The 576,716-nt window shown below is 40.8% G+C and overlaps 4 protein-coding genes across 11 annotated transcripts; 1 reads left to right on the top strand and 3 right to left on the bottom strand.

The window, feature by feature from the left end:
* Positions 1–320: 320 nt before the first annotated feature.
* FMN1 (formin 1) lies at positions 321–376,749 on the top strand (the record flags this gene model as incomplete). Of its 3 annotated transcripts, XM_084239702.1 has the most annotated exons (18): positions 321–2,175; positions 71,243–71,421; positions 90,813–90,930; positions 130,787–130,848; positions 181,179–181,915; positions 187,852–188,002; positions 221,241–221,328; positions 236,647–236,708; positions 237,387–237,475; positions 243,294–243,423; positions 244,870–245,016; positions 246,109–246,168; positions 251,997–252,117; positions 292,610–292,702; positions 341,967–342,018; positions 347,761–347,910; positions 372,956–373,040; positions 376,705–376,749. In XM_084239702.1, 18 exons carry the CDS (start codon positions 321–323, stop codon positions 376,747–376,749), a joined length of 4,224 nt encoding a protein of 1,407 aa, XP_084095828.1. The 3 variants fall into 3 exon arrangements, with proteins under 3 accessions (XP_084095828.1, XP_084095829.1, XP_084095830.1); XM_084239704.1 differs by lacking the exons at positions 321–2,175; positions 71,243–71,421 and adding an exon at positions 88,148–89,503; XM_084239703.1 differs by lacking the exons at positions 71,243–71,421; positions 90,813–90,930.
* A 35,888-nt stretch (positions 376,750–412,637) lies between these two features.
* Positions 412,638–413,192, bottom strand: GREM1 (gremlin 1, DAN family BMP antagonist; the record flags this gene model as incomplete). The annotated part of the gene is made up of 1 exon (XM_084240599.1): positions 412,638–413,192. The coding sequence occupies one exon, from the start codon at positions 413,190–413,192 to the stop codon at positions 412,638–412,640; it is 555 nt and encodes a 184-aa protein (XP_084096725.1).
* A 32,950-nt stretch (positions 413,193–446,142) lies between these two features.
* Positions 446,143–499,941, bottom strand: LOC311175979 (neuroendocrine protein 7B2; the record flags this gene model as incomplete). 5 transcript variants are annotated; one of them, XM_084241247.1, is made up of 5 exons in its annotated part: positions 446,143–446,238; positions 449,960–450,013; positions 456,503–456,612; positions 461,672–461,821; positions 499,716–499,941. In XM_084241247.1, the coding sequence occupies 5 exons, from the start codon at positions 499,939–499,941 to the stop codon at positions 446,143–446,145; spliced, it is 636 nt and encodes a 211-aa protein (XP_084097373.1). The 5 variants fall into 5 exon arrangements, with proteins under 5 accessions (XP_084097373.1, XP_084097372.1, XP_084097371.1 ...); XM_084241246.1 differs by having other exon boundaries at positions 456,503–456,615; XM_084241245.1 differs by having other exon boundaries at positions 456,464–456,615.
* A 5,620-nt stretch (positions 499,942–505,561) lies between these two features.
* Positions 505,562–519,214, bottom strand: ARHGAP11A (Rho GTPase activating protein 11A; the record flags this gene model as incomplete). Of its 2 annotated transcripts, none has more annotated exons than XM_084241244.1 (8): positions 519,051–519,214; positions 518,759–518,905; positions 513,984–514,058; positions 513,097–513,264; positions 510,155–510,284; positions 509,569–509,674; positions 507,473–507,611; positions 505,562–507,132 (listed from the first exon to the last, which is right to left on the bottom strand). In XM_084241244.1, exons 1-8 carry the CDS (start codon positions 519,196–519,198, stop codon positions 505,562–505,564), a joined length of 2,484 nt encoding a protein of 827 aa, XP_084097370.1. In that variant the 5' UTR covers positions 519,199–519,214. The 2 variants fall into 2 exon arrangements, with proteins under 2 accessions (XP_084097370.1, XP_084097369.1); XM_084241243.1 differs by having other exon boundaries at positions 509,563–509,674.
* Between the last annotated feature and the right edge of the window lie 57,502 nt (positions 519,215–576,716).

The raw sequence follows: 576,716 nt of genomic DNA on the forward strand, positions 1-576,716 counted from the left end.
ACACCTCTGCTGGCCAAGGGTGGGGTAGGAGCGGGTGTGAGGTCGCAGTCAGCCTTCTGGATGATGATGCCTCGAGTTGGTTGAGCTCGGTCAGAGAGGATATATAAGTCATGGTAATGCTTTGATTTATGTCAGTATGTGGCTTACGCTCTGTTAGTCCAGCTGCTTTCTCCCCTGTTCCTCTAACAGGCAGCCTCATTACTGGAGATGACTGTCAGCTGCTTTCCCTGCGTAGCCACCATCACATGCCTCACCACCGGAGCCTGGGAAGCCTGACTACCAGCCAGCCTCTCTGAGGCATGAATAATTAGGTAGGCATAATGGAAGGCACTCACTGCACCCTCCAATTGCAGAAGCCCATTACAGAACTCTGCTACATCAGCTTCTATCTTCCAAGGGGGGACATCAGAGGATTTTCATACAAGGGCACTGTAACTCTAGACAAATCCAATAGGGGTTTTCATAACTGCTACCAAGTCAGGGAGGGGTCAGACTTCATCAGCCTCAGCCTGCAGCCGAACGAATATCCAGGAGACATATTTTTCAAGCAAACTCCCACGAAAGACATTCTCGCTGAGCTCTACAAACTCACGGCAGAGAGGGAGCGACTGCTGGCCGATCTGCTGAGCTCAGAGCACATCCTGGGGATTACGATGGGGAACCAGGAGGGGAAGCTGCCGGAGCTGTCTGTGAGCATGGCTCCTGAGGACGACTCTTTCCAGAATGCTGGCGACTGGCACGGGGAGACTCCGGTGGGTTGTCTCAATAAGAGAAGGGTCCATGGGAACAAAAAGCCCCGGAGGTCTGGTGGAAGGAGAGAGAGCTTCGAGGACCTTCCCCAGAAGAGGGCAAGAAGGAAAGGGCGTGGGGGCCAGGAAGCTGCTCCTCAGACAGGCAAGGACCACATCTATTCCAGTGACTCTCTCCCTCATTCTAGAGCTAGGCCTAACCTTCACCTCCTAGAAGAGAAGGGCACCTTGCTACCAAATGAGGCAAGTACCTCTCCCCTCCCAAGGAGAGAGACTGCCTCCCCAGAAAGCTCCAGGACACTGGACTCTGACTCTGGCTTTGGGAACTTTGGCACAGCTTTGGAGAAAACCTGCCTTGGAAGAAGAGGGCTGTCCTCTGACTGCAGCTCTGAGGAGTCAGGAGCTGGAGGTGCTGGGGAGCTGCAGAGGGGGCCTCGCAGGCTGCTGCCTCAGCAAACTGGTTTATCTGAAAGTCACAAGGACCCGGAGAAGCACCCGGAGGCAGAGAAGGGCCGGAAGGGGAAGGCCACTCAGCGGACTTGCAGGAAGAAGCCTGTTTCCAAAGTGGTGGCCAGAGTCCAGGATCTGTCCACTCAGGTGCAAAGAGTAGTTAAGACACATCCCAAGGGTGAGGGAAGGATTTCCATTGGCCCCGGGACCCAGGCTGAGTTTATCCCCAGAGCAGAACTGTTCACCCTCCCAAGAGCCGAGGCTGGAGCCCCTGGTTCCAAGCAGCAGGACAAGAAGCAGCAAGGGGACAGGCCATCACAGGGGTCGGCCAGGGAGCATGTGCTGGCCAGCACCCAGGGGGCTGTGAACAAGGTCCTCCGGAAGGTTATAGAAAGCGAGAAGTTAGATGAAGCCACTGAGGGGAAAAGATTGGGCTTCCCTATCAAAACAGCAGCCACACACCCCCTCCCGGACACCAGGAGCAAGAAAAGAGTAGGGCTGCCTGTCAGTGGCCACAAAACTTTGTTTCTGCATCTGCCCCACGGTGTAGGCCCTGATTCCTCACAACCCAGAGGTTATGAGGAGAAGCTGTCCCCCCCAGCACTGGCAGCTCTCGGCCTGGTATTTAATAATTCATCCTCTCAGCCCACAAACAAACGGGTGTCACCTGTTCCCTCGCCTTCCTCTCCAAAGCTTCCTGGCCCTCAGCAACACCACAGGATCCTCCGGGTCCCTCCCTTGCCTGTCGAGAGGGAAGCCATTCTTGATGACTCTGCTGGTAGAAAGAGTGCTACCTCCTTTGCGCACCCCCCTGCTGACACCTTGGAGTCATCCTCAGCAAAGGTCACGGAGACCAAAGGAGCCAGCGCGGCCTCTCTCAGAGCAGGCCAACCACGGCTGGTGCCCGGGGAACTTTTGGGAAAGAGCTTGGGGCCCGGGAAGACCACAGCTTGGCTGCAGCCCCGGTCACCTCCAGGTTAGTCCGGTTCAAAATGCTTTTCATCTGTTTCCAGGTGATTCAGAAATTTGTGCTATTCAAGGACTGGCTAATGAACAATTAACCAACATTTCTTAGGCCTAGTAGTCAATTGACCTTATAGCAAGAAAACCAGGAGAGGGTGAAGATGGATGAGGATGGTGTTGACTTACGCATCAGAGGTGCTGTTGCTTCCAGAAGCAACAGCTTGTAAATGTCTTTATTTTATTATTATTGTTTAACTTGGGAATATTCTATAGCTGTCTTCATGGTTGCTTAGCACATGACCCTCCCAGGTAACAGTGCCAGCAACTCGTTGCTGCTTTTATGCTAATACTGGGGAATTGGCCCTTTGACTTCCATGCTGCTGGAGTGCTTGGGTTTGCAGAAATTCATGAAGCTCTTGTGTTTTTGTTTTTTTTTAGTAATCACCTTTATAAGTGTTATTATTTTATGACAAAAACTTTTGTTTGACCAGAAGGATGGATTCAGTCCATTTTGAAAATACTTGGTTCAATTTACTCTGTTTTTAAAAAAATTTCTCAAACAAGTATGAAGTAATTTTATTCCAAGGTTCTGTTCTATTTATGGGTTACTACTGTTACTGGCATAACATCATTTCTTACGCAAAAGGTGCCAAAGAGCTCATCTGGCTGCGACTAATGTAATTTAAAATTGTACATGAAAATAACTTGGGAGACATTGTAAGTGGGTTCACTAAGACCACAAAAAACAGTGTGTGAGCAGTGCCACTCCTGTACCTGTGGCATTTTCCAGGCCAGTGTCACCAGAGGCTCCAGGGCTTATCTGTCATTGTGTAGTGGCTTCTTTTTCAGCCCTTTCATAGCATATGGTCAATGCTTTGTCTAGCGATGAACTCGTAACATAACATGGTCTCTTAAAGGGAGAGGTACAGCACCTGAAACTTTTAAGACAAAAATACACACATAGAAAAGAAGGATTTCAAATGCTTTCTGGATACTTTCAACCCTTGACATTTTGTAAGTTTCTCTAAATCACGGGTGCAGGGGTGGGTTTTTTAAAATGTGGTGAATGCTTTTCATCGTGTTTGAAATATGTTGGTGTTAGTTTGATAATACATGTTGTTTTTATAATACAACCATTCCTCTTTGCCTGAAAAGTCATAGAATTGTAGATTTAACATCATTTTTCATAGAGCTCTGGTGACGAAGGATGCTGGAGCCTTCAAAATAGTTAGAAAGGAGGTTTTCTGCAAATATCAGATGAGAGACTTTTGGAGGCATGGGGATGGAGTGGTTGCTGAGACTCTGAAGGGTCTTTTTAGAAATCACACCAAATTCTAGGATTGTGTGTGCCCCTCAACCAGAAATTGCATTAAATGCTCTAAGCTTCAGTAAATCCTTTTATCCCCTGATTTGGAATTATCTTTTTATTTTATTTTCCTTTTTCTCTAATGTAATAAAGATATTATAAAAGCCCCATTATAGCTGGGTCAAGACAGGCACACAGAGAACAGTCAGTTTCTGTGGTAACTGACCATGAGCCCCCTGAATGGCAAGTTCAACTGGGGGTCTTGCTTCCCCTGGCTGCTCCACACACTTGCTCACAATTGTTCCTTTACTTTAGTCCCTTGGGAATCTTCATAGCACTTTCAGGAACCAGTCATTAGTATCACAGGGATTCCCTTATAAGAGACCACTTGTGTCTCTAACCCTGTGAAAGTGGTTGGAAAGGGGAAGGTGAATATGAATGTGGAGTGACCCCCTTTTTTTCTGGCATGGTTAGCTTCTTTTTTGCTGGGACACTCCCCTAGGACAGCTCCCTCCCCCACCCCAGGACCCCCAAACATCATCATTTGTCATCCTGCCTTTCTTTGAATAGCATGAAAAGCGGGACTTTCCTGCATAGTACAATTGATCGGTAGCATGTACTCTTGTCCCTTTTTCCCTTTAATTCCCCTTTTCTGTGGCCGTAAGTCCTCTTTATAGTCTGGATCCTTCACTGGCTTCCTGTAACCAGTGGGCCAGTACTGGGAGAATTTTTCTGCTTCCAGGTGCCTTGTTTTCCACTTATTTCTCCTTCCAGCTCATCCCAGCAGAAGTCTCGAGACAGTCTCCAGCAGCCCAGATGCCAGATGCATAATCCATTTACCCTCACCGAACAGTGAAACTATATCCAACTCCCACCTTTTTCCCATGTTAGCTATTAACCAGGTTGAGTTTATGGTCTGTGAACACTGATTTCCTGTGGAAATAGCATCTAGGTATTTTTTTGAAGTGATGTGATTAAGATTATTGAAAGGTCTCATTAACTACTCAAGTAAGAGATTAAGTCTGGCAAAAGTAATCAGATCTATTTCCAGTTGGAAAACTCTTTAGTATTATAGGCAAAAGTAGTAATTCCCAGGAAAGAGTGAAATCCACTTCTCCCAGGCTCAAGTTGTTCAAGCCAAAATTACTATTCACACAGGAAATAGCATATCGATATTATAGAGACTCTAGGTCCACCTCTTATTGTCTTTGTAATTGTCCTAATTCTTCATTCCTAGCAATTTCTTGTCTGGTGGTAATGTGATCATAGAGAATATGCTAACAGTGAATGGTGGCCAGATTTGGCCTCTCAAGGTATCTCCCTCTCCCCCACCTTGGTAATGATTTATTTCGTAAAAATAAATCACTGCATTTTGTAAATAGTTCTTTATTTTGCTGATGGAAAGTGCTGTAGAAGTCCCCAGGCCTTGTGGAATGTGCTGTTTCCTCAAACCTTGAGGGGCTCTAGCTTTGTTAGCCTGCAGAGCAGTGTCCTCCGAGCTAGGGGCTGAGATTCTTATCCATTTTGTTTGCTTATTTGAACCTTTGATCTATCTGTAATAGACCGTTTTGATATCAGAAGAATCACAAGGACCTTGGCTCACTATACTCAGGAAAGTGCCTTTTGCTTCATGTGCCCCCTGAGTAATCTCATGATCTTTTTCCCTTTGATTGAAGTCACTGAGCAGTGATGGAAGCATGCGCCCCAGGCATGGTTCTTCTTGGTGTTACGAATCATTTGATCATTTCCGTGCCCATCAAAGGATGTAGTTATTGTCAACTGATTAAAAGCTTAGAGATGCACTTGTAACAGGTTTTATTATGTCTAATGTTATGGACATATATTATGGGAAGTAGATGTAAATTCTTCCCATGTTAGTATTGAGGTTTGATACACTTCCAATCAAATTTTAGAGAAGCGTCACTGCGTTAATGGGTATACACAGCCATTTAAGATTAATAGAGCGGGCATGAAGCACATAGAAAATTAACTTTAATTAATGTTAAAGAAAATAAGGTTCAAACGTTGCATGTATCATAGTATATCCATATAAAAAATGCAGGAATTAAATTATCAGGAAGTGGGTTGCTATATTCTTTTGAGAAAGTAAGAGACTCATAACTGGAACTACGTAACGTTGTTTAACAGACATGCTGTTAGGAATTTAACTTGTATAAACAGGTACACTGGTGACAGTGTGTGCATAAGGTTGTTTACTGTAGTGTTGTTGGTAGTGACAAAAACAGCTGGAAAACATTTGAAAGTCTATCAGTAGAGAAATGGCTAATAAATTGTAGTTTATTTATACTTTGTAATATTCTGGAGTTAATCAAAGTGATGAACTAAATCTTTACTACTAAGTTGCAGAGTTTTATAGCACATGCTCTCAGTGTTTATAAAAACAGTTATCATCCTTCTTTCTATATGGGTATATATGTTTAATTTGACTTTAAATATCATGGAGACAGATGTAGAAAGAGACTAGCCATTATGTTCACATTCTTCATCTAAGGTGAATGGGGAGATGAGGTGAAGGGGAAGGAACCAGAAGCTTTCGGGAAGACCATTAACTTATTTACATATTTCTACAATGGTTCATGGGTTGTGCTGAATGTGTCACCTGCATGATTTTTAGAGAGCTTGACTGCTTTTTAAAGAAGAAAAGAAATTCAGAGAGAGAGAGAAAAAGAGGTTAGGGGAGGAGAGAGAGAGAGAGAGAGAGAGAGAGAGAGAGAATGCATACATTTGACTTATGGATAAACTACAATTACTGTATTTTCTGCATGTCCTTTAATAAGACACGAAACTCAGCATGAGAATGTAGTTTTGCTGCAAAGAGAAAGGCAGAACTGTGAAAGCCATGCCTGAGAAGAACCAGTCATGGAGGAAGGACAGAGCATAATCCAGAAACCAAAAGAAGAAGGCAATTAGAACGGCTTCTGGATTAGACAGGATACTCTAGGAAACAGATCCCTGGGCCTGAGGGAACATGGGCAGCACTGGTCCCTGGAATACAGATGGGAACTTAACAAGAGACCATGTGACAAAAGCAGTTGACCTGTGGTAGAGGCAACCCACAGACAAAGAGGCTGTGGGAAAAAATATCCTGACCTCAATCTTCTTTGATCTTCTGCCTGGAAACCTCCTGTAACTGAACGGGTCAACCTCCAACCAATTGAACTAACAAGGCAGAGTATAAAGGGAGCTGGTGGATGTGATCTACAAGGTCAGCCTTCCAGGCCCAAGAGTGGGGCCAAGAATGGATCTGGAGGGGCTGGTGGGAGTTAAGATGATGCTGATAAGTTGAGCCACAAAAACCAAGAAATGTCAAAAGATGGAATAGTATTTTAAGTGAGCAACAGGTTAAAGAAGAATGTGTGTGTGGTGCATGTTTTGTTACCGAACAGTGGTGGTTACCTTGGTAATAAGTTATTATTGTAGAGCTTTGTTTCTTTGTTTATGAACTTTCTTCTTCTGAATTTGATTTGATTGACTGTCTCTTTTATTCTTTAAAGTTCAAACACTGAGGAAGTGAAAGAATAAGATCTTGTGATGCAGAATTCAGAAAAAATTTACTTGGTTTTGATAAACAAAGCTCTTGTATTTAACAATGATTGATCTCACTTTGTACTTGTTTGACTTTTGTGCAAAGCCCAAAAAAGAATTTTTAAATATCTTCCCCAATTATCTCAAACTAAGAATAGCTAACTAGCATATTTTCTACCAATGGACAACTTGTATTTTGAAGCCAGTTTCCATATACAATAAACGATGAGTATTTCTTTAATTCAAATTTTGTTTTTTGGAAGGGAATATAATCAAATACCAACACCATGAACAAGATCTGATGTTTTAAAAGCCTAGGTAAACTCTGTGTATGTGAATTTCCCCCCAGATTTATATCCAATTATGGTTTGAGATAGCACCTGCTGTTGAATTGTTCTTCACCTGTCTGTTTTCTATTCTTGAATTCAGAGTACAAGATTTAAAGCAAATGTGGTAGTCTGTGGCTCTAGGCTCCATCTTTCAATCTAGAGGAATTCTGAAGATACAGAAATGGCAGGATTAAAAGTAATAGCCACTAGAAAACCTAAGAGAGAAGACCATGTTTTAAATAACTCAATGTTTTGGAGAAAAATTTATTGTCTGTGTTCTTTTCACATAACTCAACCATTTTTGCTTCGATATATCTTTGGTTGGGGTATTAAAAGGACAAACTTCTAAGGTTGTAAATTGTTCTCTATAGGCCTGGAGTCTTGAAGAAAATACTTGATGCTGGATCATATTGGGGTTCAGATATTTATTGGAAGTAGAATGACTTATGAGGTCCTTGAAGATTCTTGTGCAGGAGGGGTGCACAGTGGAAGGAAGAATATGATGGCAGAACAAGTCTGGGCCAAAATGTGCCCCAACATTTTCTCGTCCTTTTAGGTGTATCCCTACACTTTAGGGAGAATGGGCTTTGTCATCAGAAACTCAACAATTTTAAGAGAAGCAGAAGCTTTCCTGCTGACCAGAGAGAGAGCACAGCCCTGACTTCAGTGGTCTGGAAGAGGGTGTTAGCCACCCAAGGATGGCAGAGTGACAGAGCAAAAGCGTGGCAAGGGCAAAAGATGCCCAAGCCCTGGAAACCTCAGGAACCACTGCAGGGCATTACTGGTGGGGGGAGGGCCGAGAAAAGACTGGACTTTATGTTAAGCAAGTGAGTGAGAGCTGTAGACTTTTAGATTCTTATTTCTTTGGTTCATGTGGCACAGTGTTAATGCAACATGGTACATCATCCAGGCTTCACATTTTTCCTAAAATATTATGATATGGGTTTGGGTTGTTAGTTTTAAACCTAAGTTAAAATTTGAGCATGGCATTCGGAGGGAAGACTCTGAAATAGTCACATGAGTGATTCAAGTTTCCAGGTAAGCCCAGGGGACTTGCAAAGAGAGCAAATAACACGTGCGCTCGAGCCTGCGTGCCATCTCCCCTTCAGACATAGGTCTAGGCATGTCTGGATAATTAGATGCTTAGACCTGTCAACAGTCTTTTGCCTGAGTGCCCAGAGGGTTGTCAACAGGCAGAGCTCATCCTAAGGAAATCAGGACACTTGAGAAGGTACCAGCCTGGGGGAGGAAAACCACTAAAACAGCGTCCAGTATATGCTCCGGATTTCCTGCTGATTCAGCCCGTAAGGACTCCTGCCTGGATCATATTGGGAAAGAACTGCAGTAAAAAAGCAGTGTGAAAGTTTGAAGAGTAATTCTACTAAAATTTTCTTAAGACATTGAAGGCAGGGTCTGCTTACTAGAGTGTGGCAAACTGTGGATGAGAGAACTACTCCAGGTGCTGCTGAAGTAGTGTCACAGGGAACAGGGTAGAAGGAAGATTTTTTTCCTTCTCCTAAGAAGTGGGCGAGGCAGGCAATAGTGCCTTGGGCATCACATCTGGCACCTTTGCAGTAGCAGTTCTGGTGACAATTCCAGGTGCATCAAGAGGCACCTTCAGCAGGCAGGGGCATGTGTGGCCCTGGCAGTGTAAATACTCCTCCCCCTGTAACACTTGTATGTCAGGCCTGGGACAGCCCCTGAATCATAGTGGAGGTTGATGATGGCCACTGGGGAGAGGAGGTTTGTAGTAATTATTTGGGATTGGAGAAACTTATTTATTGATATCACGGATAGAGGAAGGAGGTAAGGACTGGGTGTGTCTCCTGGGTGTTTTGTTTTTACTTCTGAATAAGTTAATTTCACCATTAAAAACAAAAAAAGAGTCACTGTTAGCAGCCAGAACGAGAGTACTGTAGTGGTGTTGGGCGATTGCTTCTGTGAGATGAGCACATCTGATTCCCAGAATGATTAGGAGAAATTGGTGTGTTGGGGGGAGGGGGGAAGGGAGCACTCAAATTGGCAGAAGCAGACTCATCTGGGATATGTGCTCTGTTATTACTCCCCTGACTATAAGTGCTAAAAGGAATAATAACATGTTCATAGAGTTTTTTTGAGAATCAAGTGATGTTGATGAAAATACTTCATAAAACATTAGAAAATAATCACTATTATAATTACAGATCATTGTTGGTTGATAGGATCAACAAAGATTTTAATTATCTACTCTTTTTGGTGTTATCCAAAGTAATGAATTTCTGTTACAAATAATAGCTTGCACCTCATTATTCTCTGTGGATTTCTTGATTTGCTTCCAATTAAAGCTGCTGCATTTGCTTCTTTTTTTAAAAAAAAAAGTGAATTAACTTATATAACATCTTGATCTCTTCTTGTTTTGTGTAGGTTAATTTTGGATTACTTGTAATAAAAACTTGAGGGTGAGGATCATATATGATACTTCTGATATATACCCCATAGAATCTAGCTTAAAAACTAGTTCATTCAATAGCTTTTGAATTTAACCGGGGGGGGGAGGAGTAGTTATTGTTGAAATAATAAGTAACAAAAAATTTGTAATTGCATTTCTAATATTAATGTACTTCCAATATGAAATCATGAATGAATGAATGGATATATAGAAAAAAGGAAAACAAAGGTCCCCTTTCTTTCTACCAATTTGTTCTGAATCATCTGAAGTCACATCTTCCCTCTACAAAACTTTCAATTTCTGCAACTAATAATAATCTTGTCCATCCCTACTGATTTTCAGACAACTTTTTTGTTGTTAAGACAGTAGATTTTTTGGACCTCGATTGTCTGTCTGTGCTTTATGTTTTTATTTTATATATAATATTCTCTCAGTGTTTTGTTTGTCAATCTTGAGTTCCCATCAAGCTTTTGGATGCTATCTTATGCTTTGGTTAGATGATTTGCATTGTCACAAGGTACTCAACATGTGTTGATTGACTACATATTGTGATTGTTGGCTTTAATTAAAAACAACCCTATAATGTTGTAAAGGCAGGACCTGGACACAGGGCGGGTTTTCTGATTCCATGCAGACCGGGTAAAGGAGGAGTCAGAGTCCTCAGTGGTTTTGCAGGTTTTTATTGGGGTTCACGAGGCATATGGCAGGCAGGGGTGCTGGCTGGGGGGCTGGGAGGCTGGCAGGCTGGCAGGCCTCCCAGCCCCCAGCAAGTCTTCACTCTATCTGGGCTCTCCGGCCTTCTCTGCTTCTCTCTCTGCTTCTGCTACTTCTTTGTCGGCTTCTCTTTCGGCTTCTGCTGCTTCGGCTTCTACTGCTGCTGCTGGCGTCCCCGTGACGCCGCCCTTAAAAGCACAGTCTTAGCTCAGCTGAATCCCATCTACCTATGCCCACACCCTATTCCAGGTGCCCGCCTTCAGGCATGCATTCAGGACAAGGATCCATCATCTATCCTGATGGCGGAAGGGCAGAAAAGCCTGATATTTTCTTTACCCTACAAATGTACAAGTGATAAGGCATGGCTGTGTCATGTTGCCCTGGGAGGACAGGGTCACTGGGTATCCCTTGGCTGGTGGGGCACGCAGGAGAGTGCCGTAGGTTTGCGCCTGCTGTGCTCTGGGTGTCTCATCTTCATTCACAGCTATTGCTGCTGGCAATAGAACACCTAGAATTGAAACAGATGTCTCCTTATTTTTATTTCTGAAAAAGACCTCTTCAAAGACAGGAATGGTGTCACATTTGTCATTATTTCCCTGAAATCTGGTTCAGTGATGAACACATGGCTGGTATTCAATGACTGTTTATTGAGTAAGAGTAGATGAGTGATGAGAAAACTTGACCTGCAAAATATTAATGGGCAAGTTTTTCCAATTTGTCTTTTCTTAAACAGAATGAAACTGGTTTCATGCCATGTTATGTGATGATTATCATGTTATTTTGGCAGATGATAATCTATTTTTAAACTAACCTTAAAATTATTTATCTCTCAGCCTCCCTGGTGGCCTACGGGGTTAAGTCTCAACACCATCACTACTCTGACCACTGTGACAGCCTGAGTTAGATCCCTGGCCAGGGAGCTGACCCACATATGATGCAGCAGACCTCTCCTGTCTCTCCCGCTGCTCCCCTCAGCAATGTATTTCAGTAGATCTGCCTGTTCTGCTCCCCACTCTGTCTCTGGTGAATCCTCTCATCCCCCTCGCCCCCACACATCTGGCCTACTCCCCAGTTCTTCTACTAAATAACTAGATATTTGAAAAAAAAAGTTATTTATCTCTACATAAGAAGCTGAATGTACTAAGAGGGTAGGAATGAAATTAAATGATATTTGGTCCGTAAAGTCTCGTGATTTTTGTGAACAAAGGAACTTTTTTTGTAATTAGAGTAACTTGACACCATGATCGATTTTACCAGAACAAATATTTTTTAATCTTAAAATGAGACTTAATCTTATTGTCAAAAGCAGTCGCTGGGGGGAGTCAAGCAATCACACTCGAGATGGAAACCAGAGGCGGTTAATGTTTCATGCATTTCGCTGATCACAGATTAACCATGTTGTGTTATGAATGATCAAAGGCTAGCACATTTGCACCAAGATACAATTTATGACTCAATACGTGGGTGAACCAGATGGCTGGGAAGTCCTTGTAGCTCACTTGGCTTTGATTCAGAGGTTCCCCCAAGGCCCACCTGCTGACTGCCTGGTGTTCACCATTGAAGTTCTGTGTGAAAGCATTGTTGCTAGTACACCTGTGTATAATGGAAATGCGTGTTGAGGTCCCATGACTGATATCTAAAAGCTATGCACCATTTAAGTCATATTAATTTGCTCATAAAACTCCTCTCACTACCTAGCAGAGAAGGATGCAGAAGTCTAGACTGGGAAAGGAACTGGTATACCTAGAAAATGGCATGAAAATTTGAGGCCCCAAATCAGGAGGACTATGTGAGAACAACAGGGGCCTTCATTACATTGGCAAAACCTCTTTGCCATATAACATAACCGAATATGGAAAGTATATGCAGTGGGAGCTATATGCATATTCACAGGTTCAAGGAGAGGAATTATTGGGGGAATGTCCACTGAGGGACAGGAATCGAGGGGACTGTTTCAGAATTCTGCCTACCACAGTTAGTATCTTTCCATTCTGTGAGACTCACCATTCTCCTGTTCTTATCGTTTGCTGCTTCTAGCAGAACTTTGTTCTTCCTACTTTTCCTATCTGGATCATACTAATCAGAGTATGTTGGGTAAGAATGTCGGTGCTAACGCTGATCATCTTTGTGTCATATCCAAACTGTGCTACCAACCAAAAAGATGGACAACTGCCTCAATTTCCTCATCTATAAATGAGAGTGGTAATAATATCTATAGAGTAGGGAATGTATTAACTAGTTATGGGTTATTGTACAGGTTAAGGGATATCATGCATTTAAAGGACCTAACACAGTGAATAGAAAATAATTCTCCAAAAATGTTTAGGTATTAGTATTTCATTTCTCAGTAATTTTAATCATGCCTTTATTTTTCTGTGAGGAATACTCTGATAAATTCTTATGAATACTTAAAAACCTGTTCTGACCTTGCAAGCTGATATCAACCTTTGTTTAATGTTTGGAAGTCATGTGAAGGGTGTAGAGAACTCTTTTCAGCTTTTCTGTAAGTTGAAAATTATTTCAAAATAAAAAGTTTGAAAAATAACCTCATTCTTCCATTTTAAGCCTTGTTATTCCCCTCACCGCAGAAAGAACATTTTCATTCTACTTTCATGGAACTTACACATGATATTTATCACATTATATTTGATTATTTGTTTACATGTCTTTTTAGAATATTTAGTCCATGGGGGTAGAGACTAAGCTGTATTCTTTGTATCTTCAGTAGTTGGCATCACATTGCGTATTGCTTATGGCCTATCTTATATATGTATATATATGCTGACTCTTTATAATAGCTAAGTAGTTTTGGGCATATTTTTGTTTATTGTGTACAAGAGATTCACCAGTGGCAAAATGAGATGGAATGGTAAGAACCTGCAGGAGGGTCGATGTGGGACAGAACAGTGGTTAGCAAAGTGCAGTCTCTGGCAAGCACCAATTTTAGTCACAGCTGGAAACTTGAAAAAATGTCTTACATTTATTAGCCTGCATTGCTTTAATAAGAAAGGTAGAATGCTATTCTTGAACACTTCCTTGTCTGCCATTTGTTGCTGTGATTACAACTTCTTTACCATCAATCATAATATTAACCATTCTGGCCTCAATACAGATGTCTTCAAATAAATACTGTGCCTACCAAGAGCCAGCTGCTGCCATGTGGTCCAAGATGCAATTTCTCCAAATTGTACTTAAGCTTCCATGAGGTTTTTAGTATGTAGCTTTTATAGCTAGTGTTGTATTATCAGCAAATATTGGTGGAGCTATTGGACTTGTCTACTTATTAAAGCATTACGGTCACACACCTGTAGCTTTATTATAAAGATGATCACTGCAGTTCTGTTGCCACCTTTCTAATTCCTTTAAGAGCAAATATGGAAAATCATATGATAAAGTTTTGACTAATCTCACAAAGAGCCTGAAGCAGAAAAGCATTTGTCTCTTTGCTACAGCCATGGTTGAATCTTAGCCTCTATGTTAATGGAGAAAATCACTTCCTTATGTCCTTTGGTCAATATTATCCTGTCAGAGATTTGGCGGCTGCCCTTTCAGAACTCACCTGTCTTTTGGTGACTTTTTCTGTTTCATGCTAAGCAAACAGTAAGTCACAGAACTCTTCAGTTGACTAGCTTAGGGAAGAAACCCCTGCCTGGAAATCAGGAAACCCAAGTTCAAATCCTGCCTCTGTCAATTACTAATTATGTACCTGTGGCTGAGAGCCAACTCACACACTTAAGAGGTTAGTAATGTCACTCTTTCGGAGTTCCTTTGAAAATTAAATGAGGCAGTATGCATGAAAGTGCTGTACAATTGTAGGGAATTGTTTTTATGATTAAAAATGGCAGCCCCATAACAGCAATCATTTTTCAGTTACCCTTAGTGAGCTCAGTGGGTCCCTATGCCAAAGAAATCCAAAGTTATATGGACATTGTCTGCAGACAACATCCTGGGAAACTGCATTTGTGTTCTCCTTTCCCCTGGAGGCAGGTTTACTGTCATGTCTTCTAGGTGGGGAACCAATAAAGCTAATAACTTTGTATTTCAAGGCAAAAGATGAGAAAGTGATAAATTGAAAATGGGGGTAAGAATCCAATGGGTCTGTAATGGTCTTGTAATATATCACATGGTAATAAGGTAATAATGTGGACTCAACATTAGATGCATTTGACTGGCTCAGCAGTTGGGGGAGACAACAGTACAGGATCAGTTCAAGGTTTCTGCCCCAAGTGACTGGGGAGGCAATTCTATATTCACATACATTCATTCTGCAGCCAGCCAGGCAGGCCGAGTCAGAGTATTGATTAATGGACCTTTTTCAAAATGTAGAAAGGTATCATGAGTCACAGGACTCATTACAGCTCCCTGTCTTGTGTGGGTTTTTTTCTTTTCAAGGTCCTGTTGTCATGCCTGACCAACTGTGCAGAAAAACTGAAATGAAGAGAGGTGTTAGATGACAGAATCAAAGCTTGTTAAGTTCTTCCTCTGCTAAATGGAACAAGATTAAAGTCAAAAGGATACTAGAAACATCCTGCATTTAGATTAAAATATCCACTTACAAGTGAAGGACCTAGGAGACTCCCATTTCAGTTTTAGTTGGCAACACATCGATTTTGAGCCAGTTGGGGAATGCGGTCATCTAAAACACAAAGTCAGGTTGCATTAGTAACAGATACATTCACATCAAGGGAGCAAATGTGCTCCTGTACTCTCCATAGTCTGATAAATCTGGAGTTTGGTATCTAATTACAGGTACACATTGGAAGGTAGCTCTTGACAAATTAGGTTACAAAGTGAAGACCAGAAAGGAGACATTTTGGAGATTATTTCATTGGAAAAAGAATCTAAAAAAAGAGTGAGCCAATGCAATCGGAAAGGGGATACATGACAGAGGTCAAGTAGTGGATGGTATGTGTCTGCCACCTGGATGCCCCTAGTAAGATCAAGGACCTGGTTTTCTCAGTTGCCAGAATGTTGCTGGCTGATGGCTCTCAGCTGAGTCCCTCCCCAGGTACTGCCCTTTGCCTAAGGGAGCTGTCTGCCCAAGTTTCCATGTCTGCTCCCTCCTCACGGCAGTGCCATTCAATGATGGATTTAGGTATGAGGAGGTAAAATCCCAGTCCCATTGCCTTGTGGGGCACAACTCTAAAGTGCCAGTCCAGCTTCCGAGCACCCTGTGTGATCAGCCCAGGCCTCTGTTGCAGCTCCACCTCCTGCCCTACCCTTCCTTTGTTGCTCTCCTGGTGGTGTTCCCAAAAGCACTGCCTTCTATACCTCCACACAGTATGTTTCCCTATAACTGCTGACATTGTATAGACTGGGAAAGGATAAATTATTCACTATAAATGATGTTGGGAGAATTGGTTACCCATATGGAAAGAAAAGAATAATATTGGCACTACTTTATACTTGTACAAAATCTATTTCAGGTAGGTTTAGAACCAAAATGTGAAAAGCAACGATTTACAGCTTTTTGTTTTTAAAGATTTATTTTTTTATTTATACAAGAGCCGGGCTATAGGCCAGATGCACAGGAAGGTGAGTGGATTCACCAGAGACAGAGTGGGGAACAGAATAGGCAGACTGACGAAATACACTGCTGAGGGGAGCAGCGGGCGAGACAGGAGAGGTCTGCTCGCCATGTGAGTTGCTTCGAGGCCGGCAGTGATCGAACCAGCACTTTAGAGGCTGCGGACAGCTTCACAGCACTGTGCTCAACTGCCTGCGCCACCAGGAAGGCCCAGATTTATAGCTTTTAATAGAAAATGTGCAAGGCTTAGGAAAGGGTTTCTTAAGAGCACAAACTAAAAATGATTATTGGTGGGTTTGTCTATATTAAGTAATATAAAATTAAAATCACTTGACTCTGACAAATGATGTCATTTTTAAAACTCTGTTGTAAGAAAACCTGGGAAAAGATATTTGCAGCACATATGACTGGTAAAGAATTAGCATCCAAAATATATGAAGATTTTATATAAATTAATGAAAAGGCAAACTACCCCAGAGGAAAGAAATGGGCCAGGAAGATAGTTCACTTAAGAGTAAGACTGGATGATGAATGAATGTATGAAGCTATGCTTCTCCTCACAAGCAGTTAAGGAAATGACAACTAAAACAAGAACCTATTTTATACACATCAGATTTTCTGTGCCTCTAGCACTTGACTAGTAAATGCAGATTAGATGGGCAAATGGGCCAGTTCCTTGTCCCCTGGGCTTTTTTCATAGGATATGATACCTCTTCAAATTGAGAGCTAAAAAGTCAAATGCTCTGTAAAGGTTGCTCATTTTCTTTTTGAAATATGCCCTCAAATTAGTTCGAGATAGGGCCTCCCTGGTGGTGCAGCGGGTTGAGCGCAGCATTGTGAAGCTTTCGGCAGCCTCTGAAGCATGGGTTTGACTCCCTGCGGGCCAGGGAGATACCCACATGGTGCAGCAGACCTCTCTTGTCTCACCCGCTGCTCCCCTCAGCAGCGTATTTCGTCAGTCTGCCTGTTCTGTTCTGCACTCTGTCTCTGGTGGATCCTCTCACCCTCCTATGCCTCTGACCTGTACCCCAGCTCTTGTATAAATTAAAAATAAAATCTTTAAAAAAAATTGGTTCCAGATAAACTGTTTTTGAAAAGATTTTTAGATTAATCACTACCTGCAATGCAACATATGGTTAAATGTGGTCACCACCCTCAATTTAATTAAAGAGGATAAACAGATAAGCTGGTTCTTTTAGATGACAAGTTGCAAAGGACAATAGAAGTATTGTTTTTCTTTGTTATTTCCTTGCTTTTCTCCCAGGTGTATTCCTCCCTAGTCGTACTCTCAGGATTTATTTTTAGTCCTGAAAAAATGAAAGAAGAATACTTTGCCTAGAGAGATAAAATATGTTGACATATTTTAAAAAATAAAATATCTCCTTCAGGAAATCGAAGTCTTTGGAAACATACACCCTCAAGGCATTTGAAAAATTTCTAATTTTTTTTTAAATCCAGAGGAAATTTTACAACTTCACATGGGAGTATATGATGTAGTTGATATTTGTCACCACTTATAGTGATTACAAACTATTAAAGCTATGAGAGATCCTGTGGTTGAGCACTTTGACGATAGTGTAAATAATCAAAGTGAGGTTCCATCAAAAGTGCTGTAACTGTTTTGTGGTTAGAACAGTCCAGATCTTCTAACTTCAGTTTTGGTTCTTTCACTTTCTCTAACTAGTATCTGGCACCAAATTAAAGGTAACAAGAAGCTTATTTGACTTTTTCAGTGACTCTGTCTTGCAAAACATACTTCAGGTACTTGGTTTAGAGCTCTTGAAATTTCCCCAAGAAGCAATTGTCTGGTGACCTCTGTAGCATTAATAATTAACTTTTTATTTGCCCATTAAGTAAATTATGATTAGGTCTCTGTTAAGCATAATAATCTTATATAGTAATTGAAATATCATTAGTAATCTCCCTAGACTTCCATTTTCTCACTGGTAAAATGAGAAACTTAGAATAAACCTCTGAGGATGATAAACTTTGGAGCATCTTTTAGCTGCAAATATTTTGGTTCTGCAATTGTAATAACAGAGGATTCATCCAGAATTTGCTTGTCTTTGCAAATTCTGCATGAATTCATGTGTGTGTGTGTGTGTGTGTGTGCGTGTGTGTGTGTGTATTTGCTTGGAGTGCTGCTTAACAAATAAGGTTTTCTTATTTTTTTTGAAAAGTCATCTATAGCTAAAGTGCTATCTTGTCTTTCTGTAAGGTCTCTAGGAATCTCACTCCTTAATCTTCATATATGTATTTTATATGCTTCATTTGGTCAGACTATGATTTTTTTAAAACTATCTGAATTATAGTTGTTCAAATCTTACGATTTATCTGTACTTGACTGGATGCATCTGAGGTTTGAGAGAGGCATTATAGAAGGACCTGGGTGGTTATTTTGTTACTGGGAAGCTCATTTTTGGTCAGTAACCAAAACCAATTTAGGGGGGGTGAAACTAGGGGTGCTCAGGGTCCCCAAACTTATAAGGGGCCCATTCTGAGAGTTCATGCCACCTGATAAAGGCAAGGAAAATATACTTTTAATGTGCATGAAGATTTTTAATTGGCAAGAAGCATATATATATATATATATATATATATATATATATATATATATAGAGAGAGAGAGAGAGAGAGAGAGAGAGAGAGAGAGAGAAAGGGGGGATTCCAAATAACAGACTCATGATTAAACTCTGAAATCGCTCATCCCCCTCATAGCCAAATGCCTAGTGATCAGGCAGGGCACAGAGCTGCAGAGTTGCCAGGAGAACAAGTTCAAGGCACCTCCCAGCAGGCAACCACAGGAAGGGACTTAAGTGGTCCCAGAGAGCTGGGACAGAAGGAGGGTCAAAGTATACCATACAAGCTGAATCCACCAGAGGGCCAGGATGACAGCTGCCATTGTTTGCCTGCCGAAAGCGCTAAAGTGACCAAGAGCAAGGGCCAGGTACAGTCTTCCCAAGTCTCTACTTCCTCTCCATTCCACATCAGTATATATCTGCCTCTTTCCTTCCTCATTCCTGGCTGCCGGCTCTCTCAGGAGGTTTGTCTCATGCAGTCTGGGAGCTGTAGTCCAAGGCATCTGAGATGTTGGCAGCACACAAGGGGGGCAGGGAAAATGGCCCCCATTCCCATGGCCATGGCAAGGGTACCCCCTCACAGTGACACATCCTGTAACTGTATTTGAATCTGAATTCTGCTGCTCTAAAGCAGGTAATAAAACCATTCTTAGTTTCAGTTTTTTCATATCTATAGTTTAACAAAATGGACATCACGGGTTCTTGCGAGATTGATGTCATGTTCTGCACAGTGCCAGGCACATGGTGATCAATCACACAATGAAGGTGTTCCAGGTGAAACTACATACTGGAATTGCTGCTGGAATTTCTCCTTTCAGAGCTGACCTTCTGCTTTTCCTCTTGGCCTCATGAAACTCTGAGCACTTTGCTGGTAGTATTCTAGCATGTGTGTATTCAAAGGACTTTTTTTTTTAAAGATTTATTTATTTATGTTTACAAGAGCTGGGGTACAGTCCAGAGGTGCAGGGGATGAAAGGATTCACCAGATACACAGTAGGGAACAGAACAGGTAGATTGACTGAAATACACTGCTGAGGGGAGCAGCAGGTGAGACAGGAGAGGTCTGCTGCGCCATGTGGGTAGCTCCCTGGCTGGGGATTGAACTCGTGCTGCTGAAGCTGCAGATAGCTTCGTAGTGCAGAGACTTAGCCCCTTATACCACCAGGGAGGCCCCAGACTTACTTTTTGATTATATGTTCAAAATGATCATAATTTGATATGCTCATGAAGATAAAAGCACATGTTCTGATTTCCACAACAAAATATGGTTTCTTTCCCCACCTCTCACTTGTGTAGAAACAGCATGGCAAAATGGCTGGATATCTGCGTCAGAATAGACCAATGGGCAGGATCCTCTAGAAAGGAGAATTAGTAGATTGTGACTTTCTTTAGTAGAGGGTTTTGTCTTTTGCATTGCCTGCACCTATAGCATAAATACATTCGATAGTAAATGTTTTATAGAGCTTGTGGGAAGAAGCAAACCTCCTTCCAAATCTGATGATAAAGATTTGGTTCTTAAAAGGAATATTATTTAATTTTACAAGCAGAGATTTACAATTTTCTGCCATGTTCATAATGTTTCTTATATAAAGGAACAAATAAAACCAGTGGAGGCTGCCCTCAGCAAGGGATGACTGCAGTTCCTGGCAATGGATGAGGAAGTATGTTCCATATCAGACGACACACTAGGGTTTACAACTGGTTTATTATAAAGAGGATCTAGGACTTTCTATTAAAACTCACTGAATCATATCATTTATAATTTACTGTTTCTATGCTTAGATTAATGTGCACTGAATTGTACATAGTTCTTCATCATTAATTCTTTTATTGTCCATGTCTTTTATAATTTTAATGACTGTAAAGTCATAAGTTAAAAAATAGTCCTTGCCCTGGGTAATGTTCTAACAAATTAACAGGCCTAACCTAATTATTGTAAACAAGATTTTGGTGGCCAGGACAATGAAACCAGAATAAACAGTTGTCTTACAGAATGGCATTACATGAGGATTAATTTTTTAAATGAGTATAAAAACATTAAAAATTGCTGATTTTTCTAGCAGCTTTGTTTACTGGATCGATACATGTGACTTTGCATTCCTGAAGCATTGCATTGCTGCCCATGAAGATTCTTATCCAAAAATAAGTTTTTGGTCTGTGCTCCACTGCTGGTCAGAATTGATTATTACAACTACAAGTTTTTGTTTTTCTGAATGATTGAAAAAATTTCCTCTACTGTACACAACTTATATTATCTCTGCCTGCATTTACCAAAATATTCTCTCATCCTTTTTATTGCTCCATATCACCGAGAAAGGAGATTGGAAGAATCTGTTCATTGTTAGTCAATTTCCAGAGCCAAGCTCGCTTCAGGAAATGAGACCTGGGGAATTAACATTTATTACGTATCTCCAATGGTTAGGCCTTTCATTTAACCCTTAGGAGTCTGTGCTTCTCCCACCATCTTGTGTGTGTTTGTGTGTTTGCGTGTGTGCACGCACAGAGAAAGAAATGCAATTCACTGAAAAAGGTCTTGTATCAGTGTAGATTTGGGTATTTTCCTTCTCCATTTTTTTCTTTGAATTTTTGTCTTTAAGAATTGCTCAATTAGGGGCCTCCCCTGTGGCACAGCAGTTGAGCGCTGGGTTGCAAAGCTGCCCGCAGCCACTGCAGCGCCGGTTCGATTCCCAGCTGCTCCCCTGCCACCGGGCGAGGGTCCCACATTGCGTGCAGACCTCTCCTGCCGCCCGCTGCTCCCCTCAGCAGTGTACTTCGGTCCTTCTGCCTGTTCTATTCCCTGCTCTGGCTCTGGTGAATTCTCTCACCCTCCCGCGCTTCTAAGTGTACCCAGTGCTTGTATAAATAAATAAATAAATCTTTAAAAAAAAAGAAAAAGAATTGCTCCATTAGGTAAGGGCTCTATGATGACAAAAAGGTAATTTTGCCAATATAAACCATTTTGATGCATGTCTAATCTGCCAAAATGACCTAAAGTGCCATACATTGATGCATTTTAGATCTTATAAGCCAGAATTTATTCTGAGGAAGAATGACATTGCTAGTTTACTCTCTTCACCTTTTCCATCCCCAAGCAGCTTGCTTTGTTTTCCCCAACTCAGGTGTCCTACCAGAATACTCCCTGCCTCCTGGGGAATTGTGCTGGTTGGAGAGGGAGGCTCCTCCTGTTTGGGGTGTGCTGAGGACATTTCTGTGGAATCTTGAGTAGCTCACAGGTGGGTTTCAACATTTTAGTAGCTATGAACCACAGCCTTGGTTGGTTAGAAACCAAATTATTTTCCTCATCAGATCACATTTATTTGTGTATAGATTCATTATAGTTGGGTTGAGTGTGTAAACTGACCAGTATGATCAAGAACTAGGTTCTAGGTGTGTGGCTTACTGAGCACATGAGATAATATTTTTCCCATTAGGGGAAATAAAAAGGATCCATGAAGTTTCAAGTGAAGAAGGTGTGTTTTAGTATAAAAGGTATAGATTATTTTAAAATGGTAAGGTAGTGTTTTAAAATGTAGGTTCTAAACATTATAGAGACATACATCCCATACTTGCATTTAAGACTCAAACCATCATTTTACTACAAACACCCCATCTTAGAGTATTGTTGCTAAAGAGCTGAATCTATAGATAATTAGACATGGATGTACTAATATATAGGGCTGACTTTCAGTTCACAGGAATTGTGGGGGCTAGAGAAAGAAGTTAAACACCACCAAGAGCCTCCCTGGTGGCACAAGGAGTTAAAACACAACCTATGAAGCTACCCGCAGCCACTGCAGCACAAGTTTGATCCCCAACCAGGGAGCTACCCACATGGTGCAGCAGACCTCTCCTGTCTTGCCCGCTGCTCTCTCAGCAGTGTATTTCAGTAGATCTGCCTGTTCTGGTCCCCGCTCTGTCTCTGGTGAATCCTCTCACCTCCTCACCTCTAACCTGTAGTCCAGTTCTTGTATGCATAAATAAGTAAATCTTAAAAAAAAAAAAATTAAACACCACCAGAAGCCAGCAAACACATGAGCAGGACTATACTGGGCTTTTTCCTTTCCTCCTTTTTTAAAAACTCATGTGTAACTGCTATGTAGCATTGTGCACATTTGAGATATACAGAGGGTTGATTTAAAATATTTATATAGGGCCTCCCCGGTGGCGCAGCGGTTGAGCACTGGGCTGCGAAGCTGCCCGCAGCCTCTGCAGCGCCTGTTCGATCCCCGGCTGCTCCCGGCCACCGGAGGAGGATCCCGCATGGCGCATGGACCTCTCCTGCCGCCTGCTGCTCCCCTCAGCAGTGTACTTCGGTCCTTCTGCCTGCTCTGCTCCCCGCTCTGGCTCTGGTGAATTCTCTCACCCTCCCATGCTTCTGACTGTACCCAGTGCTTGTATAAATAAAAATAAATAAATCTTTAAAAATAAATAAATAAAATAAAATAAAAATAAAAATATTTATATAATAATAATGTGACTACCACCTGTGCTGTTAGCTAACACCTCTTTCACATCACATAGTTAATCATTTCTTGTAATAAAAATAATTAAGATCTAGTCTTTTAGTAACTTGAAGTTTATAAGGCATAGAACAAGAGAGACAGCTTGGGGCAGGGAGTGGAGATAGAATGTTCTGGCAAATATATAAATATATAAAAAATATATTAAAAAAACTTGCAAATATATAAAAAACTTAAGGATATGACACCCAAATGTAATATATGGATTTTGTTTGAAAAAACCATCTGTAAAAAAAAATTTTTGAGACAATGGGGAAAATTGAATATGGATGAACAAGAGGTGATAGCAAAGAATAGCTGCTCACCTGTTAAATAGGATGATGGCATTGGGAAGACAGCAAGTCCTAAAGTAGTTTTGTTCAACATTGTTTTGTTATAATGTTGATGGGGAAAAAATAGAATCCTGGCAATGTTGAATGAAATGACTTATTCAAGAACCTGTTTTCATTATACTGGTTTCACTGAAAGTTGCAGTTTCTATGAACATATCAATTTGAGGAAGTAACTGAAAATAAAACAGTAGTTTTCAGATTCTGGGCTCCAGCTAGCATCACCAACATCACCTGGGAATATATTAAAAATGAAAATTCTCAGCCCACTCCAAGCCAACTGAATAATAAATGGAGGTGAGGAAGCAGCAAAAATGTGAGACTCACTGATAAAAGAAAAGATCCTTATTTTTAAAGAGGTGCAACCTGGTGTAGTAGGGGTGAAAAAAATATAAGATCTGGGAATGATTTGACAACACTTAAGTTAAAGAAAAGAACTTTGTGAAGCAATTTTGATAATTGCTGTGTTGCGGTAATGTGTTTGTGTATTATATGGTTCTATTTTGTGTGTATTTAGAAATATTCCTTAGAAAAAGTTTTGGGACCCTTACAACACTTAAAAAAAGGGACATCCTTGGGACCCTTACAACACTTAAAAAAAGGGACATCCTTCTCAGAAAGAAAAAAGAACAAACAACTTGATTTTAAATTTTATGAAAACTTTTTAAGTTTTTCCATTTTGCCTAGGAGCAAACTGATTCTTAGTCCTGACTTTGCACTAACCACATTGCCTGGTGGTCTTTTAAAGTCAATTTCTAGAAATATCTTCATACTTATCTGTGAGATAAGAAGGTTCAATATGTGATTTGCAGGAAGGTTCTTTCAAGTCCGCTGTTCTCCACTCAGTGAGTGTTTAAGAGAGTGATTTGGTAGCCTTTCTCAAATCGAATTTGTTCTGTGGGTGATTCTCTTTCTCTCTCCCTCCATCTGTTTTCCATCTGTGAGGATGACAAAATTCTCTGGGATGACTGAAGCCCTCTGACAGAGTAGATATGGTATGACATTTCATGAAGCTCTCTGGGAATGGATGCCTTTCAATTGTGTCAGAGCAGAGTTGGGAGCTGGTGTTTGCTGTAGGCCCTTTTCCTTGTCCCTACCACTGCTATGGCCATCAGCCTCTCCTACAGGGAGGGACATGGCATAATGCAGTAGACACTGATATATGAGTGGGTTTGGGAGTCCTAACTCATAGCTTTCATACTTAGAGATCCCTATTGATTAGAATAACTAAAGTTGTGTGCCCACTTTAACAGGCACAAAGGGTGTCCTCACTCCTGGGAGGATTCAGGTTATGTAGTAAACTGAAAATGAAGAGTGGCTAGAGTAATTCAAGCTTCAGTATCCAAGTCAGGGAGTTAGACAAGAGGAATGCAATGTCTCCCTGGAAAAGACTTTGAGGGACACACCCAGGTTGGTTTTAGGGATGGCAAAGGAGAAACTGATGGAACATTGGAACATAATATATGCATTGGCTTCACATCACATTGGCAAGAAGGAAGAAAGATGAACAGAAGGAAGCTGGTGGGGACAGGGAACAACAGCTGCAGAGTCCAGCAGCCAGGAGTAGGTGCCTTATCCTCTAGATTACCTGATCGAAATCTGATTCCACAAGTGAAGGCACTCAATGATCATGTTGCTACCCACAGAGCTGCTGTGGATGCCTTTCCCCAATGCTGGCATTTGCTTATTTTCTCTTCTCATGTTCCTCCATTCCTCTCATTTTCCTATATGAACACAGGTCTTGCCTGACCCACAGCACACAGGGTATGTCTAATTAACAACAGGAATTACAGTTACTTATTAAAGCACTTACATACCAGGCACTGAATTACAGATGAAGGAAAGGAAGTCAGAGAAGTGAAGTTAATTGCTCAGGTTGCTCAGCTAGTCAGTAGCACAACCAAGAGTCAACCCAGGTCGACCGACTATAACTGTTGTGCCTTGTCATTCTGTCTCATGACTGTAGCTTCTTCCGTCGCTGAGAGGGAATGGAGTAGGTGCCTGGGAGCACAGCAGCAGGGCACTCTGTTCAACAGGCCACGTGGTGGAGGGTGATCAGGCTGTGGTAGCAGGACTACCCTCTGTTCTTAAGTCCACAATAATGGAGAAGTCATTCCCGAGTACCAAGAAATGTGCAAGCATTTCATCCTGGGTCGAAAAATATATTCCTTGAATATAAAATAAAAAAAAAAAATCAGAATGCACCTCTAAATGAAATGTAGGTGCCAGCATACTTCCTTGGTGATGCCTTTCAATGCTGTCCCTTGAGCTCATGAGTCAGGGACTTTCCTGATTCAGCTGTGTCGTACATTTTGGGGCCTACACTAGTTCACATCATATAGATTTCTTTTTTCTTCTTATAACTACCATTGTAACTCAATATAGGCAAAGAGAAAAAAGATATATTTTGGGCCTCCCTGGTGGCCTAGGGCTTAAGTCTCAGCACTGTCACCTCTCTGGCCTGAGTTTGATCCTCAGTCAGGAAGCTGACCCACATGGCGCAGCAGACTTCTCCTGACTCGCCCTCAGCTCCCCTCAGCAGTGTACTTCAGTCAATCTGCCTCTTCTGTTCCCCACTCTGTCTCTGGTGAATCCCCTCTCACACACACACCCCCACCTCTGGCCTGTACCCCAGCTCTTGCATGAATAAATAAATCTTTGAAAAAAATATTGCTCGAAGCAGAATAAAATGATCAATGTACATTATGTGCCAACACTAAGCTTTCTAACCTGTGTACCACAAGATCATGGAACATTCTTAGCTCCCCCTTCCTGCATGTGCGTGATGGAGCTGTGTGGGTGGCTCCCTGGAAGGGGATTGAACTGGTGCTGCAGAGGCTGTGGATAGCTTCATAGGTTGTGTTTAACCCTTGCGCCACCAGGGAGGCCCTTGAGCAGTATGTTTTAAGAACATTGTATAACCCCAGGGAAGTCATCTAAACTAATTCCTATACTGTTCCATGGAGCAAGTGGCTTCTTATCACAGGCCTTGCCAGCTAAGCTTTTGGTTTCTTCAGCTTCACTCACCTCTGCCAAGAGGCCTGCTTGTTCCACAGGGAATTTCTTTTCTCGCATTGCAGAAAGACAGTGTTATATTTGTGTCAGGTGTGAAAGGGATCGTTCCTGCTGGATGCCATTGAGAAGCAGCGCCAGGGAAGACAGAGTGACAGAGCTGACATTCTCTTCTTTAACTGGGTTATTCTGTGCCCTGGCTTATCACATTGTGAGATCAGCCTACTGTTCAGTTTGTACCAACATTTAAAATTAATATTCTCTTTATTTTCGGGGACACATCTCAACAAAAGAGGACTTAAGAGAGGGGGTGCGATTCTAAAGACTCTGAAAACTTTACATGGGCCTTTTGAAAAAAAAAATCATGTAGAGAAACTTCTGGGACAAGGTTTTACATTTAACTTCTAAAGTGCTTACTGGTGGTAGGGTGTGCAGGTCAAACAGCACAAACTCGAATTTAACATTTGAAAAAAAAATCATGGTGGGACCAAAAAGAGGAGTAGGGGCATTAGACGATAATTTGAACACTATAAACTCCATCAACAAAATATTTCAAGTGCATAGACTGCAAAATACTGTAGATCAGTTGTTTTTCCTCCTCCTACCCCTACCACAGTTGGTTACAAAGTTATCCCAACCCACTACTGTTTCCCCTAATGCAAGTGCCTTTTTTATTTAAATAGGTTATATTTATTGGGTAGTCTGGGGATGAGACTTCTCCACTTCTTGCAGTCATCCTTGGGCCACCCAGTGGCATCCTTGCCATTGTTTTGTTTTGTGTCATCTTTAGACTTTATGTGCAATTCTACAACTGCATTTAAAATTAGTGGAATCTTTCCCTCCCCGCCCATGGTCTAATTTGGTAACTTACTAGCTCTACTTATAATTTCAAAGAAAGCAGTGCTGTTTTGTAGTGTGGCTTATAAAAGCTTTGTGATTTGATGATAGTGCCTTGGAATGTCTCCTCTATCACACAGCTTAGAAGTAAGCGTGCTTACCTGTACTCTCCTCGCTCCAAGTAAGTAGTGTGGTGTATATACTCCTAGATACATTTATCATATAAAAAAGAAAGGTTAATGGCTCCCTTGTTTGACCCAAAGTTGTATGAACATGCCCCAGTGGATCCTTTGAAGAAAGCCTCAATATTTGCAGTTATCATTGCCCATAACTGTGGACACTAAGGGGGTGAGAAGATGATATCATCCAGTCTCACCTTTGTTCCTAACACAGAGTTCCAGAGAGAGGAAGTGACTTTCTTAAGGTCAGCCAGCTGGTGTTAGAACAATCGCACCAGTGTGCCAGGTATGCATTGTCTCTATAATGCTCTGATCCTGTTTGCTCGTTTATTTACAGTCCTGAACCTCAAGGGTTCATATTGTGAGATCACCTTAGGGATCATCTGTTCCAACTCTTTTACTTCACACATGATGACACCGGATTTCAGAGAAATTGTCTTGCTTAGACTCACAGAAGCTGTAGGTGCTGGACCTGGAACGTGACCCCAGATCCTCTGACTCCCAGATTAATGTTCTTTCAGCCAACAGACTGTTCCTTCTTCTATAACTACCCTTGCAGAGTGTTTCCACTAATAGCCCAAAGACACCCATGAACTCAGTTACATAGTTACTCAGTTATTCTTCTTGGAAGTCGAACTATTTAAGGACACATAGTTCCTCAGGATAGTGGCACTTCATGTGGGAGGCAGCAGCAGATGTATGCACTTTTGTCTCCAGTTCCCTGATGATTGGGGCACAACAGTAGGCCTCAGTTTCTCATATACAAAGTGAGGGAGGTGAATTGGAAATTCCCATTGGAGAATTCTCTGGTTTCGCCAGATGTGCTTGTTTCTTTGTGTTCTGTCCAGTAGAGGGGGGTGTGTGCTCACAAACTGGCAGCCCCTCTGGGCTCCTCTGTGATGGATTATTGTGGAAACACCTAGAGGCTTTGGTGAAAGATGCAAGTGTGGGTAAGATACCACCACATGGGAGCGCTGGTGGAAGAGTTCAAGTGGCTGTGGTATCAGCAAAGGAAATGATTCAAATGGAATTCAAATGCTTGGAATCAGCAAAGGAAATGAAAGGTATTTCTAGGAAATAGATTGCAGGACCCCAGAAATGTTTTTTAGGTTAATGTGATATCAAGAATGATGAGCAGGGAAGCTGAAGGTTTTGGTGTTCCCAGTGGAGGCTCACTCTCTGCTTGTAGGTTTACCCTGTGCTCATCGGGATATAAGAGATGTATAATATCGTGCCGGTCTGGGTGTTGGGTTCCTTTTCCGGATGACATAAAAGGGGCTGCATCCAGAAGAAATACAGTATTTCCTGTTGGCACTTTTTTAAAAAAAAGATTTATTTATTTATGCATGCAAGAACTGGGGTACAGGCCAGAGCAGGGAACAGAACAGGCAGACTGACTGAAATACACTGCTGAGGGGAGCAGCAGGCGAGACAGGAGAGGTCTGCTGCACCATGGTGGTAGCTCCCTGGCTGGGGATCGAACTTGTGTTGCAGTGGCTGGTGATAGCTTCATAGGTTGCGTCTTAACCCCTTGCACCACCAAGAGACCCTCCTCTTGGCATCTTTTGCACACAGGTAGCATCTATACCTGAATCCCTTGAGCTGAGGTGTGGGGAAGACCAGTTGAAACTGCTGTTCTCATCAGCTATGGTGAATGACCACAGAATCCCAATGAAGAAATGAAATACCTGTTTCTCCTGCACAAAGTATGGGAGAAAAGAAGGAGAAACACTGAATTAGGCCTTCACTGAAAAAGTCAAAGCTGTTGAATAGTTTTGGAAAGTGCTATTTACTGAAAATATTTAGTTGTTCATGCTTTATCTACCAGAATGGAGACAAGCATTTATAGCCAGGAAGGGAGAGCGAAGGAGGGCTAAGTAGGGAGTTGGAGTCAATGGTGGAGATGAAGAAAAGGAGAAAAAGAAGATTCTTGACTTTCTTCTTCTGACCCTGCAGTGGAAAATATTTGTTTGGGGTCTCTTGCCTGCTTAGTCTGAAAGGTTGCCCTGAATGGGGAGCATGACATAGGTCATTCCAGGGCACTCCCTCTGACCTGGGTGTTCTTATCTCTGTCCTTTCTTGTAGAGAGAGGGTCTAGGCAGGCATGGGAAAATCTTGATAAAATGTTCCATCTGATCAGTATCTTTCCCAGGGATTCCAAAGAGCTTTTCTCTTTTATTTAAATAACTTTTGGTGACATAGTCAAGTTGTTTCTGTCATTTGAGGCTGGATTACTCCCAAAGGGCATTTGCCTTGTAAGTGTTGACTGCACTTTCCTGCCTCTCCAGAGCTCTGACTTGGCATTCTTTCTAGGTTTCCCTCATGGCGACTCAGCAGTTGCTTTGAGGACGAGCCTACAGTGATTATCATCTGTCTGTACAAGGCTCACGTTGGTACCTGTGTCTGGGAAGGATATTTCCCAGACTTGCAAATAAGCACTTATAAGCACTTAATGTTACATATTCCATTCACGATCTCTAGGGAATCATGTGGTCTGGGCCACGTGGGCACACAATGGGCTGATATATTGATGACTGGTTATGATTAGAGATTTTTCAAAACCTACTTCTGTCTTCAACTGACAGTGAGTTCTCCAGAAAAGTCACCAAATCAATCAACAAAGTGATAGTCATCTTTGTCTTTGTTTTAGCACAACTCTTTATAGTTTACAGCACACTTTACAGGCATCTTATTCCATCCTTCCTCCAACCCCATGACAGTCATTACAGTGTGGTTTGCTGTATTTGGGGCTCAGAATTTCAAATAACCTCAGGTAGAACCAGACCTCAGATCTTTCTCAGGATAAGCATAACTTTAAAAAATGATAATATCTCATTAACATATGTGGGTAATTTGGTTCTAAAAACTGGGAGTACTGTGTTGTGGTTGAGAGAGTCAGACATTTCCTAAATCTCCTAAGAAAAATTTTTTTTCACAAAATAATTTATGTCTTTTGATATACAAACACACACACACACACACACACACACACACATATATATACACACACATATATGTATATCATTGTGGAGAAAATGTATTTATCATTATAGAAAACTTTGCAAACACGAATTATTCTATATGTATCTCCTGCCATGGTACTCTACACTCACCCCATATTCCAACTGCCTTGTTGCTCCCCAGTGGCTCCCCCAAAACAGCAAATTCTTGACATTTAGGGACCCTGTTTTATTTTCTGTAACATTCATAGCATTCAACAAGGTACGTAGATGTGAGTGTATTAGTCTACTCCAGCTTTATAACAAAATACCACAGCCTGGGTGCCTTAAGCAACAGAGACTAATTTTCTCATAGTTTTGGAAACTGGAAGTCCAAGGTGGAGGAGCTGGCAGGGCTGGTTTCCTTTGAGGCCTCTCTGGCTTGCAGATGGCTGCCCTCCTGCTACCTCATCAGAGGGTCACCCGCCTGTGTACCTGTGTTTTCCTGTCCTGTCCTAATCTCCTCTTGTAAAGACACCAGTCAGATTGGATTGGGGCCCAGTCTAACATTTTACATTAATCACTCCTTTAAAAGTCTTATCTCCAAATGCATTCACATTCTGAGGTACTGAGAGTAAAGACTTTAACAAAAGATTTTTGGAGCACAACTCAGTGGTTAAATTACTCCATACATATTTTCATTGTGAAGTCCTTGATGTGCTTGTAGATGAATAGGAAGCTAATATTCCCATTCAAGCACCCTACCTTCTGCATGCTAGTCCAATCCTTTCTGGCTAGAGGTTGGCAGGCTGGCATCTTATAAAAGGTGCTAGACTTGGAGTCAGCACCCTGCATCAATATCCTGGCTCTTCCAGTTCCAGCTGTGCAACCTTAACTACCTCCCCCTCATCTGTGAAATTGGGATAATAGCACCTAATGCCACAGATGGTTGTGAGACTCAATGAGGTCATACATGTGGGGTGTCTGGCATAGTACGTGCCAAGAAATAGACATCAGAAAATGTCAATTGAAAGATATGCTAGAGATAAGAAATAATTCAGTTTAGTGATGAAGAAGGGCCCAAGTACCGGGGAAGCTCTAAAAGTCCTCAAGTTTTAAAAATGCTTTGGTAATTTCACAATAGTTATTCACACACACTGTGACTTCAGCCTCAGATGATTTCAACTCAGTTAATTTTGGCGGTCTACCAAACTTTTTCCATTTGCAAAAAAATATATATATATATATATATATGACATGTTAGATTTTTTATAGTTAAAACATGTGCTGACCACCTATGGCTTCTAAATGTCAAAAAGTGATTTCAATTCTTGCCCCCAAATTCTTGTAGCTAATTGCATTGTTTGTTGCCTATTTGCTGTTTTCACTGAGAGTTGTGTTACTTGGATTCTAAGATACATCTCTATGTAAAAAATCACGATGTCTCTGTATAATAACCATGACTTCCATGAGGTGTTTCATAGGAATATAAGTTCCACAGTCTGTCAGAGATGAGGTATTTTCACAGATGGATAACTGGCAGGCTCTGGGGGCACATAGAGGATCCTTTGGTTAAGCAATAGTCTTAAGCAAATTTCCCACTGATTAGCTTTTCATCATCTTTCCCTGAAGATGTTAGAAATCGGGGCATGTGTTTTATTCTCTTTTTCCAGGCTGAGATATTTGTTCACTGTTTCTCCATCCCACTGTGTTCTGCTTCTCTCTTGGCCTGTCAATCCTCTTCCTTCTTCCTCCTGCCGTATTCCTGGTTTCTGTTCTAACAGAGCAGCCTACATCTCCCCGGATTGTCCTTCCTTCCGGTCTCCTAGCCACCTCCATGTCTGGGCATTTTGCCATGATCCGCATTTCTGTTCCTCATTCATATTCTCTCTCTCTCCTCTCTTCCTCCTTCTCCTGTTGCTGCCTCTTCCGCTTCTCTCCATATTCTGCTGAAGGATGAGCAGTAGTCTGAGGGTCCTCAGAGGCACCCACTATCTCATCTTGTTGCCCTTCAGGAGACATGGGGAGAAAATACTGGATTTGCTGCCCCTAATTCTCCAAGACATTACTAGTGGATGCAACATTGGTGTCCTCATAAAGTATCACTACAACAAAATCTTTCTGAAATTACCTCCCAGCTCAGCACAACCTGTACGGGAGGGATTGCAAGTCTCCAAGGAGAAACTTGACTAAGTGAATGAGAAAGCAGCTTCTGTTGGAATGGAGCTGGGTTCATTTGCAAACAGTTTTATCCCAGCTTTTTTCCTGGTTGAGTAGCTTTAGGACCCTTGTAAATTTGGCATGTATTTTAAAAGGTTCAGCAGTGTTTATAAAATCTTTATTTCATTTAGTAAAGACAGTTCCTCTTAGATTTCATTTAGTAAGTAATAGCACTGTTTTTATTGTTTACAGTTAATTCTGGGTTCATTTATTAACTCACCTTGTTAGTTATTCTGGTTCATCTCTTGTGACTGTTGTTAAGGGAATGGTCTGTATGAGGATAAAATAGAGTTGGCTGCAGGGTCTAGGGTCCCAAAAGAGCTCTAACCATGGCATTACTGACAGCTAATGATACCTCTGGGTGGGTAATGATGATATAACCCACCATTTGATTTATTTTGAGACCGCAGTCCAAAGGAAAACAGGTCCAGCCTGACTTCCTCTATGTTTGAAGGAGTGTAAAACATGAAATCTTCCCCTTGTTCCTAAGGACAGGACTGTCTTGTCTGCCTCTCTCCATCCAGCTCCCAACCCGAACATGCCTATTTCAGTTTCTGCAAACTCCCACATGTAACCACGCATGTAACTTCTCTGCAGAGTCAGCCGGTCACATTTTTTTTCTTTTTCAGACAACCCATTTTGCCTTTAATCAAGTCGAAGCATTTATCCTTTTGCACTCACAGCCACAGTTATTTATGGGTATCAGTTTTCCTTCCCAAAGTTTTGGAGTCAGAGGACTCACCAGGAAGGCAGACTCAGAAGAGCTCAGGTTTCATGGTCCTGCTTCAAATTGGCAGTTCAAGCCGTTTGTCTTCCTCCCCTTTGCTGGTTTCTGCCCCAGCCGGTCTGCAGCCTACAGCCCTCCTTTCTTGCCTTCTCTTCCCATCTGCTGAGTTGCCTCCCTTCTAGGCATGCTGCCAGGATTTGCAACTCTCTCTTTTCAGCCTATTTCCTGCCTTTTCTTTTTCTCTCTCTGACCTACTGCAGAATGACCAGAAGAATAAGACCCCTCCGCTAAATCTGTGGGTCATTTTCAGTGAGTTTTAAAGGTCGGTATAGATAGCATTGAATAGAAGTAATATAAATACTCAGCAGATAATAAGAATAGCTGCAGCTGTTGGTCTGTCTTGAAAAAATATTGACCATTATGGCATTCATTTCTCACCATCTGTACCCACTTTCCTGTCTAGCTTAATCTCATGCTCTCCTCCCCTGTACAACCTCTGTGCCTCAACATTGTTCTCCATGGTGCTGTCCCAGGCCCATGGGGCTCTCCTGCAGCCTCTCTGTTCTGCTCTTGCCATTCAGCAGGGGAGCCAGGTGTTCTGCTTCCTACATGGTGTGACTTCTTCAATCCATGTCTTCCTCCTCTGAAATCGAGAACAGAATGGTGTATCTTCCCATGATGCTTAGTCACATACTGTCTCTCTAATAAGGATGGCCCCTCCTCATGATGAGGGATAAACTCCTTTCCATCGGCAGCTGGGGTAGCCATAGCTGCAGAAGAGCAGCATTTACACATGCTTTATGATTTGCAAAGGCCTTTCATCTGTGTTATCTCATCTGAGTTTCAAACCTGCACTGTGAGGTTGGTGTTATTATTATTATCTCACAAATAGGTCCTTAGAAGCCCCTGTCCTGGCTTAGTGACTTAATGCAAAGAAGAATCTTGAATTATTAAAAAAGAACTATGAATTATTAAAAAAGAGATGGATTTTAGAAAGATATTTGGCATTTTTAAATGAGCTATAGCCAATCAATTGTGTTTAAGAAATTGGACTTTTAATATTAATGAAATGCTTCCTTGATCAACTCACATAGATAAAAAAAAGTCTCAGTCATTAAAACTGTGGGAAGCTTTTATGGAAATTGCCCTGGATCAAGCTGGCAAAGTAATGAATCTATTTTTTAATTTTTTAAATTCCAATTTAGATATCCAAATTCAAGAAACATTTGTTTAAACTCCAAACTTACTAACCTTATTAGCATTTCCTTTAAATAATTATATACATATATTATTACAGTGTCTTGGTATTTACAATGCAGGTAGAATCTAACTTTCTTCAATTAGAACTTAATCTTCAAGACCGGATTTTAATGCAAATTTATTTTCCCCTACTAGTTATAGCTAACATTTATTGACATCTTACTGTGCTTTTTATGTATTATCTCTAAACCCATCAAGAGTCCTTCAGAAAGATTACTGCCTTCATTTTATAGATGATAAAAATTAGTCATAAGGAAATTAACTTTCTTAAGTTGAGTGCCCACAACTAGTAATTTGATCAGGAATTCAAGGTCCACGTTGTACTCTATCATGAGGCCTTTCTTAAAGGCCTATAATATTATTATGTGGTATTATGCTATTTTAGAAAGAGGGGTGATACAGAGAAACTCAGTCCGTTCACATGGCCGCAAAATTCCATGACTGGGTAGAAGTGGGTGAAAGAAAGTGTTTTATCTTTTCCAGGGCTGTAAGCTCATTGAATTGCTTCTGAATTCTAAGAAATCAGACTCTATTAATAGTAGACGAGGGTGGTAGAGTGTAATTTTAACATTTGCCTTTGTGCCAAGCAAGGCTCCATGATTTGATTCTCCTCCTAATTAAAAAGAATTCTAAAAATTAAAAATTAAGCACCTATTAGCCCTTTCTCCTCCATTTAGCATTAACCTGGATCTTATACAAAGAACATAGTGAGGGGGCAAAAGAGTGTTAAGTCTAGTGCCTGATTTATGATATTACTCCTCCCTCCAGACTTCATGGATCACTTTCTGAAAATGAAAGCAACCATCTCAGATTTCCCTTCTAGGAGAACACAGATTGTTCTTTTAGCCAAACCAGATACTATAAGATGTAAGCAATATTTGTATGTGTTGATGGTGAAGATCAAGTGTTTTTCTACTCCAGTGTTTCTCAACACTGCCTAAATTAGGATCACTTGGGAGCTTTAAAGAAATCCCTCCTCTATCTGAGAAAGTAATTCCAGAAGACCACTGCAACTGCCTTCTTCTGCAAGTAGTAGGGTTGTGGATAGCATTACTGATGAATAAGTAAAATGGCAAGGGTGGGTGAAATGTACAGAGGGGCCTCGGTCAGAAGTGAACAGAGAAGCTATAACAGCATAGCGTGTAGCTGACATCTAATTTCTATGTATCAGGACTCTTATATAGAGGGCTTCGATGTTTTTCTTTCACAGGACATCCCTTTTCCCCTTTGTCTGGTAACAGATAGCCACTTTTTTTTTTTTTTTGAAGAGCCACCTCTACCTATCTCATTTTGCAAGGATGAGACTGATATCCTGGAACAAGAAATGGTCATGTCATCCAAGACTGGTCATACTACAGCAATACCACCCTGAACATACCAGGTCTTGTCTGATCTTGGAAGCTAAACAGGATTGAGCCTGATTAGTACTTGGATGGGTGACTAAGATTGGGCGATACATTTCACATCACTGGGCTACTGTGATGGGTTCAAGGATGGGCACATTTTCCTAATTATTCTAGAAGAGTGATTCATGTATCTTCTGCTAGAACAGCTGGGAACCTTCTTAGTAACCATGGTTACTGAACTGGAAGTGTATAATTCTGAAGCTATAATGACCATTTTAACTCTATGAGAGGAAAACAGAAGCAAAGGATGCAAAGACATCCCATAGATCATTTGTGCACTCAGATCCAGCCATGCCTATCACCCTGGCCTTTTGGTTATATCAGCTAATATATTGCATTTTGCTTAAGTTAGTATAGGTGGATTTCCATCACATGCAGTCTTATGGAAGCGTTCTCACTGATGAACTGTATACTCAGAGGGACCAAAAGACCAAATAGAAGCCAATATCATTATGTTGATATTAGAGTGAGAAGTCATAAAAGGTACATAGCTTTCTTAGAAACCCAAATCATTATTAAAGCACATATCTCATTAAATAGCTCACTCTCATACTATTCCTTAATACAGCGAGTTTAAATAGTTAGATTATGTAGCAAGATAGTGGCACTAATTGGAACAAACCCTCATTCTTAACTCTCTGGAGGAGCAGACTTGTAGTGAGTTCGGCCAGCATGGGTGAATTCAGCATTCATATATTTGACACAAACATTAAGGTTTCTCTCTCACACATTGTACATGTCGTCAGTGACCATTAGATTTGAACATTGTTGGACTGTCAAGTGGAACTATTTAGAAGATGATGTCAGGATACTGCCCTACTTGTTTATCCTATTATGTTTTATATGCTCAGGATGCCTAGGAGGCATGCATGAAATTTACTGTGGCACAAGCATTTAAAGAGTGAGCCGAATGTGCAGAGTCTTAAACCAATATAAAGAAAGACTTGTTCTGAACTACCTTACATTTTCACTGTGACATGTACTTTTCAGGAACAGAGTTAATGATTGGATTAAAAATTCTTTTTGAAGAGTACGATAACTTGGTTGGTTCAACTTAGAAAATACAATATTATTTTAAGAAGGGGTAGAAACAAGTAGACTTGGAATATGACAAGAATAAATAAGTCTCCTTAACTTATCCACTTCTTTGTTGAGGGAAAGTGAGGGTTTTCAAAACCTTTTTGGCTTCACATAACTGAGAACATTGCCCTTCATTCTACTGGCAAGAGTTTTGTTTGTTTTTCTGTGTAGACAGCTGTAGCAGTTTCCAGAAACTCTTCCTTGCTCTTATAGGGTGTTATTCTTTAATTGCCTACTTTCTTTGTTGCCCTAAGTGTATTGTCAGCTCCATAAAAGCAGAGATTGTCTCTTATTCACATTGTTTGTTGTGGTGCATATTTAGTAAGTGAACATATGAATAAATTAATAGGAAAAACCAATGATGAAAACCTAGTTATGGTCTAGATTTTTGTTGTGGCTCTAAGTCTATTGCTTCTTCCCCCTTTTACAGTTGTTAAAATAGAAATATAATACCTGTCAACTTTATTGGGAGGTGATATAGTAGACACACAAAGTGAGATACTGGGGCAGAGCCCACTGGAAATGAGGGGATAAGGCACTTCCATTGATTTCTCGATTTATAGATAGTCCAAAACACTGTAAATGAATTGAAAATAAAGGACACCAAATCTTCCACTGTGGTCTGAGAGAGCAGAGCTATAGAGAAATCAGTCATTATATACTGAAACTCAGACTTAGCACATTCTCTAAACTCTATTTGCCCATTGCTATTTGTTCTAAAACACAGGAACCACAACTGTCTATTGGGAAAAGGCAAGGATTTGATCTTTTGGTCGAATGAAATTTGTGAAAGTGGGCTGTGAGTCATAGATGGGTGATGGTACATATTGTTTTCTTACAGTATCATTTAACCATCCCTCCATCTTTTTTCCCCACTCACATTTTTTTGCCATATGAATAAAGGCAAGGAAATAGCCTTCAGATAAAGCCAAACCCCCTGCCAGGAAGTGATGGGAAGAAAGAGGGGAACTGTTTTTATATCTGAGGCTACAGGCTTATATGCAAAAAGATGCTCAGTAATAGAGCCACAGGTGATATTTTCATAAGAAGTTTCCTGGATCACTTAAAGAATGGGAAACAGATTTGGAATCTTAAAATGCTGGGCAAAATCATATTCTAGCTGATTGGATTAACGATCCATTTTTCAATGATAGTCGTATTCAAGAGAATACATATTGTACATACATGTAGAAATCTTTAATGTTTGTGATACTCTTTTTGAAAAGATTCTTTGGCAACAAGCCAGTTGCTACAGATAAAGTACATGCAGAAATTGGTTTCTTGTATTTTTGTCAATAAGTAAAGAAGTAATACTAGATTAAGAAAAAATGGGAAGCAGGTCTCTTAGCATGTGACTGAGAGGCATCCAGGGAATCCCAAACTGTTAAGGGGTACCCAACCTATAAGTGGGCCAATACAAAGGAAGCACACTCTTAGTATGACAGATTTTTAATAGAATTAGTGTGCATAGAGAGAGAATAGAGGATATTCTTAATAATAGTTTCCTAATAATCCCCCAACAGCCCCCCAATTTCTCTTTCTCCTTGTAAGCAAATGGCCAAGCAGGGTCAGTCCAAAAGCTTGCCACTAAGTCTAAATAAAGTACCTTGGGGAACCACAAAAAGAAGGGGGTTAGCTAGGTCCCAGTTAGCTAGTACAAAAGAGAGAGAAAACAGAAAATATACTGCATCAAGTTAGTAACTGCCGTTGTCTCTGCTGAGGAGCAGAAGCAGCCTCCCCAATTGTCTCTCACTCATGTGAGAGACCTTCTTCCAAGTATCTGTTATAAGATTTCTACATGTCTCTGCTTTGCATGATCCCATCAGGTCTCCTTCCCAGCAATACCAGGGTGCAAGTCAGGCTGCAAAAGCATGAGAGAAAGATGAGCCATCTGCCTCCATGTTATATAGGTCCTCCTGGCCACTCAGCACTGCTCCTAGTTTCCAGGAACTCCCCTGCTCAGAAAGTCCAGCTCATGGCATATTGGTACTTGTAGTCCAAGGTAGCCACATACATGTAAGTGGGGGCAGGGAAAATGGGCTCATTCTATGCTCCTCCATCTTTAACAGAGCCAAAATAAATATTTTAAAAACACATCAAATCAAACATACAAGAATTTTTTTTTTTAATTTTGCAGTTCATAAGAGAGACAAAGAAAGGAAGTCTCCAAATGTCCAGTAAAGGGGAACTGGGCCAAATAAATGTTTGTGTATTCATGTACACATATCCAGAAAGATGGATATGTGGTCACTTTAAGGGATGCTATAGATATGTATGAACTGACAGAGTGATGACCAAAAAAGATTGGAAAATGAAAAGACAACCCAGAAAGCTACAGGACATTTATTCCTGTCATCACCATATATGTGTATTCATGTGGCCCCACGTATAACAATGGCAGCTCTAGGGGTGGCAACTTGAGATGTTTTTCACTTCGACGTTGTACAATTTCATAATTTTTTAATTCCTCACAACGAACATGCGCAGGATGACCAGCTTTGAAAACCTTTTCTTTCCAGCGCATGGGAAAAAGATCCCCAGCTAATCAGTTTATACAGACTGGATGAGCACTGCCTACGGCCTGACCCACTGATGGGCAAAAATGGTGGTGGCCCTTGGGATGGGTAAAGCGGGGAGTAAAAGGACTGGAGCTAAGATCTATCGATAGCACGTGTGCCATAATTTACAGACATAAAATAACTTTGATTCGCCTTTTTAATAAGTGCTTTAAAACATTTGTACAAAAGAATAGAATCTGAGAAGTGAAAGCTGATTGTTATTTCAACACGAAGCTCTCCTTGGCGATTTGGGTATATCCTTGCAAAGAGAGGTCAGAGTCCTGAATGAAACTGTGCCTTCAGCTAGCATTGTAACTTCAAATGGAGTCATTTAATTGCTAATCTCTCAGTTTACCCACCTGTTAAAATTGATAATAATAATCCTTAGCATGGCATTCCTGAGTGGGGTGTTGTGAAGCTTAATAAGATCATGGTAGCAAAATGCTTTGAGCTCTTTAGATAAAAGACACAATGTAAACATAGTCTCATTAAGATAATTATACAGTGATTTTTTTCAGAGTTCAAGTTTACATCCAAGACCAAGTGTCGTGATGGGGGTCATTTTATGGGGGGAGGAAAGAGCTTAGCTTTCAAAATCTGAAAATAAAATCGCTAACACATTTTGAAGACTGAAATAGTAGAATCATTCATTTTTAGAACAGGAGGTCTTAGTGCTGAGAGGTGATTCGCAAAGTGAAAGATTAAAAAAAGGTGTTAATTAAGTTTCTGTGTTTAGCTGAAAACTCTTTAAAAAAACATAGCAGTCACTTCTCTCCCATGAAAAAGGAAGTAATAAAAGGAAGCTCTTCAAGAATATTGTTGTTGTTGTTTTTATAAGTTTTGTCATTAATATGACTGTGTAGTGGTGAAACCTGTCTGGCCCACTATTGACATAGAAGGTTGACTCATCGCTGCTTGGCGGAGCCTCTGCCCTGGTGGCACTGTACCAGTTGCTCCTACAATGGAGCAGGGGATGTCCATCCTCTATGTGTTCCTTCTCGAGCTATCCTGAGAATCCATCATGTTTGCTGCAGGCTCCCCACCTTTCAGCACTATGGGTGCATACTATCACTACAACCCCAGACATGGACAGGCTATCTCTGTTCCCAAGATCTGGAAGTGCCGACACAGGAGGTCAGTAGCCCCAGAGGAAGGTAAGCTTGAAAAGCTGAAGTCTTTGCTCTTGGTTGTAGGTGGGGAAAGAATGGTTTCTATTTAAGATGGAAATAAATCTATTTCGGTGATCAGAACTGAAATTCCTCTTTGCTTAATCAGTACATTTAGCTTGCTTGGTTTTTTTGTGGGTTTTTTGTTGTTGTTGTTGTTGCTTTTTGTTTTTTTTTTCCTGGCTAAACCATGAAAGGTGAGTTCTTGGTAAAGGTCATTGTTTGATACACACTTGTCCAGGCATTCTCCAATTGTAACCTGCAGGGCTGCTGATCTTGAATTTTTTTCCAGTCATATTATTTTATTATTAATATGTTCATTCAGTTTTGTTGAAAAAAGCTAAGGATTAGCATGCTTATTTACTTATAAAAGGAGTTTTAGAAATAATCTTATACTACAGAAGACTTTGTGGTGTGGATGTGACATTTTGTATTTTTGAATGTGAAGATTTTATGTAATTCTGTAAAGACAGGTACTCTAATAAAATGCTGTATCGATATCCAGAAACATTTAATCTAGATTATTTAGCCAAAATATGTGAAAACACTTTGTGCCTGATTTTTACCACAGGCATTGTTTAAATAATTCTCTTTGCATGTAATATAATTTGGACATTATTGGGATGTAAAAGGAGATTTTTCTGATACCTTCTTTCCTACAAGCACTGCCCCTTGTCCCTATCAAACAAGTTTTTATGGTAGTGAGGTTGTTATTTTCTAACTTTATATTCAAATTAGAGAAATTGCTAGGAAAAATTAGATACATAAAATAAATTAATTTCAGCCTTATGGGAGATACTGATAATTTTACTCTCCTTTTTCTTGCTGTTTGCTGGTGCTTATTTGAAGCTATTTTTCTGGTTTATTTCAATTTTTTCAATGGACATCTTAGTATGCCCCTGAGAGTCTCTGCATCTACTGCATCTAGAGGTTCCAAACACAGGGGATTTTAAACTACGAGGAAAGTTATTAATAAAGTAAATGAGAAAATTTCTTGTTTTAATTGCTCTGTGGGAACTACTAATTAAAACAGAAAATACTAAAGTCTTCCCATGGAGGATATTACATGCTGAGTCAAATAACTTAACGTTTACAAACTATGTTTGTGATCTCTGAGCATTTCTTAAAGTAATGATACCCCTGTGTTCACATTTAATCAGAATTCATACGATTTCGTCTTGCAACAAAATTAGAATCAGTTTTAGAAAAGTCTATTTAGATTTACAACACATTATGTCGTAATTTTGACTTGGGGAAACAAAGATTTTCTTTCTAGGAACATGAAAGGGTTTTATTCCCCTTCCTTATTACCGTCCCATTGTTAGTATCCTCGAATAGATAAAGAATAGGTTTTTCAGTTCAAGGTAAATTTTATTTTTAGTTCAGAATTTTACTTTTAGTTCAAACACTAATTTGTTATGTAGTCCTGAGTATGTTTCACATTGTTTGCTCTATTATTCCTTCAAGGAGGTAAAGTGTGCCTTTTCTGGCCCCTTGAGATGTTATAAAAATGCTGTTTGTGGCATGATGTCTATTTCCAGTGGGTATAGGTGAAGCAAATATAAGAAATTAATGTCTACTTATTGAAATCATTGCAAACTTTTATCAACTTAACTTTCTTATTTTATGCACTCATAAAATAAGAAGTGGACTTGTTAAATTTATTGAGGTGCCAGGAGCAACTCAATCCATAGTTGAGATTTTCCAACAGCAACTGTCAGGTTAAATAATTCATTTAAAGAAAAGCTGTTCAGTAACATATCCTAGTTAAATAATAATACTCCAAGAAATAAGTGCGCCTTTGAAATCTCACAACCTCTATATTTCTCAGTGCCAGTAATCAAAATGGAGCTAGGGTTCCCATAACCTCCAAAATTTAAATCACGTTTAAATAGTTGCCGAATTTCTGTGTTGTCTTCTTTCTGGCAGGAATTACAAGCGTTTTTGCTGTAACTGCCAGAATCTGAGGGTGTATAGCTTCCAGCACCTGGATTTGTTTTCTTTCTCTCTTTTAGAGTAAAACTTAGGGGCTACTGAGAACTGATAGAGGGGAATCAGCTCTTTACCAGCAGTCAATAGTTAAAACATTTTTTTCTTTATTGACCCTTCAGAGACTCTACTAGTGAAGACCTGTCATTTGAACTCCGGAATAGTGCCAATTTCATTTTTCATTTTCTTCTTACACTACATTTGGCCCTCACTCTTGATAAATAATATACCTGGTCTGAGCTGAACTGCAATTTCAAATAGAGTATTTCTAAGTTCCTGCAAGATCATAATTAACACATCTAAAAGATGGGTCATTGACTTCAGTGCCATATTTCATTGGTTGTGGAAGTAATAGTAATAGTGGTAATGGTGATGATAAAAGGATTGGCACTCATTTATTGAACACTATATAAAGTACTTTAAACATTCTCCTTGTTTAATCTTCACAATACTCTTGGGAAACCTCTATCATCTCCATTTGATATGTGAAAAACTTTCCCAGATAAATACATCGTAATCTCTGTGACTCCAAGACCTGTGCTTCCCTCATTTTTTTAAAGATTTTATTTTTATTTATTTATACAAGCACTGGGTATAGTCAGAAGTGCGGGAGGGTGAGAGAATCACCAGAGCCAGAGCAGGGAACAGAACAGGCAGTCTGACGAAATACACTGCTGAGGGGAGCAGCGGGCGCAGCAGGAGAGGTCTGCACGCCATGTGGGACCCTCACCAGCGGCTGGGGATCAAACCAGCACTGCAGAGGCCGCGGGCAGCTTCGCAGCCCAGCACTCAACTGCTGCACCACCAGGGGAGGTGCCCCATTCTATTTTTAATAAGAAAAAAAAAAAATCCTACCTGGCATTATCTGTGCACTCACAATCATGTTTGTACTTTTACATACCTTCAACTTCTACAACTGCTTTAGGACAGGCAGTTTTGCTGGGAGAGGTTGGAATGGAATGCCAGAATAATGAGCACAAGGAATTTAACCATAGAGATGGACCGTACATCTAGATTTTTTCCAAGTTTTGTCCTTGGGTGGAGCAAGAATTAAGATAAGCCAAAAGTACTTCAAAATAGCTAGAAGATTTCTCCAAATGTACAGAGGAAAGTAGAAAATTGGACTTCTTAGTCTATAGGTCAACTCCAGTGAGAAAGTTTTTATAGGTTTCCATTTTTTTCTTCAACAAAGTGGTAATTCAACCATAGTGACCTATGGTTAAGCAAGATCAGAGCACTAACCAACACCAGGGACATAGCTGTAACTTGGGATTTCCTTTTTTACAGTTAGATCACTAGTCATTCTGTATAGGTCTTATAGGTGAGAGACTACAAACCCCATTCATGTCAAGAAAACTCTTAACACAATCCAGAGCCACCTGACAACCTTCACTGCAAGTGGGACTCTAGTTGAAATGAATAATGATGCAAACGGGTCTGCTGTAGAGGTGGGTGAGAATGTCTGTAACCTGAAACTAAAGTCTTGACCACAAAGAGTTAAGAGTCAAGCAGCAATGAAGAAAGAAAACCCAAGTGGTAACTAACAATGTGGCCAGAAGCCACAGAATAGATTTAGGACATTGAGGAACAACAAACAGGTAAGCAGTTGTAGACAATTACCTGATGCAGGTGCTGTCCACAGCAGGTGGTGTGCATTGTGGCTTGTGGGAGAATGCAAATGTGCATTTAAAAGGCAGGAGTGAGGTGGTGAGGGGAGCTGGCAAGACATCAAGTCTCTCCCTTATAAAGATATTTTCATGACTTGAGGATGAAATCCAATCTCCTTAGTAAGGTTGTGAACAGCTCCTTAAACACCTGGTCCCTGCCTGCCCCTTCCATAGGCAGCCCACATTCCGGTCATACTTAAACATGTGCCATCTGCTGAGCACACACATTCTTTCATGTGTGTTTGTCCCTTCCTGTTTGCCAAGATAAATCTTACTCATTTTTCAAGTATCAAGTATTCTTTTCCCTGAGGTTATCCCATCCTTAATCACCACCCCCAACCCCCAGTTTAGGGTTACCTTCATTCCCTTATTACTCTCCTTTTAATACTTATATTCCTTGAATTTATTTGCTTTTGCTTTTTTCTCTAAGGGATGCTGGACTCCTTGAAGGCAAGGACTTGTAATAATCTTTGTATCACATGTTTCACTAGGTGCTTAATCAGTATTTTGATTGAATGAATAAATGAAGGTTTGACAACCATACAATTATTACTTGTTAAATAGATATACTGATCACGCATGGAATTAAAATTGAGCATAGGTCACATACCTTTCAAGGTATGTTCAGTAACCAAAACTCCTGAACTTTTCAGTGGCTGGCTGAATAGTAATTCTGGAGATGTTTTCATCTTTTCAGTCAAAGAAAAATAAGGGTGAACAAAGATTATTTCTAGAAGTTAAAGAGTAGTTTATGGGTATTTGAAGTGTGTGTTCATTCAGGTGGTGAGAAATACAGGTGAAACTGCAGCAGCCATTTCTCTTTACTTGCTGGCTGTGCCCAAGAAAGGCGCATTGTTGGTCATGAGGCAGGCAAGGGAAACCTAAGTGCTTTAGTCATGAGACAAGGAGAGACTCACTTTGCGTGGAGTCCTTGTGGTGCACACAATCAGCTGGATGATTCAAATGGTTGAGCCAACAATAACTTATTCCAGAAGAGGAGTAGATGTGGCAGAGATAGGCTTCTGGGAATCGAACGACCACACCTTACATACTCAAGTCTTTTCTGACACTGTCTTGGAAAATATTCAGATTTTCATAATTTCTGTGTACTTATGTCTAGGTCTAAGTGTTGAGGAAGTATGAGACCAAGTGTTTCTTTTATGGCATTGTCCTGAAATCAGACTTGTAGGGGGCCTTACTCAGAGTGCTTCTTTCTCCTGGGATGAGCAAGGACTCGCAGGCATGATGTCCACAAGCCTAGAATGGGCATCAAGCATGTGCTTCTTTCTCCTGGGATAAGCAAGGACTCGCAGGCATGATGTCCACAAGCCTAGAATGGGCATCGAGCATGGAGCTTCCTGGCCACACTTACTTACAGAGCCTGCCAAAGGGCAGGGACCAGTGCTTGTGCCCTGTAGGACTTATAGGTCAGAGCAGGTTTGATGGGAAACCAAGTCAATGCTCTGAACAGAAGTGTGCAAGACAGGGAAGGCAGGCAACCAGGGTAGGAGACCACCCGTGGACATCTGACAAGGGAGTAGCTTGACTGGGACTCCAGTGAGCCTGAGCAGTTCCTGAGCTAAGGAGCAGGCAGGTGGGTGTTAACCTTGTTTCCCACGCTTGTGGGTAAACGCATAATGAGAATAATTAAAGGGACCGTGGAAGCCCTTTTCAGCTAGGGTTTTATTATCAAAGAAGACTGCTCTTTGAAGTACAGGAGATGGTATGGAAGGAGTCAAGGCTAGAAGGACTGAGCTGGTCACAGAGCTGGCTCTGAGGTGGGGCACCCAATCTCTGCTACCCGGTGTGCAATTTTTTTTTTTTTAAGATTTATTTATTTATTTATACAAGCACTGGGTACAGTCAGAAGCGTGGGAGGGTGAGAGAATTCACCAGAGCCAGAGCGGGGAACAGAGCAGGCAGACTGACGAAGTACACTGCTGAGGGGAGCAGCAGGAGAGGTCTGCGCGCCATGTGGGACCCTCGCTGGCGGCTGGGGATCGAACCAGCGCTGCAGAGGCTGTGGGCAGCTTTGCAGCCCAGCGCTCAACTGCTGTGCCACTGGGTAGGCCCCCGGTGTGCAATGTTTGAAGTAACATGGGAAATCCTTGTTTGATGGTGACTTGTATTATCTGAAAGGGGAGAGTAGGAACAGAAGGTAGGCAGTGCTATTGTTAAGTTGGAGTGTGGAGTGGCTGTGAAGGAAGGTGCCTGGAGTGTGATGTGTGGTGATTTTTCTGTTTAATATAGGAGCCCAGGCAATAGCTGGCAGTAGAGGAGCAGGGCTGTGTTAATTTATGGAGGAACAAACTGTCCTTGGAGAAAAGAGACCTCATAATTTTAAATACCCTGTGTTTCTAGCTATTTCCCCAAAGAAATAACACAGGATAACAACCAAAGAACACACAGACAGAAAGACTAGAATGAAATCCACCAAACTGTTTAATAGTCCACCCCTGAACCTGGACGCTATGGCTGAATACTTTCCTTCTACTCATAGGAACTTTCTAAACCTTTAATAGGAATGCTCTACCTTAATGAAGAATAAAACTGTATTTTGAAGAAAGGAGATAGGAGGATCTTAAAATAAATTTCAGTGGCTTCAGCATGAAACTTCGTTTTTATTAGCTACTGGTTGGAAGGGTAAGATGCTTGGATAATTCAGAACAATAAGTGACTCAGTTTGTGCTGAACTTACATCACAAATACGTGGGCACTCCCATTTTGTTCAATTCCTATGTAGAAAATGACTGATTTCATCAAGGTCAAGGAGGCATTTAACCTTTGGGGACGAATATGTCAGAAAGTGAGTAATCCATTAACAAATGATCACACAATGTAGGGTCAAGTTCTGGGAGAGAGACATCTACGTTACACCAATAAAAGTAGACATTTGAAACATAAGGTACTTAGAGCTACATGTGCCTTGGGATGGTAAATATTTGTTGCACTGACCTACAAGAATTTTGAGCTCTCATCCCCTATACACTCGGAGGCACAATAAGAAAAACAAAGGCATGCTCTCTATCATCAAGGTGTCTAGTAGCAAAGATTCTAGTAGTCTCTCTGCCTTCATCTCATTCCTTGCACACCTGGACCACTGAGGATAGCTGTAACTCAAAGGCTCACCCTTTCTGAACATAGTAGCTCCAAGCCCCAAGATTTGTATACATGTGCTCCTTTCACTTCTCCTCACCCCCACGTATCATATCGAGCAAACCACGTTTGTGGCGTCTGTGAGCACAACCCTATCAGTTAAATATTCATTCAATATGCTGTCACTTAACTTGTATATGGGCACTTTGGAAGATGAGGACTATACTCAGACTTCTCTTGACTGAGTAGCAATGACTATTTCATTGAAAAAATGAAACATTGAAAAATACTGGATAGAGCCTCCCTGGTGGCACAAAGGGTTAAGCACCGCACTATGAAGCAATTCGCAGCCACTGCAGCATGAGTTTGATCCCCGGCTGGCCAGGGAGCAACCCACATGGTGCAGCAGACCTTTCCTGTCTTGCCCGCTGCTCCCCTCAGCAGTGTATTTCAGTTAGTCTGCCTGTTCTGCTCCCCACTCTGTCTCTGGTGAATCCTCTCACTCCCAGCATCTCTGGCCTATATCCCAGCTCTTGTATGCATAAATAAATAAATCTTTAAAAAAAAAAAAAGAAAAAAGAAAAATACTGGATAAAGACTATACTAGAGGTACAGGTAGAATATGTGCCAGTCATTTAATGAACTGGATTGTTTGTAACTACCTTGTTGCTCCAGTATTATCTGGGTGTTTTGTGATATAGCTTAAATTAAACTCTGGTGCCTGAAATTCTTCCCCACCTATTGCTCTTTTATTAGTCATCTCCAGGGAACCTTTAACTTTTTTGGATAGCTGTGTTTACTACTGGTTTAAGAGCAATAACAATCTCTCTTTTTTTTTAATTAAAAGGATAAGCTAAGAAAACTACTAGAGAAAACAAAAACACAAAATCTTCCATAATCCAAGCACCTTGACTCTTTTCATAGAGATGGGTGTATCAAAATGACTAAGCTCCTTTGTTACACATTTTTATACACTTCTATATTTACCTAAAATTACTCCAAACATTTTTATGGTTCTCTATCATCTTACTAATTATAGCTTTTTAATTATAATAAATGATAATACTTTATCATATAGCTGGACCATAATACTAAATCCATTGTTAGACATTTAAATTGTTCCCCCAAGATGAAACTAATAGGCACTACTGTGGTTAATATCTTTATTCATATAGCTTTTTATTTCCATTAAGCCATTTCTGTAATTTTTAGAAATATAAGTAGTAAAAATATATGAATAATTTTTTAGTTCCACAACCCCTTTCCCAAAATTATACTTATATATTCTATTACCAATTTCCATGACAACTCAGTCTTTCCAAAAAAAAAAGTTTTATGAAATGTAATAAACATGCTATGCAAATTCACCCACATAAACTGTACCATTCAGTGGTTTTTAGTACATTCACAGAAGTGTGCAACTATCACCTCAATTGTATTAAAACATTTCACCACCCTCCTAAAACCCCACAGCAGTCACTGGCCATTTCTACCCAGTCATCTCCAACTCCAGGTAACTACTGATTTATTCCCTGCCTCTATAGATTTGCCTTTTTTGTACATTTCATATAAATGGATTCCTTCAATAAATGCTCTTTTATAACTGGCCTCTTAGCATAATGTTTTCAAGATTTATCCTTTTTATTGCCAAATTCTATTCCATTGTATTGATATAGCACATTTTGTTTTCCGTAAGTAGATGGGCATTTGGATTGTTCCTGCCTTTTGGCTGTTATTAATATTGCTGTCAGGAACGTCTGTGTACAAATTTGTGCGTGGATATATTTTCATTTCTCTTGGGTGTAATATACTTAGGAGTGGAATTGCTGCACCACAGTCATTCTGTGTTTATTCTTTTGAGGAGATACCAGATTTTTTTCCAAAGCTGCTGCACGTTTTACCTCCTCACCCAACCATGTGTAAGGGTTTCAGTTTCACCACATCCTTGCCAACACTTGTTATTATTTACTTTTTTAAATTATAGCCCTGTGAGTGAAGTGCTATCTCATTGTAGTTTTGATTTGCATGCTGTTGGTCTTTAATTTTGTTTTCATAGTTTAAGTGACCTGTGTAGGGTTGAAAGCATTTTGCAACATATATGTGTTGTAAAATGTATGTATTTAGATACATATAACATTTATATATCATCTAATATTCGAAATCATCAACAAAATTATGCAGAAGTGAAGCAGCTTATAGAATGTGAGAAAATAGGCCATCAGAGATAAATACAAGGTAAGAAATGGCATACAGTAAAAATTTAAAACTAACATTTCAATGGCAGTTTGTAATTACATAGTACTTATTCACATAAATTATCTGGTTTATTCTGAATAACCATCTTAGGTGCAATACAAAGACACCGTAAAAAGATGTAATGGGTTTGTTTCTAAACCTTCCTTAATGTTAATAAAAATATCCTGCATCTGAAGACTTTAAAAATTATTTTAATGTGGAAAACTTTAATTGATAAAAAATACTGCAAGTTACCTCTAAACTATTAATAGCACAGGGAAAATGGCTGAAGGAGTAGCAGAGGTCTTTTGTTTTATTTACTTATTTTTCATTTATTTATTTTTATTATTTTTGCATAGAAGAACTGGGGTGTAGGCCAGAGGTACGGGGGGGTGAGAGAATTCACCAAAGACAGAGTGGGGAGCAGAACAGGCAGCTCTACTGAAATATACTGCTGAGGGGAGCAGCGGGCAAGACAGGAGAGGTCTGCTGTGCCACGTGGATTAGTTTCCTGGTGGGGGATCAGACTCAGGCTGCAGTAGTGATAGTGCTGAGACTTAAGCCCTAGTCCACCAGGGAGGCCCAGCAGAAGCATTTTAATTGAAATTTATTGAATTTTAAAATAAATGACTTGTTAGTCTTCAAAAAGCCTTCCTATCCTGAATAGAATCAAATAGTGAATAAAAAAGAAAAGAAACTCTGATGTGAGAGTCAGTGGGTACATGTTCCATTGTTGTTTTGTGGGTATGTGTTAGAATAGCACTTTTCATTACCACCACCCATAGAAAAATTACTGTTAAAATTTACTTTTCTTCCCAATTTTTTTTATGGTTGCATATTTCCTATACCTGATAAATAATTTTTTGGCTTAGCATGCTATATAACAAATCCTTTCCCATATTGTCAAATATTTTATATTGTTTTAATTATTGTGGACTGTTCCTGCAAACCTGTTTATAATTTTTTAGTGTTTTAATAATGTCACAAGCATTTGTTGCATTGGATGTTTGCATTTTTAGATCACATTCTTAGGAGAAAAGTTACAGTGCTAAACGTATGATTATTATCTGACTTTTAAGATTTATTAGCAAATTATTCCTCCTGATTTTATTCAGCTTACTCCCACCAGCAGATTATTCATGCACTTATTTTGTTTATTAATTCACCAAATGTTTAGTGGGAAGCTACTAGGTCCGAGTACCGTGTGAAGTGCGCAACTAACTTAATGAACACGATGGCATGGTCTTGCTTTTTCAGAATGAAGTGTCTGTTTTCCTTCTTTGTTACCAACACTGTATATTTTCACAGTTTTATCTTTCTGATTTGGTGGGGGAATGCTGTATTTTATTGTTTTCTTCACTTTAATTTCTTTCATTACTAGTGATGTTGATAATTTTCCATATTCTCTGATCATTTATTTGCACTTTGTCTATTCATTATTATCATAAAAGAATATATGAAAACTATGTGTGTTTGTATGTTGTCCTTTTCCAGAGATGGCATACATCTTATTTTCAAATTATAGTAGTTAGAGATATTTGTTAATATAATAAAATGTTTTAGTGTATTTCCTTCTAAATCAAGTACCCATTTCATCTTGAATAGAGTCTAGAAGCAGACTCTAGACTAAGTATGGTTCATGCCCTCCTTGACTCTGGGGTAAGATGGGACTTGTAAATGGAGTTAAAAGTTTTGCTAGCTTGTTTGGTTTCTTCTTGGGGTAGTAGTGGGTCTTGGGAAATTTCCAGTATTAGACTGAATAACTCTTTCTCTGTCCTGGGAACTGATTGATCACCTTCAGGATTCATATTGGGAGGCAGAGGTGGTAATCAATATTGTAGGCTGAGGTCACTGACCAGGGGCCAAAGACAATAATGTGTGAAATGTAGGATGGATTGCTTTTTGGGTTTTGTCTGGATTTACTAAAACAGGGGAGTTGTTTGGGCAAATGATGCCTCTTCGGAGTCTCTTTGAAGTGACCACCTAATGAATCAGGGAAAAGGCAGTTAAATCCCTCTTGGTGAGAACATCAAAAGAGCAATGGGATATAGTTACATGTCAGGAGCCAAGGGCTATCAGTTGACCTTTCTTAAGAGTGGGGAGAGGAGTTTGGATGGTTGGGAAGTTTTTGTTATATACTGACCTTTTTTTGTCCTTTCACTTTTGTGCTTTTACTCCCATCTTCATGTTTTTGTTTTTTTTTTGTTTTTTTTTAATTTTTTTCTGACTTATTCTTGCTTAATTATTCAGCAGCAGTTAGGGAATCAGAAAATATAAGTAATGTTTCACGAATGGCAAAATCTCTTCAAATGTCTTCCACATTATAATCTCATAATTTCTCCTTTAAACCTGTCTTTTCCTGAAGGGCAAGGAAAGTAAGATAATTGCATTCTCTTATACACACATCTCTGGATTCATTTCCTTATGCCATTATGTCCTTCCTCTACTTTTGGTTGTTAAGAGATATACAGATGATTCATGCCTACTGATTATTTCAGCATCTTTTGGCCTTGTTTATCCCCTCCTCCCACACACTTGAAAACTTTTGCCAAGGCAGTAATTAGTTAAGTTGCTTGATCGAGTTTCATATATTTTGTTTTCATGTTATACTCAAAAGTGAGAAGACAAAAGAATGAAAGAACTTAGTCAAAAGATGACAAGACATGATACACAAACCACCACTCTTCCCTCCTGCACCAGGGAAGGCATTGCTAATCAATCGTAAGACTCTTTCCCACAGAACCTGAGAACGGTCTCAGAATTCTTGCTAATGTTGTATTGTAGCCATTCACTCCCAATAGCACTGTAATGCCAGCTTTATAGAAGAAAATCTGATCCAATAACCTGCATTGCTCTAGCTAGCTTCAGGATTTATTCATTACATAGTTTCAGTGTTATGGAACAAACACTTCAGGAAGAAAATGTTGGCAGAGGGTCTGTGACAAAAAGACTTCTTTCTTGGAAGGCTATTTGAACAGAAACCTAAGTGATGTGGAGAAATAAGCCATGTGACAGTCTGGGTGACAGAATTCCAGTAGAGGAAACACCAAGTACAAATTCCACAGTCAGGAGTGAAGTTGGTTTACCCACAGACCAGCACAAAGATCAAGGTGGCTGGAATGATGCAAGTAGGTAAGGGCAGGAGATAAAAGACTGGGAGAAAGAGGTAGATTGGCATCAGATCAGGTTAGGCTCCTTAAAGCCACGAATTTGCATTTTTAAAAACTGTTATGGGAAGCCACTGGAAGATTAGGATTTGTGAAATGGTATGACATTGAAAACATACCCTCGGATGCTTTTGGAAAATATTATGAGAGGCAGAAGTGACAGAAAGGAGGAGAGCAGGAGATTACTTCACTTCCCCAGATGAGAGCAGATAGTGGCTTAGACTGAGTGGTAGTGACATGCCAAGTGGTCGGATTGACAATACAACTTGGTGGCAGAGCAAACCGGTCTTGAGCATAAAATTTATGTGGGATGTGAGAGAATTCAAGAACAAAGCAACTTATTAATCTTAGAAACCAAGTGGGAAAGACTGAAGAAGGAGAAAAGTAAGGAGAAAAATCAAGAGTTTGGGGTACGTATTAGCCCAGCAGTGAGTAATCAGTGTCTGTATGAGATTGGAGAGAGGGGTCCAGGTTAGATGTATTAATTTGAGAGTCACTGCAGTTTCCATGGTATTTAAAACTTTGAGACTGAATGACATGACCGAAGAAGGAGTAAAAAGGAGAAGGTCCAGTGCAGATCTTTGGGCAATTGAAATATTTAGATCAGTGGTTCTCAACCCACCGACATCTAGCTATGACTGGAGATACTAAGTGGTCACAATTGGCTGGGAGAGCAGGGTGGGAAAGCTGCTGGTAACTAGTGCGTAGGGGCCAAAAATGCTGCTAAACATCCTACCCTGCATAGAGCATCCTCCCACACAAAGACCTATGGGGTTCAAGTACCAATAGTATTAAGGTTAAGTACCTTGATTCAGAAGTTGGGAGGATAAGGAGCCAGTGAGGTGACCGAGAAGTAAGCAGTGAAACAGAAGGTAGACATGGAGTGTGTAGAAGATGCGGTTTCTAAAAAGGAATTTCAAGGGAAAGAAACCTCACCCAAAGCTGCTGAGAATGACCATTAAATGAGTAGTGAGACCTGATCGCTAGGTGCAGTAAGAGAGACAACTTGCAGACGCGTCCATAGATTTAAGATTCCTTTGAAGGTCAATCGATTCAAATAGTGAGGTTTATACTTCTTTAGAAATTGAGTGCACATTAAAGAAAACTGCCTCTCCCCCATACTTTTATTTTCAAAACCACAGAGGCAACACCGAATGAAATGTTTAGTATTCTTACCGCTTAGCCTTTTTGTGTTTGTAAAGCACTGATCTTAACTAAAGGCTCTGGTTAGCTTATCAAAATAGGACTTTATTTGTAGAATTCTATGGCATTTTTTTTGGAGGTCAAGAAGAATAATTGAGCCTTGGCTGGCAGTCACAAACAGTGCTCATGGGCAAGATTTCCTGTCACTTATATGACCCTACCCTTTTGCAATTTCTCATTCCCATTTTTTAATGAAAAAAATCTATTAGCATCTGCTTGGGATATATAACTGTTTTTTGATCATTAAGCTCTGAAAAGTCCATGTCAAAATAGAGGTGTTCCTCATGGGTTCTGGGAGCAGCTCCAAGAAAAGGGGGAGCAATGAAGGGACAGCCAGCCATCATCATGAGAGCTTCCTACCTGATTTCACCTCTTTAGATTTTTTTCTTTTCTTTTTTTTTCTTTTATACATTTTTTACAACATTTTTCATTTTTGCACAAGGTATGCATTTTCATCTTGGTTATAACCCCTATACTATTCCCCCCCCCTTATTTTGACCCTAATCCCTTCTCCTCCCCTTCGCCCCACACCTCTTTATTTTATACATCTGTACATCCAAATAGGTCCTCAACAGCTCAGTGCTAGTCCTCAACAGCTCAGCACTACCATGCGTAACCACAAACCCTTCTTCCTTCCCAGGAGCTAACAGACTCAGTTACTGATCTGGAAGTCATGTCACTGGTTCATTTCTCCCCTTGTTCCATCATCATCCATTGTAATACTTTGCAACTTATGAGTCAAATGAATACTTTTACTGCAATTAATAAATATACCCTAATTGTGAGACTAAAAGATAAATATAAAAAGAGGAAAATGACAAGCAAAAGTAAGTGGTATTGATTGAAAAAGAAAACTGGAAGTAATTTAAAATGTCTAGCTACCCAACAGAATGATAACAGCATAGGGTTTCAAGATTCCCTTTTTATCTACTTAATCACAAGGCCATAGACTGCACTGATTTTATCTCCATTATTATTCACTTCAAGTTGCTCTCACCTTCAGCCAGCATTTCAGCTGGTTTGAATTTACTTTATTTCTGAAACCTCAGAAATAAAGTCCATTCTAGATACCGTTACGAGAGTCTTTTGCTAAGCCGTCCTCCAGATCCCTCTCATACCCAACCTCCAATAATCCTATTTCCCTTTAATAGGATAAATCATGCCAGCTATTAGTCATAATCCTTACCCGTTTTTGGCCTGTTCTTCACCATACTGGAGGAGCTCAATCAAAATCACCCAGAGATAGTCCAAATTTCTAATTCAGCGGGCAACTACTGTTTCCCACCCCTGTCAAGTGAAAAAGTATCTCCATTTGGTAATGAGCCATCCAGAGTCCCCAGAGCATCTGACCTGGAAACACTAGAACCAGAATAACAATGTTTAATGGTGACCCCCTCAAGTCTGGTTCCTGGTATCCAGGCGGTAAGAGAGACCGCGTCCTTTCTTACCATCAGGTTAAAACACAGACTTTATGTTTCAAGGCAGTGCCCTACCTTAAAAAATGCTGCCCCCCAGGGCCACGCTGCCATCTCTCTGAGAACCATTGGCAAGGGTTGCATCTCCTTCTGCTCACTCCAGAAGTCATCACAATGAAGTCTCAACATTCTTAGTGCTTTTTCTTTTAATCATATATTAAGACTCAAATTAATATTGTTTTAAAAATAGAAATGTTTTTAAGTTTCTGCAAAGAAAAGCATCAAATCACTTCAGCAAAGTTAACACCCTTACTGATTTACATCAAATTATCTAATTTTTTTCTTTACTGTTTTCACTTTTTCAATTTATTTGCGCTATTCTTGATTCCATGGCGAACTAAGAAAGTATATTTAGAATGAAAGTAGTTGAAGGATACTGCTGCAGGAATGGGCACATTTTATCAGTTTCCCGAGTGATATGTTTTGTTTTCTTTTCCTTCTCTATGGATGAGACCTCTTAGGTACACACCTCAGATTGTAATTGTAATGAATCCTCTGTTATGTCAATCCCCTAACCTAATAGCAGGATGGTTGTAGTTTTCCCTTAAAATTTTCTATATCCAGGCTTCCCTGGTGGTGCTGGGGTTAAAGTCTCAGCGTTATCAAGCTATCACCAGCTGCTGCAGGATGAGTTCAATACCTGGCCAGGGAGCTAACCCATATAATGGTGCAGCAGACCTCTCCTGACTCACCCGCTGCTCCCCTCAGCAGTGTACTTCGGTCAATCTGCCTGTTCTGTTCCCCACTCTGTCTCTGGTGAAGCCTCTCACCACTGCCCCCATCTCTGGCCTACACCCAGCTCTTGTATGCATAAATAAGTCTTTAAAAAAAAGTATTAAAATTTTTTTCTGCATCCTTTTCATTAATAGAGATGACTGTCATTTCAAATAAAGAAAGAGAAAATAGATTAGAGAATTCACTCATTAGCAGTAAGTGGTACCTCATAGTGTTATTTTAAGTAAAAATTTGGCAAAAAGAAGTCTATGTATGTAAATAAAATGCAAGCCCATAGTAAAAGCCTAATTTCTGAAAATCTTGTCAGCCTAATATATTGATAATTGTGACTACTCCTTCTTGCTCCTTTGAAGCCATTATTGACCATCCTGTGAAAAAAATACTCTTGAAAAAAATGAAATTATAAGTAAGCTAATTTCTCAGTAATGCTAGACTCAAATTCTCCTCTTCTGTTATTTGTTTGGTGTAATCATTCCAGGAAATGTTTATCATGAACTTGATATATAGTTAAGTTCATTTTGACTGGGAAATAGATGATGAATTCAATTCTATTTTTAGTACAGATTAAACTCACTTTATGGATCAGTTGCTTTCCTGAAAGATTTCCCGATGAAGTTAATTTTCTTTTAGTAAATTGATTTTTCTACTGACATGCATTTTAAATTGGCCCTATGTTTTCTGGTAGCACAGTAGCTCTTAGACATAGTAAAGTCACATTTGAGATAACAGTTCCCTTAGGGGGGAAAAAAGATAATATTTAGATAATGATAAAATGCTAAGAACATTAAGTTAAAAATGATGGATTAATTTTATGTTTGACCGAGTATTTTCAAGGTATAAAGGATAAAAAACATAATTTAATTGAACCAAAACATTGTGAAGAGACCCTGGCTTCCCTTATGTTCTACTGCATGAAAGTATGAAACTCTTCTTGGTGGCTTAGGATTTGCTTGGTTTTAATTTTTTTCCTTTTGTCATTTTATAGTTTGAAGGCAGAATGAGAAACAATAGAAATTTCAAAATGAATAAAATAGGATATGAGCACCTTTATTGAATCATTCATTTGAATTTAGAATTGAACCCTGTGGAGACGTGGAGTTTTATTTCATTGCTCCCTGTTGTCTTGCACAATGTCTACTTCAACACCAAAGAGGAGTGCTTCCAACAACAAGGGTTTATATAGTGTTTATGGCATTTAGTTTCCCACTTTTTTCTATCAAAAGTTATACTTTGATGTACATGTTGTATCTCTGTAATAGCTCTTGAATAATCAAATGACTATTCTAGGATAGATAGATATACGTGAGTTTTATTAGTTAAGAACATGTTTAATATTTTAGAATAGCAGTCAGCAAGTTTTTTCTGTAAGGAGCCAAATAATGAATGTTCTCCACTTTGCAGATCATCAAATCTCTGTGGCTGTGGCTGTGGCTGTGGCTTTTCTTTTTCTACTTGTCCCTCCTCTTTCTCTCTCCCCCACTCCTCCCTACCACCACCCCACCTCTCTACCTGTTCCCGCCTTTAAAAATATAACAATGTAGGGGCCTCCCCGATGGTGCAGCGGTTGAGCGCTGGGTTGCGAAGCTGCCCGCAGCCTCTGCAGCGCCGGTTCGATCCCCGGCTGCTCCCCGGCCACCAGAGGAGGGTCCCACATGGCGCGCAGACCTCTCCTGCCTCCCGCTGCTCCCCTCAGCAGTGTGCTTCGGTCCTTCTGCCTGCTCTGCTCCCCGCTCTGGCTCTGGTGAATTCTCTCACCCTCCCGTGCTTCTGACTGTACCCAGTGCATGTATAAGCAAAACAAACAAAAAAACAAACAAATAAATAAATAAAAACATGCCTCTATAAAAAATAATAAAAATAATAAAAAAATAATAAAAAATAAAAAAATAAAAATATAACAATGTAAAAAACATTTTTAGCTCATGTGTTATACAAAAATAGGCTGCATGTTAATATTTGACCATTCGATTATACTTATCAGCTCCTGTTTTAGATACATATTGCCCAACAGCTTTTCAAGGATGATACCAATTTATTCTTTCCAGGAATCTCTGAGAATATTCATTTCTCAGTAGCTTCCTTGTATTATTTTAATATTGATAGGAGCACATTTATTTAGTGTGTTACTCATTTTGTAGTATTTGTCAAAATGTGTAGCTCTACCTTTATTACTGTTGGTTTTTTTTTTTTTTAGCTGTAGAAGTGAAACATTCCAGATCCAGTCAAAGTATTCTACTAGTGACATTTATTTTATGAGGCACTGAAATCAAATATGTGTATCTCAAATAAATGTATTGCTAATGTATGAGAGCCTGAAGCAGACACAGAGCACTCTCAGCTTCCTGCCTAATGAAACTATGACCAGATTGCTTGGGGGAAGCTTTCTTCTGGGAACTAAGATCTCCAAACTCGCCATGGGCTCATGGGTACAAGGATAGGAAGCAAAAATTATGCAAGTGGTTTATTAATTGTAATAAAAGGAGCACTCTTACTTCTACTTTTTGGTTCCCAGACCTGTTTGTTCTGGGAGAAATGGCACCTTTCCCATATTTTTCTTACTAATTGAAAGTATATACTGTATCCCTGGTATCATTGTAGAGATTCGCTCTGTTATCAAAGATTTGGAAGATGCGATAATGCTGATTCATATCATACTTCCATTTAAAATCTCTTTTGGCTAGCGAAAAAACAGATGACTTTTCCAGAATGTCTGAATTATTGTAAACTTAATTACATGGAGATACAAATTGCAAAGTGTGGTTTCAGCTATGGTATACTTAACTGAGTGTATCAACACAGCCCTAGGGAGCTAATATACATTTATTGATTCAGAAAATGCTTTCTTTTCCTACCAATCAATTCATCTTAATCTGGAAGTATATACCATTACTGCCTTACTTTGGGGCTATGACCTTTTTTTTCTTTTCTCATAATATAATCTGAAGGAAGTTTACTACCTCACAAAAGCTTCTACTGGCCTATTCCATTGCTGTTGTTACTCAAACTGTGTATGTTTAGCACCAAGCAGCAAGCAACCTATGTGTCTCAGTAATACACAAATATGCTAGAGGATAGGAAATAAACACCGTTCATGATACAATTACTGTATCAGTCAGAGTGCTGGCGGAAAATAGATGGTGCATTCAGAAGGGCTTAACCTGAAAATAACCTAATGAAGAGATTATGTCTAGACCGATTAAGAAAACCAGCATGTGGTGTGAGGTTCCCAGAAATTAGCAACAGCCAAAAGCCATTACAACCCTAGGCCTCAAGGGGAAAAAGGACAGGATAGTATTACAGGAAGCTGGCAAGCATTGGAAGCATGGAAGAGGGCCAGACAGCAAGAGATATGGCTGCTGCAGCAAGTAGCAACCTCCAAAGTCTTGATCCAGCAGCTGCGGAGTGACTAGCTCTCCTTTTGTTCTTTCTACTTTCTTCTTTATGTTGGATGTTCCCAGCTGCCTTGTGTCATTGGTTGTCTTTATATGCCGAAGGACTGGATAGTAAAAAGCTGATTGGAAACTCAGAGTGTCTGGATGGATATTGGACTTAAGCTTCACTGTAGGATGACCTGGGATGACAGTTTGTTAAGGAATGTCCAATGTCAGCACCCCCATGTTCTTACTCTTGTGATTCTTCCAGAATAATATTCTAGAACCTGCCTTACCATAGAGACTGAAAGTGTTTTGGAGAACCTAGTGTGGCCAAAACAGTGAAGGTCTCAAGCATTCAACATTCAAGAGGGATAATGTTTACTGAATCTCTGTTTTCTGTGACTTAACCGTAGAACAGTACCTGATATTTCTCAGTTTGAAGAATAAATGTTAAGGTGTTTACCAGAATAGAGGAGGGGCAGTCACGTAGTGTTAAGTCAGTCCATAAATTTCCCTCTGGGTCACTGCTTTAGCTACATTTCCAATTTCCCTTGTGATTCCTTTTTGAAGTGTGGTGTATAATTTCCAGATATTTGGGGTTTTCCACATAAATTGGTATTTCATTTCATTCCACTGTGGTCAGTGAGCATTTTTTTTTTAAAGGTAAAAGGTACACTTTATTCTCCTGATTAATGCATTACATAGTTTGTATTATAGCCCAAATATTTTATTTTATTTTATATATTTTTTACATCATTTTTCATTTTTGCACAATGTATGTATTTTCATCTTGGTTATAGTACCCATACAATTCCCACCCCCCTTATTTTGACCCTAATCCCTTCTCCCCTTACCCCCCCACCCCCGTAGTATGTCTCTGGTTTATAGCTGCTTGTTGATGTTGATTTTTACTTTATTATAATTAGTCTTTTTCCTGGCCCCTTATCTAGGTTTTCTAGATTCCTGCTATGAGTGAGACCATCCGGTATTTTTCTTTTTCTTTCTGGATTATTTCACTGAGCATGATCCCTTCCAGCTCCATCCATGTTGCTGCAAATTGCATGAGTTTATCCTTTTTGATTGCTGAGTAATATTCCATGGTGTCTATGTACCACATCTTCTTGATCCTGTCATCTATTTTTGGGCATTTGGGTTGTTTCCAAAGCTTAGCTATTGTAAATAGTGCTGCTATAAACATAGGGGTGCAGGTGCCCCTTTGAGTTAATGATTCTGTGTCCTTTGGGTATATACCTAGGAGTGGAATTGCTGGATCATATGGAAGCAGTGAGCATTTTTAAAAATGATTTTGAATCTCTCAAATTTATGAAGACCTTTTTTTTTTTGCCTCGTATATGATGTGTTTTGATAAATTTGTGCTTGAGAAAAGAATATGTATTCTGTAATGATTGAATAGAATATTTTCTAAATATTTACTTAGGTAAAGTTGGTGGTAATGTTACTTAGTCCTTATGTATTCTGTAGGTTTTCTATCAATCTGTTTTATTAATTATTAAGAAAGGAGTATTAAAATCTCCAAATATTCTTGTGAATGTGTATTTGACAGCTCAGTTTTTATATTTTTGCTTCATTTGGAAGTTCTGTGAGTAGGTACAAATTTAGGGATTTTTTTTGAGAAATTGACTTCTTTATCTTATGTAATTTCTCTCTTTATTCCTGCTAACCTCTCTTATTTTCAAGGTTTATTTTTTTGTTTGCTTGATATTAATATAGTCACTCAAGTTTCTGTGGTATAACTTTCCCCATCCTTCTACTATTAACCTAGTTAAATTTTTATATTTAAAATAGGTTTTATAGATGGTATATAATGAGTCTTGCTTTTTTGCTTAACTGATAAACTCTAAATAGGAGCCTCTGGGTGGTTTACATTTAATGTGACTATCACTTTTGTTGTTTTAATTTATCTTTCATTTGTTCTTTGTTACCTTTTACATTTTTGGTCTTCTTTCAAGTGGAGTACTTTTTAAGATTCCATATTATGGCTGTTGCTGAAGGTACCATTTAAAAAAAATCCATTTACTCTAAAGTAAATCTGTTTTCAAATAGTATTACAGATTTTCATATAATGAGAATGTATAAATCTTACAAGACATTTCTCCCTCTTGGATGTTGTACATCATTGTAAATATTTTATGTCTACTAATGTTCTATACCCCATAATATATTATTTTTGCTTCAGTTAATTATATTTTTAAGTTACTTCAATAAGAAAAATTATGTCTTGTGTAGGTACTTACATATTTGTCAGTTTTTGTGTTTTCCAATATTTCTTCTGTCCCCCCCACCCTTTGCCTGAAGAAAATTACTATTGATAATATTTCCTGTGGTCAGATTGCCGGAGATGAATGGTTACACTTTAGTCATTTGAAAACTTCTGTTTTTCTTTTATTTTGGAAGATATTTTTCAATGAATGTAAAATTTTGTGTTTACTTTTTTTGTCTATCTTTCAATACTTTTTAATCTTTCTCCACTTTAAAGATGTCGTTCCATTGTCTTCTGGCTACATGTTCTTATAAGAAACTTGCTATTTTTCTTTTCTTTTGTTTTCTGTGCCTAAGGTTACTTTTTCCTCTAACTGCTTGTACATTTTTTTAATCAATGTTTTTCAATTATAATTTTCTTTGTATTTATTTTCGAAGTTCATTGAGCTTCTTTGATCTGTGGGTTTATATTTATTACCATATTTGGAAATTTTTAGCCAATTTCCTCTCTCTCCTAGACCCCTATATCAAATTGTACAGATGTTAGTCTGCTTGATGTGCCCCATAAGTCTCTGGAAGCCTAAAATATAATTATTTTCAGGCTAGAGATCACTTCTTAGCTGTAAACCTAGGCAATTAGAAGCATCATTTCATTTGTTGTATCTCCCTCAAGGAATATAGTGCTGCATAATTTGCTACCAAAGATCTAAAAATAGATGTTTCCTATGTTTTGTTTAGTTTTCACTTGTTTATGTCTGGAAGGCACTTCTAGACTCTGGGTTCAGAACCTAGTTCTACCACTTATTTAGGTAAAATTATCTTCCATATTTCACCTTTTCTTGTCTTCAAAGTGGGGTTACTGTATATCATATACTGATAAAGAGTATGTATAATGTACATAAAGTATGTGGTAGTAATAGATCTCGCAGATGTAGAACATAACTTGCCCTTAAGAAAATGAATTTGGGGGGCCGGTGAAAAAGTGGTAAATCAGACATCAGTCGAAGATGTCAGGGTAAAATGTAAGATTATACCTCCGTACTGATGTCAAATAAAGAAGACAGGTAGAGGGCCTCCCTGGTGGTGCAGGCAGTTGAGCACAATGCTGTGCAGCTGTCCGCAGCCTCTGCAGCCCGGGTTAATTCCTGCCTGGCCAGGGAGACACCCACATGGTGCGGCAGACCTCTCTTGCCTCCCCCACTGCTCTCCTTAGCAGTGCTTTTGCTGCATCTGCCTGTTCTGCTCCCCATTCTGTCTCTGGTGAATTCTCTCACCCCTCCACACCTCTGGCCTGTACCCCAGCTCTTGTATGCATAAATAAATAAATCTTTAAAAGAGAGAGAGAGAGAGAGGTAGAAACCCTGGCATCTAAGCCATCTGGGCAAAAGAAGGCCCCTTGAGAATCCGATTGTTCCATGGAGATCACTACTTAGTAGCTCTTTTGAAGAACGCATTGCTTCATTTCCAAATCATGAGCAGTCAGGGTAATTTCCTGAAGCTTTTGGTTACAAGGACAAAAAATTTTGATAGGCCTTCTATCTGAGGCAGCTAGACTAGCCTCAGTGGCTTTGTGAAGTCAGTTGTTCAAAACAACTGAGATGGAGCTTAAGCTAAGGTGAAAGGAATTTCCTATAGCAGTTTCTCTCAGAATTTAATATCAGAAAAGCTTCAGCCTTGCAGATCAAGTTTTCTTCCTTTTGATAATAGGAGTGATACTCTTTCTTTCTTGCTTTGTTTGCAAGGATACTGAGAGCCATAGTTTGTCCTTAATCTCTTAAGTGTTTACTCGTAATATTGGCTCACCTGCCTTTTTAATTTTCTTTGTAATAATCTTATGTGTGTGTATATATGTGTGTGTGTGTATTCATTTGTGTGTGTGTGAATCTTTTAAGACTATTCCTTTTTGGAAAGAGATTTTTTTAAAACATTCATTATATATTGATACCCCAAATGCTTAGTATTTTGTAGTTTGTTTTTTTTTTTTTACCATACCTCCCTTATTTATTACAATAACTAGTGCGTATGTCATATGTCTTCAAGAGTTAGGTTTCCCATTGGTGCAACTATCTTCATCATAACTGGATAATATAATATAGAAGGAAATATGTCATGTAAATTTATTCATAGTGAATACTACCAGAAATGTTTTCTGGGCCTCCCTGGTGACACAAGGGTTAATAAGTCTCAGCACTATGAAGCTATCAGCAGCCACTGCAGCACGCGTTCTTTCCCTGGCCAGGGAGCTAACCCACATGGCACAGCAGACCTCTCCTGACTCGCCCACTGCTTCCCTCAGCAGTGTATTTCAGTCAGTCTGCCTGTTCTGCTCCCCACTGTCTCTGGTGAATCCTCTCACCCCCATTCCTTTGGCCTACCCTCCAGCTCTTGTATACATAAATAAATATAAAATAAATCTTAAAAAACAAAGAAGTCTTTTCTATATTCTTAGCCCTCACTTCAGCAATATTTTTTGTTAAGAAACAATTATATTCCTATGACCAAACATACCAGTTTCTTGTTAACTTAGGCATTTGAAGTACCAACATCAAATTTCTGTAGCATTTACTACCTTAGAATGAATGTTTCATTAAGGTCTCAGTGAATCCTACTGCCATCCAATTTTGATCCTTTCTTGATGTTTTCTCTACCAAACCTTCTTTAAATGCATCTGCTGCTACCTTCTATCCATTTAAAGCAGAGTGATCCTGCTACTTTCAATATGTGCCCCTATATTTCAGATGTCAAAATAGTCAATATAACCACAAACACAAATGAGTTTCCTGGCTGGAGTAATATTTGCCTTTCATCTAACATCTGTATTCTTCAAAGGAAAGGATCATGGAGAGAGATTAATATAATAATCATAACAAAATATATTTATGTACCTCCTTAAAATGCTATTCCATTTAAAGCTGCACCTATAAATAGTTTCATTCATGGCTCAAGGCTCATACATTTGACCTTTAGGAAAGACATGTGGTAGGGAGTCTCTGAAGTACCCTGAGGAGCTGCTCTTTTCGGATATGATCAGCCACTAACTTAGAGCTGTTGCATTTGATGATGCCAGTTCTATTTTTAGAACTCAAACAGCTCTAGGGCCCACTGCACTGGAGTGCTATGCTGAATTCTTATGAGCTTAATTAGTCTTCTCTTTATCTTCTTTGACCAAAAAAAAAAATAGTCCTTCCCATGAGTATGTGATGTTTAATATGCTCTCACTGCGTGCAGGTTTCTTTCCTTTACTTAAGGGGGACTTATTTATATCCTCATCAATCATGAACCCCAGTCCAGGAAAGTTTCCTGGAAGAAAACAGTTTTGAGCACAGCACAATAGAAAGCATATTCTTCTTATTTTCATTTTAATTAATGAGGAAATAAAAATTCAGGGACGTTTAGTAATTCCACCAAGGTCATACAGTGAAGGTCACAGTTTGGAATCTGTCTCACCTCTCAAACCATTCACATCTATTTCTTTCTCAGCTCTCAATACTCCCTTGTATGAGCTGGTAATAATGTCCTCAAACCACATAAATGATTTCCTTAGAACCTGGGATTTATTTCTTCTTTTGCACCTACCTGGATATGTAGGAAAGATGTTCCTGGGTTTCTCTTTCTTCAACTATAAACTGAATAGGTAGATGGGGAGATATACAAGCTCCCTTCCACATCCAAATTCTTTCTAGTTTTATTTGAACTTAAACAGGATTTCAGAAAGTCACCTACACTGCATTTGTTTGATGGATGTGGATGCACTCCTCATAGATCCTGAAATTGTCATAGCTCCCTTCTTCCTGATTCATAGAAAGATTTCCCCTGCCTCCATGCCTCCCACCTGTCTGTCCTTGCTCATAATTTCTCTCTCTAAATACTTCTAGCAAGTGAAGTTAGAGGTTGGGATGGATAGATAAGATTCTTTTTTCAGAATCTATTTAAGGGGCCTCCCTGGTGACGCAGGCGGTTGAGCGCCACACTGTGAAGCTGTCTGCAGCCTCTGCAGCTCAGGATCGATCCCTGCTGGCCTCGGAGCAACCCACATGGCACAGCAAACCTCTCCTGTCTCGCCCACTGCTCCCCTCAGCAGTGTATTTCGTCAGTCTGCCTGTTCTGTTCCCTGCTCTGGCTCTAGTGAATCCTCTCATACTCCCACGCATCTGGCCTGTACCCTGTTCTTGTATAAATAAATAAATCTTTGGGGAAAAAAAAAGAATCTATTTAAGTAGCTGGTTTAGTGATTTATCACTTAACATCACTAGGAACGAAAATAGGAGTAGCAGAATTGGTGACCGTTGATCTCTATTTGACAGATAACCAGCCCTCAGACTATTCTTTGCCAAAGCTCTGTCTTCTTAGGTATAGACATGAATAATTACACACACAGGCACACACCCTCTCTGTAAGTACTTAACAATGTCACTTTCTATTAGCTACACATCTAGATTGTTGTCTCTCTTGCCTGTTAAGTGCATGTTTGAATAACATAACAGAAGACAGCCTGTCTAACTTTGCATATCAGTTCTGATATTCATGGTTGAGAAAACTTCACCTCTTTGGATTTATTTTAAGTCAAGTATGATGAATGGCCTTGGGAGTTAACAGCATAGGAGCAAAAGCTCACAGGAATTTCAGGCTGAGACTTTTTTTCCTCCCTCTTTTTGATGGCATAAGCACTTCATCATTGCTGTCAAGTGAAGGCTCAATGATGGGAAATTAGAGGAGAAAGTTTGAAAAGCACTGTATTTCTGTTCTCTATGGACTTTTGTCCAAATCTAATTATATTATAGTGTATTATAGAATATTTGCACACTTCACTTTGGAATTGGATTTATATACATATGTGCATATATATGTATACACATATATACATAATATTCAAATATATATATAAAATCTTTAAATAATTAAAGGCAATACTTGGTAAATAGGTTCCTTTTTTAAAAAAAAAAGATTTATTTATTTATACATACAAGAGCTGGGGTATAGGCCAGAGGTGTGGGGGGTAGGAGGGAGGAAAGAGGATTCACCAGAGACAGAGTGGGGAACAGAAGATACAGACTGACTGAAATACACTGTTGAGGGGAGCAGTGGATGAGACAGGAGAGGTTTGTTGCGCCATGTGGGTCAGCTCCCTGGCAGGGGTTCAAACTTACGCTGCAGTGGCTGCCGATAGCTTCATAATACTGAGACTTAACCCCTTGTACCACTAGGGAGGCCCAATAATAGGTTCCTTTTTCAAAAGCATGTGTGTGTATCTTGGTATGAATGAGGAAAATGAGTGTGCCATGATTTTTTTCAAAACCTGATAAAGCAAATAATTGTTTTTAGTACAAATTACAAAATAAAAATACTATAGTCTCTACATCCTCTCAACTGAAATGGTTGAAAGTTTAAGACAGGTATAGTGCTCAGGTGGGGGCAGATGATAGCGAGTGCATTAGGCAGCTATTTCATCAAATAAACCCCAAATTTCAGTGGCTGACAACAAGTGTTTGTTTCATTCATTGCCCAAGAAGTTGCATAAGGTTCACTTGATCTGCTTGGGTTCAACCAAGCTTGACTCCAGGAGGCAGAGCTATGTTTGGGTCTGTTCCTGTGTGTAGTTGTGTAATCCCAGGCCTCCTAGGGCATGCTTGTCTCATGGTGGTGTCAGAAACAATGAAGCAGGGTGTGAACATGCATGATGCCTCTTAAGGCCTTGATTCAGAGTTAGCACAATCACCATGGCCTTGTGCAATTGGCCAAAGCAAGCCACAAGGCCAGGTTTACCTTCCATGGGGCAAGGGAAATCCACAGCAATTATGACAGTGGGAGGAGTTACAAAGGTAACTGGAAGAGACCTTGGGTGCTTAATCATAATGCAGGGGAAGAGTGAAGACATGGGAACAATAATCTAGTGCACCACATTTTTTGCCATTTTGAAAACAAGTCATAGACACTGCCTCCAGTTTTGAATGGCCTGTTACCTTTCCTCTTTGTCTGTTTCCGTTGTATTGATAATTGACAGCAAAACCCCAGTCTGATGTTGTAGGTTAGCATCAGAAAGTGCAGCTCATCATTTGAATGTTTGGGAAAAGCACAGACTGTCAAAGTGGTCCCAAGGTAAGTTGGCTTCTTGTTCTCTGACTGTGCTGTGCGTTGTATTAACAATGGTCAACTGTAGAATTAACCAGTGTGTGTCTGTGTGGTCTATCAAGTCATTGGTATGTCTTTGAGAAGAAAATAACCAATCTGTTGAGTGCAAACATATTTGTAATATGCACATAAAAGGGAAAGATATGATTAAATTGATTAGACAGTTTTAAGCTTTATACAAAATGTTCAGTGAAGACCTATTTGCATCAGAAATTTAAACTGTTGCCTTTAGTTTTGACAGAATATATCTACCTCATTTCAGCTAATTGTTTTTCCCTTCTAAATTCGTTTAATTGATGATAGTAGTGTGGTCACCACTTCATTTAATATATACAGACACTTGTTTTATTTTTGACTGATCAAAACACTTGTGTTGGTATTATTAAAAACTCTATTCAAAACTTAATAAGTTTGTTATGTTCTTTATAATAGTGAAATTGCCTGAAATCTCACCTACTTTGTCAGACTTTTGAGAATAACAGTTTTTTGTGACTTATTTCTACCCTTGGACCTTTCCTGTTGTAATGATCCTTCCCCCAAATTACTATGTATCACAGCTTTACCTTGTATAGTTCCCTCATAGGAATATTGTCTGGTTAAACGTTCAGTATGAGAAACTGACTCTTTACAAAAATTAAAGCTATTTCCAAAATGAAGTTAACTTCTCATGTGTTGGCCTAAACTTTGCATTGTCTTTCCAGTACATAAAGAGTGAATTGCATTGTGCTGCACATCTCCTTACCCCAGCTCTGGATAGCCACTGCAGGGTGTGGAGTGTACTTGTGTGAGTGTATGTGTGCTTGTGTGTGTGCATGTATATGCACATGCATGTGTGCACATCTGTGTTGTATTTACTGGCATTGAATCCTTGTTAGTATGGGAGTTTCCCTCTCTCTTATATCTCAGTGCTGAACTTCTGTTCACCAGACAATGTACCTTTGATGATGGAGCTGTCTTACCTTAGGTGTTGTGCGTTATGTTCTCTGTGATGTATGTATTGTGTTTTATATTGTTTTATTCATCTGCATAAACTTTACCCAAAGCCAGCAAAATAAAAATAAGAAGTGGAGAGATTTAAAATGAGGGCTGTGATTATTAAGTAAAACATTTAGGAAGATTAGTTTGCATGTTGACAATATACTGTTCCTTTAAAAAGGTTTACTTCCTCCTTTTTTGACCAATATGAACAAGGAGATGAGCCATATAAATGAATATAAAAAGAAGTCCTAGCTTTAATCTCTTCATCTACTAAAGCAAGGCCAGCATGTCCTTCCTCTTACAGTCACGATGAGAATTAAGTGGAGGCGCTTAGTGGAGTGCCCTCTGCCCAAGTTTCTTTTAGGCATCAATCGATTTTTGTGTCCTCTGATCAGGATTAAGCATTCTCCACAGTTTACAAGGCCATAAATAAAATCTCATGACACGGTCTGCCTGGAGACAGTTGGTAGCAAGGGACCCAAGGAAAGGGTGGGGTCAGGTGTCTATAACACCCTCGTTCAAAGACATCTGGCCCAGGTGAGGGAAGAGCCCGGCTGTAACTTTCTGTAGCTCTATCGGAAAGGCGGAGGTGGGCATAGACTCCCGAGGCTCTGGGCCCTCATTTTCTCAGTCAGTGACTGCAGAAAGGTGTTTAGTGGACAGCCTGCCTGCCAGAGGGCAACCTGTAGAGACACTGTGACCTGCTTCACCTTCACTTTGAAGTATGATTGGAAACCAACCACCCCAACGAACAAAGAAAGAGCAAAACCTTGGCTGTTTTCAAATTTACTTTCTTCTAAAATGCTACTCTTGTATAAAGGAGACACGTGTTATTCCCACAGTCCCTTTGTTAGCTGACTTATTCTCAGCTCAAGTTACTTGTAAGTCCAGTTTTCAACAGGGTGGAAGCCGTTGGCTGGCTTTGGGTCACTGCCAAAGAGACATTAGTACGAGGATTATGTGTCATAAACACCCTGTCATATATCCAGCAGTGATCTCAATTGCTAAAGTTGCCCTGAACCTAAATCCTTAAGCCTAGTTGCTTAATATTTTGCCAAGGTCGCTTACCAGGAACTAAAATGGGACCAGGAGTGTGAGAGCCATGTGAGACTTTAGTGGTGATCCAATCCAGTTCCAGGGAAATTCTAGTGGCTTGTAGCTTGCTCACTAGGTGTCACTTTAAATGGATTCTGTGGTCTAGTTTGGATACAGAGTAGTTTCTTTAGTAAAGAACAGCTCAAGGTCTTTATCATGCTAACATGAATCATGGCTCCAAGAAATATAGCATGCCGCTTTCTCACCCTGATCTTACTATGAGGTCCTTTTGTTGTAGGTGTATCGCCTACAAGGATGTCTGGCAGAGGTTATAGATAGTCTGGTCCTGAGGAACATGCCTCTCATGCTTAACTGCCCGGGATTCATTCCTGACTTTACCATTTATTGATATTATGAAGTGGAACAAATTGCTTAACCTTATTTTGCCTTAGTTTCTCCACTTAAAATAGAACACAGGGTTATTTTAAAGATCAACGCAGACAGCGAGGGACAGTGTCTGACACATGCTTGTATATTATTATCCTAACATCGTCTAGGTAAGAATAAACTAGTTTTATACAGTCATTTTGGAGGAGAGAAAACTGAATCCCAATAATTCACTCATACAGTATCGCTCATTCAACAAAATGACTAAATGCCATTGTTTACCACATGCCTGGTGATTCTATCCCCAGAAATGAACAGAAATGCCTTCAAGGGACACACATAGTAGACTTGGCTCAGGTGACTCCATTCAGTGGTAAACCCAGGCCTCCTGACTTTGTCCTCCAGTTTGTCCTCTGATTCTGTTCTGAACAAGGAGGATCTATATAGTCTGGATTATTGGAAGGCAAGAATAGGGAGGATAGTGCAGCTAATAGACTAATCTTTTAAAACTGGGGATGAGAGCATGTGTTTTAATTCTTTCTTAGTATGGCATAGGAAGAGTCATCAGAAGAAGCATTTTGGGAGGAAAGCACACTAAAAATACACATTTATAGAAAGGGAAGTAAGAGGTAGCAAGAAGTAGTCCATGCAGGTGTCCCCGAAGAGGGCTGGCTTGATGTTTTCTTCTAGTTACCGCGTCACTGACGGTCTTCTCTGCGTTGGTCTAGGCATCTCCACCGAGGGCTTACCCTGGGACTGCTTCAATGAGCAGACAGCAGCTAAAGACCTCCCCAACAGGGATGGAGGTTCCTGGGTCCTGGGCTACAGAGCAGGATCGACTTATCCATTTCTGCTCCACGAGGAGAGAGAGAAACCAAACAGAAGTGAACTGTACTTGGAGCTTCATGTAAGTGGAAATCGTTTTGCTTGTGCTCTGATTCTTTGTGGTCAACAGCAGCCCATCTAACGTGCATTGAATGTAAATTGTACATGGAATGCTGCTGAAGGTGCATTTTGTGTGTGGGTCATTGTCTGAAAATCAGATGGTTGCAGAAAACAGATACATCTATCTTGGCGATCAGAATTTGTGCCCTGGAAGGTAACTGTTCGTAGTTCATCTGAGTGCTTTGCTTTTCAGAGTTCTCTGCTCACATCACTTCGCTACCTCAGCCTTGTTGAGAGAGTACCCACTTGTTCTACTCACCTCTTAATATCACTTTTTAAAAATATTTGCAGACACATGTTTACCTACTGTTAGGCTCTGGATTCTCCGATGAAATCCAAATAGCCTGTCTTCTTTGCACATTCCTAAACCTTTCTTTCTCTCCAACTGTTCAAATAACAGAACAGGTCAGCAGGAAATTGGCCTCTAAATACAGGATGACCCAGTGAAAAACACTGCCTTCTTTCTCATTCATTCATGCATCCATTGGCACAGAAGCATTGAGTGACCTGCACAGAGCAGTGGTAGGGTTTTAGTTACTTCTTCATTGTAGGACTGACCACATGTGCACAATTGACACTACCCCCTCACCTGCCAGTTTCCTGTTGGAGATGGGGCTGAACAGCATTAGGAATCTAAGAAGCATTTTTTCTTTGCCCCAAACTTGAATGTCTGATGAGGATGTTGTATCCCTGATTTCTTTTAATACCTGCCAATTCATTGCATTCAGCCCTGGAAGTATGTGTTTGAAGAGCCTGGATTAGGTCTATCGTGTTCATATCTATGGCAATTTTCTTAAGCAACCAAGAGTAGAAGAACCTTGTACTTTTCATAAGCATACTTACTGTATAGCATATGAAAAAGCACTTGACATCCCAGTTATTGTAAAAGAGGATTTAGCCTGATAACAAGGAAATTTGTAGTTTTTCTTTTTGTCCCTCTACCTAAAAAATTAAAGCTGTGTATCTTTAGATACCCTCAAAGTAAGAAGTGTAACAGTGACATCTATTGGTCAGATAGCTTGTAAATTGAACTTGCTCTAACAGCTTGGAAGATGAGATTTTTTTTTTAGTGCATAAGCATAGATTTCGTATCTTTTATTTAAAAAAATTTAATTACATTTACTCTTATATTGCTTATCCATGTTATTACAAATTCTTTCTAAATGTATTTTAAGTGAATGCATAATATTGTACTATACCATATACCAAAATTTATTTAATCACTTTTCTATTACCACATGCCAAAATTATTTCCAGTTTTGGAATAGTATTATAATTTGGAAATTAACAGCACTGCCACTTACATTCTTTTTCCTATTTTCCTCTTCTCCCCAACATTTAAGATTATTTCCTTAAGATAAAGCTTGGATTTTTGTCTGTATGTAATCGTAAGCTTTTGAAACAGATCATAGCATAAAAAGATCTATTTCCTGAACTAGACTTTAATATACACAATATTTTATATATAAATAATAGGTATTTATATATAATAATTATATAACTATATATAACTATATATAGTTATATAAATAACTATATATAAATAATATATATAGTTATTATATATAAATAATAGGTATTTATATATAATAATTATATAACTATACAATAAAATATACATACATGTTTCCTAGTTTTCCATTAATTATCTTTAAACTTTGGGATAATTGATTTAGATCATTTTCTATGTCAGTGGATTTTACATCGGACCCTAAGACTCATCAGCTCCAAGAACTTTCTGTCTCCTGAAAATGCAGTTTGATTCCTATGTGAATGTGGATATTCTGAGTTAATCATTTGAAGGGTCGTACTGACTTAGTGGAAGTTCACACCTTGTTAATCATCACCACACTAGCCCACAGGACATTGTGCCTCTGGAGGGCTCTGAACACTAAGGTCACAGAGGTGCATACAGTCATGCACTGTTTCACAACTGGGTCACGCCCTAAGGAAAGCATCTTTAGCAATTTCACGATTGTTTGAATGTCACAGTGTATTTACCCCAACCTAGGTGGTATAACCTATTACAGATTGAGGCTATGTGGTGTAGCCCATTGAGACTACTCACTCATACGTCATCTGTGTGTTGCCTTTTGGGGTGGCAGTGTTGGAAGCAGTGCAGGATGAGGGAAAGATTACTCAAAGTCCATGTGAAGCAATTAGAAGCCTAGAGGGCTTCTCTTACAAAGGTGGGGTGAATGACTAGGGAGTGTACATGCATGGGTGATGGGATTAGGGGGATTAGGGATGTACATTAGGGTTGAGTGACCAGGGGCTATTGCCTGGGGGCCTCCATTATTTCTGCCAGTCCAAATGTTGGGGGAAGAATGTCCTGAATGAACTCCACGAACACAGGTTTTATGGACTCTACCCCGACCTTGACCAAAGAGATCCAAGACGCCAAGGACTACAAATCCCATAATGTCATCACCACCAAAGGGAAGGTTGCTGGGAACTAAGGGTGGAGTTAAGCAGCCAGGCTTGGTATATAACCAGAGACCTGTGGGCCGTGGGGGGTGGTTGTTGGTTTTTCACTGCCTTCAGTTTGCTGTTGGAGTCCCGCCCAGCTCAGCGGAACTGGTAGGATGCTTTCATATACATATACATATATATATATACACACTATACACACACACACACATGTTTATCTATATCTATCTATCTATCTATCTATCTATCTATCTATCTATCTATATATATATATATACGCACACACATACATATATATCTCACCCTCGGTTAGTCCTCTCTCCATTTCCCCTTTTTGTAAATAATCCCTTTATTAACTTTCTCTGTGTGTACCTGCAGTTGAGTCTCATTATAAGTGCCTTTTAAGTGCATGGTTGAGGACTCACACTCAGGCCAATCCATTTCACATTGTGGTTGCCCGGTAACATAAGCGTATTACCTCTATTCTACTATCTACCTGCTGTTTTCAGCAGATACTGGTTTCCCAGAATGTTCCTCATATGAGGACTTTTGTCAGTGGTGAGAGGCCCCCTTGCATGACCCTCCACCTAACTGACAAGCAGGAACTTTGGGCACCAAGACAATATCCCCAAGAACAAGGGGGAGCTAGGGATCCCACATCTGTGGTTGGCTGGACCATCATGAAGCAAAGTATGACTGTACTGCTATGTGAAATCTTGATCAGCCTTAAATGTTGGACAGGGCTGCTCTGTTTTTTGGTTTTAAACCTGATTTGCAATGTCACCATCCAGAGGTAACTTTTCTTGCCTTTTTCTGTGGTTAGACCTCTTCTCAGTGATATGGAGTGTTAGTAACAAGAAAATTTAATAGTTGATAGAGTCAGGCATCCTCAAATGGCCATTGACTTTATATTTTTTTAAAGATTTATTCATTTATTTTATTTATTTATGCAATAGCTGGGTACAGGCCAGAGGCGTGGGAGGGTGAGAGGATTCACCAGAGACAGAGTGGGGAGCAGAACAGGCAGAAGGACCCAAGCTCACTGCTGAGGGGAGCCACAGGCGAGTCAGGAGAGGTTTGCTCCCTGCTGGCTGGAAATTGAACCTGCACTGCAGAGGCTGCAGACAGCTTCAAAGCGCTGCGCTCAAGCCACTGCACCACCCGGAGGCCCCCTGGCCGTTGACTTTAAATGTGGGGCTGCTATTGATGCTCCTTATGAGCTGGGCTTTCCTCCTTTAGTTACTGACTGGTGAGAAAGATCCACGGGTACCCTGAGGGGAGTGGCAGGAAGTAGGGATGATATAGGATTAGATACCAAGGAGGTTCAGGGCAGTATTACTTACCAACTGGTATGTATTTCAGGTTTAAGCAACTAGTGCTGCCTCCTAGATGCCATGTGGCTAACTGTCAACCTGACTTGAGTAGCAAAGTTATGTTTGGGTAATTATCCTATAATCCTACTCAAGCAAATTCCATGGACCATTCTGAGGGATCTGCTCTTAAAAGAGTGAACCCGGGGCACAGTCAGTTCTAACTTTAAGTTGTGAAGTTGCCAACTCTTAAACAGGATATACTTAAGCTGTAAAATTATTTTTCACTTGTCTTATATGCAAATATAACTGGGCATCCTATATTTTATTTACTAAATCTATTAAACCTAAGTGTCACTTATGGGGCAACATCAGATGCACCAAATGTGAAGACTGCCCTAAGATAGTGTCTATATATGATAAAACCTCAGTAACTCAGAGTCACCATTTACAGCACGAGCATTACTCAGTCAGCTTTAAAGAGCAGTTTCATATATTCCACCCAATTAGGGGCTACCAGTAGCCACGTTCCCCAGTTTTTCTGGCGCATTTTGAATCAGATTCAAAGCGCCAAAATTCAGACAGACAAGAAAGCAGATAAGGCGTAACTCTTTATAAGAAATGCAACTTCTTGAAGACCCTATTGAGTCTTCAGATCCATGCAGGGTCATTTGTAAAATGTCTATAAATGAGGGACATGGATGGGATAGAAAAGACACCAAAACAGGTATGACCTCTTTTGTGGCCTCTTTAGATATGAAATGCAGAAAAGGTAAGCAGTCATTAGGATTATATATTGGTTGCATGATTTCTGGCAATAGAATTTTGTGTCACAGTTCAAAACAGAAACATTGAACTCTTCTTGGTGATTCTAGTTTCCAAGGATCATCTTAATCATGTGGGGCCCTGACTGTTCCTTACTCCATTGGCTTAATTGGCTGGGAGGACACAGCATAGGATTCCAAGTAATTGCATCTTATAAACGGAAGGATGTAATTATCAAGTCCATACCCAGCTCTAAGTGTCTAGCCCAGCAACAAAAACTTCCATGGAAGGATCACTCCCTAAATGCCAGGCACCTTCCTTTGATATATTTTTATGCCTATTATTCAAAAGAGGAGAAAAATAAAGAAGAATTAAGGGAAGGATTTGATCCATATCTAAGTCTAGACCCAAGGGCTTGAATATTAATCCCCTCTACCTAAGCACTACTTTGGATGCTTTCATATTTGCTTGTTTTTATTATTATTGTTTTGTTTTTACTTTAAGAAATAAAGATAATTCATTAGTGGATATGAGTTAGCTTCCATAATAAGTGAGAAGGATTGGCAACCAAGCTCAGAATTAGATAGAACCACAACCAAAATCTCCCCACAAAACTCAGTCCAGTGAAGAGTCTGCAAATGCTAACACAGGCACTAGATGCCTCAGCAAGCATTTTAAAAAGACCCTGGTTCTCAAAAACTAGTGGGGAAACATTAATGGGAATGTGGGCAGATTTCAGTCCTACCTTCTTTCATTCCCAAGTGGCAAATTCCACAGCATACAGTAGACTCAACATCAATAGGTGCAGAGTGCTCTCTGGGTGGTGCCTTGCCTACCTGGAAAGGACTTAATAGGTGTCTTGTTTTCATGGAAGTCAAGTGTATTTACCATTTAAAGCTGAAGGCCACAGATTGACTTACCCAAATGATTAGCATATTCATGACAATGGGGCATGTACCTGCAAATAAAGTGAATTTAGAAATATCGGGCAGCATGTTTTCTGACGGACTGTGTACATATATGTGAATGTGTGTGCAGGCACCAGAAAGAAAAGAGAGAGGAAGAGAGAGAGGAACTGATCTTTTGTCTGTTGGCCTTATGATAAATGAGGAAGAAATTATGAAGGTGTAAAGAACAGTTGGAAGTGATGATGTATTGATCAAATTGGAAAATTACCATTTTTTACAAATGTCTTATCACTCTATCATGATAAAGAAGCTGAAAAAGGTTATCTATTTTATTCCTAATCCTCATTAAGTTTAACCAGTTATCTCTCTTAAATTAATTCCAATTTTGAAATTGGTATGGAAGTCTGTTGTCACAATAACTAGAAATCCTCACTTACGCCGATCATAAAGTTCAGATCTTAGCACTTCCCACAATTCCCTTCACATCCGTCTGTCCTTTCTATATAATGCAAGATAATGATAAATATAAATCTCAGGTTTGTTTATAAAACAAAAAAGAATAGTAAGCTTGACTTAACCACTGAGCCACTTCATGGTCATTGCAACTGTGTGATTCACCTTTCTTTCTTCCTGAGAATGCTTTTTGTTCTTATTTCCTTTTTACCTATTCTGACATTTATATAGCTGTTTGTGTAAAATGTGGGCTCTTGAGTGTATACACAAAGTCAACTTTTTTGTAGTATGTTTCAAAATCTGAGAAAACATGAATAGAACTGAATTTTATAAAAATGTTGAGAAATTTGTGTATGATTTTTAGTTAAGTGAATTGGAGCTTACAGCTAAAATACATATTTTTTGGTTTCTGTAAAATTCAAAAGATTGGGGAATTTTTTTCCTTTTTGAGTCTCTTTTTTGCCTCAAATATTGGACTTAGAATGCTGTGGACTTCACATGGACTCTTGAAACCCTTATCTATCTTTTACATAGATCATCTCAGTTCCATGTGCGTATTTCAGGAAAACATTTTCTTTCTTCTCTTTCCAGGATAAAGAATTTGTTTAAATTACAATCCTATATGACCCAGGTAGAATCTGAAATATTTGAGAACATTCCTATGTTAACATAAGGTTCCAACTTTGCTGGTCCAGTTATTTTTCTATTGCCTTTTGATTCTCACAGGCTTTAATTAGGTTATCTTGATTAATTACTATAATTATTTCTAAAGTGCATTAAGAAGCTCAGCTACAACATAAAATCCCTGTGTTTGAAAGTCATAAACTTCCCTCTCCAGTTATAGAAAGTAAGTGACTTTGATTCTAGGAATTGTATGTCTTCAGAAGATTTCATGATACTTTTTAAAGTATTGGAAATGACAGTAGTGCTATATATAGTTATTTTGTTCAAATCCCAAATTAAAGTGATGTGCCACATGGAAGCAAGAATGAATGCATTCTAAAATTGTGGAAATATGATTCCTGCAACTGTACCCACTCCATAATAATAATGATCACTGTGGTGATGATGAAACAAGCACTGGGTTAGGAATATTAGCACATTTAGCTCTCTGGGCAATTCTATCAGTTAAATATTATTTTCCCATTTGATAAATACAAGCACTGGTTTATAGAAGTTAAAGAACTTGCCTAAATGACACAGTGAGTGTGTCACTAATAAGTGGGGTTCTCATCTTGAACCCTAATACACATTACTTCATAGCTATAGCTCTTTCCCTCTCATCTACTTTTTTTTTTTTAAAGATTTATTTATTTTTATGCATACCAGAGGAGAGGGGTGGTGAGAGGATTCGCCAGAGACAGAGTAGGGAACAGAACAGGCAGACTGGCTGAAATACACTGCTGAGGGGAGCAGCCGGTGAGGCAGGAGAGGTCTGCCGCGCCATGTGGTTTGCTCCTTGACTGGCAGTGAGTCTGTGGATTGCTTCACAGTGCTGTGCTTAACACCTCGTGCCACCAGGGAGGCCCCCTCTCCTCTACTTTTCTCTGCCCTGTTTTCACCTGTGCCCAGGAATGGGCTCTGAGCCATGGGCATGTCTGCTTACTTTCTCTCTTGGAATTCATTTACATTTGTTTCCATATTTTTCTCTTAAAATCACTAAATCATGTATTAACTTCAAGAAGTCATTATTGATCTGTTCTTGGCAAATATCTTCTTACTTCACTAGCCATTTGTTCAGGTTACCAGGTGACCTAGTTTGTCTCCATTTGTGCATTTCAAAGTATTAGAACTATCACAATATGCTGTATTTTTTTTTATTTATTGTAGAGAGCAAACATATAGAATGAGTTTGATCCACTTCGAACCCTGGCTCTGTCACTCAGTGATTGTGCAATTGACCTAATTTCTTTGACTGTCAGTATTATCATCTATAGACCTCTCTAATACGTGAGTCACTAACCACATATGGCTCTTTAATTAAAATTAATACAATTAAAAATTTAGTTCTTTAGTCACACTACCAAGTTTAAGTGCTTGGAAGTCACTGGTGACTGGGATCTGCTGTATTGGATGACACAGATATAGAACATTTTCTATCATTGCAGAAACCTGTACGAAATAGCACTAATAGATAAAATAGGGTCAATGATACCTTTTTCTTTGAGTCATGCAGGACTTAACGTAAAGGAAAGCCTGCCGAAAGAACCTAGCATGGTGCCTGCTTGGGACAACACTGAACCATAAAGATTCTGGGTTCTCTCCTTGCTCCCCCTTTAGTTATGCTCTTCTTATCCACCTCCATTTTGTTTTAAGTAAGCCCTTACCTCCCCTCTTTTTTCTATTGCCTCTTTAAATTTAAAAATAAGGCCTCCCTATGAAGTTGTCCACAGGCTCTGCAGTACGAGTTCGATCCCTGGCCAGGGAGCTACCCACATGGCGCAGCAGACCTCTCCTGTGTTGCCCATTGCTCCTCTCAGCAGTGTTTTTCAGTTCCTCCTCCTGTTCTGCTCCGCACTCTATCTCTGCTGAATCCTCTCACACTCACCTCTTCCCCACACTTCTGGCCTACACCTCAGCTCTTGTATGCATAAATAAATAAATGTTTAAAAAAATAAATTTAAAAATACTTGACAAATAATACCTGGATCTTGGGTGTTAGAACAAATATTCTCAAGACAACTTTTATTTAAATTAAGGAAAAGAAAGAGATATCCAGTGAAAGCACAGCCATTGACTGTCTGGTTTTATTACTTGGGAAGGAAAACACAGGTATACAATTTAATAGATCTCAGATCTGCATCTAAAATTTTTATTGCAAGCAACTTTAGCCACAGTGGAAGCCACAGATTCCATATCTTCTGTGTTGATTATCCATCTAGGACATCAATATTATTCATTTAAAAAAGTTCAGGGCTTCCCTTGTGACTCAAGGGTTAAGACGCAAACTATGAAGCTGTCCACAGCCACTGCAGCAGGAGTTCAATCCCTGGCTGGCCAGGGAGCAACCCACATGGCACAGCATATCTCTCCTGACTCGCCCGCTGCTCCCCTCAGCAGTGTATTTCAGTCAGTCTGCCTGTTCTGTTCCCCACTGTCTCTCGTGAATCCTCTCCCCCACCTCTCCCCCCTACCTCCGTGCCTCTGGCCTGTACCCCAGCTCTTTTGTATGCATAAATAAATAAATCTTAAAAAAATTATAAATAAATAAAAATAAAAAGATAAAAAAAGTTCAAAGCCCTTCAGAAACATGTCCCAGGAAATTTCATACCTTAAAAAATGCTCCTTTCCCCTTCTCCTTCAGGTTCCAATGAAGTGACAGCCTTGCCTTTTTCCTCTTACATTATTTTGTTATCAAGAAAGTTTCCCTTTGCTGATGGGAATTTTTGAATTTGCTTGGTGGAATCAGTCTGAGAAAATTTGACAGTGAGGCCCTAGCAGTCATGTAATAACTATTTCAAGCTTGGTTTTCATATTTCTGAGACTCAAAGCATTTTAAATGAAGTCATACCTTTGAAGTCCAATGATTGACCTAAAAACAAAACAAGAAAATGTTGAATGCCATGCTGTTCAGGTCTGGGTTTTTTTCCCAGGCCAGAAAATGTCTGGAAACACTTTCCCTCAGGAGGGGATGCCAGAGCTGGGGGACAGCGCTGGCCATAGCAGCAGTGGTGTGCATCAATAGCCGCTTGAGAGTAGGATGGAATGAGACTCCAAATCCATGTTTTTGTTTTTGTTTTTGTTTTATTTCCTGAAATAACTGAGTTGGTTTAAAAATCCTCTTGGAGCACAGGAAGAGTAATAAAGAAGAGAGTGAAATTTGTCACCTTTCCCAGTGGCCACCTGGGAAGACGCTAAGCTAATTACTCTCTACAGGTGACCCAGATGGAAAAAAGAAATCCAGAGAGCATTGGCTCTAAAACTCCCAGAGGGATCCTGTGAAAGAAATTTCTGTGGATCTCAACTCATTTCTGTAGAGATGTGGCCTGGGGGCAGGGAGCACAGCAGTAATCAGTAGGCCTGTCCATAAGGAGCCATCCTCTCAGACCCACGGGCTCTCTGCCCAAGGGCATAAGTAGGAGGGGATTGGGAGGGGCAGTCTCCTGCTTGGACTGTCAGTCCAGCCACAAATAACTCGTTCATATTGACAAGGTTATTTTATTTTATTATTTTTTTATTTATACAAGCACTGGGTACAGTCAGAAGCGCGGGAGGGTGAGAGAATTCACCAGAGCCAGAGTGGGGAGCAGAACATACAGACCGACGAAGTACACTGCTGAGGGGAGCAGTGGGCGGCAGGAGAGGTCTGCACGCCATGTGGGACCCTCGCTGGCGGCTGGGGATCGAACTGGCGCTGCAGAGGCTGAGGGCAGATTCGCAGCCCAGCGCTCAACCGCTGCGCCACCAGGGGAGGCCCCAAGGTTATTTTTTTAATCAGCCATTACTATTAGATTTTATATGTCAAAATTTTTCTTTGGTGATGTAATTAAAATGTCTTCCATTACAGACAGTCATTTTGCTCATCCCAATCTGTATAGAATTTTTTATCACAGTTGTGTTTTTTCTTTAAGTAGATATACGTACGTCTATACGTTACCATTTCTTTTTAAGCAACACTTAAATTTTAGCTGGTTGAAGTGAAATAGCACTAAAATGTTTCCATAATAGCTTAATATATATTCTAGTATGTGATAGATATAATGTAAATAGACTATATACATAGTACCCCTTATTCTTTTTATAGCCTAAAAGTTTATTTTTGTTTTAAGATTTTGTTAGACGCCGGTTGCTGTCATAAGAAAGTTGTTTCTTTTCTATGAAAACCTCCTACCCAATTAGTGCTTACTAGGTGCTAGGCAGTAATGAGAATGTCAAATGCATTAGCTTATTTAATGCCCCTTGCAACCCATGAGGTAGTTACATTTCTTATTTTCAGTTTCTTGGTGAGGAAACTGAGGCAGGAGTCCTCACAGAATTTCAAGCTTCTTGACGGGGCAGAGGTGGATGTGAGCTCAGGACCCGGGCTGAGTTCATAACTCTGCACAGAACATTCCTTCCTTCACTACTGACAGACCGTGTGCCTTCTCTCCTCTCCCAGTCTTCAAGCATACCCCAGCCTCTCTTCTTCTCTTTTAGAGTCTTTTGTTTGTTATAAACATTCAACCCATTTCCACTGAAACTTGGTACTGCTAGGTGGGCCCACACTTAGGAACACTGTATGCTGACACTGCAAAATAGAAAAAGACCTTAATTACTGAGACCTGTCCCTGTAATAGGCAGGTGCAACCTGTTTTCTTTTTAACCAATTAGTCAAAACTGTTGCTGTCTTTTGATAGGCTGATCCCAACCTCAGGGAGCTGTTATAAATGCTGCATTGGTTGGCAGGGGAAAGGTATGCCTTGAAGGCAGGAGAAAGTGCTATAAAATGAAAATAGCAGGAGAAGCCTGAGGCCATCTATCTTTGACTTGTGCTTTCATTTGATCTTATGACTCCATTTCAAAGATGTGGAAAATAAGCCTCCGAAGGTTGCTGATTGGGAAGAAGGTAAGGTCACATGCCAAGGCAGTAGCCAATGTGACATAGGATTAGGAGTTAGGAGATCTCATTTCTCAGCTTGCTGCTGAGTTTGGGCAGTATGAACTGGTTGGTACCAGTCTTGTAGCTTCTCTTTTCTTCGAACATCTTCATCTTTAAAACAAGAAGTTTGAATAGATGATTTCCAACATTTTTGAGGTCTTATTCAGCCTCCCTACAATTTGATTCTACCCATATTATTCCATAATCTTAATACGCCTTTTCTATGACACTGCATTCATTTCTTAAATGTCTTGAGTGCTTCCTTCCACGGAAATAGTTTCTACCTTCTTACTTTCACTAATTTAAAGCAATCATCACATGAACATAACTGAACCATTCTAGAAACTGAAAGCAATTAATCATTAAAATTAAGCCCAGAACTTCAAGTAAATTGAATAAGGAAAAACATGAGAATTGAGTAGCCAAACAATAAAATGTAATCTCCTTTGCTTTAGTACGCCCTCAACTTTCTAGGGTGTTATGAGACTGTGGAAGGGAATTAGCGAACCTGGATGATATAGGAGAGGGTTGCCAATAGTGAGGGGAGCTTTAGGAAGTTTTTCTTTCAGGGAGTGTCCAACTTCTGTAAATTTATTTTTTAAGACTTTTTAACGCTAGTTAATTTTATGCGTTAAGAAGCTAGGTTCTAGTACCCAGGAGATAATGTGCCCTTTGGCCTTATCTCACCAGATACCTGCTTGTTAGGCTAATATTTTTATTGTCATGAGATGCAACTGGGTCTGGCCTCTGAGAGGAAGGTGAGATGGAAGAAACTGGCATTAACTTCTCTACAAAAATACTATGGGGCCTTCCTTGGTGGTGCAGGCAGTTGAGCATCGCGCTGTCAAGCTGTCTGCAGCCTCTGCAGCGCCGGTTCGATCCCGGCCGGCTGGCGACCGTCCCACATGGCACGACAGACCTCTCCTGTCTTGCCTGCTGCTCCCCTCAGCAGTGTATTTCAGTCTGTCTGCCTGTTCTGCTCCCCACTCTGTCTCTGGTGAATCCTCTCACCCTCCCATGCATCTGGCCTGTACCCTGGTTCTTGTATAAATAAATCTTAAAAAAAAAAATACTATGGTTGGTTTTCAAGTAGCTGGGTACTGATTGTTTTTAACATGTTGTTACAACACACATCCTGTAGGTCAAATTCTACTTAACTCTTATGTGTGTGTGTGTGTGTTTTTAAAGATTTATTTATACAAGCACTGGGTAGAGTCAGAAGCACGGGAGGGTGAGAGAGTTCACCAGAGCCAGAGCGGGGAGCAGAGCAGGCAGACTGATGAAGTACACTGCTGAGGGGAGCAGCGGTGGCAGGAGAGGTCTGCACGCCATGTGGGACCCTCCTCTGGTGGCCAGGGAGCAGCCGGGGATCAAACCGGCGCTGCAGAGGCTGATGGGCAGCTTCACAACCCAGCGCTCAACTGCTGCGCCACTGGGGAAGCCCTGTTTTAGTTATTAAAGTAGGTCACTTTTATCTGACCTTCTGCACAGATGTAGCTATTAGAGAGCTTAAGTATCTTGAAGTTAGAACAAGAAAGACTTGGGTTAGGTTGTAAAGGAGAAAGTCCTGGCTGCCCTGGCGTTGTGTAGTCGGTGCTTATTAAGTATCATACAATAAGGCTCAGAGATAAACAATCTCCAAGAAATAAAATTATTTTAAACAATTTAATATTTGAAGTATTAAATAGACTCATTTTAACAAAGACAACCAACTAAGATTAAATTTGTAGGTTGCTTATTTGAGCATGGTAGTCTGAAACATTTTCCAATTCCCTAAATGATCGGAAGTAGTAACATTTCTCATGGTCAGAAGAAGCAGTGGCCTGAAAAAAGTCAGTGTCAAAGATCTATTTGAATGACCCTGATGTGCTCACTCAATCTTCAAATTTAGATTATTTTTTGCTTTCACTCCAAATTGTTTTTAATCCTCCTATCATTCACCTGAGTCTGGGGTATGAAGTAATTGGTTACTCTATGAAGAAAGAGTCACCTCATTCTTTTTTTTTTTTTTAAAGATTTATTTATGCATATTTATGCATACAAGAGCTGGGGTATAGGCTAGAGATGCAGAGGGTGGGGGGCAGTGAGAGGATTCACCAGGGACAGAGTGGGGAACAGAACAGGCATATTGGCTGAAATACACTGCTGAGGGGAGCAGCGGGCGAGACAGGAGATGTCTGCTGCGCCATGTGGGTAGCTCCCTGGCTGGAAGGGGATGGAACTCATGCAGCAGAGGCTGAAGTTTGCTTCATAGTGTGGTGCTTAACCCCTTGCACCACCAGGGAGGCCTTGAGTCACCTCATTCTTAACTGATCTCCCTTAAACTACATGTGTCATGAAGGTGGAGCACTGAATATGTTACAGGGCAGGGAGAAGGGTACCCCAGACCCTGCAAACCTGCCTGCTCTAAATGGGTTCTGTCATCTGCCGCATCAACACAAAACATATGAGACTTTAATGGGAAGGAGCTTTAATACAATTGGGAAACAATACAGGAAAGGCAAAGAATACAGTTTCTAAATCAAGCACCCAAAGTTACCCGTCCCCTTGTGGGTAAAACTCCACCCAAGTGGGATTGGCCCAGAACAAGGCCCCAAAGCCTGCCCCCAAGTCTAAAGCATTTTCCAGTGGGGACCCACAGAAAAGGTTCAGAATCAACCAGACGAGTCTGGAGGGAAAAGAGCAAAATCAAAATCAAGACAAAAACCGCCATTGTCACCTCCCCGCGTGTCTCCCCCACATCTGTGTCACCCAGTCCACGACCAAAAGGCAAGCACAGTTTCTTCACGTGTCTCGGCTCCATGCGCCTCCTCCAGGTCTCCTTCTGGCTCCATCCTGTTCCTTCCTTCCTCAGTCTCCTCTGTAGCTTCTTCTCTCTCTGCTCAGCTCCACCCTCCATTTGGGTGGGGCAGGGAACCTAGAACCCCCACCCCTTCCTGGGGACCACCCTGTTACAGAAGGGCCAACAATCCTTTCCAGTTTGTGTCCCAAACTGCCCACATTTTGTCCCACTAAGTTCAAATCTGCTGAACGTGCTGGAAACTTATTCTGGAAATCAGTACATAGTTATTGCTGAGAAAATGGAGCCTTCTCAGTTAAAAGAAATCAGCATAATCCTGTGTCTTGTCTCCTGCCCTTACCATGTACTGAAGAGTCTATGTAGTTCTTAAGAAGATGATCTTAGGATCTGGTGTGATGATTCCTTTTTTACTCACACTTGAAGAAGCAGAAGTCTGATTTTTATCAATGGGTATTTCCTCTAGATGGGAAGCTTTTTCTGAGACTTAAAGGCGCCGTTTCATTTTTCTTGTGTTCTGGTGGCCTTTTGTCTGTGTGCCCTTGTAAATAACCCCCATATATATACCAGGAGCAGAAGCAAACAGAAAGGTATTTTATTTAGACATAAGATCAAATTAGGGACTGAGAATTACTGTCTTAACTTTTTCCTAGGGGGCACATGAGAGATAATAATATGTGTGCTTTTTATTTGTAAGGGTTCATTTTGAATATATTGGTAGAAATGCATTATTGCAATTGGAATTTCTCAGAATTGTACTTAATGGGGAACATGATTCTACTTATCAGCCTGAGACCTACGGCCATCTCCTGATGCAGATAAACTACAAGACTGTAGTTCTGCTTGGGGCTACAGATTCTATTTTGTAGAATAAATTGTTGTCATGTTCAACACAAGCCACAATCTTCTGGCAGCTTTGCTCAAGGAGAACTGGTGATTATTGTTCGGCACCCCCTCCTGATCCAGCATGGTGCCTTGTCCATCACAGGTACTTCCCAAAGGCCTGTTGACTGGGCTGAATTTGAAAAGCAAAGAGACCTTCAGGTATGACAGGAAGCTGTCCCCAGAGGCAAGTAGGCAGCTAGGAAACAGAGCTGCAATTTTTCCATGGCCTTAGTTACCAGGTTCCCAGGGTAGACTCAGTGTTGGAAGCCTCGCTGAGCTGATGTTGGGTGGTTGTTTTTTATGTTCTGCTTTTGTTCTAGGCAAATTGTGTCTGTGATAGAAACCTTTCAGATGTTTCGCTCTTTGGGGAAATGTGGCTCCTTGGGGAACTTTGATGAATTGCTTTGCCTAACAAGGCAGGTTGTGTGTTACCTTGTATCATGCCAGCTTTAGCTTCATTGCTTGGATCACTGAAGCAGAGAGGGGTGCCCTTCTGCTGCCAGGTTTCTAAGGAAGCCAGGAAGTCAGAGCTGCTGATTGGCACCAGCTTGGAGGGTAATCATTCCTGCGAGGCTTGGGCTGTTTACTCTGTCACTCCAACACTGGTGGACACTGGGTGTGGTGGGCGTGCTCGCCTAAGTACCTGTTTGTAGAACACCAGGGCAGAGCGAAAACCGTCTGTAATCTGAAACCAGTCCTGTGGGTTTTCTGTCTTTGGCCCCGCCAGCGAAAATTTGCATTCCAGATGAAACCTGCAGGGAGCGGAAGAAAGCAGTTAAAAAAGCTTCAAGGGCATTAACCTAATAGCTTTTGAGATTTCTGGGCACTTTTTTTGTTTTTGTTTTTTGCTTTGGGCCTTCTAAGTGACTGTTGATCTGTGTGGGCTGCTAGTTTTTTGTTGCTGTGTGCAATTTTTTTTTTTTTTTTTTTGGCCTGGATGGCACAGGCTTGTGATCGTAATTTAGATGGCAAAAGAGGGCCCATAAGAAGTATTTTAGTCACTTTCTGCTGATTCACTTCTGAATTTCTTGGGCTGCTGGGGCGGGGAGGGGGGTGTTTGAGGGCTGTCAGGATCAGCTTGCCGGCTCAGCACTTCCAGGAGCCTCGAGTTGCTCGCCAAGGAGGAAGTTGCAAGCGGCCAGAAGCTCGGCGGGCACCGGGGCGGAGCTCGTGGCGAAGTCCTGCGCCGGGATGACCCAAGGCGCGCTGCCTTTCCCGGTGACAAAAAGCCTTTTGTCGCCCAGAATAAATACCGAAGCCCCAGAGGAGCTGCCTCCCCCGTCCGTGCGTAGTAAGGTGCACAGCCTCTGCTGCTTGTGGGCACCAAGCTCCACGAACTTTTTATGGTTGCCCCGGGCCACCATCGCGCACGCCGGAAGGGGCGCGCAGTGACTGCCCTGCAAGAGGCCAGGAGTGCGGGCTGTGCCCGGGCCGGCCGGGGAGCTCGGCCCCCGGGTCCTGTTGCTCTCTGCTCTGCAAGTTAAGAGCCGATGGAGTGGATAAAGTGAGAGAGCCGGGCAGGTAACCAAAGCCAGAGCCCCCGCCGAGGGCCTGACCGGGACATGGAGGACGCTGGTAGCTCTCTGAATGGCAGTGATGTCTCAGAACCAGAAAAACCTGAAGCTGGACTTGAAATGGCTCAGTCGATCCTGAGCAAGTTCTCCATGAAAACCCTGTTTGGATTTCCGAGTAAGTTGGAATCTGCGAAGCCTGAAGAGGAAGATGCGGTGCTGAAGGCGTTCCGCAAGCTGGACAAACCCAGGAATGGCTCTCATCAGCAAGAGACAGAGGCCCAGGCTCCTCCTGGCCTTGGGAATGATGGGGAGCCTGTGAGCCTGGCGACAGACACAGAGATGGTGTTGGAGGGAGGTCAGAGGCCAGCAGAGGCAGGCATGTCTCGCCCTGGTCAAGAGCTGCTTCCACCCAGGGCTCTGAGTGTGAGCAGAGATGACGCCATTGTGGTGCATGGGACCCTGGTGAACACTACCAGTGACTCGGACTCTGATGATGGTGACCAGGAGCCAGAAGAGGGGCTCGGTACCAGTGACTCCAACCCCCCTACTGTTGATTTACCTGAGCTCTCTCAGGAGGCCAAAGAAAGGTCAGGAGGTGATAGGGAAAATTCTGCCCCCGGGGAAGGGGATGATGCAGAGCTCTGCGTGGAAGGATCTCAAAGGACTCCATCTGAGCTAAGCAGCAGCCCGGAATCTGGTGGTGGTAACCTTCAATCGGAGCACAACCCCAGCCAGGAACAAACTGGAGAAGGTTCCCCCATCCCACCTGTGGCTGCAGACCAGCGCTTGCCTGTTGGGGTCACTGAGAATGCTTCTAAAAAAGTCTCTGGAGACAAGTCATTCCAGCTTCCAGCCTTTTTTAGTGGGCTTCGTGTGCTGAAGAAGGGGGCCACATCTGAGGATGCGGAGACCATCACTGAAATCAAACCCAAGGACGGGGACCTGGCTTTGCTCAAATTGACCCAACCTGTTCAAAAGTCCTTAGTGCAGGCAGGGCTGCACCCGGTGAAGACTGGGGAGAAAACAACAGATCCAAAGGCCACTCCCACTCTCCTGGAGCAGCTCTCTCAGCTGCTCAGCATTGACATGCCCAAAGCTGAACTGAGGGCAGAAGACCCTGAGCTGCCCAGGGGAGAAGAGATGGGTTGCAGCACTGTCCAGGACAGCCGGAGTGGCCCTGGAGAAGCCCGCACCCCGGGGGGAGAGGTCAAGCCAAAGCCCCCAGAAACTGCCCTGGAGGCCTTTAAAGCCTTATTCATTCGACCCCCCAAAAAGGGCACCACGGCCGATACCTCAGAGCTGGAAGCTCTCAAGCGCAAGATGAGGCATGAGAAGGAGTCCCTGAGAGCCGTGTTTGAACCGTCCAAGTCAAGGCCAGGGGATGGGCCATCTGATTCCAAAAGCGTATGTAGCATTGGCTTTTGGGGTTTGTCATAAAATGCCATGCTGTATTTCTTCTTGGGTTTCCTGTCCAAGTGAGCCCCAGTTTTAGATGAAACTGGTGAAATCATCCTTATAAGGAATGTGGAATCGGACAGACGTACTTTCCATATTTTCTGGATTGTGACAAGAGGGATATTTGTAAAGATGTGTGGGTAGGAAAGGGAAGCTGTCACTCAGTTTAGACATTAATAGTAAATGTTCTTTCTCTATTAAGCTGTATAAGAAAGCAATGCAAAATGAAAATATAGTCAGATTTCCTTACCACTTAATTATACCTCTGTGAAAACAATGTTTTTCCTTTGAAAGTTATCTAGGTGGCAAAATACACATGTGTGAGGTGATCAAAATGTTCTGTGTTGGTTACAGGGCATCCTGATAGAGGACTGGATTTAGAATGAGACCTGGATATTAATTCTAACTCTGCCCTTTACTGCCTGGGTGACCTGGATCATCGCTGAATCTCAGTACTTCACATTGCTAATTAAATTCAATTTTTTTCCCCTATAAAGCGAATGAGATAGCCTTCCTACTTAAGCTATTTTTATAGAAGCTAATTTTTAAAACTATAGGAATGTCATACTGTATTTAGTTTTTAACTGTAACCCAAGACATAAATAAAGGTTTCGGGAAAATTACCATTTTAACTGATCAAATATAATGAGAGGATGCTAATTGTATTTGCTGTTCTCATGAAATGTTAAGACCTATTGGACAGGCCTTTGCTAGTCTTATAAATTACCTGAATTAATTTTCTTTGAATAGTAACAGCTTTCATAACTGAGAGATCATGTGCTAACTTCATATAATCTCAACAGCCATACAAGATGAGGGTTGTTGTCTTTCTTTTGCTGATGAGGAGACTGAGATTCGGCGATGACCTAAAGCTAATGTCCATGGAAAATGTAAAACTAGTCTTTCTATGGAAAATCTGCTTGGAGTTGTTTGGGACATATTTATAAATGTTCCCATAAATGTACCTGATGAAGTACGTTGGTATTCTTGTATTTTCAGCTCAAATTACATTTGACTTTATGATAGTTTTCTTGTCAAAGTCACCTATTAAGTGTTGTGTAATGCTGGCACTGCGTTGTTGTTTTCACGTCACCCCCGCTGGTCACTTCAGTGTTTCAATTACAGTGAATGACAGCAATGTGCATCTGGCTATTAAAATTAATTTTAGAGTTAGTCATCATGCATGTTTTCAGGAATTAATTGTTTCTGGCCACCATTCATGGTATTTACTCTTTTCTTTCGCTCATTTTTTCAACAGCCTGACCACAGCCCCACAGAACAGGACGATAGGACTCCTGGCAGACTCCAAGCTATCTGGCCACCACCAAAGACAAAAGACGCAGAAGAAAAAGTGGGATTGAAGTACACTGAAGCAGGTAATGTGGAAAGAAGCCAGGTCCCAGGAAGAAATCCCTTGCTGCAATGCCTTTTAGTTCTAGTTCAGTAGACTCTCAGAATTTTTTTGTTTTCTTTGTAAAATGTAATGCTGAAGGCTTACTCTTACTGGTTTTTGCTGCTAATGTGAACCTTTTATCATTAATGCATCTCTTGGAGATGAAAGGTGAATACCTTGGAATGAATGAAAGGGGGGCACATGTGTGAAGGAGGAGAACCTTTGGGGAACTAATGGAGAAGTTAGGTAACAAGTTCCTCAGGAAGCAGGTGCTTGGCTCTCGTATAATGTTGTGGGAGCTGCCAGGGTTGCTGGAGACGCAGAGTATGATTCTCCGGAGCTGTAATCTGATTTGCTGTTTGTCTTTTGAGTAATACTTTGAGCTACAGGAACTTTGTGCAGAGTGAATGTACAGATAGCCTATCAGTTACTCTTTCACTTTGGTTAGACAAAGCTTGCTTTAATGCATGACCAATTTTAAAGCAATCTAACCCTCTGGAAGCCTTCCCAGGCGCTTTGCTTGAAAATATTTAAATAGAGTGAGAATCTAGAGCTTTTACTCTTTAACTGAAAGGTTCACATGACATTAAATAAAAAATGAATGAGAAGGTGGTATAACTTAATTGCACATGGGAGTGTCTGTATCGCTGACGTAACCTCTTTGTTTTTTCCTGTAATTTAAAAGTTACCTACACAGGTTTATATTTTGCTGGTTCTTACATATGTGTGTGTATTAAGATCAGTCTGTCTGGTTATACACAGCTATCTCTTTTATTTCCTATTTGATGGACATAAGTGGTTCACATTTGGGTGATAACCGTGTATATGGATTTTACGCACTATCATTCCATCCCTTTAGAGTCTGAGAGTATGTGGGCAGTGGACCTCAAGTTCTACAACCTGATTGTTGTTAGCTTTCATATAACAAATGCAGACTTCTGAACTTCTAAGACATAACTCCTTCATAGTACTTTTTTCTGCAGCGTTTAACCTAAAGAATGGAAACTATCCTTAGTGAAAACATATGTAGCTATTTCAATATTTTTGCCTACATTTGATTTTCCAAAGTTGGAATGCTATAATAGCAATACTGAACCACCTACCAACTTAATTTTCTCATATTCTGTCACAGCTTACACAATGAAAAGGACTGGTGTTTACCTGGTAATGAAAAACCAGAATCCTGTGAGTTCTCCTGGTTTATACTGGCGATAGTCTCTACTAGTACGTCTTGGCAATCATCCGTGTAAAAAGGAGCATTTGCTGAGTAGAGAAAGAAAGAAATGCCATAAATGGGTTTTCAGTCCACTTCAAGTGATATTTGGGGGCATTTCTTGCTCTGCAGAGTTTCTCAAGTCTTCATTTCTATCTTCTATTTCTCGGAGCTCAGAGGAGCTTATGGTTGGTTTTCCCTATCTTTTTATGTAATGAAATGTCTTCTTAGAGCTAAGTCTTGATGAGATGAGAGAGAGGAATAGAAGGGGTGTATTATGACAGTTCTCTTGGGTGGACTGTGATGGAATAATACTGCAGTGCAACTAAGAGCAGGCCTGCTATTGTGTGAAGGCACCTGGATCCCCAGCCAGTTCCCAAGGGTGTCTGTACTGTGGCTTACTTAACATGCTCCCAGGTCTGGTGCTCATTACGGTGCTCATACGCTGGGAGTGTCAAAAATAAGATACCCCATACCTACAGGAAACTTATTTTTTTACCCCATTACTCAATATTAACATATAGTTACATTGTCATTTATCCTAGTTTTGAGAAAGTTAACTTATTCCTCGTGATTTGTCTTAACCTTTAGAAAACTGGAGTCTTTAAACATTTGGTTCATAATTTAACAAACTTAGAGAAACGTAACATTTGCCACCATGTCGGGATCATAGAGAGGTATCAGATCAAAGATATTCCAGGATGCTTGAGATTGTTGGCTTTTGCAATTTCATTGTACTTCATCTCTCCTAGAGAGTATTATTTATTAAATGGATGGAATGGGACAATGGGATGCTAGTATTGCTCTTTCAGGTGTGCTGTGGGAATTGTGCGCTGTCAGCATCTAAGTCTAGCCCTAGCAGAGCCGGGAGATGGACAATATTTGTCATCATGCATCTCGCACTGTCCTGGTGCTGTCCTTGGCCACTCCAGACTTGTCACCACTTGGCCTCCCCTCTATTTGTCATTCAGTGATCTTTACCTGAAGGCTTAAGACATTACTGAATTCTGTAAACTCACTCTTCAAACCTTCATATGAGTCTGTATAATAAAAGCTGCCCCAAAACTATGGCTTCTGAGTCCTCCAGCCATGTGATGTAACTCCCCACTGTTGCTGGTGTCCCGCTGAGCATGCGCTCTCCTACCACTCCCAAAGCCATCAGTGTCATCTGCAGCTGTGGATAGATGGTCTCCCTTGGCAGCCAAAGCTTTGGTTCCCACTACTTTCCTATGACATTTCCTTGGCGCTGCCTACATCCAGGAGCTCACAGAGCCTTGGTGTTGTATCAGGGAAGTCTCAACACTTGCTGGAGCTGTCATTCAAGGGACAGCCACAGGTGCTGGAGCTGACCTTAGTGCACAGGGAGGAGCCCCGTGTTAGCTGCTGTGCCTGAGCTGCTCTGCTCAAATGAGAGAGAATCCTTTTCTCTTGTGCTCAGCTTTCTTATATTATTATCAGTGTAGTTCTGCCTTGTGTTTGGAGTCCCTCACAGTGATTTTAGGTGAAAAGAACAATTTCTATGTGGAGAAAAATTGGCACACACCTACCTCATTACCTCTGACTACTTAAGGCTCTAATACAGAGGCTTGAAGAAAAACTCCTGTTCTTAAAAAAAAATTTTTGGTCAGTCCTTGCTTTAACTAAATGGGAGACATTTTTAATCATCCTGTTGGGAGGGTATGGCTTTCTACATTAATCAGTTCATAGAAGATAAAATGGCTATCATTCAGAGGTTTGCTATGTGGCTACCTCCTTGTTAATGAGGAGGCTTGGATTACTCATCTCAGAAAATCTTTCCTAAGTTTTAAATGTTTCCATATTGAAAAATGATAAATTTGGAAATATCCGGAAATAACATAAAATGAAAGAAACTCAGTATCTGTTTCTTAGAGAAATCATTAAGCCAATGTCTTGAATTATGATAGGTCTGGGTGAGTTTAATACTTAAAAAAATTCAATCACATTGTGAATGCTGTTATTTGGAAACTTACTTGACTGTCTTTAAATGACAGTTTTCATTATGTTTTAACAATGACTATATTATCAAAATTGAGTTTTCTCAAGTTATGGTAGTAATATAACAGATTGATGATGACTTAAATATTTTTATTCATAATTTTTTTATCTCTAAGATAAGTTGTATATGATAAAATGGCTAAATATAAGGAAATATATATATATGCCTTTTTAAGTTTTTTGATGCCTATCAATAATTGCCATAATATTTTCTACTGAATATCTTTAGATAAAAATGAATACTTATTAAAAAACTGTTAAATGCTTTTACCTTTTAATAATTTGCTTTCAATTTTGCTTAACTGTGTTTTTTGGTATGTAGAAATTTTTAATATTTATGTAATGAAATCTGTATTCATCTTATTGTGTAACTTTTAACTTAAAATCTCTATTCAAATATCACCTGTTTTCAAATTTATTTTGGTGAATAGTCAGAGGTAGTGATCTAAGATAACTTTTTTCCAAAGTTGCTAATTTTAGAGTAGCCTTTAGGAATCATTACTCCTCTCAGTGCTAAGTTTGGGACTATTTTGGACTTTCTTGTTCTCTTCATGTGTTTATTTTGTACCAGCATCTTAATTTCTGCAGCATAATAATCTCAGAATCTGTTCAAGTTCACATGCAAACTTTTAAAAATATTTCTGACCTTCGTATATTTATTCTTCTAGAAAAACTTAATTTTTGGTTAACTTTCAAAAGCATACCTTTGGCATTTTAATTGGGCTTGAATTAATATAGAGGTTAATATGATGGTGCGATAAGAATTGGGATCTTTAAATGCTTAGTGTTTCCACCCAGGACCATATCTTAGAAAATGATTCTTTTATGACTTTGAGTCCTATATGTTTTCTCTAGATATGTTCCTTGGCATATTATTTTTAAAAAGTAAATACATGATAAGAATTTGTATCCTTTGTTCATTTTCCCTGAAAGCCTATTGCTTTTCTAGGACTCCAATGACTCAGGCATACTAGCTTCTTTGTAGATGACTGACATCCTGAGGCCAGGGCGGGACTGAGGGAAGGACACATTGGGACTGACTGAGTCAAGAGCCACTTCCCCTTAGTTTTACTCTAGTTAATAACTGAGTATTTTGAAACTCCTTGAAAAATCATGTGGTAGAAAACTTGGGAAGAAACACTGCAGCCAATTGCATATATATTTCAGACCCTCCTCTCGTACCTCCCTTACCCTCCAAGGTTGGAGAATCTTAGTTGCAAACACTCAATCCAAAGCTGGGTTTCCTTTCCTGTTCATCTCTTTTTATATTAGGAAGGGTAGCCTTCAAATATCTCATTAATTCAGAAATATTTAAAGTGTATTATCATGCCATGGACCTCAGCATCATGAGAGGAAATGAAGTTCATGTTTGTGAGATGAAAATGGCACCATTTGGGGAACTGACCCTGATTTAATTATCTGTGGCATGAGGGCAAAGGTACAAATAAAGGTGCTTGTGTTTTCTGAAACAAAATAAGCCTTGCATGTTTGGTTTCTCTTCTGATGTGTCTCTGGAAAAGGTCTTCTTGCCACTGACTGACCACAGATCTGGCTGGTGCTGGGGGTGGCATGGGGTCCGCCTTGCTGACAGTGAGCACTGTGGCTTTTGTAGAAAGGCGGGCCTAGCTTGAGATATCAGGGTGATTGTGAGTAAATAATCTGTCATGCGTGTGGCATCCCCTGTGACTTGCACCACCCTGAAACTTGGAGTAGCTCAGAAACATCCCTACTAAGTGAATTTGGATAAGATTGAGAAATAACCCATCCTTCCATCTAGTAAAGACCCGCCTACTTTCTGGTTTGTTTCTAATTTGGGCTCCTGTGGTCATACAGTGATAGAGCTGTTCACCACCCTTCCTGGTGAGTCAGCCATCCTTGCCTCACCAGCCAGGGAGAGCTATAAATATATCTTGGAATATTTTATTGGCCTTCTGTACTTTTTAAAGTTTCTCCATTCATAGTTAAACAGGACTATCAGCCACGAGTCAATTTTCCTTAATGTCTTGTGTCTAGACAGACTAGGCGAAGTGTCCTCTTTTATGGTCTAGACAATGGGTTTGTTCATTGGATATTTTATGAGCCTTTGTAGCCCGTTACCATCCCTTGCATGGAATGATGTTGGTAGCCCAGACGTGGGTTGCTGTGCAGACTAAAGACCAGGAAAGTCTTGTGTTTTTGTGGATGTAGAAAGAAGTTTACTGGGAAAGTAGAGGTGCAGTGAATGTGTTAAGATGCTACTTATGGGATGGCTGAAAGCTGTGGGGAGGAGATTGACTTCCCGCACAAAACTGGGAGCTAACCCTTGATATTAAGCAGAGGGAATCTCAAAATGTGTACTAGTGACTTGGGAATCACATATTATATGTAAGGAAATATCATTAAAGATCTTTGGGGCTGCCCTGGTGCCTCAGGGGTTAAAGACACAGCACTATCAAGCTATCCCCAGCCACTGCAGCATTAGTTCGATCCCTGGCCAGGGAGAAACCTACATGGCACAGCAGACCTCTCCTGTCTCGCCGCTGCTCCCCTCAGCAGTGTATTTCAATAGATCTACCTGTTCTGCTCCCCACTCTCTCTGGTGAATCCTCCCACCACCCACCCCCTAACTCTGGTCTACACCCCAGTTCTGGTATGCACAAATAAATGAACCTTTAAAAAAAAAATAAAGATCTTTGGCTGAGGGGAGTAGAAGAGATTAAAATATAGAATCTAAAATTTTAGAATATTAAGTTAGAGCCACAAGCTTTTGCAGGATCATTTAGTTAATTCTGTTCATTTTGCAAATGAGAGAGTCAGACAGTGTTAACTTACTGAATGATACACATAATTAATACAAGAGTTGTAGAGGATGACAATTCTGAGTTGGAGGTGGAATTAGAATGATGGATTTTTTTTTTTTCCTGCCAGTACAATTCATTTAAAGATTCAACAAGGGAAACACATGGGGACAGGGACATTTAAGAATTATGGTGGTTATAAATTTGTAGACCTGATTGCGTCAATCTGAATAATAAAGAGTTTATGAGGACCATAGCAACTCACCAGTCACATCTGCAGAAATAGACTAGGTCATTTCATGCTGCTGTTTTTACTCATAGAAATAAAAAGGGGGTCTTAATGGTATTTTTCAATGTTATCAAACCTCACTTAATCAATTTAAGCAAATAAAAATGCTTCTGATATGCAGATTTGTGAGAAGTTCAGGTGGTGCTCATTTGGTTGAATATTTGTTGAGCTACAGTTTGCTTAAATGCATGACATGTGTATGTTTTTTTCTTCTTAGGAGGTACATGAATATTTTTATTTTAGTGGTTGTATGTTTTAGTTCTCCTATTGTGTCTTTGACAAAATAAAACAAACACTTAGATTCACAAGGGGGCCTCCTCTCTGGAGATGAGAACTAATTGATAAGCTGTATCCTATGCCACAGTTTAGCAAATATTGCCTTTCGGTATTTTTCTTCCTTTGCAAAATTTCTATCCGGATGGCCCCATATTTCTTCTCTCCTTAAAATCTTCATTTGTTGCTGGCAGCAGAGCATTCTTTCTCTGTATCCTCCTCCAAGCAACCATTCTAAGTTCCAATGTCAGCTTCTTCCCCTCATGGACACCCCCCACTCCCCCGCTTTTTAATTTGTGGTTTGGTTTACAGTCCACACTTGAACAACTCTGGGGTTAGAGGCACCAACCCAGTACTCAAAAATCCTGGTATAAGTTATAGTTGACTTTTCGGTATCCATTGTTGGTTGAATCTCTGAATGTGGAAATTACAGACAGGAAAAAGTCCACATCTGTGTGAACCTCTTCAGTTCAGACATCCCCTTTTAGCAAGCCCATCACCAGCTGCCTCAGCAAGGAAAGGGCACTCACCCCAGCTGAGCCCTTTCTCAGAGAAAGCTGCTGAAATTGAATAGTTACTATTCTTCTACAGAAGGAACAATCACTATATATCTGAGAAAAAAACAAAGTTTCTGTAACTGCTGGATCTTCTGGCAATTCTATATCTTTGCAAATGTAGTTTTAAACTTATGTAACTAACTGGTAATTCAAATCACCTTAATTCACTTTTTCCCCCTCTAAGTTTTGTTTGCAGGATTGCGCACATCACTCATACTATATGAACTTGAAAGTTTGTTTCTAAAGAAATATGGAATGATCTCTTTGAAATTTTGATTGGAGTTTTATTAAATTTATACATCAATATGAGAAGGTATAATACTGAGTGTTTCCATCAAGGAATACAGTTTAGCTCTTTAGCTAAACAGTCAATTTGCATAGTTTACTTATAGCCTGTGTGCGTTATAATTTATTTTTGCATATTTTATTATAAATAGGAATCTCCCCCTCCCCTTGCCTCTTTATTGGTTTTGTTTGTATGTCAAAAAATTTGACTTTTGGGCCTCCCCGTTGGCGTAGCGGTTGAGCGCTGGGTTGCGAAGCTGCCCGTGGCCTCTGCGGCGCCGGTTCGATCCCCGGCTGCTCCCCGGCCACCGGAGGAGGGTCCCACATGGTGCGCAGACCTCTCCTGCCGCCCGCTGCTCCCTCAGCTGTGTACTTCGGTCCTTCTGCCTGCTCTGCTCCCCGCTCTGGCTCTGGTGAATTCTCTCACCCTCCCGTGCTTCTGACTGTACCCAGTGCGTGTATAAATAAACAAACAAAACAAATAAATAAATACATGCCTCTTTAAAAAAAAAAATGATTTTCACCCGCAGTGTTATTTGTAAATTTATGTTCATATTAAGTCTACTAATCTTTTGGTAGAGTCGTGGACTTTTTTGGGGTAGTTCAAATCATGACAATGCTATTTATTGTAGTAAAATTTTACCATCTTAACTATTTCTAACATTTTAAATTGGTAAAAAACACACAAAATTTACCAGCTAAACCATTTTTTAAAACTTGTTACCATTTTATTCATTCAAAATCATTTATTCACATATGCACACAAGTGTACATACATACATTGTATAATGGTTTTCATAAAAGATGAATAGGTATTAACCCTTTTTAACTATAGTTCATCATCATGTTACATATACTCATGTTGTGCAGTGGACCTTGAGACCCTTTTATTTTGTAGATTTGAAGCTCATTCCCCCATTTCCTCCCAATACCCACATGTTCTGGCAACAACCATTCTACTTTCTTTTTCTATGAATTTGAGTACTTGAGGTACTTCATATATAACAAATTACAAGGTGTTGGTCTTTTTGTGACTGGCTTGTTTAACTTGGCATGTTCTCAAGCTTCATCCATGTTGTCACATCTCTGTTTCCTTCCTTTTCAAGACTGAGTAATATTCTACTCTCTGGCTATACCACATTGTTTGCCCATTCATCAGCTGTTGGATACCTGGGTTGCTTCAGCTTTTTGCAACTGTAAATAATGCTTCTTTGCACATGGGCTTACAGGTATTTCCAACACCCTTTTTGTATATATTGAATTTTTATTCAAAAGGGCAGATTTGGCAGAAAAACAGAGAGAAGAGAAAAGGACACTTACACAGACACAAGTGGGCAAAAAGAGTTGCCCCTAAAAGTGACAGGTTTGTTAAAAGAGAGGTCTACATGGTCACAGGTGGACAGGAGAGCTGCCTATATTGGATTCTTTTAGATACATACTGAAAAACAGGAATGCTAGATGATATAGTCATTCTATTTTTAATTTTTAAATGACCTGTATTGTTCTATGTAGCTTTAAACTTTACATTCCCACTAACAGTGCATAGCTTTCCTTTTTCTCCCCATTCTTGACAATAAACTTATTTTCTTTCTTGTTTGTTTTGCTTTTGTAATAACTATCCTAACCTGTCTGAATTAATACCTCATTGTGGTTTTGATTTGCATTTCCCTAATGATTAGTGCCTATAAGCACCTTTTCATGTACTTATTGGAAATTTATCTACTTTCGGAGAAACTTCTCTTCAAGTCCTTTGCCCATGTTTAAATCAGGGCCCGCATTAGAAAACTACATAAAATTGTTAGCTGTTTCTCCCCCAGGCCTTTTCTGTTGTCTACGACCTCCAAAACAAAGTTGAAAAAGTACTGAGTAGACATGATTCCTGATTTTATTTTATTTTTTATTTTTTTTATAATAAATTTTATTTTTATATTCCCCATACAATTTCAACACCCCCATTTTGACCCCAATCCCTCCCCTCCCTCCACCCACCCCCCCAAAAGTGTCTCTGGTTCATAGATTTTTGTTGATTTTGATTTTCACTTTCTTATAGTTATTCATTTTCCTGGTCCCTTATTTAAGTTTTCTAGATTCCTGCTATGAGTGAGACCATTCGGTATTTTTCTTTTTCTTTCTGGCTGATTTTGCTGAGCATGATCCCTTCCAGCGCCATCCATGTTGCTGCAAATTGCATGTGTTTATCTTTTTTGAATGCTGAGTAATATTCCATGGTATATATGTACCACATCTTCTTGATCCAGTCATCTATTTTTGGGCATTTGGGCTGTTTCCAAAGCTTAGCTATTGTAAATAGTGCTGCTATAAACATAGGGGTGCAGGTGTTCTTTGGAATTGATGTTTCTGTGTCCTTTGGGTAAATACCTAGGAGTGGAATTGCTGGATCCTATGGAAGCTCTATGTTTAGTAGGTCCAGAAATCTCCACACAGCTCTCCATAGTGGTTGGACCAGTTTGCACTCCCACCAACAGTGCAGAAGAGTTCCTTTTTCTCCACACCCTCGCCAACATTTGTTGTTGCTAGTTTTTTTAATATGTGCCATTCTCACTGGTGTAAGATGGTATCTCATGGTAGTTTTGATTTGCATTTCCCTGATTGCAAGTGATGTTGAACATTTTTTCATATGCCTGTTGGCCATTTGCATTTCCTCTTCAGAGAAGTTTCTTTTCAGCTCTTCTGCCCATTTTTTGACTGGATTATTTTCTTTGCTGTTGTTGAGTCTCATCAGCTCTTTGCAGATTTTTGTGATCAGTCCTTTATCATTAGTGTTGTGTGCAAAAATGTTCTCCCAGTTGGTGAGGTTTCTCTTTGTTTTTGTTATTGTCTCTTTTGCTGTGCAGAAGCTCTTTAATTTGATGTAGTCCCAGCTGTTTATCTTTGCCTTCACTATCACTGCTTTGGGTGATGTGTCTGTAAAGATGTCTTTGATGTGCAAATCACGTAGTGTTTCGCCTATATTTCCTTCTATGTATTTTATGGTTTCAGGTTTTATGTCTAGTTCTTTAATCCATTTTGAGTTGGTTTTTGTGTATGGTGTGAGGTAGTAGTCAAGCTTCATTCTTTTGCATGTAGCGACCCAGTTTTCCCAGCACCATTTATTGAACAGACTTTCTTTGCTCAAATGCATATTCTTTGCTCCTTTGTCAAATATTAGTTGACCATAAATCTGTGGGTTTATTTCTGGATTTTCTATTTGATTCCATTGGTCTGTGTGTCTGTTCTTGTTCCAATACCATGCAGTTTTGATGATTATGGCTTTGTAGTATAGCCTGAAATCTGGGAGTGTGATGCCTCCATTCCCTTCTTTTTTTTTCAGGAGAGCTTTGGCTATTCGGGGTTTTTGGTGATTCCATATGAATTTCATCAATAATTGTTCTATTTCTTTGAAGAATAACATTGAAATTTTGATTGGAATAGCATTGAATCGGTATATTGCTTTTGGTAGGATGGCCATTTTAATAATGTTTATTCTTCCAATCCATGAGCAGGGGATGTCTTTCCATTTCTTTGTATCTTCTTCTATTTCTTTTAACAGTGTTTTATAGTTTTCTTTGTAAAGGTCCTTTACCTCTTTTGTTAGATTTATTCCCAAGTATTTGATTTTTTTTTGTTTCGATAATAAAGGGGATGGTTTTTTTCATTTCTTCTTCTTCAGATTTATTGTTAGTTTATAGGAAGGCTTCTGACTTTTGCATGTTGATTTTGTATCCTGCCACTTTGCTGAACTGATTGATGAGTTCAATTAGTTTTTCTATGGAGTTTTTGGGGTTCTCTATGTATATTATCATATCATCTGCAAATAGTGATAGTTTGACTTCTTCTTTTCCTATTTGGATTCCTTGGATGTTTTTCTCTTGTCTTATTGCTCCGGCTAGGACTTCCAGTATTATATTGAAAAGCAGTGGTGAGAGTAGACATCCTTGTCTTGTTCCAGATCTTAATGGAATTGCTTTCAGCTTTTCACCATTGAGAATGATACTGGCTGTTGGCTTGTCGTATATGGCCTTTATGATGTTGAGGTATGTTCCTTGTATCCCAAGAATTTCAAGGGCTTTTATCATGAATGGGTGTTGCACTTTGTCGAAAGCTTTCTCGGCATCTATTGATATTATCATATGTTTTTTATATTTCTTTTTGTTGATGTGTTGGATAACGTTGATGGATTTTCGGATGTTGAACCATCCTTGTGTCCCTGGAATGAATCCTACTTGGTCGTGGTGAATTACCTTATGGATACACTGTTGGATTCTGATAGCTAAAATTTTATTGAGGATTTTTGCATCAGTGTTCTTTAGGGAGATTGTCCTATAGTTTTCTTTTTTTGTGTTGTCCTTGTTTGGTTTTGGTATTAGTGTAATGTTGGCTTCATAGAACGTGTTAGGTATAATATCTTCCTTCTCAATTTTTTGGAAGAGTTTGTGAAGGATAGGCACCAATTCGTCTCTGAATGTTTGGTAGAATTCATTTGTAAATCCATCAGGTCCTGGGCTTTTGTTTTTGGGGAGGTTTTTGATTACCATTTCAATTTTGCTGCTTGTAATTGGTCTGTTTAGGTGTTCTATTTCTTCTTTATCTAGCTTTGGGTGATTGTAGAGTTGTAGGAATTTGTCCATCTCCTCTAGATTGTTGAACTTGTTTCCATATAATGTTCATAGTAGTTATTAATTATTCTTTTGATTTCTGCTGTGTCCGTTGTGATTTCTCCTCTTTCATTTATTAGCCTATTTATTTGTGCTTTCTCCCTTTTTGCCTTTGTGAGCCTGGCTAGGGGTTTATCTATTTTATTTATTTTTCGAAGAACCAGCTCTTGGTTTCATTGATCTTTTTGATTGTTTTTTTAGTTTCGATTTCATTTATTTCTGCTTTGGTTTTTATTATTTCTTCTACTCGTTTTGAGGTTTTTTTGTTGTTCTTTTTCTAGATCTTTGAGCTTCGAGATTAGGTTGTTTCTTTGAGTTCTTTCTTGTTTCTTGATGTGAGCTTCTATTGCTATATATTTTCCTCTTATTCCTGCTTTTGCTGCATCCCATACATTTAGGATATTGGTGTCCTCCTTGTCATTCAATTCAAAGAATTTTTTAATTTCTTCTTTTATCTCCTCGTTAGTCCAGTGGACTTCCAGTAGTGTGGGTTTCGATCTCCACGAGGTAGGAGAGTAACTTGCCTTCTTTTTATGGTTTATTTCTAGTTTGATGCCTTCATGGTCAGAAAAGATGGTTGGTATGATTTCAATCTTGGTGTATCTGTTTTGTTTGTCTTGTGCCCCAGTATATGATCGATCCTAGAGAATGATCCATGTGCGTTTGAGAAAAATGTATACTCAAATTTTTTTGGGTTTAGTGTTCTATATATGTCTGTTAAGCCCAAGCACTCTAGATCCTTATTTAGAGCTTTAGTGTCTTTACTTATTTTTTGTCTTGTTGATCTATCCATTGTTGATAGTGGTGTGTTGAAGTCTCCCACTATGTATGTGTTTTCTCTGATGTCTGTTTTCAGAGATGCCAATAGTTGTCTGATATATTTTGGTGCTCCTGCGTTTGGTGAATATATGTTAATGAGTGTTATTTCTTCTTGAAGTATTGTCCCCTTGATCATAATGTAATGACCACTGGGGTCTCTTTTTATCTTTTTAAGTTTGAAATCTGTTTTATCTGATATGAGTATAGCTGGTCCTGCCTTCTTTTTTGGTCCATTTGCTTGTAGAATTGTTTTCCATCCTTTAACTTTGAGTCTATTTTTATCTTTTGCAGCTAAATGTGTTTCCTGGAGACAGCAAAAGGTTGGGTTTTGTTTCTTAATCCAGCCTGCAACTCTGTGTCTTTTTATTGAAGAGTTTAGTCCATTTACATTTAGAGTTAGTATTGATATGTTAGCATCTGTATTTGCCATTGTGTTTGTCTTTCCTTTGATTTTATTTATTTATTGTTTTAATAACTTTCCTTGGCCTTCTTTTGTTGTTATTCGTCCCTCTGAGGTTCTGGCTTTAGGACTCCTTGTAGTATTTTTTGGAGTGGGGGTTTAGTCGTAATAAAATTCCAGAGTTTGTGTTTGTCTGGGAAGGTCCTTATTCTTTCTTCAAAGAGGAAGGAGAGTTTTGCAGGATAGAGTATTCTTGGTTGGCATCTGTTTTCTTGGAGTCTGTTGACTATGTCCCTCCACTCTCTCCTTGCCCGTAGTGTTTCTTCAGAGAAGTCTGATGTCAGTCTGATTGGTTTCCCTTTGAATGTTATCTGTTTCTTCCCTCTTGTTAGTTTCATTATTTTTTCCTTGTCTTGGATTCTTGGGAGCTTTACTATTATGTGTCTTGCTGTATTTTTTCCTTTCATCATGGAAGTTTGGTGTTCTTCTTGCTTCTTGTATATCAATTTTCAGCTCCTTCTTCGCATTTGGGATGTTCTCTTCAATTATATCCATGAATATTTTCTCTGTTCCTACATCTCTCTCCTCTCCTTCTGGGATTCCTATAACTCTTATATTTCCTTTCCTCATGGAGTCAGATAGTTCCCGAAGTCTTTCTTCGGTCTTTTTCCTTCGTACTTTTCCTTCCTTTTCTGTTTTAGTTCTTTTTATTTCTGTGTCTTCAAGAGTACTTATTCGTTCTTCCATTTCATCTATTCTGCTTTCATTGCTTTTCCCAGAGTTCTTTAGCATCTCCATTAATTCTTTGATCTCCTGCATTTCTTTTACTTCCCTCTTTAGGGACTCAATTTCATTCTTCGGGTCATTAATTATTTTCCCCTTATCATTGTTTTCCTTTATGACTTCTGTCAGTTTTTTAATCACAGCAATTTTAAATTCTCTATCTGGAAGGCTCAGAAGTTCTTCCAAGTTACTGTCGTTGCAATGTGGTAGATGGTTTTCTTTTTGCGGTGTGCTTTTTTGCTGAGGAGTTGCTGGGTTGCATGTGGTTTTTGTACTCCCTACTGCCTGTTTTCTAATTTGCCGTATTCCTTGTGACACTGTGTTGCTGGTACTGGCCGGCAACTTGGGCGACCTTCCCAGCTCACCACTGGCTCCTCTGGGGAACTTCTGCTGGGTTCACAAGTCTCCAGGAAAGAAAGGTCCCTGGTGCAAAATGGCGATGCAGGAACGCGCTCCCCTGCATGCCCGGTCTGCCCCAGTGGTGGGTGCTGCTCCCCTCTGGGCTGGGACTGCAGGCTAGAAGGCGCCCGGCATGGGCAAGCCTCTCAGCTTACCTCTGTCTCCTCGGTGAGCCTTCTGCTGGGTTCACACAGTCTCCAGCAAGAAAGGTCCCTGCTGCAAAATGCCGGTGCAGGGGACGCGCTCCCCTGCACGCCCGGTCTGCCCCAGAGGTGGGTGCTGCTCCCCTCTGGGCTGGATCTGCAGGCTAGAAGGCGCCCGGCATGGGCAAGCCTCCCAGCTTACCTCTCGATTCCTGATTTTAAAGGCTTCCTTCAGAGATGTTCTAGTTAAGTGTTACAACGTTTAGAGCTTTGGTTAACAACATTTATCAAGTTAAGAAACAGTCTCTGTAGATCCGGCTTTCTAAGTGTTTACATCATAAAAAGTATATAAGTTTAATGTGTTCTGGAGTATAATTATTGAAATGATCTGTGATTTTTCTATAATATGATTATCTAGTGATTAAAGTTTTATTAGTATGAAATCATCTCTTGAGGTAATCTACTTTTGAGGTGAGTACTATTTCATCTTGATGAAATGGTAAATTTCATTTGCTGATTTTCTGGTCATTTTAAATATGGCAAAATCTTAGCCAAAAACAGTAACTTGGTGAATTCAAGATAAAAGAAACTAAAGAAAACTATGGAGACATTTTCTGTATTTATGTAGCAAAGCACACGGAGACTCTAGAGTGGAGTACTGCATTTCTTAAAATAGAAATGAAAACCAAATGGCTTTCAAATCTGCCCCCTTCTGTTATTCTCTGATGCTACTTTTTCTTCAAGTTCAGGCTCCTTCTTCATTGTGCCATCAAGGTAAGTAGAAGTGTACTTTGAAAAAAGCAGCTATTGTGTGCTGAGCTATGTGGCACGTCTAGGATGACTCCTCCTCAGGGATTTCCCCTGACTTAATTAGAACACATAGTCTATCTTGTTTTGTAATCTTAGAAGTTGCAGGTTAATGGCTGTGACACCAGAGATTCTGAGGCTTCTCGATCATATCTAGTTCTTAGTAACATCTGGCACATTATTAGTGTCTAATTCACTGATGTTATTCCTTCCACTGATACAGATAATATAGTCATTCATTTAAGAAGTATATACTGAGCATTTACTATGTACTGACAGGTGTGATAGATGCTTGGCATACAAAGATGAATAATAGAAAATCCTTGCAGCTTATGGTTGGGTTTGTTTGTGTTTTGCTGGGGGGCAGTGATAGGGAGACAGTAGGATGTGGAGAGGTGAAATGTATAAAAACAATAAAACATAATGATGCTCTTATGGAAGAATCCATGCTGAGGAACACAAAGGAGGGTACCATCATTCCTACCTAGGGTAATTAGGTAGGACTAATTACCTGTGTTCCAGAGCAGACTTGGTAAACAGTAGGTTGGATAAGAAGAGATGGAGGTGAGGTAGACCAAACATGCTAAGGAAGGACAGAGCAGGGCTTGTTTAAGTGCAAAAAGTGGGGCCTCCCCGGTGGCGCAGCGGTTGAGCGCTGGGTTGCAAAGCTGCCCGCTGCCTCTGCAGCGCCGGTTCGATCCCCGGCTGCTCCCCGGCCACCAGAGGAGGGTCCCACATGGCGCACAGACCTCTCCTGCCGCCCGCTGCTCCCCTCAGCAGTGTGCTTCGGTCCTTCTGCCTGCTCTGCTCCCCGCTCTGGCTCTGGTGAATTCTCTCACCCTCCCGCGCTTCTGACTGTACCCAGTGCATGTATAAAAAAACAAACAAACAAACAAATAAATCTTTAAAAAAAAAAAAAGTGCAAAAAGTGTTTTGTGATTGAAAGATAAGAGATAGGGGAACAGTATACTAGGGTTTTGTTTCTGTAGACTGGGAGGAAAGCAGATGTTTAATGGAGAGAAAATATATGGCATGCCATACCAAGCACCTTGTGGTGTGGACAGTGAAGGGAACCATTGCAAGGTTTTAGCCAGGGGTGTATCAGTGGGGGCAAATATGGGTTCTGTAGGACTGCTCTAGAATATTGAGGATGCTTATGGATCTGCAAAGGAGGTGAACAGTTTCTGGGGGAAAGGAAGAAGGTCAGTTTGGAGTTCATTGTAGTGATCCAGAGGATAGACAGCAGTCAATCAATGATATTTATTTTCTTATGGTCCAGAGAATAGAGATAGAGTCGATCAATGACAATTTTCTTAATAATGATTAAAAGATCTTTATTCATGCTATGAATGATAATTAGATCAGAGATAATAAAATTCAGTATTTACTCTTGGTTTCATTTTAAATGATCTTTATCCCTCTTCTTGCTAAACCCATTGAAAGGGTTTTTAGAAGAATAGAATGAGATATAATTCCAGGGCCTCCCCAGTGGCACAGCTGTTGAGTGCTGGGTTGCGAAGCTGCCAGCAGCCTCTGCAGTGCCGGTTTGATCCCCGGCCACTGGATGAGGGTCCCACATGGCGCGCAGACTTCTCCTGCTGCCCGCTGCTCCCCTCAGCAGTGTACTTCGTCAGTCTGCCTGTTCTGTTCCCCACTCTTGCTCTGATGAATTCCGTCACCCTCCCATGCTTCTGACTGTACCCAGTGCTTGTATGAATAAATAAATAAATCTTTAAAAAAAAAAAAAGAATGTGATATAATTCCAATTTTAACTCATTTCTTTGCAAAGCATGGGATGCATTGACTTACTTGATAATGCCGCATATTAGTCTTTATTATTTTATGGATTACACAGTTTGTGGATCAATATATATTCAGCTTCTTGTCAGCTTGCCAGAAATGAACTCACATAAAAGCAGTTGTCTCAAGCCAATTTCTTTAGACTGACAATTTCAACAACCTTTTTTTACATTTAATAGTAAGTAATTTTCACATTTACATCACTCAGAGGAAATAACCTACAGCCATTCCACTGGTATCTCTCTGGGATGGGCCACATACATTCTGAGGACTGGAACTGCTCTTTCTTAATCAAAAAAAAAATCATACCTTTCAAACTTTTGGTAAACAGTTTTTCCATCTGCCTCTTTATCTTTCCAATCTGTTCATCTTTTCCCTGTTTTCAACACTCTTCCTTTCTAAAATCTCTCAACCTCTCATGAGATTTTCTGAATTCCTTGGGCACCAGATACTGCCTGTGGTAGGTCATCTATTGTTGAATTTAAATTTTATTTAGATCTCATACTATTTAGCATTTTATGTATTTGTTTTATCCACCAATTCTTTCTTAGTTTTCAATGGGGAAAAAGAAATCTAGAGAGTCTGTTATAATTCAGGTATCTGGGGGCCTCCCCTGCTGGCTCAGTGGTTGAGCGCTGGGCTGCGAAGCTGACTGCAGCCTCTGCAGCGCTGGTACAATCCCTGGCCACTGGGCGAGGGTCCCTAAATAAATAAACAAACAAACAGATCTTTAAAAAATAGTAATAATAATTTATGTATCTGGAACGGGATCTCTGTGGATCTGCTTTTTTAATAAGACACAAGAATTTTTAGATATAGTGCAAGATCACCAGTATTCAAACTGAAGGACACAGAAGGACCCTCCAACAGATGTGATAGATGGATGGATAATTTTGTGCAAGTACTTTTCAGATCCCAAGTTTCTATTGGTACCCAATTTATAAAGGAAAGGGATAAGTCTCACTTATCCCAATCTTGCTATACCTTGCTCAGGTGTAAAATCCTCCAGGTTTTCAAGGGATAATTCCAAAGAATGACATCTGGGAAGCTTCTTTATTAGAGCACCAGAAAACTTGCCTTGCCTATTTCAATAAGAGATACATTTCCAATTAGATTTTAATGTTTAATAATGATGACACTAAATGTGTTATTTTCATAAGTCAGGTACTAATAAAAACTGATAACTCAGTCCAGAAATAAATCTAAAGCTAAAATCCTCTTGATCACAGGAAAATAAAAAAAATTATTCCTATGTTTGTATAAAACGGAAATTATGAGAAAATGAATAATCCATATTCCAGTACAAAAACACATGCTATTTTGGGTAGATTCTTTGGAAAAAATCAATTGAAATGTTTTAAATGATAAAAAGAATCCTGTAAAATTCTTGAGTGATAAAGCAGCCTTTTTTTTTTTAATTTAGATTTTTTTGTTAAATTAATTTATTTATACAAGCACTGGGTACAGTCAGAAGCACGGGAGGGTGAGAGAATTCACCAGAGACAGAGCGGGGAACAGGACAGGCAGACTGATGAAATACACTGCTGAGGGGAGCAGCTGGCACCGCAGGAGAGGTCTGCACGCCATGTGGGACCCTTGCCGGTGGCCGGGGATCAAACTGGCACTGCAGAGGCTGTGGGCAGCTCGCAGCCCAGCGCTCAACAGCTGTGCCACCGGGGAGGCCCTAAAGCAGCCTTTTTAAAGAGATCACACTGAGTGATGAATTGTGGTGGTGTTAGATGCCATTAGCTACATTCAAAAGAGTGATGTAATCATTTTATTTTTAAGTTATCACTATTCATAAATTTCCCAGAATTAGTCCTTTGCAGCTATTTAAACTTTAAAAAAAAAAAAAAAAAGGTCGGCAAATTAAAAACGTGTTCTTATTTTTGAAACAGTTTCAGTTGGGTATATGCGAAAAAGAGTTTGGACGGCACTTTCTAGTTTACACTTTGAAAAATCCTGTGTTGGAATCACGTGTGACCATGTCAACACTGTGGTTTACTGGGCCTCATCCAGGAATGATCCCTACATGATCATTGCTGATACTTCTTTAGTTCTGTGTGCCAAAACAAGTGAAAGTGGCAGCTTCATTTCTACAAAAAGTGTCAATGCTGTTTATCTTTCCCGAGGGCATGGCAGCGCTCCCTCACCGTGGCTGCTTCTCAGTGACTATCATCAAAGCCTACGGTTATGGTTATGGAGGACACAGCCAATTCCCTCAAGCACCAGCCTGTTCAGAGAGCTTGCTCTCTTCCTTTTCCCTCCATTCCTTGCAACCTGTCTCTATAGGCTCTCAGGAAAAAAGCTTCTGGACTCTTACCACCAACCTCTCAACTTCTTTCCCTCCTTGCCCAAACTCAGATGGACTGTAGGGTACTTGGAGGAAGAGGCTGGGTGAGAGTGTGCGGTGGTCAGTATCTCCAGCAGGAACAGAGGTTGCGTCATGTCTTCCTGTGCCTGGAAAGCTGTCCAGCCTCTGTCTGGGGGTATGAACTGGTCTTCCAGAACTGACACTGGCCTCTGGGAGGTCAGCAAGAGAGAAGTGTACTATCTAATTTCTTAATTTTAATAAAGATTAGAAATTGAGTAAACCAGTTATTGCAGAGTTCAAGGTCATTTAAAGACGTAGATGTGAATGGTTATGACTCTGATAGGAGTAAATCCAATAAAGTGTCCGCAGTGATTGTTTTCATGGGTGGATTTTCCTTTTCTTAAATCCTGAAGCCTATAAATAAAAGCATGCTTATAATGCTTTTACAATTTAAAAGTCTTTTCTTAATTATCCTTTATGAGAAAAGGGATAGTAGGCATTCATAAGTGGTACAAATGGATACTCTGCCATTTGTACTACAAGAAGGAATTTCCATATTTCATTGAGAATAAAAATAATGAAATGTGTGTTTTACATCTGCCAAGTCTGATAGAAAACTAAATGCTAAACCTGGCTTTAATGATTAAATTTTAATCTTTGTTATCTTGCTATGAAGTTGACGTCTTGGGCTTTACAAACTAGAGAGAGAAGCCAAGGGCCTCCTTTGTGGTGCAAGGGGTTAAGCCTCAACCTATGAAGCTGTCCGCAGCCTCTGCAGCACGAGTTCGACCCCCGCTGGCCAGGGAGCTACCCACATGGCGCGGCAGACCTCTCCTGCCTCGCCCGCTGCTCCCCTCAGCAGTGTATTTCAGTCAGTCTGCCTGTTCTGTTCCCTACTCTGTCTTGCGGTGAATCCTCTCACGCCCCCCACATCTCTGGCCTGTACACCAGTTCTTGTATGCATAAATAAATCTTAAAAAAAAAAAAAGAAGCCAATATTAGGACTTGTAATCAGCTCTAGAACCACTGTTTTACACCACTGAATGAACAGACAGGTTAGCTCATACTATTCTGTTTCCTTTCCAAATAATAGAGACATTTCTTAAAACTAAATGCGAATTCACTTTCAAATGAATGGAAAGGAATGCTGGCTATATAATGACAAGGGACAAAACTCTACATTTGTTCTTTTTTAAAATTAAAAGAAAATTATCTTAATTTTTGGACAATACTTGATTTCTCCCTTGGGTAGTCCCCATAGTTCGCTCACCACCATCATACCCATGACCCATCTCCATAGTCCCTTGTGCTCTCCCCTCCCCTGTTTTGACCCCTCTCCCACCTCCTCCCCTGCTGTATGCCCCAGATTATGGTCAGCTTGCAAGTACATGTGTTCTTACATGGAATATTGTGGAGGAAGTACTTAACATAATAGATACTCAACAATTGTATTTGACATACATACATTTATTTTAAGTGGTATTGCTTCAGCACCCCACTCCATACTAGGCTATGTTCTGGGCATTTGAATTAGAGAAATCAAAACAGGAAAGTTCCTGTCCTTCAGCACCTTGAGCTCTGATGAGAGGAAGACATAAGTCCTGCACATGAATAATAAAGAAATACAGTAGCTTGTATAGTATATTGGATGGTGATAAGTGCCATGGAAGAGGACAGTTGAATAAGAGGCATTGGGACGTCAGGATTGTGGTGGAAGGGTTGTTATAGTTTTAAACAGGGTGATTAGGGTAGGAGTCACTGAGGATGTGACACTGAGCAAAGAAACAAGAAAAAAAAGCGAGTCAGCAAATGCAGAGACAGCCAGTACAGAGTGGTCTGGATGTGGTCTGCGTAGCTGGAGCAGTTGCAGTTAGTTAAAAGAACTTTGGAGAGGGGCCTCCCTGGTGGCGCAGCAATTGAGCGCTGGGTTGAGAAGCTGCCCACAGCCTCTGCAGCACCGGTTCGATCCCCGGCTGCTCCCCGGCCACTGCAGGAGGGTCCCACATGGCGCCCGCTGCTCCCCTCAGCAGTGTACTTCGGTCCTTCTGCCTGCTCTGCTTCCCACTCTGGCTCTGGTGAATTCTCTTACCCTCCCATGCTTCTGACTGTACCCAGTGCGTGTATAAATAAACAAACAAATAAATAAATAAATCTTTAAAAAAAAAAAAGAACTTTGGAGAGTAATGTAGAGCCAGATGTTCTTTTAGGTTTCTTTCTTTCTTTTTTTTTCTTTTAAAGATTTATTTATTTATGCATACAAGAACTGAGGTACAGGCTAGAGGTGTGGGGGGTGAGAGGATTCACCAGAGACAGAGTGGAAACAGAACAGGCAGACTGACTGAAATACACTGCTGAGGGGAGCAGCGGGCAAGTCAGGAGAGGTCTGCTGGGCCATGTGGGTAGCTCCCTGGCTAGGGATTGAACCTGTGCTGCAGTGGCTGCGGATAGCTTCATAGGTTGCGTCTTAACCCCTTGTGCCATCAAGGAGGCCCTCTTTTAGGTTCTAAGGACCTAAGAGACAGAATTGGATATAATTCAGGAGGCTATTAATTTGGATAGGGAAAAAAATCTATTTAATTTTTTGATATATTTAACTGAAATTTAATATTTCTTTGAGTCATGAAGAGGGGCCAGAAACCTCATAACTTAGCAGAATCTATGACCTTGTCAGCAACAGAAGTCACAGATATTATCACATCACATGACAGCTGTTACAGATGTCTAAGCTATGGTTATTTTTATTGCCACTTCAAAAATCCAACAGCTCTAATCCTGCCATCAGAGCGTGTTATTTAGTGTTAATAGAGGAGTATGTATGTTACTGTGTCACAATGAAAAACATTTGGACAGCTGGCTTCCCCTGGAATTCTATTTTAGTTTACACTTTAAACACATTCTGAGAAGGGGTCCTTAGTCTGCCAAGTGTCCAATGGGTCATGGGAGTCCCTGATGTGGACAGGACTACAGGCCAGTGTGGGATCGTTTTGACGTTGACTTTATGTGCAGAGAGTGAAATGCGGAGTTCTTAGAGAATTATGAACAGAGACATCTCGTGATTCTTCTTGTGTTTGGAACAGCTCACTCTGGCTGCAGTGTTGAGCTAAAGACTGAAGTAGGCACAGGTAGATCCAGGGCCCCATTATAATCATCCAGTCAGGAGATTGTACAGGGGATGGAAGGGGATGGAAGCTTAGAGTATATTTGTAGCAATGGAGGCAAGGAAATCTTCAGAGTCTGGATTTATTTTAGAGGTAGAGCCATCAGGATTTCTGGATTGGATACAAGGAAGAATAGTCAGGGATGATAGGAGGGAACTTAACTTGACTAATAGAAGCCTGAAACTGGCATTGACTGGAGAAGGCAAAGACCGGGTGGCACCGATGTAGAAGGGAAGCTCAGGCATTGCCTCCATTATGTGGCACTTGAAATAATGAGGAGTCAGCAGGCATTTGTTATGATGCACACAATGAGGAGTCAGCAGGCATTTGTTATGAGTGTGGAGTTGGGAAAGAGAACTTTTGAGCTGTAGGTGCACAGAGGAGTCATTTGCACTTCATAAAAATTGGTATTTAAAGCTCTGAGACTGGATGAGGGGCTGGGTAGAGATAGACAAGGAGAACCAATGCTGATCCTGGGAAACTCAAGTAGAAAGAGATTGAGGTAAAGGAGAGGAATCAGCAAAGTAAATTGAGAGTAATCAGTGAGGTAGTAAGAAAGGGAGTAAGATAGGTAGTAAGAAAGGGAGAGGGACTGTGTCAAATGTTAGACCAAGTGAAGCAGGGTCTAGGAATTGACCACTGAATTCAGATGCATGGAGGATATGGAAGGTACTAGTGGAAGGGGTCAGGACAAAAGTCTAATTTGGATGGTATTTAAAAGAGAATCACTGTTGGAGGTAGTGTGCGGGCAACATTTTTGAGAGATTTTGTGGTAGAAGGAACAAAATTAGGGTAGTGGTTGGTGATGCAAATGGGATAAAAGAAAGGTTTATTTTGTTCTAATTAAGATGGGAAAAATAATCAGTTTTGAATGCCAGAGAGATGTTCTAGTAGAAAGGGGAAATTTGAAGTAGGAAGAGGGAAGATTTGTTGGAGTGATCTCTTTAAAAATGTGAGAGGGTTCGGATGATAGTGTATTTGCAGAGGGACTGACTTTGATAGGAGCATGGGGAGTCATTCCAGCAATAGGTCCAAGGACAGAGAATGTGGGCTTCTATGCCAGTAGGAGGATATGGAAGTTTTTCTTGTTGCTTTAGTTTTTTCAGTTAACTAGGAAGCAAAGGTGAAGGTGAAACAATAATAGTAGTAGCAGCAATTATATATATATATATGTATATTATATACCTGTGTGCTAGCCTCTGCTCTAAGCACCGTTCTAATATTAACAGGACTCTTCATAACTGTGTGAGGTAGGAATCATCATTATGCCCATTTATGAAGGTAAAATAACTCAACTCCTATCCCACTACCTGCAAGTGACAGAGCTGGGATTCAAACTGGGCCTTCCTGGTTCAGTGTCTGCTCTCTTAATCATGATGATACCTAGTGCCAAATTGATCTTCTAAAAGCCAGTCCACAATTCTTTCTTAACCAGTGACCCTCAGAGTCCTATGGAGTGGGTTTCTGTAGTGTCTCTCTCCAAGAATTAGTGGAAGTCAGATAAATGCATAGCACAACGCCTGCTTCATAAAAGACAGTCAATAAATGTTAACACTAGTGACAGCTCTGGCAACAGCAACAATTACACTGTTGATGATGACAACACTTCATGATGCCTTTCAGTGCTTTTTAAACAATGTTGGGTTTCATGATTTAAAAATGTTTTACCAATAGAGGGACAAAATGGTATTGTCAGCTTTATTCATATTTCTTTGATTTGCAGCAAGGTTGAACATTTGTTCTTAATGTCTGTAGGACATGGAAACAATGACTGTGACTTTGTTTTTCTGTATCTGTTACCACAGTAACAAAGGCAGTGAGCTGTAAAGAGGCTGTGGATTTTGTCAGCCTGGCCTCTAGGCTACGTGTTATGAGAGTCAGAAGGGCTGGAGCAGTGTGAGAGGGTGGAATCTGAGGGCTGGCGCGGCATCCGGGTGCTCAGTCTGTGGTGGCTTCTCTATTAAGGGCAGCTGTGAATGTGCTGCCAAGAGTCACCTTCATGAAATGAAGTGCGTGATGGTAGCTGGAAGGAGAATGCGAGTCAATACTGCTGAAGATGAGTGGGTATAGCACTTATCACGTGTGGGCATGTGGAGATGACTTGGCCTTGACTAGTCGGCATCCTGAGCAGTGAATTTCAGACAACTACTAAGTTAATGGGGGTGGGTCTTCTGGGGTGGCCCAGGCCCCAGCAGATCTGTCCTGTGCGGTGGGGGCCTGTGAGGAGGGCAGCTGGACTTAAGGCTGCATCAGCGGCTGCTGCTCTCACAGCACTGGCTCCTGGGAGTGATGGGAGAAAGTTTAGGTTGGTGTATCATGATTTTTTTTGTCCTTCTTAATATTAATTGAGGTGGGATATTAGAGTGTGGACACTGACTAACAGTTGTTTCTGTATCCAGGCTTTCTGCAGTCAATACTGGCTGTTTTATTTCCTGTGTGAATATACTGTGTCTTGATTTCCTTATCTCTAGCATGGGGTAATAATAACACGGCCTCCGACATGAATCTTTTGTGAGGATTAAATGAGTAAATATACTTCATCTAATGTACAGTGTACATCGTCCACATCTGAAATTACAGTTTGTTTTACAACCAATGACACATCATCACGATTATAATTGGCAGCATTGTTTTTTCTTCATGGTATATAAATACCAGTGCCTTCTAGAATCAATGGTATTTTGTATTTGAGGAAATATGTTTAGTAAAGCATTGAACATGGCTTGGAAATAGAAAGTTCTATGTGAGTGTTATGATTTACTTAATTTTATAATCACAACAAGAGCTCGACGACTTATCCCATTAAACTTACACGGATATAGTTATTACAAGTCCCTTATCCTTGTGCCACTCTGAGGGCACTTAAAAGTGAAGCAAACATCTAAATAAAAAGTAGAACACTGATCCATAGAGAGTCATAAAATCTTTTGCTCCTTTGGGGCTTCGGGGATGTATCACGTGACTTTCAAGGTCACACTCACACTGACCTCTCAGGCCCCAGTTTACTCCCTCTGCTTTCCTTCCATGACCACATGGGTAACCCACTGACATCCTGGCCTCTCCTGCCTTCTGGGGGTATTCTTTCCATTTCTGTTGCTTCACCCTGTGTCAACATACTGGAACATCTATCTGTTCAAAGGAGTATTAATTTTCAAAATGATAAAATACAGTATCCCAGTGTCTATCCACCACCTTCTATCACTCCAGCTTTCTCTCTCAGATCTGCAAAAACAGATCCCTTCTCTTCCTCAGGGGCTTAACTCCAGTCTCTCCTATCTTTACTTCTTTCTTAGGGTGATGAGATTGTGGATTTCTATCTCTTCAGTCACATTCTTGGTAATGTCCCTGATTGTTCTATCCCATCACCACTGTCACTACCACCTGACAGACCCCACTCTGGGGAGTGCCTATTTTTCTGTGGACTGCAGAAGCTGTGCCAAGGATCTGCTCCTGTGACTTGGGGTGTCCATGTACAGGTGGGCCCCCCACACTGCTCACTGTCTCTGAGTGCCCCACCCAGCCCCGCCCTGGTCTGTACTCTTCTGTTTTCAAAGGAACATATTTTTACCGATATTTCCACAGCACTCTAACTTGTAGTTATTTCTCCCTTCCTTTAGGTTAGGTTTCTCCTAAACCTTTGAACCTCACTTAAAAGTCATAAGGACCTGAGAGCATGGGAGAAAATATATGAGAAGTCAGGAATGCTGAGCTCTGCTAACCAGCCTGTGATTCTTTTTACTTTTGTATTCATAAAAGCTGTTGTCACCTGGTATTGATTGGAGATTCTCGGTTATAAAAAGCAGTAAATCATTTTAGTCGGATGTTTGTTTCATCCTGTGTTCTTTGAGGGAGGGGGGCGGGATCAGTGACCTCTGAGATTCTGTGATTTTATACTTTCAGTTTGTGTGTGTATGTGCTTCAAATTAGCTTTAATTTGCAGATAGACGCTACTTCTGATAGTGTCATTTATTAAGTAAAACAGGAAAAGTCTCACTTGTAGAAATCAGGTAGGCATATAATCTTTTGTGATGGCAAGCTTGTCCTTTTTCCATTTTATTGTGAACCTGGCGAGGAAGACTTCTTACAGTTTGGCCCACCATTTTCTCATTAAGTAGAAGGAAAAACTTAAGGAGTGTCCTCTTTCTGTAATGGTTAATAAAAACTTGGCCTTGAACTTTAGACCGGGGCTCCTGGGCAGAAGGATGAATTTACTGAGCAAGTTCTACTCTGAAGAGTGGGTAGAGGGATGTGGACCCAAGGTACCTGGAGCCTGCTGTGATCTAAACTGAACATGACTGTGGAAATGAGCTGATGGTGCACTTCACTGATAATCTGGTGGGTTACCCTGGATGTCACTAATAAAGTGGTATTCCCAAAAGATCTTGTCTATTTTGTTATATATATATATATGTTATTAATATATTATATATATATATTTCCTATTTGCTGTCCCTTTGTAATGCCAGCAAAGCATAGAGCAGTTTCTCTATGATCTGGGCAGACACGTAAAGAAGAGTCCTGGAGCCCTCGGTGGCTTTTTCAGGCTTTTATTGAGCTTTTTACGTCATTTTTAGTGCGGCAGGGAGGGAAACTCCCAGCCTCCTGCAAGTCCTCACTTTTTCTGGGCTCTCTAGTGTTCCCTTGCAGGCTCTTGTCTGCTCTCTCTGCTTCTGCTGCCATTGTTTCTGCTGGTGTCCCCGTGACGCCGCCTTCATAAGCCCAGTCTCTCAACCCAGGTGTGCCCACCTATGTTGCCACACCCTACTCTAGGTGTCCACCATCAGGCATGTGTGCAAGCCCACAGGTATTTATCATTAATACTAATGACAGGACGGTGGAAAATCTTGACAATTTTCTCTTACCCTGCGCTCTTCTATGCATATCCAAAATTTGAGCGTTATTTCTGGATGCTTGAATTTCAGTAGAGCAAGGAAGAACTCACTTTCTATAGATTAGCTCCTGGCTCAATGCAGAGTTAGCTTTTATGGTGTCATCAGCTTCGATAGAGAGCTTGGAGTTAGCAGCAAATGGAGGAGCATACCCTTTATCTAGATTTCTGGGTTATTTTCCAGCCTCACCAGGTTTTTGGGAAGAGCACTAACAAATGCAGTAGTTTTCAACCTTGGCTCTGCGTCCAAGAAACATGGAGAGCTGTTTAAAAATCATTCCCAGTGTGCATCTCATGCCAATTAAACCATCTCTGGGCTGAGTTCCATGCATAAGTAGTTTTTAAACCTCCCCAGGCAATTCTACGTAGCCAAGGTTGAGAATCACCCAGTGAAGGCTTTATAATAGGATTAAATTGTTTAGCTGATAAAGAAGTTTTGACTTTCACAGGTGGGCTGGTTGTGTCTTGTTTATCTTTGCTGATTTTGACTTTCCTAACACTGTGAAAAGATTAGAGGTGATTAACTGCAACATGAGTGATTTTTCAGATGTGTGTTGTTCTAACCTTTGAGAAGTAACTGCATTTTGCCTGTGAATGTGTGTCTACTTCTCTTGATATGACCTTACAGTGTACGCCTCACTGTCTCCAGGAAGGAAAAGTGGGTGATAAGTTTTATCTGTTGTGTTGTCTCCATTTCATTTGGTGACTTGTTGATCACTTTGAGAAATAGAAAGCTCTCTTCCTTGTTACTTGTTTCAGTAAGAAATTATCTGAAAAGTTCGGATTACTCGGGGGATAATAAAATTTAAACAACCATTGTAAAGCTATAATAACAACATCTAGAAGATTGTAAAGAAGGCATGTTAAGCTGAAACGTTTAGAACCAGTATTTCTGGCTAGTAGTTAAAAATTCTGGCAGGACTTTCAAACATAGTCTAGTGTGCAAACATAGTCTCTAATTTATATAAACTCTTGGCCTGTTGTATACTGCTCACTCTCACCAAGGATGGTTAGGGATCCTTGAGTAGAGGGTGCCAGAAAAAATATAAACATCCCAGTTAAATGTGAATTTAAGATAAATAACAAATAACTCAGTATATCTCAAATATTGCATGAGACATTCTTAATACTGAAAATTACATATTTTTTATCTGAAGTTTATCTTTAACCATCCTGAATTTTTATTTTCTAGGTCTGGCAAGTCTAGGGTGGTTATAGTCTGGACTAGCAGCCCAGAGCACTGTCCAGTCTGCTCGATCTGACCCTACCTCTTGCCATATTCCTACAAAGAAGCTGCTATTTCTTTCCATCCTAAACTCTGACTTTACTATTTTCCTGTATGTGTAATAGGATGTCTCAACTTTGGCGTTAGGACTAAGAGGTGCAGATTTGAATATGCATACAGAATGATAGAGGCAGTCGAGTTAAGACCTTCCACTTACAGGTATTAACCCAACTGCAGGTGTCCACGTTGTATTTTTAGAGTACTTTTCCACCATGTGGGAGAAGCCAGTATCCTGTCTCCTTAGAAAACTGGGCAGGTGGCCTGGCCTCCTGGGTACTTGTCTGGCCCAGTTTACTAGAAAATTCCACTCTCACTCAAGTTAAAGCTGGCTGGCTTTCACCTGCCTCTCCAGAGACTGACCTTCCCCTCCCTTCCCTGGAGTTCGTTTTATTGGCCTTAAATAAAGGGTTCTGTCAATTATTAAGGCACAAATTAAGGAGTAGGAAACGTCTCCCAAAGTTTTCAATCAGTTCAACTAATGCTTTAATGTGCTACATGAAAATGTGTCCTTTTTCCCTCAGAAATATTTTGTATATTCATTCTTTTTAAGATAGGCAATTTTCTCCAGATTATAAAGCTAAACCTAGTCATAATGTAGGAAAACGCATCTACATGAGATTTTGGCCACGCCATCTGTTTCAGAGAAGATAATCCTGAAAAATTTAAAAATAGAAAAAATAGAATTACTTGTGTATTAACCATCTATACTTAAAACATTTTGCCATATTGTCTTCAGACTTTTAAAGCCAGTGTTTAAAGTCCCTTTGGTAATCCACCTTAATCCAAATTCTCAGCTTGTCTCCCCAGAGTTACCCCCTCTCCTGTATTTTGTGAGGGGGGGCCACCACCACACAGAACTACAGGAGGGGCTGGAATTGACTGTTTATTCCTAGACAATGGGTAGCATGGATTTTCTAAAACCTCTACAAATGCTATTGATGGGTTTTTTTTGGAGTGCAGGGTCTGTGGGTTCACTCTGGAAAGGTGTCACCAGAGCTCCCCTTGCAGCGGTACGGGGCGAGTTTCCCAGGCGAGTTTCTCCACGAGACAGAGACATTGGTTATATTTAAAGGGCAGGTTTAAATTCCTGCTGTGAGTGAGACCATCCGGTATTTTTCCTTTTCTTTCTGGCTTATTTCACTGAGCATGATCCCTTCCAGCTCCATCCATGACCAGGAAAAAGACTAATTATAATAAAGTAAAAATCAAAATCAACAAGCAACTATAAACCAGAGAGAGGCTGGGGGGGAGGCGGGGGGGGAGTAGGATCAAAACAAAGGGGTGGGACTTGTACGGGGACTATAATCAGGATGAATATGCATACATTGTTTAAAAATGAAAAATGATGTACAAATATATATATAGATAGATAGATCGATCGATCCATCGATCGATAGATAGATAGATAAAAGGGCAGGTTTATTAGAAAAGGGACGGAAGAGTAAAAGACACTTGCATAGACACAAGCGGGCAGAAAGAGCTGCCCCGAAAGGGACAGGTTTGCTGAGAGAGGTCTGCAGGGTTGCAGGCCTTGAGGAGAGCGGCTTCCATTGAGGGAGGTCAGTGAGGAGAAGCCCCAGCAGGTGCAGGTCACAGGCAGGCAGGAGGCTGCTGCCCTGCAGAGGGAGAGAGTTGGTGAAAGAAGCACCAGCATAGTCCCAGGTGGCAGAGGGATTGCTGCCCCAGCCTGTGCAGGACTGATATTGTCCTCTTCTGTTTGGGAGGGGCTCACTTCTTGGGAGCCTTCGGTTTGTTGCTGATTTTGGATAACTATGCAGAATATCCAAAAGGGACTGGAGATTCCAGGATGGGCCCAATCTCCATATCTTTGCCCTCAGGTCTGCTCAGGACACTCCCTACAGCATCTGATATCTGCTTGGGCCTATGCCTTGTGATAAGGCACTGGTGCCTAAGGATCTTGATTTCTCTAGCTGGGTTGATATCATGTTAATCCCCTCACCCCCACCTCCTGTGTGAGTCAGGTTTTAGTCTTGTAAGGCCTCCTTTCCAGTTTTTTTCACTCTTGTCCTCCATCACTATTGTAGTATAAATTTGAACAGGCACATCACTGGGAATACAAATTTTATTTCCTTTCTGGCTCTCTTACATGCCATTTTTTTTTTTCTCACTGTGTTATCCCTAGTCCTCTAGTATAATGTAGGAAAATATGACTGATGGGGGAGGATTCTCTCTTTTGCTTCTTGTAGTTTTGTTATAGAACAGGGAGAGGGGCAGCCCAAAACCCCGCAACCCTGCCTATTCTAAATGGGTTCTGCCATCCGCCGCATCAACACAAAACATATGAGACTTTAATGGGAAGGAACTTTAATAAAACTAGGAAACAATACAGGTAAGGCAAAGAGTCTAGTTTCTAAATGAAGCACCCAAAGTTACCCGTCCCCTCGTGGGTAAAACTCCATCCAAATGGGATCGGCCCAGAACAAGGCCCCAAAGCCTGCTACAAGTCTAAAGCATCTTCCAGTGGGGACCCACAGAAAAGAAACAACCAGACAAGCCCAGAAGGAAAAGAGCAAAATCAACATCAAGATAAAAGCTGCCATGGTCACCTCCCCACGGGTCTCACCCACATCTGTGTCACCCAGTTCACGACCAAAAGACAAGCACAGTTTCTTCACGTGTCTCTAGGCTCCATGAGCCTCCTCCAGGTCTCCTTCTGGCTCCATCCCGCTTCCTTCCTCAGTCTCTTCTGCAGCTTCTTCTCTTCCTGCTCAGCTCCAGGACCACCCTGTTACAATTTCATCATGACCTTTGAAGTTTGCTGAAAATTCTTGGTAGATTTTCTGAGTCTGATTCCTTTCTATTCTAAATTAACTAAAAGATTTGTTCTTTCAAGAATGAATATTGAGCTTTATATGTTTTCTCTATCACTTTGTATCATTTTGAAATACAGTGACTTTTCCTCTAACTTATTAATGTGATAGATGTCACTAATTATTTCTCAGGTAATATATATATTCTTGCATTTTTAGAATAAGACTGCATAGGTGCTTGGTTTATTTTCACAAATTGCTGAATTAGATTTCCTAATCTTTATTTCTTTTAGTCAATTTTGTTATTTCTTATAGATATAAAACATGGGCTGTTTCATAACATGACCTTGATATTTCTTGAGAGATTTTTTTCTATGAAATATCATTGCTTGCAAATATATCATAGTGTCTGAAAAGGAAGCATGTTGTTGATTTGCTGGGTTGTGGGGTATACATAATCGTGTCAATCATGTTTGATTGATGATCAGTTTCTAAAGAGGAGTCTTATCTCCACACATTTGACTAATTAATATTATATTTCTGTCAGCTTTTGCTTTATATATTGTAAGGCTATTATGTTAACTATTTAAGTTCATGATATATTCACCATCTAACCTAATAAATAAAACATTAAAAAACACGCTTTAAGCCTCCTATGTCTCCTTTACCTTCCACTTATGTGAAATTGCTTATTAAACACATGTACTTCTTTACCCGTACATAAAAAAAAAAAATCCCCTGGTGTTGTATACTTATGTGTTTTATAAGTCTATAAAAATGGCATCCTCCTGAGTATTTCTTTGGCATCTTTTTTCTCAAAATTATATTTGTTGGATTAATCTATATGGAAATTTTATGTGGTATTTATGTGGGTATAAAACTATTGATTTTCAACAGAAAACTATGAACCAGAGACACTTTTTGGGGGGTGGGGGGCGGGAGGGGAAGGATTGGGGTCAGAATGGGACGTTTGCAATTGTATGGGGGAATATAAAAATAAAATTTATTATTTTAAAAAAATAAAACTATTGATTTTAATGTCTGTATAGTATCACTTTGAATAAATGTATCATTCAAATAAATGTATTACTCAATATTACCTTTCAAATAAATGTATTACTCAATTTACCTTTAGCGCTGTTGTTGGAAATTTTAAGCTTATTCCTACTTTATGAGTTGGAAACAATGTTTTCCTAGTGTTCTTGTAAACATTCTTTTCATGTGTAAATGTTTCACTGGAGTTAAACTATACAGTAGAATTTCTGGTTTTATGTATGTGCACCTTTATGTTTAACATACACAGTGGAATGATCTTTAAAGTGATTGTAATAATACGCCCACCAACAGTTTGGAATTTTCACTACTTCTCACCTGCAGTTAGTATTAGCAAACTTTTCAATATTTCCATGTTGAATGGGTGTTAAAAGACATTCCATTTTAGTTGAATTTGCACTCTCCCAACGACAGGTTCCATTGAATGTTTTTATATTTTTATTTGCCATTTGCTGTTCCTTCCCCACGCATGTACTATCTTTCTGTCCATTTTTCTATTGGATGCTTTTCTTGTTTCTCGTACCTGTTTCTTCTGGAAACTATTCTTTTGCTAGTCATTGTATTAGAAATACCTTCTCTGTAGATGGCTTATCACTTTCTAATTGCATCCTCCCGTATTGTTGAAAATGACTGCATTTCACCCCTTTTAAAAATTGAGGTGACATTGGATTATAATCCTGTAGATGATAAATAATCAGAGGTATATAATCACACTTCCTCAGATGTATGTCACCACAACTCCCCCACCACCTATAGCATCTTTAATCATGCATAATGTTGGTAATTTTAATGTAGCTGAATTTTAAAGATTTTTAAAAATGCCTTGCTTTAAAAATCTTTCTGTACTCCATTGTCATATACTCTAACCATTCTGCCGATGTTTTCTCTGTTCTGCTTTTCACATTTAGTCTTAATTCACTGGATTCTTTTTTTGTATATGATTTGAAGTATGTTTACTATTTTTCTGAAATCTGTATTTTAAAAAAATAGTCTGTCCTCTCCCCATAATCTCAGATCACACATTTAGATTCTGTATGTGCTTGGCTGTTCACAGACTTCCTTTGTATATTGTTTAAGAGAGAGAGAGAGAGAGAGAGAGAGAGAGAGAGAGAGAGAGAGAGTGTGTGTGTATAAAAGGCACCCAATATTATCATAAGCTTTCTAAATTTCTTTATTGTTCCTTATTAGCCTTTTCTTGGTGTATGATATATTCTTTCATCCTGGTGAGGAGTGTAAACATTACTAACATTTAAGGACCTCCCTAGTGGCACAGTGGGTTGAGCGCACTGCTGTGGGGCTGTCTGCAGCCTCTGCAGCGCAGGTTCAATTTCTGGCCGGGGAGATACCCACATGGGTGGCAGACCTCTCCTGTCTTGCCCACTACTCTCCTCAGCAGTGTTTTTGGTCATTCTGCCTGTTCTGCTCCCCGCTCTGTCTCTGGTGGATTCTCTCACCCTCCTGCACCTCTGGCCTGTACCCTAGTTCTTGTATAAATAAATAAATCTTAAAAAAAAAAAAAAAAAAACCAACATTGCTAACATTTAAAAACTGCTTTTCAGGTTCATTTGTTGATTTTTGTGATCCGTCTTGACATTTAAGTTTCTCCACATATATCACAAGTTTGGTATGAAGGCTTATGAGATATAGGATGCCTTACATACACACACACACACACACACACACACACACACACAGAGAAACATACACACAGGTTTTTCTTCTTCTTATACTTGTCTGTTTGAAATTGTCTCACCTGATCTATGCAAGACCCCTCCTTCCCAGACCAGCAGGGGATCTTATAGCAGTGCTTTGGGGTTCCCAGTCCAAGCTGGTGATATGAATGCTTCAGAGCTAATCACTAGGGACAAATCTGGGTACGTTTTGATCTTAACACATGTCTAACGATGCCTGTTTAAGGCTTCCCCACCACTGCAGTTGACAACAAATTCTTCTAGCTTCCCTTTACCACCTGGAATCTCCACTTCTGCCCATTTTTCTAAGCAGCAAATCTAGCCCTGGTTTCATGCCCAATGGGGCCCCTTTTGGGCTCTGTTGTCCTGGAGTAATCTGACCCAGGCCATCCTGCCTCCCTCTGGAACTAGGACACAGCAGGCCCAAAAGTGGCGCTTCGGGCACAAAGCACCACTTGGCTCTTTTGTTTTATTTCTTTTTCTCCAGGATGTTACTCTATTTTGGTTCTCACCTATGACTTTCAACTTTCTTGCTGTATACTTTACATCTAATTTTTATGCAGGCTTACGCGGTGACTGAAAAATGTAAACCTGTAGCTGGAGCCTTATCGGGTCACTTTTAGCTTTTTGAAAATGTGGTTGGAAATACTCCTGCCATATCCATACTAGTCCATTGCTCAAACGAAAATGTTTATTTCACAGCTTTGGTCTGCCCTAAAGCGTCCCCACCTACCCGAACCTACCAAATCCATCACTCTGCCACTGCATGGCAAGTTTCAAGTCTAGGTGTTGTGACTGCCACCTAGTGGCAGACATTGAGTACTTTCAGTTGAAACCTAAATTTTATTGTGATCAGTTATGGGCCTCTGGAATTCTTTCTTGGTTTTTAATCTTGCATAGAAGAGGGAGTATGAGTTTGAGGAAGCCAGTGTTCCTGGAGTTCTGGACTTCTTAGCATATCCACTTTAACAGAACTGAAAATAAGGGTAAAAGAAGATGAAAAATTGAAAAGGCAAGTTATCTAAGCAGTAGGAGCTAGAATTATTTCATTGAATGACTGACTGTTTTCTCCATGGTAAACCATCTGTGAAATGGTACTTTGTCCTGTGTACTTACTTTGGGAGTCCAGGTAAAAGTCAAAGAGATATAGTCATTAATTTGTTGACCTTTGTATTTATTTTACACCATCACCACAGGACATAAAGATTCCGTTGCAGAGATCACTTTTTGAGTATTAAGGTTATAAATATGTGATCCCCTCCCCCTTAATACCCCACTTTATCTTCTTGCTCTAAGCCCTGCTCTGTCTATATTGGTTGGTCCGACTTCATTATTTGTTGGCATAGGGGTAAAGGTCAGCTGTGGTTCTACAGTTCTAGACTGTCTCTTTCTGGCTGTGCATAGACTTGGGCTTGGCTGCCAGTGGTAGCTAGGGTTTAGGTCTGTACCAAGAGACTTTTATCATGACACAAGCTGAGTGAGTAGTGGCTATCTAGAAGATTGTGTTCTTCTATTGTGAAATAGCAGGAGGAAACCAAATTGTGCAAGCAAATTAAAATCTTTTTGCATTTTTTCCATTCACATTCCACTAGCCAGGATCTTACACCCCAAGCTGGAAGGGGAGGTAGAAATGAATGACTATTAACTGAACAGTGCTCCAACTTCCACACCTACATATAAAATAATTTAACTAAACCAAATTCATTGAAGAAAATGAAGTCGGGGGGGGGGAGGGGAAAAAAAAAGAAAATGAAGTCTTACTATGTTACTGATGAAGTATAAGTGCTGAAAACTTCTTAAATCTTTCCAAGATGCACACTCTGAGAAAATTTTTAAAGTTAGAAATATGTGCTGTTCACTTTCTTATACCCACCTCGTAGTTCAATGCCTAAGTTATAGAGATCCTAAACACAGGAATCCAAGACCTGCCTAGCCTGGTGAGAAGCTGGTGAAGAGCTGGGATTTTCCACATTGCTTATTAATTACTGGCATCTTCATATACCTCCTGAGGAAATTATAAATATTCTTGAACAAGGAGATGTATTGAAAGTTATTAATCCCTAAATTCATGGACTTCTCCCAACAGTTGTCCAATGTTGAATTTTCCTGTTATGGAAACTAATCATCTCTATCCTGTGCACAGATAGAACCACATAATAGGTAGAGTCATTGATTATTCGTGTAACTTCTACATGATTTCATCTCTTTTGAAGAGGCAAGATGGACCCTCTACCAAAACTTTGACTCAGATGCAAAATCATTATCACACAAACATGCACGCACACACATGAGTGTATGAAAAGGTTTATTTACAAGCATAATGAGACTTTCGGGGAGAGCAAAGCGGACCCCTCAAGCTGGCTGAGAATATCTTCAGAGGGGAAAGGTTTGGAAATTTATAATGTTTAGAGAGAAGGGCTGGATTTAGAATTCCCCACTATGCACAGTGGCTGGTGAGGGTCATATTTCCTGCTAATGTCAAGGGATTTCTAATTAGATTCTGGAGATGTGGGATATGAGGGAAGAGAGAGAGGTGAGGCTTAAAGCAGTCAGCAGACAAACATAAAAAATTGGAGGTAGAATCCTGCTTATGGTTTTCCTATCATGTATGTGATGAATGTGTTGTATTGACACTGTTGGGGCGGCCCTACCTCTTGCTGGTGACTTTGACCCAATTCATCCCCCTTCCCCCTCGCCCCAACTTCCCTGGCTTTGAATATTCCTTTAGTTTCTGACACACAGCAAGACAACTTTGCCTTTTCCAAACAGTAGTTACTGTGAACTGCATTGTTTACAGACATCTGGCAAGGAAACCACATAGAGGACCTGCTGTGTACCAAGACCTGGCTGCACACTTTGTGTTCATATCTTAATGAATTAAAGAGCTCAGGTTTGATTTTATTCTTAGGTCTTAAAGCAAATTGTGATTCTGCCGTCTATGACCAGCTCCATTTTCATTAATGTTAGAGGTAGTTGGGGAAAGTTTCTTCATTCCTTTATGAATGAGTTTGAGTTTGTATTCATCTGTCAGTAATTAGCATGTTTTCCCAAATGTCCTATCTTAGGGACCAATTCCTTGATTCTAAGCATAACAATTTGGAGCATAAATACTACCTTTAGTATTTTTTTAAATTTCTTGTTGAAACAAAATTATTTTGTCTTTGCTTAAACAAACACTGTCTCAAAACAGTGGTTCTTAAATGTTAGCATGCATCATAATCACTTGGAGGGCAAGATAAAGGACGTAGAAGCATAAGTCTGAAAAATTAGCATTTCCAAGATGTTTCAGATGATGTCAGTTCAGGGAGCAAACTCAGACCACTGTCTTATAATAGTAATACTCATGAAATCTTGAAATTTTTGTGCTATTTTGATTTTCTTCCTAATGTCTATCAATGCATACTGAGAGGTACGTTCTGTAACATGTTTGTAACAGTGCAAAGCGAAGACCGTGCCGGTCACAGGTGGTACAAATGAGAATCCTTGGGTGGGAATAGAGCTGTGGTTGTCATTCACCTGGGAAATCAGAAAAGTTCTAATTCCCCAACCGTGTGCATAATCCATTCCTTCCAGTGGTGTGGGGGTGCATGCATATATGCACACACACCAGTATGCAGTGGGAAGGGGCTTGGCTACATGTGTGAGAGTATAAATGAAAACCAGGTTTAACCACAAATTGCAGACTACAACAGAAATCCCTATAGGGAGGTTGGATGAGTCATAATCATTAACTTGATGGTACTAAGCATTATAACCCACGGTGTTCATGTTGACCACAGGTTCATCAGACCTCCTTGTGATTGAAAACACCCCATTCCGCTTTAAAAGAGAGAAATTTTTTGTAAGTTGACAAAATTTATAAAGCCAGCAGCTTTTAAGTTCTTTTAAGGCATTTGAGATTTGGTTATACCAGATGCTTAGTCAACAATAAGAACAATAACATACAAACAGAAAACAAGCAAACAAACTCTGCAGAGTAGATAGTACGGGCTCTTTGGGCTTGCTTGACATCACTGGGTCTTGCTAACTCGTGGGTTGGGGATAGTCGTTCAACCAACCTGTGCACCTCAGTTTCTCCTTTGATAGGATATGTGGTGTCAGGATGGCATGAGGGATTCTGTGTGGGGTTCTTAGAACAGTTCCTGAGACGTAGCCCTGAATAATGTTACCTGTACCAGTACATCGAGAGAAGCTCCTATCTGTGATGACCTGCAGCAGTGGCCACTCCATGCCCCTGTGCTAGTGAGTTGGTCACTAGGCCCAGGGAAAAGGTGGTGCCTGGAAGTGGCTTGATTCCAGGTACGGTTTGGGTGTCCCTCCCACAGAGCTCATTGCTGAATTCCCAGCGCAGGGCAAGCGCATTCCCCGTCAGAGCAGCCCTGTGGCTGGTCATAATTACTGACAGCAACACTCCTGTCCTTTTAAGGCTATACAAAGAGTTCCCTCATCCACTTTGATTTGAAACCTAAACTTCCATGCCTGATTTCTGAAATCCACTTGCAGAAATAATCTGCCCTTTCACAGATTTTTGAATGATATCTGGCTGCTTTCTTACTTATACCTACCACCCCAAATACATTTGTAAAATAAAAAATAGTTAATGACACAAAAATGATTTCTCAATGCATTTTGCTTTGTGGATTGCTGCAGCCTGTAGAGTTCTGTGATCCCTCTCCTCCTCCCCCTTACACACACACACACACACACACACACACACTCACTCATGCTTAACTGTCCTGCAGAAAATAAAGCTCTGACTGCTTCATACTTAGGCAGTAGGATGGTCATTTCAGTGGTTGGCTACAGTTCCTGTGTACTCTTGGGACTTACTGTTGGAATAAACATTATTAGACTCAGACTAAAATTGGACCAGAAATTTATTTTTGTCCTTTTCAACCTTAACTCACCTTAGATTGTCTCATACAAATGACAAATGGTCTTCACTTTCTGAAGTGATCTCAAGATTAAAATCAGCCCTAGGTGCCTGCATTCAAATGGAGATTTTTTTTTTTTTTTTTGGAAGCAGAGTTAAAAATAGAGTTCTGTGATCTCACATAGAAAGTTTTCTTTGATTTCCTGTGTGTCTGCTCTTAACACATCTGTATTTGTTCTCTGTGGGGCGTTAGCTTCCGACTCCTCCCTAAAGACAAAGCGCCTGGCCCACTCTTTATCAGTAACACTCATCATGCTTTTTTGTTTGTTTAACCCTATCCTATGTGCTTCATTTGGGGCTTCCCATAATTTAGGGTTTGCTAAATGGAAGGAAATCTCCCTTCTATCCTGAGCTGCTTATCCTAACATGCCCCATTTTCAACCTCTCTTGGCAGGTTCATGTCAAACTGGCATTTATTTACTAGTTGACTCCTAGGAGAGCCTCCGGATTCTGGGAGGTGCTCACTTGAATTTTGTGCATAATTTTTGTACTTCTTTGTAATCAGATTTTTTTGTGTGTGATTTTTACAGAATACCAAGCTGCTATCTTACACTTGAAGAGGGAGCACAAAGAAGAAATTGAAAACCTGCAGGTATATTTCTTTAACTCCACTGAACTGGCTATGTGTGAGATTAACACTTCGTTTTCTCATGTACACGTAAATAGTCCTCTTTTCTTGAGGCCTACTCACATGGCATTGGCTGCTTGCTCCTGCCATAGAGCACTGCTTTTATGTGGGGAACGAAATCCTTTGACTCCATTGTTGATAAAAGTGAATTCCTATTTTAAAAAAATAACACAACTACATTTGATTGGGGAAATGATTTGAATGGAGAAATGATGGTTTTAGTTGCAGGGTGGACAAGAAGATAGAGTATCTGAATTTTTGTTGTTTATAAAATTATTTAAAAAGTTATTTTTCCTATGCAGTGTGTAGATGATTTTGTGTAGCTCCCACTGCATGTTCTCGTCTGTGTCTCTGCACATCCCTGCAATATGAGGTCATACAGATTAAGGCACTTATGGAAGGGGCCCTTGGAGGAGGATGAGCATTCCATTCCATATTCCCAGGGGGTTCTTGGAAAGGATTGAATTGGTCTTCCTTTGTGAAACTCAGAAAAACCAAGGGATCGTTTCCTGCTTCCCACTATCTGATTGTCATTCTCTTATGTTTGCTCTTTGCTTGCAGTGCCTGTTATAGGAGTGTCTGACTCAATTTCAAAGAACTAAATATTGAATCAGGCACTGATTCTAGTCTCCTGATGCCTGGGTTAATCCTATTGCCTAAAGGGATGACAATAGCAACGTTTAAATAAAACCTGTTGCTTATTTCCTGCTAACTCATTTCTTGCTAATTTAATGAATTGTGCACTGAATGCTCTTCTTGTCATTCAATATGTGACCATGGGCTTTTAAAATGGGCAAAAATGAAAAATGATGTAAAAAATATATAAAATAAAAAAAAATAATTAAAAGAAAATACAAAAAAACAAAGAAAAAAAATTAACCTAACAGTGTAGTAGACTATACATGAAGCCATTGCAAGTAGCAAAACGATCACTAACTAAATCGCATGCGTATAAATTCGAGCATCCCCATCCATCTCAGTTTCAGGGGAGATTAAACTAAGTTCGTCTGAGGTGGGAATGTGGCCATTTCACAAAGAAACTAAAAAGTGGAAAAGTACTGTTGGGGGAAATGATGTCCGTGAAAGGGGGGAATTGTTAGGGGGAAAGGATGTCCTGAGCTAATCCCATACAGGCTTTGTGGACTCCACCCCCACTCCAGACTAAAGCCATCAGGACATTGGGAAAGACAAATCCCATCACCACCAAAGGGAGGGTGGCTGGGACCTGAGGGTGGAGTTGGGCAGCCAGGTTGGATATAAAAACCAAACACGTGGGCCTTGGGGTGGCTCACTATCACTTGCTTCCTGGCTTCACGGCTCCTGGCTTGTGGCCAGCTCTCAGAGCGCCATTTTGGGATTCCTGATCGGCGGATCGGGTAGGACTCACTTAAAACTTTATCTCCCACTTTCCTCCCTGAGCTGTACATTTCCTCATTTCCCCTTCCCTTGTAAATAAACCTTTTATTAACCTTTCACGTGTGCCTGTAGTAGAGCATTGATAAGTCCTTTTAAGCGCGGGTGAGGACCCACTGTCAGGCACCCCGTTTTTATCGGGGCTGCCCTATAACAGTTCCTCTGTCTCCTAGGAGAGAAGAGAGGTGGAGGCTCTTATCTCCTTCACTGCAAAATACTCTACAGAGACTTCTCTTTCTTTTTCTTTGTTCTGGTGTAGACAAGAGTTCCAGCTCTCTCAGAGGAGCTGCAGTGGGGATTAATTTAAGAAGCACATTGCTAAAGTGGACAGGTACAGAAGCGATTCTGTCAGTGGAAGTTCAGTGTGCCAGCTCAGCTTTGTTAACACTAATTTTTTCCAAGTTGTAGACCACCTCTGCAAGCACGTTGACAGCTCACTTGACTGTAAAAATAGGAGCTTCCAACTTTTGAGATCTTTTTTTTGTGCTGCGTTTTGTTCTGCACCTAGTACATATATTATCCTGGGTCATCGGCCACAGAAGTCCTAAGACCTTACATCTCAAATAAAAGGTTGGAAATGGGAAATTGAAGAATAAATGGAAGGTTATCTCCATTTAAAATACGGGTTAGACCCAACGTGTAAGTAGCAATAGTAAAAAAGTAAAAAATATTCTTAACTAGACCATATTTTTTTTTAACTTTAAATATCCCTCGAAGAGTTGTCTGATTTTTGTATGCTATTAGAAAGCTTAAATTTTTTTAATCCATTTATGAAGTACACCTAGTTGTTATTACTCCAAGGCCATAATGCTTTACTGCCCTCAGGGAGGGGACAGTGTATCCGATTTATACAGTTGACTGTAGTTTGAAAAGATTCCAGCAGGCACAGACTTGTCAACTCTGAACAGAAAACTAGCAACTCTCATACCTGACCTGGCTTAGCGAAGCATGTTGTTGGTGAACACAGCATTTAAAGACTGAATAGAATAAACATTTTTAGACTTAGGTGTTTTATGTAAAAGCATAAATTATGGATTTATTTTTAATTAAATGAAGATTTAATTAAAATTTTCAATTAAATAAATTAAAATCTATAATTATGGATTTATATTTAAGTATAATTTATAGATTTCTAGCTTCTTAAGAAAAAAAGAAATTGGATAATCCAGCAATAGTGGGATTATTTTCCTGCAGGACTTCAACCTGCTGGTGTTAATTGGCAAATGTTTGCTTCGACTGGACCATGTGTTCCAGCATGCCACTGTCCCAAGTCTGGGTCATTTTTCATGCATAGCCCCTCTAAGTTTTAATGTAACCCCTGTTCACCTGGAGATGTAGAAAATAATTGGATTGGCAGCAATACCAACCAAACAAAAGAGAAGCAGTTTGTAAAACAGGTAGTAACCTAACCTGGCTAGGCTTGTGGGCACTCACTGAATATCATCTCTAACTGTTTTATTCCACAAAGTAACATAGTCAGATCTGTTGTCACAGGACCAGTGGGAGATAATGGGTGGGGAGCTGAGCTTTGGTGTTTGTTTCTTTATGTGTGGTTTCCCTTGGCAGCCTTTTGTGCCTATTCAATTTTCTTTATCTGCTTATAGGTGATAAAAAATGGTACAAAATGTTTCATTGTATAGATGATCTTTTGCCTGACTGTAGTCAGAGAATTGGGTGTAATATTATTTCATGCATGATGAAAATATGAAAGAACTTAGGTTTTTGAGTCAGAATATGTGGTTTGTCTCCCTGCACGGCGATATTGGGAAATTAATTGCCTTTTCTGAAACTTAGAAATCATTTGGCTCAGGACTTCTTCAGTAATCTTTGTTAAAATAAGAGGGATTCCATACTTACGGTATATAGAAAAATGATTCATCCTGTCACTATGTATAAGAAATTTATTTCATGGGGGGGATGTTTTCAAGAAGGTTAAAGAAATGCCATAATTCAATAAATAGACAACCTTTAAATTCCGCTTTCTGTTCTGTTTTTTTGACTATGGATTTGTAGGAATGTCACTTACTTGTTCAGTTTCCCCACCAGCAACTGGAAACTTTACCATATGAAACTATGTGATTGGAGGTTGGCATTTTAGACCAGAGTCCCCAGGCTGGTGAGTGGGGGAGCATGGAGTGTTTCATTTCATTCATATACTGCAGCAGCTAACATTTGTTGAACTCTGCACTACAGAAAGGGCTTAGGGTTGGACCAAGCACCAGACATTCAAAGTGTGTCACAACTTACAGATCAAGAGCAAAGATTTTTCGATGACTTGAGTGGATCAATTCCTAGTGCCTTATGTTTGTACGCTTTCTCCACAAACTCCAAGCACTTGGTTGCCTTTTCTGTTCAAATCTCCAGTAGGAGAGGGGTGACTGGTGAAACATTTTCCACAAATTCACTATTTTTTGTGACTTAAAATGTAGTCACGATAAAATCCTTTAATTTTGTTTAAGTGTACCCTTTGTTTAGCAAACTCTACCCTGAGAATTTGCGAACACCCCATGATCCTCGGCATTATATGGCTCATTTTACATTTTGGGGTAGTTCTGTGTTACTAACTTCATTTCTCAAAAGCATCTAAGCTTTTCAGGGTCTCATATATTTGAGAAAATATTGCCTGTGTTAGCTGTTGCACAAGTTCAGACTTGTGTAGAAATGTAGTTGAGACCTCCTCTTCTATAGCGTATGTTAAAATTAATTAATTCTACCAAAAAAATAAAGTTGCCTTTTGAGTCTTCTTAGGGGCAATTTGGAAATCCCATGTCAGAGCGGTGGTACAAAATGTTTCACTATAGAGGTGATCTTTTGCATGATCACAGTCAGAATTGGGGGTGATATTATTTTTTTTTTTTTATAAATTTTATTGTTATATTCCCCATACAATTGCAGCCCCCCCATTCTGACCCCAGTCCCTCCCCTCCCGCCCCCGCCCCCCTAAAAGTGTCTCTGGTTCATAGTTTTTTGTTGATTTTGATTTTCACTTTCTTATATTCATTTTCCTGGTCCCTTATTTAAGTTTTCTAGATTCCTGCTATGAGTGAGACCATCCGGTATTTTTCTTTTTCTTTTTGGCTTATTTCGCTGAGCATGATCCCTTCCAGCGCCATCCATGTTGCTGCAAATTGCATGTGTTTATCTTTTTTGAATGCTGAGTAATATTCCATGGTATATATGTACCACATCTTCTTGATCCAGTCATCTATTTTTGGGCATTTGGGTTGTTTCCAAAGCTTAGCTATTGTAAACAGTGCTGCTATAAACATAGGGGTGCAGGTGTTCTTTGGAATTGATGTTTCTGTGTCCTTTGGGTAAATACCTAGGAGTGGAATTGCTGGATCATATGGAAGCTCTATGTTTAGTAGGTCCAGAAATCTCCACACAGCTTTCCACAGTGGTTGGACCAGTTTGCACTCCCACCAACAGTGCAGAAGAGTTCCTTTTTCTCCACACCCTCGCCAACATTTGTTGTTGCTAGTTTTTTTAATATGTGCCATTCTCACTGGTGTAAGATGGTATCTCATGGTAGTTTTGATTTGCATTTCCCTGATGACAAGTGATGTTGAACATTTTTTCATATGCCTGTTGGCCATTTGCATTTCCTCTTCAGAGAAGTTTCTTTTTAGCTCTTCTGCCCATTTTTTGACTGGATTATTTTCTTTGTTGTTGTTGAGTCTCATCAGCTCTTTGCAGATTTTTGTGATCAGTCCTTTATCATTAGTGTTGTGTGCAAAAATGTTCTCCCAGTTGGTGGGGTTTCTCTTTGTTTTTGTTATTGTCTCTTTTGCTGTGCAGAAGCTCTTTAATTTGATGTAGTCCCAGCTGTTTATCTTTGCCTTCACTATCACTGCTTTGGGTGATGTGTCTGTAAAGATGTCTTTGATGTGCAAATCACGTAGTGTTTCGCCTATATTTCCTTCTATATATTTTATGGTTTCAGGTCTTATGTCTAGTTCTTTAATCCATTTTGAGTTGATTTTTGTGTATGGTGTGAGGTAGTGGTCAAGCTTCATTCTTTTGCATGTAGCGACCCAGTTTTCCCAGCACCATTTATTGAACAAACTTTCTTTGCTCCAATGCATATTCTTTGCTCCTTTGTCAAAGATTAGTTGACCATAAATCTGTGGATTTATTTCTGGATTTTCTATTCGATTCCATTGGTCTGTATGTCTGTTCTTGTTCCAATACCATGCAGTTTTGATGATTATGGCTTTGTAGTATAGTTTGAAGTCTGGGAGTGTGATGCCTCCATTCCCTTCTTTTTTTTTCAGGAGAGCTTTGGCTATTCAGGGTTTTTCGTGATTCCATATGAATTTCATCAATAATTGCTCTATTTCTTTGAAGAATGACATTGAAATTTTGATTGGAATAGCATTGAATCTGTATATTGCTTTTGGAAGGATGGCCATTTTAATAATGTTTATTCTTCCAATCCATGAGCAGGGGATGTCTCTCCATTTCTTTGTGTCTTCTTCTATTTCTTTTAACAGTGTTTTATAGTTTTCTTTGTATAGGTCCTTTACCTCTTTTGTTAGATTTATTCCCAAATATTTGATTTTTTTTGTTTCAGTAACAAAAGGGATGGTTTTTTTGATTTCTTCTTCTTCAGATTTATTGTTTGTGTATAGGAAGGCTACTGACTTTTGCGTGTTGATTTTGTATCCTGCCACTTTACTGAACTGATTGATGAGTTGAATTAGCTTTTCTATGGAGTTTTTGGGGTTCTCTATGTATAATATCATATCATCTGCAAATAGTGATAGTTTGACTTCTTCTGTTCCTATTTGGATTCCTTGGATGTCTTTCTCTTGTCTTATTGCCCTGGCTAGGACTTCCAGTATTATATTGAAAAGCAGTGGTGAGAGTGGACATCCTTGTCTTGTTCCAGATCTTAATGGAATTGCTTTCAGCTTTTCACCATTGAGAATGATACTGGCTGTTGGCTTGTCATAGATGGCCTTTATGATGTTGAGGTATGTTCCTTGTATCCCAAGAATTTCAAGGGCTTTTATCATGAATGGGTGTTGCACTTTGTCGAAAGCTTTCTCAGCATCTATTGATATTATCATATGGTTTTTATATTTCTTTTTGTTGATGTGTTGGATAACATTGATTGATTTTCGGATGTTAAACCATCCTTGTGTCCCTGGAATGAATCCTACTTGGTCGTGGTGAATTATCTTATGGATACATTGTTGGATTCTGATAGCTAAAATTTTATTGAGGATTTTTGCATCAGTGTTCATTAAGGAGATTGGCCTATAGTTTTCCTTTTTTGTGTTGTCCTTATTCGGTTTTGGTATTAGTGTAATGTTGGCTTCATAAAACGTGTTTGGTATTGTCCCTTCCTTCTCAATTTTTTGGAAGAGTTTGTGAAGGATAGGCACTAATTCGTCTCTGAATGTTTGGTAGAATTCATTTGTAAATCCATCAGGTCCTGGGCTTTTGTTTTTGGGGAGGTTTTTGATTACCATTTCAATTTCACTAATTGTAATTGGTCTGTTTAGGTGTTCTATTTCTTCTTTATCTAGCTTTGGGTGATTGTAGAGTTGTAGGAATTTGTCCATCTCCTCTAGATTGTTAAACTTGTTTCCATATAACTGTTCATAGTAGTTACTGATTATTCTTTTGATTTCTGCTGTGTCCGTTGTGATTTCTCCTCTTTCATTGATGATCCTGTTTATTTGTGCTTTCTCCCTTTTTTCCTTTGTGAGCCTGGCTAGGGGTTTGTCTATTTTATTGATTTTTTCAAAGAACCAGCTCTTGGTTTCATTGATCTTTTGGATTGTTTTTTTAGTTTCAATTTCATTTATTTCTGCTTTGGTTTTTATTATTTCTTTTCTTCTACTGGTTTTGGGGTTTTTTTGTTGTTCTTTTTCTAGATCTTTGAGCTTCGAGATTAGGTTGTTTCTTTGCGTTCTTTCTTGTTTCTTGATGTGAGCTTCTATTGCTATATATTTTCCTCTTATTACTGCTTTTGCTGCATCCCATACATTTAGGATATTGGTGTCCTCCTTGTCGTTCAATTCAAAAAATTTTTTAATTTCTTCTTTGATCTCCTCATTAGTCCAGTGGTCTTCCAGTAGTGTGGTTTTTAATCTCCATGAGGTAGGAAAGTTCCTTGCCTTCTTTTTATGGTTTATTTCTAGTTTGATGCCTTCATGGTCAGAAAAGATGGTTGATATGATTTCAATCTTGGTGTATCTGTTGATGTTTGTCTTGTGCCCCAGTATGTGATCGATCCTGGAGAATGATCCGTGTGCGCTTGTGAAAAATGTGTACTCCGTTTTTTTGGGGTTTAGTGTTCTATAGATGTCTGTTAAGCCCAATTGCTCTAGGTCCTTATTTAGAGCTTTGGTTTCTTTACTTATTTTTTGTCTTGTTGATCTATCCATTGTTGATAGTGGTGTGTTGAAGTCTCCCACTACGTATGTGTTTTCTCTGATGTCTGTTTTCAGAGAGGACAACAGTTGTCTGATATATTTTGGTGCTCCTTCGTTTGGTGAGTATATGTTAATGAGTGTTATTTCTTCTTGAAGTATTGTCCCCTTGATCATAATGTAGTGACCATTGGGGTCTCTTTTTATCTTTTTGAGTTTGAAATCTGTTTTATCTGATATAAGTATAGCTGTTCCTGCTTTCTTTTTTGGTCCATTTGCTTGTAGGATTGTTTTCCATCCTTTAACTTTGAGCCTATTTTTATCTTTTGTAGCTAAATGTGTTTCCTGGAGACAGCAAAAGGTTGGGTTTTGTTTCTTAATCCAGGCTGCAACTCTGTGTCTTTTTATTGAAGAGTTTAGTCCATTTACATTTAGAGTTAATATTGATATGTTAACATCTGTATTTGCTATTGTGTTTGTCTTTCCTTTGATTTTATTTATTTATTCTTTTAATAACTTTTTTTTTTTTGGCCTTCTTTCATTGTTATTCGTCCCTCTTAGGTTCTGGCTTTAGGACTCCTTGTAGTATTTTTTGGAGTGTGGGTTTAGTTGCAATGAAATTCCGGAGTTTCTGTTTGTCTGGGAAGGTCCATATTCTCTCTTCAAAGAGGAATGAGAGCTTTGCGGGATAGAGTATTCTTGGTTGGCATCTGTTTTCTTGGAGTCTGTTGACTATGTCCCTCCACTCTCTCCTTGCCCGTAGTGTTTCTTCGGAGAAGTCTGATGTCAGCCTGATTGGTTTTCCTTTGAATGTTATCTGTTTCTTCCCTCTTGCCAGCTTCATTATTTTTTCCTTGTCCTGGATTCTTGGGAGCTTTACTATTATGTGTCTTGCTGTATTTTTCCTTTCGTCGTGGAAGTTTGGTGTTCTTCTTGCTTCTTGTATATCAATTTTCAGCTCCTTCTTCACATTTGGGAAGTTCTCTTCAATTATCTCTTTGAATATTTTCTCTGTTCCTACATCTCTCTCCTCTCCTTCTGGTATTCCTATAACTCTTATATTTCCTTTCCTCATGGAGTCAGATAGTTCCCGAAGTCTTTCCTCGTTCTTTTTCCTTCGTACTTCTCTTTCCTTTTCTGTTTTGGTTCTTTTTATTTCTGTGTCTTCAAGATTACTTATTCGTTCTTCCATTTCATCTATTCTGCTTTCATTGCTTTTCCCAGAATTCTTTAGTTCTTCCATTAATTCTTTGATCTCCTGCATTTCTTTTACTTCCCTCTTTAGGGACTCAATTTCTTTCTTCTGACCATTGTTTTCCCTCTCTAGGGACTCAATTGCATTCTTCTGATCATTGATTATTTTTCCCTTATCATTGTTTTCCTTTATGACTTCTGTCAGTTTTTTAATCACGGCAATTTTAAATTCTCTTTCTGGAAGGCTCAGAAATTCTTCCAAGTTATTGTCGTTGCAATCTGGGGGCTGGTTTTCTTTTTGTGGTGTGCTTTTTCTCTGGAGAGTTGCTAGGTTGTGTGTGGTTCTTCTCCTCCCTACTGTCTGTTTTCTAATTTGCTGTATGCGTTGGGACACTGTGTTGTTGGGACTGGCCGGCATCTTGGGTGGGCTTCTCTGCTCCCCTCTGGTTCCTCCAGGAGTCATCTGTCAGTTTCAAGCAGTCTTTACTGGAGAAAGGTCCCTGTTCTAAAATGCCGATGTTGGGACACACTCCCCTGTGCGCCTGGTCTGCCCCGGCGGTGGGTTCCTGCTCCCCCTCTGGGCTTGGACTGCAGGCCAGAGGGGGTCTGGCGTGGGCGAACTTCCCCCGCTCACCTCTGGCTCCTGAGGAAGCCTTCTGCAGGTAGTCTTTACTGAAGAAATGTCCCTGTTCTAAAATGGTGATGTGGGACACACTCCCTGCGCGTCTGGTCTCAGGCACACTCTTCTGCGCGCCTGGTCTGCCCCGGCTGTGGGTGCTCGCTCTCCCTGTGGGCTCAGACTACTTGTTCGGAAGGGGCCGGGTGTGGGCTAACTCCCCAGCTGGCCACTAGCTCCTTCAGGAACCTCTGCTGGCTTCAAGTCGCTAGGTGGCGCCAGAGATCTCTCCTAGAGTCCTTGGGGAGCTGATTTTCCACCCCGTGGGACAGGGAGCAGAGCGGGGATGGTAGGGTACACCTCAACGGCTTTGGGGTGCTGTGTCTGCCTTGTGCCCCACCGTTGTGGGGAACCCACGCCCCTAATTTCGTGCCCCGGGTCTCAGTTCCAAAGCCCTCAGTTCCAGGACGCGGGCTGTAGCCCAGATCAGTGGCGCGGGAATGGCGCCTTTTGAATCCCGCTTCCCTGCCTGGGCGCCTTGTTCCTGCTCAAGGAGGGAGGGCCTCCTTGGTCTCCCCGCAAGCCTAGGTCGCAGGCGCGGGGACCTGGGCAGCTGCGATCCGATCTGGATCAGCGCGCTGCTTTCTGCGCAAGCTTACCGGGCGGCCGGGGCTGTGTGCTGGTGCTGGTCTCCTCCTGGGGGGCGGGGCTCTCTTTAATGGCGCCTGGAGCTCACCTCCGCTGCGGATCCTGCAGGGTTCGCCTCAGCTCCCGTTCACGGGGTGTGGTGGCTGAAATAGTTCCTTTCCACTCACAGTCCCACTTGCTGCGTCCGTTTTTCTTGTTGGCCGTTTTGGTTTGTTGTTTCCCTCCTCTCTGCCGGTCGGAGAGTGCAGACTTTGTGGGCGGGGGAGGGGAGCAGGGTTCTGCGCTTCCCTCCCTTCTGGTCCTCTTTTATGGCAACTTTCTTCTTCGGGCAGTTTGCTGGAGTCACCCGTTTATCTTCCGTGTCCCAGTTCTCACTGGGACCTGCCGTTTTTCCTCCCTATTAACTTTTTTTAGTGGGAGATCTTACTCGCAGCGTCTCCTCACCGCCATGTTGCTCCGCCCCTCTCGGGGGTGATATTATTTCATGCATGATTAGAATGTGAAAGAACTCAGGTTTTTTGAGTTAGGATGTGGTTCATCTCCTTGCACTGTGATAATGGAAAATTAATTGACTTCTCTGGACCTTCGCATTCTCAGTTTCAGCATCTTCATACAGATGATGGTGCCTCCCTTCTAGGACCGTTTAATATGATGAACCAGGGCTCAGCACATGCTCAGCTGGTGATGTTTCTCTTTCCCTCGCTCCACAAATCTTGTGATTTAGGTACCTTGAGTTTAGAAGGTCCTCAGAAACTTTTGGTCAAATATTTCTTAGAGGGAGTGAACTTAGTCTTCGAGGGTGACTTTTTCATCATCTCCTAACTGTTCTTCTGCCTCTGTGCTCTATATCTGGCAGATCTAACCCACACCTTCCTGATGTTCATTCTACTGAGCAATGAGTCTCTGAAAAGCTTCTTCATGACCGAGATTTCATGGTCAAATACATTTGAGAAATACTAATTGCCCAATTAGAGCTTTACCATGTATAGAGAAGAAGTATAAAAGATAAAATATATAACTTGCTTCCAACGTTATTCCCTCCCCCCAGACCCCCCAGGAGCTGATTTTTGGAAAACTGCTGTATGGTGATTCACATAATCTCAGTGTAATCCACTTCCTGAGTTCAAGTTAAATTCTTTGAATGATTCCCTTACCCTTTTCATGCTACTAAGGACCAGTTTATTAATGTGCTGATTGTAGGCATCTTGGGAGAAGTAGTGTTTTTTTTCTGTCTTCTTAAAAGTAACTGGCAAAGTGTTTTTGGTACATAAATGATGCATAATTACTTATGGTTGTAAAATAACAGGACCTAGCTTTTTATCAGATCCCTGCTAAGTGCCAACCTCTGTTTCAGATATTTAACCTTAGTAAATGTAGAAATACAAACAAGGTAATAGAGCACCTTCATTGTACAGATGATAAAATAAGAGGTTCTCAGAGACTGATTTGTCAGATGTCTTAGACTAGTTAAATGGGGGAATTTGAATTAGAATCCACCTGAATCTGTATCACATTAAGGCTGTGTGCTCTCCATTAATCAGTACAGCATTAGAGCAAAGATCAGAAAGTCTGAATTCTGGCCTTAGGCTTGGCACAATGAACAATGTGACCTCCCGGCAATGATTTGAGCTCAGCCCCTTAATTTCTAAAATGAGGGACCAGGCCCTACCATCTCCATTCGCACCTTTGAATTTTATGAATGGTCCTACCATACTACAAAAAGAAAAGAAGTTCTATTTATTTAGCAAATCGTGCTTTCAGCCTTAAGACTGTCTAAGTCAGGATCTCTAAATCCCTGTTCTTTATACATTCTGACCTTTTGATCTTTTAAATTTTTTTCAAGATTCTCCTTTCCTAGCAAGGGGAGTCTGTCCCTTATTGTCCTTTGTTCTATGGAACAATGTGGACACATTTGCAGTAATTCTGGGAATGGAGCACCTAGCCATTTTGTGCTTTTGTAGATGCCCGAGTCAGTGAAGGTCTGCATCTGTTAGAATGGTAAATAAAACTTGTGTCAGGGGCCCAGTTCTTCTTTATGACAAGAGGGAAGCCTCAGGGTGTGGTGGGTAGGACATCTTTGACTCTCTACTTCCTCAATTTTGAAAGATGAAAAAAAAAATGGCTTTTCTGGCTTTTGAGGAACCCTGGGTCATTTAAGAATGTCATTTAAGGCTATCATTTTAAGCACTTTGAAAGTAGGACCCATGGAAGTGACAGATTGTTTTATCTCCTTTTAACTAATGTTCTTTGGGTTGTGGGATAGAAGAAAAAGAACTAGCCAAGTGACATTTCCTTTACGGGAAACTTTTTCCTTTGTCCCATTCATCACATACATAACCCTTAACTGAGGGGAAATTTGACGAGCGATGGCCTCTGGCAGGACCCCGCTCATTGTGCAATGCAGTCACATTCTAGTACAGTAACTCCCACTGTGAAATGATTCAAGGGTAGATGCCAAAGTGGAAATTGACTTACGTTATACCTTGTCCCCCAGAGAACCAATTGGTATGTTGGCCTCTAGTAAGAGAAATTTGTGGACTTCCTTACTTTTCCATCTCCAACCGACCCACTGGTCCATTTCTAATAGTTTGCACATTGTTATTGAAACAAAATTGAATACAAACTACTCTTGAGCTGATACAGCTAAATTTCTAAAAGATGCATAAATCCTGAACATTTTCCATTATGTCCTTCGATATCAACACATTTAAATCTATTAATTCCTGGAGAATACCACAAGGGAAAAGGAAGTGATTTGTAGACCAATAAGCAACTTTCACAATTATGAAATATGATGATTTCATTAAACCCTTACGGTATTCCCCTAAATGCTGATATTAGTATAATTCATTACTGAGATGCCAAAAAGGAAGAAAAAAAATTTAATGTTGAGAAATATTTTAAGTCATTGTTTCACTGTGGATATGTAACACAGTGTTATGAGTTTGGTAGATTTGCTTGTCTGTTGGCTTTCAGATGTCTCTTAGGTCATTGGCTACCCACAAGCCTGCCGATTTATTTGGAGCCAAATTTTGATGGAAAACACAAGCAATTTTAATTCCCCCAGTTGGTCAGGAGTATTCCAGGAGCCCTTTCTCTGAGCTTTCAGGATGCTATAATTCAGATACTATGTCAAGTTGATCAACATAAACAAGCAAAAGAGCCTTGCTATAATATAAGGGGAAATGTGCAAAAGTGATAGAAGGAAGCTGAATCAAGAATGAAGGATATCCATTTGTGTCATGGAGACAGCACTGGTTTCGTACATACCTCCTTCCTGTACCACCAGCTCCCATCATCCCTACTGAACCTTAAATTCTCAACATGAGTCACTTGTGTAGGATCAAACAGCTTCTTTTTCTTTAGTAGTTTTTGACTTTAGGCAATAAGGCTAATGTTGAAACAGGTGACTTTGAATGCTAGCCTCTGCTGTTTTAACTCCTGCTGAAACAGGAGGAAGTGACTCATGTTAGAGCCTATGAGGATTGCTTCCTTCTCTCCAGACTCATCCTGCCTTGTTCAATAATTCTGTGAGTTTTGTACAATCCTGTTTCATAGGGTGAATAATAGGTTTTTGAGCTACAAAGTAAGAATAGATGGTTTAAGTTTCCTTCCGACTCTGATTCTTTTTCTGCACCTGGGAGAGAAAGTGTCTGGCCCAGATCATTCAAACAGCCTCTGAGGTCCCCTTGACCCACATCGCCTGCAACAGTGCTGGGCAACTAGCAGAAATAATGAATAGTTGTTGATTGATATGATCGGACATTGCTGGAAATTCTTTCATGACTGACAGTATTTTTTGGAGGTGATATGAGGAGAGCCACAGAGTTCTTAAATTGGTGACACCATCAAACACAAACCGGAGAGTTCTGTTAGGTCAACACAGTGTCATCTAAAATGTTATTTCACTTCCCGTTTTCAAAGATGGCAATTAATTGGGCACAGCACTTCCGCACATTTCCCCTTTTATGATAGCAGGGCTCTTTTGCTTGTTTATGTCGATCCTCTGGCCCTTGTAGACATCTGAGCTAGTGAAAGGCTGAGTAAGAATGTTCTTTCACTTTCCTCTGGAATCAGAGTATCAAGCAAAAGTTCCTTTTGTGGACATTTGTATCTCTTTCCTTTTTCCCCCCTCTTCCTTCTTCCATTTCTTTCCTTCCTCTTCCCTTCTCTTCCTCCCTTCAGTCCTTTCCTGAAATAACTCTGACTGAGATAAGAGGGCAGCAGTGTTGGAACAGTAAGTGAAAGATGAGTTCTTAGAGTGAAAAATTGCTTGTGGTCTATGTTCTTTAGGAAGAGATAGGAAGAAACTGTTGATTTTAGAGTTTAAAGGCTGAGCACCTTCCCATTCCTGGCCAGAGCTGGTTATAATAGTGCTTATTGAATATTGAGTGCCAACGCTGTGTCGGGCACTGTGCTTGGTATTTCATAGACGTGACTTCTATTTTTTTTTTAATAATAAATTTTATTTTTATATTCCCCATACAATTGCAACCCCCCCATTCTGACCCCAATCCCTCCCCTCCCGCCCCCCACACCCCAAAAAGTGTCTCTGGTTCATAGTTTTTTGTTGATTTTGATTTTCACTTTCTTATAGTTATTCATTTTCCTGGTCCCTTATTTAAGTTTTCTAGATTCCTGCTATGAGTGAGACCATCCGATATTTTTCTTTTTCTTTTTGGCTTATTTCACTGAGCATGATCCCTTCCAGTGCCATCCATGTTGCTGCAAATTGCATGTGTTTATCTTTTTTGAATGCTGAGTAATATTCCATGGTATATATGTACCACATCTTCTTGATCCAGTCATCTATTTCTGGGCATTTGGGCTGTTTCCAAAGCTTAGCAATTGTAAACAGTGCTGCTATAAACATAGGGGTGCAGGTGCTCTTTGGAATTGATGTTTCTGTGTCCTTTGGGTAAATACCTAGGAGTGGAATTGCTGGATCATATGGAAGCTCTATGTTTAGTAGGTCGAGAAATCTCCACACAGCTCTCCATAGTGGTTGGACCAGTTTGCACTCCCACCAACAGTGCAGGAGAGTTCCTTTTTCTCCACAACCTCGCCAACATTTGTTGTTGCTAGTTTTTTTAATATGTGCCATTCTCACTGGTGTAAGATGGTATCTCATGGTAGTTTTGATTTGTATTTCCCTGATGACAAGTGATGTTGAACATTTTTTCATATGCCTGTTGGCCATTTGCATTTCCTCTCTGGAGAAGAGCTCTTCTGCCCATTTTTTGACTGGGTTATTTTCTTTGTTGTTGTTGAGTCTCATCAGCTCTTTGCAGATTTTTGTGATCAGTCCTTTATCATTAGTGTTGTGTGCAAAAATGTTCTCCCAGTCAGTGGGGTTTCTCTTTGTTTTTGTTATTGTCTCTTTTGCTGTGCTCTTTAATTTGATGTAGTCCCAGCTGTTTATCTTTGCCTTCACTATCACTGCTTTGGGTGATGTATCTGTAAAGATGTCTTTGATGTGCAAATCACGTAGTGTTTCGCCTATATTTCCTTCTATATATTTTATGGTTTCAGGTCTTATGTCTAGTTCTTTAATCCATTTTGAGTTGATTTTTGTGTATGGTGTGAGATAGTGGTCAAGCTTCATTCTTTTGCATGTAGCAACCCAGTTTTCCCAGCACCATTTATTGAACAAACTTTCTTTGCTCCAATGCATAGTCTTTGCTCCTTTGTCAAAGATTAGTTGACCATAAATCTGTGGGTTTATTTCTGGATTTTCTATTCGATTCCATTGGTCTGTATGTCTGTTCTTGTTCCAATACCATGCAGTTTTGATGATTATGGCTTTGTAGTATAGTTTGAAGTCTGGGAGTGTGATGCCTCCATTCCCTTCTTTCTTTTTCAGGAGATCTTTGGCAATTCGGGGTTTTTTGTGATTCCATATGAATTTCATCAATAATTGTTCTATTTCTTTGAAGAATGACATTGAAATTTTGATTGGAATAGCATTGAATCTGTATATTGCTTTTGGTAGGATGGCCATTTTTTTTTTTAATAGAGGCATGTTTTTTTATTTATTTATTTATTTATTTGGTTGGTTGGTTGGTTTATACATGCACTGGGTACAGTCAGAAGCGCGGGAGGGTGAGAGAATTCACCAGAGCCAGAGTGGGGAGCAGAACAGGCAGAAGGAACAAAGCACACTGCTGAGGGGAGCAGCGGGTGGCAGGAGAGGTCTGCGCACCATGTGGGACCCTCCTCCGGTGGCCGGGGAGTAGCCGGGGATCGAACCTGCGTCGCAGAGGTCGCGGGCAGCTTCGCAACCCAGCGCTCAACCGCTGCGCCACCAGGGAGGCCCAGGATGGCCATTTTAATAATGTTTATTCTTCCAATCCATAAGCAGGGGATGTCTTTCCATTTCTTTGTGTCTTCTTCTGTTTCTTTTAACAGTGTTTTATAGTTTTCTTTGTATAGGTCCTTTACCTCTTTTGTTAGATTTATTCCCAAGTATTTGATTTTTTTTGTTTCAATAATAAAAGGGATGGTTTTTTTGATTTCTTCTTCTTCAGATTTATTGTTTGTGTATAGGAAGGCTACTGACTTTTGTGTGTTGATTTTGTATCCTGCCACTTTACTGAACTGATTGATGAGTTGAATTAGTTTTTCCATGGAGTTTTTGGGATTCTCTATGTATATTATCATATCATCTGCAAATAGTGATAGTTTAACTTCTTCCTTGCCTCTTTGGATTCCTTGTATGTCTTTCTCTTGTCTTATTGCCCTGGCTAGGACTTCCAGTATTATATTGAAAAGCAGTGGTGAGAGTGGACATCCTTGTCTTGTTCCAGATCTTAATGGAATTGCTTTCAGCTTTTCACCATTGAGAATGATACTGGCTGTTGGCTTGTCATAGATGGCCTTTATGATGTTGAGGTATGTTCCTTGTATCCCAAGAATTTCAAGGGCTTTTATCATGAATGGGTGTTGCACTTTGTCGAAAGCTTTCTCAGCATCTATTGATATTATCATATGGTTTTTATATTTCTTTTTGTTGATGTGTTGGATAACGTTGATTGATTTTCGGATGTTAAACCATCCTTGTGTCCTTGGAATGAATCCTACTTGGTCGTGGTGAAATATCTTATGGATACATTGTTGGATTCTGATAGCTAAAATTTTGTTGAGGATTTTTGCATCAGTTTTCATTAGGGAGATTGGCCTGTAGTTTTCCTTTTTTGTGTTGTCCTTATTCGGTTTTGGTATTAGTGTAATGTTGGCTTCATAGAAGTGTTTGGTATTGTCCCTTCCTTCTCAATTTTTTTGAAGAGTTTGTGAAGGATAGGCACCAATTCGTCTCTGAATGTTTGGTAGAATTCGTTTGTAAATCCATCAGGTCCTGGGCTTTTGTTTTTGGGGAGGTTTTTGATTACCATTTCAATTTTGCTGCTTGTAATTGGTCTGTTTAGGTGTTCTATTTCTTCTTTATCTAGCTTTGGGTGATTGTAGAGTTGTAGGAATTTGTCCATCTCCTCTAGATTGTTGAACTTGTTTCCATACAACTCTTCATAGTAATTACTGATTATTCTTTTTATTTCTGCTGTATCCGTTGTGATTTCTCCTCTTTTATTTCTGATCCTGTTTATTTGTGCTTCCTCCCTTTTTTCCTTTGTGAGCCTGGCTAGGGGTTTGTCTATTTAATTGATTTTTTCGAAGAACCAGCTCTAGGTTTCATTAATCTTTTGGATTGTTTTTTTTAGTTTCAATTTCATTTATTTCTGCTTTGGTTTTTATTATTTCTTTTCTTCTACTGGTTTTGGGTTTTTTTTTTGTTCTTTTTCTAGATCTTTGAGCTTCGAGATTAGGTTGTTTCTTTGAGTTCTTTCTTGTTTCTTGATGTGAGCTTCTATTGCTATATATTTTCCTCTTATTCCTGCTTTTGCTGCATCCCATACATTTAGGATATTGGTGTCCTCCTTGTCGTTCAATTCAAAGAATTTTTTAATTTCCTCTTTGATCTCCTCATTAGTCCAGTGGTCTTCCAGTAGTGTGGTTTTTAGTCTCCATGAGGTAGGAAAGTTCCTTGCCTTCTTTTTATGGTTTATTTCTAGTTTGATGCCTTCATGGTCAGAAAAGATGGTTGGTATGATTTCAATCTTGGTGTATCTGTTGATGTTTGTCTTGTGCCCCAGTATGTGATCGATCCTGGAGAATGATCCATGTGCGCTTGAGAAAAATGTGTACTCCGTTTTTTGGGGGTTTAGTGTTGTATAGATGTCTGTTAAACCCAAATGCTCTAGGTCCTTATTTAGAGCTTTAGTTTCTTTACTTATTTTTTGTCTTGTTGATCTATCCATTGTTGATAGTGGTGTGTTGAAGTCTCCCACTACATATGTGTTTTCTCTGATGTCTGTTTTCAGAGATGACAACAGTTGTCTGATATATTTTGGTGCTCCTTCGTTTGGTGAGTATATGTTAATTAGTGTTATTTCTTCTTGAATTATTGTCCCTTTGATCATAATGTAGTGACCGTTGGGATCCCTTTTTATTTTTTTGAGTTTGAAATCTGTTTTATCTGATATAAGTATAGCTGTTCCTGCTTTCTTTTTTGGTCCATTTGCTTGTAGGATTGTTTTCCATCCTTTAACTTTGAGTCTATTTTTATCTTTTGCAGCTAAATGTGTTTCCTGGAGACAGCAAAAGGTTGGGTTTTGTTTCTTAATCCAGGCTGCAACTCTGTGTCTTTTTATTGAAGAGTTTAGTCCATTTACATTTAGGGTTAATATTGATATGTTAGCATCTGTATTTGCCATTGTGTTTGTCTTTCCTTTGATTTTATTTATTCTTTTAATATCTTTTTTTTTCCTTGCCTTCTTTCGTTGTTATTCGTCCCTCTGAGGTTCTGGCTTTAGGATTCCTTGTAGTATTTTTTGGAGTGGGGGTTTAGTCATAATGAAATTCCAGAGTTTCTGTTTGTCTGGGAAGGTCCTTATTCTTTCTTCATAGAGGAAGGAAAGCTTTGCGGGATAGAGTAATCTTGGTTGACATCTGTTTTCTTGGAGTCTGTTGACTATGTCCTTCCACTCTCTCCTTGCCCATAGTGTTTCTTCAGAGAAGTCTGATGTCAGCCTGATTGGTTTTCCTTTGAATGTTATTTGTTTCTTCCCTCTTGTCAGCTTCATTATTTTTTACTTGTCCTGGATTCTTGGGAGCTTCACTATTATGTGTCTTGCTGTATTTTTCCTTTCGTCATGGAAGTTTGGTGTTCTTCTTGCTTCTTGTATATCAATTTTCAGCTCCTTCTTCACATTTGGGAAGTTCTCTTCAATTATCTCCTGGAATATTTTCTCTGTTCCTACATCTCTCTCCTCTCCTTCTGGGATTCCTATAACTCTTATATTTCCTTTCCTCATGGTGTCAGATAGTTCCCGAAGTCTTTCTTCGTTCTTTTTCCTTCGTACTTCTCTTTCCTTTTCTGTTTTGGTTCGTGTTATTTCTGTGTCTTCAAGAGTACTTATTCGTTCTTCCATTTCATCTATTCTGCTTTCATTGCTTTTCCCAGAATTCTTTAGTTCTTCCATTAATTCTTTGATCTCCTGCATTTCTTTTACTTCCCTCTTTAGGGACTCAATTTCATTCTTCTGATCGTTGATTATTTTTCCCTTATCATTGTTTTCCTTTATGAGTTCTGTCATTTTTTAATCATGGCAATTTTAAATTCTCTTTCTAGAAGGTTCAGAAGTTCTTCCAAGTTACTGTCGTTGCAATCTGGGGGCTGGTTTTCTTTTTGTGGTGTGCTTCTTCCTTGAGGAGTTGCTATGTTGCCTGTGGTTCTTCTACTCCCTACTGTCTGTTTTCTAATTTGCCGTATGCATTGGGACACTGTGTTGCTGGGACTGGCCGGCATCTTGGGTGATCTTCTCTGCTCCTCTCTGGCTCCTCCGGGAGCCATCTGTAGTTTCAAGTGGTCTTTACTGAAGAAAGGTCCCTGTTCTAAAATGCCGATGTGGGGACACTCTCCCCTGTGCTCCTGGTCTGCCCCGGCGGTGGGTTCCCTCTCCCACTCTGGGCTTGGACTGCAGGCCAGAGGTGTTCTGGTGTGGGCGAACTTCCCCGGCTCACCTCTGGCTCCTGAGGGAGCTTTCTGCAGGCAGTCTTTACTGAAGAAATGTCCCTGTTCTAAAATGGCGATGCAGGACACACTCCCTGCGTGTCCAGTCTCAGGCACACTCTTCTGCGCTCCTGGTCTGCCCCGGCTTTGGGTACTCGCTCCCCCTGTGGGCTCAGACTACTGGTCGGCAGGGGCCCGGCGTGGGCTAACTTCCCAGCTGGCCACTCGCTCCTCCAGGAGCCTCTGCTGGTTTCAAGTCACTAGGTGGCGCCAGAGATCTCTCCTAGAGCCCTTGGGGAGCTGGTTTGTTTTTTTTTTTTCCTTCACCCTGTGGGACAGGAAACAGAGCGGGAATGGTAGGGTAAACCTCAATGGCTTTGGGGTGCTATGTCTGCCTTGTGCCCCACCGTCGTGGAGAACTCACGCCCCGAATTTTGTGCCCCGGATCTCAGTTCCAAAGCCCTCAGGTCCAGGACGCGGGCTGTAGCCCAGTTCAGTGTCCACAGAATGGCGTCTTTTGCACCCCGCTCCCGTGCCTGGGTGCCTGGTTCCTGGATACTCAGTGAGGGACTTTCACCTCAGTGAGGGTCTTCGCTCGCGTCTCCCTGCAAGCCTAGGTCGCAGGCGCGGGGACCTGGGCAGCCGCGATCCCAATCCGCGTTTGCTTTTCAACCGCGCTGCTTTTCCGTGCTATCCCGATCCCGATCCGTGTTTGCTTTTCCAGCCCACCGCTTTTCTGCTCGATCCCGATCCGCGTTTGCTTTTCCAGCACACTGCTTTTCCGCGCAAGCTTACTGGGCGGCCTGGGGCTGTGTGCTGGTGCTGGCCTCCTCCTGGGGGGCGGGGTCTCTGTTTAATGGCGCCTGGAGCTCACGGCCGCGGCGAATCCTGCAGGGTTCTCCACAGCTCCCGTTCACGGGGTGTGGTGGCTGCAATCGTTCCTTTCCACTCACAGTCCCGCTTGCTGCGTAGTTTGTTGTTGGTCGTTTTGGTTTGTTGTTTTCCTCCTCTCTGCCAGTCGGAGAGTGCCGACTCTGTGGGCGGGGGAGGGGAGCAGGGTTCTGCGCTTTCCTCCCTTCTGGTCCTCTTTTATGGCAACTTTCTTCTTCGGGCAGTTTGCTGGAGTCACCCGTTTATCTTCCGTGTCCCAGTTCTCACTGGGACCTGCCGCTTTTCCTCCCTATTAACTTTTTTTAATGGGAGATCTTACTTGCAGCATCTCCTCGCAGCCATGTTGCTCCCCCCTCTCCCATGTGACTTCTAATCAGCTGAGAAGTGAGGAGCTATCCTTGAGTCTGCCCAGGTAGCAAGATTTACTAACCAGGTCTGTCTGATTTCTAAATCTGTTCTGCTTCCATTGTCAACTCTAGTGGATGATATGCAGGGGTGAAAGGGTGAGGAAAAGGGGGGGAAACTGATAATTAGAAACCATTATACTAGAGAGATGGAATCAAATACTTTGGAAAAATGCTCTGTCATTGCTATATCTAATGTTTCAGAGAAGTTCCTTTTCAATTTTTGTTATGAAAGTGTGATGTTCTCATTTCCATCATTGTTTGTTAATGCAAATAGTGAGATCATTATGATTTTCTAAAAGAAACATCTGAATAAGTGAAACATTTGAAATTACAGCATAGATTTGGGTGGTCCTAAGTAAAATGTTGCAGTGCAAAATTATTTTTGTTAAAATAATAAACTTATTAAAATACAATGTCATGCATGCAACTCTGCTATTTATAGTTCATCTTTTTAATTAGATGTTCAACTAATTGAACATCTGTCAGATGAGAGATGGGCTGGGGATAAAACATCACTTAACAATGATGATAATTGTAGCTAACATTTATTGCATATTAATATGTGCCAGACCCTATACTTAGCACATCCTCTTGACTATTTTGTTTAATCCTCCTATTTTTGTACTCAGAGGATTTATTGTTTACTTAGGAAAACAAAGCTCATAACATAAAAACTAAATAACGTAGCAGCTTAAACTATGTGCCAGATGTTACCCAGAGATTAATGAAGGCAAAGGCCATGTGAGTTTTAGCACCTTAAATTATCATCTTCTAATGAAATTTGCCAATTTTAGACCTTCGATATCAAGTGGGAGACTTACCAAGTTCTCACACTGTTACTCCACTCTTCTCTCAAGTTCAGAGAACATCTTTATGACCATTACTTTGAACTCCTTATCAGATGAATCACTTGCCTTTTTTTCATTGAGGATTTTTTTATTTGGTTTTTATCTTATTCTTTCATTTGCAACATATTCCTATTGTTGTTGTTGTTGTTTTTGCTTGAATTTTTGTGTCAGTTTTTTAGAAGAAATAGCCACTTTTTCCTCTCTTAAAGGAGTGACCTCATGTAGAAGATGAACCTTATTATGTAAATTGGCCTATCTTGTAGTTGTCTCTCAATCCTTAGTGATTATCCAAACAACCTACTTAATTTTTTTTATTTAAATATTTTATTTTAGGGCCTCCCCTGGTGGTGCAGTGGTTGAAAGCTGGGCTGCGAAGCTGCCAGCAGCCTCTGCAGTGCCGGTTCGATCCCCGGCCACCAGCAAGGGGGGTCCCACATGGCGTGCAGACCTCTCCTGCCGCCCGCTGCTCCCCTCAGCAGTGTACTTCGGTCCTTCTGCCTGTTCTGCTCCCTGCTCTGGCTCTGGTGAATTCTCTTACCCTCCCCTGCTTCTGACTGTACCCAGTGCTTATATAAATAAATAAATAAATCTTTAAAAAAATATTTTATTTTATATAATACTTACACCTTTTTTCATCTTTGCACAATGTATGCATTTTCATTTTGGTTATATTCCCCACACAATTGCACCCCCCCTTATTTTGACTCTAGTTCTTCCTTTCCCCGCCCCTCCTAGCCCCTCCTCCAGTGTGTCTCTGGTTCATAGTTGTTTGTTGATTTTGAGTTTTACTTTGTATTGATTAGACTTTTTCCTGGTCCCTTATTTAAGTTTTCTAGATTCCTGCTATGAGTGAGACCATCTGGTATTTTTCTTTTTCTTTCTGACTTATTTCGCTGAGCATGATCCCTTCCAGCTCCATCCATGTTGCTGCAAATTGCATGAGTTTATCTTTTTCGATTGCTGAGTAATATTCCATGGTGTATATGGACCACATCTTCTTGATCCAGTCATCTATTTTTGGGCATTTGGGTTGTTTCCAAAGCTTAGCTATTGTAAACAGTGCTGCTATAAACATAAGGGTGCAGGTGCTCTTTGGAATTAATGTTTCTGTGACCTTTGGGTAAATACCTAGGAGTGGAATTGCTGGATCATATGGAAGCTCTATTTTAGTAGTTCAAGAAATCTCTACACAGCTCTCCATAGTGGTTGTTTATCTTTGCCTTCACTATCACTGCTTTGGGTGATGAGTCTGTAAAGATGTCTTTGATGTGCATGTCATGTAGTGTTTCACCTGTATTTTCCTCTATGTATTTTATGATTTCAGGTCTTATGTCTAGTTCTTTAATCCATTTTGAGTTGGTTTTTGTGCATGGTATGAGGTAGTGGTCAAGCTTCATTCTTTTGCATGTAGCGACCACAACCTACTTTATTTTTAATGGCTCCCAGTAGTTGACCAGGACAATGTCCTGTCAGTGTCCCAAAGGTGAGGATATGAGTTAGCACCTAGAGTCAGACTGATCGGAAGCCAGGCCCTCGGGCAACAACTTTTATATTTTTATTTATTTTTTTAAGATTTATTTATTTTTGTATACAAGAACTGGTGTGTAGGTCAGAGGTGGGGAGTGAAAGGATTCACCAGAGACAGAGTCGGGAGCAAGACAGGAGAGGTCTGCTGCGCATATGTTGGTTAGCTCCCTGGCAGTGGACGAACTCAGGCCATAGCGGTGATAATGCTGAGACTTAACCCCTAGGCCACCAGGGAGGTCCTGAACACCTATATTTTTTTCATTGTCATAAATGAATGACAGTTTCTTTTACTGCCTCTGGATGCTGTTGTAGAGATCTCAGTAATACAATTCTGCCTATTTTGTTTTAATACTTAGCAAGGCATAAAACCTATGTGCTGCAAATAGGCATAATGCACATAATTTAAAGTGTTAATTGAGAAAGTTATATTGCATACATGTGTAGGTTTGTATAACCTGGGTATTTTATAACCATTCTAGAAGCTATTCCCCAATCTTACCACTGGAGGTCAGCTTGAACCTTTTTCTCCTAATAAAGTTCCAGAGTAGATTTGAATCAGAGTTCTAGTTCAGGGCTTTGATTTAAACATGTCTAAAAAGTTGCCTTTAGTTTATTTCACAGAACAGCATGCACAAGTATCTATGCATACTCATAGGCACAATGCCAAATGTACTTATAAATGCAGTACATCATCTATCTATGGCTTTATGTATGCACACGCATACACACTCACAAGCACTATATGACAAAAATCCATCTAAACGCAATGCCTTTTGAAATTAATCATCTGTGTTTCATGTAAGAATGGAATTATAAAAAAAAAAAACTGTTAATTTATTCACTATATATTAACCACCTACTGGGCTGTCAGGCACTATGTTAGATACTGGAGGACAGGACAGACATGGTCCCCACTCTCTGGGAGCTTGTAGTCCCATCAAAGAGATAGATATTCATAATCTAACAAATACGAGTGCTGTGGAGCAAACATACAATGTGAGATGCTATGATAGAACATCATTTGGATTTGGGGAGTTAGGAAAGGATTCTCTTAAGAAGTATTTAAACAGAGGCCAGAGAGCTATAGGGGAGCTTGGCTTGTTTGAAAAGGCCTCTGGAGAGGCCAATGTGACTGGGCTGCAATGAGTGACAAATTGAAGAAAGATGGGAATAAGCTCTGGAATAGCATCCCAAAATACTAAGTGCATTTTAAGTCTAAAATCAGATTGCATGTTTGTTTGTGTGTGTTTGTGGGTGTTTTGTATGTGTGTATATATGTAATAAGAGTTCCATTGACAGAATTTATTTCATGTGATGTACTCTGATTATTCAAGTCTTTTATTTTAAAAGTATTGGTGATAAAGTGTAACTTGATTTGCTATCCTACTAGTGAATCATGAACCACAGTTAGAACCACTGCAGTGAAGAAGGGCAGGAGGGCAGATTCTGGAAAGGCCTGGTAGGTCTGTAAGGTTTCCCGACTTTCATTCTCAGAATGAGACTCTCTTGCTAATTGTGAGAAGAGGAGCATGTCACATGAATGGTTAGAGATTTTCGGAAAAATCCTCTCTCTGCTGTTGTAGCAGTAGGCTATGGGGAGTCAGATGGAAATGGAAGTTCTGGGGTTCTGTGGGTAGGAGATGATAGTGGCTTGAACTAGAAGATGCATGAGAGAAAGAATTCAGGCTCTCTGACAATATACACTAACTTTTTACCAACATTAGTGGCTGCTTCTGCTAAAATTGTCATTGTGGCCTCTCTCTAAAGGTTTGCACAGCATGATTCTCCCTTGGGTACTAGAGTGCATACCTAGAACATTCATTCAGTATTTCTTGAATGAATGAATGAGTGAATGGGTAGGTGTTAACAATACAACACCCTTTGGAGTGTGAAATGGGCAAGTTCTTTGTGGTGTCCATATTTCTTTCCTTCTCCATAACGGAATACATACAATCCACCAGAACAATGACTTTTCTCTATCACTAGGTGACAATTTTAGTGTCTTTGGAAGAAGCTGTATGCTTCCAAATAAGAGTTTTATTTAGTTTTTTTCTTCTAAATCTATGGCATGCATGATCCCAATCTACTTTATATAGGTAAAATGCACATAATTAATTGAGAAAACAGAATAATCTTTTTCAAAATTTGATGGATAGAGTTTACAAATCAAATCATATGAAATGCTGAACATATGGGAGTGAACATGACCATACTGGATGATCATATGCTGAAATACTCACTGGGATCTCAAGCAGGGACCGAGAGACCCAGCTGAAAATTTCCTGAGACAGTGCCTAGAGAACAGTGATGGAGACTCTTCAAATTAGAATTATTGAGGCCTATCATGAGCCTTGTGCCTATGTCACTTACAGAAAAAACTTGATGAACAACCTCCCAGCCTTCAGGTAGTCAATAAAAATGAAATTACTGAAAATCATTTCTCCAACTTAAGTTGCTATTCCCTGGTTTAGTGAACAGGCTTAGCATGTCATTGATCATTCTGAGTCCAAACCGATGTTTTACTCCATAAAGAAATGAGTAATTGGGACCCACTATTGATCATTTTGTCTCTGTAATATAGGTCTTTGTAAAAATTATTTGTATTTTGTTTGTTCATATACCTTTTGTAGTAAAAGTTATTTCTGGGATTAGAAGTTACAGGCATAGTACATTGGAGTAGACACATATACACAGGAAAATAATTAGGATATTAGGAAAAGGAAAGAATTGAGTGTGTAAGTTATATTTATTTATGTCTTTTTGCTAAACAAATGTTTGGTTAAATATTTCCTTTACTTCTCCCACAGATACCAGTTATTTTTAGGTCAGTGAAGTTTAAAATTTAAGACATAGCCTTCTATTTATTAATAAACAACCTGAGAATCACTAGAGATTTTAAACTTATTTTCATTTAGTTCTGCTGAAAAACTATGCACACTAAACTTGATCATATTTTTTCTGTTTCATACTTGTGTTATCGTTCACAACCTCATCATCTAACCATCTTACGTAGTGAAAATCTAATTATTTCCATTCAGAAAGTGGGTTTCCTCGATATTTTCAGCATATAAAACAACACTGATTCCCATGTTGATGAACATAATACAGTATCACTGGTTTTGTGTGAAATCTCAACACTCTATAGCAGTGGCTCAATCTTGAAGCATGATTGCCAAAAACAAATGGAAACTCCTGTCCTTCTGCTATAAAACAATGGTGGATAGGCCCAAAAATGAGGAGGGGAGAAAACAAGATTGCATTACAAATCTGGCAACATCAGCCACACTAGTAAAATCAAATCCAATGTTGTTTTATGACTCTGAATTTATGTGAGTGCCCAGGATCAAAGGGCTTGAATCCCACTGGACTGCAAGGTCCATAGTTCATGGCAAAAACTCATCAAAAAGAACATTTTAGTCATTTAAGCTTTTCATTTTAATCAGCCACAGTAATAAAAAGAACCTTTAGGTGTCCAAAAACATTTTGCAAGATCAAGAGGTGGTTCTCTCGCTCATAGAAGCCGCTTTCTTATTGGATCCATATAATGCCTGTGGCCTTAGAGTGTCAAAGGGCCGCTGCCTACACAGAGCTTGGCCTTGCAGGATGGTTTCTTTGGTTCTTCTAACTGTGTATTATGTGATAATAAATCATGGTGTCTGACGGAAGGACCATAAAATTTTCACACAATCTATCAAGCTATTTTAGCCATTTAAAGTTTGGTCTCTGACAGCAAGCCAGGTACTTTATAATGTTTAGACAGAAACAGAGCCTACTGCCGGCATCTTGACAAGTATCTAGAGACAGGACTGCAGAGAGGGAGCACTGTCCTGAGTCATTGGCCCCACGGCTTCCTGCACTTGTGGTTTTGGACAGTCCATAAAATGGGGATCTGCCTTCGGCATGATGTTGAGATTACAAGATGATATTTGTGCATTGACAATCCAGAGGTCAGCACTGATAAGCACTAGGCCCAGATTATGTGCACACCCAGCCTAACCAGGTCTGCATTTTCTTTTTTAAAGATTTATTTTTATTTATGCATACAAGAACTGGGGTGTAGGCCAGAGGTGGGGGAGGTGAGTGGATTCATCAGAGACCAAATGGGGAGCAGGACAGGCAGATCTACTGAAATACGCTGCTGAGGGGAGTAGCGGGCGAGACAGGAGAGGTGTGCTGTGCCATGTGTGTCAGCTCCTTGGCCTGGCATGGACCTCGTGCCGCAGTGGCTAGCAATACCTTGGTAGCACTGAGACTTAACCCCTGTGCCACCAGGGAGGCCCCCAGGTCTGCACTTTCAATAGACCTGAGTAAAGGTAAAGGTGAAAGCTGGCTAGAGAGGAGCCAATGATCATAAAATATTCCCAAGAACATGGAAGAGGGTGAAATCTGGAACCCAGAGGGTTGAATTTGCTTTGGGAAGAAAGAAGGAGTATTTCTGTAAAAACAAGAAAAAAAATTTAATCAATGTCTTTGGCTCTGGAATATTAACACCTCGGTGTCTTTGCTTCATGTTTAACTCTCGTGCTGCACTTTGGAAAAGAAACTAAGGCACGCATTATTTTTCCCACTGATCCCTTTGATAACATCCTCTATTGCTTTATCTGCACTTTTTGTCATTCATTGTTCCATTTTTGGCTGGTGCCTCCCTCTGTCTAGCAGTACATTCAGCTATCCTTCAAAATCCCTTTGCTTGACTATTCTCCTTCCCACCTACTGTTGCCACTGTGTGAAACAGTTCTGAAGACCATGGATGAAGTAATTATCTCGTGATATTTGTTCCCTTTCAGTCTTCATTGGACTTGATTCTAGATGAAGCGTGAGTGAAGAAATTCTGATCTCTCCCTCAACATCCGAGACAATGAATTCTGTTTTTGCTCTTCTTCTTCTGAGTGTACTTCTCCATCTTTTTTGCTGCCCCCTCAGCCCTGCCTCCATAGTACTCCCTAAGTGACCCTGCAGAAGGGAGCCTTTAGTTACCTAACTTTCTATACACTCTCTCTTAGAGATTTCATTGATTGCTGCAACTTTATTTCTGTGTAAAATCTTTTCTGACCCACTGATTTAGATTCAGATGTTTTCCTGGGTTCCAGTCCAGGAAAGCTGTTGTTTTCCTGGAAAACCTAAAACTGCGATATGTTATTAATATCTCATTTAAAATCTGTAAAGGGCCTCCCTGGTGGTGCAGGGGGATGAACACCGCACTGTGAAGTGGTCCACAGCCTCTGCAGCATGAGTTCGATCCCCAGCCCGCCAGGGAGAAACACACATGGCGAGGCAGACCTCTCCTGTCTCACGCGCTGCTCCCCTCAGCAGTGTATTTCAGTCAGTCTGCCTGTTCTGTTCCCCGCTCTGGCTCTGGCGGATCCTCTCATCCCCTGTATCTCTGTCCTGTACCCCAGCTCTTGTATGCATAAATAAATACATCTTTAAAAAAAATAATAAAATCTGTAAAGCCAGAGTGTCAAGAATTCTTATAATTTTTAGGGTTGAAAGGACTGTCTACTACTCTCCTTCTGACTTTCTCCCACCCAATCTAAGTGCATACAGCATAAAACAAATCTCCTTTCTTACCTGCCTTTGAGTTACTACTCTTCCCTAAAAATCCGGGCCAGAAATCTCAGATGTATCTTGGACATCACCTGCACCCTTAGCTTCTGCAACTGGTTGGCTGCAAAATTATCAGTTTTAGCTCTGTGGTCCCTTATATGTACTCATTCCTTGCCTCTCTGCTGTTATCCTAATTTAGGCTGTTATATCTTGCCTATATTCAGTTTATATTACAAACTATTTAAAGACTCATTTATATACCTTTAGTGACTCACTAGTGCCTATTTAGTTCTAAGTCTGCAGAATGGTGTTAAAGAGTTTCTAAAATCAGATTCAAGCCTAAAATTTCAGTTTTCCACTATTTCCCTATGCTGCCCTGTCACCCTGCATGCTTCTCTCACTTGGATTGCTGACAATCTGTCATTCTGCCTTTGCCAATCTTTTGTGGCCCAGTAAGTATTCCTATCATATGTGAAACCATCTTCAGTTTCCTAAGGCTTCCTCCTCTGAGACCTAGGTGCATTATACTTAACTTAGCACTAAGTAGACTCACTCATAGTCATGAAAGCCCCTCCCAAGGCCACGCATGATGGACATAAATCTTCAGTAAATAGCGAACAGTTGAATCTGCCATCACAGTAATACGTGAATTAATGTATAAACCAACCACTGGTTGGTTTCCCCACTTTTTCCCTTGGTAATGGAAACTGGATTTAAACCAAAATGCTTTACGGGTAGTATTTTTCAAATTTACAGATGTAGGAGAACTGTACTAGGAAAACTATGTTCCCAGAGGTTTTTTAAAGATATTTTTGACAGTTTGATTTTCTACTAGAGAATGGTGTTTATTTTTTCTCATTGTCTTAGATACACATATATCAGATAATGCATGTTTAGTCAGCTTATGCCTAAATCATAAATCATTTGTATTAGTACAAGTAAATGATACATTAGTATAAATGTATAACTTATTTGTTTTATTTTATTGTTTATTTTTTAAGATTCATTTTATTTATGCATACAAAAGCTGGGGTGTAGGCCAGAGGTGCAGGAGGTGAGAGGATTCACCAGAGACACAGTGAGGAGCAGAACAGGCAGATCTACTGAAATACACTGCTTAGGGGTACAGAGGGAGAGACAGGAGAGGTCTGCTGAGCCATGTGGGTATCTCCCTGGCCAGGGATTGAACTCGTGCTGAGACTTAACCCCTTGTTAAACAAATGGGGGGAGGGGCTATTTGTTTTAGTTTAAATGAAAGCAACATGGACTTATTTAATTTCGTGATCATTTGTAAGCCCTTTTATTACATAGATGGGGCACTGAAGGCTCAAAGAGCTGATTCTAACTGAAAGGTTGCTTCTCAACCTTTTCATCCTCAGTATCCCTGAGGGAGGCATCCTGCTATGAATAGGCCTTGGGTCCCTTGTAGTCAAAGAAGTTGACCACCCACTGAGTTTTGCTTCTGGTTACCACTCATTATCTATAATAGAGCCCAAACCTGTGGAGGCAGCATTGTCACTGTCATTGTGAGGTCTTCTACCAATCCAGTGCTCCATCTCTTCAGCCATGTGGAGATTGTGCTTCCCAAGGTAGAGAAAGTGTTAACTGTGATTTAAGTGATGGGCAGAGAGCCCTCATGCAGCTCATAATGGGTGGTACTAAGAATATGCAACCTCTGGCTTAAAATAGCATGTTTAAAACGGAGAGGACCAACATGCGCACAAAATTAAACATGGTTCTTTCAGGAATGTGTAAATCAGTTGGATGAAAATAAGACCACCTCTTCCAAATATTTAATTCAATTTCAACATTGTTGCTTCTTAAGGTCAGAAGATTGTCTAATACTCTCTACTTTTCTCACTCTTTATCTCTGCAAGATTAACTACTGTATCTTGGATTTATAAATTTAGGAACTTGAGAGATTATTTTATAATTCTCAGATGAAGTTTTCTAGATTCATGAGATATGAATCAGTGCACCGATTGACTCTGTTCTACCGTGACCTAGACTCAAATGTTGGCATCACTCCTTGCTCATCAGCAACCTAATTACCTTTAAATGAAAAAGTGGAGAGACAGAGGCTGCCAGCTGTCTGGAATATCTCTTGGAGTAATTTTACATATTTTCCCCTAAACCATCAACCAAGCACCACCTTATAACAAAGGACTTTTAAGAACACTATTATTGAGAAACTGTCAATGTTGCTAGGTGGTTTCTGCACAGCTTACCTCCTCAAACAAGCTTTTAAAACCAGTCATGCCCCAAAACAGATAGAGAAATGTTTCCCTTTTCGTGAGTTCTAATTTTTAGTAGAGGACTGTTAAGTGTTTTCCTCGTAAGAACATTACGTTTGAATGTAAGTCTATTTTTCTTTTATTTTCACCTGTGTTATGTTGATAGGAAATCTGAAAAGCACATGAAAGAAAAATATAAACAAATGAAAAGAAAGTAGGCATCTGTTTTTATATTTGGCAATTGCAATTGAGTTTGGGGTATGTTTTAACCAAGTAAATTTACCAAGAAAAATGATCTTCATGCCAGACTTTATAAAAATCAAAATTCCTTTCTTTCAAACACCTCAACCATCCTAATCAGTTTCATATGTGTATTAATATTGCATTCAAGGACACGCAATCAAAGTCATCCCCCAGCTCTGATGCACAGAGAGGGAAAGGTGATGGTCCTGCACTGAGATTTCTAGTCATCTAAATATTTAGAGTGCAAGTAGTTTGTAATTATTTAGAGGAGACGACTGGCGTGGATACTTGAGCCAGTTCATTTTTTTTTACAGAGCAAACATGGCACAAAATTGGCACGTATAAACTCTTGTAGCTGACAAGCACATTCCATGTCGGTGGTATGAAACTCTGCAGCAGTCCTGTGGCTTGGTAAAGATGGTACAGAGCTGGCCCTGTATTGTCAGTAACCTGTTCATTCAGTTATTGTCTTGTGAAGGACTTGTGAAGAGTTTTCACAATTTCTAATTTTGACAATTGACAATTCTTCACTGTCTTTCCACATTTTTAATATGTGTGACACTGTAATATCTAAAAAAGAAAAAATTTCTGGAGAGAAAACACTACAGCCATCCATAACCCTCTGTCAAACTAAATTTGAAGTGACATTTCAACCTACATAGAATATTTAAACATTTATTTAAAAAATATTTCATGAATTGTATTTCATGTTTGACCAGCTAGGAAATGTGAATACTGATTTACATTCATATCTTTCAATTACTAGGGGGAAAAAAACCCAAAAATGTAATTCTTGTAACAATTATCCTTTCAAAAAGCACAAATTATGGAGATGAATATCAATCAAAAGTAATACGGTTTAATCGAAAGGGGGGAGCTCAGGAGGAAAACAAGAATGTGGTTTGTCTATATTCCAGGAGAAAAAATCAAGTCAAAATGAGATCTGCTCCCTTCCAAGTTATTCTGTGTGCATCATATTTGAGTGTAATTTCACATGCATCTTCATGTTCCAAGTATCATTAAACATTTAGTAATCAGAACAAATGTTCTGCCAGATTCCATTTATTATCTTAACTGTTTAAGGCATTGAGCCCCCCAATTTATAAATATATAATTAAAATCCCTATTAAAAAAATAGACCTAACTGGGGGATTTACATTTTTCTTAATCCATGTTTACCAAAGAAGAGATTTATTCTTAAATATTACATCAGATCTATGTGAGCTCAGATAAATCAATGTGATACTTTGCCAAAACCATTTCTAAAAATGAAGGGTATTAATGCCCTGTGGTCAGGGAACTTTGTTTGTGGAGTTCTAGAATTTTCTGGTTATTCAAAATGACCATTATTTCAGATCTCGCTCTTGTTTTTCTCTGGTCTAAGGGCTTAGGATCTGTGGGTACCCTTTATCTGCTGTACACTGTCAGTCTGCATACATCATCAATGGCAGGTATTCCAAACGAAGCAAGCACAGCTCTAGAAACACCTTTACTTCTTCCTAGAAAGATCTATAGCTGAAGATGACCAGGGAGCCTGACCACTTAGAAACTCGCAAACAGCTCAGCCACCATGAGGAACAACCCATGACCCTTCGTTTATCTGGGGTGCTCTGTTGATCAAGGCATTTCTGTGACCTCTGTTTTAATGATTTTGGTGTCAGTCCCAGTGAAGGAAGATTGGAAAATAATTCATAACACTTGTATGCACATGGAATACACCACATTCATGAGTTCAGTGATTGTGAAGTGGAAATATACTTGGAACTATAAAAAGTCTTACCAATAAAAATGTGCATGTATTCACGATGATGGTGTTATTAATGTCTGTAATGTAGAATGTTTATTTGATTAATTTGAGGTCAGTCCATTTGTCGACTCTCACTTAGGCCCTGTGAGTATTGTAAGAAAACTCACTTTGGAGGTCCACAGAATGAAACAGATTTAACCAGGTTTGAATGGAGATGGAGCTGAAACTTTGGACCTATGAGTGCTAGGATTTTGTAAGGTTTATTGTAAAGATCAGGGACTCCATCAGCTATGCACTTATCACCTGGCCCCTCACTTGAGGGATAATAGCAATAAACCTGCAAATCAGAGGGGTTTATATTTATAATAGGCCTTGCATGGACAAGCCTCACTAGTTCCTCCCCTGCTTCTTCCTTTTAGTAATTGAACGTGGAGTCATAGGCTCAACAGTTTTATAGAGTCTTCTAGAATAGGTTAGGGACCTTGGAAAATTCATTAATTCAACAACTGAGTCCCTGCTATAGGCTAGGCACTGCTCATTCTAAAAAAAGGTAGCACTGGGGCCTCCCCAGTGGCACAGCGGTTGAGGGCTGGGTTGCGAAGCTGCCCGCAGCCTCTGCAATACCGGTTCGATCCCCAGCCACCGGGCAAGGGTCCCACATGGCGCGCAGACCTCTCCTGCCGCGCCCGCTGCTCCCCTCAGCAGTGTATTTCTTCAGTCTGCCTGTTCTGTTCCACGCTCTGTCTCTGGTGAATTCACTCACCCTCCCGCGCTTCTGACTGTACCCAGTGCTTGTAAAATAAACTAAAAAAAAAAAATCTTAAAAAAAAATTTAAAAAGGTGGCACTAAATAAAAGACCAATAAACGTGAGTCCTCATAAAGTTGACATATTTAGGAGATAGTTGGAGAAAGCAAAGGTAGCACAGTGGGTAGAGTAATTGAAAAGATAGAAAGAGGAATGAGATTTAGGACATCTTCCAGTTGACCTGCCACATACCAAAAGATAATGAGGGAAAAACCACCAAACTGAGTAACTTAGGAAGCTATTGTGGTTTTTGTATTTTTAATGAAATGTTGGTGACCTAAGGCAGATTTTTAAGAAATTACACAAGGAGTTTTGTAAATATGCAAAGACAGCAGGTAACTGCAGATCTCTTAGCACCATGTTTGTCAGTGAATATAATGGGATATTTTATCCTGAGGAAGAGGTAGAGTTGTGGCAAGTGTTCTGGTTTTTGTTGGGGAGTAGGCAGATGTCAGAAAAAAGAACTTGTGCACTTTTTAGGGAAGGTTAAAAAGGTAAGAGTACTTTACAATAAACAATATAAAAAAATTGCTTGAGAAAATTCTCACCATAAACATTGCATTTTGTCCATAAATGATAGCCTAGCGTTTTGCTGTATGATACAATGCTAGTTATAAAGGTGTAGTCTCATTGTATAAGAATCGACTTGCTACTGTTTATTTAGAAAAAAGTTGACTTTTATTTACTCACATTGTGTTTACTCTTCTCTAAGGCCACTAACTAAACATAAGCCTTTACTTGGGGAGTTGTACTTGTAGCTTCTAATGGACAGTGTACTATAAACCTAACTAGTTGCTGTTAGTTGTATTCAATATTATATTAACTCTGCAGCATATTCTTGTCTGTATTTCTTAAATTGGTTTGAATACTTCTGGGTTTTATTCACCTCCCATGAAATATGTATTATGTAGCAAGACAGGTAATGTCATCCTGTTTTACAGGGTAGGAAACTAAGTGAGAATTTGCACCACCTCACAATACTGATGAAGTCATAGACTTTCTACATCTTGGAGACCCCCTGTAAAAATATAGGGGGAAAATGTTCTAATTGTACTGTGGAGCAGACTGGTTTTGATCGGTGGTATCTCAGTTACTAAGGAAAAAGACTATCAATCTAATGCAGATCCAAAGCATGCTTTTAACCTAATACTCTGACCTTGCCTTGGCTAGCTCAAGAAAAACACTAAGGAAAATTCTTCAAGTTGGCCTGGGAATAGCATTCAGTCCTATTTTCTTAAAGAAACAGAAAATTAGAAACTTGTTCTTTGAAAACACTTACTGACAAACTACAATGAAAAAATCAAACTCTTAACTAATGGGATAAAAATTAGACCAGTAAGAAAGGGGAAGAAATGAAATATCTCAGTGTCAAAGGCAGCTACTCTGAGTTGTTGTCATTCTCTCCTCAGCCACATTCGCACAGAGTTGCAGTATTAGAGTGATGTTGCGTAAGCCAGTACTGCTTCTGGGACAATTCCTGCTAAGCCCATCCCAGCCCTGACCTAGAAAGAGAGCTCTGGAAATTGGGCCATAGGAGTGAAAGTGCTATAATATGCATCAAAAAGGTTACACTTTACCTGAGGGAATTTGGCCATCCATGTGGAAGACATACGTGCTTCTTTAAATTTTTGGGACTCATTTTACTATTGTTGCAAATAATCCTGCTTGAAAGCCTAACTGATACAGTTAGTATATATGTATTTTCCAGTTTTTAATTTATATATATATATATATATATACACACTCTTATTATTTATTGTCTTACCAATCCAATTTTTTTTTTTGAGATATAGCATACAACAAAATCAGGTCTTTGCATTTTGACAAACACATACAGTCACATGCAAGACACAGAACATTGCCATCATCATAAATAGTTCCCCGCTGTGCCTTAGAGGACAACCTATCTCCTAATATTAGGCCCCTGGCAATCATTGTTTTTTCTGTCCTGATAGCTAACTTTACCTTTCCCAGAAGTCAAATAAATGCAATCATATGGTCTCTACTGTTTTGAGTCCATCTTACTTCACTTAGAATAATACATTTATGCCATATATGTGGTCTATCTATCTAGCCATCTGACTGTCTGTCAGTCATTAGTTTCTCTGGGAATTATGAAGCCTGACAAATCCCAAGATCTTTAGGCTGAGTTGACAGGCTGAAGAGCCAGGGGTAAATTTCCAACCTGAAGCCTGGGGGCTCTAAATCCATGCAGAATGGATGATTCACTCTGAAGACAAGAAAAAGACTATATACCAATTCAGTGGCAAGCAGGAGACATTTTTTCCCCAGGAGCAGAGGAGACAGCCCTTTCTTCTGTTCAGGTCTTTACTGAATGAAACCCACCACATCAGGGAGAAAAATTCGCTTTACTCAGTCTACCAATTTAAGTGTTAATCTCATCCAGAAACACCCCTCACAGAATAATGTTTGGTTAAATATCTGGGCATCCTGTGGTTCAGTCAAGCTGACATATAAAATGGACCATCACAAGAGATTTAATAACAAAGCTGGTTATATACTCATGTATGGGTTTTTAGGTTATTATCCATTTTTATTTCACTAGGTCAAATACTTGAGATTGTGGGTCTTATGCAAATTGTATGTTTAACCTTCTGAGAAACAGCTAAATGGTTTTCCAAGGTAACTCTTATAATTTTATGTTCCCATCAGCAAACTATGAGGTTTCCAGTGGCTCCAATTCCTCTCAGCTTGTGATGTTATCAGCTGGGTCAATTTCTCTGTCTGTCACTCAGTCAGTCAATCAATCAATCATGATTATCTGCCCCTCTTTCTATGCCTTTCTCTCTCTCCTCTCCCCCCTCCCAGTTGATATATAGTGGTACATCAGTGTGGCTCTAATTTGCATTTCCCTAATGACTAATGATGAAGAACATCTTTCTATTCATTTGTTTGTTATCTGTGTATCTTCTTTAGTGAATTGTCTGGTCTATTCAGGTTTTTTTTTTTTTTTAATACATTTTACAAGGGTGGAAGTTGTTTCTCTGTTTTTATTTTAACAGAGTTCTTTCTGTGTTCTAAAAGTCTTCTATCAGACCCATGTTTTGCATATATTTTCTTTTGGCCTGTGGCTTATCTTTTGTTTTAACAATGCCTTGCAAAAAGCAGATTTTAATTTTGGAAAGGTCCAGTTTATCAGTTTTTATTATAGATCATGCTCTAGATGGCATGTTTATGAGCTCTTTGCATAACCTAGGGTCACAAAGATACTCTCACATTTTCATGCAAGTGCTTTTTTGATGCACACAAAGTGGAATTTAGGAGTTTTAAATGAGTTGTATACTAGCCACAGCATTCAATTACTCTCTCCGTTTGATTTTACTAATAGAAAATCTCTAAAAATCACATTTTGAAATATGCAATTACAAATGAAAACAGTTTTTGAAAAAAAAATTCCCTTACAATTCTAGGGTTCTATTAAAATAATTCCTAAAATTGAAGCATGAATTGTAGGAAAATTTTACTTTACATTTGAAACAGTAATGTGTAAGAACTACAGGAATTATTTATAATCATAAACATCACCGTGTAAAAGAGCACCCAGTATAAAATGAAAAGCTGAAATCATCTATTACTTGACTCATTCACATGCTTGTTGCTGACGAGGGTCTGTTTTCTCCTGTCGGGGCCCACACAGAGCCCCTGAGCCCCCCATGCTTGGCTGTGCTGCTTTGAAGCTGAGGTACCTGTGCAGAGTGAGGTACTCATATGTTCGTGCACAGGCTTGAATTTTTTTTAAAAGGAAAAGAGTGGCCTCCCTGGTGGCGCAAGGGGTTAAGCACCACACTATGAAGCAATCCACAGCCTCTGCAGCACAAGTTCGATCCCTGGCCGGCCAGGGAGCAACCCACGTGGTGCAGCAGACCTCTCCTGACTCGCTCGCTGCTCCCCTCAGCAGTGTACTTTATGGTTAATCTGCCTCCTCTGCTCGCTGCTCTGTCTCTGGTGAATCCTCTCACCACCACCACCACCATCCCCCTCCACATCTCTGGCCTGTTCTCCAGCTCCTGTATACATAAATAAATAAATCTTTAAAAAAAAGAAGAAGAAAAAAAGAAAAAAGGGAAAGAAAAAACCAACACAGAGTTACAACTTTCCTAATTAATGAAACTGTTTTCAAAACATGTGACTAGAGCCAGAAGGTTGACTTTGCTTCCCAAAGATTATTTCGAAACAACAGCAACAACAAACCCAAGTACCTTAGCCACAGACATGCTGAGGGTACCCAAATATGTAGCTTTTGTGTAACCTTTTAAAATCACATTTATTTCTAAGGTTAAATAGCCTCCTAAAATAACATGAAAATTGTTTGCAGAGCTGCTGAAAAACACCTCCTAGAAACACCTCTCTAGAAACCTAGTTTGTTAACCCCCTGATCTTTTTCTGACTGATTTGTCTTATAGCTGAAGAAAATAGCCAGAGATAAGAGGCAAATGTCAGGTCATACAGAAATCTTACGCTGATCAAATCCAAGCATTCTGACCACTATCTTAATGTTTTTCCCATTACCTGACCGAGCCTCTCTAATTATAGCAGAAAATATTTCTCCTTGGGATCTTTACTTAGACAAATGAAGACAATGCTCAATTTCGTGAACTCATTCCTGGCATCTCAACTTATAATGAGTGTGTGCCTTTTGGCTGCGGTGAGCAATTTTTAGAAATTTAAGACATTTCCCTTCCTAGCTTCCTCTAGAGGAGGCATCCTAGGCCAGAGCCCAGATCTTAATGAAAAACACATAAACCCTCTTGTTTGTTTTCCCTGTCAATTCGCCTTTAATTTGAAACCCATTCAATGGCAGATTTATCAAGTGACTAGTCCCTGGGAAGACTCCATGTGGCAAGGAGAAGGTGGTTGTGGCCTAGGCACACATCATAGGTCATTTGTTCAAATATTGAGGTAGAAAGCCAAATACCTCCTTGCTTACTCATGAAAATATATATTCAGGGAGTTAGGGGTGTTTGGTCCTGGAGTGACTTGTTGCTGGATAATGAAAGCAACCTGGGATTTTCCTAGGCAAATCAACCTTAATAGTCCTTCATTTTCTTCTGTTATTAGAGGAAAACTTGTGTCTCCATCATCATGATGTTGTAAAACACATATCAGCTCAGCTGTCTTGAAAATAAAAAATAACTCACAACTATTTCTTCTCGCTTAGAATGTGAGCTTCTTGAAGTATTGATAGTTTCTTATATTTCTGATACTCTTTACAAGATCTGGTCTACCGAACATGTTCATTAAAGCTGGATTATATATTAGGTGGTGCAATACCATAGGCTCATCCCACTTGAATGGAAGTGGGATGCATGTTTACAGTTTACTTGGTTCATACACCATTAGGAAGAGTAAGGTCACAGTAGGGAGTTTATCACAACCTCCCCGCTGTGTCCCCTGCAACCAGAGTGCTGCAGCATTGTGTAAAGATGTAGAAATTATTATTCTCATCAATAATCTTAAGGTCTGATGCACACATTTCATCTTTACTTTTATACCACGAAGAACTCAACTGGTTCCTTCTCACTTGCTCCTGCTTGATAGTGCTATTTAAGTGATCTAATGTCACATTTCATTTCCTACACCATTAAATAAAAAGAGAAGGAAAAGAAACATGCAAGTCAAAACTGGGAGTATGTGAGGCAAGCATAATTGAGAAATCAATTTCATACTTTCTAAAATGATACTATTGGACTAATGGGTGCTAGCCAGACGATGGTGTCCCTTTGTAGATGTGCACGTGAGGTGAGAAGAATATTCAGTGACTGTTGTGATTACTGGAGAACCTCAGTTGGTCACAGTGTTAAGGATCAGTTGCTTTTAAGATCACTCATCCTCAGACACTGCACCGGCTATGGCTTCAGTAGTGATGATAGTAATACAACATGAAATTCCAAGTCCTCTCAATAGAGAAGGTATTAGCGTGTTGGCTCATTGCCTAAAAATGAGTAGTCTTGGGGTTGCTCATTAGGTTTAGAATTACTTTTTGGAAAAACAAAGTCTGAAAATCATTTCCATGGCTATCCCAAGATATATCCATTCTGTGACTTACACTATATTGTGTGACATTAATAACTTAAAAATAAAATGTTACCACAATCCCCTGTGAGTCATGATTTCTTCCCTTTATTTCACAAAAGCACTCTGGCTACAATTTCTTGTTTTGTGTCTCAGGTAGAAACCTCTGTCCAGATCTCAAAGAAATGAAAGAAATTTTCATTTTGGTCTCACTTCCCCACTACTTCCTCAGATCACTATCCCTAATGATACTTACTTTCAAAGTATATTCCTGAGCATTTGTAATAGCTATCACATTTCAAAAGTGATGCACAGCTTTATCGGAATTGCATACTCAACCACCAGAGTGTTTTTAGAGCATCTGAATGAGCCTGCTTAACCTCGAGTATACATTCGCATTCATGGTGAGAGTGGGCCTCTGTGTGGCTTAGGTAATACTTTGCCCTAAGTCCTTAACGAAGCTTTTGTAAAGTCATGAACAAAGCTGTATTCTAGGAAGTTTTGAGGCAAAGAGATATGATGTAGTCTTGGGTGTGGAAAATATTAGCATTTTAACACTAGAGGAAACCTTACTGATATAAGTATTTTAAGCCTCTTTCAGTATTTTTAAAAATTGTATATTTTTTACATCATTCTTCATTTTTATACAATGTATATTTTATCATCTCAGGTATAGTCCCTGTGGGATTCCCACCACCAGTTCACCTGTGTACCATCACCATAGTCCCTTGTGTTCTTCCCATCCCTATTTTGATCCAATTCCCTCCTCCCCCACTGCAAAATGTTTCTGGTTTATAGTTGCCTGTTGATTTTGATTTTTACTTTATTAAAATTACTTTCTTTTTCTGATCCCTTATTTGGATCCCCTACATTCCTAGGTGAAACCATCCAATATTTTTCTTTCTGGGTTATTTCACTGAGCATGATCCCTTCCAGCTCCATCCATGTTGCTGCAAATTGCATGAGTTAATCTTTTTTGATTGCTGAGTAATATTCCATTGTATATATGTACCACATCTTCTTGATCCAGTCATCTATTTTGGGGCATTTGGGTTGTTTCCATAGCTTAGCTATTGTAAATAGTGCTGCAATAGGGGTGTAGGTATCCTCTTGAATTAATGTTTCTGTGTCATTTGGGTAAATACCTAGGAGTGGAATTGCCAGATTGTAGGAAGCTCCATTTTTAGCAGTGAGGAACCTTCATACATTTTTCCATAGTGGTTGGACCAATTTGTACTCCCACCAGCAGTACAGGAGAGTTCCTTTTTCTCCACATCCTCGCCAACATTTGTTGTTACTAGTTTTTTTTAAATATATGCCATTCTCACTGGTGTAAAGTGGTATCTCATTGTGGTTTTGATTTTCATTTCCCTGATTTCAAGTGATGTTGAACATTTTTTCATATGCCTGTTGGCCATTTGCATATCCTCTTTGGAGAAGTGTCTCTTTAGCTCTTCTGCCCATTTTTTGACTGGGTTAGTTACTTTTGGTTTAGTTTTATCAGCTCTTTGTAGATCTTTGTGATAAGTTCCTTATCAATAGTATTGTGTACAAAAATTTTCTCCCAATCAGTAGGGTGTCTCTTTGTTTTGTTACTCTCTCTTTTGCTGTCCAGAAGCTTTAATTTGATGTAGTCCAAGCACTTTACCTTTTCCTTCACTATCTTTGCTTTGGGTGATATATCTTTGCAGATGTTACTGGAGGTATATGTCATGTAATGTTTCACCTATATTTTCTTATATATGTTTTATGTAAACATCTCATTTTAGATATGAATAAAATGAGCATTACAGAAGTAAAAAATTTGGCTGAATGCATATGACCAATGATTGAAATAACTAGGAGGAGAATACAGATCTGCTGCTGCTGATCTCCTCTTACTTGGGAATCAAAAAACTTAAGATATATCACTTACTCTATGACACCAGTTTTTTTTTTTTTCCCCAGAAGGATAGAAAGCAAATATTTTAAAGAAATTATCTTTAATTATAATTTATCTCTATTTTTGTGTTGGCATTCTGATTCCCTAAGGAGTATTGAAAGGGACAGATTATAAATCACTGAGGATTGTGATAAGGTAACAGAGAGCACTAGGCAAAGGTAAAAAGGTCTGAATTTGTGTCTGTCTGTTGTTGGCAACTTTCTTAGTTTCTTTATGCCATTCCCCATCTGAAAAAGTTATGGCAATATTGTCGCAGATGACTTCCACAATGCTGTATACTAATGTAACGCCAATGCATTATGTGCCACAGGTAGTCTATAATGTTAGTCAATAATTATTATAATCTACTGATTACTATTAATATAGCCACTATCAAGAGATATCAATTCAAAATGATCAAGTAGAAAGAGTATTTTAACCAACCAGGAGTCAAACTCCTTTGTCATCATTTTCCAGCAATGGGATCATAGTTAACACATGTGCCAGGATGTCTGCTCTATAGAGTTCTAAGGTTGAAACTAAAGCACCTCTCACGGAGCCCAGCAACGCACTCCATGTCCATGCCATTTCACTTATTATCCCAACTGAACATCATCATGGCAGATGATGACAGGGATAGTATACCGTTTTCACATGAGTAATTTAACTTTGTACTCCCTAGCACTGCATTTTATTGGGCTTTACTCCTGAGTCAACATAAGTGCTATTTTATCATTTTGATTGCACTCCACCCTTTCTTTTCCTACCCAGTTTCATTATTTCTTTATCCCTTCTAGCAAGTTCTAATTAGCAAATTGTGCTACAGTGGCCCTGAGATGGCCTCTTAGTTGTAACATGATGTGTTTTATTTCTGATAAGAACAAAAGAAAATACTGATCATACTTTATTAGAACAAGTTATTAACTGATGGGGTTTTCATCAAAACATTCTTATCATTAATGTAGACCTTTGTTTTTAGGGTAACAATATAAGTCTTTGTTCAACCTTCAGAAGCCAACAGGAAAACCAGGATGCCCACATTCAGAGTTGTAGAACCACCACCTTCTTGCCTTTCCCAAGCACCCTGTGAAGCTGAATCCCATCCTTTTGAAGTGTTTCTCTCAAGGGCGCCCTTCACTCCCATTTTCCTCTCCTTTCCTCTATTTACACGGTACTCTTAAGTGGGGAAAGCTCATTGTGCTGCCTGGGAATTGTCTATATTTTCACAACCTAAGGAAGTAAAATTTGGAAGTATCCCTGGAAAAGGTTGACTTACTTAAGTCGCACAACAGATAACCTGAAATTTTACTTGTTCTGGCGGTGCCACAGGGGGAGGGTGTTCATACAGCTAAATGCTAATGGGTGGTTTCTCCCCAGTGCTTGGCATCAGCTGGCTATCTTTCATCAGTAGGCATTTTTCCACCTTCCTTTTGACAGACATATTTGTGGGGACCAGACAAGCAAAAATCTCCCTCTGTTGCTTGGGTTTCAGTACACTGTGTTCCTTCGATGGTTATCTCTGAACAGCATAATGTGGAGGATATTAAAAAATAATGAGGATTTGGTAGAGGAAGGGAGAATCAGTCCCCGAGGGGGCTGGGCGAGTTGCTTTAAAAGCCCAACTCCTAATCAGTTTAGAATCATAAATGTGGTTCAATTCTTTTGAATACTTTATTATACTTATGGGAACAGACTTTAAATTTGCTATGACGAAAACACTAATCTACATTAAGTATTTTGAATTGTTAAAATTAAATAGGATCAGCATCAACTTTTAGAAATACCTGCATAAAAGAAAAACCCTGGATGTTTTTATGATTAACCCTGAACGAATTTTCTAGGTAATAACAAGTATGAAATCTCATAGTTTATGCTGTGCATGGGATCATCAACTAGGAAGACGGCCACATTCTCTCTTTTAACATTTTTGTTTTGAGTTTCAAGTCTACTTGGGTGGGTAATACAGAAGCATAAGGAAGCCTTAGTATTTAAAGCTAAAGAAATAATTCCATAAACACTTATCACTAGCTGGTGAAACATTGTGCAATGTTCTGGAAGTTCAAACATGAATGCAGCATGGTCCCCAAATGCCTGGAGCTTTTAGATTTGCAAAGATGATAACCATAAATGACTATAATGTGATGTGAACTTAGGAAGTTCTTTGGCAGTAAAGTCAAAGAAAATCTCTTGTCAAGAATTATGAAAAGTTCAAGCTAGAAGATTTAATTCAATTTGACTGAAATTTCTGTTGGGGCCTTCACTAGATGAAAATGGAGAGAAAGGATTTTTGAAATAGAGGAAACAGAATGTACAAAAGCATTATGATGTGGGGATTGATCACATGTTTGAATCTATGGTGCAATGTAGGAAAAATCTGGAAAAATAGCAAGTTTTTGAAGACCATGCCTTCACTGGAAAAAATTTAGACTTAGGTGCTGTGTGGAATTAACAATTCTTGTTGTAAGTAATGAAGAGATAATCACCTTATGGGGACATACCAGCATTGGGAGGGATTTTTTTTTTTTTTTTTTTTTGAACAGCACATTTCCTTGCAGATTCTGATATGACCAAGGTAAAAGTCATTGCCAAAGAGAGTCTACCAACATTGTCATTTCATGCTATCTCAGCTGTTGACACAGACAAAGATTAACAGCAATTACTGTTGATTTCAGCTCAGTCTTCCCATTGGGATCTCAGTGTATGGACACCCTCTCAGATCAATTGAATGATGATCTATGGGGTGGTCCTGCTCCTCTGCATTTTTTCCAGAGCTCTCCAGTTGTTCCTAATGTGGAACAGACTGAGAACCACTGAGAACCACTACCACTAAGTAAAAATAGTTCCATTCAAGGGAAGGGATGATTGAAACAGAATGATTTTAATTGGAATTGCTCCCTTAAAGATTGTGACTTTGAGTCTTGCTAAGCTGTAGAAGGATATAGATTAATAGACTATTGCTGGTGGAATGAAGATGTGATTAAAAAATGAAAGTAATAGAATTGAATGCTTCCAAAAATAGAAAAAATACAAACAAACAAGTTACTAGGAAAGGAAGGTAGATAAAACTTGAAGTATGGTAGATAAAACTGGGTAGACTTGGAAAGATATCAAACTTAGCACTTGTCTCCTTTCATGTGATGTATTGAAGTGAATGAAGAAAAAGATTTTCAGCAAGATGGGTCAGGGAGCAGGAAAATCATAAGACTTCATATGTCCTATCTAACAACAACTAGAGGATTTATAATCATCTTATCTTCTGTGTACAAGTGCCATGTTTAATGTGAAAGTAAAAGAGAATAAAAAGAGAGTTAATGAGGGTTAAAATCACTGTTTCCTTGACCTAGCCTTGTGTGTGATTTTGACTGTAATAGCTTTTTGGATCTGATATTTCATAAAGATTCTCAGGATCATGGACAAAGATTGTTCAAGATTACTACCTGTTATCAAACAGAAAGTTCTACTCTGAGTTTGATTGATCAAATCATGAACAGTCTTTCCAACTGTGGGTCTAGATAAAAGATAGGTAGCAGTATGTGGTTCCCACGTACAAAGTGGAGTGGCACTTACAGGGAGAACAGTGGGAAATGAGTCAAAATTTCACTTTCTCTAAGACTTGATTCATGGTATGCATGGATTTGAGATACTTCATTTGTTGGAAAGCCAGGCATGATTTGAAATAGTAAGTAGAATATGGGCAGATAGTAAATGAGGTCCTTAGTATTTTAATCAATTGGAATTACTATGTCATGCTGGGCTCATGAAGACAACCAAGATCCAATTGGAATGATAAGGCAAAGAAGGGGGAAAGGTAAATTGGGCCATTTACATTTTAGTGGTCAGTGGATTTCTGACTGTAATCTTAGCATATTTGCTACAAAGGACTGGAAATCCACTGCTAGCTTCTTATTTAGTAATTCTCTAGTACAGTGATGATAGTTTGTGAGGAAGTCATTCATGGAATCTATGTTTGGTAATCTGTCCCCTTATCCTTGGGTGTTTGCAGCAGAGGAGGGTCCTGAGAAAAGATGACATTTGCAAAAGCCCAGATATATGAAAGAACATGGCCCTGGGAGAGTCAAGAAGTTATGTGAGACTAGAATACAGGACATGTTACGAAAGGGGCAGGAGCGAAAGGAGCAGACATTTGGCAGAAAATAGACTGGAAGACCTTTCAGTGTGTCCTTAAGAAAAGTTTTAGCAGTAATCTTTATTGCCCAATTATTAAAAGCCTTCTGGAGCCACGGTGGCTAACCTGGGATGGAGAAAATTATGTTTGGTGGCTCTTCATTGTTCAGGTAAAGAGGACCCAATGGAAAGCTGAGGCAGTGGGGATGAAAGGAAAGGAATGAATCAGAGAAATTAATGAAACACATTGATAAGTAATATATTATAAATGAAAAATAGCAAAGAATCTAGCATGACATGCAGGTTTCTGGATATGATGATTGGGAAAATGTTGAGCAAGATACCATGAACTCACTGCAAGGAGGAATTTCAAAGGAGGAACAACTGAGATTTGTCACTCATGATTTATTTTACAGACATGTTGAATATGAGATAACCAGTTAAATATTCAGGTAGACCAGTCCAGAAGATAGTTGGAATTAGGGTTTTAAGGTACCAACTTGTAAGTTAGTTATAATGTATACTAAACGAATTCCATTTACCGCATGAATATACAAAGGTGACCCCCAAGGAGACTGTGTAGTTCAAGAGTGAAAAATGGCAAAGATGCCTGGGGAACAACTTTTAGGGAGGAAATGGAGTAAGAGGAGTTCACAGACTAACTGGAGACAGCTGTAGGATGGATGGAGAAAGTATGTCACAAGTTTAGGAGAGCAGAGAAAACTTCAAGGATTGGACATGTGCTTTGACAGTACAATTGAGTAGACAAAATTGAGTGCTCACCCAATGTAACCATCAAACCATGAAGTTTCAATAAGAGAGGAAGCAGAAGCCTCCTGCTCTTCTTATAATGCTTGGAAGGGGAATGGATGGGAAAATAGAGAGCTAGAGATATGTGCTTATTCAAAAAGTCTGCTGAAAAAAAATTTTTTTTTGTCAATTCTGAGAATGAGGTAGGGTAAGGTGACAGCTGGGAGGGATTAAGGAAGGATTTTGATATCTTTATTTTTGTTTTATTAGAATAGAGGAAGGTGCTAGAGAGCCCTGTCTGTGCTCTTCCCACTACGCTAAGCAAATGTGCTACAAAGACGCCAAAACATATGTGGGTTTACCTGTTACCTTCAGGAGATACAGAAGGCCATTGATTGAGAGCTGGGGACTAGAGCCTTGGCTGTAGACACAGGTTGGTTTTGTGATAAAAGGGAAGTTTCTCTGTGGAACATATCTTTGCAGCTTTTTCATATTAATAAGAAGTTGAATATTGACTCCTTAGTATTATTTATCTCTTAACCTTCTTGGAAGTGGGTTAGCCGGCAACAACACTGGAGAGTTAGTTTGCCATGGGCAGAACTGAATTATTCACTAAAGTGAAATGAAAATGTGGGCAAGTCATTTGGGATGGAAATTTGGACTAGGGTATGGCTGAAGGTGGGCAGGGGAAGGAGAGGGAGACAAAAAGGAAATGGGTGGGATGTTGAAACAATAATTATTTTGAACACATAGTTGAATAAAACTTGAACTACTTTCAGGCAGTTGGTAGTAAAATTCATGAAATATTGGGTAAACTTTTGTATTCATAGTAGATAGTTTATCATGACTGCTTAAGCTTTTCCAAGTTTTGTGCCTATTACTCCACAAAAGTGGCATTGTTTGGAAATGTTAAGGAATGGTGAGAAATCTGTTTTGTCTCTTCCTCTCATATTGACATTAGCAGCAGTGACCAACTGTAACAATTTTTTCAGGACTTACTGTGTCCCTGGCACAATGCCTGTGTTATATGAAGTATTTTATTGCACCTTTATGAAAACCCTAAAGATGGCCCCTGTTATCCTCACTTTACACTTGAAATAACTCCAGGTTGAAGGCATGATGCTTCCTGCCCAATGTCATAGAACTTTCCTGCCCAATGTCATAGAACTTTCACACCTCGGTCAGGTTGTGAACCAGGTAGCATGAATCCAGACCTCAGATGCTTATACCTCTGTGCTGTGACAGTGCCCTGAACTCACTGGTTCATCCAGAGTCACATCAAGGCACCATCCCCACACATATAAAGATCACCTTTAGGAAAACGCTATCTCTACTCTGTTGACCATACTTTTGGGGGGTTGGGTTGTGAAGGAAAAAGTAAACAAGGTAGAAATATAATTACAAATTATTTTAATGAAAGTAAAGAATCTTCCTATGTTTTTGCTTTACCTGCTAAAAGTATAAAAATGTGCTTGCACACATTTTGGTGTTCTAGATATTTGTGGTCTGAAGTTACAGTGAAGAAAATCTTATTTGGCATAAAGAAGGCTCTCAGGTCAATGACAGTGAATATAATGATTGCAGTGGTTTTTAATCCATCCATCTCCTCAAATCTGTATTTGCTGTGCTTGCTTCTGGGATCCAGAAGTAAAGGCAGATACAGTCCCTGATTTCATCTTTGGAGTTTAAAAGCCAATGGAGAAGGAGGAAATTAAATAAATGCACCAGAGTTATTTAATTACTGTAAATTAGATTTTGGAAACTAATAAAAATTGTAAATTTCATTGCTTCCCAGTTAACTATAATAGGCTAAATGACTTTGCATGCTGGGAAATTGATTAATGATTAAGAATAAACCAACTCTGTGCTAATAAGTGTAAAACCAAGGACTAATATCTGAAGATATAAGTGATAAAAGGCTGATTGATGTCTTATATAATATCAAGTGCTGGGGGCCTCCCCTGGGGGCGCAGAGGTTGAGCGCTGGGCTGCAAAGATGCCCGCAGCCTCTGCAGCACCGGTTCGATCCCTGACCACCGGCGAGGGTCCCACATGGCATGACAGACCTCTCCTGCCATGCCCGCTGCTCCCCTCAGCAGTGTATTTCTTTGTCAGTCTGCCTGTTCTGCTCCCTGCTCTGGCTCTGGTGAATTCTCTCACCCTCCTGTGCTTCTGACTGTACCCAGTGCTTGTATAAATAATAAATATTTAAAAAAAAAGTCAAGTGCTGGGTATGCAGAAGAGAAAAATAGCAAATCTCACATTCTAATGTTTATTCATTTATATCACTTCTTCCCTATACGATAAATGATTATGAAACAAACCAAAACTGATCATGGGCAGCTTTGCCACTGGACCTTTTCAAAAATACAAGTGTCAACTTTTTCTCGTATCTTTGGTTTCTGCTCTTTTGGCCCTGCGGTCCCATAGAGGAGACATTCTAAGGATGATTGTGAGAACAGGAGCTCCAAGTCAGAAGGACTGCCCAGCCTATTTTTTTTTTTCTATAAAGGTTTCTTCTTCAATGCCAAAGCCAAAAGTAGTCAAAGACATACTTGAGCATATTCAAGCTTTTATTAAAAGTTTTGTTTTGCATTTGATATTAAAACCTGGTGAAAGTTCTTAGGTGACAGTTTTACTTTAAACCTTAATCCATAGTAATTATTCCCCATAAACTCAAATGGGATGAAATGACACTTCTACTCCAACTGTTGAAGTCCTTGGAAAATTCATAAGGTGAAACCCACACCTTATTGGAGTCCCCAGAGATTGGCACTGCTTTCTCATCTTTATGTGGGCTAGGCTGTGGTGCCATGGGGATGGTATTAGGATTTTATTTTTTATTTCTGATATTTATTTTAATAAACTCTTTCCTTTCCACTGCTAACCCAACAGGCTCAGTTTGAACTTCAGACCTTTCACATCCGGGGGGAGCATGCAGAGAGCACAGCGAGACTAGAAGAAACCATTGAAAATCTCAAACAGGAGATCGAACACCGATGGAGAAGAGGATGCGAAGAGATGAGAGATGTGTGTATCTCCACCCACGATGACTGCCCTCCAAAGACCTACAGGAATGTGTGCATCCAGACAGACAGAGAGACTTTCCTCAAACCCTGTGAAGCCGAAGGCAAGACAACCAGGAGTAACCAAATCATACCCAAAAAGCTGAATATCTCTTCGTTAAGCCAACTCTCTCCCCCAAATGACAGCAAAGACGTCCATGTACCACTTCCGTCTGTGGAAGGCACCTTATCCAGTCAGCAGAAGGCATCGTCTCCCCCTCCTGCACCACCCCTACCTGCAGCGATCCCACCTCCTCCTCCGCTCCCACCTGGATCTGAACCTTTGCCACCAGCACCTCCCCCACCACCACCACCACCACCTCCTCTGCCTCCGAGTGCTGGGCCACCCCCTCCTCCTCCCCCACCACCACTTCCTAACTGCCCTGTGCCCCCCAGTAGTGGGGGGCCTCCTCCTCCTCCAACACCCCCAGGACTTGCACCCCCACCTCCTCCGGGAATCTTCTTTGGAGTGGGTCCTTCGAGTCAATGTCCTCGGAAACCAGCCATTGAGCCCAGTTGTCCCATGAAGCCTTTGTACTGGACTAGAATACAGATAAGTGATAAGAGGTGAGTTCAATTCCCCTGGCCCGTTCTCAACTTGTGAATTCACAGGGTTCCCCACAAGTGACCTTTTAGTCTTACCTGTACAATGTCTGCATGTTGTAGTACTCTTTCTCGAATGTGGTAATGGATACCTTGGATAAGCAAGATTGGAATGTTTTAGAGAGAATGTTTCTCCCAGGTCTTCTTTGTAATCTCTATGGGCTGATTATGGGAGAAATGCTGTATTTGGTGTCGGAGATTTCTCTGAGATAAATGGTGCCTTTTACAGACCCGAGAAGAGGGCCTCCCTGGTGGCACAGGGGTTAGCTCTCAGCGCTATCATGCTATCACTAGCCACTGCAGCATGAGTTCGATCCCCGGCCGGCCAGGGAGGTGACCCACATGGTGCAGCAGACCTCTCCTGTCTCGCCCACTGCTCCCCTCAGCAGTGTATTTCAGTGGATCCACCTGTTCTGCTCCCCAGTCTCTCTGGTGAATCCTGTCACCCCCAGCACCTCTGGCTTACACCCTAGTTCTTGTATGCAGAAATAAATAAATCTTTAAAAAAAAAAAAAACGAAGAGCACATGCAGGTCTCAGTTAGGGCCTTCAACAGCCTTGTGACACGTGGGTAATTATAAAGATTTGCACCTGAATCTGGGCTGTAGTTCACTGAAGATTTTTAGAATATCTGTTTTTTTCTTAAGATGGTATCATTGCCCCTATGACCTTGACCTGGATATTTAGCAGGTGGTGTCACTTTTCATTTTGTATTAAAAGACCAGACACAGATGAGTCATTAGCTCCTCTGGTCCAAGGGGCGTTCTAAAATACACACTACCTGAATTCTGGGAAGCAGAGTGAATGCCCTTGCACCTTTGCATCCTCTTGCCCTTCAGAGAAAGTGCCAGTGTGTGGCCAGCTAGGAAGCGCCTTCCTTTCAGATGGCTTGTTAAGCTGGGTCTGTAAGTCGGGAAGGTGTAGTTGCTCTGGTGCTTCCCTGCATACAGGTGTGCATCAGGTTTCTCCTGTTTCATTTCAGGACCTGTCAGGAGGACAATGAAAGTCAGGTTAGGTTGGTTGCTAACCATGCCCTAGGTTTGAAACTCATTTATTTTCAAAGAACAGCAAATGTGGACCACATTTTTAGACTTCAATTTTTGAGATTGTTCCCCAAATCAAAAAGGGGTGGTGAGTTTTTCAAATTATATTATGTTTTACTCAGGGCAGGCAGGATATTGAATGAAATAACATGCAATTCACAATTATAAAACAACTGGAAATCACCAGAAGGGGAGGGGGAAACACCTTACAACTAAGCATGTGGCAAAGTGCACAAGTTAATTATGTACTTCATATGGTCCCTCTCCAAATAAGGGCCGAGAGTTTATTCATGGGAAAACCCCGATACATTTTTAAAATGCTGATACTTTATGATTTCCCAAAGGGACAGTTAAAAACAAATTTTAAAAAACACCATGAACTGATTCTGAAATAACTTCTCCCATTAACTAAAGTACTAGTATTCCCCTGTTCCCATTCAAGACTCAGATGACATTTCTAAGAAAGAATTTCCCAGAATATTCACTTGGAGTCGCGTCCCCTTATTAGTGTTCTCAAGTTCATGTGGGGCCATGTCAGGGTGATGAGCCCCACCTGCCAGCCCCGGAGTAGCGTGCCCCCTGCCGTTCTCTCTAGCCACCTCCTCTTCATCCCCTGCGACACTCTGAGTGACCAAGCCCCAGATCAGAGCAGTGGTTTCCCAGTGCTGCTGGTTGCTCTGTGCCCTCGCCCGCTCCTCCAGAGCTGGAGAGAATCTGTGTCTGTCCTTTTCCTCCATATGGGGTTGGCCATTTTGAGAAAGAAAACACTTCAATACTGGGCCTCCCCGGTGGCGCAGCGGTTGAGCGCTGGGTTGCGAAGCTGCCTGCAGCCTCTGCAGCCGGTTCGATCCCCGGCTGCTCCCCGGCCACCGGAGGAGGGTCCCACATGGCGCGCAGACCTCTCCTGCCGCCCGCTGCTCCCCTCAGCAGTGTACTTCGGTCCTTCTGCCTGCTCTGCTCCCCGCTCTGGCTCTGGTGAATTCTCTCACCCTCCCGCGCTTCTGACTGTACCCAGTGCATGTATAAAACAAACAAACAAACAAATAATAAGTAAATAAATAAGACATGCCTCTAGAAAATTAAAAAAAAAAAAAAAAAAAGAAAACACTTCAATACTGATGCTCTTAAATTAGCGAACCATAAATCTAAGGCTTCAGTTTTGAGCAAAATTAAAAAGTAGAGAATGTACTAACTTTTCTTACTTGTATGAAGGAAGGAGGAGGAAGGGGAAAGGAAAAGAAGTGGGCAGGGAGAGGGGGGAAGATACTAGAACATACACGTTAACTAGGAAGAGACACACTTAGAAGAAGATATAAGGTGCTCGTTTAATGCACGTCAGGGGAGCCCTGCTTGGTGGAGGCTGCCCCACTGGGGTGTGGGAAGACCCAATAGGTCACTTCCTATTGCACGCACAGTTAGTCTCTCAGTGTGGACCCCTCAAAATGTTGTTCTGGTGCCTCAGACTACTTCTTTTATTTATTTATTTCTTAAAGATTTATTTATTTATTTATGCAAGCACTGGGTACAGTCAGAAGCGTGGGAGGGTGAGAGAATTCACCAGAGCCAGAGCGGGGAACAGAGCAGACAGACTGACGAAGTACACTGCTGAGGGGAGCAGCAGGCGGCAGGAGAGGTCTGCGCGCCATGTGGGACCCTCGCTGGCGGCTGGGGATCGAACTGGTGCTGCAGAGGCTGCGGGCAGCTTCGCAACCCAGTGCTCAACCACTGCAACACCAGGGAGGCCCCAGACTACTTCTTTTAAATTAAAATGGTCTGAAGATTCTGCATAGTATTCATTTATGGGCAGAAGTAAAATGATTGGAATGTGTTCTTTTAAAGGATATGAAATGGTATTTAACGTTAGCTTTGCACAACCAAGGGCAAGCACTTTGTATAATGTCCACATAACAAAGTTTGCTCTTGATCTTGTGAGGGGCCAGGAGTGAGATATGAATTTTCTCCACTTTGTGTACCCGCCTCTCATCCACCTGGATTGCTTCTACTACAGACGTGAACTAGTTCTTCACTTTTGCTGTCATATCTTCTTTGGTATCTATTTTTTGGTTTCTAGACTAGGAAAAAGACTTTTTTTTTTTAATGTTAGTATTTTTTTTTTTTCAAGATTTATTTATTTATTTATACAAGCCCTGGGTACAGTCAGAAGCGCGGGAGGGTGAGAGAATTCACCAGAGCCAGAGTGGGGAGCAGAGCAGGCAGAAGGACCAAAGTACACTGCTGAGGGGAGCAGTGGGCAGCAGGAGAGGTCTGCGCGCCATGTGAGACCCTCCTTCCGTGGCCTGGGAACAGCCGGGGATCGAACTGGTGCTGCGGAGGCAGTGGGCAGCTTCGCAACCCAGCGCTCAACCGCTGCGCCACCAGGGAGGCCCGGAAAAAGACTTTTAATTAAAGAAAAAGGTATCTAGCTTCATTGAGGAGTTTCCTAAGTATCTTTAAAAAAAAAAAAGATTTATTTATGCATACAAGAGCTGGGGTACAAGCTAGAGATGTAGGGGGTGAGAAGATTCACCAGAGACAGAGTGGGGAGCAGAACAGGCAAACTGAGTGAAATGTACTGCTGAAGGGAGCAGTGGGAGAGACAGGAGAGGTCTGCTTCACCATGTGGGTTGCTCTCTGGCTGGCCAGGGATCGAACTCGTCCTCCAGAGGCTGTGGATTGCTTCACAGTGCGGTGTTTAACCCCTTGCATCACCGGGGAGGCCCAGTCCTAAGTATCTTCTTATGAGCCTTTTCCTAGTTAATGTTCCAGTATCTCTCCCTTTAATTTCCCCTTCCTCCTTCTCCCTCTTACTTGGAGCTAGACATCTATATTCATTGGTCAGAAAAGAGTTGATCACTGTGGTCCAGTGTGAATTGAGTCTTATTGTTCCACCAAATACCAGTTGTTCCCAACTCACCTCGAAATAATTTTCTAAAATTTCTTTTATTCATTATTGGAAATGCCTTTCTCATGGAATCAATGTGGTGAATAGTGATGAAGTGTTCTATTTGATTCCGATCTACTGCAGAATGTGAGTGAGTTGTAGCTCTAATCCATCGTCCTGCAGAGTCCTTGGAGGTGGGGCCAAGCCTTACAGGTGCAGGAGGCGGGAGTGTGGGTGTTGGGTGTGAACAGTCAGCCTTCTGCCTCATGTCACCTCCCTCTAGAGATCATCCCCTTAGTTTCCCAGAATCTTTTTGTAGCCCAAGCCAGCAGCCTTAACAGGTCACCTGCTCCAAATTTCCCAGACTCTCTTCTCCCATCAAGATCCCCCTGCTTGGGCCTCCCAGGTTGTGCAGCGGGTTGAGTGCAGTGCTATGAGGCTGCCTGCAGCCCCTGCAGCACGGGTTTGATCCCGGCCAGGAGGGGAGATACCCACATGGAGCGGCAGACCTCTCCTGTCTCGCCCGTTGCTCCCCTTAGCAGTGTATTTCAGTCAGTCTGCCTGTTCTGTTCCCGCTCTGTCTCTGGTGACTCCTCACCCTCCTGCACATCTGGCCTGTACCCCAGTTCTTGTATGCATGAATAAATAATAAATCTTAATAAAAAAGAAAAAAAAATCCCCCTTCCTGAGTGTGGCTAAGATAAGCCCTTAACATTAATGGCAATTAACATTAATGGTGTTTGTGCTTCTATTTGAAGTGAAGTGAATAGGGGAGGGGGGAGCAACAGGTAGCTGGATGAACTTCATTGAAATTGTTCTAGCCATGGGTAATTTGACAGATACTCATTTGATCATTATGCTTTATGACTCACATAGGTCACAGATACACTTGAATGGCTCAAATATTGTAAGTGTAATTGAAAAAAAAAAGTGAATGTGGCCACAGCCAAAATGTCATATTTAATGGAAAAAGCAAATCTGTAGCAAAATGTGAAGATGCAGACCTAAAAAGTCAGTATTGCCAACTGTTTTGAATGTGAAGATCACCTTTTAGTATCAATATAGTAATAGTTCTTTTGGTTTTTGTTGTCTAAGAAAATAGGTGTTGAAAAAAAGAAAAATATTTTTCGATATTATGGATATAATTATTCTTGTGTTTGAAAAACAATGTCTATGGACAGTAAGAGTAAGGTAAGACAGTAGACATATGAGAGAGGATGTGTTCTGCTTGAAGGGAGCCTGGGTCATAACCCTTCTGAGTTGGCTCTCAGAGGTGATTCTTCTGTCCCTGATTTTCCATGTCTTCCCTCTCTTTGTTTCAAAACTAGGGTATCCCTGCTTTTAAAAACAAAAGCAGATCATGGTCTTCCCATGGCTGCTTTAGATGAGGTCCCTATGAGTACTGGTGCAGTGGAGTTTTGGGGTTTATTTTCTTGTTAATGTTGTTTTTGGGGTGGGGTCTTAAAAATGAAGTATTTCTAAATGAGCACAGCCTGGCCACTTATTATGGGTCCTGCACTGAGTTGACTTGGGAAAATCCCGAAAACCTTATTTAAAACTAATAGAAAAAATCTGAAGAGAGGGTGACTCTTGATCTTAGTAATCCATTTTCATTCTATTAAAGAATTATTCTATCAGCTATCTTCAGCCTTCAGAAAAATGCCACAGTCTGAGGGAGGAGCTGCTTACATAGCTTTGGCTAAACTAATCCCAGGGTTTCTAGCGCCACTGTGGTGCTAATGACCCTACATTTTTGGAAATGCGTGTTTGCTTTAATGTTCTATAGTACAGTTTGTCTTGAAAAATGTTTTGACCACATTAAGCATCTCTCCAAGCTTTATTAAGATTTTGTATTTTGTATATACAAAAATATTTTGTATGTATTTTTTAATGAATTCAAATTTTGTTTAGCGTTCATTGTATTCCATTGTCTTTTGGTTTGATTCTTAAGTTTAACTTGTCATTTTCTCTTTTAAGCCAAAATGCAACACCTACCCTATGGGAGTCATTAGAAGAACCTGATATTCGGGATACTAGTGAATTTGAATATTTATTCTCCAAAGACACAACTCAGCAGAAGAAAAAACCTCTGTCAGAGACCTTTGAGAAAAAAAACAAGGTCAAAAAGGTACTGAATATAGTAATTGTTGTAATGACATATTTATTTTATATTATTTTATTTTATTTTTATTTTTGTCATATGTGGGAACTGAGATGTGCTGCTGGCTTGTTTTTCCTATTTTCAAAAAATGTTTTGGAAGGTTTTGAGTCAAAGATGACAAATAGGAGTCAATCGTTTGAGAAATCGTGCTGGCTACTTTGGTCACATCATCTGAATTTTCAAACTGTTTTCTTCATTTAATCTGGGCTTTTTCAGCCATCAATTATTGAAAAATATAAAATTTAATTTGTAATTAGTGGAAGTATTCCTTAGGCTCTCTGGAAAATGTTTTATTTATTTATAGAGTCCTTAATTTAACTAATATTTGGGGCTTATTTGTGCTAGGTTTTGTTTTCGGCTAATATCGTGCAATCTGCTAACCATTAGTCACATGAGTCCATTTAAACTGAAGTAATAACATTAGGTAAAATTAGATTCAGTCCTTCATTTGCACTAACCACTCTTCGGGTTCGCTCTTCTGGCAAGTGGCTGCCGTAGAACACAGAAATAGAACATGGCCATCCTTACGGAAAACACTGTCTGAACCTCTGTAATACATTGAGAAAGCCCATAGATCCTTGCCCGGTGGAACAGTCAGCATGAAAAACAAACCAAAAAATTAAATCATGAGGGAGAGCAGGTTTAGTGGCATCCGCTTTGGCAGGGTGGGAGCGGGGGCTGCAGTTACAAATGGACGTCACAGTAGGCCTCACTGAGAAAGGAGGCTCCTGAGCAGCGACTCCAGGACTTGAAATGTGAGGCCACCACTGAGAACAAGTTTGAGATTCTCAAGCAGTAAGATGTGCGGTTGAGTCACAGCTGTGCTTCTCACTGGCCATGTGATCTAAGTCACAGTCCTTGTGCCCTGGGCCTCTGTCCCCTAACCTTGACGTAAGATGACATCTGTTCAAAATCAGATGATAAATGCATCACATTCAGCATTGGGCCTGACACACAGCCCTCAACAAATGAGAGCTGCTCTTATCTTGTGCCTATGGCTACCACTGTTGCTACCTCTCTGCCTTAGTGCTTTGAAAAGAGTATATGGGATGTTGAGGAAAAAGTAAAGAACACTCAGCACTCCAGATCCTTGGATTTGGTATCCTGCAAAGTCCTGGAAACAATTCTGCCATGGACTCCAAGGGACAACTTGATTCTGCCTTGATCTTGGCACTTAATTCTGCACTGATTTGCTATGTGAGCTTAGCCCGGTGGTTTTCCAGCTCTAGGCTGAATTTTCCCTTTTCTCTAAAGCAGCATGAACAGCATCCAACTCTACCTGACCCAACAGGATGTTGAGAAACTCAAATCTAAGAGAACTTGAGGAAATGTTATAACAAGTGTATAATATTGAATGATATTATCGTCAACTCCTTATTATTAAATTATAGTGGAGTTCACCCATTGGTTCATATCTCAAATTACATTATGATTATGAAATCAGCTGTGCTTTACAGACAAAAAGATGGCTACATCTGAATGCAGTTTTTCTGTTAAATCAGATTTTCTCAATGACTTGAATTATGAATCAAAACCATGATCAAAGTTTTTCACCTTTCAGCTTCATTAGAAGTAATTTGTGGTCCCATTAACAATTAAATACCACAGTAAATCTTTTAGGAGGACCGAGTACATGAAACAATTTGAATTTTCTAATAAAACCTTTAGTTATAGGCAAGAAATCAACAGATATACTATAAAATGTGTTCCCCCTGCAATTTGGTTCATACGGGATGGAAGTAAGTTTTCTGGATAGGCTAACTGACTTTTAAAATATCATCTGGAGAAACAAAAGATGGTTGTACCTCTGTAAAAGGCAAAAGAATAATTTCCGTCTTCCAAAATTAGCCTCCATTTCTCTTTTCACAAAGCTGTCTCTGACTAACCACGGAGCTCCACTGAATGTTTTCTAATGCAATTTATCATAGTACACTTACTTTGGTTCTCTATTTCTTTTCAGATCACTGATTACCCCTTTTGTTTCTCTCTCTGGATGCTTGGTAACATGTTGTTTAGACATAAAACTAATTATTTCTGTTTTGGTGAATGAGTATTTTTAAAACAAAGTATTTGTTTGTAAAACATCAAAGTTTTGGCTTATTCTTAAATTTCTTATCTCATAATTGTTTGCCTGTTCAACTAAGGATTTTTACTAAAGCAGCGAGTACTTGATGTGTTTATTTTGTTTGTCTGAGAGGGGAAATATCTTTCACTGAACTCTTTAATCTTTCTGAATGGTGAGGTTGCTGCTACCCCATAGGATCCGTGTGCATGCGTAACCTTTACTTTTTTCCATAAGTGGAGGTAAAAATGTAGGTTTACTGGACTTTATGGTCTCATGTCTGTTTGACATTTTCAGTGAGCTTTGTGGACTACCTTGGAGGTAGGATTTTAAGTTTTAAAGAAAACAATGAGCTGAATCAGTGCCAGAAAACTCCAAGCCTGCCTCCTTTGAGTCTCCCCTCTGTGTCCATGTTCAGATTGCCAACATTAAGAGGGATCCATGGTCTCTTTCAAGAATCAGGTTGGGTTTTTCCCTTTGAAAATGAAAGTGAATTTTAGAGATTGTGAGCAGTTGGGGACATTCAGCAGCGGAGGCCAGCTATGCCACCTTCACCATCCACTGGTTCCCGTGCAGGTTGACTGGGACAGCACCAGCCAAATATGTCTTTTTATGACTGAAGTGGAGTATATGTTTGTGATTTAAAAATCCAGCATTCTGCATCTTGGCTTTAGTGGCTCTGCCAGCACTGAGACATCCGTGTAATGTACACATACTCTGTACTTTCCTAGTTTGAACATATCTCTTGGAAGTTTCAGGCTCCTACTAACACAGGTAGTTATTTCTAGTTTCATCTTCTTTAATGGCATTTGAAGTTCCAGCTCTGACACTGGTTTAAAGTAAGCAGATACATGTGTTTTCAAACTGGACAGGGATCCTGTTCTATATTATCATATAAGCTAAGAATCAGGGGGAACTTTACCGACTATATAATCCAGTATCAACCTTTGACATATGAAAAACTGAGGCCCAGAAAGACGAAGTGACTTCTGGGATATTGTGCACTGTTAACTGGGAAGATAATGGTAATGACAGACACTGGGTAGGATGCACAGGACCACATGTCTTCATTCCCCTCTTATTTAAACAGTACCTTGCAACATGGGTGATACGAACAGCTTTTATTGAGATGATTGATTTGAGATGAGTAATCTTATTAATCATCAACAAAATGCAGGTACGCTTAAGTGAATTCGAAATACTTCCTGTTAAATTATCCAGAGTTTTCTTCAGAGTCTTTCAACAGGAAACCAAGACTTTGAATAAAAAGTGTTTTTTTTATAACTTTTTAATTTTATTTATTATTTTTTTTAAGATTTATTTATTTATTCAGATTTATTTATTTATTCATGCATACAGGAACCAGGATTCAGGCAAGATGTGCGGGAGGGTGAGAGGATTCACCAGAGACAGAGTGGGGAACACAACAGGCAGACTGACTGAAATACACTGCTGAGGGGAGCAGTGGGCAAGACAGGAGAGGTCTGCTGTGCCATGTGGGTATCTCCCTGGCTGGCTGGGAATTGAACCTGCACTGAAGAGGCCATGGACAGCTTCACAGTGCTGCACTCAACCGCCTGTGCCACCACTTTTTGTAACTCCACCAAGAAGTACATAGGTTTGGAGCTACTGTTGTCCTTTACCTCTATAAATTGTTTCAATGATTAGCTATAATAAAATAATTATTATGGTATACCTGAACTCCATACTTAGCGATCCTCATTTGTGACAACAGACCCTCTGTCACTGCAGACATAGCAGTCACCAAAATGAGGTCCAGAGGTCAAAGCATCAGCTTATGTCGGTACCACCAATGTTTAGTACTGCCTCCTATTTTGTGCTCACCGATAACTGGCAGATCAAGTAATTTAAATTCTCTGCACTGATTCACTCTCTATAAAATGGGAAATAAGAAACTCTCTGAAGGGTCAGGAGGATAAAATGAAATCATGATTATATCTCTGCACTAAACTGTTAGTTTGTAAACTCATGTGAAAGTTTCTTTGCAAAGAATTCTTTTCTTTACAAAGAAATTTTTGAACAATCGTGTTTCCCAAAGTTGTTGGGGGTCTCAAAACAATCATATGTCCATTCTTGAAACTATTCGCAAATGGCAATCTCTAGATCATGCGTTTTTCCACAGGTATTGAAGATTCCCACAACCTCCCTTAATGACACAGACAGACATCTTCTAGTTCATCTCACGTGTTCATCATCATTGGTTTATGTATCCCCCTTGTACTATAAAATTAGACTTTCCAATATCAGTAAGCCCATATTTACATTGTCTTTCAGTTACATTTGTTCTTGGGAGAGGTAGGTCAGCACCTTGACAAGGACCCAGAAATCTGCCTTCTTTGAGATTCTTTCTCCTAGTGTCTGTCAAGGAAGTAGCTACTAGATACACTTTTCCAATTGCTTTCTAAACTTGCCCAACAGCTTTCTGAAAATCAGCATGACCTTCCAATATTCCTCCTCACTTGAAATGCCATGATCTCACTTTGAATTATAAATACTCTCTGTCCTTGTTCCCTCTCTGTAGGATATATAAAAGCATTCCTCGCCCTCTGCATGTTTAGTAGATATTTCTTAAGAATTAATGAGATAATGGCTATTCCCTGAGCACTTGGATGGGGGATGGGCAGGGAGGGGTTGTATTGGTTCAGCAGACGCTAGTCTGTTGAAACTTCCTGGAGCCAAAAGTCTTCAGTTGAAATTTGGTCACTTTGGCGAGGATCTTAGCAGTATTCTCAAATCCCAGACTTGGTGTCTCAGTTTAGTGGAGAGAGGAGAAGGGTGGAGGGAGAACTTTGTTTGGAAGCCTGAACATAAATTTATAGGGTTTTCATAACCTGTTGTCTTCCAAGTTTATATAATTTTAGCTTTTGTGTACAAAGATAATTTCTCTGGGCTGCCTTCATGTAAGTTATGTGCATTATTTATTTTTCCCCCAAGAGTGGGGATGAGTTTGCTCACCTCTTTTTATTTCTGTTTGAAAAACGAGCAGTGAGGTTAGGGGTTATCATCTCTAAAAATGAGTGAAACAACTTGCCTGTGTGTTGATTGCACCAATAACATGACCTTGAGGTCATTAACGCTACGTCCAGATTCCTTGAATAATATCTAGAATGATTAGGGCTTTCCTGTTCTTTGGCTTAAAGGCCCCTGACTGACCAAATCTACTGAAAGCAAATAGGAGCTCCTATTCCATGATAGGCATCAGTCTACAAAAATTCTGCCTTGTAAAGTTGCACTAAAAGTGCAACTTTATTTACTTACTTTTTATTTTTTTTTTTTTATTTTTTTTTTTTTTACTTCAACTTTTTATTTTTTTTTTTTTATAAATTTTATTGTTATATTCCCCATACAATTGCAGCCCCCAATTCTGACCCCAATCCCTCCCCTCCCGCCCCCGCCCCCCTAAAAGTGTCTCTGGTTCATAGTTTTTTGTTGATTTTGATTTTCACTTTCTTATAGTTATTCATTTTCCTGGTCCCTTATTTAAGTTTTCTAGATTCCTGCTATGAGTGAGACCATCCGGTATTTTTCTTTTTCTTTTTGGCTTATTTCGCTGAGCATGATCCCTTCCAGCGCCATCCATGTTGCAGCAAATTGCATGTGTTTATCTTTTTTGAATGCTGAGTAATATTCCATGGTATATATGTACCACATCTTCTTGATCCAGTCATCTATTTTTGGGCATTTGGGTTGTTTCCAAAGCTTAGCTATTGTAAACAGTGCTGCTATAAACATAGGGGTGCAGGTGCTCTTTGGAATTGATGTTTCTGTGTCCTTTGGGTAAATACCTAGGAGTGGAATTGCTGGGTCATATGGAAGCTCTATGTTTAGTAGGTCCAGAAATCTCCACACAGCTTTCCACAGTGGTTGGACCAGTTTGCACTCCCACCAACAGTGCAGAAGAGTTCCTTTTTCTCCACACCCTCGCCAACATTTGTTATTGCTAGTTTTTTTAATATGTGCCATTCTCACTGGTGTAAGATGGTATCTCATGGTAGTTTTGATTTGCATTTCCCTGATGACAAGTGATGTTGAACATTTTTTCATATGCCTGTTGGCCATTTGCATTTCCTCTTCAGAGAAGTTTCTTTTAAGCTCTTCTGCCCATTTTTTGACTGGATTATTTTCTTTGTTGTTGTTGAGACTCATCAGCTCTTTGCAGATTTTTGTGATCAGTCCTTTATCATTAGTGTTGGGTGCAAAAATGTTCTCCCAGTTGGTGGGGTTTCTCTTTGTTTTTGTTATTGTCTCTTTTGCTGTGCAAAAGCTCTTTAATTTGATATAGTCCCAGCTGTTTATCTTTGCCTTCACTATCACTGCTTTGGGTGATGTGTCTGTAAAGATGTCTTTGATGTGCAAATCACGTAGTGTTTCGCCTATATTTCCTTCTATATATTTTATGGTTTCAGGTCTTATGTCTAGTTCTTTAATCCATTTTGAGTTGATTTTTGTGTATGGTGTGAGGTGGTGGTCAAGCTTCATTCTTTTGCATGTAGCGACCCAGTTTTCCCAGCACCATTTATTGAACAAACTTTCTTTGCTCCAATGCATAGTCTTTGCTCCTTTGTCAAAGATTAGTTGACCATAAACCTGTGGGTTTATTTCTGGATTTTCTATTCGATTCCATTGGTCTGTATGTCTGTTCTTGTTCCAATACCATGCGGTTTTGATGATTATGGCTTTGTAGTATAGTTTGAAGTCTGGGAGTCTGATGCCTCCATTCCCTTCTTTTTTTTTCAGGAGAGCTTTGGCTATTCGGGGTTTTTTGTGATTCCATATGAATTTCATCAATAATTGTTCTATTTCTTTGAAGAATGACATTGAAATTTTGATTGGAATAGCATTGAATCTGTATATTGCTTTTGGAAGGATGGCCATTTTAATAATGTTTATTCTTCCAATCCATGAGCAGGGGATGTCTCTCCATTTCTTTGTGTCTTCTTCTATTTCTTTTAACAGTGTTTTATAGTTTTCTTTGTATAGGTCCTTTACCTCTTTTGTTAGATTTATTCCCAAATATTTGATTTTTTTTGTTTCAATAACAAAAGGGATGGTCTTTTTGATTTCTTCTTCTTCAGATTTATTGTTTGTGTATAGGAAGGCTACTGACTTTTGCGTGTTGATTTTGTATCCTGCCACTTTACTGAACTGATTGATGAGTTGAATTAGCTTTTCTGTGGAGTTTTTGGGGTTCTCTATGTATAATATCATATCGTCTGCAAATAGTGATAGTTTGACTTCTTCTTTTCCTATTTGGATTCCTTGGATGTCTTTCTCTTGTCTTATTGCCCTGGCTAGGACTTCCAGTATTATATTGAAAAGCAATGGTGAGAGTGGACATCCTTGTCTTGTTCCAGATCTTAATGGAATTGCTTTCAGCTTTTCACCATTGAGAATGATACTGGCTGTTGGCTTGTCATAGATGGCCTTTATGATGTTGAGGTATGTTCCTTGTATCCCCAGAATTTCAAGGGCTTTTATCATGAATGGGTGTTGCACTTTGTCGAAAGCTTTCTCAGCATCTATTGATATTATCATATGGTTTTTATATTTCTTTTTGTTGATGTGTTGGATAACGTTGATTGATTTTCGGATGTTAAACCATCCTTGTGCCCCTGGAATGAATCCAACTTGGTCGTGGTGAATTATCTTATGGATACATTGTTGGATTCTGATAGCTAAAATTTTATTGAGGATTTTTGCATCAGTGTTCATTAGGGAGATTGGCCTGTAGTTTTCCTTTTTTGTGTTGTCCTTGTTCGGTTTTGGTATTAGTGTAATGTTGGCTTCATAGAACGTGTTTGGTATTGTCCCTTCCTTCTCAATTTTTTGGAAGAGTTTGTGAAGGATAGGCACTAATTCGTCTCTGAATGTTTGGTAGAATTCATTTGTAAATCCATCAGGTCCTGGGCTTTTGTTTTTGGGGAGGTTTTTGATTACCATTTCAATTTCGCTAATTGTAATTGGTCTGTTTAGGTGTTCTATTTCTTCTTTATCTAGCTTAGGGTGATGGTAGAGTTGTAGGAATTTGTCCATCTCCTCTAGATTGTTAAACTTGTTTCCATATAACTGTTCATAGTAGTTACTGATTATTCTTTTGATTTCTGCTGTGTCCGTTGTGATTTCTCCTCTTTCATTGATGATCCTGTTTATTTGTGCTTTCTCCCTTTTTTCCTTTGTGAGCCTGGCTAGGGGTTTGTCTATTTTATTGATTTTTTCAAAGAACCAGCTCTTGGTTTCATTGATCTTTTGGATTGTTTTTTTAGTTTCAATTTCATTTATTTCTGCTTTGGTTTTTATTATTTCTTTTCTTCTACTGGTTTTGGGGTTTTTTTGTTGTTCTTTTTCTAGATCTTTGAGCTTCGAGATTAGGTTGTTTCTTTGCGTTCTTTCTTGTTTCTTGATGTGAGCTTCTATTGCTATATATTTTCCTCTTATTACTGCTTTTGCTGCATCCCATACATTTAGGATATTGGTGTCCTCCTTGTCGTTCAATTCAAAAAATTTTTTAATTTCTTCTTTGATCTCCTCATTAGTCCAATGGTCTTCCAGTAGTGTGGTTTTTAATCTCCATGAGGTAGGAAAGTTCCTTGCCTTCTTTTTATGGTTTATTTCTAGTTTGATGCCTTCATGGTCAGAAAAGATGGTTGATATGATTTCAATCTTGGTGTATCTGTTGATGTTTGTCTTGTGCCCCAGTATGTGATCGATCCTGGAGAATGATCCGTGTGCGCTTGAGAAAAATGTGTACTCCATTTTTTTGGGGTTTAGTGTTCTATAGATGTCTGTTAAGCCCAATTGCTCTAGGTCTTTATTTAGAGCTTTGGTTTCTTTACTTATTTTTTGTCTTGTTGATCTATCCATTGTTGATAGTGGTGTGTTGAAGTCTCCCACTACGTATGTGTTTTCTCTGATGTCTGTTTTCAGAGAGGACAACAGTTGTCTGATATATTTTGGTGCTCCTTCGTTTGGTGAGTATATGTTAATGAGTGTTATTTCTTCTTGAAGTATTGTCCCCTTGATCATAATGTAGTGACCATTGGGGTCTCTTTTTATCTTTTTGAGTTTGAAATCTGTTTTATCTGATATAAGTATAGCTGTTCCTGCTTTCTTTTTTGGTCCATTTGCTTGTAGGATTGTTTTCCATCCTTTAACTTTGAGCCTATTTTTATCTTTTGTAGCTAAATGTGTTTCCTGGAGACAGCAAAAGGTTGGGTTTTGTTTCTTAATCCAGGCTGCAACTCTGTGTCTTTTTATTGAAGAGTTTAGTCCATTTACATTTAGAGTTAATATTGATATGTTAGCATCTGTATTTGCCATTGTGTTTGTCTTTCCTTTGATTTTATTTATTCTTTTAATAACTTTTTTTTTTTGGCCTTCTTTCATTGTTATTCGTCTCTCTGAGGTTCTGGCTTTAGGACTCCTTGTAGTATTTTTTGGAGTGGGGGTTTAGTTGCAATGAAATTCCGGAGTTTCTGTTTGTCTGGGAAGGTCCATATTCTTTCTTCAAAGAGGAAGGAGAGCTTTGCGGGATAGAGTATTCTTGGTTGGCATCTGTTTTCTTGGAGTCTGTTGACTATGTCCCTCCACTCTCTCCTTGCCCGTAGTGTTTCTTCGGAGAAGTCTGATGTCAGCCTGATTGGTTTTCCTTTGAATGTTATCTGTTTCTTCCCTCTTGCCAGCTTCATTATTTTTTCCTTGTCCTGGATTCTTGGGAGCTTTACTATTATGTGTCTTGCTGTATTTTTCCTTTCGTCGTGGAAGTTTGGTGTTCTTCTTGCTTCTTGTATATCAATTTTCAGCTCCTTCTTCACATTTGGGAAGTTCTCTTCAATTATCTCTTTGAATATTTTCTCTGTTCCTACATCTCTCTCCTCTCCTTCTGGTATTCCTATAACTCTTATATTTCCTTTCCTCATGGAGTCAGATAGTTCCCGAAGTCTTTCTTCGTTCTTTTTCCTTCGTACTTCTCTTTCCTTTTCTGTTTTGGTTCTTTTTATTTCTGTGTCTTCAAGATTACTTATTCGTTCTTCCATTTCATCTATTCTGCTTTCATTGCTTTTCCCAGAATTCTTTAGTTCTTCCATTATTTCTTTGATCTCCTGCATTTCTTTGACTTCCCTCTTTAGGGACTCAATTTCTTTCTTCTGACCATTGTTTTCCCTCTCTAGGGACTCAATTGCATTCTTCTGATCGTTGATTATTTTTCCCTTATCATTGTTTTCCTTTATGACTTCTGTCAGTTTTTTAATCACGGCAATTTTAAATTCTCTTTCTGGAAGGCTCAGAAATTCTTCCAAGTTATTGTCATTGCAATCTGGGGGCTGGCTTTCTTTTTGTGGTGTGCTTTTTCTCTGGAGAGTTGCTAGGTTGCGTGTGGTTCTTCTCCTCCCTACTGTCTGTTTTCTAATTTGCCGTATGCGTTGGGACACTGTGTTGTTGGGACTTGCCGGCATCTTGGGTGGGCTTCTCTGTTCCCCTCTGGTTCTTCCAGGAGTCATCTGTCAGTTTCAAGCAGCCTTTACTGGAGAAAGGTCCCTGTTCTAAAATGCCGATGTGGGGACACACTCCCCTGTGCGCCTGGTCTGCCCCGGCGGTGGGTTCCTGCTCCCCTCTGGGCTTGGACTGCAGGCCAGAGGGGGTCTGGCGTGGGCGAACTTCCCCCGCTCACCTCTGGCTCCTGAGGAAGCCTTCTGCAGGTAGTCTTTACTGAAGAAATGTCCCTGTTCTAAAATGGTGATGTGGGACACACTCCCTGCGCTTCTGGTCTCAGGCACACTCTTCTGCGCGCCTGGTCTGCCCCAGCTGTGGGTGCTCGCTCTCCCTGTGGGCTCAGACTACTTGTTCAGAAGGGGCCCGGTGTGGGCTAACTCCCCAGCTGGCCACTAGCTCCTTCAGTAGCCTGTGCTGGGGTCAAGTCGCTAGGTGGCACCAGAGATCTCTCCTAGAGCCCTTGGGGAGCTGATTTTCCACCCCGTGGGACAGGGAGCAGAGCGGGGATGGTAGGGTACACCTCAACGGCTTTGGGGTGCTGTGTCTGCCTTGTGCCCCACTGTCGTGGGGAACCCACGCCCCTAATTTCGTGCCCCGGGTCTCAGTTCCAAAGCCCTCAGTTCCAGGACGCAGGCTGTAGCCCAGATCAGTGGCGCGGGAATGGCGCCTTTTGAATCCCGCTCCCCTGCCTGGGCGCCTTGTTCCTGCTCACTCAGGGAGGGCCTCCGCCCGGGTCTCAGTTCCAAAGCCCTCAGTTCCAGGATGCGGGCTGTAGCCCAGATCAGTGGCGCGGGAATGGCGCCTTTTGAATCCTGCTCCCCTGCCTGGGCACCTTTTCCTGCTCACTCAGGGAGTGCCTCAGCCGTCTCCCTGCAAGCCTAGGTCGCAGGCGCGGGGCCCTGGGCAGCTGCAATCCGAGCGCCGCTTTCGCGCAAGCTTACCGGGCGGCCGGGGCTGTGTGCTGGTGCTGGTCTCCTCCTGGTGGGCGGGGCTCTCTTTAATGGCGCATAGAGCTCAACTCCGCGGCGGATCCTGCAGGGTTCGCCTCAGCTCCCGTTCACGGGGTGTGGTGGCTGAAATAGTTCCTTTCCACTCACAGTCCCGCTTGCTGCATCCGTTTTTCTTGTTGGGCGTTTTGGTTTGTTGTTTCCCTAGTCTCTGCCGGTCGGAGAGTCTTTACTTACTTTTTAAAAGGTGGTTAAAACTTGTCAAGTATGGCTATCAATGACTCTTTCAGAATGTTGAATCTGAGTATTATTCTTGGAGTTCAGCTATATATCTCTTATTGACAGCTAAGCAGTAACTTAATCTGGGACTTGTTCCTCCAGCCAGTTGAGTCTCATTAGGATGCTTTTTACTGGCCTCCCTGGTGGCGTGCTGGGTTGCAAAGCTGCCCGCAGCCTCTGCAGCGCTGGTTCGATCCCCAGCCTCCCAGCGAGGGTCCCACATGGCACGCAGACCTCTCCTGCCGCCCGCTGCTCCCCTCAGCAGTGTACTTCGGTCCTTCTGCCTGCTCTGCTCCCCGCTCTGGCTCTGGTGAATTCTCTCACCCTCCTGCGCTTCTGACTGTACCCAGTGCTTGTATAAGTAAATAAACAAATCTTTACAAAAAAAAAAAAAAGATGCTCTTTACCTCACCCAACCACAAGAGGGCACCTCAGAATGCTCAGATACAAAGCCAAATAGCTTTCCTCTAGGGCACAAAGAAATGGAACCTACAAGGAAGTAACTGCCCCTCTGCACCCTCTTTGGTCTTGTTAAATCTCTTTATTGTGGACCACAAGACCAGGTTTTCACAGCAAATTATCCACACAAAGGATTGGAAGCCAAACAAATATTAGAAAGCTTGTAGATATTAGTAGAATAGAAATTATTTGGTAGGCATGGTTCCAGTACTTAGAATGAACGCCTACAGTATAAAAATTTATGAAGTATTAGACTTAATTACTCTGGGGCTGATTCTGGAGTCACCTCTCCCCAATCCCCCTCTACCTCCCAACCCACATAACTTTTCAAAGCTTTCATATCTAAAGGGAGTAGGGGGTTATTTTAAATACAGATTTGGGTTTCTCTATCTGGAAACAAAAGCAGTATGACTGGAATAGGTTGAGAGATGCTGTGAAGAACCATGATAAATATTTGTATTTTTAAAAGGTATTTATTTCTTCCTTCTACTTGAGAAAAGTATTGAATCTTTATGTATTTTCCTGGACATCATTCATCTATGCTTAATACATACATATTACAGACCTTTTTCTAAGACTATGACATGGGCTGGAGCTAGACAGTGGTTTGAGAATAAGTGCTGGTACTTCGACCTTGATGGTGGCAGTGACTCTTTCGCCTTCCAAATTAAGCTGAAAGCATGTGAGGCTGTAACTAGATTAGGCAAAGATCTATATGTGACCTCATAAGTGCACTATGAAATGCACACATTTCCAATATACCCAAAGTTCAAAACATCCCCTGTACATACAAGTGCTCTCACAGGTACATGCTTAATGGTGGACAGAGAAAAGTCTTAATCTTACATTCACGTAGAGCTGTTATAGGACAGCCCCGATGTTGAATGGGTTCCTGGCTGTGGGTCCTCACCCACGTGCTTAAAAGGGACTTATGAATACTCCACTACAGACACACACAAAAGGTTAATAAAAGGTTTATTTACAAGGGAAAAGGAAATAAGGAAAATATACACCTCAGGGAGAAAATAGGGAAATAAAGTCTTTAATGCGTCCTACCCGATCCGACGACCTGGAAACCCAAAGTCACTCTAAGAGCTGGCCGGACGCTGCGAGCTGGCAGAGAGCCAAAATGGAGGGTCCCCCAAAGCCCACGTGGCTGCCTTTATACCAACCTGGCTGCTTAACCCCACCCTCAGGTCCCAGCCACCTTCCCTTGGGTGGTGATGGGATTTGGAGTTCCCAGTGTCTTTGGCTTTGGTCTGGGGTGGGAGGTAGAGTCCACCTCCCATTCCATGGAATTAAATGGAATTCCATGGAATTCCATGGAATTAGCTTTAGGACATCCTTTTCCCCCTAACAGTACCTCACAAGCGAACTTGATAAGTGAAGATTTCACTAGCAAAAAGACTTATAATAGCTAATGGTGAGTGGTTTTTAGTTGAATGCTTGACTTGTATTAACTTATTTGATATTAAAAAACCCAGGAAAATAGTCACTTTTAATATTCCTTTCTTGTAGAAGAGGAAACTGGAATTTTAGAAGTTGGTGCTGCCCGCCCAACCTCACAGCTGTCCCCTGGTACAACCAGGATTCAAATCTAGTTGTGACCCCCAGAATCTGTGCTCTTGTCAAATGGTCTAGTGATCTGAACTTAGCTATAGGTTATGACTTAAAATTCACTCAGAGAAGTCTGAATTTTATTTTCTAGTCGTTGTCTAGTGAAAGAAGCCCGGCTTTGGTGTCAGCAGTCTTGGTTCCCACTCAGACTTTGACCTTAGCCAACTATTGAGTCTTGGGTATATCCTATAAATTCTCTGGACCTGATGTCTGACTCTCATCTGTCAAAAGATAAACTTGAAATTTGACGAATTCCAAGGATCTGATCATTACCTCTATTTTGCAAATGGGGACACTCAGGACCGATCAGCTTTTCTTTTACCTTTTAGAGGGCAGATAGACAAGGGAACCTGGTGTGGACTGATATCACAGTGCTTAGATGCAGGCACAAGCTAATAGATGGGGCAGCTAGCCACTTCAGTACCAGGCTGTGTGAGTCATAACAGAAAATAGCTGTGAGGACTGCAATAATCCCCCCACCCCAGTCTTACTAAACATAAGTGTATTAGAGAAATATTTTTAAGTTGACCAAGTTTCTTTATGAATTGGGCTTTTGAAGGGCTGGAAATCTCAGGGAAAATGACAGTGGAAAATTCTTGACGTTAACTCCTCTTGAAGGGAACTCAGTGTGTGTACAGCAATGAAACCTCTCTACCCTTAGTTTCTGTAACTGTCATGGTCCAGGAGTGGATGTTTTCAAAATGCAAAAATATCAGGTCATATATGGATGTGGATACCTTCACACATACCTTTTAAAACTAAGTGTATATAGTGTGTGAACAGAACAAAACCACAAATGTGGACCTCGTTTAGTCAGTGAATGAATTGGAATTTGAGGCAAGCCAGTCGCACAAGCACAGTGCTTCAAAGATGCAGCATTTCTCCTGTCAGACTTGTCCCTATTCTACAGAGGAGGCAGAGGCAGCCATTGGTCTTGCTGGTTGCTGGCCAGGGGCCTTGGCTGGTATGGCCCTTCACCATCTCTGAGTTTCTGGGGCCCAGAGGCCAAGTCAGGAGTTCAGGTTACACTAGACAAAGCTGCCCGCATGTTTTCTTGGACAGTCTGGTTTGATCCCAATACTATGGCCACACTATCAATTTTTGATAAAATACCTCGTGGCCCAGAGCTTGATTTCATTTAGGCCTGACCTGATTTCTCTCCAGCTGAGGCTAATTTGCATGGCTGTAAACACAGGCCCTACAAAGCTCACCAACTGTGATAAAAGCAAAGGAAACCTGAGACCACTGGAAACTCCGAAATCCGCCTTCGGTATCTGAGCCTGACTCTGAGTCACGCTGCAGCCCAGGAGGCTGCCAGCATGCAGCAGCTAGAGAAATGTTATTCTGATTGATCTGATTAGGGCAGCAAGGTTAGCCATGGTCAATTTACAAAGACAGTATGAGAAGAAATCATGTGTGTAGCCATGTTATGGGTCAGCTAGGCCCCTGCCAGACGTTATAAAAAAACCACAGCTCTGCCAGGACCATTATCAGATCTCCTCGGTGGGGTACAAATGGGATTGGAGGGTTAGGAGCCCCTCCAGTGGAGTGAATGACAAAAGGGATTGGGCTCGAAGAGTCAGTGAATCATGCTTACTTCCAGCTGGATTCCTTAGCTGCCAAGCCCCATACATGTGAGTGGGAGAGCCAGGGGTTTCCCCAATAAGGTGTTAGGAGGACTGCCCTGAGCTACTGGTTGCAGTGGAAAGAAGAGGGTAAAGGCTTATTTGCAAAGGACAGGAGGCTGCAGACTGACCGACAGAAACAGCCAGATGGAACCTATTGGGCATTTTGAGCCCGTCCTTCTCCACGAGTGGTTTAATTGGGATCTGGCTCCAGGCCCTGGTGACTAAATAACCTGGGTTTTAGTGTTTTCATTTTCATTAATTAACTTTTATGCTGGGTACCTTATTAGTCACATTAGACATTTTGCATGTGCAAAATATCCTGGGAGGTGAGAAGGGGGTCTTTAAAAATAGTATAGAGCTACAAGTACCAGGGGGCTAATTCATGACCTAATTATCACATCACTTTTTATTCTCCTGTAGGCTCTCCTATAACCTCCTTAGTTTACAACACGCACAAAAACTGGCTTTTTTAACTTTGCTTTCAAATAGTTATTGTATCCACACTGATTCTGAAGGTTTGGGATCCTCTTCTCTGGGTGTGGTTCTATTCCTCCCTGCCCAATTGAGGAATCTAAATATTACTTACAACACTGGGATGGGATAAGGTACATTAATTAACAAAGAAAGATTTATTTTAAACGAAGCCAACTGAAAGCCACAGTGCTTGAGCTAAGCCTCATTATAAATAGTCGTCTCTGTGCTATAATCATCTTACTGTTGGAAAACATGAGACATAGAGATGGTTGCTTAGGGAAGATTGTGATTCAGGATGTAGCAGCAAACTCTCTAAAGCAGACAATGTTTAGAATGCTTTATAAAGACAGTGGAGAAACTGGACCATGAGATGTTTTTGTTTTATGTTATATATATTCTTGGGGAATAGAGATATCTTGGCAGTTCAGATCCAACCTGGTAGGATATTGTTATTCAGGAAGGGATGAGGCTCTGAGGCTGAAGGTGCATGGAGAAGGAGGTACTGTGAACCCAGGGAATTTACAACTATTAGCTAAGATCTTGGTGTTAGCCTCAGAATCACCAGGAAGCCAGTGATAAGCTGAATAGAGGCCTGAAGGCCAACCAGCTGCTTCTGCCAGCATACCCGGTACACCAAGAACCATGACTTGTGTCAGTATGGAAGGTGGTAAGGAAGTGGTTCCACAGGGGTGTCTGCAGACCACACAGACCAGACTTTTCTTTCTGGGACTTGACATTATCCGCATGCAAGTCCCTTCATCTTCCTAAGGCTCTTCTCTGCAGTTCCCTCATCTGTCAAGTGAGACTAATAATAGTACCTACTTCAACGGCTGATTGTGAGTATTGAAATAAATAAGCTATGTGAAGTGTTTAGCTTCGTGCCTGACATAATGGTTGCTGCTTCCACCGTACTGTCACCACCATCATTACCATCAGGAGTAGGAAGAAGGATGAAAAACCTACGGTGTCAGGTAGGATTCTGACCACAAGTCTCAGCTCTCATTTCGTGCTGACTCGTGAGCCCCCAGGCTAGCCAAGATCCATTTTCCCCTCTCTGTGTGTGTCCCACTGGGACACGACTGTGTCATTAGAGAAAAGGAATTTAGGCTGGATACTCAGAGAGGAATGTATTCGAGGTGTGCCAAGAGGAAACTTGGGATAGAACAAAAAGGTGATAAAATTTGTCTCCATTTTCTAAGTAGTTTGTGTTTCTGTTATAGTTTTAAATTTGCTGCTGGCAGGTAACATAAGGTTTATCCTTAAATCCTTTTAGACCATAATAGGCAATAAATACATACATACATACTGAGAATGATTTAGATGATGATGAAACTCTCAAAGTATGATGTTTTAGTTTGCTTTCTACATTAACAATGAAATGGACATTTGCCTTAATTTTTATCAACATAAGTCATGGATAGAAATTTAAAACTCAAGCAGTATTGAAAGATGAAACAAAAAGCAAAGGTCTTGCAATTGTCAACAACTGTCAAGACCAGGTGCTCTGATCAAAATGCAGTTGGCTTTGAAATCCTATGTCAATAATGAAAAGACAACTTCAACTTGTCAATAGTAAAAATCTTGTTACCATTTTTGCAGGTCAAATGTTATTGTTTGTAATTTCATATGGTTCAACCTAATAGCTCTTAAAAAGTAAGAGTGGAAATTAAAACCAATTTTTAATACAATAGAGATGATTAAGAAAGTCAAAAGTGTATTGTTTGAAAGCAGTAAAGTTCAACTTTTGGCAAGATTGTGTAAAGCAAGAAAACAAATAAAAATACTATGAAAGTAAAAGTGAATATAACTATTAATGCCATAGAAATGTGTAACATTTTCCAATAAATGTAAATAACATGAAATAAACAACTTCCTAGTGAAAAAATAAATTACCAAAACATAGTCAAGGAGAAATAGAGCACTTGACCGTTCTATAAATATTAAGGAAATCAGATCAGTAGTTTAAAATCTTCTCATAAAGAACAAGGCCCAGATGGTTTACCTCATCAAACATTTCCTCCTTAGGCAAGATACTTTAGAGAATAGAAAGTGATATTATGCTCAAAATTAATACATAGTTTTGATAGTACTATCAGACACAGGCAGGAAGTAAAAGATTACAGGTCAGTTTTTCTCACAGATACAGATGTGAAGATCTTAAACAGTGTTAGCAAATTGAATCCAGCAATGTATTAAATATCCAAATTATTGTAGCAGATCTGAATAAAAGGAGAGCTCTTGTCTCTTCATGATTAGAAAAAGTACTGTTACAAAGATGTCAGTTAATCCCAAATTGATTTGTAGTTTCTAAGTAACCCCAGTCAAAAATTAAATAGGATTAATCAAAAATTAATTTGGATTTGGACAAACATAGTTTAAAATTTTGGTATTTTAAACAAAGGTTTAAAATCAGTCAAAGTCTGTAAAAGAAATACCAGGAAGGACACACACTCCATATCCAGAGAAATGGGGAAATAAGTAATAAGGTAGCTCTATGATGGTAATACAGGTAAGACGGGAGCAACAGTCATAGGGGTGGTGATGCTTCTGCTTAGTGAAAATTCCAAGGGTAACTTTGGCCTTCCCCTCCCCATACACACACCCCAATTTAACTACTACTGGTCTTCTGTTTACCAGAAACCTTACTGCTAATATAAACACTGGATTAACACATATTTTGTATTTACTGTTCATTAGGTGGAAGTGGGTCATCCTAAATGTCCTTGTCCTGTTCACATTGAGTAGGCTGGCCAGAGAGGTAGAGGAGGGAGGGGTAGTTTTTGCTACCTCCGATGGCAGAGGCAGAAGTAGAGAAGGTGGAAAGAGACAGAAGATGCAGGCACCTCATCTATTCATGCTTTTAAGTACTATTTTGACCTCAAAGCTCAAATATAAGAGGTACCTCAGCGTAATTTCATGAAAATACATGGTAATTTCTGTCTGAGTGTTTTGCTTTTACATTTCCCTAAAAATGTTTTGATACAATACCAATCTTTCTTCCACTGTTTGCTCATATTATAAAAGGGAGAGCCCAGGTCACAAAAGAAGTCAAAAGCAGTCTTGAATTGGAATCCTGCTGCCAGGTTGTCTAATGCGCATTTGCTTTCTTGTACTCCAGTTTCTCTCTCTCCTTACTTTCAGCCTGGCTCTGGTTTGGAAGCTGTCATCTCCAGAGTCCATCTTCCATCAATTCCTCTGGTGTCTACCTGTGTCAAGGTGTGCAGGTGCACCTCTGCAGGTCATACCTGTTCACAGAACTGTCATTGGCACAGAAAAACAAAATCAGTGGGGCTTCCCCGGTGGTACAGCAGTTGAGCACTGGGCTGCAAAGCTGCCTGCAGCCTCTGCAGCGCCTTTTTGATCCCTGGCCGCCGGGCGAGAGTCCCACATGGTGCACAGACCTCTCCTGCTGCCCGCTGCTCCCCTTAGCAGTGTACTTCATCAGTCTGCCTGTTTTGTTCCCCACTCTGCCTTTGGTGAATCCTCCCACCCTCCCGCACTTCTGACTGTACCCAGTGCTTGCATTAAAAAAAAAAAAAAATCAGTGGAAAGAATTGAAACATGGGAGCAGGAGACTCATACACGACTGATGTGGTATCTCAGATCAGTGGGTAAAACTGACTATAGAAATAGATACTTGGGGCCTCCCTGGTGGCGCAAGGGGTTAAGCGCCACACTGTGAGGCAGTCCGCTGCCTCTGCAGCACGAGTTCCATCCCCAGCCGGCCAGGGAGCTGCCCACATGGCGCAGCAGACCTCTCCTGTCTTGCCCACTACTCCCCTCAGCAATGTATTTTGGTTGGACTGCCTGTTCTGCTCCCCACTCTGTCTCTGGTGGATCCTCTTACCCCCCGCATCTCTGGCCTGTACCCCAGCTCTTGTATGCATAGATAAATAAATCTTAAAAATAAATAGATTAAAAAAAGAAATAGATAATTTAAAGTCCAAATAGGTGGCAAAAGAAAGAAAAGAACTCCCCTCATATGAATAAAAATCAGCTAAGATATATCAAGCACATGAATGTGAAGGGAAAAAGTGGATAGTTTTAGAGAAGAATACAAGAGCATATCTTTTGACCTCATATGGAAAAGATGCAAAAAGTATAAGAAATATGTGCATTAAAGTACAAATATAATCTTAAAGTAAAATTACACCATAATTAAAAAAACAACTCATGCATAATGGGAAGAACAGTCCAGCAGACTGTGGTGGAGGATTATGGGTGGTTTGATGGTAGGTGATGTGATAACATATTGGAAAGGTGTAATCCTGTGCTCCTAAATTCTACACAGCATTGTAAATCTGTTACCTCCATAAAAAATATAATTGGGGGCCTCCCTGGTGGTGCAAGGGGTTAAGACACAACCTATGAAGCCGTTCACAACCTCTGCAGCACAAGTTCAATCCCCAGCCGGCCAGGGAGCTGCCCACGTGGCGCAGCAGACCTCTCCTATGGCGCAGCAGACCCGCTGTCCTCTCAGCAGTGTATTTCAGTTAGTCTGCCTGTTCTGTTCCCCACTCTGTCTCTGGTGAATCCTCTCACCCCATCCCCTGCACCTCTGGCCTGTACCCCAGTTCTTGTATGCATAAATACATCTTAGAAAAAAAGTATAATTGGGGAAAAAAGAGAGTTCTTGCTCATCAAAAGATGCCACAAAGTATCTGAGAAGATCAGTCACAATCTTGGAGAAGGCACTTATAACATGTAACTGAAGAATTACTATCCAAAATATATATAGAAATCTTACCAGTTAATAACAGCCATCACCTTCCAATAGAAAGAGGGGAAATTGAGGGCCTCCCCAGTGGCGCAGCAGTTGAGCCCTGGGTTGCGAAGCTGCCCACAGCCTCTGTGGTGCCGGTTCGATCCCCAGCTGCTCCCCGGCCACTAAAGGAGGGTCCCACATGGCGCACAGACCTCTCCTGCCCGCTGCTCCCCTCAGGAGTGTACTTTGATCCTTCTGCCTGCTCTGCTCCCCGCTCTGGCTCTGGTGAATTCTCTCATCCTCCCGCGCTTCTGACTGTACCTACTGCTTGTATAAATAAATAAATAAATCTTAAAAAAAAAAGGAGGGGAAAATGATAAGAACAAGCTTGTCATGGAATTAACGGCAGATAAACATGAAAAGGTGGTCAAAAAGTCTGAAATTAGGAAATGTAGAGTAAAACTGAAATGAGATACCATTTTGGACCCATCAGCTTGGCAGAAATTATAAAGTATAACTGAAATATTGGGAGTGTTTGAAGTAGTAGGAACTCATTGCTGCTTATGGGAAGTTGCATTGTTCTGTATGCTCGGAGAATAATTTGGATCTATCTAGCTTATGAGAACATGTGTAGACCCTCTGCCCAAACATTTGAGAGACACATGAGAATGTTTATAAAAGCTTTTGTTATAGCAAAAAAAATAGGAAAATGATGACAATGTCTATAGTCATTATATTGGAAAATGGACTGAGATAAAGCTCACACAATAGAATACTATATAGCTTTGAAAAAGAGTCATCTACAGCTATATTCATCTGTACCCATGATTCTTAAATATAATGTTCAGTGACAAAAACATGTCACAAAAGAGTGGTTCCATTGGTTTGGAGTTCAAAACCAAGCAGAATTAATGAATTTGATGGAGTCATACATTTCTATAAAACTTTTTCTCTTTAATGCAAGAGAACTCCCTCTTACCCTCCTTCCATTCCCATCTTGCTCCCTACAGATACCAACTTTCAACATTCTTGGTCATCCTTTTGTACATCCCCTGCTAACATTTCTATCATTTTTGGCAGTTAATATGGGCTTCTTATTTTGGTAGACCAGTTTTAGAATTACATTTCAAATTACAAAACTCACTTTTTTAGAATACAGTTGACTTTTTGAGTTTGTAGAGTTTCTTCTGCTTTCTATTTTTCCTTCTGTTCCTTCTTCCAAGTTCTTTTTAATGCTTTTTGGGGGGGTTTGAGCTCTATATATCATGTTAGAGGATTTCTTCAAAGAGTTGGTAGCCCTTGGCTGCTATTTCTATCTAAGATAGACTTGCACAGAAGCGCAACATAAATGAACAAGGTTTTCCCAATGGTGCATCTCACCATGGAATGAACACTAACGGACCTGTCATTTCATTTGGGAGGGGGTCTCTGAATGTCAGGATCTATTTGTCTTTGCTTTTTCCAAATGGAATTTTTATAGGCATCTGTCTAGGGGCTGAGGAATGAAGTGTCAGCCTGACTGCTATATTCTGGGAGAAAAGCCCAGGAAGAGTGTGGAATTTTGATAATTACTCCATTCTAGTACAAGAGCTCAACCCCACTCTCTGCTTGCCCTAGTGTCCATGAGTCTAAAATCTGTCTGGTTGAATTTCTCTTGAAACTATACTTCCCTTACAAAAGTTAGGATTATATGTCCAGCACCTAATTACATCATATACTAAATTTTACATAACCCCATTATTTTTACCTGCCTACCTCACCCTTAACATGTGATGCCTTGAATTAATGCATTTTTGAGGTTTTGTCCTCTTTTCTAGACAATTAGATTTGTTCTTCTATTACTTTGCTGTGGAACTTACCACTCCTTCAACTACCTCTGCCTTCACATTTTTAGTTTTGAAGTTAAAGGTGTCTGTTTAATGAAGATAAACATTGTGTTTCTGACCCTCAGATTCATAATTTTTGGTTGGCTTTATAGTTTCTAGGAGGTGAAAGTGCCCTTATATTCTCCTGTCCTAAAACTCAAAAGAGTTTTAGTTTTCAAGTATCGCTGCATTACTGATGAGGCATGTCCATCCTTGCTGGAGCAAAATGTAACTCAAGGGAAAGGACTCAAGGCTGGAAGTCAGATATTGTCTGCGTGACTCTGGCAAATCACCTGCCAGTGCTTGTTGTATTGTTATGAGAAAGGGACTTGCCCTGGTGAGTGAATCTCAGGGTCTGTTCACATGGACAACTGAATGAAAGAGCATCAGTTGTGTTTACTTCTTGTGATAGATGTTCAGAAAGAGTCAGGAACACAATGAAAACTAATGATGGGGGCGATGAGCTGGGTGATACATCCTGACCCTAACAGAATCTCTGGAATCATCATTTCATGTCTGTGGCAGGAACTCAGTAAGTCTGTGGTACTTAGGTCAACTGCTGTTAGCCAGAAAGGGAATAGAGTAGGATGACTCTGGTTGTAAATAGTGTGTGTTAGATCATGGCTGCAAATTAAGGCTCTGTGTGAGGTAGTACTAGGTGAAATATGGCCATAAAAGGGGAAAAAAAACCCAACGTAGTCTGAGGTGTCTTTAAAGAAGGAAGTGTTTCTCTTAATGTTCTGTCACAGACTTTGCCATCTAGTGAGCCCCTGTAGCTAAGAGTGCCCACTGTCACTCGCTCTTCACTCTCCAAGCTGGGATGGGAAAGAGCTAGGTCATTAGCATCAAGATACACTCTAAATCGAAAGCCATCCATCATTTCTGATTCTCTGAATGCAATGATTATCATATCAAAGACCTACGATGACATTGAAGATAATAACTTTTCTGTTGTCCATTATCTCCGAGCAGCTTGGAGTAATTGTTAGCATGTGTTCTTTTCAAAAGGCCAACATTCTAAATTTGGGGGGGAAAGCCCTGTTTGAGCTACCAAGAATATCTATGAAACTGGGTTCAAGGTCTTAATATTAAATGAGAAATTATATGGGTAAGATGGGTTTTATAAACGTGGTTATGTAGAATTCTTGGAGCAGTGTGTCTTTCTGTGTACCTGGCATTGGCCTTATAGGAGAAGGCCATCCTCCTTGACTGAGCATATAGCTTTGAGAGAGAACTCCATGGAGACCAGAGAGAAAAAAGGCACATTTTCAGCTACTTAGCAGAGAAAAACTCTGGGAACCAGGGATTATGCAAGCATATATATATATATATATATATATATATATATATATATATAGCCAGCACTTTGCTAAGGCCAGTAATTATGAACATACTAACACATTCATTTGCAGTCACTTGGCTACTCAAGGTGTGATGCACACAGCAAGCAGGCAGCATAAGCATCCCCTAGGAGCTTAGTAGAATTGTGACGATATCATCCCTTCTATTTGCTTCTTAGGGCCGCCTTTACAAACTCCCACAAACTAGGTGACTTAAAACAATAATGTATTGTCTCATAGTTCTGGAGACCAGAAAGTGAAAACCAAGATGTCGGTGGTGTCACACTTTTCTTTGAAACCAGTAGGGGAGTCCTACTCTGTCTCTTCTTGTCTTTTGGCGCCTTGATCCCGATATTAGGCGGTCCTTCACTCAGGGTGGTATAACTCCAGTCTTTCCCATTGTCATCACATGGCATTCTCCCTGCGTGTTTCTGTGTCTGCACATGGCCATCTTCTTATAAGGACACCAGTCAGATTGGATTAGGCACCAGCTGACTCCAGTATGACCTCATTTAATTAATGACATCTGCAATGACCCTATTTCCAAATAAGGTCCCATTCTGAGATACTAGGGCTTGGGACTTTAGCATATTTTAAGGGGAATACAATTTAATGCCAAACAGATTCCACCCCATCCACAGTGCATGAGAATATGCATTTCTAATGAGGTCTCTAGTAATTCATAGACACACCAAACTTCTAGAGGATATGCTGCAAATTCATAATTGCTTTACAGTATTTACAACTTTCCAAGTGTCTCCACTAAAGTTCTTTAAGGGCTTTCCCTACAGTTTGTAGAGTTACATAGTTGGGGATGTATTCGTGCAGTTTATGAAAAACAGAGCAAAAGCTTTCACATTTCGGTGCCTCCCTGGTGGCGCAGGTGGTTAAGTGCAGTGCTGTGAAGCTGTCCACAGCCTCTGCAGTGCGGGTTTGATTCTGGATGGCTGGAGAGCTACCCACATGGTGCGGCAGACCTCTCCTGTCTGACCTGCTGCTACCCTCAGCAGTGTCTTTCAGTCGGTCTGCCTGTTCTGTTCCCCGCTCTATCTCTGGTGAATCCTCTTACCCTCCCACACATCTGGCCTGTACCCCAGTTCTTGTATGCATGAATAAATAAATAAATTTTTAGAAAAAAAAAGCTTTCACGTTTCTCCTCAATGTCTAGTAGTGTGAGAATGGAAAGAGGAGGAACATCTACTCTTCCTGTCGTTGATAGAGATGCAGATTGGATGGTGGGACAGAATTTAAAGTGAGATTGTAATAGAGAAGTTTAAAAGCAAAAAGCCAGGAAACATGACTCAAAAGTCCTGTAGCATCTTGCCTCTGGTATATATTGAGTGGTGAGTCACTGTACTCCCATCAGCCTAAAACAGAATAAATACTTTCCCCTACTGTTAAAGGTTGAATGACAAATACAGAATACATTCCTGGCTTTGGGAGAGTTGAGTTATGATGGTTGAAAGCCACCTAAGGGTGCACAGTTGAATTTTTCTGTTATCCTGAAGTCATTAACTCCTTTCTCAAAGTCCCTCTTTCCTTTTATATTCTGACCTCTGTAGCTAAGCTGTCACACCATCATTTTCAAATGCAGAGTCTTAGACAGTTAGGCCTGTGTTTTGTTTTGTTTTGCTTTATGTCCTAGCCAAAGCTGGATTCTTTCCTAGTCTTCCATTCTCTTTTTCATTTATTTTTCTACCACAAAACCCTCTGTTCAGTTGCTTCTCGATCAGTTAATTGTCGGTGCTGTAGAATTGTTCCATGTTCATTACTGGCATGCACTCTTTAAGAGGCTGTCAGTTCTAAGAAGTAATAAGATTTCATTTCTCATCTGTACCTTTGTGTGATGGGAGTTTAGTCTGTCTGAAGACAGGTAATGAATGCAGAAGTGTCTCGTGATCATTTTCTTTCCCAAGTGTATGATTAATGGGAAAATGCATGTGATTTTGTTTGGGAGTTTTCCACATGACATAAAAAGTCCAAAACCAGCAGAAGCCCCATCTCCATACTCATCCCATAGTCTGCGCCCCCCCCCCCTTCCTGCCCAGCCACAGCCTTCACCTGCTATGGCCTTCTCTGCATTTGCTTTCTGAACAGAATTCACTGGCCTAAAAGCCAATATAAGGGTTATTCTGTCTCATCAGTAAGGGAACAGGATGCCAAATATGTTCTCAGCTGCAGGACAGAATGACAATTTGCTTTTTCACATTTCTTGGTGAAAAGCCTAAATCCTTAAAGTAAACTTCAGCTGAGCAATTTTACGTGTCCCCAAAAATAAGGCCATGGAAGAGATTCAGACCTAACAGTTTGACAGAACAGTAATGCTTAGTTTTCCTTGAAACATTTAGTGGTACAGATTATCAGGTGGTGTGTGGAAAACTTACTTTATTGGCATTATCAGGCCAGCTGATGGAGACCACTACCCAGAAGCATACCCAGCCACGCTGGCCATCAGCAGGAAGGGCTTGTTTGCACCAAGTCAGGTGACATTTCATAATATGGCACCATGGAGCCAGCCAACCAGCTCCGCTGGGTGTGATGCCAAAAAGTGGCAGGGGGGTGGAGCATGGGAGAAGGGAACAAGGAACCTGAGTCAGCATTTATTTTCCTGGGCACCTGCCAAGAAACAATTGCATATTTCCAAGGAAGCGCTCATTCTCCCTGAGGAGAGAGAGCAAGATAACTGCCAACTCCTGTCCTGTGGTTCCCTTCCAGCTGGCCCTGGCTCCTGGCACTGGCCAGGAGAAGTAGTTGCTTACCTGAACCATCTCCAGTCCCTGCCACACTAGAAATGGCAGAGAGGACATAAGAGTAGCCACAGCGAAGAGGTAGGATAGTCAGTTACTTCCTCCCATGATTAAAAAAAATCTTTTTTTGGATGTATAAGGCCTACCTCCATGGGCTACCGTGCCTCCTGGCCTTGTATCACTTCTTGAAAGTGGCCTTATGTCACTTCTTGAAATTTCCCTTGGGAAACTCTTTCTCTGTTTTCCATATTATATTTCTATTACTTATAAGAATTTCCAGTTTGGGTTATGTGAATGAATGACAGCAAGGAGAGTAAACATTAAACCTCAGGGTTCTTGGACCTACTATATCTCATTGCCAGAAGATTCTAAACTCTAGTTCAAACCCTTCCTAATCTATTATTTGGAAATATCCAGACTAAAGTACTAGGCCAGTCTTTAGATCAGGGAGCCCTTTCGATAGGTGCCTCACTTCATCTCTAATGGAGGACTCTCCCTGCCTTCCAACCTATTCCAACCCATTCCAACATTCCAGAGAATGTCTCTGAGGGCCTCCCTGGTGGCGCAGCGGGTTGAGCGCCGAGCTGTGAAGCTCTCCACAGCCTCTGCAGAGCCAGTTCGATTCCCCGCCAGCCAGGGAAAATCCCACATGGCGAGGCAGACCTCTCCTGTCTCACCTGCTGCTCCCCTCAGCAGTGCCTTCGGTCCATCTGCCTGTTCTGCTCCCCACTTTGTCTGTGATGAATCCTCTCACCCTCCCATGACTCTGGCCTGTATCCCAGCTCTTGTATTAAAAAAAAAAAAAAAAGAATGTCTTCGAGATAAGTGCAACAGTCACCATGAAAGCACCTTGATCCCTTTGGAAGTCAGTGACTTAAAAATGCAAAGGGTCGCTGTTAATAAGACAAGCTGACTTGGCATTAGTAACGCATGCACCTTACACCAGTCTCTTCTTGCCTATAGTTTTGCAAGTAGTGGAGTTTGGAGGCCATTGATATGAAGAATAAGCAAAAGATATCACCCATCAGAAGGCACAAAAATAGAATCAGTGTTTTTGTTCTTGTTTTCAGAGTTTTATTTTGGAAAGTCAGATAGCTTCCTTTCTGTGTATGTAGATCTTTGATAATTGGTCATTGTCATGAAAACAACTATTTCTCTTACATATGGATCCTTCTTTGTTGGTTTTTGGTGGGGAAAGGGTGACTCAGAGAGGAAAGGCAGCAACTGTCTCATGCTTTCAGAAGAGATGACACGTGTGCCAGTGTGGAGCCTGTTCTCCAGGAACTCTGGCTCCACTGGCGATGGAAATCTGTGACTGAAAGTTCACATGGGAAGACTCAGCCAAAGGACAGAATCCCCACTTGATCTGGCTTAGGTTTGAATGTGTTGGGTGTCTAAAGAAGGTGTCAGTGTAGGAATGAAGCGCCTTCATTTTCAAACAGGGAGGCCTCACTGGAAGAAGAGGACTTCAGCGATTCTGTCTTTTTTGTCGCTGTACCACACTCATTTGGCTGGGCGAGCTCCTAGCATTCATAGTCTATCCAGACCATTTTTATTTTTATTTTTATTTCTGGCCCTGTCTGCCAAGCTCAAGCAGAAAACTGAAGATATATATGGATTTTATGTAGATGTGAAAATCCTGCTGGACCTGGTAAGAATGCTTTCAGTCCGTCTGGCAAGACTTTTCTAGCTGAGTAGTCAGGGTGTGGTTTTTCCAGTGCAGCAAATCTGTCTCCCCATTTCTGTCTTAATTCTCATTCAAAGAGGTAGGTTTTTCTAAAAATCCACATATGAAAGAAATAATAGTCATTTGGATACACTGGTGGAGGTATAGGTTTAGAGAGTATGGGGTGTGGGTCTGCGACCCCCCTCCCTTTGAACTTCATGGGAGAGAGAGTTCCTGGGGGTGGAGTCGTGCGCATGCGTGACATGCCCTAGGCCCAGCATGCGGCGGGGGTCTGGAAAGGCTTTTTCTTAAACTAGGCATGTCTAATAGGGTTTAACGCAACCTGTGAATTTGCCCCTGCACAAGGTCAGCTTGTAGGTCGGTGGAATGCTGCACAAATTGCTTTCTCCTCCAGACTGTAATTATACCTCAGAGAAGGCCACTGGCTGCCAAGTTCAGCTGACTCCAGATAGGACTAAGATAAACTGAAGGCTTGCTCACGTTGCTCAAAAAAATGATCTTTAAGGGTCTGATATAAAGCATCTCTTGTTTAAAAAAGAAATGATCTTGAGGTTTATGAAGGAGCTTTCTGTAGAAATGGTGAGACCAGCTATTGTCTGTTTTTTCTGAGAGAAGAAAAAGATTGTTTGAAATGGAAGCATGAGTAATTTGACTCAGACATAAAGTAAAATGCTCTGGTGCCAAAAGTTAATGCTAGAAAATGATTTTGAGGATTATTACAAATTAAGTCATATGCACATGAGGACAAATAATGAAGAATGAGTATTAGAACTCATCATGGATTAGGAGTAGGATGAAAAGTGTAGGTTGTCTTTACAATTAGCAGAGGTAAGACTGTGTTTTATTTGATGAGAGAAAATAACTGTAAATATAATGTGCATCGTGTGGATGTAACCTTAATAATTTCTTAAAATGTGACCTTTCTCTTCTAAAGTAAGATCTATCTTTAAATATCTAGGCTTCTTGGATAACCCAAAGGCAGAAGATTAAAATCGGCAACATTTACAGGTTTCTTCAATGTTAGTGGTTAAAAGATCCCAAAAATATACTTCAAACAGTGAACTTATTGGATAAGCAAATTTTTGTATTTTCACTCTCACAAATTTTTTCTGGAACATTTTCCTGGAATAGCCTGGGTGTAGGCTCTTTATTCCAGCAAACTCTATGGACGGAAGTCATGTTGGGAGCCTCAGTGCATAATTCTGCCTACTGGCTCCACATCAACACGGAAACCCATTCATTTGATGTGTATATTATGAAGCTATGGGTTAACAAGGTCAGGGATCCTACAGATATCCACCAGTCAACTGTGGACTGGCCATAGCCTTCCACAGTGTGAAGAAAGACCTGCTGCTCGCTGGTCTTAATGCCTCTTCAAGTAGAAAGAGCCCTTTCTTCCTGGATAACCAGAGCATGAATTATAGTGTTCGTTTGGGGTTCATCGTCTGCAGAGTTTATCATCTCTCAACTGTCCTTCCTGGAGAGGTTTTCTGAAAAGTGAGACCTGGATCTTTGTTTCCAGAAAAAGGCACTGAATAGATCACTTTGGGAAATGCTTCATGTTACCAAGAGGAGGACTGTGCTAGAAACAACTGTCTCATGTAAAAACCCAACTTTCCATAAGTCCTGATGAAATAAGTCCATGATTAGTAAAAAGAAGGATGTGTTGGTCTTTTTCCCATTTTTAGCACAAGCTCCTAAAATCCTTGGAAATTCGTAAGAGAGCTGCAAAGTTGTCTCCTGTTAGGTGAATGATGTGGCTTTTGGAAGCACCTAAGGAGGAGGGTTGGTTGCCATGAGAATCAACCCCAGGATTAAAGGGTTAGAAATTTTCATCCTATCTCCTGACCCCCCAGCAGGGGAGTGGGTCTGGGTGTTCTGTCAGTCCTCAGTGACTGAATTAATTGTGCCTATATAATCAATCTCCATGAAAACCCAAAGGACAGTGTGCAGGGAGCTTCTGAGTTGGTGACTCCAAGGAGGTTTTGGGAGAGGGGAGAGCTCCAGGAGAGAGGGGAAGCTCGAGTGCTGCCCCCTTGCCTTCTAAATCTCTTCCATCTGACTGTTGCTGAGTTATGTCCTTTTATGGTAAACTGGTGATTTGTTAAATAAAATCTTTCTTTGAGTTCTGTGAGCTGCTCTAGCAAATTAGTTAAACCCCAGGAGAAGGGGGTCATGGGAGCTTTTAACATCTAGCCAGTTGGTGAGAATACAGGTGACAACCTAAATTTGCCATTGGCTTCTGGGGGACTGTGGGGTGTAGGCAGCTGCAGGAGCTGCTTTTCCTCTGGGGAATCTGATGCTATCTCTAGGTCGATGGAGTCAGAATTGAGTTGAATTGTAGGCACTCAGCTGATGTCTGGAGAATTGCTTGGTGGTGTGGGGGTAAGCCCCCCCCCCCACATCTACATTGGACTTGGAGGCAGAAACTAAAAGACCCGACATATTGGGGATTATGTATCTAAGAATAATTAGAAAGTTTAAGTTAAATCACTCACCTGCAGCAGACTTATTTACATGACTTTTCCTTGAAACTAGTCTTTGACCTCCCATTGAACAAGGATATATACATATCTACCCGCATACGCATCCTTCTCAGTGCATCAGCATAGAAGTTTACTTTTTGTGAATACTATTGAATTAGACAACCTTGGTGTGATGAGTTAGAGCAGCCCTAGACATAGAAGGCTGATCTCTCCTGAGTGTTCTCTTTTAATCTATCAGACTGTGATGCCTGTCGCTTTCCATAGCTGGCCCAGGGTCCACAATAGCTGAGCATTCCAGAATTAAAGTTACAGGGCTGTATTTTTTGTGATTATGCTTATAGTTCTTAGTTTCATTTGTATTTTTAATTAGATTGTTACATTACTTGGAAACTTTGAATGAAACCAGACAACTTTAAAAATTAAAATAGCATAGGATAATAGTATAATAGAAAGCAGAATGCTTGAAGAATGGGTTGATGCTGCTTGATTAAATTTTTGAACTAATATATAGCTTAATGTAACTTTTGTATTTAAAATCCTGTGATTATTTTTTTAATGCATTAGTTGACTTTCCTACTCTAAAAAAGGAAGAGTATTAAATATCTGACAATCTCAGGCAATTTAGGATTTTAAACATTTTCAAGGTAATCATTATGATCACTAGTTCACACTGTTAGGTAAGTGCATGTGCACTTACCAATTTTTGATGATGTTCAGCAAGGGTGTCAAGACTACATAATGGGAAAAAGATAATCTTAACAAATGGCGTTGTGAAAACTGGATATACATATATAAAAGAATGAAATTGTACCCTTATACCATACATAAAAATCATCTCAAATAGATTTAAAACTGAAATGTAAGACGTGAAACTATCACAGTCCTAGAAGAAAACAGTGCGAGAAATTTCATAACAATTATTTCCGGTTACAACATCAAAAGCACAGACAACAAAAAGCAAAAATAGGTATCAAACCAATCAAACTTGATCAAAATAAAAGGGTTTTCTGTACAACAAAGGAAGCAATCAAAGGAGTCAATTGACAACCTATGGGATGGGAGAAAATATTTGCTAATCAGGGTTAATAGTCAAAGGTATTAATATCCAAAATATATAAGGAACTCCTACAGTTGAGTTAAAAAAAAAAATTAAAGGGCAAAGGACTTGAAAAAACATCTCTCCAAGGAAGACATACAAATGGCCAACAGGTATATAAAAAGATGCTAAATATCACTAATTACCAGGGAAATACTAATCAAAACCACAGTGAAATCTCACCTCAGACCCATTAGGATGGCCATTATGAAAACAACAAGACAGAAAATACCAAGGGTTAAGGAGATTATGGATATGGAGAAATTGGAATTGTTGTGCATCTTGTGTTTTCTTACTCCAGTAAAAAAATTAAGTCTTTCAATCCATTTTTTTTTTAAAAGGAAAGTAAGAGAGCTAAGGACAAACATCCCTTCAGGATCCATTATGTGCCTACCATTTTACTGGTTTGAGAAAGCTGGTATTATTCCACAGTTAAAGAGAGACTACAGTGGAAACCTTGAAGTATATTTTTAAAGGTCTAGTTTGAGACAGACAGAGTTTGACACAAATAGGGAAGAGAATACAAATGTTTTAACTTCACATATGCCTGCCCCTTTTCTGAAGAAGGCAGCACAGATTTTTTTAGAAAATTCTGAAGGTTTAAGTCCCACTAAATGTATCACTTTATTAATGCCAACCTAGATATGATCTAACGCTCCAAAACAGGGCAATTTTATTTAATAAAACTATGTCAAGAATGACATTAAACACTTTACATGTATAACGTCAATGTCTAAGAGAGATGTATAAGTCACTTCATGAAGAGATTAAGGGACAATGTCATGATCAGTCAGATCACAGGGAATGGTTGAGTCAGGACCACAATGATTTTTCCCCTCAGTCACTCATCAGAGGACACAGCAAGATTGGAGGAAATGAAATGACTTAAGTAGCGACATTGAGACTATTCGCAGAAGAAGTGGAGAAGTTAGGTATCAGACTGCACATACATTGCAATTGTAACTTAGTTGAGACGTGTTTGAATATAAGAATCAGAGTAAAGCATAATAAAGATTTCAGTGCTTCAATTAGACCAGTAGAATTTGATGTGATATCTTTCCTTTATTTTCTAAAATATCTGTAATCATGGATGATACTTTCAAAATAAAGTATTATAAAATAGTGTGCCTGTAGCATCAGTTAGCTAATCAGTATCTAAAAACCTTTTTTATTTTAAATGAGGTGATATTGGTTATAACATTGTATGGGTTTCAGGTTACAGCTTATCTATCAACATCTGTATGTTTTTGGTCTGCTTCTAAAGATTGCATGGTTATTTGCGCTTTTATTTTTTAATTCTAGATCATCAAGTTATTGGATGGAAAACGATCTCAAACTGTGGGCATCTTGATATCTAGTTTGCATTTGGAAATGAAGGATATCCAACAGGGTAAGTCATCTCTATCATGTTTCCCCCCAACTTTTAAAATTTTCAGCATTTTACCATGAAAAATTCCAAAAAAAAAAAATATAGCATTCCATAGTGAACCCCACATACCGAGGACCCAGAAACAAAACCATCAGCTTATTCTTGCTGATCTGTACCAACTGGATTATCAAGAAGTTATCTCAGATATTTTACAATTCATCAGTTAAATGTTAGTATATCACTAAAAGATAAAAATACGTTTTCAAGAATAATCAGTGCCATTATCATGCATGTAAGAACATTTCTTATAATTTCCCAGTATCATAAAATCTGTAGTTCTAATTTCCCTGCTTGTCTATATTCTCTCTAATTTATCCATTCACTTACAGTTCATTCTAATGACGTTTCAAACAAATTTCATGGTTTTCCTTTGATATCTCATGGGTCTCTTTTCATCTAGAGGTTTCTATCCTTTTTTTTCCCCTTTGTAATTAATTTTTTGAAGAAATCAGGTTCTTTGTAATTTCCTACATTTTAGATTTTGCAGATTGCATCATCATGTTTTTATTTATTACGTGCTGTTGTCTCCTGTGAGTCCTGTAAACTTTTAGTTTGATCTAGATTTAATCTCAATAGGGGAAGAATACTTCATTGATACTATTGTGTACTCTATCAAGAAGTATAAAATAATCTAGTTTCCCTTTATGATATTGGTGGTAGACACTAGTGATCTTTGTCCAGATTCATTATTTCATTAGAAAATTTGCCAGATTGGACCTCCCTGGTGGCGCAAGGGGTTAAGCACCGCACTGTAAATCTAGCCACAGCCTCTGCAGCATGATTTCGATCCCCAGCCGGCCAGGGAGATACCCACATGGCACAGAAGACCTCCCCTGTCTTGCCTGCTGCTCCCCTCAGCAGTGTATTTCAGTCAATCCACCTGCTCTGCTCCACACTCTGTCTCTGGTAAATCCTTTCACCACCCTGCACTTCCAGTCTATACCCCAGTTCTTGACGGGTAAATAAATAAATCTTATTTAAAAAAAAGAAGAAATTTGCCAGATAATGACATCCTAATCCCATCATTTCTTCTTGATTAACTCTAATCCTTTTATGGAGAAGTAGTTTCATTCTTCATCCACTCTGTTATGATATTATTTCTTAAGCCCTTCTTATTTTTCAAAGGACACTATTTCCACTTAGTTATTTGGGGCTTAATTTGAAGTAAGAGACATTTAAAGAGGAGTTTTTCTTGTAAATATTTTTCTTCACCTCTAAAACGTAGACCAACTTACCCTTTTTGAAATCTATGTCTTGCATAAAGCAATACTCCCCTTTCTTAGTAATCAATTAAATGTAAATCTTTGTTTTCAGATGTCACTAGTAATATTTTCTGACTGGTAATATAATATCCTGTTGGTGGTGTCAGTAGAATATAGCATGGGTTTAACAGGGAAGCACTCTCAGACCACACTACCCTTCAGATTTCAGTCTGTGTTGCCTCCCAGTTATTTGATTCTAGTACACAGCAGAAGATTCACAGAGATCCTGAACTGAAAGACATTTGAGATACTTTCACACACTTTCTTCTCAAAGAAACTCTGTGAAGGACTTAAGATTTTGCTTTATTGTAAACATTAAAAATTCCACTAAAACTAAAAAATATCCTGAATTAGAGGACAGAATATTCCAAGAAGCTATTTTTCATATTTAAGTTTAAAGAGTAGAACTGACTACATAAATGTGAATATTAAACCTCAGAAAACGTTTCCTTGGTTGATGTGAGTTAGGGGCAGAGAGTGATTAAAAAGTTTCACCATGACATTTAGAAAGGAATCTTAGAAAAGGATTCTTCAGTGACTTTATGTATTAGACGTACATTTAAATCAGGAGAATGTAATATTAAAACAAAGGGAAAAAAAGGAAAAGTTAAACATATTGGGATGAGACAGTAGAGCCTTCTGTCAAGGAGACTAACTTCTATGATACAGTCATTAAAATTAGAAAGGGATTATTCGGGAATAGGGGTAGAGTCTTGTCCTAAACAATGCTCATCATGAGCCATGTGAAAACCAAGTATGCTTGTGTCCTCATCAAGATGTGCAGCACCATGGGTATGGCCATGTCACTTGAGACATTATCTGCTTCCTGTTAGGCACATCCTGTATTTCAGGTAGCCATATGGATAAGAGTTATTCTGGCTATGTGCTATTCCAGTACCAATGCAGGGCTATGAACCTTCCCTGGGCATTCTCGCCTTGTAGGGTCAAATGTTCATTGTGAGCTGAGTAAAAAGTAAGTTCCCCCAGACCTTTACCAGTATTCTACTCTGGCCCAGAACATGCTTACATGAAGCAGAAGCCAACTTTCATTTTAGCATTGGGAATGCCAATTGTAGCATCACAGACTTCTAGAACTTATGGGCGCCATTTTAGTTCTCTCTCCTGCGTCAAACTCCTCCACGGTCTACCACAGAGTTGACTCTTAAGTTCTGAAAAAATAAAAAAAATACCCATTACATGTCTTCATTTAGTAATGCATTCCAGATGAATATGGCAATATAATCAGAGCTTAATTTTTCTTTAGAATCATTTGATTGACAGTGGCATCTGAAGGTCACTTAAGAGCCCAGACTGTGTCAGTTACATTTCATTTTGAGTTTATGACTGGTTGTGAATGGAATGCACTTGGCCTTATGTTGTCATCCTGATGAAAGGACTCCCTGTGCTGACGTTGGTCTAAAACATTTGTTTGAATGTGGGAGGGTGGGGGGAGCTGCAGTGAGATCTGATTGTGGCAGGCCAGCTGGCAGCCAGGCAGGGTCACACAGCACATCAACCCCAGTGAAGAACCACAGTTCAGAGGCTATTCTTCAGTCTTTCGCTCACATATTCATCTTTGTCAGTGCACAAAGACAGAAGCTCTAACTTGCATTTTCTAAACTCACGTGGAACTGATGTATAAACCAGAAAGTTAGTATATTCACTTAGAGACGAGAATGTTCCTTTGCCATAATGAAAATATTTGTAGTACCTGTTTATTGTTACCTCCATTATCACTCGTCTCCTCTTGGCTTTGTATATATTTGCACTGTTGTTTACCCCCTTGCTGAGACTATATTTCAGTAGCCTTAAGAGAATAGATTTGGGCATTTCAGTCTATGCTTCCCTTCCATAGATCTATAATTCAGCTTTCACTGGTTTAACTCTATAAAAGAAATCTATAATCCTTGTCTGTCAGGTGAGCACTTCTCCATGGTACTCTAGACACTGCCTGACATGTATGTTCAGGAAGTGGAAATTGGGAGCTTTGTACCTCATGATGTTATCAAGAGTAAAATAGCAGATCAAGTGTTTGTTCCTTTATGTCATGTTGCTTTTCTTTACTAGGAATGTCTATGACATTTAAGCATTATTTACAACGTCTTGGGCTCATGTGCAATTATAAAAATTATTCAAAAAATGTTTGTTGAATTTAATTTGATTGAAAAGACAACAATATAGACTAACCCTTAAACTAGATAGACTCGGAATGCCAAGTATATTCTGTTCCAGTGCATTTGGGCCTCACTTCTTTCTTCCTTACCTCCTCCTTACCTCTTTCCTGCTCCTCTCAATAAATGTGTACTGAACGCCAGCTCTATGTTAGGCAACATGACTTCCACAACACAAAAGATCCAGACTAAAATTCTCAGGAGCTTACAGGGCGGTGGGAGAGATGTTCCAACAGTCCATGCTTACAGCTGATTTGATTGTGAAATAACTGAAAGCAATATCTTGACCCTTCCTATAAAACTTAAGATGAGTCCAGGATAATAATATGGTGGTCATCACATGGAGGGGGAGTCTTTCTAATCAAGGAGGGGCAGCATGTGTAAAGGAAGGACAGTTGGGGTGCCTAGATCCCATGTGAATATGTACTGGTTTTGGGCACAGGACTAGAAAGGCAAACAGCTTCTAAAACAGGAAGGGACCTGAAGATCATCACACAAAATTTGGACATTAGCCCATCAGTAACGGGGAGACAAAATTTAAGAGTAACACAGACAAAATGCCGCAATCTTGAGTGCTGAAATATCTTGCAGGTTGTGAAAGACTGGCCTCCGAGGTCTGTATCCTCTGGCCAAGTTCACCTCTCCTCTTTCACTTGGCTCTGCTTTGGCTTCCCCTTTCACTGTGTTCTAACCACAGTGGTCATCTTCAATTCCTTAAAAAGACCATGTTCTTTCCTTCGATTGTGCCTTTGAATACTTGGCGTGATTTGAATGGACGGTACTGCATGTTCTCTCCGTCTGAAATGCTTTTCCACACCACTCCTTATGGCTCACACATTTGCTTTGTTAGATTTCAGCTAAAATGGTACCTCAAAGAGGCCCTTCCAGATTCCTTATCCCTAATTTAAATTGCCCAAAGTCAATTTTCTTATTTTCTACATAGCACTTAATATTGCATTGTTCACCTACTTATGATTTCTTTTAAACCCACCACCAGACAATGAACTCCAAGAGGGAGATTGCTCACTGATAAGTCCCCCAGCACCTTTACTGTGCCTGGTACCTGAGAGACAGTCTTCCAAGTGTCTGTTGAGTGAATATACAAAAATGATAATGAAGGTGGATAAATCTGTTAGAAGGGGATTGTGGTTGTTTCTATGATGAATGATGAAGGCCAGAACTAAGGCTGTGTCTGTCAATGGAAATGGAGAGAGTTCCTATACTAGGGCTATTAGGAGAGAGAATTATTACTGTGAATCACATCAGATTTGAGCAGTGGTGGAGAAATCTTAGATGTAACTTTGGCTTCTGGCTTCAGCAAGAATGTGTATAATGGTGCCCAAAATGTAAACTGGAAGTGGAGGATGAAAACCATGGGTAGAAGCATAAAAGTGAGCTCTGTTTTGTTTGATTTGAGTGTGAGCTGACTGGAGACACTGACATTAAAGTGTTCCAGGAGCATCTGAAAATTCTAGCCTGATACTAAATAGATAGATCTAGGTTAGAAATGGTGGATATGTTGTAGAAAGAAAGCCAATCACTGCCTGACTAAAGGAAGGAGTTTGGTTGTGGAGGAAGAATGGTTTCAGGAAACTGGCCATACTATCTACAGCACTGTATTTGGTCCAAGAGAGACTGGATAAGTGATTTACTTACTTCTGGTTTTCCATCTGCTAAACTGAATGACTAATATTTAAAAGCATTTTGGCATCCTTGGACACAGTGACTGCCTACATGATTGCAAATTAGTGTTTTCATTCCACGTTAGTGATTTCCTCTTAGTCTTTTCCCAGGGGAGATGGAAAATTGCTGTTGACTCTTTTTGATATAAATCTCTGTATGCATTGCAACAGACTAGGTGCCAGAAACCTCCTGGCATTCATTTGGAATTTCCCGTACACTCAGAATTCATATTTATAATATTTAATCTGACATCAAAATAAAACATTTTTCAATTCAGTTCGTACTAGTTCAGAATCTTAGTTGGAAGGTCAGCTGCATCAAAGGCTATGTTTAGGAACCTCAAATCAAAACGTAAGAGAAGATTGCTAGTTAGTTACATGCTGAGTCTCAAAACTCAGATCTGGGAATACCCACAGGACTTTTTTCCCTTTTGCCCAATTACTTCCAAAAATGTCTGCTGAGGTCTATGCTAGTTGTCTAAATCATACTAAATCTGATCAGACATCTGCAATTCACCATAAATTGTCTAGGACTTTACTAGGGAACATTCTAACTTTAGCCTTAAAGGTAAAGTAGGTGATCTCCAAATTTTTGTATTGTACTCCTTTGCCAATAAAAAGTTTTAGAGCATCCTTCTCAAAGTATGTTTTCTAAACATGTTTCTAAACGTGTTTTCTAAGACATCTCAAGGTATGTTTTCCAATACGCACACATCATGTAAATGTGTAACAGAACTAATAAGCACATTATAAACCTATGTAAAAGGGCCTCCTCTGGTGGTGCAGCGGTTGAGTGCTGGGCTGCGAAGCTGCCCGCAGCCTCTGCAGCGCTGGTTCTATCCCTGGCCGCTGGCGAGGGTCCCACATGGCGCGCAGACCTCTCCTGCCACCCCCTGCTCCCCTCAGCAGTGTACTTCGTCAGTCTGCCTGTTTTGCTCCCCGCTCTGGCTCTGGTAAATTCTCTCACCCTCCCGTGCTTCTGACTATACCCAGTGCTTGTATGAATAAATAAATCTTTAAAAAATAAATAAATAAAAATAAATAAACCTATGTAGAATATGAGTGAACATGAGATCAGTATTTTTAAATGTTTTGCTAATTTTGATGGCTTTGGATTGTCATTAGTTAATTGGGTCTCCAGACCCAATTCATAAATTGGGTGAGATTCATGATTAACAATAACAGATTTAAATCCATATTTCAGTCTCTTGAAAAATTCTCATTACATATTGATGAGGACAGCATTTTGGCAAATCTGATTGACGCTGTCCCTGTTTTTAACTTGTTTCATGACTGATAAAGAGCTTCTACTAGCAATTGTAGTGTCTGCTCTGTCATTTTCTTATTGTTGGTCAATTATCTTCAATCTGGGATTTCTCTGCAGGAATCTTTTGAAGCCAACTTGTTTATTTTGTCAAGTTTATTTTAGTTAAAACCAGATTTTAGGATCAGAAAGCTTCATTTAAGTGCCCCCCCCCATCCCAAATCATAATACCTTGAGAGTAAAATCAGTGAGGACGCCATGAATGAAGGTGTTTACACCCTAAATGTGACATGTGGTGGTGACCTGCTGGATCAGGGTACCAGGGTCACACACTTACTATGTATTGGCAGAGCTCAGTTGTTAAAAAAATATTTAGGTGAATATAAATAGTGGCTCTAATACTTCCCTTTCCTTTCCCACTGTTCTCTTCCTCCCTCTGAGTCTTAAACACCTGAGCAGCAGGGGTCCCGCCCACCTCTTTCTAAACCATTGTACATTCCTTCACTCAAGCCTGAGTCCAGAAAGCAGAGGGTGGCATTTCTTTGTACTTTACCTTCAGGCAACTGGCTGAGACCATCCAATCTGCCTGGAATGTAATTTTGGCTTAAAGAACCAGAACTAATGGACGAACAGAAGCAGCTTAACCCAAACTGTTTCTCATTCCACTACCCTACAGAGAATAGAGGGGATGTAGGAGGGGAAGCCTTGTGAATTCTATGCTGTGTGCCCTTCTTTGAGGTTTGAACCATGGACAATTTTAATTGCACCTATAAAATGGCATCTAGGGCACCTTGAGGCCTAATACATGCCTGGACTGAGTCTTAAGAATTGAGATTTTTACTTTACAAAGTTGAGATTTTTACATTATAAAATTTGGTGACTTTGAGCTTTTGGGGACTAAATTTGATAAGGGTCCCTCTTGGGTTGTCAGTTCTTCCACATCCCAGCCAATGCCTGTTTACTGTGGTTTACACTGGCCTCCTGGTTCCATCAAAGCTCAAATTTAGGCCAGTAACAATGAACATGACAGTCTGGCAGGCATTTGGCACTCTAGGTAAGACTGTAAGATGTAGTCCCTTCAAAGCACTTATTCTTTATGAATCTGAAGGCAACTTATGTTTGTAATTCTACATTTTTTTGTCTGTTGTCTCTGTCTTTGCTTTCCCTTCTAGTCATTTCTGGTGTGGAGTATAAAGTTGTAATTATTAATATCTTTTCAAGAAAATTGGACTTTTATATTACTGTCATTTTTTTTCTTTTTATATTTTCTCTTAAAATAATGCCTTTTCAAATTCCAGGTTTTCTTTTTTTGTAGAAACTCCTTGCTATGATGTCAATGGCAATACCGATTATTTTGAATAACTACAAATAATTTGCAGAGATTGGAGTTTGATCATTTATTATAACATAAATTAAAATAACAAATTAGAATTGAATTAAATATGTATTAAAATGATAGTTAAATAATATTGAAATTGTGGATGAATATTACACACAAAGGATATTTAGCCCACTCTCACTGGGAGAGTATAGATTAATGTAAAAGCATGTGATGTCATTTGGAGAACAAGATTTCTATAGAGACAATTGTGAGCAGTTGGGTCTTTGATTTTTTTTTTCAGGTGGTGGAGATTTTAGTTGAAGTGATTATTTTTATAGCCTAACACTTATAAAGGAAGAACAACAATGGCCTAGTAAATCGGCTGATGGACTTGAGCTTGAGGAATCAAATTTTGTGACTTTGTTTTTTCATCATCCCTAAAACTAGGGACAGCAATAATACCAACTCATATGAATAAATGTAGAAGATTTCCAACTCCCTGACCCACAGGACGCTCCTACTAATGTTAGCTATTATTCTTTTTTAAGATTTATTTTATTTATTTATGTATGCAAGAACTGGGTTGTAGGCCAGAGGTGGGGTAGGGAGAGGAGAGGATTCACCAGAGGCAGAGTGGGGAACAGAAAAGGCAGCTCTACTGCCTGGGGAGCAGTGGGCAAGACAGGAGAGGTCTGCTGTGCCCTATGAGGGTTAGCTCCCTGGCCAGGGATCGAACTCATACTGCAGTGGCTGCAGATAGCTGCATAGTGCGAGACTTAACCCCTTGCGCCACCAGGAAGGCCCAAATGTTAGCTGTTAATTTATTATTAATCCCCAGTAAGGTCTGCCTACTCCCCCCACCTCTGGTACAGTGAACAGAGTCCTTTAAGCTGCTTCATAGCTGGTGTCCTTAGCGTTTCATCCACACAGAATGAGTCTGTGCCAATTTTACCTGCACAGGTGTGCCCAGTGCCTATGGGAGATGGAACTTAATGGCCGGAAGGGAAAACACAAGGCATGTTGAGGAGAGCTCTGGGCATTCTGAAGAGTCCTGGCTACACAGCTTCCATGGGAGGCTGGTTCTAAGTGACTTCTGTTGCTGGCCTCCGCATGGTTCTGCTCCTCCACACTCCTCTCTCCCCACCCACCTTCTCACCTCTTGCCCAGTTTTGTCATCAGCTTGGTCTTCCCTCTCAGTAATGGTGTCATTGTTGGGAGTCAAAGCTGTGAGGTGTTCTTGTTCTCCCTTTCCTCAGCACTCGGATTCTGCCCCTACCTCCCTCGTCACTCCACATTCTTGCCTTTTCCCTGGTTGAGCTTAGGGGGAGTTGGTTTGTGGGCGTTTACTTTTTTTTGTTTTGTTTTGTTTTGTTTTGTTTTGGAGTAGGTTACCAGAGAGTTTTAAAAACCTGAGGCCGTCTATGTTGCTTTCCCTATTCCATTCTTTGCTCCTTACAAATCAAGTCTTTTGAGCCCTGAAAATGTCACTCATTTGTGCAAAACAGCCAACATTGTGAAATAACTTCTTACCCAGAGTCAATCCTTTAAATCTTTACTTTTGGGGGCTGAGACTACATCTTGTCCATTTGCAAAGGATTATTACCCACACCTATTTTGGGCAGCGTATCATGTTGGCCCCTTAAGAAGAGTCAAAGAAGCTCGCGGTGAGCCCCACCGAGGTTATTTTAAAAGGCCACGTCAGCGCAAGCCTGGAGAAGCAATCCACCCTGTCAGTCTGCAGCATCTTCCACACCTTGGACCACCAGATTTACTTTGGCTAAACGAACAGACCAAGGAGTGTGCCTCACCTACCTCAGTCCCCCACTTGTTTCTTGCCCAAAGGTGCTCCTTCAGTCGAAAAGAACAGCTCCCTTAAGCAACTGCTTGTTTTTAACTAATTAGAAGCTTTTCAAACAGCAAACCAGTCATTCTTTGTTTATTTAGACAGGGTGCACTAGGGGGAAGTGCTCAGGGCTAAAGATGGCTGCAGGGCCAGGGGAACTCCTGCCTGTTCTTTCTGCTTCTCCGGGGCTGGTGAAAAGCCATTTCCAAGCGGAGAGGGAATTTACCTCGGGTATCAGACCCTGACCCTGTGCGTGTTCCTGAAGCAGGCGCATAGTTTTTATGTGCGCCTGTTAGTTTGAATTTGTGATACGGATCTGCTTTTTGTCCCTTCTGACGGTTATTATATCTTAATGGGCAAAACACTACTCTAATGATCCTGGTGTATATAATTCTTGGAGTACAGAGCAGGCACCAGAGGACCACATAAAAATGTTTGCCTCAATTTCCCTGCAAAAAAGGGGCCCAGAAGCCAGACTTGACCAAGTAACAGATTTTTAAAGGTAAAGGAACCCAATAAAATTACCAGCTTTTCACAGCGTGTGTCTACTTCCTTTTGACATATTGTGAGGTGTAGGTGAAATATTCTAACTGAACTGACAGTGTGAATGGGGACAACTAAGGAGAGAGGGAGATAAAAGTAAAAACCACCAGCAATGATTGATATTGCGGTAGCAATGAGTTGTTGGGGTCTCCCCTTTGTGGATTTGACACTTCACCTTTCTGACACCATGTGCAGGAGTGTTGGTATAATGAGCCCTATACAGATGGGAACAAAAGCGGGGATTACTGGGAATTACTGTATCAGGGCTTTGAGGCTTGCTGGAGAATGGTGTAGACTTGTGTGCATAATGTGTGAGAGCTGTGGAGCAAGGGAGACAGCGTGTGTCTTGAAAGTAGAAGACAGAAGGAGTTTGCTGATCCTTAGTAACTCCCGAAATATTTTAATCAATGACTGCCTTTTTGTCTGTTATAATCATCAGTTAACTAAGTGAGCTCGTATAATGGCTACTCAGTTTGATGGTAAGCAGCCTCAAAAACTGATGCTTGCGTATTTGGGGGCATAGAATTATCAGGTGTTAATTCTGACCCTACTTGAGAGTTTTATATTTGGTGACTAGGAGGCAGAATTTTGTATAATCTCATCTAGGAATGCTAGGACTTAGACTTTTCTTACTTTTTGACCTTGGGCCAATAAGCTAACCTTCCTCAGCTGCTCTTCAGGGTAGAAATAAGAGAAACAATGTGATTTCCTTAAGCTCTTGGACTCAACCAGATGATCTCTTGATAGGACTTCTTCCACCTCTGAACTGCATCTTAATTTTTCATTTTAAGATATTTAAATGGGTGGGGAGAGCCTTCAATAGGATACTTGGCATTGGCCCTCAATTTATCTACTTCTTCCTTCATCAGTCTTTTGCCTCTCCTCCATTCTCCTACCACGTCCTGGGGGAAAGATGATCAAGTTTATCCAGCTCTTAAAACTCCTCTGTGGGTGGCCTATATCTCTTGCCCCTAAGCTAGGCATAAAGTCTGGGAATAGTTGGACACCCCAGATTCCCCACTCCTGGCGTGTCAGCTGTACCACTCGGTCCTGCCCTCTAGTGTCTTTCTTTTTTGCCCTGTCCTTTGTGTCCATAGCATGCACGCTTTACTACCTCTTACCCACCGGATTAGGATCTAAATGAGTTATTCCAAATTCTGACCCACCCTGTGTAACATAACTGTCCATTTTCTCCCCTACTTGTACTTGCTCAACACCTCCCTGCCTTGCATCAAGGGCATTACAGGCTGTTCACCATGACATTTGGAATTCCACAAGACCTTGCTCCAAACAATGTTTGGAGCCTTATCTCCATAGTCCCCCTGGCTGGTCCTCTCTATACATCAACATTAACTACCTGCCGTTGTGTAAATAGTCCATGAGCCTGTCTGCATCTGCTGCTTCCACTGGGAATGGCTCACATGCTCCCAGTTGAAGTTCTCTGGCACTTACTGTAAATTTACAAATGCTCATTGTTTGGAATGATTTTGACTCAATGACAATTCATACATGCATCTTTCAGGTGTCTGCCCGAAGCCATATAATGTTGAACTTTCAGTTGTAACTTTTTCTCCTAAAGTGATGCTGCTACTTGAAATATTTTGAAGAATGAAGGGAGTTTTCTCTTTAAAATGAAAATATTCACTGTAAAACCAATTGTTTGGGATGTGGAATATTTAGGCAAGCAAGGTGTCTATACTGAGTGTGTGAGTGAAGACATGGTCCTACAACTCTACTAATTAATCCTTTGAGCAGGAACAAATGGGGAGAACAACCCTAATGCAGACACACCCTCCATCATAAAATATTTTCATCTGTCAAAATCTTAACTTTTTTGGAAGACTTTATGTTCTTCTTTTCAAGACTCCATCTTCTTATAACCAGGAGACTTTCTGGCACCCAGAATGAGGGTTCACTATCCAGTTGGGGAGATAAACTGTTAGGCAACACACCATTATACAGATTCTTAAAATGCACTGTCTTCTCCCTGATCCATATGAATGCAGTGCCATAGCCAAAGAAAAAAGCGAGGACTTGATGATATAAAGGTTAGGAGATATCTTCCCAGGGCAGGAAACCCTTCACCTGGGCCTTGGAGGATGAGGTATGCGAAGGGAGGATGCTGTTGGCATGTTCAGGAATGAGGAGTCGCCCAGAATGACTGAGCACAGGGTACCTCGGGGAAGGGGTAGATGAGACTGGAAATGTAACTTGAGGCCAGGAAAGAATAGGCTTAAACATCAGACCAAAACTTTCGAACATCATCTGATGTTCAAACAAAGGACACCTGAGGTATTTTAAACATCAAGGAAGATTTTGAGCCCCATGGTTTAAAAAAACTAACTTTGTGTGATGAAAGATGGATTGGTGGAAAAGGTGGAAGTTAGATGTAAAAGTTAGGTTAACTTTCTAAATAGACCCAAAGTTATCTTGCATTTCCCTTCTGAAACTTGATTCATTTTGTTTTTGGCAATTGGACTTATTTGTGCAGATATACTTGTTAATAGTGCTTCCCAACTTTGGGCTTCGAGCAGAGTTCTGAAGGAACAAAAGGGCTTAGTAGCAACCACTCCTATCCGAAGCACTCAACAATTCTGGCAAGTTTCATTTATTAGCATAAGCTACTTGGTACTTTCTCTAATTCTTTCCAGATGTTAAAGGAGATAAGGCATCAGCAAGCATTAAAACACATTAACAATGCATGTATTTAAAATCATAATCAGAGTTCATAGGGGCCTTTTGGAGTTCATATCTGGCCCATGTACTATGCCAAGCATATATATCACCTCACTTAATATTGTCATTAAGTGGTATTAGACCCATTTATGGATCTGCAGAAGCTCAGACAGTTAAACCTGCTGTGTAATCGAGTAAGTCATCCCCTTCATGGTGATCACCTTCTGTATTTTGAACTTGTTTCCTTACCAGGAAAAAAGAAGCTTAATTTTGCGGTTACCAGTCCATTGACTGCTCTACTCCCAGACATTCACAGAACCGACCTCTTGAGGTGTTAACTTAAATCTCACCTCCTCTGAGAAGCCTGCATTGATCATCCAATTTAATGTTGCTCAATTCCCTATTTTACTTCCTTTGCAGTATATCTTTATCTGAAATGATTTATCTCTGAGCTTACTTTCTGTCCCCTAAGCTTGAGTTTACATTTCATGCAAGCAAGCACTTTGAATGTCTCAGACACTTTTAAACTACTTTTTTTTTTAAAAGACGCTTTTGACTTATTTTTCATAAGACACTTCTAACTTTATTCTAAAATGTTCCAGCATTTTAGAACAGTTTCTGGCACTTAATACACATTCAACAAATATTTATTCAAGGGATGGGTAAATGAATGAATAAATATCTCCAGATCCCATACTTGTTCTCTGGGCCTGTCCCTTCTGGGTGTTTCCTTTGGACGCCCGAGCACAGCAGGCGCAACTGGCTCACCATCTAACCTGTCACGCTGAGTGTCTGAGACCCACTGATTAACTTTTGAAAACCAAATATTTGCTCATTAGAAAAAGAAACCCACAGATCATTCTCTTCCTCATTAGTCAAGACTATTTGCCTGTAACTATACACGCACACACACACAGAGAAACACAAATAGTAGCTAGGAAGTATGATTAAATTCAAAGTGACCATTTCTGATCAGTTATTTTCAGAAGTTCTGGCTGATTTTTGTAGGGGAACATTGGAATTTTATGAAAATAGACATCATTCCTGGATATTTGGTCTTTTAAAGCACCAGACATTTAAAAACGCATGATTCTACCAAAGAAATTAGTGAATTCACCTTATCTCCACACTAAAAATATTACAGTCCTGCGAGGGTTCGCTCTTTCTTTCATTCTTCAAACTATGTTTTTTTTCTTCTGTGGTTTCAGAGTGACCTTTTCAGAAGTGTAATTTTCCTTTGTCTCCGTGGAATCCGAGGCGAGTGACTGTGTCACCAGCATATTAACCTCTTCTTTTCTCACTCACCCACGTTTCTAGGAATAGCTTGCTGATTAACTCCTGAGTTAGAGAAGGTGGCCAGTGAAGGAATTTTAAGTACATTTCTCGGTGTTCTGTGAAGTTACATGATCTCAGCGTAGTTAATTAACTTTGTTAAAATTGTAGAAGGGGGTTCCTATGCTTCTAAACCACAGAAGAAGCAAAACAATTTGAAAGCAACCTGCCCTTTACCTTGATCCCTACCTTCTCTGAAAACCGTGTGTAACACCAATGAAGAGAATAATGGCTGACGAGCAAAATTTTAAGACATTCTAAATATCACTGGTTGGTTTAATAAAATTAATTAGCCTGCCATGGAGAAAATTTACTAGCGTGCTGGTTAATTTCACAATGTAAAGTCATAGAAGGGGGGTGGGGTTGAGGGGACAAACCTTATTAGTTTTGAATAATTATTTAAAGATGTGGAGCTGACTATTTCAAACACTTTGATTGCCAAATCCATTAAGACTTTAAAATCTTGATGTCTGTATCCTAGGATATGGGGAAAGGAACCTCTCTCAATGCAATCATCAGCGTATCAGTTAACAGCTAAACAACTTATTTAAGATTCAGAACAACAAGTAGAATCCTAATAAAAACATGGGAAAGAGAACTTGCCTTCAGACTGGCTCATGGGAGGTTTCCATAATCTCAATTTGCCATTGATGCAATTATTGCTTTTTCTTATCTTTCAAAATCCAAACAAGATGTTTGCAGTGGCCGTGGAAGGTGCCTGGAATCACATGCCTGAATTCATTTAATTTGCCAACATTGTCTTTTTTCTTTCTCTCTTCCTGGTTGGGCAAGAGTCAGTTCTGGTGCATTAGGTACTAAATCTCTTCAATTACCAGCCGGGAAGAAAGATTTAAAATTATGCTTCAAACCTACAAACTGATTTAGTTTTAAAGCACAAACACTTCTCCTGTGGAGACTAAATTAAACCTCAGAAAGGAGACAGAGCTTGAGGAATTAAACCAGGCAGGCCTAAGGCTGAGGCTAACATTAGGAACCATTGTGGTTTCTTTCATTTGGAACTCCTGGTACAAAAAAAAAGAGGTAGCAGAAACATGCCAAAGGATGCAACTGTGTGAGAAAGTGCAATATTATATTGCTTGGAAGCTAGACTTGAACTAGAAGGTGGTGTGGGGAGTCTCATCAAACCCCTTATTCTCTTTTCCTTTCTTTCTGTGTTCTCTGCAGCCATTTTCAATGTGGATGACTCTGTGGTGGATCTGGAAACCCTGGCAGCCTTATATGAAAATGTGAGTATCAAAGACCTGCAGAGTCACAGTGTCTATATGTCCCTATCTTTACTAACTGAAAGGGGGTGCAGTCTAAAAAATGGTTAATGTGAATCCTTCCACCTGGAAAATCACCAAGCCGTTCATAGTCCTTGGTAGTCAGGATTTGGCATAGCGTGCGAGTGATGAAGGCACAGACTCTCAAGTTCAAATGAGGGTACATGCAGGGAAAGCACTAGGTTCCTGACCAGCACCTCGGTATCTGGGTTAGTGGATCCCATCACAGCCTGGGGGGCGGGGAGGGTACAGTTCATGGTGGGCGCTACTTCCATCCTATGGAACCCAGGCCTCTCCTCCCCCACCCCTATCCCGAGTTTCATATGTGACTGCTGGTTCAGGGGCACATTTTTGAAACATAATGCTCTAGATGGATTCTCATTGCTTTTTTTTTTTTTAATTCTTATTTATGCAGGCCAGAAGTGCGGGGGCAGGGGTGAGAGGATTCACCAGAGACAGAGTAGGGAGCAGAACAGGTGGATCCATTGAAATACACTGCTGAGGGGAGCAGTGGGCGAGACAGGAACTACTGCATGCTGCAGTAGCTGGCAATTGCTTGATAGTGCTTTCTTTAACCCCTGCGCCTCCAGGAAGGCCCACATTGCTCATTTTTTGGTGCATTTTGTTTCTGTTTCAACACAGCGAGCCCAAGACGATGAATTGGTTAAAATAAGAAAGTATTATGAGACATCCAAAGAAGAGGAAGTGAAGCTGCTGGATAAACCTGAGCAGTAAGAATGCTTGAATGCTTTTCTCCTCGGCCTCAAAGAGAAGTGTAGGCTCTTTCTTCCTGCCTCCTGGCTCTAAGGCTCCCCCTGTAAATTGTGCAGTGAGCGAGGCACAGCACCGTCATGCCCATGACCTGTTGCATGAGCAGAGCGGCCTGCCTCTGGGAAAGCAGCCGGGAGATGTGTGCGGCTGGATAGAATATGTCTCAACCTCTTTCTCCACCCCTCGTGACTCCCCTCTCTTGTTCTAGCAACTTATTAATTCCTCCTAGACTAAACATTCTGGCCAAAAGGGTAACTGAGGAAGGAAGAAGTCATTGCTCTGTTTAAGGTTCTGCTGATGCAGTTAAAAGGATGAGGTCAGAGTCACAGGATTCAAACTGATTTTCCTCACTGTTGTATCCAGTAAATGGAGCCTGAATGTGCCAGCTTTCTCCCCATTTTCTCTACCTTCTCTGCCCAGTTTAGATGTGAGTTTTTCATCCTCTCTTTGCTTGTTCTTCTCTGCACTCACTCTTAGAGTTGTTTCTCTACAGTTGAGGGTGTTGTTCTACACCCTTTGAAAACCGAAAACTTGGGTGCTCATCTGAGTGACTCTTGTGCTCGGCTGGGCTCTTGGGGGTCTGCAGACCACATAGACTTCACCCAGGAATCTGTGCAGTGGTGGGAATGAACAGAGTGGGCACAGGGCTCCTTTGCCTGTCACTGTCTTGTGCGCTTCATGTCCACTTCGGTCACCCTTCCCTGCCTGGAGATAAGAGGTGAGCGATGGGCAACAAAGAGGAAAGTGAGTGATCGGGTTGAGATAACAGTTCAGCCCGGGAGAGTGTCCAAAGGCCTATGGCTTATATGGAAGCCTTCATTCTTTAGCCTTGGGTCTTCTAGAGTGCCCCACTCTATACATGGAGGGGCATTTAAGTCCAGAAAACCATGGGCGGGGGGGTTCTGGATTTGCTCAGAGATTGACAAGCCTTTATGGTAATTCTGGGAACCCTGGAGACATTGCTCGCCATGAAGTCCCTCTCCAAAGTTAGTTCAAAAAGCCTAAGAATATTATGACTCGATACAAATGGGGTTGCACTGCTCTTCTGTTCCATCAGCAGGACCCACCCTCCTTCCACCTTCCACTCTTAACTGATCCTATACCTATCCCCAAGTTCTGTTTCTTAATAAATAAATTAACTCCCATTAAGGTGCCAATGGCTAAAAATGAAGCGAATAGTAGTGGGATATTTAGATACTGAACAAGGCCATGGGGGGAATATTTGGGCCTGACTTTGTCAGCTTGGGCTGCTATTAACCAAACTCCCTAAACTGGGTGTTTTATAAACAGCAGATTTGTTTCTCACAGTCCTGGAGGCTGGAAGACTGAGAGCAGGGCATCAGTGCAGTGGGGTTCTGATGAGGGCCCTCTTCCAGGTTGTAGACTGCTAGCTTTTTATAGCAGAGAAAGCAGAGAAAGACAGCAAGCTCTTGTGTCTTTTCTCATAAGGACACTAATGCCATTCACATGGGTTCCTCCAGAAGACCTAACTACCACCCAGAGGCCCCTTCAGTCCCAGTCCTATCCCACTGGAAGTTAGAATTTCAACATATAAAACAGAATTGGGGGGAGATACAAGCATTCCATCCACAGCAGAGACAATCAGGAATATCATGATTGTCTGAATAGAGCCAGCTCTTCCAAGCTGAGCAATGGCACTCTACTCAGAGCCTGAAGTTGGCAGACTATTCCCGAGAAGGACTAGAGAGGAAGGATTTGGGGCTTTTGTGGGCCACCCCATCTGTGGGAACTACTACAAAAGCAACCATAGAAAATACATCAACGCATAGGTGGCTGTGGCCAATGAAACTGCATTTATGGAGATTAAAATTTGAATTTGTTATCATTTTTTACCTGTGGGGAAATGTTGCCCATCTAATGATTCTTTTCCCAACCATTTAGGAAGGTAAAACTCATCCTCAGTGGACAGGGCATTCAGAAACAAGTTGTAGGGATCTGTGCTCTGTGCTACCACGTGAAATGAATAGTGAGTTTTTCTGCTATAGCAAGTGATCCTCTTTTTCTTTTGTGTTAATGCCTTTATAACATGATTTTTCTTTTCAAGATTTCTTGCTAGGGCTCCTAATAATGGTGATTAATAGATAAGCTAACTATTCCTGCTTCCCTTCCTGGTGAACTGGAGAGAAAGCATTTTGAAAGTATACAAGTGGTCACTGTAATGGCTTCCCGAACAGCAAGGAGGGACAGCAATTAGGGACAGCAAGGAGAACTGTCATGAGGTCCACATGAGGTGATGTGCTTGGGCACGGTGGCTGGAGGGAGAGGCACAGAGAATCAGGGCCTTCAGGCCTAAATGAATTTCACCTTTGCGTCTGACCTCTTACACAGTGCAGCATTTGTTTGATTTATGCCAGAGTCTGATTCTCTGGCAACTTATTTGCCAGTAGCTCCAAGTGAGTTGACTATAAGCATGTTTTACATACTGGAAAATATGAATCATTTATGGTGCAACATTGCAATTTCCTGAGATCCCTATGGTGCCCAGTCCTATAAATCACAGCACGGAGAAGCTGGCCTCATCACTCACCTCATCAGTTCTCTTGCACCCCAGTACCGGATTTAGAAAGCCATTTCCCAAAGAGGTGTCATCTGTTGGGACCAGGCTCCGGGGAGCCACTCCCTCGACTGTCTTTGTACTCTGCCGTGGCATAGTGGGGAGGGCAGCTCATTCTCTCCTGGGTTTGATCAGGCCTGATGCGTGCTTTCCGTGTGGCCTAGAGTGAGGACATCACAGGAGCATCATAGGATGCTCTACTTGAAACCACAGTGGCCTTGGGCCCCCCACCAATAAAAGACACACTGACTTGCTCTATCACTGTGCCCTTCTATGGAAGAACACAGGTTGCAGCGTAAAATTATGCTGTGTTCACAGCCGCCTGTGTGCACACCCACCTGAGATAATACCAATTGGGGGGTTTAGGGGGTGCTAAAGCAAATTTTAGTTGCATAAAAATAAGGGATCACATTGCATCATTCTACCTCTCAGCTGAATTGCTGCCGTGGGTTTATAACCCACAAATGTGATGTGCAGAAACTCCATCTTGTATATGACTAACATTCCAGTTCTTCCTGGGAAAATAAGCCTGAGTTTGGGGGGTGGGTAAATGGGAAGATCCCTAGTTTATGATTTCTTTGGGGGGTATTTTAGTGCCCTATTGCTGGCCCTAGGTTATAAAGTTAAACTGGCATAGAAAGAAATCAATCCATAAATATTTGTAAGTCCCAGGGCCCACTGACCAAGACCCTCTCCTTGGGAATGTATGGAAGAGTTCTCAGCTTTACTCTGACAGGTAGAGTATGAAACACAGCTGGGGGGTAAGATATTTGTCAGATACTTCCTTCATCGTCTGTGAGCTTACCTATGTCTTGGCATTCCCCACATAAATAGGAAAGGAACCCTTGTTCTCTTCCTAAAGGCTTTGCATGGTTGTTTTTGGACAGAAAGTGACATGGAGTCATTTTTCCAAATTCGCTTTTCTAGCATTTCCTATTCTTCGCATTCCACCAGGTGTGCAGGCCAAAACCACAGGTTACCCTGAACGCTCTCTCATCCCTTGTGTTGGTCCGGTACTCTGAGTTTTGCTGCCTGAGGAGCTTTCTCATCACTGCCCCACACTCACTGGCACCGCTAGCCCTCTTCCTGCTCTCTTAGCACATTGCAGCAGTGGTAGAGATGAGGCTGCCCTGGCTGTTATCAACCCAGCACATCATTTGTCACACTCCATGGTAACGATGGATCCATTTCTCAGATTAGCCAAAAGGAACTGTGTACAAGTTCAATTCTGTCCCCAGGTGTCAGCACGGCTCCTGATATGCTGTCAATACTTCATATGTAAAGGACTGACTCACATTCTTGGTGGCTGATGCCGTGGTATTAATTTTCAGAAACACATTTTCAATTCCATTCAAAAATACCGTCAAATTCGTGATCTTTCTTCCCCTCACCCCCTACTCCAGATATGTTTCAGACCCTGCCCCCCACACAGGACACGGGAGCTTTAAGCTTCTCTGAGCATCTTCAGAATGCAAGTCCTAACCCCAGCAAGGCTCCTGGGTGACATAAGTTGGTGAGCCCATAGTCTTGCCTCCTCGTACTTATCTAAATGTTTTTTGAGACTAAAGACATGTAATGATTCAGCCAGCATTTGCTTGTTTCCATCTCTGTCCTTATTGGTGAGCTGAGGTGATGATCTGTATCTTCTCTTCTGTTCACTCATTGGGTTTGTTTCAACCAGGAAGTGTACAAACTGGGGGAGCTGAGCCCCATTTGGAGATTTGTGTCTCACGGCCACACTTGGAAGGGGAGAGATACAGGGTCCTGTCCCTGAGGTAGCTCTCGGCTGCATCTGGATAAATAAAACTTCCCAAGACACCACACGACCAAATCTCACCAGTCCCACAAGCTCATGTTTGGGAAAACTGTTGTGCCCTTGATTTCAGTGATAATTAGATCAAATAGTTTAGTACTCATTTGATGAAGAAGAAATTTACACATAAATGTAGTTTTTTCATCTTGTGCAATTTAGAATTCCTTTAAGTTTCTGTTGTTTTATGCAACCACATGGCTTTCATAAGGAGAATTACAGAACTTTAAACAAGGTACATTCTGCTTTCTGGACATTCATTGCTTCATCTCAATGTCATTAAAAATAAGATAATCCTGACCTGGTTGGAGAATAAACAAGCAAAACAGCTGATAATTAGACTCTGTTGAAACCCAAATCTCCCAACAAGCCAAGGAGGCACAGAAGACAAGCCAGAGGTATTTCTTTGGGTGTGGAAAGAAGGAGGCGCCAGCTTTCCTTCTATGTAGAAGCATTCTTGGTGAGAAATTGCAAAATGTCAAGGGAATGATATTATGAGTTGACCAAGACTTGCAGAAATATCAGTTAATCGTCATTTCAACCCCAAAATGAATTTAATAGCTGTTAGTGGATTCTCTCCTTTTCTTGAATTCATGTCCAACTTTTTCCACCCATTTTAGTTTATACCCCTTCCTCTGGTGGTTGGCCAGGAGAGTGTGTAGCTTTTCCAACTTAATTTTGCAAAGGGCACCAGTGCCCAGCTGCTCAGACAGTGAGCTTCTGTGTGTAGGTCAGCACTCACCTTTAGCTTTTAAGATCTGGCTGGCCATAGTTTTTAAGAAACTTTAGATTGTGTCTGCTTAATGACTGCCTGCTTTGTTCCCAGCTTTGCACTGTGAGCTCTGCCTATGTAGGTAAGATGTTGTGAAAAAGTAAGCATCTTAGAATAGGATCATTATACACTATCATCTAACTCACTGAGGAAAAATTAGTAGCAGTAATCTTACTTCAATGGAGATTTTTTTAATCACTTGTCTGCAGACATTTGCTTCTCTCTTGACTTAACCTGTGTAAATACCGCCTCAGAGAATGCTACCTTATAAAGGGAGTTTATTGTGTATTTTTCCTCATAAAGATTAACACTTTCCATTTGGGTTTAGTCTGCTGTTTGCGTAGACAGAGATGGAGAACTTATCATAGTTCAGTATACTTGCATTAACTTTCTCTTCCTAAAGTGTAATTTTTACAATACATATTTTTTCACCATCATAGAAACCCATAAAAAGAAATGACGCCACACCCTGGAGTTCCTTAAATTTGCCCATCTTATACCTTATGTAATTGTTAAATTGAAATCGTCAAATAAGGAATGCTCTGGCTGGATTTTCTCAGCTGTTTCATTTTCCTTGTGATTGTGTATGAAGCTAGATGATTATTCTGAATTTTTTTGCAGATTCTTACATGAGTTAGCCCAGATCCCTAATTTTGCTGAACGTGCCCAGTGCATAATCTTCAGATCTGTCTTTTCTGAAGGGATCACCTCCTTGCACCGAAAGGTAGAAATCATCACACGAGCTTCTAAGGTATGTGTGCTGTTAATTTTAGACAGCTTTGCCCTTACAGTGGATGAAGAATAAAGGGCAAGTTGGAAAGATCAACTGGAATCCGTTTAGAAAGATTTTTTCAGGTTTTTTAACTTAGAATTGTATGTTCTTCCTGCCCAACTCTGAGTGTGTATGTGTATGTGTGTGTGCAGATTAGTGAGACAGACTGACAAAAGGAGAAGGGGGGTAAAAATGACACACAAATTTTTTTTTCTCAGATACCTACCACTATACATACTGGCCTCTTCAAGCCAACCTACATAGTGTAATTATCCACTCATCTGTCTGAATTGCCAAAGAGTTGGCTTTAGACACATGCATTTGATCATGTGAAATGTGTCTAAATAGTGAACTAAACAGATTCTAGACTTGATACATGAAATAAATGACTATGATAATGAGTGATAGGCAAATAAATTTCTGTTGACTTTGCCACACTGCTGTTATTCATTATAAAGTTAAATTCTAGCACTTGACTTTTTTTCACAATGACCCATGTCCTTAATAACAGGACATGCCTCTCAGCAGTTACTGTAGTATTTAATCGCTTATTTGATGATATGATTTTTCTCTGTAAAATATGAGATTTCAGTAAAGAAAATGTAAGTTCTACAAAATATATCCCTTCTAATAACACCCTAAATGGCAGGAGCAGAAGTCAGACTTGAGTTGAATTCAGTTTGCTTTTTTTAATCCTAAAATAAGGGAAATAAATTTAGGACTGTAGAGAAAAAGAAAAAAATATCATCTTGAAAATCTGCAATTGTAGGGGGATAAGATGCAGAAAAATAAATGAGATGGAGGGCTGAAGAAAACCCTAAGCTGTTTAAAACTGTAAAAGTTAATAGACATAACAGCACACACTTAATTAACATAGACTATGGCCTTAGAAAATGTTATATTCAACTCTGATAATTATACCCAGGGAGAGGGAAGAATACATCTGCTATTTTGTCTACCCTGAAGTTAACTATATATATGTGTGTGTGTGTGTGTATGTATGAAGTTAACTATCATGTATATGGGTATATTGTCCAAACACAGATGCTTCTTAAATAATGTTAAACTCCTTTCCTCTCAGAAGTCATGAAATGTGAAGCCAAGCTATAATGACTCTTTGTTTTTAATGTGTAGATACTTTGTTTTTGAAACATAAAGCTGACTTCATTGGAAATGTAAATACTAATATTTAATTCTGGATATTAAATCTTGCACAATTTGTAATTCGTTGAAAGGGGATAACACGATGACTATTAGTATATCTTTAAAACATGTATGACTTAATTCAGTGTATTTTTATTTCACCAACTCCTCATTGTTGAGATGCCACCAAACAAACTTTTTGGAAACTTAGTAAATATTTGTTGTTGAATGAACAATATTCCATCTGGAATTCTCCATAATAATCAGTGTTTGCTGTCACAGGGCTTGCTGCACATGAAGAGTGTGAAGGACATTTTAGCTCTTATTCTGGCTTTTGGAAATTATATGAATGGCGGAAATAGAACTCGGGGACAAGCAGATGGATATAGCTTAGAAATTCTGCCCAAACTCAAGGACGTCAAAAGTCGGGTATTTGTTCATTTTCATCAATGAAATCTGCCATAATTTTCCTTCTACACCTTTAATTAAATATATATGTTACATATGTGTGTATATATATTTAATATATATATTTTTTCTCTCCCCCTAACAACTTATCTTTTTCTTTGCTTTCTTTTGACTTTTAAAGAAAAATGGGTTTTTCATCTTAGATCTTATTTTGGTGGCAAAATTCCCAATCTTTGTTCGCTGAAACATACACAATTATATGTTGAACCACACTTTGAGAATAAAGCAGATAAGCATACAGTATGGGCCCTAACTGAAGGGCGGGGTCTAGATTTAGTGTCTGCTACTTGTAATTAACTCACTCCTGAGTAGCACAGCTCTGTTGAATCATTACTTGTACTGAACATTTGAGTGATTCCTTTGCCCACAACAATTGGGCTGGAGGTCTACTGTCAAACGCTCTGAGCCTGATTATCATTTGGCTCCACACCCCTGCAGAGCTACCTCTTTAGAAACAACCAGCCCATATCTAGGCATCCCGTGGGGGCAGGGGGAGTGGAGGGAGTGGAAACACACAGGCAAATTAGAATTAGAGCCATGTGAACAAGACACAAAGGCTGCCTTGTGGGAGGGCCTGTTCGCCCCTGGCCTCCCAGGGTCATAAAGTGGCCTGGCGTTCCTTTTAAGCTGTCCTGATTGTTTTTCACACCATTAAGAACACACTTTTTTTTGAAAGGTGGAACGGAGGGATGGTTTTCTGTCCTAGTCCCTGGTTCTCTGTATTACTCCCCACCCCCTCCTGTCTTGGCTTTATGCCAAAAAATATTAAGAGACAATCTTTTGTGTGTTTGTTTGTTTTATCCATACTTGGAGGTCTTATGGATTACCTGTTTGGGTTTCCCCCCCACAAAGGGTAGTATAATGTGATTACTTTGTTTAGATATCAGAAAAAAATGGATGAGACAAGGAGGAGAGAGGGAAATCTTGCTAGTGTCAAAAGAAATAGGGAGAGGTATCCAATTTTAAAAGTATCAGGGTCACAAACTGACTCAACTGTGTAATATGGCCCAAGTCCCATAGGATGATTTTCATTTACCTTTCTTTTAAACCTAGGATAATGGAATTAATCTGGTGGACTACGTTGTGAAATATTACCTGCGTTACTATGATCAGGTAAGAAATGGCATAATGTGGAAAACTACACTAATGGGGTTTCAGCTCTTACACATAGTTGGCACTTAGAAATTGGATGATGGATGCATGGACAGATTTCAAGTCCAACATAGAATTTGAGCACGATCCAGCTTCCTTGGTTTACAGATGGGAAAACTGAAGCCAAGAGAGTTTAGTCAACTCTTGTAAAGAGAAGCATTATTCAATGGCACAAATATACTGACTTTCAAGCCACCAAATAACACAACTTCAGAGAAAGCACCCTGCACCCCCCCCCAACCCCCAGCTATTGTCGTGCCTTCTCTCCAGATTGTGAGGGTCTCTGTGAAATCAATATCCATTCAGTAATTGGTTGTATTTGAAACTAGAGTCTGGCATGCAGGCCAAAGTTGAGGAAATGAAGATGCAGTAATACCCAATACTTTATCGGTTATGTTCATCTGTGATTAAGTTGAAGATGTGGAGTTAGAAACTCCTCCTCCCTGCTTGGATTTCATCGACAATTAGAAAAAAAAAAAAATTCTATGAAAATCCACCTGAGCACAATTTTCTGTGTTTTATTCCTTCTCATTAAATTGAGGACAAGGAGTCCAAAACTTTGAGAAGAAAGAGCTAGTGTTTAAGCTGTTGAGAAATATAGCAATCAATATGAATGGAAAAGTCTCAGGAAAATAGCTGTCAGATCTCCTGCTTAACCATCCATGTAAGGCAGAGTTTTTCCTATGCACCAAGAGAAGAAAAGTAAAGATTCCAGATCTTTATTGTGAAAAAGCCTGCAATTTCATCCGGAAGACAAGCTTATCACTGAAGTCTGTCGTCAGCTCTCCTACCCTCATCTGGCTTATTAACTATGCCCAGTGTACCTGTAGCCATGCTCTATTGTTACCCCTCCATTCCCCATACCTCCTGTTTCCGGGAAGGATGTCATCATTTTTGGTCTTCTGGCTTGAAGCTTATGTTTCTCTTTAGTTCCCCTCTCTTCTTCCCCTCAGTTGTTTCTTAGATCCTATCCTATTTTCATCCTCAATAAATTCAGCTTTGATTGGAAACTTTGATAGGAAACTTTGATTGCTTCCCAGCTCATCTCCCCACCTCCAGTTATTCCCACTCTAGTCTACCTTACTCCTGATATTTTTATGTACAGTTATGCTCATAGTGTGTTGCTTTTTGCTCAGAAACAGAAATGGCCCCCTTTTCAGTGAATTAATGCTCTACCCAGTTTACTTTTTTTTTTTTTTTAAGATTTATTTATTCATGCATATAAGAACCAGGGTACAGGCCAGATGTGCGGGAGGGTGAGAGGATTCACCAGAGACAGAGCTGGGAGCAGAACAGGCAGATTGATGAAGTACACTGCTGAGGGGAGCAGCAGGCGAGACAGGAGAGGTCTGCTTCGCCATGTGGGCATCTCCGCAGACAGCCGGGATTGAACCTGTGCTGCAGAGGCTGCGGACAGTTTCACAGTGCTGCACTCAACCTGCTGCGCCACCGGGAGGCCCAATGTTCTACCCAGTTTAATTCCTGCCTTTCACAACCATGTTTTTGTACTCTCCCTCTGCACATTCTAGATCCAACTCAAGACTTGATGCTTTCCAAACACTTCCTATGCTTTCTTACTAATGTGATTATCACATCAGATGTTCTCCCATATTGGAACTATTCTTGTCATTAGCCCTTTATAATTTTTTTCCTTTCCTTAGTATTCTCTAAAAATAGCAAATTAAAAGACCTTTTCGGAAAATGCTCCCAATAATAACACACACACACATATTCAATATGTATATGTACATGTGTATACATAAATATTTGTATGTATATATAAATATATAATAGATAAATATATACACAGCATAGGTAATGAGATCTTCAGCTTAACAAAGAAAAAGACAACTTGTCACTTTTCATTAAAAACAATGCCTTCATTAAAAACTGAAGGCAATGGACAAAAGACAGGCGCCTCCCTGGTGGCTTAGGGGTTAAGTCTCAGCGCTGTCACCACTAAAGCCTGAGTTCAGTCCCTGGCAAGGGAGCTACCCACATGGCACAGCAGACCTGTCCTGACCCGCCCACCACTCCCCTCAGCAGTGTATTTCAGTCAGTCTGCCTGTTCTGTTCCCCGCTCTGTCTCTGGTGAATCCTCTCTCCCCCCACATCTCTGGCCTACACCCCAGTTCTCCTATACAAAAAGAAAATATGTGTATATACAAAGGACAAATAAAAGATATAAATTGCCAACTAGGTAAATAGAATTAGCTATGTAACTTGATCAAACCTTCCTCAGGACTATCATTTAGTATAACTGAGTTCTGTTTAAGGTCTGCCCTTCACTAATCAAACTATATGTCTTGTAAAGGGCACCTTCCCATAAAGACAGACACCCTGCGTCTGTCATGCTATTTACCCATGGAGCTGTGCCTACCTACAGGGGACACTTCCCCTAATTCATGCAAATGTGCCATGTAGATTAACAAGACTTTGACTTTTCTGTATTAAAAGTCCTAAGGATATACAGATATTCTTCCTAGGAATTTTTATTCTAAGGAATAAGGACACAGATCACTATTTTTTTTTATTTTATAGAAAATAATTTGTAATAGCAAAATGTTTGGTAGGTATCCAAAGATAGTGACTAGGGTCCAATGAATTATGCTTCAGTCATAAAATGGAGTCATAAACTGCCATGGAAAGTGTATAGGGGAAGTTTAGTGGCACTGGAAGTACTCTCAGTCTGCTTTGAAATTACACATGTGTGTTTCCAAATGATGTGTATTCATTCCCAGTTGTGTAAAAACACACAAAAACCTGGAACGATACATATTAAAGTTGGTCAAACATTTCGGGTGGTGGAATTGTAGGGGATATTTGCTTTTTACTTTCTTTCAATTACTAAGCATAGTGAACATGTGTCACTTTGTTAAAGCAGAAAAAAGCTAATAACCAGTTCTATGGCCCTTCTTCAATGAAGTCATTGCTTACTTCCTCATCTTTTATCTTGAAACCCAGGCAACTTCATTTGAACCTCTCATAATACATCTTATCCTGCCTTCTACATAGATATCAGTGAGCAATTACCCCTTCTCTAGCATTGCATCTTGAGACCCTGAACTCACTGTTGAATCTTTCTTAGTGTCTATAGCATAGGTGCCTGATAAATACTTGCTGAATTGAATATACTATAAATGTCCACAGGAGTGCACTAAGCTGTCTCCAAAGAACTAGGTGTGAGAGATGGGAGCTATTTTCTGGGAGAGCAGGCCAAGCCATATATACATATCTGAAGTTCTTATAGCAGGTCCCAGGAGGCAAAAGAATGATCCTGAAGAATCTTGAGAGGTAATGTTTCTAACCTGAAGTTGGCACGTGCAGTTTTACCTCATAACATCTGCCTCACCCAAGTCAGATGCATAGTATTAAGAAAGCAAAAAGTCGGGCCTCCTCTGGTGATGCAGTGGTTGAGTGCTGGGCTGTGAAGCTGCCCGCAACCTCTGCAGCGCTGGTTCGATCCCCAGCCACCGGCGAGGGTCCCACATAGCACGCAGACCTCTCCTGCCGCTCCCGCTGCTGCCCTCAGCAGTGTATTTCATCAGTCTGCCTGTTCTGTTCCCCGTTCCAGCTCTGGTGAATTCTCTCACCCTCCCGTGCTTCTGACTGTACCCAGTGCTTGTATAAATCAATCAATCAATCTTAAAAAAAAAAAAAGAAAGAAAGCTAAAAGTCGCCCCTGAAATGAGACTCTTATTGAAGACAGTTGAGTGGAAATGACTTCCCAAAGTGAAATCTTACAGTAAGAGTAGTTTCAAGCATGGGATGACCCAGTCTAGGAAAAACAAGAAGTCAACATTTGTGTGGTGCTCATTGTGCAAAATGCATTTCATTCAATGAGAGTGTAGAATTATGTAATTTATTAGACTCTTCCATCCCTCCAGGAGCATAAGTGATGATTTTTGTGGTTAGTGGTGGTGAGCAGTTAGCTGAAGAAAGGAGACTTCTGCTCCAAGCACCCTTTTACTCATGCCAAGTCTAGGTCTGTGAAGCCTAACAAAGTCCATCTAGAGCCATGTCTATTGAACTCTAATTGAGCAGCTTTCACAAGAGTTTCTGCCAGTCTGCTTTGCTCAGCAACATTTCCTCTTTTTTCTAAGCTTCTGAAAAAATGAAGCCAGTACTGAACCTGATACAAAGTTTTGGAAAATAGAGATACCATATTTGCGTGTCCCAGCACACATTACCATGAGTCTGGGGGCAAACATCTTAAATGTTATTCCATCATGATGCTCAGACTGCAGTGCTGCTTCTGTTTTTGTAGTAGCACAAGAAGTATAGGAAGATTAAAAAAATCTAAGTACATTGATTGTGCAAAATGGTGTTCTGATAATGAGGAAAGCCACTTTCCTCCAACTGAAGTGGTAATGCTAAAGGTTTTAAAGGAAGGGGAAGGGTCCAGGTAGTTCTTGAAACCACAAGAAAATATAAGTTTGGTGTCTCCTATGAAAGGTAAAAACTTCCCAGGCTTTCTTGAATGGTGTCAACCGACCCAAACCAAAGTTTATTGATATGCCAGGTGTGGTTTACCCTACCAAGCACACAACGCAGTTTCTGCCTTCAACTGATAGTCCAGTGGGGCAGACGTATACGCCAACATGACAATTTTAAATGTTGTATTGGTAAGTGCTGTGATAATGGGGCTTTTGGAAATACCCTAGTCCTGTAGGTTAGAGGAAATCTTTAAGGAAATACTGTTTTGAGGGTTGAGGGGTGTATAGGAACAAGGAGGTTTGAGGAAGTACTGGGGCAGATTTGGAAAGAGACAATCAGGTAGACAAAAGCCTAGAGGCAAGAGATTGCATTATCATCTTATGAAAGTCAGGTCGGGCGGGGGAGAACTTGGAGATGGGGAAAGGTAGAAAAAAGTCTGGAGAGATAGACAGAGGCCAGATCATAAAGTGCCTTGTAAAGCAATTTTAGAGTTTGGAATTAGTCCTAATAGCAATAGGAAAGATGGAATGTGAAGGCAACCTGGCAAAGTAGCCTGTGCAGAGAGAGTGATCACTGAAGACTGCCTGAGATATGCAATACACAAAGCTTATATTAAACAACTCAGGGAGTGAGCAAGCTAGACTGAAAAAGATTGGACACTTAGCTTAGCTTTCAGTGTGCCTGAAGTTTTTGTCCCTCAAGATGTTTCTCAGCTTAGATCCTCTCTTAGATACAGTTGTGGAGGATGTCAAAAACTGTGCCGAACCATGCCCTCAGGAAATAGTCCCTAAAATAAGGCAAGAGCTAAACAATATTTGAAAATTTTTACAAATTTAAGAAGAATTTGATATCTCTTTGTGTGTATATACACACACAAACACGCACGCACACATACACACACACTCTTAAACTTCAGAGGAAAGTGGTTTAAGGTGTTTTAAGGCATACGGGGCAGTGGTTATTTCTTCCCCTGTAATGTCTTCTTATCCAGCACCTTCCAGTTCACACCTATTGACATACCCTTAAGATGAGTTATCTAATTGCTACCAGGCGAAACAAAGAGGGACTTTGGATTTAAGTGCTTTCATGTGTTCCAACCCTCCCTCCAAGGGAGTGAAGTGTCCAGGATCAGGACGTACCTGACAATCTTCTCTTTGATTCATGAAGCAAAATACAACCTAGCCCAGGACTAAAATGACGCTGTGAATGACACAAAAGCCCTTCAAAGTAAACAGTCCAAATTTGGAAATAGTGGGGAACATTGCTGTGATTCTTATTTGAGCATCCAATGCAAGTCAACTGACAGTGACTGTTGGGAAGTAAAATGTACTTTTGTTTACCATGTCTTTCAGGAGGCAGGAACTGAAAAGAGTGTTTTCCCCCTGCCTGAACCACAGGATTTCTTTCTGGCCTCCCAAGTCAAGTTTGAAGACCTCATAAAAGATTTGCGAAAACTGAAGAGGCAACTGGAAGGTAACAGGAACTGTTCTGTTATGATGATAGCTAAGTGTTTTGTTTTTTTTTAATTAATTTAAGGGGATTATTTCTGTCTCGCTTATGGAATGGAATTGGTGTAGAGTTCAGTAGGAGTCTACACCGCAGCCCTCACGAAGCCTGTCGGGCTTCCACAGCCTTCTCCACAAGCATTTACCGTCTACCTCTCATAGCCCCATCTTGTTATAGACACATTTTCCAACATATAATAATGACTTGAATGATAACAGCAACCCCTTTATGAATGCTTACAGTGGTCTCATAATAAGCAGGAACTAAGCTTATAGAAGTTATACTCACACAACCAGTACGAGGCAAAAGTGCTGAGCTCTGATCAAGTCTATCTGATTAGAATTCATGCAATGTCTAAGCTCGTTTACTATGCTGCCATGTATATAATTTATCACTTGAAAACACACACACACATCCTTATGTAGCTGGCATCCGCAGGAGGGGCTAATCACAATGACAAGCCCCATATTATAATTTACATTTTAGTTTAATTTACAGTTTTAATTATTCAAAACAAAATGCTGGAAAGCCCTTTTTGGCTTTTTTGAAAGGTGAAAATATGCCTCTCTGGGACTGGAATTTTCCTTTGGCATTTCTGGAGTCTTGTGTTTTCACTTGGAGACATCTCCTTGTCCAGGAATATAAATACTTGCCTTAGAGCTTGTATAAGTCCAATTGAAGAGCTCCATGGAGGATTTAGGGAGCATGTTAATGTGGAAATGGAGGCTGCAGTGCCAGAAGGAGAGCTTGAGGAAGTGAAGAGCTCGAACCAGGAATATTTTTACACTAAGACATAAAATAAACATTTTAAAAATGTTTATTGTGAAACAGAGCTCAGAAACCTAAGTCTTAGACAGAGAACAACTTGGAAATGAAAGTCAAGTGGGAAAGATGTGTCCCTGGTGGTAAGGAGAGCCACTTATTCTTACTTTGGGCATAAACCTTGCTTAAATAAGCATAGTGGTTACAAGTGAATATTTTTACCTTGTAAATTATTTTAAAAGGAACATGTGGGGTTTCTCTTTCCCGTTGATGTGGTTGAGAGTATAAATTCCACCTGATAGACACTTCATTCAGGGAGATGATATATGAACTTGTGCTAGTTCCTTCCCATCTCCAAACACTGACAGTTTCATCTTTGAGATGAGGAGCTTGACACCTACTGTAACAAAGCAGAGTAAGCGATCACGTAGCAGTGCTTTCTGTCCCTCTCTGACGGTAGAATTGGGGCCCAGGCCAGTACTGAGGGTGGCTGCAGATGAGCAGTAACACAGGGCCCGTGTTGGTTTACTCCGAGGCCCTCCCTGAATGCCCACACCTTCCTCACCCCTGTAAGCCCCTTGGCTACCCTCCTCTTGTAGTCTTATGAGCAGAAACCTGATCTGTGCGAGATTTTCCCTCTTCTGCCTGCACCCTGGCTGAGCTTCCTCCCCTTGACATTCCAGTGTGTTCAGTGATGAATAGCAAAGGGATGAAGAGATTGGATAGGCAGGGGTCCCACCCCTTCCGTGCCCCACTTTGATACAACTTATTTTCACTGGGGAGATCCTACATGTTGTTCCAGGTCTCTCAGTACTCAGCTGACAGCCCATTTTAAGGTAATACAAGGAGTTCTGAAGCTGGAGGAGTTGCCTTATGAAGGAAAGCTGAAAGGTGCCTCAATTATTTTTCTCCGTTGTGTTGGACTTCACCAAAAGATGTGAAGCCCCAAACAGGGGAATGAGGAAACCATGACTCCCCCACACACATCGAATATTTAAACAAAAATGCCCTGCTAATCTTTAGAGATGCCAGTGTTTTTAACACATGAAAGGTACCTAGTAAATATTTAAAGAAAATACAGACTGTTGGTTCTCTAATGAATTTCTTTTTCTTCTAAATACCATCTGGCAAGATGGCCAGGGTCGTGGCGGTCCGTTTCATCTCAGGCCCCATTCAGGTTTCACCTCCTTTTCCATAAGGCCTTGGTGTGAGCCTAGATTGAATGTTTAATTGAAGAGGACATAATTTTCACACATACAGCAAAGATTTGATGAGGCTTTGAGGTTTATTGTAGCCATTAAAATGTCCTGGCTGCTGGCAAAACCCCAGAAAATGTCTAAAGCTAAACCAGATGTGATTAGCAAATTTCAAGAAGTCTCAGAATTTACTTCTCCAGCCAGTCTCAGCCCTTTAGGAGAAAACTGTTTTGAAGAGCATGAACCACACCTTAACCATAGGATGTGAATAAAACAGTAGTTGTTGCTTGTTCAGATGCCACTGACATAAGTAAAGGTTGTCAGTAAGCATTTTTCATAGAGACAAGAATTTTGAGTAGTGTTTCTATGCAGGCAGACATAGCAAGGAATTGGTCGTATCCATTGTGAGTTACCACTTGATTATTATCTATCAGGTGCTTTACATATATTGTCTCTTAATCCTTTCTGTGACCCCATGTGCAGATATTATTAGCAATGTCTCTAAGATGGGGAGACTAAGGTTCATTGTGCTCTACTCATTTGCCAGATTGCCTCACAGGTGATAACCTGGCCACATTTTGAAAGTAGATATGACTTTAAGGCAGGTATTCATGACATCCTGCCTCTGACCAGAAGTCTCCATCTCTGATCAGAGAGCAGAACAAAAAGAGATGTTTTCAAGGCCTACAGCTTCACAATGTTACAAATGACAGCTTTGAATAAGTCTGCAGGATTGCACACACACAGTCTTAGACCCACATATGTAGACCCTGAGGTCAAGGAGAGACACGGAGGAAGATGTGGGTTATTTAACAACTAATGGCTATAAAGGCTAAGAACTCAGCCTTTGAAATCAGATGTCCTCTCTCTACTGGCTTGATGAGAGCAAGACCTGTCAGGTAACATAACCATGAAAAGTAATCATTTTATTACCTGTATGCACGTCCCTTCATAAGGAAAGTTTCGATAAAGCTCATTAGCAGAACATGCATTTTATTGGAAAGTGCATGATTTGTAGAATCAGTCCTGTGTTGAGGGGCCACTGTTTGTGAAGAATCTAATTCCCAGAGCACTTGGGCCCTCTCTTCGACTTGTGTGTTTTGGTGCCAGAGAACATAGTCCTTATTTTATTTACTGTTCTGTACCTCTTAATCAGACCATAATTTTGATTTCCCTGATATATTGTCTGCTGGCAAGAACTGTATGTTTTCTTACCAACCTATGTGTGGCAGACAGAATAATAGCCCCCAAAGATGTCCAAACCCTATCCCTGTGATCTGTGACTATGTTACCTTATATGGAAAGAAGGGACTTTGCCCACATTGTGGCAGGGAGATTATTCTGGGCTACTGCTACCCAGGTGGGACCAATCAAATGATTCTTCAAAATGAATCTTTAAAAGCTGAGGTCCTTCCTTGTCTATAGTCAGTGGAAGTAGTTGAGTAGAGTCATCAGGATAAGGCAGCATTGCTGGCTTGGCAGATGGAAGAAGTGACCAATCAGCCAAGGGATATGAGAGACCTCTAAAACTGGGAAAGACTTAGGGGGGGGCGGTGCAGATTCTCTGTAGTGCCTCCAGAGGGGAATAGCCTTGTCCACCTCTAGATTTCCACCCGCTGAGCCCCTTGTCTGACTTCTGTCACACAGAACTGAAAGGTAACGTATTCATGTTTGTTTTCAGCACCCTTATGTGGTGGTGATTTGTAATAGTGTGATAGGAAGATGACATACCATGCAGCATGTCCTCCTGATCATGCCAGTTCATACACACAAGGCCATACATGCAGGATTTCCCACATTGTGGCCCTCACCAGGATAGTGTGCATTGTGAATCAATGCTCTCTGAAGACATGTAGCATCAGATAGAGCTAAAATTGTGCTACAGTGACATCACAGGGACCAGGGCACAGGGCTCTGGGAAGCCCTCCAGTGCAAACAACAAAGGTTTAACCCTTTTAAAGCAGCTCTTCCAACTTAAAACATAAAACATGAAGCATTCGATTTTTCTCTTTCACTGAATACTTAGTAATACATTGCAGAATGTGCATTCTGTAAAGAAGGGATGTTGATAATACTCTCAAAAGTTTTCATATAAATAACACAGTTGTCGGTTACATTGTCTTTACTGGGTGACCTTAATAGGAGGAGTGACGATGAGCAATTCCGGCCTCTGTCCTTTGATACTGCCCCTAAGGCTCCCTGGCTACACTATCCTCACCGAGTTTGTTATCCATGTAAACAAAAGAGTGGCTCAAATCCTCTCAGATGTCTTGATGCCTGAAAGCCAAAATGACTAACATTAGTGTTGCTCAGAATTAGTGTATCACTGTCCCCAAATCCATGTTTGTTTGACACGAGCCTGTGATCATGTTTTGTTATGAAGAACTCATTCTGCCTGTGAAAGCAGAAAAGCTAGATGAATCTTTGTGTTGGAAAATGAGACTGGAACTCTTGAGATAGGTGTTGTGAAGTCAGCGTATTCTGAAAGGTTTAAGAATAAAAATAAATTGCCCTCATTAGCTAGTATCCCCAATTATTAAGGGCAGGCTATTTAATCAACTAGCTGTATATAAAATGATGCATCATTAACCTTGTTATTACACAGTGTAATTAGTGGTTAATCCTCAATGTGAGACAGTCAGGCTTGTTTGAAAATCTCAGCTGACAGTGTGTGTGTATGTGTGTGTAAATAGCTCTGATGATGTCCCTTTCTCTTCATATTTAAGACTATGTCATAAAATATTTGGGAGTGCACTTACACAGTTTTAGAAGGGCAAGAGTCCCTGTTGATGTCTTTGATATCTGTCATTACTCTATAAATGTTTATCCTAAAATGTGAGCTCTTTTTAAGCTTTCTCTCACTCAGAAGCTGTATGAAATGCATAGTTTAGGCATCCAATAAATATTCCTTTTATTTATTTTTTGTGATTTTTAAAAAAAATATTTTATTTTATATAATTCTTACATCATTTTTCATTTTTGCACAATGTATGCATTTTCATTTTGGTTATATTTCCCATACAATTGCACCCCCCCCCCCTTATTTTGACGCTAGTCCTTCCTCTCCCTGCCCCTCCCCCCCAGTGTTCCTTTTATTTATTTTTTTATTTTTATATTCCCCATACAATTGCAACCCCCTTATTTTGACCCCAATCCCTCCCCTCCCCGCCCCCCACCCTCCATAGAGTGTCTCTGGTTCATAGTTTTTTGTTGATTTTGATTTTCACTTTCTTATAGTTATTCATTTTCCTAGTCCCTTATTTAAGTTTTCTAGATTCCTGCTTTGAGTGAGACCATCCGGTATTTTTCTTTTTCTTTCTGGCTTATTTCACTGAGCATGATCCCTTCCAGTGCCATCCATGTTGCTGCAAATTGCATGTGTTTATCTTTTTTGAATGCTTTTTTGAATAAGTGTACATATACACTTATTCCATGGTGTATATGTACCACATCTTCTTGATCCAGTCATCTATTTTTGGGCATTTGGGCTGTTTCCAAAGCTTAGCTATTGTAAACAGTGCTGCTATAAACATAGGGGTGCAGGTGCTCTTTGGAATGGATGTTTCTGTGTCCTTTGGGTAAATACCTAGGAGTGGAATTGCTGGATCATATGGAAGCTCTATGTTTAGTAGGTCCAGAAATCTCCACACAGCTCTCCATAGTGGTTGGACCAGTTTGCACTCCCACCAGCAGTGCAGGAGAGTTCCTTTTTCTCCACATCCTCGCCAACATTTGTTGTTGCTAGTTTTTTTAATATGTGCCATTCTCACTGGTGTAAGAGGGTATCTCATGGTAGTTTTGATTTGCATTTCCCTGATTACAAGTGATGTTGCACATATTTTCATATGCCTGTTGGCCATTTGCATTTCCTCTTCAAAGTTTCTTTTTAGCTCTTCTGCCCATTTTTTGACAGGATTATTTTCTTTGTTGTTGTTGAGTCTCATCAGCTCTTTGCAGATTTTTGTGGCCAGTGTTCCTTTTAAAGGTGAATAGTAGTCACATCTCCATACTAACTTCACACTGAAGTACATCTGTCTCATCGTCACCCTTTTTCAATCCATTGGCCTTCTCTTAAAGGTGTCAGTAATTAACCCAGAACCGTCCAGAGGAACTTCTGTTTCATACAACATTAGTACCTGCCCATCTACATCAATACCTGAATTACAGTAGAATAAAAGTTTACATACACATAAAAGTAACAATTCATGAGAGGGTTGTTGTTTGTTTTTCAAGGTTTTAATAGATTTTCTAAACTACCATCAACTGTCTACCAGATGAAGAGAGCAGATTGAATTCCTTCAATTAGTTCAAGCCCCCCCCCCCAAATTAACACTCATGTTATCAAGAGGCATATCGCCAATATCAATATAATCCACCAAAAGAGCAGAAATTAAATAAAGAGTGTGTATATATAAAAACAGGAAATGAGGACATTTTGTACATGATCATTTCCATGGCTCTGTGCAGAGATTGGTGTGGCAACAGTTTAACTATTCGGATGTGCATATGAAATGTTTCCCGTTCAATCTAGGTCAAAAACCCTAAGTTATAGTCAATTTTCAATTATAACTAGGTAGATTAGTGAGGTTGATGACTAGCCATAGTTTTTAAACTGTCGATATATTATTTTACCATTAACCACCATGAGTCAGCTATACCATTTACATGTTGGAATCAATCCCTTTCTGTTTGAAACTGCATAGTGAGCAATAGTCTACCTATTGTTTCTCGTGCAAAGCAGAAACAACCCCCACCTATGCTATTCAGCTTATTTAATTTAATGAACCAATTGTGTCTGGGGAAAATATATTGATGAGATATTGTTAGTGAGGTGCTGAAGGAGAGACCTCTGAGGAGGGATTTGAGGCTGAGCCTTGATGACTTCAGGAAGGGGAACTCCCTGCAGGAGAGTTGGTGACCCAGTGATAGAAGGATGGCTGGAGGGCTACTTGGAACTTGGACTTCATCTTGCCCTTGATCGCTTCTGTTATTTTCAGTTTTGTTTTGGGATTATGAGTGGTGTCCTTCCCTCTTCCTACCTCTGCAACTAAGAATGCTAATAATTAATCTAATGGATATTCAAATATTTATCATGGGGGAGAGAAAAAGGACTCTCTCCCTGCTGCACTGCCCTGTTCCTTAATACAAGTTTGCCTCTCCGCCGTCCTCTTTGAGCCTGGCTTTCTGACAGCCTTGTTGGCTCTTGCTGGCTCAGGAATCAATGTATCCGTATACCACTTAGATGAAAGTATGGCCTTTGGTTGACTAAATCAGTCAGTATTATTGAGCCTAACGTAGATTGCAAGAAAAGTGATTGCCTATTGATGTTATATTAGCAAGCAAAGATATGATGTAAAGAAGGTCTGTAATGACTATTCCTTGAATTTGCAAAAGACACAATCTGGGTCTACTCAGCAGTAGGGGTAAGGGGCTACAATGGACCTTTCTGCTCACCCCCCAGTGCATGAAATTTAGGGGTACCTTTAGGGTTCTTGGATTTAGTAAATAAAACACAGGAGGCCTAGTTAAATTTGAATTTCAGATAAACAAGAATTTTTTTGGGCATAAACGTATCTCAATATCACACAAGACACATGGATTCAAATTTAACGTGGTGTCCTGTCTTTTATCTGACATGTCTGTAGAGAATTTAAGGCAATAATCAAACCAACTAAAAGTTGGTTCACTTTTTATTGTTGTTATATGCTGACAATTCTAACCAATCTCAGTGATAAAATCCTCTTCCCTGCAAGAGTGGACAGTGAACCCAGGTACAGTTAATATGTTCAAGGGTGTGGTATGCATCCTTTCCACCATCACTATTGCTAGTAGTTACCATTGATGGGTACTTACTAAGTCCCAGAAAATTTGCTTACGTCATTTCTGCTTCTTAAAAATAGTTCAAAATAAGTATTACAACTCTTGAACAGTAAGGAATTTGAAATAACTTTGCTAATAATGACAAAGCTGAAACTGGAAACAAGATTATCTGATTGCACAGTTTATATTCTTTCCACTATCCCACATTTTATTGTTTTATAGCCTGCAGGTGCACTCCTGAAGCACTAACCATACAATCTAAAATGATCAAGCTTGAAAAATAAGCCCAACTAAGATTTCCACTTCATCTTCTTTATTTTTTTTAAAAAATACATTTTTATCAAAGTACAAATGACACATAACATTGTATGTTTCATATGCACAACATCAATAATACAGTATTTGTATATATTACAAACTGGTCACTACATGAGGTCTAGTTAACATCTGTCACCATACATAGATACATTTCTTTTTATTTATTAATTTTTTTCTTACATTGTTTTAGTTCCCATAGTTCTCCCACCACCATAGCACCTATAAACCATCACCATATTTCTCTTTGCTCTTCTTTCCCCTGGTTCCCCACCCCCCTCCCCATACCCTCATTTGCTGTATTGTATGTCTCAGATTTATGGTCAGCTTGCTAGTTTTGACTTTTTCTTGACCTTTTGTTTGGTTTCTCTATATTCCATATATAAGTGAGACCACCCCTATTTATTATTCTTCTTCTGACTTATTGCAGCTAACATAATCCCTTCCAACTCTACTTCATTTTCTTAAAGAAACTACAGATATTCATTGGACTGAATTGAGACTTCTTGTCTCTGCCTATGACCACTCAACTCATCTACCCATTGTAATTGCTATCTTCTTATTTCTTCTCTGTCAGTCTCTTGCTTTCTCTCTCCCTGTCTCCCTCTTACAGTTACCTAGCCTAATGCTTTGACCCAGGAGATAAGCAAACTAGTCTGACATGACTAGCCAGACAAATAGCACAATACTGAAAGCTCATCAATAAGCACCCTGTATGCTTTTGATTTTTGTTATCTCTACCATTTGTGGAAATAACACTCAATGGGATTCTCACATAGATGAGAAGAAACCTTCTAAGTCCTGTCAAGTCACAGCAGAGCAGACTTTTGCTCCTGTGCTTGGGACCTGTCCTGACTCTGTAGCATAAATGACTTCTACTGCCTAGCATTATCAAGTGGCTTTCTTTCCATGATAGGATAAGTGTTTCCTGAAAGAGAGAGAAAGAGAAATGCTAGATCTCATTGTGAAAACAAAAAGAGAAAAGCCAGACCTTATATTGTGAAAGTGAATATTTTCTTTAATTACTCACTTGAGCATGATCCATTAGCAGTGTGACTATTAATAAGGGGGTGAAAGACTTAGGAAAATTTTTGGAAGACTTCTGAGAAAAGATGGTAAGTTGAACATTCATGTAGGATTGAATACTCATGGACTTCAGTTGCTCTTGATAATTACTTAAACAATAACAGAGTTCTTTTAAAAGGCATAAACTCAGGAGCACAGATGTGAGAGTGAAAACAACCACCACAAAATTTCTGAAGCTCGAAAAGTAGGTGGATATGTGGTAAATATGGCAAATGAGAAAGCTGAATAATCCAGGAGGGGAGAAAGGTATGAAGGAATCCAATTTTTACCACAAGATTCATGCGCACCACAAATTCATACATATTCATATATAAGGAAACATTCCTACTTATTGATCAATAAATCAATGAAACCATTCAAGAACATTTCCAAAAATGATAGACACAAGTTTCTAATTTCACGAGGCCTAAGGAGATTGCAGCACATGGAACAAAATAGATCTCTATCATTGTTAGAATAATTGTTAGAACATTTTAGAATATTCAGGACAAAAAAAATAATTGTGTGCACTTTAGGAGGAAAGGGTGGGGCAGTGTGATATACAAATAAATTACAGAGAATCAGGAAGCAATATGGCTTCAGACTTTTCAACAGTAGCACTAGAAGCTAGAAATGAATTAGAAGTTGGAAGGAATAAATTTTCCTAATTGAGAATCTTACATTCACCACATTATGAGAGCAAAATAAAGACATTTCAAGCAAGTAAGTTTTCAAAAAAGTTATTGGTCCGTTCAACTGTCTTCAGAATGCGTCTAGAAAATGTGCTTTAGTGTGAAGTAGAAAGACAAAGGTGACAGGAAATTAAAAAAAAATCCATAGAGGAAGAGGATTTAAGGACTACTCCAGGATAGATAGAGAATCCAGGATGGCTGCCAGGCATAGTGAGCAAGCATTCCAGATTAGATAAGGCTAAAATATCAGGAGAAGATTCTTAAGGACTATCCAGTTAGTGTGTCTGATGTAACTGAGTGTATTGACAAGAGGTTTAGTGTTAATGACATAGAATATACAGCATATTAGGGGAAAAAAATCATTATGAGGGTACAGGGATATTGGGACTAGTGCATAGGAAAGGTAAATCAATCAGAATTTGCAAAGATTCACTGGGGGTTGGTTTTACAAAATCATAATGATGTCGGGCCTCCCTGGTGGTACAAGGGATTAAGATGCAACCTATGAAGCTATCTGCAGCCACTGAAGCACAAGTTCGATCCCCAGCTAGGGAGCTACACACATGGCGCGGCAGACCTCTCCTGTCTCGCCTGCTGCTCCCCTCAGCAGTGTGTTTCACTCAGTCTGCCTGTTCTGCTTCCCAATCTGTTTCTGGTGAATCCTCTCACCCCCCCACGCCTCTGGCCTATACCCCAGTTCTCGTATGCATGCATGCATGCATGCATGCATAAATAAATAAATAAATAAATAAATAAATCTTTAAAAAAAAATCCTAATGCTGTCAACACTGAATACCAGTCTAAACAAGTCACAGTAGTGCTCTATTAGAAGGACGGGTGTGAATGGGGTAAAAGGGGACACCATGTATAGCAGGTGTTGGGGTACCGAAGGGAGCTATAGCTATATCACTTATATTACATAAAAAGTTTTTTTTCCTTTTTTTAAATTAATGTTTTATTTTATATAATTCTTACATCATTTTTCATTTTTGCACAATGTATGCATTTTCATTTTGGTTATATTCCCCATACAATTCCCACCCCCCTTATTTTGACCCTAGTCCTTCCTCTCCCCTTCCATTCCCCGCCCTCCGTGAGGTGTCTCTGGTTTATAGTTGCTTGTTGATTTTGATTTTTATTTTGTATTAATTAGTCTTTTTCCTGCTCCCTTATTTAAGTTTTCTAAATTTCTGCTATGAGTGAGACCATCCAGTATTTTTCTTTTTCTTTCTGGCTTATTTCGCTGCGCATGATCCCTTCCAGCACCATCCATGTTGCTGAAAACTGCATGTGTTTATCTTTTTTGAATGCTGAGTAATATTCCATGGTTTATATGTACCACATCCTCTTGATCCAGTCATCTATTTTTGGGCATTTGGGTTGTTTCCAAAGCTTAGCTATTGTAAACAGTGCTGCTATAAACATAGGGGTGCAGGTGCTCTTTGGAATTGATGTTTCTGTGTCCTTTGAGTAAATACCTAGGAGTGGAATTGCTGGATCATATGGAAGCTCTATGTTTAGTAGGTCCAGAAATCTCCACACAGCTCTCCGTAGTGGTTGGACCAGTTTGTACTCCCACCAGCAGTCAGGAGAGTTCCTTTTTCTCCACATCCTCGCCGACATTTGTTGTTGCTAGTTTTTTTAATATGTGCCATTCTCACTAGTATCTCATGGTAGTTTTGATTTGCATTTCCCTGATTACATCACTTATATTACATAAAAAGTTGAAAAGTACAGATAGAAGCTCATTAGAGATATACAATTGAGTGCAGAAATAACCAGAGAAAATTAGGAAGACTTGGGTGAAAGCAGAATGGAGGTTGGAAACTGCTATTCACAGAGAGCATAAAGTGCATTCATTCTTTAGCTCCATGGCTGTATTACTTTGATAAAAGCAAAAAAATAAAACACAAAAGTTTAAGTGGTGCTTTAGTTCAATTTCAGTTGCAAAGGCTGGTATGTTGGGAGTAGTATCAGTCTGGGACCATATAAGCCATGTATCTCTCAAAACCCCTTAGCCTCTGTGAGCTTCAGCTGGAAAAATGGAACTGGCTTTCTTTCTCTTCCCTGCCCCTCTCCAAGGGACACTGGAAGAGTCAGATGAGCAGATGGATGAGCAAGTATGTAGAAAGGCATAGGAGGTGTTATTTAAACACATTCAGAAGCCATGCAGGGTGTAGTCTGCTCAATGCATGTTGATGTGTTCTAAAAATGAGGAGGGGGGTGTGTAATTGAGCCTTAAGACAAGTCTGGCTAATTTATCACCTCTTAGGAAATTCCAGAAGATATGACTTGAATGATTATTGACCGTGCCTAATTCATTAGCCCATTCCCCCTTTGCAACCCATTTGTCGGCAGCAGTAGTTAGCTGAGTCTGAACTCTGGTACGATATTGGATACATTAGCCAGAGTCCTGACCGTGTTACCATGGTGTTAAAAATATTTAGTTTTGCAAGCAACATTTTAGAAATAATAAAATAAAAACTTTGATATGATTTATTTTTGTAAAATGATTTCAACAAAACAGACATAAGGAACTAGGGGTAAGTATTTCAGAAAGCCAGTGGGTGTAAAATGTTGATCAGCATGGTGACTTTTGATGCAAAGCATTCAATTAAGGGCAGCATGGTGGGTAAAGGTCACATATTTCCCAAATGGAATGCCTTCAAAGACAAGTTGTACAGAAAGGAGAGAGGATACGGAAACTGAAACCTGATTCATCTATTTAATTAATGGAAGAAGTTTGTGTTTTCCTTTGAAGCCACGATTGTGACATCTCTAGGTGGGAAGGATGAGTTATGCTGCTCTAGTTTCCTCCTCTTAATTTCCTACCCCTTTATTTACAAATCAACAGATCTTGTGGAATTTGTCTTGTTTTCCTTTACAAGAAACATGGAATACTGAAATAAATGCTGTTCTCTTGGAATAATCTGAGTTAGTCCTGAATTCAAATCCTTGCTTTATAAGCCACATCCCTGCTGTTGGCTTGGTCATCTCATCCCTCCACATCTCAGAATCCTTGTATAGAAAGGAGGAATCACTACGTGCCTCAAGGATCCTTTGAGAGAATTAATCAGGATTCCATGAAGGAAATACTTTGCAAACTATCAGCAAAATGTTTAATACTTATTATTTATTCCCTTTAGACACTCACATCTGTTATCCAGCCCATCACCAAGTCCTGCTGACACTCCCTTTACAACCTGTCTTAAAGCAGATAACTGCTGTCCACATTTACATGAAAATCACCCTCTCCTCTCTCAATAGATTTCTGATAGTTTCCCTACCTCCATTCTTGCCCTCCCTTTATTCCAGATAGGCCACAACACTTTGCTGCTGTATATTCATTACTCTTGGAATCAAATTCAGCCTCAAAACCTGTAGCCACACCTTATAAGCATCTACATTATTTGACCATTTCTACCTTTCCTAACTCATCGCAACCATCTCCTCCCTCCTACACATTAAACTCTAGCTCATGGGCCTTCTTGTGTTCCAACCCAAGGAGCTTATTCCTGCCTTAGGACCTTTGAAGCAGTGTGAACACTCTGCTTGGAATGTCTTTCTTCTAGATTTTTCCATGTCTTGAGTCATCTCTGAGTACCCAGACTCCTGCCACCAGTTTGGACGATCATTGTCTATTACACTCTCTAATTTTGGTATTGCCGTCACTTTTCATTTATTTGTAATTTTTCACTCCCCCCCCCTCACCTCCATCCCTGCTCCATGAAACCTAATATGGCCTTTTCATTATTTGCCTTTTTTATATTTGCTCTGGCAGTCAGAGTACACAGTTGTTCAATCAATATCTGTTGGGTAGGTGAATGAATGGGCAAACAAAAAATGGTAGAAGACTCAGCTTCAGCTCGTTGCTGACCTTGCTACTAGAGAAAAATTAGATTACTTTTTATGGGCAAAGATGTCAAATGAGCATAAATAGGTGGAAGTTTTAGGAAGACTAATTTTAAAGTTGTTCAAGGGAGAACTAATAGCCTTGAAAAGCAGTGGATTCCTCGCCCTCTTCGGATGGTCAGACTGTTCTATGGTAGGTAGCATGATAGGTACCTTTGGGAAGATGAGATGATCTTGAAAGTACATCCCACTTCTGCGTTGGCTCTTCTTATTACTGTGGCACCCCAGTGCATTCTACAGTTCTTTTTTTTTTTTATTTTTTTTAAGATTTATTTATTTATTTATACAAGCACTGGGTACAGTCAGAAGCACGGGAGGGTGAGAGAATTCACCAGAGCCAGAGGGGAGAACAGAGCAGGCAGACTGATGAAATACACTGCTGAGGGGAGCAGCAGGCAGCAGGAGAGGTCTGTGCACCATGTTGAACCCTCACCCTGTGGCTGGGGATCAAACTGGCGCTGCAGAGGCTGCGGGCAGCTTTGCAGCCTAGTGCTCAACCGCTGCACCATCGGGGAGGCCCACGTTCTACGGTTTTTAGTGTTATTGGTTGTTTCCCAAGAGTTAGTTTACTAGAACGGCTAAAAAAATCCCTAGAATTCTACTAATTTGCAGGACATAAAAGTAAACTATAAAATTATATCAGATTTGGATCTCAGGTGTTCTTTTTCTAAATGGTTCTCAAGGATCTGTTCTTAAATTAATCCATGCCTCAAAGTTCCTTGCATTGATACCATCTAGAAGTAATCTTTATAGAGTAGAACTCTTATCCAGTGTGGCTGGTCAATGGAAAAACATGAACCCAAATCAGAAATCATAGAAAAGGGATACACATAGCCTTTAACCTTTAAACAAAATATAGCTTCATTTGTCTTTTTTTAGTTCATCTCTCTTTTGATGTAGAACTGAGGCCTCTTCTTGAATTGTTCAACTCCATCTGTTAAAGGGAGCTTTGTGGGTCTACTCCACATATTCACATTTATAATAGCTTGCTTATTCTTTCCCTTTTGTATTTTTTCAAATTTTAAGTATTTTAAGTATATATTTTTAAATATACTTTTTTTTTAAATTTTTGTACTGTAGTAACATTGCCCTACAACATCATACAAGTTTCAGGGGTGCATCATTGAAAACCAACATGCATTTATGCTACATTATGTTCACCTCTAAAAAGTTCAGTTCTGTTCTTCGACTACCCTACCCTTCTGGCAACCACCAATTGGTCTTACAGTCCAAAAGTCTGTTATTATTTTTTTTGATTCATCTGTTTCTTTTCTCTACTTGCCACCTATGGGTAAAATTATATGTTTACCTTTCTCCATCTGGTTTATTTCACTCAGCATAATATCTCTAAGTCCATCCATGTTATTCCAAATGGCAGGATTTCATAATTTTTATAGCTGAATAGTATTCCACATCCTCTTCATCTGTTTATCAGTACACGATCATTTAGGTTGTTTCCAGTTGTTGGCTATTTAAATAATACTGCATATATCTCCTTGAATGCATATATCTCCTTGAATTCTTTTTTTAAATTTTTTGAATAAATGCTCAAAAACTGAATATGACCTTTCTGTTTTTTGTTTGCATAACTAAAAAATTATGCTTTACATAATGCCTACCGATTTACATTTCCAACGTGTATAAGAGCTCTCTTCTCTCTGCATCCTCTCCAACACTTGCTGTTTTTTGTCTTCTGGGGAATAACCATTTTCCCAGGTCTGATTGTGGTTTTGATTTCTATTTCCCTCATAATAAATGATGAATATCTTTTTATGTGCCTGTTAGCCATCTTGTCTCTTCTTTGGAAAAATGTCTTTTCAGATCTTCTGCCCAGTTTTTTTTTTTTTTTTAATAGGGTTTGTTTTTTATTTTTTGTTTTATGAATCCTTTATATTGTTTGGATATTATCTCCTTGTCAGATGTATAATGTGCAAATATGTTCTCATTTATAGTAGAATGTCTTCATTTTGATTCATTTTTATTTTGCTGTGTTTGGCTTTTGTTTCATTTGCTGTGGAAGCTGACTCTCCAAACACACCACTAAAGCTGATTTCAAGGAGAATATGGCCTGTTTTCTTCTGTGGTTTCAGGTCTTACATCCAAGTCTTTAATTTATTTTTGAATTAATTTGTGTGTATGGTGTTAGACAGTGGTCTAGTTTGAGTCCTTTGCCTGAAGCTGTCCAATTTTTCCAACACCATTTATTGAAGAGACTTTTCTTTCTCCATCATAAGTTCCTGGCTTCTTTGTTGTAAATTAGTTATGTATATATGTGGGTTATTTCTGGGTTCTCAATTCTGTCTATCAATCTTTCTGTGTGTTTTTATTCTAATATCAAGTTATTTTAATTACTATCAACTTGTAATACAGTTTGAAGTCAGCAAGCAAAATACCTCTATTTTTGTTCTTTTTTTCTCAGGAGTGTTTTTACTTTTCTGGATCTTTTATATGTCTGAATGAATTCATTATTTTTTGCTCTATTTCTATAAAGAATGCCATTGGGATTCTAATAAGGATCGCATTTAATCTCTGTGTGACAGCAGATAATACAGCCATTTTAAGGATGCTTAATGATCATTAAATGATTCTTTCACTTTGAGCACAAATATCTTTCCCTCTCTGTGTCTTCTTCTGTTTTTTTCAACAATGCCTTGTAATTTTCAAGGTATAGGTCTTTCATTGTGGTTAAATTTATCCCAAGGTATTTAATTTTTTATGTGATTATAAGTAGTATTGTTTTCCCAATTTCTTTTTATGCTAGTTCATTATTTGCCTATTAGAAATACAACAGATTTTTGTATATTAATTTTGTAGCCTGCCACTTTACGCCATTAATTATATCTAGTAGTTTTTGTGTAGTCTTTGCGGTTTTCTATGTATATTCATGTATCTGCAAATAGTGATATACTACTTTCTTCCAATTTGGATACTTTTTATACCCTTTTCTTGTCTAGCTGTTTTTGTTTTGTTTTTTTGTTTTTGTTTTTTTGCCAGGACTTCCAGCACTTTATTGATATGATGATTTTGGACATTCTTGTCTTGTTTCTGATCTTAGAGCAAAAGCTTTCAGGTTTTGCCATTGAGTATGATGTTGATTCTGTATTTGACATAATTGACCTTTAATATGTTGAATAAAATACACATTTTATTGAGTGTTTTTTTTAGTCATAAAAGGATGTTAAATCTTGTCAAAAGCTTTTTCTACATCTATTGAGATTATCATAATATTTGTCCTTTTTTTGATGTGGTGGTGTATCACATTCATTGATTATATATGTTTGAACCACCCTTATATCCCTGTAATAAATTCTGTTTGGTCATGGTATATGATTCTTTCAATGTATTGTAGAATTCTATTTGCTAGTATTTTGTTGAACATTTTTGCATTTGTGTTCATAAGAGATATTAGTCTGTTTTTCTTGGGTGATGTTCTTGTCTGGGTTTGAAATAGGGTAATGTTGATTTCATAGAATGTATTTGAAAGTTTTCCCTCCTTTTCAGTTTTATAGAAGGGTTTGAAAAGGATAGTTACTCTTCTTATAATAATTAGTGGAATTCACTAGTGAAGCCATATGATCCTTGACTTTTGTCATGATGGTTCTGTTCAGGTTTTCTATTTCTTCCAGATTCAATCTTGGAATGTTGTTTGTTCCTTTCTTCTAGATTATCCAATTTGTGCCAAATAATTGCTCATAATACTCTTTCATGATTCTCTGTATTTATGTAGTATTTCTTATAGCTTCTTTTACATTTCTGATTTTACTCGCATTTTATCTCTTCTGATTCTTTTTTTTTAAACATTACAAAACTTCTAGAGTAAGATGTATTAATACCTTTGTGACATTGGAAGAAGCACCAATTTCTTAACATGAGAAGATAGCACAACCCATAGAAGAATAAATGGGTTACTGATGTAATATTAAAATCAACTCTTCAAGTTACTTTTTTTTATTTATTTAAATATTTTATTTTATATAATTCTTACATCTTTTTTCATCTTTGCACAATGTATGCATTTTTGTTTTGGTTATATTCTCCATACAATTGCACCTCCCCCCTTATTTTAACTCTAGTCCTTCCTTTCCCCACCCCACCCTCCCCCCCCCCACCACCACATAGTGTGTCTCTGGTTTATAGTTGCTTGTTGATTTTGATTTTTACTTTGTATTGATTAGTCTTTTTCCTGGTCTCTTATTTAGGTTTTCTAAATTCCTGCTATGAGTGAGACCATCCAGTATTTTTCTTTTTCTTTCTGACTTATTTTGCTGAGCATGATCCCTTCTAGCTCCATCCATGTTGCTGCAAACTGCATGTGTTTATCTTTTTTGATTGCTAAGTAATATTCCATTGTGTATATGTATCACATCTTCTTGATCTAGTCATCTATTTTTGGGCATTTGGGTTGCTTCCATAGCTTATCTATTGTAAATAGTGCTGCTATAAACATAGGGGTGCAGGTGCCCTTTGGAATTACTGTTTCTGTGCGATGCAAATGGCCAACAGGCATATGAAAAAATGTTCAACATCACTTGTAATCAGGGAAGTGCAAATCAAAACTACAATGAGATACCATCTTACACCGGTGAGAATGGCACATATTAAAAAAACTAGCAACAACAAATGTTGGTGAGGTTGTGGAGAAAAACTGTTGGTGGGAGTGCAAACTGGTCCAACCACTATGGAGAGCTGTGTGGAGATTTCCTGAACTATTAAACATAGAGCTTCCATATGATCCAGGAATTCCACTCCTAGGTATTTAGCCAAATGACACAGAAACAGTAATATCTCTTCTGATTCTAGGCAAAGGTTTTTCTATTAATCTTTTCAAAGAACCAACTCTTGGTTTCATTGGTCTTTTAGCTTGTCTTTTTATCTCTGGTTTGTTAATTTATCCTCTAATTTTTATTATTCCCTTCTGTCTGCTGACTTCTACTTTTACTTTTTCTTCTTTTTCTAGTTCCTTTAGGTGCAAACTTAATTTTTTTTACTTGTGATTCTTCCTTTTCCTGAGGTAGATCTTTATTGCTATAAACTTCCCTCTTAGTATTATTTTTGCTTCATCCCAAAGTTTCTCTCAGGTCTTCAGTTTCATTTATCTCCAGGTATTTTTTCTTTTATTTTAACTTTGGTTTCCTCATTTACCTAGTATTTTTTTCAGTAGCATTTTGCCTATTCTCCACAAATGTGTGGTTTTCCTCTTCTTCTTTCAATTGATTTCTAGTTTCATGTCATTATGACCTAAAAAAGATGCTCAAAATGATTTCAGTCTCCTTAAATTTATTGACATGTTTGGAGGACCCTCATGTGGACTATCCTTGGGAATATTCCTGAGCACTTGAAAAGAATGTGTATTCTGGTGTTTTGTGGTGAAATTTTTTATAAATACCTGTTATATCCATATTGCCTAATTTGTCCTTTAAGGGCATTGTTTCCTTGATGAGGTTCTGTCTGGATAATGTGTCCATTCCTATGACTAGGATGTTAATGTCCTAGTTAAAATCAGATTCCAGAATGTCTTTCTTTAGGGCAATTAATATTTGCTTACTTTGGTGCAGCTGTGTCAGAAGCATATATATACTGTAATTTTTATGCCTTCCTGTTTTATTGGTCCCTTGATCTTTACTGAACGCCCATCTTTGTCTCTTGTCATCTTTTTTTATGACTAGAAGCCTATTTTATCCGATATGAGTATAGCAATTCCTGCCATCTTAATTTTTGATTGACAGATTACCAGTTTCTATCCCTTCACTTTAAGTTTATGTTTGCTTTTATACTTAAATGAGTGTATTATATGCAGCATGTAGTTGGGTTTGCTTTCATAATTGATCCCACCACTCTGTACCTTTTGATTGGTGAGTTTACATTAAAAGTGATTATTGTTGTGTAAGGACTTGCTGCTGTCATTTTGTCTTTAGCATTATGATTTTGTTTCCTTGTTCAATTTTTTGTGGACTTTCTTTTTTTCAATTTGTATAGGAGCGTCACCTTCAATTTTTCTTGTAAGATATGTATATCATTAGCAAAATCCCTCAGTTTTTGTTTGTCTAGAAAGGCCTTCGTTTATCCCTCATGTCTGAACAAAAGTCTGGTAGTATATACTATTCTTGGTGGACAATTTTTACATTGAATATTTTGATTATGTCATTTCATTCTTTTTGGATCTATAGAGTTTCTGCAGAGGCATTTGAAGAAAGCCTGAAGGGAGGACATTTATAAGTTACCTGCTTTTTTCTCCTAACCACATTTAGTTTTCTTTCTTTGTCTTGAATGCTTGATAATTTCACTACTTTGTGTCTTGGTATAGGTCTCTTTGCATTTTGGTATCCAGGTGTTCTTTCAACTTCATGGATTTATATATTTAGTTCCTGCCCCAGCTTTGGGAAGTTTCCTACTGTTATTTGAATAAGATCTCAGTTCCTTTTTTATTTCCCCTCTGTGATACCTTTATGTTGCCTTTCTTAATGGAGTCAGATGGTTTTTGTGCTTTTTTTCATCCTTTTCACATCTTATTTCTTTCTATTTTTCCCCTTAATCATTTGTACATTATTACATTTAAGCTCACAGATTTATTCCTCCATTTGGTCTATTTTGTTTCCATAGCTTTCTTCAGCACTTTTAGTCTTATTTATTGAATTTTTCACATCTCAAACCTCTGTTATTTTCTTATTAAATATTCAGTTTCTTTATTTTGTTTCTTAATTTTATTTGAGCTTATTCATTTGTTTATTGTGCTTATTATTTTATTTTTATGAGTCTTTAATAGTTTGTCTAAGTTTCTTTACTATAGTATTTTTGAACTCTATCAGATAAGGAGATAATTGTCTTCATTGTTGTATGCTAGATAGTTGTTCTCTCCTTGTGATGTCATATTCCCTTGAGGACTCAAGTTGCCATGTGTTTTATTTTTTCCTCTGCCCATTTTGCTACTATAAATCTCTCTTTTTAAAAAATCTGGGGACCTCCCTGGTGGTGCAGCGGGTTGACACTACCCTATGAAGCTGTTTGCAGCCTCTGCAGAGCAGGTTCAATTCCCAGCTGGCCAGGTTGCTGCCCACATGGCACAGCAGACCTCTCCTGTCTCGTCTGCTACTCCCCTCAGCAGTGTATTTCAGTCAGTCTGTCTGTTCTGTTCCTCGCTCTATCTCTGGTGAATCCTCTCACCCTCCCACGCCTCTGGCTTGTGCCCCAGTTCTTGTATAAATAGATAAATCTTTTTTAAAAAATAATAAAAAAAATAAAGTAAAATAAAAAATCTGGAACATCACATTTTACTTTTCCAGTAGGTGGCACTGTGGTTTTATTTTATTTAATTTTATTGGCTTCTGTGGGTAAAGAGGCCTGTATTTGCAGTTACTGTATCAGCAGGGTCAAGGAGAAATGGGGGTGTCAGGGGTAGGATCCAGCTGCTATCACAAACTTGCTGGGGGAGGAAGGTTGGTTCAAATTTGTGGCACTGGTAATATGCCTCCTCTCTGGGTTCACAGATCTGACACTTGATGGTCTGTCCACTGTTTGAACTTCACAGGGTCAGCTCCAATCCCAAGGCATAAAGGAGGAGGGTGAATGTGCCCTAGAGCATCCTCTCTGTTGTCCTCTTTACCAGGGTCCTAGCCTGAGTGAAGCACCAAGCTCCTCCATATGGATTTCACCTGTATTAAGGACATGTGCCTCCATATCGTGTCTGTGTTCCCTTCCCCAGGCTCCCTGGTTGAGCTGATTGCACTGGTTTCTTTGTCTCCACCCTGTAACACAGTCTCCAGAAGCTTTTTTCCCACTTGCCTTCTGTTCAATGAAGTGTGAATTCCCTCTGTATCCCTTTGGTGCAATCTGTGTTGGTCTCTGAGGTACAAAGGGTGCTTCAATCTCACCCTGACCAGGAAGACTCTGGAGCAAGGGTTAATTGTTAGTTTGTTCCCCTTGGGGCAGAAACAACTTCTTTTGCCATCTTGGTAACCACTGCTTAAGTAGACTCCCTTTTGTATTTTCTTTTTTTTTTTTTTTTTTAATTTTCTAGAGGCATGTCTTATTTATTTATTTATTATTTGTTTGTTTGTTTGGTTTATACATGCACTGGGTACAGTCAGAAGCGTGGGAGGGTGAGAGAATTCACCAGAGCCAGAGCGGGGAGCAGAGCAGGCAGAAGGACCGAAGCACACTGCTGAGGGGAGCAGCGGGCGGCAGGAGAGGTCTGCGCGCCATGTGGGACCCTCCTCTGGTGGCCGGGGAGCAGCCGGGGATCGAACCGGCTGCAGAGGCTGCGGGCAGCTTCGCAACCCAGCGCTCAACCGCTGCGCCACCGGGGAGGCCCCCTTTTGTATTTTCTTAAGTGGAGTCATGGCTCTTGCAAATATCACCATAACTACTCTTTCTATTTATTTGAAAAAATTCTCAGTCTTTTTAAACTGTTCTGCCACACCTTTCTTGAAATGAACTGTTAATATTTAATGTGGAGTTAAGTTTGGATTTACAGAGAAGTTGCAAAGAGATCATAAAGAATTCCCCTATAGCCCTTATCCAGTTTCCCATTGTTATGAACTTACATTTTGTGATATATTCATTAAAATTAAGAAACTGGCACTAAACTTTATTATTTATTTGGATTTCACCCATTTTTCCGTTAATAACCTCTTTTTGCTCCAGGACCTAACCCTGAGTACCATAGTGTATTTAGTTGACAAATCTTCCCCATAAACAGGCCTAGAAACTACACAACTGAAGAATAAGGATTCTACCGAGTAGTAGGAAGAATTGTCCAAGAGTAGCCTTCTAGTTGCAAGCATTCAGTATGCCTTAGGAATCAGGTAAGAAGAATAGAAAGTAACATTGATTCAGCAAGCCTACTAATGGAGTATCTTCTATAGTTCACATTCAAATAAAGAAAGAAAGTATTAACGTGATAATAGTGGTAGATTAAAGCTTCAGCCTCTGAAGTAGGTAGGCCAGGCCTGAAGCAGAGAAAACTAATAGGAAACAGCATGGCCAGAATCACCATGCAGAACTTGGGTTTTTTCATTGCCAAGTAAGCAGTAAAGCTACGTTACCATAAGCTTGTGTCAGGTCAAAGTGTCAGGTCAAAACATTTTCTTCACAGAAATAGATTTTGTGGGTGATTTTATAAATATCAAAATATGTTCTTGTACAAGTAAGTTGTATATCTTGGACCCTGTGGAATATTCACAATCCATAAATGCATTCTTTTTATGTCAGACAGCCAAATGAATGAAGTTAGAGGGATACCTCATTAACACTAGCAGAGGAGATTGTAGATTTTGCTAATGTCTCTCATCTCTCCCAAATTTCTTTCCAGGTTTTTTGGCCTCAGTGTGTCTTAGATATAGAGAGGTCATGGACTGTGACTCTACCGTTTAGGTACCCACAGAAAGATGAGTTACCTACCTGGGAATCAGCAGCCCTGGCTTAGTTCTCTACTGTATGCCTTCATAACTTTACTTCCACCTGACCTCACCTGGCCTTCTGTTTCCCGATTTAAAGTGAAGAGGACTCAATAATGACAATTTAAGATTTTAGCTTATGTTTGCCTTGTTCCATATCTTTTCCATATCTTGTTCCATGTTTTGCCTTGTTCCATATCTTTTGCAAAGTACCTTCATAGGTACTCTACATTGTTTCTTGAGCTTCCCTATAGATGGTAGAAGGCAGGATTAGCATAAGGTTGGCAGACCTGACATCCCTGAATTCAGATTCTGTCTCAGTCACTTAATATCTGTGTGACTTTACTCATCCGCACCCGAAAATAGGGGTAATAGTAGGACCCAACTCTTAAGATTCCCGTACAGCGTAAAATGAAACAACATGCACACAGCAGGCAGAGGTCCAAGAGTCTCTTGGCCATTGACGGCCCTTTGTTTTCCATCATACAGATTGAGAACTTAATATAGTTTTCAATGAATTATGGGATACAGAGACGAAATGCAGTATGACCAACTCAGTGTAGATGACAGGTACCACCTGACAAGAAACTTTTCTAGTGCTTTGACTTACAAAAAGAGGAAACCCCAAGGAAAAATCTATAATGGCAATGTAATAAAATTGCTCATTTGACTATTTTTAAACTGTTTTCTTTAAAAACACCATCAAACCTCTAGGTGTCAAAATAACCTCCAAAATATTCAGCGTACCTTGTTTGACCTTTTCAATCAGTTTATTTGTTCAGGAAATATTTATTCAAAGCACTGATTTAGCTGTTAATTTTAAATAAACTCACTAAAATATAAAGGTATTTATAAACACATTTTAAGAGCAAGTATTACCCTCATTTTCTTGGGGAGAAATTTATTCCTACTTAATCTGATTTTCCTTCTGCCAGGAACAAGGATCTGGCTATCTCTGGGAATGGTGATTAAACATGCCCATTTCTTTGATAGGAGTGGAAAGGTGAGAAGAATCTGTCCTCTAGCTGTTCTGCAAAACTATTACAAAGTTCTCCCCTGTTGTGATACTCTCAAGAGGATCTGCATGTATTTGCATCTCCTCTTTTCAGAGGCACTAGACCTTGAATTGCAAAGAGCTCACTTTTTCCTCAATCCAGGAGACACCACTCCCTGAGCTCTTATCCCTACCTCAAAATTGAGTGATTTAACCTGTTACTCAGCTTTTTAAGTGTTTGCACTTGACTTATTATTTTTCTCCCTTAAATTACTATGAAATTAATTACGAATCATAGTGAAGATGTTGAAGTTGCTGACATGGACTGAAAATTAAAAGGCAGATAACCTAATAGGAATAATTAAATAATTGAGCAATTTGCTCAAAGTCCTATCACAAGTAACCTACTAAAGACTGAGACTACTTCCTGGTACTCCCCAGACCAGCAGGAGATAGCTTAGATCAGTCTCCCTTGCCTTCAAGTTTTATCCCCTAGATGCATGCACACCAGGACTGAAGGTGTTAGGGAGTATACTAGACATTTCAGAATCTATTATACTTAGTATCTCCCAGGGGATACTGATTATTTGTCACCATTGCAGCTGTCTTGTACTTCCCATATCAACCCTGCCCAGAACTTCTTTTTCCCCTACGGGTCTCTCAGACCTTCCTAACACACTTACACACACGTCACATGTACCCATATAATAGCTGCCTGTTACAGACCGCACCAACTCACCTTCTCTAACCAGGCCCTGGCATGCAGGCTACTGGGGGTTGCTGGACCAGTAACTTTCCCTGCGCCATAACTCAGTGGAAGGGTAGGATCAATGACAGGTTTACAGGAGAGCAGGGCTTTAAATAGCTGAGGTCAGTGTCTGGAGGCTTCCCGTTAATCGTTAATACCTCTAGCGGCGTCCTGCCAGTGCGACTATTGGCCAGCTTGTTACCCACTCCAAAGTTGATTTTCAGCTTTATTTTCAAACATATCCCAAGAAATCCCAACTCCCAACAAATTGACAGTGCAGCCCTCCTTATATGAAGGCTTGTTTATAGGCCACAATTCTCCCGACAGATTTACAAGTGTCTGCGGAGTTTTAAAAGACGATTGCTTAACACGCATTAAGTGAGACACATAGTACTGTGTAAATATTTTAGCTGGAATAGGGGATTTTTTTAAAACATCTGAGCCAAATATTGCATTAAATCTGAAGACAGTGGCAAACTGATTAGCAGTAGTTGCCAGCTACAGGCTTTGCCAGTGGTTCCCATCGCCAAGATTAGATACTAGAATCTATTCCAGTTTAGGTTGTGTGTTTTAAAATAACTTTCCATCTTTTTCTTTTTTATCCTTAAGTCTTCTCATTTTTTAAATTTCTTCTTAGTTTATTTAGATGTAAACACTTTCCAGAGTAGAAAATTACAGTTAATGTGACTAGCCAGTAAAGACTGAAATGGGAACATGGGGCCCAGAGGTCAGGAAAGCTGTGAAGGTTTTGCAGCTGTCTGGGTTGAGCAATGTGGAAACAGGTTGATCTTTTGCTAATGGGCTTATGTATCTTAATCACCAGTTTCTTTGTAGCCAGCTGTTGTGCTGCTGGAAGGACTAGTCCTAAGGATCAGCCTTGCTGCAGCTTTCACTTACTTGATTTCCTTGAATCAGAAAGAGGCAGTTCTGCTGTCTTCAAGATTTATATATGTGCGAGAATCCATCACTTAGTTCTAATAAAAACTGCCATGCACAAAGTTGGCTCCAGAGACATCTTACCCAACAGGTCTTTGCCTTTGCTGATTCTATCAAACAATTCTTCATTTTCACCCACTGATTTATACTAAAGGTTTTTTTTTTTTAAGATTTACTTATTTATACAAGAACCAGAGTACAGGCCAGGTGTGCAGGAGGGGGAGAGGATTCACCAGAGAGAGAGCAAGGAACAGAACAGACAGATTTACTGAAATATACTGCTGAGGGGAGCAGCAGGTGAGGTCTGCCACGCTGTGTAGGTATCTCCCCAGCTGGCCGGAATCGAACCCACCCTGCAGAGGCTGCAGATAGCTTCACAGTGCTGCGCTCAACTACCTGCGCCACCACAGAGGCTCACTAACGATTTTTTTTTTTTTAAGTAATACTCAGTTGATTACTCAATAATGTGATTCTGTCTACTTTCCACAAGTGGTATGAATCATAAGAATGTGTGTCCAGATTATTATTTGGTATTGTTGATCTGCAGGCCTGAGCATCTTAAAATTTTATGTGTTTTCAGTGATCTAAGCATTTGATCTCAATTTGCCTGTAGACTTCCCACATCCTGTCTAGAATTTGTATCCTTCCTCTGGTATTGACAGCAGTGTAATTTACATACAGATTAAACAGGACACATAAGCCCTATCTGAAAAGGGCTTTCAGAAAGAAACTTTCTGAAAAGTTTCTTTCAAGATAGTCCTCAAACCAAATCTTATGCTGTGGTTAATCCCAGATTAATTTGTATCAGCTTTTGGATGTGACCAGTTATCTTTGCATTTGAGTAAATTATCTCCATGGGTAGATGGTCCTGTTGCTGTGTGTCATTTTGAGTAGTATCGATTCAACTGCAAGCACAATAGTCCTTCATCACAGTGACAGGCATGCTTCTAGCTTGTATGTTGCCAGCCACCTCTGCAAAATGTTACAGAAAGCATGATTTTATTTTCAAAATCTCTCCTTCAGGTATCCCATTTTCCTGCAATCCATGTTGAACCAAAGTCATGTTGGCCACCACTGATCAAGAACTCTACAAATGTTTTTCCTAATTTACCCAAAATTCTGCTTCTCTAATCTATCCAAAAGAAGTAATCTTAAATTCAGAATAAGGCTTAATGGACACAGTTACTTAAAGTCTGGTGTTCAGACTTTACTATTCGACTGCCAGGAAATTGTTAAGTGAATTAGGGCACATGATTAGATGAAATTTTATATGGCTGATATCCACAATGCTTGTGAATTTTGTGAAATAATAGGAGAAAGTACATATGATATGTTTCATGAAAGAATGAAGTACAAAACTTTTTCTGTCAAATAAAAGAATATAAAAAATAGTGGTTACATGGAGGTAACCACTGTGGAGTTATTTGGGAAGACTATGATGCAGAGATTAAGACTCTGAAAATCCAAAGTACTGAATGGTGTCTGTGTTCTGTTCATGGAACCATGAATGATTTTTTTTTTCTTTTCTATAGCATTTTAATGTGTGTTGCCATCATAATATTTGTAGAAGTTAACTGCTGTTCTCCTACCCAAGATGAGTTCCTTTGCCCTGAGATGTTGAGAAATTTGTTTGGAAATGCCTGCCTGAGGCTTCCTCTAATACAACCCACCTGAGATCAGAACGTTGATGGGCATGCCTTTTACTTCCATTAACACAACCTCCCTCTCCATGCTTGAAATTCCCAGTCTTTCCAACTAGTCTGAGAAATAAATGTATCCTAAAGTATTAATGAATTCTCTGATGTTTTCTTTTTCAGTAAACGTATGTGCATTGCTAAAGGGATCTTCTGGAATTAGCATCCTTAGGTCAAGGGAAGTTGTCTCATGGTGACAATTTTCACGGGTATCACAGGAAGAGATTTTTTTTTAGAAATGAATAGATCACTTACCACCCTATAAATCAAATCATGTCCAAACCATCTATATTTAGGCCTAGTCATGGTTAGTGATTAATGAATATTTTTCATACTAATGTCTCGCAGACCAAAGCTGCATCTATAACCACATAATCATCACAGTGGAAATTCTGACTCAGTTGTGATGTTTGATAGGAGGAACCTTTGAATAGTGCTTTAGACAATTCCGTGCAAAGACTGTAGTCGGTAACCCAGCTTCGCAAGTCTTTCCAAAAGTCCTAAAGCATGTTGGCGTGTCCTCACTTAGCCCTGTCACTTCTGCTTAAATCTTTTCATGGGGAATACTCATGATCATGGGATGTTAAGGTGAACTTGATCTTGGGCAGCCACCCTCTGTGAAGTGAATCAGCATCATGGGATTCCCCTGGGCTCAAACTTCCTGGTGGGTTTTTTTCACACAATAGTCCTCTTGGGAAAAGAACACCCACTCTCTCTATCAGAGCTGCCCTAGAGAATATCTTCTTGGATGGAAGGGTTTTCTTCATCTTGATATTTTTTTTTTTTAAGATTTATTTATTTATTTATACAAGCATAAGATTTATTTATTTATTTATACAGTTAGAAGTGTGGAAGGGTGAGAGAATTCAACAGAGCGGAGAGTAGAACAGGCAGATTGACGAAGTACACTGCTGAGGGGAGCAGCGGGCGGCAGGAGAGGTCTGCACGCCACGTGGGACCCTTGCCAGCAGCCGGGGATCGAACTGGCACCACAGAGGCTGCGGGCAGCTTCGCAACCCAGCGCTCAACCGCTGCGCCACCAGGGGAGGCCCCTCATCTTGATATTCTTGTTCTAGCTTAATCTCTTAAACAAGGGGCTATAGAATCTGTCTCTGCAAACCTTTGCCTTCACCATTTTTGATTCCACCCTTCACGCACAACTCCCTGGAAGTGCTTTTGAGATATCCAGTGACTTCCATATTGCCAGGTCAGTGCAATTCAACTCCCAAGTTATCTCTTATGGAGAACCTTCTCTGGCAACTGCCTGTCAACCCCAGTCTGAATTGGAAACCCCTGTCCACTGCCCACAACACCACATTATATCACCATTTATTGATTTCCCTGCCTCTCACTGTTACTGGATGCTTATAGGTGTTTTCAGAAAAGATATAACCAATAGGTCTCATTAAATATTTGTCCCCAACATTTAGCACAGTGGCATAGTGCTAATAACACAATAAATACTTTCAGTGTGTTAGAAATTGTGTAAATCATATGTGCGCAGAAGAGGTGGAAACCATCTTGTCTCTGTGATTTGGGAGCAATTTTTTACAAAAGCCATATCTGGAGAAAACATAATTATTCATGAGATTTGAAAGAAAGGGGATTAGATAAGTATAGGGGTGGGTGTGGGGAGAGTTATGCTTCCAGGTGAGGCCATAGACCCCAGCTTGGTGGAAAACTCTGTCCCTTCCTTAGTTTTCACAGCCCATAGTCACTCACAGTCAGCACAGGAGGCTGCACTGAAGCTGAAGGGAGGCCCCACAGACCAGCCTTCTCTAGTTCAGTTGTTCTGCTCTCCTACTACCCTTATTCCTCTGTATCCATTGCTCCTCCTAAAAGAAATCCAGACTTCCCTTCCACTGTTATGAAGGATAGCATTCTGTTTCCTTGAAGTCAGACTGTCAGCTACCCACCCAACCCCTCATTTGGAGTTGGTAGAGGAGAATTTATCAAAAACTTCTGTTTCCAATAATGATGATTCCCTTTCTAAGAACTATGAGTCTCAGATTTGAGATTTTTTAAACACATGTATCTCATCTCTGAATGAATGCCTGTGAATAAGAATGACTTGGTATCCAGTCTGTTTATGTTTTCTGAAGCCCAACATATATTATACATATTAAGAAATATATCCTCATGTCTCTGAATGTGTATGTATATACACCCACTCACATATATTAGAGCCAAATTCTATGAAGGCACTAATAGAGCTGTGTGTGAATAAGACACCCCCCTACACCATCACCACCAATTTGGTAGTTTGTTCATTAATTTGGCAAATACGCACTTAGTATCCTCTATGGACTAGACATTATAGTAGATGCTGGGGATATAATAGTAAGCAAAATATACTGTTTCTGCCTAAAGGAGGAGATAGTCAAGTAATCTTGAAAATTATGGTATAACCTTCATAAAATATAAAGGAAGAATACAGTGTATTGAACTGCATAATAGAGGAATCCTTAATACAGAGGGTCAAAAAGAAATCACAATGAAGTGGTCTTTGAGCCAAGAGCAGAATGATGACGAATCATTAACTAGGCCTTGGTTACTAGAGGTAGTGGATGATGTCTATGGTAAAGGAACACCCTCATGGTGAGGAGGAACTAAAAAAGGGTCACTACAACTAGAGCATGATGTGGCATGAGAAACAGTGAGATTCAGGCAGAGCGGGTTGAAGGGCCAATCTCTAAAGGAATGAAAGCCACTGGCAGGTTTAAGCAGGGGATTGGCATAATCAGATGTGTATTTTATAAAGGCCACTTTGACACCATTTGGAGAATAAATAGAAAGATGTATATACACAATAAAATATTACTCAGCAATCAAAAAAGAAACTCATGCCATTTGTGACAACATGGCTGAACCTGGAAGGGATGAAGCTAAGTGAAATAAGTCAGAAGAGAAAGATAAATACTGATGGCATTACTAATGTGTGGGCTATAATGTAACTAAACTAAGTGTCAGATAAAGACAAGTTGAAAAACTAACCCTTGAGAGCTACTACCTATAGAACTGAAGCACCAATGTGGGGGTTCAGGGCTGGGGTGGTGGTGGGGAAGGACAAAGAGGGAAGGAAGCATAATGGACTATGGTGGTGGATCATGGGTGACTTGGTGGTAGTCGCATTATGGTGGCAATACCTGATGAGGGAACCCAATATTAATTTTAAAATTAATTTTTAAAAAGATATGAGAGTAGATGTGGAAAAATCAGCTGAGAAGGTACTACAGCAGGCTGGTGAGGAGTGATGGCTTCAAGAGCTCCTTTGGAGGTAAAAACCTAGGCTAGACCTAAATTTTGGAGTCACAGTCTTAGGGAAATTTATTGCATGTTTACCTGGATGAGATTTTCTAGAGAAAAGCACAGCATGAAAAACGAATAGATGTCAAAAACTTTTCAATGGCTAAATGTAAAAGGATGAGGCTATGAAGCAGACAGAGCTGTCAGACGAGGGAGGAAAGTCAGGAATGGGGGACAGAGAACTAAGGGATAATTTCAAGGAGGAATTGGACAGAGTAGAATCCTGGACTGGATTTAAGGACACTGACAATAGGGTGGGTTATTGGTGACTTTAGAGTGTCTTTTCAGTGTTCTAATAGGGGCAAAGTAAATTTTAAAAGGTCTGGGAGTGATGAGATTTAGAAAAGCGAGTATGGGTAATGCTTTAAAGATGACTTGGCTGTGGCATCAGTCTCCTTATAACATAATGATTTGTGGTTTGTTGCACACATAAATATTAGGAATGTCAACAGATATCAAAGAGTTTGGAGTTGTTATTGCTTCATTGTTATTGGGAATGAAAAGAAAAAAGCTATGTAAGAGCTAGCTAGGCTAATCACTGAGTATTTTAAATGGATAAAGAATATTTTGAATAGCATTTTACTCTTCAGTATATAAAGTGCCTTTTAATGTATATAGTTCATTTAGTCTTCATAAGGTTTTATAAATCAAGAATCCAAAAGTCTGGGAGTTAATAACTTTTTTTTTTTTTTAAGATTTATTTATTTATTTATTTATACATGCACTGGGTACAGTCAGGAGTGTGGGAGGGTGAGAGAATTCACCAGAGCCAGAGTGGGGAACAGAACAGGCAGACTGATGAAATACACTGCTGAGGGGAGCAGCGGGCGTGGCAGGAGAGGTCTGTCTCACCATGTGGGACCCTCACCGGCAGCTGGGGATCGAACTGGCTCTGCAGAGGCTGCGTGCAGCTTCGCAGCCCAGTGCTCAACCGCTGCACCACAAAGGGAGGCCCCTGGGAGTTATTAACTTTTTCAGCCAGCAAAGAGTATGGAATGTAGTTAAGAGTAGTTCAAAGAGGAATTTTTTTCGAATGCATTGGTGATATATGTGTATGGATATATGTACATTATAGATATAGACATAGTTATATTCCACAATTAAGAATATACTCAAGTTCATGTTAATGTTTTAAGAGTTAGCAAATCCTTTACGCATCATGCTTGTATTTCTCTTGTCTTTGTTTAATAAGTCTTTTGTTTTGATAATATTTATTGGCACCTTTTGAAGACTAATGTGTGCGATCTCCAAGTACATGTATAGTCCAACTCATTTTCCACTCCTGATCCATGGTTTACTATTTTGATGGTTATAATGAAGACATAATTGCATCTAAGATTTGGAAAATCACTCTACCTTCCAGAAGACACATGCATAAGGCATTTTTAACTTACACGCTCACATAGTTCCAGTTTATGGCTCAGTGTCTCTAATTGGGTTGTTTTTAATAGCTTTGTGATTTGCCAATTTAAAATGTACAGTTCAGTGATTTTTCATATATTCATAAAAATAAACCATCACTACAACCAACTTTTAAAAACTTTCACTATTCCATAAAGAAGCCTCAGACCCTTTAGCCATCACCTCCTCAATATCTCTCTCCCTCCCTTCCCGAACCCTTGGCAACCATGATCATATCTCTAAAGATTTGTTTATTCCGGGCATTTCCTATACATGGATTGATACAATATGTGATCCTTTATTACTGACTTCTTTCAATGAGCATGAAGTTGGAATTAACATTAGCATATGTCAATACAGAGTGCTGTCGTTTGACAGTGCCTCTGTGTTATCCGCAGGCACAACTCTGACTCAGGTACCATGAGCAAGTAAGTATTTTATCTCCTAATACCCAGTTGCCCATTCAAGTTTTTTTAGCCACTTTGGACATAAATTTTTGCCTTTGGATGAATAGAATCACTAGAAGCAATAATTTGGACAGAATGATCACATCAATAGAATCCCCAAACTAAGGATGAAGAAAGAAGTCACCTTTGAGTATATAAAAATTGTCCACAAAAGGTCATTAATATATTGTTGTCTGGTCTGAGACCAAAAATTCAGGCATTGGGGGGCCTACTCGCAGTTCCCTTCCAAATCTAATCTATAGAGACCTCTTCTAAAATACATCTATTTGTCCATTTTGTTGACATCACTGTCCCACCATGCTCAACCTTAAAATGCCCCCTATTTAGCATCAGAACTCAAGACCATGCAACAGACACTCTTTATTTCAAGGTTTCGTCATTTGTTTTTTATTTCTGTCAATTTGAAATTAATCCTTGTAATAAAAACAACATATACTGAAAATAGCCACAAAATAGGACAGTCTCACTTATGCCAATCTTTAATAAGCAAATAAAAAAATTCTCATATTTTCCTAATTGTATATACGATTTTCTCCTTCCACAGAAATCCCTGAAATGCAGTTAGCCAAAGGCTATTTTTATTTTACTATTTTAATTGGATTTCATGTAATTTCCTAACCATTTGGTTCAAGCCAATGCCATGTGTAAGTCTGTTGTGCTAATATTGTGGTACTGACTTCTGAATTTGTTTTTAATTTTTTTTTTTTGTAGAAGTGCAATTTAGGGTAGAAAACTAAAAGCTGCGTGTGTGTGTGAGTGTGTATGTGTAACTTTGGGAAGGGCACTATGCTGTCTTGCTATTGCTAAAGGGAGACAGTGAAGTTATACAGTTTGTTAATATGAAAGAAGGTAATTCACATGTTTGCGTGCAGTTCAAATTACTAGAAACAATCCTCATTATATGCCATAACTGTTAAGAAATTTTTTTTGATGACTCCTTCACAACAGTGTCTGAGGGAAGAGGTCTTTTTTTTTTTCTAATGTATCCCCCGTACCTAGTACAATCTGTGGTACACATAGTTGGCATGCAGTAGGTATTTGGTGAATTGACCTGTTTATTAAATGGATTCCTTTATGATAAGCTTCTTATCCCAGCATTCTTTGCCCTTTATAATCTTAACCTGACTGGTACCTCTCACTTAAACCCCATTGATATAATACAAAAATCTGCTTTGGTCAGACAATTCCATTGAATGGTACAATAATCTTCTGTGATGATCCTTTGAGCATGGAGTTGTAGAAATGCAGAGATCACTGAAAAGGAAGAGGTAGAACTGGCATATAACTGTTGAGTTAGTGGGGTAGGAATGAGGTAAGCAGCGAAGAGAGAATTCCAGATAAAAAAGTCAGAACCTAAATAAATCTCTCCTTTTCTCTAAATATGTATTCTAACTTTACTAAACCCATACATCCTTCAACTTGTAGTGGAGACATGCTCTATATTTTCCTTTAAAAAAGCCATGTGAAAAAAAAATGCCTTGCACATTTGATCTGTTAAAGCAATTAAGCATGTATTAGACTTTGATTAATATCTGGACTTGGCATCTATATCCTTCTAACCTACCCATGATTTTTAAGTGGCTATATATACTTTATTCCTTGCTCCTAAGGCTCAAAAACAAAAAACAGACAAAAACCTTTGACCTTAACAGTCTAATAGCTGAAATATTAACACATTGAAGGTTATATCTTTCCCTGCACTGAAATATTTCACAAGTGCTTAATCCTTCAGTGAGAATACCCTCAATTTAGTATCTATTCTTTTATATTGATTTCTAATATTGATGGTCACCGTGAGCATTTGTAAGCAGATAACTTCAGGAATTAATATATTCTTAATTCTGCCAAAAATGAAATAGAAAAAAGAGAGAAAGGAAACCAGGGGGTGACTGGCTTTCAGCCTTGGAACTCTGGCACAGTCTGCATCTGAGGCAACCTTGGTGGTCTAGAAATATTGTATTCACTTCTACTGGTTGGACAATAAGTGACAACTGTGGACTTGTCAGTGACCTCTCTTTTTTATGCCCTGCCAGTCTCCAGTGCCATCATTAATTAGTCTTCGGGTCTCCCATTTTTCTGCTTGAAAGCTCCTCAGATAAGCCAAGTTAATCAGTTGGAGCAAGCAAGTTGCCTGAACCCCGGAACATGCAACTGTGTGAGCTGATAGAAGGGAAGCCTCTGCTTTGATCTTGTGGAGAAGTCTATTTCTAGCAGGGCACATGGGAAGTTGGGCCCTTTGGGGTGCAGGGACAGCCTCCGAGCACAGCTGGGGAGCTGCTTTCCTTTGCACTGGTTTCAGTTTCTAATTTCAAAATCATGAGGCTCAGAGCTCATTTTCCTTCATCATTCCGTCGGATTTCCTTCCATGAGTTCTCACAATGGGTGGTAGAACTTGAGTGAGGGAATGAAAATCATTATCCCCATGTTCTAAACAGGAGATTTGCACTGGGGCGTATTTCCCTAAATACAGTGCACAGTATTTGTAGCCAGTAACCCCCAGCCATGACTCTCCTGCCCATCTGCTGTGACATGTTTCCTGACCAATTTTACTAAATCATAAAAATAACAAATAATATTTATGAGGCCACTTGCTAGTGCCAGGCTTTGTGCAAGCCACTTTCATGCATTATCTCACTTAAATTTCGTATCATGTCTATGAGAGGGGTTCCCATTTTGCAGATGAGTAAAACAAGCTACAGCCCACCTGAGTACAGATGCAGGTCTCTCTCCAAGCCAAGCTCTTTACTACCCCACTATATGGTCTCATAAAACCTGAGAAGTTTGATGGGCACTCCATGGGTTCCATCACCACAGCAAGGCCAAAGGGAAAGCCACAATCACCACCCCTTTTAATTCAAGGAAATGTGAAAGTTTTGCATTTGTAATGGGAAAAAAAAATAGCTCTGCCTTCAGTATGATTTTGGCTAGGGGAAAGTATCCTTGAAGGAATTATTGTCAAGACTTACATTATGCCCTCTTACCCAAGTGTAGGCATGCTTCACCAAGCATGGCCTGTGTTTCATGAAAAGTAGTTTTCTAGAAAAGAATTGTTGACATATGGGTATGTTAGCAGCCTGGATAAAAACTTAAAGGACTCTTCCAGTTTATGTTGTGAGAAGCTCTAGCTTTCCTTTAAATATTACTACCTGCATTCTCAGAATCTTAGGTGGATAGCTTCAGAAAAGTTACGTAGTCATGAACTTTTATTGAAAACTACCTGTTTGCCAGTTCTCCAAAGCAGGTATTTTCAAAAGTGTTGCTCAGCAATCACCTGCTGCTAGGCCTGGCTGCAAAACTATCTGGTCAGAAGGATAATCTTTGCTATCTTGCTTGAGCTTTGTGGCATGGAGTGGTGGATATTTTAGAGGGTCTTTGAAATACACTTTCCCCTTTCAATTCAGTTTAGTACAATCACAGTGTTTAAGGTGTGCAGAGACTGGGCCCCCTGGCCTGCTTTCTCCTGGAAAGGAAGAAGAAAGGGAAGAGATGAGATCACACTGCACCCCTGCAAAGCCCACTCTGGGTCAACATTGCTAATTTTATTCAACCTTCCTCCACGTAAGAGTCTAGTGAAGGTACGGAAATCAGATTTTGTGGTCAAGAAAAATGAGGCCTTGACCTCAAAAAGCTTTGAGGTCAAGTAAAAGTAACCTGCATGATGACTTTATAGGGATTAATGTAAGTATACCCATAAATATAAATAACAGTTTTAAAAGATTATATGGAAGGGACTGGAGATACCTGAAGGATCTAGTTGGGTTGGTAGTGGAACATATCTGTGGGATAAGAGCAAAATGAATTAAAAACCATGTGAATGAAAACATGGAACTGAAATTGTTGGTTGATATACCTTGGGAACATTACACAGCGTTGGCTGGTTTAGCCAAATGTATATGGGAAATAGAATAGAAGCAGAGAGTAATACCGTAATGGAATCACCTTAAATCTCAGTCCCCGGGAGTATGAATTTAATTAAGTTAGCAATTAGAACCCATTGATAGTTTTATCTTCTTTTGTACTTTTTCCCCTTTGTTTTCAGTAGATGACCTTGCTTTAAGACAGAGAGACCAGAGAAAGCTTAACACATCTCAAAGTTAACTCTTGATCTCTTAAAGAAGTCATACATTTTTTTTTTTTTAAAAAAGGACCAAAAGATAATACTTTCCACTATTTCTCAACTCAGTAAATGGCACCTCCAGACATATATCGCTCATCCTTCAATCCTGTATTGATTACATCTACCTGCAAAATACATTCCAGTTCTAATGCTTGCTCTCCTTTTCCCTGGTACCACTTCAGCCCAAGGACCACTATTTTGAGAAGAGAATAGTGGTGAGAATGGGTACCTACTATTTTAGTGCAGGTCTGCCCACTGGTAAGAGAGTTAAGAAGAAATCCCATAATAGATAAATCATAATGTATTGGTTATAGAGTGAATAAAAGAGATAAAAATGTAGAGGGAAAAGAATGGTTTGAAATGATGGTGGTCTGACTGGCTGGTTGTAAGGCCAGTGGTCTGACTGGCTGGTTGTAAGGAATTTATTTCCCATTTGTTCCAGGCAGGATTTATATTTCTTCATTAAGATGGGTCATTGAGGAGGAAATAGTCACACATTACAAGGGATTAATATCCAAGATATATAAAAATTTATTTGATTTAGCAGTGAAAAAACAAATAACCCAATTAATGGGCAGCAAATCTGGACAACTCAGCAAAGAGCATATCCAAATAGCCAATAAATACATGGAAAAATGTTCCTCATCACTTTTAATGCAAGAGATGCAGGTTGGAAGCACAATGTGTTAACATCTCATACCTGTAAGAATAGCACGTATTAAGAAGACCCCCCAACAACAAGTGCTGGAGAGGATGTGAAAAAGAGGAACCCTATTACTCTGTTGATAGGCATGTAAATTGATGCAGTCATTTTAGAAAAGCAATCTGGAGTTACCTTAACAAGTTAAAAATGGAAATACTGAATTACCTAGCAATTCTATTCTTGGAAACCTATCCAAAGAACTTGAAATCATCAACTCAAAAAAATTTATGCTCTACAGTGGTTATTGCAGCATTATTTATAATATCTAGGACCTGGAAATAACCCAAGTGCCCACTGAAGGAGGACTGGATCAAGAATATGTGGTACAGGATGGTCTCACTCATAGCAGGAATCTAGAAAACCTAAATAAGGGACCAGGAAAAAGAATAACTATAAGAAAGAAAAAATCAAAATCAACAAACAACTATGAACCAGAGACACACTATGGGGGGGGGGGGCGGGGAAAGGAGAGATTGGGGTCAAAATAAGGGGGTTGCAATTGTGTGGGGAATATAAAAATAAAATTAAAAAATAAATAAAAAATAAAAAGAGTATGTGGTACATCCATACAATGGATTATTATTCAGGCATATGGAAAGATGAAATGCTTGTTGTCATTTATAGCAGAATATAAGGAGTTCAAGGGAATTATGTATAGTAAAGCAAGTCAAAATGACAAATATTGGATATTTATGTAGCAGATGATTCAACAAAATAAAATACTTATAAAAACTATAGCACACTAGCAAAAGAAGATTTCTGAGGTTAAGAGGGAGAGGGGAAGTAGATAGCAGGCAAAGGGATATGATGGATGGTATAAGGGGTATCAAGTGGTGGCATGAGAAATTCAGGAAAAAACAAAAAATTTTCTACCCTGGAACAAGAAAACAATCCGTTGTTTTGTTTTTTTTTTCTTTTTCATTTCAATTGGTAAGGTTTCCCAGAAGGCCTTGGAATGATTATCAGAATAGCGAATCACAGATACTCAAAAAAAATTATAAAAACTTTTAGAAAGCAACAATGTCAACAGACAAAGCTTAGACATTACTGCCCTATAAATCAGCCTGATGATCTCAAGCAGTAATCTCTAAATACTTTTGAGAAAGTAGCTGATTCTGAACTTGACTCAGAAAATGACAGTTTTCATTGTCAACACAATCTTAAAGTCTCCCAGAGTGGACTAGGATTTTGGCAACCTGGCAAGAGAAATGCCTCAGGTAACCAATTCCAGGAGACACTCACATGATCTTTTTTGCTTCAGTATTAACATCTGTTGCTTCGCCTACATAGTAAACATTCTGGAATGCTAGTTTTGAAAACGTCAAATCATTGCATTCAATCTCCCTATGTATGGGGCCTCCCTGGTGGTGCAGGGGTTAAAGTCTCAGTGCTATCAAGCCATCCAGCCACTTTGGCATGAATATGATCCCCAGCCAGGGAGCTGACCAACATGGCACAACAGACCTCTCCTGTCTCACCTGCTGCTCCCCTCAGCAGGGTATTTCAGTCAGTCTGCCTGTTCTGCTCCCCACGCTGTCTCTGGTGAATCCTCTCACCCCCTGCACCTCTGGCCTACATCCCAGTTCTTGTATGCATAAATAAATCTTTTTAAAAAATTCCCTATATAAAGACTCCCATTTCTAACCACCTTCTTATGAAAGGTCTTAACCTTTGTGTTTCCATAAATTCCTCCAAGATCTAGAGATGTTTTATTTTTTTGACCAGGTAGTATGATCTTTATGGTGAAAATTCAATATTTTTCCCACCCCCAAATTCAATACTTTAATATATTCTCTTGAGCAAGGACTTGCCAGTAATTTCTGACCATGGTCAACAAATAAAAGTGATCATGAATCAAGTCTAGCTTTGCGAAACCAAGCCTTTGTTTCCCTGGTGCATTTCTGCCGCTGGCGCAGATAGAAACCTTGGGGAAATGCCTCTGCCTTTATAAAATGCCTAGTATAATGGTAAGTGGGTTGTGTTGGTTTCCATATGGTCAAATCAGGGTTATTAAATTTGAAGGGATTTGTTTATCAAAAAAGCAATCTAACATAAATGCAGGGTACTATGTCCAAAGTGAATCGCATATAAAATGCTCTCACATGTGTTTGTAGAACATTGATAGGAAAGGTAGGTGAATGGGAAGTGTGAAGAGCGAAGAGGTTCTCCCTACCCTGGGGATAGTTCTCATGTTGGGATATGGGTGTCACCCTGAGGAATCGCCAGTTGGATGGTTCCCTGAACTTTGGATACCCTGGAATTTCTGTAAAACTACTTTGCACGTAGGAATCTGAAGAGGTTCAGCATCCTTAATTCCCTAGGACTGGTCCATCAGTAGTATTGCCTCTTTATTTTCATTTATTTGTTTGTTTGTTTGTTTTGTTTATACATGCACTGGGTACAGTCAGAAGCGCGGGAGGGTGAGAGAATTCACCAGAGCCAGAGCGGGGAGCAGAGCAGGCAGAAGGACCGAAGTACACTGCTGAGGGGAGCAGCGGGCGGCAGGAGAGGTCTGCACGCCATGTGGGACCCTCCTCCGCTGGCCGGGGAGCAGCCGGGGATCGAACCAGCGCCGCAGAGGCTGCGGGCAGCTTCGCAACCCAGCGCTCAACCGCTGCGCCACCGGGGAGGCCGCTGCCTCTTTATTTTCAAGAGGCAGAAAAGCAGAGTAGTTTGCCTGTCTCCAGTGAGAGGTTTTGCTACATCTCTCAAAAGAATGTTGACAGCGATACACTTCTCTGTTCCTGAAGAAAGGTGTAGTTCTTACTAATAGTTCTATTAGTGTTTGCGTTGTTTCTGTTTTCCCTTTTCCCCTGGAATTTGGATAAACTGTGATTGATCAGGACTCTACACATTTGTTACCCTAGTACACAGCACAGGGTTCAAGCTCAGCGGATGTGAGTTCTTGATGATGTCTAATTCCCAACTTCTCTTCACAGCAAGTGAGAAACAGATGGCTGTGGTGTGCAAGGAGTCGCCAAGGGAGTACCTCCAGCCTTTCAAGGACAAACTAGAAGAGTTCTTCCAGAAAGGTAGGAAGCTGTGTCAGCTGCCCATACACTGTCCTCCAAAACAGCTTTCATTGCACAGATTTGTTTATGGGGCTCCTCGCCTTGCATTCCACTGACCCCCTGTAGCTCCAGCGATTCCTGAGAGTCTGTCTCCCTAAAGTTACATTCTCAGTGTAGGTGGAGTCAACCTATAACTTTATATCACCTTTAAATCCATTTTAACATTTGAAATCCTTTAGGCTTACTCCTGCCTTGTAAACTTTTTGAGGGAAGACTTTTTTGTCTCTTCCTGTAACAACAGAGGCGCTTTCATACATGCACCCCAATAAACAGGGTATATGCAGAGCTTATGCTATCAGGCACTTCAGATCTGAAGGTCAGCCTGGATGGGGGAATGCTGATTATCTGCCTGGTTTTATGAATGTAACAAGTGGAACCCTTGGGTTGTTGTGTTGTATTTTCCATTCATTTTCAAAGGTGAAAATTAGCGCTGGGTAAATGTCACAACCCATCTCTTGGTCCCCGTCAGCTCTTGGAGGTTTAGTGGATGGAAGTGTGATAGGCATGAAACCTGATGCTTTTTTTGAACTCTTACCACATCATGTTCCTTCCTCCATGATTTTGACCGGACTAGTAGACTTTTGCTGAGCACTCTTCCTGTAGTTGGACACTTAGTAACTTTTGGATATTTTCTATTCTGATTTCTCAAACTCAGCTTAAGATGTGAAACAAAAACAAATGAGGCACAAACTTCCCTGTTCTAAAATAAGTCCCGGGAGGTAATGCACAGTGTGATGACTGTGAACAATACAGTATGATGTGTTTGAAAGTTAAGAAAGTAAATCATAAAAGCTTTCATTGCAAGAAAAAAAATCTGAAACTTTGCTTGGGGATGAATATTAAAAAGACTTATGGTGCAGTTCATGTCACAATATATTCATGTAGAGAATCATTCTTGTACTTCTGAAACTAATATGATGTTATATCACAATAGAGAAAAAGTCAGCGTGGGGTGGTTAGAAGGAGTTTTTGTCTTTGCTAGAAAGCCGGAGGAAAGACATGTCGGAATCTTTGGAGATATATCAACATGCTGTTTCTATTTATTAATAAGGCTTATGATGCCATACCACCCGCAAAAGACCATGGGGGAAATCCTTAAAGTCTGGCCAAACCACCTTGGGAATTGGCAGGGACATTCTCCAGCTCTGAGTCAGAGGAGCACCAGTCCAGCTGTTCCCTTGGTGCTAGGCAGCCTGATGAGGCTTGTTTGTGTTGAAGCAGAAGCCAGAGTTGTCCCTTGGCCACTGCTGAGCCTCAGACATCATGGAAGTCACGCCATCAGGCAAAGGACCACTTTGCAAGCAAACAGTGATTCCAACACTTATGTGTTATGTGAGCAAATTAGGTGGTTTATATGTGAATTAATCAAAGGAGATGCCTTGCTATATGATTATGCCATGAAAACATAACCTAAATCACCTGGAGAAAAGCATGAAATTCCTTTCTTTTCTGACCCCCCAATTAATAATGTAGGCATGGTGCCCATGTAGAATTAATTTGAAATGAGGTTCATGTGTACTTAGACCATTATTTTGAATTGATATTATTCAGTATCAGTGAGTATATAGCTCAGTATTGTCTATCTGGTACTACATTATAATGACCACTAATTCTTTCTTTTCAAAACATATTATTCTTTGAGTGTTTTAAGAGAAAAGGTAAATATAAGTGGACTTTGAAAATCATCTTCAGTGCCTAGGGAAAGAAATTTGCAAATCACCATCTGGGATTATGTGTTAATTTCTGTACAAGGTTTCTCAAGAAATTTCCAGTCTGTTCTGAGAGAGGGAATTTAAGCTGAGTCAAACTGGACCTATAGCTTGTGAGTAAGGGCGTGGCCAATAATAAGCTGTTCTAAGGAAGCCCCAAATCAGGTGTTCTCAAACCTGGCTGCACACCAGAGTCACCCTCGGGGAAATGTTACAACATGTTGACATCCGAACTGTACTACAAAACTACCCCTGCGCATCTCGGGGTAAACTCCAGCATTAGCTTTTTTATTTTCACTCATGCAATTCCACGGTGCAGTCCAGGTAGAGAAACCATGTTGGTGACCTTAGTTCACCTTCTAATATGTATTCAAAGATCTAAAGTTAGAGCCTGCTATACATTTCAAGAGCTATCACTGAATCAAGGACTCAACTCCTTCAACCAACACAGTGAAGGAAATGTGAGAAGCACATGAAAAATAACTTCAAATCATGGTTAAAAGAAAATCAGCCAAATCAAGGCCCAAAAGAGGGCTATAGCTCAGGGGTAGAGCATTTGATGTAAAACAAGGCACAAAAAAGAATTCGAAGGACAATTACCATTCCATAAGAATTTGAAAATATAGAAATAAATCCTAACCATCCCCATATTGTGTGGTGAACACCTGAACGAGTCTGCTACTGTTGTCTTATTACTTAACTGACTTGACCAAAGCATAGTCTGGGCTGTACTATTTGCAGTGGCAGGCACTAGCCACTTGTGGCTATTGAGCAATTGAAATGTGCCTAGTCCAGAGAGATACGTGCTGTCAGGGTATAAAACACACACAAGATTTTGAAGTCTTAGTGCCCCCAAACATGTAAGATATTTCATTTCTGTTTTTTTAACATGAGAAAATAAGATTTTTAATATACTGAGCTAAAGACATAGCATATATTAATATCAATTTACCTTTTTTCATTTTTAAGCATGGATAGTAGACAGTAGTTTTAAATGACATATGTGGCGTTATATTTCTGTTGAACAATAGTGTAGAGAGTTGACCTTACACATCTCATTTCTTCACTCGCCTTTCCATTGTTCTGCTAGTTCTCAGCTTAGATCGTGAATTTCTGGAATGTAGGCAGTTTCACAAGCCCCTCGGCACTTAGCTTTGGGTCTGACTGTTATTTGGCTTTCAGGCAGGAGGGCTGAGCAGAAGGACATGGCAAAAGGTTACTTGTGGGTCTGAGGCAGGACTTTCCCATATTGCAGTGTGTACAGATAGATTATCTCTTGGCTACTGCAGAGTTCTTTTTTTATGTAGATGTTTCACTGGTTCATGGAAAATGTAGGATATTGCATTTACCATAAATATGCATTATCCAGCCTGGAAAATCGAATTTTTTTTTAGTAATTATCATACAATGTAAATATAGTAGCTCAGGGGCCTCCCTGGTGGCACAGGAGGTTGAGACACAACCTATGAAGCAATCCGCAGCCTCTGCAGCACAAGTTCGATCCCCGGCCTGCCAGAGAGCTACCCACATGGCGCAGCAGACCTCTCCTGACTCGCCCGCTGCTCCCCTCAGCAGTGTATTTCAGTCAGTCTTCCTGTTCTGTTCCCCCACACTGTGTCTAGTGAATCCTCTCAGCCTCCTGCAAATCTGGCCTGTACCCTGGTTCTTGCATAAATAAATAAATCTTTAAAAACAAAAATAAATAAATATAGTAGCTCATCAAATGTGCCATTCATTATGAGAAACACCATCATTATAAGCACTAACAAGATATAAAAACTGCTGTCAATATAACCATGACTTGTATTAATATACCCCAGTATAATAAATACTAAAAATATGAGAATTCTACCATTTTGAAGTTGATGTTCTATAGTATTTTAATTAGATATATGGGACCAGGAAGAAGGATGCCTAGCACTCCCAGGTAAGTCAGGGAAGACCCATATCCTATATGGGTCAGCTCCCTGGCCAGGGATCCGGTTCATGCCACAGCAGTGGTCGTGCTGAGACTTAACCCCTAGGCCACCAGGGTAGCTGGATTTGTTTTGTTTTGTGTGTGAATCATCTGCTCTTTTGTGTGGTTAAGAAATGCATTATAACTAAATCAACACAAAGAGTTGGAATATTAAAAAACCAGAAGCCATGCTCTCAAGCTGTTCATTAGTAGTCCAGGCAAATGACAGTAAGAACTGGGTCAGAAGCAATCACAGTAAAAACAGGAAAGAAAGGGATATATTCATAAAGCTTTTAGGAGTTACAGGACTGTGTGAACCCCTTCGGACATACAACAAAGAGAAGAAAAATGTATGACACTCCTTTTTCTTGAGGAGAGAAGAATAAAGTTCCTTTTTCTTCCTTGAATAACTGTCTGGATACTGATGAGGAAGAAAGGATTTGGGGTGGAAAACAATATGGTAAACTTTGGACACATTGACTTTGACATAAGTCTGAGCCACAGAGATGGAGATGCGGAGGCTCTTGGGAGAGTGCTGAGTGGGGCTTTACAAGGAGTGGTCGATCGCAGGGAACTAATAAGGCGACCCAAAGAAAGGGTGCAGAACGAGCTGTCCTGCAGTAGCTGAGTATCTGAGCACAGGCTATTCTATAATAACCATAATGAAGAAAAGCTAGTATACTTCCAAGCTTCTATTATAATTACGTATCTGGCAGGAAAGCCAGTTTTCTACTTGGGTTCTTATCACTCATGAATGCTTAAGCAATTGTGATCTTTATGCCAGAGAAGTCACATGCATCGTGACTCAGTTGATCCAACGTTCCGCTCCTTTTTACATAAGCTGCAATTCAGTTCTTCCAACAGTTGTGACGATCTAATATTTCTTTTGCAAATCATATCCTGTTGCCACACTCCAGTGGAGATGATGTGTTTGTCCTGAAGTTTTATCATCCTTCTCTTCTCGCAACACTCTTTCATAGTGTTATTTGACAAAACTGTGGTACTTAACCAATTTCATTTCCTGCACAGAATTGAAAGTAATTTTAATGGCACCACTTTTCAGAGTTGCAATCTCCCACAGTATCTAAGCCTTTTTCCTTACATGGTTTTCCTTTTGCACAGTAGGCTCTCGTTGATTCCAATTTACAGCTCAGTTCAGAGTAACCTTGTTGCAGGCATTACTTGAGCTCATGTTTTCCCACCCTCAGATCAAACATGGTCATAATGATATGGCTTTCAAAACTGTGATGCTCGCATTAAAAGTCCTCATAAACATGGCAGGGATCCTATAATTGAAAGAAGGTGCAGAGCAACTGATTAGATCCCAGGTATGGATCTTGTAGGTGGTCTTTTCATGTTGTTAAATTGGTCATTTATATTTATTGCTTTGGCAGGGAGGGTTGGAACTCAAACTGGCGCTAATACCAGCCCTCTCCCACACTTGGCCTTATCTCATTCTTCATTAATTTTATTTGGCATCCATGAACAGAACCAAATCAAAATGAAACTGAATGAGTCTTAGTTTATCAAACGACCCTCTAAAGTTCTTTCGCTAGTGAGATTAGAAATAGCCTGAATGTCGAGAAACTATTTTCTAATAAAAAGCAAATGGATAAATTTACAAAATGAAAAACAATAATAACTCATTTCCTACATCGACTGTTTAAAGAAGTATCTAAATAGTTGAATATTTCATGGCAACTGGGATGATGACTTAAGTCCTATTCACTTTCTTTTCTCATGGCCCATGTTGGGTATTAATGACTATTTCTTGAATGAATGCACAAACAATCTGAATGTTGTAGGTGTTTGGAGACTACTTCCGCCTTCTATGGGTTTCCCTTTTAAATTCTTTTTAGAGTAGGGAAATCATGCCAGAATCTGAATCTGGTAAAAAAAAAAAAATGCATTTTTGGTCTACGAAGCTTTATGGTCATCAAAAAGTCCTGGTTATTAAATATCTTTCTGTGTTGCAGATATGCATATGTAATTCATTTTTTTTTTTTTTAATTTACACAAGCACTGGGTACAGTCAGAAGCACGGGAGGGTAAGAGAATTCACCAGAGCCAGAGCTGGGAACAGAACAGACAGACTGACAAAGTACACTGCTGAGGGGAGCAGCGGGCGTGGCAGGAGAGGTCTGTGCACCATGTGGGACCCTCACCCAGTGGCCGGGGATCGAACTGGCACTGCAGAGGCTGCGGGCAGCTTTGCAACCCAGCACTCAACTGCTGCGCCACCAGTGGGAGGCCCTGTAATTCATTCTTAATAAAGTTTTGTTCAGATTAGATTGGCAAGAGCCACAGCTGAAGCTCTAAACTGTAGAATAAGAGTAGGTTATTGAGTAATTTCTTCATTGCAACCCCAGAATACAGAACAAAAATCAATCGAGTCATGATATGCAAGCATTAACCATAACGATCAGGAAGAGACAAAGATCCAAGTAGTGTGACCTGTGAGAAGAAATAATTCTTAAATCTTAAAATTCTTGTAAACAGTGCTGCTATAAACATAAGGGTGCAGGTGCTCTTTGGAATTGATGTTTCTGTGTCCTTTGGGTAAATACCTAGGAGTGAAATTGCTGGATCCTATGGAAGCTCTATGTTTCGTAGGTCAAGAAATCTCCACACAGCTCTCCATAGTGGTTGGACCAGTTTGCACTCCCACCAGCAGTCAGGAGAGTTCCTTTTTCTCCACAACCTCGCCAACATTTGTTGTTGCTAGTTTTTTTAATATGTGCCATTCTCACTGGTGTAAGATGGTATCTCATGGTAGCTTTGATTTGCATTTCCTTGATTACCCCTATGTTTATAGCAGCACTATTTACAATAGCTAAGCTTTGGAAACAACCCAAATGCCCAAAAATAGATGACTGGATCAAAAAGATGTGGTCCATATACACCATGGAATATTACTCAGTATTCAAAAAAGATAAACACATGCAATTTGCAGCAACATGGATGGAGCTGGAAGGGATCATGCTCAGCGAAATAAGCCAGAAAGAAAAAGAAAAATACCGGATGGTCTCACTCATAGCAGGAATTTAGAAAGCCTAAATAAGGGACCAGGAAAAAGAATAACTATAAGAAAGAAAATATCAAAATTAACAAACAACTATGAACCAGAGATACTCTATGGGGGTTGGGGGTGGGGAAAGGAGGGATTGGGGTCAAAATAAGGGGGTTTTAATTGCATGGGGAATATAAAAATAAAATTTAAATAAAAAAACAAAGAAAGAAAAGAAAAAAAAAATCTTAAAATCTTTTTAGATCTTGTGAAAGGAAGATCTATAGCTGGGGGAATGCACATCCCGCATGGGTTAAAATAGGTTCTCAATAGGTTCTCAGGTACCTTACCGCTACCCCAAAAGTACCAGCAGGAATGGCTTCTCATATCATCAGCCAGCCAATAATTAAGATAACCTGTTGTGATTTCTGGGTCTCTGAAACAACAGAGCAATAATCCTTGAAAGGTGGAGAAAGCAATCTTACTGAGTTTTAAATGTGGACTCTTCTTAGCTGGGAGGATCAGTTTGAAGCCTTTTACTTTTTGCAGAAATTTCAACAAAGAAGTAAATATTCCATTCCCCACACACACCTCCCCCTGGTCCTTTTCTCTCACAGTCTGTCTCTCTCTCCCTCCCCTTGCTCCTGCTTTCCTCTTTCTTCTCCCCCTTACTCATCCCACCTTTTATATCTGTTATTCAATTATTTTTCTTTTGAACCAAATATCCAAAAAGTTGTCTAATTTTCCTTTTTCTCCAATGTAAAGCTTTGCTAAATGAAGAAAGATATCTAAATTCTTTTCATATGTGCATAATACTTATTTAAATACCTAAAAAGAGTACACCCTCCCCAAAAGGAAAGAAAACTATAGACCAAAATTCTAACTAAAACAGCGTGTTTCATAAGCAAACAGTTTATCAGTAGAAAAATGGTATGTTATTGGGGAGTCTATTAATATAATTTTTCACTATTGCTATTAATAGCTCTAACAAGAAAACTCACATGATCATTTCTTTCGATGCTAAAAAAGGTACTTAGGGGAATTCAATCATTCTTCATTTAAAAACTCAATAAAACATTAACATATACTTCCTTAATGTAATGGGAAGTAAATGTCACAGACCCAAATTTGCAACTCATGTCATAGGAAAATGTCAACCTGGGCCTCCCTGGTGGTGCAAGGGGTTAAGACACAACCTATGAAGCTGCCTGCAGTCTCTGCAGCACCAGTTCGATCCCCAGCCTGCCAGGGAGCTACCCACATGGTGCAGCAGACTTGTCCTGGCTCGCTTGCTGCTCCCCTCAGCAGTGTACGTCAATCTGCCTGTTCTGTTCCCCACTCTGTCTCTGGTGAATCCTCTCTCCACCCCCCCCCCCACACACACACACAGATACCTCTGGCCAGGTACCTCTGGCCTGTACCCCAACTCTTTTTTTTTTTTTAATTTTCTTTTTTTTTTAATATTTTTTTTAAAGATTTATTTATTTATTTGTTTGTTTATACAAGCATTGGGTACAGTCAGAAGCACGGGAGGGCGAGAGAATCCACCAGAGCCAGAGCGGGGAGCAGAGCAGGCAGAAGGACCGAAGTACACCGCTGAGGGGAGCAGCGGGCGGCAGGAGAGGTCTGCACGCCATGCGGGACCCTCCTCTGGTGGCCGGGGAGCAGCCGGGGATCGAACGGGCACCGCAGAGGCCGCGGGCAGCTTTGCAACCCAGTGCTCAACCGCTGCGCCACCGGGGAGGCCCACCCCAACTCTTGTATACATAAATAAATAGGATAAATCTTAAAAAAAAAAAAAAAAAGAAAAATGTCAACCTACTTTATATTAGGTAGGACTTCTAGGCATTATTATGAGCAAATATCAACATCCAATAGAAAGACAAATAATATGAACAATGACAGAAATTGTTCTTTACATAAAAGAAAAGATGCCGTTCTCAAAATAGGAGAAATGCAAAATAAATCACCCTGAAATTCCATTTTTCATCTATAAGATTGGCAAAATCACAGAAGATTGATCCAAACTATGTTGGCAACGCAGTAGGGTAAACTTCACTCTTCTTCATTGCTTATGAACTTATAAATTGTTACAATCTGGATGGAGGTCAATTTATCAGTATCTATTAAAGTTACAAATTCATATATTCCTTTTGACTTGGCAGTCCTGCTAGATTTATACCTTCAGAGATCTCACACATGCCAAGTGATTCATGTATCATGCATTTATTGTGACATTGTTTGTAATGCTGTCATTCACAGCCTCTGTCTCTCCTTTGGGTGCTTGACTGGACAACTTAGAAGGAAATTTGAGGGTCTCTTGTATTTTCCTCTCTCTCTTTTTTTTTTTTTTTGTATAGTCCTCCTCCTCAACAGTTCTAAGCCATGGGTGTCTCACACACACACACACACACACACATACATGCATGTACACACACATTCAATAAAGCCCCTCACATTCTTACTCCTGGACTGAGATTACCTTCACTCATTTTTACTCATGGTTCCATCACACTTGTGATGCCCGTACTGAAGAATCCATGAAGAAGCCTCTTTGCTCTAATATGTGGAGTGTTCTGTTGTTGTTGTTTTTCACTTTTCCTGCATCTGTTGTTCCCTGTTATCATAATCCTGTTCTCAGTTTTATTTGGATTTTCTTACTTCACTAAATAGATGTCTCGGGTGTTTCAGTGGACATTCTCCTCAACATCCTGCTGAATATATAAGGACCTGTCATCTCAAATTCCCCTGAGACAAACTGTCTTCCTAATATTTATATTTTAAGACCATTATCAAGATCTGGTCTCTCCTAGGGGCAGCTACATTTTAAGATTTAACTCTAATTTCTGAAAGAAATGCTTTGTCTTAGAATTGCATACAGATAGAAGAGAGCTGCTGGTGGTTGGGTTTGGAGAGAAGTGTGCATTAAGTATTGCTCCTAAGCCTTCCCGGGGCTTCTCCAGAATGGCAGATGTTTAGAAACACATGTGAGCACGTGCATGCACACACACACACTCACACACACACACACACACACTCTCTCTCTCTCTCTCCCTCAATGTGCAGTGAGCAACTTATGCTCTAAACACATAAGACCAAGATGCTTTAATGGAAGAACATTAAACTGATTTCACAAGGATTAAAGTATTACTGATATTACTTGCTGGGTGTCATTGGTGTTGATATGACCCCTCCCTTTCCCTTTCATCGTGGTACAGAATCCAAGACCTTTGGGATTCTGGGGCTGCAGGCATAGCACACCCTTTCTGAAGTAAGGAAACAGAAGTCATATTCCTGGCACTAAACCATGGTTTCAGTGTTTAATCTTCCTATCATGACTTCGTAAACGTGAAGGGATTTTTTGTTTTTAAAATATCCTGCATGTAGCAGAAAGAGTATTTTGTTTGAAATTCGAAGACCTCGGTTTGAGCCACAGTTTCACCACATAATTCCTCTCTGACTTAGTGCAAGTTTTAAAATTTCCCGGAGATTTTTTTTATAGTGTCTCTGTAAAATGGGAAGAGCAATCAAGATTGTATAGTCTCATTTTGAACGTTAAACGAGATAACCTACATGTGAAACCACTGTAGGACCTATAAAGCATTAATAAGTACATTTGTTATTTTTAGAATGGAATTATTGCACCACCACCCTTTGTGAGAAATACCAGTGGACTGACATTTTCTTTCAAGTTTTCAGTTCGGACAAGGCCTTGGGATGATGCTTTTGATTTCAACAGTTGAAGCATAGTGCTTCATTTAATCTTAGCAGTAATCTGAGACTCACATTGTTATTCCTAACTTTCCAGATAAATGAACAGCGTCTGAGCAGTTAAGTAACTTCCTCAAGGTCAGTGTGATCTCAATCCTAATGATTACTGTGCCACCCTAATAACTTGGCAAATCAATTACTCTATGTCCCAAGACCTTGTAGATAACTAGAACAAAGCGTTTTTTTTTTTCTCATCATCTAAATGAGAGGAACGTGAGCATAACAGACTTGCCCACCATAACTTAACCCCAGGAGCTCACGTTCCTGGAGTCCTAATAAAGACCCCTGACTACCTTTCCCAACAGTAACAATAAAAAGTTTCATTTGTGTTTTGGAAAGAATTGCAGTGACAAGCTCTTAAGTATTTTATGGAATCAGTGTTGAGATCTGCATTCTTGCATAATAGTTGTTTTCATGATAAATTGCTTCATGTAATCGTTGGCTCAGCCCCCACTTCCTCTTTGAATTCTTGACAAGTATCAGTGAGGTTTTAATCAATGATTGATTGTAGTTGCGATCACATGATTTCTCTGACTTACTTAGTTATTGTCTTGCTGGAAGCACTAACACCTATACTGCCTTCTGGGAGTTATTCTGTGGAATGCATATTATATAATACATGGTTTCGCAGATAGCATACACCTCTGGAAAGTTCTTTTCATTCTTCCAAATAATACAGGTCTGTTTCTTCTGCTGAGTTCATTTTGCTTTAGAAGAATGTGGCAGCTCTAGTTGGAGCCCAGAACTCGATGAGATAATATATATGAAGCATTTAGGAGAGAATCTGGCACTGTCAGTTGCTGCTATTACTCTTATATTTTCAATCATTTTATCACACTCTTCTTAGATGACTCCAAAGTGTAGCTCAGATAGTCAATCAAAGAAGTGTTATTTTCCCTGTGGTGTGAATAACTGTGGTTCAGAATTCAAATGGAAAAAAAAAAAAATATATATATATATATATACATATATATATATAATTATAGTTAAGGTCTCAAGTACTCGAAAGAAATCATGTGGACCTCCTCTAAAAGGAAGTCAGAAGCAATGAATATAAGCTGGATTTCTTGGGACCTGAATCTTCCTTTTTCCTATAATCTGTAGGTCATCCTGTATGTAATTAGAGAAAAGGCAGGTCAATGGTTTTAGTTTATATTAAAAGGGTACCACACTTACCAAAAGATAGGGAGTTTTTATATAGAAATGTATTCTCTCACTGATAAAAATAAAGTGTAATTTAATATCAATAAATTACATCCTAATGATGGGAAGTGTTTACATCATTTCAACAGAAAGGGCAATGCTTAGGGACCTCACGTGGCTACCTGAGTCAATAATATTACCACCTAGTGGTCACTGAGTCAAACTGCAAACACTTGTTCCTTGGTACCCAGAGTCCAAGAGCCTTGTCTCCGTAGCTGAGATTGAAAATGACAGCAGACACCATTACAGTAAACAATTTGGACTATCCTTGATAACTTTGAATTGCCATAACAAACTCCGCTTTCTAGCAGCTGAGAGAATAATGAGAATTTGTGTTTCTAGTTTTTGAGAAACTAAGACATTGAAAGGTTGCAGGCTGAGACTGTAGCATCTGTCCATTTCATGCCCTTATCATTTTGTTAATCTTTTGCATTGAAAAGTGAGATAGCTGCCTTTCTCTGTCAGCTCTTTTATATATACATTTCTATTGATTTCTACTATCTATTTTCTGAAAATTAAAAATGTGTGTTTGAAAAGATGAGAACTGTTTTCAATAAAGGAATAAACAGTGACATTCTCACTGTTGAAAATATGCAATGTCAGTTCACGCCCTTTCATAAATTTAGCTGAATCTAAGTGCTTAGCTCCTTGAAGTGCAGGTCGTTGATAGCAGATCCTCCTTCCACCTCAGAGTCAGACCCCAGAGCCTTTGTTATTTACCATTTCCCTTCTCCCTCTTGCATCTACTGACTTGTTGACATTCAAATTATTCATCGAAATGAACAAACCATCTGCCTACTGAGCTCATCGCACCATCTCATTTCCTTGCTGAAATAAATGAAATGTGGAGTAATTGTAATGTAATAATTCTAGGCAAGTGTAATTTATTCCACTAGATAATGTAGAAATCCACCAAGAAATCTATTTGAAATTGCAGTTCTTCCTCTGTTAATATCTTCACTTCATTATTCTAGGATTTCATGATTCTAGAATCCAGCCTAATTGCTCACATAATATATGTGCGTGATCATCTGCTTTCTTACACTTAAGCTTCCTCTGGCAATGGTTTCCAGTTTGCGGTCATGGCTGTGGTATTGATTGCAATTGATGTGAGCTTCATGTAAAATAGGTTCCAGCGTGTTGACAGCAATTACTGGAGCTTGATAGTCATAGTTAAGATCCAAGGAATGGGTATTGCATCTCTTTCAAATTGTTTTCTTATTGTTTCTCTTGAAGATCAAAGTACTTACTACACTGCCAAAAAAATATGCCAGTTGCTGGCATATATTAATCTGGTATGAATGCATAGAATTAAGTTTTCTCCCAAGAGAGCAAAGAACATTTTAAAGGCAAAGTTAAGACGAATCTTCTTCTGTGAAGCAGGTAATTAGGGTCACATATCTGAGTATGTCCTTTATGCTCAAATGAGTTCTTTCTGCGTTTGTTGGGGTTGTTGTAGTTGACATGAGTTACTGAGTAACAGAAGATAAATATGATCAATTGCACCTTGCACAGATATGCTTAAAAAGCTTTCTGGCCAGCATGGAAGGCTCCACAGAATGGATAGATTTAAAAGCTACTTCTCAATCACATTGAAAACATTACGTTGTTGGTTTTTTTTTAAGATTTATTTTTTTTTATATTCCCCATACAATTACAACCCCCTTATTTTGACCCCCATTCCTCCTTTCCCCGCCCCCCAGCGCCCATAGAGTGTCTCTGGTTCATAGTTGTTTGTTGATTTTGATTTTCACTTTCTTATAGTTATTCTTTTTCCTGGTCCCTTATTTAAGTTTTCTAGATTCCTGCTATGAGTGAGACCATCCGGTATTTTTCTTTTTCTTTTTGGCTTATTTCGCTGAGCGTGATCCCTTCCAGCGCCATCCATGTTGCTGCAAATTGCATGCTGAGTAATATTCCATGGTGTATATGGACCGCATCTTCTTGATCCAGTCATCTATTTTTGGGCATTTGAGTTGTTTCCAAAGCTTAGCTGTTGTAAATAGTGCTGCTATAAACATGGGGGGGGGCAGGTGCCCCTTTGGAATTAATGTTTCTGTGTCCTTTGGGTAAATACCTAGGAGTGGAATTGCTGGATCATATGGAAGCTCTATGTTTAGTAGGTCGAGAAATCTCCACACAGCTCTCCATAGTGGTTGGACCAGTTTGCACTCCTACCAACAGTGCAGGAGAGTTCCTTTTTCTCCGCAACCTGGACAACATTTGTTGTTGCTAGTTTTTTTAATATGTGCCATTCTCACTGGTGTAAGATGGTATTTCATTGTAGTTTTGATTTGCATTTCCCTGATTACAAGTGATGTTGAACATTTTTTCATATGACTGTTGGCCATTTGCATTTCCTTTTCAGAGAAGTTTCTTTTTAGCTCTTCTGCCCATTTTTTGACTGGATCATTTTCTTTGGAAAACATTGCGTTTTCAATTACTGGTTTATCTATCAGTTTCTTTTCCTGAAAATACAGATAAGAAACCAAAATCTGGAATTTATATTAAAGCACATGAGTTTTGATTACATGTTCCAGGCAGATCAATTTGAAACACCACCTGTCTAAACTTAAAATAATGACTTTGTTCCCTTGTATTTATGTAACTTCTTCCCCAGGGACATATTACATATAACTCAAGATTAGAATACCATATACATAGTGTGTGCGCGCACTCTCTCTCTCTCTCTCTCTCTCTCTCATACATATATTAAATGGAGAACATCCAAGAGGTATCAAAGAAGGTTAGAAGGCTCAAGCTAGAAAGGTAGCCTAGGTGGTTTCCCATAAACTGTCATGATCCAAACTCAACCAAGATCAATGAGTTGTCAGAAAAAGGGGGGAAAAAAACAAGCAAAAATATCTTCAATAAAAGCCAAAAGGATAAAGAAAACCACCGGTTCGATAGACTGTGATAAATGGTGGTGGTTTCTTTGTTTTTAAGTTCTGTTCCTATGTGTAATTCCTTCTTTGAGCAATAATTTCTGTGTAATACAAACCTTTTGTACTGTGTGACACTCCTGTCTATGTGTAGTTTCCAAAGATTAGGGAGAACAGAATGAGGAATCATCTTTTCTTCTTTAAACAACTATATCTTGCTCTGTTTAAGACTTAACCAGTCGTGTGCATTCTCTGTCTCCATCTGTCCAAAATTATAGTCTACTTATTGCTCTTTACAAATAGGCCTTGCAAACCCATTGGCACGACTTCCTCTTGTGTTTGTACCATTTTTAGACATTCTACCTCCTCTTTGGGTAGCTATTCTCATTATCCCAAGGATTGCTCTACTGCCCACATATCTGCCCCTCCCCCTAAGTGGCCATCTTGACTGTAGAACACAATGAAAGAACTAAGCCACCAGGATCCCTGTAATTGGCTTACATATGGAATTCCATGTCATCTAAATTGCCTTTCACACAGCTACTGTAGTTTTGTAGCAAAGTGGTTTTAGTTACTTACATGCAATTATCTGCAGAGATTAGAGTCTGCAGCCATACTGTTAACTCCTAGTAGTGTTTTGAAGATGCTGATACCTCTCCTCCATTGGTCATTGGGAGAAATAGAGCTGTCAGTCAGCTACACATTCAAATAGTATCACAACTCCTCCTGATATGATAATGCTGATGGTGACCCAGCCCTCAGTGCTCTTCAGAAAAGAGATATCTATTCTTCTAATTCTTCCTCTGCCCTCCCACTACTGAAGCCACTGCAGTAGCAGAGTCTACTGCATGAAATGTTGAGATGTCTGCCTCTCCCCCAAGTGGCCATCTTGACTGTAGAACACAATGAAAGAACTAAGCCACCAGCATCCTTGTAATTTGCTTACATGTGGAATTCCATGTCATCTAAATTGCCATTCACACAGCTACTGTAGTTTTGTAGCATAATAGTTTTAGTTACTTACATGCAATTATTTGCAGAGATTAGTCTGCAGCCATACTGCAGACATGTGGGCAGTAGAGCAATCCTTGGAATAATGAGAATAGCTACCCAAAGAGGAGATAGAATGTCTACCTTTCATTCATGACCTTTTATACATAAAATGTTGTTGTGAGATGAGGGCCTTCTAGTTCTTGTCCTCAAGTAGCTTATAGTTTTGTGAAGAAGACAAGGAGGACCCAGAAATTGTAGACAATTGTTTAGTGTAATAAATGCCAAGTGTCAAGTGAAGTCTGAAAGGGGCATGAAGTTCACTTAAAAATAATGGTCTTGGGGCCTCCCTGGTGGCGCAGCGGTTGAGCACTGCGTTGCAAAGCTGCCCACGGCCTCTGCAGCGCCGGTTCGATCCCCGGCTGCTCCCCGGCCACGGGAAGAGGATCCCACATGGCATGTAGACCTCTCCTGCCGCCACCCGCTGCTCCCCTCAGCAGTGTATTTCGGTCCTTCTGCCTGCTCTGCTCCCCGCTCTGGCTCTGGTGAATTCTCTCACCCTCCCGCGCTTCTGACTGTACCCAGTGCTTGCATAAATAAATAAATCTTTAAAAAAAAAAATGGTCTTAGCTGCAGAAGCCCTGGAAGTTAGCTTGGTGTTGACACTCCCAGTTAATTCTAACATCTGAATATCTCACAATTTCCTTATCTCAGGGAGTGGGGCTGTGGATGGATGGAAGGCAGAAAGTATGGCCACAAGTGCTGTTCAGGGAAAGCTAGCTGCTCAATCCGGCCTTTGCTCAGCCCGCTAGTCCCTGGCTTTGATCTGGAGTCGTGTTCCCGTGAGACTTCAGCCGCCCCTCCTCTGTCACGTATGACAGCCTCCCCCCAGTTTGGTCTAGTTTCAAGGGAAATGAGCTGTTTGTCCAGTCACCATCTCTGGGCTGTGTAAACAAGCAGATGGGCAATTAGTGGCTGTGTCAGGCCTTTGGCCCACCGCTCTGCTTGCACAAATGGAGAATCATCACTCATCTTTTGGACGATAGTCGCGCAAGCATGAGATAATGGGGACTGCTTGGCTTTCGAGATTTCTTCATGCTGTTTAGATTTCAGTCTTCGTGTCAAAATCCTATTGTTCAAGCATTTTTGGCAATAGTAGCCACTGTCACTCAGCTCATTTGGGAAAAAAATAATTTAGATTCTGCTGTCTTGATGTTTTTTTCTCATTAAACCATTTTTTTTTAACGAGCAGGAAGTAGGACCATGACATAGAAAGCTGTAGGTAATATCTTTCCTTAATTAACCAAACGCTGACAAGAGAGGTCACCCAGTTGAACGTGGCCTTTTCCTCGCCGCTGGAAGCAGCCGTAAGGGCCGGGCACATAGACGGGGGCTGGGGATGGGGTGGCCTCCTGGGCCTTGTCAAACATGTATCAGGTCGCTGGTCCCCCCAGGGCTGCTGTCATTTGTATTTACTTGAGCATTTCACCCTGGCCAGTGTGTTTCTTCTTGGATGCAAAACACCCAGAGGCTTTGCAGAGGGCTCCCCTCAATTTACCGTTTGTCTTTTCTCGAGGAGCTTGGAAACCAGACACCAGTCCCTCGTGCCCGGGCTGTTCTCAGCAAAGCCCGTGGCATTCTGCTTCCTTTGTTCTTTCTCCAGACATTGGCATCACCTCCTCAGGTTTTTTCTTTCTCTCCTTCTGCTTTTAATTTTCTTTTCCCTCTTACCTCAGTTTTCTCTGCGTTGTTTCATAGCTTTCTGTTCTCTCTCCACTTCTCCCTCCCCCTTCTGTTTCTGGTTTCTTATAACAGGCTCTTCAGAATCTTTGTGATTCAGGAATTGCTGAGTTTGGGTCATTCCATTCATTCTGGTCCTTTTTCCTTTTTTCTCACCACTTCCCTCTTGGGTGCTTCCTCACCAGCCCTCCAACAAATCTCCTGGGACCTTTGAAATTATTTCGACAAGGGGGTGTCTCCTGCTCTGGCCACATGGACAAAGCAAGAGCCCTTGGTGATGCTCTCATTGTGACCACTGAGGCAGTGGTCATCTTTTCCCCATGTTGCCTTGGGACGGGCATCTGTCAAAGGGCGAGACAGGTTCAGAAGGCTAGGCCTGTTCCCTGTGGCTGATCACAACTATTCTTTTTCATTTGTTCATTCAACTTTTATAGGCTACACCTACCTTGAAGGAGGCCCTCCAGGGGCAAAAAAAAGAATCAGATACAAATTCTAGCTTCTAGGACCCTGTAACTCTCACACAAAATCCTGTTCCATCTTCCAGCAACATTTGATAGAATTATCAACGCATCCTTCACACAAAATCCTGTTCTGTCTTCCAGCAGCATTTGATAGAATCATCAACGCATCCTTTAGAGAACCTCCCTCGGACAGCACAGCTCACCTGTGTCTTCTTTCTACAACATGGATCCATCTCAGTCTTATCTGCTGGGTCCTCATCTTCCTGATCTCCAAACTTTGGAGGACTCAATGCTGCAGGACTCAATGCATTTCTTTTCTCTGTAGCTTTATTCACCTGCACATACAAGGTGATTTCATTTAGGCTTTCAGTAATCATCTGGATTCTGACGTATTCCCACAGTGAATCTCCAGACCATACATACCTCTCCCCCAGACTCCAGATCGATTTTTATATAAAAGTATCTCATACTTTGTATCCAAAACCAAACTTTAATTTTCCACCCCATCCCATCACCCTCACACAACTGCTTTCCACCAGTAAATGGTACCCCATTCCTCAAGAAGCTCAAGACTAAAGTCTTGAAACTCCCTATTTTTCACCTCTCACTCCACAACCAATCCATCTGCAAATCCTGTCAGCTCTACCTTCAAAATATATCCAGAATCTGACAACTTCTCTCTGCTCCTCTGGCAACAACATTGGTTCAAGCCATCATCATTTCTTACCTGGACTGTTGCAGTAGCTTCTAACAGGTCTTCCTGCCTCCTGCTTGACCCCGAAGCTCCTTTTTAAATTAATGTTATATTAAGTCACTCATTTTCTTAAAGCCATCCAGAGACTCCCCTTTTCAATCATCATAAAATTGAAAGTGTTCTTTAAATCTGCACGACCCCATGTTCTTTAATGCCCACCATCTCACTCTCCTTGGTTTTTACCATACCCAGTGCTCCCATATCCATGGTCTTCCTGCTGCTCTGTGAGCCTGGCTGGCATATTTCCACTGCGAAAAGTGTGCTGGCTCGTCCTCTGGCCAGAATGCATATTCCTCTTATGTCCACACAACTCACTCATGCCTTTCATTATGGCCCTTGTTCAAATATCAGAGAAAATCCTGATGAAATATTACCTCTTCAGACTCTTGCTCTCTCTTCTTCTTTCTCTTTTTACAGAGCTTCTGAGCACTTAACATCATCTGAAACATTGTACATTTGTTTCATTGTTTTCTGTCTACTCCAATAAATGTATGTTTCTTGAAATCAGGGATTCTGTCCTAATCACAGTTTACAGGCCTTTAAGCTCCTCTCGCTTAACAACCAATCCATCAGCAAATCTGTCAGCTCTTCCTTCAAAATATATCCAGAATCTGGGCCTCCCAGGTGGCGCAGCGGTTGAGCGCTGGGTTGCGAAGCTGCCCGCGGCCTCTGCGGCGCCGGTTCAATCCCTGGCTGCTCCCCGGCCATCGGAGGAGGGTCCCACATGGCGCGCAGACCTCTCCTGCCGCCCGCTGCTCCCCTCAGCAGTGTACTTCGGTCCTTCTGCCTGCTCTGCTCCCTGCTCTGGCTCTGGTGAATTCTCTCACCCTCCTGCGCTTCTGACTGTACCCAGTGCATGTATAAACCAAAACAAAACAAACAAATAAAATAAATAAGACATGCCTCTAGAAAATTTAAAAAAATAATAAAATAAAATAAAAAAATAAATAAAATATCAAAATATATCCAGAATCTGACAACTTCTCTCCATTCCTCTGGAGAAGGTGGATCATGGACTAATGCATGGAATGATGCTAAGAATATCCCAAGGGAATTGAATTGATTCCATGGAGCAGATACAAAGTACAGTAAAGATGGACATTGTGGCTGGAACATTACATACCCAATGTCCCAGTAGGTCAGAGGTAGACCAGGAAAACCAGCAATTCCAGCTGTGCTTTTGACCACTCTGACCTAGATGCATTTGTCTTGTATACGTCAGGTGTCGGATCAGCCAGTGTTCTACCTAGAGAAGGTAACAGGTGGGAGGCTGATATTGGAACTAAGAGGTGTTCTTGTCACAACCATCCATAGTAGCAGCTTCACTATGGGGAGGGTTTAAGGAAGAGAAAGAGGAAATAGATGTAGAAAGGCTGTGGAGATTGAATCAATGGGTAAAATGATGTGTGAAATTAAATCACAGGAACCTTCCATCCAGCTAAGATTTCCCCATCTTTAAATGCCATCTTTGAGTGCTCAGTTTCATGCTGGGCTTTCCTTTCATTGAACCCCATAGGCACTTTACTTCTCTGGGTCCCTGGGGCATTGGAAACCCAGAGATCCCAGCTAACCTCAAGTAGTAGGAAATAAAATTGAAAAGTGGTAGGAGATGTGTCTACATTATAAAGAGTCTAGAATGCTAGGACAAAACAGTATGTCCTTTACACTACATGGAATTAGAGAGCCAGTGAAGATCTGAGCAGGAACATGATGTGGTAAAAACTGTGGATTGACATGGTGATAGCTACCATCGTGTGTCCAGTGACCTAGATGCAGGAGGAACAGTGACTAGAAATAGAGTGATTATTTTAGAAGCTTGCAGTATCAATGCAAAGCACAGTTAAGAACTGGACATTGGTGAGGCTATTTAGCGCACATTATATATTTTTTCCCTTATACTTTGTAAAACCTTCCATGAGTTACTGCATACGAAGATTTATAACTCTAGCAAAGTAACTCAGGCATTAAAACTTAGGTGATTAATCTTATTACCCTCTTATTTTGAAAATATAATATAACTCACACTGCTAAGCAAAAAAGGAAGAGGAGGTAGAGAAACAGTCATGCAGTAATATTAGGTCTGCTGTGCCATGTGGCTCACCTCCCTGGCAGGGGATCGAACTTGTGCTACAGTGGCTGCAGGTAGCTTCATGGTGCTGAGACTTAACCCCGTGGGCAGTAACATTAGGGAAAGGTATTGAGGAGCTGAAATAGGTACATTTTATGTGGGAAAGAGGAGAGGTTGAGTATGGGTCAAGTTACAGAGATAAGGGCTTTAGAATTTAGGTAGCTGATATGATGTCTGTGAAAGCAAAGATCACCTTAGTTGCGTTCACTGCCATATCTCCAGGCCTGGCACATGAGGGGCACATACTAAATATTTGTTGATGGGTGAACAGGAGTAACAGGATGTGGGAGAGGGGGTGTTCTAGATGACAGTGAGACGCATAGCTTCAGTGACTAAAAGAACAGAGTCAAAGAAAAGTTGAGCACTAGAAGATGAGCTTGCATTGAAGATCTGGACGTCACTCCACGACATACTGGGCATCCATCTGAACTGGGCTCCTGTCACCGCTTCAGCAGGTGATGGACACGAGGCCAGCACTCCCAGTGGGGAGACAGCCAGAAAGCAGTGATTGGTGAAGCTCTGATGAGATTGGTAATGGAGAGAGAATAGGGCAATTGAGAGAAGTGAGGCTAAGTGGACAACCTACCTTAAGAGATCATGTTCTGTGGGGCAGGTGGAGAATCTAAGGACTGGACTTGAGAGAGTGCAATTCACTAAAGGTGAGGGAAGAGAATTCTAAGGAGCTGCTATCTGCTGTGTTAACTACTGCAGCGAGGTCCAAGAGGATGATTGAATGTCAACAAAAATCAAACAAATCATAAAGAGAGTGGAGACTGGCCATCCCAGCTGACCATAGGATGACAGACTAGCCAATGCAATACTAAAAGTGGCGAGGAGAGGACTCCGGCCTCTGGACACAGGAGATGTGTTCAAATCACATCATTCTTTAAGAGTTCCACAGTCATTCCCTCCAATGCATCTTGCTCAACCACTTTTGTATCTCAGACACAAGCTTACCCAGAAGACTGTCTTGCTGTTTGGAGAGAGAGAAAAATCTCAGCACAAACTTTTTACAACATTAAAACATCTGTCTACTGTTAGGTTGTTATCAGGCTGGTATGGGGAGGGCAGAGGGGAAAACAGAGTTACCATTTTGATGGGATTGTGTGAGTGTACTATAATGAGCAGCTTAGAAGAAAAACGGGAAAGTTCTGGAACTTAGCCCTATAGTGTGGCCACCTGCTGCACTCTGTCCCCAGAATGGCTGGTCCTAGCAGTGCCTACATAGTTCCTACTGTTCTCATGTGCTTAATGGAGGCCATGTTGCCCCATCATCAGGATTTCTGAGGTGGATGTAAGTTTGAGACATTCTCATTAAGTGCAATAAAGAGATTGAGGGAGGTGTGTTCAAATCTTCACCTAACGAAGGGCACCATTTTACATTCACTTACTGCAAAGTCTGGGGTGTATACAGCTTGGGTAGAAAAATGTGAAGGACCTTGTTCTGGGAAGGCAGCTTCCTGGCATTTATAGTATTGAAACAAAAGGGAAGGGGAAAGAGGAGTTGCTGAAGTAAAGCTAAGTCATAATGTAAATTATTGCTGCTATAAATTATAATAAATAGAACCAGTGGCATAGGAGTAGAGGTACAGGAGAAGACTTGATTATTACCATTCTCCTAAATAAAAGTAAGAAAAAGCAGTGAGAAGAACAGCACTGAAAACTGTTTTTTTGTGTGTGTGTGTGAGTTTACAAATTCTCTTTCCTCTTCTACTCTTACCCCCCCCCACCCTCCCCCACACACACACCAGACAGACGTTTACCCCTGGGAATCCTCCTTGTCTGTGTCCCAAGGTTATCTGAACAACAAGGTCACACTTAAGAAGGAAAGGTTATCAATTCAGGGGTATTGAAATCGGATTCCCATAGAATTACCCATAACATCGTTTTGAAAACAAACCCTTGCAAACCTTCACATCATGGAAATCTCAGTCCATGATGAGACAATTGCCAAGTTTTGTTGTTGGGTTTTTTTTTTTTTTTTTTTTTTTTTTTGAGGTTGCAACTTAGACCACACAAAAAAATGTGTCTGCATCTCCCAGTGTCTTTGGTTTGGAAATTGGAGGAATAGGGTATTCGATCAGGCTTCCTCGCAGGATATCCAATGCTTTGCCCACTTCCGGTGGCAAAAGCATGGTTGGTGGTCTGAGCCAGGAAGGAAAGTGATATTTCAATTTGAAGGAGAAAAATAATTCTACATTTATTTTTCAGTTACGATTCACAAAAAAAAAGACTGAAATAAGAGATACCTTTTATTTAAAATCAGTCCATTTTTTTAATGTGAATGATTTGCTATCGTCTTTTTTTTAAGTTTGCATTTTTTTTATTTATTGTATATAATACATCATTTGTCATTTTTGCACAATGTATGCATTTTCATTTTGGTTATAGTCCCCATACAATTCCCACCCCCCTTATTTTGACCCTTACCCCTCTTCTCCTCCCCTGCCCCCTGTAGTGTATCTCTGGTTTATAGTTGCTTGTTGATTTTGATTTTTTATTTATTATAATTAGTCTTTTTCCTGGCCCCTTATTTAGGTTTTCTAAATTCCTGCTATGAGTGAGACCATTTTTCTTTTTCTTTCTGGCTTATTTCGCTGAACATGATCCCTTCCCACTCCATCCATGCTGTCTCTTGTCTTTGATTATGTGACTAGGGCCTGACAGGCATCCCAACCAGGTGGGGTGACTTCCATGTACCCCCCTCTCTGCCAGTCCTTCCTTCTGGATTTCAAGAGCCATGTGCTTTTAGGATGAAAGAAACTGGATTCCCTAATGCTACTCTGCATCCAGATGACCCCACATAATTCAAATTCACAATCTGTAACAAAGGGAATACCTTCCCCCCCCCCCCTGAGAATATCCAAAATCCAAGGTGCTAAATGTATGGTACTTTAGTTTGTGGAAAAACTTGCAATGTTTTTAGTATCATAATGTCAGCATTTTGAAGGATTTAAACAAGTAAATGTGATAGAATTCTTTGTGTACTGACTATCAAACACCTGTCCAAAAATTATCTAAAGTGATTGGTGATAATTAGGGTACCATTCAGCCACACACACACACACCCCCCCCCCCGCCCCTTTGAATAATGATTTTGTTTTCAGGATCGATAGAAATAAGAAAAAGGTGAATGCTCAGAGAAAGATGCTATCTTTCATTGGAGAATGGCAAGCGAGTTATGCCATTGGACATTGGCAAGTGAGTTTTTTCATTGGGGGGAACCTAAGGATAGTCTTAGTTTGGGATTTTGGCTTCTGTTTTTATTTGTGTTTTGTGCATTTTTTTTTTCCTCTTTGAGGCAACCTTAAAAAGAAAGGACAAGAAAGCAGAATTAACAAAAAAATGGAAGCATAACTGTGTATGATTAAGATCTTAACTTCCTCAGTTTGCTGCTACCAAAAGCCCCGTGGGAAGAAGAGACTAATTAAGATAAGTGAGGGAACTTCATCAACTTGTTGGACTGAAGAACATGATCGACATGATGTAAATAAAATTTTTCTTAAAAAAACAAAACAAAACAGGGCCTCCCCTGGTGGCGCAGCAGTGGAGCGCTGGGCTGCGAAGCTGCCCACAGCCTCTGCAGCGCCAGTTCGATCCCTGGCCGCCAGCGAGGGTCCTACATGGTGCGCAGACCTCTCCTGCTGCACCCACTGCTCCCCTCAGCAGTATATTTCGCCAGTCTGCCTGTTCTGTTCCCCACTGTGGCTCTGGTGAATTTTCTCACCCTCCTGTGCTTCTGACTGTACCCAGTGCTTGTATAAATAAATAAATAAATCTTAAAAAAAAAAAAAAAAAAACAGAAGTCTAGGAAGAGGGAATTTACCTTTTCAGCGGAGTTCTGCGAAATAGACATGTTGGGTTCTGTGCTCAACTAACTGATTAGTTACAAGCAAATAGAACTAGATAGGGTAAATAGGGGGTAGAAATAAATCAGGAGGTCCTAAGAACTAGGGAGAATGGAATGATTCATAGTGGAAATTATAAAGGGCTGTCACTCTCAAAATCTTGCTACAGTGTGAGAAGTATCTGCCTTTTTGTATCCGATCTGGGCTTATGCTAGGCCTTCAATATCTGTAAAACCTAAGATTGTTTGCTACTGGGCCCCATCTCTTCTACTGGGTAATTTCAGAGCATATTGGGTAACCTAGATCAGCAGTCGCCCTTCCTCCGCCCTAGGCTTTTGAGGCTGTTCATGTGTATGTTGGTCTTCTGCAAGTCATCTCACGCCCTACTTCTCTTGATTGAGCACTTTACAAAACAACAGTTGTTTGAAAGGACAGTTCCACAACCCAAGCCCTTCCCTCCCAATCAGGTATACTAATTAAAGACCAAAACCATTTTTTTTTTTCTCTCTGTGTCTTTCCTACTTCTCTGAGAGAACAATTACAGGTTAGGATCACTTTAGAAGAGGCAGCAACTATTAGGGACAAGAGGAAATTAGAACAGTAGTATACAGTAGGCATTCAATAAAAGTTGGGAAAATAAGGAGTAGAGAAGGAGGGAAGAGAGGAAGTATGGTAAAACCAGAAGGGGAAGATCATCTAGAGAAGGAACAGAATTAATACGAAACAGTCTGTCCTTTGCTTTTCTCCCACTGGCAAATCCAAAACTAATTAGTTTGTCTTAATTCCTGTCTTTTGCATGCATGCACGCATGCTCACACATACACACACACACACAACCAGAAAACCAACTATATTCAGAACTGAGAGATGAAGAAACAGAAGCCTCAGCAAATGACTTTCATGTCACCTATCCTTGAATTACTGGCTCTTTCAAACATTACTCGAGTCATTATCTCAGAAAACCTTCCTCTGCTTTGAAAATATGCACAGCATCATCTCAACAACCACAGCATTGAAATCCCTCTCCACACTGAAGCACAGTTGCCTGGAAAGAAAATTTAGGGAAGCCATGGTGAAGCAATAGTCCCCTTGCAAATTGCTGTTACATCAGAAGAAAAGCTGAGGCAGGCATATAGTATTTTATTTTACACACCACAAACATACAAACAATCCCCAGATTTGGAATCCAGAGTTAACAAAAGCATTAAATCCATTGGGCTTTGAGAAAGGGCAATGTTTTTTCATATTTCTCTTCTGCTACCATTATTTACATAACAAATAGCTGCAAAACGCAATCATGTCAGATGTTGGAAATAAACTCTTTGGGGTATAGCTATTTTTAAATACCCCATAGTTATAGGGATGTTTTAAAAACATGCAAAAGCTGAGTTTGTGTTTTAAATCATAAGTGGTCGCAGGAACTCTATATTGTTAGACTGGTGCTGACCTATGGAACAGAAAAGTGTTTTCAACAGAGCCTGAAATCCCTCAGGAATGATGATATTTTAGAGTTGCAAAAATTCAAATTGGCCATAGACTGAGGCCTGTATTTCTAGGCAGGTACTCAGAAATCCCCAAGTGCAGTTTTGTTTGTTTGTTTGTTTTCCCTTCTTTGGAGAGAAGTGGATGTCGCTTGCAAATATATTCAAAATATTTCCCCTGCAGAAGATTTTATTTACTCACACCAGAAACCAGCATGCCTTCCCTCCCTTTATTTTTTACCCCCGCCACCCCACCCCCTCTTCAGAGTCAGAAGTTAGAAAAAAGAATGCTGCATTCTTGGGGATTATTTGCATGAGTGAATTATTTGCGTCACTCTCTGAGAAGTCATATTCATGGTTTCTCTCCTACTTGTTCAAGCTTACTGCTCACACAAAAGAGCCTTCCTCCAGTCTAGTGACTCTCATTATTGTCTCCTGCGTACACACACTCCTCACAAACACCACCCCCACAAGCCACCCTTCCCCTCCAGCCACGTCTAGGACCTTGCTCATGCTAAGGAAATAGAAACTGCAGCATAATTTGGAGTCCCAACTCTAGTCCCCTTTGAGCCCAAGCAAGTCCCACCACTTCTATAGACGCTTCCCAGGCACTGTGATATTTGTGATGCATTATGAAGAATAATAAAAAATAGTAATAGCTAACATTTAATTAACATTCTCAGCCAGGTTTAATATTAAGCATAGCCTCACTTAGAAAACAAGACTTGAGGAAAGCGCTGTTTTTATCTCCAATTTTACAAATGAGGAAATTGAGTTTAAGTGAGGTCTATGGGATGTCAAAAGAGGACCCCAGTGAGGACAAGTTAAGCATTCAGAGTAGGATTTTGGTGACCGGGGCTTGAGTGGTTGAGCAAGTGAGAGAGAGAGAAGAGAGATGAGGGGATATTGGGGGACTTTCCTTAGACGTACCCCTGGCAATTAGGTCCCCTCTGGAATTATTAATGTAGTTATCACTACTCTATTTCCTCTGTGTACTTCTCTCATTCTTTAAATATTTGAGGAATTACTTAGCTAATAAGACAGGGGAGGTGTCTGTTTAATCACTTGAAGATTCTCGCCGCTTCGCATGTTGAGAGTAACTCAATAAATAGATTGAATTGTCCAAAAAAGGAAAGAAGTATTTAAAGGGGTTCCTCCTTGTTTATATCATAAATGGAATGAAATGCATCTAAAGATGAAAACAAGATTTAAAAAAGGAAGATCAAATTCCTGTTACCACTATCTAACCATAAGAAAAATGTGATGGGGGAGGGACTGTTCTCTGCAGTGCTCAGGGCCATTAAGACTGTCTCTTTCTCAGCCAATGTCTAGTCAGTTGCAAGGATTATGAGATTTTCATATCTCTTGCCATTTGTTAGACAGTCTGTGTTGCTAACTTGGGAGCTGACCTATAGCCTTCCAGTTACCTGAAATTGTGGATAACCTGGTTGTAGATACCTGTATGAACCATCTAGAAGTTTTCTTTACTTGTTCCATTGCTTTAAAAAAAAAGCAAAGGGAACATGGAAACATTAAAACAAGTTGCAGATAAAAGTAGTCCTCTTTTTCAGTCAACATGAGGTCTCTGCAGAAGTAAAACTTTGGATTCAGCCTCCCAACTCTGTCACATGGGAAAAATGTGTCCCCTTTGTTTCTATGGGAGGATTTGTCCAAAATCTGTTCTTCCTATCACTGAAGTCTCAAATATTCAGGAGTTGGATCTATATATTGTGCAAGGTTTTATATGTCAGTAACAGAAGAACCCTAACTATTTTCAGATATCACTCACGGGCCCAAGTCTTTAAACAGATGATTGGGTGATTAGCATGGATTGGCAGGGATCTGAGGATTCTTAACTTTTCTAGTAACTAAGCTGAAATGATAGGCCCAGTCAATGAGGACACCAAATAAGGTGTTTTGGAAAGGATTGCCTCCTCCGTCTGCTTTCAGCTTACGCAATGTAGGCACAGAGAACCAATCCCAGGAAAGTGGCCTCAAAGGAAGGTGTGGGCTGTTGATTTGAACCCCACTGATCCAATCCCTCCGACCTGATTCTACTCCAGCAGCCGCGTATAGAGTTCTTAACACTAATGAAAGTGTACATGGGACGAAACTTTTCATTCTTGGAACGCTGTCCCCCACTCCCCTCTCCTAGGGCCTGTGTGATTCACCAGCCAGAAACTCTAGCAGCTGCAAAAAAGAAGTTGGCCTATCCAGTCCTTCTGGTTCCTCACTCTTAAGCACCGTCAGGTTAAAGAACTTCTACCTGGGTGTCTGTTTTTAATGTCAGGGGAATATTAGGTTAGTCTCACAAAGTATATCTAATCTTAGACTAGATGTTGTATAACAAATTTTGATCTTGGGTCTTTGGCTAGTTACATCATTGTTAAGTTAAGAGTGGACCTTGAGGAAGCAGAGGAGGAATCTTTCTTCAATTAAACTGGAGTTTTGCTGTCCTATTCCTGGGTTCTTATAAATCATGTTTTGAGTCTGCAACCAAGTGGTTAGCTATTGCTACAAGAATTATTAGCAAGCTTGTCATCCACCAAGGCCTTTCCTCTAAGGTATGACAAAGTATTTGATGTGTAGCACATGTATAAAGGTGCCAGCAGATAAAAAGGTTTGCCTTAGGTCATCTCCCAAGAAATGCTATGTTTTACCACTCTACCTCTCTGCTCACTGGAAATGCTAAAGGAGCAGAGGGAGGAATTTGAAATCCTTAAATAAAAGACATGAGACTATTAATGTGTTCTTTCACTGTACCAACATTTCTAGTAGTCAGAGAGCATGCTTTCCTCTCCAGTAATTTTATTAGTTACTGAAAAACTGTGGTTTGGTTAGGAGGGAACAAGAGCCAAGTGGTAGACCTAAATCCCTCTTTTTTATCAGAGAATCATGACACTATTTAACCACAAATATTTATCTTTCATTCTCTGAGGAGATGGGTAGCCTCTCTGGATCATCTTCTGCGAAGGCAATAGATTCTATGCGCAACTATTATCCAAATCGTTCAGTAGTACAGCCAGCCCAAACTCCATTCATTTTACAAAAACCCAGGGTAGAAAGAGAATTCTAAGTGATGAAAATCACCTTTTTTCCACTGACTTCAATTGTTTAGAACATTTAAATTCCTTAGAATGAATTTTAGACATCAAAATTAACCAAATTAAGAAAGGGAAAATCTGATTTTCTTTAGAAAGTCAGTAAAAATACAATAGAGAAAATGAATCATACTTGGCTTATCATTCTGCATCTTAATTTTCACTCATATTGAAACATGTGGATTTAATTCTTTTAACTACTATCGATTATTCCATTGCATGAATAAACCATATTTGTTTGTTTGTTTGTTTGCTTATCTTTCTGTACTGCTTTCCCTTTCTGTCATTAAGTTGGTCACATTGGCCTGCAACTCCACTATCAAGAACCATTAATCCCTTCTTTATCACTGGGCCTTTGGAAAGAAAAAGCAGTAATGTGAAATGAATAGAACTTTAGTACAAGCATTAAAACTAACCCTAGTTTCTTATACATTGCACCATCCATCTAGAAGGACAAGAGTCCACAAACATTTGTTTTGTTTCTATTTAAATAATACAATTGTGATAGTCCATATGTGAAAGTGATGGGGATATAAAATCAGATAATTGCATTTCCCTGGGCCTGAATGCCACAAGCTCAGTCCATATAAAATCTGCTGAAATCCAGAGACAATCATTTTGCTCCTCATGATACTTTAAGCTGTTGATGGATGAGGTCCAGAGTTCTCCTTGGTCCCTCCACGGACAGTGATGCTTTTAGACCATAATTTTCCATCTCTCTTCTTGGAAAGACTGACTATGGCCCCTCTGTAAAATGAACATTGGAAATAAGACTTCTGTCTCACACCATCTATTCACAAAAGAGAGCTATAAAAATAAACATATACCCAGAATCTAATGGAGACATGGCAGCAAGCCTGAGGGACATGCCATCCCTTCAACCTCTTTTAATTCCCTTTTACTTTTATTTAGTTTCTTTACAGGGCAAGTGCATCAGATGTCAGCAGACTTTTGTGTCTTTTGAACATGTTTATTTAGAAAGTAGTTGGAGATAAGAATGATTAAGGTTGGAAAGAGGGAGCCCTGAGAGAACTCAGAAGGGCATTTAGGGTAGTATTTCCACAGCTTTCTTGCTATATAGAAATCCCCTGGAACATTGTAAAGAAACTGTTCTGTGTTATGTTACCTAGTGTTCTAATATAAAGTAGGTTCCTACTTAAAATCTCCAAAGTAAACTCATAAGTGGGCATGACTTAGAAATGGTGCAGGCATTAGTATGCAGTAACAAGTAGTTTGGACTCAACAGTGGTTAGGAAAAATGTCAAGAGAGACCACCCTGATTCTTCTCGCTGCACCCCTTATTTCTCATGAATTGGTCTGTGCTTCCTTGGGATCCTTTGATTGTTTTTGCTCTTTTCACTAAATCTTTAATTTTAGTGATGGTATTAACTTTTTCCATCAGTTTCTGAGCATCCCCTCTTGGTCTCTTGTCTTCTTCTTTTCTTAGTATCAGGAAAGATCTGGTTTTTTCCATGGAATTCAATCTTTGTCCACATCTTCACCATTGGCATACGGCCTCTTGAGCTACAGTAAGCTGGTCCCAGAGAACCTTCCTTTCTCTTTAGAGGGCTTTTCCTACAGCGGACAGCACAGCACTTGACTTTGCACCACCTAGTTTGTCCTCCCACTGCCCTTGTGAAAGGAGAGGCTATTTGGCCCCCTCACAGTCAAGGGGAAGGGATGCTCTGACAGACTCTCTATCCTAGGGACCACACTGCTAAGTGATAGACTTAGACATCCAGAAGAAGGGCCCATTCCCTTGACTCTCTCTGAGTTGTATCTAACTACTAGTTCAGACTCGTTGCCATCATTCAACTTTGGTTATCCAAACAGACCTTTTCCATGATTTCCTTGGTCTCTGGTTATTACCAGTGGTTGCCCCCCTAAAAAACTACTTTAAACAACATTTCCCAAGTTGATTTTATATGTCAGGTCTAATATAACTTTTTGAAAAAGGATTACTGAACACCTAATCATAATCATTTATTCCTTAAGTATAGGTCCACAGTGTGTTGGATATTGTGCCAGGCAAAAGCAAGAGACAGTTCCCTGGCTTCAAGACCTCACAGCCCAGTCTGGAGAGCCAATCCTAAGCAGATGACTGAACAGTAGGGCAATCACAGTGCATGGAATAACAGAGCAGCCAGTTTTGCGTGCCTATAGTGCATCAGCTACTGCGCTGGGCACAATTTATATAGTCGTGAACAAAATAGATAAATTAATGAGAGGAAAAGGCAAAAAAGCAAATAACCCAAATATATATTACATAGTAAGGGATGTTTAGGTTTAGGGGGCAGGGTTTTAAGAAACCCACTTTAAATGAGATGGCCTCTCTGCAGTGATGACATTTCAGCCATGGAAAGGATCTAGTCATAGGAAAAAAACTTAATAAGTAAAAGGAATATCATAGGTGGGTAGCCCTGAGATGGATAAGAGCTTGGCTTACTGAGAACCTGAAATGGGGTTGTGCACTGGAGTGAGAGCTGGCTACCCATGTAGAAGCCTGAAGTCCATGAGAAGGGATTGGATTTTATTCAGTATTCATTGGGAAACCTTAGAAGAGTTTGTCCAATGAATATAACAGGACTGAATTTATGTTTTATTTATTTATTTGCATTTATGTTTTAAAAGATTATTCTGAGTGCTGTGTGGGCAATAAAAGCAAGGGGATGGGAGTAGATACAAGGAGATTACAGAAGTAATTTAGGTGAAAAACAATAGCACTTTGGACCAGAGTGGTAGCAGTTGAGGCAGAAAAATATGGATGAATTCACAACATGTTCTGGAATTAGAAGGGACAGTTTTGTATTTACTAACGATTTAGACCTTGGAGTAGAAGCAAAGGGAAAAGCCAAACATAGTTGCCAGATTTTGATCATCTTACGGAATGGTGATGCCATTTATTGTGCTGTGGAAAACTATGAAAGGAACAGTTTTGTGTAACGGTGGGAAAACCAAAGGGTGATTGGAATTCCTGGACAGCTATTCCCATCGTGGTGTGTGGCAGGGCAGTAAAAATGCCTATCTGATGTGAAAATGTAGTTTGGGGGTGACAGGGTAGGCTTGAGAGTCAACAGAAGAATGGTAGCTGTGTAACTAATATAAAGATAGAAGAGAGGGGAGCCAAGATTCAATTCTGGGAGTTGAATATATTTAGAGTAAAAGGAGGAGAGGCTATGGAGGGGGTGGAGAAAGTGATCAAGATGGTTGAGATGTTGACCAATATTGAACACAAGCCTGTCAAGCTTGCCTCTGATATGTCCTTTGTCTTTTATGATAATTTCAAAAATGCTATTTCTGAAAATATTCACTAAACTCTTAGGCATTCCCTGTATGTAACTAATGCATCAGTAAGTATGCCATGTTGGGAATAAGGAAACTACTTAAGTATCTGGCCCTCTGCAGATCACTCCTGGATTCTAGATCCTGCCCAGCAGACTTGCATTCATGACTTGAAGGAAATTGAACATGTCTCTTTGTCAAGCCATGCTCACATTTGTTTAATAATACAATTAATATTCAAGCGGCCAAGGATCTTTAAAAATTCCTTCTTTGCCCACCACTGCTGCTATTAATCCTACCTCCAGCCCTCCTGTGATTGCAACATGTTGGTGGTAGTATGTGCAGCCAAACCTAAGCCCTGTTCTCAAACTGTGTGTGGTTTCCAGCATTTAAATGAAATCATATTTATTCACAGATGCCATGAATTGTAAAAATTGAAGCACATGGCTTTCGAGAGGGGGCAAACAGTTCCAACATGGCCTTCCATAATTTTTGCAGTACTGTGTATAGCTCCAGGCTCTGTGCCTTTTCTCTTGTAAGTTCAGAAAAACCCATTCTGTGAAGCCTGATTTGTCAAGGTGAAAGTTCCCCATAAAGCAGTCTACACCTTCAGTGTGAGTTGAAACAGTGTGTTTCAGGGACTTTGTTTCCCTGTAGCTCTTTTTCAAGTGGATATTATTTTTCAGTGGTTCATTATGATTATTTGTACCCCACATAATAAGATTGCTAATTTGGCTTTTGTTTGGTTTCAGAAATCTAAGAAAGGCTCCAAGCATGCATGAGCTATCTTATTATCAAAGAATCTAAAAGAGGAGAAATGGAAAACTTTGAGTTTTAAAATTTAAACAATTACTTGGAATTGCAACCCTTGAGGGATTTTTCTCATTCTGTTGAGGCTACATGCACCCTGGAGTAGACAACTGTAACAGGATGCATTACCTCTGAGCCTCGAAGGGGGTTTTGGGAGGGAGAGAGAACAGTACCTTGGGTTGCTGATGTCTCAGGATATGAGGGAGTAGCCTGCCTAGTGAAACATTCTGTCTCTCCACAACTCCCTCCAAACCAATTAGAATGCAAGCTGGAGCATAATATTCCACTCTTGTGCCCAATGGTGAATCTCAACTGCATGTACAGATTCACTGCCCAAAATCAAACAGTTGAAGAAAGCCAAGAAACTCAACAAATAGAGTTCACACCTGAGAAAATCCACTTGTAGGTAGAACAGGTTTTCTAATCTAGAAAACATGTGGTTTGCTAATCTCAGAGAAATACAAGAAGTCACTACTCCATAAAAAGGAATCCAGCAAGAAACTTAGATATGAAAAGTTTAGTTGATAAAATTTTTAAAAATTGGTGAATGCGTAGAATGGTAATATAGACAACATGGAAAGGCAAATTAGTCAGTTGAGAACATGTAAAGGCAAATTAGCCAGTTCATAGGGAGGTCAAGAAATTCTTCTAGAGAATAGCATAAAAGAAATAGATGGAAACTAGGAAAAAATGCTGAGATATAAAAACCGTTTTTTAGAAATTTAGTCTATTTAATCTAACATATATTTAATACAAGTCAAGAAAAGAGAGGAAGAAGTGCTCAAGAAATGAGATTACTTCACAGAAATAGGCATTGCATCTTTTGTTGAAAAAGCCCATCAAAGCAATAAAAAATAAAGGCACTCATCTGCACTTTAACTCTTTAGAATCAGCTTTAAGATACAAGGATCTAGAAAAAATCAACAGCTAAACAGCAAACTTCTCAGCAGCAACACCGGATAGAAGAAAATAATGAAGTAATAAATTTAAAATTCTGAAGGAAAAACATTTTGAACCTAGAATTATACACAAAGTGTCAACAAAGTGAATTCTTTTGAGATACACAGAGCCCAGAAAGTTTATTATTTATAAATCCCGTATTGCAGTTGAGCCATTTCAGTATGAAAATGAATCTAGGAAGATGGAAAATAGCAAAAGATATAATGAACAAATTCATTAAATGATAGTTAAATGATCATTTTAAAAATTAAGTTTTTGTCATCTGGAAGTAAAATTGTAGATGACACAAACCTGGAATGTGATAGAGAATGTGGCCATGTGATTTTGCTGGGGGCCTGGAGAGGAAAAGCAGGCCACCCTTGTATTGTTCAGAATTAGGGGATAGATCTGTCATTTACTGTAGGAATCTCAAATATTTGTGTCGTGGGTGTTGACATTTATATATATTCACCAGTTAGAAAATTAAAATTATTTTGAAACCAGTAGAGGAAAAATGAAACAAAGACAATTTGGTGACGCCAAGAAAAGTCAGAAAAAGAGTCAAAATGAAACAGCTTGGAAACTTGGTAAGCAAAACTGTGAAATAAATATGACAGGGATTCAGTTCAAATGCATCTGTAATCAAAAATAGACACAAATGGGTCGACTTTATCCAGCCAGCTAAAAGCCCTATCTAGATTGATGTAAAGGAAAAAGAAATGACATCTTTACACATGAGCAGGGACAAAACAAAAATCCCATTATTTGCACACTATGATTATTTTTTAGAAAATTAGTCATGTTGAAATAATACTTCTTCATTTCCCCCCCCCAAAAAAATGAGTCTTGCCTCACACAATTCCAAACAATTAATGACCTAAATATGAAACTGTATTACAAGAAAACATAAGACTTCTTTAGACTTTAGGAGTAGTAGCACAGACCTTTTTATTTTTTATTTTTTTGTTTAAAAAGCCCATCTACTTTTTTTTTATAAATTTTATTTTTATATTCCCCATACAATTGCAACCCCCTTATTTTGACCCCAATCCCTCCCCTCCCCGCCCCTCACCCCCCTTAGAGTGTCTCTGGTTGGTAGTTGTTTGTTGATTTTGATTTTCACTTTCTTATAGTTATTCATTTTCCTGGTCCCTTATTTAAGTTTTCTAGATTCCTGCTATGAGTGAGACCATCTGGTATTTTTCTTTGTAAAGATTTATTTATTTATTTATACAAGCACTGGGTACAGTCAGAAGCAGAGCCAGAGGGGAGAGCAGAGCAGGCAGACTGACAAGTACACTTCTGAGGGGAGCAGCGGGCGTGGCAGGAGAGGTCTGAGCGCCATGCGGGAACCTCACCCGGCAGCCAGGAATCCAGCCGCGCTGCAGAGGCTGCCAGCAGCTTCACAACCCAGCGCTCAACCGCTGCACCACTGGGGAGGCCCATCACAGATCTTTTTAAAAGTGATTTAGAAGTGAAAGTTACAAGGAAAGTTTTGATTTGGCTAGTTCAAAATTAAAATGATTAATGAAAGGCATTATAAATAAAATCAGAAGGCAAGCAAAAGCCTTCTGGGAAAAGATTATGGCAATATATGTGGTAAGGATCTGGACCAAGATATGTGTGATTTCCTAAATTAATATTTGATCATATCACAACCTTTAGGAGTAGAAGGTGGCTTCCCTGAGGAGAGCTACGTGACGGTCTCAACTACAATGTAAACCATGCGTACCTGATGAAAAGTGGACACGTCTGTGTCTGACTTGGGAAGATGCCTGTGTGGGAGGACACTCAAGCTCAGGGAGGATGTACTCCAAGCCCTAGCCCCAGTTGCCTCTCAGGAGAAGGATGAGAATGTGGGTGCAGAGAGCTGTGAACGAGAACTTCATCTGTCATGTTTACCATTAATTGACATTTCGAAACCTTTAATGGTGGACATTTTATTTTCAGTTTCACAGTGTTCAGAATTAAGGGCATCTTCATCATAGTTAAAAGAAAAAGTGGGCTGTCTGTAAGTACGAGGTTCCAGTCGAGCCTGGTGCTGCTGTGATCCCAAATCTGTCTGGTGCCCTCATGCTACAGTAGGAAGTGTTTTCAGATGAGAATGAAGTTTAAATGGACCTTTCACACTGTGGGGTGGATTTGGGTTGGAAGCTGTCTGCGTTTATCTTTAGGCATATGGATGTTTAAATATCTGTAACTTTTATTTAAAACTGTTTTGGTTGGGCTTATTATTTAGTCCACCATTTGGGATGGTGAAATCCTAAAAACTACATCAAAGGCAGATTATTCCTTCCAGTCCTGTTTCAAGAATGCAGAAAATGGTAGGTTATGCACTTACATTTTTAACTTCATTATAGAAATGGCACTAAACCAACCATAAAATAATTGCCAGTGATAACATTATTTTTTCACTGAGTTTTTTTTATAATTAACAACACTATATATTTATTTATTTTTTATAATAAATTTTATTTTTATATTCCCCATACAATTGCAACCCCCTTATTTTGACCCCAACTGAGTTTTTTATTCATAACAGAGTCATTTTTCCGCCTCAGAATGAGACGAGTTTTGTTGTTGTTTCTTGTGTTTTTTACATTAGGTCCCAAACACCCCACTTTGACCATGTTTTTCTTCTGCTTTGCAATTTTTTTTTTCTATCAATCGTTGTATTTCTTTAGGAAACTTCTTTAATTTTTTTTTTAAGGGAAGGAACAAAGCTAGCAAAGAAACAGATGTGTCCCATATAAAATATGTAATAAATCTTGTCCCACAAATTCTTTGCTCTGAACTTTCTGACAGAAACTGTCAAATATCCACTTTAATTCAGGTATAAAATGTTCACTCGGTGTCATGGCGCCAACCGCCATATGCCAGAATAAAGTTAGTGACCAGCCATAAAAACAGCAGCATAAGCACCTTTGAAATGGTACAAGTCATCGTGGGTGAGAACGACCCATATAAATCCATGGGGAATTAATCTGGGCTTTGCTACTATCCTGCTGAGCATTTACAATGAGCTTCTACTCCCACACAGCAGAAGCAGTAACACTTTTAAAGGGAGAGAGAGAATGAGAGGACTGTGCGCCCACCTAATGAGCTTGTGGGAGGGAACAAGGGGTTGCATGGATCAGAAAGCACTAGTTTCTCCTCCCCCTCCCGAAGCCCTGGAATCCCCTTGAAGAGGGCACATCCGTGCAGCAGTGGAACATGTGGGGTTCTTCTTCAGCTCGCACTGCCTGCTTTCACAGATCATGTGAAACCAATCTCCCCGAAGCGCAATCACAAGAAATGACTTCAGCTTCATAAATCATTGTTATCATCCCACAGGAGGAGGTAATGCTATGGTTTTTCTCCAGTAAAACATTTCAAGCCTCTGGTTTCATGGGCTTTTTTTTTTTTTTCTTTCATTTTTTAACTCTTCTCTGAAATCAGCTTCATACCATTTGCACAATTAGCTTCAGGCTCTTGCCTAACACAGAATGGGACGTCTCCCATTTACCCAATATTGGACATTTCAACCTCTCAGATTTTGAGAGGTCTGTTGCGGAGGGAGTGATGTGTGTGTGCACGCGTGGGCATGCTTATCGTTTGCTCTAAGGTCTCACACTTGCTTCCAGAAATAGGCTGACCTTCCAAATGTTTTCCTGTTAGGAATATTTTCTTTATCTTGTATTTTCCAAATACAGAACAGGTATGTTGGGTTTAAGGGTAGTGGAAAGAATTTTTAACGTGCAGCATCAGACATGATTTTAGTACAGGTGGCCATCTAAAACCTTTCTCCCCTAAGCCGCAAGAAGAAGACAAATGGATAAAGTAAGGGATTCCTTTCAAGTTAAATCAAAAAATACATATTTTTTGGTAAGATTTTAATCATCCTTCATAATCAAGTATTTTTCTCCCATAGGGTTTTATTAAACAAATACTATCAGAAAAGTATTTGCAATGTTATCTTAAGTTTCTAGAAAATTATTATTTGAAGTTTCCATACCCATTTTGAAATAAAGGCTTGCTTTTTAACAATGACTTGTAGTAATTATAAATTAATTCATTGCAACAATTATAAATTAAATTATGTTAAGTTTCTATAAAAGTATTGATTTACAAGTTGACCTATGACTTGACATGTTGAATGAAAAGGGTAGAAACTGAATTATATATCACATAGGACCACAACTGAGAATGTGATTATAACATCCCCTTATATTTGTGAAAATGAATCAAAAGACTAATAGATGTCATTACTTAGAGAAAAACACTATTTTTACTTTCTTATTTTCTTTCCATGAATACCCAAATGCTCCACAATGAGAATTTTACTGGTAAAATCTGGGGAAAATATAAAGATTTGTCAAGGGTGGGGGTGGGGGAAGTTGCTACCCCAACTGTAACCTAGATTTTGATTTAATTTAAATTGTTTTTACTTGTTACCATAACAAATAATTTTTTCAATGTTTGTACAAATATTTCTTCAACTTTTTTCTACCAAAAAAATGACAATTATTGCTAAACAGGTGTTACTCCTAGTAACATAATCTCATAATTTTTTTTTAAGATTTACTTATTTATACAAGAACCAGGGTACAGGCCAGATGCACAGGAGAGTGAGAGGATTCATCAGAGACAGAGTGGGGAGCAGTACAGTCAGACTGACTGAAATACACTCCTGAGGGGAGCAGTGGGCGAGACAGGAGAGGTCTGCTGCGCCATGTGGGTTGCTCCCAGGCCAGCCGGATCGCAGACAGCTTCACAGCGCAGCACTCAACTGGCTGGGCCACCAGGGAGGCCCCTAATCTCATAATCTATCAGGCTCATAATCTATTAAACTCACCATCATCAGCTTCACTCAAGCAGACTTTTAAGCAGTGTGGTCTGTTTTAAAACCAAGCTTCATTTCTTTGTTTCCTTTTACTGACTCTGATAACAATCGCTTGCACTAATGGTCCTACTGCATAACTGCTACTGACAAAACAAATTAAATGTGCTTTAACGTGAAAAATATCTTCTACAGCATCTCTGTAGAACTAGAGCATCTCTGAACAGAATCCCAGTTGACTCCATATATTCTTTTCTTGGAAATATCTCCCAAGTGACAGACTATTACTTACCTTCCCTCTACCTGTGTGCTTGGTAACATCACAAGTGTTGCAGTCATGGGAAATCAAGTATTGCAATGTTCAGAGCAATAGCAGAGATCAGGAACATTAGTCTCCTTTCTTGGCGAGGCTGCTAAGTAAAGACTCTTTCAGGCTAGCAGTGGGTGTTCTGAGCTAGCATGGCCAAGAGCAGGACCCTCCTCTGGTGGCCGGGGAGCAGCTGGGGATCGAACCAGCGCTGCAGAGGCTGCGGGCAGCTTCGCAACCCAGCACTCAACCGCTGCGCCACCGGGGAGGCCCGCATAACAGATTTTTAATCTGAGTTTTAGTCTTTACAATGTAACTAAAGCTGTTCTTCATACTGGATCTATTTCTGGAGAATTCACAAAAATATGTGAGATGGTTACTTATAGAGATTGTAGAATTTGTGTGTGTGTGTGTATATGTAAGGTGTAAACAAAGGACTATCAGACTTTCGTGTAGGTGACTGCTTTTAAATTTACTTATTCGTTCTAATTCTTGTTTTTCAGTTATGACTTATTTCTCTATTGTTCCACCCTGTAACAACGTGATAGTCTCATAGTTTGTAAGCAGGAACCTATTGAGAACAACAGTGATACAGTGAAAATGGGACAGGAGTAAGGGGATGATTTATTTATTTTTGCCCAAAACTAATTCTATGACCTTAAGCAAAATTTCTACCTTTCCATGTGCTCTGCTACAGCCTCCAAATGTCTATTTTCTTTTTCAGATTAAATTATGCTAATTATTTGAAAAACAAAAATAAATGAAAAGGAAAAGTCTGTCAACCAGCAAGGCAGAAATAGCAACTGTAGTATATTGGTATATTACCTTCTGGTATTTTTGATAGTTAATGTCATTTATTTCTGTGATATGTATTTTAATGTAATCTTAGTCATACCATATCTACTGCTTAATATTCGGAGTTTTTTCATTTGTATGTCATAGCATTTTCCCATGATATCCTTTGAAAACATTGGCTTCCTGTCTTGGAGAGTTTACTACAGAGACAGACATATTACTAAAGGAAAAACAGAATGCTCAATTACTGAGACAGGTCTTATGGGAACAAGCAAGCATCATTGAGTGATTAGGGATTTGGTGGTAGTGCTAGTTGTGATTGTAAGAATTGACATTTGCCGAGCCAGTGTGAATGCAGAGCACCTTACAGACATCTCATTTTATTATTACAACTAACTCCTAATGTGGGTGCTATCATAGCCTCTATTTATAGATTAGAAAACTCAGTCTTGCAACCAAAATGCTCCAAAATAGAAACTGCATTAAGAAGATGTGGTATGTATGCACAATGGAATACTATTCAGCAATCAAAAAAGATAAACTAATGACATTTGCAGCAACATGGATGGAACTTGCAGGGATTATGCTCAGTGAAATAAGCCAGACAGAAAAAGAAAAATATCGAATGGTTTCACTTATAGGAGGAATATAGAGGAACCAAATAAGGGATCAGGAAAAAAATAACAACAATAAGAAGAATAAAACAACAACAACACTAGCAGGCAACCATAAATAAGAGACATTCTGTGAGGGGGCAGGGTAGGAAAATGGATCGAAACGGGGGAGAAAAGCGCACAAGGGACTATGGTGATGGTTCGAGGGTGAACTGGTAGTGGGAATTTGACAGGGAATACACAATGATGCAAAAGATATAAATAAAAATAAAAATTTAGTGCATTAAAAAAAAAAACAGCTCAGTCTTAGACCAGTGAAACAACTCTCCCAAGGAGAGTTAGACAGTAATGGAGCAGTATGAAGTTATGATCCCGCTGCTGTCCATGATGAAGAGACCACCTGGCATGTACACTGGAAAGGTTAATGGTCTATTCAGGCTCATGCCATCTGCAGCAACATGGATGGAGCTGGAAGGGAGTATGCTAGCATTAATTAGTCGGAAGGAAAAAGATAAATACTGGACGGTCTCAATTATATGTAGAACATAAAGAAACAAAATAGGTTTTAAAAAAGAGTCAACTAGCAAGTGAACCATAGAACTGAACCATACAGCAAAGGAGTGGGAGGGATAGGGAGCAGAACAGTGGAGATGAACACAAGGGAATATGGTGATGGTTCATGGGTGATATGGTGGAAGGAGAACTATGCGGACTACAACAACGGTGTAAAAAAAAATTGGGAGGGGAGAGAGGGAGGAAGGAGTTAATGGTCTATGTAAATGATTTAGCGTCTTAACTGGTGCACACTTAGTGCTAAGCAAATCTCCTTCTCTTCTTCCACCTCCAACTCCTCCTTCCCCTTCCCTCCTCTCTCAACATCAATCTAATTATCGCAATCAGTTGTATTAAACTGCTTCAGAAGCAGCTGAGCACCCATTAGCTGTGACTGGTAGGGAAGGATCACAGTCCAATACGCAATTATCATAAAAGTCCAGTATTTATTCAATTCCCTATTGCTAAACTCATTTTTAACTCTACATGAGAGATTTAATTTATTAACACGGTGCTTAAATATTTGTTGAAAATTAAGGACTAAAACCCGATTAAATGGAAGGCAAATAAGCAAATAAATGAGGCCCTTGCTTTGAAAGAGTGCTGCCTTAAATCAAGGAGAAAAATGAGCGTGTAGCTTATCACTTTGCTCATAAACCTGCTTACAGATTCAAACTAGCAGCTGCTTTTTAGTCACTCTCTCCAATTAATAGAGCAACAAGTCATTGATTTATAAATTTATCGTCTCAAGTGCTGAGTATTTTGAATACAAAGTTTGGAAAAATATACATTTGTGCCCTTCAGAAATTACATACTTTTAGGCTTGTGTTTACACCAAAATAGGACAGAATTGTTGGGGAATATCTGTGTACCTACAACTCTTCACTAGCTGGTAATTTAGGACATTGCGACTCTGAATTCTATTGTCTTTGGAATTTCACTGAGGTTTTTGATGAAACAAAAACAGATTCTTACAAATCTAGCTTCTTTGCAATTCCTAGTAGTTTCTCAGTGATGCTTCATCTAGTGTCTCCTTCCTCAGTGGGGAGGATACGGAGTTCACGGTCCCCATATCATACAAGGCTGTGCCTTCACCTTGGGGACAAGATGTCGGGGGGTTGGGGGTGGTGGGAAGGGCAAGGTGAACATTGCCATAAGGGATCTGTGTGATTATTCTCCAAGTGAAAGTTATATTTTGTAACTATATTGTTGAGGTGTATCTGTGAAAAAACATTTTCACAAAAGGCATGGCACTTCTGTTCATGCTGATAAGGTAAAAGTTTACATGGCCTTAAAAGAGAAGAGAGCAAGCAGAATTTCTGGCCCTGTTGGAGAATGCAGCCCCACCTGACTCCCATTAATGTTAATGAGCCTTTCACCAGATCATTCTAAAAGTTTAGCCCTGTGGTCTGTTTTAAAGCATCAAGAGTCAGGAAATTTAGAGTGAAAGCTAAAATTCCATCTTGCCACTTTTTCTGTGACACACACACACACATATCCCTTTTGAAAAAGTGCAGTCAAGTTCAGCTCTAAGATACCACCTTAGTGTTTGAGAATTTTGAAGAAAAATACAGGGAAGCAGCAAGGGCATTAGCAATTATATTGGATGATGAATCAAGAGACCTGGATATCCCCACTATTAGTGTGACCCAGGAAAGTGACCTCATCAACGTGGATCTTCAGTTTCTCATTTCTATAAAATTAAATTGTTGCACTGGGTTATAGACTTTGAGTCCAACATTGCTATGGGTAGAGTATTGTACAGCTCTGAGGGATTTCACTGAACTACACAGGAACATAAGGAAAAAAGATAGAATATCAGCAGCCAAATTAAATGGTTGCCTTTAAGGAGAGCAGAATTCCTCGTAAAGTCTGAAGGTCGAGTGTTACCTCAATATTGTCAGTAAAACCAAATGTCTTATCTATGGTGAAAGTATATTGAAAAAAAAAATAGTTACGAAGCTTTTACAGTGGTTTGACTTATGAAGTGTGGATAAATTAATTTCATTTAGATCCCAATTATGCTCGCAGAAGGGTTACCTGCTGGAATTGTGAGTGGCTAAAATGTTTACTTCTGCGATAGTTACTATAGAGAACATGAGATGCATAATCTAATGAACACTTAGAATTATATCATGATCCCTTGAACTGTACTTCTTGCCCACACAAATAATTATTACAGTCATCACATTATAAAAGAATAATACAGCCCTTCTCACTATAGAACCTGGGAGATTTTTCTGATTCAGATTATCATATCAGTAAGGTATTTTATGAGACCTTTTAATATTTTCATAACTTCTATAAATATAACAATGTAAATGGCCTGAGATCATAAGCCATCCCTCATTTTGATTGCATTAGGACTTTAACTATTTTCAGGGATTTATGCAGAAATTTATGAGGGATCTGTGCCCTGTTGCCCTAAGGCCACCATTGTGATGGGGAGGAGACCATCCTCTATGGACAAGCAGACCAAGAGAAAAAATGCAAGGAGAAAAGCTCTCCATAACTCAGTGGTTCCATATTTACATCTTCTCTCTCTCAAATGGTGAAGAATCATCCCCTATTCCACTATCAATGCCATGCCTCCGTTGGTGAAAAGCTTTCTCTTCTCCTAGAAGGTGCATGATGGAGTGGCTTTTGTAAGCAATGAAAAATGACTGCCATGTTCACCTCAGATGGATGCCACATGAAGGAATGCAGTCCCTTTGTTTCCTAATTAGCATTGCCCAGCTCCTCTATTTGTAGAGCTGTAATAAAAACAGCTTCTTTACTATGCGTCCTGTTGGTTTACACCAGCCATGTCAGGTCCATAAACCATGGTATATTAAAATGTAATAGACTGTGTAAAGAATACTAGGGAGATATTCCAACCTCTGTCCTCTCCCCTCATTTCACAGTTTACTACCTCCCCGATGGGTATCCATAAATATGACTTTATTATGTTTGGCATAAGAACCCTGTTTTCTTTGAAGAGTAACCTCTATTTATGCAGCTTTGGCGCATGAATCCCTCCCTCTTCAGGATACAACTTTGCATATTTTGGTAAATGGAGGTAATGTTCTTATGCTTCATATTTTCTGGAAGTATAATTTTATTTATAAAATCTTTACACTTTCCATAATTACTGTATTTTTAAAATAGCCTGATACAGATGAAACTCAGGGCTGGTCTTATTTGTGCCTATGAGATATCAGTCTAGTATGTCAATCTAAAACAGGATATAACAGGATGACATATTATACCCTTTTACCCTAAGAGTCTGCTGGACTCTTTTCTGGTTTTGTTGTCTAAGAAAATGAAGATTAGAAATTGCTTTCCAAGAAATGGGCTATGTTTCCCCAGTGGGAAGATAAAGAGCCTGCTCTAAGTTCTGCTAGTGTCGGTCCGTCTTGTTTTGGCTTATCCATCTCTCAAACAGGTGGAGTCCCTAGTAGGTGTTGGTTGAGAGAAACACTGTTTAATAAATCTTGATGCCTGCCTTCAAAAAGCAGAGTCTACAGATCCACTTCCCCAGGAAAAAGTCATAGATGTTGATTTAGCTACTTGTGTATTAATTACAGATAGCAAAATATTCGGAAAAATCTAAATGTCGAACAGGAGAAGTCTAATTAAATAAACCATAAAACATTTGCATTGCTCACCACTGTATTCCCAGTGATCCTGACAATGTTATGCACTTCTTGTGTATTTAAAAATGTATCAAGTAAAAGTTGAATGCAGTGAGGAATAAATTACTTAAAAAAAAAAAAAAAAGCAGAGCTAGTAGGAAAAGCAGACCATAAGGAAATGATCCCAGCCAGTGTGCATAGAAAGGCCATCTCTGCTTCATTTGCTTGGCCGTCATACTATGGACTCAGAATTTTGTTGTGAGATGATCTTCTGATAAGTAAATGTGATGTGGCAATGAAAACACGATGATATTAGAGCGCCCCAGAAGCAGCAGCTCCCCACTCCCTGAAGGAGAGGCATAGAGAGCTTCAAAGGAGGTAACTTTGAAGCTTGGTTTTTGAAGAAAAGGCATTTTGGGGAGTGAAAGGGTTAGGGAGGGGAGAAAAAACAGAAAGGAAAGATATCCAGAGTAAAGGAGGGTGTGTAAATATAAAGGCATGAGAAAATAGGTTATAGTATGTTATCTGTAAGTCACCAAGCACACTTACCACTCAGCTTCCCCTGGGCCCTTTGGGAGCTACACCAGTGACTTATTTTTATTTCTGTAAACTGTGAGACTGTCATCATTCTAAGCAACTACATTATCTGGTCCCTATTTGGAAAAGAATTGTGTTTAACTTATTGCAGATGATGAGACATTCTCCTGTCTAAGAAATGAAAGAAGAGCAAGGTGGAGATGTCTGTTAGTACCCTCTATCCCCTGGCACTGTGTGAGTGTCAGACGAACATTCTGGCCTTACTCTTCTAAGAAGCCTGCCCACACCCACGATTTAATTGTCTTCCCCAAACTAGGCTGAAAGTTCTAAGGGTCCTTTGTCTGCTTTCTTCACTGGCAGATCCCATGTACCTAGAGTAGGGTGCGGCACATGAACTGGCAAATCGAATGAAAGAATAAACCCACTTCTGATAGTATGTCAGTAACTACTAAAGGCATAAAGACTAGATGCTAGATGCTGTAGAGACAGATATGACCAAAAGAAATGTTATCTTTGTTCTAGAGTATTTGAGCTTTTTTTTATAAGTTGGGAATTTTCATTTAAAAATCCTAACTTCTCTCAAAAAAGCAGAAGATCTGGTAACAGTGGCAAGGCATTCTTCTGTTAGCTGGGGTGTGGCCTTCCTGTTTCTCTTCCACTCCCTATTGGCTTTCCTACCCTGGGGCTGAGTCGATTCTATATTAGGAAACTATTTTTTTTGCACTGATGTCTAATTTGAGTCCCCTATATTCCTGCTATAAGTGAAACCATCCAATATATTTTTGTTTTTCCTTCTGACTTATTTCACTGAGCATAATTCCTTCTAGCTCCATCCACGTTGCTGTGAATGGCATGAGTTTATCTTTTTGACTGCTGAATAATATTCTATTGTGTATATAAACCACATCTTCTTGATGCAGTCATCTATTTTGGGGTATTTGGGTTGATTCCAGGTTTTACCTATTGTAAATAGTGCTGCAATAAACATAGGGGTACAGGTGTTCTTTTGAATCAATGTTTTTGTGCCTTTGGGAAAACACAACAAAACAACAGACAATTATAAATCAGAGACATCCTGCAGGGGAGGAGTTGGGAGAGGGATCAGAGGGAGGGAGGGAGGGAGGAGCACAGGGGACTGAGGTGATGGTGCGTGGGTGCACTGGTGAAGGAAACTCTATAGGGACTACACCTGAGGGGGTGGGGGGAAGCAAATATTGTTTAAAAATGAACAATGATGTAAAATTAACAAAATAATTAAAAAAGAAAGACAGAAACTAAATAGGGTTTTAGACCACTAGGATTCATCTACTTGTCCTACAGTTACCTTTTTTGTTGATAATATCAGAAGGTGAGTTTGTGACTCCACCCTTTAAGCATTTCCCTTTCAGTGCGTAATGTATTTATGTTTTGAGTATTTTAAAGAGGAACTGTACAATGGCATGGTTGGAAATTTCACTGTGGCAGGAGAAATGCTTTGGGTTGGTAGATCTTCAGGTCCCACCGTAGAGGTGACTGCCTTTTCTGTCTTGTACATAGTAGGTCTTTTGCTTAGGAAAAATAGAGATCCCTAGATTCTTCTCATTTTCCTGAAGGTTGTTTTCCCCCACACCTTCAGAGGGTCTGAAGTGTGTATTGTCTCATAATAATACCTCTTTCTGTATTTGGATGTTGTTTTTTTCCAAATAATCATGTTCATAGAACTGTTGCAAAATCTTACTTAATGGTTAATTCAGTAATAGGATGGGTATTTATTGCCACTTAATTTATATGCAGTGGTGACTTGACCATACTCTACTTAGCACAGTGTGGAAGTAGCCAGTTAAAAGCCATGTAGTGACGGACATCCGCAAAGGTGCTCCAGGAAGATCACTCAGGCCTCAAAGGAATTTTTCCTCTTGTTTGGCCATGCACATAATTAAGGATCACTGGAGATGAACAAACCACTAGTTTGTTTCACATTTTAGGGAACTTGGCAGCCTATGAGAGACATAGTTTACTTCTGTATCTGATTGGCTAAGAACCAGACTAAAATCACAGATATTCCCGTGAGTAGGAGGAGGGTGAGGGACGTCATACCACAAAAGATGGCCATAACTATGATTTTTACATATGTCGTTATCCACGCCAGATCATCTTAATATTAAAACATCCTATTAGTTGACAGTTACTGGACTTTGAGACAATAGCATACAACTTTACCATGACATGCTGTTTGGGCCTGTGTTGTATTTTAAATATAATTTTTTTAGTTTAGAAAACCTAGTATTTTTCTTTCTAAGCAACCTTTATCCAGTGTATACATTTTCAGCTAAAATAATATCTAGATACTTTTCCATATTTAAGAAGGCATAGAAAAGCAAAAGCTAGATGAACTTGCTGTTCTCCTAGAATTTAGATTCAGTTGTGGTATAATAAGCAAATGAGGAAGTATATAGTCTGTGGCTAGAGAGATGAAGTAGGTAAAAAAAAGACAAGGGAGTAAAAAGAAGTGTGGGAGGTGGACAGGGATGTAAGGCAAGGAATGATCTTTTAGGTAGTGAAGTCAGAAAAAGTAATATTAAAATGAGGGAGCTAACTGTGCAGATGTGGGCACAATGTCCCAGGGAGGAGCATCAGCCAGTGTGGAGATCCCAGTGGCTGTGCTCAGTGTACTCCAGCTCCAGCAAGCTGGCCAGACAGGCTGGAGAGCAATGAGCGTAGGAAAGAGAAGTAGGGAGCAGACTTGCAGGGCCTCCTGGGACATTGTGAAGACTTGGGGGTTATGTCAAGTCTGATGGCTAGCCATTGGAAAGTTTTGAGCAGGGAAGTAACTGGATAAAATTTACATTTTAAAATCACTGATTAAACTAATAATATTCAGATACTGATATGTCATATGATAAGTCATGTTTTATTGATCATGTATTATGTACTAAGCACTTTTACATGTATTATCTTATTTCATTTTTATAACGACTGCATGATAGTGTCAGAGTGGCTATTCTCAAAGGAAAGATGAAGCAATAACTATGCAGTTGATCCTGAGTAACACACACACAGGTGGTGCGTGGCAGTTTGGCTTACTAAAGGTGTGCTATTTGTTAAAATTCTTTACTACCTTTAATGGATTTTTACACTATGGGCCCTAGATATGACTATTTTTCTTCTCCAGTTCATTATCATCATTGTAGCCTTAAGTAAAAGGAATCTTAAGGTTCATATAGATTGTTACGGCCTGCCTGTTTTTCTTGACATCTTTAAAGTGTAAGAGTGATATGCAAAATATTATCTAGTAGTTAAAAATCAGAATATGTTGAAGAATCACCCCAAAATGAAATCTCCTAATTACATAGTTCCTAGAAAACAGAGGTTCTTAATCTGTAAGTCACTTCTATTGATTCCTTTAGTAATTGAAATATTTTTTTCAATGCATTTAAAATTAAAAGTATTCTAAGAACGGAGACCAGAGGCTTCCCCAGACCTCCAGAGGGGTACAGGGTATAGAGACAGTGTGTGCAGGGATTCTGATGAATTTATTTGAATCTGAGCAGAACTAGTACCAGGTTCATTGTATTGGGGGGGGGGCAGTGTACTGAGCACAAGCCACAGCTCCAAAGGGGCCAGCAATAGCCATGGAGTCCATGGGTTATCAGTCTGGCCAGGACTGTTGCAGGTTATGGCTTGTCCAGGTATAATTAGTATCACTTCCTTTCCATCTCAAAGTGCCCCACTGAGAAGAATGAACTACATAGTCATAGTTTTTGTCAAGGAAGTGTTGGTAGAGGAGGTGATGTGAGGGCTATGGCCAGATGCCAGATTGGGACTGCCAACCCCTTAATTTAGCCTTATTTTGATAACAAATGAGTGCAATCTTTGTGAGTAGATTATGCAACAGAGATGGTGGAAGAAAATACTGTCTTAATTAAAATTCTGTCTCTTTAACAGCCCAAAAAGAGCATAAGATGGAAGAAAGTCACTTGGAGAATGCCCAGAAAAGGTAAGCAGCTCTCACCTGGCCCACTTCTTCCATTGACTCGCCATATTTTTATGTTGTTATAATTAAGGACATTCACACTGATGTGTAATCATCACCATCATCTATCTCCAGAAATTTTCATCTTCTCCACATGAAACTCTAAACCGTTAACCCATAACTGTCCTCCTTCACCCAGTCCCTTACCACTGCTACTCTACTTTTAGCTCTGTGACTTTGAATAACGTAGGAACCTCATAGACACAGAATCATACAGTATTTTTCCCTTCATGACTGGCTTCTTTCACTTAGCATGAAATCTGACCAGCCATTCTTTGGGCCCTATTTGTTCAGACTCTGCACTCATGAGCAGTGAGATTCTATCAGGAGCCAGAGTGAAAGCAGTGTAACAGGACGTGGGAATATTTCCCCCAACAAGTGAGAATCATCCAGAAGTGACTCAGGTGCCTCCTGTGCATCCTGACACTTTTCCCATCTGTTTGGCTCTCCTCCATTACTCTGCTCCTGAACCACCTCACAGAAGTTGGGGACGTAGGATCCTTCTTAACACTACAACTAGATTAAACCAATTATTTCAATCATAATCTGAGAGACCTTCCTCAGCAACTAGAGGATATTATAAACAAGGGGCAAGTGGGGGGAAGGGACTGACCTCTACATGTGTCAAATTATTTCAGAAATTGGAAGAGAACTCAGAGGCCTTCTCTTTAACCACTCACCCTCTTCAGATCCCATCTTTGCTCTTTTCTCTTAATAGACACCAGAGTAGAACCATCGACCTGACCCAGTGGAGCCCAGCAGTCATGGGCTGTGATCCACTAGAGGGTTTTTCTTTCTGTCAGTTGACCAGGTTAGTCGGCTTGGCCACCCACCCCCTTAGAAGGGTGAGTGGGACTATACTGAGGTGCTCGCCTCGTGTTCAGGGCAGGGAACTGAGATGAATATGGCTGGTACTGTTTCTTAGAGTACTAGAAATTAAAATAGGAGGTAGGGGCAGGAAACAGCAGAGAAGGAACAATGAGCCGTAGACTAAATGTGTAAGAAGAGGAGTCTCCTAGCTGTAAATTTAAAGAAAGATGAACAAACTCTAGAAACAAACCATTTCCCTTCCTTATACCCACAAGGTCCCAGTGTTCTGAAAGCCTGGAGCTGATGCCACTGTTCTGCCCTGACAGGCACCAACAGCTTCTCCTGTTTCGCGCTGTAATTGTCAATAAAATTAAAACGCAGGTGGAACTGAGGTTTGGGCAAATCTCGCATCTCCCTAAACGCAGACATGTTCTTGAATCTTATGATCATCCTCAGGTGATCATGTTTGCAATTGCATGGTTATATTTTTAGAGTTTGTGTCCCTCTCTGGACCTTACCCCTAGATGAAGTGACTCTTCCTCAGGGTGTAAAACTGGCGAGTCTGTGTTGTAGAATATTCAGATTGTAGCAAAGAGCCCATCAACAAGGACACGTGGGTGTTGGGCCAACAGAAATGCGGTTTCCAGGGTGGCTGACAAATTTCAAATACTACTTCAAGATTCTTGCTCAAGGAAAGGGGCCCACCTTAGAGAGGCTGAAGCTGCTGCTGTGCATTAGCTATGCCGAGGGGGGTCATAAATTTCGGTTGTCAGCATTTTCCGTGACTTTGTGGTGAAGGTAGTCTAGCTTTCATGTCATACATGAAATATGTTCGATCCCATCTTTAATGTAGAAACCACAGTTGTTTGGTTACACTCTTTAAGGAGGTTGGTGGTCAGTGTTGCAATATTTGTGTGAGATTTAGTAAATTCTTATGTTTTATTCTCAAGAGAAACAACTTACTCTGAGGCTAAGGAATATTTGCTTTTCCTAAGCAGTTTCTGAAGGCATGCATGTAAAACAATAAGTGCATGTGTTCTGCTTTGGCATCTCAACACTCTAAAAGTAAAACAGTTCACTTTGCTACAGGCTCTTTGATAGAATCATTGTCGGTCCTTTAAAAATGTTTAGTTGAATTAAAAAGATACAAATCAGACAAGGAATTATAGCAGAAGAAAGGGATGCAGGGACTAGGTTTGAGTAAAATTTTAAAAAAGCTTCATGAGACAAAACATTAGAAATCAGTCTTTTGAGAGTTGAAAATGATTTTAGTTATCTGCTGACAAATAAGACATCTCAAAAAAGCGTGATTGTCCCTCTGTCTATTGGATAAGCATCTCCTGCTCTTTAAATACCAGCACTTTTCATGCCCAAATTTCAGAAAATTTTCACAAATCAGTCGTCTAGGAATTGAAATTGAATTTGAAGAGAGTTTTGCTTGGGGAGGACAATAGCTTGGACTGTATCAGATATTTGTAGGCTCATCATTTAGCTTTTAGTTTCTCCTTAAACAAAGGGATGACACGGACATGAAAATAGGGCACATCCTCAGAGCAACTTCCTCTTTGTCAAGGCTGCCGAATACAAAGCTGCCTTCCTCCCGGACTCTGGAGGTTTTGGCTCTTCCAAAGAGGTTCACCTGCTTTCTGAGGTTCCAGAACACATAGGGGGAAAAATCAGGAAATTCAGCCTTTCCTTTACTTTTTCACCCCCTTTGAGGCTTAACAAGGGGGGGGGGTCTCACAAATTGCCTGGGGATAGAGGTACACAGTTGGCTTCAATTTAGGGTTGGGATCGGTGAGGCCTGCAGGATGGAGACACAAGCTCTGTGGTAACTCACCACACAATACTCACTCTCCGAAACTGCAATATCTTGGCCTCACTGTCTGCATTCCAGATAACACCGGAGGTGTTGGGGTGATCCTTGAAGCACAACCACTGGTGTTTCTGTGCGCTTCACTCTATCCTGCAAAAAAATAGAAATACAATCTGTTCTTTCAAATACTTAATGTGAAAGACTGTCTCCATTAATGCACAAATGAACATGTTTCTGTGTAGAAGGTGATTATAGGAAGAGAGAAAAACAATGTGTTCTGCAAAAAAAGCATCTCACTGAGGGGCCTCCCTGGTGGCTCAAGGGGTTAAGTCGCAACCCTTTGAAGCTATTCGCAGCCACCACAGTACGAGTTCCATCTCTGGCCAGCCAGGGAGCTACCCACATGGCACAGCAGACATCCCCTGTCTTGCCTGCTGCTCCCCTCAGCAGTGCATTTCAGACCTGCCTGTTTTACTGCCCACTCTGTCTCTGGTGAACCCTCTCATTCCCCCGCCCCACACCTCTGGCCTGCACCCCAGCTCTTGTATGCATAAAGAAATAAATATATTTTTTTATAAAGTATCTCACTGAGAATCAGGGCACCTAGGTCGTAGCCCCAGCTCCACCAAAGAATAAGGTCATTCAGGCTTTCCAGGCTCTGTTTTCTCATCTGTCAAATGAGAACATTGGATGAATTGATCTGTAAATCCCTTCTAATTCTAAATCCCCTTAATGCTATAAGAAATTCATGGTCTGTACTTATAAGTTACATATCTCTCTACTTCTATATTACCACACTACAATCAATATAATGTTCATTTTGAATAAAATAAATATATATACCATAATGTATACATTTGGTTTTATCGGCATTTTAACTACCACAGAACCAGGAGTCATGTCTGAGGAGGAAATGGACATGGCTGGATAAAGAAAATGTGGTAAAAATACTCAGTGGAATACTACTCAGCTATTAAAAAACAGACAAAACCTTGCCATTTGCAACAACATGGATGGAACTGTAAGGCACTATGTCAAGTGAAATAAGTCAGAAATAGACAGATGCCAGATGATTTTCTTCATATGTGGAATATAAGGAAACAAAGCAAAGAAATAGACAAAACTAAACCAAAATACACCCTTGATTGCAGAATTGAGGCTACTAGAAGGGGACGATCGGGTGGAGAGTAAAGGGGGTAGGGAGCCCAGAGGTCTATGGTGGAGGAGTGTGGGTTACTTTGTGGGGTGGGAGTGGTATGGTGGCACAAATCTAAAAAGGTGTGAACCTATACCCCTAAATTATATAGAGTGTTGTCAAGCAACAGTATCTCAATGAAAAATGATACAATTTTTTAAAAAGGAAAAGAAAATAGACACTGCTTCCTCCGCCACCCCCATTGCTGGTTTGCTCCAAAATATGTATGTTTGGAATTATAAGAGAGTCCCTTAAGAAATTACTGCAGTTATTGCCTTTCTCCACTTATGCACTTTCAGTCTTTAATAACTGGGAGCCAAAATTCCCTAACCAGTAGTTTTAATTTGCATTAAAAACAGATTTATTATTTACAGAAGCACAAAGAATTTATGGGACTCAGAGCTGCAGCTCCAGCTTGGATCTCGCCTAATCATAGCCATGGAATCAATTAACAGTTCATCTGTGAAATGTGATAAAATCTTATGAGATACATATTGCCCAATAACTGAGAACGAGATGAAAGTGTGCTCCGTAATAGTAATGGGACTTCAGGGTTTTACAATCGCCGTTGAATAGAGTTCCATTAGGAACTCAGTATTCAGGATGGTCACAAAAACTCGCTGTGTCTGAACAGATGATAGTATTGTGTAATAAACCTGGCCAGCCATTCCTGCTTTGATTAGTTTCCAACACCCTAGAAAAGGGGACCATTTATTTATGTGTTCTTGCTCATGGCAAATGAGCTTGTGAGAGTTGAGGTGGGTAGGGGGTGTGGGGGTAGATTGAATGCAGAGCTATAAATTGCTGCAAAGCTAGTGCCTCCAAGAAGGGCTGCTTGGGAGGCCCTGGGAGCCTGGTGTACTTGGGGACCTCCTTGGGGTAGGTCAGGCGTCCTCAGTGATATCTGGGAATCTTCTTGGGACAACCTGGGTTGTTTTCCAACCAAACTGGCGAGCCTATTTTAAGATCAGAGATGGTGTTTCATCCAAACCTTTTTGTGCCCTCAATTATATCTATTTTTGTGCATTGGTGGTTTGTATTCCTGTATCATGTAGTCTAAATCTTTTATTTTACCCTTGAGAAAATAGGGAGTCCATGCGGGGTGGTTGACCCAAGATTGCAAACTCAGTAGATGCCTGAAGAAGGATAGAAGAATCTCTTGATTTTCCATGAAACACTCAACAGATGGGATCAACAGATCCCATGCAACAGATCCCTGGTGGGTTGTCTTGCTGACAATGCTGCAGAGTCATGTCATCAGCATTCCCTGTGACCATGACACAGAAAATGAAAAGCAAGTAGACCTCCCTGGTGGTGCAGGCGGTTGAGCGCAGCGCTGTGAAGCTGTCCGCAGCTTCCACAGCACAGGTTCGATCCCGGCCGGCCGGCGAGGGTTGCACATGGCGCGACAGACCTCTCCTGTCTCGCCCACTGCTCCCCTCAGCAGTGTATTTGGTCAGTCTGCCTGTTCTGTTCCCTGCTCTGTCTCTGGTGAATCCTCTCACCCTCCCGCGCATCTGGCCTGTACCCCAGCTCCTGTATAAATAAAAAAATCTTTAAAAAATAAAAATGAAAAGCAAGCTATGGATTTGAGATAAAGAACACATCCAAACAGCCTTACCTCCACCTGTTTCCGCCTCTGGAATTATACATGCTGGTTGTAGAGAGATGAGCTGTATCCAGAAGTATCCCTAGTCAAGTTGAATTTCTTGAGTTGGGTTTGAGCAAGTAGATTTCCTGAGGCTGAGGATAAACCACTGGCTTCTGAAGCTGGGATTGTCAGAGACGTGAGAAACTGCCCCCAGTGCCTCTCTCCTCACCTGGATGGGTTTTGGTGTTAACAGTTGTCTCACTTCTGTTCAACTTTTTTCCCCTACCTATGCAGTTTTGAAGCAACAGTAGGCTATTTTGGGATGAAGCCAAAGTCTGGTGAGAAGGAGATCACTCCCAACTACGTGTTTATGGTGTGGTACGAGTTCTGCAGTGACTTCAAGACGATTTGGAAACGGGAGAGTAAAAGCATATCTAAAGAAAGGTAAGCTTCTGATAGAGTCGTAAGTGCCCCCTCCAGGCCTCTAGGAAATGCCTTCTCACACCTAACCAAGTGCACCCATTTCCACGTGTCAGTGTTTCAGGTGGAGAGGACCTCGAGGAAGGATATTTGCCTGGGGGTTCAAGGGGAGACTCTGGGGGAGGCTTGCTGTCCACACAAGCAGATACACTCACGTGATTTGATAAGTTACACTTTCTTAACCCCTTCCAATTACTAGCTAGTAAATGAAAGGGGAGCTGTGCTAATTTGCAACAGATTGCTTCTCTGTGTGTTTTCATGTTGGCCCAGGCTAAATGAGGCCGCCTTGCTGCCGCAGACAGTACAGACAAATAAAAGTGAATGCTTTTCCCATTAATATACTGAACTTGCATCAAAGGGAAATCTCTACGACTCGGGCCACACTTAACACAGTGTTGAAGCCCCGCTCTGGATTTACAGCGCCACTTCTGACTCCCCGTATCCTGCTGAGGACATCAAACTGCTTGCCGCTAGGCCTCATTGCAGCCTCCTGATTTTATTAGTTGGGGGTAGAAGAAAACTCTGGGCTCTGATTGGGGAGGGGGGAGATCATTCTCCTTAGCAAGAGGCTGAATTTGCCCTGTTGATCAGGAAAAAAAAAGCGTTTGTGCTCTATTGCTGTTTTGATCAGGTTGCCACTGTCTACAAAGTGTATCGTGGGTTTCAACTTCGAGCAGGTCTTGCCACTTCTTGTGCAGAACAGATGTTGGAGAGTGTCATTCAAAGTGGACTAGAAGGATACAGAGAATTCTACAAATTAAGGGAAATGATTTATTTAATATCTACATTTTACTAAACATTGAGAACTGAAATTCCTTAATTCAATATTTTCACCCTTTTCTTTGTAGCTAGAGAAAAGGTATGTATGTAATATATTGACATGCACACCGACCCCAAGAAGCTTCCCCTATATTCCTGAATATTTTCTAATTTTTCTAAGGACTAAATAGTTTCTCAAGGAATTTTTTTTCCCCCAAAACCTGCTTTCTTTCTAAGATAATCAAAGACCTCTAAAAATGTGTATCAGCACATCTTTTCACCATTGTCTCTTCTGGAGCGAGGGTAATGAAGTGGGTCTATCCATTTTATAGCTACACAGAAGCGGGAAATATTAAGTGGCATTGATAAGAAAATAGATTGTTGATAATACCATGAAAAAATTCCTAGAACTCTTGACACCCAATTGTTGCTCTTGCTCAGCAATCTCTTAGATAGCCCTTTAAGCTGAAATAAGCTTTTGTGCAATGTATTCTGTGTTTCGTGAGCCCCTTAAAGAAGCAAGAGAGCCGGCTCCTCTCCCTCTGACTGGGCTGCAGCTGCCCCCTGGCCCTCCTCGGCCCTCCACATCCACACCTGACCAGGCACATGCAGCAGCGGGTCCTGAATGCCCAGCGCTTGCTTCAGGTTTGACACCTCAGGTTCTACGCAGAGTCCTTAGTGAATTTGTCCTTGTAGTTGGAGCCCTCAGGAAAAAACCCACCCCCCAAAAAAACCAGCAGAGAGTAATTTATCACTTTTCTTTTGAATAATTTCCTTTCTCAGTACCGAGCTGTATTCCAAATGCAGGAGATTTCCCCTGTCCGGCAAGTTAGACCAAACTGGCTGCAGCTCTGTGGCAGTGATGTATCCATCCGTCCCTCAGAATGACTCTCCTAGGATTCTTAGCTATAGACATTTAAAGAGTTGCTTCCTGGGTGCAGCTGGTGAATTGCCTGCTTCACACTCTGTAAACCAACACCTTCCAGGGGTCATGACTTCACAGACTCCTTTTAGCTCTCCTCTTCCAGCAATTCCAGAGGTCTCTTCATTCCAGCCGTTCTTTGCGAGATGGATCACCAAGGTTTCCAACCTAAAACAACATCTCTGAACGTTAATGACGGCTAATAAAATATTTTCGGAAGCAGTTTGTTTACAAAAATCACTTTGTTAAGACGTGTTGGCACATCATGTTTATTACTGCTCATCCAGTTAAGCAGACTGATGAATATCCAGGGTTTTCTTGTGAAATAGAGATTTTTTTTTAAATTGTCTTCGATCTGCAAAGGCTTTTAGCTTTAACTGTTGGAATCACACATGTGTTACAGGAAAGCAAATTAGCTTGGTTAGTTTTATTACAATTAAATGAGAAATAGGATTGCTTTGTTCTGACACCTATTTGGTCTTGTTTCATAGTATCATTTTTGTTTTATTATACTCTTCCTGGATATCCAATAAAATCCAACAACATTGAATGTCAGGATATTATACACAAAGACAATATAATTCACAACAAAAAGAAAGTCTGATCGTTTATAATTATTACAGGGAAAAAAAGCTATAGTTTGGGATCCCATCTGAAGAGATTTCATTCACTTGACTTAGATATATTTGAAGGCCAGCTGAAACCTCAACAATCATGGTGGAAAATTCGGGCTCAGTAATAGTATTTTCAAAGGGATAGATTCACTTCCAAATGAAGTGGTGAATACTACTTTCGGCCCCTTGAAGTCAATTTTAGGTGGTAGGGAATATTTACTTCTTGTTCTGCTTAGCATGGTTTCCTTGAATATGCATTGACTTAATGTGAGTTGTGATGGATGTGACTCCTCAACAGGGAGCCGGGAGCCATCTCTGACCTCCCAGATAACTGTGTAAAAGCCCCACGTCTATGTTCCTCATGTGCAAGTGATAACCCCTATCATTAGGCTGCTGTCGGGGTACAATTCCGCATTTGAATAGAAGAGATCTAGTATTTCACTGGAGATATGGTTGACCTGCAGATTAACTCTGCCAGTAGAAGAGCAAGCTACTCTAGGATGGTAAATTAACGGCATTAAATGTTGCTTAGCACTGAAGCCATTATTAGGCAAAATAGCAAGGTTACGTGTCCAGGTACAAATTCCAAATAATGCCCTCTCCCTCAACCTTCACTCTATATCCCCACACACCTCAGTCCTCACACAGCCCTTGGTGCTAGAAGTCATCTTCCAGTAAAATGTACCGGCTCTTCTCTTACCCCTTCTGAGTACAGGTAGTGTCCAAGAGTGGAGAAAAGTTCTTTAGGTAGAGTTGAAACTAGCATTTTTACTCCATTAATGTACTGTGTGACTGTTACCTGGGGGCCTCAATTGTCACATCTGAATAAGGTGTATTTGGTAGTAGCAGGAACTAAATGTTCACCCTGATCTGGTTTGAAAATCTCTGTGAATGTAGAAATTACTTTTTTTAAAAATATTCTGAGAAACTGTGTGTTTCATGTCTGAGATAACGCTCCTCACCTTCGCACTTCAACTCATTGGAGACTCTCTTAGGAGACATAGCAAGGCGAGGACTGATGGTGAGTGGGGGAAAGAGCTGGGGATGGAGAGAAATCTCATTGCCCTCATGGACTTGGCCCTGGACTCCAGTTCTTTCCCTAGAATACTAATTTTGGTTTTGACCATCACAATTTTTTTCTTACATCATTGTTATTTTTGCACAATATCTGATTTCTCCCCTCAGGTGTAGTCACCACAATCTCCCATCACCACATCCCCCAAGTTTTTTAACTGAACATAGTCGCTTGTACCCTTCCCTCCCCTGTTTTGCCCCCCTCTCCTGCTGTATGTCTCGGATCTATAATTTGCCTGCTAGTTTTGTCTTTTCTTTTTTTCTGACCCATTGTTTGGTTTCCCTACATTCCTCCTGTAATGAAACCATCCAATATTTTTCTTTTTCTTTCTGACATTTCGCTGAGCATGATCCCTTCCAGCTCCATCCATGCTGCTGCAAACGGCATGAGTTTATCTTTTGTGATCGCTGAGTAATATTCCATTGTGTATATATGCCACATAGGATCACAATTTTTCAGCTGACGTGTACACACACATATATTTTTTGCTGTTCATCTGCAACCAACATTGCATTTAGCGGTTTATTATGGATCATCAAGATTTTGGGGGGGTCAATTCACATGTATCTTAATGCATTCTTTGTACTAGACACTGTTCTGTGGCTAACAAAAATCGTATGTCTCTTTCACTTCAATTTTACCCATCCATGTTCTTTTGTATTCATTCCTTTTGGTATTAAAATATTGAATGAATCTTGTAACACACATTTCCTGTGTGTTTAACACACATTCCTGTGTGTACGAGATTCCTGTTATAAGATTTCCTGTTAAATCAACAGACAATCCAAGTATGTTCCTAATTGCAAGAAAGCAACCTAGTTTTTGCTGCTATTTTGTTGACTATTCTTATTTTCTGCATTTGCTTTTCTTTCCTTTTGTTGATGGATGTACCATTGGTTCATAATACTATATATAACTTTTAGAATACAGCTTCACACCTCAATATGTGTATATCCCACACCACTGCCCCAACCAGAGTGCTACCATTGTTCACCACTATCCAAATAACTTCCCTTCTCATTCCTCCTACCCCTGTCACTTCCCCTCTGGTAACCACCATCTTGTTGACAGAAACTAAGGTTTGTTTTTGTTTTACTTACTTTCTTTGCTTCTTTATATTGTACATATTCATAAAATGATCCCTTATTTATCTTTCACCTTCTGACTTATTTCACCAAGCGTAATATGTCAAGTTCTATCCGTGGTGTTGCAAAAGATGAGATTTCAGCTCTTTTTCTAGTTAAATAATAGTCCATTCTCTATATATACCACATTTTCTGTGTTTATTTACCTGTCAGTGCACCCTTAGGTTGTTTTCATGTCTTGGCTGCTGGGAACAATGCTGTGGTGTATAGAGGGTTGCATATATCTTTTTCAATCAATATTTTCATATTCTTTGGGTCTTTTTTTGTTTATTTGTTCTGTTTAATTACAATGGAATAGAGGACGCTTCCTTACAAAATGTTCCACCATTTAGAATATCTTAAGACTGCTCCCCACATGTGCCCACACATGCATACATATAAGCCACAAACCACCCACAAAATGAGCTCTGAATTTGCAAAAGGTAAAGAAATCCCAGAGGAGTCATGTCTCCAGGAATAAAGTCTTGGAAAATCATTCATTGTGAGCCAAAGCAAACTTTAAAAGTGCCATTTAAAAAACCCATAATGGGTATGTAATGAGTGAATAAGGAGTTGGGTGAATTTTATGCGAAATGCAAATAAGAAATTTCATTATTCACATAGCTATAATTTACACCATGGGGAAATGGATGGTTTGGTGTTTTTTTGTGTTTTTATTGTTTTGTTTTTTTTTTTTTTTAGTTAACTAAACCCCAACAGAGTTTGTAAGTGGAACTATTATGGTTAATTATGCAACTACCATACCCTTAACAGCAGATAGATCAGAGCTGTTGTGGGGTTATCCCAAAACTGTTCTCAGAGCTCCCCACTGCTCAGGTCACTTTAGGACCAGGATTTGGGGACCTAGAGAGGCCACCACTCAACCCACAAAGGAGCCATTGATTGCAGTGTAGACATTGCAGGAATTTCTCTCTTTATATTTAAAGTTATTACTGGAAAAAGTCCCATAAACTAAAATTTTTATTATTGAATTCTGCTTTCCTACTGATATACATACACAATCATTCAGTAAGTTCTAACAAATTAGCTTTTTTTCCCCTATCCCTTTGTTATGTGGCTGTTTTGTATACACTTAATTGTTGAGAAGCTTCATATCTACAAGGACTCCTTTAATAGTGGAAATAATCACTTCCTGGGCCTCCCCGGTGGCGCAGCAGTTGAGCACTGGGTTGCGAAGCTGCCCGCAGCCTCTGCACTGCCGGTTCGATCCCCAGCTGCTCCCCGACCACCGGAGGAGGGTCCCACATGGCGTGCAGACCTCTCCTGCCGCCCGCTGCTCCCCTCAGCAGTGTACTTCGGTCCTTCTGCCTGCTCTGCTCCCCGCTCTGGCTCTGGTGAATTCTCTTGCCCTCCCGCGCTTCTGACTATACCCAGTGCTTGTATAAATAAAAAAATAAATAAATAAATAAATAAATAAATAAATCTTTAAAAAAAATAAAAAAAAATAATCACTTCCTAATTAATTGGCAAAACTTTGAATTATCCTAAGTCACATTTGTAGGTACTTCTGTACAAATATACAAATGTCCCAAAGTGCTATCTTAAAAACAGAACTATCATAATCATAAAGTATAAACCTATTTTCCAAGCAATAAATTTACAGTTTAGCAAAATTAAACATATCTTGCGAACAAGGAAGAGGATTAATAAACTTCTCTGGCATTCTTTCCTCTACAAATGATCCTTTCATCTATTTGCTTTCCCTTCTAACTTTTTTTTTTTAAGATTTATTTTATTTATTTATGCATACAAGAGCTGAGGTATAGGCTAGAGGATGGGGGGTGGGGGCAGTGAAAGGGTTCACTAGAGGGAGTGGGGAGCAGAACAGGCAGATTGACTGAAATACACTGCTGAGGGGAGCAGCGGGCGAGGCAGGAGAGGTCTGCTGCGCCATGTGGGTCAGCTCCCTGGCTGGGGATTGAACTCGTGCTGCAGTGGCTGCTGATAGCTTCATAGTGCTGTGACTTAACCTTGAGCCACCAGGGAGGCCCTTTTCTGTATCACTAAGGATAAAACCTCATCTGCCATAATGAAGCCCAAAATAACTACTGCTTAAACAAGAAATGTTCTTTTACTCTTCTATAGCAACCCGACTGCAAGTTATTTAGCTATCAGGGCCCCTGGTTCCTTCTCTTTTGTGGCAGTCAATCATTCACGTTACAATGCTGAAGTTAGCTGGTATCATATCCATGACCACGCCTGCTGAGTTCCAGCCAGTGGACAGGGGAGGCCCAGAGGGCCTCTGTTTCCTTTTAGGGATGCGACCTGGGGTGTGTACCTCTTCTCTGGGTAAAGCTTAGGCTCTTGGCCATATTCAGGGCAGACCAGGAAATGCAGGCTTACCTGGGGCCTGTGCGCAGCTGAGACTCATGGATTCCATTACTGAAGGGAATGGAAAAAATGAATGTTGAGGCCATCAGTAGACTTAGCTACATTTCCTAACTGCGAAATCAAATCACTCTTTTAACTCCTTGCCTCCCACTAGCTTTCACATCAATGACAGTTTCTTCTGTCTTAAAAACCCTTCTTGCTCTGGTAGTGTTCTGGGTCTCTTTTTGTAAAGATGACCTGTCTTCCATTTCCTTTGCTAGTCCCTCTTTTTCTTCTATCCCTTAAGTCTGGATCTTCCCCAAGGTTCAGATCTGTTTTTACCCTGTATTCTCTCCTTAGATAGCTTCAAATTGCTTATAACTTCACTTATCACGTCTTTATCAAAGCTTCTCAAATCTTCTTACTGCAGCCAACCCCTTTTCTAGTCTTGGCCCCGAGCTCCCAGTGCACACTAAACATTCCCACAGGCTGCCCAACCTTCATCTGCACTTCAGTGTGTCCCAGGCAGGACGTACTGTATCTCCACTGCGGCCTACAGCTCTCAGTTCCCTAGCTCTCAGCTGCACTGCTGTCCATCCTCCCCTTGAAAGTAAAAGGAGGCTGGAAATCAGAGTCATCTTTAATGCTACAAGTTTCATCTTCTCTCAACTGCTGACAGCCCAGTTTTCCTTCCACAGTGGTTATTTTTCTTTGCCCTCTTTCATAGTAGCTCTGTCCTACTTCAGGACTTCTCCCACCTGCTTTATTAAGACATTCTTCTAACACCTGCCTCTGCCTATATGTTTTCTGTTTCCTCTTTAATGTCTCTCTTTTTTTTTAAGATTTATTTATTTATGCATACATGAACTGGGGTACAGGCCAGAGTTGGGGTGGTGGTGAGAGGATTCACCAGAGACGGAGTGGGGAGCAGAACAGGTGGATCTGCTGAAATACACAGCTGAGGGGAGCAGCGGGCGAGACGGAGAGGTCTGCTGCGCCATGTGGGTAGCTCCCTGATGTCAGTAGCTCCCTGGCCAGCCGGGAATCAAACACATGCTGCAGAGGCTGCGGACAGCTTCACAGTGCTGTGCTCAACCCCCTGCACCACCAGGGAGGCCCCTCTTTAATGTGTCCTAACATTGCATTCCATCATCTTGCTAAAACAGAAGTTAGATCACATCTATTTCTTTAAACATATTCTGCTGATTTCTGTTACTAATGAAATAAAAGGAAGATAAATAGCCGTGATTAGTGTTCACATGCATAAGCTTATCGGATCCTTATTACAGCCCCTTAGATAGCCTCAGTTTTCTTATAACTTCGCTTATCACGTCTTTATCAAAGCTTCTCAAATCTTCTTAGTGCATTCAACCCCTTTTCTAGTCTTGGACCCAAGCCACTAGTGCACACTAAACATTCCCACAGGGTGCCCAACCTTCATCTGCACTTCAGTGCAGATAAGCACGGGACAGAGTAAGTGAATTGCCACTGACAAATTTTCACTAGTAAACAACGCGTGGGATAAGGACCTCAGTTATAGTTGACACTAAAGCTTGAGCTCTTTCAGGTATTGCATCTTCTTTCCAAAATGAGAGGCTGAACCTCCAAAAGTATGCCCCTTCCTCACTTCCAGCCTCATTTCCCACATCCTCATCCCCTAGCATCACCATGATAACCCCACCTCTACAGTCACGCCTTATGTTCTCATTGGACAATTTCTTTCTTGTTATTACTACTTTTATAAGGGGGCAGCAATTATTTTTTTTCCATTTTTATTGAAAATCACTGAAACCACAATAAAAGTGTAAGTCATGCAGCATGATGGCCTGGTTTACGTGTGTTGTGAAAGGACACCACCATAGGTTCAGCTACCATCCATCTCATGTAATCTGATAAACAGAAAGGAAAACAGTAAATAAATAAAATTTCCCTTCTGATGAGACTCTTAAGATTTACTTCACAACTTTCCTCTATATTATACAACAGAGTTAGCAATAGCCATCATGCACATTACATCACTAGTATTTATTTATCTTAAAACTGGAAGTTTATACCTTTTAACCACCAACATCCAGTCTCCCGCTACCCACCCTTTGCCTGTAGTTACCCAAGCCTAATGTCTTTTTCTATGAGTTTGGGGCTTTTGGTTTTTCTTGGTTTTAGATTTTACATGTAAGTGTGATCATACAGTGTCTTTCTTTTTTTTATTTCACATAGCATAATGCCTTCTAGGCTCATGCATGTTGCTACAAAAGGTTAAGATTTCTTCATTCTTTATGGCTGAATAGTATTCCTGTATGTGTGTGTGTGTGTGTACATATCACAACTTTTTTATTCATTCATCTGTCAATGGACACTTAGTTCATGTCTGTCATGGCTATTGTAAATAATGTTGCTATTAAATGGGGTAGAGAAGGGGAGTATAACTCTATTTTTTAGTTCGTTTTCTTTTCCTTTAGATATATTCCCAGAAGTAGACTGCTGGATCATGTGGTTTTAATATTTTAGTTTTGGGGTGTGTTATCTCTGGAGTTTTTGATCACGGCCATTTCAACAAATCTGTGACTTTTCATTGTGATTTTAATTTTATTTTTCTAGTGACTGTGTCTCATTGGATACTTTCTTTGCATTGTATTGTTGATTATTTCCTGCTGGTCAAAATACAGTCACTGCCTAAGTATGATCTCTAAAGCCACCCCTTTAGAAATTTTCTGAAATGCCCCTGAGTAGAACTCTCTCTTCCTCTGGTTTCTGACAGCATGTTTTCCTTACCATCCTTCAACACTTAATTTGCTCCAACTTCTTGTTTTAGCAGTTTATGTGTCCTTCCCCGCCTCTAGGACATGAACCCATTTCTTGCTCTATCTTCCATGGTCCATTCTCAAGCACAGTGCCTGATAATTGTTTATTGATGTAGAAAGGACTTCAAAACACAACATAAAATGATGTTAAGTGAGTGATGAAGCTCCTGGATGGTTTAAGAGATTGAAGGAGGAAATGACCCCAGAGAAATGTGGAGGCCAGGGAGGACTTTGAGGAAGATGTTTAGTCATAAATAGGATCACCCTCAACAGAAAATTGTAGATGAGATTCAGAAGACAGTGAGGAAATGTTGGACATCAGCTAGTGTCAGTTCTGGCAGGTCTTCCAAATTGCCTGGAGAGCTTCATAAAAAAGTAAACAGATCTACTGACTCATGATCCCAGAAAGTGGGACCCGGGGATCTGCAGTTTTAGAAAACTCCCCCAAGAGAAGCTAAAACAAGAACATATTTTGTGTTTGATTTCCCCCATAAATGTCTTGCCTTACTCATCCCTTGCTTAAATAGAGCAGGTAAGCTTTGGGGGGTAAAAAAAGAGGACCGCTCCTTGGTGATTTTTAATGCTATTCAGCCATGTTTAAAAACTGATCGATTTGTTTGATCTGGAAGGTCTCTTCCAACTTTGATTTCTTGCGATTTTAGGTAGGAAAGTGAGCTGAGCATTGACAGAGAGGAAGAATTTAGCTACTTGAAGAAGGAAGGTATAAGGCAAAGGCCTGGACTGGGAAACACAACACACACGTAGAGGAATCACGTAGTGTGATTCCAGGGCCAAACGATCTGCCATCTTTTCCATCCTTCTCTGAGTAGGCCTGGTCCATACCAGTCTTTCCTGTATTTGCATGCCTATCATATAAATTTGAAGCACTGGGTCAGTTTTATTTAAATAATTTAAAAATATCTCAGTGATTTTAAAATATCATTAGGTCTTAAGTGCCTTACAAGCAATGGGACCCTATGCTGGAATATTTTTTTTTTATTTTTATATTCCCCATACAATTCAACCCTCTTATTTTGACCCCAATCCCTCCTTTCCCTGCCCCCCACCCTCCATAGAGTGTCTCTGGTTCATAGTTTTTTGTTGATTTTGATTTTCACTTTCTTATAGTTATTCATTTTCCTGGTCCCTTATTTAAGTTTTCTAGATTCCTGCTATGAGTGAGACCATCTGGTATTTTTCTTTTTCTTTCTGGCTTATTTCGCTGAGCATGATCCCTTCCACTATGCTGGAAAATTTTAATCTAGTGATCACACACTGCCTCTTCATAAAGTTTCCCCTAATCTCTCTGGGCTCAGTTTTCTCCAGAATTTGGAGGGTTTACTGTTTTCAGCATTGGGTGCTTTCTTTTTCACTCATTTAGTTATAGACTTTTTCTCTGTTAACTAAATTGTAAGCCCTAGTAGCCAAAGGCAGTATCTCCTTAGTTTTCTTTCTAGCATCTTGTTTTTCCTTACATGTCATAGGTGCTCATTTAATATTTGTTGAACAAATAAGTTTATTATAGAATTTTCTGTCTGCTCCTGATAGACATCTTTATTTGGATTTTGGTGGTATAGGTCCCCAAGTACATTCCAGGTAGGTTGCTTTTGCCCAGGCCTCCAAACCTCTTCGTAGTTTTGTTAAATAGACATGTTCAGAACAAGAAAGATTAGTTAATGAGGCAAAACAATCACCTTCTCTGTTCTTGGCCATATTACTTTCAATTTATTTTTTTAAAAAGAGCTAGAAAAATACAAGGAAGTGAAGATTCTTGGGATTCATGACTCTGCCAAGCCTAAAACCTCTTTGGAGCTCAAGTAAGAACCTTGGAGAGTATCTATCCACACTCTATTTCCCTAGCTTGGCAGACTTCAGTGGAAACCCAAAGTAAGTCTCCTTCATTCAGCTAGAATATTTCTGAATTGCTTATCTGTGGGACTCCTGACAGCTCCTGCCTTGAGCATAGAATAGATGGAAGAGGGGGCTGTCCGGATCATGTGATTTGAGGGGCGCCAGAGAGGCTGCCTGCTCCATACACTCTCCTGTTTCCTTACCCTTTTTATTTTAGCCACCCGAGCAAACAATTGATCACTTTTGGTTTTTGGTGAAACTCAGTAGGTGGTACAGGTTTCAAAACCATAAACAGGGGAGTTAGGGTCTACAAGCACATGCATGTCTTCATTGTCAGGATTGGAAAGGTTTTCCTAAGACTCACTGTGCATTGCAATTAAATGTGCAGATTTATGACACGGGGCCGGCTTCAGTTTCCAAGCTGTCTCCCAGACACCTCTCCCTGAACAGGGAAATGCAATGCTGTTACCTTTCACTCTGCACCTAAATCACTGGGGTGGCTTAGGGTGTTTCGTCTACCAAGTGCAGAGTGATAGGCTTTAGCTGATCATGCATTCCAGGGTAAGTCCCGGGACCCCCGCCCAACCCCCCACTTCCACTCCCCTGCGGCCTAGGGGAGAAGCTCTGCAAACGGAAGCGGACTTTGTTCAGCAATTAATCATTTGAAGTCAAAGTGTGTTTGGATACTACAAGCCCACTAAAGCTATGAAGCGCTTGATTGTGTAGCTGATGAAATTTGGTCTCTAAGAGGACGTCCTTCATTGTAAATAGAAAAATATCTTAGGAATGGGATAAGGAAACTTGTCAAATTTAGGAAGTAGAAGTGATGGGCCCATTTATCATGGAATAATTTGTAGAGACTGGAGTCTGATGTGTAAGGAGCTCAGTCACTCACGTCTAAGATATGTGTTCCTTTCCTATGCTGCTAGTGACACAGATCTGGGTGGCACTAGTGTACAGGGGTGGTCGGGGTCAAAGGTCAGCCTCTGAAGGAAGGACCGGGCATAGACGAGTGTATGTCGCTTTAACTGTGTGGCCCTGTTGGCCTGCCCAAGAAATGATTTCAGGGTTGCCCATTATTTCATATCTCCTGATATGAGTTTTGAGTTTTATTTTCATACCCTTTAGAAACATTCCACGCAGAATCATACTTGTCAATGATGCTTTCATCGACTGCTACGGTGAGGAAGAAATTTCCTTTTAGATTGAGGAGTTAATGAGTTTGGTCTTTGCACTGTTTGATTTAACTGGTGAGGAGTGACTCAACTTATTTCATTAACTGTCATAGCTTTCCTTTTTGAAGATTTTATTTATATTTGCATAGAAGAACTGGGGTGTAGGTGGTGGGAGGGGGGGAGAGTATTCACTAGAGAGAGTGGGGAGCAGAACCGGCAGATCTACTGAAATACACTGCTGAGGGGAGCAGCGGGCAAGACAGGAGAGGTCTGCCGCACCATGTGGGTCAGCTCCCTGGCCAGGGATAAAACTCAGGCTGTTGTAGTGGTAGCAGTGAGATTTAACCCCTAGGCCACCAGGGAGGCCCCTAATTTTCATAGCTTTTATCCATGTGTAATAGTTACAGCAAGAATTCAAACGCAGGGCCTCCCCTGTGGCACAGCGGTTGAGCACTGGGTTGCGAAGCTGCCCGCGGCCTCTGTGGCGCTGGTTCGATCCCCGGCTGCTCTCCGGCCACCTGAGGAGGGTCCCACATGGCACGCAGACCTCTCCTGCCGCCCGCTGCTCCCCTCGGCAGTGTACTTCAGTCCTTCTGCCTGCTCTGCTCCCTGCTCTGGCTCTGGTGGGTTCTCTCACCCTCCCGCGCTTCTGACTGTACCCAATGCATGTATAAACAAAACAAACGAACAAGCAAATAAATAAATAAATAAAAACATGCCTCTAAAAAAAAAAAAAAAAGAATTCAAACGCTTAGTGGGAGAGTATTGTCACAGCAGATAGAAATAAGGGAGGTCCACAGGACCCCTGCAAATTCTCATGATTGTACTTATTAGAAACAAAGCTGGATGTTATCCCTCCCTACTGGCTGTAGAGAGACAACACAACTCAGTGGAGTGAGGGCAGTACCTTGTGAAGAAATGAAAATTCTCCAAAGACCAGGATAAATTCCACAGAGTGCCTAAAGCTTTACCTTCTGTGCTCAGGAGACCAGGCTATGACTGGTAAGATAGCCTGACAGAGCTATGTTCTTTTAAAATCACATTAAAAATAAACACTGTGGGCCTCCCTGGTGGCCTATGCATTAAATCTCAATGCCATCACCATGATGTCTGAGTTCGATCCCTGGCCAGGGAGGTGACCCACATGGCGCAGCAGACCTCTCCTGTCTCACCTGCTGCTCCCCTCAGCAGGAGAGTTAGTTCAGCAGTTATTTCATTAGATCCATCTGTTCTGCTCCCCCCTCTGTCTCTGGTGAATTCTCTCACCCCCCATATCCCAGTTCTATGCAAAAAAATATAAATAAATAAACATTGTGATATTAAGGCTATCTATAACACATAATCATGAGGAAAAATATCAAGATGTTGCCCTCATTCTTCCCATGTGGTATCAAGTTTTCTTAGGCAGTGACTCACTTCACACCTCCCAAGTCTCCTTGTATTGCATTCTTTGTCCTTCACCCTAATGCCATTTAGGTCATAGGTGGAAGGAGATCATGGCAAAGGAGTGACTTTCCAGTTGCTATTTTATTTTTGCTTCTTCTTGTACACCTGTCTGATTGGTGAAGTCAACCCAAAATGGCAAATTACTTTACAAATATGATCTCCAGTACACAAAATCTTACCCATTCTAAGCCAGAATGTACTGGACCCATGACAAAGGCATATTTTTCTCACATTTCTTTGTTACTTCTGTTCCATGTATTTCAGACTAGTCACCAGAATGAAGAGTCCTTGTACTAAAAGCATTCTGGTTCACTTTTCTTTAAATTTTCAGATAAGTCTAGTGGAACAGTGATTTGGACCTTCAACTTTTCATATCCTGCTTTTGAGGGAACTTGGATGTTCTCTATGTCATGCTGACTTAGAGGTCCATTGCTGTATCTGTGGTACGGAGAGCCTGCCTTGTTCCTTTTCTAGAACATTTTGACCTCTCTTCAGTGATGAGTAATATTAAGACCTCTTTAAAAACATTCACATTACAGCTTGGTCAGATTTCATGCTTTACCAAGATGCATTTCATCAACTATATTCCCTGTGAAGACTTCCTTTTCTTTGCCTTTATCTACCTATGTTTCCAAATTGATTGAATGTCTTCAGTGAAGATGTATAGATGATCCAAGTCATGCAATGATTAATTTTTTGGGGGGCCATACCATGCTAAATGACTGATAGTTTCTTCTTTGACACTAGCAGCACTATAGGCAGAAACTCTACTCCTATACTCCAGAAGTCACTTCCGTAGTTCTATTGGCCACATGATTTGTTTAGTACCAAGCGTGCCCTGGTGATATTGCCAGATTACATATTTTCCTCCCACTGAAATGAATTGGCTCTTTTCACTTAAGAGAATTTCTAACAAATATGACCAATAGGTATATAAAACAGAATTGTGTTTTATGGGGAACTATTTACCCTGCTTCCTTTTTTAAAAGGATTTATTCTTAGAGAGGTTTAGTGTTATAAAAAATTGAGAGGGAGGTACAGAGATTTCCCATACACCCCTTTCCCCCACTCATGCATAGCCTCCCCATTATCAGCATCACTCACCAGAATGATACTTGTTTTTTGCTTACCACAGATGAACCCATATCGATACAAAATGCCTCAAAATCCGCAGTTTGCCTTAGAGTTCACTTTTGGTGTTCTACATTCTGTGAGCTTGAACAATGTATAATGACAAATAGCCACCATTAAAAAATACAGAGTATTTCCATTGCCCTAAAAATCCTCTGTGCTCTGCCTATTCATCTCCTCTCAATCCTCCCCCACAGCGAACACTGATATTTTTTAATCTCCCTATTTTTATCTTTTCCAGAACATTTACCAGTTGTCAAACACTAAAATTAATTCCACTATTTAGAGTGTCAACCCCAACTGAACCTTGACTTGAAATCAGTCATATTCAGACATCAGTTCGTTGCCTACATGACTTTTCTTAATTATGTATATATACTAGCTTCGTATTTATGAATTCTTTCAAAGTCTTGTTACAATTCAGATAGATATTTGGAGAAGATATGGAGAAGAAATGAAAGGAGAAAGAGCAGATAACCAAAGAGAAAGAAAAATCGAAAAGAGAAGGAAGAAAGGAAGGAAAAGCTAATTGTAATCACAAAATTAAGTGAGGAAGAAACTTAGGTAGAATGTAAGCAGATGGACCCATTTCATTTTTATTCTGGGGCAATTAAAAGCAAATTAAGATCCAATGAAAAACTGGATGTCAACAGAATAAAGACATTGTGCTTCTTCGGTCTCATGGATGACTGGGTCCTGAATTGGTTTGATGTAGCTAAGTAATAAAAATCTAGCCTAGAGAAAGCCCAAAGCATGCCCATTTTTAAGCTTTCCCAGAAAATAAGATTGTAATCATGGGAAACTAATTGGGGCCCAGCTCGCTGCTGATTTAAAAAGTAGTCTGATTTTGTACATTATCATCTTTAAGAGCAATGTCCTCTTGCCATTTTCTATATTCTAAGTGGATGCAGAATTCCCTCCCCAGTTTGGTTCTGATATGAAACCAAGGCTGCTAATCACTTCTGTAGAATAGGGACCCAGCAGGAACATCAGAGGACCTGCGTCCTTGTCCTGGTCTCAGACTTGCATCTTCTCTCAGTAAACTTTGACAGCAATTGAAATTTACTGGGGCCTTCAGTAACTCCACAGGGAGCATATACACTATAATAAGAAAGAAAAGATAACATTTTCAAAAGTCAGTTTTACTGAGGCATTTATGAACTGAGAATAATTGTTTCTAATTTATTTATATCTCTCCTCCCCCTATATTTCACATTTTATTTTGGAGGGGGTGCCATGTAACCGTCAAGTCTAGGTATTTGCCAATGAGTAATCATGAGCAACTGTGTGTAATAGTCTAAATATTTAAACCGGAAACAAAAATAGAACCAATATCAAGGCCAGACGCAAAAACAAGTTCATAAACAATAGAGGTTGAACATATATGTAGCTTGGAGCTGTCTCACCAGTGAATTCTCTGACTAAATGCAGAAATGTTCCTACCTCCTATGTGAGAGGAGCAAATTCCAGACTTGGGACAAATTATATAACCTGTCTGGGCCCTAGTCTTCTTAAAGGCAAAGTAATGAGGCAACTTGTAGTCCTAGAATGTGTACATACGTTGACAAGTACAAATATTTAGCACATTTGGGTGGCCTTGAGTACCCTTTCTTTTTTTCTATTCAGGTCTCATTTCATCTAATCAATAATTCAGCCTCCTTTTTAAAATTTTTTCTTATAATTTTCTCCCCTAAGGATAATTGCAAAAGATAATCATCTACAACTCTGGGTATTTACTGAACATTTAGATTTGTTGACGGAGGGATGGAACCTCTCAGTGAGAGTCTTTCATTTGTCACTTAGATGTTTGCTATCAACTGACATGTGCATGGCACAGCGATGGATATCAGAACAGGGGGCCAGCTGTGTGTAAGGCATGATCATTGTCCTCAAGTGGTCCCACTGGTTTAAGAGAAATAAGACACCTACAGTCCTAAGATGAAAACTCCTAATTGCCTTAAGAGAGGCACAAAGTCCCCTTTCACTTCTGGCTAAGAGATGAAGGAAGCTTTCCTGACTTTGGCACTTAAGCCGGGATTAGAAGAATTGGAAGAATTTGACACATAGCATTAAGTAAGAAAGTCACTGAGTGAATAGTAATAACAAGACACAGAAGTGAGAAAAGACTTGTACAAAGAATGATGATGAGTAGTTTCGTTCACACAGGGAATACATGAAGTGAGGTGAAGGAAAGGATATTTGATAAGTCATCGTAGGTAATATATTTTTTTTTTATTTTCACAGCAATTATGTTATTTATATGGGTATTGTTCCCACTTTTAGCAGGTGAAGAAATTGAGGCTCACAGAGGTGAAATGATTGGTCTAAGAAAAATATGAAACCAGATCTGGGTCTGAAAAAGATAAGATTCACAAAGGTTAATCCAAGGGGACTTTGATTGCCAGAATCAGGAATTTGATCATATACTATAGTTCAAATGTCAACAAACTATAACCTAGAGGTCAAATCCAGCACACACTAGTTGTTGTAAATAGAGTTTATTAGAACACTACACTGCATTACCATTCCTTCACATACATTCCATTCATTTTTATGGCTCCTTTCACACTCCAACAGCAGAGTCAATTAGGCACAACAAAGACCACAAAGCCTAAAATATTACTATCTCACCCTTTACAGAAAACCTTCACTAGTCCCTGCTCCAGTTGATTGGGAGTCATTGACAGTTTTTGAGAAGGAACATGGCTTCTTAGAGTTATGCATTATTAATTGAGACCACTTTAATCAGTAAGGTGACTTGGAGGCAACTAGATCGTTTAGAAATTCGCTTGTGCAGGCTCTCATCCCCTTCACTCCTGGACTATCTGAGTGGCCTTCTAGCAAGTCTCCTGGCCAGAACTTTGAAGCTTAGAGAACCCAGGCAGGGAACAAAACATGAGTAAAGTGCCTTGGATATAAGAAAACCAACTCTGCAACCAAGCTGATAGATGGCTCCTCTGGATGTCCTCTGGGCTACAAATATGACAGGAAGTGATGGATGCCCCCAGGACTGGGACATTGCTGCCCAGAATGACCAGTTGGTGCTGTCATACCTTCCAATTTTATAAGGATGCTCAGGACTTTGAATTCTTATGTGAAGTGTCTGCATTTACAAGTGTTAGCTACTGAAGTCAAATGCATTTAAACCTCCTGTGGGTGATCAAAATTTACATTTACTTAAACCCTCTGAGATTGATTAAACTACAGTCTTCCAGTTTGTAATCTTTTCCCATGTAATTTCCAGAACACTGATTCTGGTGAATTTAATATGATCGTCAGCAGTTCCTGTCACTTCTTTAGCAGGCATAGGACACTTTGGCCAGTTTTTGAAGAAGACTTGCACATGAAAGAGACAGAAAAATAAATAGAATGACTGACTGACTGACTGAACAAGCAACTGTGAACTTCTTGTCAATTTTTTAAGACCTAACTATATGCTCTGTCATGCCAGTTTACATAACAGGATAGATTGTCAGAATATTTAATCATTTGCTTCTCGTCACAGGTACAGTGCAAGAGCAGCTAACAAACACCTCTAAAGGTGATGTGGACTCTAATGTTAAGGACATATAGAGAATCTAGTGAGAATTTGCTGGTTTGTATTTTGCAGGATTGGTGATAGTACATTCAGGTGCGATTGAGGGACTTAATAATATTTTAATGGTCCTTAATGGACTTGAATATTTTCCCTATAACTGTTAATGATGCCTAAATTTTTAGTTTAGTGATTAATCACTATAATCATTTACTCATTCTTTCAGGTGGTATTTATTGGTTATTTACTATATGCATGGTACTATATTGCAGAGGAAAGTGAAGTTTGAGAAGCTTCAGTCTAGTGTAAAATGATCATATCACAGAAAGATAAATGAACCTTGAAGCGATGTGTCAACTTTATCCAACCAAATTTACCTTTCTTTGTGATAAATGTACCCTGAAAAAAAAGGTTGAAAATGTTCCCCTTTGTTAATAAAATAACCTTAAGTACCAGAGGAAATCTTGGGCAGGACCAACTAAATAATTCCTTGTCAATATCTAAAAGTTTGAAAATGGTGACAAAGAGAGCATTAAAACAAGGAGACCCATGCAGTAGCACAGATTGCATGCTCATGAAGCCCTGAGGTCAGCATTTCCAAACATCAAATGGAGTGGCATTTTAGAAAAGAGGAGAATATTTTTTTAAAGATTTATTTATGTATTTATGTATTTATTTATTTATTATGTATTTATTTGTTTATTTATTCAAGAACCGGGGTACAGGGCAGATGTGTGGGAGGGCAAAAGGATTTGCCAGAGACAGAAGGGGAACAGAACTGGCAGACTGAAGAAATACACTGCTGAGGGGAGCAGCGGGCGAAACAGGAGAGGTCTGCAGCGCCATGTGGAATCGAACCGGTGCTGCAGAGGCTGTGGACAGCTTCACAGTGCTGCACTCAACCTCCTGTGCCACCAGGGGAGGCCTGAGAAGAATATTTTTCTATTTGGTTCTGTAGGTCTCCTTTCACTTACAGCATGTATATATAAATGCCAACTACTATATCAAGGGTTGGGCATACAGTAGTAAAAATGATAGCTGTCATTTCTCAGATATCTTAAGGTCTGGCTGAGAGACTTGCATGTGATAATTTCCACTTGCGACCTAATTATGTCTTGACTACATTCTGAGAAAAATATTTAGATGATCAGTGAATTGTACTTTATATTTTAAATATCGAGTATACATTGAAAAGAGTTAATATGAAAAAATATCCTCATGCAGAAGTTCTATAATATCTGACATTTAAATTTTATTTATAATATTTTCCTCCAGGAAACTTTGGGGGAAAAAATGAGGTGGTAGATGCAACTTTATTTTGATGTTCAAATAGTTTCTTTTATTTATGTGTTTAAGAAATTTTTGTCATACCAACACCAAAGTTTAACTTCTAGATAAGGCTTTTAGAATCTGTATTCAGATCAGAAAAATTGAGGTGAGGTCCCACGTATCCTAAATCTCAGGGTAATAGCATCAGTTGATTTGGTTTGTTATAGGGCACATCTAAATGATCATTTAAGATGTACTTCACTAATAGTTTGCTTGTTTCGTTTGTACTCAGAAACTATTGTCATGTATGTTTAAGGAGTTCCTTTATCTCTGTGATGGAAGATTCCAGAGTGGCAATCCATTATTGACCAGGCATACTAGATTTTCATATATATCAATTCATTTTATTCTCACAGTAATACCATGTGGTTGATATTCCATTTTATAGCTAAGAAAATTGAAGTTTAGAAAAAGTTGATTAACTTGCACTATATCTTTTACTAATTGGCAGATTTAGAATTAGAATCCTATCTAGCTGATGCTGAAGCTCCCTGCCACCAAACTATGCCTTCTCTCAACCCTCCAATTTTCAGGAGTATACTGTGAAAATGGAACTTAATAATTGCATGAAAATGTTTGGAGAAGAATAGAATCACTGAGTATATGCTGACCTCTAATCTGCAGAACTGCCCCTAATATAGGAAAAGGTTTGCGGTGGAGACTGAACCTTAGCTAGACTCCCATGCCCCATGCCTCCCCATCCCCAACCATACTGACACCCCCGATGTCCAGAGAACACGGAGAGTGACCATAGAGCTGATGAGGGATGTGGAAATTAAGAAGGCAATGCTGAGTGGGAGCACGTGGAAGAGCAACTGAAAGAAGACTGGAATTCAAAGGTGAAAAGAAACTATTAAAACAAAAAATGACCCAAAACTTCCCTAAATTTTAGGCCTGGAGAGATAGTAATTCCAAACCATGCCATTGGAATTGGGATTAAAAGGCCACTAATAGGTGTTCTCCTAAAAAGCAAGTCTTGCTGGAGAGAAGTCAATAGTAAATGCTACAAACTGTGGTCTCATTTAGAGTGTCGTCATCTTGCTCTGCAAATCCCTTAATAGTCAGTCTCAATGTAGTCTGCCCTGAATGTGATCCTTCAGTGCATTCTTTTCTCATGTGGGTAGAATCAGTTATTGCTGAAAAGGGGAAACTTTGCTAGGCTTTGTGGTATGTGCACTCAGACCTTTGTCACTGTGGAGAAATGCCTGTTCCTAAGGCACCTTTGCAGATGTATTTCTTCTTGGATTATATAAATCATTGTTCATCTTTGTCTCATTTTTTATTTCTTTTCTGATGCACAAGCCAGCATATTGAATTCATTGTAACTAACTTGTACATGTGGACAGGGAGATTGGATTACTAAGCGGGTGTTTTAAGTGAGTTGTGTAAAGTTAACTAAAAACTAAAGCTGTCCACTTCTTCAATATTAAGTAAATATGTGATTAATATTGAGCAAAATATTTTCAAGGCTTTGAAGAAAAAGCATATTCACTTTTCTAACTGTCTGAGTTAGTAGATATTTAAATTAATATTTTAAAACATTTTTAACGAAAAATACAAATGATCATGTAACACACCCACATTCCCACCACCTAGAATCGCCTGTTGATATTTAGCCACGTATTATTTAAGATAATATTTAAGATATTTTAATAAAAAGTGAAGCATTATAGATATAAATGAAATTCTATTTGACACATTATCTCCCAATGCCATTCTCTTCTTCGTCTTTCTAGTGATAACCTCTATTGGAAATTAGTGAGTGTCGTTCTCCTTTTGGATATTTTCATCAATGTGTATACATGCATGTATCTATAGGTAAATATAGTTTTTGTACATGCATTTTTCCACATGTACCCATCTGTGAACATTCTCGTTTTGTGAGTGTTACTTACAAACATATATACGATGCAGAATCCTGCAAGCGCAGAGCAAATATTCAGTGGCTACACTGTGCCTAGGACTGCAGTATCTTGATCTTTCAATGATTCTATGTAACATGCACACTTTTAATGTTATTCCCTTTTTTAGAAAATTAAGGCACAGGTAGGTCGTTTGCTCAGGCTTAGACTACTAATAAGTGGCAGGGTTGAGAATTAATCCCACAGTCAGGCCCTGGAACCTGACCACTTGTCCACAATGCTAGATGGCCTCTTGCCATGTCACCACAGAATCCTTCACTCTCTCAATATCCTGATTCTGGTATCTGTCATTGTTGAACTCCTAGGTCCACTTTATTCCTTTCCACAGTTTTACCATCGTCCATTAAGTAAATATAACACATAAGCAGCATTGCATGGTGGTTAAGACCTATAAGATAGGATTAGTAGAAGTTTCTATCTCATGAGAATTAAATGGTTTATTGCAAATGAAGTAGGAGAATTGCACTTGGCATGGAGTAAGCACCCAGTAATTGTTACCTATTGTTTACTATTATCTACTACGCTTTATCCTGTTGAGCCTGATCAGTGGATTGATTCTACTTTTACATTATTGCCTAGATTATCACAGTGGAAACCCTTTGTCTACTTACAAAAGTTTCTCTCCCTAGAAGAGGAATTGATGACTCATAGGGTGTTTGTGTTTTCCATTCTACTGATATTGCCAAAACCATCTGTGTCAACTTCTACTCCCGAAAGTACGATGGCCATTCCCGTTTCTCTATATCCTCAGTAACTGTTGACATTGTCTGACTAATGTACAAATCTGATGACAAAATTCATACAGTAGAATTCATCCTTTTAAAGTATACAATTCAATATATTAACAAGGATTTACAGCCATCACCTCTGCCTAAGGTTAGGAGAAACTCTTTCTCCTGCCTTCCCCACTAGTCCCTGGCATGGCTAATGTACTTTCTGTCTCTCTGTATTTGGATATTCTAAATATTTCATATAAATGGAATCATATATTCTGTAGGATTTGGAGGTCCATCCACTTTGTGGCAACACTTCATTCTTTTTTATGGCCCAGTAATAGTCTGTTGTACGGATAGACCACATTTTGTCCATTTATCAGTTGATAGAAATTTGGGTTGTTTCCACTCTCACTTATTATGAATAATGCTGTCATAAATACTCATATGCAGAATTTTCTGTGGACATTTCTTTTCATTTTCTTGGATATATTTACATTTATATACCCAGCTTGGAATTGCTGGGTAATATGGTAACTGACAAACTAATCACATTATTTTACAATCCCATCAGGAGCAGATGAGGATTCCAATTTTTTTCAGTTCTTACCTCCAACACTTGTTATTATCTATCTTTTTTATTTTATTTATTTTTTTAAGATTTATTTATTTATTTATACAAGCACTGGGTACAGTCAGAAGCTCGGGAGGGTGAGAGAATTCACCAGAGCCAGAGCAGGGAGCAAAACAGGCAGAAGACCGACATACACTGCTGAGGGGAGCAGCGGGCGGCAGGAGAGGTCTGTGCGCCATGTGGGACCCTCCTCCAGTGGCCGGGGAGCAGCCAGGGATCGAACCGTCGCTGTAGAGGCTGTGGGCAGTTTCGCAACCCAGCGCTCAACCACTGAGCGGCCTGGGAGGCCCTGTCTTTGATTTTAGACATCCTAGTAGATACGAAAAAATATCTCAGTTTGGTTTTGATTTAGTGTTTCCTTGGTGGTTAATGAGATTGAGCATCTTTTTATCTGCTTATTGGCCATTTGCATGTCTTATTTGGAGAAATGTCTATTCAAATCCTTTGTCACCTTTTAATTGGGAAATTTATCTTTTTATTTGGATAAGAGTTCCTCGTGTATTCTGACTACAAGTCCTTTTTCATATATATGACTTATAAGTATTTTTTCCTTGTCTGTGGCTTGTCTTTTTACTTTTTTTTAGTTTTATATTTTAAATTAATATCTTAAATTTTTTTACATTATTGTTCATTTTTAAACAATATTTGCTTCCCCTCACCCCCTCAGGTGTAGTCCCCATAGAATTTCCTTCACCAATGCACCTGTGCACCATCACCTCAGTCCCCTGCGCTCCTCCCTCCCTCCCTCTGATCCCTCTCCCTCCTCCTCCCCTGCAGGATGTCTCTGCTTTATAATTGTCTGGTTTTGCTTTGTTGTGTTTTGTACTGTCATTATTTTTTACACTGATGTCTTATTTGGTTCCCCCTAAATTCCTGCCAGAAGTGAAACCATCCGATATTTTTCTTTTTCCTTCTGACTTATTTCACTGAGCATAATTCCTTCCAGCTCCATCCATGTTGCTGAGAATGGCATGAGTTTATCTTTTTTTGATTGCTGAATATTATTCCATTGTGTATATATACCACATCTTCTTGATCCAGTCATCTATATGGGGGCATTTGGGTTGTTTCCAGGTTTTGCCTATTGTAAATAGTGCTGCAATAAACACAGGGTTATGGGTGTTCTTTTCAATCAATGTTTTTGTGTCCTTTGGGTAGATCCCTAGGAAAGGGATTGCTGGGTCGTATGGTAGCTCCATTTTTAGTAGACTGAGGAACCTCCAGACAGCTTTCTATAGTGGTTGGACCAGTTTGCACTCCCATTCTATAATGTTTAGTTTTCATGTTTTCTCAAAACTTCAGTCTTCAAAATTGTCTCCATGTTATCTGCTGAGTAGATCACAAACTAGATATCATAAGCACTGAGACTAAAATGGACACGTCTAGTTTTCCATATCAGACGCTCCTGCATCCCCAAGTCATCTAGGGGTTCATCTGGGTAAACAACTCAGTGAAGAAAATTCAGTTTTAATGACACAGAAGAAACACCTTGACACCCAGAGTTTGAATTTAATGTTGAAAAGCTCCTTAGTTTTCAAACTACTGGCTGATTGTTTATTCCAAAGCATTTGCATTTGTGTTTAACCTGGCCTCTTCTTTTTTCTATCCTTCCTTCTCCTCTCTTTTCCTCCCCATTTTTTATTTCAGATTGAAGATGGCTCAGGAATCGGTCAGTAAGTTGACATCGGAGAAGAAAGTAGAGACAAAGAAAATCAACCCCACAGCTAGTCTGGTGAGATGTATTTTTCAACATAACCTCAAGATTTTTCCTTTTAATCTGAGAGCACCCAGAAATGGATCTAAATTTAAAGGTTAAAACTCAAAGTACTGACAGGTAGTATCCAGCATCTCAGCTCCTACCCCTGAGTTATACATGATAAAGATTATAGGGAGAGAAGGAGTAAGAAACAAAGCACAACTTCTTGTGTTCTGCCAGCAAAACAACAATGGTCATTTCCTGATAAATCATATTTATTCACTTTGCTATTTTGCATCCTTCCACACCCCACCCCATTCAATGATCCCCCTTATCTCAAAATACTTCTTTTGAAAGGTTTAAATATTTTACCTTCTTTGGTTCCTTTTCTTCTTGTGATAGTTGGGAAAACTGAGGTGGACAAAGATAGAACCTATGTAGGATCAGAGACCAGATCACCAAGCCAGTGCCACACTCCGGTTGCCTGGTGTCTCTCCCTGAGTGAAAGCTAGCAATCCCCCGTCGGTCCTCTAGCTCTGAGAGGACACTGTGCTCCACAGCACATTTTTCAGTAAGGATAGCAATGACTCTCAACCCATACTTTGCCGACAATAAGAATAGCTAAATGGTTAGGAACCCAGAGTATCGGAGATCAAATCCCAGCTTGGCCACTTAACTAGTTGCAGAACCTTAGTAACCTTACTTTGCTTCTTTCTTTTTGGTGAAAGGAAGTAAATAATATGACCTTAGCTTTAAGGTTATCTGCAGGAAACAGCAAAAACATGTGTGAATGTCTAGCACAGAAAGGCTCGATAAATGTTAGCTCTTTTTCTTGTTACTACATATATAAGCTGCCTTGAAGGACCCAGCCTTGCGAGCGGCCAGATAGCTCAGTGGCAATATCAGGCTCCTCACTTTGACTTTCAGACCCTGCCCTCCCAGTATCCTGATTCCCACAGCTACTTATTTTCTCCTTTTATGTTATAAGTACTTTTTGCCAACTGCTTTAAATCCACTTAAAGCAAGATGAGTGGGTGGGCGATAAGTTATAAAATGATATTGTTTCTATTGGTTGATTGTGGCATCTCTTTTAACAGCCCCAACAGCAGTATAATGAATGCTGAGGGAGGTGATGAGTGAGAACTAGAGACCTCAGGCCCCTTGGTCATAGCCAGGTGTGGTTCTTGCACCTCACCCCTGGGTGTACACACATTCTCTGGGCCTTTTTTTTTTTTTTGAGCATGTCTTTTTTTTTCTTTTTTTGAAATCATGATCCAACATTTTTAATAAACAAAAACTAGTTCAAATCTAATGATATAATTTAAAACACACATGGCTTAAAGTTATAATGTTGAGTATTAATACTTTGTTTAAATGTGTTTATTTCAAAAAAAAATTTCTGGTATAAAAGATACTTTTGTCTTTCCTACTAAGTCGTGTATATATATAAAATGTACATAATATTGGGCCTCCCCGGTGGCTTAGTGGGTTGAGCGCAGTGCTGTGAAGCTGTCCGCAGCCTTTGCAGCGCCGGTTTGATTCCCACCCGGCCATGGAGATGCCCACATGGTGTTGCAGACCTCTCCTGTCTCGCCTGCTGCTCCCCTCAGCAGTGTATTTCATTAGTCTGCCTGTTCTGTTCCCCGTTCTGTGTCTGGTGAATCCTCTCACCCTCCTGCACATCTGGCCTGCACCCCAGTTCTTGTATAAATAAATAAATCTTTTTTTAAAAATGTACATAATATTAATATTTTTCTCTAATTTTTCTTGTTTTTATTAATCTACCTAATACTTGTTTATTAACCACTACTGCTATGACTGATGTTGCTTTACATCAGGCTATAGAGACTACAAATTTTGTACAAAATTAGTATAAAGATTCCAGTAAACTCTAAAACATTCAAGTACAGCTAAATAAAAAAAATCTTTAAGTAAAATTACAAGTCTACAACAGACAACAAAATGGCTAAAAAAATCAACTAAAAATTATAAAAGCTCTCTGGGCCTTTTTGACAGTGATTTCATTACACTCATTTATATGATTTTCGGTAGTGGTGGCTTCACCCTGATTTTTATCTTTCTCCTTCAATAGCCTCTGTTCCTTTCCCCTTGTTTGGGCCTCACCCCAGTTTTTACAGCCAACCCTATGTCAGCCCTATAGAGCAAGGGGAAACAGCTAGAGTACTGCCTTCTTGTATAGGTGACACCACTGTAGCAAGCTCCTGTTTGTGATCCTCAACTTGCTAGGGTGGTTGTTTGTTGTGGTAGAAATTAGGGAAGAGCTTGTAAATGGATCCCTGATTCCATTTCACAAGTCAGGGATGGAATCCAAACTCCAGAAGGGTTTTAAAAATGACTAACTTTAGTTTCCATCTGGGCCAAACTAGAAATTCACTCCAGCAATCGCATCACATAGCTCACAAGCAGCGGAGAATCTGTCCCTTTGAGATAGGTTTTAATCCACTCTTTCCAAAGGGGTGTGCATCTTCCTTGTCTGTTTTTTAGCCTTCAATCCACCCTCCACAAAGGGCAGACACACCTATCCTTTATATACTTACTCCTCCAAAGTCCCAGAACAGTGAGGGTCCACATTTCTGGTTTGTGCCCTCATATTCTTTCCTTACGTTGTCCCAGCAGACTGCCTTGTGTTAGAAGGTTGTCCCTGAGAGAACTTGGGGAGAGCAGAGTAGAACACTCATGGCACAAAGGGAGCTTCTGACTTTCTGCAGACACTAAATCTAGTCACCTTCCCTTTTTTTTTAAGATTTTTATTTATTTATACAAGAACTGGGGTACAGGTCAGAGGAGAGGGAGGATGAGAGAATTCACCAGAGAGAGAGAGGAGCAGAGCAGGCAGATGGACCGAAGACACTGCTGAGGGGAGCAGCGGGCAAGGCAGGAGAGGTCTACCATGCCATGTGGGTTTCTCCCTGGCCGGATGGGAATTGAACCTGTGCTGCAGAGGCTGCTGACAGCTTCATAGTGCGGTGCTCAACCCGCTGTGCCACCAGGGAGGCCTAGTCACCTTCCATTCTGCATCAGCTTTGCTCATTTCTGCCAAGTTGATCATATGCAAATACATTCAACTTGGGGCAAGTGATTTTTCATATCTAGATTCCTTAGAAATTATTTCTTGGGTATTCCCTAATTCTATTAGTGGACCAAGGGATAAGAGTAACACTATAGGGGCCTCCCTGGTGGTGCAAGGGTTTAAGATGCAACCTCTGAAGCAATCCACAGCCTCTGCAGCATGAGTTTGATCCCCAGCCAGCCAGGGAGCAACCCACATGGTGCAGCAGACCTTTCCTGACTCGCCCGCTACTCCCCTCAGTAGTACACTTCTGTCAATCTGCCTGTTCTGTGCCCCACTCTGTCTCTTGGGAATCCTCTCACCGCCCCCCCAACACCTCTGGCCTGTACCCCAGCTCTTGTATGCATAAATAAATAAATCTTAAAAAAAAAAAAAAGTAACACTATAAAGTTAGGATCTTTGTCACAGACCAGCCTGATACGGTAAACGATCAATGTTTAAATGACTGGCCATTCATTTTACCTGTTTGTCATTTGGAGAGTAAGGGTGATAGATTAGGAGATCTATCAACAACTAGACCAAAATTAGAGGAATTTATCAAAGTTTGAGGAAGGTGAAACATTAGAAAAAAGAATAGTAATAAATTCATTTTTTTCCCTTAAACAACAGAAAGAAAGACTGCGTCAGAAGGAAGCCAGCGTGGCCATCAACTAAAACAAAGACACCTGAAAATGAAGACAGGAGCAGCAAGTACCTTGCCTGATCTTTTGCAACACCAGGGAAGTGCTATGGGAAGTTCATGAATGATGCCCATTGCTGTTTGTTATGCTAATTTCATCCTGAGGTCATCTGCAATGAATGGCTCTTGCCTTCTTCAACAAGTCACTTACTAACCCACAGAAACCATGAAAAGCTGCTTCTGGGACATTGCAGGATTTGATAACTATCTCTTGTAGAAGTCCAGAGCCCTCTCAAAGGCCAGAAGAATTATCAAAATTTCCTCCCCGCCCAAACTTTTTAAGTGGAGATTTCAAGCCTTTGAACCATACTTGATATATGTAAACTTAAGGCAGAAGAAGACAAGGATCTTTTATGACAACTGCAAACTCGAGCCTTTGTCTGTACACACTGCTGGTTTGATTATTATTCTTGATTTTTTATTCTATTGTAGTAAGATCCTGAAGTGTCTCTCGCACCAAAAATGTTGCAACCTGCCCAAGCTATTTTTTAAGAGGTCTCAGACCCTGTATTTCCCAGACTAGAGAAATGGCTGTTTTGTTGCTGTTCAGGTAATGAGAGTGAGGGAAAAATCCAATGTACCTGTTCATTGTGGCCTTCTGGACCAGCAGGGATTCTGCACCCCAACTCCCAGAAGAAACACTGATACTCAAACAGGAACAGAGTTGGGGTCAGAGCACCTGCTTGGACAAGAATGACCCAGTAACAGAGCACATGTCACATCACTTGTGAGTGGATAAATGTGTTCTGGGGCTGTGTGGGTCTAGACCCCTCCTGCCCCTCACAATCCCCGGTTCCCCCTGAAGGTGGTTTCCAGACAGAGCAAGTGGTGCTTGCAGCCTTTTATCAAGATCAGCAGGCATGTGATACAAGGTTAAACAGGAGCCTTTGACATTGAAAATGTTTACTACATCAAAATGAAATTGTGATTGCATTAATATTAGATGTTGAGTGGAATGTCATGCTTTTTCTGACCCTGGGAACTCAGTGTTGCCTGAGTCACAAGGAAGGCCACCCTGCACCTCTCTCCCTGACACTCTTTCCTAAGCCACCACTCTTCGAATCTGCATTATGAGGGGGGAAGTGAAAGGATTGAGGGTGAATTGAAAATAGGATCCAAAGCCACCATGCTTCCACCTTAAAGGGAGAGAGGTCCAGCTGGTGGAGACCGCTCTAGACAGGAACAGCCCCAGTTTCTTGAGTGGCCACACCTTGCTGCAACATCTTGAAAAGTTGCACTTTTCAGCTTGCCGGGTGCCTGAGTGTCACCCGGGACATGCCTTCCAGTCCTCAGGCCCCTCAGGGACCCCAATAAGTCAGCCAATGAGGTAGCACCATATCCTAATAAAATGCCCATCTTGGGAGTCAAGAATGCACAATCAGGATCAAAACAAGTCTCAGAAGCCATATTCATGAAGGTGCTAGCCACCCTTTCTAACAATCTAAAAGAAAGGCTATGGTAACTTGGTTGGTTGGTGGTGTGTTTTGTTCTGAATTCAAAATTAAAGAGAAAAGCAAAATAGAAAAGCTGGTAAAGAACTAGGTGACTAAAAGTTACTTGTGAGTAGGCAGCTTTCGTACTGCTCTCTCTTCATTTTTATTGAACTCTGAAGATATCCAAGAGATCTCATCCACTGAAGACAAATTTCACTTAAAGTGACCCTGTGCCCTGTGATGTTACCTCTAGCTTCATCACACAAAAGAAAAGTACCTGTTTTGGCCCACACCTTGGGAATCAACTTTGAGTTCGATGAGATCACTTTCACCTGGATCCTTGTGGTCCTCACAGACTTGGAGGAAGCAGTTAGTGGGTCACTGTTGTCCGTATCAGGTCTCTAAGTCTTAGGATGCTCCCAAGAAAGGCGCTGAAGGTAGCAGGACCGGCACATAACCCTGAACAGACATGCTCTCAGGCACCCAGTGGTGAAGAGGAATATGTGGAATCATTTCATTTCAGAGGTAGACAGTTGCAGCTCAAGTTGCATTTCATTGTACTAACAGACTAGAAATTGGCAGTAAAATACCTACTTAGAAAGAATGAAATCTGCCTCCATTGGAAAAGCCCGGAGGCTTCTTCACACCGGTCAAGTGCAGTATCTCAGTAAGTATACTTAGACACCATAGCGGCCCTTGTTCTTCTCAACCTTTGTGAACCCCGTTTTATGTCTCCCCATGTGCGCATATATACCCCATTGGCAACACAGCCTTCCTTTCTAACTTACATTGATACACAGTAAAGGTTCACAAAAATTCAATTAAGATGGTATCTGAAACAATCTGGAAGTGTATTATTGATAAAGATTTGCCTGGTGGCCTGGGATTGTAGATTATGCTGCCTGCATTGAGGGAGGTTTTTTTGTTTTAATTATATTCTTGCCTTCTCGCACATTATATTTCCCCATTTCTATTTCTACTTCTCCCTTGTCTGGTGTCTTCGGTGCTGGTCGCTGCATCCAGCAGTGCAGCAAACAGTGCTGAGTCAGAGTCCGAAGGGGAATGAGCCACATAGCCTTACAGTCTGTGTCTAGTCACCAGACTGTGCTGACAGGGGAGCCTCTTCCTTCTCTGACATCCTAGGTCTACTCAGTTGCACTCTGACCCTCCCAAAGCAGGGATAAAGCCGATTTGTGTCAAGGAGAGGGAAGAAGTCCAAAAGATACCATCGTTTCGTAAATATCTGATCCAAATATCAAGTATATGGCTTTATAAAGTCATTTAAATTTTCTTTAAAAATTGCTAGCAAGAACTGTCAGTTAGATTTGAGCTTCATTTTTCTTTGATACTGCCTGTTCTAAGCAGAAAAAAAAAATATGGCCAAAAGCTGAAAGGGAAAAGAAAAAACATCAGATTTGGTCGTCCCCAATAAAATGGAGATGCTGTGAAATCCAGTGTTGTAGAAGTTTTTAACAGAAGAATTTGAACAGCTCTGAGGGCTGAGGATTGTGGACAAAGTATGGGTTTTTTAACGATCACTTGAGACTTGAGCCAAACCAGGCAATTTTTAGAGTATGAATTTGAAAGCGTCTTCAAAGATTACCCTAAATGGTTTATTTTTTAAAAAGCTCCATGCAATGAGAAGGGATGTAATATAGTAGAAGAACTAGACCATTAAAATTTACTTACGCTGAATTCCCTCCAAAGGACAATTTATAAATATGTGGAATATCCAGAAGACGTGAATAGCACATTTCATATATTAAGTATTTTACCTTCAAGAAAGCCTAAAGACATGGAAGAGAGTGGATTTAATTAAGAAATGCACTTGATTCATGTCAGCTACTTTGTTGTCATAAAAAATCTGCAGCACAAAATGAGTCTGTGGCAAAACTAATAGTATTTTTAAATAATGGATAGCTTTTAGCCTTTCCAAAATGCAAATAGCTTGTTGGATGTGTTTCCATTTTCCAGCTATAGAGAGAAACAACCCAGCTGCTTGGAAACTTTTCGACTATTGGTACAGAAATGACTAAAAGACAAGCACCTTCAGAAACAGGCCTCAGCAGGTCTGGCTCCATCAGACTCACATAACAGTATTTATGACTCCATTAGCAATTGAATCCAGGCATAACGAGGCTCAGTTACACAGCTGTATGTGACCAAGAGGCCCATTTTGTGTCCTTTCTGCACACCCGTCAGTTGTTGACACCTTGTTAGAGGCACTGAATGTTAGTTTCACAATTCTTCATTTCCCCTCCCAAGGAGTGGGCAATCTACCAAACTCTCCCAGATCAACACTTTGCTGGGAAGCAGTGAATTCAAAGAGTCTTACCTTGTCAAACTTGAAGCCAGTTCAGTAGCCTCGTTTGGTCCAAGACTCTTAATCGACGCGGTGATAGAAATTTAGCATTTGGGAAATTTGTGTAGTTAATAACTTACTGGGAAATAGCAGCTCGCTCACTCAGCTCTGAAGCCCCCAAGCAGTTTTCTACCAGTGGAGCCATTAGGGAAGCAAGTCAAGCCTCGCTTAGCAGGACGTTCATCTTCAAATGGAGCTGGTTGGACCCATTGCCCCTCTATTCCCCACCATCCTGGTTATAGCCAGTATCTTGGAGGCCCCTGTCCGCCTTCAACTTTCCCTCTTTAGTATGTATGATGGTCCACTGCAGTCAAGAGCTCAAATGAATTCCAGACTTTCTTGCATGTTACATCAATGAAGTACTTGTCCACAGGATCTTCTTCATCCTAAGATCTGAGAAAGACTGAATTCATCCCAGGTTTTTATAAGAAGGTGGTAACTCATTCATTTATTATTCTACGTTCCATCTATATTTATATAACTTTCTGGGTTTTTTTTTTTAATCTCATAAATACTAAGACTCTCCAGTTTCCTTTCTAAAAGCTGATCCAGATACTTCTGTGAGCTATTCTTTTTATGCTTTGTATGACATTTGATAGTGTTGGGCTAGCAGCATGCAAATGAGTCCATCATTTCTGCCAAACTCACCTCCAAAGAATTTGGAAACCTTCCCTATGTAGTAAACATCCTTCTCGCAAACTTGGGTTGTCTTGCAGACTGGATATTTCCCTAAATTCTACCTGTGCAGAGACCAAGGGAATCTCTGGCGTCAAAGACAATCTTTCTCCCCATGTATGGTGTGAGCTGCCAATGCATAATCTTATACTTAACGTATCAAGAAAGAAATCAAATGTTTTCAGGCACGTTTCACAGCGGTTTGTCAATGTCTTTGGCAGAGTTGCCTTTATTTTCCTTTATTGTTCTCTTCCAGGGTTTGTTTCCATTCTTGTCTCATGAAAGAAATTATTTTTATTGTTCATTTTGGTCTGTTTTCCAAGTCAACCTTTCCAAAACAAAAGGCTAAACCACTGGATATAAAGGGAAATCACCCTCCACCCCCCACGCCCCCCCAGATGTGGATGATGGGTGTATTCAGGAATGAGCAGCTCTGAGAAGTCTTGGGCTGCATTTTGAATTCCAGGTTTACTTCTATGATTAGTATCTAAGTGGGGTATATCATGTAGAAATTGTACTATTCTTCCCAATAAGAGACTAGGAGGAGATTCAAAATCTTTTATTTTGAATCTATAAATAAATAGCCCATTTTTCCCCATTTTTCTTGGCCACTTGTCCCTAATTACAATCTTTCTTCTTCGCCTCTGACACCAAGCCATCAAGAGGGTGGTCTCAGCCCCACTGATATTACACTCTGGATAATCCCCCGAAGACATCCATTTCTTTTGGAAATAAATCCATGAATGAGGGGGAAAGTTTAGTTACAATTTTCCTGTCCACCCAGGGTGAAGAATAGGATCTGGAGGGATAGATGTATTTCAAATCCTTACTTTTACAATAATCCTGCCATAATTTTATTCTGCTATTTACATAATTCTGAAATTCTTTGACTTCCCAAGATAAGCAATGTGACTCCACTGTAAATGAGATAATCTTTGAAGATTGTATGCATTAAGGAAATAAAAAAAAACTTCCCCTTAAAGAAGCAATATAAGATACTCCTTAAAGGCAGAAACTTTTTAAATTAGAAATCGAGCATTTTTTAAGATTCCTAGAGAAAATATGTCATTGATTCATTGTAGTCTTTTCCTTTCATTGACTTTTAATTTAGATTAGCATGGGACGCCCGGTGCCCTTGGACTTGGATTTAGGGGGATCGTGCTTTGGCCTGGAAAATAAGCACTGGCCTGCATGCCCACAACCTAAGTGAAATCAGTCCGAATCCTAATAGGAATCAGGCCTAATAGAAATGTGAATTATTTCAAGTCCTTTAGGGCTTAATTTTCTCAGTGACCCTCAATTCTACTTCCTACCACGTATTCTTCCCATGCAATGACATCGCTTCATTGTGCCCTGTGAGACTGCAAGCGATGGAATGCAGGAGACAGGGGAGGAGACTTCCAAAGAGGCCAGCGATATTTTACTGAAATAACATGTTGCTAGGGAGCAGATGCAGGTGCTTTTTGCCATGGTTCTAGCATAGACAGCCTTTCGATGAAACTCAAGGACTCTGTTAGGCAGATGGGAAAGCCCAGCATCTCGTATCGGTCAGTGCCTGACCGTGTGCTGCAAAAGCAGGAACCCCAGTGGCACTGGCCTGTGCTTGCTTTAATAACTCCATTAAAGTTCAAGTTCATTTCCATGGGGTGAGCTGTCTGGACCTTCCTGTTTTTTTCTATGCGTATCCAAAAGTTATCTTGGCATCTTGCTTCCTTTTTTCTCCTTTGCATACTTACTGCTTCCATCTCCCCTTCCTTCACACCCCACAGCTATTTTTTCCCCACTTTACCTTTACAGTTTCTCCTGGACCCAACTTCCTCCCTCCCTCACAGACAGCCCAGTGTCTCCCTCAGCCCTCACTCCCGCTCTCACACCGTTCCCCAGCCCTTTGGATGGGACGCTTCGCTGTCACCGAGACACAGCACTGTGACTGCCTCTTGTTAATGTCAGCATCACCTCATCACTTAGGCGAAGGGGAAAATCCATAAAAGAAATGGAAAATACATTTCTCATTTCATGGTACTTTATTTTAAGAAGGTTGAGGGGAGGGTTGTTCTAGTCCTCCTCGATTTCTCATAGATTTTACTTTAAAACTGTCTAATTAGGGGCCATTCGCTTGACAAATTATAAATCAGTCCAGGTCACCAGCTATGATGCATGGGATTAAATTTTTGAATCTCAAGTAACTTTTCTTTGCTGCTGGACATATCAACTGACTTCTGTGCAAACATTTTGAATCAGGCTTTTTTTATGGCCACTCCAATCTTCTTCTTCGTGATTTGAGCATCCACCACAGTCTGAATCAGGTTATTGACAATTTGTGGTTCAGATCAACAATAATTGTTACACTCTTGAAAGCGGTTAAAAAGGAAGTGTGTGTCCTGAACAGTCAACCATTTGACCTAGAAAAATGTTGACTTTTCTGTTCAATTAAGTATTAGACCTATCTAACATGTAATCTTGAAGGATTTTAAGCAATAATGAAGTCAGTTTGAGAAACAGAAGACATTTTCAAGACATGAAACCTTACATTACATGCTCTTGGATATATTTTATTGTAAAAGCTATTTGGATTCAGGTATTTTTTTCCCTTTAAACTTTTAAAAATATGTATTTCTAATTTTTTTGCATATTTAATTTTGTCAGAACTGAGAAGTGCTTATGAGTTGAATTTATAAATGTCACTTGCAATCAAACGAAGTATTTATTTTTAAAAAGAAAGGGTGAAGGAATCAATATTGACTTGTACATAATGAAAATATGTGTACGTGTATAAATATATATTTTTTTCCTTCTTGACACTACCTGGTCACCACATCAATTGTATTTTTGTACATAGTATATATTACAATATGTAGATTGTCTATTCAAAGAATTCTATCTCTGTGATAGATTATATTTATCCTAATCCGTTGATAACTCTGTTAATTTGTTTTGAGAGATAGAACTCTATTTTTTTGAATATGCAGAGAATTGCATTCATGGCTTTCAGTTGTAAATATGCTAAGGGTATTTTAATAAATCTTGGTTTCATGTCTGTCTGGTGTGCAGTGCAGATTTGTTTCCAGGGGACTTTTAGAACAATCTGCCAGCTCTGCGCTAACGTGGAGAACACCTGTCATTTCTAACTTTGTTATCACAGGAGTGCAGCACCACTGTCTTGCCAGCAAGATCTGGGTCTCGGTGAGCCCATCATTCATATTTCCTCTGTCTCCCTTGCCCACCCTAACAAGAGTGGGCAAGCTGCTAATCATTCAAAGCTAGCAACAAAAAAACCCAACCAAGCATTGTCTCAAATGGACTCACCCAAAGCAACACTGCCAGAACATTAACACCCCCCAAGGTGGTTTTGGGAGGAGAACCACAGAGATGAGTGACTTCAAGTTGTGAATTGGTGTAAGATATATTAGGGAGACAAAACAGAAATATGACTATTTTATAGCACTTAGGACGTGGTATGAATTCTCTTCAAGCAATGATATGACAGATGAAGCAGTTCTGAACAAAAAACTTAAACTTTCAGCAAAACACTCTTCTGTTTAAATGGAAGTATAATTGTGCTTGTTTTTTATTCATTTGTTCAGTGCTCCTAAATGCCATGTGCTCCTGAGTTCTAGAAGTTTGCTAAAGTACACCATAATGTGGTGAATAGACATAATTATTAGCTGAATAGACATAATTATGTAATGAATAGACATAATTATTAGCTGAGCAGGTATTTTATCCTAGTGTCAAAGAACTGCAAAAATCTCCAGATGTTGGAAAAAATCCTTTCCTTGACAGAGTAAAAGTTTCTGAGGTTGAAGGGACTTGCTGAAAGTCATAGGCAGTGTTCGTAATCAGATCAGGTGTAGCATCCAAATCTCTTGACAGAAGCAAAGCCCTTCCCGTGGCTCATTCATTCATAAGGTAAAACTTGTCTCATTAAAAAATTCCATGATGGAGAAATGTTCTACAACTGTTGTTTGAAAAGAAGGGTCCAAAGGCTTCTGTTTATGGAAACCATTATTAAAGTTGTGCTCTGAATTAAAGCACCTGGAAGACGGTGGAATCCTATGTTTCGTAACAACTTAGAAGAGGTATTAGTCCACCTCAGGAAGACCCTCCCCTCTGGTTTAACCAAGATTTACTCTACCTTGCTGAGCATAGTGAAACCAGTTGAGTTTACAAGTACACTTTTTTTGCCTATTCTTTGATTTATCTGTGTATTCCAAAGGCTCAACTAACAATAGTTCCTGAGGCTGAACATTCCTCTTCAGCTGTCCATTTTCACCTGGGTATGATGTACTCATGGAAATGTAGACTCGAATGTTTGCCTGAACCTGGCTCTGCCTGCGTGGATGCCTGTGTTGCTTTGGATGCCTCTGATTCTGTCTTCTCAAAGTAACGTTCATTTCATGCCCATGATTGTGTGGCAATGACTGGCAAGAGAAAGTAACGGTAGTTAGTTAGCAATTGCTCCAGAACAAAATACCCCAAAACTTAATGGGTTGAATCAGCAATCAGCATTATTTCTCATGGTTTTTGTTAGTTTCAGACAGGTCCATCTGGGCAGTTCTCACTCGGAATCTCATTAAGGTTAGAGTACTATGTCTGTTGGGTCTGTAGCCATCTGAAGCTGGGAGACTTGAGTGGGGCTGGGACAGGTATTTCCAAGGTAGCTGACTCAGCTGTCACATTGGTACTGACTCTAGGCCAGGGGCTTTAGACCTTCTTTGCAGGGCTGGTGGGGTGATCCAAGATGAAACATGTAATACTTTGCTTGACCAGGTCCACAAGTCACATCCCCTCACTTTCATCATATGCTGTTGTTTGAAACATTCCCCAAGTTCTGCCCAGACTGAGGGAGGGGAGAATAGACCCTACCTCTTGACGGAGGAATGTCAACACCGTGTTGTAACAAGTGCATGAGATAGGAAATATATTTATGGCCCTTTCTTTGAATAATTCAATCTGTCCCAACAGCTTGCTCTGTTCTTTGTTGTTGTTTTTTAACCTCCTTCCCTTGTTGTAATTTTTGTTCTAAAACTAAATTTCAGACTTTTTTTTATAAAGATTTATTTATTCATGCATACAAGAACTGGGGTACAGGCCAGAGAGGCAGGGGGTGAGAGGATTCACCAGAGACAGAGTGGGGAACAGAACAGGCAGACTGACTGAAATACACTGCTGAGGGGAGCAGCGGGCGAGACAGTAGAGGTCTGCTGCGTCATGTGGGTTGCTCCCTGGCCGGCCGGGGATGGAACTCATGCTGCAGAGGTATAGAAATGTTTGTCTTGCTTCTCTGAACAGACATTCTTTACCTTGAAGAAAGCGAGATGTATCCTAACGGGGACTTTATGAACATTGGTGGAGAAAAGGACTCAAAGGTGATCCTGGGATTTTTTACTAAAAAATCTTTAATCTGCATTTCTTATCATGACTAATAGAAATGTTAATCCTCCTGAAGCTGGGTCGTGGTCAGTGGTAAATGAAATCACACCTTTTTGGTGACTTCAGAGAGCGCTGGATTTGACTGTTATAGTAAAACTATGTATGTGTGTATGTATGTATTAATACAATATTTTTCAGCCTTAGAAAAGGAAGGAAATTCCATTTTTATAGCATAAATGAAGCTTAAAGACATGATGCTAAGTGAAAACTCCAGTCACATAAAAATAAATGTATAATTCCACATAGTGCATATAGAAGTGAAATTCATGAAGACATAAGAATAGTAGTTGCCAAGAACTGAGGGGGATGGATGGGTAATAGAAGCTTATTATTTAATGGGTAGCAAGTTTAGGAAGATAAAGTTCTGGAATGAATGTTGATGGTTACACAAAGTGAACATACTTAATGCCACAGAACTGTACACTTAAAAGGGCTAATTATATATATTCTATATAAATATACTAAAAGCTTCCTAGATAACAGGTGCTATATTAAGCATCTCATATGCATTACTTGCTTTAATTCTCCTAAATACTATGTGGAAAAGATTACTACTATCACCATTTTTTTTTAATTTTTGGGTTTTTTTTTTAAGATTTAATTATGCATACAAGAGGTGGGGTGCAAGCCAGAGGTATGGGGGGGGTGAGAGGATTCACCAGAGACAGAGTGGGGACCAGAACAGGCAGACTGACTGAAACACACTGCTGAGGGGAGCAGCGAATGAGACAGGAGAGGTCTGCCTCGCCGTGTGGGTTTCTCCCTGGCCAGGGCTCGAACTCATGCTGCCGAGGCTGCAGAAGCTTCATAGTGCGGTGCTTTAATTCCTTGCACCACCAGGGAGGCCCAACTACTATCTCCAGTTCACAGATAAGAAAACTGATGCTTGGAGAAGTAAGCGTCCCCTGCAGTTGGTGAGTGGAGAAACCAGACTTTCCAAAGAAACACTCTCATCACTAATCCTATCTCTAAGATCATGGGGATACAATTAGATCTTTGAGGAGCAAAAAGGATATATAAATAAGGATTATTAGATCTTAACACATCAATGGTGTTACAGCTGCATTTTTTGAGATAGGGTAAAAACATTTTTCATCTAACTGTAGGCTTCTTTTTTCATATATTATTACCCTTTCAAATCTTTTTTTATTTTATATATTTTTACATCATTCTTCCTTTTTGTACAATGCATGCTTTCTCCTCTCAGGTGTAGTTCCCACAAAATTCCCATCACCAAATCACGCATTCCTCCCCTTTCTAATCTTAATACACCTTTTGTTAACTAGCCCAAGAGAATTGGAGCCAGAGTTTTCTTCCTTCTGTAGAGGAAATAAAGTATGGTACACCAGTATAACAAAAGGCCAAAAACGAGCAGGAGTTGGTGAGACCCACATAAGGATGCTGTAAGATTAGGAGTAGCGATCTAGTCATCCTAATGTAACCTCCTAATAAATCAATCTGGAAATATATCTGACACAGAAAAACAGTGTCCCCTCCACTGAAAAGAGTGTTTAAACAAAAACTGGATCATGCAGAGCTAGAATTTTTCAGAGCCTGCCACCAGCAGTGTGATATTGGTATTATTTAATTTGAAACCAAATTAAGACCCCATTGGGCCTCCTTTGGGGTCATTTTGAAGATACTTGCAGCTCAAGTTAAATCTTTCTGTTGGAAGAAATGATTAGGTAGTTGTATTCTGCTTTCTTATGCTGGGCAGAACCAGAAGAAGGAAAGAGAAAAATTCTTTAAAAAAGAAAACATCCTTTCTGATACTTCAAGTTCTAGAAGACATCATGAGTTATCAAGTTATCCAGCGTGCTGCCTGATCCTCCAAGACTCCTAGCCTCATTCCAATGACCAGATTTGTTTGGCCTCTTATGAGCAACTAATGCATTTTAACTCACATGCCCTCAGAGGAGAAGGCATGACCCTGAGAGAACTGTAGGGGCAGCAAAACATAAGGAAAAAAATCATGGGCTTTGAGATTAAACAAAATCTTTTTTTTTCCGTCTCTTGAATATGTATTATTTTTTTAATTTTATATATTTTATATCATTTTTCATTTTTACACAATGTATGCATTTTCATCTTGGCTATAGTCCCCATACAATTTCCACTCCACCCCCCCCTTATTTTGACCCTAATCCCTCCTCCCCACCCCCCATAATGTGTCTCTGGTTTATAGTTGCTTGTTGATTTTGATTTTTACTTATTATAATAAAGTCTTTTTCCTGGTCCCTTATTTAGGTTTTCTAAATTCCTGCTATGAATGAGACCATCCGGTATTTTTCTTTTTCTTTCTGGCCTATTTCGCTGAGCATGATCCCTTCCAGCGCCATCCATGTTGCTGCAAATTGCATGAGTTTATCTTTTTTGAATGCTGAGTAATATTCCATGGTGTATATGGACCACATCTTCTTGATCCAGTCATCTATTTTTGGGCATCTGGGTTGTTTCCATTGCTTAGCTATTGTAAATAGTGCTGCTATAAACATAGGGGTACAGGTGTCCTTTTGGATTAATATTTCTGGGTCCTTGGGTAAATACGTAGGAGTGAGATTGCTGGATCATATGGAAGCTCTATCTTTAGTAGGTTGAGGAATCTCCACACAGCTCTCCATTGTGGTTGGACCAGTTTGCACTCCCACCAGCAGCACAGGAGAGTTCCTTTTACTCCACATCCTCACCAACATTTGTTGTTGCTAGTTATTTTAATATGTGCCATTCTCACTGGTGTAAGATGGTATCTCATTGTAGTTTTGATTTGCATTTCCCTGCTGACAAGTGATGTTGAACATTCTTTCATATGCCTGTTGGCCATTTGCATTTCCTCTCTGGAGAAGAGCTCTTCTGCCCATTTTTTGACTGGATTATTTTCTTTGTTTTCGTTGAGTCTCATCAGCTCTTTATAGAATGTTGTGATCAGTCCTTTATCATTAGTGTTGTGTGCAAAAAATTTCTCCCAATCGGTTGGGTGTCTCTTTGTTTTGGTTACTGTCTCTTTTGCTGTGCAGAAGCTCTTTAATATGATGTAATCCCAGCTGTTTATCTTTTCCTTCACTGTCACTGCTTTGGGTAATGTGTGTTTAAAGATGTTACTGAGGTGTATGTCATGTAGTGTTTTGCCTATATTTCCTTCTATATATTTCATGGTTTCAGGTCTTATGTCTAGTTCTTCAATCCATTTTGACTTGGTTTTTGTGCATGGTGTGAGCTAGTAGTCAAGCTTCATTCTTTTGCATGTAGCAACCCAGTTTAGACAAAATCTTTTATCCCAGCTCTGCCACTTGCTGATTTGGTGACCAGAAGCAAGTCAGGTATGCTAACCCTCAGATTCCTCATCTAAAACTAGTGATAAAAAGTACCTCAAACAGATTGCATAAAGTTGCCAAAGATTAAAAACAATAGAAAAGTATCTGACAGACAACAATGGTAGACATTATTCCTTTCTCTCATGTAATAACTACCAGTATTGCATTTGCTTTTCCTGGGAACACCCCCTCTTGAACTTCACAATGGGAAAGGATTGACCCATCTCCTCATCTCTTATACTTTATTTTATGGTTTTCATGTGAGTCAATTCATTCTGGCCACACTCATTCCTCTAAAGGTGACACATTCTTTAGTTCCAGTATTTTCTAATTGGACTTCCTCTACTTTGATTTCCACTTCTATTTGGACTAGATAATTTATAGGATCCCTGTGCCTTTGCAAGCAGCTACTATAGAAAGCAGCCTATGTGTTCTTGTCCAGGAGAAAATACCACTTTAATGAAAACAGATGGGCATTTATTAATATGTATATTTGAGACTTGATTATTAAAGTTTCGAGCTGGAGATTGGTTCCTTAGACATTCGTGTTGCAGCATGTTTTAATCACAGAAAGGCCCATGACATGCAAAGAAAAAGGTGGCAGAGTTTCCCATATGAATCTAGAAACCCAGACCTCTGGTTGCAGGTGAATCACAGGACAGGACAAGATGTTTTACAGGCATCCAGAATGTGTGTGCACAAATTCACCCCTATGTCAAGGCATGAAAAGTAATTTGGGTCCAGCCTTCACTGAAGGAAACTAAGAAGAGCAGCACACATTTTTTTTATTGTTGTTAATTAATAAAGCTTGGAGGGGTCTTTATAAACTAAAAATTATTGAACTAAGATTTGAGAAAAGATCAAAAGCCGGAGAGATGAATGTGGTATTTAGTGTTGCTTCCTACCTGTGGATTCTGGAAGAGATGGTTGAGAGGCTGGGCTAAATTTTGGCAGCTTTATTGTACTAACGGGACAGAGTAGGGACCAGGACCCCTGATGCTTAAATCTGCTAAAATCCCCTTGTTGTGGGTTAAGGCTGTAGTTCTCAAGCACCAAGGGATATTTGGCAATACCAGTAGACAATTTTTATTAAACTAGCAAGATGTACTGGCATCTGGATGGGGTTTGAAATTAGATCCAGTCTTATATCTCAGCTCTTCCAATTTCCTACTGATGGAGGCTAAGAGTAGAAAATTTGGAAAAGAAGCATCACGACACCAGAAACTGACTCACACAAGGCCGAAAGCGGAAGTTGGGGGTAGAAGTGATTGCCATAGTCGGTAAAGTAGGTATAGAAAAGTCCAAATCACAGCCTGGAAGAAGGGATATGAAGATTGAGAACCATTGTTAAAAAATCACCCTTCTTTTCAAATCCACCTAGTCAAATCAATTAAAGAAATTCCTTAAAGCACCAAAACTGATAGCAAGTGTCAAGCTGCTGTAAATTTCGAACCCCAGACCAGAGCAGGGGATATGGAGATTGGGAACCATTAGCGAATCTCAGGTCCTTTCAAATCCTACCCAGTTAATCAAGTTAAAAAAGTTAGCTCCACAAAGGAATGAGACCCTCCCAGAAGGAAAGACTGTATCAGTGCAATTTCTGCACCGGCAAGAAGCAGCAGCTCTCCTGTGGGCCTGGGACTATGCAGGTGTTTCTCTTCACTGACCTTCTCCCTTCGCAAAGGAAGCAGAGGCAGCTCTTCTGCCCGCCTGTGACCATGCAGACCTCTTTTTTTAATCAAACCTGCCCCTTTTCAGGGGCAGCTCTTTCTGCCCGCTTGTGTCTGTGCAAGCATCCTTTGCTTCCCTTCCCTGTTTATAATAAACCTGCCCTTTTGCATATAATTAAACATCTCTGCCTCCTGGGAAACTTCTGGGGAAACTCTCCTCCTGCATGCTGAAAGGGGAACTCTGATAAAACTCTTCTCAAGGGGAACCCAAGGACCCCTCTCTGAACCCAGCACCTCTCCAAATCGACACCCATACTACTGAACATCCTGTCCGGCACAGGCATCCTGCACAATAAAGAGCCCTCCAGCTTGCAGTGTCATAGTGCAGAGGTAAGGTGATACCAGATTGTGAGTGTTCTCAGGTGCCTGGAACAGCAACCAAAATCCTCTGGAAGAATATATCCTAGATCTGTAGAAACAAACCAATTTTTGAAATTTAATGTCACAATCAAAAATAAACAAGAATACATGGATACAACAATCATGAACAAGAGGTACAACGTTCAATAAAAGCAATAGATGCAGACCTACCAGATATTGGAACTATCAGCTTATCATGTTCAAAGATCAAAAAAGAAAGATTGGGGCCTCCCCTGGTGGCGCAGCGGTTGAGCACTGGGCTGCGAGGCTGCCCACAGCCTCTGCAGCGCCGGTTCGTTCCCCGGCCGCCAGCGAGGGTCCCACAAAAAAAAAAAAAAGAAAGAAAGAAAGAAAGAAAAGAAAGATTGGAAATTTTGGCAGAGAACTGAAAGCCACAAAAATTATAAGGATTCTGAAATTGTGAAAGTGAAAGAACAGAAAAATATAATAAAAATATATCATTCGTAGGTGATAAAAATGTAGATGCAAAAATTAGATTACAACTGACTTATCAAATGAAACCAGAAAATGCGGTAGATACCAACATGCTTTCTTCAGTGTTCAGATAGCACACAAATGAGAAATTGTTATAGCGATATTAATATTTAAAGGATACTTTAAGGCAAAAAGCGTTATAGATTATAAGGGGCACTTCACATTGATAAAAGTCTTTATTTACCAGGAAAATAAAGCAATTTTAAACAGCACCTAACAACTTTTTAAGCACATTCAAAAACATTTTCAAAATTAGACATGTAGGGGTGAACATAACATTTATACATACATGTTCGTTTATAATGATGCATACCTGAGGTCTATATGATGTGATAGTCCAATATTACTTCAATAAATTTGAAGTTTTGATTTTCAAATATTAACCATGAATTGGGTCACAAGACAAGTTTCACAAATCTAAAAGAATTGACTCTATTAAATATGGTCTGTGAAAAAATATAATTAAGCTGGAAATAAATAATATTTAAAACAAGAAAATTTCTGTATTTATGGAGTGTAAGATATATACCAAATACCAGTGGGTAAAAAGAAATCGAAATTGAAAAGAAAAAATATTTTGACCTGAATAATAATATTTCAGGTAAAAAAAATATAATGAAATCAACTTTTAGAAAGAAAGTTGTAATCTTAAATGCATAAATGTAAAAGAAGGGTGAATATTATTTAGCTAATATTCATCTCAAGAAATTAGAAAAATAATGATGAATAAATCTTTTTAAAAGTAGGAGGAGGGGCCTCCCTGGTGGCACAGGCAGTTGATCTCAGCGCTGTGAAGCTGTCTGCAGTCTCTGCAGTGCCAGTTCGATCCCTGCTGGCCTAGGAGCAACCCACATGGCGAGGCAGACCTCTCCTGTCTTGCCCGCTGCTCCCCTCAGCAGTGTATTTCAGTGGATCTGCCTGTTCTGCTCCCCACTCTGTCTCTGGTGAATCCTCTCACTCTCCCGTGCATCTGGCCTGTACCCCAGATCTTGTATAAATAAAATAAAATCTTTAAAAAAAAATAAAAATAAAAGTAGGAGGAAGAAAAAGGTAAAATAGAGAGGAATAGCAAAACCAAAATTTGATTCTTTGCAAACTCTAAAAACTTTTTAAACCTGAGAAGACTGAAGCAAATCAGAGAGTGAGAAAAATAAGCAATATCAGGATTGAAAAAATGGACATGGAGCACCACACTAGACCCTATAAAAGAGGAAAAGATAGGAGGATTTTAAAACTTTATACATTATTTTAAAATTTAGATGAAGTGGAAAATTATTTTTAAATATCCAATTAACCAAAACTAAAAAAGAAGAAATAGAGTATCTGAATATCCTTAAAATTATTAAAGAAATTGAACATAATTAAAACTCTAAACTCAATGCCTTAACTAGCAAAATGTACCGACCACTTAAGAAAAAGATAGCACCAATTTCACACACTCTTCCAGACAATAAAAAAGGAAGATCAAACCAACTTTATGCTGAGATCTAATAAAGGACTTATAGTAAAGGAAAATACAGGTGATTCCAGTCATAACCTTTGAGCTAAAAGTCCTAAACAAAATATTGGCAACATGGATCCAACTAATATATAAAATATATATATATATATATATATATATATATATATATATATATATATAATACAACATGACTAAACTGGCTTTAGTATTCCAGGTATGTGGTGGTGGTTTAATATTGGAAAATTAAGCAATTTAATCTACCACCTTAACAAAATAAAGGGTGAAAATAATCATCTCAATACCCCCCAAAATATGATAAAATGTGTCATAAACTCATAATGAAAAATTACTCTTACCAAACTAGAATACAATAACACTTCCTAAATTGGATATGTATCTAAAAAAAATAAAAACCTAGGCAAGCATGATACTTCATGGCAAAATATTAAAAGCTTTCCCTATAAGATTGAGAACAAGATGAGGATGCTATTATCATCATTCCGATCATGAGTACATGGGAAAAATGTCCAAGGCAGCAGTAATATAAGGAAATGGTGAAGGTGTAACAATTGTAGAAATTAGAAAGGAAAAAATAAAACGTAGAGATAATAAGTACATATATAATACAAAATAATCTGAGGCAAATTACTAATATTAATATGCATATAAAAGAGTTGCTTTTGAATACAAGGGACGTAAACAGAAGGGGATATCCAAATGACCTGTACAATCTTGCAAAGATAATCTCATTACTGATCAAGGAAGTCAAAATTAAAATGACTGCAATTCAATATAGGAGATATCACTGCAACTGAATATAGCTATAGAATGGTTGATATTAAAAAGAGAGACAATCTCCAATCTTGGTGAGGATGTGGAACAGGGAAACTCTCATGCTATTGGAGAGAATGTCAGTTGAGACAACCGCTTTACAACAGCTGTTAGCATTATCTACGAAAGCTAAGCAAACATACACTTTATGGCCAAGGCACTTCACTCTTCAGTAACTTCACAAGTAGAATCAAAAGAAAAATAAAAAAATGAAATTGTGATGTATATTCAAATATTAGAATGTGAGACAGTAATGAAACTGAATACAGCTAATTGAATAACAGCTACAGAACATGGGTGAATCTTACAAACAAGATGACAGAAACCGTCCACACAAAATACTACACCGTATGATTTCCTGTATATTAGATTCAAAGCCAAGTAAAACAAATGTTTACATGCACACAGCAAGGTGATAAAGCTACAGAGAAGAGGAACCGTGTAGGAAGAGTCAAGTGAGGATCGTGGTCATTTGGGGGTGGGGGCATGAGTGGGTAGGAACATGACTAGATACGTAATTGAAGACCCAGTTCAAAATGGAAAAACCAGGTCTCTTGCTTATAAATCATTAGGAATTTCAAAACACCAAAGGTAGAACATAAAGCCACATGTTGAGCCCTGCAGCACAGGATGGTGCCGTGAAGGCAGCCCCCGGTACACACACACCAAAGGCCTCCATGGTTCCTGCAAGGTTACAGAGGCCTTAGCTTTCTGGCAGTTTAATAAACTTTGCTATGTATTTTCTCTGTGTATATATGATAAAGCAAGATAAAGAAAAGAATCTTTAAAAAGAGCAAAACAAAACACACATACCACAATTTCATTCCAATCTAGGAATGCTTGGAGGCTAATATAGGTCACACTATTTGGTTAAAATAATAATTTTATTTTTTTAAAGATCTATTTATTTATGCATACAAGAGCTGGAGTGCAGACCAGAGGTGCGGGGACTGGGGGAGTATTAGAGGATTCACCAGAAGCAGAGTGGGGAACAGAACAGGTGGATCCACTGAAATACACTGCTGAGGGGAGCAGTGGGCGAGACAGGAGAGGTCTGCTGCGCCATGTGGGTCAGCTCCCTGGCTGGGGATTGAACTCATGCTATAGTGGCTGTGGGTAGCTTCACAGTGCTGAGACTCACCCCTTGTGCCACAAAGGAGGCCCAAAAATAAATGATTTTAAAAGCACTAACTTAGGCATCAGGAGACTGGGTTCTTGCCACAAACCTATGACTTTAGGCAAGTCACTGGACCTTTTAAAATCTTGATTTCTCAATCCGCCCAGAAGGGCATTGAGAATCCGATGACATCACATAGCAACACTTTAGAAAGAACAAGCTGATATACACTGCAAGACAGCAGCACTGAAATATTCTTTATACTTTAGATTTCATGTTTAAATGTCTCCGTGCTGTATGCATCAAATGATTTTAAGTGGTGTCACCCAGCTACTTTCTTCGTGTTTTGTTTTGGGCTTGACCGAAGGATAGCGGTTGAATTTCTGTGCTCCTTTGCAATTTCACGAGCATTTGAATTCCAGCATTGGGAAGGCCATCCTGAAGTATGATTTGCATTCCCTAGCAATGCTCTCTGCCATGTGCAGGATCCAAGAATCAGCACCTTCTTCCCTGCCCATGGCATCGGCTCACCTGCAAATCAGGCCTTATCAATGAGAGCACCTCACTCCATTTGTCAGCTCTATAGCCTGAGGGGAACCTCTGTGTCTGAACGACAACTTGGTGCTCTTTTCAGAAACTGAGTACAACTTGAGGTTCTGATTCTTTGGGGTAAAATCCCACAGTCCCCATGTGATTCTTTCTCAGACCATGTAAAATCCTTTGCTCTAGTGACCATCTCTTTGGCATTCGACACATTGGAAGTCTTCGTTCCGATAGGATGGATTCTACATTTGAGAGGAAAAAATGACAGTGTAGAGAAGAGATCGGTGGGCCCCCAGTCTGACAGGACGCCAGGAAGCGATCTCTTTAAGAGGCCTCTATTTAAAAGGTCAGCCATGTCAGCTGCATCAGCAGAGCCTCGACAGCTCGTGATTCTGTCTCCACGTGTATCTCCAGGGCTAGAATCCTACAGTTGTTGACATTACAGATTGTTTTTTAAGCACCTTTGCTATCATGGCCTTGAGGACAGAGACTGGGTCTTAGGTGTTTTTCACATTTCTTCAAAACATCTAGTATTTTAGGCTTTGTGGCCACCGAGAAAATATATCAGTGGGACCTGATTATTCAATGACGAGGGCCTTTTGCTTTTGCTCCCAACTTCGCTCCCCTCCTGACGATCCTTTAGGTTTCTGAAGTGCTCCTCGTGGGAACCATCTCCATCAGACTTAAAAGCTTCAGCTGTGTCCATCGCTCATATTTCATAACCATAAAGTAGACAATCGTACTTTACAGCCTAATACCTGATATCCATGGAACTGATAGAAAAGGGACTGGAAAACCCGATAGATGAGCTGCCACCAGGGGAGCCTGGGTCCTCGGCTCCTGCGCCCCAAGGGTGAGCTGCAGCCAGATCAGTGAGTGCTGTTTACTCTTTCTTACCTCACTGAGGGCTTGTCTGACCTGTCATTTCTCCACTGAGAAGTTCTTAGGGAATTTTGGGGAGACAAGAGCAGGATTTCTCTGCAATCACTGTATCTGTTTGCAAAACCTTTTTACAGGCAAAACTCCCTTTGGTTGCCATGCCTCACCGCGGGAAGGTGCACCTGATTCAGTGGCCAGAGGCTTGGAGAAAAGGGCCCCAATCTCACCTTCCTCTCACTCAGACTAGTAATGATGCTTCAGGAACGCCTTCCTCCCTGTAGTTCGGCTTCCTCTCAGGCTCAAATAAGATCCTGCCTAGCAAAAGATCTTTTAACATAATAAAATGCTAGGTCAGTCTGAGTTTGCCCGATATTCCAGAAGAGAAAACAAGGCTGAAGGGAAGCCATGACTCACTCGAGGTCATGTAACTACCATGTGTGTTGAGACTTGAACCTCCTTTTGCTGTTGTTCTGGTGTCCTGCGCAGGCTGAGTTCTGGGGCAATTGTCTATGGTTTGATTCACCTACAGGCAGGATGGAGCCGAATGTTTTCACCCATTTGATTGCATGCCCAGTTAAGTCTCCTTCAACAGCAATTGAAGGAGTTTCCCCAATGCCACTTAACTCCTCTCACAGGGTGAGGAGGGATTCAGGTATTTGTATCTGCCATCAATAAGTCTAATGAAATCAAGCACTTGACCTCAGCTGATCACCCGACACAGGCAGCGTCGACAAGGACAGGAATAGGGGAGAGCAAAGCAGGGAGAGGGCACAGTGGACTACAGTGGAGGACTCTGGGTGCCTTGGCGGTGGGGGTGGTGTGCTGACATACACCTGAAGGGTGTTATCCTATACTTCTAAATCCTAAATGGTATTGTAAACCAACATGACCTCAATCTAAAACAAATAAATATTTTTTAAAAGGGCAGGAATAAAACTTTAACAGGGTTGAAGGTAATGGATGGAGAAGGAAGACATTCTAATTTAAGTTCCTTCATTTAAACTGAATTCTTCTGCTTTAAGAGAGCTGTTCTGCGAGGAACTTTTTCCACTTTGGAGCAAAGGATTGGAAAAGAAAAAGTTCCTGCCCCCAAGTTAGTCAGCTTTGTTTCTTTGCAGAGAAATATGCACAAGTCTCTACCCAGCACTTCTCATAAGCTACTGGCATTTTTTTGGCTTCCATTGAACCACCCCAGTTGCCTATATATAGCCCTGTCTTGTGTAAAGAATTTAAAAAGCATTAGAATGCAGAAATCAAAGAGACAATAAATTTAAAACCAATCTTATTGTCTGCAGCCTAAAGTGTTATTCAGATCAAAGGGGAGGGGACATCTGGCTTCTGGCTTGCTACAAAAGGCAGATCACATTACCTACCAATCGCTAGATTCATCCGCTCTCTCCATTTCGGGCTATAGAGAATATGGCTTTTTGAGCTCCCAGGGAAGCATATTGGGTGAATCAGTCAAGCCTCCAACTTTTGAAACAAAACACGCTCCACAGGATCGTATGAAAATGTACTGATGGCTCACGACGCGGTGACCGTCAGTCCTGTGTGAGGCCTGCAAGAACGAGGGCCCGGCTGGGCTGTGTCGTCCTCACGTGGCCCAGTCTACTGACCCGGTCGTCTCTCCTCCCATCCCTCAAATTAGAATTTTCTGGTGTATAAAGCTAACTTCATAACTGAGGATGCACATCCATGTTAGATTATTTGAATCTCTTTTGCCCAAATCACTGGTTGGCATCAAATCACAGAAATTTAGATGAAAACATTCTAGTTATAAAGTACTGACTTGTCTGACCATAAATATCCCATAACAACAGTTTTAAAAGAAAGGTCAACTGTACTCTACCTAGAAGTTAACTTTAGTATCTCTACAAATTTTAGACATGATTCAGGGCTAAATGACATCTCAGATGGCTCTGGTAGCACAGATGAGGGAATGACGGCCATGGAAATGCCTTTCATAATATGCAAAGCTAGCAAGTCTTCAGTCAGTACGTGGCTCTGATTTAATTTGTCCCCATGAGCAAAGAACACAAATGCACGTGATTTTTTTTTTTTTTTTTCAGATTGGTTCACAATGGAAGAATCAAAGAAGTAAACACTTCCCAGTTCTTCAGTGCCCCAGGACAAACATTTTCCCCTCATCAGTTCCTCATCCCAAGAGGTCCTGAGAGAAAAGCAATCACAATCCAAGTTCTACATTTTAGGACTTCCATATAAAGCTCCAGCAGCTTTCTTCCACAGAGATGTTTCACTTTCTCTCCAATGTAACAGACAAAGTTTCTGCTGAAGGACCCTGGCAAATTTCTTGATATTGCTCAGTCCCACTGTATTTTTCCTTTCACTACAATTTTCTTCTACTTATTTTGCTTCTTTCCCTCATTAAGGGCCTTCTGAAAACTTAAAGGCCAAAATCTTCTGTCTTCACTTATTGTCTAAGTCTTCTCTTTTTCCCACCTCTACTCATCTACCTCAATCTTTCAGGTGAAAGGTTCTGTGCGAGCCAAAAGTTTTCTTAAAAAATGACCAAGAGATTTGTCATGATCCTAGACCGATAACCTTCACTAAGAGACATGACTCATTTCGACAATCTTATTTACTTTTTGAATAAGGATGCCATTTTTTGCTGATGAAAGATGGTCATTCACAAATACAAAGAATCTTGGGTGAGAAGTAAGAATGACTGGGGAAATTTTGATTTTTCTGCTTGACAGGGTCTCAGAACAGAAGAATTTGGGGGTCTTCAGTTTCTGAAAAGTTGGAATTAATATTTTGCCATCTGATATTTCATCAGTATTATTAGTTCTTTCCATTTTAAGAAAAGGGATCTGTTTCATTTGATTCATAAGAAAACATCAGAGGGGAGATTTGGTGTGAGTTCGACATTCGTATGTGATAATAGGTCTATCAGGAGAGAAAGTAAAGAGTTGAAATGTTTAATAAAATACTTAGGGAGAGCCCAGCAGGGGAGAAACTAACTCTTCCAGACTTGGGAACCACTGGAGAGGCAAATTTTCCATGTTGAGAATCAGGGCAAGAAACCAAATAAGCTAATCTTAAACACCAACTTCTAGTCTTCTCCCTTTGTTTCTTTAGAAATTCAGCCTCTTTCTGGAGTTCAGTGCCATATCCCATAAACTCTTCTTTGGATGTCTTCCTGCTCTTACAGAAAAAAAAAAAAAAAAAAAAAGCCTGAGGCTGAGGCTGTATATATATCCTACTAGTAAAAGAAAAAATTCTTAATTAGGGTGTTGATCACATAAAATAGCATATTGCTTAAAAAGAATCAGGAATGCCCCCCAAATCTCTGTTTTTTATGATATGTCTATGTATTTATTGCAGATACAATTACAAAAATATTGTCGTCCCCCATTAGGGAGCCTAGGTTTTATTTTGATGGACATAAAATTTTTCTCATATTTCTAAAAGTGGGCCTTTTTTTCCACCCTGCTCTCTCCCATGCCTCCAGAAAGCACATCAATAAAACCAAATTTTGGCAGAAGGGAAAAAATGAAGAGCAGAAATGAATGTCTAATAATTGAAAGCACCATGGACCCCATTATGGTTTATGGCCTTATTCTAGGGGTCGGATGAGCACACTGTAAAGAATGTGGCACTAAATTTATTAGCATGGTTATCATCTTTCAGACAAGACATAAAGCTGAGGAGACCCACTTCTTCCATCATCTGCCATCACTATAGATCCCATGGCACCTTCTATAAGAAGAGTCGAGTTATCCTGGCCCAGCTCCAGATCCAACTATCTGATGACTTACATTTCCTTTGTAGTATGCCTGGGAGACATTATAGGGTCTTCCTCTTTGAAACACAGTCACTACCATCAGCTCCGCCAAAATGGGCTTCTGCAAAGGGATGTGGGAAAAACTTCTCACATCCCACCATGTGGATCAAGTGAACAGAATGAGCAGTGTGGCCTGAAGTAGGAAACTGAGCTAGGTCATCAAAGTCTTTCTAGTTTGTTCCTAAATAGTTTCCTGACCTGCCCAACACAACTGCTCATTTATATATAAATGACCTGTGAATCGGCCAGTCCAAGACTATACACTTTCCAGTTTTTTCTGAACTCCCTGCACTATATCCTCCCCCTCAAATAAAAAGAAAAATGAGTTTCTTTTTCTTTGACATGTCCTTATCACCTTTTGACTTAATACTGAAACACTTCCCTAGAGGATTCATAAGAAAGCAAATAACTCACGCAACATAGTACAAATCATTTTATCTCTCTGATTTCTCCTTGTTTTCCTCCAAAATAAGGATCATTTTAATGTCTGTCCTGCCTTTCTTTCCAAATTAACAAGAAACAAATAAATGAGGTGGGCCAAAGGGTATGATTTTTATTTTAAAGCCCTCTACAGCATCAAGTTGTTATCAGGTAATGATGGGTAGAAAATTTTGTTGCACTCAAGTAAGTGAATACATGAAGAAAAAAAAAAGTGAATTTTTCTTTTCTTTTCCTTGTGAAACTGTACTGACATGAAAGTAAAGAATTTAAAAGGTACAAATATGTAAGTACAACAAATAAGAAAAAAGAAACAATAATTAATAATTGACTGATTTTAATAAAGTTTTTAGGAGATGGAAGCATGCAGGGGAGTGAAATTGGACAACACAATGGAAGAAGCTTCAACCTGAGTTAAAAATCCGAAGTGAGGGCCCTCCTGGCGGTGCAAGGGGTTAAGACGCAACCTATGAAGCAGTCCGCAGCCTCCGCAGTGTGAGTTCGATACCCAGCCAGGGAGCTACCCTCATGGCACAGCAGACCTCTCCTGACTTGCCCGCTGTTCCTCTCCGCAGTGTATTTCAGTCAATCTGTCTGTTCTGTTCCCCACTCTGTCTCTGGAGAATCCTCTCACCCCCACACACCTGGGGCCTGTACCTTAGTTTTTGTATGCATAAACATTTTTGTAAAAAAAAAATCCTAAGTGAAGCAGACAGACAAAATGCAGCAGAAGATTAATGTCACCATCAGATGCCAGGTTGAACACAAGATTAAGTCAAAGACTGTATACACAAAACTGAACACTCATGTCCCTTCACCCAACCAGTGAAGTCAGATGAAGCAAGTTGAAGATGGCAGCAAGGTATTTAACACCTGTCTTGTCATGAGGCGGGGCTTCCCCCTTACTTGAATCTAGACAAAATCTGTAACTGCTTTGACCATTTGAATATGATGAAAGTGACACAGTATGGATTTCAGACCCAGCTTTAAGGGTCTTCATTTTCTTCCAACACTTTCTCTTGGAACTTAACCACGCTGCTCTCAGAAGCTTAAGACACACGAAGAGACCACTTGAAGTTAAACTTCCCACAGTCACCATGGTGGTCATGTGAGTGAGTGGTTGGAAGCACCTGTCCCAGTCGAGTCTTCAGAAACTTCCAGCCCCAAGAATGATCTGACAGCAGCAACAGCAGCAACCTCTGCCCCAAGTAAGTATGACTCATCCAGCCAACATAGGTTCATGAGAAAGAAGAATTTAAAAAAATGAAGCCACTGTAGTTTTGAAGTAGTTTTTCATACAATACATAACTGGAACGCCAGGTTACACCAGGCAACCACAACCTCCCCTGTCCTAACTTGTTTAGGTTTGTTCTTTCAGGGAATTAAACTCAGAGGCACCAAATTCAGGACAACCAGGCCAACTAAAGACAGGCATGAGGCATGTCGCTAAAAGGAAGAGGATTAAATGAAATTCTTCTAACTGAACAAGAACTTACCTTTTTCTGCTACCCTCACAGAAAACTATCCAAAACACAAAGAAACATAGTGGATTCTTCTTTTGGGAAACTGAGGGGTTCCAAAGAAAAAAATCATTAAATAGTCATATTTGGAAGTTTCCCCCAATGAAAAAAATCACCTCATCACCAGATTACCTTGCAGTGAGGGATACCAAGTCAATAATCCTCTCACAGATCTCCCCATCAGCCTATTAAATTGTCATTCTTAAATATGACACCCCACTAAGGATCACCAATATCTTAAAATAAGAGAGAAGGAGGTGGGGGGGAGAGCAAATGAGCTAGTATTAAGCAGAGATAATAGAACAGGAAAACTTGTCAAAGAATATTTACTATCCCCATGAAACAAGAACCAGCTATTATTTTTTTTAATTTAAATTTTATTTTTATATTCCCCATACAATTACAACCCCCTTATTTTGACCCCGATCCCTCCTTTCCCCGTCCCCCATCCCCCGTAGAGTGTCTCTTGTTCATAGTTGTTTGTTGATTTTGATATTTTCTTTCTTATAGTTATTCTTTTTCCTGAATGAAGCCTGACCACTATCTCACACCATGCTCAAAAACCAACTCAAAATGGATTAAAGAACCAGACATAAGACCTGAAACCATAAAATACATAGAAGGAAATATAGGCGAAACACTACATGACATGCCCCTCAAAGACATCTTTACAGACACATCACCCAAAGCAGTGATAGTGAAGGCAAAGATCAACAGCTGGGACTACATCAAATTAAAGAGCTTCTGCACGGCTATTATTTTAAAAAAGAGAATAGGAAGAAGCAGCTAAAGAGAGCCTTTAAAAATAACCAACACGATAGTCCAAATTCAAAATTCATAAGAAAATATATGATTTTTCTATGCTACCTGAGTCTACATCAATGTCCATCAAAATAATGAGAAAACCAACAGCAAAGCACATCACTGTGAATTTTTAAAACACAGGAGAAGAAAACCCTGGTGGCTGCCAGGGGCAAACTTGAATTCCACAGAACTTCCTCACAGCATGGCAGAACATATGACACAGTTGGGGAATGACTTAAACTTTCTGAGGGCTTTATGATTCTATGTTCAGCTATTCTATAAATCAAGGGAGAGGGAAGCAAAGCCCTTTAAGATGCACAAGGACTCAAATACAGATCTCTCAAATAAAGAACAACTGGCAACATGCTGAAGCTGGAAAATAAAGTAACCTGAAAGGGAGGTCTTCCCATGAAGAAAATGGAACTGATATCTTCTCTGAACACAAAAGTCAGTATTAGACATATTAATATATTAATGAAGTCGTAACAAGTAAGGATAAGAATATATTTTTTTAACTAAATGAATGAAAAAAAAATCCAGTAACTCCAGAATCCAATAGTTGAACAAGAAAAGAGATTTAAACTAAGCAGTAGGGGCCTCCCTGGTGGTGCAAGGGGTTAAGCACAGCACTCTGAAGCTGTCCGCAGCCTCTGCAGCACAAGTTCGATCCCCAGCTGGCCAGGGAGCTACCCACATGGTGCAGCAAACCTCTTCTGACTCTCCCACTGCTTCCCTCAGTAGTGTACCTCAGTCGATCTGCCTGTTCTGTTCCCTACTCTGTCTCTGGTGAATCCTCTCAACCCTCTGTACCTCTGGCCTGTACCCCCAGCTCTTGTATGCACAAATAAATAAATCTTTAAAAAAAATAAACTCAGCAGTAAATAATAATAGTCCTAATAAGTGAGTTCTGATTATTGATGCCATCAGATTTGTAATATAACTGTCATTGGTAGTATGGAGCAAGCAAAGTGGAGAATGAATAAGTTAAGTATTCTTTGCCAATACACCATGTTGACAGAAAATATGTAAATTAAAACAAGAGAAATGGATGTGAATGCTAAGGAAAAGAAGAAATGAAAATGGGCAACTGTGAGAAATGAGACCAAGAAGCAAATGAGTGCTGTTTCACAAGATAAGCCTTTCAAAACCTCTTTTCCTCCCATTTCATGATTTACTTTGTGTGGTATCTTTTCCATTTGGCGCCCCTTCCAGTGCCTTACTAGACGGCCTCCTGTACTAGAGAACAGACAGTTAAACACTTGCCGTTCCCGGCCGCCCTTGAAATGAATGTTTATATTTCGCACCAAGTTGCAGTTAGCAGATACACCAGCTAGACTGACAAGAAGCAACCAACTTGAGTCAGCGATCAGTCACAGGAGCTCTTGAAACTTCTGTCAAGCATGGGAAGGGAGCCCAGCTTCTTGGGCATTTAGGCTGTCTCTAGTGACATGAGTAATGAACAGTGGACAAACCAGTGGTGTTTTTCTACAATAGCCCCCTATGGCGTTGGGCCTTTGCCATGGCTAGGTCATTTCTGGGTCTTATATTTATTTATAGCCTCCAAACAAAACGATTTGCTCCCCTGAGATTTTGTGAGCTACCTGCCTATTAACTTTTAAAACACCTCTTTGTAATTAAGCTAATTGGAGTGAATTCTGTTGTTTATAGTCAAGAACACTCATTCATATATTTCATGAAAATAAGATTTTTGAAAATTTGTGAAAATGGCTCTAGTACACTAGTTATAAGTGTAATTCAAAGAACAATTTCTTTTGGAACTGGGATGAGGCTCCCCACATGCAGGCAGAGCTTTGTATGGGTCGATTATCCCATCACAGCCAAACGAGGGGGAAGCTGGAATTTCTTATCAGTTTGGCCAGATGTGTTGAGCAGAAGGGGAACAGGGAAGCATGAGGTTAAAAGATGTTGGTTGTTAAGCAAAAAATAGAATCAGACTCCTTGTAACACTAGGAATTTGTCCATTTCATCTAACTTATCTAATTTGTTGACATATGGTTGTTCATGGTATTCCCTTGTCATCATTTTTATTTCTGTAAGGTTGGTAGTAATGCTCTCTCTCTCTCTCTCTCTCAATCCCTCCTTCTCTCTCTCTCTTTCCCCAACCCCTCATTCTACATAAATATTTGTCAGTTTTCTTCTGTCTGCTAAAATCTACTGTTCTGCCCCTCTAGTAAATTTTTCATTTCAATTATTATACTTTTGAGCTTCACAATTTCTATCTTGTTCTTTTTCATAATTTCAGTCTCTTTATTGGTATTCATGATTTGGTGAACTTTCACTTTCCTATCTGCCTTAAGTTCCATGAAATGGTTTCTTGAACATTTGAAGCAATAGATTTTAAGTCTTTGTCAAATCAGTCCAATGTCTGAGCTTCCTTGGATCATTTTCTTTGTTTGCATTATTTTTTTCCCTTTGTATAGACCAGGCTTTCTTGATCCTTTGCATGTCTTATAATTTTTTGCTGAGAACGGGGCATTTTCAGTATTATAATGTGGCAGTGTTTGAAATAATTCCCCCCCACCCACCCCAGGATTTGTTGCTGCTGCTATTTATTATTGTTTGTTTCTTTGTTTAGTAACTTTTCTGAACTAATTATATAAAGTCTGTATTTTTTGTGTGTGTGGCCACTGAAGTCTTTACTTGGTTAGCTTAGAGTCAGCTAATAGCTGAAAAGTGATTTCCTTAAACATTTGGAATCAATGAGTCTACCAGTCTTTGCTGTTGGGCTCTGTGTGAATTTTGGGACACTCTTTCAACACTCAGTCAGGCATTTGACAGCTCTGCCTTAACCTTCACTTCCTGCTTGTGCAGCACCTCAAGGTCAGCCTGAGGTAAGAGCTTCAGGCCTCAGATTCATCCTAACCTTGGCACAGCCCTGGCCATACACACAGCCCTAGACATGCATTTGGTTTTCTTGAATCTCCATAACATATTTGAAGTTTTTCAAAGCCTTAAAGAAAGCTCATATCCCAGCTTTTCCTTTTAAGATTTTTGTTTATCATCTTATTTGCCCCAACCATTCTCCACTAGTCAATTCTGCCCCAAAGACAATCAGTTGCCTCTAGTTGTTTTCAGCAAGTGTTTCACAGTGGGTAGTTTCCAGTCAGGCCAAATAAAGATATCCTTGCCAATAGAGCCTCCAGGGCCTGACAAGTCAGCTAATGATAATTCTCCAGGAATCTGACTTTGAAGGATCTTCAATTCCATTGTACCTCCTCCAGTGGTTGCCAGATTGCTTGGTATTTTCCTACTGTTGGTTGGTTAGACTTTGAAGAAGTTGGAGAGGGAAGATAAAACAGGACAAGTTACAATATCACGATGCTCAGTGTTCTTACAGAGATTCAGCCTTTTTGTTGAATAAATGCTCCCCAGACTACTGCAAGCCCTTGGTTAATTTCCAGAGTTCTAGAGAGTTGACTCTGACTATTGCCAGTTTTTCACTGGTTTTATAGAGAAGGGGATTTTCAGAGTTCCTCACTCTATATTTTTGCTGACATTCCATCAAATACTTTTCTTTTTTTTTTAAAGATTTATTTTATTTTATTTTTATTTATTTTTTTATTTATTTATACAAGCACTGGGTACAGTCAGAAGCGCGGGAGGGCGAGAGAATTCACCAGAGCCAGAGCAGGGAGCAGAGCAGGCAGAAGGACCGAAGTACACTGCTGAGGGGAGCAGCGGGCGGCAGGAGGGGTCTGCGCGCCATGTGGGACCCTCCTCCGGTGGCCGGGGAGTAGCCGGGGATCGAACCGGCGCTGCAGAGGCTGCGGGCAGCTTCGCAGCCCAGCGCTCAACTGCTGCGCCACCGGGGAGGCCCCAAATACTTTTCATTTTTAATGGAAAATGAAAATGTACCTTGATAGCTTTCTGGATCAAGTCTTACTACCCTTTCAAGAGCTTTTCAGATGTTACCTCCTGAGTATGACTTTTCTGAGGACAGTGTCTCCATGGTTCTTATGCCATTGTTGCCCTCCAAGTCCATGGAGGCCATAACAAAAAGAGAGGGGGCAAAGAATATTTGGCTGAACGCCTCAGAGTTAAGGCTCCTGATGACGGCAACTCCAACCTCAGGGTATTCTTAATCACATGATCTGAATAATCAAGAGTTGGATATGTCTTTAGATACTGTGCTCTGTCCTTCAAAGGACAAACTGATATTAATTGAAAATCTCACAGTTGTGTATAGCGTTTCATGCACAAGTGCTGGAGTAAAACCCTGTGTTCACTAGCCCCTGGTAAAGACAATAACAGTACAAATGTTGCATGATTAGATGTAATTAGATTAGATGTGAAACAATATAAAATCTTTAGCACAGTGTCTGGCACAAGCACTTCATATATAGCTTCTGATATTTTCATTATCCTGTCAGAGAACCAATATCTAGGAAAAGACCTGTTTCGTGTGTCTGAGTAGGATGGGACTTCAGATATCCACTAGTTCAGTTGTATACCCAGCGCAATGACTCTCTTGACCTCACATACGCATCAAATAATATCTGATGTATGTTTTAATATGTCCAAAGACACAGAGTTCACCATCTCAAAGGCAGCTCAGGCATTACTGAATCACTCTCACCATTTAAAAGTTCTCCCTTCTGAGACAGACAAATGCCAGATGATTTCATTCCTATTCATATGTGGAATATAAAGAAACGAAGCAAAGGAAGAGATAAAAACAAACCCTTGAAAAATGATTGCAGAACTGAGGCAGTCAGAGCAGAAGGATTGGGGTGAGCGGGGTCCAGTGGGCAGTGGTGGAAGATTGTTAGTGCTGGGCATGGTGTGGTAACATACATCTGAAGAGGTGTGAGCTTATACCCCTAAAACATATACAGTGTTGTAAACCCACATTACCTCAAGAGAAATAAAAAAAAGAAAAGAAAGTTTTTCTCCCTACTGAACCAATCTCAATCTCCCATTTTTCCCCGGGGCTGGCTCACATAAAGCTGTTATATTTTCTGTGTGACTGTGACAACCATTCCAACTGTCTGAAGGCACAAGCATAACCCTCCTTAGCTCTTTTTTCAATTGCAAAGGGGCTTTCTCACTGTCACAACCTGAGGCTGAAATCAAGAAGGATCTGGAAGGTCAGATGGAATAAATCCCCTTTGTGATCATAAGTGATCTAACCATCTCTTTTATACCTCCCTTTCCATGACAAATGAACCCATCTCAATGCCCCCTGTGCCCACTACCTCTCTCTCTCTCTCTCTCTCTCTCTCTCTCTCTCTCTCTCACACACACACACACACACACACACACACACACACACACAAAAACAGAGAAGAAATTCGATTTATTGTTTGCTCTTTGGGAAAGATTATATAGAACATTATTGGGGTGAAATTCTAGTTACAGATTCACAAAACGTTGCTTTAAACCAAATTAGCTTTTATGAGACTCAAATTCCCTCAACCTTATACACAGCAAAGTACCTCAATCAAAGCCTATATAATTCTCTGTTATTTTTAAATGATTAGAGCTGACATAATACATAATGCAGTTGATATTAAATATCTTGAGAATGACAAATCAGTAGAACTACTCTCACTCTTAAGCATTAACTGGTTCTTTATAAATGGTCTAGACATACACTTTTTTTTTATTTGAGATTCTCTCCTTAAAAGGACTTGTGAACGATCTGCTATTTGTTTACATACACACATCAGAAGTCTTCCAAAATAACATTTAAAATCTGTCTTAATATTGCCTCAGAAATATTAACCTTTAAGGAACAGTCCATTCAAATAATAAAAGCTCAGGCCTCGACTCTGTAACGCATACTCAGACTTGTCAAGAGTTCAGTGTTTTCCCTCTGACCTGATAAAAGCCTCCAATACCATGCACGGTGTGTTTTTGTTCAACTCAGAGGAAGGCATATAAAGGAGAAAAAAAAAAAGGTTTGAAATCACAGTGACCAAAGGATTTGAATTAATAATTACATTAAATAACCATAACTTTTTGTTTAACTATTCACATTCCACACAGTGGAAATTATCCTTTCCTCCGGATTTTTCGCTTACATTTTTAACTTTGAAGAACTACAATAACAAAAAACAACTTACGGACTTAAGGAATGTGTGTTTTTCTTTTAATGCCAAGCACAAAGCGTACATCGTGGAACTCATATTTAGTGGTTGGCATTATTTTCATAGGAAAGATCGAGATCACAAATGTCTTGTCATTAAAAAAAAAAAACCTACTATAGTAATGAACAGAAACCTATCATGACATCATCGGTGACTCCAATACAATATGGAAGAGATATGGCACTTTCAGTAACTCTTGGGGACACACCACACTTGTGCTACTCTTCATAAAGGCCCAGAAAGAGAAGCAGGCGTTTCCCTCTTTGGCTCGTGCTGTACTTTTTTAGGGCAGTTATGCTGCTGATTATCTCAGTGAAGTTAATTTTGAGGAAATTCTCTTTACTTAAGCCAAATCCGACTTACATGCAAGACTGTGGTACAAGCTACTAAGATTACTGCTGCCAACTTAAGTCATCTCTTTTTAACAAAATTGCATGCTTGTGGCAGAGTTAAAACAACAAGAGAAATTCAGTGTCTGCTAGTTCTGAATGTCATTTTTCCTCTCTAGTGTGGTTTTACATTTTCAGCTCCTTCCCCTTTCTTTTCCTCTCCCCCACCCTCAAAATTTTGGCTTAGCCTTCGTGTGCTTAATTAGATCCATTCTGTGCTTTATTGTTGAAGGATGTGGATGATAGAAAGATTTGGAGCTGGGGCATACACTGTACACAAAATGCACAGACGATGTGTTTGCTCAAATTCACCTCGTGTAGAATCATCAGTAGTGAGTTTTAAAATTAGACCCTACGTTTTGGGTGCTCAAGATAACTTCTGCCTCCAAGTATGGTTCCTGTTTAGTTGTTACATGGGAGAGCACTGGACCAAAACAAAAATAAAATAAAAGCAGACTCTTGATGGTGCTTTGAACACTGGGGCCTTTTGATGGGCAACTGAAACGCAAGTCTGTGGTGTTTGTTTCCCATATTACTTGGCTGGTGGGGCAAAAAGAGTCTGGGAATGGGGTTTAAATCTAAAGCTTCAGGTCTGAAGGAAAACAGGTTAGCCAAATGCGAAACACAGTAAGGTTCACCCACCCTACATTTTGGCCATTAGATAAACCCTCAGTAGGCATCGTGATTAACCAGAGTTTAATCAGGGGACAGTGCCTACTAGGGATTGGATGGTTACTACCTACACGAACCCTCCTGGCAATAGCCAGCTATCGAACACACCCAAATGCTCAGATTTATTAACTGCAATTTCCCATTTGACCCTCAGAGGGCCAAGGAAGAACAGGAGGTCACATCCTTTACATTACATGCCCAGGTAACAAGCTACTCCTCAGTGGGGCAATCCCCTTTAATTCCTGCCTCTTCTCTCCAGCTCAGTTTCCTCACAGTGGCTAAAATGAAAAGACTCAAAACATACTTCCAGCTAAATTGGAGCAGGCCCTGAACGCTCTCCTACGAGGCTGGGTCTTGATGGCTGGGTCTTGATGGGTCTTGATGGCAGGCCCTGAACGCTCTCCTATGAGGCTGGGTCTCCTACGCAGCAGAGGCAGAGTCTTTACAGCACAGACGTGTGACTGTCAGAAGCATGACATAGAAATAATGAACTGGGGAAGAGCTGATTATAACCAAGCAAAAGGAAGATCATGGGGCCTTCTGCCTAGGCCGTTTTTATTCCGTGGCCATCCCTGCGTGTAGTTAGAGAACTTACATCTATCATCCTACCTGAGGGGCAAAGCAGGAGGGGCTGCTCAGGTTTAGCTCACTTGTTCTGAAAGTAGGAACCATTGGCATTTTAGGGTTGAAATTTGGATTTGGGTTGGTTCCAGCAGATCACAATGACAACCAAAGTTAAGGACTTTTGGACAGTCTCTTTCTCTTCTGTTCACTTGAGTTCTGGTAAATACTAGGATAAAACCTTTTGCCATAGCACAAGTCTCACTGTATTTGGGGATCTGGGGGGTTCTCCTCTCAAGACGCTATTCTCTCTACTGAGTTTTGCTGGGCTCACTGGTCAACCTCTCCCTTCTCGCATCTTCCTTCCCTCCTGCCCTTCCTGTGCCAACCTCCCCCTGGTAAAGGGTCTTGCCAAATGGGAAACATTCATATCTGTGCTCAAATGAGTTCATTTAGAAACTTTGGCAGAAAGGGGAGCAGACCAAAATAGTCACTGAGAACTGAAGAAGGGACAGTCTGTGGAAGGGAGGAGGGAGGGGAGAAGCAGGCACAGGTCGAAATACCTTTGCCAAGTCTAGGCCACTGAAGAGCCTCCTGCCCTCCCAGTGGCCTCTTCCATTAACATTCACTCTGAAGGGAGATTCTAGCACCCGGGGGGCCAGGAAGACAGAGGCAGAACCAGACCACAACCCTGCCCCTTTGAGTATGCCCAGGTGGTGTAGGCCTTCTGTGCCATGCAGGGGAAGTGGATACGTTTGCATAATAAGAAGTGCCCTCTAGCACACTCATGCACACAAACTACGCACTAGCAGGCTCCTGCCAGGAGGCGGTGGTTCTTCTGGCCTCTAGGTTTAAGCCAATTAAAAATCGGGCTGTTTTAGGTCTGGCTCGGGGCCTGCCTGGGGTTGCATCCCTAGGATGGGTAGGCCCCGCTTAATCCAAATCGATGGATATGCAACGACACTGCTTCACGCGGGTGACCCTCTTCTTCTTGGTAGGGGGCTGCAGTTCCGGGCAGTTGAGTGTGACCATCATGGTGGTGAATTTCTTGGGCTTGCAGAAAGAGCAGGACTGAAAGGAGCCTTCCTCCTTGCGGATGTGCCTGGGGATGTAGAAGGAGTTGCACTGGCCGTAGCAGAAGCGGTTGATGATGGTGCGGCTGTTGCAGCCCTCCTCGTGGATGGTCTGCTTGAGCGGCTGGGTTTTGCACCAGTCTCGCTTCAGGTATTTGCGCTCGGTCACGTGCAGGGCCTCCTGGCTGGACTCCAGCACCTCCTCCCCCGGCATGGCCGTGCCGCGCCCCTGGCCCCGCCCCCGGTTCCTGGAGCCCGGCTGCTGGGGCGTCTGAGTCTGTTCCGAGTCGTTGTGCTGGGCCTTGTCTGGCGGGGGGATGGCTCCTTGGGACCCTTTCTTTTTCCCTTCAGCAGCCGGTAGCAGGGTCCCCAAAAGGAGAAGCAGCGCTCCCACTGTGTAGGCGGTGCGGCTCATGCTGCAGCAGAGAAAAAGATTGGAGACATGAACCGTGGAAAAGTTATTTATTTAATTAAACATTAATATAACACAGGCTGGGCCTCCCTGGTGGCGCAAGTGGTTAAGACGCAACTTATAAAGCCGTCCTCAACCTCTGCAGCACAAGTTCGATTCCCAGCCAGGGAGCTACCCACATGGTGCGGCAGACCTCTCCTGTCTCACCAGCTGCTCCCCTCAGCAGTGTATTTCAGTCAGTCTGCCTGTTCTGCTCCCCACTCTGTCTCTGGCGAATCCTTTCACCCTCCCGCACATCAGGCTTGTATGCATAAATAAATAACTTTTTAAAAAAAAAAATGGTAGCAGTGGGGCCTCCCTGGTGGCCTAGGGGTTAAGTCTCAGCGCTATCACGGCTGTGGCCTGAGTTCGATATCCGGCTGGCTAGGGAGCTACCCACATGGCGCAGCAGACCTCTCCTGTCTCCCTGCAGCTCCCCTCAGCAGTGTTTCAGTCCATCTCCCTGTTCTGTTCCCTACTCTGTCTCTGGTGAATCCTCTCACCCTCCCGCACATCTGGCCTGTACCCCAGTTCTTACATGCATAAATAAATCTTTAAAAAAAAAAAAGACTCCCAGACTGCTCACTTAGTCTCATTTTTTAAATTGGGCATAGATATTCATTATGTCATTCACATGTATGTGTGCAGGTGTGTGCATACAATTTAGAAGGTAGAAAAAACGGATGCAAGAGAACTTGTCTATGGAAATATTTACATCAATAAATGTAAATATTTATTTACACTGAATAAATAATAATTGAATTATTGTGGCTAGGTTTGGAGCTAGATATGAGTCAGAAAGGGCGATGGCGTATGACCAATGGCAAGAAAAACATTCAAAGGGATGGGTAGAGGCAGAGGAGGGGACACCTATAGGAAAGAGGGCAAGAAATGAATGCATTCAGAGTGTAAATCAGAGAAAGGAGGGCTATTCTAGAGGCAGGATATTCGTGGACAGTAGGGCAGATATCGGAGGAAGAGGGGAGGAGGCCCAGAAGAAGCATATTTTAAAAAAGAGTGCAAGAGAGAAGCATCAGTTGATTGAGTTTCTCCTGGGACAATACTTCTCAGACCTGATGGTGCAGACCACACCTGGGGATATTGTTAAAATGCAGATCCGAAGCCATAGATCTGCCTTTATAACAAGCTTTGAGCAGCAAGGCTGGAGTACTTGCCACCAAGGGGCACCGATTATAAAAATATGGAAGGCCTTTCTTTTCCACGGCAGTTTCCAATTCACAGTCTCTCTCCTCAGGCCATCACAAATATCTGACCGAGTCCTGAAGCTTCCCCTACCCCCATCCCAGAAAACATGGTTTTCTAGACTTAATGGCACAGCTGTGACACACCAATTCTCACCCCCCCACACACACACGCCCCTCCCCATCCCACTCACTTTTGAGCACCAGCTTGCACATGATAACCACTAAGTGCAATTTAATAGTAACGTTATCATGGACCCTAAGGAACTACACACCTTAGCACTACACACCTTAGCACTATTAAAGATATTAGGGCAATTATCTTTCAAAGACAAAGGCCGTGTGGAATCCACAGTTTCTAAGGAACAGCCCCCTGGTAGGAAAAGACCATTCAACCTGAAGGATAATCTCAAATGAAGATAATTAAATGTTAAAATAGCCTTAAATGGCACTATCTCCAACGTTAACCTAATACTGTAGGGCAAGTTCAAGTCTGAAGCTGATAGTGTGACATTTAGTTCCTGCCCTGACTGCAGACTCCCTGGTTTTTGTCAGTTTATGTTACAATATCCCTGTTCTTTAAACAGAACTTTTTTTGCCCCCAACAACAACAAAAAATTAATTTTCTTGTTTTGTCTTTAAAAAATCACTCATGAGAAAAGTCTAGTTATAAACCAGTGCTGATTTTCTCCAGAGACCGGGATAACTTGAACCATGACCGCTCAGTCTCCTGGGCAAATATATTGTGAATTTGAGAAGCTTTCACAAGTTTCTGCTATTTATTCAATTCGGGTCAGGATCTAAACTAAAATTCAGTCTCGGCCTACTTCCAGAGAGGAACACATAAGTCACTCCCAGATCTAGGCCCACATCTTCCCCAGCCCTTTTAAAAATGGCCTGTAGGGAAGATTCAGACCTCTGAGAGGTCTGAATGGGCCTCAGAGCCCATCACATGGGTCCACCCAGGACTGACTGGGAATGTACCCTGACTGCAGGGTCACACCATGAGGCCACCTCCGCCCCCCACCCCCACCCCAGACAGTCTACCCAACTGACTCTGGACCCTCTGTATACTCAATTCTTTTTACCTGGCATTTCCACATCTATCATTAAGCAAGTATCACGTCTAAGAGCCAGGAGGACTTATTCATGAGTGCCTGCCACAGTAGCCGCTAACTGGTAAGGAAGTGGTTGTTATGGAGCACATTGACTTAGAAAGTTCCTGTTCTTTACATTTTCAGCTGCCTTCACATGTGCCAGGGAGAGGCACAGCCCATTCATCATGATCCTTTAGATTTCTGACCCTCCCAACCTAGGGAACCTCTTAATGTCCACTACTTTTTACCTGATCCCCTGTGGAATGCTGTGAGTTTCAGTTTCTAATTCAAGTCATTGTATTCACTATAGCAGAAACCATCAATAAAGTAGTTAGTTCAAAATGAGTCAATTGTGGTTTTCAGTTTTAATTTGGACAGACTTCCTGTTCCTATGGGCGCGCGCATACCCCATAAACCAAAAGAGTCTAGAATGACAGGCTGGTTTGTTTGTTTGTTTAAGAACAGTTAATTTTTCTCAAAATAAGATTTATTAGATGTGGAAAAAGTTATGCACTGGTTTTTCACTTTTTAAAGAAAGGGCTACCCTTGAAAGATCTTCAGTGATTATTGCAAGACTTTTGAGTTCTTAAAGTTTATAAATAATTATTTGGAGACAAGTAAAAACCAACTTCAGGAATCTCAGTCAACAAAGGCCTCAGCTTCTTAAGAATAGCAGCACTGGAGGCAGTCTGCATATTCTACTTGAATAAGAGTGGGGGGGACTAAACTATAATTAGAACTGAAACCAGGGACTCTGTCAAGTCATTGTGGTCACCCAATTCCCTCCCCAACCCCCCCACCCCCACCCCCCAAGCTGATCTTGATTATTCAGTGAAGGAATAAAACTGCCTTGTTCGTGAAATCCCAATTGCACTGTCACCAAATAATTTGCACTTTGTAAATATCATGGAGACATGGAGGAAATCAAGAAGATGTAAATTCCGTAAGGACAATTTTTTTCCATATCAACACCTAGCCAGGTGCCCTATCATCAAAGCACAATTCAAATGCTAATCCAGATTTAGTTTCCTGTGAATTATCACTCACATCCAACATAGAAATATCTTATGATCATTTCCATTCATGAAATAACCCACCCATGAAATGACCCACTCACATCATTAAATGAAAGCTGTGTCATAGACCCAAATCCATCATGACACGCATAAAGGGTATCTGTTTTTCTCCTTTGCAGACAGTTTTCTTCTTTCCAAACTCTGCCTCAGCTTCCAACTTAACACATCCCTGCTTCGGTAAATATTTTGATCATATTTTTATGGTGCTTTATGTGCAAATGTTCCCTACTGCAAAACCCACCTCTCCCCAATTGTTTGTTGTTGTTGTTGTTGTTTAAAGGTTAATTTATTTATGTAAACAAGAACTTGGGTACAGGCCAGCGGTATGGGGGTGGGGTGAGTGGATTCACCGGAGACAGAGTGAGAAACAGAACAGGCAGACTGACTGAAATACACTGCTGAGGGGAGCAGCAGGTAAGACAGGAGGGGTCTGCTGCACCATGCGGGCATCTCCCTGGCAGGGGATGAATGTCGTGATGCAGTGGCTGCAGATAGCTTCATAGTGTTTCGACCTAACCCTAGGCCACCTGGGAGGCCCCCTGTTGTTGTTGTTTTCTTTAACACCATCTTCTCCCCCAGTTCACCTGTCAACAGGGCATAGATACTTGCCAAGCAGGTCTATTTTACCTGAAGCTTTCTTCCACTTTTCCCTAATTGATCAACAGCAAACATTTGTGCTCAAGAGAACCCATACCAGCTACCCCTCTCTTGTGCAGGTTGTGGAAATTTATTCCAATCTTCACTAAGGCTCTAAGAAATAAAAATGTTGTGTGTGACCTGTTTCTAATGTTCGCAACGTCTTTGGAAAAACTGAGACAGCCTTTTGGGGTACTCTTTTGGCCTATTTCTCACTGTAACCAACCAACCTGCTCACAATAAGTTAAAGGGAGTGATACGTGGGAGTTACAGTGAAGAAACAGTGCTCAGCAAGTCAGATGTCTCTGTCTGGTAACTTCTGGTCAATTCCTCCTGTTAAATCAAGGTTTAGAAAGATGTCAGCAGACATAATCTCCAATAATCCACCCAGAATAAAAGTAGTAATAATAAAAATAAGGTAAATGACAGCAAATGCCCTAAGTGCAGGCCAAGTTTTAGAATAATCTGTCAGGACTAAATCTTTGAAGCGAACAAAGATTATTGTTCATTTGCTAAAGACAATAAAAAAAGATAGTCAACTTATAGAAATTAAGTAAAGACTTTTGCCTTAAGAATAGACTGAGTTGATTTTTTTTAGACAAGTTCCACCAAGAAGGTAAGAAGAATGGTTCGCAAACTAGTAGAGGATAGAGTCACATCTTGCATGTGTTGCTAGTGGTCTAATCACAACCTCCCTATTCTGAAGACCATCATGTTGAATCAGACTGGGGTCCAACATCGCACGGAGCAGAAAGGAGACCACCTGGCAGTTACTCAGGAGCGCTATGCTCACCATAAGATTTTTTGGTGACGTTCATGGTGGCATACAACTCTTGTGGTTGACAGAAAACGAGTTAGAAAGTAATATTAAATGTTCACTGAGTAGCACGATTGAGAGACAGCCAAATTACAGAGTCTGTATTATAATGAAAGATGTGTGTTAGTCTCTGTGTAAATGGGATGTGGGATTTAATTTCAGGACCACCCTGTGATATATACTGGTGTCATATAGAACTGCCTTTCCTAATAATCTGAGTTTTTTTTTTTTTTTGATCCCTTACCATGCCAGGCATTATGCTAAGCTCTGACTACATTTATATATTCTTTTTTGCAATGAATTATGAAGTAGATAATTTTTTCTTCCTTCTACCAATCAGGGAATCCAGAGTCGGGGAAGTCCAGAAACTGTCCAAGGTCACAGCTCCCGTGTGGCAGAAAGAGCCAAAGTTTGAGGACAGGTCTATGTAGACTCCAAACACATGTTAGTCAGAGTTCCGTGAACACACGGCATAGTAGTTAACAAGGGACACATGGACTTGTTTCTAATGAAATGAAGTTTGAAGAATATTGTAACTCAAATAATTACCTATTTTATATCTTCATGTTCACATGTGAAGTGAAATACTTCTCTTGTCCTAGGAAATACTATTGTACTTTGCATTTCTAAGAGCGTATGTTCAAACTGCAGACAATTCCTTGCAGATGTAAGACATGGGCTGGCAACACTTGCCTAATCTGTGCCTTTCAGTTGGATACCTCAGTCACCTCCCCCCTCTTCTATTTCCTTCACATAAAAGGTTCAAGTTTTCACCTCTGTCCTTTACTCTGTCTTCTAGGACACATTCCCCAACTTTACTGTCAACAGACATTTCTTGGGAGAGTGGTCTGTGGCATAAAATTTCTGGGCATTTTATCAATTTTAATACTTAAGCATTAAGACTGAGAACTTGGGTTTAGAAGCCAGGGCAGGCAACTCTAAGAAAGGGGGGACACAACTGGTTTCTATTCTCCCCTATGTGTGGCCACTTCATATTAAGAATACATTAGCCAACTTGGATTTCCTATAGACCGTGGGTTACCAAAACATTTCACTCAAAAGTTTAAGAAAATAGGAAACCTGTAAAATTACAAAGTTTACAACACGTTAATTCCTACAATGACCTGAGGGTTAAACAAACACACACACACACACACACACCAGCAGCAGCAGCAACAGTTCTAAAGAAGCCTTAAATAATTAGCTAATACTAAGAATTGGACAGTGCCATTTATCCAGTGCTAGTAATCAGATTATATACTGCTGCATACTTGGCTGTGCCAGGAGGGAGATGAGAATCTGTGGTTTCCCTTCAATTTCCCCATACCAACCCCCTTCCAAAAGAAGGGGAGGGCTCCTGCAAAGCCCTGGGGTGAAAGCAGACTCCTCACTCTGGGATCGAGGTTATCTTAACCTCTTCTTTGCTATTTATTTAACTTGTGTGTATAGCCAGAAGGAAACCACTCTTCTGGGGGCCCTGGGACAGCTTAACACCCTGGTGACCCACTTCACACAGTAGATTGTTTTAATCCACTCGTGTCCTGGCACCATCTCGAAAGGGGAACAGAAATGGATAGGGACATCCCTGGGATCTGTTCTTTTCAGCAGAAGCTCCAATTCCCTACTGAAGGTCGCCTCTCTCCCTTGTACCACTTAAGTGATCTTAATCCCCTAACGTTGAGACCATTTCTCTGTCTTCAAGAGCTGGGATTCGGGGTAGGTTTGGAGAAGGCTGCAGCTGGGTTCCACTGAGGAGTCCGTTCTGGCCAGTTCTGGGTGCGCAAGAAGGGCTTCACCGCCGAGGCTGGCCACCTTCCTCCTGCGCCCACCCAACCAGGCCCGGCAACCTTTGCTTAACCCCTGCAGGGTGGAACGCCAGACTGGGGCGCCCACAAGGCAGAGTTGGGGTCCGAAGGCAATGCCAAGGGAGAGCGGGGATGCATCGGTTCTTCCCAAGTCTGAAGCCTACAGATAACTCCCGCCGCGAGGTGCCCGCCCAGATGCCCCACATCTTGCTCCACAAATGGCTGAGGGGTCCGCAGGGCGCGCAAGGCGGCACATGAGGAGGCGCGATGGCCCGAGCGCCCAAGCCGGGGACCTGCCCCTAGTCACCAATCCCGCGTCACCCGTCGCTGGCGAGCGCGGGGAGCCCAGACCAGGGATCCTGGGGCGCAGAGGAAGAGGCGCCCGCGCAAGTGCCTCGGGCGAGGCGACAGCCGCCTGGCGCCTGGCCGTCAGCCGAGCTGCCCAGCGCACGCGGGGCGGGGAGCAGCAGAGGAGCCGGCACCCGGCGCCGCCAGAGCGCAGCCAGCACGTGGGTGCGGGAGCACTGCGGGTCCCCGGCCCGGGCGTCGGAGACAGCACCACCTCGCTTCAGTTGTCTGGTTACCCGACCCTTTGGGTTTCCGCAGTGGCCCACCCGGGCGGCTCCACGTTACCCGGAGTCCCCGGTTCACCCAGGGAGCCTGCCAGCGGACCCAGCGCGGATCTCGGCACCCGCCAGCCCGCGGCCGGGTCGTGCGCCACAGAAGTCCCGGGCCCAGCGCCCGCCTGCAGCACAGGACTCCGCCGGCCGTCCGGTCCCCGCGGCTCCCCGCGGCTGCAGCTCACTCTCCCTGCGCTCCCGCGCTCACGTCGCCCGGAGTTCGCGCTCGTGCCATATGGGGCAGCTCTGCTCGGTCGCGCCGCCACGCGCGCCCCAGGCGCGTTAGCCCGGCGCTCGCCCGGGGACCTGGGGAGCCGGGCTGGCGAGCCCGCTGTTGACAGGCAGCCTCTCGTCCTGCCTGAGCGGGCACACCGCGCGCAGTGGGGTGCCCGCGGCCAGGCCCTTGGCAGTCGGAACCCCGCAAGGGCGCTCCAGGGTCGATCCCACGCAACCTCGGCCTGCGCTCTCGCGGGGCCGCCGCCTGTCCGCACGGCGCGCCACCCCGGGGCGCAGCGGGCCCCCTCCACACGCACACGCCCGCCCCCGCACACGCCGCGCCCCGCGTGCTCACCTGTCACCGCGGCGGGTCCCCGGGACCTGCGCTCTCGACGCGTGGCGCTGCGTGCGGCCGCGGCCCGAGCCGCCCGGGCTGGGCGCGGGGTTGGCTGCGCAGGGAGCGCGGCTCTAGCTGCACACGGGGTCGCCCGGTCCGCGGAGGGCGCACCGAGTGCGGGGCATCGCGCCGGCTCCCGTTTAAATGCCGGCGGCCGAGCGCGGCGCCCCGGGCCGTGCCTCTCCATTGGCCAGACGCCGTCGCCGCGGCCGGACCCGCTATCCGCCCCCTTTCCCGGTACTGCCCCCGCCCCCCGCACCCCGCCTGCCTCCCCGCGGGGTCCCCTCTCCGCCTGCCTCGCCTCTTTGTCTGCTCCCCCGCCCGGGCCGGCTGGGAGAGGTCACCCCAGGGAACCGCGCCTGGAATGCACAGCAAATCACATTTTCCGCTCCCGTTGGAGAGAGAAGCGCGGGAGGAAATCCCCCAGGCTCCTGGCCCCTCGTTCCCCCTCCGCCCCCGGGCCTGGGCTTTTTCCTTTCCCGGCTCCGCTCAGCCTGCGTCGGTCCCGCGAGGTGCCGGCTCGTGGAGACGGCGCTGGGACGCGCGGGGCTGCCGGGGAGCGCGCAGATCAGGCGGCTCTTGGCCCCCCGAGGGAGCGGGACTGCGGCCCCAGCGCCCTCCGCCCCGAGGCCCCCAACTTCGAGGCGCGGACCTCGGCCCCCGGGCGTACCCCGGCGCGCTCTCCAACAGGACCCCCTCCTGCCCTGCTCGCGCGCCACGAGCGCTCTCGGCTCGGATGCTGACGGCCGCGGCTGCGGGCGCGCAGACCCGAGAGCAGGGGGTGCAGTCCGCCCACAGGGACCCTCAGAAGTCCAGGTTTCCGTTTCTACACCATCTTTTCAAAGAGAAAACTGTCGCTGGGCGAGAAGCGGTTTGGGGTTGCATGTTAGAGATGACTCAAACAGGCAAAAATAAAGCGCCAGGAAACAACTTCCCAGAAAGTTAAGACAAAGTTACGTGTGTGAAGAACGGATGTCACATTCTGTGTTGGTTACTGAGAGACCCGATGAGGGGTGGCCAGCAGACCAATTGCAGAGATAGTTTTGGAAATGGGCGAACACTTGCGTTTGCTCTGCAGCTGGAAAACTGGGTCCTCGGAGAGGCCGCCGGGTCTGCGCGTGGAAGTTGCAGCCCGTGCAGAAGTCAGCCGGCTGCAAGGTCTGCAGCTGGGATCCTCAGCCGGGCAGGGGACGACTTTGCTGGAGGAGGAAGTTTGAAGGTGTCTGCAACGACTGAAACAAAATAAACAAAACGATGAACCCCATCAAAGGTGCTTCTGAAACATCTGTGATTTAAGACCTTGGCGAAGAAAAACAAAAGAAAAGTAAAAAAAAAAAGCATGATTTTTTTTTTTTTTTCTTTTTTAGGCAGGCAGTAGGGGGAGGGAGCCAGAAACGTTGAACACCTATTAGATACTGTTAGGAAGTTGAACTGGAGTTTTTAAAATAAGTGAAACTAGGGGGAAGGCTGCATGAAATCGATATTTAGAGAATCATCAATCTGCACGTTTTGCTGTGCAAGCGCCAGCTTCCACCCATGACCTGGGACGGTGCCTTATATGTTTTTTGAGTAAGTTTTTGTCAGATCACCCCGTGAGCCATCGTTTGTAGCTGTCTGCAGGATTCCAACTTTAAGAGGCTTGAAGATTCACCCTGATCCAGTGAGCTGAGGGAGAGATAGGTAGTCAGAAATAATCCCAAAATACTTTAGGCAATTAATAGCCCAGCCCCAACCCACCACCAAGCTGTATAGAAGCCAGCTGTTCTCTAAAGTGTAAACTATTCCCCCTCATCCCCCAGAAAAAGAGACTGTTTTCTTAAAAATTCATTAACTCCTGTCATCTAAAATCAATGCGTTCGTCAGTCACTTCTCCCCAAGACTGCTAGACTGACCCAAATAAAAATACTAGGGGACAGAGCTCTTGTCTCCTGAATTGGAAGTAGTTATTGTAGAGCGCTGACATTGTGGCTTTTTATATCTCCATCTTTACCTCATTTTCCATCTCCATCTCTGTATCTAAAATTTTAGAAGCAGGTATTGAAATGCATTGCTGGTGCATTTAGCTAGTAAATGCATTTAGCTAGTAAATGCCAGTAGGTGGTCACTAAGTTCCCTTCTCTGGAGCTTTCTCAGACCAGTCTCTCTGTGGAGAAACACCCTATCCCAGCCCATCCTGACTCTTTGTCCCATTTCTCTGCATCGTTTTTTTTCTTCATTGTCACTTATATCTCTTAGCCGCTGGATTGTAAGCTCCATGAGAGTGGGGACTTTGTCTTGATGACTTTTGATCACAAAGGACATAGAATACAAAGTAACTAATGCAGAATTGGGATTCAATAAATAAATAGTGGTGCACAGAGAATGCCCAGCACATACCCCCTAACTAGGATTATCAGCTGAGCCAAATGCTGAGCCTGGGGCTTCGTGAATAGGACAGGCATAGGCCCTCACCTAACAGAGTTTACAGTCAAGTATGTTTGTAAATATTTATATAGATATCCAAACTTTTCTCCTCATATTTGTGTTTGCACAGCTCTCAACCAGTCATTGCAAACCATTATCCAATCAGGATGAAGGATAAGAGTAAAAACTCTACAGACCACTTTAACCATAATTACATAATTGAAACCTGCTCTCAGCAAGAGGGGAAAGAAATAGAATGACTCCATGTAGCTTTAAAGTTAACGTCTAAAATCTGAGATGCCTAATCAATGATTGCTAAGTGATAAATGTCACTTAAGGAAATGACTTTGAAATGACTAGGAGGCTGTTGTGAGAAGTGTAGAGCCTGCTCAGCTACCGGTCTGTAAAAGAAAAGCTAATTTCTGTTGCTTTGCTTCCCTATCTATAGACGGCGTTTGTCTCTGTTTAACTCCCAAGATGCTAAGAAGAAACTACTCTCCAAATCTGAGTAGGAAATTTAAAGGCCTTTGAGGCAAGTTTTTACTTAGATCTGTTTGTGGTTGTTCACCTAATTCCAGAGACCATCTATGTCACTTGCACCAGATAGAGAATAAAGCCCTGTACCCAGTTGAGACTGACCTTGAACACCCTACCTAGAGAAAAAAAAAAAAATGCCATAAACAATGAACTTGAGAAAAATTAAAAAAGATGTTTCTGGCAGTTAAATGATTCATACCAAAAATTTCAGATTCAAATGGCCTCCTTTGATTCATATCCTGATTTTCATGGACAAATATTCAATAGGTGATTCCAGTCAAAACAAGTGGCCACCTAGCTGGTTTTACCTAGTGTTTCCCCTCCCTCTGGTCATTAGCACTTGTATGATTTAAAATGGAAATGCTTTAGTAGGAAATGTGATAGGAATCAAATCTGTGTAACCTTCAAAGAGGAAAACTAGACTCTAAGGAAAAATGCTCTTACCTTAGCAGTTATACTTCAGTGTTTCATTGCATGGCATTAATGTTTGCATTGCATAGTTTCTCTACCTTTTTTTACCCTGCACTTGGAGGAAAGCAAATGTACTTATGAATGCCAGGAAGAAAAATTAATTGATCATTAGTGAGAAAGATAATAAATTAAGAAGAAAAATCTCCACAAATAACCTAGTAGGAAAAAAACTAGCAAAGCACATGAAAAACCCTGAGCATTGCACAAAAGAAGAAACCTGAACAACCAATAAATATAAAAAAGATGCTAGATTATGTTGTAAATTGGGGAAATGCAAATTGAAGTAAGAAGAGATCCTTGTTTATGTAGCAGATTGGCAAAGATTTAAGTTTGCCAATAGCCGGCATTGAAAATTTTAGAAGCAGGTGCTAAAATTTTAGAAGCAGGTACTAAAATCCATTGCTGGCGAGAGTGCAAACTGGCCTGAACATTTCTGAGAGTAATTTGTCAACATGTGATAAAATTGAACACGCACTTAATGTAGCACCCAGTCAGTCCTCTTCTGGGTAAACCCTTTTGAAGAATTTGCTTGTACGTTTGAATATTAGAAACTTAGTGAGCACTGAGTTGTTCATAGCAACCTCAGTGTCTATCAATAGTAGGAGAAATTATAAGAAGGATTTTTATTCATAAAACAAAATGCTGTACGACTACTGAAAGAAACACTAAATTTTATATTTCAACATGGAACTCAAAAACAGCAATGTTTTAGAAGAGATTTGCAAAGATATAGGCAGCATGACATAACTGCATGTATTTTCTAATAAACATAAACAATAGCATGTTATTTATAAAAATATATGTGTTCATCTAACTGTATAAACTATAGATTGGAATTCAGACCTTTGCTGCTGCCCACCAGAATGAAATTAGGAGAGGGGACTGGCTTGGGCATGGAAGACAAAAGAGATCGCAATGTCACTTTAAAAATCTTGACAAATAGGACAAAATGCTGACAATTTTATTTTCTGGGAGGTGGGCACATGGGTATTTGTTAGATTATTCTCTTAAGAGTTTGGTAATTCCAAACGTTTCTCAAAATTAAAATAATCTCTCTACTATGATTTCAAGAGTGGCGTTGATCTGATTTGGGCACTGAGGATTTCTCCCTCGTGTGCATCCTCTATAACCAGCTCCAAGGGAAGCATGTCTTCAGAATACATTCAAGCCTCTATTCATGTCTATGTGCCTGCCGCTATGTCTGAGGGTCAACTCCTGGCTATCGACTTTGCTATCTACACGTGTGCAGTAAAACATTTAGCAGTTTCCTGTATATGAGAAATGCATGTGCATGTGACAACTCTGAACATCGCTGCCAACTACAAGCATATGAAAGGATGAATCGTGCAGACTTTTAAAATGCGACTCAGACCTAATTCCCATGTGCAGTGCAATACACAAAGTGAAAACATCAAAGTAGAAACAAGGTCCCTCGCAGTCAACACACAGGCAGAGTGGGAAAAGCACTGAACTTGAGTCTGACTGCTTGTGGGCCGCGAGTGCCCCAGCTGACATAGTGAAGTCCTGTGCGCCCAATTCAGTCATGTGCAAAGGAATGATAATAATTCCTATCTCTGGGTAGATGATGAAATTAAATAAATAAGCTGCATGAAAGCTGCCAGACACCTAATAAACCGCACGGGCATGTTCAGTTAGGAGCTAAGCAAAGGCAATGCGTGTATAATAGCAGCATGGGCTGTCTCGTAGGTGTCTCTCTATTTCACGGTGGTTGATGAAACTAAATGAGTTGCATAGGGCAAGGGAGGAAGAATAGGATGGAGGAAGCAAAAAAGGGAAGGGAAGGGTAGGGAAGAGAAAGAAAAGGAAGACAAGAAAAAGGAAGAGAAAAAGGAGGAATCCTGGTAGGCACGGCAACTTCTAGCTTGGGTAGAAGCAGTGAATAGTATAAATGTCCCACAAAGGGGTAGACAGAATAGCTAACGCATTCGGCTCTCTTTTGCCTGCATCATGAGAATTACTTTAACCAAAGCTGAGGCTTCTTTGAGAGTTTTCACTGCAGTGACAGATCAGAAATACCTGAACGTCTAGCCGGGGAGGCTGAAATCCCCCTGCTGAGCACTGCTGGCAGAGGTGTGGAGCGAAACAAGACACACATGGATTTCTCAGCCAAAATTCACACAGCCGGTGCCTCCACAGAGCAGAACCTGCTTGCAAGGAGGCCCTCATCTTTGTCCGCAGACTGGATGACTCCTTCAGTCAGAAAAGTTTCTATTTGTTTTGAGCTTTTGATGTGACATCACTTTTGGAAAAAAAATTGGACGGAATTTTAATCAGTTATTAATTTTCTGTTTTCCTTTAGAGCTTGTTTCCTCATTTTCTAAATCTTTTTTTTGGGTATGTCTTCCAAGAAAAGCTCATTCTACTGCAATTTTAAAAGGCATGCCTTGGAGAAGGTTTGCTCAAAGCGCTTATTAAACTGAAGGTCTCTGGGCTTTACCCCATTGTCTTTTGGCTACCCTGCTCCTTCCTTGACTTCTGGCTTATTTAATTCATTTCCAGCCTTTGTTCCCTTGAGATCTCTGGTATTTACTAGGATTCAAGCTTTGAGATTTGCCTTTTCACTTTTTTGTCTTTTAAGGCATGAAGGCATTTGCGTGGTATTTGCTGCAATTGTCCTAGCATCACCTGTACCGGCCCATTACATCTTTTAAAACATTTTGTAACTTAAAAACACTATAAAAATATGGTAAGCGCATAAAATTAAAATCTCCCATAATCCTACGACCCCTAAATTACCACTTTCTATACATGCAAACACAACACACTCTATACACAATAGATTTCCTTCCAGATAGCTGTCTTTTTCTTAAAGTTGGCTTTTATTAGCAAGTGAATATGTATCTCACACTAAACTTTACATACATTATCTAGTTTAATCTTCTCAACAACCCTGAAGTTGTTGCTATTATTCACTTCTTTTAAAGATGAGGAAGCTGATGGCCAGGTAACTGTCTCAGGGACACTGTAGGAGGTAGAGGAGGAATTCACATCGACTGGCACCTTTGCCACCCCCCCATACTAGACATGTGTTAGAACTGGCATTGAAACACCAGTGTTGCTCCACCAAAGCAGGGCTCTAGATGCCAAGTGATTTAAATAATTCAACAACTGGCATTGTCAAAACATTTGGTTGCGTAAAATATGAGCACATATATGAAAAATATGAATTTGGATACTACATGACTTTATTTAGAAAGAATTCTGAACACATGGCTGTTGAAAACTCAGATATGTCCTTCCTTCTTGGGGCTTGTATAAAAACCGCCTTACTGTCACTCTAACTGTTACTGGTATCAGTCTATTTTTCCAGTTAGGAGCTCTCAGTAAGCTCAGGGGTTTGGGGGGCAGGCTGAGGGCAGAGAAGCACAGAGCTGAAGGTGAGAAAGTCAATTCAAGACCTGCTTTCTCTTTTAAAGATCATCCTGCATCAATTTGCACTTGGCTCACAAAGGGTCCAAATTTAAATCTCTTTCAAATTGTGGTTCCTTCTTCACTCTTACTCTCCCTAGCTTAAAAGGTTGGATCATCTGGAATATGATTTCTCATTCCTCTTTAAAAGAAAGACAAAAATGTAAACTGTGGACTCCTCACCGCTTTTGTCAGAGCAATACATGTGTGCTTTATATAAACTAACCATTCATCTATTAATGTTTGTAAAGCATTTCACGGACATGAAGCATTTGGGACACACTCTCCAGAGAAATGTGGTGCCTTTGGAAAGAGGATCAGAGAAGGAAGAAGCCAAGGGTGAGAGAAAGTCCCTTTATGCTCACATCCAGAATGTGAAAGGAAAGCTCCCCTTGGCATCTCGAGTGCCAGTGCCCTGTGTCGAAGGCTGTGGCATTAGGAGCGAAACATCTCCCAGGAGACTAGCTAGGCTGGCCCGTAAGTTTTCTCTCCTCACTGGAGACAAGCAAGTCCGTGTGACAAGAAAGGGACTGGACAGCCTGACAGTGTCCCCAGCTACCCACCTCCAGGCGCTCTCCCACGGACCTCTCACATACAGCGCAGGTGACTGGTCCCCTCTCCAGCTTGGGCAGCGAGGGCGTCTCAGGATCGTCCACCTGCCCACAAGCCCATCGAATTGTAGGAGCACGTAGACCTCAGAGCAGGACAGGCTCTTAAAGTCTGTGAAGTGTGGTTCTTAGTCACCGGGACACGGAATGTCAGTGCACCCATTAGGATGTCCTTCCCCCAGAAAAATTGCTGCGATACGTCTCTGCACCAGCCCTCAAAAAGCCTGCCCAGCCGACCTCGGGACACCAGCCTGAGCTCCACGGGAAGTTTCCAAATCTTCCTTGCCTGGAAGGGAGTGGAGTTCTTGTTTTTGTTTTGTTTTTGTTTTTGTTATATTTTAACAGGAGTGGAGAAAAGAGAAGGAATGAAAAAAGGGGGGTAGGGAAGGGAATTCCTTTTAAATAAGAAAGATAAATAACTTCAGAAAATGCAAAAATGAAAAATTATGTAAAAATATAGAAAATTAAATTAATAATAAATAAATAATTTGGAAGGGTGCAGCCTGAAAAAAAAAAGAAAAGAAAAGAAAACAGCAGCTTCCCTTAATTGGTTCCTAAACTTTAGCTCTGTAGCTCTTAATGTCTTTTTTTTTTTTTAAGATTTATTTATTTATTTATACAAGCACTGGGTACAGTCAGAAGTGTGGGAGGATGAGAGAATTCACCGGAGCCAGAGTGGGGAACAGAACAGGCAGACTGACAAAGTACGCTGCTGAAGGGAGCAGTGGGTGTTGCTGCGCCACCAGGGGAGGCCCTCTTAATGTGTATTTTAACAGGAGTTACTGCTATGTGAACTCTGTGCTGTCAATATTGGGGGAAAGCATCTTGTCACTTGGAAGAAGAATTTCAAGTGAGAGTTTGATTTTGACACAAATATCTCATGCAAATATCAAGTCTCTTGCAGACGTCCAGTTGCACACACAGCAGAGGCTGTGACGGGGTGGTTGGCTGACCAAGTTTCTGCTCCCACTGCTGGGAGCTCGGGGCTGGCCTAATGGCCTCAGGCTAACTTTTCCTCAAGAGCAGATCAAGGACTGGCCTGGAGCACAAGCCCCATGCACCCACTCAGGTGCCTGTCCTCCTGCTACTCCCTCCTCTTAGAATTCCCCACCCTCGTCTCTTCCTGTTAGATTCCTGCTCCCACCTCAAGGCTCCTTCTTAGACCCTTTAGCATTTTTTTTGTCTGTTGTCATACTTTTACTCATCTTTTTTAAAAAAAGATTATTTTTTATGCATACAAGAACTGGGGTACAGGCCAGAGGTGTGGGGGTGACAGGATTCACCAGAGACAGAGCGGGGAACAGAACAGGCAGACTCACTGAAATACACTGCTGAGGGGAGCAGCGGGTGAGACAGGAGAGGCCTGCTGAGCCATGTGGGTATCTCCTTGGCTGGGGATCGAACTCGTGCTTACAGTGACTGCTTATGGCCTCATAGGTTGTGTCTTAATCCCTTGCACCTGGAGGGAGGCCCTATTTTTACTCATATTTAACAAAACTTGTAGCAAAAACTTGTAACTTGTAACAAAAGTGTATTTGTGTGAAATATTTGTATCAAAAGCAAACTCACTTGAAATTCTTCCCAAGTGACAAGATGCTCTCCCTCAAAATTGTCACCACAGAGTTCACATAAAATAGACATTAAGATCATGGAGCTAAAGCTTAGGTACCAATTAAAGGAAGCTGCTGTTTCCTGAAGTAAATTACCGGTCCTCTTCAGTGGAATATGGATCCCTTGGGGGCTGGCACCACACAGTACTCATGCCCAGGTCCCGGTGGATGTAGCACAGGCCCCTTGAAGAAAGCAGAAGCTCTCTCTGTAGATGGAGGTTGAACCAGAAGCAAGGCTTTCACTTAAAACAAAGGAGGCTGAGGGTCTCCCTGGCAGTGCAAGCAATCCACAGCTTCTGCAGCATGAGTTCGATCCCCGGCCGGCGGGAGAAAGCTACATGGTGCGGCAGACCTCTCCTGTCTCTCCCGCTGCTCCCCTCAGCAGTGTATTTCGTCAGTCTGCCTGTTCTGTTCCTCACTCTGTCTCTGGTGAATCCTCTCACCCCCTGCATCTCTGGCCTGTACCCCAGCTCTTGTGTGCATAAATAAATAAAATCTTTAAAAAAAAAAAAAAAGGAGGCTGAGCTGAATCATAACAAAAGTGCTCCACATCTCCTCCTTATTCCTGCCTCAGTCTTCTGTCCTACCTCATCACCTGTGGGCGCTGTGTCTGAAGCAGCAAGTATGAGAGCTCATCCCAAACTTGGTTGCTGTCAACAGCAGTTCAGACCTTCAGCCTGAGTCCATCTCACCTCTTCTTACCTGCTGTATCATGTTTGTTCCTCCCTCAGTGTCTCTCGACCGCTACCCTTACTTCTGCCACTGCTGACAGGCAGCTGTGTGAGTGAAGTTCTTAAATCACCTCCCAGGTCATGTCCTTCCCTGACCTAAACCCCTTTCTTCTTAGCTCTTACCAAAATTTTAAATGATTCAATGTGTTCCTTTGCTTTATTTTCATCTGTCTCCTTCATGTGCCTGTAACACAGTCCCGTGGGGCAGGACTGATTCCTGGGCCTCTGGCTGGGTGCTTGGAACATAGTAGATGCTCACAGACACCTGTTGAATTAATAGAGGAAAAGTAGCACTCGAACATTCTCCTTCATATTAGGGTCCTTGTTCCACCTCTCATTTCCCTCGCTCCTGCTTCTGGTTTCTTACACTTGGACTGGAATTCAGGGCGGCAATGAGCATGGGGGTGGGAGTCGCTATGTGTCTGAGCCCTCAAGCAGATCCCCAGTCCTTAGTTTTTTGGGTTTTTTAAATTTCATATATACATATATATATATATTTATATCATTCTTCATTTTTATACAATGTATGCTTTATCATCTCAGGCATAGTCCCTGTGGAATTCCCACCACCAGTTCACCCGTGCACCATCACCATAGTCTCTTGTGCTCTTCCCAGCCCTGTTTTGATCCAACTCCCTCCTCCCCCCATGCAGAATGTCTCTGGTTTATAGTGGTTCGTTGATTTTGATTTTTACTTTATTTAATTAGTCTTTTTCCTGGTCCCTTATTTAGGTTTTCTAAATTCCTGCTATGAGTGAGACCATCCGGTATCTTTCTTTTTTTTTCTGAGTTATTTCACTGAGCATGATCCCTTCCAGCTCCATCCATGTTGCTGCAAACGGCATGAGTTTCTCTTTTTTGATTGCTGAGTAATATTCCATGGTGTATATGTACCACATCTTCTTGAACAACTCATCTGCTTTGGGGCATTTAGGTTGTTTCCATAACTTAGTTATTGTACTTGTGCTACAATAAATATAGGGGTGCAGGTATCCTTTTAAATTAATGTTTTTGTGTCCTTTGGGCAGCTACCTAGAAGTGGAATTGCTAAATCCTTACTTTTGCGCTGGGGTCAGAGAGAGCAATCCTGCGTCCGTGTGCAACTCAGCCAAGGAGAATGACCAGCAGTGGCACTACAGGCCCTCCCAGAACTTCAGCTGCATCCTCAGTCACTTCCCTTGTACAATCAACCATGAGACATCATTCCAGAGACCCCAGTGCAGCAGTAACTTTCATGGACTGCCAGATGGGGTTCCACTAAAAATATTAGAGTGTACTTTCGTGAGAAATTAATAGTTCACTAGTCCCCTCGTGTGGCTGGGAGACCTTGAAGATTTGCTGCAGGAAGGTATCTTAGTCTTCCCAGCCTGGTGAAATAGAGCACAGAAGGAAAAAGAAATACTGAATATGAGAACGAACAAATGTGGGCGTGGCCAAGAATTATGCGTATTTTACCACTGATTTTATTTTTCACTCTTTTTTGGAAAAAGGATCAAGTACCTTTTTCAGACCACAAATGTTTCTTCCTTTTCTAGTTGTCCATAGAGGCCTAAGTATCTCATCCTAACTCATCTGGAGGAAGTGAGGTGTGGCACAAGCATTTTATCATGGCTGCTGCGGCTTCTGAAAGCACAGTTCCAAACCACAAAAATATCTAATAGTCATCTGGTAGGACATTCTGGGGCCCTGGAAATAGATTCTGGTGATGCCAAAGCATGTTTTTCAGATCTGGTAGAATTTGGGGAGGCGAATGCTAGTCAGGTATAATTTTGCAGACAGCTCATGGCCTGGAGGAGGCCCTGTATTCCACCTTCTTCTCTCCTGGACTCTTCTTAAATTGCAAATTGCATCTTTTTTTTTTTTTTTTTTTTTTTTTTTTTTAGGTACTGTTGGTTTACAATACTGTGTATGATTTAAGGGTATCACTTCACACCTCTTCAGATGAATGCCACCACACCACACCCACCACCTAAACACCCATAATTCTCCATGGTAGTCCAATAACTTCTCCCTTTTGCACCCCACCTCCCTCCTCTGTTCCTTTATTTTGTTTCTTTATATTCAATATATGAGTGAAATCATCCACTATTTATCTTTCTCCTGAATTATTTCACTTAACTTAATTGTCCTCTTATTTTCACCCATTCTCATCCTGTCTCTGCTGTTGTACTCAGCGTTTCTCCAAACTGGCCATCTTTCAGAGTCACTGGAGGAACTTAAAAAAAAAAATTAAAAAAAAAATCAGAGCTTGCTCTAGACTACTGAATCAGAATTTCCTGGGTTGGGGCCCAGGAATCTGTATTTTCACAAAGATCCTCAGATGCTTGTGACAAGTAGCTAGGTTTGGGAACCACTGACACAGTGGGGAGATTTCTCTACATATCAACTCAACTACCAACTACTTAAGCAACTTGAGACAAGTCAACTCTTGACTGTCAGGAAAACAGAGGAAATGACTCTTACCTAAGAGTTGTTGCAGAATTAAAGGAAATGAGATATAGTATGTATTCCTGTGTGTAATTTTTTAAAGATTTATTGATTTATGCATATAAGAGCTGGGGTACAGGCCAGAGGTTTAAGGGGTGAGAGGATTCACAGAGACAGAGTGGGGAGCAGAACAGGCAGACTGACTGAAATACACTGCTGAGGGGAGCAGTGGGAGAGACAGGAGAGGTCTGCTCGCCATGTAGGCAACTCCCTGGCCGGCCGGGGATCGAACTTGTGCTGCAGTGGCTGCGAATTGCCTCATAGTGCGGCGCTTAACCCCTTGTGCCACCAGGGAGACCCTCTTCCTGTGTGTATTTAATAGGTGGAGTTAGTTAATACTCCGCTGGTGACCTAAAAGTTTCCCAGTCTTTTTCTGCAATAATGTTTAGCTTTCTCTTCTGGGTTTAATTCCTTATGAAATTTGGTTTCTCCCTTTGTCAGTCACCAGCATAAGGCCATATGTTGATGAATCGTGAGATGTTTATGCCATGTGTTCTAGGAGCCTTCCAAGCCTTCATTACTGCAAGAAACGCTCAACATTTAATGCATATTGTTTCTCGATATCTCTTTCCAAATTGCCAGCACAGTTTCCACTTCTGGGAAATCACATAGACATGTCTGGATCCAACTCTTTTATCTTTGCATTTCCAACTGTTCTGTTTTTCTTCTTTCTTCCCTTCAAATTCTCATATTTTGACAGTTTTAAGACCAGGTCTTCCTTGATCTTTTCCTTCCTATAATATATTGAATTGAAATGAGCCCATTCTCCTTAAGTGTGTCTTCTCGCCAAACACAAAATACTCTGAAGTCCAGACCCCCCTTTCTGGGAGTTGGTAACCTCACAAAAAGTTTGTGGTTACATCCATCATAAACAAGAGTGTTTTAAATGAACTCTGCTCTTTTCTCCTCAGCATCCCAGAAAGATTGGGACAAAGTGAAATGAATTTTCAGTAAGAAAAGTTACTTATTAAAAACAGAGTGGTGATAAAAGTAAATAAATCAATCCAGTAGGAAGAATTTGAAAAATGTTTTACATTAAAAGGAAATGCTCAGTAGGTATACACAATGGATCAAGAGGTAAATACTCCACTCTGTTGAAAAGGTTATTTGCACTGTTCAGTGTCAAAAAAAAATGTATCCAAAATAGTCCTTTCTCTGATATTTTGAGGAAAGAAGGTGAACTGCATGGGAGAACATCTGATCATACTTTATTTGGGAATGTTACCATTTTGCCTCCGATTCAGTTAATCTGAGTATATTAACATAATATTGACCACTGGCAGTGTTTTGAACACATCCATTCATAAAAATGGAAGAACTTCTATGTTCACATTTTCTTTCTTTTTTTAAAAAAAGATTTATTTATTTATGCATACAAGAACTGGGGTACAGGCCAGAGGTGTGAGGGGGTGAGAGGATTCACCAGAGACAGAGCGGGGAGCTTAACAGGCAGATCTACTGAAATACACTGCTGAGAGGAGCAGCAGCTGAGTCAGGAGAGGTCTGCTGGGCCATGGAGGTAGCTCCCTGGCCGGGAATTGAACTCGTGCTGCAGTGGCTGTGGACAGCTTCATAGGCTGCGTCGTAACCCCTTGCACCACTAGGAAGGCCCCCATGTTCACATTTTCAATCCTCTTTCTTAAAAAATGCTGTAGTTTAGTTTGAGCTGTGAATCTGTTGAGGACATCTTTGACGAATCAACAATCAAGACATATGTAAGACATGCTTTGGAAAATTTATCTTGAGTTGTTGGTGGAGCTTGGTGAGAAACAGGCTGTTGGGCTGTCTCCATTCTCTTTCTGGCTCTTCCACTGGTCCCTTCCCCCCCTAAGTTCATCTGCTATTACATTAAAAAATAATTCCCTCTCTCCTCTGGCAACCTCTCTCAACTTCCTCTGGGGAATGAGTCACTAATTGTAAAGTAAGTTGACCTAGGACAACTGGTGCCATGTAATTGTGATGTATTATTCCATAGCAGACACTCTAACACAAGATGAGCCAATCTGAAAGCTCCCGAAAACTTGAAAGATTTTTAAAATTTTCTTTTTATTTATATATTTTTTACATCATTGTTCATTTTTAAACAATATTTGCTTCCCCCCACCCCTTCAGATTGAGTCCCCATAGAATCTCCTTCCCCAAGGCACCCGTGCACCATCACCTCAGTCCCCTGGGCTCCTCCCTCCCTCCCTCTGATCCCTCTCCCTCCTCCTCCCCTGCAGGATGACTCTGGTTTATAATTGTCTGTTTGTTTTTGCAAAACTTGAATGATTTTTTAATAGCCCAATCCAAAACCCAATAACTACAACAAAAAAATCAAAGCACATTGAAAAATGAGAAAGAATGTTGAGAGAGAAAAATTGTTACCCTGTTAATACCAATTTGAACTTGACTTTAGTTTTCTTCTTTACTACAATTATTCATTTTCTTTAGAATACACTTCTTATTTTACCTTGCAAGAAGACTATGAAAATAATATTCCATAATCGACTATTTAGTCATCCTCTCCCTTGGAGCTATTATAAAATGGTGAATTTGTGGCTAAACTGAGATCAGAATGATTGAGCTCTATTTTGACCTTGGACAAAATATTTGATTTGCCCCTGCTTCGAAAGAGAAACTTCCTGGTTACGTTCTTGGAGAAGGAATATGTGATGTAGGCTACCTTCACTTCTAAGAATAATAGTGTATGGTAACATTTTAAAATATGTCACATGCTAACACTGTGAATAATATTGATATTTGAAATCCTGGATGTGGTCAACTCCAGGATGTGCACATTATAGGTAACGTCCTGTATTGCAGGGGATGCAAAACTAGAATTTACATTTACCGGGACCACTGGCAGTAGGACTCTGGAAACAAAATATAGAACTCGTAGTAGTTGGGCCCCCTCAAGATTTTGAAGGTGGAAGAAAGAGAAGAAAAACGTTTTCTGGCCACCAATTCTGCTATGGGAGATGGTAGCTGCAGGCAAACTCTGCATTCCTATGTCAAGAAGATGGCTTTGGGGAGGTCATGCATTAGTCATAGCAGTAGGGTAGTGTCAGTGACACCACTCACTGTTTCCTGACCTTTGGAACTATGCTGGTGACCTCGAACTAGCTAAGCCCACCCGTGGATCTTTGCCTCCTGCTCCTCCACATCTTCAAATAATTTTGTGAGCACCTACTTCCTTGTGCTAAATCACTTCCACCTGGAAATATCCAGCATAAAGAATTTGTTTCTTGCACTGTAATCGGACTAATTCTGAATTTGGCACCCAAGTCAAGGTTTAATACAAGTGTTGTATTACAGGGAATTTATCCATACATCAACTTGATGGGGTAGTTATTAACTTTCCCATTTGTCAGATGAAAGAACTAAAATTCAGTAAGATAAAATAACTAGCTCAAGGTCATACAACTTGTAAGTAGCAGAACCCAAGGTCAAGTGCGAATCTAATTACAAAGTTATCATGCCAGACTATTGTGTGGCAATACAGGATACATAAAAATAGCTGGAGCTTTATTTATTTACTAGTTTTAAGTGTCATGAGGGAAGAGTCTATATCTTGTATAATATTCTCAAATCCCAGAGAATAGCTCATGATTTGGCAGCTTGAATAGCTTCTTGATCAGTTACTGCTGAAAGAATAAGTGAGTGAATAAATGAACGGTATTGTGATGAGTCCCGCCAAGGAAAATGACAGCGAAAGATGAAAAACTGACGTAATGCCAATCTTGTGCATCAATCATGATTGTTGCCAAATTGGTGTGATAAAGATGTTTCTCACTCCTCATGCATTCAATTGCCTCGGTTAAGATGTCTTGCAAATATTTTAATGTTTCCTGCGTATATATTTTTGGTTTCTGTTGCAAGGCCTAGCTTATCAGCGAGTTTTACAGCTACAGGAAATTCATCAAACAATAGAAATCTAGTCTTCTAGGATGGGCTTCTAAGTCTATCTCCTCCCACCCTAAAAGATTCTTTCTTCATGAGTTACATACAAGTTAATGTTTCCAGATCCAAAGTCAAGGACACATTTCTACCAGACTCTTCACAAACACCTCGCCTTTACTTGGAACTTCACAAACCAAGGTGAGACTCACAACTCTCTCGCACATTTTCTCTATGGTTTTCTTTGTGCCCGCTGGCAATCAAGTTTCATTCACTAAACAGCTATGATCATTTTCAGTACCCCCTCCCTGGGACTGATGGTTGCCAAATCTGTTATAGTCTACACATTTTCTATTAATTGCCAAACCCATGTGTATCCCTGCAGGAAATCTGATCCATATGTTTCTGCTTCAGCTGCAGTGGAGTCACCAAACTGTTTGGGGAGAGCAATCTGACAGTCACAAAGTCTTGGTAGAGCCTCTTTTTTCCTTTAGGATCAGTAAGTCAGAGCAAATACTCCGAATCCTGCTGAACTCAGGCTGTTGGTAAAACCGAGCAGGCTTTAGGGAATGTCACCTTTTTAGAAGGTGTGCCCTGTAGGTAGGTCTGGCCTTCACTAGATGTCACGAATAATGTGCTGGGAGCATGACTCATGCCCTGGCTCCCTAGCTCTTCTGTGCACTGAGCGTGCTCCCCATTGCTTAGTCAACGCTTCCTGAGGTCTCTCTGTTCTAATTCCAAAGACTATTGCCTGAACACTTGATATAGTTGAAGGCTAGCCTGGTCAGAGAAGTGCCAGCAGTTGGAAGCCCCTACTATAAGCCAGTTCTTAGTTCTTAGGCTACCCACTGAACTATCCTCATGGCAAGCAGGGTCACCCCATTGATCTGGTCTCTTTCATTAATAAATAGGTCATGCACAGCATTGGAGTGCAGCCAATGGAGGTATTTGGCTGGAACGCTTGATACATCCTAACTGCTGACATTTAGGCAGTGCCTTAGAGAAGAAGTTCTGCGATAGATTTTAAAAGAACTGAGAAACATATACACAACTTAAATTCAACCTGTCCGCTCCACCACCCTTCCCTTTTAGACATCATCTAAGATATTCAACCTCTATGGTTTGTAAAAAAGTATTCTATTATGCTCATTCATTCAACAGTTATTATGTTTGCTGGGTCCTGTGCAAGGTATCAGGATAAAAAATAAAGAATAAGACATAGGGCCTCCCCAGTGGCGCAGCGGTTGAACGCTGGGTTGCAAAGCTGCCCACAGCCTCTGCAGCGCCGGTTCGATCCCCGGCTGCTCCCCGGCCACCGGAGGTGGGTCCCACATGGCGCGCAGACCTCTCCTGCCACCCGCTGCTCCCCTCAGCAGTGTACTTCGGTCCTTCTGCCTGCTCTGCTCCCCGCTCTGGCTCTGGTGAATTCTCTCACCCTCCCGCACTTCTGACTGTACCCAGTGCTTGCATAAATACATAAACAAATAAATCTTTAAAAAAAAAAGAATAAGACATAATCCATAGTTGCAAGGAGTTTATAATCCAGTGGTAGAGGCACAATAATAAACAGATATTAACACATGAAGCAAATAATTATTGGGTAGCAGTGTGGTACAGGGCAAAGAGAATTGACCTTGGAAATCAAGAGGTCTCTTGATTCTAGAATATGGATTCGCAGTCCAGCTCTGCCACTTACTCATTGCGGAGTCTTGGTTTCGGCATGTAATCTCTCAGCCTCAATGGTGTCATCTAGAACACGTAAGGGTGGTGGTGGGAGGGGAGATTAAATTAACCACATTTAGAGAAACTGTTCTGTATAAAGTGCCATAGGAACACAGAGGACGGTGCTAAGAGGGAACTGGGGCAAAGAGTGGCTGTATTTCTAGGTGGAAGGTGTTGGGAAGAATATCTACCCACTAACTTGCAGTTTGTATTCTCCCAGAATTAACCTAAGTAATGTAACATAACGAGACAGTCCTAGAACACATAGCCAGCATGGCGTCTACCCAGCGTCACAAATAGCTCACAGCACCCAGGAACGCTATGTGCTCAGAGATTTCAGTATTTCTAGCTCCCTTTAGTATTTCTAGCTCCTTCTCCTATTCTTTTTTTCTCTAGATTATAAACTTGAATAGCTTTTGGCCTAGTCTGCACATCACCGCGATTTTTCTGAAACACCAACTTGATAATGCCCTTCCCTTTCTGAAGCCCTCTTGAGATACCCCATTTCTTTCAGGGTAACATCCACTGGCCTTAGCCTGGCCCCCATGTTTGCCTCTCTCAACACACTGATGTCTTAGCGTTCCCCTACATCTCCCCCTTAAAATGATTGCCACACTGTGCTATTGCCTTTCTCCCCTCTGCTATTTTGCACATGAAATCCTTTGCTTAAATATGCTGCTTTCCAGTCTCCCTCCCAGCTTTGAAAAACTCCTTTGAGACTCAACTCAGTTGAGGCTTCCTCTCCTGATCCACTCGCCCTGAGTCAATTACCCTTCTGCTCGGCCCCCGTTATACTTGCACAGATTCTGTCACGAATCCTATCATTCCCTCCGTTTTTCCACATGTTCCCTGGGCTCTTACATCATTTCTGTCTCCCTGCCTGACTGTGAAATGTTTGTGAATGAACCACAAAAACAGAAAGATTCTCAGTTATCCTCCAACTTGCAAGAGCAGGAATGTCCTCTGCAGACTTTAAGTGGGAAGCCCACCCCTTCAGAGTCTAGGAGGAAAGTGTGGGGACCACCAGGAGCAGAGCTAGGAGATGCCCACTGCTCCTGGGAGATGGGCCAAGCTTCTCTTTGGGTCTCTAAGTGTGGCCTGGGAGCATCAGAATGTCCAGGGCAGCAGGGTATAAACAGACCTACTTGTTTTTGAGTGACCCTTCCAGAGAGGTCAGGGGAGAGGGTGGTGAGGTGGCACACAGAGGTGGGAGAAGCTCCACCTGTACCTCGAGTTGGAGTCGACTCCAGAAAGCAGCTGTGACTGTGAATTGAGGGCTTTGACTTTACAAGCCAATCATGGAGCAGTGTGTCAGCCACCTGGGGTCTGAGTCTGGCATTCCCTGAGCTATGTGTCTGGGCATTAAACAAGACTAAGCTTAACCAACACGTGAAAGAACCCTAAGTTTATGAGTGTTCATGTTGACTTCACAGTGATGGGGAAGTCCCTCACACCCCAGGTGCCCGGTGCAGCTCAAACACTCTGAGGGACAGCCTGCCCCCCCAGGGAGGTGAACATGGACTCCCAGCACCATCACTAGAAAATGGCCCCAGGTGGGGTTTGCTAAATAGTACGCAGTACCAGATGCAGGGGGTCAGAGCGAGGGCTGCATCCATTTCAATTTGCTTACATTTTGTAGTAATAATGAGATTATTAGAGTCTAGAAATGGAATAGGGACTTTCACAGACAGGGCTCAGAACCTGAACTGCTACAATAACCTGCCCAATCCTACCCCAGCTGGGCTGGCACCCTCTGCCCCAATCCTCTCTCTCTCTCTCTCTCTCTCTCTTTCTTTTTTTCCCAGCAATAAAAATGAAGGATATCAGAAATCTTCTTCTAATGGGCACATTGTAAACTCCTCCAGGGCTAAATATGTGTATCCTGTTCCTCATGTTGTGTAACTGTTTCCCAGGCCTTCCAGTTACTGGTGCCCACGGTGGGAGTTCAATCAGGATTAATGGCTAACACTATTGCCTTACATTCTAGTACTTTCTTCTCTTGAGAGAGCCCTCATGACAAGTTTTATATTCCTCAATGACTGCCAAGGTAGTTCTTACTGCTAGACTTAATAGTGACTTCTACCCTTCTGATCACATACACTGCCTTCAGAATCTGGAACTTTTGTAATGATTCCTCAAAATACTAAAATGGATCTACCATATGACCCAGCAATTCCACTCCTAGGTATCTACCCAAAGGACACAAAAACAATAATTCAAAAGGAAACCTGCTCTCCTGTGTTTATTGTAGCACTGTTTACAATAGCCAAGCTATGGAAACAACTTAAATGATCCAGAACAGATGAGTGGATCAAGAAGATGTGATATATATACATATACACACACATATATACACACATATATGTGTGTTCACCGACTTTCATTCATTTTTTCCTAATTCCTTATATATGTGTGTATATATGTGTGTGTATATACCGTATGTATAATATGTGTGTATGCCATATATATGGTACACTGTACTATATACAGTATATTTGGTGGAATACTACTCAGCTCTCAAAAAAGAGAAACTCATGTTATTTGTGGCAACATGGATGGAGCTAGAAGGGATTATGCTAACTGAAATGAGCCAGAAGGAGAAAGATAAATAGTGGATGGTTTCACTTATATGTGGAATATATAGAAACCAAACAAAGACAAACTTTAAATCCAGTCCTTAAAAGCTGACTGGAGATCTGAGGCAGCCAGGAGGGAAGTGGGGGGGCAGGAGAATGGGGGCAGAGAACACAGCGGAGGGCGAGCACAGTGGACTATGGTGGAGGGCTGTGGTTGCCTTGGTGGTGGGGGAGGTGGAATTCTCTGTAAGGAAAAAAAGTCCCTACCATATGTCCATAGGCACACAGAATTCCAGTTAGCATCACAGGCTCTTGGGTCTCAGGTTCACCCCACACTCAAAAAGCTTTGGGATACCTCTGACTTCATGCAGAAATTGCTACTCTGACCTTCCTCTCTAACCCCCTGATTTTTCTAATTCCTCAAGTACGTTGCTCGAAGTTGCACTCAACTCCAACTTCTTCCTGTAGCTGCTGCAACCGGGACATGGTTTTCTGTCACTTGAAGTTTTTCCTTTGCCAAGAATCCAAATTCAGTCCCTTCTAGACACCAACTCCTCCCCCTCTTTTTCCTTTATACCTATTGCAACTTACGTGGGTGCACATCATTGTCTTCATTCCTTTGGCATTGATCTCAACACAGCCCATTTCAAAGCCTGAAATCCACAATGGGACACCCCAGTGTTGCTTTCCTGATGTGAAGCTCTCACGTGCTGCTCTCCTGTCTCAGCGGCCTGCTTTTCCCCAGGTGTTGAGGGCGCTGGGTAAGGTGGCCAAAAAAATGCTGACAAGGCCCTTACACATTCAGGTTACCTTAAACTCTCTCTCAGTGCAGTTCACCGACTTTCATTCATTTTTTCCTAATTCCTTATTTCTGTGCTGCTCAAGATATTGTCCACAGACCAGCAGTATCAGTATCACCTATGATGCAAAACCTAAGACCCTACCTGGACCTACAGTACCAGTGTACATATATATATATATATATATATATATTTTTTTTTTTTTTTAAAGGGATGGTTTTATTAGGGAAAGGAGAAAGACAAAGAGAGTCACCTGCATGGTCACGGGCAGGCAGGAGAGCTGCCTCATGCCATTGCAGAAATTATACTGATAGAGTGTTCTTCAGTGTGCATTTTAAACACTATCCCCAAGTGAATCATACTCACCTTACCCTGTCTATTCCCCACATAGGACCACCATTGTGTTCTAAATTTTCTTGATTTCCCCCCATGGATGACTGTATCAGTCAGAGTCCAACCAGGAAAACAGAAAACATGGTGAGGATTTCAAACAAAGGGAATTTATTTATTTAATTTTTTTTTTGAAAGAATAAGCTTTTTTTATTTATTTTTTTTTTGGGTTTTCTGAAATGGTTTTATTTTTTTTTATAAATGTTATTGTTATATTCCCCATACAATTGCAGCCCCCCCATTCTGACCCCAATCCCTCCCCTCCCGCCCCCGCCCCCCTAAAAGTGTCTCTGGTTCATAGTTTTTTGTTGATTTTGATTTTCACTTTCTTATATTCATTTTCCTGGTCCCTTATTTAAGTTTTCTAGATTCCTGCTATGAGTGAGACCATCCGGTATTTTTCTTTTTCTTTTTGGCTTATTTCGCTGAGCATGATCCCTTCCAGCGCCATCCATGTTGCTGCAAATTGCATGTGTTTATCTTTTTTGAATGCTGAGTAATATTCCATGGTATATATGTACCACATCTTCTTGATCCAGTCATCTATTTTTGGGCATTTGGGTTGTTTCCAAAGCTTAGCTATGTAAACAGTGCTGCTATAAACATAGGGGTGCAGGTGTTCTTTGGAATTGATGTTTCTGTGTCCTTTGGGTAAATACCTAGGAGTGGAATTGCTGGATCATATGGAAGCTCTATGTTTAGTAGGTCCAGAAATCTCCACACAGCTTTCCACAGTGGTTGGACCAGTTTGCACTCCCAACAGTGCAGAAGAGTTCCTTTTTCTCCACACCCTCGCCAACATTTGTTGTTGCTAGTTGTTTTAATATGTGCCATTCTCACTGGTGTAAGATGGTATCTCATGGTAGTTTTGATTTGCATTTCCCTGATGACAAGTGATGTTGAACATTTTTTCATATGTCTGTTGGCCATTTGCATTTCCTCTTCAGAGAAGTTTCTTTTTAGCTCTTCTGCCCATTTTTTGACTGGATTATTTTCTTCAAACAAAGGGAATTTAATATGGAAAATTGATTACACAGGTAATGGAAGAGCAAGGAAGCCAAACAGCGATTAAATAACGCAGGGATTAATAATATGATAGAAGCCTTCACCTCCTGAGGCTGCAGGGACCAGGGGAGGAGGCTCAGAGCCCAGAGATCAGGTATACCAGAAAGACTGGAGCCACAGCAGAACCATCTGGCAGGACACTGACCCTCAAAGAAGATGTGGTTACTGGGAGAGAAAGAGAATTGCCTGCTTTCTCCCATTCTTGCACCTTCTACTCTGCTCTCAGCCACTTCATGTTAAATCCAGCTGGAAGTCAACCCACAGGGAGCCTGGGAAAGCCAGCCTGCCACTCAGAGGGAAGTATAAGAATGCATCTGGAGGCAAACAGACCAAACAAAAGTGACCTTGCTCCTCCACCTTCACCTACACTTCCTTCCTGATGACCTCAAAACATCTGTCTTTAGTCATTTTTTCTTTCTTCCAGTCAATCTCAGAGAAAGGGATGTCCTTTGGGTTTCTAAGAAAGAGCTGGTATGAAATGTAAATAAAATGCCTAAAAAGCAGAGAATTCATGGGCTCCCTTGCCAGTTCTGTATGTCTCCAGAATTCCCAGCTCTATTTGTTTCTAGAATTCCAGTTCTATATGTCTCTAGAATCTGAGGAAAGCATCTTTTGGAACCAGGTCCTTCTTATATGAGCATTTGGAATGCAAAGAAATTCCCCACTAAAGTCTTCTAGGAAAAATGTCTCCTACTCTGAAAAAGGTGCTGATACCTTTCTTGACTTTTATAAGTAGTTATAACACAGTCAAGCTACAGTCAAGCTATTTCTGACATTTAAACTTACTGTGCACTCATTAAAATTAAAATCAACAATGACCTTTCTCAGAAAAAAAATTAAGAGCTGCATATAAATTCATATAATTAACAGATACCAATTATCTTGACACTTTCAGAGTGATAATAGTAGGCCAGGATTTAGAAATGAAAACACCTGTGTTCATAACTGTAAGAACAACTAGGGTATTGGATATATGCAAAAAGGAAAAGGAAAAATCCTTTATCACTCAAAGTTCATAAATCTGGAATCCAGTAACATTACCAGTTTGTTGTGAAATTCATGATAATGAAAAAGGAGCTTGTAAACTCAATTTTCAGAGCTATTTTGATTCAACTCTGCCTATGTCCATTGGATGACTAGGAGAGGTTAAGGACAAAAATTATTTAAATTTGTGAAGTGACCACAGGAGATCGTATTTTTGCCCACTTTTTACTAAAACAAAAAATCTCCAATAAAATAAAATAAATAAGGAAATAAAAAGGATGATCTTTCTCCTTGAAAGATCATAAAAAGATGAGGAAATTAGGGCCAATGATAGCAAAGCCTGAAATCATTGTCTCCTTGACAGTGAGGAGTGAGGAGAAATAATCTCACCAGCAACCAAGTCCTTCCGCTTTTAACTGAATTGATTTTCTGACATGGGGGATTCAACTGAGAGCAAACTGCACCCCCACCTGACAGTGCTGCTCTGCAGAGCCATCCCAATTGTCAAAGTGGAGCTGACTGACCTACTTGAGCTCACAGACAGGTGCGTGGAGACCTGGAGCCTGTGACCTGTGGTGTGATGGTCTTGGTGGGGCTGGTCTGAGTCTCGGTAACCCCAGGGCCCAGCCCTGTGCCTGACCCATGGCAGAAACCCACTGTGTGTGGAATAACTAACTCAAAAGCCAGAAGTCCTCAGTCACCAGCTACTGGTTGTGTGTGAGCGTTCTGAGTCTCGGTCCTAACATCTATAAAGTAAGGATAATAAATGGCCTCCAATTATTTCACAGTATTATTAAGTGCATATAAGATGAGGTTGTTCTGATAGGCCAAAAAGCTGTTTTTAATCCCCTAAATAAAAAATTTTCACACACTGTTGCTTGCATACACGTTTATTAAGACACAACCAGTGAAATATATCAGCTCCTCCTTTGGAGTACAATCTTCTTTAATGGCCTGTAACAATTCACCCAAGGGCTAGATGAACTACATAAATCAAAATCAAATGCCAGATTTTGACACACTCAGTCAAATCAGTTCAGTCCCAAATATCATTTGAAAGTGCAAGAAATCAGGACCTTAATTCACAGCTTTGCTTTTTACTGTTGTTAATATACACACTTTAAATTTAATGCTCATGGTAGAGTCAAATTAAAAAAAAAAAGCACATATCCTAACTTAGCAGAAAGCGGAGCTATCGGTGTGAAGGACAAGGTGATATCAGAATACAGCTGCTTTTCATCCATCCTGGTCTAAATTAGAAGCATGCAGCCCTGCACGGGTCTCTAACAAGGGCACGGGCATCGCAGCCATACCGAGGCCTAACAGGCGCGGTGCATTTCCACCAGCATCTTCACTTTATTCTGGGTCCTTGTCCTCCTCTGAAAAATGGGGGACTGACTTCTTGGCGACGACATTGTCCAATCTCTGTCCTTGTAGATACGGATTGACGCTCTGTAAGATACATACGGTTTGCTGTTATATCTGAACATCAGATGCAGACAGCTCACAAAAGGGGCAAAGGAGAACTGTATCTTGCATAGGGGGTGAATGACAAGGTGACAGCAGTCCCTACCACCTCCCAGATGGTCACTGGTGGGCACCAGGGAATCCCGAAGTGCCTGGAGCAGCGCTCTCTGAGTGACTAACAGATGTGTCTAGGTGTGTCCTTCACAGCTATAAAGTTCTTTGTCGAATGCAAATGCCCTCCCCATCTGTGGGTCAGGAGTGAACCAGGTAACAAGCTCCCTTGCTGATTTAGACACGAAGCCTCATGTAAAAGGGAATTCTTATTCTATGGCTTTCTTTAGGTGGGAGGGAGAACTTGAAATGTATTCTAATATTTGATAAGATAAATGTTCTAAAGAAGATGACAGAGCAGGACCAGTAGACTGGTGACAGATCATCTGGGGCTTTGAGGAATTCTCCCGTGCCAGGGTTCTACCAAGGAGACTGCATCAGAGCTGCTAGCCATCATTTCTAAGTTCCCTCAGTCAAAATGAAAAGCTAAAGAAAGAAGCAAGTTACGCAAAAGGCTCCTTTATATTTACTCCAGACTGCAAAGTCTGAAATCTTTTTCATCTGTTGGTATTCTGAATGAGTCAAGATTTTTCCATTCCTTCTCTAATACATATCTATTTTTTGAGGTTTGGATTTGAACTAGTAATCGGAGCTTTACAACATAGTATTTAGCAAGCGGAAAAACATTCAAAAGTTTTGGAAGATATTTGTTTACTGAAGTTGCCTTCCAATAATGAACACAAATATAAGGAGCTGTAGTCACAAACAATCAGCAATCCCCCCCCCCCCCGTCTGCTAAGTCCGCTTGAACGAAAGAAGGCAGTTCACAGGGTGTCTGCTGCCCATGGGACATTGTCTGCCATGACTCTTTGGAAGGGTGAACAAATATTTTCCAAAAGAGAAAAAAACAGAACCTGAGTCTGATATTTGTAAATGCCTTCCGCATTCTGACAGGTAAAAGCATGAATCACGAAAGACCCAAGTCAGTCTACAAAAATGCATCATAACCAAGCTGCAGATGGCTGAGTGTGCCCTGTCCTCACACACCTGGAAAGTGATCTGTGACAAAGAGACAGTCCTTTGTCGGGAAGGCATCTATAAAATAATTAAAATACTTTTTTATTTCACAGATTGTCAGCTAGAAGGACAATCAGCCCAGGAATCACATCAGAATCTTTGGGTAGGTGGAGCAAGTGTGGACTGAAAAAGTATATTCAATATCATCAGTATTTTTATTGTTTTCAGTAATAACACGTAGTCTGAAATTTCTATTAAAAGCCATACGATTTTCATGTTTATCAAATACAGAATAAAAGGTTGATAAACTGTTTAAATGATAAATAGCAGATCTCAAACATTAACAAGGTATATCTTAAAAGCTCCAAGGTCTGCAAGTTATTTAAAGGTGAATTGACCTTCTACTCATGTAGCAACTAGGAATTTAATTGGATTTGAGCAAGTATAGAAAGTCACGTAAAACCATCTGCGGCTTAGTTATAACTTTGGGGGGAATCCCTCTTGCTAAGGATTTACCAAGAAAGTCCAGACCCAGAAATGCCAAAGGTTGAAGGGGAGGGGAGTAAATTCATGAGGAAGTAAAGGGGATGATCACTTGAACTTTGATAAATATTTAACTGTTAGTATTCAACCCTATCCTCAAGAATAATAATAATCATGATACTTGGTTTTAAATATCCTCTGAAGAACTTAAGGCACTTGCACATTTATCTCTTCCTTTGGCTGAGAGACTGCTTAGGTTACACAGAAGCCACTATTCTCATTTCACAACTTCGAGAACCTTTGCGGTGGGATCCCTGCTTTTCATGTCCTCTGGCAACTCACAGCTGATACTGAGCTCCAATGGAGAAAGCCTTGATTTTTCACAAAAGCGAGCCATAATTTCCTTATATTGGTTCATGCACTTGAGACTGGTTAAAGTCATCCATCAAAATGAGAACACCATCTGAGACCTGATAATAAAGGAGGTGATTTCTGTTTCCTCATCAGTCCAGAGAGACCCATGATTTACAAAAAGGGGATAAGCCTTTGTAGATGCAGAAAAGAGCAAGAATATGCTACCTCTTGGTCAAAGTGACCACTGTTTTCAGAAATCCTAAATCTTTTCTGTGTGTAGGAAGTTGAGGGTAAAGTAAAATCCTTTATAACGTGTGTCCTAGCCAGAATTCTGAGTTTTGGTAATCAGTTTTCTCATGGAAAAATGATCTAAAATGTGACCCACAGCCATGAGCCAAGTTAGGGCAGAAGACAGGGTGAGCCAGGAAATAGAGACAGTTAAAGCTTCATGCTAAGTTGTTTATTTGGAGTCAGTCACTGATCTTACTTGGCAATGCCCTTGTTGTGCCATAGGTACATATTCAAGGCATCTGCTTCTAGAATAGAATTCTTGACGGTCCTTCAAAGACCATGTTATATCCTTGGGGTCCTTCCTACCAACCACCTGACGTCAGAAAACAGAATCACTCAAGAAAAAACCCTATTAATTTCACTAGCCTTCCCAAAGAAGTTCTACATCCAGATAGCCAAACATCTTTTCCCACAGAAAATTGACCTGAGGTTTTTTTGTCAGGCAGCACAGAGGCCTGGCATTCTCTGTTGGGTGGGGGGCCTGATAATGGATGCCAAGTGCAGAAAATCCACAGCTCTTAAAGTACTTTCTGCCAAGATTTGGTAAAATTATTGAGAATGGTGACAATTGCCACTGTACACTTCCCCAAATTTTGCCAGGACCTAGCCACTTCCTAGTTTAAATAAACAGTAAATGGCCTTGCATATATGGTTTGGTTTGTGTATTTTAATTAAAATGGTTACTCTCTGGCAGCACTTTGCCCTGCAACAGCAGGATTTTAACTTTTCCTTCCATCTGTTCAGAAGCAGATGGCAAGAGGCTGGGCACTCCTCTGGAGGAAGGCACCGTGGAGCAGCGGAATGGATATCGACCATCAGTCAGTCTGGGCCACAAAATGCATTGGAAAACCCAAGCAAATTCGACACTCACCTTTACCTGAGGCAGCCTATAGTGACTAAAGGGGATGCTCCCCAAACGGTCCTCCCCGCCCCCCAAAACCATCACCACAGCCCTAGGATGGTAAGTGAGTTGGTAGCAGATTTGTAAATCAGCAAATATAATGGATCAAGTGGATTTTATGTCAATCTGGCTAATCAAGAAAAAATACGTAGGAGGACTGAGGTTCATCCCATCCTTTGCCCCTCCTCTGCTTTAAAGTTACTGCCTGGAGCATGCTGTTCCCACAGCCTTGTCCCTCTCTTGTATTTTTATGGAATTGAAGCAGATGCGGGAACAGTTTCCCCCAGTGGCCTCCAGACCCTCGGCAGACATACCCTCACGCACAGCCCCGAACTCCCACACCCAGGGGAGGGGATGCAAAGAGATGCTGGCATGGCCACAAGCCTGGCATTCCACTGGAAATCACGTGCAAAAGCAGGGGGAGGCCGTGGCAGGCACCAGGATGGACTTTGTGGGCGTGGCCCTCGGCATGCAGGACCACTGCTCTAACCCCCTCGGGACGGCCTGTGTAGGGTTCTGCTACTTTCCAACAAGTGACGGTTACAGCTTGTCAACTGTCTGACTCAGAGAGCTCCAGGCCTCCCCACAGCCCGGCCAGCCGCACATTACCCTCCGCTTGCGTCTCTGTCCCGCCTTCATCTTCTCATAAAGGAGCTTCTTGTTCTAGATGGGGAGGGGAGAAAACACAAAGGCAGAAGGTATGGATCAAATTTGGCAAACGCCGATTTTTAAAAGCAACACTCGGTGCGTCCCCTGGATATTTGCATACACATATTTTGGAAACAAAACCAGATGAAAGGAATGTCGTGTCAGAGAGATAGACCGCAAGAGAGAAGCTGGTGGTTGTGCAGCTTTTAATAAAGTTCTCTGCAGCGCCCGAGGCCCAGCAGTGTCATCGACAATCACATAAACAGGAAAGCACGACATTCTCAGACACGAGGGGCGCTGGAAACCCGTCTCCCGGCTTTGAACGGCCTTTGTTTAAAATAAACAATTTTATCTCCTTTTGCTTTTGGCTCTGATTCCCTTTTTATGAGCTGCACCCATGAGCTGTTCTCTAGAGCGGTGTGGACGGTTGAAAACAATCCTCTATGTAAATAAACGGGACGCTGTGACTTCTGCAACCTCTCCTCCTGGGGCTCAAGGCAGTGCCCCCAGTCAAGACAATCGGAAAGCCATTTGGTCTATAACATTTTTAATAGAGTGAACCTTTTAAAAACTGCCAAAAAACTTCTTGGCAGAAAGAAAGTTATGTTGGGGGAAGAAACGGGCTCGGTTACCACAGTTTGTATAAGTGTTTCCACACATTGCAGGATTTCAAACACATAGTGGACTTAAATGAGCTCTAGAATATCGGGACACATGCTGAACACATTTCCCTTCTACTGGGATTATAAAAGACAGAACACTTAACCTGAAGGCAGAATGGGAGATGGGGGGGGGTCGGGGGGGGCTTTTACTAGTGTTTTTTTAATTTGATTTTTTAATCAGAAGGGAAATCATGTATAAAAGAGGTGATTCATCTTACTCTAAATAAAAGACTCTGACATTGATTTTTTTTTTTTTTTTAAAAACGAGACGACAGAGTTCTGGTAAGGTTTATACCACACTTGTATCCTCTGAGCTGTCTGGATATAAAGATTTTTTTGTTTTTTAATGTTAGATTTGGAAATGAAAATGACACATGCCAAGAGCGAGTTTCATAATTTTCATGTTCATTAAAATCTACCCCACTGCAATTTACAATGCATATCTCTTGCCCAACCTCAACTATGCAGGGAGGCCGCGCCAGGGAGCGAAGCAGCCTCCACGGCCCGAAGAGACTCTGCAGCCTCCGCCCCCTGCTCACGTGGGGAACGGATCAATTTAATATTAGAAGGGAGAAAAGGCAGATGCACAGATCATTCCCTCGAGGAATGAGGATATGGCTGTGAGCCTCGTTCCTGTTGTCTGCAGTTCCTGTCAGTGGACATGACCACTCCTGACGCACAGAGAATGTCTTGGGAGATAGTGCCAGAGCTGGGGAAGGGGGCGGGGGAAAGAGCTCCATTGAGTTCAGCTGCCTGAGCAGGAGGGAGCTAGAAGGCCCCCATGGCTGGTACGGCGGGTGGGGAGGGCAGGTGGATGTGGGACAAATGGCAGAGCCCCTCTGTGCCACCAGCAGGGGACAGGTAGCCCCGTGTTAGCTTGTGTTTAGAGGCTCCTGGGGCAGATGACACCCAGAGGAGCCTTTACTCCAAAGGAAATGCAAACGGTCTGGTAAGTCTTCCTCTCAGAGAGACTCCTTGTGTTCCCCTGAGAGCTGAAGTTGGGCCGAGCAGGAGGATGCCTCCCCACCCCTTCAAGAAAGTGTTGAGGCATTCCCATGAGCCCTGCTATTGTATAAATGGAGAGGCCAGGATTGACAGGTATGAGAAGCACACAGCCAGCCCCTCTCCTGACATCCAGTCCTTGTTGGTGGAATGGAGGTGGGAGAGGAGGGAGGTTTGTTTTCCGTGTGAGTAGCAGGTCCAAGTTCATAAAAAGGACTTTCTATTGTGCCATCAAGACTTTTGCAGCTATCCAAATTTGGTTGGAAATTCCATCCCTAAATGGAACGAGAGAGATTTCTTGGAGAAATGTCTGACTGCAGGGCTAAAGCATGGAAAATACAGGATGAATTTAGTGGGAAATTCTGATTGGGCCAGAAAGGAAGGAAATGCTCAGAGACAGAACATGTGAAGAGGAAAGAAAAGCCAGCTCGTGGAGACTACTACTGGCTAAATCTAGGACAGTTTAAGCCTCAAAATAAATAGTGACAGGGACCAATCATTCCATACTGCTAATAAACAAACAAAAATCTAATAAAAACAAACAAAAAACAAAATATGGGAGCAAAGGAAACTTGCTTGCTTGGTATAGAATACCAACCAATAAATCCAGACAGACGACTAGGAAAATAACATTACCATCCTGCAACTATCATAATTATGCTTGACTCTGGTGATGACACTAAAATTGTTGGGTAAAAATTTAATGGGGACAGAATAGTTACACAGTCCTACAGAAGCTCCCCATGGGTAAATAATTAATTTCAAAGGCATGGCAATTTCGCTCTGGAGAAACATGGCAGATGCCACTTTAACTGAGTTACCACCCATCTGGGGACAGGCTGGCATCCTGTGCCTCGTGATGTGAAACTCTAAGAAGTAGAGTTTCTTAGAGGGCATGACTCAAGCCCAGTCCCATGAAAACATGAGACAGACCCAACCTGAAGAGCCCTGGACTCCAGACATGCCAAGGGCAGGGAAGACAAAGCAGCAAATGCTCCTTTCTCCCATTTATCTCAGAGCTCAGGGTCTGGCCAATGTCAGCGGCTTCGGCCTAATGACAGCCTCTCATCACCCAAGGTGCTGATGAAAAGACATGAACCCAGCACTTGGAAAAGGAAAAACATTTGTTTTTTGACATGACTTTTCCCTTAGTGAGCAGCACTGAGCAGATATCACGTGAAGGACAAGAGAGATGTCAACAGTAGCCAGCCTCTGCTTACAGCTGGAGGTGCTCACGCGGCCTGGAAGGCAACCAGTCTGCTCAGCCCTGCTGCCCAGGACATGTTACGAGCGATGAGACACAAAAAAGAAAATGAATTTATCTGGTTTTTAAAAGAGCTCTGGAGTCAGTCTGAATCAAGTCTCAGCTCTGCCACCCATCAGCTCTGAGCTATCAGGCAGGCTGCTCAGGGTATCAGCCTACTCGGATTTCCTAAGCCTATCTTCTCATCTGTAAAATGAGATGGGCAGATTGAAAGAGAGAATTCATGTAAAGTATTGACCATAGTTCTTGGCACCTAGTGCATGTTCAATAAATATTACTAGTTATTAGTGTATGATAAAATATAATTACTGTGATTATTCATCTTTGTATTCCCATCATGGAACACAGGGCCTGGAAAGTATATGATGCATTTAATAAGTGTCTTGATGCATTAACAAAGAGAAGAAATTCAGGAAATGGGACAGACAGTGATATTTATAAGAGGTGAATCATTACTAAAGAACCAGCTTAGCTCCAGCAAATGTCAAATACAGGGAAGCATTATTAGCAAATATGAAATCAGAGTCTGGGGTGCATTTCTATTCTAAAGATGACATTTTTAACTTAGAGGATGGCAGAACTTATCACGAGATTGAGACCATCATTTTATATAAACACTGAGCAAGGCATGCAGACCCCAGCCCAGAAAAGCAAGACCGACTCATTTCACACATCGATATGAAGATCGAGCAAATCATGTTTTAACTGCTAGGTGGTGATGAGAAAATAAATGGAGGAAATTTAAGTTTAAACCAACATAATTACGGAAGAGAAAAGGTGTATGAAGATTGTTCCTGGCCAACGATCTGTCCTAGAACCCGTTTTTGTACATATCATCCTAATTTCGGGTCTAGCTCTGATGTAGACAAAGAATGGGAATGACTAAGAAAAAACAAATCAGTATTAAGAGAAGGAAGCGAAGAGAATGAAAAATGGTGGCTGGACTCTTACTGGAGTACTGGAAATGAGTGGGACTTGGTGAGAGGATGTAAGTGAGATGAAGTGAGGGAAGCTGGAAAGAACAAAGTTTCCATCTCTCCTGCTTCTTCCACTAGGTTCTCTGCGCTGTGACTCGGGTCTTTTTTAGTGCCCCTCTTGCTTCTTTTTGTTAATTTCTGCCCCACCGGTGATGCTTGACACATTCTCACATTAGACTTAGGAGTTGTCTTTACACCCTTCAACGTCCTTGAAATTGCACTTATGCTCACAGCATAACTAGAAGGTGAAACTGAATGGTGCAAAGCTGAGTTCATTTAATTTCCATGCAATTCACCTCAACCCCAAGACTATAAGGTCTTTGAAGACCAACACCATGTCTTTTTTAAAAATTTTTAAATATATATTTATTACATCATTCTTCATTTTTGTACAATGTATGATTCCCGTGAAATTCCCACCACCAATTCACCGGCAGCACCATGTCTTCATGATGATCATATATTGAGCACCTCGCACAGTGCCCCAAAGAAGTGTCCTCTTGCTATATTTACACCATAAGCCAACTCTAGTCAATTCTGCTCCCTTTGACATCATGTTGGTGAGATTCACTTGAATTCAGTAAGTGCACAGCCTTCATAACTGGAATATGTTTCCCTACCTTTGGTCTCTTCTATCTCTATTTCGTGCTTAGTATGCCATCGGAAAAACTTAACTTATAGAGAATGTCCATGACTTTTGACTACTCTTGAGAACCTGTTGATGTTTGCCTGTTTAGGGCAACATATTTAAACTCTACTAGCAGGCTCTAAAAAGACTCAATGAACTAATTTTAACAAAACTTCTCATGAAAAGGAAGAGAGAAATAGAATGATGCATGTTGGAAGACACAAAACTAACTTAAAGGGTTTTGTTGCTTTGTGTTTTAAGATGGAAAAACGTATGCATGTTGAAGGCAGAGGGAACCATTGAATGTGATTTTTTAAAAAGATTTATTTATTTATTTATACAAGAACAGGGGTACAGACCAGATGTGTGGGAGGGTGAGAGGATTTACCAGAGACAGAGTTGGGAGCAGAACAGGCGGACTGACTGAAATACACTGCTGAGGGGAGCAGCGGGCGAGACAGGAGAGGTCTGCTGCGCCATGTGAGACCCTCACTGGCCAGCCAGGATTGAACCAGCGCTGCAGAGGCTGCGGACAGCTTCACAGTGTGGCGCTCAACCACCTGCGCCACCAGGGGAGGCCCTGAATGTGATCTTAAGGCAACATGATGGAAAACAAAAGTGGTCACAAACAGAGAGGGGCATCTTTCTCAAGCAATGCAAGAGGAAGGGAGGGGGTTTCACTGAGGCAGGAAGCAAAGTCAGCTGCCAGGAATGAGCTGAAAGGGAATGACAGCTTTAGAAGGACTTACGCAGTTAGGAATAGCGGCTCTTTCACTCATACATGCACTCATTCCACAGATGAACCGACCGTCTACTTACATGTGAATTATATATGTGAATGCTCCTTAGGATTTTTCCATCTTTCTCACAAGGCTTCAGCATTTGATTACATGGACCCACCCCCAGGAACATAGATAAATCCCCATTCAGTTGTGATATTCATTTGACTCATTGTTCCCACCTATTGGGATCTTCTTGAATCCCAACTCTGTCATTCATTGCTATTCCTTCCAACTGTGCGTCATCCTTTGAGAATCTGATAAGTATATGTTCTATATTTTTTATTACAAACATTCTGTAAATGTTTGTAATAATGTGGCATGGGGCAGCACTAAGACATGCAGGATGCCACGTGAAATCTCCCTTCTTATTGACACAAACTCTAACAAGCTTCCTTTGGGTGATGTCCTCTTGCCCAAGCAGTATCTCTCCACCCCTTCCAACAAGAGTTCATGAAAGATCTTGTCAAATAACTTGCTCAAGTCCAACTGCACCATGCTCAATTCATTTCCCTCATCGAGCTGGCAAGTCGGTGAATAATGCTGGTGAGTAGAATACAATTAGATTGACAAAACTTGTTTTTAGCAAACCTGTGCCAAATGGCCATGATTCCTTTTTCCAAGTGCTTATAAACAAATTCCTCAATTGACAGTTACAGACACTTGCCTGGTATTGACAGCAAGTTCACTGCTACACATTTTGGAATTTTTCTTTTCTTTCCCTACAGAGGAACTACATTTGTTTGTTTCTAAGCTTCTGGCAGCTTTTCTCCTTGGAGCTACAGAGCGAATCTCCCTCCCTCTAGAGATAAAAGCTGCAAATTTTCTCAGAATCTTTATCTTAAAAAGAAATCATTTACTTTCTGTAAGAGCTGCATGAAACACTGGTGAGATGTTAGCATGGGGTATGACGCAGCAATGGAATAGACTGCAGCAGAAGCCTTTGGAGACCACAGCTGATGGATGTCAGTCATCATGGCTCCTGTATAACTTGGTATATTGCACCTGAGACACATGAGTTTGGTTTGGAATGGTAATTAAGTAAAGTCTGTCTCAAACAGAAATTTCTGAAGAATCACCTCTAGACAATGTTTCTTCCCTTCCCCCACCTTCTCTGCTTTGCTCATCTCTGCTTTCAGTTCCTTCAGAGCACCAGAGTAGGAAACCTACTGGTAATTAGGATTGGACTTACCCATTTGCCCAAGCCTGGATAGTCATGTTCTGGATCAAAAAGGTGCTGGTGCAACTGGAATTCTCGACTGAACTCTGCGGTGTCAGGGGTGTTTTCTAGACATCCATCATCTACTGCAAACAGCAAAAAGTTTTTCAGGAACGGTCAAGAAGTTTACCATTATTCTAAAAGTTCATTTATTAAACAGAACTGGACATTCACAGATCAGAATCTACTCATGTCAGTCACTCCAAATCACCATCCCTGGGGTCAAGTCTCCCTGTTGGGTGGGACTGCTCATCCCAGACTCTCAATCCTCCTTCTGCCTGCAATAGAGACAGCGTGGCAATTCACCACACCTAGGTCACTTTTCCCCTCAGCACACTGCGAGTTTCCCAATCTTGTTTTGCAATCAAGTGGAGTCATACGCCTGAGTCTGGCATTTGAAATGGAACGTGCATAAAAGCGATGTATTCTACTTCCAGTCATGGCCCATAGAACCTCCCATAGGATCTTCTACCCCTTCCCTCCCCACAGACCATCTGCTGGTTGGCTTGAGACATATCGCCAACAGGGACAACTGTGGATGTCAAGTGGAAAGATGAAAGATGGCAAGTCTAGGTGTCTGAATCACCCACCCCTATGACACCCCCGCCCCACTTCTCTTGTGATGTCACTGTAATTTTTGATCTGATATCTTTAACTAACGCTTACATTCTACATCATTCATTCTGTTCCCTCTTGGGCAAGCGCTACAGAAATCCTTTCAACTTTGTGGATTGTTGTTATACAAGAACAACCATCACTAGGCACTACTTGATTGTGTGTGTTTGTAGTAACTGAGTCAGACAGACTAGAGCCTGAGGATCAAATTCCAGTTCATAAGTGACAGATAGGTTTAGTTCCTTGGGAGAGTTAACCTTAGTCTTTCTAAGTCCATGTGTTCATCTATGACATGGGAACAAGCGCTTACCTTACTGCGTTGCAATGAGGACTAGAGATGACCATATATAGAGCGTCTGGGACATAATAGGCTTGTTCTATGCTTTAGTTCCCTCCCCACCATCTCATCAGATGACAGTTTATACTCTGACTGCTCTGACATAAAGTGTGTCTTTCATTTAAATCCAAGAAAGGTTATCCCTCTTGGCTGCTGCTCTTACCTAAGCCTTATCATTGCTAGACAAAATGCTTGGAAAATGAGTCATTTTTAACGTCGCTAATGTGCTTTAGACAACAGTTTACAAAGGGGGTCCAGGGGAAGGATTGTGAATTTTGGGCAGGGCTAAGTGAATGAAAGAGTCCATTTCTAAAAGGATTACGAGGCATCAAAGTCAATGCTGATGGGTTATCTAGTCTCTCTGCGCTAAAGCCTTCCAGGGGCTATGAGTATCCAGTTTCCCAGCTCTTAGCCACATGAGGCTAGTGAGGAAACCATCAGCATTTAGAACAAAGCCCTAATGTGTCTCTCTTCCCACTTTTCACTGAACTGTTCATCTAACTTCATCAACAGCAATTAAAATGTTGCAAAAGACAATCAGAGAGTTCAGGCGATTTGCATATGGTACTTTACATCCTTTCGTAATTACTACTCATGGTCCTCCGAGTAGGACACACTGACCTGTAGCCATAAAGCCCTGCTCTGGGAAGTTTCACAGAGACTGAAAACACACCCTGGAATTCACATCGCATGCCAGAGGATGGACTCTTTACGTACCGCTGTGTCTTGTGACACAGAAGGGAGCACCAGCATCGGGGTGTGGGGGTCCAAGGGTTTACTCTTGGATTGCCCAACAGTGAGGAGTTATGATTGATAGAGAGGCATATTTCAAGCAATTTCATATAAGTAATAACTAAACTTAACAAGTGATTTCCTTTCTAGAATGCAAATTGTGGTAGAAAAAAGAATGAGAAATATGTTAATGTAATGGAAAGAGCACAGGAAGCAACAGCTAGTCTGTGGCAAGTTTGGGGTGTTGGGGTTTTTGGGAAAGATTTATTTTATTTATACAAGAACTGGGGTATGGACCAGAGGTGCGGGAGGGTGAGAGAATTCACCAGAGACAGAGCAGGGAGCAAAACAGGCAGACGGACCAAAGACACTGCTGAGGGGAGCAGCGGGCATGACAGGAGAGGTCTGCCGCACCATGTGGGTATCTCCCTGGCCAGCTGGGAACTGAACCCACACTGCAGAGGCTGTGGAAAGCTTCACAGCGCTGTGCTCAACCCACTGAGCCACCGGGGAGGCCCTGGGGTGTTGGGTTTTTATCCAGCTCTACCAGGCCATGTAACTGCTCTTAGCTCAGAGCTTCTAAGTGCACAAAACCAGTGTTGCTTACAGAGCTGTATTTTTCTTTTTTCAGGATAACCAAGAACTACAAAGCACTGACTGTGTCTTCATTCCACAAATGAAAACATGGAGGCCCAGGAAATAAAGTGATATACTGCAGTTAAGACCAGAACTCAGATCTTTACCCAAACTCAGATTCTCTTCCCACTCTCCTGTAATGATGGGTCCTTAAACCCTAGTATGTACCAGAATCACATGGAAGGCTGGGTCCTCCTCTTTCCCACCTAGATTTTTTGATTTAACAGATCTGGGATAGGTTCTGAAAATTTGGATTTTCAATATGTTTCCAGGTAATGCTAAGGTTGCTGGTCCTGACACCACACTTTAATAACCACTACATGATACTTTATCTAATCATTTTAACCAAATCCCTATGGAGATGATTGTTCTTTAAATAGACAAATCTCTAAATAGGCTCATGGAGGAAAAAAAAGAAAACCAGGAAACCTCAAAGAGAATCAGGAATGGAGAAGAACTTAAAAAACGTAAAACACGCTTCTCAGAAATACAGAGCATCATGAGACTACTATGAACAGCTTTATGCCAATAAATTAGATAGTCTAACAATAAGATACCCCACCAAGTGGGAGAAAATGTTTGTACACTATACATCAGCAGCTAATATCCAAAATCTACAAAGAACTCATAGAAATCAACAAAAGAACAAAAAAGTCTATCAAAAATGGGCAGAAGAGCTAAATAGACACGTCTCCAAAGAAGATATGCCAACAGCATATGAAAATATGCTTATTTTCAGGGAAATTCAAATCAAAACTGTAATGACTATTACCTCACACATATGAGAATGGCCCATATCAAAAAGACCAAAAACAACAAATATTGCTAGGATATTGGCGAAAAAGGAGCCTCATACGATGTTGGGGGAAAAGTAGACTGGTCTAACCACAATGGAAAACAGTGTGGAGCTTTATTAAAATATTAAAAATGTATCTACCATAAGATCCAGCAATTCCACTCCTAGGTATCTACCCAAAGAATATAAAAATACTAACTTGAAGAGACATGCACACTCCTATGTTCACTGGAGCACTATTTACAATTGTGGAAACAACCGAAGTGCCCAACAAAGGGTGAGTGGGTTAAAATGTGATATATGTATGTACACAATGAAATACTACTTAGCTATTAAAAAGATAATCCAGACATTTATGACACCATGGAACTGGAAGGGACTCAGCTAAGAATATAAGTCAGAAGGAGAAAGACAAATACAGAATGATTTCATTCACAGGTGGACTACTGAGAAGTAAAACAAAGGAACAGACCAAACCAAGCTGACTGTAGAATAAGGATTACAGAGGGAATGGGGGGAGTGGGGAGCAGAGTAGGTAGAGCTCATTTGATCTATGGTGGAGGACTCTGGGTGCCTGGGCGGTGGCTGTGATGTAGTGACATACACCTGAAAATGTGCAAGCCTATATACCTCAGAATCAAATACACTGTTGTAAACAAATATTCCCTCAATTAAAAAAAATACAATATTAAAAAATAACAACTCTAAACTGGTCTTTCTTCCTATCCATCCAAAGCTCTACAAGTAAATAAAATGTAGCTGAAGTGATTGGCTCTGCGTAGTGATTCAGGCATTCCTGCAGCCCTGGGCCAACATCCCCACACTAGCTTGGCCATATCCAACTATCTGGGTGGTTCCATCCCAGGATGAAGGCTCTGTGCCCCATGGAAAACAGAGACCTCACCCTAAGGAGGGATATCTTTTAGAGAGTGCCTGCATTGTGTTTAAGAAAAGCTGAGGGACCAATACTGTCACAATTTTCAGAGCAAAACAGTGAGTCATGATGGTTGAGCACACCGTTCTGAATCAGCTAGAACTGGGCTTGCATCCTGGTTCAACTACCTACCCATGGATCACCTTGGAAAGTTACTCTCTAAAGCTTCAGTTTCTGTACATGGAAAATTGAAATAATAAATGGCGACTTTTATTATAATTAAGCGAGAAGAAAAAGGTTATTCTGGTACTAGAAGTTAGCACAAGTTCAATGGGACATGCATTATTTATTGGTGGCAAAGCTGATTATAAGCAGGATGACGTTTAATGAGTTTTACTCTCTGCTTTCACTTAATTCCCGAAACAACCTCCATTTTGCAGATGAGTTAACTGAGATGCAAAGTGGTGGATTAACCAAGGACAAATATCTTGACTTTGGGCTTGAATTCACATAGTGAGAGTTTAGAGCCACTTCTAACCACCAAGTTAAACTGCTCCAAGCCCAATGTAAGTTCAGCCCACTGGCCACTTCCTCCCTTCAGCATTAAGGGGTAGGAAATTGGGGGGAATCACAAGTGCCAAGGAAAGTTTCACCTTTCTTCTTAAACCAACTTTTTACCTTACTGGGCGCCCTTTCTCTCATGCCACCTCTTACCTCCCAGAGAAATATCTCACAGTTAAAATGTCGATTGTCAAGGGTAGTGAGGAGAGCAATTGGACATGAATGATTGCAAACTAAATAACTAGTTTTAAAGACACTAAAAATGGACAGTATTCCACCATAAAAGAGGAAAAAAAATCATTCTCCCTTTTTATTAGAGGAGTAGCTAAGTGCAGAAAAGAGCACCGATTTCTAAAGAGGGGGAGAGACAGAAGGTAAATTCTTAGCCAGGTAATCTCAGCTGGGTATTCCTGAATAGCAGAATTCACCTGAGGATTTAGATAAATACCCCTTTCCAATCTATCTACAAATATGTAGGGGTTCCTCAGACTAGAAGTACTACTTCTCAGAGTATCTGAAGCGGATGGTAGAGTTTTTACTTCCCTCCTAAAGTCTCTACGGTTTACAGGAAGCCAAGAGTGTGTCCGTTACCTGTTTTTCCCATGGGACAGGGGTTTGGAGGGTCTGGGTAGCCCTGATCTTCACTGAAGTCCTTAGGGATGTTGTCACCGGTCAACTCTGCTACGATGTTTGGGATGTTGCCAAAAGGACCCAAGTGCTGCAGACCTTCATGAGCTCCACCTGCCAAGGAAGAGGGAGTGCATTTCAGGGCAATCAAATTTATTACAACTGATAGATACTCAGGCACACTATAGAGGCAGAGCACCGCGCTATGCTGTTGGAGGGAAAAAGAAATCAACAGTTCCTGCCCTGCAGGGGCTTAAAAAATCAGTCACGGGAGCAGACATCACAATCATTTCCACCTGAATCACATTATATAGGCGCTGTCAGAGAATTGTTCATACAGCATTATAGAAGCATAGAAAAGGGAGAGTCTTCTTCCACTGATGGAGGTGCAGGGCTTCTGAGATGAGTAGGAACTTGAGTGGTCTTGACACAGATGGTTTGGGCTTGGGAGACTGGGTGGGGAACCTGAGGGCGGTGGGGGAGTGGGGGGTGGGGTGATGGGAGAAAGGCAAGCAGTTGTCATTCAGGTATGAGAATAGCATAAATGATAACAACAACCCCTCAAAAAGTAGATTAAAAAGTCACTTGTTCTGGCCATCCTAGATCAACCACTAAAAATTTGGTTTTGCTACATCAATCTTTCTCCCTCTGCCTATCTTTTTATAAATAAATGTTTATTCATTTTCCACTTAATATTAAAGCACAAGCACTTTTCCCATGTGACTGTCTGGTTTTTATTCTCATAATTACAAATGGTTATGTAGTTTTTATCCAGTGAATCTACCACTACATATTAATTATACCCCCATTGTGGAATACTTAGTGTTCCCCAATTTACTCATAGGCATTTAATTTTTTCCATATTTTGGATTTTCGTCAGGATAGATTCCCAGAAGTCAAATTACTGGGTCAAAGGCTACAAATATTTTTATGACTCTTTAAATTATATTGCCAAACTGCTCTCCAAAAAGGAGGTAACAATTTATACAGAATCGTCAACAAAATATGAGAATACCCTTTTGACAAGATCCTTACTAGCATAAAAAATAAATTTTTATGTTTTCTTTGCTGTTTAAAATACTTTTAGAAAAGTTACTTTATTGTGAATGTCTGATTACCAGCTCAAATATTTTCCCATGTGCTTAATAGTTTTACTTTTTGTGAGTTGCCTGTTTATGTTCTTGAAACTTTAGTGCTTCTCTTATCGACTTGCATGAACATTTTCATAATAAAAATATCAGGCCTTGGGCTGTCACATTTCTGCAACATTTGCCCATGTTGTCTGTCTTTTAATTCTGGTTTGTTTGTTCTTGCTAACATCAGCTTTTAATATTTATGTAGTAAGATCTGTTTCTGTTAGTCTCCTTTGTGATTTGTTCTCATCCTTCCAAACTTACAAAGTTGTCCTTTCAGAAGTAGCACCAACACTTGGTCATTTCTTGTAGATTTTCTATTTTAAAAATTAACTCTTTTATCTATATGCTGTTTTAGTGCATGTAAAATAGCTAACCAATTATCCCACCCACATGTGAAATAGTTCTGATCTTCTCCACTTATTTTATTCTTTTTGTTTTTAAGATTTATTTATTCATTTATACAAGCACTGGGTACAGTCAGAAGCGCAGGAGGGTGAGAGGATTCACCAGAGCTGGAGCGGGGAACAGAACAGGCAGACTGACGAAGTACACTGCTGGGGGAAGCGGCAGGCGGCAGGAGAGGTCTGTGCGCCATATGGGAGTCTCGCCGATGGCTGGGGATTGTACTGGCCCTGCAGAGGCTGCAGGCAGCTTCGCAGCCCAGCGCTCAACCGCTGAGCCAATGGGGAGGCCCTTATTTTATTTAAATATTATATTTCAATTTTATTCAAATATTTCAACAAATATTTAAGTGACCCACACGTGCCAAAAACCTGCTCTGAGTACCAGGTACAGCAGTGGATAAGAGCATCTTACTGTGTACTTGTTTCACTTATGGATACAATACATACTGCTTTCTAGATTCATCCTCTTCTTATACCCTAAATATCCTAGAAGGTTCAGAAACTTTACTTTTCCAGACTACCTTTCCAAAACTACAGTGGACCACTTCTTGCAATGAATTCCCACTTACTAACTTTCTTGGGACACATGCTCCCTTAATGCACATCACCCTGTTCAGACCGAGTGCCAAGCCAAAGTCAAGGGGTGCCTGGCTGGGTTGCATGAAATTAAAATCAAAATCAGGCTAAAACAACCACACTTCCACTGCTACGAGAAGATGGTCTTGCCAATAGGGCATATTAAAGCTCAGCAGGATAGGATTCCCTGATGCCCTGAAGGAGATCTACCAAGGGGTCTCTCACAATTGTTTGTTTGTTTGTTTGTAGTTATTTTTTTTCTTCTCTGGCTGAACAATTTTCTCCTTTGAACTGACACATTTTTTTTTCCTTTGGAAATGTTAATATACTCAGTGTGATCATGGCTAGATCTTAGTGTCTGCGAATCCTATTTTCTCTGAGGTGACTTTGCATCACTGTCTTCATTTAAAATGCTTAATTAAAGTTTATTCTAAAAGTATGATCTTACCCTCTTTAATTCTAAATTTTGCTAGCCTCCAAATGGAGACGCCACCAAGCAACTGGTTTACATTTATGTAAAATTTCATTGTTTGTAATGAGAGCAAGTAGTCTGCAAATTTTCTGCATTAAAGGAAAGGTATTCATTTTATAAATTTTCCATGTGAATATTTAAAATAAGATTTACTTTTATATAACCCATAAACATCTAAATATAGCCAATTATTTGACACTCAATTATTTATTCTTTTATGTCCCTACTCACATTTTATGCTTGTCCTATCATAATACTCTCATTGCTACATGTTAAATCTATTAATATTACAATCAATCTCTATCACTGTCATCTCTATTACTGTCAACCTCTTCCATCTCTTGCTGGTTTTTTGCTTTAACATTTTGATGTTATGCTAATTGGCAGGCCCAAGATTATAAATTCTTTATTTGTGTTAATTGGTGGTAAAGTAACAAATTAATTGACTAATCATATTTTGATTCGTATTTCTTCTGATAGTACTGCTACTCTCATTTGTTGTTTTTTGCTTTGGTAAATCTTTGACCATCCTTTGATTTTAGCTTTTCTGTATATTTCTGATGATTAGTCTAATCTGCACTGTGATGGCTGCCTACAGAGACATTTAGGGAACCCATATTTATTATTACGCACTAACCCAGGACCTGCGAAAGGCTAAACAGACAGATCAATAGGCTTGGTATTGATACATCTGAAGCTTTGCACAATCTTGGCACTAGAGCCACCACAGTGTTTGCTATAGGGCACGCTCTCTGTTGTGTCAATACATGTCTCAACTTTTGAAAGCACCCTGCCTTGAGTGCCAGGAATTATCCAACTTGGCTTAGGGGAGAATGCATGTCTTAATGCTCCATTAGTAATTAATGAAGGAAGCAAACACAGTTTCCTTTATGAAAGGCCTGCCAGGGCTCTGTTTACCTCTGTGCACCAGGGCCATTAAAATGAATGCAGCACTTGTTAGGAGCAACAGATGTTTAGCACCAGGCAGATACATTATAACACAGGCTCTTTTAAGCTACATTTAATGACATCAAATCAAGAAACACTCACTGAGGCAGAAACTGTGGGAGATAGGTGAAAGTAAAAAATGCTATCTTTTGCTCTCCAGCAGCTTGAATTTTATAGACAAGAAAAGTAAGAAAGTATAGCAAATATTTGCAAAGTGATATATCTGAGTACACAACCAAATGCTTCTTAATCTGGTTTATTATGTTTACATTATGCCCATCAATGGTACCTAAAACCAAGTCAACCAAAACATTATGAGGCTATGGATGCTATTTGGTCATTTGTTGCCAACAGACACATATTTTTAAATCATTAATATTCAGTCAGTTTAAAAAATGTGCACTGAGGGCCTCCCTGGTGGCTCAAGGGGTTAAGTCTCAGCACTATGAAGCTATTGGTAGCCACTGCTGCATGAGTTCAATCCCCAGCCAAGGATGGTGCAGCAGACCTCTCCTGTCTCGCCTGCTGCTCCTCTCAGCAGTGTATTTCAGTCATTCTGCCTGTTCTGCTTCCCACTCTGTCTCTGGTGAATCCTTACACTGCCCCCACCACTTCTGGCCTATACCCCAATTCTTGTATGCATAAGCAAATAAAATTAAAATCTTTTAAAAATGTGTATTGAGCAATTACTACATATGAAGACCTGGGTTAAGTGACAGAGGGTCAGCCATGAACCAGACAACATGGTTGCTGCTCTCTGAGAGCCCACAGTCTAATGGGATACACAAAGAAACACTTAAAATGCACTTTTCATGCATTTACTTATGTAACTGGGATACAGAGACATCTTGCAGGTATGTAGAGGAGAAACATCTGACCCAATCCTAGGATATGAGGCATTTACTGCAGGAAGCAACATCCCAATGCTTAGGTACTGTAGGAGATAGAAATAAGATAAGACATAGTTCCTGCTCTTCAGTTGGTGATTCATTCCAATAGTTCAAAACCTACAAAATAAGTCACAATGTAAGATACATTTCCCAATATATTTCACTATGGGATAGATTATAAATGTAGAAAATCAGGAAGTTTGGAACCTTTCAAGGAAACTTGAAAGGGAGGTTCTGGAGGAGGAGGAAGTTCTGGGGAAGGGAGGTTCTGGAGGAGGAGAGGAGACCAATGTCAAGCAGGTAAGTATGAATTAATATAATAACAAATACAACCAAAGCTTCCTGGGAAGGAGAGTCATGTAATAATTTGATGTTGTATAGAACATTCATTTAGCAATAGTTTAAAGTCTTTGTTCCCACACGGAGAGTACATATCAGAATCACTTATGGAGTTTTAAAAATTTCCACTGTGGGTCAGGAAGTTGAGTGCGGCGCTGTGAAGCTGTCCGCAGCCTCTGCAGTGCGGGTTCAAACCTGGCCGGCCTTGGAGCAATTCACATGGCGCAGCAGACCTCTCCTGTCTCGCCTGCTGCTCCCCTCAGCAGTGTACTTCGTCCGTCTGCCTGTTCTGTTCCCCGCTTTCTCTGGTGAATCCTCTCACCCTTCCGCGCATCTGTCCTGTACCCTGGTTCTTGTATAAATAAATAAATCTTTAAAAAAATAATAAAAATAAAAATAAAAATTTCCAGTGGCACCTATTCCAGATCCACTGTATCCAAGTGTCCTTCTGAAGACTGCTGTACAAAAGAAGATTAAAGTTAAGATGTCCTGCGATAAGCCTGCTGCTCAAATTCAAGGGTGAATTCAAAGGATCAGGGTTAGGGTGGCAGCAACAGAAGTAGAAATAAGAGAGATGCCAACCAGTGCATGAAGGAGAGATGAGGCAAAAGTCCACAAAATTTTCAAAGACTAGAAGTCCCCTGATTTGAGAAAATAATACCATTGTTAAAGATAGGATATTTCATTGCATGTCAAAATTATCCCAGGCAATCACTTCATTCTATCCTGTGATGATGCTTTCTTTATCTACTTCCATCAGAGCCACAGCATTCCACAATGTTTCCAGAATATATAAAAAATATTTAATTCTTGCCAAAAATCTTATAAAGCCAGTTTTGTTTATATAAACTTTGTTTTATATAATAAATTGGTACTATGCAGCTATTTATTTACAAGCTCTAAATATCAAATCATTGGTAAATTTTCTTTGTAGTGTTATGGCAATAAAATGCCCATAGTTGTCATGTTCAGAGGCCCTGGAGGGTTAGGAGTAAGGAAGGAGGCGGCGACCCCATTGGTCTGACCTGGGCCAGGATCCTTAAATCTCCTTGTTGGCTTGTGCTAGAATTCTCCATACAAATCTATGGCAGTTCTTTTCCTCATCTTGGGGGAAGGATGGGGGCTTTCCAACAGATTTCAGATCTTTCTGTACTTCCATCCCCTGCTTCCATACTGGATGTCTCCTCTGATTGTCCCCTGTCTTAGATTGGCGATTCAGCTTATTGGTTTTAGTAGGTGATCTGATCAACCTCAGCTCTCCATTTTGCATGCAGATTGCCCAGTCTCAACAAGGCAGTTCCAGAAGGACATATGAGGACCACCACCCAGAGTCCAGCACCGACAGTACTCGCTTATCCAGAAAAGAACACCAACTTTCTGGTTAATCAATAATTCCTCTTGGTCTTAAATCCATTTTCTTGCCCTACTGATTTTCAGATCAGTTACCAGTGTCTAGTAAATGAAAACTGAATGTTTGCTAGTACAAAATATTCTACCTGTTGACTCTGAATAGACCAGGGTTTTTTGTTGTATTGGTTTTATGGTTTGGGGTTTTTTTTTTTAGTTGTTTAGTTGCAGAGTGACTCTCTGCTATCACACCTTGATGTCATTTGACCCTCCGAAATGCAGTACATGAAACACAAATTCTGAGTGAACTGAGGTTTCTAAAAATAGTAGCAGCTCACTTATCTTTCTCTGGAGAATACGATTTTCCATATAGAATTTACTAAAGCATCCCCTTCAGCATCAATTTCCTTTTTATTTAACCATTTCAAAAGAAAATTTTCACATGAATCTCAGTTAATACTTTTTTTTTTAATAGAGGCATGTTTTTATTTATTTATTTATTTATTTGTTTGTTTGTTTGTTTGTTTATTTATTTATTTGTTCGTTTGTTTTGTTTATACATGCACTGGGTACAGTCAGAAGCACGGGAGGGCGAGAGAATTCACCAGAGCCAGAGCGGGGAGCAGAACAGGCAGAAGGACCGAAGTACACTGCTGAGGGGAGCAGCGGGTCTGCGCGCCATGTGGGACCCTCCTCTGGTGGCCGGGGAGCAGCCGGGGATCGAACCGGTGCTGCAGAGGCTGCGGGCAGCTTTGTAATCTAGCGCTCAACTGCTGCGCCACCAGGGAGGCCCTCAGTTAATACTTTAAATGGAAGCTTTCTAATATGATTTTATCTTTTTGGATCATTTGAGGTTATTATTGGGAATATCAATATAATATGTCTAGCAGTATGTTCTCAGAGTATTAAAGTGCAGATAACCATAGAACTATATTAAATGGTTGCAGCTGCTTGGTTTTAAGTTGGCTTCTCCCTCCTTATAAGCCAGTCATCCTGGTCACCTCAAGTCCTTTTTATAACAAATAAAATGAGAGTCAGCCTAGGCTCTGCAAGTCTTGTCTTCTAACTCTAGTGCAAACAGCCCCCCCTGTGAGGATCTTGTTAAAATGCAGGTTCTGGAGGCAGATGTTGGGGCCTAAGACTCTGCATCCCAGTAAGTAACCAGGTGACATTGATGCTGCTACCACAATTTCAGTAACAAGGGGCTGGAAAACGAGGGGGCCAGACTTCCACTTCTTCTATACAAGATCAGTGTAACTAGGAGGGAGACTTGGGGCGAGAGTCTTGGTTCAAGGCATTTGTGACAACCCGTCTGGCTGCTGAGGCTTTTTTAAAAAGTCACTTGAGGTTTTAGTTTAAGGAGCTGTAGCTGCAGTTGAAGTCCTTAGTTAAGGTTTCACTCTAATTAAAGAGGCATTCCCTCACATTTTATAAGGAAAAAAAAAATAACAAAAAACCCTCAGGAACGTTTTCTCCTTAAATTCTGTGGGAAATGAATGTAAACACCTCCCTCCTGAAGATAAGTTCTCACAGCATAAGTGATGTCCTTCCCAGAGCCTCAGGCAACCCCGGGATGCAAGAACCTCCCTGGCTGGGACTGGTGGGGTAGTTTTGTTAGAAGTCAAGGTTGGTAGAAATGAAGAAAATTAATGGGGGCTGGCACTCCCCCCCATTTGTAATATTATGGTTTCAATAGTTTCAAAGTACTTTTATATCCTTATTAAAAACGTTTTAGTGAGGTCAGTAGGACAAGAATTACAACTCATAAGTGAGAAAGTGAATCCCGGGAGATTGTTACTTGCTTCAATTAAGCTACTCAGCAAGTTGGTACGATCTGGAGACAGGATACCAGCAATTTCCACTCCGCAACAGCAGCAGAAGAAGCTCCATGGGGCCTTCCACAGCCATCCGTACCCTTTACAGTGGGTGTCCATCTTCCAAAGGTTAGCTTTAGCTCCAAAGCTGGTGGTCTAGACCTTTCATTCCTCCTTAGTTAAGGTGGCATGACCTGTCAGAATAAAGGGGTGCTCTTGTACTTTCAAGCTCACCCTGAGGATCCCAAATGGCAACCACCTGGTGGGTCAATTGCCCACTGTCGCCAGGCACCAGCAGGGCGATTCTGAGATGGGGAGCCTGCCCAGCCCTCGCTGCTGTGGTTCCTCCATGTCTGAGTGCCAGCCTCATTCCAGAAGGTTTAGAGCATCCAGACACAGCCCCTGCCTGCAGACTCTGCCTCACAATTTGGTAACACCCTGACAAGCTCGCAGCCAGCAGAGTCTCATCCGTACCCCACCCCCGCCTGCAGCCCCATGCCGGGGCTGCCCATGGAACCGTGCAACTGGGCATCGGGGCTGGGCAATAAAGGGGAATTGTGGCGGGGCAGCCTGGTGCCAAGGAGCCAGTCACCCACCTCATAAAAAGGGAGTTCCGTGAGGAGAGTCTGGCAGGGAGCGGGCACACACTCCTGAATACCAGCCATTCAGCTGAAGGGAAGGGATCCAGCAGTTTTCACTTATGTTACCACAAACAGCAGACGCTAAAAATATACTGCGGTCTGGGCCTTCATTCCTCCAGCACGTCTCGATACATCATTTATAAAGCGATGACCCGTTTTGCTTTTGTGCATGCTCTGGGAGACTGAAGTGCTCAGGTTGTTCCAACAAAGGCCACCCTCCTTCAGTTTCTCCCCTCAGACTCCTGACGGACAGCCGGAGGTGCAGGGGGGAGAGCACCTGAAGACAGCAGGAAAGAAAGCGGAGAGATGCAAAGGGAATGAAGAGGAGGGAAAGCAAAGTGGGACAAGAGGAGGCCGCTGACGTCTGGTTTGGAGGCTGCAGGCAGGTGTGGAAGGGGGTGAGCAGCACACGGTCTGCAGGCAGCAGTGGGCTGGACATGAGGGCCACAGAGGTGCCCCTAGGGCCTGACTGAGTATGGTCTGACTTGCCCCCAAGGTTTTGTTTTTTGCTTTTCCCATCCCCCGAGACAAGAGGTAAATATGCACTTCAACAAAAAGTGCAATCACTTCTCAAAGACTGTAAGTGACAGTCACCTTCTGTCAATCCACACTTTGGGCTTCTTCTCAGGACAGAATTCTGGGGGCTTCACTACACACCAGTGTGCAGTGTGCTGGAACAAAGAGACAGAAGCAAGGGGAAAGGGTTGAAAAGACAAGTAAATTGGCCCTTATTAATGGGGGAAACATGGGGCCTCCCTGGTGGCGCAGGGGTTAAAGACAGAGCTATCAAGCTGTCACCAGTCACTGCAGCACAAGTTCAATCCCCAGACAGGGAGCAACACACATGGTGCAACAGACCTCTCCTGTCTCGCCTGCTGCTCCCCTCAGCAGTGTATTTCAGTAGATCTGCCAGTTCTGCTCCCCACTCTCTGGTGAATCCTGCCACCACCCCTACCCCCACACCTCTGGCCTACACCCCAGTTCTTGTATGCAGAAATAAATAAATCTTTAAAAAAAAAAACCAAACAGTGGGGGAAACACTTGAAAGAAAGGCCAGGAGGAAACTAGGCTTCAGCAGTGCACACAGTGTAGTCTGCACAGATGCTGACTGACCACGCCATTCACCTGAACCCCACATAATGTTATGAACCAATAGACTTCCATCAGAAACACTTAAAAATAATTTTAAAAGGAGAAATGGCTAACTTGGTGGGACTTAAAAACCTTAGACTCTTATAGCCATGTTCCTGCTTCCTTGCCGCCGAATAATCCAAGTGGGCTGAAAGGAAAGAAAGAATTGAGTACGTTTGAACATTCTCACAATCAGCTCGGTAGAGAAAGACCTTTTTCTGCCTTTGCTTCCTGGGGAGAAATAAAAGTCCTAAAATTCAAACACCACAAATGAATGGCAAATCAATAAAATTTTGAAGAAAAATCAATACATAAAATTCAGGCATAGTTATGAAAAGTGACTAATTTTTATTTACTGAGGACTCACAGGCAAGAGAGTATCTTTTCTACAAAGAACCTTTCATAGCTGCCAGTTTTTAGGCCCTGGTGCACATCCACATGCTGTCACACATCTGATAACATGACAGTCTTTCTCATTCTCCTTTTTGACTTGGAGATAGTTTGCCTGTGGGAGGATCAAGTAAGATACTATATGTAAAATGCTTAGCTCAGTTTGCATGTAGCAAGTCACTTTTATTATCCAATCAACATTTCCTACTCTCCCAAATGAATGATCCTCTCTATTTTTCATCCTGGTGATTACTGTCCTACATTTGGGCCCAAGAGCAACAGGGGCTAAAAACAACTAAGCTTTTGCTAAACAGCAGTGTCTGCTCCTCAACTTAAAACTAAATAATTAAATTAATACTTGAACTCATCCTACTTGTTTTTTCAGAGCAGGCATCCCCCAGTCCCAGCCAGGAGGCATAATCCCTTCCTTTAAGGATCTGACACCCAATTTCAGAGGACAAAACACACCCGCATAAACACATATTTGATGGAAGTGGCCACGGGCATGGGAAGGGAAGAGATTATCTGTGGCCTAGGAGAACAAGACCACAATCACTTATACTTAGAGCTGGATGTTAGGGCCCACACGCTCCTCCTCAGTAACAGAATTTAGGTTAAGAATGGTGAGGGCTGTTTAGAATGGGGAGGACTTATGTTGCAATATCCACATTCTCCAGACCCATGACGTGACCCCAAAGCACACAGCATTTGGTAATTGAGAAAAACAAAGGAATGATTCTATCTATGCTGAACTGGCGTATTCATTGATTTGCCCCAGGGCAGGGGCCTGGTCCTGGCGGTGGTTTGCTCCAGCACTCCTAAAGCTGGGAGAGCAGCCTGTGGCTCACAGGGACTTCCCCATACAGTCTGCATCATAGGCTGGCACCCTGCACACCCCTGGCACATCCTATACATGCAGGAGAGATCTGAATTCAGCTGAGCCTGCCAGCAGATAAGCAAAACAAAACACATCGTTCAGATATTTTGTCTTCAAAGGCAATTGTTTTCATTCCTTTTCTTTCTTCTACTGCTACCCCCCTCCATACTAGGTTCTAAAAAAACTCTGCTTTCTTCGGGACCACAGGGAATATTATCATCATCTACTGGGCGTCACGCAAACAGTGAAGGCAGGACTCCGAGTCTGGGTGTAGGGCATCCGTAGCTTTCACATCTACATATGGTCTCCATTTAGGATCACAAGCGGAGTTGTTTATTTTAGAAAAGCTTTTTAGTTCACTTTTAAGGTATTTTGCTTAGGCATTGCTTGCTTTTCAAAAGAAGAAAATGTGTATTTTTTTCCAAAGTCATGTTTGTTTTGGCTGTTTACTCATTTACCAAAGTTCAAATTTTATTCTGTGAATTTAACTAATTTTCCTGCAGCCACCACAAGACCCACATCCCCCAACACAGGCACATGTTACCCCAAAATAAATACATTAATTTGAAAATGAAGCATTTTCAGGTTAGCCGTGAATGTTGTAAATTAAAAAAGAGTCATTTTAATTGGTACTCTGCAGTAGCACTTTCAGCCCCTTTATATAACTTTATTTGCTGCCTGAAATGAAATCTTAATACAACAATTTGTACCAAGGCCAAGTACGTCTTTGTACTGAGGTTAAGGCCCATTGTGAGTCCTTTTACAACTTTTTCTATGATTCTTGCTGAAGTTGTAGGACTCAACTGGGAGTCAGAATGGAACTTCAGTTGAGGAAATCAATTGTTGAAAAAAATAACACGACACATCAACAAAACTGTGGTGGGGGCTGGATTAAGCGACGGCATGGACAAAACTATGAAAAACTCAAAATATGAACTTGGGCCTCTAGCTCCTGGAGTTCTGCTGTCTCCAGTTCTTTAAAGCACCCGACGACAACTTCCTTTCTGACACTTCACTTACAGGTGACATCCTTGGTCCAGGGCCTGGGTCACACCTCCCTGTTCTCAAAAACGTGACATGTGCTGTGCGCCCTCTCTTTGGTGAAGGGTCTCTGCTACGATAACGAGTATGAATTAGTATGTGGGGCTCTGATCCTGTAAACTCTTTGCACCCCAGAGAGCTTGTGGGATGAGTATTTTAATTTAAAATACTGACTTCGAAACAGGAGTCCAGCTGAAGAGAGGTCGGGAGAAGGCCATGGCAGGGACAGTCCTGGTGGGCAGGAGGAAATCAAGGTCAGACCAGACCCAAGCCAATGGCTAAGTCTCCTAGTTAGTAAGCATCTCCTTCAATACAAGAGAAAATGAGAGTTACAGAAGTCTAGGGCACAGGATGCAGAGTGCATGGCTCACGGAAGGAGGGGGACACACCAACACATGTCACTAACAGTGGGGAACTCTGTCCCAGGCTCCAAAGGCCCACTGAGGCTGGACCTTTCGAGCCAGCACGAGCTTTAAAGGGAAGCAGCTCACTGGAAACAAAAGGCCGGGGAAAAGGCATGAAGTGGTAGCAGAGACCAAGAAGGGCCCGTTCTGGGGGGTGCAGGGCCTGGCGTGTTCTGTCAGCCCCAGCCCCCTCTGTCGGCTGGCTTGGTGTCAGGATCCTCCTTTCTAAGGGTCTGGATTGAGGGTATGTGGTGTGGGAGTGCTTTATTTCCCGTGGAATCCCCTCCACTCTTGGGCAAATTTAGACAAGGGGGACTCGATTTGGGTGACAGGCTTTCTGGACCATGATAAAGAACATTTCTCACTAGGCCTATAAACTAGTACCTGCAGTAATGACCTATGCTTTCTCCATCCAAAGCTTCTGTAAATAAGTAAGTCTTTTCTAAATAGCTAGCATAAACATTTGTTTTGGACAAACAGAGATATCCTTGTAGGACATTCTATTCTGTTTCTGAGTTTCTGGCAGTTACTATCATTTTCTTTTTTCTGCTTTTTTAAATCCCAGCCTCAGGAGGGGAGGGCAGGCAGAGTGTGTACTGGTAGGAGGGGGTCTGCTCAGACTAAATCTTCTGCAAACCTTCGGTAAAGTTTTTCTGACCTGTAGTTTTCCCATCTCATACAAATGTTCCCACCCTCTGCTTTTTTACATAAATGTCATTTCTGTCTGGCAATAGTTATTAGGAATAAAACAACATCCCCAAAGATGTAAATGTCCTTAATGCCGCCAATGGCACAATCAAAAACAGTTAAATGGCTATTTTATTTTATGTGTATTTTACCATACACAAAAAGAAAAAAACCAACATCCGAGAACATTCACCTACTGTGCCAGGCACATACCTGAGCTGGGTTTAGTGGTATATGGGGAAGACACAAGGGGTCACAAAGCTGAGTGGGAGATGCTTATTGACTGACACCAGGGAGCCCAGGAGACAGGCATCTGCGATGTGTCCTCATTCGGGTGAGGTACTCCATGTGGAGACTGAAATCACAACTCACATGTTTCTTTTGAACCTTAAAAATGTCCAGCGTGGGCTTCCCTGGTGGCGCAAGGAGTTGAGTCTCAGTACTGTGAAGCTGTTACCAGCCACTGCTGCATGAGTTTAATCCCAGGCCAGGGAGCTACCCACATGGCGCAGCAGACCTCTCCTGCCTCCCCCGCTGCTCCCCTCAGCAGTGTATTTCAGTCAGTCTGCCGGTTCTGCTCCCCACTCTGTCTCTGGTGAATCCTCTCACCCCCTGCACCTCTGGCCTGTACCCCAGTTCTTGTGTGCATAAATAAATAAAATAAATCTTTCCAAAAAAATGGCCATCTTTCTAACCCACAGATGGTAGTGGGGGAGGGGAAAGCACAATTCAAAGGCATAAATAAATCCAGACTTACATTCAAAAATTGCTTTAAAAATCAATAAAATTAAAAAACAAAAACAAAAACAAAAACGGCTTCAACCCAAAGTTTGACGAGAAGCACTGATCAGAAACAACCTTGGCCTCAGTCAATTTCCCAGTCTCTCTCCTTGAAGTAGAAATCAAATGTGAACCATGTGGGTCTTTAAAATGGTCCAGTAGCTTCAATTCAAAAAATTAAAGTGAAATTAAATGTAACAATACATCCTATATACCCCAATGATTAATTATCATTCTAATGTGATATCGAAAAGGACTGAGGAGATAGTTTCCATTTTCTTTTGCAGCCTGCTTTCAAAACCTGGTGAGTATTTGATAGCAGGAGCACATCACAAGTCAAACCAGCCACACTTCAGGTGAGGCTGCATGTGGCTGGACAGTTCGGTGCATGGAAGATGATGGAATGGACATGGTGGGCCAAAGTACACTCTGCAGTCCGGCTGCCTGAGTTTGAATCTTGGCTCCAACCCACAAGATATATGGCCTCATCTGTAAAGTGAGGTTCAAGCAGTGCCAGTCTAAAGGGGTTTGTATGACATTAAAGTAAAATAAAATAGTTCCGGTGAGGTGTTTGGCATGGATTCTGGCAAACAGTAAGTGGTCGCTGTTGTGCAATGGCTGAGCTCTACACTTAAAAGCTTCGGTGATCCTGAGCAAGTTATCTTACCTGTTGGACTATCATTTCCCTTCCCTGTGAAACCGGGTGATAACAGTGCTTCATTGAGAAGATTAACTGGTACAAACACTTAATAAACATGCATTTCTTTCCCTGTGGATTCAGGTGTCAATAAACAGAGAAATAGCCAAATGGCTGGCAGAGTGAGAACAGAGGTAAATGGGCCCAGATAATTGGCAAGCTGGGTAGTCACAAGGTAACTATGCCACAAGCCAGCAGCCAGATGATTCCAAACTACCTCGGGCAGTTTTAGTGTGCCTGCTAGATGATTTCTTCTGCAGCACCTTTACCAAAGCTCTGGAACAGCAAGCATTCACTGTTTCATAGGTTGATGGAGGATACGTTTATATCTTAGATGCTATACCCCTCTGTGTGCATCATTCAACAGGCAGTCACTTGGCATTTTATAGCTACAACCATGACATGATTTCCTTGGTGTTAACAAGAAGAGAAAAAATAAATTATTTGTCTCTTATAAAATTCACAATCGCGAATGGTAATAGCCTTGTCTGCTTTCCTTACCCAGAGGTTTGTTTTTGCATATTTAATGGCTTATACAAGGTTTTGAGAAGGGAAACTTAACAATTTTAATTAAAACCATATTCTAAATATCCTTCTGCTCCTCTGCATATTTGTTTATTTTTACTCAGGAGTGATTTGTTAAGAGTTTTGGAATTACCGGCGAAGAGCTTTTGAGGATGTTTGAAATCCATGATTCAAAACAGGGAGGGACACAAGAGAGACAGGATTGGTTCTGACATCAGGAGTCACCAGCCACTCCTCAAACTCCCGGAACCCTCCATCCAGCTCTTCAAGGAGAGGCTGAAAGGCCTCCAGGGTTTTAATGCCCCTTCGTGCCTGATTGTTCCAGAAGGCTCATTTCTAAATGACAGTGAAACCGCTGTGAAAAACAAAGCGAGTCTGGAATGATACTGAGGCTGGTCATTTCTCCCACCAATGGAAAGGGACATTTTGACAAGATGCAAACCCGGCTTGTCTCAAGTTCAGTGAAACTAAAGGTAACAATAAAAAATGAAACAAAATGAACAAAGAGAAAACATCCTCCATTAAACTAATTCCCCCCTGACTCTATCTACTTTTATCTCTATCTCCACGCCGCATCTTTTGGCAAGTAGCACAAACGAGGTTTAGTGGTTTGGTTTGATTTTTTAATACAGGAGCGAACGCTGATATGATCGCTTAACTACATAGAAGTAGGTATTTATTTATTTACTTATTTCCAAAATGGAAATAAAACCAGTGTCTCGAGAACAGGCATAGAGTTGACTCAGGACCCTCATGTTGTTGCCAATATTTCAGTGCTCTCAGGCACACTTTTGGGGAAAGTGGCCATGTGAATAAATGTACTTTTGATTCATTTCAAAACACTGATAGGAGATTCAAGGGACTTGGAGGACGAGGGGGCACACCACAAAATTGTCGTGTAAGCCCTGAAAACTTTTTCATCCAGAAACTCCAAAGGGTGTTGACTGGTGCCCATGCCCAGTACCCTTCTGTTGGAGTAGGGCAGGATGGCTGTGAGACAGACCCTGGAGACACAGAGAGAGGCTGGGCTCCCGGAGTCATACCTGGCTCAGGCCTCAGCTCGGAGGGAAGCTGCTATCAGTAGTTATTACGTGTTTGAGCCGCATCTCCTGAGTGAGACTGCAGCTTCCTGACCGGTATCTCCTTCAGGATTCTCTGCATAGAGCAGGTACTCAATACTTACTTGTTGATACAATGGCCTCCATTCTGTGAGCCTGGAGGTGACTAAACAGTTCTCAACAGGCCACATGTTAAACAAATAAAAAAATCCAGCAGAACACACAACAAGAAATCTCACTATTACTGATCCTAGAGGTAAACTTACAGAGAAGTGAATGAAAGGTACAGATCTTAGGCCTCAGAGGACTACAGATCCAATTGGCAAGACCCTGAACCCAATTTTGTACTTGTAATTTTGTATTCTTTTCCTTCAAGAGGGTTTCCACGCTGCATAAGCTTCAAGCCTCACAAAACTTGGATCTGCTCTGGGCTGCTCTAAAAATGAGTTAGGAATGCCATCTTTGATGTTTCATCTGTCCTTATTTTAACTCCTACTCTTCCAAAGCAACTATAGATGAGTTAGCTCTGTCATTGTGGACACATTAGCTCTGGGTGTCCTCATTTACGGTATGATGACAGAGAGAGAGAGAGAGAAAGAAAGAGAGGCAGAAAGAGAGAGAGAGAGAGAGAGAAGCAAGGCAGAATAAGTAGGAAAAGGGAAGGTCAAGAATCTCACCCTGACTGGTAAGTGACCTTAACCAAGGGATGTCACATCAAGGGACCACAATGTTCTCCACTAAAAGAGGCACACAAGTCTCTCCAAAGGCCCATCTTGTCCTGCAATCCCAATACCTCCTTTGTGCAGCATGCCCACCTCACAGCCATTCTTAGTGAAGCTTACAACATCATTAAGGGTACTCTGGGTTACTCTGGTGAGCTTCAGACTTCAACTTCTGCATAGTGCAGACATTTGTCAGCTGAATGGTAAATAAGGCTGACGTCACTGGGTTTGACGGCCTTCATATAAGCACGTTGTTAGGCTGAGTCCAAGATGACACTCTGACGTGAGCCAAGAATGATGGGGGTGCAGCTCCCTTCCCACAAGAGGCCCTGGATTTGAAGCTGTGGCCAGTTTCTCTGCAAACTGGGGAAAGGCCATTCCTTTCTTACGCCTCTACTCAAAACCAGGCTTCTTTTTCTCCATGACTTGACTGCCCACGCCTGACAGCCAAGCAGTCATTAAAATCATTCAGGGCACCCCCCTCAAAATCCTAAGTAGCCCCAACGACTCCCCGAAACTACCAACTTTAAATTCCTGCAGATCCACAGGGAAAGACAGAGGAGGGGAGGATGAGGCAGTGAGGAAGGGGTGAGAGCACAATGAGGGTTTTTGTGGGGCTTTTATGGGGGTTTTTGTGGTAGGGGAGCTATCGTGACCACACCTGAAGGGAGAATCCTATACTGTCAAAACATTAACAAGGGTGTAAAACAACAGTACCTCGAAAGTCCATACATACATGCATACATTCCTGCAGAGACTGTGGACCAGGAATTGTTCATTTGAAAGGGGATTCTGATGATCGATTATGTCAGAAAAATGACTCTTCTAAGTAGCTTCGTCTGGAAAGTGTTACAGCACTTAAAATAGTCGATCTAACCATGCTGATGTCTGTTCCGCAAAGTCAACTTGGGCAATACCGGCTGGGCAAGGAATGCGTCAGAAAGCCACCCTATTACAGAAGATCCCCCCATTATATAATTCCATTTATATGAAAAATCCACAGTAAACAAATGCGTAGGGACAGAAAGTAGGTTAGTGGTTGTCAGGGTCTAGGGAAAGAGTACAGGGGTGGGGGGAACTTGGGGCAATGATGGCTACCCCAATGTTTGTTTTGTTTTGTTTTCGGGGGGAGGGGGTGATAAAAATATTCCAGAGTCGAAGGAGGTGGTTTGACTATAAAAACCATTAAATTGTATATTTTAAATTTGTGAATTACATGATATGTGAATTATATCTCAAGGAAACTGTTGCATATATTTAAAAACCAGCCCCAATCCTTCCTCTACGGACACACACCACCACCCCAAGTCAACTCATGATTCTTGATTGACAGGTTAATGACAAATGCCCACGCAGTGAATGTCCCATGTGTGTGACTGGCACTCCGCCTCTTTATCACCTCAGTCACTCAAGACCATTTATAAATACCCTCCCCAGCCCTCCCACCAGCGAAACCAAATTGTCCAGGGCCGATGGCACCACCTGGTGGCCGTGACAGGACATCCCTGACGACGTGATTTTTTTTTTTTTTACTTTAAAAACAATTTTTTATTTATATATTTTTTACATCAATGTTCATTTTTAAACAATATTTGCCTCTCCCCACCCCCTCAGGTGTAGTCCCCAGAGAGTTTCCTTCCCCAAGGCACCCGTGCACCATCACCTCAGTCCCCTGTGCTCCTCCCTCCTCCCTCTGATCCCTCTCCCTCCTCCTCCCCTGCAGGATGTCTCCGGTTTATAATTGTCTGTTGTTTTTGTTTTGTTTTGTTGTGCTTTGCATTGTTATTATTTTTTCCCCTGATGTCTTATTTGGTTCCCCTACAGTCCTCCTGTAAGTGAAACCATCCGATATCTTTCGGTGCTCCCTCCTCTCTCCAGGTCTGACGACTTCAAGCACAAGTCACCATCTCCCCTCCTTCCAATGTCCGAGTTCAGTGAATTCTAGTTTAAGTAACTTCTGATTTATATTCAAGCATTCCTTTCTACCTCTTGTCCCAACTACTGCCCCATGTCTTCCTCTATTGCTACTAAAAAGGTAAAGACACTTCAGTTCCTGTGTAAAAGGAAATCAGCAGATCTGAAAAGTGGTTAGACGCAATGAGAGCTAACGAAGAAGCATTGCATCTAACAAACATTTTGGAAAATAAGAAAAGCAAATTTCTACCTAATAGATGGAAAGATGACCACTTTTTGCTGGTCATCAAGCACATATAAATTAAACTAGTATCATTTTTGCCTGTCAAATGATTAAAAATAAGTAATACTCATAGCTATTAACAAGTTAGTTGAGATTCCCAGCAACAAGGGAGAGAGAAAAGTTCTCCCGGTACAGCATTTACAGGAAGCAGTGTGACAGCATGTAGGAAATGGAACCTGAAAATACGCAAGGAGCCTGACCCAATTTCTCTTCCCACAGAATTATATGCCCTAGGGGAGCAAGAACAAAGAGGGAAGGAAGCATGACTGTGGCGGGGACTGTGGGTGCTTTGGTGGTGGGTGCACTATCGCTGCCATACCTGATGGGGTATCCCAATATTCCCTCAATTAACAACAAATAGAAATTTCAAGACGTTATATACCCTAGAGAACTTATCAGGAGTGCACACAAAGGTTCATGTGCACAGTGTTTATGATGGGAATACACTGGAAAATCTCTAAACGTAAAACACTTGGGGAATGCGTAGCTGAGCTGTGGCATAAACATGGAAAAGGATATAATGCAGTTACTAAAAATAATTACACTGATTTTTTAAAGGAATAGACAAAGAGTCTTGATATAAAGTATAAAAACCCTGATAAAAATATTGACAGTAGGATTTTAAAAACTGTACCTACTACTGCTTATCATCTATACTACACATATACACATATAGAAAAAGAGATAGGAAAGATAGCAAATGTTGGAAGTGGGTATCTCTGGAGGGCAGATTAAAAACAAGTGATTTTTCAAATCATCCACAATGGCCGTTAGTATTTTTATAAGAAGAAAATTTTCTTTTTTAAAGATTGCTTTATTTATTTACACAAGCACTGGGTACAGTCAGAAGGACGGGAGGGTGAGAGAATTCACCAGAGCCAGAGCGGGGAGCAGAACAGGCAGACCAACCAAATACACTGCTGAGGGGAGCAGCGGGCGTGGCAAGAGAGGTCTGCGCTCCATGTGGGACCCTCGCTGGCAGCCAGGGATCGAACCAGCGCTGCAGAGGCTGCGGACAGCTTTGCAGCCCAGCGCTCAACCGCTGCACCACCAGGAGAGGCCCAAGAAGAAAATTATTATAAATAAAAAAGCAATCCACAGCACCTAGAGTCTTTAAAGGTACCTCCAAATTTCCTTGTGTGTGCATTGGCAGGAAAAATGAAACTTCTAGAGTATAAACTCTGCTCTAGAGTTCCATGTGGGACTTCAGCCTAGACCCTCACCCTTGAGCTGGTCGATCTTGGTCAATGCTGCCTTCAACCTGCCCTTGTGAAAGGGAACCATGCGCAGAATTCCTGAGGACAAAAGAACAGCATAGATGGTGCCTAGCATGCAGCCCTCACAAAATAAACATTAGTCTTCTTTCCCCTAGAGCCACATGTAAAAAAAGCACACTATTATTCAAGGGTGCACTTTCTCCTGTAAGGTATTTAGAAATAGTGTTCTAAGCTTTAAATTACATCTATTAAATTACCATTAATACCCTAATTAATTACTCATTTCCAACACAGTTTTGGAATCAAGAGAGCTTTGATGTGCTCTCCCCAGACAGAGCTTTAATATCATGTTGACAGGATGAAACTATAAATTCAATAACAAAAATTCGTGGAGGCAAATGTTCTAAGTTCTGGGGCTGATGGGGATGAAAAACCGGAACTTCTGTCCCAACACTGCCCATCGGGCCTTCCCTGCACAAACAAGGCTGGGCCTGGAAAGGGCACGGGGCACCGAAGGACCCAGCGCACTGAGACATCGTGTGTGCCTCTCTCGTCCAGCACAACTGCCCTGCGAATGATCCTGGGGCCTCACGCCTTTGGGTTTCTTGCTTCATTCCCTTCCACTGAATGATTCAAGCTGTGCTGATAAATCTGCTTCGGAAATTAAAAGTTGTGTAGCCAGAGCCGAACTCCGGGATAGACTCCTTCCCGTGATTCCTCACCGAACAGGCCTGGTGCTCCCGGGGCAGCAGGACACACCCTCTGATGCCCCTCGGCCCCCTTATTTGCCTACATGGGAGCGAGGATGGCCCCCATTCCTGCCTTCTTGGGACTGTCGCTGAGGGCGAGGGGCGACCTGACTAGCGTGGGGCACACATGAGCTCAGGAGCCTGAACAGGCTGCGGCGAGAGGCAAGAGGCGCGAGGGTACTGATAACTTGATCCACAGCCTCGAGGGGAGCTGGGAGCCAGCTGACCACTCCCGCCTGCAGGCATGTCCTGCCCAGACCCCTAGGCACCAAAACTCTGCCTGTAAAAAAAGCCAGAGGCACTTACCAGGCTCCAGTGTGCTGTATACAGACCTAGTTAAAGAGAGCTGACTGCCAAAAATTCTCTTCACTGACCACACATGCAAAAAAAAAATCCTGATATTAGTCTAATGTATCATCTACTGTCAGAATAACTTCTTTTCCCCCTGCCTTCTCTTCAGAAACATTTTCAGACAATAGCACCTGCGTTGCTGCCATATTTTTGCACACTCCAGCGACCAAGGACTATTCAGGGGGTTGGACATGCTTGGCAAAAGGTCCTCCCTCATCCACTGAAGGATTAAAATTTAAAAAAGAAAGCAAGAAGAGAAGAGATAGCACGAGGAGGAGACAGCCACTAGCTCAGCTTGGGAGACAAGCGTTTGGAGTTTCCAGCAGAGGGATGCTTCCCAGCTGGCCTGTCCACTCCTGCAGCTTGGGAGGAAAACGTTAGTCACCCACACTTGTCCAGACTGCACCGTGCTCGTGGACACAGGCCTGCGGAGCTGGCACGATGGCATCAGAAGGTCTTCAGGGCCTTGGGAGGGAGGGGGGTGTCACCTGGAGGGGCTGCCCCCCCCCCCCCAGCCACAGTCTCTGTCTCATGAGAAAAAAACCCAGAGGCCGCTGGGAGAAATGACCGGTCGGGACATGACCTGACATGGATGACGTCAGGCCCGGGCCAAGCACCACTCCGTCTCGGCCAGACCAAATGCCAGAGGAAGGCTTCTCTCCCCACTGCGGGCAGCGCCGCCACCCCTGGACACCAATATGCTTTAAAAAATGTCAAGGTCAGTGTCTGAGTTTATAATGAAATGTGTCCGAGTGAATGGTCAGATGGAAAAGGAGGAGCTGCCAGAGGAAAGATCCATTTTACAGATTACCCAGCTCCTACCCAGTCTCCTAGGAGGCACATTCCTTCTGTGGGCTCCAGGACACCCACACAGAAAGACTGAAGAAACACCCTCCTCCATCCCCGGGGGAGAGAGGGTGCTGGGGACGAGCATGGGAGCATCTGAGCAACAAGAAGAGACATACCCAACCCATCCTTACACCTTATACCACAACCACCGTCCCTGCTGCTGTAGAGGAATCTCCAGGTGTGCAGCAGCTGCTTTTACCTGCAAGGAGAGGTGTTAGGGGACACTCCAGAGACACGGTGCAGATGGGCTGCGGAAGGCAGGAGCTTCCCTGGGGGAGCTTCCGGCCTGAGTAATACAGACCACGTGTCCTATCCCAGATGCTCTCAAGTAGAGACTCGGTGACACTCCTAAAGTATCCAGGGCCTCCCTGGTGGCGCAAGAAGTTAAGACGCAGCCTATGAAGCTTCTGTAGCCTCTGCAGCACGAGTTCGATCCCCGGCCGGGGAGCAACCCACATGGCACAGCAGACCTCTCCTGCCTCGCCCGCTGCTCCCCTCAGCAGTGTATTTCAGTAGATCTGCCTGTTCTGTTCCCCACTCTGTCTCTGGTGAATCCTCTCACCTCCTGCACCTCTGGCCTGTACCCCAGTTCTTGTATGTATAAATAAATAAATCTTTAAAAAAAAAGTATCCACCCTTTGCCATCCCCTCCTCTCTCTCCCCCAAGACCACCCTGCACTCAACACGTTCTGGCTGAAAAGTGTATTTCTTCTCCCTTGTCCTGCCTGAGTCTGAGTCCCCATGACCTATATCCCACCTTTGTGCCCTGGGGGCAACCCCTTCTCCCCCCTGGAGAGCCCCCCAGGAGTGACTGACTGGTTCACAGAAGGGCTCTCTGCTTCTAATCTAGCTCACTCAGACTTCAGGTTCCTCAAACAAAGACTCTAAGGCCCAGTGGGTCTTGCTCCTTCTCTCTGTGGCTCCCTGGTGATCGCCGGCTGAGCTGGCCCCCCTCCGGATGCTCTTAGCTTGTCACCCTTCCATCTCAGGGTGCCTCCAGGCCGAGCACCCGTGGAAAATACATCAGGGAATAGAGATGGGAAAATCAACCTAACCCAGTTTCAGCCTTGATTTTCTGTCCAAGGACTCAATTCCTCTGGTCAGAATCTAACCTTTACTAAAAGGTTAAAAGATCTCGCTTACTCACTCGTACCTATTCACAAACAGCCCGTGAAAAGAAATGAGACGAGTGTTTATTGCTTTGAAAACACACCAAGGTGCGTAACAGGCACTGGACAGTGACTAAGTTAAAGTGGGGATGTGTCAGATGATGACTTGGGAGGACACCTGGCTCCGGCAGGGTGTCAGCGGCGGCCCCCCTGATGCGCAGGCACGGGGAGCACGCTGTCCTGTCCACCCGCACCCCGCCTCGCCCCGAAACCTGCATCCACGTGCTCACACTTCACCTGGGGCTTGGCCGCTGGCCAAATGGTCTCTTTGACCCGAAAGATGCTCCTATAACCTAGTTCATGGCCAAATATTATATGAACAGCTACAAGCACAAGGACCAGAACAGGGCAGAGTGGAGGATGGAAAAGTGGCTGTTCACTCCAGTTTCCAGGCCGCATCCATCCTCGCTGCAGGCACAAGTTCCTCACTCCTAAACGCCACACTGATGGGGGTAGAGCACGTCTCAAGATTGGGGTGCGGGGGGACGGGTTCCTGCAAAGTTTAACATGCAGCCACTGGGGACAGTTTTCCCAGCGAAGCCCTGAGGAAGCCATGGACACCCTCGGATATCTGTGTAGGATGAAAGAAGACCGAGAGAAGTGCTTTGTATTTGAGTGACATTCTGTATCGCCCAAAGCACAATGACGCACCATTTGACTGTCATAATCACCCTGGGACGGGCCTGGAGAGCTGATCTCCATTTGCAGCTGAGGAAGACAAGTTCTGCAGAGTTTAGGGGACTTGCTTAGCGTGACACGGCTGAGCAGGACGAGAACCCCAGGGCTTTCTGCCCAGTGTCTCTCCTGTCATGCCACACATCGGCCACCCTTCCCCACCAGCCACACCACGCGTCCCTTCGCCCACATCAATCACGTGGCTCGCCGTGGTCAAAGTGCATGCTTAGTTTTAATTGTGGTGCCAAGCTGTGGTCTGCTAAACTCTTCCAGCCTGCTCCAATCGTTTTCTTTACGAACCGTGGTGCCCAAGGTATTTGCATCAATTTGTTCCAAGAGGGCATTTTGTCAGAAATTTGCTTCCTGTAGCCTCATGTCCCTGAAACGCCATCTGCCCAAATCCGCATGTGGTTTACCACGACTCCCAGCATTATTACAGCTTCTCAGCTAAATATCACAGGATTATACAAGTCTACGGGGAGAGAAGACAGCTGGGGAGAGATACATACAAATCTAACACAGCTGGCTTGCCAATAACTCGTAAAGCTCAAGCTGTGTAACTGTGGGCAACTTTCAACTTCTTTAACTGTTATAAAGGTTATATCAAATGAGACAGGGTACAGGAAAGTATTTTTGCAAACCATAAAATATTACATAAAGCTTAGCTACCACTATTCCATTTCCTACATGTGCATGATCCACTTTGTCAATTATCTGTGGAAAATTGTTCTCTGTGGTTTCCCCGGTGACTCAGCACGCTTCTCGTGGCCTCACCCTTTTTCCAGATGGCACATCCCAGGTAACGAGAAACAAGGCCCTGGCTTGAGCCCACTGTGGCTTCAGATGGGACGGCTGCGAGGACGCCTGCCAGGAGCCTCTCTGCCTGAGGAACTGAGCTCCCACCAGGAAAATCTCACACTGAAGGAAAAAGGAGTCTGGCTGCCTGACCCGAGACAGGGAGCAATCAAGCCTGCGTGGTCAACAGGAGGAAGGGATTTTCAGCCCCTCTGGTGCCGGGACTCAGCTGTCCCTAGCCCCTGGGTGAATCTTACAAAAGCTCACGAGTGGGCATGGGGCGGGGTGCTATGGGGAACCGTGAGCAGTAAAACAGAAAATGGTTTTCCTAAAAACTCTCTAGGATTTGGGAGCTTGAGGGATCTCCCTCTGGCTTCCTTGCGTACCCAATATAGAGCTTCCTGAGGTTGTAACAGCTCAGTGACTGGGGGCCAAGGTGTGCCCAGAAGGAGACAGGAGAGGTAGGCAACAGTCCCACGGAATGGGATCGGTTCCTCACACTCAGGGGCATACACATGGTATGCGCTGGAATCTCTAGAAATATTTAGGGCGCTGGGCAGGGAGTCGAGGTCCTGAAGGCAAGTGAGAGAAAAGCCAGCAAATCTTGGATTGGCAGGGTTAAAATGCTCCAAATGTTCTTAGAGGTGTTATGGGCAAATTGATCTTGGAAATAATTTAGTCTCACTTGTTGGCTTCTCAGAAGTCAGTGTTGTTTTAAAGAAGTGCCCAGCCAGGGTATTTCCAAACATAGCGAGTGTCTATTAAGTGCCTGGCACTGCAGATTAAAAAACAGGTCGACCTCATGTCTGTGCCTGTGGATCCGACAGTCCAGTGAGGAGCGAGTGCTCCTCTTTTGTAAGTGCCAGTTCACAGGGTCTAGAAGCAGCAACTTCAAAGCAGGGCCAGCAACGAGCCATGGGCAGAACACACCTGGGTCTGGCTAAGACTTGGAACCCGCAAGCCGCAGCCCCCGATAAGTCACTGCCCTGAGAGTCTCTTTCCGTATCTGATCAATGTGAGCAGGACACCTGCCCTCCCTGCCTGTGGCAAGGAAATTACTGTATACAGTGTGCAGGGCCTGGAGATACGGTGCTTGGAGATATGATGCCTGGACACAATTTGTGGACCAGAGGTGAACAAATAAAGAGGTATACCCCACATGAAGACAAACTCACGCTCCAAATGTAATTGAGCAGAAGACTGTCTTTATGTGGATTAAATCATTTTCCATAGAAAATAATAGCTTGACAGCAACTGGGTCACATCGGCTCTGGTGTGATGTTAAATTGGTATGTCAGCTTGGCTTGGTGGTCTAACACCTGTCTGGATGTGGCTGTGAAGGTATGTTTTAGATATGTTAACATGAAAATTTTTTTAAATTGAAGTGACATTTCATTATATATCATGCAAGTTTCAGGGGTGCGTCCTTATAAATCAACATCTGTATGTAATACACTGAGTTCACCACTAAAAGTCCAGGTCTACACAATGGAATATTATTCAGCAATCAAAAAAGATAAACTCATGCCATTCGCAGTAACGTGGATGGAGCTGGAAGGAATTATGCTCAGTGAAATAAGCCAGGAGGAAAAAGAAAAATATCAGATGGTTTCACTTATAGCGGGAATATAGGGGAACCCAATAAGACATCAGTGTAAAAAATAATAACAGTACAAAACACAGCAAAGCAAAAACAGACAATTACAAACCAGAGACATCCTGCAGGGGAGGAGGAGGGAGAGGGATCAGAGGGAGGCAGGGAGGAGCAGAGGGGACTGAGGTGATGGTGCACGGGTGCCTTGGGGAAGGAAACGCTATGGGGATTACACCTGAGGGGGTGGGGGGAAGCAAATATTGTTTAAAAATGAACAATGATGTAAAAAATTAAAAATTTAAAAAAAAAAGCCCAAGTCTATCCTTCCATACAACTGACCCTTCATATCTGGTTTATTCACGCACACCCTTTTTCCCCTCTGGAAAGCACTTTAAATCAGCAGACTGTGAGTAAAGCAGACTGTCTTCTAGAATGTCAGTGGGACTCATCACAGGCTGAATAGAAGAGACTGAGGTTCCCTGAAAAGGAAGGAATTCTGCCCCCAGACTGCCTTCAGACCCAAGATTACAACATCACCTCTTCCCTGGGGCTCCACCCTGCCAGTCGGCCCTGCAGACCTCAGACTTGCCAGGCCCCTCCACTGCACGAGCCAATTCCTTAAAATAAATCTCTCTCTGACACAGCAACAGAGAGACAAAAAATAAATGTTTAAGTATTCACTACTTTCACATATTCAAAAATGTTCAAATATATAAATAGCTCATGTGCTCTGTTCTCTGGAGAATCTGACCAATGCATGAAGGTTCTACCGACTTCCATGAAAATACAGGCTCACTCAGCTCCTGTCTGGATGGAAAGAAACTCCTCCCAAGTCCAGTCCCAGAGACGGCACCGGCATCACCATTCATCACAGTGGACTTGCTTCCGGGACTATGCTGGCTTTCCCTGTGGCTCTTTGCCATGAAAAGACAGTCACCTTAGGGCCTCCGTGGTGGTGTAGGCAGTTGAGCGCAGCACTGTGAAGCTGTCCACAGCCTCTGCAGCGCCAGTTGGATCCCCACTGGCCTCAGAGCAACCCGCTTGGTGAGCAGACCTCTCCTGTCTCACCCGCTGCTCCCCTCAGCAGTGTATTTCTTCAGTCTGCCTGTTCTGTTCCCCACTCTGTCTCTGGTGAATCCTATCACCCTCCCACGCTTCTGGCCTGTACCCTGGTTCTTGTATAAATAAATAAAATAAATAAATCTTAAAAAAAAAAAAAAGACAGTTACCTATGTTTAAGCCAGGAACTGAAGATCTCACATGATTCAAAGTCCATACAATTAAAGAATGATTCTGATCAAGAATGCTGACGATTATCAACGATTATCAGCTACAATGCAGCTACAATCAGCTACAATCAAACGATTATCAGCTACAATGCAGTAGGCATTGTTTACAATTGCTAAGCCAATTCCTTTGAAATTGTGATTCTTGACAAAGTGAGACTTGGGCAGCATTCACATCACTGCTCATTTTGTGCAAGCAGAGGACCTGTGCTGATTTTGAGCACTGCTGCAGTCAGAGCAGACACACACGTAACATTCCCCAACAACTCATTAAGATCATTGCCATTTTGCTCTTGGTTGATGCCTCACTAAAACATTTATTATTATGAAGCAAAAAAGAAAATAGACAAAGGTGATACTATAGGTCTTTCATCTTGGATGACAGCCTACAAGATAGCTAATTTGCTATCTACATTTAAAATGTTTTAATATGCTGAATAATGATGAGCCATTAGATGACATTCACAAAAATTTAAAACCATGATAGCCTAAAATTGCCAAATATCAAAAAACATAGGTGACATGTATAAAAAGAAGAGAGATTCGGGAAGCTGATTACATTTTGGTCTTGCATTCTTATTTAAATTCTGGGCAGGTGGCTTGAAATAGCAGGGTATTTGGAAAAAAGCGAGGCCCAAACCTCCAAACTTCACTGCACCTGCATGCACCCCTGCCTTGCCCCACCGCCCAGGGAGCACACACCTTAGGCCCAGGCCTCCACCTGTGCCCAGCTCTACCCCTTCCTCCTCCTGAGGAACGTTAACCATTAAGTCATTCTTCTGTACCCTCCAACCTTCAACTCACTTTCTCCACTGAGTTCTAGCCAATGAGCCCTGGAACCAATTTAAATCACTCCCAAACTAAAAAAAGAGTCTAAATAAAAACCTTCTTTGGTTCTATGTCACTCCACTTTCTGGATCCTTCTACAGTTATGGCTCCCTCTCTCCATCACTTGACAATCCGGGCCACATTTTAAATCCTTTCTTCTGCCCTGCCTGCCTGCGCGTGTGCCTCTGGTATCCATGGACCCCGTTCTGTCCACAGTGCCCCAGAGAACTCAGGGTTATGACTCCCACTGGCCCTATGTCACATGATGTCTCCGCTGATCTGGACATGCCCGGCTCTTTCCTCGTTTCCTTTATGCTGTGTCTTTCTGGTTCTCCTTTCTGGCCAATCTTCCTCACTTGTTTTTGCCGATTCTTCTTCTACCTGGCCCTCCGTATTGAGTCTTCCAGTACCTTCTCCATCTGCCATCTCTCCCTGTTTCTTCTGAATTCCTTTTCCACTATCCATGCAATGGCTCCAGACAGAACACTGGGAGTCATCCAGGGACTTTTGAAAGGATTCGAGCCCAGGGTTGGTTCACTGTAAACATGGGCCATAGGCCTATGACTGCGAGCCAAACAGGGAACCCCAGCCCATTCAAAGGCTCTCATTAGTTCCACCAGGATGAAGATAACCTATAAACAGATTTTAGTCAGGATACCTACGTCAAGAATCAGCCCCACTCCTTCCAACTGCAGAGAGAGACTAGCCAGAAACTCTGTGAGGCCTGGCTCCTGTTCTTCCATGGTTAAGGCTCTTGTACCTTCAACCTCCAAGTGGGAGGCAACAGTCGCCACTTTGTGGTCTATCGGGGGCACTGCAGCTCCCCCACAGATGGGAATGGTGGGTTCTCCTTAGGATCTGCCCCTTCAAATAGGGTTCATGTTACAAAGAACTTTCTCCACCTGATATTAGTAAGACAATAATTTTGGTTCTTTATTTTGAAATAAAAAGTTAAGAACCAAAGGTCAGTGCTACAAAAAATAATTTTGGTGTTTTTATCTTTGGCAACATGGGTTTAAAATCATTTGGAACCATCCAATGTCAATATTTATAAATGCCTATCACTGAGAATTGATATGTGGTGTTACTGCAAGGCTAGAGGTCTGGTGGTCTAGAACTGTGGGAAGCATGAGCCGGTGGCACTGTGGAGCCCCTGTTTAACTGAGGCTTAGTATTCTGAAAATGAGAGCACATTTTCTGCTTGGATTTGCCCAAGGTGACCGTTAGTAACAGAGCCAGTGCTGATTCCCAAGAATTTCTATCCCACAGCAAATGACTGTAAATCACTGGACAGCTGGTGGCTTTACTTGTTTTGAGGGGTAATGTAATGCCACTTAGCTATGTCACAGAGACCCACGAGGAACCTCAGGGTGGCTGGGGGGAGAGAGAGGCACTGCTGAAAAACACACTTTGCTAACTGGCTGGATGATGGAAAACTCTCAAAGTGTAACAGGGTGGTCCCAGGAAAGGGGGAGGTTCCAGCTTCCCTGCCCCACCCAAGGGAGGGTGGAGCTGAACAGGAAGAGGAGAAGCTGCAGAGGAGACTGAGGAAGGAAGGAGCAGGATGGAGCCAGAAGGAGACCTGGAGGAGGCACATGGAGCCTAGAGACACGTGAAGAAGCTGCGCTTGTCTTTTGGTCGTGGACTGGGTGACACAGATGTGGGTGAGACCCGTGGGGAGATGACCATGACAGCTTTTATCTTGATGTTGATTTTGCTCTTTTCCTTCCGGGCTTGTCTGGTTGTTTCTGACTCTTTTCTGTGGGTCCCCACTGGAAGATGCTTTAGACTTGTGGCAGGCCTTGGGGCCTTGCTCTGGGCCAATCCCATTTGAATGGACTTTTACCCACGAGGGGACGGGTAACTTTGGGTGCTTGATTTAGAAACTAGATTCTTTGCCCTACCTGTATTGTTTCCTAGTTGCATTAAAGTTCCTTCCCATTAAAGTCTCCTATGTTTTGTGCTGATGCGGCGGATGGCAGAACCCATTTAGAATAGGCAGGTTTGCGGGGCTTGGGCTGCCCCTCTCCCTGTCCTATAACAAAAGGAGAGCCATTATGATCAAAACCAGGTAGTGCCATTGATAATCCTAAAGTGAGAGGAGTCAGGTCTGTAGTTTAGTTGCTAACAGCACCCACTTAGTGTATGCAAGACAGTAGGCTGAAGCCCCTCTTAATGTCAATGGAAAACTAAGGCCAGAAAAAGTTGCCAATATACACGTAGCTGGTGCCTGGCATTGATGGCACAGTGTAGCCGAGACACCCCAGGTCTTCGTGCCACCTAAATGTGCTTTCTTCTCTAAAAACCAACTTAATCCCTGTTTGTCTTCACTTGTTTTTGTTTAGATTTGGACTGGGATTTTATACAAGTCATGCTTAAGGTGCTATGGAGACATAAAAAAAAATAACCCCAGAGCCTCTCAGGACTAATGTTAAGCATTTGGTCTTCCTCCCAGCTGACCATGAGAGCAACTAGGCACTGGGAAGCTGGCAGGAGGGTTCAGGCATCCTCTAAGGGACATTTCTAGCCTAGTGGGCCCCCTGCTGACTTAGTTCCAGAACTGCAAAAAGTCCTGCGCCCCGTAGGTAGTTTAAATAGACATTTTCTTTCTATTTTTTGCTGAGACTGTATCACTGAACTCAAAACAAAAACTTAGTTCTAGGTTAATATGTTCAAACACAGGCTAGAAATGGAAGTGTTTTACTTCAATTGAAAAGAAAAAAGTCTCAACAGATCCAAATGTCAAACAGAATGTACAGACTAACTGTTGCCAGATATATTTATTTTCCCCTGATATTACATTCATTCCTGAAATAGTTACTGAGTGCCTACTATGTTTCTAGGTATAAAGCAGTAAATAAAGCAGACATAGGCTTGGGAAGCATACAATTCAGTGGCAAAATAAGCAATACAGAAGAAAATAAACATGTATTATAAGCTACAAAAAAAAAAATGCTATGGAGCTTAAAAAAAAAAAGAGACACTGACAGAGAATGGCGATGACTCAGAAAAAGCAGCCCTGGCAGGATGCCTGAGTCAGTGACTTTAAAAGTGAGATACGCACAGGAGTGAATGCCTGGAGGCGAGACAGGGCTGGTGTGCAGGGCCTAGCGGGGCAGGTGGAGCAGAGGAAGGAGAGGGTGGACAAGAAGTTTCATCCTCATAGGTGACAGCACCAGCAAGGCGCTCCTTTTATCTAGGGAGGCTGGGACGCCCCCTGGTTGAAATTTTTTTATTATTATTTTATTTTATATAATTCTTACATCATTTTTCATTTTTGCACAATGTATGCATTTTCATTTTGGTTATATCCCCCATATGATTGCACCCCCCCCCTTATTTTAACCCTAATCCCTCCTCTCCTCCCCTCCCCCCTATAATGTGTCTCTGGCTTATAGTTGCTTGTTGATGTTGATTTTTACTTTATTATAATTAGTCTTTTTCTTGGTCCCTTATTTAGGTTTTCTAAATTCCTGCTACGAGTGAGACCATTAACCATGACATTGATTGGATTGAAACTTTCAAAGTTTAATTCTGCCTCTTCTGTGCAGAATAATTTGAAAGGAATTGGGAATAGAAGCAGACAGAAAAAAAACCATATTTGACATGATGGTGTACTGAGTGGGGTGTTTGGAGCAGAGTGAGAGAGGATAGGGCAGGCAGATTACAGGTGTATGTTAGAAACAGAAAAGAAATTATGATTTGGGGATCATATGTGATGGAGCAAATCCAGGACTGCTCCAGGTTTTTAGCTTGCACATACGGTTAAGTGGCAGTGCTATTCACTTAGAACAGTGACACAGATAGGTTAGAAGGTGGTGGCAGAGAACTCAAGACCCGCACCTGCCAACTTAGTAATTCACATAAGCCTATGGACAGAAAGAAGCCTGGGATGAAAATACAGCATTGGAACCATCAGCATTTCGAGCAAGATAATGAATAAAATTCAGAAGAATAAGAGATGTGGAGTCAGCATTGAGGTCTGGAGACACTGGGGATTAAAGGCTGCATTGGAAAAGCAGAAGAAAATGGCAATGAAACTGGGAAGAAATAGTTAAAGGAAAGGGGAAGAGAATGACGGCCAAAGGGGTGCCACCTTGGCATCGAAACAAGAAAGAATCCATGGGGAATGGATTGGGCAGGATGAAGGCAGAGGGCATGGGTGAAATTGGCGAGGAAGCTGGTGGTCAGTCTCAGGGAGAACAATCTAAAAGGCATCTGAAAATTCACATGTGCAAAGCTGACCTTGAGACTTTCCCCAAGATTCTCGGTTTGCTCCTCTTGTAGAAAACTGGAATACTTCCAGAAAACTGGAACACTTTTCCCATACTTTGAGTCAGAGTGATCCTTTTCAAAGTTGGCTGATCACATCACTCTGTCCAAAGTCTACAGCGACTTCAGATGTACACTCAGAAGAAGCCAAAGTCCTCATAGGCTGTAAGACCTTACATGCTCTGTCCCCACACCAGCCTCCCATCACCCCTTCCTGCCCTGACCTGTCTCTCGATCTATCTCCCTGGCCTTGGGAGTCAGCCACACTGGCCTCCTTGCTCCCACCTTCCAGCGCTGGCACTTGCTGTCTCTCTGCTGGAATGTCTTCCTGCACAGACCATGCAGCTCACTCAACCCTCAGGTTATATTTTGGTTTTTGTTTTTTGCATAGAAGAACTGGGGTGTAGGACTGCGGTGGGTAAGAAGATTCACTAGAGACAGAGTGGGGAGCAGAAGAGGTGGATCTACTGAAATACACTGCCGCGGGGAGCAGCAGGAGAGTTAGGAGAGGTCTGCTGTGCCATGTGGGTAGCTCCCTGGCCAGGGATCGAACTCGTGCTGCAGTGGCTGGTGATAGCTTTACGGCGCTGAGACTACAACCCCCGTGCCACCGGGAAGGCCCTCTCAACCTCAGGTTTTTGCTTAGCTGACTCAGGAATTCCACCCTGTATATTAAATGGTTTCCTCTGCCCCCTCCTTTGCTTTATTATAGCACGTATAACTTGGACTTATTATTTACTTATTTATTTGAGGATTCTCTCTCTTCTGCTCTGGCAGTCCATGAGGCTCATGTTTACTTCCTTGGTACCCAAAACACTCAAGAAATACTTGTTGACTTGACAAAGGAGTGGTGGGAACAGTGGACCACAACGGGTTACAAGAAAAAGGGAGTGGAGGAAGTGTAATCAAAGGTGTCAAGTTGCTGTGGGCCTTCCTGGTGGCACAAGGGGTTAAGTCTCAGCAAGGTGAAGGGATCTGCAGCCTCTGCAGCACGAGTTTGATCCCTGACTGGCTGGGGAGCTACCCACATGGCGCAGCAGACCTCTCTTGACTCGCCCAATGCTCCTCTCAGCAGTGTGTCTTGGTCAGTCCACCTCTTCTGCTCCCGCTCTGTCTCTGGTGAATCCTCTCACCCCCCACACACACCTCTGGCCTGTACCCCAGTTCTTGTATGTATAAAATAAATAAATCTTTTGAAAAAGAAAAAGAAAAGCTACTAGAAGGAACATGAGATCAAAGGAGAAATATTGTAAATTACTCCTTAGGATAGAGGACGTGCATGACATAATGGCAGAGGTAGGGATGGAAGAGAAACAAACAGAAGCTTCATAATTCATATATATCATTTACACATGGGTGAGACCTAGGAGGCGTGCGTACTTGACTGGAATGGTCTAAGCCATCACCTTAAATAACATCTTCAGCTAACGACAAGTAATGCCGGCGTGGGGGCGTGGAGGGAGGTTACCAAGAAGGACATCACTGATTACTGCCTTCTCCACTGACGAGAGATGAGAATTGGTCACACTCCTCTTCCCACGGCAGGTGCAGCAGGAGGCACCCTTTCAAAGGGAGGGTTCCTTCATATATGTAAATATTTCTTACAAAGGGGTAATTCTGACTCAGTTCAGAGCTTGTCCTATGTCTATTACAGTTTCTTAAAAATAACAATCTAAAATAAGTCTTATGCCAAAGAGGCAGGCTGTGGGGAGGCAAATGTTGCTTCTACTATGCTCTCTATGAGAAAGCAAGTTTATAATCCTATATTTGAGAGGTAATATAGATCTTCATAATGAAATCAATAAAATCTAAGGATCATATAATTAATAAATCAGAATAGAAAATAAATGAGCTAATTGTCCTCTCTGTGCCATTTACCAGGCAGTGAACAGCCCTGCCCAGAAAGAACCCAGAGTCCAGCGACTGCCATCTAGAAGGATGTGCGGACTCATGTGGAAGTGATTTCACAGCACTCCGGTCACTCATACTAACACTTTATTCTTGCTTCTCTGACCCGACATATTACCTGCCTGCAGGTAAGTAAATCCTACGCCCAAGCTGAGTGAAAGATTAGCTCCTAGACAATTTGTTCATAACCCGAATAAATGATGGGGTGTGCATTTAAATCCAGCCTTTTAGGAAGAGCCCAGGTTAAATGTGTATTAAAATTCATACCAGGTAATGTGTGTTATGTGTATTCATTCAATGAAACTTAGAATAAAATATTCTAATTTGTTCCTTCCTAAGAAAATCTTAAAATAAATGTTGGAGAAGGCACAAAATGTACCTGTCAGAAGGGGCTTAGTTACATAGAAGCTCTGGAACTAGCATGAGCGAAGTCTGCACAGAAACCAGATAAATAAATGGGAATTGAAAAGATGCTATATTCACATGAACATCTATTAGACCACCTAACACATTAAATGCCAAGGTCCAGGCCTGGGGGAAAACTCAGGTTTCTTCCTGGTTTTTTTGCCCCCAGTCTTTGGATTATTTTTTGTGAGCATTCATCCAAGCTATCAGAGACAGAATTCTAAATGACCCCCAGGAGCCCCAGCCTGGTGTACATGCCCTGCGTGATCCTCTGCCTTTGAGTAGGGGTGACACCTGTGAAGCCAGAGGGATACAGACACCTCCACAGGCAGAGGGGGTGGCATAGTCTCTGCACGACTGCATGACACTGTAATGAGCAGACTAGAGGGACATTCCCTCTCTGGCTTCGAGGAAGCAGAAAGGACCCGTGGCTTACAACTTGAGGGGGCTCTTAGAGCCAAGAGGGATCCCTCATACAGCCAGCAAGACAAAAGGAGGGCCACAGACCTACAACATTAAGAAACTGACCTCTGACAGTAACCTTCCTGAGCTTGGACGGCCTGGAGCCCGGCCAGGACTGCCTCTCTGGCCAACAACCGGACTTCAGCCTGGTGAGACTGAGAAACTGTCTTCGGATGGGTGGAAACTGAGACAAAATAAATGGGTAGTGAATTCTACGCCATGATAAAAAATGAAAACGCAAGCAAGATTTACCCCTTCCACAGCCACTATTTCAGGAGACATGGCTATGACCTCCTATTGCCCCGAGGGTAACAATGGGAACAGAGTTTTTAATTTTGCATTGTCTTAAGGCATGCTCTCCTACACTGCATGCCTTTCTATTTGCCATTCTGATAAATTCCTATTCAAATATCAAAACCCAAGTCCAATATTGCATCTTCAAAGAAGCAGTTCCTTATAGCCACCCCCCCTCCATCCCAAGGTCGGCTTCCACGGCAACTTCCCATCTGAGCATCTACCATCTAACTCGCACGTTACCCTGTAATAACCCTGCCCCGATTCTTCCATCCCCAGACCTTGACTCTGAGGGCTGTGCTGCCCCTGACTCCCACACCCTGCCTGGCGTAGAGTCAGTGCTAAACAAATATTTGGTACCAGGGGAAGGAAACGAGGCCTCAATTAAACCTCTGCTCGTGATGGTTAGGCAGTTGCTTCTTTTCCACACAGATGATCAGGCCTCGAGAACTAATGGAGACTCAGAAAGCCTTCTCCATGACAACAGCTGGGTGAGTAACCAGCATTTACATCATTAAAAGGGCAGATACTTCCTGTCTCTAAAGAGCTGGTGGGAAATGATGGGTGTGCTTGAGGTAACAGGTGGCAGGTGCTGCACGGATCTAGGTTATCCTCAAAAGGGTGGCACAAAGTCCTGCCTGATTGTTCAGAAGCAAGCCTAGGCTAGCACTGCATGCTTGCTGATGCTAGTGATCTGTGGGCATCCATTCCTGAAACCAAAGGTCAATGTACATAGACCACAGTCCCAAATGTTAGTTTTATTCAGTGGCATGAAACAAAGGGCAATCAAATGGAAACCATATATTAACAATATCTATGGTGTCCATAAGACTCCGGGAAAGATGGCATTACCAGAACATCACGGACCCAAGCAGACTGATCCACAACCCACAGGGAATAGCATTTGCTGGGTGGGTGTTTTAAGAATAGCAGAGAAAGAATTCACATTTTCCCTCAAGACTCACACCCAAGGGCAAACACTTGAAGGGATCTCATGCATTCAGACTTAATTCATCCTATTACCGCTTTAGAACTCCCCCCTCAATGAAGAAGAAAATCATCCAGGGTCTAAGAGGATACGAAACAAGGCATGGAATAAAGCAGCTGCTCCAACAGTGATACACTCACCACCTCTAAGAGCTAAATTCAGAGTCTCTCCAGAACGAAATCATTAAACCACTGAGCAGTGCTTTCTGAGAAAAGGGTTACAAGCACATAGAAAAAATTGTGGACTTAGAAAAAATTAGGGGGCATGGTCTCACCAACTTAAAACAATTCAATTAATATTTGTTACATTTAGAAATATTTTTAAAAGCTTTTGACACAAACTCAGTGTCAGAACTTCTTTTTTCTCCTCTTGGTCAGATAAAGCATCATCCCTTAGATGATGCTCCTGTAGTTTCTATATTTTGACAAACTTTTACAGCCACTAACTGACAGCTAGTCAAGGGACATGACTCCCCAAAGATCATTCTGGGAGAAGATGTGGATCTGGGTTCTAATCTGTTTTTAGGGAAAACCCTAGATACTTCTTTGTTCACTCAATCAATATAAATATCAGAGGCAACAATAAATATTAATGTACAGGACTTTGTGCTAGGGGCTTGGGCTGCAGTCAGACAAACTGCCTGCTCTTACAGCACTTCCATCCTCACGTGGATGGGGGCAGGTAAATACCGTGTAGGATATGAAGGGGAAACAGGGATCTCCCTGGTGGCACAGGGGGTTAAGCACCACACTATGAAGCGATCCTCAGCCTCTGCAGCACAAGTTCGATCCCAGGCCAGCCAGGGAGCTACCCACATGGCGCAGCAGACCTCTCCTGACTCGCCCGCTGCTCCCCTCAGCAGTGTACTTTGGTCAGTCTGCCTGTTCTGTTCCCTGCTCTGTCTCTGGTGAATCCTCTCACCCCCACCCCCAACCCTGCATCTCTGGCCTGTACCCCAGTTCTTGTATGCATAAATAAATCTTTTTTTTTTTTTTAAAAAAAAAAAGGAAAACAGGGAGGAAGCAGAGTGGCTTCAGTATGCATTAATTACTTAAAGAGCTAATGGAAACTGGCAGAATGCAGCAAATACCTTCGATGCTCTGTGGGCCCACAACATTCAGGGCCTGGTGCGCTGGATACTCAACCCGGGGCCTGGCGATGCCCAGTTGCTCCATCACGCCATGAAGCAACCTCTGGATATCTGTTTCTGAGACCCGGTCAGGGGTCCTTGGGCTATAAGCAGATGTTGGGGTGCATCCAAATGTCAGCCAAAACAGTAGGCCAGACAGCATGGCGGAGACCATCCTGGAGACCATTTTAACCTGCAGGAAAACACCACTGCTGGGTGACAATTGGCAACTGTGATGATGCATCGAGCAATCCCTCTAGGGAGACCACCCAGAAAGGGACAGCAATGAAAAATCCCAAAGATGCCCTGCTGGCTGTGGAAGGCGTAAAAACCGGTCTGGGACTGTTTTGTACAAATTTTGTGCAGTTTTGTCCTACAAATCCAATTCCCTCTGATTAGCGTTCTCGGAAAGACTAGACTGGAGTGGCAGTGCTCACTCATTCTTATCCTTGCAGGTCCCTGAGAGTTCTGCATTACCCCTAATCCCATGGCTTTCTCCCTCCTTTTTAAAATAAACAGTAAAAACCTGCCTCAATTTTGAGAAAGGAAGGGGAAGCGTGACATCTTGGAGGACAACAAGACTCTCAGGAAGGAGACAGGAAGACACAAATGGCCGAGAAGGGAAAGGTTAGCAATGGAGGGGAGAGAAGATTTTAGCTTAATGAACACCTGACTTTTGAGATCCTGAGCAGATGAAAACACTCAGCTCAGGCCAGCAGGCAGCCTGCAGGGGAGATGAGGCACCTCGCTCCACCAAGCACCCGCTGGATAATCCTAAGCAAATGCCTCAGCTTCTTCCTCTGCAGACGCACAGACTCCTGAAAGGCTGCTGTGAGGCCAAGTGTGGGAACACACGAAACAGGGCGCAACACAATGCCAGCCCCCCTGTGTGGCTAGTATGTTGGCCATACCACCCACCGGGGATCTGGAGGCTGGCATTTGGGCAGCGATGGGGAAGCCAGAACAGGCAAGAGTGGGGTAAGCACGAGCCCGGGGTGTCCATGCTCAGAGGTCTGCAATATCCACGCAGCTTCCCTCTGCAGCTGGGGAGCTGCTGGTGGGGGCGCTCCCGGCAGCGGGGTGGCGCCTACTCTGGCCTGTTCTGCCATTGTGGGGTGGGCGCTTCGGGGCGTGCAATTCATTCCCGAAAACGGGTATTTTAAGAAGCTTATTTTCCTGCAAAAGATTTTTTTTTTCCTAGCTGCCCTGGCGCCTCAAGGCACCGAGGCAGCCGCGCCCGCGGTCCTGAGAGCAGGGGCGGGAGGCAGCCCCGGCCGCTCCATCCCCCGCGGCCGCTGGGACGTTTCCCGGCCCGTCCGCGCCCCGGCCGGCGCCGCTGGGGTTCCACGAGCGACCCCATCTCCTTCCCGCCCCTCTCCCCACTATTTCTGGCTGAACCTGCTCGCCCCCCACCCGTCCTTTGTCTACTCCCAGGATTTCAGGCCTGCACACCCCCGCCCCCCCGCCCCCCGCCCGAACCCCCCGACCTAGGGGGGCGCCGGGGCCGCGGCGCGAGACTCACCAAGGGCAGCCGGGGCGCGGCGGCGGCGGGGCTCGCGGGGTCGCGCGGCGCGTGGGGGGCGGGCTGGCGCGTCACCCCTCCGCACCCCGCCCCGCCCCGCCCCGCCCCGCCCCGCCCCCGGCAGGTGCAGGCCGCGGCAGGACGCCGGCCGGTGCTTAGGGGTGCCCCGAAACCAGTCGCGTTCCTCCTGCGATTCCAGTTGCACATCCCACCTTTTCCTTTTTTAAAAAAAAATATTTTATATAATTCTTACACTTTTCATTTTTGCACAGTGTATGCATTTTCATCTTGGTTATAGTCCCCATACAATTGCACCCCCTTATTTTGACCCTAATCCTTCCTCTCCTCGCCCCACACCCCACCTTTTCTAAAGCAATTATCCAGATATGTCAGATTGCCACTTCTGTCCTTCGCCCCAGATCCACATTTTATTTATTTTATATATTTCTTACATCTTTTTTCATTTTTGCACAATGTATGCATTTTCTCCTTGGTTATATTCCCCATACAATTCCCACCCTCCTTGTTTTGACCCTAATCCTTCCGTACCTCCCACACCCCCTGACTCCCCCGTAGTGTGTCTCTAGATTATAGTTGCTTGCTGATTTTGATTTTTACTTTATTATAATTAGTCTTTTCCTGGTCCCTTATTTAGGTTTTCTAGATTCCTGCTAAGAATGAGACCATCCAGTGTTTTTCTGTTTCTTTCTGGCTTATTTCGCTGAGCATGATCCCTTCCAGCGCCATCCATGTGGCTACAAACGGCATGAGTTTATCTTTTTTGATTGCTGAGTAATATTCCATGGTGTATATGTACCACACCTTCTTGCAGATCCACATTTAAAATGTTGCCACCAATCTCCCCCCACCCCGTAGCGTTTTCTTTTCTTAATCTTCTATTATGAAGAAGGAAGGGGCAATGGTGCAATGTAAGACAAAAATGAAGAGATCCTAAGAACTTTTAGTGATGGTGATGACAGGGAACATCTAAGGGTGCTTTCAAGGGCCCCTGCATTGACCAGGAAGACTGTGGGGATGTTTAATATATAGGAAACGCCTGTTAGTGATACACCAAGAGCACATGAAAACCTCTAGGAATATTAGTTGAGTGTTATTCAACTTCCACACCAGGGCCTCCCTGGCAGTGCAGGCAGCTGAGCACAGCCCTGTGAGGCTGTTCACAGCCTCTGCAGCGTGGGTTCGATCCCAACCGGCTGGTGAGAATCCCACATGGCGCCGCAGACCTCTCATGACTCACCTGCTGCTCCCCTCAGCAGTGTCTTTCAGTCACTCTGCTTGTTCTGTTCCCCACTCTGTCTCTGGTGGATCCTCTCACCCTCCCGCACATCTGACCTGTACCCTGGTTCTTGTATGCATGAATAAATAAATCTTAAAAAAAAAAAAAACAAACTTCCATACCAACTAGCAAGCAAAATTTCCTTACTCTGAAGAGAAACCACATTAATTAGCACATTGTAGAAATTTATCCAGGTAGAACCACTTTTTTTTTTTAATAGAGGCATGTTTTATTTATTTGTTTGTTTGTTTTGTTTATACATGCACTGGGTACAGTCAGAAGCACGGGAGGGTGAGAGAATTCACCAGAGCCAGAGCGGGGAGCAGAGCAGGCAGAAGGACTGAAGTACACTGCTGAGGGAGAACCACTTTTTTTTTTTTTATAGAGCACCTATGTGCAACCTTGAACATTTGAATTTTGTTTAAATACAAAAACTGAAATGTAGTCATACATTAAATAGATTGTAAGACTTAAGGACGAGTAAAGTGTTTCAGTCTCAGGTTAGAATACAGATCTTTGTAAGCTTCAAATCTATCATCAGCTACAGAAATTTTATGCAATGAAGATGGGTCCGCAAAATTTAAGACACGAAAGGCTGTATGTGCCTTTTGGTTTAAAGCCAAACGTCCTTCCTGGTGCTTTTTCTTCCATGGTATTCTTGTTCACAGCTTTTTGCTTAATTCGTGCTAAATCAACAGGATAAGGAACTATCTATTGGCTCTAGACTCAAAGATCATGCTGGGGATCAATATTTATTATTTGCACAAATTAAGGTATTCTTCCAATTCTGAATTTTGCTTTAACGTTGTCATTTGCTACCTTTATTTTGTTCTTGGGAAAGTGGCAAAATCATAACAATTTACTTTTTGTGCTGACTGGAGAACTGAAACACATAAAAGTATATTTCATATGAAATTTCATCATTTTAAAGCATCTATCCTATATACCATGGGCCTTGATGATTATCAAAATCCTATTAACTTCTTAGTGATTAGAGAATGTCGCCAAGCCAATTAATTCTATTGTTGCTTATGATAGTTAATATTAAATCCTTTTTTATACTTGTAACAAAGTGAAAATAAGCTTTCTGCACATCCTAGGCACCCATAGCTTTGTTACGTATGTTTATATGTAGACGATTGATCAAATTTCCACTCCCATACAAAAAATGAACTAAATCGGGAGTAAATTTAAATTTCCTGACTTCCCAATTAACACACTTCTAAGCTATAATCTTGCACTAAATCTGTATAAACTTCACGCTCACAACAGTGGGAGTGAGAGATGGTGATTTAAAAAAAAAAATACTGTTACTGGTAACCTCCCAGAAAAGTCAGTAAGTCAGGCTTGTGCAGTTAAATTTCCAATGCCTTCTTAATTAACCTTCCAATGCAACATTTCATGCCCACCCCAATTCCCATGGACATAAAAGGACATTATTTTAAAAGTTAAAAAAATTACTTTGAACCAGACAATATGTATCTTAGAGTTTATGAATATCTTCTATCTGTACCATGAATATTTTCAATATCTAGAAATACCACAAATATCTGGAACACATTGTTTATATTATAAACCTGTTATATCAGATAAACATGTTATTCATATCTACAGATTTTTAATCTTTATAGAGGTCAAATATTAGTTTTGAGAAAGGGCTGATTTCTAGGTAATGAATACAGAAACAGGAAAAGCTATAAAATAAATGCACTAGCAAGTAGAACTAACAAGTAGTATTTGTCTGATTACTTGAAATTACACACACACGTCTGATTGCTGTGTGACAACTGAGTAGGTGTGCAACATTATTCTGCTCCAACATCTCAATGTGACATTTTAATAACTGGTCTGCAAAGCCATCTTCAGTAGTTCTGTCTGCCTGCATATTCTGCATATTCTGTCCTCTAATATTTAAAGAATACCCTCTATTGATATTTTTTCCTTAAAGACTGGCAATTTCTAATACTCTAATATAAATTTAGATAGATTTGCTTGACAATTTGAATCAAATTCTAAAAGGTACTATAATTTCATTAGAGTCTTAGGCAAGTCACTTTCCATAAAGTTACTTTTAATGTCTATGCTAAATAAATAACATTACACACAAGACAACATCATCATGGGCTTTTTATAAGACTCTAAAGCTTAAGAATCCAAGTTAAATGTACATAGATGCATCACTATTACACATTTTAAAATCAAGCATCTGCATATAAGAAATCACCTTATTAAAATTTTTCATTTAATTATTCCTCCTTAAATAATTAAAATTCTACATTGGACAAAACAGATGCAAATGTATTTGTGCAAACATAATGTATTTGTTTAAAAACATAATATGGCTTAAAAGTCATCAATTCCTTCTGCAGCTTCATATTACATGAACACAACACTTGAGTCATTCTTCTGCTTCAGTCAAATATTCAAGTGAATGTACTGCACACTTCTACAGGCAATAAAAACTTAATTACTCTGCCCCAAATAGGAATAAAGAATTGAGGCTACTGAAGCAAATTAATTTCTGGGGATTCTGGTAAAAACCATTAACGTAACTCAAGAAATGAGATTTGCTGGGTTATCTCTTCCAATTACATGCGGGAAATTTCTCGGAGAAACTTAATCTGATTTAGGAGAAATAATAGCAAATAGGCAAAACTCATTCCACTCTTCCTACCACACTTAAAAAATAAATTCTTAATTTTCAAAAATAAATTTCTATAAACTCAGTCAACAATTCCTTTAAAAAGGTAAAGTATAACCTCAGTTTTTTGAGATAAAATTTAAATAGAATTTAAAAGTTCAAATACTGCCACAATTAACAAAAAGCAGTCATTTATTCAAGTATAGAAATCTCTATCGCTTGTGCTATGAAATAAAAATCATGTAACAATCATCCTGAGCTACAAACTAACAGGTAGATTATCCTGCCAAGTCATATCACTAATTGCTAGTTCTATTTACACTAATAACAAGTAAAATATCTACCAACTACAAGTCTACAGGTTTACTTGTTGGTAGTAGTTGAACTTTTCCAATAGGATTATTTGGAGAGCCTTTATACCAGATCCTCTCTCTTTCTGATGGTTTCCTAAGGACCTTGTGATTTATCCCAGGACAAACACCCCTATTATTATTTACAACAGATTTCAATATATCATGATTTGTCAGATCATCCAAGGGAAACTTAATTTGACCATCCGTTACCACTTCTTGTTTACAAACTCTGGTAGACCCAAGAGTAGCATTCATGGAGTCTGGGTGTCTCTTCATCTTTGAGAAAGAGTTAGAAGTCAAGTCCATGCTCGATTTTGAAATTGAATCAACATTTGACAGTTCATATGACGTAGTCTTCTGTTCTTTAGGACTTGACTTGGAGGAATCTTTTGAAGCACTTTCTACACAAGAGGGAAGAGCACTATCACAGCTTACTGCTTTAACCAGGGGAGAAGCAGCATCACCGAGACTTGTCAATTTACGCCTTACTGGCTGTCTGTTATACTCCAACAAAGAATTAATTCTTCTGACAGACTGACGGACAGGTGTACGTTGAAACTTAAGGGGTGACTTAACCTTTGTCCTATTTGGTTCGTTTAAAGAAAGCTTGTTAAACCACTGTATATGGTCTGAAACCTTACCATGCTCTGTCACTCGTAAACTTTCAGAAACCGTTTTATCCCCTCTTTCCATCAATGACTGCTGTTTAACAATTCTCACAAGCCTAGGTTTTGACAAGTTGGTTCTGTTACATGTAATCTGCTCCACAGAAGTGGTCTTAGCTGCATCCTCATCCTCCCTAGAAGCTGCACATTGCAGAAAGTTCTCTTCAATTATATCCTCAGTCTTCTTTAATGTAGGATTTAGTTTATCTGCTGGGGACTGCTGTTTCATTTGTTCATCGACAGGCCATTCTTGCTTGCTTAAATTATCTTTTGGTCTATCTGCATGAATGCTATTGTCATTTTCCATATTCATCTGAGTTGGGTAACATTTCATAATTGTTTCTCCATCCAATTTTTGAGTCTGATGTAATGATAAATTTCTTTCTGAAAAACTATTTTCATGTGTGCTAGTATGGCATTCATTTGATTCTATAACAGTCAAATCATTAGTTTCAAATAAATTTTTCTCTGGGCTATATTCTATAGAACAGGTTTCATTTAATTTTACTTGCCCTACATTAGTTACTGATGACTCCCTATGATTTATCAATGTATGAAGATCACTTCCAGATTCAGAAAATGCTTTCTGAATTTTCTCCAAAGTCTCTGTGGTCAAGTTATTTCCTTCCCCACTAAGAGAGCCTCCAGTTAAGTTGTTATTATGCTTATTGAATATATTAGGAGTGAGATCATATGAACTAACAGACGACTTTTCAATCATACTATCAGGCTCCAAAGAGTTCTCCGTGTCACAATTTGCCTCTACTGGAGAAGCTTCATTTACATCTATTTCTTGAAAATTTGAATTACTAGGTCCTGCCCAAGACATCCGGTAACTTGTTCCATCAAGTCGCTCTGGAGTTAGTAAGTTTTCCTCAGACTTACTGATCTTTTTTGAATCTAAAAGAAAGCAGTTCAGTCTTTAAGTATTTATATTTGAACCAGTTTTGAAATATTATCCAACCACACAGCAAATGAAGATACTAAGCACTTAATCTCAATAAAAAGATTTGTTAAAGAATTAATTTTTTAAATAAACATGTCAAACATTTTTATATTTACATTTATAAGCATCCTCTAAATGTTTATAGAAAAACATATTGCTAATTCAAATAATTACATTAGAGAAACATGCATTTTAAATTTCCAGAACAGTAAATTATTTAGCACATTTTACCATTAAAAAAGCACCAAAAGTAGGCTTTATAAATAAAGTTCTAACAATACCATATAAACGTACCTTTCTTTGTTAATCTTTCATCAATATCTGGGCTAAAAAGTAGACCGGTTTTTACACATTCAATTCTATTTTTTAAATTTTGTTGATTTGCAAGTCGTCGACCAACATTTTCATGTCTCTTGATACCAGAACACTCATTCTGCAAAGAAAAGAAAAATGGAAAAAGTTTTGGTTAAGAAATAAAATTAGTTAATTAAAAATATTAAGACAAAGTAAAATTTTTATACTTTAAAAAATCCTCTACAGCTGATTAAAAATGGTATATAAAATTGAGAAACAATTTTATAGCAAACAAAAATATATTTGCATGCATGCTAATGAAAACGGTAAGCATTTGACCTTGCTATTAGTGAGTATTTAAAGGTATAAAATAAAAAGTCTCACATAGTCATTAAACATTTTTTTGTGTGTGTGATGATTCTGTGCCAGGGCCTATTTATGGTAGTAAAAAGGAAAAACAAAACTAAACACCCCTTACCCTCATGAAATTTATATTCTAGATGGGAAGATTCAGACCAAAACAAGATAAACAGTGAATCACATTGCATAATATACAATATATAAGGTAAAAAGTATCATGGACAAAAATGAAGTAGGGTAAGAATAATCAAGGAACTGTAAGGGGTGGAGGTATAATTTTTTTTTAATGCATACAAGAACTGGGGTGTAGGCGTTGAGAGGATTCACCAGAGACAGAGTGGGGAGCAAAACAGGCGGGTCTAGTGGGCGAGACAGGGGAGGTCTGCTGCGCCATGTGGGTAGCTCCCTGGCTAGGGCTAGAACTCAGGCCACAGTGGCTGCCATATAGCTTGATAGTGCCGAGACTTAACCCCTTGTGCCACCAGGGAGACACTGGAGGTGTATTTTAAAAAGAGTGATCAGAAGATGTCCTGTGACTAAAGAAAAATAGGGTGAGAACTGTAAGGTAAAAGGGGAAAGAACATTCAGAGAGAGGCACATTTGACAAACAGCAAGGAGGCAAAAGTAGATGTGGCCCATAGGGAATACTGTAGGGTCAATGGAGGAACTCTAGCCTTTTCACAGAGTAAAATGAGAAATCACGTGAGGGTTCTGAGCAGAGAAGCACCATGACTTAATTGGTTATGAAAATTTAGCTGCAGCAGTGCAGCAAGGCAGAACTATCAGGGAACGCTCATTATAGTAACCCAGGTTTAAGATCACAGAGCTTAGAGATGGTTGGAAAGGCAGTTCCATTGAGAATTGGTCAGTCTGGACATACTCTGAACACAGAGTGAGACAAGACCTCCTAATGGTTTAGACAGGGCATGTGACAGAAAGTGATAAGTGAAGAATGCCTGCATGGTTTACGTGGAAAAACGAGATGGTGAAGATCACAGGTAGAATGGTGATTGTGAGAGGTGAGAAGTGGAGAAGCAGCAACAGCAAAGAAATGCACCTTGGGAGCTCTATTTGTGGCAGGTTACTTGGAGCTATCCATTAGGTTAACATCCAAGTGGAGAAGTCAAGTTAGAAGATGTTAAGAGATAATCAAGATGTTCAGGAGAGCAGCGTGGGCTGGAGATATAAACGTGGAAGTCTTAAATAAATATTTAACATTTAAAGCCAAGGGCCACCTTGTGTGAATAGAGAGAAGAGAGAAGTACAAGGACCTCCACCCTTTATAAGGACAAAGTTCTGGGCACTCTGATGCAAAAGAATTAAAAAAGAAACCAGAAAAGGAGGAAGAAAATCATGAGAATGCAGAGTTCTTGAAGCAAGGAGAGCAAGTATTCCAAAGAGGAGCATGTGATTAGCGATGTCAAAAGCCGCTGGCAGGTCAAGACAAACAAGGATTGATACTTGTCTCCTGGTTTGAGCAACACTGAATTTTATGGGTGATCTTGATGAGAGTAGTTGCATTAGACTTGGGGGATCAAAGTCACACTGAATTGAAATAAGTAAAATAAAAATGGAAGAACTGTAGATATCAACTCAAGGTTCTGGTATAAAGAGAATAGGACAAAAAAATAAAAGAAGACAGTGTTGGTGGGGAAGGGAGACTGAGAAGGTCTTTTAGCAGTAAGTCTATAGCTTTATGCCAATGTAATATCAATGAAATGGTGAAAGACACTTACATCTTTGCTACTTCTCCCCAAACTAAATTTCAAACGAAGAGATCTTCGAACCTTTTCTTTACGACTGACTTTGGGAGAAAAGCAGCCTGTTTTTCCTGATTCTACCCTAAAAAGAATGGAATTAAAAATGTCAATTTATAACAGAAAAACTAGAGAAAATGTTGAAAAATGAAAATTTTGAGAACATCCAGGGAAAATCATATTACTAGCAACTAGACAGAATAATGATTTTCTAAAAATAGATTAACGTGAAGATATGACATATGAATATATTGTTATTTGCACATAAAATTAATTTTTCCTATTTGTCACAAAGTTAGTGACGAAATCATTAGACTAGCTTTGTAAATTAACAGGAAATTTCAAAATTACACATTATCCATGTTAAGTAGGATTTTAAGCAAAGTGAACACAAAAAATCTTTCTCTGGAAACTAAAGTCTGAATAGCATAGATCATAAAGGGGGAGGGTATCTTTAACAATTATGATTCAAATATTTTCAGTAAAAAGACAAAATATTTTATCAACCATATATGTGAACCAAATATTTATCCAACAAAAACAAAAAGTGTCCTGCATAAATTACCTGCAAACTTTTTTATTTGCAATCCTTTTACTTCGCCTTAGCACACCTGTACTGATCAAATGGTTTCCACCGATGACTATAGGAGAGAGTGAGCTCTGAGATGACCCTTCTGAGCTTGTATCAAGGTGAACTATAAAAATAACCACATGTAATATGCCACACATATTTTCTTTTCAAAGTTCAAGATATTAATAGCAGTTAGACTGAAAGTCTCAATTTCTAGCCTAAACTAAACCAAAATCACATTTCGGGCTAGAAACTTCTGGGGCAAAATATTCCCACTCAACTTAAAAATGAAAGCATTGATAGCTTGTTCTTTAGTTGACAAGTAAAACTCAGATTAAACATTATTTTTAGTTTGCTTTAAACTCTTAGTACTACAAGAGCACTGCTGCAGACTGGAGAAAGAACAAGCTTTTGACAGACAGACTCAAGGTTGTCCCACCACTTAATAAAAAGGCTTTAGGTTCTGAAAATGAACTTTTGTGATGAATTACTGTAGTGTATATAAATGGTCCAGAACAGTACCTGGTATGTAGTATTAAAATGCAATTAACAAAAATAAAGCATCGAAACACTTTCTAAAGTTGGAAAATCCAGTGCCACTAACTGCTGTCCACCTGGCTCTAGAGTATAATTTGCCCAATATTTCTGGCAAACAAGCAAAACTAATTATAACACATACCTATCCACTTAGCTTCTGCCATGTTCCATGGCTCCATGCTAACAACTGATGGTTATGACTCATTTGTTTTAAGTTATTTAACACACTATCATGACACTGACTATAATAAAAATGAAGGGAAAAGTAAAATAGTTACAAAGGTTCCACATATATTTGACTTATATTTGAATCGTGCCCAGGATACATACAATCATTAAGAACCCTCCCAACTTATTAATACTGATAAAGAATTCATGTAGGAAAAAAAGATGCATTTGGCTGAAGAAAATTTTGGAGGTCAAAATAATGTATTTAATGTAACAAAGGCAGCTTTATTCTATAGCTGCAATCTAGTCACCTTGAAAATGTGCAGTGGTCACAAAGAGGAATAGCGAGCATATATAGAACATAAAGTGATCACACAAATAAGAAAATACTTATCAGTAGGTACTTTACAAGTTATAGATTAAAATTATGTTTACATTTTAAAAAAGCAACATTATCTATGATAATCCAAACAGAAACCAAGCCATTTTCAATTTTGCAGATGGAATTTATTGAATTGTGGCTGAGAAAGTAGCTTCAAAGAAGAATGGTGACTAAAATACTATTATGCTGAACTTGCTAATTTATAGGCGTTGAAGTCTTCAGTCTCTTAATATGGAAACCTGAAAACAGTTCCTTTTAATGAACAGAGTCATCACGTGTGAAGAATCACACGTGATGATCCTATGAATGATCAAGAGAACAAATTGCTATTCTGTTCAATGTTTCAATTAAAAAAAAAAAATCAAGGGAAGCATCAATCTTTTAACAGAAACCAAAGAGAGGCTTTTGGGAATAAGCTCTCATAAACCCAGCTAACAAATTCAAAAGGAAACTCTTCACATTGCCTGAAACCAATAAAAATCTAAAGGGATTACAGAGCACTCACATTTTCATTAAATAGTAAGATGGGGCATGCTGGGATTAGCCAGGGTTTTATTCATTTTGGGTTGACCATAAGGTTATTATGAGCCAATAGGAGCCAACTCAATGTAAGATCACACTAACAAAAATCTGGTATTTAAATCAACATGATTATATTATTCTCTGAAGGCTCCAGCCAGGCACATTAGGAACTTGTTCATTTGGAAGGAAATAATGGGGCTGGTAAGGTTTTGGAGACCATGCCATGAGGATAGTATAAACAAAGTTTTTCATAAAAGCTACTTGAGGATAAAACTTTAAAGATACCCTTCTCTTCCAACTACAACCCACAATAGTTACTCCAATGTAACATCCCCGGGTCTACTAAATCCACTCTAGATTCAAGATGATAAAACTTCTGACGTCAACTCAAAAGAAGATAGCAATAGCCATGGCTATAGATTAGAAGAAACCAGAATTCAGAATATCCAATCATATAAAACCTTAGCACTAGTACTATCAATAGAAACCCAAACTCTGAGTTATTTCTCATAACTTCAGATAGGCATGGCTGTCATACACATACACATGTTATACTAAACCACTATCTTTTTTCAAAGTTAGGAAACTTAATAAAATTTCAGAGACTTGGGCCTTCCCAGTGGCGCAGCGGTTGAACGCTGGGTTGCGAAGCTGCCCGCGGCCCCTGCGGCGCCGGTTCGATCCCCGGCTGCTCCCTGGCCACCGGAGGAGGGTCCCACATGGCGCGCAGACCTCTCCTGCCGCCCGCTGCTCCCCTCAGCAGTGTACTTCGGTCCTTCTGCCTGCTCTGCTCCCTGCTCTGGCTCTGGTGAATCCTCTCACCCTCCCGCGCTTCTGACTGTAGCCAGTGCATGTATAAAAATAAATAAACAAATAAAAAAAAAAATTTCAGAGACTTGATAAAAGCACAGAATAAAGCTCTGGCTTCTACAGTATTTACAAAAAGTGGGCCTCCCCGGTGGCGCAGCGGTTGAGCGCTGGGTTGCGAAGCTGCCCGCAGCCTCAGCGGCACCGGTTCAATCCCCGGCTGCTCCCCGGCCACCGGAGGAGGGTCCCACATGGTGTGCAGACCTCTCCTGCCACCCGCTGCTCCCCTCAGCAGTGTACTTCGGTCCTTCTGCCTGCTCTGTTCTCCGCTCTGGCTCTGGTGAATTCTCTCACCCTCCTGTGCTTCTGACTGTACCCAGTGCATGTATAAACAAAACAAACAAACAAACAAATAAATAAATAAATAAACATGCCTCTATAAAAAAAAAAAAAAAAAAAGTAACACTTTGCCCACGCATGTTAATGTTTACAACCCAATTACATAAAGTCTGTTTGCTACCTGATACTGGAGTAGAATTGCTACTGAAGAGATTACTTGGCAATAATTCAAAGTTGAAATTGTGCTTGATGGGTTTCCTTTTCTTACTTGAGAAACCATGAGAAGACTCTACTGGCAGTTTACGCTTAGCATTTGGTGTAAGAATCACTGGTGATACAGATACCTGGGCTGGGGAAAAAAAAAAAAAACAAAAAACCCATTTGGTTGTCTCTCCCACAGAGTTGAAAATATAAAAGCTTTATGTAATTTCTTGCTATAAAGATTTTAGCTACAGCTGAGCAAAGAACAGGATATAGTTTACATTATTACATGTAATACAACAAATTATGAGGCAAAATTCTTAACAAATACTACTATATTAAGCCAAATAGACTAAAAGATGTACATAACTCACATTTAAGAATATTAACACAGGGAAGAAAATTATAGTCAAGAGTTTGAAAGGAAGCTGATCTAAAGATTATTTTTTGCTTTTTACATAACTATTAACCAATTAATTTTTTCAACCTGGAAAATAAAACAAACGATCACATTGTCTATTATTGGGCTGGATAATTTCAGCCATAAGCAAATCGAAGATAAAAAATTGGAATGCATATTAATAAGCTTCTGGTTATACAACAGAAAAAAAGAGATTGAGCTGTTTTCATATGTTCAATAGCACCAAACTTACAAGGAACAGGAAAGCATGATTTATATTAAAGATAGAACAGACCAAAAAACCTCTTATCTACAGTTTTCAGTCATTATTGCCATTATAACTGGCAATGTCACAACATAGTATTCTAGTGCACTATCTCCACCAAAAACAGAAACCAAAATTAGGTATGTTGTTTTAATAACTTTTTTGCCTAATATATTTTCCTTTTAATAAACATAATACTTACTGATTCTTTCCTGCTGAGGTGTAATAGAGGGTGTTCTGTTAGATATAAGTTTATTCAATGCTCCACTAACAAAATCTGAAATACAAAGCATATATAGTGATATAATAGATTATAACTTAATGTTTATCTCTTTCTCACCAACAATTCATGTGGACAGGTTTAACAGGCATTGATTAAGTATGGAGTTAATGCTTGGACAAGGTAAAAAAGCTATGCAAGGTGTATAGTGTATACGAAGGCATAAGAAAAGGACTTACCTGTATTAGAAACCACTAATTTGATATTCCTAGTGCAAATAGTGAGCAGTGGATACAATAAGAGATGTCTAGTGTATTAGGAAGAACAGAACCTGTGTGTCATTTTGAAGAACTTAAACTTCTCCAAAGGCAAAGGGAGGAAAATGATCAGATCCGCAATTTAGAAAAATTACTTTGGTAGCAGTGTGAAAGATTTAAGGAGGCATGCAAACTACAGAAAGGGTTCTTACAAATATATTATTCAGTCATTCAACAAACTTACTTTTACTTATTTATTTTGTACCTACTATATGTCAAGCTCAGTGCTAGCACTGGAGATACAACAATGACCAAAACAGACATGGGTCTTTTCCTTTGTGAAACTTATTTTAGTGTTGGAAACAAATATTAAATATATAAAGGAAATAAATAAAAATGACTAAGCGATACAGTCTAAAGTACAAATATGATAAATTTGGGAATCAGAGAGGAAGTGAAATTTAAGTTGAAACTTTAAGTGCGGGGGAATTAGAAAAGAAGTGAAGTTCTGAACTGAGACAGGGGGCATGGAAATGGAGGTGGAAATGAAAGTATCCATAGGGTAAATGGTTTTCAGATTTTTCTGCCCTCCCATTAGGATTGCCCTGCCTGATGGTGCATCTGCAGTTGTTACATTGTTGTAAGCTGGTTTGTTTACTTCTGTGGGCCATGGCTCACTACTGAGATATTCCTGGAGAGAAACAGAGGCAGAAGAAAAAGGCAGGAGAGAGACCGGGAGAAGGAATAGGAGAGAAGCCCAGAGTGAAGACTTGCTGGGGACTTGGAGGCCCCCCGGAACCCCTGCCTGCCATGTACCTGGTTGCTGCACTACATGTAAAAGGTCAATAAAAGCCTGGAAAACCCACCGAGGGCTCCAGGAATCTCCTTTACCCCAGTCTGCTTAGATGATAGAAACCTGCTCAGTGGCCAATCCAGGCACTACATATCTAAGAATCAAACTGACAAGCCTTGATATAGGATGGAGGAAAGAATAGATAGGGATTCTGATTTTGATAACTGAGGAGATAATAGTGTCACCAAAGGAAAATAAGCTAGGAAGAGTTAGACATGTCTGCAAGACACTGAAATGGATTGGAATCCTTTTGTGGAAAGATCAGGGCTGGAAAAGTAGATTTGGGAATCACCAGCCAAAAATGGTAGTTTTAGAAAAATAATAGTGAATGAGATCATTTCAGAAGAAGGTAAAGTGTAAACAGGAGGTCAAGTATGGAAGAATGAACATTTAAGAGGGGATCAGGAAAAGAAAATAAAAATGGACAAATGGCTAGAGGTAAACAACAAAGAAAGCACAAGATTATAAAAAGACAAGGAGAGAAAAAAAAAAATCTCTGGAAGGAAATAGTCATGTGGCCAAAGAAAATGATTCATATAAGCTTTAAGAATGTACTGGACTTAGTTGTTAGGAAATTTTAACTTGAACAGGAACATTTTTATGCAAAAATATGCCCCTAGTTTTCAGTCTCAATGAAACACAAAAGCTCTTTAAATATGTTTATCAATAAGTCATTGAATATCACTCAAAATTATTTCAACTGAAGTTCAGCATAGCCCAATTATATATCACTGAGAAATCCTCAAATGAAATAAACAAACTAAGGAATACTCAATAAAGAGCCAATGTTCTACCTGGCAGACAATGGCTAATAAAGTCAACCTTGGTGGTACCTGGACAGATACACCAAGTTAGTGAGGGCGAGGAAAAAGAGACATAAGAAAGAGAAATGAAGGCCTCCCTGGTGGTGCAAGGGGTTAAGTCCCAGCACTATGAAACTATTAGCAGCCACTGCAGCACGAGTTCAATCTCTGGCCAGGGAGCTACCCACACGGCGCAGCAGTCCTCTCCTGTCTTGCCCGCTGCTCCCCTCAACAGTGTATTTCAGTAGATCCACCTGTCCTGCTCCCCACTCTGTCTCTGGTGGGTCCTCTAAACCCCCACACCTCTGGCCTGTACCCCAGCTCTTGTATGCATAAATAAATAAATCTTTCAAAAAAAGAAACAATAGAAAAGTATTTAAAAGCAATCCTATGAAAGACCTTAAATGTCAGTTATAAATAGTAAATTTATCAATAAGTTTCTGAAGGGTATGTGTATACGTGCTATATTATTAGTTACACATTAAAAATGCCAGACTTCATAGCAATAGCAGAGAAGATTATAGGAGGAGGCACAAAAAACCAAAAGGAGATTTTTTACAGTAAAGATGCAACAAACACTTCAGACAGAATCCTATAGAACCTAAAAACTCTGACTCTAGGTGATAAAGCAAGAGTTAGGAAGCCATGGTTTAAAGATTCAATGATTAGAAAGTGGTGATCAATAGAACAGAACAGAAATTTCATCGACAGAAAAAGGAATTAAGCACATCAGTCTAAAGAAAGGGTAACAATGATCACTTGAAAACACCATGTTTAAAGCATCAAGGAGGGCCTCTCTAGTGGCGCAGTGGGTTGAGCGCAGTGCTATGAAACTGTCTGCAGCCTCGCAACACGGGTTTGAGTCCCAGCCAGCCAGGGAGATACCCACATGGCGCGGCAGACCTCTCCTGTCGCCTCCTCCTGTGCCTCTGGCCTGTACCCCAGTTCTTGTATAAATAATTCTTTAAAAAAAAAAAGCATCAAGGAAAAGCAGAAGCAAAGATGTCTGCCTCACAGACCATTACTAAAGTAGAAGTGAGGTTTTGTGCTAGTTCAGTCAATTGAGGTTAAGACTCTTAAAGTGGAACATTGAATAGGAGATAACAGAGATCCAGTGTTCACCTATTTAACTAATTGAAATCATAAAGTGAAAAGGATAAAAACATGATTTGAGAAAGATCTGTATGTATTAACAAGTTTATGAGTCTATGGCATATTTAGAATTAGGGATTTTGCAGATGTACTCAAATAAAGATGAGGTCATCAGGGTAAGTCCTAATCCAATGTGATTGGCATCACTGTAAGAGGGAGATCTGGGTAGAGACACCCAGGAGGATACCACGTGACAACAGAGGCAGAGACTGGAGTAATCCAGCAAGTCAAACCAAGAATTGACAGCTTTCCCCAGAATTTAGAAGAGGCAAAAAAAAAAAAAAAAAAAAAAAAGTCTCCTCCATCTCCTCCACAGGTTTTAGAGGAAGCATAGCCCAGGCAACACCCTGGTTTCAGACTTCTAACCTCCAGAACTGTGAGACAATAAACCTGTTGTTTTCGTTACCCCATTTGTGGTACGTTGTGATAGTAATTCCAGAAAATGAACACAAAAAGCATAAGGGGAATCTACAAAGGAGGTCCCCCTCCAAAAAAAAAAAAAAATCAAGAAGGCAATATAAGCCAAAAGATTTAAACAGGAATGAGACAGTAAGTATAGTTGTTTCTGATGCTCAAAAATATTAAGAAATTTCCTAAGGCAACAGGAAGAGGAATGGTCTTCATATCTACATCAGGGCAATAAGAAGTCTTTGTGTGTGTGTGTGGGACCTTCACTGGGGATCGAACTGGTGCTGCAGAGGCTGTGGACAGCCTCGCAACCCAGTGCTCAACCGCTGAGCCATCAGGGGAGGCCCAGGGCAATAAGAAGTCTTATGCCTCATTCTACAATGGACTTTTGGGTGTTTTTGATTCTTCCTTGGTTTATTTGCTTCATTATTTGATTAATACTACTAACTAGTTTATTTTACTATTTTATAAAATGATCTCACATTTGGATTATTGCCACACATCTGACTTGTCTCTCTTACCTCCCACTTTCAATTCTTGCAAGCCAGATAATTTTCTAAAATGTTTTAATCATATTATGCCTCTACCCATAAAACCTTTAATGGCTTTCCAATACCCAGCTTACCTTCTAATTCTTTAGCCTGAAAGAGCTCACCATATTATCCTAACCCTCATAATAAATCCTTGATTCAAGTCATGCTGGTCTATTTACAGACACAGAGTTCTTTGCCCTACACAAATATTTCTTCACGGTATCCTTCTCATGTAGAATAGTATACAAATACTCTGACCATACATCCAGTTCCTCTGCTTTCTATCCATGCTTCAATAAGTTTCAGCGACCTCTTCTTTGAGGACTCCCTGATCATTACAACCCAGGGAACTCTTCTCCTTTGGACACATTTTAAGTTTCTCTTAAAGACAGTATTTAAATATTAGATGTGGCGCGCAGACCTCTCCTGACGCGCTCACTGCTCCCCTCAGTATTGTATTTCGTTGGTCTGCCTGTTTTGTTCCCCGCTCTGGCAAATTCTCTCACCCTCCCGCACTTCTGACTGTACCCAGTGCTTGTAAAAATAAATAAAAAATAAATCTTAAAAAAAAAAAAATTAGATTGCATCATCATTTTCACTTTTCACATTCGGATGTTCTATCTTCCCAATTATGCTGTTAAGCACACAAAAGACAGACCCCATAGTCCATATGCTTCTCTGTGTTCAAATATTCTCTATGTTCCTGTAGACCAAAGGTTGTTTTTCTCCATACAACGAGAAAGCCACTTACCTCCTACACTCTGTCTTTGCTTTCTCTTACAGTCACCAGGAGTTTCACATTCACCTTCTTCAAGGCCTTCCAGTGATGGAGTAGTACAGAGACCATCAATACCCAACATAGCCGGTATCTTTTCCAGGATAAAATCTGGAACATGGCCTAAATAAAATGCTGACAATCAAGGTTTGTTCTCTACTGCCCCTCAAAATATTCAAACAGCATTTGCTAACTTTCTAAGTTATTTTCAGAGTTCACTTGAAAGTTCATTTTAACAATCCTGTTACTTAATGCAACTGTATCTTACCAATATCTGATGCATAATCAATAAGAGTCTGTACTACTGCAGCCTGTAATCGTAGCTTTTTTTCTGTGTTAGCAGACATCTTTTCATGTACTTCACTTGTTTGAAGGAGGTTTGGTGCAAATATAACTGCAAGATTGCTGCTATCCATCTTATTCTCACTAGATCTTAAATGGAAAAAAGGTTTTTTCAGATGGTGTCAAAGATAAAAACATAATTAAAATAATAGATTAAGAGCATTTTAAAGATCTCTTGGTTTATCAATAACACCCAAGTCAAAATACAGTTAACGGTCATCCATCTACATGACGATTTAAATACAGTAAGACAATCTAGAAATACACCACCTCTGTGTTTAAATATGTATCATAAAGATTATGTTAATTATACAGTTTACACTTTGGTTTTCCACATACATAGAATGAGTTTATCTAATTTTCAAACAAACATACACGTCTTCAAATTATTAGAAGGCAGCAAGTATAACTACAACAAGCAGGCTTACTGACAGCAGAGAGGAGGATAAATTTAAATAGCAAAACAAAAATACTCTTAAAACACAGTAATATAAAGCTATTCAGTGAATAAAAAATCATGTAAATAGTCACTAAGGAATTCAAAATGATGACTCTAAGACATCAAAAAAAATAAATTATTTGGTACTGTCTCCTAAATTATACAGTGTCCATCTCATAGTAAGGAAATAAATATATTTTAGAAAAATTCCTGTTCTAAATGAAATTTTACTACCTAGAAGGGTAAATCTAGCTAGATGACGATGAAGCTATCATTTCCCAAGGCTTAATCGCTACTTACCTAAGAGAAACATTCCTGAGAAAGTTAAAGAAATATCTTAATACATCAATTGCGTGGTCAGTAATAAGACAGGAGATCAGTAACGTAGCTTTATTCTTTTCCTCTGTACCTAACTGCTGTGCTTTGAAAAGTGCTTCATGTAAATCAGCTGGGAGAAGAGGCTCTGGCAATTCCCTAAAAAACTGTTTAAGAAGTCCTGCAATATCACAAGGAGGTGCAGAAGACAAGCAACTCTCACCATGATCCAATTTATTCTGAAAGAAATATAAGCATCTTGAGCATTTTGTGGGCTTAAAAATTTATTGCAAAAAAAAAAAAAAAATCAAAACCACAATGAGACACTTACCGGTGAGAATGGCCCATATTAAAAGCAAACAAACAAACAAACAAACAAAAAACCTGAAACAACAAATGCTGGCAAGGATGTGGAGAAAAAGGAACCATCTTACACTGCTGGTGGGAACTCAAACTGGTCCAGCCACTATGAAAAGTTGTGTGGAGGACCCTCCAAATACTAAAAATGGATCTACCATATGATCCAGCAATTCCACTACTAGGAAACTACCCAAATGAAACAAAAACACTAATTCAAAAGGAAACCTGCACTCCTCTGTTTACTGCAGAACTATTTATAATAGCTAAGATATGGAAACCACCTAGATGCTCCAAAACAGACAAATGGATCAAAAGGTTGTGGTATATTTACACAATGGAAATTAGTGATCAAAAACAAACTCATGGATTGGGGTCAGAATGGGGCGTTTGCAATTGTATGGGGGAATATAAAAATAAAATTTATTATTTAAAAAAAAAAACAAACTCATGCCATTTGTGGCAACATGAATGGAGCTGGAAGGGATTATGCTAAGCAAAGTGAGTTGGAAGGAAAAAGAGAAATATCAGATAGGTTCACTTACAGGGGAAGGGAAAGGAGTTAAAACCGAGCTAGAGGGACTATGATGATGGTTCACTGGTGCTAAGGTGGTGGGAGAACTATGGAACTACTCTTGAGGGGGGAAAGCAAATATTGTACAAAAATAAACAACACAGTAAGAAAATTTTAGTATAAACATTGTACAAAAATGATGTAAGAAAATTTAAATTTATTGCAAAGTATATTTATACTTTGATTTATTTGTACTCTAGGTATTCTTTAATAAAATTCTATGAACTCCTGTTTTAATATATACCACACCTTTCTAGAAGGCTAAAAATAATTTTTATTTTCATATAGTACAGAGATAGTACATTTGTAAGTACTCAATAAATTTAAAATATTATATAGCTTGATTATGATTATTTCATACTATATATCAAAACACCTAGTTGTATACCTTAAATACATGTCAATTATACCTCACTAAACCCAAAAAAGCTATTCGCAATTCAATTGTCACTGATTCATGGAGCAGTTCTAAATATTTCAATCATAAAAACCAAATCAAAGGGCCTCCCTGGTGACGCAGCGGTTGAGTGCTGGGTTGCGAAGCTGCCCACAGCCTCTGCAGTGCCGGTTCGATCCCCAGCTGCTCCCCGGCCACCGGAGGAGGATCGCACATGGCGCGCAGACCTCTCCTGCTACCCGCTGCTCCCCTCAGCAGTGTACTTCGTCACTCTGCCTGCTCTGCTCCCCGCTCTGGCTCTGGTGAATTCTCTCGCCCTCCCACGCTTCTGACTGTACCCAGTGCTTGCATAAATAAATAAATAAATAAATAAATAAATAAATAAATGTTTAACCTTTCAAGTCTTAAAAAAAAAAACAAACCAAATCAAAAAGTGATACAAGTGAAAAGTATGGTTCAAGAACATGCTTACCTTTAGTGCTTTTAGACGAGTAACAGATCCTGATTTCCTAAAAAGTCCTTCTGTGTGAATATGCTCTTCTAAAGATGTGCAAGCATCAACAAGAAAGCTGAAAGAGAAATCTCAGGTGACCAGATATGCATCATATATTTTTTTAATTTTATATTTTTACATCATTTTTCCTTTTTTGCACAATGTATACATTTTCATCTTGGTTATAATCCCCATACAATTCCCACCACTCTTGTTTTGATCCTACTCCCTTGTACCTCCCCCCCACCCCCCGGCAGTGTGTCTCTGGTTTATAGTTGCTTGGTGATTTTGATTTTTACTTTATTATAAGTAGTCTTTCTCCTGGTCCTTTATTTAGGTTTTCTAAATTCCTGCTATGAGTGAGACCATCCAGTTTTTCCTTCTGACTTATTTCGCTGAGCATGATCCCTTCCAGCTCCATCCATGTTGCTGCAAATTGCATGAGTTTATCTTTTTTTGATTGCTGAGTAATATGCCATTTACACATCGTATCTTATTCTCCTGTGAAAGTACATGAGTAGGATGACTAAGCACTATTGTCCTTTCAGAAGTTCTGATGCCACAAATCCCTAAATCTCTGTGATAGAAGGATACTTAGTTGTCACTGCTTTGCAATTTCTTCTCTAAGGTCCATCTTTTAACCCATAAGAACTTTAATGAGCATGCTCAAATTCTACGTTCTTCTCAATCCTACTCCATTTCTGTGTCCACTCAGAGCACAAAATTTGTTTCCACTGCCTCCACTTTATCATATCCCAGTCTCTTCAATCGTCTCCAAAGACTCTCATTCTCATTACACCAACAGCTCTCATCAAGGTCACCAAAGGCATCTGCCTGGCCAAATTCGTGGTTAATCCATTGTCCCTGCCTGGTAGTCCTATAAACATCTGATACACTTCACTATTCCCTGTATATCTGAAAAACACTCTTTCACTGATCTTCTGGTTCGTTTTTCTACTAGTTCTCTGATTTTTCCTTTTCAAACTCCTTTTCTGGCCTCTCTTTTTCACTCAGCAAAAAGACTTGTTTGGTTGTTCCTGATCCTTTTTTGTGGGTCCCCACTGGAAGGTCCTTTAGACTTGGGGCAGGCTTTGGGGCCTTGCTCTGGGCCAGTCCCATTTGAGTGGACTTTTACCCATGAGGAGACGGGTACAGTGGGTGCGTGATTTAGAAACTATAGTCTTTGTCTTTTCTATATTGTTCCCTAATTGTATTAAAGTTTCTTTTCATTAAAGGTCTTACATGTTTTGTGTTGATGCGGCAGATGGCAGAACCTATTTAGAGCAGGCAGGTCTGGGGGCTCTGGGGTGCCCCTCTCCCTATCCTGTAACAGATTTTACAAGACCTCCACATGCTAGGCTAACATGGGGCTTCAAGGTCTTTTTTAAAAATCTATTCTCATCTATATGTCATATTGTACAGCACACATGGCTTAAAACATTTACTATCTACTTCATTTACCTCAAAATAAAGCAAAGTTTTTTTCTCACCCCAAAAGTTGGACATACCAATCCTTATATTCTTCTCCTATTTAAAGATGTGTTCAATTTCTTTATTTTGAACACAAAATGGTGGCCTTAGATTAGTTGGTATAGTTGGCATCAACGAATTAAAATGGATTTCAGCTGTAAACAACTGACAGAGTTTCTCTGGTGCAGTGGTTGAAAGTCACAGAGGGCATAATTGACAAAATAGTTTTTTTTAAAGGAGTCAGAAATTACGGCAAAGATTTAATCGTTATTACTGAGGATATAACTGCACTTCTAAATGTTGAAGATCATTATAAGCAAACATTTTATAGGTCACAGAAGAGGCAAAATAGAATCTATTCCTATAGGTTGAATAAAGGAAAACTGTTTTAAAGCAGTCAAATGTTCAATAAATGTTTTGGGGGCAAGTCATCAATTAAAAACCTAGGTTACTGGAACAGAATAATCAGAATAAAATCTACTTTGGATAGAAGGGAAATGAAATAGGAAGACCAAAAATTCTTTCTTCATATACATTTTTAAGCTATTTTATTTCAATGTAAATTTCCTTAGTAAATTTCTGATGCGGTTAGTCCAAAAGGCTATTTACAAATAATAATATTCCTGAAACAAAGTAAAAAGTATTAAAATTATAACTGTACTAGTATTTCAGAACATTACTGAATACAGTCTCTGAATTGCAGCATAAGAATTAATATAGAGAAAAAAAAATTAAAAAATTAAAAAAAAAAGAATTAATATAGAATTGATAACTGATTTAACAAAAAAAGAATTTACTTTCTAATATTTACTCAGTTCTGGGAATGAATACAAATTAAAGTTAAAATATGCACAAGTTCGGGGCCTCCCTGGTGGCGCAGGGGGTTAAGTCTCAGAGCCACCAAGCTATCACCAGCCACTGCAGCATGAATTTGACCCCAGCCAGGGAGCTAACCCACATGGCACAGCAGACCTCTCCTGTCTCGCCCCGCAGTTCCCCTCAGCAGTGCATTTCAATAGATCTGTCTGTTCTGCTCCCTACTCTGTCTCTGGTGAATCTTCTTACCCCCCTGGCCCACCTCAGGCCTACACCCCAGTTCTTGTATGCATAAATAAATAAAATAAATGTACATGTTAAAAATTAAAATAACTTTACAATGTTGAGAAATGTAGTCATTTACTAGTTCAAATCAACTATTTTTAAACACACACAACAGTTTAAAATATTTATTCTTCATTTCAAACTTTGCTTACCTTGGAATTTGTCCATATTCAGGTACAACAGAATGCGGCAATGCATTAAAAGGCACTCCAAATATTTTACCCTAAAATGACAAATTCAGTTAATGTAACACAAATATTAAGTTTTCTTAAATATTAGACAAATTAAAAACCCTAGGAAAATAAAAATGATAATAGAAATAAACTGCCAGTCAAGATAAAATGATTATTTTGAGTGTATTTGGGAACAATTAAGTAGTTGAATTTTGATCTGCCTGGGTCCACTTATATAAGGATTTTCTTGTAAACAAACTTACAGAATTGAAACAGTGCACTACTACAAATGTACTAACTCCTTATGTTTTTCTTAATCACATTTTCTTTTATCTAGCTTATTATATTAATATAATATATATATACCACATACAACATAAAATATGTGCTCATCAATGCTTTTTGTTATTGATAAAGCCAACAGCTAGCTATCAGTAGTTAAGTTTTGGGGTTGTCATAAGTTAGAGGAGGATTTTCAACTGCACTTAGGGGCTGGTGCCACTAGGAATCAAGTGCACTATATACTATATTTTATGCTAGATGCAGGAGGTAAAAAGATAGGGAGGATAACTGTCCACAAGCAGTACAGTAAATTCAACAGTGGAAAATAAATTGGCTAGTGCTTAGGAAATTCTCAAACAGAATTTGACCTAAAACACTACCATTTTCCACAAAATACTATAGGTCCTTCAGTGATCTTATATTTTCCTTCCATCACCTTATAAACGCTAATTTAGAAAAAAGGCTAGATTGATACATAAGCGCAATTTCTGTCGCTCACTGAGTACTTCTAAAAATTATATCAGGAACAGTTTTTTCAGACCTGATTGTCTTTTCCACACTCTACAGAACAGTGTTTTCAACTATGTCCTGAGATGCCCAAGGCAGGATTCTATATTTAATACAAATTTCATGTAACTACTTTGAAAATCATTTTTTAAAAGTAATATTCAAATGTATTACTCACATTCAAATTTTAACACTGAAGAGTAAACATGTACATTGGTTGACTTGAGTGTTCACACCTCTGAATAAAGGGTCACCACCATCACGGCACACACATTCAAGCTTCTTAAAAACGTCACTAATTAAGAAGGTTGTACTTTTGCACTCGACTTAAAAATTCAAGCCTGCATGTTCTGCCTACAGAAAATTACATGAGGATCCCTAATCACATGTGTACCTGTTAATTTAGCTTAGATGCAGCTATCTGTGCTCCATGAATGCCCTTATAGCACTTTTGTTTTTGAAACATCTTAATTAGTATCTATTTACAATAAGAAATCATTTAGCATTGTTAATGATTCAACAAAGTACCAAATTTTAGGCCTCCCTTTTAAAACATGTGCTTCTACTTGGTTGACACATGTTGAAAACATGGTAGAGTGGAAAGCAGGCTCCTCCACTTACTAGGTGAGTTGCACTGCTTCAATTAACACTTTCTACGCTCCATTATCCTCATATAGTTCTTAAGTAATTATGAGATGTAAAAGATGTATATCAATGTCTGATAGATTATTCCAGAAAATGCCAGTACACATAATCCCTTATTTGGGCAAATCAGAATTTTGTTGTTACTGTGCAACTAAATAAAGCAAAAATAAGTCACTAAAGCTGATTACAAGTCTACAAATGTCAAGCCTAACTTATTCAGGGCTGTTTTCTGCCCTTTAAGTCTCATTATTGCTATAATTAGTCTCATTAAAGAAAACAAATTACATGCTTTATTAATTTTTGTACATTGGAATAGCATTTAAACTATAATTTCAGGGGCCTCGCCGGTGGTGCAGTGGGTTGAGCGCAGCACTGTGAAGCTGTGCAGGTTCAATTCCCGGCCAGCCAGGGAGAAGCCCACAGGGCGGGACAGACCTCTCCTGTCTCACCGGCTGCTCCCCTCAGCAGTGTATTTCAGTCAGTCTGCCTGTTCTGTTCCCCACACTGTCACAGGTGAATTCGCTCATCCTCCTCTGCCGCTGGCCTGTGCCCCTGTTCTTGTATAAATAAAATCTTAAAAAAAAAGAAACACCCAACACTATAATTTCTGAAAAATTTCCAGTACTACTCTTAAAAAGCTCCAAAAACTATTAGATAGCAAATACCAAAGAGCTAAAAAAAATCAAGTTTTGAACAAATTACTGATCCTGTTAGATCTCATTTTTCTGTAATCTTCTGTATTTCTTTATCAGAATGCTTTTATTAGGATGTCCGGCTTGCTTATGAATTAGGAAGTAGACCACTGATTATCATGAGTTGAATAAGTGGCATGTGATAGGCTGTGCAAGTCTTATCTACAGACTTCATTGTTTTTTTAAGTCCCCTAAGCAACCAAATGAGATATCATTATTCCACTTTATAGAGTAGGAAACTGAAGCTTGGGAAAATTAAACGAGCAGCCCCAAATCATACACATAGCAGGCTGAATCTAAAGACAGGTGTCAGTTTCTTAATAGTGTGTGTGGGGGGAGGACCTCTGTAGTTTTTAAACACAAACATTTTGCCATTAAGTTGCAAACAATAAGAACAAATTCTCCAGAATTTATATGCTATCAGGAGTTAAACAAATTGTTAGTTTTTCTCCTCCAAGAGCTTATTTTCTTTCAGAAATTATTAGTTTTCATTCTAAGTACTTAGGGGCACATGCATTTAAAACGTTTTCCATTCAATTCACTTTATCTTTTCACTATAAAATTCTTCATTTTGCGGTATTAGAATTTCACTCAAAATCCCCTACCCGAGTCCATTCAAACATCACCAACATCTTTTCAATCATTCCAATCTAGTCTCTCAATTTACTCCTCTTAAATGGCTTCTGTAGCTCCTGATCCACTTAGAAATTGTACCCCATGTCCCACTACAAATCGTACTCTCAAACAGTTATGGTAAAATAGTATTACTTAGCACTTGTTGAAAACACAATACATTGGCAATATTTGGAGATATTTTTAGTTGTCACAACTGCACAATGCCACTGGTGGGCAGAAGCCACTGATGATTCTTAAAACACTCTGCAAAGCACAGCACAACCACCCCAAGCCCCAAACCCAACAAAGAATAATGTAGTTCAAAATGTCAACAGTGCTGAGATTTAAAAAAAAAATAGTCTTGCAACTTTCTTTCAATGATCTAAGATCCCTGAATAGAATCAAGAATATCATTCTTTATATGCTTAGTGAAATAACCCAGCAGGAAAAAGAAAAAAATATCGGATGGTTTCGCTTATAACAGGAATATAGGGGAACCAAATAGGACATCAGTGTAAAAAAAAATAGTAACAGTACAAAACACAACAAAGCAGAGCAGACAACCAGAGATATCCTGCAGGAGAGGAGTAGGGCGAGGGGTGAGAGGGAGGAAGTGAGGAGCATAGGGGACTGAGGTGATGGTGCACGGGTGCCTTGGGGAAGGAGATTCTATGGGGACTCAATCTGAGGGGGTGGGGGGAAACAAATATTGTTTAAAAATTTAAAAAATATCATTTTTTAAATTTCAGCAGCTGGTTTTTGGTCTTGAGTTAGATACATTCAATAACCACATTTGGAGTCAAACGCGAATCACGAATGAGCATAATCTGGGAATAAGAAATAGTACTAAGTGTGCCATTAAAAACAAAACAAAACAAAACATTCCTTTAAAAAAAAATTAAAAAACCCAAACCCCCAGTCTCCTCTGTCAGACTCACCACTATTTCCGTGGCTGCGGCTTCGTGTCTCCTGCGATCGCTCAGGCCACGGCCGCCCTTCACCTTGATACCGTAGACAGCCCGGAGCTGCTGCAACAAGGCCAACCTCACCAGCCTGGGGTCCCACGCCCCGGACATGTCGCCCCGTCTCCGAGGCGGGAGGGGGGCCCTAAGTCTCGTTCGCCCCCAAGTCTCCCAATTTCCAAACACGCTCACGTTTGCACTCGACCCGGAACCCCAGCGGGATCCCCTATTCACCCCACCGACCGTCTCCTCCTCTCTGAGCTCGTCACCCCTCACCTTCCCTTCACTTACCCCGACCTTCCTGCTGCCTGTCCCCCCACCTTCCACAGCCCCCCCTTTTCCTCTCCGACCCTTTCACTTCGCGGCGCCGACGCCTTCCCCCAGCTTCTCACTTCAAAGATCCCCTGTACCCCAAACTTCACTCTGCCCTCGCCTCTCCCCCTCGCCCCTCCCACGCCCGCAGGCTCGGCGGGGTGTCCCCGGCTCCGCCCCGAGCCCCCCACCCCAGCCCAGCCGCCGGGCCAGCCGGCTGCGTAGGCGCTTCTCCCAGCCCCGGTCCCCGCCCGGGCTGGCTGCCACCGTCACCCCGTTTCACAGGGTGCTCCTGTCCGCCCCCATCAGCCTGCCCGTGGCCCCCCGCCCGCACATCCTCGCTCGCGCCCCGAAGTCAAGCGGCTCTGCCCATGCCTCCCCCCGACGCCTCAGCAGCCGCTGCAGCCGCATTCGCTTCCGGGCTGGCTCAAATGGCAGCGCCAAACGGCGCTCCGCGCTCTGATTGGCCGGGTCCGCTTTTCAAAATCAGGACCCCCAGAGGGTGGCCAGGGGCTGCCTGTCTAGCGAGCTGCGGGCGAAGGGGTGTGGCGGACAAAGTTTAGACACCTGGAAAGACCCATGTGCTCCGCCTCGTGCATGATTTTAAATCGAAGTTCTCTTTGAAGTGTGTTTTCAAAATCCCACTTCAGTTTAAGACAATATACTCGGGAAACGTCGTGGACACCTACTGCTCAGTTTTTCTCAGAACGCGACTGAAGGCCCTTTCGTGGCGATACCGGTTCTACGGAGCCCGAGGTAGGACAGTTTAAGCCGGAATTCACAAACGCTGATTTTGGTCTTGGAAAGCCAGGACCTTCGGTGAGAACTTCGGCTCTAGAAAACGGTCTGTTCCAATCGTACCACATAGGTAATTAAGTACAGCACAGAATACCTGTCGCGGAAGAGTAGAATTTTTTTAACTTAAAAATTTTTTAATTAATTTTTGCTTTTATATATTTTTACATCATTTTTTCATTTTTGCACAATGAATTTTTGCACATGAATTTTTGCACAATGAATTCTTGCACAATATTCTTAGAGATCATTTTCATCTTGGTTATATTCCCCATACAATTCCCTCCCCCCTTATTTTGACCCTAATCCCTCCTCTTCTACCCCCTCTCCCTCCCCCACCCCCCCTTTTGTCTCTGGTTTATAGTTGCTTGTTGATTTTGATTTTTACTTTATTATAATTAGTCTTTTCCCTGGTCCCTTATTTAGGTTTTCTAAATTCCTGCTATGAGCAAGACAATCCGGTATTTTTCTTTTTCTTTCTGGCTTAGAAGGAAATATAGGCGAAACACTACATGACATTCACCTCAGCAACATCCATGAAGACACATCACCCAAAGCAGTGATAGCAAAGGCAAAGATAAACAGCTGGGTCTACACCAAATTAAAGAGCAAAAGAGACAGTAACCAAAACAAAGAGACACCCCACCGACTGGGAGAAAATATTTGCACACAACACTGATGATAAAGGAAGAGTGGAATTTTGAAGGAAGATTAAATCTGCTGCAGGCCTCAGCTGCAGAAGCTCCCTTCAGTGGAATTTAGAGTTAGGAGACCCGAAAGGAACCTGACTCCCAGCCCACTCGTTGCTGGCTCCATAGTGTCTTGTCATGGGCAGTACTGATACAGCCAGCTCCTGGCTGCAGGCTGCTTCTCCACTCTCAGACATTGGCCATCCCACCAGGATCGCTTGTAGGATGTGATTAATTTAGATAGGAGACGTGGACTCTAATTTAAACAGCGTGGTGAATGCTGACTCCCACCCTACCTCACCCCCATGAAAACTTGGTAAAAGCAGCGACAAAACTGCCTCTCTTATCCACTGTTGTGTCATTGTCTAATCTGCCAGGAGTGCTCGAATTTATGTATAAAACGTTTCCTTGGAATCACTTTGCTCCTTTTGGAGTTAAAGTCTTTAGGTGTTCTACCCTTTCCAATTCAAGAAAAAATTCACACAAGAGGTGTGAACAGAATGGAGTTAAACAGTTTGCTTTACTTTAACAATTGTTTATTAAGCACCTACTATGTAATTAGGCACTATGGTGTATATAGGATGATGAGCAAAACCAGAAAGTTTCAGACCTGGAAAGGGGAAGAATATTTGTTAACAAATTACACCAATGCTCAATCAAGAAAATGCACTATGGAAAGGTATTAGAATCTGTGATACCATATAATAAAATATTTTTCATTGGGGGATGGGTATTACAGTGATTAACTGACCCTAAGAATCAGCAGAAATTAATTTGGTAATATACTGAAGATGAGATGGTGGTGGAGTGGGACCAGCATTCAGGAAACAGAGAAGCCAACCATTATAATGAGAAGCTAACCATTTTAATTGGAAAGGGTGCATCAGAAATTAAACTATGATGTTTTAATGCTTAAACTATGTTTAAGCATTAAAAATTAGTTATGCTGTCTTTAGCTGCCTTTCTCCTCCAAACTTAACATTTTTTTGATTTTTAGATGTTTTGAACATTAAGTACCCTTTTCTATGTCCTAATGCTGAACTCTTTGATGAAAATACTGGTTTTTAATAATCAGCATAATTAATTTTAAGTAATTACATAATTACTTGTTTGTTTTATACATATACATGTTACCAAGCAGGTAACAAAACTGGCTACTCTAAATAAGTTCTGCCATCCGTTGCATCAAGACAAAACATACTCTAGTGCTTAATACCTTTAATGGTATTAATGGTATTAAAGGTATTATACAATTATACAATTAGTGTGCAATAAAGAGAAGAGAAGGGAGAGAACAGATAAACACGTTTTTATGTGAAACACCCAAAGTTCCCCCCACCCCCTCCTAGGTGAATGCCCAACCAAACAGGGTTGGCCCAAAGCAGGGCCACCAAGGCCCAAAAGCCTGCCATACGTCTAAGGCACCTTCTGGTGGGGACACATAGGCAAGGGGCAGAAGGTGCCAGTCAAGTCTGAAAGGAAAGGAGTGAATCAAAATCAAGATAAACGCTGTCATTGTTAACCTCCCCACACATCTCTCACCCACGTCTGTTTCAATTGTCTTTTTCCATGTCCCCCAAGTTCCTGGTATAAGTCCAAGGCTGAGAAGCAAGCTCAGCTTCTATCCATGGCTCTCTGCTCCATACAGCTCCTCCAGGTCTTCTCCTTGCTGCCTATCTTTCTTCCTTCCTTCTCCAGTCTCCTCTCCAACTTTTCCTCTTCCCTGCTCAGCTCCACCCTTCCCTGGGGGAAGGGAAACCCGAACCTCCCCTTTTCCTGGGGGCCACCCTGTTACATGCAGACATACATACACACAAACATGGATACCAATATGCTTAACCTATATAGCAATAATGATATAGCTAACATAAGACTGTTGAGTGAAGTTTAAGTTTGCTATTCAAATTTGTTAAATTCATGCTATATCATACCATTAGTAATGTACAAAATACTGTGTGTTAAGTGAACTGGACAAAATTCTTCTCTTTGGTTATAATATGGATGTACCAGAGTTTATTCAACCAGGTCTTTGTTGATGGCTACTTGGCCTATTTCTGGTATTTTGCTATTACAAAATGTTTCTTGTACATAATATGCTTTGGTAATGGGCTTTGGCATAGATTCCTACAAGTGAGATTACTAGCTTAGAGAGAAAAACATGTTATTCTGCTTATATTGCCAAATTCACCTTCATAGGAGTTGTGTAATTTTGTATTCACAGTAGCAATGTATGGGATTTCCTGTCTCCCCATAGTCTCTCCAGTAGAGTGGATTATCAAGCTCCTAAATTTCCGCTAATTTGGTAAGTGGAAAATGGTATCTCAGTTACCTAAAAAGTTTCACTTTTACTTTTTTTATGAATGGGGTAGAGATTCTTTTTTGAATGGTGTGTGCATACAGTGAAGTATAATGAGGCTGGTTGGGTTTTTAAAATATTTTATTTATTTTTGAGTAGAAGAACTGGAGTGCAGGCCAGAGGTGTGGGGAGGGGCAGGAGAGGATTCATCAGAGACAGAATGGGGAGCAGAGCAGGCAGACTGACTGAAATACACTGCTGAGGGGAGCAGCGGGCGAGGCAGGAGAGGTCTGCCTCACCATGTGGGTAGCTCCCTGGCTGGGGATTGAACTCGGGCTGATGTGGCAGTGGTAGTGCTGAGACTGAACCCCCAGGCCACCAGAGAGGCCCCACAATGGGGCTGTGAAGGAAAGATGTGTGGCTATGAAATTAAGCGGCTTGGATATCTGATCTATTTGGAATACATCCAGTGTAGAATAAAGAGTAGATCCAATTTTATCTTTTCCTATATGGCTCTCCAGCCCTAAACATAGTCATTTTATCCTGATTTAGTGAACTCCCACACCTACTTCTAAAGTAGCAAAATACGACTACTAAAAGCCCTATAGAATGCCTTCTCTGGGAAAGAGAAATCATGTTTATCGAAACCTTAGACTTTGCTCTTAGTGCCACTAGATGGCACGCGTCTTTTTCTTTAGATGTTACCTCACTTAGCTCTCTTTTCAGGGAAATCAAGTGTCTGCCGAAGTGTCTCCCTGAACTTTCTTCCTAAATCCCTGCTTGGAATAAGATGGCTTGTATAGCTTTTCAAATCAGATCCAACCTCTGTTGTTTTAAGCCATCCAGTTTCTGGTACTTTGCTTTGGCAGCCCTAGAAAATATAAAGTTGCTTTATAATGGTTGAAAGAAAAAGTCATTTCCATTGGGACGTTTGAATGGAGCGATCATCAACATGAAGGAAGATGACACTTGAAGGCCAGCCCAAAGGTGACTTTTCCCACGAACTCTTCCCTAACAGTTCCTAGAAGCAGCACTTACAGCCATAACAGCAAGACTACCTGCTAGTGACTGACCTAGTTGCGTGCCTTACTTTTTCTCTAAGTCTAAGTCCCTCTGGAAGGCAGAAGCCAGTCTCACATGTACTTCCCACAGAGTATAGCCTAGAGCTTTTAGTAATGTTTTCAATGAATGCCTTTTGTAGCAAAGAATGAGGAACTTCTATTACTATAGCAAGATAAGCTTTCAGTCACTATTCTTAGATAGAGTAAACAAACAAAAGCAAGAAAATACTTTTAAGGACAAAATGAAAAGGCTAGATTTAGGGAGAGAGAAAGGCAGGTGAACCTATAGACCAACATGTCTCGATGCTAAATCTCCATTCCTCTGGTTGAGTGTTCAAAAGTGGATCCCTTGTGAAATAAATATGGGGACTTAAACTAGTCTCCTTGCTACAGGATCTCTGTGGGGTCTTCAGTATACCAGGGCACACCAGAACTTTCCAATAAGAGTAGGGAATTAGGCTGTACTACCTAGTATTTGACTGCAGAATTTTTTTTTCTTATTATTTTCAAGCACTTGGGCTGATGTTTGGGAAATGAGCTTTGGTGCACACCACTCCATGTTCACACAAACCCCCTAAGAACACCCTCCAGAGATGCTCTTCTACTTAGTGTGACACTGTGTCTCCAAGCTTGGGTCAAATGTTTCTGTGACTGCTCAGATCTAAGAAATTTGTGCATAGTCTACACTATGTACGAAGCATAGTGTATGTACAAAACATACAAAATATTTTTTTTTTCATTAAAAGGAGAAGATAAGGAAGTAATCCACTGAAATCATCAAAGGTCTTTTAAAGACACAAATTCTGTTAATCCAGAATGTCACTAGTAATTCTTCCTTGACCTTGGGCATATGAAGACAAGGACAGGGAATTTATATCACTCTCCAGAATAAGGCAAAGGCAGTGTGTTCTTTGGGTCCTCCAAGGAGCAGAGATAAATATAATTAGATATGCATGAGATTTATTGGGGAAAGTGCTTGTGAAGAATAAATAAAAGGAAGCAGGAATAAACAGGTGGAGGCTGTTACCTGTGAAAGGGGAAGAGAAAGGAAGGAGGGTTGGAAGAACCTTAAACTGCTGTGCAGTTCTAAGTAATCTTGGCCAGGCTCCTTGGGAGTTCCTCTGTAAGGTCACATATTAGAGGGGTCCTATATCCCACACAAACGGGCCATCATTAGTAACCTTCAGCCACTGAAAGGGAGCAGCCCATGGTACAAAGACAATGGTGGCAGCAGGAAATCAGAAGGACCTGGGTTTGAATTCCAGCTCTACCATCTAATATGGGAAAGTTATCTAACTTATCTAGATCCCCAATTCCTCCTCCGTAAAATGGAAGTTATTAAAGTATCTACCTAAAGAGTTGTTTTGAGAATAACTCCAGTAAAGTGCTAAGCATTTGGCCTATTTCATTGAAGACCTCACTGAATGCTAACTGATGATTATCACAGGTGCACATAGCTGGTACAGTCAGAAGTCTACACCCCCAGGAAATTCTGACAGCTGAATGAAATGCTGAAAGGTAAGAGAAAGTCTGTATACTGTGTTCAGAACACTGTTCTCCAGAATCTTTTGAATGCCACCTTCCTCCTTGCTTCAACAGAAAACAGTCACTCTGCTGAAATTTACTTTCTTTCTTTAAGACTTATTTATTTATGCATAGAAGAACTGAGGTAGAGGCCAGAGGTAGGGGGGGTGGCGGTGGCTGGTGATGGTGGTGGTGAGAGGATTCACCAGAGACAGAGTGGGGAGCAGAACAGGTGGATCTACTGAAATGCACCACTAAGTGTATTTAGTGGGTGCGACAGGAGAGGTCTGCTGCGTCATATGTGGTTATGCTCCCTGACCCTGATCGAACTAAGGCCCTAGCCCTGATAGGCTTAACCTGATAGGCTTAACTCAGACTTAACCCCTAGGCCACCAAGGAGGCCCTGAGGAACTTTACTTTCAAACACTCAATATAAGAGAAAAAGGACAGCATTCCCTAGACTGGAATGACTCGTGTGGGGGGGATGTTCCCCCCCACACCTTTGCAAGTTTCTCTTGAAGAGTTTAGTGTGCTTATCTATTTACCTGTGTACTTCCCAGCAGAGATCAATAGTGCCATAAAAAGTGAGCTCAAGGCTCAGTTAAGCACATTACAGAATATTGAAAAGGTCATTGCAGTAAAGTATATCACTATAATCCACAGAATATGAGGCATTAAAACCCTAATACCTTGACTTTTGATCAGAATTTATAGGGGATGAGAGGAATGAATTACTTCACTGCATTTTTATGGCCAAAATTAAAACAAGGGTGGATTCACTTAACCCCTGTCAGCTGTCTTAAATTCATTGAACTGCCTTCAGTGTTTACAGAATTCTCTCCATGGAACACGAGGATGTGTGCAGTAGGGAGCTGCTATGGCAAAGGGAGAGACGAGATGATGATAACAGAAGTAGCTGGTGAGACATCCTCACACATTTGAGACTAAGCTGATGGTTAAGAAGGTGCTGATGGTTTCTCAAGGATATTAGGAACCTGACCCCTACATCTAGGATCTTGACTGACTCAAATGTGTGACCTGTCCTTCCATTAACCTTGCATCCAGGACAGGTTCTGTTCCTGTGCACCACAAGTAGAAGTGTTTTAGGAGCTAAAGATAGTTCCTGCCGCCCACAAAGAGAGTGAACAGAGAGAAACATGAAACCATGTGGATTATCTCACATCCAGAAGAGAGTGCTTAATACCTGCAAGAATTCTGGGTGAAGCAACAATGGGGTCTGATGTAGAAATATTTTCAGGAAATTTTCCCTGAAAAATTTCCAAAGAAAGAACGTATTCAATTGCACAAAATGACCATTTGTAGCGTTACTGTTTACTTTTTTGCAAAATTTATGCCACCCTTTGAGAAACTCCATCCATGGAAGAGGCAGAGGGAATTGCATGCCAGGCATTAATCCTCACAGCAGCCCTGTGATATGGGAATTACGCCTATTTTACAGAAGAGAAAGCCGAGGTGTGGAAAGGTCAAGAAAATTGTGCAAAGTCCTAAACTATTACATGTCATAGCTGCGATTCCACTCTGGATCTGCCAAGCTCCCAAATCCAACCTCAGTCTGACACGCCAATGTCAATTGCAACACTTGTCCCCATGGGGGACACCCTTGAACTTGGGTGCACACTTGATTCAGAAGCCATCACCTTTTTATTTGGGTGGTAACTGAAAACTTTCTATCTATAAACAAACAAAAAGCCTTTCTAGTGGCTGTGATTTCCTACTAGGGCTGGTTGCTTTGGCTTTACTTTTGACTTTCTTTTAAAATGCAAATTATGCTAAGTGAGGAGAAACATATTGTAAATAAATGTTTCAGATACCTTATTTTCTAAAGGGAGACTTTGATAACATTAGATTCCTTTATCTGGGGAAGAGCCTGAGGGGTTTATAGAAGAAATGCAAAAAAAAGGGAACATTTGGAGGGGCCAAGCACATGAATCTATTTCTGAATTTTACTGGAGACTGACCCCAGTGATTCTTTTTACTTTTTAGGAAAAGTAAGTTTTAAATTTTAGATGTCATACCCATCTCAAGATAACATTATAAGAAATAAATGAAACATAAATGAGAATAATTTGTAATGTAAACAACTTAATCCAAAGTATGGTGTTATTTAGTTTGTAAATGTATTCAGGTTTATGGCCGAAATACTCTCTATTCTTTGTGGCGGCATTCTTTTGACCATGCATCACATTAACGTGATGGGAAAAAATGTACTTGGACACTAGAAACAAATCATAGAAATCAATGATCTGTTGTAGAAAATAATATTTAATATTTCAAATGGAAAGAATGGCACTTAGGAAAATAGTGACTGTTTATCTTGATTTTCAACATTATTTCCTCTTACAGTTTTCAAAACAATTGATGTTTCTGTCAATTTGACTTAAAAAAATTTAGTGCTACTGTCTTTAACCCCTGCGCCATGAGGGAGGCCCTACATGTGGAATCTTAAAACAAATGAGCAACAAAAAAAGCCTAGCTCATAGACTTGGAGAACTGACTGATGATTGCCAGAGGTGGAGGTTAGGGAATGGGCAAAATCGATGAAGGAGTCAAAAGGTGCCAGCTCCAGTTATAAAATAAATAAATCATGGGGGGTATAATGTATAACATAGTGACTATAGTTAATAATATTGTATTGCATATTTGAAATGTGCTGACAGTATATTTTAAAAGTCTTTGTCACAATAAAAAAAATTAAAAAAAAAAATTTAGTGCTATATCAGAATTTACCAGCAGAGGGGGGTAAAGGAACACAAAACATCTTGCTGTTTAGGATAATTTTGTGCATTAATAGGAAAGCAAGGTCTTAAATCCATGCTTTTTGAAGTAAATAATGGGTCCACATGAACATGGCAGCCCAGGCTATACCACAGGCAAACAGACAGCTCATTTGGTCACAAAGACATTGACTTTTGATCAGAAGTTATAGGAGATGAGAAAAATGAACCACCTTAGTTCATTCTTACGACCAAATTTGCCAAGTACAGAGTTTAATTTTCCAATTTTTTAAAAACTATAGTGAAAATCAGTTTTGCTATACTAAAATCTATTGCTTAATTTTGCATGCCTGTTTTCGAATATTCATTTAGAGTGAAAGTACATTTTTAAGGTAGATATATGTCCATGTGATGGAAATTGACTTTTACAAATTGTATATCAGATACACACAATATTAATTTAGCTGAAGAGTGAATGTGGAAACACAATATGGTGTCCAAAAGGTACCAAAAGCACAGCACAGTGCACACACACACACCCCTTTCAGATGCTAGTTAATATTCTAAAATCTCTTTCTCTAAAACTCAAAGGAAGGTGATTTTACAAATTAGAATGTATGAGCCCTTACCTATTCTTACCTATTCTAACTGGGAATAGACCACAACAACCATTGTCAAGAACTTAAAATATATATTGAGTGATTCCCTTGCCAGGCATTAGAGACACAAAGATATTGACTAAAAAGACAAAAAAGAATATAATTTTCAATGAGATATCTCTTGTAAGAAAGAAGCAACCAATCACCAATAGATGAGAATTCCAGTATCTAATCAATTTCTAATCATTTCACCAAGTTTCTCACATTCATTCAATTCATAGTTCTTACAGAATGGTATTAGAAGATAAACTGATGCATGTTAAAAATGTTAAAAATTTTTTTGAGCAGAAATTGATTCCAAATGGCAGTGCTAAACTGGAAGTACTAGGGTCCTCCACTGGTGGCGCAGCGGTTGAGCGCTGGGTTGCGAGGCTGCCAGCAGCCTCTGCAGCGCCAGTTCGATCCCTGGCCAAAGGCGAGGGTCCCACAAAAAAAAAAAATAAATAAATAAATAAATAATAAATAAATAAATAAATAAATAAATAAAATAAACTGGAAGTACTTAAGAGCTTTCCACTGCCAGGAGCTGGGAGAGAGACTTACAGAGAAAAGGAGGAAGTAAGGGAATTATTGACTGGCTACAGTTTAAAACCTAAGTTGACTGTGATTATTTTCCTCAGGTTTTGATTGTGTAACTTTGAGCCATTTACAGATTTAGTTCTCGGTTTGCTTGCATAGGTGGCCACTGCATTAGAGACACCTCATTCTAAGGGCCTTCTCATTTATATAACAGTCGTATCCAGAGTTTTGTGGTTTTACCGAAGAATTCAAACCTTGTAGATTAGAGAAGAAAACTGTCAGCTTTGTCAGTTGTCAAAAGTGTCAATTTCTTCTTCACTGGCTTTTCATACAGGATCCAGGAGTAATGCCATTCTCTTGGCTTTAAGGAATATGCTGTATCTATTATTCCCTGGCTTAGAAGATCTTTCATTCATATTGACATTTTCCCGTCTCAGAAAGTCAAGTCTTGATAGAAGAACTCCATATCTCATCTGTTGACCGACACCATAAGTTCCGGAATGTGTTGTCAATTGATAAGATAGCCTTAAGGTCCGCAGGTATCCTGCAATCAAGGAATTCTGGCACTGTTGGGGAGGGCATGATGAGGAAATGGAATATAAGAATTAGAACTGGATAAGGGGAGTGAAAGGGGGTCCAGAGAGGACAGAGTTTTGAGTAAGTAAGAATTCAGGTATGTACTAGAAAGTACCAGATGAATTATAAGGAGTAGTGAGCAATGAGAGCATCCAAGAGGTAGAGATCATTTAGTTTACCAGAGTTTAAGAGATGCCTTACTCTAAAACATGGAAAAGACAGAGGAGACTGTCCTGGATCTAACACATATATATACCTTTTGAGTCACTGCAGTAGGCCTCTGTCTTTCTAAATAAATTGATGTAGACATCGCAAATAGCTAAGGATAATAACTATTTCACAGGTTGAGAGATGAATGAGTTATGTGTGTGAGATTTGCCACCTACACTGGGTACTCCATATCAATTCCCTTTCCATTTCTCCATTGTCATAATCCATCTTAGAAATGCTGTTTCCAACACATGCCATTTGCAGCAACATGGATGGCGCTGGAAGGGATCATGCTCAGTGAAATAAGCCAGAAAGAAAAAGAAAAATACCGGATGGTCTCACTCATAGCAGGAATCTAGAAAACTTAAATAAGGGACCAGGAAAATGAATAACTATAAGAAAATGAAAATGAAAATCAACAAAAACTATGAACCAGAGACACTTTTTGGAGGGTGGGGGGCGGGAGGGGAGGGATTGGGGTCAGAATGGGGGGATTGCAATTGTATGGGGAATATAAAAATAAAATTTATAAAAAATAAATAAATAAATAAATAAAATGTTTCTTTAAAGAAGGAAAAAAAGAAAAAGAAATGCTGTTTCCAAAGAAAAGGCAGCCGGTAAGCATTAAATGCTATAAGTCTCAGCATTTCCCACAAAGCAAAGCATCCCCAAGAATTTTAATAATAAATATGAGCATAAGTGATAAATATTATTTTTCTCTCTCACCTTCTTGTGCTCTATGCTCAAGAAAATTGTCCCTCAAATCTCATAAAATTGTTCATACTGAGTCCTATCTGTAATCCTATATGGCACATATTTCCTATTTTTCTCTGCAATAAATTCAACGCAATTACGAAACAGATGGAAGTTTTTCTAAATGAAATCACTAGTAACTCTTAAGAATTTCCCCCATTTCAGTTCTGGAATGGGCATACCTACTATTTTTCATCATGGATAAAATGACTTAACACATCTGTGTGTTAAGTAAACAAATATCCTTTGTGTTTTATGGCAAATTTTCCCTTTCATAAAGATGGCCACCTTTATGGGGAAAAGGAGTGAGAACAAAATGACAAATGGAGTTACATTTGCACTTAGAGTACGATTATTTCCTATCAGGTCATTTTGGTAGATAATGTTAGATCGTGACATGGTTGCTTAGCAACCCTACCATCAATGAACTCAGAATTCTTGTTTTGTTGGGAAATCTTAAGGAGCAATACCTCAGAAAAACTTCTGTTGTGTTTGGATTATTCAGACTAAAGGTGATTTTTACAGAAGATTTAATTAGACTTAAGAGTAGAAATTTACTTACTAGGATTTGTATTTCTGTTTAAATAATGAAGAAAGATATTGTTCCGTACTGCATCTTGACTGAGACAGAAGACTCTGGCTGTGAGGTGCAAGAAGGAACAATTCCCCTTGCATAAGAGTGAGGTGCCACCCAGAGCATCTGGAAGCAGCCATCCTCATGCCAATGCTAGTGTCTTTACCCTCACCTTTGAACCTCATCCAGGATCTTGTTTCATCAATTTTCCCTCTTCCATTTTCAATTTTTCTTTCTCCGTGGTTCCTAGCCTCAAACATAAAAGAGTGAAAACAAGATCCACATCCTTTGAGTTTTCCAGCTACCTTCCTACCCTCTTTTCAGTGCCTCCACCTCCACAGGTAGCTGCAACCCTCTGGTTTTTAATCCACTGAAAATACTCTCGCTGAGATGACAGTAATCTGTTTGCCAAATGCACTCAGCAATTTTCAGTCATTATTTCATTCTCTCGCCAACTAGAGAACTCTTTTCTTTTGACACTTCCAGCCTCTCTTGGATCTGTCTCCCTGTAAATGTTGGGATTTCTCAAAACTACGTGCTCAGTCTTATCCTATTCGGCATGGTTAGCTTAAGTAACATCATCGCCTCCCATAATTTTACCAGTTTATTAGTAAGGACTTTCAAACACATGCTGTGCTGACTCAAACCTCATTCTGGGGTTCCAGGCTCATTTTCCCAACCATCCCTCCTAAACATTTCTGTCTTACAGGTACAATCTATAGGTATAGATATTTTCTGAAAAAAAAATGTGTCCTTAGGTAATTTTATCATGTGAATGTCCTAGTGCAATTATGCAAATCTAGATGGTGTTGCCTGCCACACACCTAAGCTGTATGGTATAGCCTATCGGGACCCCCCATTGTTGACCAAAACTCAGTAAGCAACGTGTGACTGTTCTTCATGCTGTTTCTGTCTCCTCACCATCCTCCTGGTGTCCCCACCCCAATGAGTACCAACAGCCTGCTTGTTCTTCCTATCTTCTCTTCTCAGGTAATGAATGCCTGCACCATCCACCCAGTTTCCCAACTAAGAAATCTGAATCATCTTGCATTCCTCATCTTCCATTATGTGCCACATTAAACTACTCCTCAGAGTCCATTTATTTAGGTCCCAAAGTATCTTTTGAATCTGGCCCTACATCAACATCCCTATTTAATTCAACTCATATAAAAACAGTTGAAATGTCTGAATTGTCTCTTACCTTCAATCTCCATCTTCCTAACCCTCTCACAGACACATTGTGTTTTCCAACCATGTCACTTCCCGGATTGTGTAAGTAACATTTTCTTCTAAAGCATCACACACAAGGCCCTTCATGTCTACCTATTCTTACATTTTAGCGCCAACTTTGTCATTTCCTTTGTCACAGTTCTTGGTGCCTGTGTCACATACCATCGCATATCCAATGCTATTACCACACATGTAGGAAAAACTGATGGTTTCCTACACTTGAGTGTTCTCCCATCCCTTTGTGCCTTTGTACATGCAAGCATGCTAGGACTTTTTCTTTTTTCCTTCTCTGTCTTAGGAGCCTTATGCTTCAAGAGTCAGCTTAAATATTACCTCCTTGGGGTTCTCTGCCCAAGCAGTTAAGCAGTCCCTCCTTAGTACTATCTTGTCATATTGTACTGAGTGTATTTTGACACTTATCACTTCCCTCAAATGATGTAAATGTAGTGTTTTGATGTTGTATTTACGGACCTGTCTCTGATAATGAGACTGTCAGCTCTTTGATGGCATGTAAGATTTTTTTAAGCTTTGATATTTCCTTATCCCTTGCATGAATTAGGTGCTAAATAAAGGCCGAGTGAATGAATGAATAAACATAGAACAAGTTAACTCAATTATGAAGATTATAGGACTCTAAAATAGACTCTAATAGAAGTTGTGAAACTCGTTAGATAAAAATCCGTAAGACTCACACCCATTAGGGTGGCTACTGTTAACATAACGGAATATAACAAATGTTGGTGAAGATAACAAGAAATTGGAACCCTTGAGCACTTTTGATGGGACAGTAAAAAGGTTCAGCCATTACTGGAAAACAGGAAGGTAGTTCCTAAAAATTTAAAATAATTAAATAACTCCATGAAAGTCATATGTTAAGAAAATGTTTCTGGAGAAGAAAGTAGAACTGGAACTTCAAAATGTCTCCACCAATCTGCATGGACTTAAAAAGGTTGACATAAAATCTCCAAATGGCAATCACCAGTTATCCAAAAAGTGAACCTGAGCTTGAACTGATTCTTTGGTCTTTCACAATCTGTTAGCAGCAGGAAACATTTCAAACTTTCCTATTAGGGCTTCAAAAATTTCCTTTTGCCGATACAACTGTACTATACTCCAGCAATCCTGCAGTTGGATATATCCAAAAGAATTAACAGCAGGGTCTCAAAGATTTACCTGCATGCCTATGTTCATAGCAGCATTATTCTCAATAGCCAAGAGGTGGCAGTAACCCAAATGTCCATTGATACATAAACAAGTAATCAAAATGTGGATTTTGTAAAATGGACTATTATTCAGCCTTAAAAAAGGAAGGAGATGCTGCTACATGCAATAGCACGGATGAGTGCTTTATCGGTCATTTAGGCTGAATGTCCATTTCATCTCATTTGAATGCTTTTCTTTGTAAAATATTCCTTAACACAAATAACAGAATATTTGAATATTATAATGAAATCTGATGACTTAAGTTGATAAATGAATTATAATATATTAATAAACAAAATATTCCATTTATTTTTAGGAATGGTGCTCTACTTTTTACCATGTCCATTGTGCTTATGTCTTGAACACTCCGTAGTGATAGAGTTCAATATTAGTAGCCTTAGGAGGAGTTCTCGCAGAGTTTATAATCCAAAGAATTATCTCAACACTTACAGAGAGTTATCCTATAGGTGCCCATGAAAATATATACACATGCATCGTGACTGCACGCACAAACACGCACACGTCAGTTGCTGAAGCTTGTGAAGCATTCATGAGTCAGGTTTTTGAATAATTAAATAACATTGAGAAAATAATTAAATAACTCCATGAAAGTCATATGTTGAGAAAATGTTTGTAGAGAAGAAAGTGGAGCTGGAACTTCAGAATGTCTCTACCAGTCTTCACTAACTTAAAAAGGTTGACATAAAGTCTCTTAATGACAATCACCAGTCATCCAAAAAGTAGACCTCTGTTTGAGCTGATTCCTTGGTCTTTAACAATCCGTTAGCAGCAGGAAACAATCTCAAACTTTCCCAATAGGGTTTCAGAAATTTCCCTTTTCTGAACCTACACGTTTTTATCTCTCCCATGGAAAGCATAAACACCAGGGGTGAAATGGAATTCAGGATTCTTAAATGATTCCCTACTCTAATATGGCTCATTTTCCATCATTGAACCTTTGGGGTTACTTCAATTTAAAAAAAAAAAAAAAGCCTGCTAGGCACCGAAATTGAGCAGTTGATTCAAACTGGTGAATTTGACAAGGAAAGGACCTGTGAAATTTGCCATGTGCCCGGGGTACAATAGAATCCCAGATATAATACTACTTTCCTGCATATCTGCAGCCTGGGGACCCAGCCCAGCCCCCAGGCTCAGCTCCTCGTCCCTTCCAAATCTGCAGCAAGTACATCTCTACTAGTCTGAGCCCTGCCATTTCTGAATTGCCGGGGAGCTATACGAAAACATCATGAACTCAACCTGTGTTAACCTGAGATGCTGAAAATAGAAATAGGAGTCCACTTTCTTAGATTCCTGTTATTTCATATAAAGTTTTTTTTTTTTTTCTTCTTAAGCCTCTGTTCTTGCTGGTCATCTCATTACAACTGCTCTCTTATTTTTCCAGCTTTATTGAGATATAAATGACACATAACATTGGTAAGTTTAAGGTGTACACTATGATGACTGGATACTTGTATATACGTGATTACCACACTCAGTTTTGTTAACACATCCATAATCACTTAATTTTAATTTATTTTGTGTATATGTAGAAAGAACATTTAGTATCTACTCTCTTTTATAGCTGCTTTAAATTTTTTACTCTTTGTATCCAGTTCTGCCTGTCAGCAAGTTTACTTGGGAAAAGGGAAAATGTTCCCTTCTGTGCAGAGGCAGAAAATGAAGGAGAGAAGATCCATTACCCCATGGGATCGCCTCCTAGACCCACAGGTATTTATGCAGATGGGACCAAGTAAAAGTGAATTTCTTTAGAAAGCAGGCCTAATGAGAGAAATCACAAAATTTAAAATCCTTTAGAAACCCTTCAACAGAATGAGGAAGAGCGGTTAGGCATAGAGTAAGCCACATGCACATAGACGTGGGGATGGTGGAGGTTTTCTAGGCTGATGGTGTGTGTGTTAGTGTATGGTACAAAGTTCTACAGTAATCTCCAAAATCTTGCTTTTAATTTGCATTCTCATTTGCTTTGGCTGAGGCTGCTGAGAGCCACTGACACTTCCCTTTTTTAGTCCTTCAGTAAATCATCCTGAGAAACTGTTGGTTGGCTTTGTAGTTTCAGCTGAAAGGTTTCCTGTAGAGAGGCCTGTTATCCCAACTGAACTATAAAGGATGACCACGTAATTGACCATATAAACCAGGACACATACAGAGTCAAAGTGCTCACAAACAAGAATTACTAGACAGTAATATTGGTCTATAACAGGAGAAAACTTAGACACATGGTCCGTAGTTCAGCACCAGGTGTCTGGGAAGTGGCAGCAATCCAGATCCAGAATTGGCACAATTCATATTGTCAGAGGGTTCATGGGGATGCTCTTTCCCTCCAAATACTTTGGAACCAAGGGTGAAACTGTAAGAAGATTGGCTCCTTCTATATCTGCTTTGTACTGTAGCCTCGTACTCTTACTTTGTTTCTTCAAATGACTAGCTTACTAGTATTTGTCCATTATTGCCTGTGTCGGTCTGCCAGGGCAAGCTTACAAAATAGACTGGGTGACTGAAACAACAGGGGTTTGTTTTCTCACTGTTCAGCGGCTAAATGACCAAGATGAATGTGGTGGCAGCTTTTAGTTTTCCATGAGACCTCTCTCCTTGCCTTGCAGTTGGTCGTCTTCATGCCATGTCCTCACTAGTTCTCTCCTCTGTGCACACGCACCCCGCATCTCACTGTGTGTGCTTATCTCCTCTAAGGATACAGTCAGACTGGATCAAGACCTACCCTAAAGCACCCATTTTAACTTAATTGCTCTTTAAAGACCCTGTCTCCAAATGCAGTTCTATTCTGAGGTACTGAGGTTTAAGGCTTCATTTGTGAATTTTGGGGAGACAGAATTCAGTCTCTGACCCTGTCTCTTCTCCATCTAGCCTCCATTTAATGACCTTACTGCACCTTTGCTTCTTCCCATCTCACTGAACATCCTTCTTTGTCAGTGCTCCCGTAAGTATGCTAACAGTGCTTACTGCAGGCACTGTGATGGTGTGCTGAATTCAGTCTTTACACACTGGAGCCCTGTGCAGTCTACACTGGAGCCCTGTGCAGTCTAGGTGGGAAGAGCAGTGTGGTATATGCAGAAAAACTAAAGAGCATTTAAGTGCTGTCCTGGCTGGAACAGGTCACCACTCCACATATGAGAAACATGACATTGGTCAGGACTAGTGTGCTCAGAAAGACTCCACATGGAAGGTGAGGGTGTGCTGGGTCTGGAGGGATTGTCTAATAGGGCTTCAGGGTCATCAAAAAACAAATGATTCAAAAGGCACAATAAGAATACTGGACAGGAGACAGTGGGCAGCCCTCTGCGAGGAGGAGAGATGTGGTGGAAGGAGTAGAGTGAGGCTCTCCTAGGGAGAACCTTGAAAGAGAAACATGACTTTGAGGAGACTTGTCACAAGCAGTGCAGCCTTTGAGAAGAAGAATAGCCAGGAAATATGATGCAGTGGAAGGAAGGTTCTTCCCATGGTAAGCTGATGGTTAGGGTGGAAAAGTTTGAGGCCAAACTACTGATGCAGAATCTATTAAAAGAATGTACTCGAATGTTATAAATAGTACAAATAGGTATTTAGCTATTTCAGTCTTTTGGTATAAAGTAGTATAAGTATAGACTTATTCTGTGCCATATTAAAGGATATGAGAGAAATTGGGTATGACTGTAGGGAAGACAGATTTTATAAAGGCATTTCTAACATCTACAGCTATGGAATAGGGAAAGAACTCGTAAGTGAGAACTAGAGGCTTGATCAGATTTCCTAAAAGAATTCAAGTTGAGGCATAGATGTTTCCAGAGATAGTCACAGTGAAACCACAGTTCTCAAGCTGCAGGCCATGTCGAGGTGTGACTTTGACACTCCTCCCATGGAGAGGTGGATTTTCCCCTCTCCTTGAACCTGGACTAACCCTATGACTGAATTTCTAAGCTGACTTTAAAAAGGCATTGTAGCTTCCATTTTCTCATCATGAGCCTAGAAAAGTATAAACCAAAAAGTCTTAGCCAATAACAAGTACTAACTAGCAGGCATATGCGTGAAACCATGGGTGATTCTCACTTGGGGTCTCCCATGACACAGTCAAGTGTTCAAGATGTCAGCTGAGTTGCAGTCATTTGAGCTTGCCTGGGACTAGAGGATCCCCTTCTCTGATGGTTCACTCATGTGATGAAGGCCATTCACAGGAGCCCTCAGCTCCGACTCAGATGGGCTTCTCCGTAGGCTTCCTAAGTGTCCTCATAACTATGACTGCTGGCTTTCCCCATAGCTAGTAATCTTAGCAAGAGGGAAAGGCAGGAGCTGCAGTGTCTTTTATGACCTAGCCTAGGACATTTCATTCCATCATTTCTGCACAGTCCTCATGGCTGCACAGGCCAGTCCTGTTCTATATGAGAGTGAGCTTCATACTCTGAAACAGTGATCATTGATCATCTTGGTGACCGTATTATTACAAGCCACAAGCCTTAACTAAATTCTTTGAAGTTGGGGTTTCCTTGCTGTTTGGTCACACCTCTAATTATCATGATAACCAAAATGACATCAAAAAAGGAGGGAGACTTATTTGTAGAAGCTTTAGTCCTCCACTGACCTCATGATAGAACAAGTCTAAGTTTTTTGGGGGGCTGACAGGGAAAAGGTGGTCTTCATAAAAATATGAAGTAGAACCAGTCTTTGAAACTGCTCCTGTTGGGCTGCTATTGCCAAAGGTTATTATCCTCTCAACTGGGTGTATGATTTCAAAGACCCCAGAATTTGAGTCTCCAACATCAGTCCCAGTTCCCTGCTCCCCATCTTTCACTGGAGTCCACTTACCTATCTTTACTGAACTTGGATATTTCTTTGAGGGGTGTGTTCGAGTCAATGCTGGGGATAATTTCTTCCTTGGGTCGGTCCTTATTGATATCCAACACTTTAACTAATCCACCTGCCACAGTCTAGCAGTTTACACAAATGGATTATGTATAGGTAGATAAAAAGTGCAAGGGGAGAGGGAGGAAGAGGGGCATCATCAGGGCAGGAATCTCAGTTCAAATCAAGAACTAAACACACATCATTCATCATATAGGGTGTACATGCAGCCTGTGCTAGGTGTGTATGTGCAGGTTCCTGTACTAGGTAAGGTGTCCTCCCTTACTCCCTAGCCCCTATCACCTTGATCTTGGACTTCCCAGCATCCAGACTGAAAAACAAATGTTTGTTTTAAGTTACCCAGTCTGTGGTAATTTTGTTATATTTATCCACATGGACTATGGCATGAACTGATCATTTTGTAAACTGCAAATATATGAGTTTACTGAGAAAAGCAGCATGGGGCACTGTGGCGCTGTGCCAGACCTCCAGTGATGGCACTCAGAACAAGACAGGCACTGGGGACTGAGGGACAAAAATCACCTCACAATACAGCAGTTAAGTTTCTTAGATGCCTGATGCCTACCGGGGTCAGAATGTGTGTTTTCATCCTAGCCCACAGTGAGGGAGCCCTGTGCAAGCGCTCCCAGTGGGCCGGGCCTTGATGCCCATCAGTGTCTCAGTGCTTACTCTCCTCAGTGGGTAGCAGCAGGGAAGCTCCTGGTGATGCTTCACTCTTACTGTGCGTGTCAACATGGTTTCCTCTGACACAGAAAGGTGATCTACAGAGATCAGACATTTGAAAGGAAAGCATACAAAAAGTATTATTTAGCTTTCAGTGTTGTAGCCTTTATGGACTGCAGATAATTAAATCTAGAGTTAAGACCATGAAGTCATCAAAACTGGAGGAACTTGGAGAGGTTCCAGATTCATGTTTCTACCTTCAAGGATGTGCCAAACTATGACAGGTGACACGATGATACCTCTTGACCTTAATGACCAAATGTGATTTAGCCACGTATATTGCTCTTCCCTCAAGACTCTGCTCAGGAGTTACTTCTGAGTGAAGTTTTCACACACACACACACACACACACACACACACACATACACATCACACAAAGACTCACTTAAACTTATACATACCATACACATACCAACCACACTCAAGCACATACCCACTCATACCACCTCACATGCCCCTCTGCCACCACAAAATCAAGGATCCTTAAGGGCTATCAGTGCAGGTTGATATGCCTCTACTCTTATCCATACCATGCAACTTTACACGACCATTTCCTTATAATTATATTTTTAAATTTTAAATTAAAATTAGAACAGTTCAATTGGTGTGCATTCCAAAGCGATTTTCAATCACTATTGAAACCAACCCCATTTCAACTACCCTTGACCCTAGAATTACAATTGTTTTAGGATCCCAAATGTAGTGACTGTTCAAGATCTGTTATTGTTGGACAGAAGGAATCCAAAAACCACTGACAACTTCTGATTTAATCGGAAATATTTGCTTTCCATCATTTGGTTCAAGTAGTAAGAGAAAGATCTCTGGCAAAAAAAGAGCACATCAGCAAGAAATGCTGTGATTTCTTTTTTTCTCCCGGAGAAGAGGTGGTTGGCCTCTCACTTCCTTCTCTTCACCTTAGCTCTTTACCTCCTGGATCTCTGTTCCTTCCAAAAGGGCATCTAGTATCTCCTTAGCAACTGTCTTAAGTGGGATCAGAGTAAACTCTTGTCAAATGATGACTACGTTTTTTTAAAAAAGACACATCATTCCTTTCTATAATTGCAAACCCAAGCCTAATAGAACATAATTTTTAGATGCACACAAAGGTAAAATATAGTTTTATAGCAGGCAGGTCTTCGAATGGAGAGCTAATGATACCATATAGGGCCTGGTGAGCCTATGGACAGAGTCAACTATGAAGTAGTCAGGAAATGACCCAAAAGCAGACCGAGGAGGAGTAGATAATGTGAGAAAAGCAAGAGGCCTGAACAATTTGTCCTTGAATTATCTAAAAAGCTGAGCCACATCATTAATGTGGAATTAGAGTGTTTCTGCTAAAAGGAAAATGAAGATATTACATCCTCTTATCTCACTTGGGGTCCCCCTGAATGCACGCGCCATCTGAGGGCTGATACTACACACCTTAAAGGTCAGAGCAAGGTTTTATAGATGGCGGATTGGAGAAGGGCTGGGTGTTCCATCTTCCAATTCATTACCACACATTATCTATGACTTTTGGGTAATTGAGCAAATAATGCCCTTGGCAACCATTTTCCTTCTTTAACTCCAAGGCCAGGTAATTAATTAAGGCCAGAGGGGGATTGTTAACGGCTGTTAATGAACCACAATTGAGAGAATTACTTAGGAGAGTGCTCTTAGAGCCTATAAAAGTACATGAACAGGAGTAGCTTGGGTATCTAATGCTCCCTGTGCCTCCTGTCGCTGTTTTGTCACGGAAGGGCACATTAAATGTGAAACAACTGGGGAATTTCCATGACATAGCCCTGATTACGCTTGTATAACTTTGAGTGGCTATTTATTTTCAAGCCCCATGATAATTTCTAGAGAAACTTTTCTAGGACACACACTTAATGTGTAGCCAAAATATAATGATCCAGACAATTAACTGATTAACCAGTATTCATTCCACACTGTGAGGTAGTTTGGGTGTCACACTCACACTGAAAAAGGATATGATGTACTCTGTACCCAAAGGAAGTCATAAAATCAATGGGGCCAGATGATGGACACAAGAAATAAGTGGAGACCAACGGGATGTGATAGTATATAACTAAGTGCCAAACTGCGTGGAACAGACCACAAATGCTAACGAAATTGAGAGAAGTGAGAGACAGACCAAGTTTAAGAGGAGAGATGGAATCTAAACTGGGCTCTGAAGGAGTCAGAATTGGCAGAGAAGAACAGCGGCAGCATGAATAAAGGCAGGGAGAGTGTGGTCTGTAATAGAAAAAACGGCATGGGTTCTCCCTGTCTAGAAAAGAATTTGATGCTCAGGTCTATGAAATTATCACTCCTTCCTCCTCTTCTTTCCTTTTCCTGTTCCTCCTTCTCCTAAGTTTAAAGAGACGATTTGAGATTGTCTCCCAAACACACACGTGTGCACACACACACACACTCACACATACACGTGCACATGCTCGAGGAACTAGGCCAAGGGTTCACAGAGGTCTTTGGTGACAAAACACAGAACTAGATTCAGATAAGAAATTAGGTTGCATAATTTTAAGTCTGGTGTGCAATTTTTTTTTTTTTTTATAAGGAGGTTAGCTAGTGCGGGACAGATTATAAAAGGTCTGAATGTCAGACAGAGGAGAGGAGTTTACAAAGATGATGCGATAGACAAGAAGCCTGTGAAGGAAAAGTACATACTGAAAAAAGTGTTGAGAATCACTGTTTTAAGAATGTCTAGGATTTGTTGATAGATTACCGTGTGTCAGACTGCAAAGGCTCTCATACATATTCTCACTAAGGCTCACAGCGACTCTATAGGACGCTAATAAATTGTATGCCCATTTACAGATAAAGAGACAGGCTTAGAGAAATGAACTGTCTTGCCTAAGGCAAGTAAGAATAGGCTCAGAAGTTTTAAAACCCCAATTCCTAAGGGTTATGCTTATTGCTTTTCATGTCAGTCATTTGTGATCTTTATAACTTTACGCTAAAATACCCTTTAAAACAATGATTCTCAAGTAGGGGTGCTTTTGCTCCCCTCTTCCCCCAGATTTTTGGCAATATCTGGAGACACTCGATTGTCACAACTAGGGGGGAAATGCTACTGACATCAGTGGAAAGAGGACAGAAAAGCTGCTGACTGATAGGAGAACCGAATGATGTTATTTACATAAATATCTGCGACTGTGGTATCACTCAATTCTTGAACTCACGAATTACCTGCCAAAAATCATATAGTGTGTTAGCATCAACAATTATTTGTAATGAATCCATCTGTTTTATTAGGTAGAGTTTCCATTTTGTGGAAAGCAAAGAATTGTAAACATTTGCTTTCCAAAAGAATTAATTGTGTATTCAGTCATTAGAGTTATTTACTTTCTCAGCTCTGAAATATCCAGTTATTTGGCACCCTAGAGGTTTACAGCTGGGGCAAATTCACCTTATTAATGTTTGGGAAGGAAGGATGAAAGGTGTGTTTTGTTTTCTATTGGAAACTGTAAGGACTGTTATAGAAGCTGGGTGGGAGGGTGAGTCTGCCTGTCCCTCAGTGGTAAATTCTTGAGATGATCAATTTTAGGGAAATACCCATGAACAGTGAGGACAAGGAGTTCCCTTCAAACTATTATAATGACTGCACCCACGTCACGCTTGGAAGGCTCTACAGCAGCATAGGGGGCTCTCATTTCCCAGTGTGAGGACCACTGTTGACTATGGGGAAAGGGAGCTTTATTCCACGACATGGACACTGTGCTGTCCTTGTCCAACCCATATGGACCATGGGGACCAGGGAAATGCATTTCTGGATCACTCCCTTCACTCCTGAGTCACAGCTGAGTGTGGCCTCGGAACTCCAGGATTGAAGTCCCACTTTGTCTACATGCCAGTTTTCCAAATTTGTACAACTCACTTAATTTGGAGCTTCAGTTTTGCCCATGTAAAATGTGGATTATAATAGTATTTAGCTCATAGGATGGATGTATGAACTGTCAGAATTAAATAAATTCAGGCACATAAAGCTCTCAAGAATAATCCCTGGCATGACACGTAATTAATATAAATTATTACAGAGATTCATCTGAGCCCTTATGGGGAGAATCCTGCCCTCCTTTCTGGAGGGCCTGGAAGAAGAACCAGGGTGGAGTCCAAGAGAAAGGGATTCGTGCCAGTTCTTATGAGAAGGCTGCAGTTTTATGGCTGAAGTCCATGCAGTACAGAGAGCAAGAGAACAGTCCCACTATAAAGCAAGAGAAAAGGAGTCAAGGAGCAAGCCAATTGAGCTTCCTCTATCCAGACTAAAGGAGCCTTCACGAGTTTCCAGGAATTCTGAGCTAAAATGCTAATCTATAACAAACAGTGGGCATTTGCTTGCATTGCATGGGCTTTGGATAGAACTGGGAGGTCTACACTGGGCTCCTCAGTTAAGCTGACAGGATAGAGCTATAACTGCGGGTTGATGTTTCTCCCTTTGTTCTCCACCATCAAACTCACTGACCTCCCTGTTTCATTCTGCATTTCCTTATTTACACACCGAAGCAAACTGTTCTCTTTAGTTTCTTTCTTCTTAGACTAGTTTGCCTTTGTCTTCTGCCTAGTTAATACTTAGCACTTATGTAAAGTTTGCCTTTGTCTGGTCTGTTGGAGCTGGATGTTAGGGAGGATTGAAGAGATAATCTTGGTGCCAGAAGGTAAATTAAGGGGAGGAATCCATGAAATAATGTCACACAAGGGGCTGAAGATCCCCAAGGAGGATAGGTAGAGACAAACATCTCCGAATGAGGATCAACATGATATTGATAGTGATTCCTTCATTCCCATTTGCTTTTTCTCCTCCTGCTTTGCTTGGCAAATAGGTAATTAAGATGATGGAAGGAATTGAAACAGGGAAGAAATTAGGAATCCTTGCAATCAGTGAAGGGCTTTGGGGATCTACAAGAACCTTAATCAGAATACCCCCTTTGAACCAGGAAAGAGCTGTTTATACTTTACTCCCATAACAACAATAATTAAATTTAAGCTTTGGAAGCTTAACCCATTTTTTTACCTCCCTTATGTTAAAATCAGGATCCTAAGAAATCATGTTGATCAGCAGTGGGAAGTGGAGAAAAGTTCCCTAGCCGATCACAGTTTGGAGTGTCAATGAGGGTGTAGCGACTACTATGGTGGGAAATGAGACAGTAGCCAAGGATTGTGGTCCTCTCGATCAGGATTGAAAGGTAACTTTCTGAAAGTCACCCTTTGTGAAAGTTACTGCAGATCCTCATGGAAGAGGGATTTTAGAAGAACTTGTCTGGCCGAGTATGTGTGGCTGTGAGGATTGCACAGGGGACCAGGTTCGTGAACCAAGGCAGTTACAGCTCAGGGGGCATTTCATGTGGGACTCCAGCAGAAGCTGTGTTCCCTAAGGCTTCAATCCATGCCTATCTAAGCTTCCTCAGATTTGTCCTGTTCTCATAAAAAAACACTCTTGACATTCAAAAAGCATCACACATCTGTTTGACTTCTGATCCTTCGGTGTGCAGAATCCTTATCCCCCTCTTCAAGGCAGTCTATGACTGCTAGCAGATTAGATCTGGAAAGCATCCTACATGTAACCTTTCTATCATAGTACTATCTGCCGGTTGTTTGGGAGACTTACAAAGATCTTTATTGGGTTAAGTGAAAAACAAATCTCTCCTGTAATTTTAACCCATGGGATCTTGTTCTGACCCTTTCACTGTCCGCTTGGTCTTCCAGACACTAGAAGATAGCTATCACACCCCCTAGGGAAGCACTAGTGGTGGTAAAGACACCCCATCTCCATGATGGAGTTGCCTGTCAACAGAAACTGACATCGCCTGAGGCAGGGTTGGAGATGGTACAGCTAAAAGAAACTTCAGCATTCTTTTATTGAAAGATCAATTTCTGTTGGACTTTCTCTAAATCTGATGAAAAAGTCAAATGCTTTCCTGTTGCCTTCACTCACAATTAGGCCTTGACGCTTTTCTTTTCATAAATTCTGGGATAGAAGTGAGGGTTGGAATCAGCCTCTCTGCATCTGAAAGAGCCCACATCACAGAGCTGCTGTGCCATTGAGCTCCTAGCTCTTGTCTGGCATGCGCTGCCTCTGAAAGTTCTGCCTGTGCTGTGCTCCTAGAAAAGGGGGTGAGGCTGGTGTACACATGGAACGCAGCCCCTTAAGATATTAGCTTCACCAGCTCCTGCAGGGGGACTCTTCACCGCAGATCCAGCTATACCGATTCCTCGAAATCTAGTTACAGTGGGGTTCAGCAGTAAACCATATGGTTCCCCAAAGCCATTTTCACCTGATCAGAGTTTACTTAGGATAAGAATCATTTACCGAGCAGCAATCCTGCCCGCCTGTGACTATGCAGGTATGCTTCCTCCTTTTCCTAATAAAACTGTCCTTTCAAAATGTAAAAAAGGATCATTTGCTGAGTGCTTTCTAATTGGTTGCCTAAATATTTCTTTAACTCACACCATGGCCCTATGAAACAGGTGCCATTATGATACCCATTTGGAAGCTCAGTAAAGCAATTTGCCTAGTCAGTAGCAGACCCAGAGGGGCCAAGATAAGAAGTGGGGTTCATATAGTCAGTTCCATGGGATAATTATGTTTTTGCAATAAAGACAGGAAAGTAAAAGAAGGTGGGCACTGGGAAGGCTCTCACTCAAAAGATAGGATGTGAGCGTGACAGAGTGGGATTCTTGAAATGGGGATTTTGGAAGGTATAATTATTGCTACAAGATCTGTAGTAGCAGAAAGGTCCACTGCATGTAAGGGGCCTTCATTTTCTTTCAGGATGAGCTCTTGAAATATGAATCCTAGATGCTGGGTACCCTCGGCCAAGGAAGTAATTTATGACCTTTCTTATTTTCTTTTTTAACTTAGAGGATAGAATCATTGCAAGTGAGAATTTTTGCTGTGGCTTGGGGGACGGCGTAGAGAGAGAAGGGACAAGTGAAGGAGAAAAGCAATGAAGGACAAAAAGGAGTAGAAATAGAAAACAACAGGGAGGATCCTGGACTGATCTGCAGTCCTGGGAACTGGAAGAGGAAAATTAAAAATATTTTCGTCCTCCCGACATCTCACACAGACACAAATCTCCCAGAGTCACAAGCACCTTGATTATGGCAAGCACCACCTCCAGAATCCATGTTTGAAAATGTGACTGCATTAAACAGACTACTTTTTAAAATCATCAATTAGATACTAATTTGTAGATGGTGTCAAATAATAGGAAGCCAATTGGAAACTAGTCTCCCAAGTTCAGATCTCAGCTCTCTCTCTTTTCAACTTCATGATGTTGTGCAAATGATTTAGTTTCAATGAGCCTTGGTTTCTTCTTCTATAAAATGGTGTAATAGTATTTTTATCATAACATTGTTATAAACAACCAGCACAGTGCTGTTAGCCCTGGATTAATGGCTTCTAAGCTTATCTCAGTGCTCACTTGATCTAAAATGTATCAGTAAAATTTAACCTCTGTGTAGTATATAAGTGTTGCTCATAAAAGAGCAAAAGAAAATGACTGTATTTATTGGTTGTTTATTTTGAAATTTTAAATTTCTAAATATATAAGATCTTAAAATTGTATTTGCTATCATAAGTGGGAAAGGAACATCAAAGCCAGCCACATTTTATACTTGTTCAAAACAGGGTTCATCAGGCAGACCAGGACTGATGCTAAATAAGGAAAATAGTTGGTAGGGAGTGTGTCCAGGTGAACACGCTCGCGGTAACTATGTGGTCTCCTCTTGTTATTCAGTGGTCAAAAGTGGAGTACAGCTTAAACTTTCTCCAAGGATTTGTAATATTCCAACAATTCCCAGGCCTTGGGAGCCATGAAAACTTCAGAGGTCTTTGGCCCTTCTGGGACAAGTTTGCACATTTGTATTCCTGAAATAAATTCAAATTCTTTGTAGTGTTCAGAGTCATAGTAGTCCCTATTTTCCTATTTCTTGTAAGCTGCAACTTGGAGAAGAACCCTTTCCATGGTGATTAGACCAAGGGACTGTGTGTGTATGTGTGTGTGTGTGTGTGTGTGTGTGTACACACAATTGTACACATGCATTGATTATTCACCAAAAATCTGGCCCAATTAGTTCTAAGTTACTGATCTTGAGACTAAGAGAACATAAATAGTATTATTAAAAGAATGTCACAGATCTTATGAAGAAATCTAAAATAATTTGATTTGGGGGCCTTCCTGGTGGCACAGGGGGTCAAGTTTCAGCACTATCAAGCTATTACCAGCCACTACAGCATGAGATCGATCCCCTGCCAGGGCGCTGCCCACATGGTGCAGCAGACCTCTCCTATTTCGCTCTTTGCTCCCCTCAGCAGTGTGTTTCAGTCATTCCACCTGTTCTGCTCCCCACTCTGTCTCCGGTGAATCTTCTTACCCCCACCTCCTACCACACACACATAAGCACACGCCTCTAGCTTATACCCCAACTCTTGTATGCATAAATACAATAAGTCTTTAAAAATGAAATAATTTTATTTGTTTGGTGAAGAAAAAAAGGGAACTTAGATGTTGTTACCTAGAGGGTCTATTTTGTGGGATGGTGTTGGATGAAGGACACAGGCTCAATGGTTAAGCCAGGTTCAAATCCTGCCTCCACCACTTTCCAGGCTTGTGGTGTTCGGTAAATTACTAAATCCCTTTGAACTTCAATGATCTGATGTGTAAGATGAATAAAAAGAACCCTTATCTTGCAGGGTTGGTGGGAGAATGGAATGAGGTAGTGTATTCAAAGGACTTAGCATAGCACCAACCTCTCCTTGATGCTACAGTAAGATAATGGCTAATATTAGCATTTAAGGAAGGCCACCTGGATTAGTGGTCAAATATGTCACCGGAAAGCAGTACACCAGTGCTGTCAGCCGTGTGATCCTAAACTAGTCACTTTCTTGGACCTCAGTCACCAATAGAGGCTCCTGCCTTCTTCTGTCACTTGACTTTGACTGGTGCTACTAACTCTCACACCTAGCGGAGAAAGCTCAAATGAATGAGATGGGCACACCAGCCTGTGAAAGTTCCTTTCCTCTCCAGGCTCCTCTTGTATCACCTTCTCCACACATGTAGGATCTGACTGGAGGAATTTCTCAATATTCCCAGATTGGGTCTTATCCTTTGCAGAGGATGTCTGTAAAATTTTTTGTGACTGCTCAGCTTACAATCCCCTTTCCTATTTGGGGGATCCCAGTGAGTGAGTCTGGGTGGAAGGACTGTGGAAGATACAGGGGACACCAACAGCTTCTTATGCATTCTGTGTTGGGGACAGGTATTCTGTGTTGTGGGCAGCAGTGGGGTTGGTGTCCAGTGAACCCGGGGTCGTGGCAGGTCATTCCTAGGGCGAGGCCTTGGCTCTAGTTCCAGCCTTCGACGCCAGTCCTTTGATTCCTGCCAGCCTTTCTGTTGACTCTGAGCTACCAGTCATCCACCTCATGAATTCCTTTTTGGGTTAAGTGGGCCAGATTGAGTGGAAACTTTGCAAACAAGAAGTCTGAGTCGTTTCTTTTCACAACAGCATGCCTTTGCTCAAGCCTCTCTTCCACCTTTCCTTGCACACAAGGATTACTTCCTTCTCTTCTCCAGGAAACAAATGCCACTGATTCTTCAAGACTGATGTCAGATGGTATTTCCTCACTGTAGCCTTTTCCTCTTCCTGGGAGTTAGTCACTCCCTCAGTGGAATCCTGTGGCACTTTTTTTTTTTTTAAGATTTATTTATTTATTTATACAAGCATTGGGTACAGTCAGAAGCATGGAGGGGTGAGAGAATTCACCAGAGCCCGAGTGGGGAGCAGAATAGGCAGACTGATGAAGTACACTGCTGAGGGGAGCAGCAGGTGTGGCAGGAGAGGTCTGTCGCCCCATGTGGGACCCTTGCCAGTGGCTGGGGATTGAACCGGCGCTGCAGAGGCTGCGGGCAGCTTCGCAGCCCAGTGCTCAACCGCTGCGCCACCGGGGAGGCCCACCCGTGGCACTTTTTTATACAATATTAAATGTTGTTCTAATGACCAGGAGTGGGTAGCTATCCCCTTATGTGTCTGTTTGCCTTTTCATGATCTGTTCCTTTAGGATCATGACTGTGTCTTATCTCTGAAGTCCGGCACAGTGCCTAAGACTTAGTAGGTGAACAGAGGGCGTTTGCTATTTTGGGAACAGTCTACCATTTCAACCCTTTTCTACATTAGGGAAAATTATCCACTTAATGAGCCATGGTGTAAGATCAAGCATGCCTCCCACTTAAGAGGTGAAAACATGGCAGTTTTGCATCCCTGGCTGTACAAATAGGGCTCCAGCATGAGGCCTGAGCTTGACCAATTCAATTTCATCTGAATGCTCTTAGGGCATAGTTGACACAAAGCTGCAGGGATAGCCAAGGATCCACTTGGCAAGTTGGGGGGGGTGCGTATCTAGGGCAGCAGGAGGGCGATGAGGGGTCCATGAAGGGATGGACCCAGGGTCAGGCAGAGGGAACTACAAAATCCTTTCTTAGCTGGCTTTTTGATGTGGATTTTGCCTTTGATCCTACATTTATCCCCAACTCCCTTGCTCTTTCCTGCTTCTGAGACCTACTCTTTTGCCTTCTGGGTGATTCTGTAAATGAGCCAATATCCCTGCAATGGAATCCTCTTTTGCTTAAATTTGCCTGATATCTTGCTATAACAAACAATCCTGATTTATATGTGTTGTTCAGTAAATATTTGTTTTAAAAGTATGTGGATAAATAGAGATAATCCAAGATGAAACTGTGAAGGGAAATGTTGGGTCTCTCTGGTATTCTTTTGCTATATATCCTGCTCTCTGTCTCTCCATTGCACTAGTTTCAAAGATGTCCTTAGTTGCCTACTTTAGAAAATAATGTAAAATTTTACATGAAGTGTTACTGTAAATTAACAAAATTTTACAGGAAGTATTAAATGGTGTTAGCAAAATACCAATTTTCTAAGGAATTTTTGTATTTGAAAAGGGATGATTCTAGTTTCAATGAACAATTGCAAAGTGGGGGTGTTTGAGGCATCCATCCCAAGTTAGTAATTTTATAGCAGAAAAACCTCGGTACCCCCACAGAATAAGGGTGACCACCTCTGTCTGTTAGGAAGGCCAGTCTGGCATATGTACAGTGATTATTTGCATGGCACCATGTTGGGAATTTTCTGTGTGCTTGAAGGACTGAAAGGCAGTGAGGATAAGGCAGGGGCTACTAACAAATTGAATTGCATCAGAAATAAAAATATTTTTAGTCCTGACCTTTCTAACAAATTAGAGTTTCTGTAAATCAAATATCTCCTTCCCCTGTGCATACAGCCTTTGATACATGATTATTGATGGAGCCAAGCGTCAAGACGAGCAGAAAGCAATTCTTCCTTGGGTAATTGGCTCAGCTGCCCATCCCCTAGTTTGCAGGCAGCTGAATAGGACCTATACTTGATTGGATTCTAGGCAAGAAGAGAGGATAAAATGAAAGCCAATCTTTGGAGAATTTATGAGGCATCCACACGTATCTTAACTCATGTAGTCCTGACAGCTCTCCAGGGGTTTGTACTCTAAGCCCCTTTTTGCAGATGAGGATGCTGAAACTCTCAAAGGTGAGGTGACTTCTCCACGGAGGGAGGGCCAGCCAAAGGAAGCCATGTTAAGGGCACCGGCTCATATTTGCTCCTATCAAGCTTAGTGAATTGACCAAACAGGTAAGGAGCAGAGGAAAAGACTCCAAATCAGACTTGATCACAAACCGTGAGAGAGCCCTCCAGCAAGCGCACAACATCCCCACCTTGCCTGCAATGTTTTCTGTTACTCTGAATCGTCCTGAATCTAGGTGGCTGAAGGAGACCCACTTGAAAGTTCAACCAATAATCATTAGCCCAACTTGCACCGTTTGGCTTCATTATTTGCAGCAGGAGGATCGATGGTGCATTTCATGTCTCCGTGCCTAGAACTCTGACATGAAAGTTAGCCTTAATCAGCTGACTCATTCTGATGAAATTGCTTTAGAAGTCACGACAAAGTCACCATGGCTAAATGGAATGTGCTGTTAAGAGAGAAATGCATTTCAGTTAATACCTCCACTGTGCTGAAGCTAAGCCAGTGCCAACCCTAATTCCCAAAGGAATACAAATCCACAATAATCCCTCTTCTAATTCTGTGCAGACTGGCATAACATTAGATCGTATCAGTTGTGAGTCCTGTTTCTCTCACGCTGGGACCCAGACCAACCCTTCACAGGCAGCCACTGAATTTGAGGTCAGCAGGTTGCACAGATAGAAGTCTGTGGCTCAGACACAGCAACAGCTTCCTCAGCTTCTCTGAAAGGAGAACATTTACTTTGATGGGAGAAAGAAGCTCATTTTTTTCCAATGACAAATCAACTTGACCTGAGCAGCAACCAAGCTGAGCTCTGCTTTGCAGGTTGCAGGCAAGGCTTTGTTGGATTTAACTTGACTGTGTCTTCTTCTATCCTTTTGCTACTTATTTTTTTTTCTAATTGATCATTTTTCTCCCCATCCTCTGAGGAGAGTGGGGAGATGCCTGATGACTGGGAAATGCCTGATGAGTGAGTCCACTGATATCTAGAAATAGTCGATTTGAAGCACAAGGGATAGTCATGGAGGGAAGCAGACAAGGTTGTTTTGTCTGGTTTGGAGGTGGGGGTAGGCAAACTACAGCCCACAGACCCAAATCCTACTTGCTGCTGCTTTTGCGTGGCCCTCACGCTAAGAAATATTTTTCACATTTTTAAATGGTGGGAAAAAATTAAAAAAACAACAATATTTTGTGACACATGGAAACTATATAAAATTCCAATTTCAAAGTCCAAAGTTTTATTGGAAAACAGCACTAGTCATTCCTTTCTGTATTGTCTATGACTGTTTTGGACTACAGAAGAGTAAATAGTTGCAACAGAGACTATATCTTCAAGTATCTGTCAGACCCTCTTACAGAAAATGATTGCTGACCCCTGTGGGATGAACTATTTATTTATTTTTAAAGATTTATTCATTTACGCATACAAGAATTGGGGTGTAGGCCAGAGGTGCGGGGGTTGGGGGAGGTGAGAAGATTCATCAGACACAGTCGGGAGCAGAACAGGTGGATTGACCTAAATACACTGCTGAGGGGAGCAGCAGGTGAGACAGGAAAGGTCTGCTGCACCATGTGGGCTAGCTCCCTGGCTGGGGATCGAACTTGCACTACAGTGGCTGCAGGTAGCTTCATAGTGCTGAGACTTAACCCTTTGTGCCACCAGGGAGGCCCAAGGACAAACTATTTATATAGCAAGCAAGTAGCTCCCAAGAAGCAGTTCAGAAGGGGAGAGATAAATCATTTCAATAACAAATAATACCTGGTGAGCAAAGCTTTGACTTCAGATAGCTTCTGCCCTGCCAGCATCAAGCTCATATCGGGGATAGGAGGCTGTAGATTTCCTGGAGCTGTGGAACTCAGAAGATCCCTGCAAAATGATTGCCAAGGGGGTGTGCAGATTAAATGAGACATGACAGGGCAGATGTGCAATGACTTTTGGAGGACTCTACCCTGGTGCCCAGCTGCCACTACAACTTGACTTAATAGTTCTAGCTGGTTATATCTAAGCAGTTCCCCCCCCCGCCCCCCCCCTCACAAAAGCTCTTTTAGTTATCTTTTGGCTTAAAGTTGGTTTTCCCCATTAATCCTTTGCTCCACAAACACTTGTTAGACACTTACTATCTGCAACCAATAGTCTCTGCTTTTGAGGGGCTATTAGTCCAGAGGTAGGGAAACAGATAATGAATATGGTTGAAACGTAGTTTCAACATGAATTGAATGTGGTTTTATAATAAAAGTACAAGTAGGATGAATATGGAAACTCACGGAACACATAGTACTTGGACTGGAAATGGTGGAAACTAATGTTTCACTTATTAAGCACTTATTAATTATTGATGAGTCACTTGATTTTACCTAGAAAAGCGAGATTAGCAGCACACAATAGGACCCTTAATATTTGTGGTTTTCCAAAAGTCCCATACTCTTTCTGGTATTGTTTGCCAGGGCTACCATAACAAAGCACCACAGTCTGGATGGCTTAAACAATAGTTTATTTTCTCACAATTCTGGAGGCTAGAAGTCCAAGGTCAAGTTATCTGCTGGGTTGGTATCTCATGAAGCCACTCTCAAGAAGGCTTCTCTGTGATGCCTGCCTTTTCCCTGTCCTCACATGGTCTCCCCTCTGTGTGTGTCTGTGTCTAATCACCTCTTCCTATAAAGGCACTAGCCATATTGGATTAGGTCCCACCTTATCGACCTGATTTACCTTTAATATCTCTTTAAAGGCCTTATCTCCAAATAGAGTCACATTCTGAGGTACTGGGTGTTAGGATTTCAACAGATAAATTTGGGGGAGATACACAGCCCATAAAACCTCCCCTAACCTTTATAAAAACTGTGCTTCCTCTTAGTGCCTCTACTCCGCACTCTCTGCTTACCTGACTCCCTCTGACACCTGGTCTGTGCTAGGCCCTGAATCTCCCTCAGAAAAGTCTGCATTCTCTGCCTCCCTTCCCAACTCACTTGTTGCTCCCCTGGCTCCTGGCAGAGCACTTCTCACACAGACTTTAACTTTGGAAGTCAATAGTAATGGCCCCTCCTCCATGCACACATACACACGTCTCATCTTTACCCCTATTACCTACCTCCTGTCCTCTGCCTCCTCTGAGGAGAGCAAAATCACTCAGTTCAGTCTTTAATAGAATGATGAAGGGAAACCTGTGTTCAAGGATTTTATTAAAAGTAAATCACGGCTCTCATATAAAATGAAAGAATGCCAAACATTTTCTTTAACTCATTAATCCATGAGTTAGTTATAAGATGTTTTGATGGGCTTAAAGGAGAAGCCCAGGAGCAGTCAGGAATGCTGAAGTGAATTTGCTTCAACAGATGCAATATGGTCCTTTTCCAAGTTAGTTAGTTGCTCTCTCTCAAACATAAATTACCTCTTGTGACAAGAATCATTTGCATTCCTTTCAGTTTTCTAAAACTTTGAATTTACTCGTAACTTTATTTAAAAAGTGAGTAGATAAAAGTACAAGTTACTGGACCTCCCTGGTGGCGCAGACAGTTGAGCACAGCGTGGTGAAGCTGTCTGCAGCCTCTGCAGTGCGGGTTCGATCCCTGGCAGCCGGAGAGAATCCCACATGGCACAGCAGACCTCTGCTGTCTTACCCGCTGCTCCCCTCAGCAGTATACTTCATCAGTCTATCTGGCCTGTGCCCCGGTTCTTGTATAAAAATAAATAAATCTTAAAAAAAAAAGTACAAGTTAATAAAATGATCAACAAGCAAAACGATTTGAAAAGTAAAAAGACAATAGCTAAGCTTTGGAAACAGCCCAAATGCCCAAAAATAGATGACTGGATCAAGAAGATGTGGTACATATATACCATGGAATATTACTCAGCATTCAAAAAAGATAAACACATGCAATTTGCAGCAACATGGATGGAGCTGGAAGGGATCATGCTCAGCGAAATAAGCCAGAAAGAAAAAGAAAAATACCGGATGGTCTCACTCATAGCAGGAATCTAGAAAACTTAAATAAGGGACCAGGAAAATGAATAACTGTAAGAAAGTGAAAATCAAAATCAACAAAAACTATGAACCAGAGACACTTTTTGGGGGGTGGGGGGCGGGAGGGGAGGGATTGGGGTCAGAATGGGGGGATTGCAATTGTATGGGGAATATAAAAATAAAATTTATTAATAAAAAAAAAGAAAAGTAAAAAGCAGCAAAACTGTAGGAAGTTGTTGCACTCAAGCTTTGATATAGTGTTACAAATGGTTTCAATCTTTTTTGGGGGTAAATTTGCCTATTGCCATGGAACTACAAAGAGTTTTCTACCTTTAAGCTAATAATTTTACTTTCTTATCCTAGAGAAAGGAGACTATAGGTAAAAAATGAAAGAGATTTTTTCTTCTTTCTCCTTAATAGAAAGGCTGTAAGACACTGAAGTGCAAGGCCTTGGTAGCCTGCTAATAAAATGTGACATAAATAGGTGTAGGGGAGGCATTCTCTTCTACTTCATTGCTTTGAACTCAAAAGAGTCCACCTAAGTGGTAGCCTGTTGATGGGGGAACCAGTTGCTCTAGCTCTCCCCTCTCCTGGGAAGAACAGCTCTTCCAGGAAGAACCTGAAAGAAGCAGTGAACAGCTCATGATGATTGTCTAGATACCTTAAAGCCATCTGTGACACAGAGAATGCCCAGTTGTAGCTGGATGGGAGGATTTTTGCAGGGGGCTAAGATCATGCAGTGAAGCAGTCGATATTCGTTTTGTAATTATACCAATAGTAAATAAAGTTTGAGATGCACATTCTTTCAGTAATGTTATTTTCAGATTTGTTTGCTTGTTTTCTAACTTCTTCCTTCTCTTTATTATTGAACAAGCATTCAGCAGATCTGCCTAAGGATAATGGGAAGAAATAAGGCCATTAGCCTTCTGGTGAAGGCAGGGGAAGTTGGTAGAACCTGCCTTCATATTCCTTTAGTAGAGTGGATGGCTGGGTTGGCTCAGCCAGCCAAACTCAGATCTAAATCTGAGGTTTCAACCTGCTTGGCTTCAAAAGAAATCTAGTCCTGCATGTATCAAATTCACCAATGTATGAATCTTTTGCAAAGAAAGAAATAAATGCTCACAGAATTGCAGCATTACCTAAGAATAAACATAAAGATGCTTATGACTCTTAGGTAAACATAAAACCAAGACAAATGTGCACATTAAGTACAAACAAAATATAGGACTAATGAAAATGAAAATACTAGTTAAATGTGATAGTAATTTGTAGAAGCAAAACAGCTGATTTGGGTTTTAATATTAGAAAGTAGTCTCTTGCACAAATCTAAATTAGTCATTTTTATATTTCAAAAAAGCATTAAAGCAGGGTATGTATTACAAAGTGGTATTAATACTAATAGTCAGTGTTTTTATTCCTTTGGGAATGAAACACTGTTTTATTGTCTGTGATTATTCACTGTTTCCCACCTCTGGTCTCCAGGTGGTAGGTGTGGGGATGGTCGGTTCTGTGTGTTTATTCATGAAGTAAATATTTCAGGATTGCTGTACTGTGTGCCATGTGATGACTCTATTTAACCATCTTTTTCTCTAGTCAAACTATCACCAACACTTAAGGGCAGTCCTCTGTTGTTTGCAGTTTTTGGACATAAACACAGACCGATAGGGAGTAGTATCATAATTATAAGGTAGGTAGTTATTTAGATGATCAGAATAGTGCTGAACATACTGTTTAAGATGAACTGATAACATAATATTAAAAGTATTCATTAAAAGAAAACTTTTGAGCCCCTGAGGATATATCTGAGGACCAGGAGCCCATTTTGATAAAATACTTTTTAGTTTATCATCAACCACCTAGAGAAACAGATCAGTTTCCCTAAACATCTCTCATCCTTCAAGGAGGGCTTTGGGCAGGTCTAGAAGTGACAATAAATGTCCACTATTTTACATAGTCAAGGGTTGAGTCTTCCGTCTTCTTGAACCCCTAGTCTTGTCACATTACTACTGAACTCTTAGGAAATTTGAAGTAAATTTCTCCTAAAAGTGCTCATTTTCTGTGATGTTGAAATCAGTGTTTCCTACTGACTTTACTTTTCCCCTTATTCTGAGAAGTCTTTGATCCTACCTTGGAACATTTATGAAGCACCATTAGTTAGTGGGGAGGCAGACCATATGCTGGGTTTGAATGCAGCAAGGGGAGAGATCTGTCCTGTTATTCCATCAAAATTAACAGCTGTTCACCTCTGGGGCATCACACCAAAACCATCTGCTTGACCAGCATTTGCCAGGGGGATTGAGAGCAGGGGCAAAAGGGACAGAGAAGGATAAATTGGAAAACCTCCCCTTGGCTGTTCAGAATCCTGGGAGGCATTCAGGTTCAGTTGGTGCCTGAGAGCCACAGAAGAAACATTCCTGTCCTCTTCAAACTCAATTAAAGGTTGAGTCAAGCTCTGAGGCCTAGCAGAGTTATGTGATTGCCTTGATGTGGTGGATGGCAAGACCTATTTAGAGCAGGCAGGTTTGGGGGTTCTAGAGTGCCCCTCATCCTTCCCTATAACAATTACAGCTCTCGAGGTTTGGAATGAATTGCTCGAGGGTGGAGTCCAGACGGTGACATAATTTGAAAGTTCCCCCAGGTGATACTAACATGCAGAAATGTTGAAAACTACAATTTGGACAAAAACTTAATGCTTTTCTGTAGCTGCTGGTAATCTAATTTCAAAAGCTAGTCATTCAAAAGAACCCATGGAGAAGAGACATTAGAAGGAAGAATCAAAAGTGTGATTCATTGACGAAAAGGAATAATATCAATCATCTTGAGAACTGCCTGGGTCTCTCACCCTCGGCTTTCTTAACAACTTGGGTCGGGTCATCCTGTGTTATGGGAACTGCCCTGTGCATTGTAAGATGTTTAAAAAGCTTCCCTGGCTCCTACTCCTTAGATGCCAGGAGAGCACCTTCTCTCTCTCCCCCCCTCCCACTCCTTCTCCTGAGTGTGACACCCAAATGTATCTCCAGACATTGGCAATATTTCCTGCTGTGTATGAAATCTGCCTGCACTACTCATTTAAGAGCCACTGATCTAGACAAGTACAGTGTGGGTTTTCCCCTCTTCTCTATCTAAATCTGATCGATCTTTTATAAAATTAACAAGCTTAGTACTTAACACCCATCTGAAATGGGCAAAAAACTTCTAGCTTTGCTACAAAGCCTGGAAGGCTCTGTTCAATGATGGAAATACCCATCTTCACGAACAATTAAGGGTTGGTGGAGCAGCATCCAAAGGGAAAGGCGTTCTTTGCTTATTTTAAATGAGGAGTCATGATTCTTACTATCAATTTATCTTTTGAAGGGAAAAATGATCTTAGATCCAAAATTGATTTAAAAATATAGTAAATCAAAAAAATTGATTAAAAATTAAATATTGTAAATTGATTACAAACCACAGTAAAATCATAGTAGAGTCAAGACATGAGAGCTTTTTGAAGCATAGAACTCTTTCTGAGATGCGAGATAATAATGTTCATGCAATTTGTCTTAAGTTTACTTCTTAAAGTATTTCCTGATTTACTAAAATGATTTTTTATCAAAAAGAATAAGCAATCTGTGAACTAATTCAAGGAGGAAATCTCTAACAGAAGACTGACAGTGATATCAGTGACATAGTCTAATGACAAATCTCAGGGGGACTGTAAATTTCCTGGTTACAGAATGACTTGGTTGACACCTGGTAGCACAACAGTCACCATGGCAACAACACTGATTGGAGACACTGTAGACATAAAATGAATTTAAAACTCAGATCATTAGGTTAGTTAGGGCTAAATACTACTTAATATATGGTGCTCAGGGTTCTGTGGATTTATGCCAGTATTTACTGATCACTTACTAAGTGCCAAGCCTTGTGCTGCATTCTTTACTTGTGTTATCTCATATAACTTTCACCATAGCCTCCAAGATGGTGGGCTTATAGTCCCTATTTTGTAACTGAAGAACTGGTGGTTGACCTTGAAGTGTTTACTTTCCCAAGGTCACAATGCTGGAAAGGGGTGTTATGTTTGTGTTCGTCTTGCCCTCGTGTGTCAGTAATTTTTTCACAGTGCACACACAGAACAAAAGAAATCCCTACCAGTTTTATTCACTAAGTAGTTAAAAACAACTTTATAAATATTTCTGTCCTTACAACTTAGCAGTCACTTAAAAAACAATACACATAAGTTGGAAGAAAAATGTAACATGTTTTATTTCATTCTTAAATAAACACAATACCGATGGATGGTGTCCCCATTTGGCATTCAAAACTTGTCAGACACAAAATCATATTGGACACAATCACCCTCATTTTCTTTTCCATCTGAAGATTTGCCCATTACTTGCTTTTTAGCACAGCAACTGCCCAAAACCTAGCTGTCAAAGATACAGCATTACCAAAAGAAATGTTTCAGTTATTGTTTCAGTTGAACTACTTTATATTAGTCATTTATGTCCTGTCCAACAGATGTCAAGTATTGCTTTGTTTCCTCGAAAATTTTAAAATTGCATATAGTTTGGGAATTGCATGTCGGAAATTGTGATCACTTTCCTTCCATTAGGCGGTGAGGTCTTTGACAGGTGCCAAATTCTCTTATTCATCCCTATTCACCCATGCTCGACCCAGGGCCTGCACATCGTGAGTTGAGGTCTGAATTATTCCCGATTCTTGGTTCAACAGTTTGCTCTCTGTCGAGAAGATTTGATGTCTTCACAGTCTCTGAGGGGTGACTTTCTTCCAAATGCTTATTGATTCCAGATTCCCCCTCCTCATGACGAGCTCCAATTGGCCTTTAAGGCTAGAGAACCCAGAGCCCTCTCACAGGTCAAGCAAACCCGTTCATGTAGAATCAGACCTTCTGACCCCACTGGTCTACATACTAGTTCTCAATGCAGAAGCTCTAACCACCACAGGTGTTTCCCTGCAAGGCTCTGATGTAGCTCTTTGGGGGACTAGGGGAAGAGAACAGAGGGAGATGGGAAGGAGTTTGCAATTAGACCAAAGCGTGCCTTTATCAGGGGTGAATGTTCTTGCATTTTGCTTTCCCCAATTGAGACAGATTGGATTCCCCATACAAAAGATAAACTCTTCCAAAGGATTCTGTTTTTACAGCCTGTCTTGCCTACGGCCACAATATGCAATTCGTGACAGCACTGAGCACAACGCAGGCTTTCTTTTTATACTTATGATATGAAAACAATAAAATATTAATTCATAAAGTGGGGGTGGAAGAGACACTTCTTTCCTGTCTTCTCCCAATTCTAGTATTTTTATATAGGTAGAATCAAATTGAAACAAACTTCAAGGATCAAAGGAAACAGGGTAGGAAATACTTGGCCCATGGTGGCACTCATTCCATGTAGAATATCCACCTGAGTTTAAGGGCCACTGTGGCAGAGCCACAGCTCCGTCACCTCTCCACTACTGGCGTGTACCTGAAGACACTCTGGCCTCCTCCTCGTGTTGAGGTCATCACCAGGACTGCAGGGAATGCGTCCACACAGATGGGGTGCTCCCAGCTCTCCGGACACCTACACACTAGGCATGAGTCAGGGCAGGAATGGAAAATACCCTCTCCCTCACCTCCCAAAGGAGGGTTTGTCTGTCCACTCTTGGGTGGCCCAACTCTCAGGAATTTTCCACTCATAGGAGGTGGTGTGGGTGGGCATTGAGGAAAGAGAGACATTTGCTGTGACTCTGTTAACAGCTGTCCTCTAAACCCCCTGAAGCAGCCACCCCACCCCTGCTGGAGAACCAGAGGACAGAGAAATGCAGCTCTTAGCTGCTTGCTTTCCAGTGATATTATGACCCTAGTGTGAGTTGCCATGACAATTCCGCATATTAGATCTACATTCTTTGGGGTATTTTATGTCTTTGGTAGAGATGAAAGCTTGTGCTATTCAGTTTTAAATCTATCCATCCTTAATGACTCTCCAGATCAGAGGTTTTGGCTCGGTGACACTGACACCTGCGCTTCTAGTTGTCATACAGGAGACTCCTCTCACTAATGGCATATGGTTGCTCTCTGAACTGAGCACTGGTTAGAGATTCAGGCATTTGGGTACACCCCGAGCTGGGAAAGAGGAAAGGATGATAGTGCGTCATAGGAATAATAAAATCACCTGCTTAGCAGTCAATCAGAACATCTTGGATTTAGAACGGATCATGAAGACTGTCTAACCCAGGGGCAGCATTTTGTGGATGGAAAGTGGACACAGAAAGGGGAAGTGACTCACCCAAGATCACAGAGTTATTTAGTGGCAAATAAGCAATTAGAAATTGAGTCTCCTAACTCCATTTCCTATTCAGTGCTTTTTCTAGATTACATGAATAGTATATATTGTGGCATAGTAGAATTTTGCAAAAAAAAAAATGGAAAAGAGGGCTTGCCTTTCTTTAATTCATTGCTGAAGAATTGCATTTTACTGTTTGGGACTGGAGGCTGATCGTTATCATCAGGGACATTCCTAGAAATACTAATGAATTCTTTCCTCTTCCATAGAAGGCCACAGGGGTATTTCTAGGGAACTGATTTTGAATGATCATTTCTCCCACAGTGTCTAAAATGTCAATTCTAAACAGTCAGGTCAAATAAAAATACAGTTTTTTAATGTAAAATGAAGGCAGACATAGTATACTTTGTTCTAAATTTGCAAACTCTGAGGATTTGCCAGGACTTCATGGCATATGCAGTGCACAGGGATTGGAACTGGAGTACCTACATGCCAGGTTCTGATGCAGCTGTGATAATCACATAGCTAATCACATGCCAAAAGCTTTACATTTACTTTGGTTTTTTTTTTAAGATTTATTTTATTTATTTATGCATACAAGAACTGGGTTGTAGGTGCAGGGGGTGAGAAGATTCACCAGAGACAGAGCGGGGAACAGAACAGGCAGACTGACTGAAATACACTGCTGAGGGGAGCAAGTGGCTGAGCCAGGAGAGGTCTGCTGTGCCATGTGGGTATCTCCCTGGCCGAGGATTGAACTCCTGCTGCAGTGGCTGTGGATAGCTTCATAGGTTGCATCTTAACCCCTTGCACCACCAGGGAGGCCCAACAGTATATTTTCCTAGCAGTTCTCCAGATCTTTAAGAAGAGTTATTTCTGTGTGGCTTAATACACACAAAAGGTCCAGTGTTGTGAAGTGGTGAATAAACTTGACTCCATCAACCATCAACTATAGTCTTGGTTATTTATTGACCCTCTCTTTTCCTCATCTTTAAAATAGGGGCAAGAACTTTGCAGAGTATGTGCATATATGTGGAGTGCTTGACACTGAAAACTGCCTATCTCTAAGCTAGCTTATATAATGATATGTTACTTAAAAGTGGGGAGAGTAGATTGGAGTCGGGGAGGGGAGGAGTTGTCCTCACACCAGTGTGAGTCCATTCCTGGCGAGATACCCAGTCCTTTCCCCTGATTCTTTTAGAGCTGCATTGACATAATCCTCTTTCTAGACTGTTTTCCACTGCTTAAGCTCCAGTCAATCAAGACCACCTCTGTGCCTTTGCTCCTGCCACACAACCACCAGATGTTTCCTGTCCTCACTCCCTGAGAGCCTTAGGTCTGGCAATCCACTTTACCTTAGCAACTAGAAAGAATAAAATGTCATGGATAAATTTAATTGTATGTCAAAGTGAACTTTGTGGGTGAGTCTAAGAATGTATCAGAATTTTTCAGGGAAATGCGCTTTGAATTTCAGAAAACTAGTCAACAAAGGAATAGTGGGAATATAATCCTTTGCGACCTGGATGTCTCTTATAGTAATGAAGCAGGTTAGAGAGAAGGAGAATTTTCAGAGTAGGGCTGAGGATGACGGGTGGAGGTGGGAGATGGGAGGAACAGTGATTAGGCTCAGTAGCTGTGTTTTGAATAGGAGATGTTAGAAGATGACAGACTGTTTCTGAGCATGCTGCCGCCTTTCTGCACAGATAATTACTTTGATGATCTAGGGTGACTCCAAAGTGACAGCAGACATGATGCTGTGGTCCTGAAGGTTGTCAATCTGAAGTAATCCAGGTGCTGCTCTGGCATCAATGATAGATGGTACACAGGATTGAAAGATGGGGGTATGGAGGAGAAATGGGTTAGGGGATTCTCAGAGCCTGGGGTCATCAAGCTCCCACTGCCTTTAAAGGGAAGCCCCCCACCTCTCTCTACCCCCTTACCTCCAGGACTCTGATTTCTTCTCTTCCCTGTGTTGGTTAACTTACTGGTTGCTCAACCTGGGTGATGGCTTAGAAGCATCTGGGGACCCAGGAGCTGTATTCGTAAATGTTCCCTGGGTGTTTCAGTGGTTATTCATTTCTGGTACTCACTTGTTGAAGTCTTAATTGGGGAGTTCTGGAAGTGCAGGGGTGGCAGGCAGATGAGACAGCTGCCCTGTGAATGAAGAAGTTACTGGCAGGGTCATCAATAAAGAGGAGGGCGTGGCTTCCCCTGCTGGTGCTTGGATCATGTTGTTAGGCCTCCAAATCAATCTGACCTTGCCTACAAATCAATTAATTAATCAGTAAATCCCTTAAGTAAATATGTTGAACCAGGCTCTATGCTAAGCAGTAGGGATATTAGATTGAAGAAGGCCTAGTCATCCTTCCAAGGCCCTCACTCTCTAGCTTACTGTGCTTCATTGCTAGGTCTAACTCTACTGTTTCCCAGTCAATGTGACCTTCCTCTTGGCATCACTTGCAAGTGTCCAAACTGTTTTTAGAACAACCTCTTTCTTCCTGCTACCTCTCTTCACCAAGATACCATTTCACAGTCCACATACACCTCCTCTGCAAAGTTAGCTCATCCTCCAGCTCTCTGACACAATCCCTCGCCTGCCCCCTCTTCAGGATGCACTGTTATCGCCATCATTATTTTTTTTAAAATAATAAATTTTATTTTTATATTCCCCATACAATTGCAACCCCCCCATTTTGACCCCAATCCCTCCCCTCCCGCCCCCCCACCCCCCAAAAAGTGTCTCTGGTTCATAGTTTTTTGCTGATTTTGATTTTCACTTTCTTATAGTTATTCATTTTCCTGGTTCCTTATTTAAGTTTTCTAGATTCCTGCTATGAGTGAGACCATCCGGTACTTATCGCCATCATTATTAATGTCATTCTTTATCCTTTGCAGTTGTGCTAGTCCTGGTGCTGAGGTAGAAAGAAAGATATTATTTATTTACCCAAACAGGTTGAATTTACATTTTTACTGGAAGCTAGGATTCTCCTGTACAGGAATGAGAGCCTCGTTCATCAGAAAAAAAAAATTAATTTCTTTTCTATTTCTCAAATATTGTATAATATATGAAGACTAAAACAGAATCAGCAGTCCCACCTGGCCAGAAGTGCAGAATCCTCCTACTTAGGGGGAATAAAAGTGCCGAGGGCTGTGAAGAGTTAAGTCAGTAGCCCCCCACGCTCAGTCAGATAAGTTTCCTACTAGAGTTCCCTCTACTTAACAGGGTCAGACACCTTGTAGAGCCACAGGTGCCACCCTGCCACCTGATCTGAGGACTGAGAATTGCACTGCAGCGGCCGATTGAGCTGTTCACTGAGCCAACGAGTCCTGTGGGGAGGTCATTAGACAGATATGAGTCAGAAGCTGCCCCAGAGAGCACTATGAATTAAACACTGGAGACCCTAAGTACGGGAAGTCACTTCCACTTGTCATCAACTTCACTTTTTCTTCTTTAATTTAGGTTGAAGAGTTCTGAGATGTTGTCAGTATTCTTATAGGGCCTTTCAGTTTTCAGACATTCTCTATTCTCAGAAGTTAATCACTGTCTACTGAAAAAAAAAATTATCTGTATATAGGGATCATTGGTATTCAGAACCCTGTTTATTTTTTATTTATTTATTTATTTGTTTGTTTGTTTGTTTGTTTGTTTGTTTTGTTTATACAAGCACTGAGTACAGTCAGAAGCATGGGAGGGTGAGAGAATCCACCAGAGCCAGAGCGGGGAGCAGAGCAGGCAGCAGAGCAGGCAGAAGGACCGAAGCACACTGCTGAGGGGAGCAGCGGGCGGCAGGAGAGGTCTGCGCGCCATGCGGGACCCTCCTCCGGTGGCCGAGGAGCAGCCTGGGATCGAACTGGTGCCACAGAGGCTGTGGGCAGCTTCGCAACCCAGCGCTCAACCGCTGCGCCACCGGGGAGGCCCTCAGAACCCTGTTTAAATGAGTTCAGGAGTCTAGGGAGTGTCCACGCATGTACAAGTCAGCAAACCATACGACCCAACATGTTTTACAGCTCCCATGGAAAGTGATGTTGTTCTCCCCTATGGTAGAACTGAGGGTAAGGGCCTCCAGGAGTTATTTAGAGGGTCGCTAGCCTTCAATTTGAGGAAGTGCGTGTGCAGCTTGCCATGAGCACACATTCCAGTCAGTCCCTTTTGTTGCTGAAATATCTAATTGTTTTTGCTTGCGGTCAGTATGTATATCTTTTGCTTTAATGTTTTCTGTGGCCCAACCCATTAAATATTACTTTTGAGACATTTATCATCACTTTCAAAAGCCAATAGTCGGGAAAATTAGCACCCATCCTGGATTTTATATTTGCCTACCAGATCTAGTAGGCAAAATGGTGAGTGGAAGGACAACTGGAGATTTGTGACCTTGGAGGTCACAATTTCCCTGTCATTCCAAATATAAAAAATACAGTTTATGGACAGGGCTGCTAGATCTGCAATAATTCAGTGAAATAATGTGAGTCTCAGTCCTGACTCAGCAGTGTGTTCTTGGTCTTGGTATTAGTATCAGTGAGCCCCTATTTTTTTATTTGTCATACCTTCCTTACTAGCTTGGCAAGGAACATGAAAATGTGCATGTAAAGAATCTAGAGTTATTCCTAGTATATATTAAATGCTCAGTAAGTATCCCTTAAGAGTAATATCACTCCTACATTCTCTAATCTTTTTTTAGGAGTAATAACATCTTTCATAAGCTTATAGAAAAATTATGAAAGACTTTGTATAGGACAGCAAAAGAAGTTAGTGAGTGTCTTCTCTGGCTCATCTGTCTAGATTATTTCCAGCTTTGGTGGTCTTTGACAGACTTACTTTATGACTCTACAGAAATACAAGTTGTAGAAAACCAATAATAATGCAAATGTCGCTCATTCATATGATCCATGTATATGGACATACAGATGGATTTTGTCCAGTAGAGAATAAAAAGCTCTGGAAGTCAAATCCACATTCAAATCAGTGGTAACATTTACTAGTTCCCTCATCAATTTGTGAGTGAAATAAAAGAATTGATACATCTTCATTTTGTAATTGCTGGAGAATCACCATCATATCCTATTTTAAAAATTGTCCTTTACCATGTCCCATCTCTCACCTCCTACTTTCTCACCCATCATGATTGCTCTCCGCTGGGGAGTTTCCCAGTCGCTCTGTCACTTTGTCCAGTCTCCATTCACATCCATCGGCGTGATCCTGGGAGCTGATGCTTTTTCTAGGGGGATTAATAGAGTCAATCCAATGCAGATAAAAATCACTAATAACCAAGTGCTGAGACATAGTGGAGACTAAGAAAATTAAATGGAATTTTGTTTGAATCCATGGAAAGCTTAATTGCTCTGCCTTAATATTAAAAAGATTTGAGGCAACTGTTTTTTCCTTCTCAGGGCCACTGTTTAATAGACCAGTAGAATTATTCCAAGGCAGAAAACCTTATGGATAAGGATAGCCTGTAAAACAGAAAAAAAAAATTGTCCTCACTTTTTTTTTTTTTAAACATTTGATCTTTTTTTTTTTTAAGATTTATTTATTTACTTATGCATAGGAGAACTGGGGTATAGGTCAGAGGTGCAGGGGGTGAGAGGATTCATCAGAGACAGAGTGGGGAGCAGAACAGGCAGATCTGCTGGAATACACTGCTGAGGGAAGCAGTGGGCGAGACAGGAAAGGTCTGCCTTGCCATGTGGGTAGCTCCCTGACCAGTATCAAATTCTGGCCATAGCAGTGATAATGCTGGGACTTAACCCCTACACCACCAGGGAGGTCCATGTGGCCTCACTTTTCTCCCTGTGTTCTTAGTCATATCACTATATTTTTTTATCAAGAGAGGAAGGGGCATTGAAGTAACTGCATAGAAACAAAAAAGAGGACTACCCATGAACTTTAAGTGAGACTATAATGCAAAAGTTAAACATCAAGCGATAAAGTGATTTGCACATAGGATTAATCCTAATTTAGTATTTGGCTAGTATATTTTGAGTAAAGAGTACTCAAAGAATGTTGTTTTTGTAGATCTTCAGAAAGAAATGGAAAATAGAAGTCTT

Source organism: Talpa europaea (genome assembly GCF_964194135.1).
Source record: "Talpa europaea genome assembly, chromosome: 8".
Classification (NCBI taxonomy): domain Eukaryota; kingdom Metazoa; phylum Chordata; class Mammalia; order Eulipotyphla; family Talpidae; genus Talpa; species Talpa europaea.